Source organism: Heptranchias perlo, chromosome 32 (genome assembly GCF_035084215.1).
Source record: "Heptranchias perlo isolate sHepPer1 chromosome 32, sHepPer1.hap1, whole genome shotgun sequence".
NCBI lineage: Eukaryota > Metazoa > Chordata > Chondrichthyes > Hexanchiformes > Hexanchidae > Heptranchias > Heptranchias perlo.
In genome coordinates, this window is record NC_090356.1 from 31,073,835 (window position 1) to 31,650,550 (window position 576,716).

Here is a 576,716-nt window from a genome sequence, read left to right on the forward strand (position 1 = left end):
GTAAAAGCTTCCACAAGTATGTACAAAGAAAAAGATTAATGAAGACAAATGTAGGTCTCTTACAGTTGGAAACGGGAGAATTTACAATGGGGAACAAGGAAATGGCAGAGCAATTAAGCCAATACTTTGGTTCTGTCTTCACAGAAGAGGACACAAATAACTTCCCAGAAATGCTAGGGAACCAAGGGACTAGTCAGAAGGAAGAATTAAAGGAAATTAGTATTAGTAAAAAAAACAGTGCTAGAGAAATTAATGGGACTGAAAGCCGATAAATCCCCAGAGTACTAAAAGAGGTCGCCATGGAAATAGTGGATGCATTAGTTGTCATCTTCCAAAATTCTATAGATTATGGAATAGTTCCTGCAGATTGGAGGGTGGCAAATATAACCCCACCATTTCAAAAAGGAGGGAGAGAGAAAACAGGGAATTACAGACCGGTTAGCCTAACATCAGTAGTAGGGAAAATGCTAGAGACTATTATAAAGGATGTGATAACAGGACCCTTAGAAAATATCAACGGGATTAGACAAAGTCAACATGGATTTATGAAAGGGAAATCGTGTTTGACAAACCTACTGGAGTTTTTTGAGGATGTAACTGGTAGAATACATAAAGGAGAACCAGTGGATGTGGTTTATTTGGATTTTCAGAAGGCTTTTGATAAAGTCCCACATAAAAGGTTAGTGTGCAAAATTAAAGCTCATGGGATTGGGAGTAATATACTGGCATGGATTGAAAATTGGTTAACAGACAGGAAACAGAGAGTAGGAATAAATGGGTCTTTTTCGGGGTGGCAGACTGTGACTAGTGGGGTACCGCAGGGATCAGTGCTTGAGCCCCAGCTAGTCACAATATATATCAATGATTTGGATGAGGGAACCAAGTGTAATATTTCCACGTTTGCTGATGACACAAAACTAGGTGAGATCGTGAGTTGTGAGGAGGATGCAAAGAGGCTTCAAGGCGATTTAGACAAGTTGAGTGAGTGGGCAAATACATGGCAGATACAGTATAATGTGGATAAATGTGAAATTATCCACTTCGGAAGGAAAAACAGAAAGGCAGAGTATTATTTAAATGGTGATAGATTGGGGAATGTTGATGTACAAAGGGACCTGGGTGTCCTTGTACACCAGTCACTGAAAGCAAACATGCAGATGCAGCAAGCAGTTAGGAAGGCAAATGGTATGTTGGCCTTCATTGCAAGAGATTTTGAGTACAGAAGCAAGGATGTTTTACTGCAGTTATACAGGGCCTTGGTGAGACCACACTTGGAGTATTGTGTGCAGTTTTGGTCTCCTTACCTAAGAAAGGATATACTTGCCATAGAGGGAATGCAGCGACTGAATCCTGGGATGGCAGGACTGTCGTATGAGGACAGATTGGGTTGACTCGGCCTGTGTTCACTTGAGTTTAGAAGAATGAGAGGGGATCTCATTGAAACATATATAATTCTGACAGGGCTGGACAGACTGGATGCAGGGAGGCTGTTTCCCCTGGCTGGGGGGTCCAGAACGAGGGGTCACAGTCTCAGGATACGGGGTAGGACATTTAGGACTGAGATGAGGAGAAATTTCTTCACTCAGAGGGTGGTGAACCAGTGGAATTCTCAACCACAGAAGTCTGTGGGGGCCAAGTCACTGAATATATTTAAGAAGGAGATAGATAGATTTCTAGACACAAAAGGCATCAAGGGGTATGGGGAGAGAGCGGAAATATGGTATTGGGATTGAGGATCAGCCATGATCATATTGAATGGCAGAGCACGTTCGAAGGGCCGAATGGCCTACTCCTGCTCCTATTTTCTATGTTTCTCTGTTTCTAAGAGATGCAGACATGGCTGTCTACACAGTAATCAGCTGCAATGAGTTCCCAATCTTGGTTACAGCATTAGGAAGTGCCAAACAAAGCTGAGGTGTTTCCTTGAGGAAGTGAAGAAAAATCAAAGGAAGAATCAGTCGCTTGTGCACCCTTGGGCATTATAAGAAAGATAGAAGAAAGAACTTGCATTTATTTAGCACCTTTCAGGACATCCCAAAACACTTTACAGACAATGAAGTATTTTTGAAGTTTAGTCACTGGTGTAATGTAGGAAATGCGACATCCAATTTGCACACAGAAAAATCCCACTAACAGCAAGGTGAAAATGACCAGATAATCTGTTTTGGTGATGTTGGTTGAGGGATAAATATTGTCCAGGACACCGGGGAGAACATAAGAACATAAGAACATAAGAAATAGGAGCAGGAGTAGGCCAATTGGCCCCTCGAGCCTGCTCCGCCATTCAATAAGATCATGGCTGATCTGATCCTAACCTCAAATCTAAATTCATGTCCAATTTCCTGCCCGCTCCCCGTAACCCCTAATTCCCTTTACTTCTAGGAAACTGTCTATTTCTGTTTTAAATTTATTTAATGATGTAGCTTCCACAGCTTCCTGGGGCAGCAAATGCCACAGACCCACTGCCCTCTGAGTGAAGAAGTTTCTCCTCATCTCAGTTTTGAAAGAGCAGCCCCTTATTCTAAGATTATGCCCCCTAGTTCTAGTTTCACCCATCATTGGGAACATCCTTACCGCATCCACCCGATCAAGCCCCTTCACAATCTTATGTGTTGCAATAAGATCACCTCTCATTCTTCTGAACTCCAATGAGTAGAGTCCAAATCTACTCAACCTCTCCTCATATGTCCGCCCCCTCATCCCCGGGATTAACTGAGTGAACCTTCTTTGTACTGCGTCGAGAGCAAGTATGTCTTTTCTTAAGTATGGACACCAAAACTGTATGCAGTATTCCAGGTGCGGTCTCACCAATACTCCCCTGTTCTTCTTTGAATTGTGCCGTGAGATCTTTCACGCCCACCTGAGAGGGCAGACAGGGGCTCGGTTTTATGTACAACACCATTTCCTGCCTTAGCAGTTTTTTTCTCCTTTTTTATGTACTCAAGAAGTCCCAGTTAAGCTCAAACGGCCGGTAACAGTCTTGAGGCAATAGATAGAAAACCAATGAATATGAAAATGATTTCTAACCTTGTAAAAATCTATTTCTGGCTCACACTTTTCCTCCATGAATATTGTATAAGTGAATTCTTGCTACACTAAATGGTTTGTAATATTTGTTTAACACATAAAAATAAAAACAGCTGTGTTAGCTTTAAAGTGGTTACAACGACTGAACCCTGAAGGACATTCCCTCTCCTCCCTCCTCCCTCGGGTGAGGTGTGAGGGGAGCAGTGCATGAAAGGGTGGTAGAAGCAGATTCAGTTGTAACTTTAAAAAGGGAATTAGATAAATACTGGAAGGGAAAAATTTACAGAACTATGGAGAAAGAGCAGAGGAGCGGGACTAATTGGATAGCTCTTTCAAAGAGCTGGCACAGGCACGATGGGCTGAGTAGTGTCCTCCTGCATTGTACCATCCTATGAAGGGGTCTGATCTCACCCAAAGTGAATCATGGTTGGGGACAGCGTGCTTCATTAAAGATATACACACCCCCAAAAAAGAAGCAAATATTTGTCACTATAAGGAGTTAAAGTATTAAAAAGATTCGCATTTTGAAATGTCACAAACAGTACTAAGTTCCTTCAAACTCTTTCTTCCCCCTCTTCATTCCTGACAGTCAAACCTGCACGAGTTCCACCTCATTCATCTCCCCTGCTGCTTTGAGGAGAGTGAACCCATCGATTGTGCACAGAGAGTATTCAAGCTGTTATTTTATGAAGTGATGGTAGCCATCACTTTGGATGGTTGGATGGAGGTGGAATAGATTTGTAAAACAGTAACCCCGAGCATCCTTCTCATTGTAGAGAAACATAAACAAGATAACTCATGCTCTGTGGACAACAGACAGGCAAAGTTACAAAGGTTGGAAGAAAAAAGATCAGTCTTTAGAATTTGGCAGAAAATTCAACACGGCGATGAAACACTTTGTGTTGTAAGGTGCATCACAGCATCTAAATCCACCCAAACTGAACCAATGCCATCATTGGAGGGATCGATTCCCACTTGACATAGTTTGGCCCTCTGACGGAATGGAATCATTGACTAAAAATCTATAAAAATATCTCTTTGATGTTTTGTTCACTGTTTCCTTCAGATGCTCAGTTCTTTCCCATGCTGCTGATTTTACACAATTAAAGGTTCTTTTCAAGTGCCCTCTCTCTTGGCCTAACTCTTGTTTTATTGGCCAAAGGAAACTTCTTTTTAGTAACATTGACAATCACTTGACATGCCCGGAACATATTGAAGGAGGCGTGTAATTCATCTGGAACGTGATATGGGGCAGATTGCCGTGTACTTATGAGGGTAAATTTTCCAGAGCAGAGTTTGGGGCAGCAATAAGCTTTGTCCATCTTGATCCCCCAACATGTTGAAATCAGACAAGAGAGCCCTTTAGCAACAGTCTGAGCATTCATGAGCAATAGTCTGACTGGAGGATCTGCTGTAGATGTCCCAGGAGTTTCTACATGCTTCATTGTGGTTTGCAGTTCTATTAAATGGTTGCACATATGCAGAAAATGGACATCTCCATAGTCCCTACAAAACCTTGCAGACTGCGTGCCACACTCTTTAATGATAGCAAAACATGTTGGTGTCCAGATAGTATTCTTCTTTGATGAACCTATTATTTTTGTTTGTTTTGTTTTAAAAATCCACTGAATGTTTAATGAGGTCCCTACTTTAAGGGGAGGCAAGTGGTGTATCTCCAATCCCATAATCCACCACCTTATCTCGAAATAGCATTTACCTCTGTCTACTATTTCCTCCTCCAATATGTATTACTGCACTTATATCTACATTAAATTGGCTGAGTGTTAACATACTCAATTCTGAGTCAGGTGGTTATGGGTTAAAGTACCACTCCGGAGACTTGAGTACATGATCTAGGCTGACACTCCAGTGCAGTACTAGGGGAATGCTGCACTGTCGGAGGTGCCAATTTCCGGATGAGACGTTAAACCAAGGCTCCTTCTGCTCTCTTAGGTGGTCGTAAAAGATCCCACTGCATTGCAGGGGAGTTCTCCCAGTGTCCTGGTCAATATTTATCCCCAACCAACATCACTCCAACAGATGATCTGGTCATTATCTCATTGCTGTTTGTGGGACCTCACTGTGCACAAATTGGCTGCCGCGTTTCCTTACAACAGTGACTGCACTTTTAAGCATTTCATTCACTGTAAAGCGCTTTTGGGACGTCCTGAGGTCATGGAAGGCTGTATATAAATGCAAGTTATTTCTTTCTTAAAATCCTTAAATAATTCCTTAGCCCATGATATAATTGGTGAAGAGCTCTGGCCACCTCCATTGTACCTGTCACCAGGCAGCTCACTTGGTATCATGAGCAAACCTTATATTATAAGTACCGAACTTGCATTGGCATCATTCAAAACAGTGTGAACAACAGGGATTAAGAACAGACCCTGCACAACTCTACCCACCACTGACCCAATGGGCCAGTTGGGAGGAGATCAGTCTGATTGGATCCCTGCCCATTGTGATCCACCATGGATATTGATTCATGTCTATCTCATTTTTTGATGATAGCATTCGCTATCCTCAAATCTTCAGTGTTTATTGATCTCCTAGCAGTATTAATCAGATCCTCACCTGATTCTTCGCTCATTTCCTTGATGATTTTAAAGTTGACCCCTGCCCCCACAGTGATGTCACCGGATTGGAGTTTCATGATGGAGTTGAGAGTTCTTCTCCCAGAATTCTGCAGCAAAAAGGCCAGCAAGAGGGGAAAGAGAAAGACTTTAGTAGTTGTACATATATCTCCTTTATAATGCCCAAATTCCAGATACACACCACCGTCATGCGAACCTCTGCACAGGGATTGCTAAATCGTTAAATCTACTGCCAGTGGAGTCAGGGCCGATGGGAAAATTAAGGGAAAATTGGCTGAATATTTGAAGCAGAGGAAATTGCAGGGCTATGGAGAGAGAACGGGGCATTGGGATTTAGTATTGGATTGTTCTGGCAAAGAGCTGCACGGACACGATGGGCTGAATGGCCTCCTTTTGTGCTGTAAACTTCCATGGTTCTATGGATCAGGGCACAGTCAGAGAGGTGGGCAGAAGCCCTGGCCTGTCACTAATCTGCCCCAAAGTGGAGAATCCTACCCTCTATGAGTTAAAAATTTGACATCTGTAGGCCATGTTATGTTGTCCTCTATGTACGGTCAATGTGGCTACATGAAGAGGAGAGATACCATGAAGAACTATATAGCAATGTAATGAAAGATACTGTTCTTCATCCTTATTCACTCTCAGATTCAATTGAAAACTGTTTCTAAAAAGCTACCAAAAATACACACACAGCAAACATCTAATGGCTCAGCATCATGTGTTTGGCCTTGTTAGGCCTGTGTATGTATATTTAGCAAAACTGTTGAGTACAGATTCTGTCTGTTCATATATTAGCACATTTATTCATAATTAAGAGAGAAGGAAATTGAGCTGAGTGGGCCATTACTTGTTCTACTATAAATAAATGTGCCATTATATCTGTAGACTGCAGGTAACTACAGGGGCTAATCTATTATTACAGCACAGAGGAGACAGCACAAGAAATATGCTGCCTGTATAACTGGTGATACAGGGATCACACCAGATACATTCTCTCCTCAGGCCTTTGCAGTTGCAACATTAACAGACCCTGACTAAAGGCCAGGAGAGTGGGCTGCATAGACCGCCTGCTAATTAGATGTGGCCCTGGGTTAGTGAAGTCCATGTTGTTGAAAATTCACAAAGTGTAATTGTGCCTGGAGAAATTGTAGCTCCCTGTATAATTGTGGCGCAACTTTTCAAACACTATGGGCCAGAATTTACTGTCAAAATAGCCGCGTTCACCATTATTTATGCGCAAATTGCACAGCAACTTCAGGTGAGGGCAGGTGAGAGGTTAAACGCAAAAATTCGGAAGTTGCTCTCCGAGATGTGCCGCTCCGCTGCTAGCTTCGCGTGAAGTTCCTGTACTTGCACGGTAGATACGGATTAAACTCGCCACAGAAAGTTAGGGCTTGTCCATTCCAGTCTAAGTACCCTTTTTAATGGCATGATAAGTCTTAATTGCTGCCAAACAACCTCTCTGGCACTGAAAATTAACTATTACAAGTGTGGAATCTCATTCCTTCAGGTTTTAATTGTTGGAGATTTTTTTTAAATTAAATTTTATCATTTTTAACTTTTCCTTTCTGTCTCTTTTGTCCCTCTCTCTTAATCCACTCTTTCTCTCCCTCTCTTTATTTCACTTTCAGTTCCTGATTTGAAATTGAATTCACTATTCTAACTTGCACTTCCTGGTTCAGGCTGTGCTGTTAATTTCACAATCCTTCAATCTGATTGGTTAAGGAGATACACAGTTACTTGCCCTGTTCACACAGATCCTAGATGCCCTGTAGAGGGCGCAGGGCCATTTCCATCTCCCACTTCCAGCAACTTGCGGTGCAAAATCTCATGGAGATTAAAAGGACAAGTCTAAATAACAGCAACGGCCGTTCGTTCCCCAGGTAAATTCTGGCTCTTTGGGTTTATCCATGATGATACTGTAAAGCTAAAATTTATACCAAAATTTGACAAATGTCACTGGTGGTATTTTGTTGTAATGTCGAATACAAATACGTGACATACTATTTACGTGGAATTTCTGAGCAGTTCTATACTGTGTTTCTACTAAAGGCCACGGGGTACAATTTCCAGCCCTGGGGCTAAGGTTGCAGGACTGCAAACTTTGTGCTCACACAAGTTAGAAACAGCCAATATTCTGGGGTCAGACACATTTTATATCAAATGTGAACTCCTGGCCTGGTTTGAGCTTTCCATAGAAAACATGGAAACATAGAAAATAGGAGCAAGAGTAGGCCATTCGGCCCTTCGGGCCTGCTCCGCCATCAAAATGATCGTGGCTGATCGTCGAACTCAGTACCCTGTTCCCGCTTTTTCCCCATATCCTTTGATCCCTTTAGCATTAAGAAATATATCTATCTCCTTCTTGAATACATCTAATGACTTGGCCTCCACTGCCTTCTGTGGTAGAGAATTCCATAGGTTCACCACCCTCTGAGTGAAGAAATTTCTCCTCATCTCGGTTCTAAATGGCATGCCCCGTATCCTGAGACTGTGACCCCTGGTTCTGGACTCCCCAGCCATCGGGAACATCCTCCCTGCATCTAGTCTGTCTAGTCCTGTTAGAATTTTATATGTTTCGATGAGATCACCTCTCATTCTTCTAAACTGTAGTGAATATAGGCCTAGTCAACCCAATCTCTCCTCATACGTCAGTCCTGCCATCCCAGGAATCAGTCTGGTAAACCTTTGTTGCACTCCCTCCATGGCAAGGACATCCTTCCTCAGATAAGGAGACCAAAACTGCACACAATACTCCAGATGTGGTCTCACCAAGGCACTGTACAACTGCAGTAAGACATCCCTGCTCCTGTACTCAAATCCTCTTGCAATAAACGCCAACATACCATTCGCCTTCCTAACTGCTTGCTGCACCTGAATGCTCGCTTTCAGCGACTGGTGTACAAGGACACACACGTCTCGTTGCACCTCCCCATTTCCCAATCTATCACCATTCAGATAATAATCTGTCTTTCTGTTTTTACAACCAAAGTGGATAACCTCACATTTATCCACGTTATACTGCATCTGCTATGTTTTTGCCCACTCACCCAACTTGTCTAAATCACATTGGAGCCTCTTTGCATCCTCCTCACAGCTCACATTCCACCCCAGCTTTGTGTCTTCTGCAAACTTGGAAATGTTACATTCCATTCCCTCATCCAAATCATTGATATATATTGTGAATAGCTGGGGCCCAAGCACTGATCCCTGCGGTACCCCACTAGTCACTGCCTGCCACCTGGAAAAAGATCCATTTATTCCTACTCTCTGTTTCCTGTCTGTCAACCAATTCTCAATCCATGCCAGTATATTCCCCCCAATCCCATGTGCTTTAATTTTGCACACTAACCTCTTATGTGGGACCTTATCAAAAGCCTTCTGAAAATCCAAGTACACCACATCCACTGGTTCTCCCCTATCTATTCTACTAGTTACATCCTCAAAAAACTCCAGTAGATTTGTCAAGCATGATTTCCCATTCATAAACCCATGCTGACTTTGTCCAATCCTGTTAATGCCTTCCAAGTGTTCTGTTATCACATCTTTTATAATAGAGTCTAGCATTTTCCCCACTACTAATGTTAGGCTAACTGGTTTGTAATTCCCTGTTTTTTCTCTCCCCCCTTTTTTAAATAGTGGGGTTACATTTGCCACCCTCCAATCTGTAGGAACTGTTCCAGAGTCTATAGAATTTTGGAAGATGACCACCAATGTATCCATTATTTCCAGGGCCACTTCCTTTAGTACTCTGGGATGTAGATTATCAGGCCCTGGGGATTTGTCAGCCTTTAGCCCCATTAATTTCCCTAGCACTATTTTTTTACTAATACTGATTTCCTTCAGTCCCTCCCTCTCACTAGACCCTTGGTTCCCTAACATTTCCGGGAGGTTATTTGTGTCCTCCTTTGTGAAGACAGAACCAAAGTATGTGTTTAATTGTTCTGCCATTTCTTTGTTCCCCATTATAATTTCCCCCATTTCTGACTGTAAGGGACCTACATTTGTCTTCACTAATCTTTTTGTATTGACATATTTATAGAAGCTTTTACAATCAGTTTTTATGTTCCCTGCTAGTTTACTCTCAAACTCTATTTTTCCCCTCTTAATCAATCTCTTTGTTTTCCTTTGCTGAATTCTGAACTGCTCCCAATCCTCAGGCTTGCTGCTTTTTCTGATAATTTTATATATCTCCTCTTTGGATCTAATACTATCCCTAATTTCTTTTGTTGAGCCACCTTTCCTGTTTTATTTTTGCGCCAGACAGAAATGAATAATTGTTGTAATTCCTGCACATGTTCTTTAAATATTAGCCATTGCCTATCCACCGTCATCCCTTTTAGTAAAGTTCCCCAATCTATCATAGTCAACTCACACCTCACACTTTCGTAATTTCCTTTATTTAGATTCAGATTCAGCTGCTGCAGCTCTTAAAGGCGCTGCAGCTGCCATTAAAAGGGGAGATCATTTTCTTAGCAGCTGGAGCATCATAGACAGCAGGTATGCATATTTGAACATTAAATCACTGGTCCTTCAAGAACTGGACTAAGAGAGGGTTGTGCTTTTTGACACTGAAGGACACCATGTCCCCATGAGACCCATCCAAAGGGTCAATGTCATATCCTACAGAGGACCAGGTAGCAGCCGAGGAAGAAGTTTACCAACCTCATACAAACAGCCAAGGTGAGATTAACCATCTTATTTTCTATACAATGTAGAAGGGCAAAGCCAAGTCACATAGAGTTTCCTCTCAACCTACCTACCAACACCATATGCAAAGCATTCAGGACGCTCAGCAAACAAGAGGAACACTGTGGGAAATTTATTGTGGGACCTACTATAATGCATTTGCATGATTTTGTGGAGTCTAATAAAGCTATCGCAGAGGGTCCTGAGGCCAAGTTTCATCATTCAATAGGCCTTGCACTTTTTGGGGGGGTGCTTCATTCCTTGAACATAACATTGGGAAATAGTTCATTTTTGGCTCTCTTCAAACTTCCAACATCTCAAAATTATTTCTCTGCTTTCTGGATGAAGTTGCAAACATCAGAAAGGAGGAACAGGAGGCACTTTCTTCCCGAAGTACATTTGAGGAGGAATTCTGTGGTAATGCTGGGGCTTAAAATTATAGAGGGAGCTGGGCAGTTCGAAGCTGGAGGGCCCTTCCAAGTCAGGGCCAGCATCATCCTTTTCCTCCTTTCTCCCTTCACACTCTCCTACAGAGGTACACTCCACGATAGAAAAAAAAGGAAATAAGTTGCATTTATATAGCACCTGTCATGACCTCAGGACATCCTAAAGCATTTCACAGCCAATGAAGTACTTTTGAAGTGTAGTCACTGTTGTAATGTAGGAAACGCGGCAATCAATTTGCGCACAGCAAGGTCTTTGTGATGTTGGTTGACGGATAAATATGGGCCAGGACTCCCCTGCTCTTCTTTGAATAGTGCCATGGGATCTTTTACATCCACCTGAGAGGGCAGACAGGGCCTCGGTTTGACATCTCATCTAAAAGATGGCACCTCCGACAGTGCAGCACTCCCACAGCAGTGCACTGAAGTATCAGCCTAGATTATGTGCTCAAGTCATGTGGCAAAATTTGTAGGATCTTGCTGTGTGCAAATTGGCTGCCATGTTTCCTACGTTGCAACAGTGGTTACACTTCAAAAGTACTTCATCGGCTGTAAAGCACTTTGGGACATCCTGAAGTCGTGAAAGGTGCTATATAAATGCAAGTCTCTCTGTAGAATACATGACAATGTGAGTAGCTTTTGAAAAGGTGTATTGCAGCCAGCATTCCAACGCGAGGTCCCTCTTCTGTTTCTATAGTCTCTCAGAAACCAAGCTGAACTCCCGATGGGTCAGAAAATGCCACCCATCACAGCATCCAGTGTCACCTGTCATAAAACCAACATGGGCACATCCATCCTGGGGGATTTCGAGGATGAATTTGAAGAGGGATTACCAGCTGAAGCACAGAGCATCAGTGAAGGAGCAGGAACCTACCAACCAGTGGGCCAGCTTGGGTTCTTTCTCAGCAGCAAAGCCTGGACATTTGGACCCCATGGCTGCTCCATATAAATCTGACCACAAGAGTTATCTGTGGTTATGAGAGCTGCCCAAAACATCTTGTAAGCTCTAATGGCTTCTTATAAAGAAGAGCTTGCATTTATATACTACTGTTCATTCAGGACATCCCAAAGTAATTTACAATTAATTATTTTTAAGTCTAGTTACTGCTTCAAGCAGCAAGTTTGTGCACAGCAAGGTTCCATAACAGCAATAAGAGTACATAGAATTTGCAGCACAGAAACAGGCCATTCGGCCCAACTGGTCTATGTCAGTGTTTATGCTCCACACGAGCCTCCCCCACCCTATGTTATCTCACCCTATCAGCATAGCCTTCTACTCCTTTCTCCCTCGTGTACTTATTTAGCTTCCCCTTAAATACATCTGTGCTATTCGTCTCAACTACTCCATGTGGTAGAAAGTTCCACATTCTAACCACTCTCTGGGTAATGAAGTTTCTCCTGAAATTCTTTTTGGATTTATTAGTGATTGTGTTATATTTATTGAGCTTAGTTTTGGATTCCCCACTAGTGGAAAATTGTTCTCTACATCTAACCTATCGAACACCTTCAGAGCTTGAGCACAGAGGTTGGTAAGGACAGAGAGTGAACTTCTAACAGAGTGACTTGCTAACAGAGTGAGGACTTTCAACTGGGAATTTGGTGAGTGTGGGAATTAGGTGCAGAGGGAGAAGAAGGTGCTGTGTGTTTTAAACCAAGGGACTATAAACTAATCTATCAACTTTTAAAAATTAAATTAAAAAATTACATGAAATAAATGAAGACTAAGTGATTGCTAATTATTTCAAAATCAAGCTAAATCCATTTAATAAATATAATCTAGATCTCAAGTGATTCTATTAGTCCTAGAAATAAACTACTGATAATAAATAAATAAATAAAAACCAGAAATGGCAGTATAGGTTCTGCGTTGGGACTGTAAAATGTGGGAGTTTGTGGACAGCAAGACTGTCCTGGATTACCACACCTGCAGTAAATGTCTCTGGTTTGAGACACTTCGGCTCACTTCCTAACTGCTTGCTGCACCTGCATGTTTGCTTTCAGTGACTGGTGTACAAGGACACCCAGGTCCCTTTGTACATCAACATTTCCCAATCTATCACCATTTAAATAATACTCTGCCTTTCTGTTTTTCCTTCCGAAGTGGATAACTTCACATTTATCCACATTATACTGCATCTGCCATGTATTTGCCCACTCACTCAACTTGCCTAAATCGCCTTGAAGCCTCTTTGCATCCTCCTCTGAGTGGAGTGGGCACGGAGTGAGCTTTGAGCTGGAGTGCGAGGTAGAGAAGGAGGTCCCGCAGACACTGGTCCTAGCCAACAGGTATGAGATATTTGATACCTGAGAGGATAAGGATGAAGGCTGCAGGGAGGATGCCCAGAATGCTAACCCTCTAGAAGTGAACCCCACAAGGAGTTGTTCATCTGTTTTGGTTGAGGGTAATTCACTTACTCTTCTTCAAATAGAAACATAGAAAATAGGAGCAGGAGTAGGCCATTCGGCACTTCGAACCTGCTCCACTATTCAATATGATCATGGCTGATCCTCATACCGCTCTCTCCCCATACCCCTTGATGCCTTTTGCGTCTAGAAATCTATCTAACTCCTTCTTAAATATATTCAGTGACTTGGCCTCCACAGCCTTCTGTGGTAGAGAATTCCACAGGTTCACCACCCTCTGAGTGAAGAAATTTCTCCTCATCTCAGTCCTAAATGTCCTACCCCGTATCCTGAGACTGTGACCCCTCGTTCTGGACCCCCCAGCCAGGGGAAACATCCTCCCTGCATCCAGTCTGTCTAGCCCTGTCAGATTTATATGTTTCAATGAGATCCCCTCTCATTCTTCTAAACTCGAGTGAATACAGGCCGAGTCGACCCAATCTCTCCTCATAGGACAGTCCTGCCATCCCAGGGATCAGTCTGGTGAACCTTCGCTGCACTCCCTCTATGGCAAGTATATCCTTTCTTAGGTAAGGAGACCAAAACTGCACACAATACTCCAGATGTGGTCTCACCAAGGCCTGTATAACTGCAGTAAGACATCCTTGCTCCTGTACTCAAATCCTCTTGCAATGAAGGCCAACATACCATTTGCCTTCCTAACTGCTTGCTGCACCTGCATGTTTGCTTTCAGTGACTGGTGTACAAGGACACCCAGGTCCCTTTGTACATCAACATTTCCCAATCTATCACCATTTAAATAATACTCTGCCTTTCTGTTTTTCCTTCCGAAGTGGATAATTTCACATTTATCCACATTATACTGCATCTGCCATGTATTTGCCCACTCACTCAACTTGTCTAAATCGCCTTGAAGCCTCTTTGCATCCTCCTCTGAGTGGAGTGGGCACGGAGTGAGCTCCACTCAGAGAAGGATACGGAGTTTGGTGAGTGTGGGAGATCGGTGAAGTGGGGGAAGGAGGTGCTGCTTTGCTTTGCTTTTCCTAACTTTTTCTGCAGAGCGGCAGCGGACCGAGAGTGGGGATAAAAGCAGCAGCAGACCGAGAGCGGGGGTAAAGGCAGCAGCAGACTGAGAGTGGGGATAAAAGCAGCAGCAGACCGAGAGCGGGGGTAAAAGCAGCAGCAGACTGAGAGTGGGGATAAAGGCAGCAGCAGACTGAGAGTGGGGATAAAAGCAGCAGCAGACCGAGAGCGGGGGTAAAAGCAGCAGCAGACCGAGAGCGGGGGTAAAAGCAGCAGCAGACCGAGAGCGGGGATAAAAGCAGCAGCAGACCGAGAGCGGGGGTAAAAGCAGCAGCAGACCGAGAGGGGGGGTAAAAGCAGCAGCAGACCGAGAGCGGGGGTAAAACCAGCAGCAGACCGAGAGCGGGGGTAAAAGCAGCAGCAGACCGAGAGCGGGGGTAAAAGCAGCAGCAGACCGAGAGCGGGGGTAAAAGCAGCAGCAGACCGAGAGTGGGGGTAAAAGCAGCAGCAGACCGAGAGTGGGGGTAAAGGCAGCAGCAGACCGAGAGTGGGGATAAAAGCAGCAGCAGACCGAGAGTGGGGGTAAAGGCAGCAGCAGACTGAGAGTGGGGATAAAGGCAGCAGCAGACCGAGAGCGGGGGTAAAAGCAGCAGCAGACCGAGAGTGGGGGTAAAGGCAGCAGCAGACTGAGAGTGGGGATAAAGGCAGCAGCAGACCGAGAGCGGGGGTAAAAGCAGCAGCAGACCGAGAGCGGGGGTAAAAGCAGCAGCAGACCGAGAGCGGGGGTAAAAGCAGCAGCAGACCGAGAGCGGGGATAAAAGCAGCAGCAGACCGAGAGCGGGGGTAAAAGCAGCAGCAGACCGAGAGGGGGGGTAAAAGCAGCAGCAGACCGAGAGCGGGGGTAAAAGCAGCAGCAGACCGAGAGCGGGGGTAAAAGCAGCAGCAGACCGAGAGTGGGGGTAAAAGCAGCAGCAGACCGAGAGTGGGGGTAAAGGCAGCAGCAGACCGAGAGTGGGGATAAAAGCAGCAGCAGACCGAGAGTGGGGGTAAAAGCAGCAGCAGACCGAGAGTGGGGGTAAAAGCAGCAGCAGACCGAGAGTGGGGGTAAAAGCAGCAGCAGACTGAGAGCGGGGGGTAAAGGCAGCAGCAGACCGAGAGTGGGGGTAAAAGCAGCAGCAGACCGAGAGTGGGGATAAAAGCAGCAGCAGACCGAGAGTGGGGGTAAAGGCAGCAGCAGACCGAGAGTGGGGTTAAAAGCAGCAGCAGACCGAGAGTGGGGGTAAAGGCAGCAGCAGACCGAGAGTGGGGGTAAAAGCAGCAGCAGACCGAGAGTGGGGGTAAAGGCAGCAGCAGACCGAGAGTGGGGGTAAAGGCAGCAGCAGGCCGAGAGTGGGGGTAAAAGCAGCAGCAGACTGAGAGCGGGGGGTAAAAGCAGCAGCAGACCGAGAGTGGGGGTAAAGGCAGCAGCAGGCCGAGAGTGGGGGTAAAAGCAGCAGCAGACTGAGAGCGGGGGGTAAAGGCAGCAGCAGACCGAGAGTGGGGGTAAAAGCAGCAGCAGACCGAGAGTGGGGGTAAAAGCAGCAGCAGACTGAGAGCGGGGGGTAAAGGCAGCAGCAGACCGAGAGTGGGGGTAAAAGCAGCAGCAGACCGAGAGCGGGGGGTAAAGGCAGCAGCAGACCGAGAGTGGGGGTAAAAGCAGCAGCAGACCAAGAGCGGGGATAAAGGCAGCAGCAGACCGAGAGTGGGGGTAAAGGCAGCAGCAGACCGAGAGTGGGGATAAAAGCAGCAGCAGACCGAGAGTGGGGGTAAAGGCAGCAGCAGACCGAGAGTGGGGGGTAAAAGCAGCAGCAGACCGAGAGTGGGGATAAAAGCAGCAGCAGACCGAGAGTGGGGGTAAAGGCAGCAGCAGACCGAGAGTGGGGGTAAAAGCAGCAGCAGACCGAGAGTGGGGATAAAAGCAGCAGCAGACCGAGAGTGGGGGTAAAAGCAGCAGCAGACCGAGAGTGGGGATAAAAGCAGCAGCAGACCGAGAGTGGGGGTAAAGGCAGCAGCAGACTGAGAGTGGGGATAAAAGCAGCAGCAGACCGAGAGTGGGGGTAAAGGCAGCAGCAGACCGAGAGTGGGGATAAAAGCAGCAGCAGACCGAGAGTGGGGGTAAAGGCAGCAGCAGACTGAGAGTGGGGGTAAAGGCAGCAGCAGACCGAGAGTGGGGGTAAAAGCAGCAGCAGACCGAGAGTGGGGGTAAAAGCAGCAGCAGACCGAGAGTGGGGGTAAAAGCAGCAGCAGACCGAGAGTGGGGGTAAAAGCAGCAGCAGACCGAGAGTGGGGGTAAAAGCAGCAGCAGACCGAGAGTGGGGATAAAAGCAGCAGCAGACCGAGAGTGGGGGTAAAAGCAGCAGCAGACCGAGAGTGGGGATAAAAGCAGCAGCAGACCGAGAGTGGGGGTAAAGGCAGCAGCAGACTGAGAGTGGGGATAAAAGCAGCAGCAGACCGAGAGTGGGGGTAAAGGCAGCAGCAGACCGAGAGTGGGGATAAAAGCAGCAGCAGACCGAGAGTGGGGGTAAAGGCAGCAGCAGACCGAGAGTGGGGATAAAAGCAGCAGCAGACCGAGAGTGGGGGTAAAGGCAGCAGCAGACCGAGAGTGGGGGTAAAGGCAGCAGCAGACCGAGAGTGGGGGTAAAGGCAGCAGCAGACCGAGAGTGGGGGTAAAGGCAGCAGCAGACCGAGAGTGGGGGTAAAAGCAGCAGCAGACTGAGAGTGGGGGTAAAGGCAGCAGCAGACCGAGAGTGGGGGTAAAGGCAGCAGCAGACCGAGAGTGGGGGTAAAGGCAGCAGCAGACTGAGAGTGGGGGTAAAGGCAGCAGCAGACCGAGAGTGGGGGTAAAAGCAGCAGCAGACAGAGAGTGGGGGTAAAGGCAGCAGCAGACCGAGAGTGGGGGTAAAAGCAGCAGCAGACCGAGAGTGGGGGTAAAGGCAGCAGCAGACCGAGAGTGGGGGTAAAAGCAGCAGCAGACCGAGAGTGGGGGTAAAAGCAGCAGCAGACTGAGAGTGGGGGTAAAGGCAGCAGCAGACCGAGAGTGGGGGTAAAGGCAGCAGCAGACCGAGAGTGGGGGTAAAGGCAGCAGCAGACTGAGAGTGGGGGTAAAGGCAGCAGCAGACCGAGAGTGGGGGTAAAAGCAGCAGCAGACAGAGAGTGGGGGTAAAGGCAGCAGCAGACCGAGAGTGGGGGTAAAAGCAGCAGCAGACCGAGAGTGGGGGTAAAGGCAGCAGCAGACCGAGAGTGGGGGTAAAAGCAGCAGCAGACCGAGAGTGGGGGTAAAGGCAGCAGCAGACCGAGAGTGGGGGTAAAAGCAGCAGCAGACCGAGAGTGGGGATAAAGGCAGCAGCAGACCGAGAGTGGGGGTAAAGGCAGCAGCAGACCGAGAGCGGGGGGTAAAAGCAGCAGCAGACCGAGAGTGGGGGTAAAGGCAGCAGCAGACCGAGAGTGGGGGTAAAAGCAGCAGCAGACCGAGAGTGGGGGTAAAAGCAGCAGCAGACTGAGAGTGGGGGTAAAGGCAGCAGCAGACCGAGAGTGGGGGTAAAGGCAGCAGCAGACCGAGAGTGGGGGTAAAGGCAGCAGCAGACTGAGAGTGGGGGTAAAGGCAGCAGCAGACCGAGAGTGGGGGTAAAAGCAGCAGCAGACAGAGAGTGGGGGTAAAGGCAGCAGCAGACCGAGAGTGGGGGTAAAAGCAGCAGCAGACCGAGAGTGGGGGTAAAGGCAGCAGCAGACCGAGAGTGGGGGTAAAAGCAGCAGCAGACCGAGAGTGGGGGTAAAGGCAGCAGCAGACCGAGAGTGGGGATAAAAGCAGCAGCAGACCGAGAGTGGGGGTAAAGGCAGCAGCAGACCGAGAGTGGGGGTAAAGGCAGCAGCAGACCGAGAGTGGGGGTAAAGGCAGCAGCAGACTGAGAGTGGGGGTAAAGGCAGCAGCAGACCGAGAGTGGGGGTAAAAGCAGCAGCAGACCGAGAGTGGGGGTAAAGGCAGCAGCAGACTGAGAGTGGGGGTAAAGGCAGCAGCAGACCGAGAGTGGGGGTAAAAGCAGCAGCAGACAGAGAGTGGGGGTAAAGGCAGCAGCAGACCGAGAGTGGGGGTAAAAGCAGCAGCAGACCGAGAGTGGGGGTAAAGGCAGCAGCAGACCGAGAGTGGGGGTAAAAGCAGCAGCAGACCGAGAGTGGGGGTAAAGGCAGCAGCAGACCGAGAGTGGGGATAAAGGCAGCAGCAGACCGAGAGTGGGGGTAAAGGCAGCAGCAGACCGAGAGTGGGGGTAAAAGCAGCAGCAGACCTGCAACAAGAGAAAACTGCAGTGTGACATCACAGGTGAGGCAGGTAAATGATTGGTAGTGACTGTGGGCTAAGTTTTAAGTTAACATATAGCATATAAATAAATTTTAAAAACTAAACTTAATTTAATTAATCAAATGAATTAAACAAGATAAATAATTTGATTAACACTAAATTAATGAATTATATAAATAAAATAATGGGAGAACAAGAGATGTGTTGCTGCTGCAATATGTGGGAGCTTGTGGACATTTTTGACCATCTACATCTGCAGTAAGTGTCTGCGGCTCGAGGAACTTCAGCTCCGAGTTGAGGAGCTGGAGTTCGAGCTGCGGACATTGCGAGACATCAGGGAGGGAGAAAACTACCTGGACCTTTTGCTCCAGGAGGCAGCCACACCCCTTAGATTAAATAATGAGGCAGGTGAGCGCATCGTGTACTCAGTTGTCATATTAAAGGGACGGCACAGGCTGTTCAGGAAGTGAGTACTTAAAGATATATCGCTGAATTTTTCATTGCTGCAAATTAATTTCCAAAAGTGGGTATTGGATCAGGTAATCCTCTCCTTTCAGGTTTTGTGGAGGGGGCAGGTTTGCTTGCAGTAGAGATGGACGGCACTTAGCGATGCAGCTGTGTCTCCTGAGCCAGGCACATGTTTGAGGACAATGGTCTCCACAGGTTTCACTGTACCAGTGAGGTAGTGAATCTGGCCTGCACAAACCACCGTCATAAGGACAGCAGACAAGGTCACCACAGTCCTGAACTTCTTTGCCTCAGGCTCCTCCGAAGCTACATCAGCAGCATCATTCAATCAGCAGTGCACAGATACATAAAGAAGGCCGATGATGCATTGGTTGACAGAGCAAAGTTCTTCATCGCTTTCCTGATGAAAGAGGCGGGACTGCAAATTTACCACAATGCAAGATTCCCCAATGTCCAGGGAGTTCTTGGCGTCTCCCATGTATCCATCCAAGTATGTGTTGTTCACACTGTGAGTGTCTGTAGCCTGCTTGACCACACACACCATAAACATATTACACATACACCACACACACAGTGACACACACACACAAAAGCACATGCACGCACACACACCACACACACAGCAACGAACACTACACACACACACACACACACAGCGACACACACTACACACTACGCACACACACACACCACACACACACAGCGACACAAGATGACAATCAGGAGCTTGAACCTTGACTGATTTTCTCTCCTCTCCGTAGCCCAGGTTTGCTGATGCCTCTACTGTTGCCTGTGCTATGATGTACATGGACTGGGGATTAAAACTTTCTGGCCTGTCTGGCTCAGTATCACACCAGGTGGCTTATTTACAGTTTATCCACTGTGGGGAGTGGGGTTATCAATACCTGGGGCAGGCTTTCGACTTGCACCTATATGTTCCAGATCAGTCGCCTGTTATAGAAATCTCTCGATTTTAATTTGCATCAATTTCAATGCAAAGTTATAAATTTACCCCTGCATTTCCGACAGTGTTTAGCGCGTATTATTGATATAGCAAAGTACCTGCAACATAGGATATGATTTTACTATTCTATGGCTAACTATTTGCTTGTTCAACATTATTGCATTTGTCCTTTGATATTATTTAATGCTGTCAGCATTTTGAATTTGCTTCATCATGAGTAAAGTTGAGATTTGGCCAGCATCAACTCTACATGTTGCTATTCAGCAGGAGGAGAAAATAATAATTATAATAATCACATCTGTTTTGACCCAGACTTTGGTTTGAATTGAATTGACTCCAATCCTCCTCAAGGTCCAAGGCCCAAGGGGCATGTGCGCCATTAACTAACAGCTGATTTCTGTCATTCTGTAATAACTTCATTGATTGTAAAGCACTTTGGGACGTGAAAGGTGTTATATAAATGCAAGTCTTTCTTTCTCTCTTTAACCATCCTATGAAAGAAACTACACCATACAACTACTGAAAGAACAATCCCACTGAGATCAACTATCGCTATATCTAGAGGCTGATGATAAAGGCAATCTATCGTGACACTAAAGAACAAACTATTGCTTCTTTCATCCTAATCAGACCTTTGCTGCGGATCTCGCTCTTCCTCCGTATATTTCTGTACTTTTTCCTGTGCACTCGCGCCCAACTCCTGAAGCCCCACCGCGGAGTCTCCAGTGTAGACTCCAGATTCTTTCCCTTCATGGTTTTTTGTGCTCTCCTTTCACCAGCTGGATCATCAGTATGGTGTCTCTCTTCCTGTGAAAGGAGGGGTTCTTATGATGGAGACCCACACCAGTTGGACGTGGCAAAAGCATCTCTGGAGATGAGTTAGGCTGGTGATGCTTTTCAAGACCCAGAACCATAATGAGTGTATTCATCCTGTGCACTGTCTTTTGTACAATGAATGTTGTATATCTGATTTAAAGCAATTTACTAGATAGTATTGGCATGAATATTAATAGCAACTCGTAATTACTTGTTAGTTTATTTTTAAAAAGTGAAGTATGCCACTTTACAAAATCTGCAATTTTAGAAGAAGTCTTGTTCTGCTCAATAATATGACAGGGAAGATTAGGCACTATTTTATGAGCCATTTACAGGATTTTCTGGGACAACATATTGCCATCCTTCCGTTTCAATGGCCTTTATTCAATATGTCCAAGTATTCTGTGAGGGATATATTTGTGGCTGCTGACATGCTTCCTTCAGCCATCTGTGTAAAGACATCATTCAAGTTATAGATTATAAAACAGGGCAATCCCTTAGACACCTCTCTTTCATAAATATATTTAATGTTATGGCAATAAATAAATAGTTTCTTTTATATATAATTCACAGTCAGTATACCTTGGACTTGCTATTAGTCCCATCTGTGACTCTACCACCAGCATGAGCTTTACTCAGGGTGGTGCTTGTAACTGTTAGTTTGGCTCAGTTAGTAGCACTCTTATGCCTGTGTGAGATGGCCTGGACTTTCTTCTAAGCAGTGAGCAGTATCTGCTGCTTGTTGGACTTGTACTCACCTATAAATTATCCATGGTATTTGCATAGCAACTTCCTGTCATCAAGAGCTGAAAAAAGTGTGGTGTCCTCGACAGGGCATCTGAGCAGCATCAGGAGTTATGCAAAAGAAAGTCTGTGAGAGAAAACATGCCCACCAATTCAGCCAGAAGCCTTGCAGAGAGGTGAGTAGTCTTCAAATTAACTATTGAAAGTTAGTTTAATTGTAAATAAAATTTTAAAAACTTTTTATAAAAAGGCAAAGTAAAATGATCAGTTTTTAAAAAGACATTGAAAGTTAACACAGCATGCACTTACTCACAGACAAAAAAGATGGCAGAGCAAAAGATGGATGAGAAGAAGAGGTCTCACAACTTTGGTGATGAAGACCTCTACACACTCCTCAATGAGGTGGCAGCATCAGTGGCTTCTGGGGAACGAGAAGTGTAGGGTGCCACAGCATTTTGGCTTGGGAGGAGTTGGCACAGATTCTGACCACTAATTGCACTGTGCCACGGACAGAGTGACAGAGCCATGGGCAGACTAACAGAGCCACAGACAGAGTAATAGAGCCACGGGCAGTGTAACAGGGCCACGGACAGAGTAACAGAACCACGGACATAGTAACAGGGCCATGGACAGAGTAACAGAACTATGGATAGAGTAACAGAGCCACAGACAGAGTAATAGAGCCACGGGCAGTGTAACAGAGCCACGGTCAGAGTAACAGAACCACGGACATAGTAACAGGGCCATGGACAGAGTAACAGAACTATGGATAGAGTAACAGAGCCACAGACAGAGTAATAGAGCCACGGGCAGTGTAACAGGACTACGGATAGAGTAACAGGGCCATGGACAGAGTAACAGGGCCATGGACAGAGTAACAGAACTACGGATAGAGTAACAGAGCCACGGTCATAGTAACAGGACCATGGACAGAGTAACAGAACTACGGATAGAGTAACAGAGCCACAGACAGAGTAACAGAGCCACGGATAGAGTAACAGAACCATGGATAGAGTAACAGAACCACGGACATAGTAACAGGGCCATGGACAGAGTAACAGAACTACGGATAGAGTAACAGAGCCACAGACAGAGTAACAGAGCCACGGATAGAGTAACAGAACCATGGATAGAGTAACAGAACCACGGACATAGTAACAGGGCCATGGACAGAGTAACAGAACTACGGATAGAGTAACAGAGCCACAGACAGAGTAACAGAGCCACGGATAGAGTAACAGAACCATGGATAGAGTAACAGAACCACGGACATAGTAACAGGGCCATGGACAGAGTAACAGAACTACGGATAGAGTAACAGAACCACGGACAGAGTAACAGAACCACGGACATAGTAACAGGGCCATGGACAGAGTAACAGAACTACGGATAGAGTAACAGAGCCACAGACAGAGTAACAGAGCCACGGATAGAGTAACAGAACCATGGATAGAGTAACAGAACCACGGATAGAGTAACAAAACCACGGACAGAGTAACAGAGCCACGGATAGAGTAACAGAACCACGGACAGAGTAACAGAGCCACGGATAGAGTAACAGAACCACGGACAGAGTAACAGAGCCACGGATAGAGTAACAGAACCATGGATAGAGTAACAGAGCCACGGACAGAGTAACAAAACCACAGGCAGAGTAACAGAGCCAAGGATAGAGTAACAGAACCCTGGATAGAGTAACAGAGCCACAGGCAGAGTAACAAAACCACAGGCAGAGTAACAGAGCCACGGATAGAGTAACAGATCCACGGATAGAGTAACAGAGCCATGGATAGAGTAACAGAGCCACGGACAGAGTAACAGGGCCATGGACAGAGTAACAGAACTACGGATAGAGTAACAGAGCCACAGACAGAGTAACAGAGCCACGGATAGAGTAACAGAACCATGGATAGACTAACAGAACCACGGACATAGTAACAGGGCCATGGACAGAGTAACAGAACTACGGATAGAGTAACAGAGCCACAGACAGAGTAACAGAGCCACGGATAGAGTAACAGAACCATGGATAGAGTAACAGAACCACGGACATAGTAACAGGGCCATGGACAGAGTAACAGAACTACGGATAGAGTAACAGAACCACGGACAGAGTAACAGAACCACGGACATAGTAACAGGGCCATGGACAGAGTAACAGAACTACGGATAGAGTAACAGAGCCACAGACAGAGTAACAGAGCCACGGATAGAGTAACAGAACCATGGATAGAGTAACAGAACCACGGATAGAGTAACAAAACCACGGACAGAGTAACAGAGCCACGGATAGAGTAACAGAACCACGGACAGAGTAACAGAGCCACGGATAGAGTAACAGAACCACGGACAGAGTAACAGAGCCACGGATAGAGTAACAGAACCATGGATAGAGTAACAGAGCCACGGACAGAGTAACAAAACCACAGGCAGAGTAACAGAGCCAAGGATAGAGTAACAGAACCCTGGATAGAGTAACAGAGCCACAGGCAGAGTAACAAAACCACAGGCAGAGTAACAGAGCCACGGATAGAGTAACAGATCCACGGATAGAGTAACAGAGCCATGGATAGAGTAACAGAGCCACGGACAGAGTAACAGGGCCATGGACAGAGTAACAGAACTACGGATAGAGTAACAGAGCCACAGACAGAGTAACAGAGCCACGGATAGAGTAACAGAACCATGGATAGAGTAACAGAACCACGGACATAGTAACAGGGCCATGGACAGAGTAACAGAACTACGGATAGAGTAACAGAACCACGGACAGAGTAACAGAACCACGGACATAGTAACAGGGCCATGGACAGAGTAACAGAACTACGGATAGAGTAACAGAGCCACAGACAGAGTATCAGAGCCACGGATAGAGTAACAGAACCATGGATAGAGTAACAGAACCACGGATAGAGTAACAAGACCACGGACAGAGTAACAGAGCCACGGATAGAGTAACAGAACCACGGACAGAGTAACAGAGCCACGGATAGAGTAACAGAACCACGGACAGAGTAACAGAGCCACGGATAGAGTAACAGAACCATGGATAGAGTAACAGAGCCACGGACAGAGTAACAAAACCACAGGCAGAGTAACAGAGCCAAGGATAGAGTAACAGAACCCTGGATAGAGTAACAGAGCCACAGGCAGAGTAACAAAACCACAGGCAGAGTAACAGAGCCACGGATAGAGTAACAGATCCACGGATAGAGTAACAGAGCCATGGATAGAGTAACAGAGCCACGGACAGAGTAACAGAACTACGGGCAGAGTAACAGTGTCACCTTCAGCGGAACAGTGACGCAAAACATTTAATGACTTAATGTGATCTGCTAGGGTTTGTAGAGATTTTTAGAAATTTAAAAATTAAGATTTTATTAAATGTCTTTACTGTTACTTTACTGATGCACTGAGTAGTGAAGAGCTTGTTCATGGATGGTCACCATTCAATCTAATGTCAACTGGTCATAAAACTCAGTTGCCATTGGAGACGGACCTCACTAAGTGCTTTTGGAGATCTTTTATCTGTACTCCAGAGATTTGAGGTGTGAAATTGCAATGAATGAATTAGACCGTCTCCAAACCACCCAACTTGTCTCTCTCACACCAACAAGCACAAACTCATTTTTATTTTTCATGTCTGTGTAGAGTAAGATGGTTCATAATGCCCGTGAGTGGGTGATGGTTCATAATGCCCGTGAGTGGGCGATGGTTCAAAATGCCCGTGAGTGGGGGAGGGATCAAAATGCTCGTGAGTGGTCGATGGTTCATAATGCTCGTGAGTGGTCGATGGTTCATAATGCTCGTGAGTGGTCGATGGTGAATAATGCTCGTGAGTGGTCGATGGTTCATAATGCTCGTGAGTGGTCGATGGTTCATAATGCTCGTGAGTGGTCGATGGTGAATAATGCTCGTGAGTGGGCGATGGTTCATAATGCTCGTGAGTGGGGGAGGGATCAAAATGCTCGTGAGTGGGCGATGGTTCATAATGCTCGTGAGTGGTCGATGGTGAATAATGTCCATGAGTGGGTGATGGTTCATAATGCTCGTGAGTGGTCGATGGTGAATAATGCTCGTGAGTGGGCGATGGTTCATAATGCTCGTGAGTGGTCGATGGTGAATAATGTCCATGAGTGGGCGATGGTGAATAATGCTCGTGAGTGGTCGATGGTGAATAATGCCTGTGAGTGGGCGATGGTGCGTAATGCCCGTGAGTGGTCGAAGATCGTTGGTGGTGTCACCTTTATGAAGGAGATGATCGAATATGAAGAAACAGCCACTCAGCTGCAGGGTAACACTTCCAATTTAGTGCCTGGTACCTGATCAGAGATTGGAGGGAGGGAAGGTAAGTGTCACATTCTTGCATTGACCAGCTGCATGTTTCAAACCTGTTTGTTGGCTGTAGGGTGAGAGAAGGAGATTAGAGTTTGACGATGCTCGCGCAGCACATGAGCTTCTGTGATGGGGCAGAGGAACATGCTTCACCACTGTAACAATTTTTGTTCTTCCTTCCCACAGGTACAGAGCTGTCTGAGAACAGATGGGCTACAGGGGACAGTGAATCGGGGGAGGGGTGTGTGTCGCGGGATGGGGAGGGCAGTGAGTCAGGCAAGGGGTGTGAGTCAGGGGATGGGGATGGCAGTGAGTCGGGAGCTGCAGAGGACAGTGACGTGGTAAGCGAGCAGGAGGAGGAAGAACGGGGTGCGCATCTAGAGGAAGAGAGGGGTGTGTACCCTGGACGGGAGAGCAGGTGAAGTGGCGTCGTCACCCCTGTCCCCACGTGGCACCTTCAGGGTGCTGATGGCGGGGGAGAGTTCTTGACTGCGACGAGCCTCACCCACCCCCTTCTCCAACTCTGGGCCCCTCTGGCTCTGGGTGAGACACACGACCCCCCTCTCTTAGACAGCCACCAAGCTGCTGTGGGAGGGGCCACGATTGATAAGTCCGACCTATGGGGGGGTGAGGGACCTCTGAGAGTTGGGGGAGATGCGTCCTAGTCCCCTGAAAGACACAGTACAAATTGGCCCCGTGTTAATGTGACTGGGGAAATTAATCGACCAGTGAGGTGAATGATGGTAGCTGAGAACGACAAGTACCTGGACTCTCTCGCCTCCATGAGATAGGCAATCAAGGGTGTTAACCAGAACATTTGTGACCAGCTGGCAAATATTGGGCATAAAGTAGGCCACCTTTGCCAGGTTCTTTCACAAAAGCACATCCTCTGTTGATTAAGGATGACTTGAGTATAATAGAGAGAAATGAGCTTACTTCTAAAGACCAAGATGTAGAATCAGTTTGGGTAGAGATAGGAAATAGTAAAGTCAAGAAGTCACCTGTGGGAGTAGTTTATAGGCCCCCTAACAGTAACCACACTGTAGAACAGGGTATACAGGAAGAAATAATGGGGGATTGTGATGGGTGATTTTAATCTACATATAGATTGGAATAATCTTATTGGCAAAGATAGCCTGGAAGATGAGTTCATAGAGTACTTTTGGGGCAGTTTCTTAGAGCAGCACGTTCTAGAGCCAACCAGAGAGCAGGCTATTCTAGATCTGGTAATGTGTGATGAGACAGGATTAATTAATGACCTCATTGTAAAGGAGCCTCTAGGTAGCAGTGATCACAATATGATTGAATTTTGTATTCTATTTGAGGGAGAGAAGAGTAAGTCTAAGACTAGTGTTTTAAACTTAAATAAGGGCAATTATGAGATCATGAAGACAGAGCTGGCTAAAGTGAACTGGGAAATTAGGTTAAGGGATATGTTAGTAGAGATGCAGTGGCAGACATTTAATGAGATATTTCATAACACTCAGCAAAGATACATTCCAGTGCGAAAGAATGAATCTAGGGGAAGGACGTACCATCCGTGGCTAACTAAGGAAGTTAAAGATAGTATCAAATTGAAAGAAAATGCATACATTTCCCCGAAGATTAGTGGCAGGTCAGAAGATTGGACAGAATATAAAAAACAGCAAAGAATGACGAAAAGAATAATAAGGAGGGAGAAATCAGAGTACGAGAGAAAGCTAGCTAGAAATATAAAAACAGATAGTAAGAGTTTCTACGGGTATTTAAAAAGGAAAAGAGTAAGTAAAGTGAGTGTTGGTCCTCTAGAGAGTGAGTCTGGAGAATAAGGAAATGGCAGATGAATTGAACGGATATTTTGCATCCGTCTTCACTGTAGAGGACGCAAATAACATGCCAGAAATAATTGTGGATCAAGAGGTCAAAGGGAGGAACTTAAATCACTTACAATCACCAGGGAAAGGGTTCTGAAAAAATTATTAGAACTAAAAGCTGCCAAGTCCCCAGGTTCTGAAGGATTTAATCCGAGGGTCTCAAAAGAAGTGGCTGCAGAGATAGTAGAAGCATTGGTATTAATTTTCCAAAATTCCCTAGATTCTGGAAGGGTGCCATCAGATTGGAAAATAGCGAATGTAACTCCTCTATTCAAGAAAGGAGGGAGACAGAAAGCAGGAAACTACAGGCCAGTTAGCTTAACATCTGTCATAGGGAAAATGCTAGAATCTATTGTTAAGGAGGTTATAGCAGGGCACTAAGAAAATCTCAATGCAATCAGGCAGAGTCAACATGGCTTTGTGAAAGGGAAATCATGTTTGACTAATTTATTAGAGTTCTTTGAGGAACTAAAGCAACGTGGATAAAGGGGATCCTGTGGATGTGGTATGCTTGGATTTCCAGAAGGCTTTTGACAAGGTGCCACATCAAAGGCTATCACACAAAATAAGAGCTCATGGTGTAGAGGGTAACATATTCGCATGGATAAAGGATTGGTTAGCGAACAGGAAACAGAGAGTAGGCATAATTTCTGGTTGGCAAGATGTAATGAGTGGAGTCCCACAGGGATCAGTGCTGGGACCTCAACTATTTACAATCTATATCAATGACTTGGATGAAGGGACCGAATGTATGGTTGCTAAATTTGCTGATGACACAAAAGTAGGTAGGAAAGTAAGTTGTGAAGAGGATATAAGGAGTCTGCAAATGGATATAGATAGGTTAAGTGAGTGGGCAAAAATTTGGCAGATGGAGTACAATGTGGGAAAATGTGAACTTGTCCAGTTTGGCAGGATAACAGAAAAGCAGTATATTATTTAAATGGAGAGAGATCGCAGAACTCTGAAGTTTTTTTTATTCGTTCATGGGATGTGGGCGTCGCTGGCGAGGCTGGCATTTATTGCCCATCCCTAATTGCCCTTGAGAAGGTGGTGGCGAGCCGCCTTCTTGAACCGCTGCAGTCCGTGTGGTGAAGGTTCTCCCACAGTGCTGTTAGGAAGGGAGTTCCAGGATTTTGACCCAGCGACGATAAAGGAACGGCGATATATTTCCAAGTCGGGATGGTGTGTAACTTGGAGGGGAATGTGCAGGTGGTGTTGTTCCCATGTGCCTGCTGCCCTTGTCCTTCTAGGTGATAGAGGTTACGGGTTTGGGAGGTGCTGTCGAAGAAGCCTTGGCGAGTTGCTACAGTGCATCCCGTGGATGGTACACACTGCAGCCACAGTGCGCCGGTGGTGAAGGGAGTGAATGTTTAGGTGGATGGGGTGCCAATCAAGCGGGTTGCTTTGTCCTGGATGGTGTTGAGCTTCTTGAGTGTTGTTGGAGCTGCACTCATCCAGGCAAGTGGAGAGTATTCCATCACACTCCTGACTTGTGCCTTGTAGATGGTGGAAAGGCTTTGGGGAGTCAGGAGGTGAGTCACTCGTCGCAGAATACCCAGCCTCTGACCTGCTCTTGTAGCCACAGTATTTATATGGCTGGTCCAGTTAAGTTTCTGGTCAATGGTGACCGCCAGAATGTTGATGGTGGTGGATTCGGCGACGGTAATGCCGTTGAATGTCAAGGGGAGGTGGTTAGACTCTCTCTTGTTGGAGATGGTCATTGCCTGGCACTTGTCTGACGCGAATGTTACTTGCCACTTATCAGCCCAAGCCTGGATGTTGTCCAGGTCTTGCTGCATGCAGGCTCGGACTGCTTCATTATTTGAGGGATCGCGAATGGAACTGAACACTGTGCAATCATCAGCGAACATCCCCATTTCTGACCTTTTAATGGAGCAAAGGTCATAGATGAAGCAGCTGAAGATGGTTGGGCCTAGGACACTGCCCTGAGGAACTCCTGCAGCAATGTCCTGGGGCTGAGATGATTGGCCACCAACAACCACTACCATCTTCCTTTGTGCTAGGTATGACTCCAGCCACTGGAGAGTTTTCCCCCTGATTCCCATTGACTTCAATTTTACTAGGGCTCCTTGGTGCCACACTCGGTCAAATGCTGTCTTGATGTCAAGGGCAGTCACTCTCACCTCACCTCTGGAATTCAGCTCTTTTGTCCATGTTTGGACCAAGGCTGTAATGAGGTCTGGAGCCGAGTGGTCCTGGAGGAACCCAAACTGAGCATCGGTGAGCAGGTTATTGGTGAGTAAGTGCCACTTGATAGCACTGTCGATGACACCTTCCATCACTTTGCTGATGATTGAGAGTAAACTGATGGGGCGGTAATTGGCCGGATTGGATTTGTCCGCTTTTTGTGGACAGGACATACCTGGGCAATTTTCCACATTGTCAGGTAGATGCCAGTGTTGTAGCTGTACTGGAACAGCTTGGCTAGAGACGCGGCTTGTTCTGGAGCCCAAGTCTTCAGCACTACAGCCGGGATGTTGTCGGGGCCCATAGCCTTTGCTGTATCCAGTGCACTCAGCCGTTTCTTGATATCACGTGGAGTGAATCGAATTGGCTGAAGACTGGCTTCTGTGATGGTGGGGATATCGGGAGTAGGCTGAGACGGATCATCCACTCGGCACTTCTGGCTGAAGATGGTTGCAAACGCTTCAGCCTTGTCTTTTGCACTCACGTGCTGGACTCCGCCATCATTGAGGATGGGGATGTTTACAGAGCCTCCTCCTCCCATTAATTGTTTAATTGTTCACCACCATTCATGACTGGATGTGGCAGGACTGCAGAGCTTTGATCTGATCCGTTGGTTGTGGAATCACTTAGCTCTGTCTATAGCATGTTGCTTCCGCTGTTTAGCATGCATGTAGTCCTGAGTTGTAGCTTCACCAGGTTGGCACCTCATTTTTAGGTATGCCTGGTGCTGCTCCTGGCATGCTCGTCTACACTCCTCATTGAACCAGGGATGATCCCCTAGCTTGATGGTAATGATAGAGTGAGGAATATGCCAGGCCATAAGGTTACAGATTGTGCTGGAATACAATTCTGCTGCTGCTGATGGCCCACAGCACTTCATGGATGCCCGGTTTTGAGCTGCTGGACCTGTTCTGAATCTATCCCATTTAGCACGGTGGTAGTGCTACACAACACGTTGGATGGTATTCTCAGTGTGAAGACGGGACTCAGTCTCCACGAGGACTGTGCGGTGGTCACTCCTACCAATACTGTCATGGACAGATGCATTTGCGACAGGTAGTTTGGTGAGGATGAGGTCATGTAAGTTTTTCCCTCATGTTGGTTCGCTCACCATCTGCCGCAGGCCCAGTCTGGCAGTTATGTCCTTCAGGACTCGGCCAGCTCGGTCAGTAGTGGTGCTACCGAGACACTCAGTGATGGACATTGAAGTCCCCCACCCAGAGTACTTTCTGTGCCCTTGCTACCCTCAGTGCTTCCTCCAAGTGATGTTCAACATGGAGGAGGACTGATTTATCAGCTGAGGGAGGACGGTAGGTGGTAATCAGGAGGAGGTTTCCTTGCCCATGTTTGACCTGATGCCATGAGATTTCATGGGTCCGGAGTCAATGTTGAGGACTCTCAGGGCTACTCCCTCTTGACTGTATATCACTGTACCGCCACCTCTGGTTGGTCTGTCCTGCTGGTGGGACAGGACATACCCAGGAATGGTGATGGAAGAATCTGGGACGTTGGCTGAAAGATATGATTCTGTGAGTATGGCTGTGTCAGGCTGTTGCTTGACTAGTCTGTGGGACAGCTCTCCAAATTTTGGCACAAGTCCCCAGATGTTAGTGAGGAGGACTTTGCAGCGTCGACTGGGCTTGGTTTGCCTTTGTCGTGTCCGGTGCCTAATGATCCGATGCCGGGTGGTCTGTCCGGTTTTATTCTTTTATGACTTTTTTTGGCAAAATTTTACAACTGAATAGCTTGCTTGGCCATTTCAGAGGGCGATTAAGAATCAACCACATTGCTGTGGGTCTGGAGTCACATATAGGCCAGACCGGGTAAGGACGGCAGGTTTCCTTCCCTAAAGGACATTAGTGAACCAGATGGGTTTTTACGACAATTTACGAAACTTTGAGGTACAGAGCAATTTGGGTGTCCTCGTACATGAATCACAAAAAGTTAATATGCAGGTACAGCAAGTGATTGGTGAGATCACATCTAGAATACTGTGTGCAGTTTTGGTCTCCTTATTTAAGAAAGGACATAATTGGTTTAGAGGCGGTTCAGAGAAGGTTCACTCGGCTGATTCCTGGGATGAGGGGGTTATCTTATGAGGAAAATTTGGACAAGTTGGGCCTGTAAACACTGGAGTTTAGAAGAATGAGAGGTGATTTTATTGAAACATATCAGATCCTGAGGGGACTCGAAGGGGTAGATGCTGAGAGGATGTTTCCCCTTGTGGGAGAGACTTGAACTAGGGGCCACAGTTTAAAAATAAGGGGTCTCCCATTTAAGACGGAGATGAGGAGAAATTTTTTCTCTCAGAGGATTGTGAGTCTGTGGAACTCCCTTCCCCAGAGAGCGGTGGAGGCAGGGTCATTGAATATTTTTAAGGCTGAGTTGGATAGATTCCTGATTAACAAGGGAGTCAAAGGTTATAGTAGGTAGACGGGAAAGTAGGATTGAGGTCACAATCAGATCAGCCATGATCTTATCAAATGGCAGAGCAGGTTCAAGGGGCCGAATGGCCCACTCCTGCTCGTAATTTGTATGTTCATATGTGGCTGAGATAAATACAGCGAGTACGGCTGTACTGTACCTGACGCCCGTGACACCCCACATGCCCCCTCCCACCACAGACATGGTCCAGGCCCATAAACCAGCAGCTCGCACTCCACCAGACGTTACTTCTCCCAATATCCACTTGGAGCAGCAGCTCCGAGCTCCCTGATTACGGCCAACGGATAAGACACGGAGGTCGTGCCCTTGGCACAAGAGGGGCCGGGTCACAGGGAGGGATGAGGACCAGGAGGGAATAGGCTCCCCCTCTTGTGCAGAGTCCACCTCCTCTTGCTCAGGCTTTGTCGCAGCGACCCTCAGGCAGCCTGTGAGGGGCAAGTCTGTTCATTTTTTGCTGTTTGTTCTTATTCGTTTGTTGGTGTTTGTTATTCAATGATTCTCTTATGATTATTTGTATTTTAATTTTTATTTGTATAATAATTTTTGAGGTTGCTGTTGTTGTCCTTAAAATGTAGTCACAACTCATTTGTAACTGATTGAAAAATGTTATTAATATCAATCATGTTTACATTACAACTGTTTCCAAATTTAAAAAAATGACTAAATTAACTCAATTTTTATTTAAAGTTTTGCTCTGAGCACCTCAACATTTAATTAAAGTTTTGCAATAAGTATTTGCTGCTGCAATAAAAGTTCACTCTTTTGCTATCATCCCTGCCTGTCCTGGTGTTTGCTTTCCTCAGGAGGGAGAGGGGAGGCAATTTGAAACTTTCATCACTGTCTAAAAGCATCACCCACCAGCTGGTCTCTCGCTGCCCTGCCCACTGCAGCCGTGGTTTCCTCATGACCCATGACCCCAGCGACATCCGGGTTGGCATCCTCCATCTTGTCTATTTCCACCGGCATCTGGTCTGCCTGGTTAAGGGTCAGTCTTTCCTGCAGGGTGAAGTTGTGCAATGCTCAGCAGACCACTGAAACCCTCAACACTTTGACAGGCGAGCACTACAAAGTCCCCCCGATCTGTCCATGCAACGAAAGCGTGATTTCAGCACCCCTACTGTCCTCTTCACTACTTGGCGTGTGCACACGTGGGCAGGTCGTACTGCTGCTGTGCTGCACTATTGGTCCTGCAGCAGGGTGTCATTAGCAATGGCTTTAGACCTTGTCATCTGAGATCCATCCAGATCCTTGCTGCACTCCGGTGATGGAATCTTGTAAGTCTGAGTGTTGAAGGGCGAAGGCATCATGAGCACTTCCCTGGTGATTAGTATTTACGTTCATGATCTGCAGGTTGGCATCGCAAAGGACCATCACACTTAACGAACGAAACCCTTTCCGGTTGATGTATGTGACGGTTGTATTAATGGGCGCCTTCAATGCCACACAGGTGCTGTCCATGGCCCCCTGCACTCTGGGGAATCCAGCGATCCTGTGGAATGCGATAGACATAAGAAATAAGGCCTCTGCGGTAGGGTGTCATCAGTCTTAGGTGACTGACCCGTAACCAGGCTGCGCTGGGGACATGTCAAGGTTGATAAACTCAGAAGCCCTGCAGAATATACTGTCCGTGAGCTGCTGAATGCAGACCCTTGCAGCTCTCTGGGTGATGTTGCACATGTCACCGGTGCCTGCCTGAAATGACCCGCGTGCATAACATTTGAGGGCTGTTGATTACCTTCATGGCCACTGACAAGGCCCCGCGGGAGTTAGAACGTGGCTGAAGATCCTCTTGTAACATTTGACAGGCCGATTGCCTCCTTGCTAAAGTGTAGTCTCCCCAGGCACAGCTCTTCCGATATTATCTCGAAAGACAGCCTCTCCCTGTACACTTTGTGGCGGGTAATTATTCCTCCTGATGATCCTATGGTCATGGCCCCTGACTGTTCTTTGTTGTTCCCTACGTCGGCCTTCCATTCTGTACAATACATACATAAACAGCGGGATCCCGAGTGGAAAAGGCATTTTATCCCCCTCTTTTTTTCCACACAGGCCTCGTTAAGCGCTTCCAGGACTCTTAATGTCACATAAATTTGAAAAAAAATGAAAGGTTCTGACACCCGGATCACAGACGTTTTGTACAATTCTCTGACAGCTAAAAATCTTTCTCCGGCTGAGTCCTGGCTTCATTAAATATGCGCAAAATTGAAATGGCGGCAAGACAGGCTCCTAGCATCAATTCAGACAAGCCCCATCTCTTCCTGGCGAGGGCATCTGGTAGAGCAACTTCCAGATTTCTGCGTTTAACTATGCATGTGCGGACTCCAGAATTTGCTCTACTATTTGCGCTGAAATAACAGTGAGTGCTGTTAGGCTGGCCGGTATTTTTAGAGTAAATCTGACCCATAATCAAGGCTGATGCTTCAATGGGATGTAGGAGGTGAGAGCTTTTGGATGAGACCTTTCTGCTTGCTCACCTGCACATAAATGAGCAGGGAGTTCTTCTGACGTCCTGGCTAACATTCTTCCCTCAACCCCACCACCATATATAGATTAATTGGTCAATTATTTCAGTTGACGTTTGTGGGATCTTGCTGTGTGTAGATTTGGGGCTGTGCTTGCCTCCATAACATTGATGGGAATTCATAAAGCACTTTGGGATATCATGAGGCTGTGAAAGGCGCTATGTAAATGCAAGTTTTTTCTTTTCATAGGCCAATTTGACCAATTCTGATTGTTCTAATTGTAGTATCTTGCTATTGGACGGTTTCATTTACTAATGATGGTAAATTGGGTAGCAGCAGATTTGAAAATTGCCTTTTATTTGGCTTGGCCGTAACAAAGTGAGTGAGGTGATCGTCCAACTATACCCAAAGCACCTTTAATATTCAGAAGTCCCAAATCTAGTGGATTTTGAGTTACAGCTCAGTGGGATTTAACTTGGAGATGCAACCTCCAGTATACACTCTCTCTCTCACTCCCATTTGTTCAGTTCAGCCTTTCTTTCTCTCTCTATCAGTTCAGATATTGAGAGAATGTATAACTGTAAGGAAAGGAAATGATTTGACAATGTAAAGAGTAAACTGCCTGGTTTGAGGAAGTTACTCAACATGAAACACAGAACGTGTTTGATTCGGGTATCAGAAACATTACTGATAACCTGAGGGACTTTCATGATCTCAGGATGCCTTAAAGCGCAGCCAATGAAGTACTTTTGAAGTGGTGTAATGTAGGAAACATGGCTCCCAATTTGCGCACAGTAAGGTCCCACAAAAAGCAATGAAACGAATGACAAGATAATCTGTCTCAGGTGTTGGTTGAGGGATAAATAGTGGTCAGGACACCAGGGAGAACTTTCCTGCTTTTCTTCGAATAGCGTCATGGAATCTTTTCCATCTACCCGAGAGGGCAGATGGGGCCTCGGTTTAACATCTCATCCAAAAGAAGGCACCTCCAACAGAGCAGCACTCAAGTATCTGGAGTGGGGTTTGAACCACACAACCTTCTGAGCTCAGAGGCAAGAACACTACCACTGAGCCATGGCGGACAAAGACAACGTTAGCTGCATAAATGGATAACTGAGTGGAAAAGGCATCCTTTTAGCCTCGGAAGGCCTTTGAGTGCCACTGTCGATTTATACAGACACTTCGTCTTGTGTTGAATTCAGAGGAGTCAAATGGAGTCAGGTGTTCCTTTAGGACAGCTACACCTGGGTGGCAATGATTTGAATTTTACAAAGCAATACAGGAAATCTAATCCGGCTCTCCATCAGAAGAGAAAACAAAAAGGAACTGTTTGAGTTTGGCTGCAAAGTTAAAAGTAAAGTATGAAAGCTGCAGCTTCCCAGCTTACATTGTTACACTTAAAAGCCACTGGGGATTTTACTGGGATAATGCAAAGTATATTCTATCTCAGGCAGAACTGAAAGTCATTCATTGAAGATTACAGCTTTATTTCAGATATGCACCAGGTAGCGATGTCAAGCAGGATGTTATGTTGGGCGATGGGTCATTAATACATGGCAGGGTAAAACAGGAGGTCCTTATTGGCTGACGAGCAGTCACCAATTCTTTGTAAAGATACTGAATTTAAGAAGTTTCTTATTCTTAAAGGATAAACATAATAAAGTAGAATAAAAAAGAGACAAGATTCAAATAATGAGCTCAAAGTTAACTGTGAACAAAATTAAATTTTCAGTTAAATAAATGTAAAAGTGGCTCATTGCTTCAAGATTTAGTTCCGTAAGTCGGTATAATTCCTGCTGACTATTCCTTATAACCTTAACAATGCGACAACATGTCTCGATCCTATTAGATTGACAATGAGCTTTGACTTAAAGAGAAATGGTTTTCCCATCAGATTTTTCAGAATTCTAGGGTGAAGTAGACTGATACCAGGGCCTTGAGTTTAGAAGGTTGAGGGATGATCTACTAGAGATCTTTAAAATGATAAAGGCTTTTGATAGGGTAGATAGAGAGAAACTAGTTCCTCTGGTGGAGGAATCCAGAATAAGGGGACATGATGTTAAAATTAGAGCTAGGCCAAATAGGATTGATTTCAGGAAGCATTTTATTTACGTAAAGGGTGGTGGAAATCTGGAATTCTCTCCCCCAAAAGGCTGTGGACGCTGGGGGTCAATTGAAATTTTCAAGACTGAGATTGATAGATTTTTGTTGGGTAAGGGTATCAAGGGATTTGGGGCAAGGGCGGGAATATGGATTTAAGGTACAGATCAGCCATGATCTAATTGAATGGCGGAACAGGTTCGAGGGGCTGAACGGCCTATTCCTGTTCCTATGTAACTGTCACAATATAATTTCCTTGAGCACGTAGTGAAACTATTAATTAATAATTAAGGATGCATTTAGATTACAACTGCAGCGGCTTCTCTTTGCACTGACACTACACTTATCCAGCCTGAATCTGATGTCAACACCTGACTTGGCATTAGATTGAAGTGGAGTGAGACTCTCTGGAGGATAAATTCTCGCTCGGTTTTGTTTCGGAGGCAGTTTGAGCGATCACACTCAATTTACACTCCACAAGTTTAGCTTCAGTGTGTTGCTGAGATCAATGTTAAACTAGTGTGAATGCACCTTCAAAAGAATTGATGTCAGAATATTGAAGTTTTCCCGGGAGTACGTATGTTGATGATCTCTGTTCTTTGCTCCATTCCTCTCAATCTCATACCCAGAATGCAGAGGCAAAGGAGTCGACACCATGAACATCAGACTTTATATCCCTGATTCTCGCTGTCAAACCATCTTTAGTGATGCATGATGCTTTCCTTTATTTAACACACGCAATCCTTCAGTTCCTACCTGTTCATGGAGATAAAACAATTGGAGCCCCTCAGCTTCAAGTGGACATTAACAGTTGATCTGGGTCGGACTGACATTGGAGGCTTGTAATCTGCCTGGTGTTACCTGCATTTCACCAGCTGGCTGCAAGAACATTCAATGTTTAAAGAATATACGCGTTCATCAATCAGCACCCACCAAATACACCCACCCTGAAAACTTGGCAGGTAATTTTCCTTTCCTGATCCATCTGTATTAAATAATAACGTTAGAGGAAATTTACTTCTTTTAACCAAAAACAAAACTGTTTTATCCAAAAACTGCTGTTTATCTCCACCTCCCACCGCCAGTCGACTCCCTCCGCCCGAAAGAAGACTGCATTCCCGCGGAAAACATGTCTCCTCCCTCCTACGACCCTCCCTATAGATGATATCCCGGCCTCAGGTGCTGCTGTGGGCCAGAAAGAATGCAAGGAAATTTGCACTGCACTTCTGTGGCGGGCAAACAATCGTCTCACCAACAGCACTGAAAACACCCACGGTGAAAATAGGCGATCAGACACAAATATTTAAATAAGCAAATAAAGTACTGCTGGGCTTTGATTTTTATTACCGTAAGTGAGTGGATCATACTCATTCATGCAAGGCTAGCTCATGACTTATCAGATCAGTACACTCATGGAAAAACACTGCCACTGCCTGTGTTCTCATGTCTCTACACCTGATATCGAGGTAGGAGGCTGTAATCTGATTAAAGGATTTACATAATGTCATGAGCTGCCGAGTGAGCTTCGGTTGATTTATAAATACCTGAATCACTGGCATTTCATTACAGCCTTGAACTGCTTCCTGGATAACTATTATTTCATTACATACATAACTGTACTGCCATCATTCAGTCTAATAATAAGGCCACAGGGAATGATCCCATCTTTCTGCCGCTGACCCAGGACAACATTCTGGGGTCAGCCTTATGCTAATTCTCTTGTTGGTTGTCCAGCGGTGTTTTGGCCTGTGCTGGGAAGCCCACGATGGGGGCGGTGAGCTGTAAAGTCACTGCTGCTGCTGGACTTGGGCACCTGCGGCAGTTTGACGGGCCTCGGAGAATAACGGCCAAGGTCCATCAGGACTCGATCGCCCTGTGATCAGTTGCACAGACTGGGATGGGCCCTCTCGCCATCAAACTGTTTTTCCTGTGACCCGATGGCAAATATAGAGACCCTGAACTTCCCCAGGGTTCTCCTGATCTCTTGCCATAACTCTGGTGGGCAGAGCCCCCCACCCAAAAAGTGGAAGAATGGGTTACACCAGGCCTCTGCTGTTTTTCTGGGGGTTCTGCCAGTCTCTTGGCAGAGTTAGGGTGGAAGACTGGGAGACCCCCTCATGCCCCTCCACCCCCCCATTGAATTTCAGGGCCAGGATCAGTCTGCTCGAGAGTTCAAAAAGGGAAAACGTTCTTAGAGAGAGATGCTTGTAGCCTGATGGTAATACAGCCTGGAGGGGTAGTCAACCACATGGTGGGCAAATCTCTGTCAAAGCCTCATGTGGGATTCTCAGTAAAGAACAAACTTAGATTCAGGTAGCACCTTATCATCTCCTCACGACACTCTAATGCTTTACAACCAATAAATTATCTTCGCAATGTAAGTACATGTAGCAGTGTATTTATGAAAGTAGTAAAGAATTCAACTCACATTTCTTTACAAAGTTAATAGTCTCTGGACGTTGCCCTGATACAGACATTTTGACAGAAGGCATGTTTTTATTGAGGTACTTCATGTATTTTTTCCCTGAACATCTTCTCCTCGAGGAGTTATCTCATGCCGTGGTACGATTCCATGCGAATCAGCTGCTCGTCCATACTTTGCCCAAGTGCATATTCTTCATTGGAGCCTTGGCAATTGCCATTTGACCGTGGGAAATGTCTCAACAATTGGCCGACACCCCCAACAACACAGGACTCCCTCAGCATTGCCCTGCAGTGTTGGCCTAGGTTACGTGCTCCGTTTGTGGGAATGGTGCTTGAACCCGGGCATTCTGGGGTAGATTATCATGTGTGGTGCACATCGGGAGGACCATTCAGGACCCCCGGCCGTTAGCAGCAATCAGAAACTTGAACCAATTTTCACGGCCGGGTCTCATTTTAATATTCCTGCGTTTTTGGGGCACTGACGGGCAGTTCGCCGATTGGGTGGGTGGAGGGGAGAAATCCAGTGGATCCTTCACAGAGCTGAGCTACCATTTTCTGATTAAGGGCGGGGGGAGGAGGTGTGGTGATCCTGAGGGAAGGCCCCTGAGGGTCAGTCATCGGGATGGTCGAATCTTGTAGGACCAGGAGGAGCAAAAATCATTAATAAACCTCCCTGCCCCATTCTTTGGAGTGGCCTCCAACAGTTCCTTTGAGGGCCATTGGTTAGGCCGGTCTACGCCCAGCGCACGTCCCATGGGTACTCGAACATTGCATCGGGGTCCTAGTGACATCATAGCACCCCGATTCAGGCAGGAGCTCCGGCCACCCATCTGAAGGCCCCAGTCAAAATGGTGATGGGCGGAACAATGGCAGGACCAGGGCAGCAAGTTCCACACTGCAATTTTGAGGCTGCTCCCCTCCCCGTTCCTGCCGGAAAATGTGGATTAAAATTGGGACCCCTGACTCTGAGGTTCGAGGTACTACTAAATGAGCCAAGCTGCCACTTGTATTTTATGGATGGGCGGTAAATGTATCTGTGCAGTGAGGAAATCAGACTCAAGCAATGACTACTTGTGCTGTTCGTTCACAAATCTCAGTTTCCCTGACCTCACCACCTGTCTTGACAGAGTGACCTTTCTGAAACCAGACTCGGAGCCTGCTCCACTCATTGCTCACCAATTTAGTGCAGGGGTCCCGAAACAGGTCCCTCATTTAAAGGGGTCTAACGCCTGTTTTAGGTGGGAGCCATGAGCAACTGGGCAGCCGCCTATGCCAATATGGTATCACCTGTACCCTTGGCGCTGATCGGGCACAGAATGTTGCTCCCTGAATTGGACCTCATTAAATCTGTTTTACACCTGTAAAATGAGCACAACAACGTCCAACTCCTACCCCAAGAAGTGTTATTTACTCTTTTTCTTCAAAAAAGGGCGAATATTCCCCTTGATGACTGTGCTATATAATGAAAAGGAAACTGATCACACACAGTGTGTGATCCCAACAAGCCAATAAAATTTTGTACAAAAAGGTATTTACAAGGTGAAGATAAAATTGCTAACATAGCTGATTGGCATTATGTAAGAGTGTAGAAGCAATGATGGATGTCCTTATGCTTTCCTTGTCGAGGGAAAGCTTCCAACGCAGCTTCCCTGTCCTGTCTGATGCTCTGTGCCTGGAGAAGAATAATGTCCGACAGGAAAAATGGGCTTCATATCCTAGCAAATAAAAAGAAATTGAAGGGAGAATTGGAATGTTCCAGTGGGCCATCTATTCTCTGCATGACAAGCAAGACATCCGTATGCTAACACCAATAGACACTGGTGAGATGACCTTACTGGACGATTGCTACTGCTATTCTCAAAATCAATTTGTACTTGATCACAAGAAACATATGGGAGGTGTAGACAAGTTTGAAAACGATTACTATTTGGCACATAAGGTAACAAAAACTTGGAAGAAGCTTTCTTTCCCCTTCACTAGTGGCATTGATCCTAAACAGGGATGTCAGTCACCACATGTTCTCCCTGAAGAAGCTGATATTTTGCCAATTCTGCCCAAAGCTGGCAAAGGAACTTGCGACTTGCGGCAAACGTGTTTTGTTATCTTTTGAAGTTGTCACAAAGCAAAACAGCTGAAGGCCTTTGGGACCAGTGGGGGACCAGGACAGAAGTAGAATTTCAAGAAGGCAAACGTCAATGGTACAAGAGGGGAACTAAAATAAATCGGGTGGGACATGCTGAGAAGGGACGGCTTAGTCAAGGAAAATGGGAAAACTCTTAAAACTATAATATTAAATATGTACGGCAAGTAAACACATCAAGAAAAATAAGTATAAACTAAACAATTCCAGACATGGATGAATAGAGACATTAAAATAGAAATGAGGAAGAAAAAAAAATCAGTACAAAGCCTACAGAGAAATGGGGCAGGGGGACCGGTGGACCTCAGAGACGATTGGGGGGCGATGGCGGGGCGATGGTGGGGCGATGGTGGGGGGGATAGATTTCTGGGACCTCGTGCGGCAAATGAGTTGGAGCTTGTGGAGGTCAGCAAGGAGAGTGCTGGAGAAATCATTCATTTGGTACTAGTGGTTCTGCAAGATTAGTAAGGAAGCCTAATATCTAAAGCCTGGATATTATTTAAAGCATTCATAGAATTAGATAGAATGTACAGCTTAGAAACAGGCCATTTGGCCCAACTGGTCTGTGCCAGTGTTTATGGTCCACAAAAGCCTCCTTCCACCCTACTTCCTCTAACCCTATCAACATATCCCTCTATTCCTTTCTCCTTCATGTACTTATCTAGCTTCCCCTTAATTTATGTGTCATTAATTTGTCTGCTAGTTTAACTGAGGTGAGAACTTGTTTGAAATAAACAGGTTAACACTTCCTTTAAAATAGCTGACAAAGTAATATCCTACCAAAGTGTTAATCATTTCTCCACTAATATCACACACAGCGATTTATAGGCTTGCATTTTACGAGGGAAACAAAGCTGAGGAGGCAGCTACAGGCTCATTAGTCTAACGCCAATAATGGTTACAATTATGGAAACCATGCTGAGGAGCAGACTGGGAGAGCACGCTATATAATAATAACACCCAGCATGGGTTCTGGAGTGGGAGGTTCTTCATGACAAAGTTTGAGGGTGGTACTGATAAAGTACACAAATTCTTTATATAGAGATAATCTGGACTTTCAGAAATCTTTGACAAGGTCCTATGAAATGGGCTACTAATAAAAGTAAAATCCATGGGAATCCAAAGTAAAACATGGGACTGGATAAGAACTGGTGACCTGCACACAGAAAATAATGATAAGCTTTTTAAATTGGCAGGCAACTCTAAAATAGAACAGGTGGGAGAAAGGTTGCAGTTAATGTTTTATAGAAGGATTTAGATCAGTTAATCAGAGTAATCAAATAACAAATGAAATTTAACATTGACAAGTGTTGTACATTGAGAGGTAGAGTCAGCAATATATGAAAGTAACAGAGTTAACACAGGAGAGCTATGACAAAGACAGTGACAGTGGACTGGTCATTTTTAATGTCGAGGCAATGTGGAGGAACAATGGTCCTGAATTTTCTAAAGGCCAGGACATACCTGACCTGATGAAGAAATAATAACAATAGAATTGATAAAGGAACTGAGTCAATGTGGCTTATAGAGACTTTCAAAAAGCATTTCATAAGGGACCACCATCTTTGCCTTAAGAGACTTATGGTAAAGATAATGGCACACGGAATTAAGGGAATGTGGTCACATGGATGGAGGGATAGTTAGAGGGCAGAAGGGAAAGGGTAGGAGTAACAGCAATATTGTGATGAGTGTTACTCCATATGGATCTGTGCTGAACTTTTTGGTGGTAGATTGAGAAAGACTTGGTGTTACAAAGACAGATATGAATTGTTAAGCTACTTTATTCCACAGACATGTGAACATACAGAGTAACAGTCAAAGCAAATTCCATTGAACTCAATCTCAATTCTCTCCTAGAAAAAACGGGGGAAAAAAATCATAAAACCTATCCCTTTTTGTGGGTTGACTTACTTGTTTTTGGCTTTCTTGGCAACCATCCCTGGGTATGTCCTATCACACCTGAGAGACAGACCCACCAGAGGTGGCGGTACAGTGCTATACAGTCAGGAGGGAGTGGTCCTGGGAGTCCTCAACATTGACTCCGGACCCCATGAAATCTCATGGCATCAGGTCAAACATGGGCAAGGAAACCTCCTGCTGATTACCACCTACTGCCCTCCCTCAGCTGATGAATCAGTCCTCCTCCATGTTGAGCACCACTTGGAGGAAACACTGAGGGTAGCAAGGGCACAGAATGTACTCTGGGCGGGGGACTTCAATGTCCATCACCAAGAGTGGCTCGGTAGCATCACGACTGACCGGGATGGCTGAGTCCTGAAGGACATAGCTGCCAGACTGGGCCTGCGGCAGGTGGTGAGCGAACCAACACGAGGGAAAAACCTACTTGACCTCGTCCTCACCAACCTACCTGTCGCAGATGCATCCATCCATGACAGTATTGGTAGGAGTGACCACCGCACAGTCCTTGTGAAGATGAAGTCCCGTCTTTGCACTGAGGACACCATCCAACGTGTTGTGTGGCACTACCACTGTGCTAAATGGGATATATTCAGAAAGATTTAGCATCTCAAAACTGGGCATCCATGAGGCGCTGTGGGCCATCAGCAGCAGCAGATTTGTATTCCAGCACAATCTATGACCTCATGGCCCGGCATATTCCTCACTCTACCATTACCAACAAGCCAGGCAATCAATCCTGGTTCAATGAGGAGTGTAGAAGAGCATGCCAGGAGCAGCACCAGGCATACCTAAAAATGAGATGCCAACCTGATGAAGGTACAACACATGACTACATGCATGCTAAACAGCGGAAGCAACATGCTATAGACAGAGCTAGGCGATTCCACAACCAACGGATCAGATCAAAGCTCTGCAGTCCTGCCACATCCAGTCGTGATGGTGGTGGACAATTAAACAACTAATGGGAGGAGGAGGCTCTGTAAACATCCCCATCCTCAATGATGGCGGAGTCCAGCACGTGAGTGCAAAAGACAAGGCTGAAGCATTTACAACCATCTTCAGCCAGAAGTGCCGAGTGGATGATCCATCTCGGCCTCCTCCTGATATCCCCACCATCACAGCAGCCAGTCTTCAGCCAATTCGAAATGGCTGAGTGCACTGGATACAACAAAGGCTATGGGCCCCGACAACATCCCGGCTGTAGTGCTGAAGCCTTGTGCACCAGAACTAGCCGCGTCTCTAGCCAAGCTGTTCCAGTACAGCTACAACACTGGCATCTACCCGACAAGGTGGAAAATTGCTCAGGTATGTCCTGTCCACAAAAAGCAGGACAAATCCAATCCGGCCAATTACCGCCCCATCAGTTTACTCTCAATCATCAGCAAAGTGATGGAAGGTGTCGTCGACAGTGCTATCAAGCGGCACTTACTCACCAATAACCTGCTCACCGATGCTCAGTTTGGGTTCCGCCAGGACCACTCGGCTTCAGACCTCATTACAGCTTTGGTCCAAACATGGACAAAAGAGCTGAATTCCAGAGGTGAGGTGAGAGTGACTGCCCTTGATATCAAGGCAGCATTTGACCAAGTGTGGCACCAAGGAGCCCTAGTAAAATTGAAGTCAATGTGAATCAGGGGGAAAACTCTCCAGTGGCTGGAGTCATACCTAGCACAAAGGAAGATGGTAGTGGTTGTTGGAGGCCAATCATCTCAGCCACAGGACATTGCTGCAGGAGTTCCTCAGGTCAGTGTCCTCGGCCCAACCATCTTCAGCTGCTTCATCAATGACCTTCCCTCCATCATAAGGTCAGAAATGGGGATGTTCGCTGATGATTGCACAGTGTTCAGTTCCATTTGCAACCCCTCAATTAATGAAGCAGTCCGTGCCCGCATGCAGCAAGACCTGGACAACATCCAGGCTTGGGCTGATAAGTGGGAAGTAACATTCGCGCCAGACAAGTGCCAGGCAATGACCATCTCCAACAAGACAGAATCTAATCACCTCCCCTTGACATTCAACGGCATTACCATCGCCGAATCCCCCACCATCAACATCCTGGGGGTCACCATTGACCAGAAACTTAACTGGATACTAAATACTGTGGCTACAAGAGCAGGTCAGAGGCTGGGTACTCTGCGGCGAGTGACTCACCTCCTGACTCCCCAAAGCCTTTCCACCATCTACAAGGCACAAGTCAGGAGTGTGATGGAATACTCTCCACTTGCCTGGATGAGAGCAGCTCCAATAACACTCATGAAGCTCGACACCATCCAGGATAAAGCAGCCCACTTGATTGGCACCCCATCCACCACCCTAAACATTCACTCCCTTCACCACCGGCGCATAGTGGCTGCAGTGTGTACCATCCACAGGATGCACTTCAGCAACTCGCCAAGGCTTCTTTCACAGCACCTTCCAAACCCACGACCTCTATCATTTAGAAGGACAAGGGCAGCAAGCGCATGGGAACAACACCACCTGCACGTTCCCCTCCAAGTCACGCACCATTCTGACTTGGAAATATATCTCCGTTCCTTCATCGTCGCTGGGTCAAAATCCTGGAACTCCCTACCTAACAGCACTGTGGGAGAACCTTCACCACACGGACTGCAGCGGTTCAAGAAGGCGGCTCACCACCACCTTCTCAAGGGCAATTAGGGATGGGCAATAAATGCCGGCCTCACCAGCGACACCCACATCCCGTGAACCAATAAAAAAAAAACTTCTAACTGAAAAATGTGACCTCCTGCATTTTTATCAGTTAACTCTGGGCTAAAGACTGTGTCTCATAGTCCTTTGTTGATAATTTCTCTGCTCCCCCACCCGAACATGGATTTCCCTTCTTTTCTGTTAACTTTGAACCCAGGAAGCCGAGGGCTGTTGTCTCTAACTCCTTCCCCATTCAACGATTTGCCAGCAGGCCTGTCAACCACACCAATCACCTCTGCTCCCAGGAATATATTTTCTGCACACACGTAGTGTTATGCACACATGAATAGAATTGTCCTCACCACAATGGGTCTCGATATTTTTTGGGCACCGGAGATGAAATACCGAATTGCTTAACGTCAAAAGTCATCCTGGCTAATGGGTCTGGGGTGGGACAATAGATTCTCATTGCATCAGTTTAAAATAGTCAGTGAGTTGTGACATCCCCCACACTGGCTCATCTGGCTTTAATGCACATTCTTTAATGCACGTTTTTGAATGCACATTCTTTAATGCTTGCAGCCTGTTAATTGTATGATTTATGTCAATTAGTGTTAATTGTATTCTGGTGGTGGGTATCAATTGGGGACTCTCTTGTATCCTTTTTCTAGGAGAGTTTATCGGGAATGTGGTGTGTGTTTGTCGGGAATATCTGTGAATAAAGGCTTGGAAACAACTAAAGACCAGGCTCCAGTATTCTATCATTCACCACATGGCTATCCAATTTTAACACAGCCTGTGGCTGTTCTTTTTAAACCTGTGCGAATTCACTTTGTTTTAAAATGCAACACTTAAACATAACTTGATTCCAAAATCGTTTCTGACAAGAAACAAATGATCAAAAATCTGGAAACATAACTGTAAGTTAGCATCTGTTAAAATAGTAGAGAAAGGAACTTCAAACACATCGGGGTAGGTTTTGACGTTGTGTGATAGTGTAAAACATGTGATAGTGAATCGGCCGCCTGTTTTACATCTCTCCCCATCTTTAGTTCCACTGAAGGCAATCCAATGTTTTAAACTTTCACACAAAGTCAAGATTTACCCCGATATGTTCCATCCCTAATATTCACACCAAGTACTCGGAGGCTCTGGTTCTTTGGTAAATTATGAGAGGTTTAGTAATCCCTAAACCAGTAGGAGCTTGGAGTAACTGGGACATTGTCCAATTTGGAGAATGCTGTACATTCCTGCATTGATACATGTAAAAAACAACCTCAATTTATTGATTTAATTATTGATGTAGAGAGGATGTTTCCCCTGGCTGGGAGGTCCAGAACTAGGGGTCACAGTCTCAGGATATGGGGTTGGACATTTAGGACTGAGATGAGGAGAAATTTCTTCACTCAGAGGGTGGTGAACCTGTGGAATTCTCTACCACAGAAGGCTGTGGAGGCCAAGTCACTGAATATATTTAAGAAGGAGCTAGATAGATTTCTGGACACAAAAGGCATCAAGGGATTTGGGGAGAGAGCGGGAATGTGGTATTGAGATAAAGGATCAGCCATGATCATATTGAATGGTGGAGCAGGCTCGAAGGGCCAAATGGCCTACTCCTGCTCCTATTTTCTATGTTTCTATGTATCTATTAGTATATTTTTACATAAAACATTACGCTTTTCAATAAAAATCATTTTTTATCTAATTATTAATACATCTTAAGGTGGACTTAACCCAATGGTTAGATCTTTGCAAACTGTTACAGGTTAGTTTTAAGATTTACTATAAGGAGAGGTTTTACACAAAACAACTAACTTAAAGACCAAATATCGCGATCAAACTGTCAAAAATTGCCACTAACCCCCAGCTGCCAGTAACAGTTTGACTTGTTATAGGGGTTCGGAGGGTGAGACTCCCTCTTTAAGGGATCCCCATGCTCTATATAGCTCTACAACAAACAGTATTGGGAATTACTTTCATGTTGTGAAAAGTTATTTGCCGCAGTATTGAGAGTTAGAATTTCAAACAGTTCAAAACAGAACCTAACTTGCTGTCAAGGCTGGGAGAAGGTAATGCAAGTCTTGTATTAGGGAATTATTGAATGCAGTTATGGAGTTTTCCGTTAGATTACACTAGGAACAGCTGGGACTCGGGAAAGGCTAGGTTTATCAAGAATTTGCTTCTATCAGATTTGCATAACTGTAGATTTGACTGTAAGTGGATTGGATTTATTTCTGTTTCTGTAAAGTAAAATGGTTTCAAATTGAATTCTCTTTGATGTATATTGTCCCCTGAAGGCATGTAGAGTTCGAAATTTTCAAGTAATTGAAAAATTGATGTTCAGTCTGTGGTGCATAGAAGACTGACACCAAGAAGGCACACTTTGGCGCAGCATATTAATATAGAATGACCTAAATGGAAAGGTCAAGTTGGGTTACTGAGTGAAGATAAAATACCATTTGATTCCGATGGTGGTGTTAGGGCAGAGGGTTAAGTTCCCAGGTTCTGTATTGCCTCATGCCAGCGGATTAAGCTTTTAGCCGGGATTCCGCCCTGCTGTGTGTCGCTACCAGACAAAGTAGCTGATTGTTTCCTTGGCTTCTTTGATCCTTCCATACAGTTCTGAGTGCTGGGGATTGGCTTTCTGCTCTGTGTTACCAATACTATTGTGGACAGAACTCTCAGGATGACAGAAAAGGAAAAATATTTTTACTGTGCCTTCAACCACGAACAGAGGCTGGTTGTCCGAGGGCTGCAGCGGTGAAGAACACATCACTCATACAGTTGGAAAGTAAACTGACAGTTTCATCTGTTCAGTTACGACTCCCTGTTTCCCTTTTCCAGACATGTAATTTCCTGCGTATTTGCACCGAGGGACATGCGCAATCGGGGCGCAAAGCAAATACGCAGCCTGAGTGAGTTACTTTGGGCATAAGTGAGTTACGTGCGTAAATAGAAAACGTCCGAATCTCCTCGACCTTTCACGATTGACTATCGATACCTCTGCCCGAACAAATATCCTCTCATAATAATGGCTCCGTCCCCAAGGTCCAGAAACTCATACACGAGTTTCCTACAGTTGTGCTCGCTGAGAGGCTCTCTTCAAATTATGACCATATTTTCGGACCCACCAGGAAACAAAGTCACCTTTCTTGAAGTCAATTTATTGAATATTTAAAAAAAAATTCTCGCTGAGATCTGCTCCGTATTTTCCGTTTCTTTCAATGGATTCATGGCATCAGTATAAGTCACCTCAAAAATCGAAAAGCTTCCCCGATTGTAGGTTCTGAAACATATTGTGCCTGATGTGCATGGATGACGGTGAAATGAGCTGAAACTTTAATTATCGTACTTAACAAAGGAATATACGGTGTGAGTTTGGTGTTTTCTTTGGGCCCCGATTATTTCCACCCATTTTCTCCCATTTTTACATTTTCTAATGAGATTGGCAGGAAATTTGAGTGTAACTTGACATCGGAAGGATGGGCGAATTTTCGAGTTGTGCCCACGGAGGAAATTTCAAGCCCTAATCTTTTTTCTCTGATTTTTGCTACCACTGAGCAAATGAATGCAGACTCCAATACAGCTACCCATCATTACAAATCCTTGATTCCAGTGCCAATATCCAGCGGGATGGGAGAGCAATTGTGTTGTGAATCTACCATTACTGACCACAGCCCCACGGCTCGGGTGTGGCTTCCATATACAGTCCGCACCACTTATAACGGGACAATTGGTGTTAACCCGATTCGCCCGTGACAAGAGTTGGATCACAGGTTGTAGGAACACTCCAGAGGATTCAGAGCATCACTAAAAGTTACACAAAACAGTACTGACACTTAAATTGGTTTTAATATATTTGAATCACCACTTTATACAATCCTGTGCTGGCTCTTTGAAAGAGCTATACAATTAGCCCCATTCCCCTGCTCTTTCCCCATAGCCCTGTGAATTTTTTCCCTTCAAGTATTTATCCAATTCCCTTTTGAAAGTTACTATTGAATCTGCTTCCACCACCCTTTCAGACAGGATGTGGAGATGCCGGTGATGGACTGGGGTTGGCAAATGTAAAGAATCTTACAACACCAGGTTATAGTCCAACAAATTTATTTGAAAATCACAAGCTTTCGGAGGCTTTCTCCTTCGTCAAGTGAATGTGGAAATGAAATCCTTGAACGTTTCACATTTACATTCAGAGAACAATACCTGGTGATTACAGATAATCTTTCCAACTGCCCGTTGTCAAGGCAATCAAAGTGTTCAGACAGAGAGGTGTTACCTACAGGACCACCGAATATATACAAATGGCCAGAACACAAAACAGAGAGAGAGAGGGAGAAACATTCTAAAGGAAGAGAAAGACAGAAAATGACCCGTTGTATTAAAAACAGATAACTTTTATTCGCTGGTGGGGTTACGTGTAGCGTGACATGAACCCAAGATCCCGGTTGAGGCCGTCCTCATGGGTGCGGAACTTGGCTATCAATTTCTGCTCGATGATTTTGCGTTGTCGTGTGTCTCGAAGGCCGCCTTGGAGAACGCTTACCTGAAGATCGGTGGCTGAATGTCCTTGACTAGTCATTGAATAGTCAAGTCTAGAGGTAACAAAGGCATGGATGAGGGTTTCAACAGCAGATGAACTTTCAGACAGTGCATTCCAGATCACAACTATTCGCTACGTTAAAAAAAAATCCTCTTGTTGCCTCTGATTCCTTTGCCGACCATCTTAAATCTGTGTCCTCTGGTTACCGACCCTCCTGCCACTGGAAGCAGTTTCTCCCTATTTACCCTATTTACCCTTCATGACTTTGAACACCTCTATTAAATCTCCCCTTAACCTTCTCTGTTCTAAGGAGAACAACCCCAGCTTCTCCAGTCTCTCCACGTAACTGAAGTCCCTCATCCCTGGCACCATTCCAGTAAATCATTTCTGCACCCTCTCTAATTAAAGGTTCATTTTTGAAAGACATTTACAAAGGCGGCACCAACAGTTCAGGAACTTTGAAACTGACCAGCTCGCAGTTGGTAGGCGGTGACCATTGCTCCCACTTACTCTGCAGAACCAGCAACTTCCACTTCTTCTATTGTGAAATGAGTAAATACAGTTATTTTTTTGTTGTTTAATTCATTTTGCCACTGGAATGTAAGGATGTTTCAGAGGATTTCAAATGCTCTCCATCAGCAACGAAGGTGCTAAGAGTTTGCTGAATTGCCAGAAATAGAAGGTGTGCTTAATACGTTGTAACAACAACAACTTGCATTTATATAGCACCTTTAATGTAGTAAAACGTCCCAAGGCTCTTCACAGGGGTGATTATCACACAAAATTTGACACCGAGCCACATAGGAGATATTAGGACAGGTGACCAAAAGCTGGGTCAAAGAGGTAGGTTTTAAGGAGTGTCTTAAAGGAGGAGAGAGAGAGGTAGAGAGGTGGAGAGGTTTAGGGAGGGAATTCCAGAGCTTAGGGCCTAGGCAGGTGAAGGCATGGCTGCCAATGGTGGAGCGATGAAAATCAGGGTTGTGCAAGAGGCCAGAATTGGAAGAGCGCAGAGACCTCAGAGGGTTGTAGGGATGGAGGAGATTACAGAGATAGGGAGGGGCAAGGCCCTGGAGGGATATGAAAACAAGGATGAAAATTTTAGAATCGAGGCATTCCCGGATTGGGAGCCAATGTAGGTCAGCAAGCACAGGGGTGATGGATGAACAGGACTTGGTGCGAGTTAGGATACAGGTAGCAGAGTTTTGGATGAGCTCAAGTTTATGGAGGTTGGAAGATGGGAGGCCGGCCAGGATAGCATTGAATAGTCAAGTCTAGAGGTAACAAAGGCATGGATGAGGGTTTCAACAGCAGATGAGCTGAGGCGGGGCAGAGACGGGTGACGTTATGAAGGTGGAAGTAGGCGGTCTTGGTGATGGAGCGGATATGTGGTCAGAAGCTCATCTCAGGGTCAAATAGGATACCAAGATTACGAATGGTCTGGTTCAGCCTCAGACAGTGGCCAGGGAGAGGGATGGTGTCAGTGGCTGGGGAACGGAGTTTGTGGCAAGGACCAAAGGCAATGGCTTCAGTCTTCCCACTATTTAGTGGGGGGATATTTTTGCTCATCTACTACTGGATGTCGAACAAGCGGTGTGACAAATGAGAGAGAGTGGAGGGGTCGAGAGAGGTGATGGTGAGGTAGAGCTGGGTGTCGTCAGTGTACATGTGGAATCTGATGTGTTTTTGGATGATGTTGCCGAGGGGCTGCATTTAAATGAGAAATAGGAAGGGACCAATGATAGATCTTTGGGGGTCTCCAGAGATAACGGTGCAGGAGCCATTGTAGTTGATTCTCTGGAAAGGAGGGAGAGAGAAAACAGAGAACTACAGGCTAGTTAGCCTGACATCAGTTGTCAGGAAAATGCTGGACTCCATTATTAAGGAAGTGGCAACAGGGCACTTAGAAAATCAAAATATGATTAGGCAGAGTCAACATGGTTTTATGAAAGGGAAATCATGTTTGACAAATCTATTAGAGTTTTTTGAGGATATATCTAACAGGGTAGATAAGGGGGAACCAGTGGATGTTGTATATTTGGATTTTCAAAAGGCATTCGTTAAGGTGCCACACAACAGGACCTCCAACCAACGCTATACACCAGATACATCGACGACATTTTCTTCCTATGGACCCACGGCGAAGAATCACTAAAGAGACTACACGATAACATCAACAAGTTCCATCCCACCATCAAACTCACCATGGACTACTCCTCAGAATTGGTTTCTTTCTTGGACACACGAATCTCCATCAAAGACGGGCACCTCAGCACCTCACTCTACTGCAAGCCCATGGACAACCTCACGATGCTCCACTTTTCCAGCTTCCACCCCAACCACGTCAAAGAGGCCATCCCCTATGGACAGGCCCTACGAATACACAGGATCTGCTCAGACGAGGAGGAACGCGATGGACACCTACAGACGCTGAAAGATGCCCTCTTAAGAACGGGATATGACGCTTGACTTGTCGATCGACAGTTCCGACGGGCCACAGCGAAGAATCGCATAGACCTCCTCAGAAGACAAACACGGGACGCAACCAACAGAGTACCCTTCGCCGTCCAGTACTTCCCCGATTCCTTTGCCGACCATCTTAAATCTCCGTCCTCTGGTTACCGACCCTCCTGCCACTGGAAGCAGTTTCTCCCTATTTACCCTTCATGACTTTGAACACCTCTATTAAATCTCCCCTTAACCTTCTCTGTTCTAAGGAGAACAACCCCAGCTTCTCCCGTCTCTCCACGTAACTGAAGTCCCTCATCCCTGGTACCATTCCAGTAAATCATTTCTACACCATGTTCTCCGCAGCCTTCAACATGCCATCGATGACGACGAACACCTCGCTAAGGCCATCCCCACGCCTCCACTACTCGCCTTTAAACAGCCACACAACCTCAAACAGACCATCGTTCGCAGCAAGTTACCCAGTTTTCAGGAGAACAGCGTCCACGACACCACACAACTCTGCCACGGCAACCTCTGCAAGACATGCCAGATCATCGACACGGATACCACCATCACACGAGAGGACACCACCCACCAGGTACATGGTTCATACTCCTGTGACTCGGCCAACGTTGTCTACCTCATACGTTGCAGGAAAGGATGCCTCAGAGCATGGTACATTGGCGAGACCATGCAGACACTGCGACAACGGATGAACGGACACCGCGCAACAATCGCCAGACAGGAGGGTTCCCTCCAAGTCGGGGAACACTTTAGCAGTCAAGGACATTCAGCCACCGATCTTCGGGTAAGCGTTCTCCAAGGCGGCCTTCGAGACACACGACAATGCAAAATCGTCGAGCAGAAGTTGATAGCCAAGTTCCGCACCCATGATGACGGCCACAACTGGGATCTTGGGTTCATGTCACGCTACACGTAACCCCACCAGCAAAAAGGGAAAAAAAAGTTATGTTTTTAATATTCTCTCTCTCTCTCTCTTTCTGCCATTTGGGTTTCTTTCTGTCTGTCTGTGTAATTGACACAATGTATATCCAGTGTACTGGGACGTGCTGTTCTCCGTGACTGGCCTGTTTGAACAACAACGACACCTTTTGATTGGTGTGATGCTGTCCCAGCCTAGTATAAGATATGCGATTTGAGAACCTTTTCACTCATTCACCTGACGAAGGGGATAATCTCCGAAAACTTGTGATTTTAAAATAAATTTGTTGGACTATAACCTGGTGTTGTAAGATGCCTTACATTTGTCCACCCCAGTCCATCACCGGCATCTCCACATCACACAAAAGGTTGTTACATAAGATAAGGGCTCATGGGGTTGGGGGTAATATATTAGCATGGATAGCGGTTTGGTTAATGGACAGAAAACAGAGAATAGGAATAAACAGGTCATTTTCGGGTTGGCACTCTGTAACTAGTGGGATGCTGCAAGGATCGGTGCTTGGGCCTCAGCTATTTACAATCTATATTAATGGCTTAGATGAAGGGACTGAGTGTAATGTATCCAAGGGTGCTGACAGTACAAAGTTAGGTGGGAAAGTAAGCTGTGAGGAGGACACAAAGAGTCTGCAAAGGGATATAGACAGGTTAAGTGAGTGGGCAAGAGGGTGGCAGATGGAGTATAATGTGGGGAAATGTGGGGTTATTCACTTTGATAGGAAGAATAGAAAAACAGAATATTTTTTAAATGGTGAGACACTATTAAATGTTGGCATTCAGAGAGATTTGGGTGTCCTTGTCTACGAAACACTGAAAGTTAACATGCAGGTACAGCAAGCAATTGGGAAGGCAAATGGTATGTTGGCCTTTGTTGTAAGGGGGTTGGAGTACAAGAATAAGGAAGGCTTGCTACAACTGTACAGGGATTTGGTGAGACCTCACCTGGAGTACTGTGTACAGTTTTGGTCTCCTTACCTAAGGAACGATATACTTACCTTAGAGGGGGTGCAATGAAGGTTCACCAGATTGATTCCTGGGATGAGAGGGTTGCCCCATGAGGAGAGGTTGAGTAGAATGGGCCTATATTCTCTTTAGAGTTTAGAAGAATGAGAGGTGATCTCATTGAAACGTATAAAATTCTTAGAGGGTTTGACAGGGTAGATATTGACAGGTTGTTTCACCTGGCTGGAGGGTCTAGAATTGGGGGACATAGTCTCAGGATAAGGAATCGGCGATTTAGGACTGAGATGAAGAGAAATTTCTTCACTCGGAGAGTGGTGAATCTTTGGAATTCTCTACTCCAGAGGGCTGTGGATGCTCAGTCTTTCAGTATATTCAAAACCGAGATTGATGGATTTTTGGACTCTAGGGGAATCAAGGGGTATGGGGATAGGGCGGGAAAGTGGAGTTGAAGTCGAAGATCAGCCATGATCTTATTAAATAGCGGAGCAGGCTCAAGGGGCCGTATGGCCTATTTCTGCTCCTATTTCTTTTGTTGCCTGGATAGATAAGAATCGAACCAGGTGAGCACAGTCCCACCCAGCTGGACAACAGAGGAACGGCTTTGGAGGAGGATGGTGTGGTCAATCATGTCAAAAGCTGCAGACAGGTCGAGAAGGATGAGGAGGGATAGTTTACCACGGTCACAGTCACATAGGATGTCATTCGGGACTTTGATAAGTGCCGTTTCAGACTGTGGCAGGGCGGAAACCTGACTGGGGAGATTCAAACATGGAGTTGCAGAAAGATGGGCATGGATTTGAGAGGCGACAACATGTTCAAGGACTTTGTAGAGGAAAGGGAGGTTGGAGATGGGGCGGTAATTTACGAGGACAGAGGGGTCAAGGCTGCGCTTTTTGAGGAGGGGGGTGATGACAGCAGATTTGAAGGGGTGGGGGACAGTACCTGAGGAGAGGGAACCATTAACAATATGAGTTAATATGAGGGCCAGGAAGGGAAGTTGGGTGGTCAGCAGTTTGGTGGTAATAGGGACCAGGGAGCAGGAGGTGGGTCTCATGGTCAAGATGAGCAGAGAGAAACTAAAGAAAGGTGTGAGTTCAGGGCTAGGGCAGGGTGGAGCCTTAGGGGAAGTTTGGTTTGGTGGGCTAGGGGAAGGGAAGGAAGTGGCAGAGGCAGCTGAACGATGGTCTCAATCTTAGTGACAAAGAAGTCCATGAGCTCCTCACACTTTTCGTTGGAGATGAGGGTGGAGCGAGCAAGTGAGAGGGGTTTAAGAAGACGGTTTGTAGTGGAGAAGAGAAGCCAGGGGTTATCTTGGCATTCCAGGATGGTCCTGGAGTAGTGAGCAGTTTTGGCAGAGGAGAGCAGGGCCTAATAGTGCTTTATGTGATCCAGCCAGATCTGGTGATGAATGGCTAAACCAGTTGTCTTCCATAAATGTTCAAGACTGAGGTGAGGGCCATATCAGGGGGAACGGCCAGGGTGAGAGAGAGTAATGGTTTTAAAGGGGATAAGGGCATCATAGGTGGAGGTGAGGGTGTGATTGAGCAGAAATGTCATGGTGAATGGAGGGCCAAAGGCTAGGCAATTGGGAATTTGAAAGTGCCGTTGTAAGTGACCTGGGGGAGAGTTTTTTCCAGGGGCAGACACAGAAGGAAGTGGGCTTGGGAGGGGGAAGGGAGATGTGGGTGGAGAGGGATACAAGGAAGTGATCAGATATGGCTTTTCCGTGATTGACACGATGGGAGTAGAGAGGCCAAGTAGGATGGCAAGGTCGAGGGAGTGGCCATGATTATGGGTAGGGGAGTTTATATGGAGGGAGAGATTAAGGGAGGATAGGAGGGCAGTGAACTCAGAGGAGAGAGACCATGATGGGTTGAGATGGAGGTTGAAATTACTGAGGATGAGAAGTCACTCGGTGCAGAGGCTGAGGGAGGAAAGCAGTGAAGATATAATTGAATATATAATCCTATGCTGATAGGAACATAGGAACAGGAGGAGGCCATTCAGCCCCTCGAGCCTGTTCTGCCATTCAATTAGATCATGGATGATCTGTATTTCAACTCCATATACCCACCTTGGTTCCATATCCCTTAACACTCTTACTTAACAAAAATCTATCAATCTCAGTTATGAAATTTTCAATTGATTCCCTGCTTCAACAGCTTTTTGGAGGAGAGAGTTCCAGATTTCCACGACCCTTTATGTGAAGAAGTGCTTTCTGACATTACTCCTGAATGGCCTAGCTCTAATTTTAAGGTTATGCCGCCTTGTTCTGGACTCTCCCACCAGAGGAAATAGTTTCTCTCTATCTTCTCTATCAAATCCTTTAGTCATCTTAAGCATGGGCGGTGTAAGTGGTGGGGACAGTAGCACAAAACATGGAACTTGTTGCTTCCTGGAGTCCTTATGGTTGATGTGCCTGGCTTTTTAAAGCAGGGAGAACAGGGAAATAAAACACATCCCCAGTGCTGCTGGCTTTAAACTGGGATGAGAAAAAGGGCTCGTAGTGTTACTGACACAGAACAAAGTTAAATAGGAAAAGACTCACGGCTCCCAATCTCTTCCAGCTGCCAGAAGCCAGTTTACAAACCCATTTAAATCCACAATGTGAACGCAGTCCCAGCAGTGTTAATATAAATGTAACGTTAGGAGCGATCCCAAGCCCAGTAATTGTTACTGTAGGTTTCCCAATTATAGCACTATTCCACTGGTGGTAATGTTTTTAATTTCATTGCAAGTCTGAATTGAGTTAAACTTGGCTGTAATTAGCACACGATTACTAAATGAACCCAAATACTCGGGACAGACCTGACCAAAGGAGACTAAACCACTGGGGCCGAACCCCCTCCTGGCCTGGACGCTCGTGCCATTTAGGTAGGGTGGGATTACTGACCCCTCTCATTACTGGACCCCCGACTTCAGCAGATTCCTGGGGGTCGGTCTCACTTTAATAATCTTAGCGGGGTCCCGTTGGGATGCCCTCCGACGATGGGGAGCCAGCGATCAGGAGGGAGGGTATACAGCCTGGCCTGGCCTGGCCAACGGCCTCTGGAGTAGCTCAAGGACATTTTCCAAACTGAGGAAGGGGGAGTCTAACCAGTTGCCACACAATCGACTACATTAAAGCATTTAACATTAAATCCACACTCCTCACATCCAGCAATGCTCTGGCACAAATGGCACAAAATACATTGCATGATGTATTCCTACATGTCATTACAATACATCCGACCATATTTGGGCAATGTTAGCAGACAATTACTTCTGAGAGTCACCTGATGTTCCTCCTGCCACTATTTTAACCCTTTGCTAATATAAAGTACAGGAGTTTGTTTTATGGACTTGTTAACCCTTAATCTGCTAATATCACTAACAGTAATTTCTCGGCCTATATGCAAACTGCGCTGTATCCACATTCTATGAATCACTTGGCACAAGGCGAATCATTTTGCACATGTGTTTATTAAGGAGATTCAAAGATTTTTGGAAGCTTCCTTAGCCTGGACATTTTGTCAGCTGTAAGAAATTTGCTTGTGATGTCTCTTGTAATCAATTATTGAAGTTACAACATAGAAAGAGGCCATTCGGCCCAGCCAGTCTGTGTCGGTGTTCATCCTCCACAGGAGCAACTGGTTCTAATCACATTTCCTCACCCCGTTCCCATATCCCTTCAACCCCTTTTCCTCATCCACGTATCCAATCTAATCTTGACATAGTGGGTTAGAAATTGGGCCTTCTAGCGCCTGTTGTTTCGGTGCTTTGAGGCCTCCCGAATATCCAAGATGGCGTTTTGGACACGCACGCATGCTTCTAGCGTGACGTGCGCCGGACGCCATCTTGGTAAAGGGTTTGGTGCATGCGCAAATAATGAACGCCGGCAGCATGTAAAGAAATGAGAAAATGCTTCCAATCAGTGTGCAACGCTGATTTAAAGTGATAGACACCATTTTGGGACTTAACACTCAACTCAACGCACAGTCTTAACCCCAACCATCTGAACATGTCTTAGAGTGCCTGGAGGACCCCCCATCAGTCCTATTTAAAGAACTATGCAGGATTTACAGGTTAGTTGCTGGATTATTGCTTTTGGCTGCTGATGCATTTGTAACTGTTTTTGGAGGTCTCCTATACTTGAGTACTAGGACGCGGGGACATAGCGTAACATTTAGAGCCAGGACGTGCAGGAGTGAAGTTAAGAAACGCTTCAACACGCAAAGGGTGGGAGAAGTTCGGAACGCTCTTCTGCAGAAGGCAGTTGATGTTAGCTCAAATGTGAATTTTAAATCTGAGATTGATAAATTTCTGTGAGCCAAGGGTATTAAGGGATATGGGGCTAAGGCGGGTATATGGAGTTAGGTCACAGATCAACCATGATATCACTGAATGGCGGAACAGGCTCGAGGGCTAAATTCCACTGCCACTTGCTGCCTCCTGCTATGTGCCACCTTCTTTGTGTTGATGATCAGCTAACTCCTGCCAGGCTAGTTGCACCAGTTCTTTCCGTGCCCAGTACCCTTCAGTGTCAGTGAGGGCCCTCATGTCCTGCAGCATCGATTCCAGCATAACATCTCTAAGCCTGGCAGTGCATGGGTAGGAAGCCTCCGTGATCCAGTAATTTTCCCGAGAAAGCCTCTTCCCATCTGCTGCAGGTGGGAATCCTGGAGCCAGGCTCCTGCACCAGCTTCCTTCAGGTGCCCAGCTCATGGTCAAATTAATCGGAAATGAGGCAGGAGCCCGGGACTGCCCGCTCCCATCGTATCCGCTTGCCTGCGATGGGCCTGCACCCACAGCAGACGCAGGCCCAGTTCCACCTACCCCCCTTCCTGACGTGCGGAAACACCTGAAATCCTTGAGCTACATAAAGGGGGCAGATTTCTGGGGAAACGGTGTCAGTTCCCTTTTTCCTGATCGTTATGGCTGGAAAATGGACGTTTCTGAGGGGAAAAGGTCAGGAAAATGGGCCCAATTATGTTAAGTAAAACTCTTCTGCATTATCCATTCTACACTAAATAATCATCATAGACATAAAGGTACCATCATCAAACATTTCTGGATGTCATCCATAAGTACATTGCAGTATTTGTTCAATCAAAGATATAAATTAAATACTTGCATTTATATACTGCCTTTCATGAGCTCAGGATGCCCCAAAGTACTTTACAGCCAATGAAGTACTTTTTTGAAGTGTCGTCACTGTTGTAACGTAGGAAACACAGCAATCAATTTGCGCACAGCAAGATCCCACAAATAGCAATGAGATAATGAACAGTTAATCTGTTTTAGGTGTCGATTGAGGGATAAATATTGGCCAGGACAATGGGGAGAACTCCCCTGCTCTAGTGTCATAGTATCATAGTATCATGATAGGTACAGCATAGGAGGAGGCCATCCGGCCCATCGTGCCTGTGCCGGCTCTTTGAAAGAGCTATCCAATTAGTCCCACTCCCCTGCTCTTTCCCCATAGCCCTGTAAATGTTTTCCCTTCAAGTATTTATCCAATTCCCTTTTGAAAATTACTATTGAATCTGCCTCCACCGCCCTTTCAGTCAGTGCATTCCAGATCATTACAACTCACTGCATAAAAAAATGTTTCCTCATGTCGCCTCTGGATCTTTTGCCGATCACCTTAAATCGGTGTCCTCTGGTTACCGACCCTTCTGTCACTGGAAACAGTTTCTCCTTATTTACTCTGTCAAAACCGTTCATGATTTTGAACACGTCTATGAAATCTCCCCTTAACATTCTCTGTTATAAGGAAAACAACCCCAGTTTCTCCAGTCTCTCCACATGACTGAAGTCCCTCATCCCTGGCACCATTCTAGCAAATCTTTTCTGCACCCTCTCTAAGGCCTTAACATCCTTCCTAAAGTGTGGTGCCCAGAATTGACCACAATACTCCAGTTGAGGCCTAACCAATGTTTTATAAAGGTTCAACATAAATTCATGGGATCTTTTACGTCCACCTGAGAGGGTAGACATAAAATCATAGAATCATAGAAGTTTACAACATGGAAACAGGCCCTTCGGCCCAACATGTCCATGTCGCCCAGTTTATACCACTAAGCTAGACCCAGTTGCCTGCACTTGGCCCATATCCCTCTATACCCATCTTACCCATGTAACTGTCCAAATGCTTTGTAAAAGACAAAATTGTACCCGCCTCTACTACTGCCTCTGGCAGCTCGTTCCAGACACTCACCACCCTTTGAGTGAAAAAATTGCCCCTCTGGACCCTTTTGTATCTCTCCCCTCTCACCTTAAATCTATGCCCCCTCGTTATAGACTCCCCTACCTTTGGGAAAAGATTTTGACTATCTACCTTATCTATGCCCCTCATTATTTTATAGACTTCTATAAGATCACCCCTAAACCTCCTACTCTCCAGGGAAAAAAGTCTCAGTCTATCCAACCTCTCCCTATAAGTCAAACCATCAAGTCCCGGTAGCATCCTAGTAAATCTTTTCTGCAATCTTTCTAGTTTAATAATATCCTTTCTATAATAGGGTGACCAGAACTGTACACAGTATTCCAAGTGTGGCCTAACTAATGTCTTGTACAACTTCAACAAGACATCCCAACTCCTGTATTCAATGTTCTGACCAATGAAACCAAGCATGCTGAATGCCTTCTTCACCACCCTATCCACCTGAGACTCCACTTTCAAGGAGCTATGAACCTGTACTCCTAGATCTCTTTGTTCTATAACTCTCCCCAACGCCCTACCATTAACAGAGTAGGTCCTTTTTTTTTTATTCGTTCACGGGATGTGGGCGTCGCTGGCAAGGCCGGCATTTATTGCCCATCCCTAATTGCCCTCGAGAAGGTGGTGGTGAGCCGCCTTCTTGAACCGCTGCAGTCCGTGTGGTGACGGTTCTCCCACAGTGCTGTTAGGAAGGGAGTTCCAGGATTTTGACCCAGCGACAATGAAGGAACGGCGATATATTTCCAAGTCGGGATGGTGTGTGACTTGGAGGGGAATGTGCAGGTGGTGTTGTTCCCATGCGCTTGCTGCTCTTATCCTTCTAGATGGTAGAGGTCGCGGGTTTGGGAGGTGCTGTCGAAGAAGCCTTGGCGAGTTGCTGCAGTGCATCCTGTGGATGGTGCACACTGCAGCCACAGTGCGCCGGTGGTGAAGGGAGTGAATGTTTAGGGTGGTGGATGGGGTGCCAATCAAGCGGGCTGCTTTATCTTGGATGGTGTCGAGCTTCTTGAGTGTTGTTGGAGCTGCACTCATCCAGGCAAGTGGAGAGTATTCCATCACACTCCTGACTTGTGCCTTGTAGATGGTGGAAAGGCTTTGGGGAGTCAGGAGGTGAGTCACTCGCCGCAGAATACCCAGCCTCTGACCTGCTCTCGTAGCCACAGTATTTATATGGCTGGTCCAGTTAAGTTTCTGGTCAATGGTGACCCCCAGGATGTTGATGGTGGGGGATTCGGCGATGGTAATGCCGTTGAATGTCAAGGGGAGGTGGTTAGACTCTCTCTTGTTGGAGATGGTCATTGCCTGGAACTTATCTGGCGCGAATGTTACTTGCCACTTATGAGCCCAAGCCTGGATGTTGTCCAGGTCTTGCTGCACGCGGGCTCGGACTGCTTCATTATCTGAGGGGTTGCGAATGGAACTGAACACTGTGCAGTCATCAGCGAACATCCCCATTTCTGACCTTATGATGGAGGGAAGGTCATTGATGAAGCAGCTGAAGATGATTGGGCCAAGGACACTGCCCTGAGGAACTCCTGCAGCAATGCCCTGGGGCTGAGATGATTGGCCTCCAACAACCACTACCATCTTCCTTTGTGCTCGGTATGACTTCAGCCACTGGAGAGTTTTCCCCCTGATTCCCATTGACTTCAATTTTACTAGGGCTCCTTGGTGCCACACTCGGTCAAATGTTGCCTTGATGTCAAGGGCAGTCACTCTCACCTCACCTCTGGAATTCAGCTCTTTTGTCCATGTTTGGACCAAGGCTGTAATGAGGTCTGGAGCTGAGTGGTCCTGGCGGAACCCAAACTGAGCATCGGTGAGCAGGTTATTGGTGAGTAAGTGCCGCTTGATAGCACTGTCGACGACACCTTCCATCACTTTGCTGATGATTGAGAGTGGACTGATGGGGCGATAATTGGCTGGATTGGATTTGTCCTGCTTTTTTTTGTGGACAGGACATACCTGGGCAATTTTCCACATTGTCGGGTAGATGCCAGTGTTGTAGCTGTACTGGAACAGCTTGGCTAGAGGCGCAGCTAGTTCTGGAGCACAAGTCTTCAGCACTACAGCTGGGATGTTGTCGGGGCCCATAGCCTTTGCTGTATCCAGTGCACTCAGCCGTTTCTTGATATCACGTGGAGTGAATCGAATTGGCCGAAGACTGGCTTCCGTGATGGTGGGGATATCGGGAGGAGGCTGAGATGGATCATCCACTCGGCACTTCTGGCTGAAGATGGTTCCAAACGCTTCAGCCTTGTCTTTTGCATTCACGTGCTGGACTCCACCATCATTGAGAATTGGGATGTTTGCAGAGCCTCCTCCTCCCGTTAGTTGTTTAATTGTCCACCACCATTCACGACTGGATGTGGCAGGACTGCAGAGCTTTGATCTGATCTGTTGGTTGTGGAATCGCTTAGCTCTGTCTATAGCATGTTGCTTCCGCTGTTTAGCATGCATGTAGTCCTGAGTTGTAGCTTCACCAGGTTGGCACCTCATTTTTAGGTACGCCTGGTGCTGCTCCTGGCATGCTCTTCTACACTCCTCATTGAACCAGGGTTGATCCCCTGGCTTGTTGGTAATGGTAGAGTGAGGAATATGCCAGGCCATGAGGTTACAGATTGTGCTGGAATACAATTCTGCTGCTGCTGATGGCCCACAGCGCCTCATGGATGCCCAGTTTTGAGCTGCTAGATCTGTTCTGAATCTATCCCATTTAGCACGGTGGTAGTGCCACACAACACGTTGGATGGTGTCCTCAGTGCGAAGACGGGACTTCATCTCCACGAGGACTGTGCGGTGGTCACTCCTACCAATACTGTCATGGACAGATGCATTTGCGACAGGTAGATTAGTGAGGACGAGGTCAAGTAAGTTTTTCCCTCGTGTTGGTTCGCTCACCACCTGCCGCAGTCCCAGTCTAGCAGCTATGTCCTTCAGGACTCGGCCAGCTCGGTCAGTAGTGGTGCTACCGAGCCAGTCTTGGTGATGGACATTGAAGTCCCCCACCCAGAGTACATTTTGTGCCCTTGCTACCCTCAGTGCTTCCTCCAAGTGGTGTTCAACATGGAGGAGGACTGATTCATCAGCTGAGGGAGGACGGTAGGTGGTAATCAGCAGGAGGTTTCCTTGCCCATGTTTGACCTGATGCCATGAGATTTCATGGGGTCCAGAGTCAATGTTGAGGACTCCCAGGGCCACTCCCTCCTGACTGTATATCACTGTACCACCACCTCTGGTGGGTCTGTCCTGCCGGTGGGACAGGACATACCCAGGGATGGTGATGGAAGAGTCTGGGATGTTGGCTGAAAGATATGATTCTGTAAGTATGGCTATGTCAGGCTGTTGCTTGTCTGGTCTGTGGGACAGCTCTCCCAATTTTGGCACAAGTCCCCAGATGGCCTCGGTTTAACATCTCATCCGAAAGACAGTAACTTTGACAATGTAGCACTCCCTCAATACTGCACTGAAGTGTCAGCCTCGATTATGTTCTCAAGTCTCTGGAGTGGGACTTGAACCCACAACCTTCTGACTCAGAGGCGAGAGTGTGCAAAGGCTGAATCAGGGATATGTTTCCAATTTCTACTTTTAAGAAGAATTTGCTGAAAAATTGTATTAATGTTATCAGTAGATAATTCTCTTAATTAGATTTGGCATTAACAGGTTAACCTCCCATACTCTGATAGGAAGGGCTCAGCTCTCATTTTCTTCTGGGTGAACACTTTGATTGCAGCAAATTGTTCGTCTTGAGTTGAACTGGAACTGATTATATCTGAAGCCAGATTAATGCACTGGCTTCAACCATGGTTGTACTATTTAATCGATTCAGTCCGACTAAAGTGTTGAGACAGAAAGAGAAAAAATAATCTCACCTGCTGTAAATCTGAAATAAAAACAGAAATTGCTGGAAATACACAGCACGACTGTCATCGTCTGAAGAGAGAAAAGACAGATTAATGTTCCAGTTCAGTCTACATCCAGAATATTACCCCATCTTTTCTCTTTCAGATGCTGATGGACTTGCTGTGTATTTTTAATAGCTTCTGCTTGTACTGGGTAGGAGCATAGGAACATGGGAACAGGAGTAGGCCATTTTGCCCCTCGACCCTGTTCCTCCATTCAATGAGATCATGGCTGACCTGTGACCTAACTCCATATACCCACCTTAGCCCCATATCCCTTAATGCTTTTGGTTAACAAAAATCTATCAACCTCAGATTTAAAATTAACAATTGAGCTAACATCAACTGCCATTTGCGGAAGAGAGTTTCAAATATCTACCACCCTTTGTGTGTAGAAGTATTTCCTAATTTCACTTCTGAAAGACCTGACTCTAATTTTTAGGCTATGTCCCCTAGTCCTAGACTCTCCAATCAACGGAAATAGTTTCTCTTTACCTACCCTATCGGGTCCCCTTAATATCTTGAAAGCTTCAATCAAATCACCCCTTAATCTTCTAACTTCCTGGGAATACAACCCCAGTTTGTGTAATCTTGCCTCGTAATTTAACCCTTGGAGTCCAGGTATCATTCTAGTAAATCTACGCTGCACTCCCTCCAAGGCCAATATATCCTTCCTAAGGTGCGGTGCCAGGAACTGAACACAGTACTCCAGCTGTGGTCTAACCAGGGCTTTGTATAGCTGTAGCTTAACTTCTACCCCCTTGTATTCTAGTCCTCCAGATATAAAGGCCAGCCTTCCATTAGCCTTTTTGATTATTTTCTGTACCTGTCCATGACATTTTAATGATCTATGTACATGGACCCCTAAGTTTCTTTGGACCTCCACTGTTTCAAGTTTTTCACCATTTAGAAAGTACGCTGATCTATCCTTTCGAGGTCCAAAGTGGATGACCTCGCACTTGCCTACATTGAAATCCATTTGCCACAGTTTTGCCCGTTCACTTAATCTATTAACATCTCTCTGTAATTTTACGCTTGCATCGACACTGCTTACAATGCTGCTTATCTTTGTGTCATCGGCAAACTTGGATATGTGGCTCTCTGTCCCGTCATCTAAGTCTTTAATAAATACAGTGAATAGTTGAGGCTCCAACACAGATCCCTGTGGGACACCACTAGTCACATCCTGCCAATGTGAGTACCTGCCCATTATCCCTACTCTCTGTCTCCTGCCACTCAGCCAATTTCCTAACCAGGTCAATAATTTGCCCTCAATTCCATGAGCTTCAACTTTAGCTAACAGTCTCTTATGAGGGACTTTATCGAATGCCTTCTGGAAGTCCATATAAACAACATCCATAGACATTCCCCTGTCCACTACTTTAGTCAACTCTTCAAAAAATTCAATCAGGTTTGTCAGCCATGACCTACCCTTTACAAATCCATACTGGCTCTCTCTGATCAGATGAAAATTTTCAAGGTCTTCAGTCATTCTATCCTTAATTATAGACTCTAGTAATTTCCAAACAGATGTTAGGCTAACTGGTTTATAATTCCCTGGTTTCCCTCTCACCTTTCTTAAATAGCGGAGTGACATGTGCAATTTTCCAATCTAAAGGAACAGTTCCTGAATCGAGAGAACTTTGGAAGATTATAGTTAAGGCATCTGCAATGTGCTCACCTACTTCCTTTAAAATCCTGGTAGAATTTCATGTTGGGCTAAATTTGTTCAGCTGTGATCATGCAACTCAGGAACTAATGTGTGTGTGTGTGTGTGTGTGTGATTTGTGCATGTGTGTGAGTGCATGTGTGTGTGTGTGATGGGTGGTGTGTGTGCGTATGTATGTGTGAGCATGTGTTTGTGTATGAGTGAGTGTGAATGTGTGTGTGTGCGTGCGTTTGTGTGTGCGTTTGAGTGTGTGTGTGTGTGTGAGAGTGTGTGTGTGTGAGAGTGTGTGTGTGTGTGAGAGAGTGTGAGTGTGTGAGAGAGTGTGTGAGTGTGTGTGTGTGAGTGAGAGTGTGTGAGTGTGTGTGTGTGTGAGTGTGTGTGTGTGTGAGAGAGTGTGTGTGTGTGTGAGAGAGTGTGTGAGTGTGTGTGTGTGTGTGAGAGAGTGTGTGTGAGAGTGTGTGAGAGAGTGTGTGTGTGCGCCTCCTTTTTCTTCGTTATCACACATGATGTGAATTCCAATCACATTCCCTGCACCTGACTTGTTTGAATTGGCATTAAATATTATAGCACGTCAACTGTGACAAAAGATCTTCATTACATCGTGCTTCCCTGTCACGTTAAAACCCTTGTAATTGTAACAATTAACTATGAACTGTTAAAATAAATATGGATTCCCATCAAACCAGTTGGAACCTGTTGGAAAGGTCATCTGGAGATCAGGGGTCACTGTGTGAGCTCACACACAAAGGGGGTCATTTTGACTTTGGGCGGTAGTGTGAAACGGGCGATGTCGGACAGGCCATCCCTTTAACGCCTCTCTCCATTTGCATTTCCATTGAAGTCAACGGGAGAGGTGATTAACGGGTGGCCGTTACCCCAAGATTATCCCAAAAGACTTGGATAGGCGTGCGCTGGCATATTCACCACTCGCCCAGATGGGTACAGCCACAAGAACTCTCAAGAAGTTTAACACCTTCCAGGGCAGAGGAGTTCGATCGATCGGAGCACCCGCCACTGGACTCAATATCCACCTCTCCCTCATCAGCACACTGTGGCGGCAGTATGTACGATCTATAGGATGCACGGCAGCAACTCATCAAGGTCACCTCGACAGCATCGCTCTCCACTGCGACCTCGACCACCGAGAAGGACAACAGCAGTATTTCAAGGAGAAGGCCGGCCACCAGCTTCTCAGGGCAGCCACGAACGGGCAATAAATGGGGATTTGCCGGTGACGTCCACACCGTGCGAACAAATAAAAACAACAAACTTGGACAAGATCTGGGGTGAGCTGATGGAGCTCTAGAGCTGACTTAGTGTCTGGCGGAGACAAGGAGAGAAATAGGGAGGAGAATTGGCAACAAAAATGTTTATTGCATTCTAAATATTCTGCATCTGCATTCCACTGGAGAGGCTGTCTGCTCGTTGAAGACAACATGGAGCCTTCTGGGCGAGCAACAAGCTTGCATGTCGAGACCTGGTGAGATTTTAACTCCCGGGCCTCATTGTAATATTCAGGGCATGACTCCGGCCCGAACTCGGCAGGAATCACTGCCTGGTGGGCAGGAGGGAGCGGGAATTTGGGAGCCAGGAGGCCTCCGCCAGGGACTTTCAGGAATGGTCCCCGACAGTCAGGTGAGTGGATCAGGGCCGGGGGTCCAGACACGATCGAGGGGGAGTAAGGGGGGAGGCCCAATGATGTCTCATGGGGCCCGGAGAAGCACTTCTGCCCCTCCTGGCTTACAAGGAAACTACAAAACAAGAAAAAGTTTAAACTTTCTTTGCTGGGCCTCTTCTGGCCCTCAATCCAGCTCCTGACAGCTTTGGCCTGGTGGGGAGTCCATCACTGCTCAGTCCTTCGGTTAAAGTGGTTTCTGCCAGGTGGGGGGATTTAAAATCAGGGCCAATGTATCAGAGCAGCATTTAGTGTGGAAGATAGTTAACATTCACTGTCCAAGGTGGGAAAACCCGCCCCATATTCTAAGTTTCTAAAAGGGTTTACATGTCAGTAGCAGCTCCCTGTCCTTTTCCTGTAGGCCCAGGTCAGTGAGGTGTTTACCTTTAATGAAGGAGAAACCCTGATGAGCCAAATATCCTTCTGACAACTTTTGTTTTCAGAGATTGTTTGCCCACATATCTCTCACTCTGCTTTAATTATTTAAAATCTTTTTAAAAAAAAATGTTTCTTGGGACGTGGGCATCGCTGGCTAGGCCGGCATTTATTGCCCATCCCTAGTTGCCCTGAGAAGCTGGTGGTGGGCCTTCTCCTTGAATCACTGCAGCCCGTGTGGTGGTGGTGCTCCCACGATGGTGTTGGGTGGGGAATTCCAGGATACTGACTCATTGACGATGAAGGAACAGCGATATATCTGCAAGTCGGGACGGCGTGTGATTTGGAGGGGAACTCGGAGGTGATGGAATTCCCATGACATTTAAAATCTATAGGTTGTGTAGTGGGTTAGTGACCGTTATTGCAATCTGGAATCTGGGTTCATTTCCAGATATATATGAGGTAATAACTTCTCTGTCTGCTTGCTCTGTTTGGATACAGAGGGGGTTAAATCGGTTAATCTCTGAAACCGGGCGGGGATATCGCGGTCCGCGATTAATCCGTGCCCAGTGCTTCCGTCGCAGGCAGGACGAGGCATTCATCCGGCCTGAACACTTACCACAGCCAAGTGTTAAAAACCTGCATTAACATGAGGATTCAAGGACATTAGCACTTTCCACCAGCAGGGGGAGCCCGTATCTCTTAAAGGCAGGTTGCACCTCTTAAAGGTAGCCGGTACCTGTTACTTACAAAATATAAGATACGGGTCCGCACAGAGTCTGAACGGAGATCAGACATCACACACGTTAGACACAGATGCAGGTCCTGTCCCTATGTTTACAAACTGTTGAGTTATTTTAAAACATTGAATAAAGGTTGCGCACTACGAAATCCCACATCCTCCAATCTGCATGCCAGACCTCACCAATTTGACGATCTGAGTTGGTACCAGGCCTGTGAGAGTGCATGCACCAAGGTTCTCTGCTGATGCACTGGAGGCCTTGGTGCAAGAGGCCCTCCAGACATATGCCCAAAAGGCAGTGGGAGGCAGCGGGGGATGAAGTCAATGCCGGGCGCACAACATCACCAACATGGAGGCAGTGCAGGAAGGTGTTCAATTCTCTAACATGAGTGGTCAGGGTGAGTGAGGTCAACTGTCAAGTGATGTCTCCTACCAACTGCACCATGCACTACACCCCCATCACCTACATACCAATAAACTCTTTCCATCAATACTCAACTCTTCCAATCAGATGCTTCCTCTCACCCTTACACATTACCACTGTTGCAAACCGCCCACCCACAACTCACAGGCCACACACACTGGCAGCTATTCAACCATGACAGGCCCATCACCTAGACACACGTCCCGCTTTCTTGAAGGAGAAGGTGGCGCATAACAGGAGGCAGCAAGTGGCCGTGGCATTTAGCCGCTTGAGCCTGTTATAGAATCATAGGGCCCGATTTTACCAGGGGTGCGGGTTCTCGGCGGGTGGGCGAGCGGGCGCGGTGAAATTAGTGGGTTGCCCGCGCGATCGTAGCAGGCAACACACTAATTGGAGCCACTTACCTGCTCCTCCGGGTTCCCCGCTGCTGATCTGCGCGTCGGGCGGGCTGCGCATGCGCAGTAAGATCTGTCAGCTGGACGCGCTCTATTTAAAGGGACAGTCCTCCACTGACAGATGCTGCCACAAACAGCAAAAATTACAGCATGGAGCAGCCCAGGGGGAAGGCTGCTCCCAGTTTAATGATGCCTCACCACAGGTATCATTAGATGGGGTGAGGAGGAGGGGGAGGACAGAGATCTTCCACCCAGCGGGCGGGAGGAAGCGGCCTGCCTCTGCCACCTAGAAGGCCTGGCTCGAGGTGGCAGAGGGGGTCACCTGCGCCACCAACATATCGCCCACCTGCATACAGTGTAGGAGGCGCTCCAATGACCTCAGTAGGTCAGCCACAGTGAGAACATGTAGTCTTTCCCCTACACTCCGTCTGCCACATCACTGCCCCCACCCCACATCTCCCTCGGCACTGCCAACACAATTCTGTCACATCACCCCTCACACCCACTCAAACCTCATCCTCATCTTACCTGCACCTACTCACCTCGCCAGTACTCATCCCGCCACTACCACGCAACCCAATCCTCATACAATCTCATGGCTCTATATCATAACTCACCCTCTCATGCATCTCCCTCACGGCCAGCCTCACTCAACCTGCCACCACCTGTGCTGCAGCCACAGGGCATGCATCACATATGTGCAGTAGGCAGCGTAAGGCAAACGTGTCGTGAGCATGAAGGGGATGCACAAGGGTGTTTGAGGGTTTGTCATGGGTGTTACCTATATTGAATTTCAGAGCAACAAACATCACACATTATATTGACACCACCACTGCCATGTCTCCGCGAATCCTGTCCGGTTTGTGCAATAATGCCCGCTTCTGGGTATCACTATGAGGACCCACCACTGATGCCACCCAGTGTGTCACTGCAGAGTGGGTGTAGATGTATTTGCAGGGCTCTTTTGCGCAGACGACTGAGAGACATCGGGGATGTCCCCGGTTGCAGCCTGGAAGGCTGTGGAGCAGAAGTTCGGGAGGGCAGTGGTGACTTTGACAGCGACAGGTAAGAAGATGGTGCTCGGGCCAGCCGGGAGCAGCTCGGCATGAAAGAGGCTGCAGATGTCCACGACTACATGTCGACTGACTCTGAGCCTCCGTGTGCACTGCTGCTCAGAGAGGTCCAGGAAGCTGTGCCTCGGTCTGTGGACCCTGTGGCGAGGGTAGTGCCCTCTGCGACGCATCTCTCTCTGCGGTAGCCCTCCCTCCCGCTGTACAGGTGGATGTGTCACAGCACTGTGTTGTGGAGCTCCACGTGTCAGAGGTGGACGGGGTGGACGGCGTGGATGGCGAGGCTGGTGATGCTGTTCACCCTCCGAGGAGGTCATGACTGCAGCTACGGCAGCCCCCATCCGCAAGATGTACATCTGAGGGGGTCCGCAAGGTAGGTACATGTCTCCGGACCCCGGGGTAAGTGTGCAAGTTGGTGACTTTGATTGTCAGGAGGAGGGTGGTGGAGGCCAAACTTTGTCCCAAGTGACAGAGTGGCCTCCTGCAATGAGTGAGGGTCTCCCCCCCCCACCTGTCAAATGGACCTTTGCAGCTGCCACAGGCTGACAGCTGCAACACGTCCATTTCAACTAGGACTGTTTCCCCCAGTGTGTGAAACAGTCCCATGTTTATCCAAAATCACACACAGTCCCTTAATCAGGTCAGTTAATGACCTGAACAAGCAAAGTAAATACTCTCAAGTGGCATCCCGCTGGCCTTAATTGCCTGCGGTATTCCCACCAGCGGGGGCTGCGCGCGCACGCCGGCGCGTCATCGGGGAACCCGGAAGTGGGCGGGATCGAGGCGCGATCCGGTCCCGCACCTGGATTTCGGGATTTTCGGGGCCCCCCCGCCGAGAACGCACCCGGTAGCGGGTGCTAAAATCGGGCCCATAGAATCATAGAAAGGTTACAGCACTGAAGGAGGCCATTCGGTCCATCGAGTCTGCGCCGGGTCTGTACAAGAGCAATCCAGCGAGTCCCACTCCCCCGCCTGTTCCCCGTTGCCCTGCATTTTTTCCCTTCCAAGTACTTATCCAGTTTCCTTTTGAAGGCCATGATTGAATCTGCCTCCACCACCCCCTCAGGCAGTGCATTCCAGATCCTAACCACTCGTTGTGTAAAAATGTTTTTCCTTATGTCACCTTTGGTTCTTTTGCCAATCACCTTAAATTTATGTCCTCTGGTTCTTGACCCTTCTGCCAATGGGAACAGTTTCTCTCTATCTACTCTGTCTGGACCCTTCATGATTTTGAATACCTCTATCAAATCTCCTCGCAACCATCTCTGTTCCAAGGAGAACAACCCCAGCTTCTCCAGTCTATCCACGTAATTTAAGTCCCTCATCCCTGGAATCATTCTGGTAAATCTTTTCTGCACCCTCGCTAAGGCTTTCACATCTCTCCTAAAGTGCAGTGCCCAGAACTGGACACAATACTCCAGTTGTGGTCGAACCAGTGTTTTATAAATGTTCATCACGACTTCCATACTTTGGCACTCTATGGGCCTGATTTTAGCAGGCCTGCGGGTTGGGTTTCGGGTGCGTGGCCTCCGCGCCCGGTGAAATTAGTGGGTTGCCCGCGCGATCGTAGCAGGCAATCCACCAATTGGAATCACTTACCTGCTCCTCTGGGGTCCGCGCTGCTGGTCTGCGCGTCGGGCGGGCTGCGCATGCGCAGTACGATCTGTCAGCTGGAGGCTCTCTAGTTAAACGGGCAGTCCTCCACTGACAGATGCTGCAACCAATGGAACAAATTACAGCATGGAGCAGCCCAGGGGGAAGGCTGCTCCCTGTTTAATGATGCCTCACCCCAGGTATCAATACATGGGGTGAGGAGGAGGGGGAGGACAGAGATCTTCCACCCGACGGGCGGGAGGAAGCGGCCTGCCTCTGCCACCAAGAAGGCCTGGCTCGAGGTGGCAGAGGAGGTCACCTGCGCCACCAACATATCGCCTACCTGCATACAGTGCAGGAGGCGCTCCAATGACCGCAGTAGGTCAGCCACGGTGAGAACACGTAGTCTTTCTCCTACACTCCTTCTGCCACAACACTGCCCCCACCCCACATCTCCTTCGGCACTGCCAACACTACTCTGTCACATCACCCCTCATACCCACTCAAACCCCATCCTCATCTTACCTGCACCTACTCACCCCGCCAGTACTCACCCCGCCACTAACACGCAACCCAATCCTCATGCAATCTCATGGCTCTATCCCATACTCACCCTCTCGTGCATCTTCCTCATGGCCAGCCTCACTCAACCTGCCACCACCTGTGCTGCAGCCACAGGGCATGCATCACATATGTGCAGTAGGCAGCGTAAGGCAAACGTGTCGTGAGCATGAAGGGGATGCACAAGGGTGTTTGAGGGTTTGTCATGGGTGTTACCTATATTGAATTTCAGAGCAACAAACATCACACATTATATTGACACCACCACTGCCATGTCTCCGCGAATCCTGTCCGCTGTGTCCAATAATGCCCGCTCCTGGGTATCACTATGAGGACCCACCACTGATGCCACCCATTGTGTTACTGCAGAGTAGGTGCAGGTGTATTTGCAGGGCTCTTTCGCGCAGACGACTGAGAGACATCGGCGGCGTACCCGGCTGCACCCTGGAAGGATGCGGAGGAGAAGTTGTGAAGGGCAGTGGTGACTTTGGCAGCGACAGGTAAGGAGATGGTGCTCGGGCCAGCCAGGAGCAGCTCGGCATGAGAGAGGCTGCAGATCTCCACGACTACATGTCGAGTGAATCTGCGCCTCCGTGTGCACTGCTGCTCGGAGAGGTCCGGGGAGCTGCGCCTCGGTCTGTGGACCCTGTGGCGAGGGTAGTGCCCTCTGCGACGCATCTCTCTCTGCGGTAGCCCTCCCTCCTGCTGTGCAGGTGGATGTGTCACAGCACTCTGTTGTGGAGCTCCACGTGTCAGAGGTGGACGGCGTGGATGGCGAGGCTGGTGATGCTGTTCGTCCTCCGAGGGGGTCATGACTGCAGCTACGGCGGCCCCCATCCTGAAGATGTACATCTGAGGGGGTCCGCAAGGTAGGCACATGTCTCCGGACCCCGGGGTGAGTGTACAGGTTGGTGACTTTGACCGTCCGGAGGGGGGTGGTGGAGGCCACACTTTGTCCCAAGTGACAGAGCGGCCTCCTGCAATGGGTGAGGGTCTCCCCCCCCAACCTGTCAAATGGACCTTTGCAGCTGCCACAGGCTGACGGCTGCAACACGTCCAGTTCAACTAGGACTGTTTCCCCCAGTGTGTGAAACAGTCCCATGTTTCCCCAAAATCACACACAGTCCCTTAATCAGGTCAGTTAATGACCTGAACAAGCAAAATAAATACACTCAAGTGGCATCCCGCTGGCTTTAATTACCTGCGGGATTCCCACCAGCGGGGGCTACGCACGCACCCCCGCACGTTATCGGGGAACCCGGAAGTGGGCGGGATCGTGGCGCGATCCGGTCACGTGACTGGATATCGGGATTTTCCGGGCCCCCCTGCTAGAAACCCACTGGAAACCCGACGGTAAAATCGAGCCCTATGCCTCTATTTATAAAGCCCAGGATCCCGTATGCTTTTTTAACCGCTTTCTCAACCTGCCCTGCCACCTTCAATGATTTGTGCACATATACACCCAGATCTCTCCGTTCCTGTACCCCTTTTAGAATTGTGCCCTTTAGTTTATATTGCCTCTCCTCGTTCTTCCTACCAAAATGTATCACTTCGCATTTTTCTGCATTGTGTCCGCCCATGCCACCAGCCTGTCCATATCCTCTTGAAGTCTATCACTATCCTCCTCACTCTTCACTACATTTCCAAGTTTTGTGTCATCTGCAAATTTTGAAATTGTGCCCTGTACACCCAAGTCCAAGTCATTAATATATAATAAGAAAAGCAGTGGTCCCAGCACCGACCCCTGGGGAACACCACTGTACACCTCCCTCCAGTCCGAAAAACAACCGTTCACCACTACTCTCTGTTTCCTGTCACTTAGCCAATTCTGTATCCATGCTGCTACTTCGCCTTTTATTCCATGGGCTTCAATCTTGCTGACAAGCCTATTCTGCGGCACTTTATCAAATGTCTTTTGAAAGTCCATATACACCACATCAACCGTATTGCCCTCATTGACCCTCTCTGTTACCCCATCAAAAAACTCAATCAAGTCAGTTAAACATGATTTGCCTTTAACAAAGCGCTGGCTTTCCCTAATCAATCCACACTTGACTAACTGACTGCTAATTCTGTCCCGGATTATCGTTTCTAAAAGTTTCCTCACCATCGAGGTTAAACTGATCTGTAGTTGCTGGGTTTATCCTTACACCCTTTTTTGAACAAGGGTGTAACATTTGCAATTCTCCAGTCCTCTGGCTCCACCCCCATATCTACAGATGTTTGGAAGATTATGGCCAGTACCACTGCAATTTCCACCCTTACTTCCCTCGGCAACCTAGGATGCATCCAATCCGGACAGGTTGACTTGCCCACTTTAAGTACAGCCAGCCTTTCTAGTACCTCCTCTTTATCAATTATTGGCCCATCCAGTATCTCAACCACATCTTCCTTTACTGAGACTCTGGCAGCATCTTCTTCCTTGGTAAAGACAGATGCAAAGTACTCATTTAGTACCTCGGCCATCCCCTCCGCCTCCATGAGTAGATCCTTTTTGGTCCCTGATCAGCCCCACCCCTCCTCTTACTGACCGTTTACTGTTTATATGCGTATAGATGACTTTTGGATTCCCTTTTATGTTGGCCGCCAGTCTATTCTCATACTCTCTCTTTGCCCCTTTTATTTCCTTTTTCACTTCCCCTCGGAACTTTCTATATTCTGCCTGGTTCTCACTTGTGTTATCAGCCTGACATCTGTCATACACCCCTTTTTTCTGCTTGATCTTACTCTCTATCTCTTTTGTAATCCAGGGAGCTCTGGCTTTAGTTGCCTTACTTTTCTCCCCCGTGGGAATGTACCTAGACTGTACCTGAACCATCTCCTCCTCAAAGGCCACCCATTGTCCAATTACAGTTTTGCCTGCCAATCTTTGATTCCAATTTACCTGGGCCAGATCCGTTCTCATCCCACTGAAATTGGCCCTCCTCCAATTGAGTATTTTTATTTAGAATGGTCCATGTCCTTTTCCATATCTATTCTAAACCTTATGATACTATGATTACTGTTCCCTAAATGTTCCCCCACTGACACTTGCTCCACTTGGCCCGCCTCATTCCCCAGAACAAAATCCAGCAATGCCTCCTTCCTCGTTGGACCGGAAACAAACTGGTCAAGAAAGTACTCCTGAACAAACTTCAATAAATCCTCCCCCTCTTTGCCCCTTATATTATAACTATCCCAGTCTAGTTGAAGTCCCCCATTATCACTACTCTACGGCTTTTGCACCTCTCTGTAATTTCCCTGCAAATTTGCTCCTCTTTCTCTTTTCTGCTAGTTGGTGGCCTATAGAATACACCCAGTGTGTAATGGCACCTCTATTGTTTCTTAACTCTAACCAAATAGGTTCTGTCCTTGACCCCTCCAGGACATCCTCTCTCTCCAGTACTGCAATATTCTCCTTAATCAATACTGCCAGCCCCCACCCCCATCTCCTTTCTTTCCTTCCCTATCTTTCCTGAACACCTTGTATCCAGGAATATTTGGTACCCAATCCTGCCCTTTTTTGAGCCAGGTTTCCGTTATCGTCACAGCATCATATTCGCATGTGGCTAATTGCACCTTGCAGCTCACCAACCTTCTTTGAAAAACCATACAGGGTCCTGGGCTTTATAAATAGAGGTAGAGTACAAAAGTATGGAAGCCATGATGAACCTTTATAAAATACTGGTTCGGCCACAACTGGAGCATTGTGTTCAGTCCTGGGCACCGCACTTTTGGAAAGATGTGAAGGCCTTAGAGAGGGTGCAGAAGAGATTTACTAGAATGATTCCAGGGATGAGGGACTTTAGTAATGTGGATAGACTGGATAAGCTGGGATTGTTCTTGGAACAGAGATGGTTGTGAGGAGATTTGATAGAGTTATTCAAAATCATGTAGGGTCTAGATAGAGTAGCTAGAGAGAAACTGTTCCCATTGGCAGAAGGGTCAAGAGTCAGAGGACATAGATTGAAGGTGATTGGCAAAAGAACCAAAGGTGACATGAGGAAAAACTTTTTTACACAACGAGTAGTTAGGATCTGGAATGCACTGCCCGAGGGGGTGGTGGAGGCAGAATCAATCATGGCTTTCAAAAGGGAACTGGATAAGGAAAGGAAAAAATTTGCGGGGCTACGGGGATAGGGCGAGGGAGTGGGACTAGCTGGATTGCTCTTATAGAATCATAGAATCATAGAAGTTACAACATGGAAACAGGCCCTTCGGCCCAACATGTCCATGTCGCCCAGTTTATACCACTAAGCTAGTCCCAATTGCCTGCACTTGGCCCATATCCCTCGATACCCATCTTCCCCATGTAACTGTCCAAATGCTTTTTAAAAGACAAAATTGTACCCGCCTCTACTACTGCCTCTGGCAGCTCGTTCCAGACACTCACCACCCTTTGAGTGAAAAAATTGCCCCTCTGGATCCTTTTGTATCTCTCCCCTCTCACCTTAAATCTGTGCCCCCTCGTTATAGACTCCCCTACCTTTGGGAAAAGATTTTGACTATCGACCTTATCTATGCCCCTCATTATTTTATAGACTTCTATAAGATCACCCCTTAACCTCCTACTCTCCAGGGAATAAAGTCCCAGTCTGTCTAACCTCTCCCTGTAAGTCAAACCATCAAGTCCCGGTAGCATCCTAGTAAATCTTTTCTGCACTCTTTCTAGTTTAATAATATCCTTTCTATAATAGGGTGACCAGAACTGTACACAGTACTCCAAGTGTGGCCTCACCAATGCCCTGTACAACTTCAACAAGACATCCCAACTCCTGCATTCAATGTTCTGACCAATGAAACCAAGCATGCTGAATGCCTTCTTCACCACCCTATCCACCTGTGACTCCACTTTCAAGGAGCTATGAATCTGTACTCCTAGATCTCTTTGTTCTATAACTCTCCCCAACGCCCTACCATTAACGGAGTAGGTCCTGGCCCGATTCGATCTACCAAAATGCATCACCTCACATTTATCTAAATTAAACTCCATCTGCCATTCATCGGCCCACTGGCCCAATTTATCAAGATCCCGTTGCAATCCTAGATAACCTTCTTCACTGTCCACAATGCCACCAATCTTGGTGTCATCTGCAAACTTACTAACCATGCCTCCTAAATTCTCATCCAAATCATTAATATAAATAACAAATAACAGCGGACCCAGCACCGATCCCTGAGGCACACCGCTGGACACAGGCATCCAGTTTGAAAAACAACCCTCGACAACCACCCTCTGTCTTCTGTCGTCAAGCCAATTTTGTATCCAATTGGCTACCTCACCTTGGATCCCATGAGATTTAACCTTATGTAACAACCTACCATGCGGTACCTTGTCAAATGCTTTGCTGAAGTCCATGTAGACCACGTCTACTGCACAGCCCTCATCTATCTTCTTGGTTACCCCTTCAAAAAACTCAATCAAATTTGTGAGACATGATTTTCCTCTCACAAAACCATGCTGACTGTTCCTAATTAGTCCCTGCCTCTCCAAATGCCTGTAGATTCTATCCCTCAGAATACCCTCTAACAACTTACCCACTACAGATGTCAGGCTCACTGGTCTGTAGTTCCCAGGCTTTTCCCTGCCGCCCTTCTTAAACAAAGGCACAACATTTGCTACCCTCCAATCTTCAGGCACCTCACCTGTAGCGGTGGATGATTCAAATATCTCTGCTAGGGGACCCGCAATTTCCTCCCTAACCTCCCATAACGTCCTGGGATACATTTCATCAGGTCCCGGAGATTTATCTACCTTGATGCGCGTTAAGACTTCCAGCACCTCCCTCTCTGTAATATGTACACTCCTCAAGACATCACTATTTATTTCCCCAAGTTCCCTAACATCCATGCCTTTCTCAACCGTAAATACCGATGTGAAATATTCATTCAGGATCTCACCCATCTCTTGTGGTTCCGCACATAGATGACCTTGTTGATCCTTAAGAGGCCCTACTCTCTCCCTTGTTACCCTTTTGCCCTTTATGTATTTGTAGAAGCTCTTTGGATTCACCTTTGCCTGATCTGCCAAAGCAATCTCATATCCCCTTTTTGCCCTCCTGATTTCTCTCTTAACTCTACTCCGGCAATCTCTATACTCTTCAAGGGATCCACTTGATCCCAGCTGCCTATGCATGTCATATGCCTCCTTCTTATTTTTGACTAGTGCCTCAATCTCCCGAGTCATCCAAGGTTCCCTACTTCTACCAGCCTTGCCCTTCACTTTATAAGGAATGTGCTTACACTGAACCCTGGTTAACACACTTTTGAAAGCCTCCCACTTACCAGACGTCCCTTTGCTGCCAACAGACTCTCCCAATCAACTTCTGAAAGTTCCTGTCTAATACCATCAAAATTGGCCTTTCCCCAATTTAGAATTTTAACTTTTGGGCCAGACCTATCCTTCTCCATAGCTATCTTAAAACTAATGGAATTATGATCACTGGTCCCAAAGTGATCCCTCACTAACACTTCTGTCACCTGCCCTTCCTTATTTCCCAAGAGGAGGTCAAGTTTTGCCCCCTCTCTAGTCGGGCCATCCACATACTGAATGAGAAATTCCTCCTGAATACACTCAACAAATTTCTCTCCATCCAAGCCCCTAATGCTATGGCTGTCCCAGTCAATGTTGGGAAAGTTAAAGTCCCCTACTATTACCACCCTATTTTTCTTGCAGCTGTCTGTAATCTCCTTACATATTTGCTCCTCAATTTCCCGTTGACTATTTGGGGGTCTGTAGTACAATCCTATCAAAGTGATCTCTCCCTTCTTATTTTTCAGTTCTACCCATATGGACTCAGTGGGCGAACCCTCGGATATATCCCCTCTCACTACTGCCGTGATGTTCTCCCTAATCAAGAACGCAACTCCCCCTCCTCTCTTACCTCCTGCTCTATCTTTCCTATAGCATCTGTACCCTGGAACATTGAGCTGCCAGTCCTGCCCCTCCCTTAGCCATGTTTCAGTAATAGCTATAACATCCCAGTCCCATGTACCCATCCATGCCCTGAGTTCATCTGCCTTGCCCATCAGACTTCTTGCATTGAAATAAATGCAGTTTAATCTAGTCTTCCCTTGGTCTTTGCCCTGCTTTCTCAGACCATCTGTCCGGTCATGTTCTGTACACTCTCCCTTACTGTCTTTTGTTTCTGTCACCACTTTATTTCCCACTGACTTCCTGCATCGGTTCCCATCCCCCTGCCACATTAGTTTAAACCCTCCCCAACAGCACCAGCAAACACTCCCCCTAGGACATTGGTTCCAGTCCTGCCCAGATGCAGACCGTCCAATTTGTACTGGTCCCACCTCCCCCAGAACCGGTTCCAATGGCCCAGGAATTTGAATCCCTCCCTCTTGCACCATCTCTCAAGCCACGTATTCATCTTAGCTATCCTGTCATTCCTACTCTGACTAGCCCGTGGCACTGGTAGCAATCCTGAGATTACTACCTTTGAGGTCCTACTCTTTAGTTTAACTCCTAACTCCCTAAATTCAGCTTGTAGGACCTCATCCTGTTTTTTACCTATATCGTTGGCGCCTATATGCACCACGACAACTGGCTGTTCACCCTCCCCCTCCAGAATGTCCTGCAGCCGCTCCGAGACATCCTTGACCCTTGCACCAGGGAGGCAACATACCATCCTGGAGTCTCGGTTGCGTCCGCAGAAACGCCTGTCTATTCCCCTTACAATCGAGTCCCCTATCACTATAGCTCTGCCACTCTTTTTCCTGCCCTCCTGTGCAGCAGAGCCAGCCACGGTGCCATGAACCTGGCCACTGCCACCTTCCCCTGGTGAGCCATCTCCCCCAACAGTATCCAAAACGGTATACCTGTTTTGGAGGGAGATGACCGCAGGGGACCCCTGCACTGCCTTCCTACTCTTCCTCTGTCTGTTGGTCACCCATTCACTATCTCCCTCAGTAATTTTTATCTGCGGTGTGACCAACTCACTGAACGTGCTATCCACGACTTTCTCAGCATCGCGGATGCTCCAAAGTGAGTCCATCCGCAGCTCCAGAGCCGTCAAGCGGTCAAACAATAGCTGCAGCTGGACACACTTCCCGCAGGTGAAGGAATCAGGGATACAGGAAGGATCCCTGAATTCCCACATCCCACAAGAGGAACATGACACGGCGCTGGGATCTCCTGCCATGACTTAACCCTTAAATTAGCTTAAGAACAACTACAGTGTCAAGAGAAAAAAAAAGGAAAGAAAAACTACTTACCACTCCCTTTAAGGAGTTTACTCCTTTAAATTGTTCTCAATTTAGAGAATGTTAACTACACTAGGGACCTTGATTCACTAAAAAATAAACGCTACTTCCTATAAGACCAGCAGACCTTCCCTTTCCTTTTACTTCAGTTACTGTAGATAAGGAGAAATACTCACCTGAACCTACTCACCAATCAGGTGCCTCCCCTGTGTCGCGTCCCGATCTGATTCCTGACGTCACTTCGAACTCGGTCGCAGCTCCGCTCGGCTCCTCTCAGCGCTCTGAAATCCCGCCTTTTATCGGACGCTCCCTCCGCTCGGCTCCTCTCAGCTGTTCTCAGCGCTCTGAAATCCCGCCTTTTATCGGACGCTCCCTCCGCTCGGCTCGGCTCCTCTCAGCTGTTCTCAGCGCTCTGAAATCCCGCCTTTTATCGGACGCTCCCTCCGCTCGGCTCGGCTCCTCTCAGCGCTCTGAAATCCCGCCTTTTATCGGACGCTCCCTCCGCTCGGCTCGGCTCCTCTCAGCGCTCTGAAATCCCGCCTTTTATCGGACGCTCCCTCCGCTCCGCTCGGCTCCTCTCAGCGCTCTGAAATCCCGCCTTTTATCGGACGCTCCCTCCGCTCGGCTCGGCTCCTCTCAGCGCTCTGAAATCCCGCCTTTTATCGGACTCTCCCTCCGCTCCGCTCGGCTCCTCTCAGCGCTCTGAAATCCCGCCTTTTATCGGACGCTCCCTCCGCTCGGCTCGGCTCCTCTCAGCGCTCTGAAATCCCGCCTTTTATCGGACGCTCCCTCCGCTCGGCTCGGCTCCTCTCAGCTGTTCTCAGCGCTCTGAAATCCCGCCTTTTATCGGACGCTCCCTCCGCTCGGCTCCGCTCCTCTCAGCGCTCTGAAATCCCGCCTTTTATCGGACGCTCCCTCCGCTCGGCTCGGCTCCTCTCAGCTGTTCTCAGCGCTCTGAAATCCCGCCTTTTATCGGACTCTCCCTCCGCTCCGCTCGGCTCCTCTCAGCGCTCTGAAATCCCGCCTTTTATCGGACGCTCCCTCCGCTCGGCTCGGCTCCTCTCAGCGCTCTGAAATCCCGCCTTTTATCGGACGCTCCCTCCGCTCGGCTCGGCTCCTCTCAGCTGTTCTCAGCGCTCTGAAATCCCGCCTTTTATCGGACGCTCCCTCCGCTCGGCTCCGCTCCTCTCAGCGCTCTGAAATCCCGCCTTTTATCGGACGCTCCCTCCGCTCGGCTCGGCTCCTCTCAGCTGTTCTCAGCGCTCTGAAATCCCGCCTTTTATCGGACGCTCCCTCCGCTCGGCTCCGCTCCTCTCAGCTGTTCTCAGCGCTCTGAAATCCCGCCTTTTATCGGACGCTCCCTCCGCTCGGCTCGGCTCCTCTCATAGAGCTGGCGCAGAATTGATGGGCCGAATGGCCTCCTTCGTTGCTGTAACCCTTCTATGAACATACTTTGTGCGTTTACTCACATGCACTGTAAACCTATCGTAGACGTTCTTGTACTCTCTCCTCATCTGGTCCCACCTACCACCATACTATTTCTTGGTCTGGTGCTATCTTTCTCTCCCAATCCTTTTTGCACCCTTTCCAATGCTACATCCTGGTACCCATCCCCCTGCCAATTTAGTTTAAACCCCTCCCCACACCGGCAACACCAGTGATCCTCCCCGCGAGGACATTGGTCCCAGTTCCGTTGATGTGCAATCCATCTGGCCTGGCCTGTACAGCTCCCACCTCCCCTAGAACTGGTCCGAATGCCCCATAAATCTAAAGCCCTCCCTCCTGCACCATCTCTCCAGCCAGGCATTCATCTGCTCTATCCTCCTATTTCTATACTCGCTAGTGCATGGCACCGGGAGTTTTTTAAATTCGTTCATGGGTTGTGGGCGTCGCTGGCAAGGCCAGCATTTATTGCCCATCCCTAATTGCCCTTGAGAAGGTGGTGGCGAGCCGCCTTCTTGAACCGCTGCAGTCCGTGTGGTGAAGGTTCTCCCACAGTGCTGTTAGGAAGGGAGTTCCAGGATTTTGACCCAGCGACGATGAAGGAACGGTGATATATTTCCAAGTCGGGATGGTGTGTGACTTGGAGGGGAACGTGCAGGTGGTGTTGTTCCCATGTGCCTGCTGCCCTTGTCCTTCTAGGTGGTAGAGGTCGCGGGTTTGGGAGGTGCTGTCGAAGAAGTCTTGGCGAGTTGCTGCTGTGCATCCTGTGGATGGTACACACTGCCGCCACAGTGCGCCGGTGGCGAAGGGAATGAATGTTTAGGGTGGTGGATGGGGTGCCAATCAAGTGGGCTGCTTTGTCCTGGATGGTGTTGAGCTTCTTGAGTGTTGTTGGAGCTGCACTCATCCAGGCAAGTGGAGAATATTCCATCACACTCCTGACTTGTGCCTTGTAGATGGTGGAAAGGCATTGGGGAGTCAGGAGGTGAGTCACTCTCCGCAGAATACCCAGCCTCTGACCTGCTCTTGTAGCCACAGTATTTATGTGGCTGGACCAGTTAAGTTTCTGGTCAATGGTGACCCCCAGGATGTTGATGGTGGGGGATTCGGTGATGGTAGGGGAGCTGGTTAGACTCTCTCTTGTTGGAGATGGTCAATGCCTGGCACATGTCTGGTGCGAATGTTACTTGCCACATATCAGCCCAAGCCTGGATGTTGTCCAGGTCTTGCTGCATGCGGGCTCGGACTGCTTCATTATCTGAGGGGTTGCGAATGGAACTGAACACTGTGCAAACATCAGCGAACATCCCCATTTCTGACCTTATGATGGAGGGAAGGTCATTGATGAAGCAGCTGAAGATGGTTGGGCCTCGGACACTGCCCTGAGGAACTCCTGCAGCAATTTCCTGGGGCTGAGATGATTGGCCTCCAACAACCACTACCATCTTCCTTTGTGCTAGGTATGACTCCAGCCACTGGAGGCCTTAAAGGGTGAGATGGTTTGGGTACAGAGTAGACACATTCCCATGAGGGAGAAAGGAAGGGCATCCAAAGCTAGAGCTCCCTGGATGACTAAAGATATAGAGATTAAAATGAAAGAGAAAAAGGAGGCTTATGACAAATATAAGGTTCATAATACAGTAGAGAAGCAAGCTAAATATAGAAAGTACAGAGGAGATCTAAAAAAGGGAATAAGGGGGGCAATGAGAATAGATTAACGACTTACATGAAAAGGAACCCAAAAGTCTTTTATAAACATATAAATAGTAAAAAGGTAGTCAAAGGAAGGGTGGGGCCGATTAGGGACAAAAAAGGAGATCTTCTTATGGAAGCATAAGAGAGTGGGACTAATTGGATAGCTCTACCAAAGTGTCGGCAGAGGCACGATGGGCCGAATGGCTTCCTTTTGTGCTTTATCATACTATGATACTACTATGAACTTGGGTCAGATGACACTTAGGGGAAAAATTGATTAAGGGTCCGTTCTGGGCGATTTTAGCACGATGCGCTAATACCCCACGCCCGACGGACCCCGGGCAGGTAAAGCGTGAGTTTGGTCCCAAAGGAGCACTTACCTGCAATCAGCGTTCCTTTCCGGGCCTTCAATGTGGAATCAATGCAATTTGCACTTTCCACCACCAGAGGGAGCTTCATCTCTTAAAGGGAAGATGTTTCTTAGAAATCTCTTAAAGGTGGCCTATTATTTGGTGAAAATAATAGTCTACTGTCTGCATGGAGTCTGAACAGAGATCAGACATCGCACACGTAAAACACAGATGCAGATCCCATCCCTATGCTTACACACTGATGAGTTATGTTGAAACATTGAATAAAGGTTGCGCGCTACTAAATCCCACATCCTCCAATCTGCACACCAGACTTCACCAATCTGACGATCTGAGTTGGTACCAGGGCTGTGAGAGTGCGTGCACCAAGGTTCTCTGCTGGGTGCAACAGGTGGACAGAAGGAGGGACCTCCTATATCCGCAGTGGGGGGGCGGGGGCAAGAGGCCCTCCAGACATATACTCGAAAGACAGTGGGAGGCAGTGGGGGACGAAGTCAATGCCAGGCGCACAGCATCATGAACATGGATGCAGTGCAGGAAGAAGTTCAATGCTTTGACATGAGTGGTCAAGGTGAGTGAGGTCAACTGTCAAGTGGCGTCTCCTACCAACTGCACCACACACTACACCGCCCATCACCCACATACCAACAAACTCTTTCCATCAGTACTCAACTCTTCCAATCAAATGCTTCCTCTCACCTTTACACATTACTACTGTTTCAAGCCGCCCACCCACAACTCACTGGCCACACACACTGGCAGCTATTCAACCATGACAGGCACATCACCCAGATACACACCTCGCTTTCTTGCAGGAGAAGGTGGCGCATATCAAGAGGCAGCAAGTGGCAGTGGCATTTTGCCCCACAAGCCTGTTCCGCCATTCAATGAGATCATGGTGGACCTGTGACCTAACTCCATATACCCGTCTTAGCCCCATATCCCTTAATACCCATGGTTCATAGAGATCTATCAATCTCAGATTTAACTTTCACAAGTGAGCTAGCATCAACTGCCGTCTGTAGAAGAGCGTTCCTATCGTCTCCCACCCTTTGCGTGTAGAAGCATTTCCTAACTTCACTCCTGCACGTTCTGGCTCTAAATGTTAGGCTATGTCCCTGCGGGCTAGTAACCAAAAATGGTTACAAATGTCTTGGCAGCCAGAGCCAATAATCCAGCCACTAACCTGTAAATGGTCCCTTTAAATAGTGCCGGTGGGTGATTCCCCAGGCACTCTAAGGCATGTTCTGATGGTCGGGGTTAAGACTGTGCGTTGAGTTGAGCGTCAAGTCCCAAAATGGTGTCTATCACTTTAAATCAGCGTTGCACACTGAGAGTAGCCATTTTCTCCCTACTTTACATGATTCCAGCGTTCGTTATCTGTGCCTGTGCAAATTCCTATACCAAGATGGCGTCTGGCGCGCGTCACGCAGGAAACATTGCTTGCGCATTCAAGGCGCCATCTTAGTTGTCGGAGAGGCCGTGTAGCACTGAAACAACGGGCGCTACACGGCCCAATTTAGTGCCCTTAGTGTTGGATGTAGTTTTACTGAGCTCCTCCTTAATACTGTCACAGATGTTGGGACATCTAAATTCCAGTGAGTGTTATCATTCTGATTGCCTTTCATTTACAGGATGTACACATGAAAAGCAAGCTAATTTTCATATTATTGCAAATTTTTTTACCAGTTAAGTGTTTTGAAGTAAATTACTATGGCATAATTAAGGCAGTAGTTTTATTAACAGGGTTTAGAAGAATAACAGCTATAAAAATCTTACATCTGCATGCACTTCCATGCACAAAACCTTACTCCCCATTGTCACATTTTAGTCACACTTTTGCGTCAACTTTTTCCCAATTGCAATTTCCTTTGTTCACATTTACAATGGAAACTCCCTATGTAAACGTGTTACGCTGTAAATTACACATCCCACCAATGGCGGCGCTGTAGTACCTTAGTTTTGCGTCTCCCAGCTCCTCAGCCAGTACTGCAGAGAAACCCAGTTTCACCTGAAGACTAGACTTTGGGATGAATTACTGTGGGAATTCTCCTACTTGTCCATCGTAACTTTGGTGGAAGTATCGTGGAAAACCAGGAAAAATGGTGTAAACAGCATTGTCCAGGCAGCAGTCAGGATTCCCTCATTTTAAAAATAATCCTTCATGATTGGGTTAGTTGAAGAAGGCAGACTGGAAGGGTAGTTCCCAGGAGGCCTAGGCCACTATCCTCAGCCCTGGCTCAATGCATTAGTGTGACAGCCATAAATACCAACTGAGTGAAGATGCAGCAAGGCCTAGGATGCTGCCAGGATCATTATTAAGCATACCCCACATCCATCAGGTGGCTGGATCAGGAGAAGTATTGCAGTACAGCTCATCAGAGCCTCTAAGATTATCATTGTCTCGTGCATACTGCCATCCAGAGAGGGATAACCCTGGAGTATGAAAAGCAGGTGGTGATATACCTGGAGGAAAGGACTCAGCAGGACTCCAGCAATGAGACAGAAGGTATCCCTGCTGAAACATCGTTGCAGGAAAAGTCCTGTGCCATAAAAAAAGCAAAAAGCAAACAAGAAATACTGCAAATGCTGAAAATCTTGGAAATACACAGCGGATCAGTCAGCAACGGTGGATAGAACAGAAAAGTCATGTTATTTGGGGTGTAAATCTTTCATCAGAACTGACTCACATGCCAAGTTTTGATAGCTGAGACCTTCAGCCCAATGTCCTGTCCGTCCACATGTGCACAACTCAATGGTCCACCTTCACCTACAATATCATCCCCTGCACCATCTCAACAACCATGAGATCCCCCTCCTTTGTTTTGACCTTTTTCTGCATCATCAATAGAAAACTCTCTGGATGCAGTTGTACCCAAAGTGCACCCAAATTTAATACCCTACATGTGATGAGAGTGTGCCCATACTTCCTGGTTCTAGCACTAGGGGGGGTAGGGCTTGTGTGCTGTGAGCCCCAAATAGGAATGGCCAACCCAGCCAATCTCCTGGGTCAGTCCTAATTACATATGAAAGAATGAAAGGAAGCCTTGCATTTATATAGTGCATTTCGTGACCTTGAGCACATAATCTAGGCAAACACTTCAGTGTAGTACTGAGTGAGTGCTGCACTGTCAGAGGTGCCACCCTTCAGATGAGACGTTAAACTGATGCCCCATCTGCCCTCTCAGGTGGTTGTAAAAGATCCCATGGCATTATTCAAAGAACAGCAGGGCAGTTCTCCCGATGTCCTGGCCAATATTTATCCCTCAATCAATATCACTACAACAGATTATCTGGTCATCACCTCATTGTTGGTTGTGGGATCTTGCTGTGCGCAAATTGGCTGCTGCATTTCCTACATTACAACAGTGACTACACTTCAAAAGTACTTCACTGGCTGTAAAGTGCTTTGGGATGTCTTGAGGCCATGAAAGACGCTAGGCAATTGCAAGTTTTTCAGGCTTTAGATTCCTGGGGCATTGGGACCAGTTCTGGGGGAGGTGGGCCCTTCACAGGCCGGATGGGTTGCACCTCAACGGAGCTGGGACCAATGTCCTCGAGGGGAGGTTTGTTAGTGCTGTGGGGAGGGCTTAAACTGATTTGGCAGGGGGATGAGCATCAAGATGTAGCATTGGAAAGGAGAAACAAGGTGCACAAAGGATTGTGAGAGAAAGATAGCACTAGAGTAAGAAATAATATGGTCTTAGGTGGGATCAGACTAAGAGAGAGTACAAGAAAGTCTAAGATTGGTTTACAGTGCGTGTGTGTAAACGCACGAAACGTGGTAAATAAGGTTGGTGAGCCGCAGGTGCAAATAGCCACATGGGAATTAAGAAACAATAGAGCTGCCATTACATCACTGGGTATATTCTATAGGCCAGCAACTAATGGGAAGGAGAAAGAGGAGCAAATTTGCAGGGAAATTACAGAGAGGTGCAAAGCCATAGAGTAGTGATAATGGGGGATTTCAACTATCCTAATATAGACTGGGATAGTAATAGTGTAAAGGGCAAAGACGGGGAGGAATTTTTGAAATGTGTTCAGGAGAACTTTCTTGATCAGTACATTTACAGCCCAATGAGGAAGGAGGCATTGCTGGATTTGGTTCTGGGGAACGAGTCGGGCCAAGTGGAGCAAGTATCAGTGGGGGAACATTTAGGGAGCAGCGATCATAGTACATAAGGTTTAGAATAGCTATGGAAAAGGGCATGGACCACTCTAAAGTAAAAATACTCAATTGGAGGAGGGCCAATTTCAGTGGGATGGGAACGGATCTGGCCCAGGTAAATTCGATTGTCAGGCAAAACTGTAATCGAACAAAAGGTGGCTTTAAAGACTAAATGTTTTGGGTACAGTCTAGGTACATTCCCATGAGGGAGACAGGTAGGGCAACTAATGCGAGAGCTCTCTGGATGAAAAAAGAGATAGAGACTAAGATTAAGCAGAAAAAAGGGGCATATGACAGATGTCAGGTTGATAACACAAGTGAGAACCAGGCAGAATATAGAAAGTTTGGAGGGGAAGTGAAAAAGGAAATAAGAGGGGCAAAGAGAGAGTATTAGAATAGACTGGTGGCCAATATAAAAGCGAATGCAAAAGTCTTCCACAGGCATGTAGAATCATAGAATCATAGAAAGATTACAGCATGGAATGTGGCCATTTGGCCCATCGAGTCTGCGCCAGCTCTATGCAAGAGCAATTCAGCTAGTCCCACTCCCCCGCCCTTTCCCTGTAGCCCAGCAATTTTTTTCCGTTCAAGTACTTATCCAGTTCCCTTTTGAAGCCATGATTGATTCTGCCTCCACCACCCCATCGGGCAGTGCATTCCAGATCCTAACCACTCGCTGTGTAATAAAGCTTTTCCTCGTGTCACCTTTGGTTCTTTTGCAATCACCTTAAATCTATGTCCTGTGGTTCTCGACCCTTCCACCAATGGGAACAGTTTCTTCCCATCTACTCTGTCTAGACCCTTCACGATTTTGAATACCTCTATCAAATCTCCTCACAACCGTCTCTGTTCCAGGGAGAACAACCCCAGCTTCTCCAGTCTATCCACGTAACTAAAGTCCCTCATTCCTGGAATCATTCTGGTAAATCTTTTCTGCACCCTCTCAAAGACTCCCTTCACATCTTTCCTAAAGTGCGGTGCCCAGAACTGGACACTATACTCCAGTTGTGGTCGAACCAGTATTTTATAAAGGTTCATCATGAGTACTTTTGTACTCTATGCCTCTATTTATAAAGCCCAGGATCCCATATGCTTTTTTAACCACTTTCTCAACCTGCACTGCCAACTTCAACAATTTGTGCACATATACCCCCAGATCTCTCTGTTCCTGTACCCCTCTTAGAGTTGTGCTCTCTAGTTTATATTGCCTCTCTTCGTTGTTCCTACCAAAATGTATTACTTTGCATTTTTCTGCATTAAATTTCATCTGCCACGTGTCCGCCCCATGTCACCAGCCTGTTCATGTCTATAAATAGTAAACGGGTAGTAAGAGGAGGGGTGAGGCTGATTAGGGACCAAAAAGAAGGTCTACTCATGGAGGTGGAGGGCATGGCTGAGGTACTAAATGTGTACATTGCATCTGTCTTTACCAAGGAAGGAGATGCTGCAAGAATCTTAGTAAAGAAAGATGTAGTTGAGATACTGGATGGGCTAAAAATTGATAAAGAGGGAGTCCTCAACATTAACTCTGGACCCCATGAAATCTCATGGCATCAGGTCAAACATGGGCAAGGAAACCTCCTGCTTATTATCACATACTGCCCTCCCTCAGCTGATGAATCAGTCCTCCATTTTGAGCACCACTTGGAGGAAGCACTGAGGGTAGCAGGGGCACAGAATGTACTCTGGGTGGGGGACTTCAATGTCCATCATCAAGAGTGGCTCGGTAGCACCACGACAGGCATAGCTGCCAGACTGGGCCTGCGGCAGGTGGTGAGCGATCCAACATGAGGGAAAAACCTACTTGACCTCGTCCTCACCAATCTATCTGTCGCAGATGTATTTGTCCACGACAGTATTGGTAGGAGTGACCACCGCACAGTCCTCGTGGAGACGAAGTCCCGCCTTCGCACTGAGGACACCATCCAATGTGTTATGTGGCAGTACCACTGTGCCAAATGGGATAGAGTCAGAACAGATTTAGCAGCTCAAAACTGAGCATCCTTGAGGCGCTGTGGGCCATCGGCAGCAGCAGATTTGTATTCCAGCACAATCTGTAACCTCATGGCCTGGCATATTCCTCACTCTACCATTACCAACAAGCCAGGGGATCAACCCTGGTTCAATGAGGAGTGTAGAAGAGCATGCCAGGAGCAGCACCAGGCGTACCTAAAAATGAGGTGCCAACCTGGTGAAGCCACAACTCAGGACTACATGCATGCTAAACAGCGGAAGCAACATGCTATAGACAGAGGTAAGCAATTCCACAACCAACGGATCAGATCAAAGCTCCGCAGTTGTGCCACATCCAGTCGTGTGCAACCATCTTCAGTCAGAAGTGCCGAGTGGATGATCCATCTCGGCCTCCTCTCGATATCCCCACCATCACAGAAGCCAGTCTTCAGCCAATTCGATTCACTCCACGTGATATCAAGAAATGGCTGAGTGCACTGGATACAACCAAGGCTATGGGCCCCGTCAACATCCCGGCTGTAGTGCTGAAGACTTGTGCTCCAGAACTGGCCGCGTCTCTAGCCAAACTGTTCCAGTATAGCTACAACACTGGCATCTAACCGACAAGGTGGAAAATTGCCCAGGTATGTCCTGTCCACAAAATGCAGGACAAATCCAATCCGGCCAATTACCGCCCCATCAGTCCACTCTCAATCATCAGCAAAGTGATGGAAGGTAAGCAGCACTTACTCACCAATAACCTGCTCACTGATGCTCAGTTTGGGTTCCGCCAGGACCACTCGGCTCCAGACCTCATTACAGCCTTAGTCCAAACATGGACAAAAGAGCTGAATTCCAGAGGTGAGGTGAGAGTGACTGCCCTTGACATCAAGGCAGCATTTGACTGAGTGTGGCACCAAGGAGCCCTAGTAAATTTGAGGTCAATGGGAACCAGGGGGAAAACTCTCCAGTGGCTGGAGTCATACCTAGCACAAAGGAAGATGTTAGTGGTTGTTGGACACCAATCATCTCAGCCCCAGGACATTGCTGCAGGAGTTCCTCAGGGCAGTGTCCTAGGCCCAACCATCTTCAGCTGCTTCATCAATGACCATCCCTCCATCATAAGGTCAGAAATGGGGATGTTCGCTGATGATTGCACAGTGTTCAGTTCCATTCGCAACCCCTCAGATAATAAAGCAGTCCGTGCCCACATGCAGCAAGACCTGGACAACATCCAGGCTTGGGCTGATAAGTGGCAAGTAACATTCGCGCTAGACAAGTGCCAGGCAATGACCATCTCCAACAAGAGAGAGTCTAACCACCTCCCCTTGACATTCAACGGCATTACCATCACCGAATTCCCCACCATTAACATCCTGGGGGTCACCATTGACCAGAAACTTAACTGGTCCAGCCACATAAATACTGTGGCTACAAGAGCAGGTCAGAGGCTGGGTATTCTGTGAAGATTGACTCGCCTCCTGACTCTCCAAAGCCTTTCCCCCATTTACAAGGCACAAGTCAGGAGTGTGATGGAATATTCTCCATTTGCCTGAATGAGTGCAGCTCCAACAACACTCAAGAAGCTCAACACCATCCAGGACAAAGCAGCCCGCTTGACTGACACCCCATCCGCCACCCTAAACATTCACTCCCTCCACCACTGGTGCACAGTGGCTGCAGTGTGTACCATCCACAGGATGCACTGCAGCAACTCACTGAGGCTTCTTCGACAGCACCTCCCAAACCCACGACCTCTACCACCTAGAAGGACAAGGGCAGCAGGCACATGGGATCAACACCACCTGCACGTTCCCCTCCAAGTCACACACCATCCCGACTTGGAAATATATCGGCGTTCCTTCATTGTCACTGGGTCAAAATCCTGGAACTCCCTACCTACCTAACAGCACTGTGGGAGAACCTTCATCACACGGACTGCAGCGGTTCAAGAAGGCGGCTCACCACCACCTTCTCAAGGGCAATTAGGGATGGGCAATAAATGCTGGCCTTGCCAGCGACGCCCACATCCCATGAACGAGTAAAAAAAACCAAGAGATTATTAGCAAAAATAAGAGCACATGGAATTGGAGGTAATCTTGTTATATAGGTTGGTAATTGGTTGGGAGTTCGGAGACAGAGAGTAGAGATAACCGGTTTGTTCTCTGATTGTTGGGATGTGACAAGTAATGTTCCTCAGGGATCTGTACTGGGGCCTTAGCTTTTCACCAGAGATGTGAGGGATGAGTTAATTGCTCAGCGGTTCTGTTGAACTGCTCATTCCCCTGCCCTGAAAACTTACACTGTGCCACTCGGCATTAACAGTCTTTGTTACATCCTTTAGCAATCCCTTAATCCTGCATTAAGGAATATTTAAACAACTTCTATTCATTCAGACAACTTCTATATCAATGACAGACTGATAATGCAGACTCAAAAGCTGCTTTCAAACCACACAGTAGACCAAAGTGCCAAATGCGATCAAGGTGATTAATTTAATGGCAAACATAATAATTCATTTCATGCAGGAGTGTCAACCCATGGTGCCTTTCTTATGAGAAGGTTTCTTAACTCTATTGCCCCTAATGGAAACACTGACTCCCTTTGTGAGGGCCCAGCTGCAGCATCCCTGGAGGTGACCACACTCCCCAGGGTAGACTGCACAGTGTTGATGCCATGAGAGATGACATTACACAGGCTGGAAGTGGACTCCTCCACACTTTCAGCCATGGTGCTGCAACTCATTCGCAGGCCTTCCAATACCTGATACAACAGTTTGTGTGAGGCCAGTTTTCTTTCCATGGCTGGGCCCCTGAGTTCCTCATCTCTGAACCTGCTCCGCAGAGCTGTGTGTGGTCCTCACCCTCCAGAGAGCTCTCTCCTGGGCTGTCCCTGCCACCAGTACCCGCTGCTGCTCAATCGTGCTGGGTGATTTACCACGTGCAGACCCCTCTGCCTCACCAGGCTCACGTGGACTGCCAATGTCTGAGCTGGTGTTTGAGATGGATGGAGTGCGTGATGATACATTCTCTGGAGGATTGTCGTCCTCCGAGGTGTCTTCCGCATTTGGTGGTTGTGCAAGTACTAAGATGTGAACAGAGAATGGTGTCAGTGTGAAGTGAGCAAAGGAAGAAGTGAATGTGTTTGGAATGAGAAAGAGAGGTGTTACAGTGTGTCCTTGTGATTGTATGCTGAAGGATGTGATGAAGGGGATGGAATTGTTGAGAGTGATGGTGGTCAGGGGTGGGGGGGGGTGAAAGATGTGTTTTCAGGTGATGTTGGGAGAGATGGAGAGGTGATGAGTTATACTCAGCCTTGCTGCTCTTGTGAGGCCATTGAGTCTCTTCCTACACTGAGCCCTGGTCCTCGGGGATGATGCTGCTGGCACTGACCCTGTCCCCCACCTCGGTCCAGGCCTACTGAATAGTGGCCCTCAGGATGCTCTTGCGGGTTTGGGGAACAGAACCTTGCTCCTTGCCCTGACCTCCTCCACGAGCACCTCGAGGAAAGTATCAGAAAACTTGGGGGCAGCTCTCCGACTCATCTCTGGTACTGCAAATGTGTCCAGCGCTGTTGAAGCCCCTCCTGGCTCCACAAAAAAACCCAGCCCCCTGCCGACACATTCAAGCCCCCCTCCTCGACACTCCGGACCTCCGGGATTGCCTCCCCTTCCCGACCTAACCTGTCGGCTCCATGTGACAGCCCTATGATTTACCGCCCTTCCTGACCAGCGAGCTGCAGCATTTAAATGAAGCACAAAGCCAAATTTGGCTCAGACCTCAGGTCAGCACATGGGGCCATCGCTCCGCCAACTTTGCACCCTTTTTGGGCGCAAGTGGAATTACTCCTCCAGACGACACCAGGGATGAGAGACCGTAGTTATGAGGAGAAATGAGACGCTGGGACTCTTTCCACTCTAGCAGACAAGGCCAAGAAGAGGTTTCAGGGCTGCTTCTGTGGCTGGGCAATTCTTTAAAATTAACTTTTCACTTACCAAAAAAACCTGGTACTTCAACTAAAGCAGAGAAAATAATGATGGACTGTAGGTGGAGGAGTGAACGCATCGCACTTGCAAGTTGCTTTGCTTTCAACTCAACAAAGCTAGAATATGATTTGCCCAAGGCTACATGGCAAATGGAATTTTTCAGCCCTGCAGTTAGGCTAAACGGTTAATAGACCGACCGGTTCCTCAGTCTAATTCTTCAGTCATTCAGCCTCCTCTCAATTATACAGGACCTTACACACGTCTGTCAGCTCCTGCTTTAATAACCATGTTGGGTTGCAAGTCTGATGTAACAACATTTTGTCGACTGAGCAGCAGCAGTCTCATCCAAAATGAACTTGAACTAGCGAATGGTTCAAAAACACTGAATCCATCAACCATGTAATCTCTTCGTATTACACCCCTAGACATATTTTAACATATTTTAAAGATGATTTGCATATTTCGCAGCATAAAACAAACCTCCTTCCACTTTGAACATGTTCTTTTTCTTTAACAGACGTCGTTAAATCAAAGTAAAAATGCAGAAGGTAAAATGAAATCCCATGTAATTCAGGCATTGAAATGTTACTGCTACTAACTAGAATATCCTTTGCTTTGAAATGCAGAATGCATTGAACGTCTTTGAGGATGTGTGAATCTCTCGAATAAATTATGCATGAAATCCAGTCCCATTGTCAATTGCGTTTTAAGATCTCCCCGCAATTCTACTTTGGGGTCACATCTCATGTCACCAGACTCAGTTTTTAACTTGCTCACTCCAGGCAATGCATATATATATGCCTTCTACTGTAATGTGTTTTTAGGGATCAATTTCTCACATTGTGAGTCTATTTCCAGCTAAAACATGGCGCCTCTGTGGAAAAATAATAGAATCACTGAGATTGACAGCCCAATTTGAAAGCTTTTAGAAATAGAATTGCATAATTTTCCCAATCTGCCAAAAAAATGGTATTTTTAAACAGGCAAGTTCATTGCATTCATTGAAATGACTGATGAATGGATCAACAATTTACATTCACAGAATATTATTCCTTCTCTTTTAGGGAACAAAATCAAAAATTGATTATTTTATTAAATGGGAAGAGATATTGCTTCAAACAGAAAACAGGAGGAGGCCATTCAGCCCTTCAGGCTTGATCCGTCATTCAATTCGATCATGTCTGATCTGTACCTCAACTCCATTTCCCTGCCTTCGCTCCATTTCCCTTGATACCATTACCCAATAAAAATGTATCGGTCTCAGTCTTGAAAGCTCCAATTGTCCCCCAGCGTCCACAACCTTTTAGGGGAGAGAGTTCCAGATTTCTACAACTCTTTGTGTGAAAAAGTGCTTCCTGATTTCCCTCCTGTATGACCTAGCTCTAATTTTAAGATTATGCCCCCTTGTTTTTGATTCCCACACCAGAGGAAATGGTTTCTCTGTATCTACCCGATTGAATCCTTTTAACATTGAAACTGGCCTGTTCTCAATTTCTATGCTTGAGTTTGAAATAATTGTGTTCCTTCAACAGTCAATCTCACCCACTTGTGAACAGGGGCACTTTGTAATCTGTTTGTGTCTTTCAGAAAAGAATTTCTGTCCTTCGCACGAGGGATGTTGGTGCGAGGGAATTGGTTACTTCCCCTCTCTCGGAAACAGCATTGAGCCATTCCAGGTTAAACGGTGACCAGGCACGGAGTGAGGCCTTCGCCGGGAATTTACTCAGAGCTGAGCCTGCTCCCCCGCGCCAACTTCACCGGATGTGCGGCAGAAATGGGGCTTCCATCAGACTTCCGGTAAAGATGCGACAGCTCCCAGGAAATTCCCAGCCTTTGTTTACTGTGTCCCAAAAATAGGGGAAGGGATGATTTCCTCTGGATACTATGGGGGTCTGAGCTCATGGCTGAATGAGCTAAGCCCATGATGCAAGATGATCTCATTAGCATATTTTGACAGTGGGAGTGCACTGAAATGTGGGGGCAGGATTTCCAGTACCAGCAGTTCTTAAAGGGCTGCTGGCTGCCCTCGATGTTGCATTTCAGATCAAACAATGAAAACAACAGGGTAAAATTCAATGATCAGGTGCTGGAGTTCCCATGGCATGAGGTTCTGCAGCTAAGGGTGGCCTTATTGGATGAGAGGACCACCCAGCAATAAAGAGTACCACCAGCTATGGGGCCATGAGGAAGGAGGGGAAACATTGGAGGCACCTGAACAGATAGTTTCAACTCTATGAGTTTCTGCCTGATAATCACTTAGATTTATGCATCAACACAATCAAAGAATCATTAAAAATGATCTCCTTTCAGGCTCTGACCATAGTTACAATACATTGATGTGCCCTGTCACCTCTGTCCTTACTGCTCTGGTGCAGCTCTCTGTTGGAATCCCTTCAATCCAGTTTCTGTCCCTCACACAGAGCTGAATTGGCCCTAATTAAAGTCATGAATGATACCCTTCTCCCTCTATTTCTCTTACCCCAGGCCAGATCCCCTGTCTTTCTCCAATTTCTCTCCCACTGCCCTCTCCAAGCTCATTTTGTATATGGGCCAACCTCTTTGTCTCTCAATCCCATTCCCACCAAACTTCCGATCATCAAACTTCCACTCCTGGCCACCATGCTAGCTGACATTGTCAATAATTCACTTTCACCTGGTGATATCCCCCTCCCTTCCAAATCAACTGTCATCACACTGCTCCTCAAAAAAACCACCCTTTACTAGCGATTGCCCCATCCCCAACCTTCCTTTTCTGCGTTGACATCGCTCAACTCTGTGCCCATTTCACCCGCAACTTTCTGTTGGCATCCCTTCAGTCTAGTTCCATCCTTCCTAAAGCACTTTAAACAGCCTTAATCAAAGTCAATGAATGACATTGTCTGTGACAGTTGTGCACTATCCCTCTCATAGTCCTTGACCTTTGCCACAGTTGACCACACCAGCCTCCTTCATTGACCATTTTAGTGAGTTATCTCTGGGTTGGCTCAATTCTTATCCCACAGTAATATCAGGATTGAGTCACATTCCATGTGTACATTGATAACACTCCACCTCTCTACCACTTCTTGTTTGGGAAGTCTGAAGCCGTTATCTTCAGTCCCTACCTCAGACTCCGTTCCCTTACCACTAACTCTTTCAACCTCATGGCCACTGTTTCAGGCCGGATCAGACGGCAGCTGTGGTGGCCTGGTTGACCCTGAGCTGAGTTCCATCGCCAGATTCTCTTACATTGCCTTACAGATAGGTACATTGCAAGTACCGACAGATTGATGCTGTTCATTGTTGGGTCTTTTCAGGAGGTGGAAGGAAGAATCTTGAATGAGAAATTCAACTTGCAGCCAAAGTGGGTGCAAAGTTCCCTGAAAGCTGGTCCACGCTGGCCTGAGGCCTAAGCCAAATTTAGCTTTGGGTCTCATCTAAATGCCACCACCAAGCTGTGAGCACCCTTACTGCAGCTCACTGGTCGGAGAGGGTGAGAAATCGGCCGGCTCTCATGCAGAGCCAGGCGGCAGGTCAACTCTGTGAGGTGATCCCGCAGGAAGAGGGGAGCCTTGAACGTGTCGACAGTTGGTCAGAGTTTTTTTGTTGGCCCAGGAGGAGCACTCTTTGCATCAGGCATCAAACTGTTTGAGCTACTGAATTTCCAGTGTTTAGTCACATGTACAAACACATCAGGGCTATGAATAATTAAAGCATTTTATAACTGATGGAAACATCTCAGCAGGACCACACATGGTTGATTACTTTGGCTCTGAAATTCTGATGGTTTGATAGGGCGGAAATTCGTTGGATCTAAGTGGTCGGGATTGGAATTTGGGACTTAGAGAGGATATGTCAGTTGCTCGCTACATTTGAGCCTTTGAGTTCTGCTCTAAGCTCTGCTGGAAGTATGGGTTTAAGGTAAGCCTTAGCTAAGGTGCAGCCATTAAAATAATGGGTTTAGACAAGGATGACATTATAAACCCTTTAAAAACAGACACGGGTAATATTGCAAATGAAAATAAGGAAATGGCAGACTTGTTGACTCTTTGTGTCGGTCTTCACAATAGAGGAAGAGGATAATATACCTGACATTCCAGAGAAACTAATAATGAATCAAGGACTGGAACTCACTAAAGCTAATTTAAGCGAGATTACATTAACTTGGCTTGTATTCCCTGGAATATAGAAGGCTAAGGGGTGATTTGATTGAGGTTTTTAGGATTTTGAAAGGATTTGATCAGGTAAATAGAGAGAAACTTTTTCTGCTGACGGGGGAGTCTAGGTCAAGAGGACATAACCTTAAAATCAGAGCCAGGCCTTTCAGGAGAGAAATTAGGAAACACTTCTTCATGCAAAGGGTGGTAGAAGTAATAGATGCTCGGTCAATTAATAATTTTAAATCTGAGATCGTGAGCGAAGGGTATATTAGGGCGTATGGAGCCAAGGCGGGCATATGGAGTTAGGTACAGATCAGCCATGATCTCATTGAATGGCGGAACAGGCTCGAGGGGCTGAATGGCCTACTCCTGCCCCTATGATCCTATGAGCTCTGAGTTCCAACACTTCCGCCCTAGAATCCACTGATGTATCATGCCATTATAAAACAGGAGTAACTTAGAGCAGCGCCTGGTAATGGAATCTTGAAGGTGAATTGCTGTATTTCTTTATTCTGTTAAAGAAACTCATAACTTTACCTTGCATTCATCTTTTGTTAAGCATTATTTTTTGCTCTTTGTTTCATAGCTTCATTTGGATGCCAGGCTCATGGGGCAGCACCACAGGAGATCCAGATCATCCCACAGATTCTGGGTACAGAGCCCCAGCAGATCATTCCTCAACATGTCCATTGGATTCTGTCTCAGGAGGCCTCTGTGTTCTTTGTGACATGTGCAGAAGGTCATGGAGCTGCAACTCCCTCCAGATTCAGAGGGTACAGTAGTGTAGTGGTTATGTTACTGGACTAATAATCCAGAGAACATGATCTCAAATCCCACTGTGGCAGTTTGAGAATTTCAAATCAAATTAAAAAGAAAAATCAGAGAATAAAAAGCTGATATCAGTAAAAGTGACCATGAAGCTATCTGATTGTTGTAAAAATCCAACTGGTTCACTAATGCCCTGTAGGGATGGAAACCTGCCGTCCTTACCCAGTCTGGCCTATATGTGACTCTAGTCCCACACCAATGTGGTTGACTCTGAAGTGGCCTAGCAAGTCCCTCAGTTGTATCAAACGGCACAAGGAGATGGTCCATCACCACCTTCTCTATCAAAATCCCTTGTAATTTTGAACATTTCTATTAAATCTCCTCTTAACCTTCTCTGCTCTAAGGAGAACAACCCCAGCTTCTCCAGTCTCTCCACATACCTGAATTCCCTCATCCCTGGTATCATCCTGGTAAACCTCCTGTGTACCCTCTCCGAGGCCTTGACATCCTTCCTAAAGTGTGGTGCCCAGAATTGTACACAATACTCCAGCTGAGGCCAATTAGTGGGAAGGATATAGAGGAGCAAATTTGCAGGCGAATTACAGAGAGGTGCAAAAGCCAGAGAGTAGTGATAATGGGGGACTTCAGCTATCCTAATATAGACTGGGATAACAATAATAATATAAGGGGCAAAGAGGGGGAGGAATTTTTGAAATGTGTTCAGGATAACTTTCTTAACCAGTACGTTTCCGGCCCAATGAGGAAGGAGGCATTGCTGGACTTGGTTCTAGGGAATGAGGCGGGCCAAGTGGAGCAAGTGTCAGTGGGGGAGCATTTAGGGAGCAGCGATCACAGTATCATAAGGTTTAGAATAGCTATGGAAAAGGACACGGACCACTCTAAAATAAAAATACTCAATTGGAGGAGGGCCAATTTCAATGGGATGAGAACAGATCTGGCCCGGGTAAATTGGAATCAAAGATTGGCAGGCAAAACTGTAATTGAACAGTGGGCGGTCTTTAAAGAGGAGATGGTTCGGGTACAGTCTAGGTACATTCCCATGAGGGAGAAAGGGAGGGCAACTAAAGCCAGAGCTCCCTGGATGACAAAAGAAATAGTAAGTAAGATGAAGCGGAAAAAAGGGGCGTATGACAGATGTCAGGTTGATAACACAAGTGAGAACCAGGCAGAATATAGAAAGTTCAGAGGGGAAGTGAAAAAGGAAATAAGAGGGGCAAAGAGAAAGTATAAGAATAGACTGGTGGCCAACATAAAAAGGAATCCAAAAGTCTTCTTGAGGCATGAAAACAGTAAACGGGTAGTAAGATGAGGGGTGGGGCCGATTAGGGACCATAAAGGAAATCTACTCAAGGAGGCAGAGGGGATGGCCGAGGTACTAAATGAATACTTTGCATTTGTATTTACCAAGGAAAAAATTGCTGCCAGAGTCTCAGTAAAGGAAGATATAGTTGAGATATAGGATGGGCTAAAAATTGATAAAGAGGAGGTACTTGAAAGGCTAGCTGCACTTAAAGTAGATAAGTCCGGATGGGATGCATTCTGGGTTGCTGAGGGAAGTAAGGGTGGAAATCACGGAGGTACTGGCCATAATCTTCCAAACATCTGTAGATACGGGGGTGGTGCCAGAGGACTGGAGAATTGCAAATGTTCGACCCTTGTTCAAAAAAGGGTGTAAGGATAAACCCGGCAACTACAGGCCAGTCAGTTTAACCTCGGTGGTGGGGAAACTTTTAGAAACGATAATCCAGGACAGAATTAACAGTCACTTGGATGACTGTGGATCAATTAGGGAAAGCCAGCACGGATTTGTTAAAGGCAAATCGTATTTAACTAACCTGATGAGTTTTTTGATGAGGTAACAGAAAGGGTAGATGAGGGCAATGCAGTTGATGTGGTGCATATGGACTTTCAAAAGGCGTTTGATAAAAGTTCCGCATGGTAGGTTTATCCTCAAGATTGCAGCCCATGGAATAAAGGGGGCAGTAGCAACATGGATACAGAATTGGTGAAGGGACAGGAAATAGAGAGTAGCGGTGAACGGTTGTTTTTCGGACCGGAGGGAGGTGTACAGTGGTGTTCCCCAGGGGTCAGTGCTGGGACCACTGCCTTTCTTGATATATATTAATGACTTGGACTTGGGTGTACCGGGCAAATTTCAAAATTTGGAGATGACACAAAATTGGAAGGTTAGTAAACGGTGAAGAGGATAGTGATAGACTTCAAGAGGATATAGACAGGCTGGTGGCATAGGTGGACATGTGGCAGATGAAATGTAACGCAGAAAAATGCAAAATGATACATTTCGGTAGGAAGAACGAGGAGAGGCAATATAAATTAGAGGGCACAACTCTAAAAGGGGTACAGGAACAGAGAGATCTGGGGGTATATGTGCACAAATCGTTGAAGATGGCAGGGCAGATTGAGAAAGTGGTTAAAAAATAATATGAGATCCTGGGCTTTATAAATAGAATGATGTGGAGATGCCGGTGATGGACTGGGGTTGACAATTGTAAACAATTTTACAACACCAAGTTATAGTCCAACAAATTTATTTTAAATTCCACAAGCTTTCGGAGGCTTCCTCCTTCCTCAGGTGAATTTTTTCCACACCATTCACCTGAGGAAGGAGGAAGCCTCCGAAAGCTTGTGGAATTTAAAATAAAGTTGTTGGACTATAACTTGGTGTTGTAAAATTGTTTACATTTATAAATAGAGGCATAGAGTACAAAAGTTTGGTAGTCATGATGAACCTTTATAAAACACTGGTTCCGCCACAACTGGAGTATTGTGTTCAGTTCTGGGCACCGCACTTCAGGAAAGATGTGATGGCCTTAGAGAGGATGCAGAAGAGATTTACTAGAATGATTCCAGGGATAAGGGACTTTAGTTATGTGGATAGACTGGAGAAGCTGGGGTTGTTCTCCTTGGAACAGAGACGGTTGCGAGGAAATTTGATAGAGGTATTCAAAATTGTGAAGGGTCTAGACAGAGTAGATAGAGAGATACTGTTCCCATTGGCGGAAGGGTCAAGAACCTGAGGACATAGATTTAAGGTGATTGGCAAAAGAACCAAAGGTGACATGAGGAAAAACTTTTTTACACAGTGAGTGATTAGGATCTGGAATGCACTGCCCGAGGGGGTGATGGAGGCAGATTCAATCATGGCCTTCAAAAGGGAATTGGATAAGTACTTGAAAGGAAAAAAAATTAGGGCTACGGGGATAGGGCAGGGGAGTGGGACTAGCTGGATTGCTCTTGCACAGAACCAGCGTGGACTCGATGGGCTGAATGGCCTCCTTCCGTGCTGTAACCATTCTATGATTCTATGATTGTACTAAATGAGTACTCTGCATCTATCTTTGCCAAGCAAGAAGATGTTACCAAAGTCACAGTAAAAGAGGAGGTAGTTGAGATATTGGAGGGCTAAAAATGGATAAAGGGGAGGTACTAGGAAGGCTGGCTGTACTTAAAGTAGATAATTCACCCTGTCCGGATTGGATGCATCCTAGGTTGCTGAGGGAAGTAAGGGTGGAAATTGCAAAGGTGCTGGCCATAATCTTCCAATCCTCCTTAGATAAGGGGGTGGTGCCAGGAGACTGGAGAATTGCAAATGTTACACCCTTGTTCAAAAAACGGTGTCAGGATAAACCCAGCAACTACAGGCCAGTCCGTTCAACCTTGGTGAAGGGGAAGCTTTTATAAACGATAATCCAGGACAAAATTAATAGTCACTTGGGCAAGTGTGGATAAATCAAGGAAAGCTAGCAAGGAATTGTTAAAGGCAAGTCGTGTGTAACTTATTGAGTTTTATGATGAGGCAACAGAGGGGGTTGATGAGGGCAATGCAGTTGATGTGGTGTATATGAACTTCTAAAAGGCCTTTGATAAAGTGCCACTTAATAGACTTGTCAGCAAAATGAAGCCCATGGAATAAAAGGGGCAGAGGCAACATAGATACGAAATTGGCTAAGTGACAGGAAACAAAGGAGTAGTGGTGAAATTATGTTTTTTGGACTGTAGGGAAGTATACAGTGGTGTTCGCCAGGCGACGGTACTGGGACCACTGCTTTTTTTTTATATATATTAATGACTTGGACTTAGATGTACAGGGCACAATTTCAAAATTGGAATATGACACAAAACTTGGAAGTGTAGTAATCAGTGAGGAGGATAGTGATAGACTTCAAGGGGACATAGACAGGCTGGTGGAATGGGCGGACACATGGCAGCTGAAATTTATCACAGAAAAGTGCGAAGTGATACATTTTGGCAGGAAGAATGAGGAGAGGCAATATAAACTAAATGGTACAATTCTAAAGGGGTGCAGGAACAGAGAGACCCGGGGGTAAATGTGCACAAATCTTTGAAGGTGACAGGACAGGTTGAGAAAGTGGTTAAAAAAACATATGGGATCCTGGGCTTTATAAATAGAGGCATAGAGTACAAAAGCAAGGAAGTTACGTTTAACCTTTATAAAACACCGGTTCGGCCACAACTGGAGTATTGTGTCCCATTCTGGGCACCGCACTTTAAGAAGGATGTGAAGGCCTTAGAGAGGGTGCAGAAAAGATTTACTAGAATGGTACCAGGGATGAGGGACTTCAATTACATGGATAGACTGGAGAAGCTGGGGTTGCTCTTCTTAGAGCAGAGAAGGTTAAGAGGAGATTTGATAGAAGTGTTCAAAATCATGAAGGGTTTAGATAAAGTAAATAAAGAGAAAATGTTCCCATTGGCGGAAGGGTCGAGAACCAATGGACACAGATTTAAGGTGAGAGGCAAAGAAACCAAAGGCGACATGTGGAAAATTTTTTTTAAGCAGCGAGTAGTTATGATCTGGAATGTACTGCCTGAAAGGGCAGTGGAAACAGATTTGATCATGGCTTTTGAAAAGTAATTGGATAAATACTTGAAGGGAAAAAATTTGCAGCGTTATTGGGAAATAACAGGGGAATGGGACTAACTGGATTTCTCTTACAAAGAGCCGGAATGGGCTTGATGGGCCAAATGGCCTCTTCTGTGCTGTAACCATTCTAAGATTTTAGTCAGACACGATTTGCCTTTAGCAAATCCTTGGTGTCTGTCTCTTATTAACTCATGCTTCTCCAAGTGAGAATTAATTTTGTCCTTGACAATGGTCTCTAGTAGTTTTCCCACCACTGATGGGAGACTGAATGTCTTGTACTTACCAGATTTATCCCTCTCTACTTTTTTGAACAGGAGTATAACATTTTCAATCCTCTAGTCCTCTGGCACCACTTCCGTATCCAAGGAGGATTGAAAGATTGTGGTCAGAGACTTCGCTATCTCCACCCTTGCTTCCCTCAGCAACCTATGATGTATCCCATCTGGACCAGGTGACTTGTTAACTTTGAGTGATGCCAACCTATTTAGCACCTCCTTTCTATCTATTTTTATCCTATCCAATATCTCTACTCCCTCCTCCTCTACTGTGACATTAACCTCATCGTCTCCTTTTGTGAAGACAGATGCAAAGTGTTCATTCAGTACCTCAATCATGTCCTCTGCCTCCACAAGATTTCCCTTTATGTCCCGAATCGGCCTCGCCATTCCTTTAACTATCCTTCTACTTTTATTGATTATAAAAGATTTTTGGGTTCCTTTTTTATGTTACCTGCCAATCTTTTCTCATATCCTCTCTTTGCCCTTCTTATATCCTTTTTCAATTTCCCCCTGCACTCTCTGTATTCTGCCTGGTTTTCTACTGTATTCTGTACCTGACATTTGTCATAAACCTCCTTTTTCTGTTTTATTTTAACCTTTATTTTCTTTGTCATTCGGGGAGCTCTAGCATTAGATGCTCTATCTTTCCTTTTTATGGGAATGTGCTTGGTTCGTACCTGAACTATCTCTGCCTTGAAGGCCTCCCATTGCTCATTTACTGTTTTCTTGGCCAGTCTTTGTTTCCAGTCCACCTGTGCTAGATCCCTTCTCAAATCACTGAAATTGGCTCTCTTCCAGTTGGGTATTTTCACCGTTGATTTTTCTGTGTCCCTCTCCGTAACCACTTTAAAGCTAATTATATTATGATCACTATTACCCAGGTGTTCTCCCCCTGAAACACACTCCACTTGCCCTACTTCATTTCCCAGAACTACATCCAGCATTGCTTCCTTCCTCATTGGGCTAGAAACATATTGATTAAGAAAGTCCTCCTCTATACATTTTAGGAATTCTTCACCCTCCCTGACCTTTACACTTTTTTCCCCAGTCTGTATTCGGGTAATTGAAGTCCCCGACCATTACTGCTGCATTATTTTTACATTTCTCTGAAATTTGCCTACCGATTTGCTTCTCCATCTTCTTCTCACTATTTGGGGGTCGATATTAAACACCTAGCATTGTAAGAGCTCTTTTTCTGTTCCTTCACTCCAGCCAAGTATATTCACTCTTTAAACCCTCTAGTATATTGTCCCCATGTAAAACTGTAATATTATCTTTGATCAATGCTGCCCCCCCCCCCCAACCCTTTCTTTTTTCTTTCTCTATCCCTCCTGAATACATTGTAGTCAGGAATGTTGAGTTCCCATTCCTGTCCATGTTTAAGCCAGGTCTCCATTACAGCCACTATATCCTAACCCCATGTGGCTACCTGTGCCTGCAGCTCATCAACCTTATTTGTAACACTCCTCACATCTAACACACACGCATTCCAACACCATGCTAGTCTGCTTTGCTTTATCCTCCATCTAATTCCTGCTCTTTCTACACTATTCTTTATTCTGTTGGTGTTTGCCCCTCTTAGTTTCTACGTACCTCGTCTCTCCTCTCTGCTGCTACATCCTGGTTCCCCTCCCCCGCCAAATTACTTTAAATCACATCCCGAGAATTAATTAAAACAGAGATAAGCCATCTCTGATAGTGCTATATAAGAGATGTTGGATTCAGCCACCATCACTACCTTCTCGACAGAGTCTTTGCATTGCCCTCGTCTGGTTCTGATTCTCTGTCAGCATTTGTTTCTTTCTGGCAGGACCCTGTGATCATCATCTAAATGTTCAACTGCCAGCGTCCAATATCTCCTTAGCCTCAGCTCAGGTATTTCATGATCCATCTTGAATACTTCAATCCCTGGCTTCCTTGTGAGTTGTGAGTCACCCTGTGTCAATTCCTCATCTAGATTATCTGTATCAGCCTGAGTTGACCTAGCTGAGCTGGTGAGTGCAAGTGATAAGGTCCATGACGGAGTGGGCCAATGGGCCAATGTCTGCTGGCACTGCTAGATGTTGAAGGTTCTGGCAATGGTTCATAGAATCATAGAAAGTTATGGCACAGAAGGAGGCCATTCGGCCCATCGTGTCCGTGCTGGCCGAGAAAAAGCTATCCAGCTTAATCCCACTTTCCAGCACTTGGTCTGTAGCCCTGTAGGTTACGGCACTTCAAGAGCACATCCAAGTACTTTCTAAATGAGTTGAGGGTTTCTGCCGCTACCACCCTTTCAGGCAGTGAGTTCCAGACCCCCACCACCCTCTGGGTGAAAACATTTCTTCTCAGCTCCCCTCTAATTCTCCTACCAATTACTTAAAATCTATGCCACCTGGTCACTGACCCCTCTGCTAAGGGAAATACATCCTTCTTATCTACTCTATCTAGTCCGGTCATAATTTTATATACCACAGTTAAATCTCCTGTCAGCCTCCTATGTTCCAAAGAAAACAACTCCAGCCTATCCAATCTTTCTCCAGCCCTAGCAACATCCTCGTAAATCTCGTCTGTACCCTCTCTAGTGCAATCACATCTTTCCTGTAATGTGGTGACCAGAACTGTACGCAGTACTCAAGCTGTGGCCTAACCAATGTTTTATACAGTTCTAGCATAACCTCCTTGCTCTTATATTCTATGCCTCGGCTAATAAAGGAAAGTATCCCATATACCTTTTTAACCACCTTATCTACCTGTCCTGCTACATTCAGGGATCTGTGGACATGCACTCCAAGGTCCCTTTGTTCCACTACACCTCTCAGTATCCTCCCATTTATTGTGTATTCCCTTGCCTTGTTGCCCTCCCCAAATGCATTACCTCACACTTCTATGGATTGAATTCCATTTGCCACTTTTCTGCCCACCTGACCTGTCGATTGATACCTTCCTGCAGTCTTTCCTCCTCACTATCAACCACACGGCCAATTTTGTATCATCTGCAAACTTCTTGATCAAGCCCCCCACATTCAACTTCAAATCATAAATATATACCAAAAAAAGCAAGGGACCTGGTACTGAGCCTTGCGGGACCCCACTGGAAACAGCCTTCAAGTCGCAAAAACACCCGTCAACTACTACCCTTTGCTTCCTGCCACTGAGCCAATTTTGGATCCAATTAGCCACTTTCCCTTGGATCCCATGGGCTTTTACTTTTTTGACCAGTCTGCCATGTGGGACCTTGTCAAAAGCCTTGCTAAAATCCATGTAGACTACATCAAATGCGTTACCCTCATCGACCCTCCTTGTTACCTCCTCAAAAAACTCAACCAATTGAGTCCGACACGACCTTCCCTTAACAAATCCACGCTGACTGTCCTTGATTAGCCTATACCTTTCTAATTGATGATTTATCCTGTCCCTCAGAATCGATTCCAATAATTTTCCCATCACTGAGGTTAGACTGACTGGCCTATAATTACTCGGTCTATCTCTTTCTCCCTTTTTAAACAACGATACAATGTTTGCAGTCCTCCAATCCTCCGGCACCACGCATGTAGCCAGGGAGGATTGGAAAATGATGGTCAGAGCCTCTGCTATTTCCTCCCTTGTTTCTCTTAGCAGCCTGGGATACATTTCATCTGGGCCTGGTAATTTATCTACTTTCAAAGATGCTAATCCCCTTAATACTTCCTCTCTCACTATACTTGTCATCCAATATTTCACACTCCTCCTCCTTAACTACAATCTCTGCATCGTCCCCCTCTTTTGTGAAGACAGATGCAAAATATTAAGTAAGAACCACACCAACATCTTCCACCTCCACACATAGGTTATCTTTTTGGTCTCTAATAGGCCCTACTCTTTCCTTAGTTATCCTCTTGCTCTTAATGTATTTATAAAACATTTTTGGATATTCCTTAATTTTACTTGCCAGTATTTTTTCATGCCCTCTCTTTGCTTTCCTAATTTCCTTTTTAATTTTACCCCTGCACTTTCTATTCTCCTCTAGGCTTTCTGCTGTATTGAGCTCTTGGTGTCTGACATAAGCTTCCTTTTTTTGCCTTATCTTACCCTGTGTGCTCCTTGACATTCAGGGGGCTCTAGATATTGCAGTCCCACCCTTTTTCTTTGTGGGAACATGTTTACTCTGAACTCCTTGAATCTCTCCCTTGAATGTCTCCCACTGCCCTGACTCTGATTTACCTTCAAGTAGCTGTTTCCAGTCCACTTTTGCTAAATCACTTCTCAGCTTAATAAAATTGGCCTTTCCCCAATTTAGAACTTTTACTCCTGTTCTATCTTTGTCCTTTTCCATAACTATGCTAAATCTAACTGAATTATGATCACTACCACCAAAATGCTCTCCCACTGATACTCCTCCCACCTGCCCAGCTTCATTCCCTAAAACTAAATCCAAAACTGCCCCTCTCTTGTTGGGCTTGCTACATACTGGCTAAAAAAGTTCTCCTGAATGCAATTTAAGAATTCTTCCTTCTCTCTTTCTGCATCTTTCTTGCTTCTGGCTTCTGCTTAGATAAGAAGAATGAGAGATATAATGAGTTTCCTGGTGTCCACTTTCTCCTCCTTGTTAGGCTCATGTAGGGGTCTCCTCAGAGTATGAGCCTCAAAAGATAGCAAGCATTTCTGATCTTTGACCATTGGCAATAAGTCAGCAAAAACCATCTGTGGGTGCAAGACCCTTCCACATCTCTCTCTCTTACCGCATTAGCTGAGTGTGTTCCCAGGACTTGCCTTGCTGCCTCCTCCAGTCCCTGCATTGTGCACAATCTTTTCCTGTAAGGCAAAATAATGTTTCTTATTGTCAGTCACAGACTGTTCAATGTGAAAACTGTTTGAGAATTCTCATCTCTTCCCCTAAGGAGTTTCCACTGAAGTGGTGAGATATTAATGGCCATATGTGCAGTATAGGATGCTATATCCATTTAATTGAAGTTTCTCATGTGCATGTGTCACTACAGATCATTCAGCATGCACAGTGATACCCTCACATTTGTAGGGGAAGTATAGGTCTACTGTCTGAAATGTACAAAACATACATTAGTAGATGTTGCCCATACCTTTGATGGCCTTGTGAGGTCATTAAAGCTCGTGTTGCATTGGACAGGAATCCTGGGACGAAGGAGTTGCCACTCATTACTTGTGCTACTTCCTTTCACATGGTCCTCACTGCCATATTGTCTGTTCTCTTGCCACCCACTCTGACTATTCCATCCCACTCCACCCTGCGGCTGATTTTAGTTAGAATCATCCTAACATCACTCTCAGAGAAAGATTCAGGCTCTCTTCTTGCTGATTCTTTTATTATCTAAAGTTTGAAATTGCTTTGTGCTGGTACTGCTTTAAGAGCAGGCCAGCTTTAAGCGCAGCCCTCTCGTGTTTAGCAGGCCTTCTTCTGCCCCTTTCTCCCATGGATTCTCCGGGTCTCCCAGTTGCTGATGGGACATATGCTTTTGTCCTGCCCAGCAATATTTAAATTTCCTGACCCCAGGTTTAGGAATGGGCCAGAGTGGGGCTGGTTGGTAAGTGGGGATCCTGTCCCATTGTACTATTTTTTTCCATATATGGGTGCAGAGAACATACTCACCGTTTAACAGCTGTTCCCTGTTCAGTCGTGTACTAAACAAGAAATATTTCCATAGTAACCAAATCAAAAACTCAATAGCAATGAAAACGGTCTCTGCAGTCACATGTAAGGGGGAAGAAAAGATATTTTCAGTACATTGGGAAGACTCACATCTGAATCTGCAGCAATCTGCCGTGCTTTGGGGGTAATTTTTCCCTTTCCTGCCTGTAGAACCCGCCCTTTAATTGTTTGATAAAAATATCGAACAATTAAATGGTGATCAGGCCGAAAAGGAGAGGTTCCCGAGATTGGGCAATGGCAGTTGGGTCTCGGTGTAAGTTCCCGGGGACGGGTTTGCAGCCCATTTTCATAATTTTCATTTCCATTGATTTCAAAAGGTTCTGCAATGGGCAGGAGATCAGATTACTGACCAGGGGTGAAGGGGAAAGTCAACCCCATTATTTCTGTTCTCTGATTTATTCTCATTCTTAAAAAAACTTTGTTTTGTACATTTCAGTGGAGACTTTTATATACCTGAACTGGTGCAATGGAATCCGAAAGTTGTGAATGAAATACTCAAGCACTCAACATTCATTTGAGTATCTGATTCACAACTTTAACAAATTGATACTTGTTCAACGGAGCCGCTCTTAATTTGGAGAGCACAGACATATTTGGTACATGAAACAGCTTTGTGCAGCTATGAACCAAATGAAGTGAATGAACGATAAGACCGAAATCTGGCATGCAGAATTATAACATTAATTAAAACACTAAGCAATTTGACATGTTTCAGTGGCTTTGTAATGGGACTGAGTAAGATAATATTTGCCCGACCAGTTTATCTCAGTGACTGCACCCGCTGTGGTAGTTTGATGCTTTCTTACGCTAAGTGTGGATAGTTGGTCTAGATTGATAATGACATATTTTACCTTGTTCACTGCAGTCAGTGTGTGTCACAGTGGGCTCTATTTTAGCACCCGCTATCGGGTGTGTTTCCCGCGGGGGGGCTCCGAAAATCGGAGAATCCCGGCGCGGTACCGGAGCCCGCCCCGAACCCGCACACTTCCGGGTTCCCCGCTGACGCGCCGGCGTGCGCATGCAGCCCCTGCTGGTGGGAATCCCGCAGGCAATTAAAGCCAGCGGGATGCCACTTGACAATATTTATTTAGGTATTTCAGGTCATTAACTGACCTGATTAAGGGACTATGTGGGATTTTAGAACAAAATGGGACTGTTTCCCACACTGGGGGAAACACTTCCAGGTCGAATGGACGTGTTGCAGCTGTCAGCCTGTGGCAGCTGCAAAGGTCCATTTGACAGGTGGGATGGGGGGAGACCCTCACTCATAGCAGGAGGCACTCCGTCACTTGGGACAAAGTTTGGCCTCCACCACCCTCCTCCTGACAGTCAAAATCACCAACCTGCACGCTTACCCCGGGGTCCGGAGACATGTACCTACCTTGCGGACCCCCTCAGATGTACATCTTGCGGATGGGGGCCGCCGTAGCTGCAGTCATGACCTCCTCGGAGGGCGAACAGCATCACCAGCCTCACCAGCCTCGCCATCCACGCCGTCCACCTCTGACACGTGGAGCTCCACAACAGAGTGCTGTGACACATCCACCTGTACAGCAGGAGGGAGGGCTACCGCAGAGAGAGATGTGTCGCAGAGGGCACTACCCTCGCCACAGGGTCCACAGACCGAGGCTCAGCCTCCTGGACCTCTCTGAGCAGCAGTGCACACGGAGGCTCAGAGTCACTCGGCATGTAAAAGGCGGGATTTCAGAGCGCTGAGAACAGCTGAGAGGAGCCGAGCCGAGCGGAGGGAGCGTCCGATAAAAGGCGGGATTTCAGAGCGCTGAGAGGAGCCGAGCGGAGCTGCGACCGAGTTCGAAGTGACGTCAGGAATCAGATCGGGACGCGACACAGGGGAGGCACCTGATTGGTGAGTAGGTTCAGGTGAGTATTTCTCCTTATCTGCAGTAACTGAAGTAAAAGGAAAGGGAAGGTCTGCAGGTCTTATAGGAAGTAGCGTTTATTTTTTAGTGAATCAAGGTCCCTAGTGTAGTTAACATTCTCTAAATTGAGAACAATTTAAAGGAGTAAACTCCTTAAAGGGAGTGGTAAGTAGTTTTTCTTTCCTTTTTTTTTCTCTTGACATTGTAGTTGTTCTTAAGCTAATTTAAGGGTTAAGTCATGGCAGGAGATCCCAGCGCCGTGTCATGTTCCTCTTGTGAGATGTGGGAATTCAGGGCTCCTTCCTGTATCCCTGATTCCTTCACCTGCGGGAAGTGTGTCCAGCTGCAGCTATTGTTTGACCGCTTGACGGCTCTGGAGCTGCGGATGGACTCACTTTGGAGCATCCGCGATGCTGAGAAAGTCGTGGATAGCACGTTCAGTGAGTTGGTCACACCGCAGATAAAAATTACTGAGGGAGATAGTGAATGGGTGACCAACAGACAGAGGAAGAGTAGGAAGGCAGTGCAGGGGTCCCCTGCGATCATCTCCCTCCAAAACAGGTATACCGTTTTGGATACTGTTGGCGGAGATGGCTCACCAGGGGAAGGTGGCAGTGGCCAGGTTCATGGCACCGTGGCTGGCTCTGCTGCACAGGAGGGCAGGAAAAAGAGTGGCAGAGCTATAGTGATAGGGGACTCGATTGTAAGGGGAATAGACAGGCGTTTCTGCGGACGCAACCGAGACTCCAGGATGGTATGTTGCCTCCCTGGTGCAAGGGTCAAGGATGTCTCGGAGCGGCTGCAGGACATTCTGGAGGGGGAGGGTGAACAGCCAGTTGTCGTGGTGCATATAGGCACCAACGATATAGGTAAAAAACAGGATGAGGTCCTCCAAGCTGAATTTAGGGAGTTAGGAGTTAAACTAAAGAGTAGGACCTCAAAGGTAGTAATCTCAGGATTGCTACCAGTGCCACGGGCTAGTCAGAGTAGGAATGACAGGATAGCTAAGATGAATACGTGGCTTGAGAGATGGTGCAAGCTGGAGGGATTCAAATTCCTGGGCCATTGGAACCGGTTCTGGGGGAGGTGGGACCAGTACAAATTGGACGGTCTGCATCTGGGCAGGACTGGAACCAATGTCCTAGGGGGAGTGTTTGCTAGTGCTGTTGGGGAGGGTTTAAACTAATGTGGCAGGGGGATGGGAACCGATGCAGGAAGTCAGTGGGAAATAAAGTGGTGACAGAAACAAAAGGCAGTAAGGGAGAGTGTACAGAACATGACCGGACAGATGGTCTGAGAAAGCAGGGCAAAGACCAAGGGAAGTCTAGATTAAACTGCATTTATTTCAATGCAAGAAGTCTGATGGGCAAGGCAGATGAACTCAGGGCATGGATGGGTACATGGGACTGGGATGTTATAGCTATTACTGAAACATGGCTAAGGGAGGGGCAGGACTGGCAGCTCAATGTTCCAGGGTACAGATGCTATAGGAAAGATAGAGCAGGAGGTAAGAGAGGAGGGGGAGTTGCGTTCTTGATTAGGGAGAACATCACGGCAGTAGTGAGAGGGGATATATCCGAGGGTTCGCCCACTGAGTCCATATGGGTAGAACTGAAAAATAAGAAGGGAGAGATCACTTTGATAGGATTGTACTACAGACCCCCAAATAGTCAACGGGAAATTGAGGAGCAAATATGTAAGGAGATTACAGACAGCTGCAAGAAAAATAGGGTGGTAATAGTAGGGGACTTTAACTTTCCCAACATTGACTGGGACAGCCATAGCATTAGGGGCTTGGATGGAGAGAAATTTGTTGAGTGTATTCAGGAGGAATTTCTCATTCAGTATGTGGATGGCCCGACTAGAGAGGGGGCAAAACTTGACCTCCTCTTGGGAAATAAGGAAGGGCAGGTGACAGAAGTGTTAGTGAGGGATCACTTTGGGACCAGTGATCATAATTCCATTAGTTTTAAGATAGCTATGGAGAAGGATAGGTCTGGCCCAAAAGTTAAAATTCTAAATTGGGGAAAGGCCAATTTTGATGGTATTAGACAGGAACTTTCAGAAGTTGATTGGGAGAGTCTGTTGGCAGGCAAAGGGACGTCTGGTAAGTGGGAGGCTTTCAAAAGTGTGTTAACCAGGGTTCAGTGTAAGCACATTCCTTATAAAGTGAAGGGCAAGGCTGGTAGAAGTAGGGAACCTTGGATGACTCGGGAGATTGAGGCACTAGTCAAAAAGAAGAAGGAGGCATATGACATGCATAGGCAGCTGGGATCAAGTGGATCCCTTGAAGAGTATAGAGATTGCCGGAGTAGAGTTAAGAGAGAAATCAGGAGGGCAAAAAGGGGATATGAGATTGCTTTGGCAGATCAGGCAAAGGTGAATCCAAAGAGCTTCTACAAATACATAAAGGGCAAAAGGGTAACTAGGGAGAGAGTAGGGCCTCTTAAGGATCAACAAGGTCATCTATGTGCGGAACCACAAGAGATGGGTGAGATCCTGAATGAATATTTCACATCGGTATTTACGGTTGAGAAAGGCATGGATGTTAGGGAACTTGGGGAAATAAATAGTGATGTCTTGAGGAGTGTACATATTATAGAGAGGGAGGTGCTGGAAGTCTTAACGCGCATCAAGGTAGATAAATCTCCGGGACCTGATGAAATGTATCCCAGGACGTTATGGGAGGTTAGGGAGGAAATTGCGGGTCCCCTAGCAGAGATATTTGAATCATCCACCGCTACAGGTGAGGTGCCTGAAGATTGGAGGGTAGCAAATGTTGTGCCTTTGTTTAAGAAGGGCGGCAGGGAAAAGCCTGGGAACTACAGACCAGTGAGCCTGACATCTGTAGTGGGTAAGTTGTTAGAGGGTATTCTGAGGGACAGAATCTACAGGCATTTGGAGAGGCAGGGACTAATTAGGAACAGTCAGCATGGTTTTGTGAGAGGAAAATCATGTCTCACGAATTTGATTGAGTTTTTTGAAGGGGTAACCAAGAAGATAGATGAGGGCTGTGCAGTAGACGTGGTCTACATGGACTTCAGCAAAGCATTTGACAAGGTACCGCATGGTAGGTTGTTACATAAGGTTAAATCTCATGGGATCCAAGGTGAGGTAGCCAATTGGATACAAAATTGGCTTGACGACAGAAGACAGAGGGTGGTTGTCGAGGGTTGTTTTTCAAACTGGATGCCTGTGTCCAGCGGTGTGCCTCAGGGATCGGTGCTGGGTCCGCTGTTATTTGTTATTTATATTAATGATTTGGATGAGAATTTAGGAGGCATGGTTAGTAAGTTTGCAGATGACACCAAGATTGGTGGCATTGTGGACAGTGAAGAAGGTTATCTAGGATTGCAACGGGATCTTGATAAATTGGGCCAGTGGGCCGATGAATGGCAGATGGAGTTTAATTTAGATAAATGTGAGGTGATGCATTTTGGTAGATCGAATCGGGCCAGGACCTACTCCGTTAATGGTAGGGCGTTGGGGAGAGTTATAGAACAAAGAGATCTAGGAGTACAGATTCATAGCTCCTTGAAAGTGGAGTCACAGGTGGATAGGGTGGTGAAGAAGGCATTCAGCATGCTTGGTTTCATTGGTCAGAACATTGAATGCAGGAGTTGGGATGTCTTGTTGAAGTTGTACAGGGCATTGGTGAGGCCACACTTGGAGTACTGTGTACAGTTCTGGTCACCCTATTATAGAAAGGATATTATTAAACTAGAAAGAGTGCAGAAAAGATTTACTAGGATGCTACCGGGACTTGATGGTTTGACTTACAGGGAGAGGTTAGACAGACTGGGACTTTATTCCCTGGAGAGTAGGAGGTTAAGGGGTGATCTTATAGAAGTCTATAAAATAATGAGGGGCATAGATAAGGTCGATAGTCAAAATCTTTTCCCAAAGGTAGGGGAGTCTATAACGAGGGGGCACAGATTTAAGGTGAGAGGGGAGAGATACAAAAGGATCCAGAGGGGCAATTTTTTCACTCAAAGGGTGGTGAGTGTCTGGAACGAGCTGCCAGAGGCAGTAGTAGAGGCGGGTACAATTTTGTCTTTTAAAAAGCATTTGGACAGTTACATGGGGAAGATGGGTATCGAGGGATATGGGCCAAGTGCAGGCAATTGGGACTAGCTTAGTGGTATAAACTGGGCGACATGGACATGTTGGGCCGAAGGGCCTGTTTCCATGTTGTAACTTCTATGTAGCCGTGGACATCTGCAGCCTCTTTCATGCCGAGCTGCTCCTGGCTGGCCCGAGCACCATCGTCTTACCTGTCGCTGTCACAGTTACCACTGCCCTCCACAACTTCTTCTCCGCATTCTTCCAGGGTGCAACCGGGGACATCGCCGATGTCTCTCAGTCGTCTGCGCAGAAGAGCCCTGCAAATACACCTACACCCACTCTGCAGTGACACAATGGGTGGCATCAGTGGTGGGTCCTCATAGTGATACCCAGGAGCGGGCTTTATTGCACAAGCCAGACAGGATTCGCGAAGACATGGCAGTAGTGGTGCCAATATAATGTGTAATGTGAGTTGTTCTGAAATTCAATAGAAGTAACACCCATGACGAACCCTCAAACACCCTTGTGCATCCCCTTCATGCTCACGACATGTTTGCCTTACACTGCCTACTGCACATATGTGATGCATGCCCTGTGGCTGCAGCACAGGTGGTGGCAGGTTGAGTGAGGCTGGCCGTGAAAGAGATGCACGAGAGGGTGAGTATGAGATAGAGCCATGAGATTGTATGAGGATTGGGTTGCGTGTTAGTGGCGGGGTGAGTACTGGCGAGGTGAGTAGGTGCAGGTAAGATGAGGATGGGGTTTGAGTGGGTGTGAGGGGTGATGTGACAGAGTAGTGTTGGCAGTGCCGAAGGAGATGTGGGGTGGGGGCAGTGCTGTGGCAGACGGAGTGTAGGGGAAAGACTACGTGTACTCACTTTGGCTGACCTACTGAGGTCATTGGAGCGCCTCCTGCACTGTATGCAGATGGGCGATATGTTGGTGGCGCTGGTGACCTCCTCTGCCACCCCGAGCCAGGCCTTCCTGGTGGCAGAGGCAGGCCGCTTCCTCCCGCCCGCCGGGTGGAAGATCTCTGTCCTCCCCCTCCTCCTCACCCCATGTATTGATACCTGGAGTGAGGCATCATTAAACTGGGAGCAGCCTTCCCCCTGGGCTGCTCCATGCTGTAATTTTTGCTATTTGTTGCAGCATCTGTCAGTGGAGGACTGCTCCTTTAAATAGAGCGCCTCCAGCTGACAGATCTTACTGCGCATGCGCAGCCTGCCCGACGCGCAGATCAGCAGTGGGGAACCCGGAGGAACAGGTAAGTGGATACAATTAGTGGTTTGTCTGCTACGATCGTGCGGGAAACCCACTAATTTCACCGGGCGCGTTACCCACGTGCCCGATAGCCCCCCCGCCAAGAACCCGCAGCCCTGCTAACATCGGGCCCAGTAAGTCAGAAATGGCAGCAGGTGTTGAGGCTGGGTTGACGGCAAACCTAGGTTTACAAACATTTTGTACAATCATTTACAAAACAGTCTTTTTGCCTTCCATCTGGGTTTACTGCACTTTCAGCTTCACCGTTAGTTAGACAACCTGTTAACCTGCTTGAGAAATGTGACAATGAATATTGTTGCAGGTTTCTCCAGATTAGCCAGTTGCTAATGAAAGATAGAAAGAACAAACTTGCATTTATATAGTGCCTTTCACAATCTCAGGATGTCCCAAAGTGCTTCACAGCCAAGGAAGTGCTTTTGAAGTGTAGTCACTGTTGTAATGTAGGAAACACGACAGTCAGTTTGCGCACAGCAAGATCCCACAAACAGCAATGTGATAATGCCCAGATAATCTGTTTTAGTGATGTTGGTTGAGGGATCAATATTAGCCAGGACACCGGGGAGAACTCCCCTACTCTTCTTCGAATAGTGCCATTGGAACATTTACATCAGCCTGATAGGGCAGATGCGGCCTCGGTTTAATGTCTCATCTGAAAGACGGCACCTCCAACAGTGCAACACTCCCTCAGTACTGCACTGGAGTGTCAGCCTGGATTAAGTACTCAAGCCTCTGGAGCTTGAACCCATGACCTTCTGACTCAGAGGTGAGGCTGCTACAAAGTCTGAGCCAAGACTGACACCTACGGGCAGGAGTAGCCAATTCGCACAGACTGAAATGCCACTTGAAAACCTGACTGCACCAGCATTTTGATTAAATACAACCAGATTCAATTGCTAAATTTAAATCTGAGATAGATAGCTTTTTGGCAACCAAAGGTATTAAGGGATATGGGCCAAAGGCAGGTATATGGAGTTAGATCACAGATCAGCCATGATCTTATCAAATGACGGAGCAGGCACGAGGGGCTGAATGGCCTACTCCTGTTCCTATGTTCCAGAAACGTGAATAATGACTCTGCCTTACCAAAAGAGGAAAATATATGCTAGAAATGTAAAAATTGAACCGCTGATAAAAAGGTAAATAGTCTCGAAATTCCGACTGGGAATAACGCCAAAGGCATGTGAGAGTCTTAGAATCATAGAAGTTTACAACATGGAAACAGGCCCTTCGGCCCAACATGTCCATGTCGCCCAGTTTATACCACTAAGCTAGTCCCAATTGCCTGCACTTGGCCCAATAGAACCTTATCACCAATTCGAACCTGATTCCAAATCCTCCTTACCGATCGAGCCCGTGGTCTGCCCTGTATCACACAGCACTCATCTTGGCCATTTCAAATTAGTGTTAAAGACTAGCCAGGTTTCACATATTGGAAATGGATCCTTTAAAGCTGACTGTTCATTTCTTTTTGCTTCCCTTATACTTGCAAACTACAGGGATTGATTTCAGCACTTCCCTCTCACTGTATGAAGAGGATGAAGAGGAATTGACACAAGTCGCACCAGAAGTGAACTGGCTGCACCCACCATTATATTGCCAATGATATTGACATGCCTGGGCAGCTACCTGGCACACAGGAAAACTGCATCTGTTGGGTCCAGTTAAACAGGGAGGCAGTTACAGATCTGTGCCATCTTCTTCTAGGGAATCTGCAGCCAATCTCCACCAGAAGGACAGCATTGCCACTAGCAGTTAAGGTCACCGTGGCCCTCAACTTTTATGCCTATGGTTCCTTCCAGGATACTGCAAGAGAACAGCTACAGGATCTGGACCACATCCAGGCTAGGACTGACAAGAAGCAGGAGAACATTCAACAACAACAAAAACTTGCATTTATATAGCGCCTTTAACGTAGTAAAATGTCCCAAGGTGCTTCGCAGGAATTATCGAACAGAATTTGGCACCGAGCCACATAAGGAAAAATTAGGACAAGAGACCAAAAGTTTGATCAAAGAGTTAAGTTTTAAGGAGCGTCTTAAAGGTGGAGGGAGAGATAGGGAGGCGGAGAGATTAAGGGAGGGAATTCCAGAGCTTACGTAGTGCCAGCTCCACGACCTCTACCACTGAGAGAAACAAGAGCAACAATTTCATGGGAACATCATCGCCTCCAAGTTCCTGTCTAAAGTCACACGCCAGTATGATTTGGACATACATCACCAACGTTCCTTCATCGGCAATTGGTCAGTAATCAGGAATTCTCCACCTATCACCACTAGTCAAGCAACAGTCTGACACAGCCATACTCACAGAATCATACCTTTCAGCCAACGTCACTGACTCTTCCATCACCATCCCTGGGTATGTCCGGTCCCACTGGCAGGGCAGACTGACCAGAGGTGGCGGTACAGTGATATACAGTCAGGAGGGAGTGGCCCTGGGAGTCCTCAACGCTGACTCTGGACCCCATGAAATCTCATGGCATCGGGTCAAACCTGGGCAAGGAAACCTCCTGCTGATTACCACCTACCGCCCTCCCTCAGCTGATGAATCAGTCCTCCTCCATGTTGAACATCACTTGGAGGAGGCACTGAGGGTAGCAAGGGCACAGAATGTACTTTGGGTGGGGGACTTCAATGTCCATCACCAAGAGTGGCTCGGTAGCACCACTACTGACCGAGCTGGCCGAGTCCTGAAGGACATAGTTACCAGACTGGGCCTGCGGCAGGTGGTGATCGAACCAACACGAGGGAAGCACTTACTTGACCTTGTCATCACCAATCTACCTGTCGCAAATGCATCTGTCCATGACAGTATTGGTAGGAGTGACCACCGCACAGTCCTCATGGAGACGAAGTCCCGTCTTCGCACTGAGGACACCATCCAACGTGTTGTGTGGCACTACCACCGTGCTAAATGGGATAGATTCAGAACAGATCTAGCAGCTCAAAACTGGGCATCAATGAGGTGTTGTGGGCCATCAGCAGCAGCAGAATTGTATTCCAGCACAATCTGTAACCTCATGGCCCGGCATATTCCTCACTCTACCATTACCAACAAGCTAGGGGATCAACCCTGGTTCAATGAGGAGTGTAGACGAGCATGCCAGGAGCAGCACCAGGCATACCTAAAAATGAGGTGCCATCCTGATGAAGCTACAACTCAGGACTACATGCATGCTAAACAGCGGAAGCAACATGCTATAGACAGATCTAAGTGATTCCACAACCAAGGGATCAGATCAAAGCTCTGCACTCCTGCCACATCCAGTCATGAATGGTGGTGGACAATTAAACAACTAACGAGAGGAGAAGGCTCTGCAAACATCCCCATCCTCAATGATGGTGGAGTCCATCACGTGAGTGCAAAAGACAAGGCTGAAGCGTTTGCAGCCATTTTCAGCCAGAAGTGCCGAGTGGATGATCCATCTCGGCCTCCTCCCGATATCCCCACCATCACAGCAGCCAGTCTTCAGCCAATTCGATTCACTCCACGTGATATCAAGAAACGGCTGAGTGCACTGGATACAGCAAAGGCTATGGGCCCCGACAACATCCCGGCTGTAGTGCTGAAGTCTTGTGCTTCAGAATTAGCTGCACCTCTAGCCAAACTGTTCCAGTACAGCTACAACACTGGCATATACCTGACAATGTGGAAAATTGCCCAGGTATGTCCTGTCCACAAAAAGCGGACAAATCCAATCCGGCCAATTACCGCCCCATCAGTCCACTCTCAATCATCAGCAAAGTGATGGAAGGTGTCGTTGACAGTGCTATCAAGCGGCACTTACTCACCAATAACCTGCTCACCGATGCTCAGTTTGGGTTCCGCCAGGACCACTCGGCTCATTACAGCCTTGGTCCAAACATTGTCAAAAGAGCTGAATTCCAGAGGTGAGGTGAGAGTGACGGCCTTTGACATCAAGGCAGCGTTTGACAGAGTGTGGCACCAAGGAGCCCTAGTAAAATTGAGGTCAATGGGAATCAGGGGGAAAACTCTCCAGTGGCTGGAGTTATACCTAGCACAAAGGAAGATGGTAGTGGCTGTTGGAGGCCAATCATCTCAGCCCCAGGAAATTGCTGCAGGAGTTCCTCAGGGCAGTGTCCTGGGCCCAACCATCTTCAGCTGCTTCATCAATGACCTTCCCTTCATCATAAGGTCAGAAATGGGGATGTTCGCTGATGACTGCACAGTGTTCAGTTCCATTCGCAACCCCTCAGATAATGAAGCAGTCCGAGCCTGCATGCAGCAAGACCTGGACAACATCCAGGCTTGGGCTCATAAGTGGGAAGTAACATTCGCGCCAGACAAATGCCAGGCAATGACCATCTCCAACAAGAGAGAGTCTAACCACCTCCCCTTGACATTCAATGGCCTTACCATCGCCAAATCCCCCACCATCAACATCCTGGGGGGTCACCATTGACCAGAAACTTAATTGGACCAGCGTCGACAGCGGCGGAGGAGGAGCCTTTCTTTCTCTCTCCCACAGAGCAGTCGGCAGCGGGGAAGGAGGAGCGGACCTGGTTGGAGCGGCGGGAGCGGCGGCGAGTCGATAAAGGGAGCAGCGGAGGCCTGAGGTGAGTAATTAAACTCACCTACGTGAGTCTTTATCCCCAGCGGGGAGGGAGCTTCGCGGCTTTTTCAAAGGCAGGGGGCGGGGCCAATTCATTGGTACCCGTATATAGGTGGAGCGGTTGCTAAACCCGAGACACTACACTAGGAGTGACTCCCACCCTCCCACCTCCTCTAACCTTTTGTGGGGTAGAGGGAATTTAAAGGGTAGGTTCGTTTTTATATTTTGTTTTCAGGGACTTAACTCCTGGACCTAAGATAAATAAGAAGCAAAAAGTAATCGAAGTGGGACGTCACCAAGGAAGAGGTAAGTGATTGGCTGGTGAGTATTTTCCTGCTGAATTTGTCTAAGGTTAGTTTGTGGATTCTCTGGTCTCTGTTGTGTAGTGGGGGACTGCTGTTCAGCAAGAGCCCTTGAGTATACCTTTTAATTGAAGTGAAATTGGTGGGATTCATTTAATTTGAATTAATTAGTTAAAGGGTAAGTCATGTCAGGACAGCCCAGCCTCGTGTTATGCTCTTCCTGCTCTATGTGGGAAATCAGGGACCCTTCCGGTGTCCCTGACGACCATGTGTGCGGGAAATGTATCCAGCTGCAGCTACTGACAAACCGCATTGCGGCACTGGAGCTGCGGATGGATTCATTCTGGAGCATTCGCGATGCTGAAAGCGTCGTGGACAGCACGTTTAGTGAGATGGTCACACCGCACCCAATTACTTCCTGCCTGTACAACCTTTACCTGCGGTGTGACCATCTCACTAAACGTTGTACAGGCAGGAAGTAATTGGGTGACCACCAGGCAGAGTAAGAGGAGCAGGCAGGCAGTGCAGGGGTCCCCTGTGGCCATCCCCCTCTCAAACAAATATACCGCTTTGGATATTGTTGAGGGGGATGACTTATCAGGGGAAGGCAGCAGCAGCCAACTTCCTGGCACCAGGGGTAGCTCTGCTGCACAGGCTGGGAGGAAAAAGAGTGGAAGAGCTATAGTGGTAGGGGATTCTATCGTAAGGGGAACAGACAGGCGTTTCTGTGGCCGTAAATGTGACTCCAGGATGGTTTGTTGCCTCCCTGGTGCCAGGGTCATGGATGTCACTGAGCGGCTTCAGGGCATTCTCAAGGGGGAGGGTGAGCAGGCAGAGGTCGTGGTCCACATTGGGACCAACGACATAGGTAGGAAGGGAGATGAGGTCCTGCATCAAGAATTTAGGGAGCTAGGTAGCAGATTAAAGAGCAGGACCTCAAAGGTTGTAATCTCTGGATTACTCCCAGTGCCATGGGCTAGTGAGTATAGAAATAGGAGGATAGAACAGATGAATGCGTGGCTAAAGAGTTGGTGCAGGAGGGAGGGTTTCAGTTTCCTGGATCACTGGGCCTGCTTCTGGGGAAGGTGGGACTTGTACAAGTCGGACGGGTTGCACCTGAACCAGAGCGGGACAAATATCCTTGCGGGGAGGTTTGCTAGCACTGTTGGGGGGGGTTTAAACTAACTTGGCAGGGGGATGGGATACAGAGTGGAGCTACAATAGGGGGTGATGTGCAGCCAAATATAGAGAAAAAAACAAGTCAGCTTGGAAGACAGGGCAAATATGTAAGGGCAAGGCTGGATGGCATCTATTTTAATGCAAGGAGTCTTGCGAATAAGGTGGATGAACTGAAGGTGTTGATAAACACATGGGAGTATGATATTGTTGCTGTCACAGAGACATGGTTGAGGGAGGGGCAAGACTGGCAGCTCAATATTCCGGGGTACAGAATCTTCAGGCGAGACAGAGGGGGAGGTATAAGAGGAGGGGGGGTCGCAATATTAATTAAAGAATCAATTACTGCCATAAGGAGGGATGATATATTAGCAGGTTCCTCTAATGAGGCCATATGGGTGGAGCTTAAAAACAAAAAGGGGGCAAGCACTTTGATGGGAGTGTACTATAGGCCCCCAAACAGTCAGGGGGAGATAGAGGAACAGATATGTAGGCAAATCTCAGAAAATTGTGCAAATAATAGGGTAATAATAGTGGGGGATTTCAACTTCCCCAATATTAACTGGGATACTCAGAGTGTAAAAGGCTTAGAGGGTACAAAATTCTTAACGTGCATCCAGGAGAGCTTTTTGAGCCAGCATGTAGAAAGTCCTACAAGAGAGGGGGCGGTACTGGACCTAATTCTAGGGAATGTGGCCGGCCAAGTGGAAGAAGTGCTAGTAGGTGAGCACTTTGGTGAGAGTGACCATAATTCAGTGAGATTTAAGGTGGTCATGGAAAAGGACAGGGAGGGGCCGGAAATAAAGGTTCTAAATTGGGGGAAGGCCGATTTTAATAGGATAAGGCAGGATCTGGCCAAAATGGACTGGGATCAGCTGCTTGTAGGAAAATCCGCATCGGAGCAATGGGAGTCTTTCAGAAGGGAGATTGAGACCATACAATGGCAACATGTTCCCGTAAAGGTCAAGGGTGGTTCCAAGAACTCCAGGGAACCTTGGATGTCAGGGGATATACGAGAATGGATTAGGAAAAAAAGGAGGGCTTTTGGCAGATACAAAAGGCTAAAGACGGAGGAAGCCCTAGAGGAGTACGAAAAGTGCAGGGGGATACTTAAAAAAGAAATTAGGAGATCAAGGAGGGGCCATGAAAAAACACTGGCGAGCAAAATAAAGGAAAATCCTAAGATGTTTTATAAGTATATTAAGGGTAAGAGGATGACTAGGGAAAAAATAGGGCCCATTAGGGACAAAAATGGCAATGTGTGTGTGGAGCCGGCAGATGTAGGAGGGGTTCTAAATGAATTTTTTGCATCTGTTTTCACTATGGAGAAGGACGATGTAGACATAGAAATACGGCAGGGGGACTGTGATATACTCGAACATAGTAACATCGAGCGGGAGGAGGTATTGGCGGTTTTAGCAGGCCTAAAAATGGATAAATCCCCAGGCCCGGACGAAATGTATCCCAGGCTACTGTGTGAGGCAAAGGAGGAGATTGCGGGGGCTCTAACACATATATTCAGAACCTCTCTGGCCACAGGGATGTGCCAGAGGACTGGAGAACCGCTAATGTAGTACCATTATTCAAGAAGGGGAGTAGGGAAAAACCGGGGAACTATAGGCCAGTGAGCCTAACATCAGTGGTAGGAAAATTATTGGAAAAAATTCTGAAGGACAAAATTAGTCTCCACTTGGAGAAGCAAGGATTAATCAGGGATAGTCAACATGGCTTTGTCAAGGGAAGATCATGTCTGACTAATTTGATTGAATTTTTTGAGGGGGTGACTCGGCGTGTGGATGAGGGTAACGCAGTGGATGTGGTATACATGGATTTCAGTAAGGCCTTCGATAAAGTCCCCCACAGGAGACTGGTCAAGAAGGTACGAGCCCATGGAATCCAGGGTGCCTTGGCACTTTGGATACAAAACTGGCTTATTGGCAGAAGGCAGAGGGTGATGGTCGAAGGTTGTTTTTGTGACTGGAAGCCTGTGGCCAGTGGGGTACCACAGGGATCGGTGCTGGGTCCCTTGCTGTTTGTGGTCTACATTAATGACTTGGATATGAATGTAAAAGGTATGATCAGTAAGTTCGCTGATGATACAAAAATTGGTAGGGTGGTAAATAGCGAGGAGGATAGCCTCAGTCTGCAGGACGATATAGATGGGTTGGTCAGATGGGCGGAACAGTGGCAAATGGAATTTAACCCGGAAAAGTGCGAGGTGATGCACTTTGGAGGGACTAACAAGGCAAGGGAATACACAATGAATGGGAGGACCCTGGGCAAGACAGAGGGTCAGAGGGATCTTGGTGTGCAAGTTCACAGATCCCTGAAGGCGGCGGAACAGGTAGATAAGGTGGTAAAGAAGGCATATGGGATACTTGCCTTTATTAGCCGAGGCATAGAATATAAGAGCAAGGAGGTTATGATGGAGCTGTATAAAACACTGGTTAGGCCGCAGCTGGAGTACTGTGTGCAGTTCTGGTCGCCACACTACAGGAAGGATGTGATCGCTTTGGAGAGGGTGCAGAGGAGATTCATCAGGATGTTACCAGGGCTGGAGCGCTTCAGCTATGAAGAGAGACTGGGAAGATTGGGTTTGTTTTCCTTGGAGCAGAGGAGACTGAGGGGGGACATGATTGAGGTGTACAAAATTATGAGGGGCACAGATAGGATGGATACTAAGGAGCTTTTTCCCTTCGTTGAGGGTTCTATAACAAGAGGGCATAGATTCAAGGTAAAAGGCGGGAGGTTTAGAGGGGATTTGAGAAAGAACTTTTTCACCCAGAGGGTGGTTGGAGTCTGGAACTCACTGCCTGAAAGGGTTGTGGAGGAAGGAACATTCAAGAAGCATTTGGATGAGCACTTGAAATGCCATAGCATACAAGGCTACGGACCAAATGCTGGAATATGGGATTAGAGTAGACAGGGCTTGATGGCCGGCGCGGACACGATGGGCCGAAGGGCCTCTATCCGTGCTGTATAACGCTATGACTCTATATAAATACTGTGGCTACAAGAACAGGTCAGTGGCTGGGTATTTTGCCGCGAGTGATTCACCTCCTGACTCCCCAAAGCGTTTCCACCATCTACAAGGCACAACTCAAGAAGCTCGACACCATCCAGGACAAAGCAACCCGCTTGATTGGCATCCCATCCACCACCCTTAACATTCACTCCCTTCACCACCGGTGCACTGTGGCACAGGATGCACTGCAGCAACTCGCCAAGGCATCTTCGACAGCACCTCCCGAACCTGCGACCTCTACCACCTAGAAGGACAAGGGCAGCAGGCACATGGGAACAACATCACCTGCACGTTCCCCTCCCTGTCAGACACCAGCCCGACTTGGAAATATATCGCCCTTCCTTCATCGTCACTGGGTCAAAATCCTGGAACTCCCTTCCTAACAGCACTGTGGGAGAACCTTCACCACACGGACTGCAGCGTTTCAAGAAGGCGGCTCACCACCACCTTCTCAAGGGCAATTAGGGATGGGCAATAAATGCCGGCCTCGCCAGCGACGCCCACATCCCATGAACGAATAAAAAAAAAAATAATTCCAGCACCGTCACTATAAGGACTGTAGCGGTTTAAGAAGTAGGTCTATCACGACCTTCTGAGGGCAATCAGGGACAGGCAATAAATGCCGGCCTTGCCAGTGTCACCCACATCCCCAGAACAGGTAATACAAAAAAGAAAGGAGTCTGGCAAGAGCAAGGCATCAAAATCAAACCGAGACATACCTGTCTTTCTCCTGAGGGCTGACCTGTAAGTTAGCAATGAGATTCCATCCGAGCAGCCCCACTTTTGGAAGCAGTTGAAAACCATATTTTATTGAAGTGATTCACATGAGCAGGCTGTTCTGTGCACTTTATTAATCATGGAGACATCAACAGGACATGGACAGTCAGACACGACTGAACATTAGCAGGTACTGGTAATGGTTCTGCTGCTGCCATTTACAGCGACTCCTGATCAATCTTTTGTTTCTTAACCTGTCCCATTACCACCTTCCCTGCCTTGCACCATCATCCCTTTTGCCATTTAATTTCTCGTGCTCTCTATCCTATCACAGACCTTCCCTTTCGTCCTTTCCTCCCCTCCCCTCCCTCCCCCTCTTTCCCTGACTCTGTACTCGCTCAAAATCTTTAACTCTTTTAACATCTTCCAGTACTGACGAGAGGTCTTTGACCTGAAACATTAACTCTGTTCCTTTCTCCACAGACACTGCCTGACTTGCTGAGCTTCTCCAGCATTTTCTATTTTTATATCAGAAAGCACATCTGTGTTCGAAGATGTACATTTTTGTACATTTTGATACACCTTACAGAGCTGTACAAATAAAATCTGTTTTGCAGGAATAATTATATGAATGCATGCAGAAGTAAGAGCAAAGATTAGTCCTTTGAGAACTAAAGTAATGGCTTTGCTGGGTCTTTAAAAATCACTCCAGAAATCAACAAGAGAGTGATTATCCTCCTTTCCCCCTATTTTCAGCCTCACATAGGGCAGCCATTGCCACAAATACATCATTATATTTTCTGGGAAATGCCGTTCCAACATTTTACACCCGATTTAGGCACTTTGTATGATTTATATTTGTTATGATGTTATTTAATTCTCACAGTTTTAATAATTACTGCACTCTTTTCCAATGCGTCAGCACATATGGATTTTTTGAGCTATATGAAAAGGGAACCAAGAACTGCTCCTGCAGGCGATTATTTCAGCACAGGCTTCAGTTTATCTGTGTGGATGTAAACGTTTTTTTGTCTTCACCATCTGGAACTGGTCCCAGAGAGCGGATTGTCCACCTGTTGTGGATCCCACCTAATTTCCATCCTATCGGATGGGTTTCTATAACGAGCAGGTTATCTGCTGCCTTTACTGACCACGCATTGACGATGAAAATTTACCCTGTGTTCTCCACACTTCAGGTGTCACACTGTCACGTGTGCAAATTTCTGTGTCACGCCTAGCAAAAGAGAAAGACATGTGTTTCTTGGTTGCTTATTCTGAGATTCAGGAATACCTGGGGGATTGGCAATCTAGAGAAACAATTACCTACTAATTGATCCCAGAATGTACAACAATCACCCTTAAAGGGACACACCACATTACACATTGCTACACTTTAGTAGCAGATTAATGTTGTATGTTACATACACATATCATATCCGCTCCATCACCAAGTCTGCCTACTTCCACCTCCATAACATTGCCTGTCTCCGTCCCTGCTTCAGCTCATCTGCTGCTGAAACTCTCATCCATGCCTTTGTTACCTCTAGACTTGACTATTCCAATGCTCTTCTGGTTGGCCTCCCATCTTCCAACCTCCGTAAACTTGAGCTCATCCAAAACTCTGCTGCCCGTATCCTAACTTGCGCCAAGTCCCGTTCACCATCACCCCTGTGCCCGCCAACGCCTCGATTCAGAAATTCTCTTTTTTTTTCAAATCCCTCCATGGCCTCGCCCCTCCCTATCTCTGTAACCTCTTCCAGCCCTGCAACCCTCTGAGATCTCTGCGCTCCTCCAATTCTTGTCTCGTACACATCCCCGATTTTAATCGCTCCACCATTGGCGGCTGTGTCTTCAGCTGCCTGGGCCCTAAGCTCTGGAAATCCCTCCCTAAACCTCTCCACCTCTCTATTTCTCTCACCTCCTATAAGATGCTCCTTAAAACCTATCTCTTCGACCAAGCTTTTGGTCACCTGTCCTAATGTCTCCTTATGTGGCTCGGAGTCAAATTTTGTTTGATAAAGTTCCCGTGAAGCATCTTGGGACTTTTTACCACGTTAAAGGCTGTGTATAAATGCAAGTTGATGTTGTTGGACATGGTCGGTGTTGAAAGCCTCAGCCTTACTCTGTAACCAGTGCTGCACTGATCTGGGTTCCTTCTATCTGTGCCGACATCTCCCATAAAGACCAACACAAAAATATAATTTGGATCCACCCTTTAAGGATATCAAAATGATTCTGCACAGTTGCAGTATGTCGTGAGGTTGGTTCTCATATATGCCTGCTGTGAACTGGATGCACTGCATGTCCATTCATCATGAAAGAGCTGGTACTTCAGCACAGGACAAGCTGTGTTGATGAGGGAGGAAGCAATATGGATTTGTCTGATCACCAGCTATATAAATGGTGTAAACAATTTTGTGTAAACAGTATGCAACTCAGATGTAAATGATGTGCAACTATTCTCTGATATGATCACATGGGTCAACTGTTCCATCTGCACTTTTAAAGCCCTCACGTTGACAATATATTATATCTGGCTACACAAAGGTTCTCTGAATCTGTGCCCATTCTATTTAAGCAGTGACAGTTTAACCAATGTCTGTTGTAAAACATTGCAGGCTGTATGTGAAATGGCAATTTGGGTCATTTTGTATTTGCTTCATCTGACAGTACACCTCCCAGGCTGCAGTGCATTGGGAGGTTATTTAAGTGGCACTGGGTTCCCCAAACCTGTCACAGCATTTTAGAGACTCTCTCAGATCCCGATTAATCTTGCCGTACTGACAGCTTGTTTGACAGCTTTATCTGTCACTTCTTGCTCCTTGGGTTACAGGTCTCTCTGCTACACCACAGATACACCATTAGAACAACTTGCTAATCCAAACAAGATCCCAGGGCTGACAGGAGCTGCTAAAGGCAAGGTTTTCAGCCTGAGCCTGTCCGATAGCACCACTTGGCCCAAACATTCCACTTTGCCAATTCACAATTAAAAGTTTTGTGTTTCTAACCTGACTTGATGCTCACACTGGGTACACAAAATAGGAAAGTGCAGGGGTTGAAATTTGTGTAGACCCATTTCCGGGCCAAGAATCACGTGTTTACTGATGTAGGTGGGACAAGACAGTTCCATTGGTCGGAGGGCCTCTCACTATAATTAAATAGGCGGGCTTCCCACGTTAGTCCTGCTGTTGATTGGAATCTCCCCTAAATGGGCCTTCAATTTCCGGCACTCTTGCTGCTATTTAGAGGCAGCCTCTGGTGGTAGCTTCGCTGGGAGCTCACACTGCTTCCATCATGGCTCTGGGGTCGAGCATCTCCGCAGCCTTTCAATTCATCAAGTGGAGCATGGATAGGGGCTTCCAGAGCATCACTGCACTCCTTCGCTCTGTGCTCACGCAGAGCAGAGGCAGTGTAGAGACGCAGCCCCAAGACAGTGGCATTGGCTCCATGGGAGAGGATCATGCTGTACTTTCTCAGGATGACACCATGCCTGTTCCCCTGCTGGCTTCTGACCCAATGTATTTATTGGTCCCACACAGCACCCAGCCCAGACTGTCCGGGCCCACAACCAGACACAGCACCCGGCCCAGACCGTCTGGGCCCACAATGAGACACAGCACCCAGCCCAGACTGTCCGGGCCCACAACCAGACACAGCGCCCGACCCAGACTGTCTGGGCCCACAACCAGACACAGCACCCAGCCCAGACTGTCTGGGCTCACAACGAGACACAGCACCCGGCCCAGACTGTCCGGGCCCACAACGAGACACAGAACCTGGCCCAGACTGCTCCGGCTGGCTCCAAGACACAGCACCTGGCCAGACTGCCCTGGCTGGCTCCAAGACACAGCACCTGGCCAGACTGCCCCGGTTGGCTCCAAGACACAGAACCTGGCCCAGACTGCCCCGGCTGGCTCCAAGACACAGCACCTGGCCAGACTGCCCCAGCCCACACCGAGACACAGCCAGCTGGCCTCTCAAGGCCCAGAGCTGTTCAAGTTTGCCCGCCACACCCATCTCCAGTATCCTCAGTGGGTGATCAGCAACATCCAACGCCCAGGCTCCTGCAACAGGGGAAATATCTTGTAGGAGCACTAGAATAGATCATAGGGCAATGCGGCCGGGCACTAAGGGATTGCACTAGAGTGATTAAATTTCAATATGAAGAGGAGAAAAAATTTGTAAAATAAACGAAGTGTGCGATGTGAATTAAGCAGTTTTTATTTGCTTGGCTTTGCTGTTGGCCTTCATACTTGTCGTTATATAGGAGGAAGACCAATGAGCTGGTGGTGTTGGAGGGCATTCAGAAGGTGGGTGGAAGGAGTGGGTCAAATGGTGGGACTGTTGGTGTGCTGGGGGGGAGGGCTTGCTTAGGAGAATCTCGCCTTAATAATTTGTTGTCCTACAGCTCTGACAGCACTTTTCGACCTTGGTCTTCTTCATCTTCATCCTCCTCGTCCTCATCTTCGTCGTCCTCTTGCACGTCTTCCTCCTGTGGCATCTGCAGGGCTTGGCCCCTCTGAATGGTATAGTTGTGTACCATGCAGCAAACCACTACAGATCTGGAGATTCGCTCAGGGCTACACTGCAGGTCTCCACCAGATCAGTCTAGGCACCGGGACCTTTGTTTGAGGAAGCCTATGGTTTGGGAGACCCTGTTCTTGTGTGGCTTTCATTGTATCGCCGTTCCGTGTCTGTGCCCAGGACAGGAGTCACAGCCGGGTGTAGAGGAGATACCCACCGTGTTCAAGGAAACTGCCTGACACCCGCTGGTCTGTGTTGAAAACTGGGAGGGATTGAGGACTGCGCAGCATGAAGGCATCACAATTACCGCCAGGATAGCGGGCACGGACCTGCATTATTCGCTGCCCATGGTCACACACCAGCTGAACATTCAGAGAGTGGAAAATCTTCCTATAAAATATGGCTGATTCGTGATGGGGAGAACGCAGGGCAACATGTGTGCAGTCAATGAGACCCCACACCTGGGGAAACTCAGCGATGTGGGGGAATCCGGGTGCTCTCTCCTCCAGATCATTTTCTCTATGGGGAAGGTGATGTGATCTCTCCTCCTGATCAGTCCCTCTATGGGGAAGATGATAGAATCACAGAATCATAGAATGGATACAGCATGGAAGGAGGCCATTTAGCCCTTCGAGTCCATGCTCTCTGCAAGAGCAATCCAGCTAGTCCCACTCTCCCGCCCTTTCCCCTAGCCCTGCAAGTTTTTTTCCTTCAAGTACTTATCCAGTTCCCTTTTGAAGGCCATGATTGAATCTGCCTCCACCACCCCCTCGGGCAGTGCATTCCAGATCCTAACCACTCGCTGTGTAAAAAAGTTTTTCCTCATGTCGCCTTTGGTTCTTTTGCCAATCACCTTAAATCTATGTCCTCTGGTTCTTGATCCTTCTGCCAGTGGGAACAGTTTCTCTCTCTCTACTCTGTCTAGACCCTTCATGATTTTGAATACCTCTATCAAATCTCCTCGCAACCTTCTCTGGTCTAAGGAGAACAGCCCCAACTTCTCCAGTCTATCCATGTAACTGAAGTCCCTCATCCCTGGAATCATTCTAGTATATTTCTTCTGCACCCTCTCGAAGGCCTTCACATCCTTCCTAAAGCACGGAGCCCAGAATTAGACACAATATTCCAGTTGTCACCGAACCAGTGTTTTATAAAGGTTCAATATAACCTCCTTGCTTTTGTCCTCTGTGCCTCTATTTATAAAGTGTATTGATCTCTCCTCTGGATCAGTCCTCTATGGAGAAGGTGATGTATTGCTCTCTGCTTCAGACAGGGGTATCTGTCACCTGCTTGATGGTCATACGGACAGCAAACTGACTGATGTTGCTGATATCGCCTGTTGCATCCTGGTATGTAGAGGTTGAGCGTCACCATTACCGTCACAGCCACAGGCAGTGCTGTGTGTACCATGGTGATTGGCTCCAATTCCAGCTGCAACAGGTGACAGAGGTCAGACTCCTCACACATTGCGCCTCTAACAAGTTGAGGTTCTGGAAGAGCCACATACTGTAACATCTCCTTGGCTGTCTTCTTTGACTGTGTTTTTCCTCAGCCTTTCACAGGTCTGTGCTGCCATACTTGCTGTTACATAGGAACAGGAGTAGGCCATTCAGCCCCTCGAGCCTGTTCCACCATTCAATTAGATCATGGCTGATCTGTACTTCAAACTGCATTTTCCCACCTTTGACCCATATCCCTCGATACCCTCACCTAATAAAAATCTGTTGATCTCAGTCTTGAAAGCTCCAATTTATAAATATATATTTATAATATATATATTTCAAAGCTCGTGGAAGAGAGAGTTCCAGATTTCCACTACCCTTTGTGTGAAAAAGAGCTTCCTGATTTCACTCCTGAATAGCCTAGCTCTAATTTTAAGGTTGTGCCCCCTTGTTCTGGATTCCCCCACCAGAGGAAATAGTTTTTCTCTATCTACCCTATCAAATCCTTTAATCATCTTTAAACTTCTCAATTAGATCACCTGTTAGTCTTCGAAACTCAAGGGAATACAAGCCTAGTCTATGCAACCAGTTCTCAGGTTAACTCTTCAAGCCCTGGTGTCATTTTGATAAATTTTCGCTGTACCCCTTCCAAGACCAACATATCCTTCCTGAGGTACGGTGCCCAGAACTGAAAGCAATGTGCCCAATACGCTGTGGCAGCCTCGGTGGCAATCACAGCAACATTCTCATATTTCCTGGACCTCCTGCAGCCAAAAGGTCATCAGAGCAACTGTTCTGTGCTCCGAACTATTGCCAAAACTCATCCAAAACGTGAAGATGGATGGTGGGACCTCCCTTCCCACAGCACGAGGAGGGTGTACGTGGTGAAGGTGTGGGACAGGACAGCCTGCAGCCAGAGGAAGGGAAGTTCGACTGATAGCCCAGTGCTTTCAATAGTTAGAGGTTCACCCAACAAAAATGTCACTTCATACCTGTCCGTTCTCCTCCTGAACACTCACAAAGTCCCTGGCTGCACCTTTCATTGAAAGGATTGCCGTCCCCTCTCGGAGCAGCTCGGTGCCACTCCATTGTCTCAGCTTTGGATCCGAGTGAGTGCCCTGGTGCCTCCTTTAGAGGTGCGATGGCTGGCCCCGATCATACGAATGATCGCGGCCCCAGGATTTGAAACGGGGTCAATGTCCTTCTGTATCGGTGCACTTACGTCACACTTACTCTGACAGAGTGGGGCCAGCGCAATTTCGGGGCCAATTAATTTACTTACGATTTGCTTTGGTTTATGTACTTTTTCCAATTATTTGAAATGAAACATATGTAACCTTTATCACCCCGACTGGAAATAATCAAAATCATTATTTTTGAGCAGGGAGCATTAATCAGCTCCTGCTGCTGAGGTGCTACAGAAATACAGGGCGATATTTTCTGAGAATCCAGTTCCCATTCAAATGCTTCACATGCTCAAATGAATCTCCTTTAGTTTCAGGTAAACAAATGAATACCTGTCCAAAAGGACCACAGAGGTGTGCAGTACAACATTTCTGGCCTGCACAATAGACATTCGTAATGATGATAATATCCTTTAATGCATAAATTCTTTTCTGAAATCTACAGAATGATAAATCAGATGTTAAATATAATAAAGTATAAACTGCAGCTCCTGATTTATAAGGGTCTTGATATACCACAACCTTTGATGGTAGGAAATTTTCATTGTTCCCTTACTAATAGAGAACGATTATAAAACAGCCCTTTATAAAATGTCCCACACGCGTAATTAAAGGAATCAGTGGATTTGTTAAATAGTCCCTTTTTTTGCACATTGAAATGGTTTTTACTTTGCTATATTAACTTCAAATAGTGCAGGGTGGATCTGGAATAGTTAACTCATTGAAATATGGATCACTATGAGTTAAATGATCTGTGAAAAAGTCAACTGGTATTAATTAATTAAAGCTATGGACCATTAGGACAGCATGAGTATGATTGAGAACAGTTGGGTTCTTTGCCTGACTTTGTAAGAGTTCCTATTTTTTGTAATTCTCAGCACCATTTTGTAGAGCTGTGACACTGCAGCCAAACTAAAAATAATGTTCATTCCCATCACAGTGCAGCTGAGCAGTTACCTCAAGGGTCAGAAGTCAGAGGGTCAAGGTCATCGATTCTCCACACCCCGTGTAAGGCCCACATTCCATTGTGAGCGTCACTTATCAAAATATAAATTCTCAAACAAGAGATGATAGACACAGAACGTCTTAAATTCAGCCAGAATTTCAAACGGAAAGCCCCTTAAACTCTACATGCGGCAATCCCCGAGGTTATGTTGGGATCGTGCCCACTATTAAAGAAAGAAATAATTTGCATTTATATAGCGCCTTTCATGACCTCAGGACATTCCAAAGCGCATTATATCCATTGAAGTACTTTTGAAGTGTGATCACTGTTATAATGTAGGAAACACGGCAGCCAATTTGCACCTGGCAATGTCCCGCAAACAGCAATGAGATAATGACCAGACAATCTGTTTTTAGTGATGTTTGTTGAGGGATAAATATTAGCCAGGAGAACTCCCCTGTTCTTTGAAACACATGGCCTCCATAACTGAACCGCCACGAACTGGATTTTGTGAATTCAATGAAAGGGCAGCTCACTTGCATAGGGCTGGCAGGTGCTACTTTCAGCATATCTTTGCTGCCCCCCGCCACGTGCCAGTAGAGATTCAGCTGGCTGACCGCCCACGGGAGGGGAATTAAGGACACAGCTCATCCAAGATTGGATGTCGGCCAACAGTCCGATAGCGCAGAGGCAGTGGGGGGATGGAAGCTGCCTACATGTCCGCCGATGATGTCATCAAGGAGTAACATGTAGATGAGGAAGAGGAGGGGGGCAAGGATGGATCCTTGGGAGACTCCGGAGGTGACAATGCACCAGTGGGAAGTGAAGCCATTGCTAGAGATGCTCTGGTTATGCTCAGCTAGGTAAGAGCGGAACCAAGTGAAGGCAGTCACATGGAAATGGACAATTGAGGTAGCGACAATAGAGCAGGATGGTGTGGGTGTGGCTGACTGTGTTGAAGGCTTCAAGAAGATGAGGTGGGAAAATGCACCATGGTGACAGTCACAGAGAAAGTCACTTGTGATATTGTTGAGTGCCATTTTGGGGTGCCGAGGAGACCTAATTGGCGGGATTCAAGCAGGGAGTTGTGGGAGAGGTGGTTATGGATCTGGAAGACAACAACACATTCAGGGATCTCAGAGAGTGAAGGAAGGTTGGAGATGGGGCAGTAGTTATTGAGATCAGAGGGGCTGAGGAGTTTTTTTTGAGAAGAGGTGATAACAGTGGTTTTGAAAAGGGTGGGGATAGTGAGTGAGGAGAGGAACCATTTATAATATCATTTAGCACAGGGGCCGGGAAGGGAGGTTAGGCAGTCAGCAGTTTAGCACCAATGGGATCAGGGGAGCAGCAGGTGAGTCTCATGGCACGGCAAGGAGGAAACAGCAGAATGGATGGTCTCAGCTTTGGAAACCTCGCACTTTAAGGATAAGAGATGAAAATTACTGAGCACTGCTTTTGATTTATTGTGTGAGAACTGTGAAAAAAAAATTGCATTGACATTTTTTGTAAAATAATGTCAGTGAAGAGATGACTCATGTTAGGATCTCAATGGAATGACAGCCTGTCTGCTCCCATATTGTCCTGCCCAGGTTCCTTAGGCTATCTGCATTCTCCAGGTGCTTCCCTCCCATTGCTAAACTTCTTAGTTACAGTTTCCATTACTCAGCCATGGCTCAGCCGTAGCACTATCAATTCTTCTGAACTGACCTCTATCCAGGCAGAGAGGCTGCAGTGTTGACTGTGGTCTGGGAATTTGGAGGCTATTAAGCTCCAACTCGTGGTAGAGCTGGCCCTGCTGGTGTAACAGGGACTATGACACTAATTGCTCACTTTACAGTGGGAAGTTCTTTTGAGGAGACACCTACAGGTGTGACAGGGAAAGGTGACAGCCAACTGTTGGCATCTTTACACTTGAAAACCTCAGAGGAGACATTTAGTTATGTCTAAAATGGGGTGTGTGACACACATACTGATTTTAATATATTACTAGTAGATGTCCAATGCACACGGGGAGCAAGGCATTGAATTGTTCTATCTCAAAACTCCTAAAGAAACTGCTATTAATATGATGTGACCATCAAGAAGCAACTGAATAATTATGAGAAATGTAATTACTGTGAAAATATAAACCCTTAGTACAAAAACCAAACTGGCAGACTGACAAGGGGCAAGAATATCCATGAAAGCTGCTAGATTATCTTAAAACCCAACAGGTTCAGTAATATCTTTCAGGGAAGGGAACCGGCCACCTCTACCCAGACTGCCCTTCATATGATCATGCCTGTTAATGCCTTCAGGGCAACTATGGCTGGGCATTGAATGTGGCCTTGTCAGTGCCACCCGTGAACAAATTTTTAAAATATCAAATGCACCAGCGCTCACTCACCACATCAAAAGGCGACCGAGAGACATTTCACTATACCATCCAGAGAACAGTCAACGCAATGAACAGCGGGGGAAAGATCCTGGTGATGGGGCAGGAATCCCGGTGATATGGAAACAAATCCCAGTGATGGGGTTGGAATCCTGGTGAAGGGGCAGGAATCCCGGTGATGGGGCAAGAATCCTGGTGATGGGACAGGAATTCCGGTGATGGGGCAGGAATCCTGGTGATGGGGCAGGAATCCTGGTGATGGGGAAAGAATCCCGGTGATGGGGCAGGAATCCCGGTGATGGGGAAAGAATCCCGGTGATGGGGAAAGAATTCCGGTGATGGGACAGGAATTCCGGTGATGGGGCAGGAACCCCAGTGATGGGGCAAGAATCCTGGTGATGGGGCAGGAATCCTGGTGATGGGGCAGGAATCCTGGTGATGGGGCAGGAATCCTGGTGATGGGGCAGGAATCCTGGTGATGGGGAAAGAATCCCGGTGATGGGGAAAGAATCCCGGTGATGGGGAAAGAATCCCGGTGATGGGGCAGGAATCCTGGTGATGGAAAAAGAATCCCGGTGATGATGCAAGAATCCTGTTGATGGGGCAGGAATCCCGGTGATGGAAAAAGAATCCCGGTGATGAGGCAAGAATCCTGGTGATGGAAAAAGAATCCCGGTGATGGGGAAAGAATCCCGGTGATCGGGAAAGAATCCCGGTGATGAGGCAAGAATCCTGGTGATGGGGCAGGAATCCCGGTGATGGGGCAGGAATCCCGGTGATGGGGAAAGAATCCCGGTGATAAGGCAAGAACCCTGGTGATGGAAAAAGAATCCCGGTGATGGGGCAGGAATCCTGGTGATGGGGAAAGAATTCCGGTGATGGGGAAAGAATCCCGGTGATGGGGCAGGAATCCTGGTGATGGAAAAAGAATCCCGTGATGAGGCAAGAATCCTAGTGATGGGGCAGGAATCCTGGTGATGGGGCAGGAATCCCGGTGATGAGGCAGGAATCCCGGTGTTAAGGCAGGAATCCCGGTGATGAGGCAAGAATCCTGGTGATGAGGCAAGAATCCCGGTGATGGAAATAGAATCCCGGTGATAAGGCAGGAATCCCGGTGATGAGGCAAGAATCCTGGTGATGGGGCAGGAATCCTGGTGATGGGGCAGGAATCCCGGTGATGGAAAAAGAATCCCGGTGATGAGGCAGGAATCCCGGTGATGAGGCAAGAATCCTGGTGATGGGGCAAGAATCCTGGTGATGGGGCAGGAATCCTGGTGATGGGGCAGGAATCCCGGTGATGGAAAAAGAATCCCGGTGATGGGGCAGGAATCCCGGTGATGGGGCAGGAATCCCGATGATGGGGAAAGAATCCCGGTGATGAAATATTACATTGGGGGCTGAGTGGAATTGCTCAGGGGATGAAAAATTAAAATTTCTCAAAGCACATGAACAAATATGTAGTGAAAGAGGAGGCCACGGGGAAATGGAATGGGAAAGCAGAGGGGTAAAAAAAAATCAAAAATTGAAAGATACTTCAAAACAGAGGAATGCTGAAAATGCAGTGGCCAGGGAGGAGAAATGAGAGAGCTCGAGACCTGAAAGTGCGAAAAAGAGCTGTCAGATCTCCAGGAAACCTGCAAGAGATAAATAAATAGTTACAAATTGTTCTTGTTCTTCTACATTTATTGCTCATCAAAGGCTTTTATACCATCCTCCAACTCCTCTTCTTGCATAACAGGTCAACCTGCTCCTTCCTCCAAGCTTCCTGTGATACCTTGCTCCACCATTTCTGTCCTGCTCCTGGTTCCATTGCTGAGCAGATCTGTGGCTTTGCTCTGCCCATAGATGTCATTATAGCAGCTCCTGGTCCCATCATTCCAAACACTAATCCAAATCCATACCTGCAAACCTACTGCTATAGAAACTGTGCAGCTGGTCACCTGCAGCCTCTCCTTTCCTTTCTGAAAATTTTCTGTAAACGTTAAAACTTTCTGGGGGAGATTTTCAACTGTTGCCCAAAACTGGCACAAAGTCCTCAGCGCCCGCCCGATGATGTGGACAAGAGGCAAGAACCATTTTTGGGCTAATGCCTCATTTCGGTATGAGGGATGAGCTGTTAGCATTACTCGCGCTGGTTATTGGCAGCTCGCCCACTGGGTGGGGGTGGGAATGCAGGCAGGAGTGACAACAGTTAAAGGCGGCCTGTGCCTTTTAAAGGGGAGGCTCACTTTGCCTGTGCTGCCTGCTTCAGACATCACACTTGGAACATACAACAATCAGTATGAGTTCTGCAAGGAGTCCATAATTTTGGGACAAATATCCTGGCTGAGCAGGTGAACGCACGTAGCATTGCACTGAGGACCTTGGCAGCAATGTCGGAAAAAATTCAATGATTTGACTGCCACTCACATTTTTCTTCCAGTCTGCTTAGCCTTGCACCACCTGTGGTCCCAGCACTCACAAGTCTACCCTGCCTGTTCTCCTCCAAACGCAGCAGCACACTTCTCTGTACCTCCTTCTGGTGCTACTTGCACACTCTGCACCTGCACAATTACTCCTCTCACTTTCCCGCCCCTGTGACATCTATCACCCGAGACCCAAACTATATTACCCTGACCCACACATCTTCACCACCCTTGGGTCACACATTAGCACACTCCCATTCTTCTTACAGGACAAGCTGGCACACAATAAGAGCTGATCCAGGGAAGTCCTCCAGAAGATACACCATCACTTTCGCTAAACTTTGCAAGCACCAGCTCAGAAATCGACTCCCTGGGCACCATAGGAAGTGAGTTCTAGGGGTCTGTACTGGCAGATTCACTGAGCCAAGTGCACAGGAGCAAGGGTGGCACAGGAACCAACTCGCCGGACAGTGAGTTCACATCCGAGCTCTGCTGCTGGGGGCACAGATGAATATCTCCATGGCCCAGCCTATAAAAGAAGACTGATGGCTGTGCGGCACCAATTGGTCGATGCATTGGACAGCCTGCTCGGGAGCTTGCACTCATTGTCGGACAATATGGAGGACTCCATCTCCATCCTGTGTGGCGTCATCATGTATGGCATTGAAGCAATGCAGTCAACAATGGAGAGTGTGGTCAGCTCTATGAGCACAGCAGTTAGGCCCTCAGTTATGCAGCCTGTGGTGACAGCTCTGACAGCTTCAGTGGAAGCTCAGAATACTGCCATTCAGGCACTGGATTCCAACATCTCCACTAGCTTGCTAAGTATGAAAGGTAGCATGGACAGGAACATCCAAACCTCACATCACTCTTGCTTTCTGTTCTCGTGCAGAGCAGTAGGAGTGCTGAGGTGCCACCCCTTTAACATAGTAAAAGGCTCTTCACACAGGTATAATCAAACAAACATGGTCGCCGAGTCAAAGCAGGAGAAATAAGGAGGAGTGACCAAACGCCTGGTCAAAGAGGTGTGTTTTAAGGAAGGTCTTAAAGAAGGAGAGGGAGATGGAAAGGCAGAAGGGAATTCCGGAGTGTTGGGTCCACAGGGCGGAAGGCTCAGCTGCCATTGGTGGAGCAAAGGGAGGGACGGATGAATGAGATGCAGTCCAGTTTTAATTGCATTCAGAAGTTGTGTCCCACCAAACAGAGGACTGTCTCCCTACATTTACTGTGCTGAAACCTTGGTTAGACCACACTTAGAGTACTGTGCACAATTCTGGCCTCCATATTACAAAAAGGATATAGAGGTACTGGAGAAAGTGCAGAAAAGATTTACAAGGATGATACCAGAATTGAAAGGGTACAACTATCAGGAAAGACTGAACAGGTTGGGGCTCTTTTCTCTAGAAAAGAGAAGACTGAGAGGTCACTGGATAAATTATGAAGGGCTTCGATAGGGTATACATACAAAAGATGTTTCCTCTTGTGGGGAAGTCCAAAACTAGGGGCCATAAATATAGGATAATCACTAATAAATCCAATAAGGAATTCAGGATAAACTTCTTCACCTGGAGAGTGGTGAAAATGTGGAACTCACTACCACATGGAGTGGTTGAGGTGAATAGCATAGATGCATTTAGGGGGAAGCTAGATTAACACATGAGGGAGAAAGGAATAGAAGGATATGCTGATAGGGTTAGATGAAGTAAGGTGGGAGGAGGCTCATGTGGAGCATAAACCCTGGCATAGACCAGCTGGGCCGAATGGCCTGTTCCTGTGCAGTAAATTCTATGTAAACCAGCTTCCTTAACCTGACAGCACCTGACCAATCATTTGGAGGGTCTACGATGCCTACAGTTCCCAAACATTGAGACATTTATACTGCGGTGTGCAGCTGACAGGGGGGATCCGCACATCTCACATTAGCTGCATTACTGTAATATAACCTTGCCTTCAGTCATTCTTTGATCCATTCAATCAAGAAATCAAATTCAGTAAAAGTCACTGAAGTTACTTGCCAGCGTTGATCTATGTTGCTTGCAATACTCTGTAGGGAATCTGCAGCTCATGCAGAACAATAAAAGCATAAGGTGTGAAAGCTCGAGGTCACAGGACAATTACAATTGCTAAATTTCATTACTGAAAAAGTGAGCAAACTGGGTTCCAACTGAACTATTTAATGGTTGCAGAATCTGATGAAAGGATGGAGTTTAATAACTTATTGCACCATTTGTTTGTTAAATTAGAATTACTTTTTTTCTCTGTTTATTCAATGCCCTCGCAAAAACATAGGGTCAGTCAGCATTTTCCAGGAGATCGGGTCTATAGCTAATACAGAACAGAGTAACCAATCAGGACACACCTGCAATGATGCTGCTAAACCACCTGTTATGGAAGTGGAATGAAGACTTTTCAGTGTGTCAATCCAGCTGTGGAGTGCATCAATCCAGCTGTGGTGTGCATCAATCCAACTGTGGAGTGCATCAATCCAGCTGTGGAGTGCATCAATCCAACTGTGGAGTGCATCAATCCAGCTGTGCAGTGCATCAATCCAGCTGTGCAGTGCATCAATCCAACTGTGGAGTGCATCAATCCAGCAGTGGAGTGCATCAATCCAGCAGTGGAGTGCATCAATCCAGCAGTGGAGTGCATCAATCCAGCAGTGGAGTGCATCAATCCAGCTGTGGAGTGCATCAATCCAGCAGTAGAGTGCATCAATCCAGCTGTGCAGTGCATCAATCTTGAGCTAGTGGAGATTGCAAGGAAAAGTTGTCATCACAGTTGAAACTTGCAGAACATTGTGGACAGTTTGGGAGAGGAAGAGGAGGAGCAATGGAGGGGTGCAAGTTTGGTCAGACAGTACTCACTTGGGGTACCTTCACTGCACAACAGAAAGTCAAGGATGCTACTATCTCCATTGGAGCACTCTTTGTAGAGGATGCACTTAACAAAGGAGGCCAACATGAGCAATGCTGTGTGGTTCGACAGGTTGTTTGGGGGGTGGGGGGACAACTTGTTGTATTGTGGGGGGCCAACTGATTATATTGGAACAGTTAGGTGTAGAGCCAAGTGAGGTCACTGTCACAGAGGTGGACCATGGTGAGAGGTGATGGAGGAGGAGGGGGTAATTAATCGTGTTGAATGCTGCCAAAATCAGGAAGCACTTTTTTGCACAAATGGCAGTGGAAGATGGTACTCATTCCCCCAAAAGGCTGTGGGTTCTGCGCCAATTGGAGCTTTCAAAACTGAGATAGTTAGATTTTTGTTGGGTAAGGGTATTAAGGGATTTGGAGCAAAGGCTGGTAAATGGAGTTAAGGTACAGATCAGTCATGATCTGATTGAATGGTGGAGCAAGCTCAAGAGGCTAAATAGCCTACTTCTGTCCCTATTAAAAGTCAAGGAGAACAAGAATGGGATAGCATGATACGCTGCCAGTCACAAAGGGTGGCGCTGATGATCTTGATGAATGTGGTCTCGGTGCTGTGAGCTGGCTGAAATCTGGGCTGAAGGGATTTGAACAGGGGGTGAGGTGAGTGACGTGTCTCGATAACTCAATGCGAATATCTCCACATACTGACTGGTGGTTGAGGTATTGATAATGCCTGCTGAGGGGTTTATGATTGGTTTGTTTGTTGTTAGTATCGTCCTTTGAATTAGTTTTATTGTCCTTCTCTTTAGGTTTTCTTTCTGATGTGCCGTTCTTTCATTCCGATGATGCTTTGAACACTGCCAGAATAAACCCCCCGTTGGAAAGTGATCAATACTGCACCTTGTTACCAAATACAATCAAGTCAATAAAGTTCAACAAAGTTCACCCAGCAGATCTGAGTTGCAGAATCTTGTCAAAGTGATTTTCGATGTGATGAGTAAGTGAAATTGGCTGGAAACCAAATAGGAGAAGTACAGGAGTGTGGACTTAAACGTGTGCCAGAAAATGCCACTGATACCTTTGAGAATTAATGTCTCAACAAAGCTGCATTCTCAAAAAATGTTTCACTCGGTGGTTAATAAATAAAACACAAATAAAGCCTAGCCCTTTATCTGTGAATTAACTTTATAAAAATGGAGTCTCACCACCAGGATTCCTTTTAAAGGGGAGTCCATTAGGATTCCTGTTAAAGGGGACTCTCACCATTGGGTTTCCTTTTAAAGGGGAGTCTCAACATCAAGAATCAGTTTAAAGGGGACTCTCACAATTAGGATTACTCTTAAGGAGGGATTCTCAGAATTTTGTCTGCCTTTGAAAAGGGATCTTCTGTTTAGCACTCCTTTTAAAGAAGGCTTTTCCCATTGGTACCTTACATACAAATCAAATGGTGAAGTCTGACCATTATATTAAACAACAGTTCCTTTTGATATTTTTGTCTGAACAATGAGGGAACCAAATTGAAGAAAATGTTGACACAAAGGCTGGGATTTTCTGCTTTTATGGGACTTGAGTCCATCTTCGGAGGCAGAACTTCCAGATGCCACAAGGAGGCACCCCTGAGCTGGGCTGATTTTCAGGGTTATTTACATTTCCAACACAGGATCCCCAACCTCTGCTGGGAATACCCTGGGAAGGAAGGGCAGAGATTGGCTGAGGCAGTCCCGGAGGCTGATCTAGGGGCTGAGGAGTTGAATCGATCGCCCTGGGGCAGAAGATTTTGGTACTCCTGGGCTGCACAGGTGTGCTACTTCTACCTAGTGCCGAGGTTGGGGTGGGAGTCGGGGGGGAAATGGGACAGATTGATACCGGGGCTTAGAGGATAAATTCTGAGGATAGGTTGCAAAAACATGGCTTGTATTCCCTTGAGTATAGAAGATTGACTGTGATCTGATTGAGGTGTTTAAAATATTAAAATGCTTCGATAGGGTAGATACAGAGAAACTATTTCCTCTGGTGGGCAAATCCAGAACGAGTGGACATAAGAACAAAAGAACATAAGAAATAGGAGCAGGAGTAGGCTATATGGCCCCTCGAGCCTGCTCCACCATTCAATAAGTTCATGGCTGATCTTCTACCTCAACTCTACTTTCCTGTCCTATCCCCATATCCCTTGATTCCCTTAGAGTCCAAAAATCTATCGATCTCAGTCTTGAATATACTCAATGACTCAGCATCCACAGCCCTCTGGGGTAGAGAATTCCAAAGATTCGCAACCCTTTGAGTGAAGAAATTTTTCCCCATCTTGGTCCTAAATGGCCGTCCCCTTATCTTGAGACTATGACCCCTAATTCTAGACTCTCCAGCCAGGGGAAACAGCCTCTCAGCATCCACCCTGTCAAGCCCTCTAAGAATTTTATACGTTTCAATGAAATCACCTCTCATTCTTCTAAACTCCAGAGAATATAGGCCCATATAAACTTAAAATTGGAGCTAGACCATTCAGGAGTGAAACCAGGAAGCATTTTTTTTCACACAAAGGGTAGTAGAAATCTGGAATTCTCTCCCGCAAAAGGCTGTGGATGATGAGCCAAGTGGAGCTTTCAGAGCTGAGATAGATTTTTGTTAGGTAAGGGCATTGAGAGATATGGAGCAAAAGCGGGAAAATGCAGTTAAGGTACAGATCAGCCATGACCTAATTGAATGGCGGAGCAGGCTCGAGGGGCTGAGGCATTGAGGCCTACTCCTGTTCCTGATGTTTCTATATTCCTATCATTGACTTTAATAGTTGGTTTCCCTGTGAGCTGTAAGCAAAATGTCTTTCATTGTAAGTCAGACACTAATGTTGAGTCAATACTTGTGTATTGTGCTGACGTCTAAAAGTAACAGAAAGGGTAGATAAGGGTAATATAGTAGATGTAATATATTTGGATTTTGAAAAGGCCTTCGATAATAGTCGACTCATGACTAAGATCAGAGCATGTGGAGTCAGGGGACAGGTAGCAGAATGGATAGCAAGCTGGCTACAAAACAGAAAACAGAGAGGAGGGGTTAAAGGTAGTTACTCAGACTGGCAAAAGGTGTGAAGTGGCCTTCCACAAGGATTGGTGCTGGGACCACTTACATAAACGATTTAGACTCGGGAATCGTACAATTTCAAAATTTGCAGATGACACCAAATTGGGAGGTTTAGTTAATCCTGAGGAGGACTGCAACATAATGCAGGAAGACATTAATAAACTTGCAGAATGGGCGTATAGTTGGCAAATGAATTTCAATATGGTTAAGTGTGAGGTGGTACATTTTGGTAGGAAGAATAAGGAGGCCACAAATTCCTTGGAAAATAGAAGTCTAAATGGGGTAGAGGAGCAGAGGGATCTGGGGGTACAGATACACAAATCACTAAAAGTAGCGATACAGGTTAATAAGGCCATAAAAAAGCAAACTAAGCTCTGGGGTTCATTTCTAGTGGGATAGAATTGAAAAGCAGTTAAACTTGTATAGAACCTTGGTTAGACCACACTTGGAGTACTGTCAACAGTTCTGGTCTCCCTAGTATAAAAAGGGTATAGAAGCACTAGAGAAGGTTCAACAAAGATTTACTAGGATAATACCAGAACTGAGAGGTTATACAGGCTGGGGGGGTTTTCTCTAGAAAAGAGAAGACTGAGGGGTGACCTGATAGAGGTCTTTAAGATTATGAAAGAGTCTGATAGGGTAGATGTAGAGAAAATATTTCCATTTGCAGAGCAGACAAGAAATAAGGGCCATAAATATATGATAGTCATTAATAAATCCTACAGCAAATTCAGGAGAAACTTCTTTACTCAGAGAGTGGTTAGAATGTGGAACCTGTTACCACAAGGAATAGTTGAGGCGACTAGCATAGATACATTTAAGGGGAAGCTAGATAAACACATGAAGGAGAAAGGAATAGAAGGATATGTTGATGGGGTTAGATGAAGAAGGATGGGAGGAGGTTTGTGTGGAGCATAAACACCAGCATGAACCTGTTGGGCCGAATGGCCTGTTTCTGTGCTGTGCATTCTATGTAATTCTATGTAATCCTAACATGTACAGAAGTAGAAGGTTGGTGCTTTGGAAGGTGCTGTAGCTATCATTTGGGAGGACAGAGTGACCAGCACTAAAACATTGAGAAGGACTGGCCTATGTGTAGAGCTACATGGTGCTGGGGGAGTGGGATGTGCGCAGACGAGTAAAGATCAGATCAATACCACTAGAAAATGAAGGGCTGAGTCGAGCTGGAAAAAGACAATGTGAAAGATCAAAGATGAGGATGAGTGTGTGTACAGGAAGAACTAAATGTCATGGTGTCAGCTATGGATCAGGTGATAGTCCTCGTACCTCTGAGTCAGGAAGCTGTGGGTTCAAGTCCCACTCCAGAGATTTGAGTATAAAATGTAGGCTGATACAGTAGTGAGGGAGTGCTGCACTTTCAGAGGTACTTTCTTTTGGATGAGATGTTAAACCGAGGCCTCGTCTGCCATCTTCGGTGGAGGCAAAAGATCCCATGGCACTATTTAAAGAAGAGCAGGGGAGTTCATAAGAACATAAGAACATAAGAAATTGGAGCAGGAGTAGGCCAATCGGCCCCTCGAGCCTGCTCCGCCATTCAATAAGATCATGGCTGATCTGATCCCAACCACAAATCTAAAGAACACAAGAAGTCGGAGCAGGACCCGGCCACATAGCCCCTGGGCCCTCTCCGCCACCCACAGGGCATTGACCGATCCGAACTCAGCTTCATGTCCAATTTCCTGCCCGCTCCCCATAACCCCTAATTCCCTTTACTTCTAGGAAACTGTCTATTTCTGTTTTAAATTTATCTAATGATGTAGCTTCCACAGCTTCCTGGGGCAGCAAATTCCACAGACCTACCACCCTCTGAGTGAAGAAGTTTCTCCTCATCTCAGTTTTGAAAGAGCAGCCCCTTATTCTAAGATTATGCCCCCTAGTTCTAGTTTCACCCATCTTTGGGAACATCCTTACTGCATCCACCCGATCAAGACCCTTCACAATCTTATATGTTTCAATAAGATCGCCTCTCATTCTTCTGAACTCCAATGAGTAGAGTCCCAATCTACTCAACCTCTCCTCATATGTCCGCCCCCTCATCCCCGGGATTAACCGAGTGAACCTTCTTTGTACTGCCTCGAGAGCAAGTATGTCTTTTCTTAAGTATGGAGACCAAAACTGTATGCAGTATTCCAGGTGCGGTCTCACCAATACCTTATATAACTGCAGCAATACCTCCTTGTTTTTATATTCTATCCCCCTAGCAATAAAAGCCAACATTCCGTTGGCTTTCTTGATCACCTGCTGCACCTGCATACCAACTTTTTGATTTTCTTGCACTAGGACCCCCAGATCCCTTTGTACTGCAGTACTTTCCAGTCTCTCGCCATTAAGAAAATAACTTGCTCTCTGATTTTTCCTGCCAAAGTGCATAACCTCACATTTTCCAATATTATATTGCATCTGCCAAATCTCCGCCCACTCACCCAGCCTGTCTATATCCCCTTGCAGGTTTTTTATGTCCTCCTCACTCTCTACTTTCCCTCCCATCTTTGTATCATCTGCAAATTTTGATATGTTGCACTCGGTCCCCTCCTCCAAATCATTAATATAGATTGTAAAGAGTTGGGGACCCAGCACCGACCCCTGTGGAACACCACTGGTTACTGGTTGCCAGTCCGAAAATGAACCATTTATCCCAACTCTCTGCTTCCTGTTTGATAACCAATCCTCCACCCATGCCAGAATATTACCCCCAATCCCGTGATTTTTTATCTTAAGTAATAATCTTTTATGTGGCACCTTGTCGAATGCCTTCTGGAAGTCTAAATACACTACGTCCACTGGTTCCCCTTTATCCACCCTATACGTTATATCCTCGAAGAACTCAAGCAAATTTGTCAGACATGACTTCCCCTTCATAAAGCCATGCTGACTTTGTCCTATTAAATTATGCTTATCTAAATGTTCCGTTACTGTCTCCTTAATAATAGACTCCAAAATTTTACCCACCACAGATGTTAAGCTAACTGGCCTATAATTTCCAGCCTTCTGCCTACTACCCTTTTTAAATAACGGTGTTACATTAGCAGTTTTCCAATCTGCCGGGACCTCTCCTGAGTCCAGGGAATTTTGGAAAACTATCACCAAAGCATCCACAATCCCTACTGCCACTTCCCTCAAGACCCTAGGATGGAAGCCATCAGGTCCAGGGGATTTATCCGCCTTGAGTCCCATTATTTTACTGAGTACCATCTCTTGAGTGATTTTAATCGTATTTAGCTCCTCCCCCCCGAGAGTCCCCTGTTTGTCCAGTGTTGGGATATTCTTAGTGTCCTCTACTGTAAAGACTGAAACAAAATATTTGTTCAGCATTTTTGCCATCTCCATGTTTCCCACCATTAATTTCCCGGTCTCATCCTCTAAGGGACCTACATTTGCCTTAGCCACCCTTTTTCTTTTTATATAACTATAGAAACTCTTGCTATCTGTTTTTATATTTTTTGCTAATTTCTTTTCATAATCTAACTTCCCTTTCTTAATCAATCCTTTAGTTACTTTTTGCTGTCTTTTGAAGAATTCCCAATCTTCTATCCTCCCACTAAGTTTGGCTACCTTATATGTCCTTGTTTTTAGTCGGATACTATCCTTGATTTCTTTACTTAGCCACGGGTGGCTGTCATTTCTTTTACACCCTTTTTTCCTCGGTGTCCTGGACAATATTTATCCCTCAACCAACATCACTAAAACAGATTATCTGATCATTTATTTAATTTCTGTTTGTGAGATCTTGCTGTGCACAAATTGGCTGCCGCATTTCCTACATCACAATAGTATCTATACTTAAAAAGTACTTCATTGGCTGTAAGGTGCTTTGGAACATCTCGAGGCCATGAAAAGTGCAACATAATTGGTCTTATTTCTCTTCTTTTACAGTGACAACAGGCAGACAGCCTAGAGGAACCAGAAGGGAGTGCACACTGGTGAGGCCTTGGGGCATTTATTGCTGGCCTACTTATCACGTCTGACTGATTATCACATCAACGCTCAGTGAACGCCAGCGTGTCCAGACTGAAGAGTTAATATCTTCAAACAATGTGGAGTTAAGAGCGAATATTTGCGTGGCTGCCCTGTTTGTAACTGGTGGGTGTCGTGGGCTTGGTCACTTCGCACATGTCGGGGCAGCTTCGCTCGACTATTGCAGCATGTGTCACTGCACCTCACAGAGCTCGGGAAAGGTACATTGCAACTGCACTGATTCCCTGTCAGGACTGAGGAGGCCTGCAGCTCTTCTCCCACCCTTCTCCCACTCGGATTGGCTGAAAGACATGGGGGGTTGTTTTCAACCCTCCCTGCCTGCGCCAACTGTGTTAAGAACGAGCAAGTCACTTACCCACTCAGATCGCGAGCATTTCTGACTTTAACCTACAGTGTTCTTCAGACGAATAAGGTGGCTTCCTAAAGCAGGTGGGGGCCTAATACACTTATGCAAATTGGTGTCCTGTAACGATGCAGTTTTAACGAGGGCCTGAGTGTTAAAGACTTCAATGATTTCCCAATAGGGCAGAAGCGGGCCTGGAGACAGAAGAGGCCTTTTAGCTAAACCTAAAACTTTCCTTCGTGGGGCCAGGAGGAGCAGGAGTGCCTCCTCCAGGACGCGAGGAAACTCGGGGCCTCCCCTGATCTCCGGACTCCCATCCCCTTCCATCCTGCAACACCCTCCCAAAAGCCCATCCCCGCCAGTTACTTGGAAGCCGGCGAGCAGCCAAGGGCCTCCCGATCTTCTCCTGCTGGTAGAGGCTCTGCGCCCTCTTCAAGCCCATTCCAGATGGGAGTGGACTGGCGGTTAAAATCGACATGCCCGCCTGCTGCCTCTGCCAGGTGGGAAATCAACTTGCCGGGAAACCCGCTCAGAGTTAAATTCACCCCCTGGTGTCCTGAAGTGGCCTCTGTGGTTAAGTCTGTAATTTTATAAACAACTGCATTCGCAATGTCCTTTTTGCATTATAGTAAAATACTCGTATACGTTAGTGTATTAGAGTTGGAGCTGCTGAGATTGAGACTACAGTTTAACTAACTATTTGAATATGCAAAGGGGATAATGCCTGTTTGAAACACGGGCCCTGAACGCCTATTTTCTTGCCTACACCAATAAGGCGGGCGGCACACCTCTGGCTCATAATAAGCACGAGCTTCCTGCCCATCATACTGAAGGCTTAGGTGCCTGTTTAGGGCCTGACAAATGGGCACAGTACCATCAAATGTCTAGGCCACAGTCTCTGCTTACCCTCAACATACCAATAACAACGACAACTTGCATTTATAAAGCACCTTTAACGTAGTAAAGCGTCCAAAGGCACTTCACAGGAGGGCAATCAGACAAAAATTAACACTGAGCCAAAGAAGGAGACATTAGGACAGGTTACCAAATGCTTGGTCAAAGAGGTAAGTTTTAAACTGAGTCTTAGAGGAGGAGAGAGGGGTAGAGACGTAGAGTGGTCTAGGGAGGAAATTCCAGAGTTTAGAGCCTAGATAGCTGGAGGTATGGCTGCCAATGTTGGGGTAAAGGAAGTGGGGGATGGATAAGAGGCCTGAATTGGAGGAGTGCAGAGATCTCAGAGGGTTGTAGGGCTGGAGGAGGTCACAGAGAGAGGGAGGAGAGAGGTCATGGAGGGATTTGAAAACAAGGATGAGAATTTTAAAATCGAGATGTTCCCCGACTGGGAATCAATGTAGGTCAGTGAGCACAGGGGGTGATGGGAGAACGGGACTTGGTGTGAGTTAGGATACGGATAGCAGAGTTTTGGATGAGCTTAAGTTTCCAGAGGGTGGAAGACGGGAGGCCGGCCAGGGGAGTATTGGAATGGTCAAGTGAAGAGAGGCAGGGGCGGAGATGGGCGATGTTACGGAGGTGGAAGTAGGCTGTCTTGGTGATGGATGGCAAGGTTGCGAACAGTCTGGTTCAGCCTCAGACATTTGCCAGGGAGAGGGATGGAATCAGTGGCTATAAATACTTGAGATTGATTATTCTTTTTCCTCTGAATGACACAATAAATGATGTGCTCAAGTAAATAAATTAATTGTTATTCAATAGCTTATGTCATAAATTAATTATCTGATAACATCTAATAATAAGCACCTGGATTCCTCAGCTAATTTTTCCCCCTCCTGATCTGTATTTACTTTATTTATTTTTATTTACTCTTCCTCTCTTTATTGTACAGACTACATTGACTCCCATTGGTCCATTGCTCTAGTTTTCCTTCTCTGACTCCTCTCTGCTCCATTCCACATTCTCTGTTCTCCTGTCCAATCCCTCTGAGTCTGTCCATCAGTTTGCTTTCTCCGTCCTGTACTTTATATTTTATCGTGTGGAGATGCCGGTGATGGACTGGTTCCACATCGTTCACCTGAGGAAGGAGGTAGCCTCCGAAAGCTTGTGAATTTAAAATAAAATTGCTGGACTATAACTTGGTGTTGTAAAATTGTTTACAATTATATTTTCTCCCCTGTGTCACCACTTGTCGCAGTGGTTGAGGGGTGGGGGAGGGGGACGGGTTGGGGACTTTTCCACTTTGACCCGAAGCAGGCGCAAAGCCCCGGAGGGTCTGCACTGCCTGCCTGAAGGGCCACATCATTGTTGTGATGTAGGTAACGCAGCAGACACTATACAGGTCGCTGGTCAAACCACATCTAGACTACTGGGCCCAGTTTTGGTCCCCCCACTTGGTGGGTGGTATAGTGGCCTTGGAAAAGGTCCAGAGGAGAGCTACAAGAATGATTCCTAACTTAAAGAAGCTCAGCTACTCAGATAGGCTCAAGGACCTTGGTCTATTTATTTTAGAGCAGCGTAGACTTAGAGGTGACCTGATAGAGGTCTATAAAATAATTAAAAGGCTGGATAGAGTCCTTATTGATAGATTATTCCAGTTTAACTATTTGGGGAGGATCACAGGACATGATTTTAAATTATGGAAGAGTAGGGATAGACTGGACGTTGGACGGTTCCTCTTTTCCCAGAGAGTAGTGAGCCTTTGGTTTACATTGACAGCTGGTGTGGTGGGTGTTGACTCTCTGCCTTCAAGAGGGAGCTGACTCGGGCAGAGATCACATCATATAGAAGATAAGTGTCTCTATAGATAACACTCGGTCCGTGTGATCTCCTGGTTGTGATTGGCTGAGGGAGTCGGAGAGGAATTTTCAAGAATATTTTTTTCCCTTATTGGCCCTGGTTTTTTTTCTGTTTTTTAAATCTTTTCCAGGAGGTAACATGGCTGCGGGGTGGGTGTGAGGTGGTGGTGGGGGTTGTGAGGGGGAGGAAAGAAGTGTTTAGCCACGATGCTCCAGCCATCATGAGGTCTGGGGCAGGCTTGATGGACCAGATGGTCTTTTCCTACCTGTCAATTTTGTACATTCGCAATTTGTGCACAGCAAGGTCCCAAAAACAGCACTGAGATAAATGATCAGTTATTACGTGTTGGTTGAGGGATAAATATTGACCAGGACACCAGGGAGAACTCCCCTGCTTATCTTCGAAAAGAGCCACGGGATCAATTACATCCATCTAAGAGGGCAACCGAGGCCTTGGTTTAATGTTTCATCTGAAAGACGGCACCTCTGATAGTACAGCCCTGAAGTATCAGCCTGGATTATGTGCTCAAGTCCCAGGAGTTGAACCCACAACCTTCTGACTCAGAGGCAAGTGTGCTACCACTGAGCAACGGCTGATACAGGCAGCAATATGGTGAAATAATAAGACAGCATTTGGTCAAAAAAGAACAATGCTTCAAAAGCTTCAGGAGCTAAGGGAGATCGGAGGCAGATAAAGGAGGGCCCGAGAGCGGGAGAGCTGAGCTAAGGGAGATCGGAGGGGGATAAAGGAGGGCCCGAGAGCGGGAGAGCTGAGCTAAGGGAGATCAGAGGGGGATAAAGGAGGGCCCGAGAGCGGGAGAGCTGAGCTAAGGGAGATCAGAGGGAGGGGGATAAAGGAGGGCCTGAGAGCGGGAGAGCTGAGCTAAGGGAGATCGGAGGGAGGGGGATAAAGGAGGGCCCGAGAACGGGAGAGCTGAGCTAAGGGAGATCAGAGGGGGATAAAGGAGGGCCCGAGAGCGGGAGAGCTGAGCTAAGGGAGATCGGAGGGGGATAAAGGAGGGCCCGAGAGCGGGAGAGCTGAGCTAAGGGAGATCGGAGGGGGATAAAGGAGGGCCCGAGAGCGGGAGAGCTGAGCTAAGGGAGATCGGAGGGGGATAAAGGAGTGCCCGAGAGCGGGAGAGCTGAGCTAAGGGAGATCGGAGGGGGATAAAGGAGTGCCCGAGAGCGGGAGAGCTGAGCTAAGGGAGATCGGAGGGGGATAAAGGAGGGCCCGAGAGCGGGAGAGCTGAGCTAAGGGAGATCGGAGAGGGATAAGGAGGGCCCGAGAGCGGGAGAGCTGAGCGAAGGGAGATCAGAGGGGGATAAATTGGGACCAGCGGCGTCACCGGTGCAAAAGTGACGCGGCGCAGGGGAGGCAGCTGATTGGTAAGTAGGTTCAGGTGAGTATTTCTACTATTCTAAAGTGCAGCAACTAAAGTAAAAAGAAAGGGAAGGTCTGCGGGTCTTATAGCAAGTAGTGATTTTTAGTGAATCAAGGTCCCTATTGTAGTTAACATTCTCTAAATTAAGAGTAATTTAAAGGAATAAACTCTTTAAAGGAAGTAACTAACGAGCTTATGTTCTTAATCTAAGGCAAGTCATGGCAGCAGAGCTCACACCCGTGATATGCTCCTCCTGCACTATGTGGGAAGTCATGGACACTACAGGTGTCCCTGGTGACTACGTGTGCAGGAAGTGTGTCCACCTGCAGCTACTGACTAACCGTATTTCGGAGCTGGAGCTGCGGGTGGATTCACTGTGGAGCATCCACGATGCTAAGATTATCGTGGATAGCACGTTCAGTGAGGTGGTCACACTGCAGGTAAAGATTCCGCAGGAAGAAAAGAAATGGGTGACCGCCAGGAAGAGTAGAAGGACTAAGTAGGTAGTGCAGGAGTCCCCTGGGGCCATCTCCCTCTCAAACAGATATACCACTTTGGATACTGTTGGGGGAGATGGCTTATCAGGGGAAAGCAGCAAGAGCCAAGTTCGTGGCACCACGGGTGGCTCTGCTGCACAGGAGGGGAGGAAGAAGAGTGGCAGGGCTATAGTGATAGGGAATTCAATTGCAAGGGGAACAGATAGGCATTTCTGCGGCCGCAAACGTGACTCCAGGATGGTATGTTGCCTCCCTGGTGCTAGGGTCAAGGATGTTACGGAGCGGCTGCAGGGCATTCTGGAGGGGGAGGGTGAACAGCCAGTAGTCGTGGTCCATATCGGGACCAACGACATAGGTTAAAAAAAGAGATGAGGTCCTGCAAGGAGAATTTAAGGAGTTAGGAGATAAATTAAAAAGCAGGACATCAAAGGTCGTGATCTCAGGATTCCTACCAGTGCCATGTGCTAGAGAATATAGGAACAGGAGAATAGACCAGATGAATGCGTGGCTGTAGGGAATGGTGTAGGTGGGAGGGATTTAGATTCCTGGGACAATGGGACCTGTTCTGGCGAAGGTGGGACCTGTACAAGTGGGACGGGTTACACCCGAGCAGGACCGGGACCAATGTACTCGCGGGGGTGTTTGCTAGTGCTGTTGGGGAAGGTTTGAACTAGAATGGCAGAGGGATGGGAACCTGAGCAGGGAGACTGAGGAGGGGGAAACAAGGATAGAAACAAAAGACAGAAAGGGAAGAAGCAATAGCGGAAGGCAGAGAAAACAAGGGCGAAAAACAAATAGGGCCATAGTGCAAAATAAAACTAAGATGACAAGAAATCGTAAAAGGACAAGTCTAAAGGCATTGTGTCTTAATGCGCGGAGCATTCGCAATAAGGTAGATGAATTAACAGCGCAGATAGATATTAACGGTTATGATATAGTTGCGATTACGGAGACATGGCTGCAGGGTGACCAAGGATGGGAACTGAACATCCAGGGGTATTCAATATTTAGGAAGGACAGGCAAAAGGGAAAGGAGGTGGGGTAGCGTTATTAGTAAAGGAGGAAATCAATGCAATAGTGAGGAAGGATATTGGCTCGGAAAATCACAACGTGGAATCTGTATGGGTGGAGCTAAGAAACACCAAGGGGTAGAAAACGTTGGTGGGGGTTGTCTATAGGCCCCCAAACAGTAGTGGAGATGTAGGCGAGGGCATTAAACAGGAAATTAGAGATGCATGCAAGAAGGGTACAACTATAATCATGGGTGACTTTAATCTACATATAGATTGGTCAAACCAAATTAGCAATAATACTGTGGGGGAGGAATTCCTGGAGTGTGTATGTGATGGTTTTCTAGACCAATACGTTGAGGAACTAACTGGAGAACAGGCGATCCTAGACTGGGTATTGTGCAATGAGAAAGGATTAATTAAAAATCTTGTTGTGCGGGGTCCCCTAGGGAAGAGCGACCATAATATGATAGAATTCCTCATTAAGATGGAGAGTGAAGTAGTTGAATCCGAAACTAGGGTCCTGAATCTAAATAAAGGAAATTACGAAAGCGGCAGCGGACCTGAGCGGGAGCAGAGGAGAGAGACCGAGAGCGGGGATAAAAGAGCGGCGGACCGAGGCCCGAGACCAGAGCGGCGGCGGACCTGAGCGGGAGCAGAGGAGAGAGACCGAGAGCAGGGATAAAAGAGCGGCGGCCCCAGGCCCGAGACCAGAGCGGCGGCGGACCTGAGCGGGAGCAGAGGAGAGAGACCGAGAGCGGGGATATAAAGAGCGGCGGCCCGAGGCCCGAGACCAGAGCGGCGGCGGACCTGATCGGGAGCAGAGGAGAGAGACCGAGAGCGGGGATAAAAGAGCGGCGGCCCCAGGCCCGAGACCAGAGCGGCGGCGGACCTGAGCGGGAGCAGAGGAGAGAGACCGAGAGCGGGGATAAAAGAGCGGCGGCCCAAGGCCCGAGACCAGAGCGGCGACGGACCTGAGCGGGAGCAGAGGAGAGAGACCGAGAGCGGGGATATAAAGAGCGGCGGCCCGAGGCCCGAGACCAGAGCGGCGACGGACCTGATCGGATCAAAAACAACAACAGAAAACCAAGGAGTGACGTCACAGGACAGCAGGTAAGTGATTGGTTGGTGAGTATTACTGGTTTTTTTTTCTTCTCTAAATTAGGGCATTGGTTTAAACTAAGAGCTGGGAAACTAAGCAGCTTTTATAGCAGGTAGTTTTTTTTTTAGTGAACCTAGGTCCCTGGTATAGTTAACATTTTCAAATTTCAACGTAATTTAAAAGGGGTAACTAAGCTGAGGCAAATCATGGCAGCAGACCTCGCACCCGTGATATGCCCCTCCTGCAAGATGTGGGAAGTCATGGACACTACCAGTGTCCCTGCCGACCATGTGTGCAGGAAGTGTGTCCACCTGCAGCTACTGACCGATCGTGTCTCGGGGCTGGAGCTGCGGGTGGACTCACTGTGGAGCATCCGCGATGGAGAGAAACTCGTGGATAGCACGTTTAGCGAGTTGGTCACACCGCAGGTAAAGGCAGTACAGGCAGGAAGTGAATGGGTGACCACCAGGAAGAGTAAGAGGTGCAGGCAGGTAGTGCAGGGGTCCACTGTGGCCATCCCCCTCTCAAACAGGTATACCGTTTTGGATACTGTTGTGGGAGATGGCTCACCAGGGGAAGGTGGCAGCGGCCAGGTTCATGGCACCGTGGCTAGCTCTGCTGCACAGGAGGGCAGGAAAAAGAGTGGCAGAGCTATAGTGATAGGGGACTCGATTGTAAGGGGAATAGACAGGCGTTTCTGCGGACGCAACCGAGACTCCAGGATGGTATGTTGCCTCCCTGGTGCAAGGGTCAGGGATGTCTCGGAGCGGCTGCAGAACATTCTGGAGGGGGAGGGTGAACAGCCAGTTGTCGTGGTGCATATAGGTACCAACGATATAGGTAAAAAACGGGATGAGGTCCTACAAGCTGAATTTAGGGAGTTAGGAGTTAAACTAAAGAGTAGGACCTCAAAGGTAGTAATCTCAGGATTGCTACCAGTGCCACGGGCTAGTCAGAGTAGGAATGACAGGATAGCTAGGACGAATACGTGGCTTGAGAGATGGTGCAAGAGGGAGGGATTCAAATTCCTGGGACATTGGAACCGGTTCTGGGGGAGGTGGGACCAGTACAAATTGGACGGTCTGCATCTGGGCAGGACTGGAACCAATGTCCTAGGGGGAGTGTTTGCTAGTGCTGTTGGGGAGGGTTTAAACTAAAGTGGCAGGGGGATGGGAATCGATGCAGGAAGTCAGTGGGAAGTAAAGTGGTGACAGAAACAAAAGGCAGTAAGGGAGAGTGTACAAAACATGACCGGACAAATGGTCTGAGAAAGCACGGCAAAGACCAAGGGAAGTCTAGATTAAACTGCATTTATTTCAATGCAAGAAGTCTGATGGGCAAGGCAGATGAACTCAGGGCATGGATGGGTACATGGGACTGGGATGTTATAGCTGTTACTGAAACATGGCTAAGGGAGGGGCAGGACTGGCAGCTAAATATTCCAGGGTACAGATGCTATAGGAAAGATAGAGCAGGAAGTAAGAGAGGAGGGGGAGTTGCGTTCTTGATTAGCGAGAACATCACGGCAGTAGTGAGAGAGGATATATCCGAGGGTTCGCCCACGGAGTCGATATGGGTAGAACTGAAAAATAAGAAGGGAGAGATCACGTTGATAGGATTGTACTACAGACCCCCAAATAGTCAACGGGAAATTGAGGAGCAAATATGTAAGGAGATTACAGACAGCTGCAAGAAAAATAGGGTGGTAATAGTAGGGGACTTTAACTTTCCCAACATTGACTGGGACAGCCATAGCATTAGGGGCTTGGATGGAGAGAAATTTGTTGAGTGTATTTAGGAGGAATTTCTCATTCAGTATGTGGATGGCCCGACGAGAGAGGGGGCAAAACTTGACCTCCTCTTGGGAAATAAGGAAGGGCAGGTGACAGAAGTGTTAGTGAGGGATCACTTTGGGACCAGTGATCATAATTCCATTAGTTTTAAGATAGCTATGGAGAAGGATAGGTCTGGCTCAAAAGTTAAAATTCTAAATTGGGGAAAGGCCAATTTTGATGGTATTAGACAGGAACTTTCAGAAGTTGATTGGGAGAGTCTGTTGGCAGGCAAAGGGACGTCTGGTAAGTGGGAGTCCTTCAAAAATGTGTTAACCAGGGTTCAGGGTAAGCACATTCCTTATAAAGTAAAGGGCAAGGCTGGTAGAAGTAGGGAACCTTGGATGACTCGGGAGATTGAGGCCCTAGTCAGAAAGAAGAAGGAGGCATATGACATGCATAGGCAGCTGGGATCAAGTGGATCCCTTGAAGAGTATAGAGATTGCCGGAGTAGAGTTAAGAGAGAAATCAGGAGGGAAAAAAGGGGACATGAGATTGCTTTGGCAGGTAAGGCAAAGGTGAATCCAAAGAGCTTCTACAAATACATAAAGGGCAAAAGAGTAACTAGGGAGAAAGTAGGGCCTCTGAAGGATCAACAAGGTCATCTATGTGCGGAACCACAAGAGATGGGTGAGATCCTAAATGAATATTTCGCATCGGTATTTACGGTTGAGAAAGGCATGGATGTTAGGGAACTTGGGGAAATAAATAGTAATGTCTTGAGGAGTGTACATATTACAGAGAGGGAGGTGCTGGAAGTCTTAACGCGCATCAAGGTAGATAAATCTCCGGGACCTGATGAAATGTATCCCAGGACGTTATGGGAGGTTAGGGAGGAAATTGCGGGTCCCCTAGCAGAGATATTTGAATCATCCACCGCTACAGGTGAGGTGCCTGAAGATTGGAGGGTAGCAAATGTTGTGCCTTTGTTTAAGAAGGGCGGCAGGGAAAAGCCTGGGAACTACAGACCGGTGAGCCTGACATCTGTAGTGGGTAAGTTGTTAGAGGGTATTCTGAGAGACAGGATCTACGGGCATTTGGAGAGGCAGGGACTGATTAGGAACAGTCAGCATGGTTTTGTGAGAGGAAAATCATGTCTCACGAATTTGATTGAGTTTTTTGAAGGGGTAACCAAGAAGATAGATGAGGGCTGTGCAGTAGACGTGGTCTACATGGACTTTAGCAAAGCCTTTGACAAGGTACCGCATGGTAGGTTGTTACATAAGGTTAAATCTCACGGGATCCAAGGTGAGGTAGCCAATTGGATACAACATTGGCTTGACGACAGAAGACTGAGGGTGGTTGTAGAGGGTTGTTTTTCAAACTGGAGGCCTGTGACCAGCGGTGTGCCTCAGGGATCGGTGCTGGGTCCGCTGTTATTTGTTATTTATATTAATGATTTGGATGAGAATTTAGGAGGCATGGTTAGTAAGTTTGCAGATGACACCAAGATTGGTGGCATCGTGGACAGTGAAGAAGGTTATCTGGGATTGCAACGGGATCTTGATAAATTGGGCCAGTGGGCCGATGAATAGCAGATGGAGTTTAATTTAGATAAATGTGAGGTGATGCATTTTGGGAGATCGAATTGGGCCAGGACCTACTCCGTTAATGGTAGGGCGTTGGGGAGAGTTTTAGAACAAAGAGATCTAGGAGTACAGGTTCATAGCTCCTTGAAAGTGGAGTCACAGGAGGATAGGGTGGTGAAGAAGGCATTCAGCTTGCTTGGTTTCATTGGTCAGAACATTGAATACAGGAGTTGGGATGTCTTGTTGAAGTTGTACAAGACATTAGTTAGGCCACACTTGGAATACTGTGTACAGTTCTGGTCACCCTATTATAGAAAGGATATTATTAAACTGGAAAGAGTGCAGAAAAGATTTACTAGGATGCTGCCGGGACTTGATGGTTTGACTTACAGGGAGAGGTTAGATAGACTAGGACTTTTTTCCCTGGAGAGTAGGAGGTTGAGGGGTGATCTTATAGAAGTTTATAAAATAATGAGGGGCATAGATAAGGTAGATAGTCAAAATCTTTTCCCAAAGGTAGGGGAGTCTATAACGAGGGGACATAGATTTAAGGTGAGAGGGGAGAGATACAAAAAGGTCCAGAGGGGCAATTTTTTCTCTCAAAGGGTGGTGAGTGTCTGGAACGAGCTGCCAGAGGCAGTAGTAGAGGCGGGTACAATTTTGTCTTTTAACAAGCATTTGGACAGTTACATGGGTAAGATGGGTATAGAGGGATATGGGCCAAGTGCAGGCAATTGGGACTAGCTTAGTGGTATAAACTGGGCGACATGGACATGTTGGGCCGAAGGGCCTGTTTCCATGTTGTAAACTTCTATGATTCTATGAGGTGCGAGTTGGCTATGATAGATTGGGGAACTTTACTAAAAGGGATGACAGTGGATAGGCAATGGCTAATATTTAAAGAACTTGTGCAGGAATTAAAACAATTATTCATTCCTGTCTGGCGCAAAAATTAAACAGGAAAGGTGGCTCAACCGTGGCTTGCAAAAGAAATTAGGGATAGTATTAGATCCAAAGAGGAGACATATAAATTTGCCAGAAAAAGCAGCAAGCCTGAGGATTGGGAGCAGTTCAGAATTTAGCAAAGGAGAACAAAGAGATTGATTAAGAGGGAAAAATAGAGTATGAGAGTAAACTAGCACGGAACATAAAAACTGACTGTAAAAGTTTCTATAAATATGTCGAGAGAAAAAGATTAGTGAAGACAAATGTCGGTCCCTTACAGTCAGAAATGGGGGAAATTATAATGGGGAACAAAGAAATGGCAGAACAATTAAATACATACTTTGGTTCTGTCTTCACAAAGGAGGACACAAATAACCTCCCATAAATGTTAGGGAACCAAGGGTCTAGTGAGAGGGAGGAACTGAAGGAAATCAGTATTAGTAAAAAAAAATAGTGCTGGGGAAATTAATGGGGCTAAAGACTGACAAATCCCCAGGGCCTGATAATCTACATCCCAGAGTACTAAAAGAAGTGGCCCTGGAAATAGTGGATGCATTGGTGGTCATCTTCCAAAATTCTATAGACCCTGGAACGGTTCCTACAGATTGGAGGGTGGCAAATGTAACCCCACTATTTAAAAAAGGAGGGAGAGAAAAAACAGGGAATTACAGACCAGTTAGCCTAACGTCAGTAGTGGGGAAAATGCTCGAGTCTATTATAAAAGATGTGATAACAGAACACTTGGAAGGCATTAATGGGATTGGACAAAGTCAGCATGGGTTTATGAAAGGGAAATCATGCTTAACAAATCTACTGGAGTTTTTTGAGGAGGTAACTAGTAGAATAGATAGGGGAGAACCAGTGGATGTGGTGTATTTGGATTTTCAGAAGTCTTTAGGTAAGGTTCCACACAAGAGGTTAGTGTGCAAAATTAAAGCACATGGGATTGGGGGGAATATATTGGCATGGATTGAGAATTGGTTGACAGACAGGAAACAGAGAGTAGGAATAAACGGGTCTTTTTCCGGGTGGCAGGCAGTGACTAGTGGGGTACTGCAGGGATCAGTGCTTGGGCCCCAGCTATTCACAATATATATCAATGATTTGGATGAGGAAACTAAATGTAACATTTCCAAGTTTGCAGATGACACAAAACTGGGGTGGAATGAGCTGTGAGGAGGATGCAAAGAGGCTCCATTGTGATTTAGACAAGTTGGGTGAGTGGGCAAGAACATGACAGATGCAGTATAACGTGGATAAATGTGAGGTTATCCACTTTGTTTGTAAAAACAGAAAGACAGATTATTATCAGAATAGTGATAGATTGGAAAAAGGGGAGGTGCAACGAGACCTGGGTGTCCTTGTACACCAGTCACTGAAAGCGAGCATTCAGGTGCAGCAAGCAGTTAGGAAGGCGAATGGTATGTTGGCCTTCATTGCAAGAGGATTTGAGTACAGGAGCAAGGATGTCTTACTGCAGTTGTACAGGGCCTTGGTGCAACCACACCTGGAATATTTTGTGCAGCTTTGGTCTCCTTATCTGAGGAAGGATGTCCTTGCCATGGAGGGAGTGCAACAAAGGTTTCCCAGATTGATTCCTGGGATGGCAGGACTGATGTATGAGGAGAGATTGGGTCGACTAGGCCTATATTCACTAGAGTTTAGAAGAATGAGAGGTGATCTCATCGAAACATATAAAATTCTAACAGGACTAGACAGACTAGATGCAGGGAGGATGTTCCCAATGGCTGGGGAGTCCAGAACCAGGGGCCACAGTCTCAGGATACATTTAGAACTGAGATGAAGAGAAATTTCTTCACTCCGAGGGTGGTGAACCTATGGAATTCTCTACCACAGAAGGCAGTGGAGGCCAAGTCATTAGATGTATTCGAGAAGGAGATAGATATATTTCTCAATGCTAAAGGGATCAAGGGATGTGGGGAAAAAGCAGGAACAGGGTACTGAGTTAGATGATCAGCCATGATCATTTTGAATGGCGGAATAGGCCCGAAGGGTCGAATGGCCGACTCTTGCTCCTATTTTCTATGTTTCTATGTTAAAATCAATCTAACAGAAGAATAGCACAAAATTTTAAAAAATAAAATAAATAATGCCCACCAATCTGAGGGCGATACAGCTTTAAGAGCGACAGGTTGGCACTTTCTCTGGCTGTGCGCCATTAAGGCCTTCCCTCTACTCCAACTTATTGGGATGAGCTTGCTCCAATAAAGCAATGCAGGGCAATTGCTGAAGCACAGAGGAGATGCCCTGACATAATGAGGATCGCTCCCCTCGCTCCTCTTTTGCCCCTGGGTGAACCCCCGCAGAAAACTGACCAGTCGTGGGGAGTTCATCATCTTTGTCTTGGTCGGATGGACATTCCTTTGGAATCCTCTTGCCCTCTGGGAGCTGGAGGAGGAGAATGAACGCCAAGCCAAAGAACGAGATCTTAGGTGGGGTGACCAAAAATCTTTGTCATAACGATGGGTTTTAAGGAGCATCTTAAAGGAGGAGAAGGAGGTGGAGAGCCAGAGGGGTTTAGGGAGGGAATTCCAAAGCATTGGGCCTAGCTGACTGAAGGCATAGTTGCCAATATTGGGGCGAAGGGGCGAGGGTTTCACAAGAGGCCAGAATCACTGGAACTGAGTGTTTGGGGTGGGAGGTTGTCGGGTTGGAGGAAGTCACAGACTGGGTAAGGTGCTTCCTACATTACAACAGTGACTACACTTCAAAAATACCTCATTGGCTGTAAAGTGTTTTGGAACATCCTGAAGTTGTGGAAGGGTCTATATAAATGCAAATTCTTTCTTTCCCTTTCCTGAAACACTGTACGACTCACTCATTTGTCCACAAAAACAGTTTTGTGCCCCCACTCCATTTATCTCTGACTATCTCTCCTGCCCCCAGCCTTGGTCAAGACTCAGAATTATGTGAAATTGATTTTGAAACTAAAATAAATATCTGTCTCCTCTGGAATTGCTCCTGGCCCTGCCTGTGATTTCTTCCAGCTCCGCAATGCCTCACACCCTTTTACTTTGGACTCGATCCCCAGAAATTCCGCTGGTTCCATTAGGGAAAGAGCAAAGCCGTGCGGTCGGCTAATCATAAATGTACCAATGACCTGGAGCTCAAATTTCAAGAGAATTCTGCAATGAAGCAGCTTGCATTAGCAATGGGCAGTGAAACCTCTTCTCCACAGGCATATGAATGCACAGAAAACGGAAAACAAAGTCATGTAGCAGAACAGGTCATTTATTAAAGTTATCGTTTTTCTGCCGTTTTAAACTAATTTGAAGTGAGCAAGGCTTAACATGATTTTTGAACAAATACTGGGTTACCCCCCCCTCCAATAAAATCACCAGCACGTCATCCAACAAAATCGACTAAATAGATTTCTTTCCAGCCCTTTCACCTCATTACAGTGCAGCTCGCACTGCCTTTCAACTGAGACTGTCAGCAGTTGTTTTCACCTTGTTGCACTGCTTCATGCTGCTGTTAGCCCGTGCACACAAACCAACACACTGTGACAGTGCTGGAGGTTGCCTGTCGAATATCTCTGAAGAGGCAAAGGATTGAGTTGTAGGCGCCTCATTATACTGCCGTGCGCCTTATTCCATCAGGAAAGTGTCATCTGAGAATTGGCAGCATAAAGACATCTTGATGTGTCTATATGTTATCATTATATTTTTAATACCTCCCATCTGTAGTTGACAACATGTCAAAAGAAAAAAGTATCCCGAAGGATCATTCCAGATGTGAGGTGAAAGATGAAAGTGGGTCAGGGAGGTTTTCCGGTCACCTGACAGATCCCAGGATATGTAGTGCTAAGCATCATGGGTAGCACCATTATCCATCCCACAGAAAACATAACGTCAATCAAACAAAATAAACAGTTTTCTAGAAAACTGCCAACATTTTGTTTAAGTTGTTATTTTTTTGGCTTGAATTTTCTTGCATGATTGTTGATAGCTGCTGAAAAGTGTCACTTGATGTCAGTAATTTGTGGAGAACCAGAAACTCTGAGTTTGGATTGATCTTCTAGCGAAGGGAGAGAGAGAAGGGGAGAGATCTTCAAATGTTTGGCACAAGCCCTCATTTTACAGGAAGGAACTGAATGATTCGAGATTCTTTTCTCATCAAAGGGATCCAATGTATTAAGGATGCCATTCCTTAGATTCACTGCTGAGGGTTAATTTAAGAAAACACATGGATTTTCTATTGGTTTAGCTCCATTAAAGTAAAGTTTTTATATGAATTTTAGTTAATTATAAGCGATTCCCATTGGAAGGGAGGTGAATCAAACTTTGGTTAAGTTTCCAAGTTCTTTGTCGCTCAGACGCCTGTTATACAAGAGATATTTTTAGCCATGGAAAGGATACAGTGAAGATTTACTAAAATGATACCAAGAAAGAGAGGCTGTAGTTATAAAGAAATGCCCAAAAAAACATTGTTTTTTTTCAATATGTGCTTCGGCAGCACATATACTAAAATTGGAATGATACAGAGAAGATTAGCATGGCCCCTGCATAAGGATGACACGCAAATTCGTGAAGCGTTCCATATTTTTAACAGGGAGGTATTGCTGCAGTTATTTAGGGTATTGGTGAGACCGCACCTGGAATACTGCATACAGTTTTGCTCTCCATGCTTAAGAAAAGACATACTTGCTCTCGAGGCAGTACAAAGAAGGTTCACTCGGTTAATCCCGGGGTTGAGGGGGTGGACATATGAGGAGAGGTTGAGTAGATTGGGACTCTACTCATTGGAGTTCAGAAGAATGAGAGGCGATCTTATTGAAACATATAAGATTGTGAAGGGGCTTGATCGGGTGGATGCAGTAAGGATGTTCCCAAGGATGGGTGAAACTAGAGCTAGGGGGCATAATCTTAGAATAAGGGGCTGCTCTTTCAAAACTGAGATGAGGGGAAACTTCTTCACCCAGAGGGTGGTAGGTCTGTGGAATTTGCTGTCCCAGGAAGCTGTGGAAGCTACATCATTAGATAAATTTAAAACAGAAATAGACAGTTTCCTAGAAGTAAAGGGAATTAGGGGTTACGGGGAGCGGGCAGGAAATTGGACATGAATTTAGATTTGAGGTTAGGATCAGATCAGCCATGATCTTATTGAATGGCGGAGCAGGCTCGAAGGGCCGATTGGCCTACTCCTGCTCCTATTTCTTATGTTCTAGAACAGAGATTGTTTAGAGGAGAATCTACTATAAGCTTTTAAAATGATGGGGGTAATTTTAATCTAACCCATCCAGTGTAAGACAGTGTAAGATCTTGCCATGATCTTGTTGTATGATGGAGCAGGCTCGAGGGGCCGGATGGCCTACTCCTGCTCCTATTTCTTATGTTCTTATCGAATACTTTCCAAATAAAAAGTTAAATCAGGTGGGCTGTAAATTGGCTGGCCGATCTGATCATCAGTTTCCCACAGGGCCTGTTAGGTTAATATTCCTTCTGTGAATGGTTCTGAGAGGGTAAATATTGAAAGGTGAAAATCAGTAACAAGGGGGCATAGATTCAGGATTATCAACAAAACAACAAAGGGGCAAGTTAGAAGAAATGTTTCCACACGCAGGATTATTAGATAATGGAATACTTTACCACATGGGCTATTGAGGCAGCTATAACAATAGAATTTTAAAGAGAATTAGATAAATATTTGAAAAGAAGAATATAAAAACATATGGGAAAGGCCAAAGAACTGGATTGGAGTAGATGACTCTCGTTGAAGACTATCACCAGTACAGGTACGATGGGCTTGGTCTGTGCTGTAATTTCTATGATTTTTATGAACTGTTTTACTAAAATAATTCTGATTTAGAGAAACCTGGACATCTCTGAGTCCTTCTTGACTCCATATTTCACTCTTGGAGCCAAAAGAAGATGACGTAATTTATTAACACATATCAATACCTCATTGAGGTATTTGATTTGAATGATTGCAAGCAATTTGTGATTCGGCATCTTAACATAGCAGGCAGTACATTGAAATTACAGCACATCAAAGGAGCACTCAGTGTCATTGACAATCTTGACTCTGTGGTAGCATTCTCGCCTCTGAGTCAGAAGATTGTGTGTGCAGTTTAGTGTTTATTGTGTGCATCATTTGGTATATATTGGGTGCACAATTTGGTGTATATTGTGTGCATGGCTTCGTGAATATTATATGCATGGTTGGGTGTATATTGTGCGCATGCTTTGGTGTATATTGTGCACAAGGTTTGGTGTATATTGTATGCACGGTTTGGTGTATATTGTGTGCATGGTTTGGTGTATATTGTGTGCATGGTTTGGTGTATATTTTGCTCAAGAGTTGGTGTATATTGTATGCACGGTTTAGTGTATATTGTGTGCATGGTTTGGTGTATATTGTGCACAGTTTAGTGTATATTATGCACATGGATTGGTGTATATTTTGCACAAGGTTTGGTGTATATTGTGCGCAAGGTTTGGTGTATATTGTGCGCATTGTTTGGTGTATATTGTGTTCCGGGTTTGATGTATATTGTGCACAAGGTTTGGTGTATATTTTGCACATTGTTTGGTGCATATTATGTGCATGGTTTGGTGTATATTTTGCACAAGGTTTGGTGTATATTTTGTGCATAGTTTGGTGTATATTGTGTGCTGGGTTTGGTGTGTATTATGTCCACGGTTTGGTGTGTATTGTGCACATGGTTTGGTGTATATTTTGTGCACAGTTTGGTGTATTTTTTGAGCATGGTTTCTTGTATATTTTGCGCACAGTTTGGTGTACATTGTGTGCATGGTTTGGTGTATATTTTGCACAAGGTTTGGTGTATATTTTGTGCATAGTTTGGTGTATATTGTGTGCTGGGTTTGGTGTGTATTGTGTCCACAGTTTGGTGTACATTGTGTGCATGGTTTGGTGTATATTTTGCACAAGGTTTAGTGTATATTGTGCGCACTGTTTGGTTTATATTGTTTGTGCAGTTTGGTGTATATTGTGCACAAAGTTTGGTGTATATTTTGTGCACAGTTTGGTGTATATTGTGTGCATGGTTTGGTGTATATTTTAGGCAAGGTTTGGTGTATATTTTGTGCACGGTTTGGTGTATATTTTGAGCACGGTTTGGTGTATATTTTGCATACCGTTTAGTGAATATTTTGTGCAAGGTTTGGTGCATGCTTTGTGCATGGTTTGGTGTATATTTTGTGCATGGTTTGGTGTATATTGCTTGCACAGTTTGGTGTATATTGTGTGCATGGTTTGGTGTATATTTTAGGCAAGGTTTGGTGTATATTTTGTGCATGGTTTGGTGTATATTTTGAGCAAGGTTTGGTGTATGTTTTGTGCATGGTTTGATGTATAACGTGCACATGGTTTGGTGTACATTACGCGCATGGCTTGGTGTATATTGTGCGCAAGGTTTGGTGTATACTGAGTCCAAGGTTTGGTGTATATTGTGCACTTGGTTTAGTTTATATTATGTGCATGGTTTGTTGTATACTGCGTGCATGGTGTAGGGCAGTGAAGTGCCTGCACATGCCATTGAAGTGAGAGTGGGAGTGAAGTTCGTTTTTTGAGCCCAGAATGGCCTGCGTGCTTGCCAGTGCACCAGAGGCCAGAGGCTCAAGGCTCATTCGAAATTGGCCTCAGGCCTCATCTGAATAATTCTGGTGAACTGCTGCACCTGCCATGTGTCTTGAGAGAGCTCACAGGTTGACGCTGGACCAATTTGGGCTGGCTACAATGCCAGCAGCATCCTGGGAGCGGCCCACAATAATGCTGTGGAGCCAGGAGGAGAACCCCTGCTCCTTCTTGCTCCACACCACTACTTAAGGTAAGTTAAAAAGAAAAATACTTACCTTTCTGTTGGCAGCCTCCTGGTTAGGCCGCAGAAGAAAGTGAAAATACTGAAGACAGCAGGTGAATGGTCCACTCAGCTTCTGACCAATTTCAGAGAAAGGAACTTGAACAGGCTTTAAGATATAGCATGTGCAAGGGGCCTAATGCCTGTTTAAGGTGTCCGCCAGGGATGCCTAAATATGCCCAAGCCAATATGGTTTCAGATGTATTTCAGGCACCCTTGGGACGTAGCTCTAGAAATTGCACCATTTTGTTCCTGTTTCGAGCCTGTGGAACAGGCAAAATTAGATCCAATTCCCCCTCACCCCACCCCCACTTATTTAATCTGAGACTTTTTAGGTAACTCAAATTATTAATGTCAGCTTCTAAATAAATGGTAAAAAAAATCTGTAACTTAGAATGATCCTGAAAACTGAATCTAGCACTCAAGTATATCCATTAACTCAAACAATTTCCTGCAAGTGTTGAAGTTCAGTACAATGAAAGGATTTGAGTTTAAGAATTCTATGACTCGGTTCAGGGCAATATTGATCTGTTTAATTGGTGCAGACGGGGCAGGTCATTGGCTGCGCTTCTTCTGCAGTCCCTGATTCGCCATTATGCTCGCTACGGCGAATTCAAATTACTTTCCCAGGAAACTTTGGAGTAAGTTCACAACAGGAAGACTGGGCCACTAAACGGCGTCATTTATGACGTAAGTGACAGGAAATTCTGGGCCGTTAACTTACAGTGCCCCGGACACGGGTTCGATTCTGCACTCTGTCCCGATCTCAGCGGGTGGTGGTTGTCACTGGATCACTCCTGGATCTCACGGCAGCTGATTCACGATTGGCACATAAGGAGGCCTGGCACCAGGTGGCCACCTGTCCATTCAACCATGACGGGCAGATCCTGGTGGTACGAAAAATGGCAGGCAGGAAAAGATCATCTGGTCCCTCAAGCCTGGCCCACACCATCGTGAAGTCTGAAACATCATCATTAAACATCCTGCTTCCCACCAGCAGCCATGTCATCTCCTAGGAGAGGCATAAAACCAGATTAAAATCTAAGGCCAATAAAGGAAAAAAAAAACTAGAAAAGGTGGGTTGGGGGAAAGCAAAAGGGAAAAATTGAGCATTGTTAATCTATCCTGAACAATGAACAGATGTTGACTGAAGAATACAAGTTTTTTCATTGCTGACGGAAGCTAAATTTACAAATGACTTCTTTATACACAGATATAGCCCACAGCCACGCAATTGTGTAAGAGTTCTTTGTATTTAATATTAGAATTAACTTGTAGCAGTTATTGTCAGTCATAAGGATGCCATCGCAGAATGTTGTCCAAACATTAAAACAAATGAAATATCCTTCACTGTAGGATTCATTTAACAATGGGACAGATATAGGCCTTCAGAATCGGCATCTTCGTCAAGCCATTCTTTTTTCAAAGGTGAACATGTCAAATATTGGCAGGCAATGAAGGAAGGGATAGAATTCAGTGAAATTCTGGAATTCAGCCACTTTGATCTACTTGACGACGTGCACCAGCCAGAGCTGAGTCCTGATAAAATAGTTCATTAATGAGATATGGCAGAATCAATATTATTCTTCACTCATATTTTCTTTGGCCTATATATATATATATATCCTCAGCATCTTGTAGGTGAGTGATTACTTCCGGACGTTTCAATCAAAAACCTTATCAGAGAGATCACACAGCTCTGCCTGTCAATCCAGGGACTGACTCACAATGATTCCTAACTAAGTGACAGCAGAAATTTCCTCCAATAAATATTGGGAAGACCGAAGACATTGTCTTCGGCCCCCACTATAAACTCCGTTCCCTAGTCACCGATTCCATCCCCCTCCCTGGCCACTGTCTCAGGCTGAACCAGACTGTTCGTAACCTCACCGTCCTTTGACCCTGGGCTGAGCTTTTGACCCCATATCCCTCTTGTTGGGGCTCGTTGATCGGATACAGTGTGCATATTGTGGAGAGGGTTCAGGGTACAAAACGCTCCCTTGGGCTTTCTGTACAAATGAATGGATAATGGTGTTCCTCCTAGCTTGCTGCTTGGTCCGTGTTAATCAGGTGTTGTTAGTCAGCATATTATTAGCAGGGCCAAATCAGATCTTACAACAATATATTAAAAAAGCAGCTATCAAGATTTGGAACTCGCTACCACAAGGAGTAGCTGAGGTGACTAGCATAGATACATTTAAGAGGAATCTAGATAAACATGTGAGGGAGAAAGGTCAGCAGATGAATAGAAGGTTATGCTGATAGGGTTAGGTGAAGAAGGGTGGGAGGAGGCCCAGGTGGAGCATAAACACTGGCACAGACCATTTGGGCCGAATGGCCTGTTTCTGTGCTGTACGTTCTATGTAATTCTATGTAAGATTTGGTTCAACACCATGCGGGATCCAGTAGTAATTATCAAAATACTTAGGAAAGAATTAAATATAAATTATAATGTTATGAGGTGAAACTAGTCAATGAATTACGCACTTGACATAAGAATGAGAATTATCAGGAGTGACCATGAATGGAAGGGAATCCGTTTCTAAAGCATAGCCAATGTTTCTCTGCAAGCGGAGTGAGTCAGAGTGGCACAGATTGATTTGGCCTCCGACATTCCTTCCCTCCCTCTAGTGAAGCACCAGGCCATGGTCTTATGGCATAACTGTACTCTGGGGCTTGTTACATGGTGAATCACAGGCCTGAACTGGCACTTCCTAGTCCCCCCATGGTGCTCAGGTCCAGTAGATCAGTGCATCCATGCGTTAAGCTACACAGCTGCCCAGAAGTACATTGCCTGTAGAAAATCCATTTAACACCTTTTTAAAAAGAAAAGGAAAGAACTTGCATTTATATAGCACCTTTCACAAGCTCAGGACACTCCAAAGTGCTTTAGAGCCAACTCTTTGAAGTGTAGTCATTTGTAATGTAGGAAACGCAGCAGCCAATTTGCACACAGCAAGGTCCCACATCATCAGTGAGATACGTGACCAGGTAATCTGCTTTTGGTGATGTTGGTTGAGCGATAAATATTGGCTAGGACACCGGGAAAACTCCCCTGCTCTTCTTTGAAATAGTGCCATGGGATCTTTTATATCCAGCTGAGAGGGCAGACGGAGCCTCAGTTCGACGTCCCATCCGAAAGACGGCACGTCTGACAGTGCAGCACTCCCGCGATACTGTACTGGAATGTCAGCTGAGATTATGTACTCAAGTCTCTGGAGTAAAACTTGAACCCACAAGCTTCTCACTCAGTGATGAGAGTGCTACCACAGAGCAAAGGACCCATGACACATTCAGCATGTTGGTCTCAATGGTTCTGAAATACTATGGGGATTCTCCCAATCTCCTGCCTCAATTTCGGCAGAAATGCGAGAGCAACAGGATAAACGGGCGTTTTTAGATGCTTACATCATTTCTCTGGGATTTCCATCAAAGTAATGAGAAGAAATTTCCTCCAATAAATATTGGGAAGACTGAAGTCATTGTCTTTGGTCCCCGCCTCAAACTCCGTTCCCTAGTCACCGATTCCATCCTCTTCCCTGGCCACTGTCTCAGGCTGAACCAGACTGTTCTTTGACCCTGGGCTGGGCTTTTGACCCCATATCCCTCTCCATCACCAAGACCACCTACTTCCACCTCCATAATATCGCCCGTCTCCACTCCTACTTCAGCCCATCTGCTGCTGAAACCCTCATCCATGCTTTAGTTACCTCCAGACTTGACTATTCCAATGCTCTCGTGGCCGGCCTCCCATCTTCTACTCCGCAAACTTCATCTTATTCAAAACTCTGCTTCCCGTATCCTAACTCTCACCCAAGTCCCATTCACCCATCACCCCTGAGCTCGTTGACCTACATTGGCTCCCGGTCCAGCAACACCTCAAATTTAATATTCTCATCTTTGTGTTCAAATCCCTCCATGGTCTCATTCCTTCCTATCTCTGTAACCTCCTCCAGCCCTACAACCTTCCGAGATCTCTGCGCTCCTCCAATTCTGGCCTTTTGTGAATCCCCAATTTCCATTTCCCCTCCATTGTTGGCCCTGCCTTCAGCTGTCTAGGTCCTAAGCTCTGGAATTCCCTCCCTAAACCTCTCCACCTCTCTCTCCTCCTATAAGACGCTACTTAAAATCTACATCTTTGACCAAGCTTTTGGTCTCCTGTCCTAATGTCTCCTTAAGTGGCTCGGTGTCAAATTTTATTTAATAACGCTCCTGTGAAGAGCCTTGGGACATTTTATTACATTAAAGGCGCTATACAAATGCAAGTTGTTGTTGCTGTAGAGATCTAGAATTCAGTGCCCCCTCTCCAATGAGATAGCTCAGCAGGGTATGAAGCAGTTTGGTGAAATTATAGTTGATATAAGAGGTTAGGGAAACAAATCTAACCCCAGTGATCCCATCAGTATCAACGTATTTACCACTTCAGACTCGAATCCTGCTGACCTGACTCAGATGTGCTCCCTAGAACGGGTTTAATTTTTTTTAAAGGTATTACTTTAAAAATGAGCCTTTCTGGCAAACGGGATGTTTCAGTAAAGTGACATTTTTTTAGTAGAAGAGCAGTGAGTGTAAAAACCCTTTTATGTGATTGTTCACAAGCTTTGCACACTTATTTCAGGTCCATGAAGATTAACACCATTAGCTTTCGTTACTGAAGGCTCCAGCTCATTTTATAGATTAAAGTAAAAACTCTTCCAAATCCAAAATTCCCCACAAACCCACAGCATCTTCCATTGATCTTTTGTGTTCCTTGTGGTTCACAGATTGAAGGTTGGGAGCGGCAGAGACCAGGGGCCTGAAATTCCGTTGTTACACCATCAGGATTGAGGTGAATGGGATTTCCACTGCCATGGTGTGGTGTTGCTGCTTCCATTGTAAAATTCCAATTTAAATAGGCACAGATGTGCAGGCTGTGTAAATAAATCCTGCAACTCCTCAGATACTGCGGGGGGTTGTGGGGTGGTGGGAAATATCTGGAGAGGGAGGGGGAATGGAGGGGGTCAAGAAGGGGTGAGGATGATGGAGTGGGGGGCAGGTGCATGCCAGAGAATATGAGGGAGGGTGCCTGTAACTTGGTGCAGGACATCAAACTTGATCCTAATGCTTAAAGGGGCAATGGTGGCATTGGAAGAAGCAGGCAACCTGGGAAGATAGCCAGATCAAAGAAACGAGTGGCAATCTTCAGGGTGCTGAACCTGAAAGTCCTCGTAACAGAAACACAGAGCAGGGATGGGCTGCTTGGGGTCAGAGGCCGGAGGCTTGCCAAGAATGTGGTGTGCACTTGATATAGCTGTGGCAGTGAGTACCACCTTTACAGTTCAAGTAGAAGTTTAATGATCTCACCAGAGCAGCCAAGGTGATCCCTCTTCTGGCCTGACCCTTCCTTGCATTCTCTTTATATCTGTGGCCCTCTTTCATTCATTACCCTCCAGAGGAGTCAGGGGTGAAAATGACCATGAGGAGCAGAAGGTTAACAGAAGTCAGCCCATGGGGCTGGACTGCAGACTCAGATCCCCGGGGCCTTGCTCTAAAGAGACGGATGCTGGACCATCATCACAGTCATGTGGAGGCACTGAGGACTATCTCGGTGGATCTGAGACAGGTGGCAAGATCATGGCGGAGTCCATTGCCATCCTGAGTACCAAAATATGAGAAGGATTTGACGCAATGCAGTACTACCTGGAGCGGGTGGTGACGGCCCAAACATCTGTATCTGTCTCCTGACAATGAGACAGGAGCAGTCAGTGCATCCAGTGGAAGCTTTGATCACTGCCTTTCAGCTTTTGGGGACTCTTTGGAGAGAATGAAAGGAACCAGCTTACGAGAGCTTTGTAGCTCCCCCCCTGAGGGTCTGCGGGATCTCACTGATACTATCAGGTCCTCCCTCCTGCTGATCAGTGGACACTCAGATCCAGCACCCAGTACATGCGATGTGGCTAGAATCTGCATCATGATGCCATCTTCTCTCCTGGTGGCAGCTCATGTGGCCTTCCCAACCAGCCCTCTCAGATCTCTGCTCGTGTAGGCTCACACAGGACCAGGCTGCCCACCCACCCACCACTGCTGACGAGCCCTCCTGGGACTCAGAGTCCTGGAGACAAGAGCCACCTTAGTCACAAGAAGCTCATCACACCACAGTACAGCCAGGGGGCACCTGGCATCACTGGCCCTCAGCTATCACCTCGGTGCAGCACCAGGATGAGAGCAGCATGGAGAGTAGGCACGGTGATGATAAGAAGCACTTACTGTAAATATATACATGCACAAGAAAACCCCTTTGTGATATGAAGTCCATTGTTCTGAAGTAAGTCCGTTGTTTGTTTCTTTTCCTGTTTGAGAGGATGTTTAGAGGTCAGTTTGCAATGGGAGACAGAATTCCTTCACTGCCTCCTTACTGAACCATTGCCTCCTCTAGCAGGCCTCTCCTGAGACAACATTACTGCAGCAGCATGGCCTGTAGGCCCTGGTGGGAGGGAATGTCCTAGTGGGCTTCTCCTTTGACGTAGCCCAATCCAATGCGCTTCTGTCATTTTCTCTTCCTGTTCTGCCTACATCACATGGACATATAAGGCACTGCCCGTAGTGATCCCTGTGGTAAGGGCTCCGTGACCGAAAGGTGGGGAGCAAAAGATTTCCCGGTGTGAAACTGCAGAAAGGCAGCCTGCACGATCCGTTCTTGACAGCGCAGCAAGGGAAAAAAATAGTCTAATCGCTTCATGTTTCAGACAAATATTTGTTCATCCTCTCAGCTTATCTTGATAAATTTCAACCCTGCTCCTCACCAGATACTCATCTGCCTCTCTTTTAAAGGTGTTAACCGACACTACTAAAACTATTTTAGCTTAAAGTCTATCCCAAGTGTCTGGTGGGGGGGGGGATGGTTGTGTTTGAAGTTAATTAATTTTATACTGACCTATTTAATTCTGAGCTCTAAGGTGAGGTTCAGTAATCCACTTGTATCCATTCAGATGGAGGAACAGGCTTGGAACTGCAAAACTGCATTGTTGATGGGAGACCAGGAAGAAACACTACTTTGAAACTTCACCAGAGTAATAAAAACTAGCCTGAGGTCTTACACTGATTGGAATTTGTTTTAAGGATGTCGAGACCCATGTGACTGAGAGCATGTGACGTGTGGGGGGATGGCAGCTGAGGAAGCAGAGACATGCTGGGCACTGCCTACTGACAGTCACTGTACCCGGAATGGGTTTGACAGATTGAGGCTACACAGCCAGAGAGAGAAACAGGAGGGCAGAGATTTCTCTGTTCCAAATTTCTGAGCAGAGTGTAATCTTGTTTTATTTGATATTTTTGTGGGGATTTTGCTAAGATCCAGTCTCTGGCTGACCAAAACACAAACCTCTGCTAACTGGTTATAAGATATTCTGTATATTTTATCTAACTGTCTTTTGGATAGGATTTGTACAACTTACCCATATTAACCATTAACCACAACTATTAACGGGACTGGGTGTTGTGTGTGTATGTGTATTTGGGGTGCATGTGTAATGAAAGATTTAGTCTTTGTAGTAGTATTAATCTTTAACTCTTGCCCGTTAAGTGGGGAAGTATAAGTATCTGTTAGAAGAATGAAATGGTAATCATAAGATAGGCTTGCTTTATTTTATATTCAGATGCAGTGACCATTGAATTGTTGAATTAAGACTGACCTTAAAGCAATGGTCAGTTTAGACAATAAACCTAATTAAAAGCAGAGAGCTTTAATTAGTTGATAAGAAGTTCTGCAGAAGGGACTACATCGTCCTTTTCAGAAGCAGGAGATTAGTGTGGAGTGGTATAAGATAACAAAGTTGGGGAGTTGTACCGACCTATGGAAAAATAACTTGTTAAAACTAACGTTATTGCAGACACACAGGACAGGCAGAAAAGCTCCCTTTGTTCATTAGGGAGTGTGAGTCAAGTAAAGGGAGTTACGGATCTGTGTGCTACAAGGACAAGACAATCAAATCAGTGTTGAATGATAACTATGTAATGTAACTATGAAATATGTGGATTGTCATGTAAAAGATGTGAAAAAAGATATAAAAAGTGGGAGTTGGAACAAACACTTTAGAATTTGATTAAGGTCTGATCAGCCTGTTTCCCGAGTCGGAACTGTAATGCGTTTTAGATTCTCTGACTAAAATTCGCAAGGTTTTGTCATAAGTGCTGCTGTTAAATATTTGTTTAATTATTCTTAACAATAAATATTATGGTATATTAATATTAATTAATCTGTGACATCTGACATTTAATGCTGTGAACCCTATTATTTATGGAGTAAATTATAAGTAAGAACACCCTTCCTCTAACACAGTGTATTTTTCGGGGTGCGTGTATATGTTTGGGGGGTGCATGGATATGTGTGAGGGTGTGTGTATGTTTGGTGGTGCATGGGTATGTCACGGAGTGCATGTGTATGTTTGGGGGTGCATGGGTATGTTTGGGGGTACATGTGTGTGTTTGGGGTACACTAGTGTGTTTGGGGGAGAATGCGTATATTTGGGGGGTATTTGGGGGTACATGTTTGTGGTTGGGGATGCATGTATATATTTGGGGTGCATTTGTATGTTTGGGGCTGAGTGTGTGTGTTTGGGGTGCATGTGTATGTTTGTGGGTGCATGTTTGGGGGTTTTTGTGTTTGTTTGGGGTGCATGTCATAGAGTCATAGAGTCATAGAGTTATACAGCACAGATAGAGGCCCTTCGGCCCATCGTGTCCGCGCCGGCCATCAGCCCTGTCTACTCTAATCCCATATTCCAGCATTTGGTCCGTAGCCTTGTATGCTATGGCATTTCAAGTGCTCATCCAAATGCTTCTTGAATGTTGTGAGGGTTCCTGCCTCCACAACCCTTTCAGGCAGTGAGTTCCAGACTCCAACCACCCTCTGGGTGAAAAAGTTCTTTCTCAAATCCCCTCTAAACCTCCCGCCTTTTACCTTGAATCTATGTCCCCTTGTTATAGTACCCTCAACAAAGGGAAAAAGCTCCTTAGTATCCATCCTATCTGTGCCCCTCATAATTTTGTACACTGTTATTACCCACAAGACCTGAAGCCTATCCAATTCCTACGCAAACATACACCAGGGAATACTTCACCTTCCCAACTTCCAGATCCCTGGATAGAGTGAGTCATGTGTATGTTTGAGGGTGTTTTTGGAGTACATGTGTGGGTGTGTATGTATTTGGCTGTGTATTTGGAGTTGCGTGCATCGGTTTGGGTGTTCGTGTGTGTCTATGTTTGGGTGTGCATGTATATGTGACTGTGTGTGTGTATGTTTGGGTGTGCATGTGTGTGTATGTTTGGGTGTGTATGTATATGTGACTGTGTGTGTGTATGTTTGGGTGTGCATGTGTGTGAATGTTTGGGTGTGTGTTTAGGTGTGTATATGTTTGGGAGGGCGTGTGTATATTTGTGTGTGTGTATGTTTGGAGGTTTGTGTGTATGTATGGGAGGGTGTGTGCATTTGGGGGGAGGGGGTGTTTGGGGTTGCAGGCAATGCATGCATTCCAGACTCATTTCACGTAGTATCGTCACAGCCAGTTGAAAGGAAATTTTCATCCAATCCGTCTAAACTGGATTCAGAATCAGGTCCAGAGCTGTAGAGACAGTGCACTAACCTAACTGTACCACTACCCAGTGTCAGTGCTGCTATTACATGGAATCTACAGAATAGAAAGATTCGGCCTAACTATCTCTGCCAGTATTTATACTCCACACGAGCCTCTTCCCACCATGACCCCTTATTCCCTTCTCCCTCATGTATCCATCAAACCTCCCCTTAAATGTATCAATACTACCTGCTTCAACCACCACCTTTGGCAGCGAGTTCCACATTCTCGTCACTCTCTGTGTAAAGAAACCCTCCTCAATTCTTGATTTGTTCCGTTAGTGATTATATTACATTTATACGCCATTGTTCTGGACTCGCCCACAAGCGGAAACAATTTCTCCACATCCATCCTATTGAACCCCTTCATAATTTTAAAGACCTCTGTCAGGCTCCTCTCTCTGGAGAAAAGAGCCCCAGCCTGTTCTATTTTTTCTGATAGTTGCATCTTCTTAATTCTGGCACATCCTTGTAAATCTTTTCTGCATTTTCTCCAATGCTTCAAAGTCCTTTTTGTAGTATGGAGACCAGAACTACGCACAATACTCCAAGTGCAGTCCAACTAAGATTCTACATACATTTTTAACTTACCTCCCTGCTTTTGTATTCTATTCTTCTAGAAATAAATTCAGTACACTTTTTCTGGCCTTATCAAATTGAGTTGCCCAGGACACCGAGAGCTTCCCTTGCTTTTCTTTGAATTGTGGCATGGGGTCTTTTGCATGAGCCGGCAGACATTGAGTTTAACGGTTCACCTGAAAACTGGCACCTCCGACAGTGCAGCACTCCCTCAGTACTGCACTGGAGTGTCAGCCTTGATCACATGCTGGAGTGGGGCTTGAACCCATGACCTTCTGACTCCAAGGTGAGAGTGTGACCACCGAGTGATGGCTGACACTTATTGTACTGTTTAAAGGAGCATTATCCTCCTGATAGTGTGTCAAGTTAGATCTTTCAAAACATCTGCCAATGGTACACATGTAACAATATCATTACAGCAGCTCAGCTGAATGAGGTTAACTCACAAAGGAAAAGCACCCACTATAATGTGATAAACAGTAAGTACTGGCTCAGAACCTGTCTTATTGCAATCTGATGGGGACAATTTATGATTAACACTGACTAAATGAGCAACGGTGAGGAAGTTCAAAGCTTACACAAATGACAAATGTGGGCTTCCCGTGACAAAATAAACCCTGGACTTACCTTCCATACTTTTTAAATCTTGTTTATAAATTTTGCCATATGCAACCAGAAGCTGTACTTTTGCCTGTAAATTTAGTTAATGTCAGAATGACTATCCTTTAATTATCAGCGAGTGCCTCCTTGTTTCCAGAATGCAGTGAGATTGTGGGAAGTGGAATGATTGCCTCCCGCTGGGTTGTTTGGTGTGTTTTGATGAGACTCTGCTTGTCTGCAGAAAGCTGCACAGCAGGGAGATGCTTTTTACAGTTCACTTGTGACGAGATATGGAACTGCACTAGTGAGTCATGACTTTCAAAGTGTCAGCTACGTGACTCATGGCCGATCACACAGCTCTCACGAGTATAAGTACAACAGACCCACTGCTCTGTTTGCTGAACACTGCTTAAGTGTGAAAGGCTGCATTGGAGCCAAATCACGAAACCTCATTTTATAAAAAGCACCTGGTGTAAAACCAGAAACACAGAACAGTCTATGGCTCTGTCATCAATATAAACATCTCCATGCACTTATCAAACTGTTAAATAAAAAGCTCCCGACAGCAGGGGAAGTAATAGGAGGTGATTTGTGCGTGTGAAAAAAGAACTAGATCAATAAATGGCAATTTAAGCATTCAATTCTCTACTTCTAGGGTTATAAGGGGAAGCATGAAAGGTTAAAAATAATAACGCTATAAGCACTGCTGTCATGGACATCTTCCTTCCTGAAATGCTTACAATTTCTCAATAACAACAGAAATAACAATGTGCATTTATATAGCACCTTTAACGTAGAAACAAATATCCCAAGGCACTTCACAGGAGGCAAAAGGAAAGAAATGGACACCGAGCCAAAGGAGGAGATATTGGGAGGAATGAGCAAAAGCTTGGTCAAAGAGATTTTAAGGAGGGTCTTACTGGATGAGAGGGAAGAGGAGTGGTGGACGGGTTAGGGAGGGAATTCCAGAGCATGGGACCTACACAACTGAAGGCACAGCCACCGATGGTGAGGCAAAGGGAGTGAGGGATACACAAAAGGCCAGAGTCAGAGGAACAGAGAAAGTTCGGAGGAGGGGGTTTGGAGGGCTGGAGGAGGTTACAGGGTGAGGGAGAGGTGAAACTATGAAGGGATTTAAACACAATGAGAATTTCAAATTTGAAGTGTTTGGGGACCTGGAGCCAATGTAGATTAGCGAGGACAGATGGTATGGGATAGGATACGGTCGCAGAGTATTGGATGAGCTGAAGTTTGTGGAGAGTGGAAGATGGGAGACTGGCTAGGAGAGCATCGGGATATTCGAGTCTGGAGGTGACAAAGGCAATGGATGGTGGTTTCAGGAGCAGTTGAGCTGAGGTAGGGGCTGAGGTGGGCGATGCTATGGAGGTGAAACTGGGCGGTTTTGGAGAGGATATGTGGTTGGAAACGCAGCTCAGAGGCGAAAAGGACACCAAGATCTGGTAGGAGGTTCATGTGGTTATCCTACCCCCGACATGCTTGTTTTATTCTGGTGCTGCCTGGAAGTGTCTCGCCTGGCCTGGTACCTTCATGGACCCTCTGGTCGGCAGGGGCCTGGGGGCCGGCCATCTCGCCATTTTTTCAGATGCTCTGCCAGAATATGGTGGCCGGGATCGTCCTGTCCTGCCACATTTGCATGTGTCAGAATGGCCTGAGTCTGCTACAGCTGGAGGCTAAGCTCCGCCTCCAAGGAAAATCCAGGGGCAACATTAAAGGGGCAGAGACCTGCATTTCCAGTTCTCCGCCACTTTATCGTGACCTTTATACCAGGAACTGAGCGTTTCCCAGGGCAAGGATCAAGGACGGGCAATGGTGTGGGTAGGGGATGGGACGGGCGGGGGATGGGACTGGCGGGGGATGGGGTTTGTGGGAGACGGGGTGGGCAGGGGATGGGGCTTGTGGGAGATGGGGTGGGCAGGAGTCCCCAACCACCAGGTGTGAGGCCTGGTCCGTTCTATATCCCGGGCCTCATTTGAATATTTCAAAGCTGTCTCGTGCTCGGGATCGGGAATTAGAGTGTGAGCCAGACAGAGCAAGGAACCCAAGGGAACGGTCACTGGCATAAGAGGAGAGCTGGGAGAGGGGGTTACAGAACAGATACCGGTCGGGAGGGAGAGAGGCAAGATCGCAGCAGGGGAGGCACAAGGATTCCTCGGAAAACCCGGAGGAACACTCCTGCCCCTCCTGGCTCCCAAGGATTCCTTTCAAACATTAAAATAGTGTTACTTACCTTGGCCTCTTCTGGCTTTCACTGGCGGCTTTGGCGCCGTGCGGGATTCCTGCAATTTGAAGTTAAAATCTCAGCGCGCGCTGATGACGTCATTGGGCCACGACTATCACATTGTAATTAGGCCCCTGCGTGCCCGTGGCAGGCGGCCTCCACATTGCCGGAATCTCATCAGATAAAATGGCGGTGGGTGCGGATACAGAATCCCGGCGCTCATTCCCCGACCGCCATTTTAGCCACCCAGCCCGTTCACGCTGGTTGGGCTGAGTTAAAATCAGCCCTTATAGATTCTCAATGTCCAATCGTTGACACAATCTCCTGTTGAAATTTTATCAACATCAACAAATTGGGTCTTGTTTGCTTTTCTTTAATGCCACAAATCTCGGCCGTTATGGTTGTGGAGTTTTGTTGTGTGGTTTTCCAGCATGTCTAAAGATGTATAAAACAGGAGTTTTGTTTGAAGAGACACTGAAGCTAGGTCAGGGTATGCTGTGTACATGAAAATGAAGAACCTAGGGCTCTTTTATCAAAGGACCACAGCACTCTTCTTTGATTTTATTTGCATTGTGTTTTCACGGTGTTCTGAAGGTGTTGGTTTGGGATCTGTGTGTCAGTTTATGCGAGTTCTAGGGACCAGCAATGCTTTGTGGTCTCAAATACTTTTCTGCAGCAAGAGAGAGATTTTCAATGTTGGAATCATTTGTTTTTAACACTATCGTATTTACCCATGATTACGTTTTGTTACTGGTCCAGTAAAACTGTGAAAAATCTATGGGTTTAGTTTCCTACGGTGCCCTGTGGTTTCACAAGATCACCAGATAATTACAGAGCATTCATAACAAGATAAATGAATTAATAGCACAAATAGAGATAAATGGGTTTGATCTTATGGCCATTACAGAGACATGGTTGGAAAATGACCAAGGTTGGGAACTAAACAGTCCAGGGTACATGACATTTAGAAAAGACAGGCACAATGGAATAAGAGGGGGTGTAGCCCTGATAACAAAGGATGACATAAGGACAGTGGTGAGAAAGGATCTTAGCTCGGAAGATCAGGAAGCAGACTCAGTATAGGTGGAAATAAGAAATAACCAGGGGCAGAAAACACTGGTGGGAGTAGTTTATAGGCCCTCTAATAGTAGCTATACCGTTGAACAGAGTATTAATCATGAAATAATAGGAGCTTGTAACAAAGGAAATGCAGTCAACATGGGGGATTTTAATCTGCATATAGACTGGGCAAATCAAATTGGCAAAGGTAGTTTGGAAGACGAGTTCATGGAATGTATGTGAGATGGTTTCCTAGAGCAATACATCATGGAACCAACCAGGGAACAGGTTATTTTAGATCTTGTATTGTGTAACGAGATAGGGTTAATTAGTAATCTCACAGTGAAAGAACCTCTGGGGAAGAGTGATCATAATATGATAGAATTTCACATTGAGTTTGAAAGTAATGTACTTAAATCAGAAACTAGAGTCTTAAACTTAGATCATAGAATCATAGAAATCATAGAAAGGTTACAGCATAGAAGGAGGCCATTCAGCCCATCGAGTCCATGCCGGTACTATGCAAGAGCAATCCAGCTAGTCCCACCCGCCCGCCCTATCCCTGTAGCCCTGCAAATTATTTTCTTTCAAGTACTTATCCAGTTCCCTTTTGAAGGCCATGATTGAATCTACCTCCCATTGTCACGTCATGAATTATAGCAGTCTCAAGAGATTTTATTTGATAAAATTAATCCTCAGGAATGTATTCTGACTAAATAAAGTCACAGGTCCTCCAGCTGAATTCACACATGAAGATCTTAAACCAGACGCACTTATTTTCTTTTCTTTGTGGCGCTTTTATCCTGTCAAATTGTCTGATTAGAAAAAAACATTTTTTCCTACAAGAAAGAATAAAATGACACAAATGTTTCGAGGATGTGACTGCTCCCCACAAACCAAGGCACAAAGCTCTTCTCTTTGTTTTTATTTTGTTTCAGAAGTCGCTCAATCTGCCAGACGCAGAATGTTTTCCTCCTCAGTAATCGAGGTTATCCGCGTCGCACGCACCCACTGACAGAACCGCTCACTCAAAATTGATGACCGTTGCAGCTCAGTGCGATGGCAGACAAAATGATACTTTGCGTAAATGTGCCACAAATGTGTAACCTCCATCAAAGTAGGTGATAAGACAAATGGGGTACGGTAGCGTAGCGGTTATGTTACTGGTTTAGTTAATGCAGAGACAATGGGTGTTAAATTTGGCCGTGTAGCACCCGTTGTTTCCGTATAGGAGTTAGCACAGGCGCAAATAACGAACGCTGGCAGCATGTAAAGTAGGGAGAAAATGCGTGCAATCAGTGTGCAACACTGATTTAAAGTGATAGACGCCATTTTGGCACTTAATGCTCAACTCAATGCAGAGTCTTAACCATGACCACCCGAACATGTCTTAGAGTGCCTGGAGGCTCCAGCTCTATTTAAAGGGACCGTGCAGGTATTGCAGGTTAGTTGCGGGATTATTGCTTCTGGCTGCTGGTGGAATAGGAAGTGTTTTTTGAAGCTCCCTATACTTACTGAGAGTTGCTGGAGTACATTTGAGAGTGGTTTGGCAGGTACTGCCTTAAGGTTTGAAAAGTTACAACCGTGGTTGAACAACATTCCTGGCAACCATGGCTGGACTGCTAGGGCTCCCGCTGGACATTGAGCATGACTGGGAGCATGCAGAGAGGGCACGCACAGCAGGTCAAGCAACGAGGAGAGGGAGGACGAGGAGGCACAGGGCACTGTGCAGGGGACCCTATCTAATGAGGGCTTTCCGGGACCAATTGTCTTCCCTCAACATGAACGAGGAGGATTGCATCAGAGGCCTGAGGTTCACCAAGGAAGCCATCACCGAGATCTGTTAACTGGTGCGGTCACAACTGCAGGGCAAGGACAGCATCGCCTGTGGCTGTGAAGGTCACCGTGGTGGTGAACTTCTACGGTTCAGGATCATTTCAGGCCTCTGCTGGCGACATGTGCAACATCTCGCAGAATGTGGTGCATAGCTGCATAAGGGAGGTCACAGATGCACTGTACCACATGAGGAACAGGTTCATCAACTTCCCTCTTGACTGAGACAAGCAGAATGAGTGAGCACGGGTCTTCGCCCGCATTGCTGGCCTCCCCATGGTGCAGGGTGCCATTGACTGCACGCACAATGCCCTGCGTGCCCCGCACATCAACTTGGCCGTCTTTGTCAACTGAAAGGGCTTCCACTCCCTCAATGTGCAGCTGGTGTGGGACCACACTCATCAAATCATGGAGGTCGATGCCCCTACCCTGGGAGCAGTCACGACGTCTTCGTCATACGACAGTCCAACGTGCCAGCTATCTTTCACCCGACTCGGCAAGTCAAAGGCTGGCTACTGGGCAACAAGGGCTATCCCCTCACGCCGTGGCTCATGACTCCAGTCAGGAACCCATGCACACGTGTACAGCAGGCCGAGAGTGAGAGCCCTGCTGCCACACACATGGTAGAGCACACCATAGGCCTCCTCATACAACGCTTCCACTGCCTGGACCGGTCTGGAGGAGCCCTGCAGTACTCCCCTGAGTGGGTGGGCAGATTCGTGGTGGTCTGCTGCATGCTGCACAAACTCGCCATTATGAGGGTCCTGCCTTTGCCACCAATTATCGGAGAAGACCCTGAGCCAGTGGTGGAGGAGGAGTAGGCTGAGGAGGAAGATGCTGAGGAGGAGGAGGAGGGAGAGGAGCCAGAGAAGGAAATGGAGGAAGACACAAGGGTGCAACAAGGACCACTTGCCTTGTCTGCGAGGGCTCTGTGTGCTCACCTGATCCGTGCCCGCTATCAATAATGTCAACTACATCCCCCAACTCACCAACGGTCCTACATTCCCCACCTTTCCACTCCCACAAGACAATCAAATCGCCCTCCATCTGATTGCATGTTGGTTTCCCCCTCAGCTCATCACACAAATCAAAACCACCACCGAATGTAAATTCAAAGTCACATTCATCAATGAATAAATGAAATTATGGAAACAGAACAGAACTATTCCCCCTTGTGCAATTTCCTCAGTGCCTGTTGTTCGTGTGCCTTTACCTATCCTAGTGCTCCAACGAGATGCATCCCCAGTGTCTGGAGCATGGGTGGTGAGAGGCTGCTGACCCTCAATGGAGGAGCGTGCAGATGGCCTTGGAGGATGACCTCGAGCAGCTCTGGGCCGGGAGGGCCCGGCTTCAGACTGCACCATCTCAGCCTGGGCTGCAGCAGTCTGGCCTGACTGGCTGATAGGCAACAACAAGGGCACTGGCGGAGTGGCAGGGGTGGGAGCAGGAATGCTGTCATCCTGAGAGAGGACAGCAGGTCCGACTGCCATGGCGCCATTGCCACTCTCCCGGGGCGGCGCCTCAGCAATCCTGGTGATCGGCTGGAGAACGGATTGCTGGAGTGCTGTGACGCCCTGGAATCCCTGTTCCACAGTGATCCCCAGAGCCACGATAGCAGCAGTCTGAGCTTCCAATGCAGCAGTTTGAGCAGCAACAGTAGCTTGCGGACCTTTGATCACATCGGTTTGTGCTGCAATGGAAGTCACAACATCGGCCATCAGACGTTGCATCATGGTGGGTTCCACAGGTGCGCTGATGGAGGTGACCACCCGTTCCATGTGGGAAAGGATGGGCTCCAAGCTCTGCGCAAAGCCCTGTGCCAAGTTGGAGCTGGACTCCTCCATGCCCCTTCTCATTGTGCGCAGGCTTTCTGGCAGGCTTTCCAGTGCCCCAAGCATTTGTTGGTGTACACCCATCAGCCGTCTTCTGTAGCCTGGCCCATTGAAGTCCTCATCTGATTCATCTGCAGCAGAACTAGTGAACGACCTCGCCCTCCGGTGAGCTGGCACCTGAGGTATCCGTTCCCCTCGCCCCAGCTCCTGCGCACTTGTGCTCAGTGTCTCACCATGTGCAGATCTCTCCTCTAACCTAGCCTCTAAAGGACGCGCAGTGTCAGTCTCTGAGCTGGTGGAAGCAAGTGTCAGATCGAGTGACGGTGTGGCTTCAGTGTTTCCCTCCTCCTCCTCCTCCTCCTCCTCACATCATGTGTTTTTGGGTATCTGCAATGACAAAGGAAAACAGGTTGAGTTGTGGAGTGGGGAGAGGAGCAAGTAAGACGTGCGTACTGACAGCATCTGAATCAGAAAAAATTTTGGGAGGAGGGAGATGTGGAAAATGAGAAGCAGCATTAGATATGCAGAGACCCCCTTCACCGGGACCTTCAGCGCAGCATGTTGTCACGGTTGCAGGGACGGCCCGCCCAATGATCTGAAGCACAGTCTCCTCCAGGGGGGTTGAGGACGTGTAAGCATTCCTGTCCTCCCTCAGGTCTCTCCTGCTGCCAGCTGTTATGCGCCACCTTCTCCTGCAAGACAGAGGACAGAGTGTCATTGAGTATCCTGCAAGGTGTGTGGGTGATGTGCCTGTTGTGGTCGAATAGCTTCCAGTGTTTGTGACCTGTGAATGGTGGTTGTGTGGCCTGCAAGTGTGGTACTATGTGCGGTGAGATGCAGCATGCCGAGTGCAGGATTGCATATGGATGGGCAGTGTTTGTTGGTGGGTGGGTGACGGAGAGTGTGATGCGTGGAGCAGTGGTGCAGTTGGTTGGATGTGCCACTTGACACTTGCATTCACTCACCTTGATCATTCGTGTCAAATCATTGAACTTCTTTCGGCACTGCACCCACGTGGGTGGTACCACGCTCCTGGCGTTCACTTCCTGCGCCACAACCTGCCAATGCCTACGGAGCTGCAGTTTGGAGGGTTTCCAGCCACCTTGCATGTACATGTTGGCCCTCCTTTCGTCCACCCCTTCGACCAGAGCCTCCAGTGCATCATTCGAGAAGCATGAGGCCCTCTCTCACGCCGGTCCTGCCATCCTTCCGGCCATCTTTTCCTCTTCCGAGTGGACTGTGCATGTCCCATTTAAAAGGTGCATCTGCACCTTTAAGAGGTGCCGGCTGCTGATGACGTGCGCTGAGCACGCCCCATTTCCGGCTTCCTCAATCTCCTTGGAGCCTCTCAGCTCGGGTAGCGCTGGCTGCGCGGAGATATCATGGTAAGTAGCAGGCAGCTCAAAATTCACGTCCTGCCTGCGTAGGGGTCATTGGGCACAGGGTAACAGCAGATCACGCTACCCGCGCCCGAAAATTGCCCTCATCAAAACTTTCCCCCCCCTCCCCTGTCCAGAGTTCAAATCCCACCATTGAGAATTTGAATTCAGTTTGAGAAATTTGGAAATAAAAAGGAGGAACTGTGTCCAGTAGCAGAGAGAGTCAGTAACCAGCAGACACAGATTGAAGATAATTGGCTAAAGAAACAGAGGGGAAATGATGAGAAACCTTTTTATGCAGTGAGTTGTTATGATCTGGAATGCACTCCCTGAAAGGGCGGTGGAAGCAGATTCAACAGTAACTTTCAAAAGGGAATTGGATAAATACTTGAAGGGAAAAAGATTACAGCGCCATGGGGAAAGAGCAGGGGAATGGGACTAATTAGACAGCTCTCTCAAAGAGCCGGCACACAATGGGCCGAATGGCCTCCTTCTATGCTGTATGATTCTATCAATCAGTAAAAGTGACCATGAAGCTGTCAGATTGTCATAAAAACCCAACTGGTTCACTAATGTCCCTTAGGGAAGGAAGCCTGCCATCCTTACCTGATCATCTCCCTGACAATTGCTTTAATTACATCTCTGACACATTTTAATGATTGATCTTCAGGTTTGAAGAATCCGAGATCAAAATTGTTTTAACTTTTTGTTAAATACTAGGATAACAAAACTGAAGGTAATAACATCTTCAGCTACCACCTCAATGCGATTTCCTTTTAAAGCGTTTACTGTACAATTGTAACTTCTCTTTTGTTTTCTCAGATCCACAGATGAACATTTGCTCCTCTAGATTTAAAAAAAATTAATTCATGGGATGTGGGCGTCGCTGGCGAGGCCGGCATTTATTGCCCATCCCTGATTGCCCTTGAGAAGGTGGTGGTGAGCCGCCTTCTTGAATCGCTGCAGTCCGTGTGGTGAAGGTTCTCCCACAGTGCTGTTAGGAAGGGAGTTCCAGGATTTTGACCCAGCGATGATGAAGGAACGGCGATATATTTCCAAGTAGGGATGGTGTGTGACTTGGAGGGGAACGTGCAGGTGGTGTTGTTCCCATGCGCCTGATGCCCTTGTCCTTCTAGGTGGTAGAGGTCGCGGGTTTGGGAGGTGCTGTTGAAGAAGCCTTGGCGAGTTGCTGCAGTGCATCCTGTGGATGGGACATACTGCAGCCACAGTGCACCGGTGGTAGAGGGAGTGAATGTTTAGGGTGGTGGATGGGGTGCCAATCAAGCGGGCTGCATTGTCCTGGATGGTGTCGAGCTTCTTGAGTGTTGTTGGAGCTGCACTCATTCAGGCATGTGGAGAGTATTCCATCACACTCCTGACTTGTGCCTTGTCGATGGTGGAAATGCTTTGGGGAGTCAGGAGATGAGTCACTCGCCGCAGAATACCCAGCCTCTGACCTGCTCTTGTAGCCACAGTATTTATGTGGCTGGTCCAGTTAAGTTTCTGGTCAGTGGTTACCCCCAGGGCATTGGTGGTGGTGGATTTGGCGATGGTAATGCCGTTGAGGCCAATATATCTTTCCTGAGATTTGGTGCCCAAAACTGAACGCAGTGCTCCAGATGGGGTCTGACTAAGGCTCTATACAACTAAAGCATCACTTCCTCACTTTTGTATTCCAACCCCCTCGAGATAAAGGCCAACAGTCCATTAGCCTTTTTGATTATTTTTGTATCTGTGCACTAGCTTTTAGTGATTTGTGGAAACCCAGTGTCCCTTGCTCTCAACATAGCACAAAAACGGGAAGGCCTGAAGATACAAATTCAGAGGCTGTTACTGAACTTTGACGGGCTTATCCAGAAATTAATTTTTAATATTTATATAATGGGGGTTAAATTGGGCTGCGTAGTGCCAGTTGTGTAGGCGCTACGCTGACTCCTAAGCCCGGAAAATGGGGTCCGAGATGCGCGCGCACACTTCTGGCGTGACATACGCAGGACGCCATCTTGGTAAAGGTGGCTGTGCGCACACCTAATGAACGCCGGCAACATGTAAAATAGGAAGGTTATGACATGGATCAGTGTGCAACGCTGATTTGAAGCAGCCCGAGCCATTTTCAAACTCCCTGCTCCAGCCAACACACTGTCCTAACCCCGCACAGGAGTTTAAGGGCATGAAGGACCCCCCCACTAGCACTATTTAAAGGGATCATGCAGGAGTTCCAGGTCGGTTGCTGGATTAGTTATTCCGGCTGCTGGTACAATTGTGGGTGTTTGTGGAAGTTTCCTACACTTGCAGAAAGTTGCAATATTCTATAGTGAGTGGTCTGGGTGGCCTTGCAGTACTGTTAGTGGTATTTAAAATATTGTGCTGAACAACGTTACTGCCAGACACGGGTGGCCTGTTGGGGTTTCCTCTGGGAATTGAACATGACTGGGAACATGCAGAGAGGCCACGCAGAGTAGGACAAGCTGCCAGAAGTGGGAGGAGGAGGACGAGCAGCAGGAAGTGGAGGAAGATGCTGGGAGGCAACAAAGTAGACAGGCCCTGTCTGCCAGGGCTCTGAGTGATCAGATTATTAATGAGCGATACCGGTAACCTCAACGACACCTCCCCATTCACCAACAGTCCCACACTCCTTACCTTTCCTCTCCCACATGACCATCAAATCATCCTCCTTATGATTACACATTGCTTCCTCCCTCAGCTCATTGCAGAAATGAAAGCCTCCACCAAATGCAAAACCAAATCCAAATTTATCAATTAACATATGCAATAAAGCAAACAAAATAAGACTATTCACCCTTGTGCATTCCCTTAGTTGTTCATGTGCCTTTACCTATCCTAGTGCTCCTATGAGGTGCATCCCCAGTGGCTGGAGCATGGGTGGTGAGAGGCTGCTAACCTTCAATTGAGGAGAATGCAGATGGCCGTGGAGGATGACCTCGAGCAGTTCTGGGCCTAGAGGACCCGGCTTCAGACTGTACCATCTCGGCCTGGGCTGTAGCAGCCAGGCCTGGCTGGCTGACAGGTAACAGCAAGGGGACTGGCGGAGTGGCAGGGGTGGGAGCAGGAATGTTGTCCTCCTGAGAGAGGACAGCGGGTTCCTGTTCCATGGCGCCACTGCCACTCTCCCAGGGTGGCAACTCAGCACTCCTGGTGATCTGCTGGAGAACAGATCGCTGGACTGCTGTGATGCGCTGGAAGCCCCATTCCACAGTGGTGCCCAGAGCCATGATAGCAGCAGTCTGAGCTTCGAAAGCAACAGTGTGAGTTCCAAATGAAGCATGCAGACCTTGGATGGCAGATGTCTGTGCTGCAATGGAAGCTGAGACATCGGTCATCAGACGCTGCATCATGGTGGGTTCCACAGGTGCGCAGATGGAGGTGACCACCTGCTCCATGTGGGAAAGGATGGGCTCCAAGCTCTGCTCACAGCCCTGTGCCATGTTGGAGCTGGACTCCTCCATGCTCCTTGACATTGTGCGCAGGCTTTCTGGCAGTGCACCAAGCATTTGGTTGTGTTCACCCATCAGCCTTCTTCTGTACCCTGGCCAATCAAAGTCATCATCTGACTCCTCAGCAGCAGAACTAGTGAGCGAGCTTGCGCAGTATCCATTTCCCCTACCATGGCTCCTGTGCACTTGTGCCTGGTGTCTCACCACATGTAGATCCCTCCTCTATCCTAGCCCCTAAAGTACGCTCAGTGTCAGTCTCTGAGTTGGTGGATGCGAGTGTAAGATCGAGTGACCGTGTGTCTTCATCATCACTCTCATCTTCCTCTGCCTCCTCTGACTGGAAGGTTCCAGGTCTTGGGTATCCGAAATGACAAAGGACAAGAGTTGAGTTGTGGTGAGGGGAGAGGAGAAAGTAAGACGTGCGTGCTGACACCATCTGCAGTATGTGAGTCAGAAAACATTGAGGGCTGAGGGAGAAGTGGGAAGTGAGAAGGGGGATTAGGTACACAGAGACCTTCATCATTGATCTCTCCAGCACCACCAGTGGCTTTGGCCATCGTGACGGACCGCCCAATGATGGACAGCACTGTCTCCTCCATGGGGGTGAGTACGTGTAGGCGCGCCTGTCCTCCCGCAGGTCAGCTGCCTGTTGTTATGCGCCACCTTCTCCTGCAAGAAAGAGGGAAGTGTGTCAGCATGTGTCCTGCATGATGTTTGGGGTGTGATGTGGCTGTCATGGTTGAATAGCTGCGAGTGTATGTGACCTGTGAGTTGTGGGTGTGCGCCTTGCAATAGGGTAATGTATGAGGGTGAGATGCAGCATCTGATTCGCAGGGTTGCGTGCTGATTGAAGGAGTTTGTTGGTATGTGTGGATGGGGGGTGGAGTGCGTGGAGCAGTGGATGCGGCTAGTGGCGCAGTTGGTAGGAGATGCCAATTAACAATAGAACACACTCACCTTCACCACTCATGTCAAATCATTGAACTTCTTCCTGCACTGCATCCATGTGGGTGAATATATTGGGGATAGTGACCACAATTCAGTTAGTTTTAGCATTATTATGGAAAAGGACAGGGTTAAATCAGGAGTAAATGTTTTAAATTGGGGGAAGGCAAATTTTACAGAACTAAGAGGTGATTTGGCAGAAGTGGACTGGACACAACTACTTGAGGAGAAATCAGTGGCAAGCCAGTGGGAGGCACTAAAAATTGAAATTCTACGGGTACAATACAGACACGTCCCCTCAAAGAAAAAGGGTGGCACTGCCAAATTTAGAGCCCCCTGGTTGTCTAGAAGTATACGGGGCAAAATAAAGCAGAAAAAGAAAGACTGTCACAGAAAACTAAATACTGCAGAAAGCCTAGAGGAGTATAGAAAGTACAGGGATGACGTAAAAAAGGAAATAAGGAAAGCAGAGAGAGGGCAGGAAAAAGTATTAGCTGGTAAGATTAAAGAAACCCAAAGATGTTTTATCAGTACATTAAGAACAAGAGGATACCTAAGGAAAAGGTGGGACCTATCAGGGATGATAAGGGTAACTTGTGTGTAGAAGCAGAAAACGTGGGTAGGGTTTTAAATGAATATTTTGTCTCCGTATTAACAAAGGAAAGGAATGATCCGGACATAGTAGTTAAAGAGGAGAGGTGTGAAATATTGGATAAGGTAAACATAACGAGAGAGGAAGTACTAGAGGGACTGGAATCCTTGAAAGTTGGTAAGTCACCAGGGCCGGATGGATTGTTTCCTAGGTTATTGAAGGAAGCCAGGGAGGAAATAGCGGATGCTCTGAGGATCATTTTCCAATCCTCACTAGATACAGGGGAGGTACCGGAGGACTGGAAGACTGCAAACATAGTACCATTGTTTAAAATGGGTACAAGGGAAAGGCCGAACAATTATAGGCCGGTCAGTCTTACCTCGGTGGTGGGCAAACTATTAGAATCAATACTGAGAGATAGGATAAATTGTCACTTGGAAAGGCATGGTTTAATCAGAGATAGTCAGCATGGATTAGTTCAGGGAAGGTCATGCCTTACAAATCTGATTGAATTGTTTGAGGAAGTGACAAGGAGGATTGATGAGGGTAGTGTAGTGGATGTTATCTACGTGGATTTTAGTAAAGAATTTGACAAGGTCCCACATGGCAGACTGGTCAGAAAGGTAAAAGTCCTTGGGATACAGGGAAATGTGATGAATTGGATCCAAAATTGGCTCAGTAACAGGAAACAAACGGTAAAAGTCGATGGATGTCTTTGCGAATTGAAATCCGTTTCCAGTGGTGTGCCACAGGTCTCAGTTTTGGGTCCCTTGCTGTTTGTGGTATATATTAATGATTTGGACTTGAATGTAGGGGGGCATGATTGGCAAATTTGCAGATGACACAAAAATTGGCCATGTAGTTGATAGTGAAGAGGATAGCTGTAGACTCTAAGAAGATATCAATGGGTTGGTGGAGTGGATGGAAAAGTGGCAAATGGAGTTCAACCCGGAGAAGTGTGAGGTAATGCACTTAGGGAGGGCAAACAGTAAAAGGGAATACGCAGTAAGTGGGAATATATTGAGAGGGGTAGAGGAAGTGAGAGACCTTGGAGTGCATGTGCACAGGTCCCTGAAGGTGGCAGTACAGGTAGATAAGGTTGTGAAGAAGGCATATGGAATGCTCTCCGTTATTAGCTGAGGTATAGAATACAAAAGCAGGGATGTAATGATGGAACTGTATAAAACGCTGGTAAGGCCACAGCTGGAATATTGTATGCAGTTCTGGTCACCACATTACAGGATGTACGTAATTGCTCTGGAGAGAGTGCAGAGAAGATTTACAAGAATGTTGCCAGGGCTTGAAAATTGCAGCTACGAGGAGGCTGGGGTTGTTTTCCTTGGAGCAGAGGAAGTTGAGGGGAGACTTGATCGAGGTGTACAAAATTATGAGGGGCCTAGATAGAGTAGACAGGAAGTATCTGTTTCCCCTAGCAGAGAATTCAAGAACTAGAGGATAATAGATTTAAGCTGATTGGTGGAAGGATTAGAGGGGACATGAGGAAAAACATTTTTACCCAGAGGGTGGTGGGTGTATGGAATTCGCTGCCCGAATTGGTGATAGAGGCAGGGACCCTCAACTCTTTTAAAAAGTACCTGGACCTACACCTAAAGTGCTGTAAGCTGCAGGGCTAAGGACCGGGTGCTGGAAGGTAGGATTAGGATGGGCACCTGGTTGTTCTTCGAGCCGGTGCGGACACGATGGGCCGAATGGCCCCCTTTTGTGCTGTATCTTTTCTATGGTTCTACGGTTCCATGAGTGATGCTCCTGGCATTGATCTCGTGCACCACAGCCTCCCACTGCCTCTTGAGGATGTGCCTGGAGGGCCCTCTGCCCCCCTGAGGCTATAGGATGGCCATCCATCTGTCCACCTGTTCCACCAAGGTCTCCAGTGCACCGTCTGAGAACCTTGCTGCACGTACTCTCGCAGGCGCAGCCATTCCTCAATATCTTCCAGCCCAGCAATCACTTTATGCCACTTCCTGCAGCCACAGTGCACCTCCCCTTTAAGTGGTGCAGGCTGCCTTTAAGCCACTCCTGATATCGGGGCTCCCTGCTGGTGTGTGCAGCCACTCACAGTGCAGGAAGTGCTGGCTGCATGCAGCTATCATGTAGATTAGAATGCTATGATTTTGGAGATTAACTAATTTAACCCCCATTATCTTTTTTTGAATGAAGCAGTGGAGGCCATGCAAAGTCATCAGCTGCAAGTTCGTCTGTGGAAGGCCCAACGCTTTTGTTCACTATGTCTCTGTGACTGATGACGATTGAGGCAAAAAAAAACTGGTCCTCAGGGAATGGCACATTTCAAAATTTCATTTTCACCTCACATTATGATCCACGCTTTAAGAACAGAAAGTCAACATCCCACTGAGAATATCTGAATTCCAGGAAAGCTGAACGACAATATTTATGGGAATGGGCCCTTGCAAAGTGAACATTGTAAGAGGAAAAGAAAAAACTTATGTTCATATAGCAATTTCACGACCTCAGGATGTCCCAAAGTGCTTTACAGCCAATGAAATACTTTTGAAGAGTAGTCACTGTTGTAATGTAGGAAACACGGCAGCCAATTTACGCACAGCAAGATCCCACAAACAGCAATGAGATAATGACTAGATAATCTAATTTAAGTGTTGGTTGAGGGATAAATATTGGCCAGGACACCGGGGAGAACTCCCCTGCTCTTCTTCGAAATAGCGCCAGGCAAACTTTAACATCCACGTGAGAGGGCAGACTGGGCTTCAGTTTAATATCTCATCCAAAAGACGGCACCTCTGACAGTGCAGCACTCCCTCAGTACCGCACTCGAGTATCAGCATAATTTAAACTTGGTTGTAATATACCCAAATATCACTATATCCTTGTCTACCCATGATTAAAATCCCTCTTTAAGACATAGACTGTTATTGTGGTCAATGCTGGGAGAAGGAGTGAATAAATCTGCAATGTCAAAGTTCTTGGAGCAAACTTCACGTTCACAGCCTTAACTATGTTGTTGCAGTTGACAGTATAAATAACTGATCAAACTTTGCTGGCAGAATGAGCAATGAGAGGAACTGTATAAGCATACATTTGTAAAGCACTTTAAAAGCAATTATCAGCAGCTCTGAGTCTAAACTTGACGGCCCAGCTCATGTATTTTAATGTGCGCTGCTGTGTTTGTGAACTCCATCACAGCGGGAGGGCAGTTTCCAGTCACGAAAGCACCAGGCCAACACAGACTCATCACACACCTACAGCAGGCAGTCGGGGATTTAACCTTTGCACGGGACGGAGACTTGGCAACTTGTAACCAAAGTGTAAGCGTTCATTTATCTGCATTTTGCTTTCGTATGGGTCAACTCCCCCTACAGTATCTTGAACATCTGTTTCTCCTCCATCCCATCAAATGAAGTCTTCAGTCTGTGTGCATTAATATGAGGCTGATCCCCAGTGTCCGAAGATTGAGCTGTCAAGGAAGACCGCAGATACCGGGCGCTCTTTAGCCTTGAAAGGAAGCGACCTTTTATAGCAATAATTAAGAGATTATTGTATGGTACCAAAAAGATAAATTTACAGAACTACTTCAAAGTAGCCGTGACAGTAGGACAGGACGACACAGGTTCAAACTCGGGAAGAGTGAATTCAGGAATGATATCCTGAAGAATGCCTTCACGGAACAAGTTATGAAAACTTGGAATAAACTTCTGGGTAGGGCAGCAGAAGCAAGAATCCGAGGCTGGGTTTGGAGTGTAAACACTGATCTGAGGCCATTCACCAAACGGCTATTACTGTACCAGGTGGGTAAGAACAAAATCTGGGCATTCTTGAATATTTGCCAATTTACATGATCCACCATCATGGGAAGGGGCTCTGTTGTAACTGAGATCCATTGCACCGATGTCACTTCCTGTGCTTTGGTGTATATTTGCATTCGGATAGTCAGTTTTGAGAGCTGTGATTGGCTGAGTGCGACATAATAATAAATAATGCAATTATTCACATATCCCCATAACAGACATTTGGAATGCTGCAGTCCTAGACTGGTGATCAATTCAGCTTCAAGAGAGCTTTTAATGGTTAACCATAGCACCATAGAATCACAGAATGATACAGCACAGAAGGAGGCTATTCGTCCCATTGTGCCCGTGCCAGCTCTTTGAAAGAGCTATCCAGTTAGTCCCACTCCCCTACCCTTTCAATTTTTCCCCTTCAAGTATTTATCCAATTTCCTTTTGAAAGTTATTATTGAATCTGCTTCCTCCGCCCTTTCAGGCAGCGCATTCCAGATCATAACAACTCGCTGATTTAAAAAATTTCTCCTCATCTCGCCTTTGGTTCTTTTGCCAATTACCTTAAATATTTGTCCTCTAGTTACCGACCCTTCTACCATTGGAAACAGTTTCTCCTTATTTACTCTATCAAAACCCTTCATGATTTTGAACACCTCTATCAAATCTCCCCGAGTTTATTATTGAGGAAGAAAGATGTCAGGAGGAGCACCACCATTTCATTCATTGACTACTCACAATTATCCTGTTACCTCACGCCTCTGTAAATGACTTAAAATTTATTTAAAGGAAGGTTTCACTTTGCTCACTTTTCAATTAGATTAACACTTTCAAATTAAAATCAGCCCTTTAAATTCTCCTGAAATTCACCCAGTAAGCTGTGAGTGGGGGCATAGAGAAACAGACAGTGTAGCTTCCCATCACCCGATCTCTAGTCCCTTATCTTCAGCTTCTCAGGTAGAATATTGCAGTACAAAAGGTTTCAGGGGTGGAGGCTATGAACTACGAGGGTGGAAGAGTTAAGCTGTACACTTGCACCAGACAGGCTGAATCTCCCTGAGAGGCCAACGGAGAATGTTCCTGCTACCTGCCAGCCTTGAAAGTGCGTGATTTGAACTCATCGCATGCAGAACAATTGCAGAGGTTTGGGCTGTGCGTTTATATGGAATGTGCTGTGAAACACATTCTCCTGACGACAATTATCCATCTGCTTATAGAGATCACTTTCTGTTCTGGTATGTTTGTATTATAATAAGAAAATAAAATCTCCCCTCTATTTTTGTCATATTTATTTCTAAAACCTGCTTCCTTTTTAAAAAAATCTCAGGCAGTCTTTGTAGAGCATTCTTTCTCTGCTGAAATGTTTGATAATTCCATTAAATAAGCATACGGGATCCTGGGTTTTATAAATAGAGGCATAGACACAAAAGCAAGGAAGTTAATTTGAACCTTTATAAAACACTGGTTCGGCCACAACTGGAGCACTGTGTCCAATTCTGGGGACCGCACTTTAGGAAGGTTGTGAATGCTTTAGAGATGGTGCAGAAAAGATTTACAGGAATGGATCCAGGGATGAGGGACTTCAGTTACGTGAATAGACTGGAGAAGCTGGAGTTGTTCTCCTTAGAGCAGTGAAGATTGAGAGGAGATTTGATAGAAGTGTTCAAAATCATGACGGGTTTAGATAAAGTAAATAAAGAGAAACTGTTCCCATTGGTGGAAGGGTCGAAAACCAGAGGACACAGATTTAAGGTGACTGGCAAAAAAACCAAAGGCGACATGAGGAAAAACTTTCTTACGCAGAGAGTAGTTATGATCTGGAATGCGCTGCCTGAAAGGGTGGTGGAAGCAGATTCAATCACGGTTTTCAAAAAGGAATTGGATAAATACTTGAAGGGAAAAAATTTGCAGGGCTACGGGGAAAGAACGGAGGAATGGGACTAACTGGATTGCTCTTACAAAGAGCTGGCACCTGAGCTGCAACCATTCTATGATTCTATGATGCTATGATTCATGCATGATCTCAATTGATGTTACTGTAAACGTTAATGGATTCTGAAGCAATAAATGAAGAGAGCTGCCTTCTATATTGGCATTTTATTTTACTACCTGCAGTTCTTTTTCAACCTATTGCCCCAACTTTTCTTTTATTCGTTCATGGGATGTGGGCATTGCTGGTGAGGCCGGCATTTATTGCCCATCCCTAATTGCCCTTGAGAAGGTGGTGGTGAGCCGCCTTCTTGAACCGCTGCAGTCCGTGTGGTGAAGGTTCTCCCACTGTGCTGTTAGGCAGGGAGTTCCAGGATTTTGACCCAGCGATGATGAAGGAACGGTGATATATTTCCAAGCCGGGATGGTGTGTGACTTGGAGGGGAACGTGCAGATGGTGTTGTTCCCATGTACCTGCTGCTCTTGTCCTTCTAGGTGGTAGAGGTCACAGGTTTAGGAGGTGCTGTCGAAGAAGCCTTGGCGAGTTGCTGCAGTGCATCCTGTGGATGGTACACACTGCAGCCACAGTGTGCCGGTGGTGAAGGGAGTGAATATTTAGAGTGGTGGGTGAGGTGCCAATCAAGCAGGCTGCTTTGTCCTGGATGGTGTCGAGCTTCTTGAGTGTTGTTGGAGCTGCACTCATCCAGGCAAGCGGAGAGTATTCCATCACACTCCTGAATTATGCCTTGTAGATGGTGGAAAGGCTTTGGGGAGTCAGGAGGTGAGTCACTCGCCACAGAATACCCAGCCTCTGACCTGCTCTTGTAGCCACAGTATTTATATGGCTGGTCCAGTTAAGTTTCTGGTCAATGGTGACACCCAGGATGTTGATGGTGGGGGATTCGGCGATGGTAATGCCGTTGAATGTCAAGGGGAAGTGGTTAGAATCTCTCTTGTTGGAGATGGTCATTGCCTGGCACTTGTCTGGCGCGAATGTTACTTGCCACTTATTAGCCCAAGCTTGGATGTTGTCCAGGTCTTGCTGCATGCGGGCTCGGACTGCTTCATTATCTGAGGGGTTGCGAATGGAACTGAACACTGTGCAAACATCAGCGAACATCCCCGTTTCTGACCTTATGATGGAGGGAAGGTCATTAATGAAGCAGCTGAAGATGGTTGGGCCTAGGACACTGCCCTGAGGAACTCATGCAGCAATGTCCTGGGGCTGAGATGATTGACCTCCAACAACCACTACCATCTTCCTTTGTGCTCGGTATGATTCCAGCCACTGGAGAGTTTTCCCCTGATTCCCATTAACTTTGGTTAAATGCAGCTTGCTGTGTCTTACTGAAATTCAAGCACCACGTTAACATTGTTTCATTTATTATTTTTGAAGGTGACAGTCTTTTTTAAGGTATTTCTAACCCGCCTATTTCCCTGGTTCTCCCTGCAACACGCACCATCCCCAGCTGAGAGGGTTGTGCATCTTGCCCTTTGCCCGTGCACTCTGAAATCTCCCACTAAGGTGCCCATGAGTGATCCATGGGACTGCTGCTCTGATTTCCTTATTACCTTTGACGAAGTACCTGATCTCCAAGCACTGCTGCCCACAGAGGCTCAGTCAGGAGCCCAGGTCTGTGGGCCAAAGCCTTGTGCATTCTACCAGCCCATGGCATACTCCTCTAGACCAACTCTATGTTACCATATGTACAGAAGACAGTTAAAATATCACTTTTTTGAGCTTAGAGAATTTACAGAATAGTAAGACTGTACTATATTCTGGATCTGGTTCCAACGAGCAGATAACCTTAAGCCTACGGTTCTGAAAGTTGCTGAAAACATTAATTATGTGCGTTACAAACAGAGCCAATGAAAGCAACCCCTGTCTCCCCCTCCCCCTTCCCCCCTCCCTCTCTCCCCCCACCACCCCTTCCCCCCTGTATTCCCCTCCCACATGTACACACATCAAACTTCAGTGGGAAATTGTGAAATATTCCTTTGTATATATATATATATATATATATATATATATGTGCATATGAAGGTGACATAACATGGTGGATTGATATATTGTTGGCAGACTGTTATCTGTTAGAATGAGTTGAGAGATTAAGCCTCCTTCGGCGGTCTGGAGACACTTAGATTACACGAGCTGGATCCACAAGTTGCTAAAAAAAACATTTCATTTCAACAGTTTCCACTGGTTCAGCAGCCAGTGGAAAATCCTGTCAGTTGGTGTTAAAAATGAAAATGTCTTTATTCGTGTGGCAGTCTATGGGTTGATTCGAGCTGCTCAAAGACGTGCCATGTTTAATGGAATAGGTTGAGGTCTTGTGATCTGTGTAGTCTTTCTGCCAGTCTTCTGTGCAATTAAGATCAGCTGACCTCCAGATCTCCAGGATACTTCTGTGGCTTAGTGTGATTTGGATTTGTTACCTGGGGAATATTATTTAATACCCCTGTCAGTGACTGGCCCAGATGGCTTTCCCCTTAAACCCCTTTATAATATTTTGATTTTGTGAAAATCCAGATCTTATTCTCATTCACTTCTACAGGAGTCTGTTGATTCTACAGGAGCAATAAGACATATGCAGTAAGTGTACAGTTTTACAGGTCAGACCCCAGAATCACATTGGCCCAGAATTTGCTGGACGGTGACCATCTCGCGGCGAATGCCGTCAGATGTACTTTTTCCCTCACCCTCAAGCTCCAATTAGTTTTGTGCTGGAAGTGGGAGCTGATATCGAGGGCAGTGGGACAACTGGAGCATTGGTGAACAACAGGATAACAGTTTACCTCCTTAGCCAATGAGATTTAAGGATTTGAATGGTTAGCAAAGCTCTGAAGTGGCAGCTTGGATCTTATTTCTACAAAGTTTATCACCGAATTACATGCAGGAAAATCTGTAGTTCAAAGTTTTTTTGCTCCCAGCCAGAATCCACAACAAATCAATTTAACAAATCAGTTTAATTTGCATCCTGATTGCGTGCTTTATGTGACATGTGCAGAACGATTATAATTTAGTTGCTAACTGGTTTCAAAGTGGAAGGCCATTGGAAACATAAATTACCAAATTAACTAAAAATTGATAAAGAGGAGGTACTAGAAAGGCTGGCTGTACTTAAAGTAGATAAGTCACCTGGTCCGGATGGGATGCATCCTAGGTTGCTGAGAGGAAGTAAGGGTGGAAATTGCAGAGGTGCTGGCCATAATCTTCCAATCCTCCTTCAATATGGGAGCGGTGCCAGAGGACTGGAGAATTGCAAATGTTACACCCTTGTTCAAAAAAGGGTGTAAGGATAAACCTGGCAACTACAGGCCAGTCAGTTTAACCTCAGTGGTGGGGAAGCTTTTAGAAACAATAATCCAGGACAAAATTAATTGTCTCTAGGACAAGTGTGGATTAATAAAGGAAAGCCAGCATGGATTTGTTAAAGGCAAATCGTGTTTAACTAACTTGATTGAGTTTTTTGATGAGGAAACAGAGAGGGTTGATGAAGGCAGTGCAGTGGCGTTGTGATATATGGACTTCCAAAAGGCACTTGATAAAGTGCCGCATAATAGGCTTGTCAGCAAAATTGAAGCCCATGGAATAAAAGGGGCAGTGGCAGCATGGATACAAAATTGGCTAAGTGACAAGAAACAGAGTGTAGTGGTGAACGGTTGTTTTTTGGACTGGAGGGAGGTGTACAGTGGTGTTCCCCAGGGGTCGGTACCAGGACCACTGCTTTTTTTGATATGTATAAATGACTTGGACTTGGGTGTACAGGGCACAATTTTGAAATTTGCAGATGACACAAAACTTGGAAGTGTAGTGAACAGTGAGGAGGATGATAATAGACTTCAAGAGGAGATAGATAGGCTGGTGGAATGGGCAGACACGTGGCAGATGAAATTTAATGCAGAGAAGTGCGAAGTGATACATTTTGGCAGGAAGAATGAGGAGAGGCAATATAAACTAAATGGTACAATTCTAAAGGGGGTGCAGGAACAGAGAGTCGTGGGGGCAAATGTGCACAAATCTTTGAAGGCGGCAGGAAAGGTTGAGAAAGTGGTTAAAAAAGCATACGGGATCCTGGGCTTTATTAATAGGGACATAGAGTACAAAAACAAGGAAGTTATGTTGAACATTTATAAAACATTGGTTCGGCCACAACTGGAATATTGGCCCTGATATTAGTGGGGAGGTGGGATGGCAGCAGGGGGGACGATTGGGCCGTGGCAAACCCACATGAACCAAACTTACCATTTCTGATGCAATCGCACTTTGATTGATAGTGGTTGACATCCTGTCCGGGTTTCGCGCCCGGCAGCTAGCCTGATTGACAGGCTGGCTGCCATTAGGAGCTGCAATGTGAGCGGGAGGGGGCGGGAAAGAGAGAGAGCCAGACGTCATCTGACACTGGACTGGAAGGTCGGGGGTGGGGGGGAGGAGAATGGAAGGTCCGGCGTTGGACTGGAAGACCAGGGGGTGGGGGGGGGGGGTGGGAGATCGGGGGAGATCGGGGGAATATCGGGGGGGAAGGGGAAGCTGTGGGGGGGAAAGAGGGGGAAGATCGGGAGGGTGAGATCGGGGGGACATAGGGGGCAGATCGGGAGGACATCGGGGGGAGATCGGGAGGGTGAAGACGGGGACATCGGAGCAGGTTTCAAAGGTAGGTGCATTTAGTGTTTTCACTTCATTGCATGGTTTTTTATTTAATTTATTTAGTTTCTTTCTCCCTGATCCGGCCCTTCATGTCTGGTTTCACCAGGTGTGAATCAGAAGCGGTGGGCAAGCCGCCCGGGTAAGTTAAAAATATTTCTAATCCCTTCATCTGTCACAGGTAAAGTGAGAGAGCCAGAGGTACATTTGGCTCTTTAACTGTCATCCCTCTGGCTTTAGTTGCCAGCGGGACTTCCAGTTTCAGGTCACCCGCGCACACACAGGTGGGTCCCTGGGAAACTCGGAAGTCCGCGGGTTGGAGCAGACTTCCGAATCCGACCGGGATTTGTGCGATTTTCGGAGCCCCCCCGCCCCCAACGCACCCACATTTGCCTCCTAAAATCACCCCCATTGTATCCAATTCTGGGCACCGCACTTTAGGAAGGATGTGAAGGCCTTAGAGAGGGTGCAGAAAAGATTTACTGGAATGGTTCCAGGGATGAGAGACTTCAGTTATGTGGATAGACTGGAGAAACTGGGGTTGTTCTCCTTAGAGCAGAGAAGGTTTAGAGGTGATTTGATAGAAGTGTTCAAAATCATGAAGGGTTTAGATAAAATAAAGAGAAACTGTTCCCATTGGAAGGGTCGAGAATCAGAGGACACAGATTTAAGGTGATTTTTTTACGTAGAGAGTAGTTATGATCTGGAATGCGCTGCCTGAAAGGGTGGTGGAAGCAGATTCAATTGTAGCTTCCAAAAAGGAATTGGATAAATATTTGAAGGGAAAAAATTTGCAGGACTACATGGGAAAGATTGGGGGAATGGGACTAACTGGATTGCTCTTACAAAGAGCCGGCAGAGGCTCGATGGACCGAATGACCTCCTTCTGTGCTGTAACCATTCTATGATTTCTATGATTCTAAGAACAGTGTCCTTACGCCACTAAATAGCAGGCCTAACTTTCTGCAGCAAATTTAATTCGTAATAACAGAGTAAATGCAGCAATTTCAGGTGTCCTGGATGACCATGTGTGCAGGAAGTTCATCCAGTTGCTCAAGGTCGAGCTCAGTTTCTGAACCTCAGGAGTGGCAGGAATCACTGCAGAGCTTACGGGAGGCTGTGAATTTCCTGGATTGTATGTTCCAGAAAGTGGTCACCCCACAGTCACAGAAAGCTCATGACAGTAAGTGAGTGGCCATCTGACAGGAGGAGGCAGGCAGGACAGGAATTCACTGGGGGTGTGCCACTCACTAACCGGTTTTCAGTACTGAATACCGGTGAGGGTGATGACACCTTGAAGGATTGCAGTGCAGAGCGTGGCACCAAGGGGCAAAGGACTGCACGGGGTGGGGGGGCACAGTGAAGTTTAGGAATGCAGTGATTATAGGGGATTCAATAGTCAGGGGGATAGACAGGCGTTTCTGCAACCACCGAGGTCAGTCCCGCATGGTGCGTTACCTCCCTGGTGCCAGGGTAAAGGACATCACTAACAGGGTGCAGAACATTTTGAGGAGGGGAAGGAGAACAGTGAGAAGTCGTGGCCCATGTGTGAACCAATGACATGGGAAGGAAAAGGGTCCTGCAGTCAGAGTTTCAGGACCTAGGGAGGAAGTTAAAAAGACAGACATCATAGGTAGTAATCTCTGAATTACTCCTAGTGCCATGCACTAGTGAATATAGGAATAGGAGGATGAGACAGGTTAATGCGTGGCTGGAGAAATGGTGCAAAAGGGAAGACTTCAGATTCCTGGGGCATTGGGATCAGTTCTGGGGCAGAGGGATCTGTTCAAGATGGATGGGTTGCACCTCAACAGAGCTGGGACCAATGTCCTCGCGAAGAGGTTAACTACTGCTTGGGAGGTGGGGGAGGGGGGTTAAACTAATTTGGCAGGGGGATGGGCACCAGGAGGAAACATTAGGGAGGAGAAACAAGGTGCACAGAGGACTGGGAGGGACAAGTACCACTAGAGTAAAGAATAGTTCAGAAATAGGAGGCAAATGAGAGGCACTCTAAGATGAGTTTGGTGTGTATGTGCATAAATGCACATAGTGTGGTGAATAAGTTTGGTGAGTTGCAGACAAAAGTCACCACATGGGACTATGATATAGTGGCAAAAACAGAGACCTGGCTCAAAGAAGGGGAGGATTGGGTACTTAATATTCCTGGCTACAAGATATTCAGGAAAGATAGGGAAGGAATGAAAGGAGTGGGGGCAGTGGGGGGGGGGGTGGCAGTATTGATCAAAGAAACTATTATAGCATTGGAAAAAGATGATGTAGCTGAGGAGTCAAAGAAAGAATCTATTTGGTTAGAATTAAGGAACAATAGGAGCTATTACGCTACTGGATGTATACTATAGGCCACCAAATAGTGGGAAGGAGATAGAGGAGCAAATCTGTGGGCAAATTACAGAAAGATGCAAAAACTATAGAGTAATGATAATGGGGATTCAATTATCCCAATATGGACTTGGATACTAACAGCGTAAAGGGCAAAGAGGGGAGGAATTCCTGAAATGTACTTTGAATCAGTGTGTTTCCAGCCCAATGAGGAAGGAAGCAGTGCTGGATCTAGTTCTGGGAAATTAAGTGGAGTAAGTGAAGCATGTTGCAGTGGGGGAGCATTTGGGGAACAGTGATCATAATTTAATTAGGTTTAGAATAGTTATGGAAAAGGACAAGGAACAATCAAGCGTAAAAATACTTAACTGGAGAAGGGCTAATTTCAGTGAGTTAAAAAGGGATCTTGCCCTGGTGGATTGGAATAAAAAATTGGTAGGCAAAATAGTAATTGAAAAATGTGGCCTTCAAGGAGGAGATGGTTCGGGTACAGAATAGATACGTTCCCATGACGGGGAAAGGAAGGGCATCAAAAGCTAGAGCTCCCTGAAGGAGTAAAGATATAGACGTAGCAAAACGTCCCAAGGTGCTTCACAGGAGCGTTATCAAACAAAATTTGACACCGAGCCACATAAGGAGGTATTAGGATGGGTGATCAAAAGCTTGGTCAAAGAGATAGGTTTTAAGGAGAGTCTTAAAGGAGGAGAGATAGATAGAGAAGCGGAGAGGTTTAGGGACGTAATTCCAGAGCTTAGGGGCTAGGCAGCTGAAGGCACGGCTGCCAGTGGTGGAGCGATTAAAATCAGGGATGCACAAGAGGCAAAAATTGGCAAAGCACAGCGATCTCGGAGGGCTGTAGGGATGGAGGAGGTTACAGAGTTAGGGAGGGGTGAGGCCATGGAGGGATTTGAAAACAAGGATGAGAATTTTAAAATCAAGGCGTTCCCGGACTGGGAGCCAATGTAGGCCAGCGAGCACTGGTGTGATGGTTGAATGGGCATTGGTACAAGTTAGGATACGGGCAACAGAGTTTTGGATGAGCTCAATTTTATGGAAGGTGCAAGATGGGAGGCCGGTCAGGAGAGCATTGGAATAGTCAAGTCTAGAGGTAACAAAGGCATGGATGAGGGTTTCAGCAGCAGATGAGCTGAGGCAGGGGCGGAGACGGTTGATGTTACGCAGGTGGAAGTAGGCGGTCTTGGCAATGGAGTGGATTTGTGGTCAGAAGCTCATCTCAGGGTCAAATAGGATGCCAAGGTCGCGAACCTGGTTCAGCCTCAGACAGTGGCCAGGGAGAGGGATGGAGTCGGTGGCTGGGGAACGGAGTTTGCAGCGGGGACCAAAGGCAATGGCTTCGGTCTTCCCAATATTTAGTTGGAGGAAATTTTTGCTCATCCAGTCGGACAAGCAGTGTGACAAATCAGAGAGAGTGGAGGGGGCGAGAGCGGTAGTGGTGAGGTCGAGCTGGGTGTCATCAGCGGACACGTGGAACCTGACGTTGTGTTTTAGGATGATGTCGCCGAGGGGCAGCATGTAGATGAGAAATAGGAGGGGGCCAAGGATAGATCCTTGGGGAACTCCAGAGGTAACAGTAGGGGAGCAGGAAGAGAAGCCATTGCAGGTGATTCTCTGGCTACGACTGGATAGATAAGAATGGAACCAGGCGAGCGCAGTCCCACCCAGCTGGACGGCGGAGGAGAGACGTTGGAGGAGGATGGTGTGGTCAACCGTGTCAAAGGCTGCAGACAGGTCGAGGAGGATGAGGAGGGATAGTTTACCACAGTCACAGTCACATAGGATGTCATTTGTGACTTTGATAAGGGCCGTTTCAGTGCTGTAGCACAGGCGGAAACCTGATTGGAGGGATTCAAACATGGAGTTGTGGGAAAGATGTGGGAGATGACAACACGTCCAAGAACTTTGGAGAAGAAAGGGAGGTTGGAGATGGGGTGGTATTTTGCAAGGACAGAGGGGTCATGGGTGGGCCATAACCCAGATGTTACACTCCAGGCATCACACATTGCTACAGCTGCACTAGAAAAGTGAGGAATTTCATCCTGGGTTCTTTGGCCACACCATTGTCTTCCAATGCCTCTCCTCTGCCATCCAGCTGGGTGGGACTGCACTCGCCTGGTTCCATTCCCATCTATCCAGTCGTAGCCAGAGCATCATCTGCAATTTGCTGATCTTTAATTGTCCTCAGAAATTTATAAGCTGCTACAATTGCTTGAATTCCCACAAGGGAAACCTGAGCAGTGGCCTTAAAGGGGCAGGCGAGGTTAATATCTAAATATCAGTGTGTGTGGGGGGTTAATTTTCCAAACCTGCGCTGCCAGTGGGAAACCTTGTGCGTTGGCAACCACACATCAGAAAATTGTGCGCAGTGTGCTGACGATTCTCCATTGAAAATAGAAAGAACTTGCCTTTATACAGTGCCTTCCATGACCACAGGATGTTCACAGCCAACAAAGTACTTTTTGAAGTGTAGTCACTGTTGTAATGTAAGGAACATGGCAGCCAATTTGCACACAGCAAGGTCCCACAAACAGAAATGAGATTAATGACCAGATGATCTGTTTTTAGTGATGTTGTTTGAGGGATAAATATTGGCCAGGGACATCGGAGAGAACTCCCCTGCTCTTCTTTGAATAGTGCCATGGGGTCTTTTATGCCCATCTGAGAGAGCAGATGGGCCTCAGTTTAATATCTTATCCTAAAGACAGCACCTCTGACAGTGCAGCACTCCCTCAGTCCTGCATTGAAATGTCAGCCTGCATTATTTGCTCAAGTCCCTGGAGTGAGGCTTGAACTCACAACCTTCTAACATCAAATGTGAGAGTGTTATCCACTGAGCCAAGGCTAATAGAGGCACAAACTCTGAAAATTACTCCCCATAACTCCAGATTACCCCTGAGCAACACCATGCTGTACCATACTCCACTTGTATTTCAAATAAATTGTCCATTATACTAGAGTATCTTTCTATCCACTCCACTTAAGACTCTTGATATAATTGTATAAAATTCTGCTATGCACAATTTAGCTTACGTATATTTAAAATAAATCCTGATTAATAAACGCTGGCTGTGATTGTCATTCCACCCAAATGTTTCTTCCTACGGGCAAAACCAAGCTGAATCCAAGATAATGATACAACAATCGTGTGCATGTGTGAATTCAGTGAGATAAGTGTAGGCTATACAGCATGTTCCAGAATTAGCATAATCAGTAATAAAGAAATCACACCCGCACTTGCCTGCTGTAGGACAGCTTGCAGAGTTTGAAGGGAATGCCTTCAGATCTAGTCAACCGTGCAATAATACTCTGAGGCATTCCTGCCAGCTCCACTCACCCATTTCAAGTTTAAACAGGTCCTCAGTTTTACCAAATGTTGCAAAGGGCAGAGATGTGGCAAGCAGTGAAATCTTTATTTTTAAAGATTACACAGAATTTACAGCACAGAAACAGGCCTTGCGGCCCAATTGGTCCATGATGGAGTTTATGCTCCACGCGAGCCTCCTCCCTCCCTACTTCATCTAACTCTATCAGCATATCCTTCTATTCCTTTCTCCCTCACATACTTGTCTAGCTTCCCCTTAAATGCATCTATGCAATTCGCCTCAACTACTCCATGTGGGAGCGAGTTCCACATTCTCACCGCTCTCTGGGTAAAGAAATGTCTCCTGAATCCCTTATTGGATTTATTGGTGACTATTTTATTTTTATGGCCCCTAGTTTAGGTCTCGCCCACAGGTGGAAACATCTTCTCTATGTCTACCTTATGAAATCCTTTCATAATTTTAAAAACCTCCATCAGGTCACCTCTCAGTCTTCTCTTTTCTAGAGAAAAGAGCCCCAGCTTGTTCAATCTTTCCTGAGAGTTATAACCTCTAAGTTCTGGTATTGTCCGCGTAAATCTTTTTTGCATGTTCTCCAGTGCTTCTATATCCTTTTTGTAAAATGGAGACCAGAACTGTACACTTTGATATTTAAAAAAGTTTATTTTATTAAATTAATCTGGGTGTTTACAAGTTGGACCGTACAAGGAAAATTAAGAAATTTGATGACTTCAAGGAAATGTCCATATACAACTCCAATAATTCCATTAAGGACACATTGATTAGTGCTTGCCTGAAATAAGCACAGAATTCTAGTACATTCAACCACTTCCCTGGAAACCTAAATCCGACTCTTAGATGAGACGTTAAACCGAGGCCCCACCTGCCCTCTCAGGTGGATGGAAAATATCCCATTGCACTATTTCGAAGAAGAGCAGGGAAGTTCTCTCTGGTGTCCTGGCCAACATTTATCCTTCAACCAACATCACTAAAAAAGCACATTATCTGGTCGTTGCTGTTTCTGGGACATTGCTGGGCACAAATTGGCTGCTGTGTTTCCTACATTACAACAGTGACTACATTTCAAAATTACTTCATTGGCTGTAAAGCGCTTTGGGCATCCTGAGGTCATGAAATGCGCTTTATCATAGTATCATAGTACTGTAGTACTATGTAGGTACAGCACAGGAGGAGGCCATTTGGCCCATCATGCCTGTGCCAGCTCTTTGAAAGAGCTATCCAATTAGTCCCAGTCCCCTGCTCTTTCCCCATAGCCTAGTAAGTATTTTCCCTTCAAGTATTTATCCAACTTCCTTTTGAATGTCACTATTGAATCTGCTTCCACCACCCTTTCAGGCAGCGCATTCCAGATCATTACAACTTGCTGCGTAAAAAAATGTTTCCTCATGTCGCCTCTAGCACTTTTGCCGATCACCTTAAATCTGTGTCCTCTGGTTACTGACCCCTCTGCCAGTGGAAACAGTTTCTCCTTATTTACTCTATCAAAACCATTCATGATTTTGAACACCTTCCCTTAACCCCCCCTTAAGCTTCTCTGTTCCAAGGAGAACAACCCCAGCTTCTCCAGTCTCTCCACATACCTGAAGTCCCCCATCCCTGGTACCATTCTAGTAAATCTCCTCTGCACCCTCTCTAAGGCCTTGACATCCTTCCTAAAGTGCGGTGCCCAGAATTGAACACAATACTTCAGCTGAGGCCTAACCAGTGTTTTATCAAGGTTTAGCATAACTTTCTTGCTTTTGTACTCTATGCCTCTATTAATAAAGCCCAGGATCCCATATGCTTTTTTAACAGCCTTCTCAACTTGTCCTGCCACCTTCAAAGATTTGTGTACGTGCACCACCAGGTCTCTCTGTCCCGCACCCCTTTTAGAATTGTACTATTTAGTTTATATTGACTCTCCTCATTCTTCCTACCAAAATGTATAATTTCACACTTCTCTGTGTTAAATTTCATCTGCCATGTGTCTGCCTATTTTACCATCCTGTCTATGTCCTCCTGAAGTCTGTTACTATCCTCCACATTGTTTACTACATTTCCGAGTTTCATGTCATCTGCAAACTTTGAAATTATAACCGCTATGCCCAAGTCCAGGTCATTAATAAATATTAAAAAGAGCAGTCGTGTGTATTTCCCTCCAATCTTAAAAAGAACCGTTCTCCACTACTCTGCTTTCTGTCACCTAGCCAATTTTATATCCATGCTGCCACTGTCCCTTTAATCCCATGGACGTTAATTTTGCTAACAAGTCTATTATACCTTTTGAAAGTCCATATACACTACATCAACCACACTACCCTCATCAACCCTCTCGGTTACTTTATTAAAGAACTCAATCAAGTTAGTCAAACATGATTTTCCTTTAACAAATCATGCTGACTTTCATTTATTAGCCCATTCTTTTCCAAGTGCCAATTAATTTTGTCTCGGATTATTGTTTCTAAAAGTTTCTCCACCACTGATGTTAGGCTGACTGACCTATAATTTCCGGGTTTATCCCTCTCCCCTTTTTTGAACAGGGGTGTAACATTTGCAATCCCCCAGTCCTCTGGCACTATCCCATATCTAAGGAGGATTGGAAGATTGTGGCCAGAGCCTCTGCAATTTCCACCTTACTTCCCTCAGTAACCTAGGATGCATCCCATCTGGACTGGGTGACTTTTCTACTTTGAGTGCTGCTAATCTTTTAATTAACTCCTCTTTATCTATTTTTATCCTATTTATTTTTATCCTAAAAAATGAAAGTCTTTCTTTCTTTAAATACTTAAACACAAATCCTAATCCAAGTGTCAATTATGCTCTGTTCATCTATCTTCGATGTTTCCTGTGTTAAGTAAAGTCCGAGTTCAAGAGAGTGAATTTATTTCCTTTTAGAAACGCAATGACGTTGGGGGTAAATTTCCGTAGGGATTTTCCACTCAAAACCCTGGAAAAATGGCAGGCAAGGGGAAAACCCCCCAGACATTCACCACCTTTGCGTTTTGTGGTAAAGAGGGTTCAAGCTGAATATCCTCACTGAGGATCTGATTTTGCAGTAATCCACAACTCAACCATAAAGATTCTTTGGACAAACAATTCAACTTTCAGTACGAATCAACTGTGCTAAGAATTTATTTTCAATGTCTGTTGCTTTGCAGTCACCTTCAGAGGCAACATTTATTATTCTTGATCAGTTATTGCAAAAATAAATTAGAAGTACATGACTTTGTTGAATGAATTGTATTACTACTTGTTCTTGTGATAAAGGAAAATTAGGTTTTTGAATTGTTCAATTGTGCAGAATACCAGTCAGAAGCAATTTTACGCAATAAAAAAGCATTTATCTCCTTTCAAAGGGTTCTATTCCTCAAAGGGAGAGCTGTGCATTCTGTGAATGATTGATGTCACATTGTCCCCATTCATCTTTTATGGTACAATCACTTGTTTTGTCTTTACTAAACATCACTAATCTTTGGACCCATATTACTCACCGATCTCAGTGCTAATAATTGATCCCACATTACTCACTGATCTCAGTGCTAATAATTGATCCCACATTACTCACCGATCTCAGTGTTAATAATTGATCCCACATTACTCACTGATCTCAGTGCTAATAATTGACCCCACATTACTCACTGATCTCAATGCTAATAATTGATCCCACATTACTCACTGATCTCAGTGCTAATAATTGATCCCACATTACTCACTGATCTCAGTGCTAAGAATTGATCCCACATTACTCACTGATCTCAGTGCTAATAATTGATCCCACATTACTCACTGATCTCAGTGCTAATAATTGATCCCACATTACTCACCGATCTCAGTGCTAATAATTGATCCCACATTACTCACCGATCTCAGTGCTAATAATTGGTCCGAAATTACTCACCGATCTCAGTGTTAATAATTGATCCCACATTACTCACTGATCTCAGTGTTAATAATTGATCCCACATTACTCACCGATCTATTGCTTGTAAATGATTCTTAATTTGGGTCTTTAATTGAACCTATTTGTTGTAAGTGGAGGAATTTCTGCAGTTGACTGCAATTTATTAAGAAGTGACAGTTCAGACACCTCACTATGTGTGACAGTGGAATTTTAAGAGCCAAGGCAAGCTGTATTAAGTCTATAGACAGTTAGACACCTCATTGAGAAATGGGATTGCAGTCTGTCCTATTGAATGTGACACATCAGTGTCTACTCACCTTTGAAGAATAGGCTATTAACACATTCTTGCCCTTTGTATGTGACTGTGGCTTATTAATGAGTGGCATAATTGACAGCTGTGGCCAAACTTTGCTGAATTTGACAAGCGGTTTTGATTATTCTTGGCTCAAGGCATATGTGTTGACTGGGGGAGAGGGAGTTGATACCCAATCACCAGGGTTCCTGCTCTTGATTATATGTGGGGTCACCAAGGCAGTGCAGTAATTAAGGGAATTAGGAAGTCTCCAATGGGCTATCTCTCACCTACTTGTAGGTGGCTGAGGAGACTAATTTGGGGAAACAATTTCTCTGGTTCACAACCTCCCAATTAGAGTGAGGCTTGACTGATTAACAGGAGCTAATTATTATTTTCCTTAGTAAGTTTTCATTGATAATAGATTGGGGTCAACAGATCAACCACACCAATACAAATAAGCACCACTAACTGAAGAGCAGTCTACAGGAATCCACTTCATCCCTTGAACACTCAACCATTTTCTCCAATATGATTTTTCTTACCTGACACTTTCTTGGTGTCCCCGAGTCATGCACCATACTGTTTGGTTCTCCTGTACGTATTTCTTTTCCACATTATGTATTGAGTCACACACCAGCCCGGATGGTGGTGAACCATCAGTTGTACTGGATGCTTTTCTGCCTGTCTGAAAAACCTGTCTTTCCACCCCCACAACCAGCCTGTGAGCTGTTCCAAACCCCGACTATTTTCTCTCACTTGAAATGAAATTTACCACCCACAAAAGAAGACACCAAAACTCAAACAAAAAGAAATTTAGAGAAAGATGAAAAGTCAGTGGAAAGGGGCAAAATGGTTCAATTATGCCAAAAATACTGCAAGATATCATTTGTCCTACCAATTTTAAAAAAATTCATTCTTTGCAATGTAGGTGTTGCTTGCAAGGCTATTATTGCCCATCACTAATTGCCCTTGAAAAGGTGGTGGGGGGCTTTCTTCTTGAACTGCTGCATGTAGTGGTTTCATACAACTTGAGTGACTTGCTAGGCTACTTCAGAGAACAGTTAAGAGTGAACCACGTTGATGTGGGAATGGAGTCACATATAGGCCAGGACGACAGATTTCCTTCCCTCAGGAACATTTTGCTTGCAATGACCCTGGTCTGCAGCATCTTGTCTTCATTCCTGAACTATTTGTATTTATTAGTGGAGTATTGCAGAAGAATTGTAATTTTATACCATATTGCTGCATGTTGATGAATCCATAGCCATTTCTCAGGGTAGTTTTGAAGCACCTGATGGTGAGGAGTCTATTGTTGAGGAGCAGTAATCGAGAGCAACTAAAGAGATTTCACCTTGACAGGAGAGGCCAGAATGTGAGAACTAGGAAAAATTATCACCTGTGGATGAGTCTAGAAGGGGGAATAAAAATGAGATAGACACTAACAGATTACAGAAATAATTTAGGAGGGATTTCTTTACACAAGTGGTGAGAAGGTGGAACTCGATGCCACATGCAGTGGTTGAAGTGGATAGCATCGATGCGTTTAAGGGGAGGCTTGACGTATACATGAGGGAGAAGGGAATAGAGAGATAGGAGAGCAGGGTGGGAAGAAGTAATGAGAGTTGGAGAAGGCTCATATGGCATATAAACACTGGCATAGACCAGATGGGCTGAATGGCCGGTTTCTGTGCTGAACATTCTGTGTAATTCCATGCACATATTGAAGAGTTTTAGAGGCACAATCATGTATAAACAATTAAGGAAGACATTAGGGAAAATTCTGGGATTAGGGAGAAGGGGACATAGCCCGTGCTAAAACATTTTGGGGGGAGGATGGGCAGACCGAGTGGCTGCCTTGTGAAGAGTTTGTGCCCCACAACACAGGAGGAAATGTCAGTAGCTCCCTGATGGGTGATTAAGGTTACCTAGTAGTTGAGCCATACGGATCAGGAAGATGAGAACCTATGAACAATGATGGACAGGAAAAGACCCTCTGGTCCATCACAGATTGATCCCCACCTGGGGACACTACAACTGTCTTCAGCAGCCTTGGATTCCAGGGCAGGGGGAGATTGACCGAGGTTTCCTGCTACTGTTTGCTCTTTTAGTGATTTTCAGAAAAAGAAGAAAAAACAGAAATTCTTTCTTTTAAAATGCCCTCCTTCTGTGCCGTATAATGCAATGATTCTGTGATTTAACCTCCGTTGGAAAATGCAATCTGGAATAAATACCATCCAAATTCATTTTTACACCCAAATAGACATTAGCAGCTTATTGATGGTTTGCGCAAAGTATTGCTGTCAAGCAGAAAATCACTTTCATAATCTTTTAACAAATTGCATTCTTTCAATTTCAGTTTTGAATTGTAAAGATGTGGATGTCAATGATGTGATGTAGAAATAAATATGGAGTGGACACTTCTTAAAGTGTAATGTCCCATATTATTATCCCTGGTTGGATGGGTTTATTTCTGTGGTATTTGGTTTGTTGGTACTCATAACTGAGTACAGAACTGTGAACTGTGAGAGGAGCTGCTAAAATTGTTAATGCAAAGAGTTTAGTAACAGTTGCTGCTGCAGTAAAGTGAAATTGTCGAGGTCCGTGGCGGCACCAATGACATAAGGAAGAACAAGGAGGAGATCCTGCTAGGGGAATATCAGAAGCTAGGAACTAAATTAAAAAGCAGGACCTAACGAGTGGTAATCTCAGGTTTACCACCTGAGCCATGTGTTAATTGGCATAGGGATAGGCAGATCAGAAAGGTGAATGCATGGCTGAAAGAGTGGTGTGGGAAGGAGGGGTTCCATTTCATGGGACACTGGCACCAGTGCTGGGATAGGAAGGAGCTGTACCACTGGGATGGGCTCCACCTGAATGGGACCAGAGTCCTGGCGAAAAGAATAAATCGGACAGTGGAGAAAGCTTTAAACTAACAAAATGGAGGGAGGGATCTGGTAGCAATAACAAAAGCTTAAAGATAAAAGAAACAGGAGATGAGAGTAAAGGTCAGACCAGGGTAAGGAATAAAGATAACATAAACGGTCAAGGAACAAATACAGTTATAAACCAGAAATATAAAAGGACTGTTAAAAATAAAGTAAAAGAAACAACAATTAAACATGAATTAAATTACCTGTACAGCAATGTACACAGCATCCAAAATAAAACGGGGGAACTGGAGGCAATAATCCATAGCAAGGAACCAGATGTAGTAGGAGTAACTGAAACATGGCTACATAAGTCATAGAGTCATAGAGTCATAGAGTTATACAGCACGGATAGAGGCCCTTCGGCCCATCGTGTCCGCGCCGGCCATCAGCCCTGTCTACTCTAATCCCATATTCCAGCATTTGGTCCGTAGCCTTGTATGCTATGGCATTTCAAGTGCTCATCCAAATGCTTCTTGAATGTTGTGAGGGTTCCTGCCTCCACAACCCTTTCAGGCAGTGAGTTCCAGACTCCAACCACCCTCTGGGTGAAAAAGTTCTTTCTCAAATCCCCTCTAAACCTCCTGCCTTTTACCTTGAATCTATGTCCCCTTGTTATAGAACCCTCAACGAAGGGAAAAAGCTCCTTAGTATCCATCCTATCTGTGCCCCTCATAATTTTGTACACCTCAATCATGTCCCCCCTCAGCCTCCTCTGCTCCAAGGAAAACAAACCCAATCTTCCCAGTCTCTCTTCATAGCTGAAGCGCTCCAGCCCTGGTAACATCCTGGTGAATCTCCTCTGCACCCTCTCCAAAGCGATCACATCCTTCCTGTAGTGTGGCGACCAGAACTGCACACAGTACTCCAGCTGTGGCCTAACCAGTGTTTTATACAGCTCCATCATAACCTCCTTGCTCTTATATTCTATGCCTCGGCTAATAAAGGCAAGTATCCCATATGCCTTCTTTACCACCTTATCTACCTGTTCCGCCGCCTTCAGGGATCTGTGAACTTGCACACCAAGATCCCTCTGACCCTCTGTCTTGCCTAGGGTCCTCCCATTCATTATGTATTCCCTTGCCTTGTTAGTCCCTCCAAAGTGCATCACCTCGCACTTTTCCGGGTTAAATTCCATTTGCCACTGTTCCGCCCATCTGACCAACCCATCTATATCGTCCTGCAGACTGAGGCTATCCTCCTCGCTATTTACCACCCTACCAATTTTTGTATCATCAGCGAACTTACTGATCATACCTTTTACATTCATATCCAAGTCATTAATGTAGACCACAAACAGCAAGGGACCCAGCACCGATCCCTGTGGTACCCCACTGGCCACAGGCTTCCAGTCACAAAAACAACCTTCGACCATCACCCTCTGCCTTCTGCCACTAAGCCAGTTTTGTATCCAAAGTGCCAAGGCACCCTGGATTCCATGGGCTCGTACCTTCTTGACCAGTCTCCTGTGGGGGACTTTATCGAAGGCCTTACTGAAATCCATGTATACCACATCCACTGTGTTACCCTCATCCACACGCCTAGTCACCCCCTCAAAAAATTCAATCAAATTAGTCAGACATGATCTTCCCTTGACAAAGTCATGTTGACTATCCCTGATTAATCCTTGCTTCTCCAAGTGGAGACTAATTTTGTCCTTCAGAATTTTTTCCAATAATTTTCCTACCACTGATGTTAGGCTCACTGGACTGTAGTTCCCCGGTTTTTCCCTACTCCCCTTCTTGAATAATGGTATTACATTAGCGGTTCTCCAGTCCTCTGGCACATCCCCTGTGGCCAGAGAGGTTCTGAATATATGTGTCAGAGCCCCCGCAATCTCCTCCTTTGCCTCACACAGTAGCCTGGGATACATTTCGTCCGGGCCTGGGGATTTATCCATTTTTAGGCCTGCTAAAACCGCCAATACCTCCTCCCGCTCGATGTTAATATGTTCGAGTATATCACAGTCCCCCTGCCGTATTTCTATGTCTACATCGTCCTTCTCCATAGTGAAAACAGATGCAAAAAATTCATTTAGATCCCCTCCTACATCTGCCGGCTCCACACACACATTGCCATTTTTGTCCCTAATGGGCCCTATTTTTTCCCTAGTCATCCTCTTACCCTTAATATACTTATAAAACATCTTAGGATTTTCCTTTATTTTGCTCGCCAGTGTTATTTCATGGCCCCTCCTTGATCTCCTAATTTCTTTTTTAAGTATCCCCCTGCACTTTTTGTACTCCTCTAGGGCTTCCTCCGTCTTTAGCCTTTTGTATCTGCCAAAAGCCCTACATTTTTTCCTAATCCATTCTCGTATATCCCCTGACATCCAAGGTTCCCTGGAGTTCTTGGAACCACCCTTGACCTTTACGGGAACATGTTGCCATTGTATGGTCTCAATCTCCCTTCTGAAAGACTCCCATTGCTCCGATGCGGATTTTCCTACAAGCAGCTGATCCCAGTCCATTTTGGCCAGATCCTGCCTTATCCTATTAAAATCGGCCTTCCCCCAATTTAGAACCATTATTTCCGGCCCCTCCCTGTCCTTTTCCATGACCACCTTAAATCTCACCGAATTATGGTCACTGTCACCAAAGTGCTCACCTACTAGCACTTCTTCCACTTGGCCGGCCACATTCCCTAGAATTAGGTCCAGTACCGCCCCCTCTCTTGTAGGACTTTCTACATGCTGGCTCAAAAAGCTCTCCTGGATGTACATTAAGAATTTTGTACCCTCTAAGCCTTTTACACTCTGAGTATCCCAGTTAATATTGGGGAAGTTGAAATCCCCCACTATTATTACCCTATTATTTGCACAATTTTCTGAGATTTGCCTACATATCTGTTCCTCTATCTCCCCCTGACTGTTTGGGGGCCTATAGTACATTCCCATCAAAGTGCTTGCCCCCTTTTTGTTTTTAAGCTCCACCCATATGGCCTCATTAGAGGAACCTGCTAATATATCGTCCCTCCTTATGGCAGTAATTGATTCTTTAATTAATATTGCGACCCCCCCTCCTCTTATACCTCCCCCTCTGTCTCGCCTGAAGAACAGGACTGGCAACTAAATATTGCAGGCTTTAATATAATCAGAAAGGATAGAGAAAGTAGAAGGGGAGGTGGAGCAGCTGTTCTAATTGGAGATAACATAATGGCAGTAGAAAAAAAGGACATCACTGACAGAAGGATAGAAACAGAATACATACGGATTAACGGGTACGGTAGCATAGTGGTTATGTTACTGGACTAGTAATCCCGAGGCCCGGAGTCATGAGTTCAAAATCCCGCCACGGCAGCTGGTGAATTTAAATTCAATTAATTAAATAAAAATCTGGAATTAAAATACTAGTATCAGTAATGGTGGCCATGAAACTACCGGATTGTCATAAAAGCCCATCTGGTTCACTAATGTCATTTAGGAGAGGAAACCTGCCGACCTTACCCGGTCTGGCCTATATGTGACTCCAGACCCACAGCAATGTGGTTGATTCTTAATTGCCCTCTGAAATGGCCTAGCAAGCCACTCAGTTGTAAAATCTCACTACGAAAAGTCATAATAAGAATAAAACTGGATGGACCACTAGGCACTGGACACAACAACGGCAAACCAAGCCCTGTCGAGTCTGCAAGGTCCTCCTCACTAACATCTGGGGACTTGTGCCAAAATTGAGAGAGCTGTCCCACAGACTAGTCAAGCAACAGTCTGACATAATCATACCTTTCAGCCAACGTCCCAGACTCTTCCATCACCATCCCAGAGGTGGTGGTACAGTGATATACAGTCAGGAGGGAGTGGCCCTGGGAGTCCTCAACATTGACTCTGGACCCCATGAAATCTCATGACATCAGGTCAAACATGGGCAAGGAAACCTCCTGTTGATTAGCACCTACTGTCCTCCCTCATGTTGAGAAGCACTGAGGGTAGCAAGGGCAAAAATTGTACTCTGGGTGGGGGACTTCAATGTCCATCACCAAGCGTGGCTCTGGTAGCACCACTACTGACCGAGCTGGCCGAGTCCTGAAGGACTTAGCTGCCAGACTGGGCCTGCGGCAGGTGGTGAGCGAACCAACACGAGGGAAAAACTTACTTGACCTCGTCCTCACCAATCTACCTGTCACAAATGCATCTGTCCATGACAGTATTGGTAGGAGTGACCACCGCACAGTCCTCGTGGAGACGAAGTCCCGTCTGCGCACTGAGGACACCATCCAACGTGTTGTGTGGCACTACCACTGTGCTAAATGGGATAGATTCAGAACAGATCTAGCAGCTCAAAACTGGGCATCCATTGAGGCGCTGTGGGCCATCAGCAGCAGCAGAATTGTATTCTAGCACAATATGTAACCTCATGGCCCGGCATATTCCTCACTCTACCATTACCAACAAGCCAGGGGATCAACCCCGGTTCAATGAGGAGTGTAGAAGAGCATGCCAGGAGCAGCACCAGGCGTACCTAAAAATGAGGTGCCAACCTGGTGAAGCTACAACTCAGGACAACATGCATGCTAAACAGCGGAAGCAACATGCTATAGACAGAGCTAAGCGATTCCACAACCAACGGATCAGATCAAAGCTCTGCAGTCCTGCCACATCCAGTCGTGAATGGTGGTGGACAATTAAACAATTAACGGGAGGAGGAGGCTCTGCAAACATCCCCATCCTCAATGATGGTGGAGTCCAGCACGTGAGTGCAAAAGACAAGGCTGAAGCGTTTGCAACCATCTTCAGCCAGAAGTGCCGAGTGGATGATCCGTCTCAGCCTCCTCCCGATATCCCCACCATCACAGAGGCCAGACTTCAGCCAATTCGATTCACTCCACGTGATATCAAGAAATGGCTGAGTGCACTGGATACAGCAAAGACTATGGGCCCCGACAACATCCCGGCTGTAGTGCTGAAGACTTGTGCTCCAGAACTAGCTACTCCCCTAGCCAAGCTGTTCCATTACAGCTACAACACTGGCATCTACCCGACAATTGGCCAGCACAGACACGATGAGCCGAATGGCCTCCTTCTGTGCTGTAACTTTCTATGATTCTATAACTTCCACAATGATTCGGGCCTGAGTGTGACCATGTAAGCCTTATTGTAGACACAAGAACCACGTTCTAATCCGGTTATACCACACAAGAAGTATTTATATAACAACGTTCTAATACAGTTCCATGAAATAAACAAGGATGGTACAATCTGTCCCTAGGAAGTTTCCAGCTGATCAGGCCTGGTATTGTAGAGTGTGTGGACCTCCGTCCATCCCGGGAAGCTTTCTTTCTTATTCGTTCAGGGGATGTTGGCGTCACTGGCAAGGCCGGCATTTATTGCCCATCCCTAATTGCCCTTGAGAAGGTGGTGGTGAGCCGCCTTCTTGAACCGCTGCAGTCCGTGTGAAGGTTCTCCCACAGTGCTGTTAGGAAGGGAGTTCCAGGATTTTGACCCAGCGACGATGCAGGAACGGCGATATATTTCCAAGTCGGGATGGTGTGTGACTTGGAGGGGAACGTGCAGGTGGTGTTGTTCCCATGTGCCTGCTGCCCTTGTCCTTCTAGGTGGTAGAGGTCGCGGGTTTGGGAGGTGCTGTCGAAGGACATACCTGGGCAATTTTCCACATTGTCGGGTAGATGCCAGTGTTGTAGCTGTACTGGAACAGTTTGGCTAGAGGCACGGCTAGTTCTACAGCCGGGATGTTTTCGGGGCCCATAGCCTTTGCTGTATCCAGTGCACTCAGCCGTTTCACTTCTAACTGCAGTGCGATAGCGTCCCAGTTTATATATCTTTCTGAAGCATATTTACTTCCGGTAGCTTAACAACATATTCCCATGATGTCGTCTGTCCCTGAGTGTGACCGGACATGTAAGCCTTATTGTAGACACAAGAACAACGTTCTAATCCGGTTATACCACACAAGAAGTATTTATATAACAACGTTTTAATACAGTTACATGAAATAAACAAGGATGGTACAATCTGTCCCTAGGAAGTTTCAAGCTTCCCACCCAGGGTGCCCTTTGTCCCAGCCATCTTTCAGATATCCATTCGATGGTGTTAACTGTTGTCCATTCTATCTATCTTATGATGTGGAGATGCCGGTGATGGACTGGGGTTAACAATTGTAAACAATTTTACAACACCAAGTTATAGTCCAACGATTTTATTTTTAATCCCACAAGCTTTCGGGGGCTTTCCCCTTCCTCAGGCAGTGTGGAAAAGACAATTTCGAATCCTTTGCATTTTAAGATCACAGAACAAAGCCTGGTGATTACTGCCCGTTGCCAAGGCAATCACAGTGAGCAGACAGAAAGGTGTCATCTAAAAGGCCACTGAATATACAACCCCCCAAAAAAAAAGAGAGAGAGAGAGAGATAAGGAAGACAGTCAATGACCCGTTATATTAAAAACAGATAACATTTGTTCGCTGGTGGGGTTACGTGTAGTGTGACATGAACCCAAGATCTCGTCGAGCAGAAATTGATAGCCAAGTTCCGCACCCATGAGGACGGCCTCAACCGGGATCTTGGGTTCATGTCACACTACACGTAACCCCACCAGCGAACAAATGTTATCTGTTTTTAATATAACGGGTCATTGACTGTCTTCCTTATCTCTCTCTCTCTCTTTTTTTGGGGGGTTGTATATTCAGTGGCCTTTTAGGTGACACCTTTCTGTCTGCTCACTGTGATTGCCTTGGCAACGGGCAGTAATCACCAGGCTTTGTTCTGTGATCTTAAAATGCAAAGGATTCGAAATTGTCTTTTCCACACTGCCTGAGGAAGGGGAAAGCCCCCGAAAGCTTGTGGGATTAAAAATAAAATCGTTGGACTATAACTTGGTGTTGTAAAATTGTTTACAATCTATCTTATGGGGGAGGGATATGCCCTTACCTTTCTGTGTATTTCAATTTTTCAGATGCAGACATTTAAGATATCTCATCCTTTATATGTCAATCACGAAAGTTACCTAATTATCTGAACAAAGATCCTGCAATTAACACAACAGGATTAGTCTGTGTCCAGGTCCTGAGTCTTTGATTATGCCTTGGGTCATTTTGTTATCTGTTTCTGACAATTAGTCTTCAAGGTGTCTTGAGCTTCGCTTTTTAGCCAAGTGTCTGAAGCTTTGCAGGATGGGATACATAATTATGATTTGGTCTAGGAATCATATTTCTTATAAGAAGTTATACCTATTAGGAAAGATTGAACAGGCTGGGGCTCTTTTCCCTCAAAAAGAGAAGACTGAGGGGTAACCTGATAGAGGTCTTTAAGATTATGAATGGGTTTGATAGGGTAGATGTGGAGAAGATGTTTCCTCTTGTGGGGGAGACCAGAACCAGGGGCCATAAATATATGATAGTAACTAATAAATCCAATAGGGAATTCAGGAGAAACTTCTTTACCCAGAGGGTTTAGAATGTGGAGCTCGCCACCACAAGGAGTAGTTGAAGTGACTAACAAATGATGCATTTAAGGGAAAGCTAGATAAATGAGGGAGGAAGGAATAGAAGGATATGCTGATAGGATTAGATGAAGTAGGGAAGTAGGGGGCTCATGTGGAGCATAAACACCTGCGTGGACATGTTGGGCTGAATGGCCAGTTTCTGTGCTGTACATTCGATATAAATTCCCACCCTGATTCTATTCTGACACACTATAGTTTGCCTATGAAAAGACATGCACCTTCTCTAAGGGGATTTATAAAAGAACTAGTAGATCTCACAGAGTGTCAGCGAGTTTCCCTCTGCGCATGACAGTGATGCTGTGGGGTAGGAATGCGTAACTGTAGCTTCCGGAGCTGATGAAGCTCCAGCTAGTGGTAGAAGTGTGCAGCTGCAGGCGTGACGGTGTGACAGATAACTTTATAATGGGAAAAACAATCGAAACACTACCGAGAGGCATGACAGAGTGATGATACCCAAATAAGGAGTGTGTGACGTAATTAGCACATTTGATAGATTGTGTATCAATTTTAAAGTTTGTTAATCCATGTTTACTGTCAAATCAAATTCTATTTCAACTAAAATGACAGAATAGGACTCATTGGGAGATGGGACTGATTGGCAGAGAGTGGGATTGCTTTGCAGAGAGTAGCATTGATTGGCAGAGAGTGGGATTGCTTTGCAGAGAGTAGCATTGATTGGCAGAGAGTGGGTCTGATTTGCTGAGGATGGGTCTGATTGGAAGAATTGGACTGAACGATAGAGCAGGACTGATTGGCAGAGTGTGAGAGAGATTTGCAGATTGGGACTGGTCAGCAGAGAGTGGGACTGATTGGCAGAATGGGAGTGATATAGGAATATAGACAGTACAGAGGAGAAGTGAAAAAGGAAATATGAGGGGCAAAGAGAGAGTATGAGAATAGACTGGCAGCCAACATAAAAGGGAATCCAAAAGTCTTCTATAAACATATAAACAGTAAACTGGTAGTAAGAGGAGGGCCGGGCCCAATTAGGGATCCAAAGGGAGATCTACACGTGGAGGCAGAAGGCATGGCTGAGGTACTAAATGAGTACTTTGCATCTGCCTTTACCAAGGAAGAAGATGCTGCCAAAGTCACAGTAAAAGACGAAGTAGTTGAGATACTGGATGGGCTAAAAATTGAAAAAGAGGAGGTACTAGAAAGGTTGGCTGTACTTAAAGTAGATAAATCACCTGGTCCGGATGGGATGCATCCTGAGTTACTGAGGGAAGTAAAGATGGAAATCGCAGAGGTACTGGCCATAATCTTCCAATCCTCCTTAGATATGGGGGTGGTGCCAGAGGACTGGAGAATTGCAAATGTTACACCATTGTTCAAAAAGAGTGTAAGGATAAACCCAGCAACTATCAGCCAGTCAGTTTAACCTCGGTGGTGGGAAAGCTTTTAGAAAAGATAATCTGGGACAAAATTAGCAGTCACTTGGACAAGTGTGGATTGATTAGGGAAAGTCAGCATGGATTTGTTACTGACAAATCATGTTTAATTAACTTGATTGAGTTTTTTGATGAGTTAACAGAGAGGGTTGATGAGGGCAATATGGTTGATGTTGTGTATATGGACTTTCGAAATGCGTTTGATAAAGTACCGCATCATAGGCTTGTCAGCAAAATTGAAGCCCATGGGGAGTGGCAACATGGATACCAAATTGGCTTAGTGACAGGAAACAGAGAGTAGTGGTGAACGGTTGTTTTTCAGACTGGAGGGAGGTGTACAGTGGTGTTCCCCAGGGGTCAGTACTAAGACCACAGCTTTTTTTGATATATATTAATGACTTGGACTTGGGTGTACAGGGCACAATTTCAAAATTTGCAGATGACACAAAACTTGGAAGTGTAGTAAACAGTGAGGAGGATAATGATAGACTTCAAAAGGACATAGACAGGCTGGTGGAATGGGCGGGCACATGGCAGATGAAATTTAACGCAGAGAAGTGCAAAGTAATACACTTTGGCAGGAAGAATGAGGAGAGGCAATATAAACTAAATAGTACAGTTCTAAAGGGGGTGCAGGAACAGAGAGAGCTGGGGGTATATGTGCACAAATCTTTGAAGGTGGCAGGACGGGTTGAGAAAGTGGTTCAAAGCATACGGGATCCTGGGCTTTATAAATAGAGGCAAAGAGTGCAAAAGCAAGGAAGTTATGTTGAACCTTTATAAAACATTGGTTCGGCCAGACAAAACTGGAGTATTGTCTGCAGTTCTGGGCACTGCACTTTAGGAAGGATGTGAAGGCCTTAAAGAGGGTGCAGAAAAGATTTACTAGAATGATTCCAGGGACTAGGGACTTCAGTTACATGCTTAGACTGGAAAAGTTGGGGTTGTTCTCCTTAGAGCAGAGACGGTTAAAAGGAGCTTTGATAGAAGTGTTCAAAATCATGATGGGTTTAGATTTTTTTCTTTGTTCATGGGATGTGGGCGTCACTGGCGAGGTAGGCATTTGTTGCCCATCCCTAATTGCCCTTGAGAAGGTGGTGGTGAGCTGCCTTCTTGAACGACTGCAGTCTGTGTGGTGAAGGTTCTCCCACAGTGCTGTTCGGTAGGGAGTTCCAGAATTTTGACCCAGTGACGATGAAGGAACGGTGATATATTTCCAAGTCAGGATAATGTGTGACTTGGAAGGGAACATGCAGGTGACGTTGTTCCCATGTGCCTGCTGTCCTTGTCCTTCTAGGTGGTGGAGGTCGTGGTTTGGGAGGTGCTGTCGAAGAAGCCTTGGCGAGTTTCTGCAGTGCATCCTGTGGATGGTACACACTGCAGCCATGATGCACCAGTGGTGGAGGGAGTGAATGTTTGGGGTGGTGGATGGGGTGCCAATTAAGTGGGCTGCTTTATCCTGGATGGTGTCAAGCTTCTTGAGTGTTGTTGGAGCTGCACTCATCCAGGCAAGTGGAGAGTATTCCATCACACTCCTGACTTGTGCCTTGTAAATGGTGGAAAGGCTTTGGGGAATCAGGAGGTGAGTCACTCCCCGCAGAGTACCCAGCCTCTGATCTGCTCTTGTAGCCACAGTATTTAACTGGCTGGTCCAGTTAAATTTCTGGTCAATGGTAACCCCCAGGATGTTGATGGTGGGGGATTCAGCGATGGTAATGCCGTTGAATGTCAAGGGGAGGTGGTTAGATTCTCTCTTGTTGGAGATGGTCATTGTCTGGCGTGAATGTTACTTGCCACTTATCAGCCAAAGCCTTGATATTGTCCAGGTCTTGCTGCATGCAAAGTAAATAAAGAGAAACTGTTCCCATTAGTGGAAGGGTCGAGAACCAGAGGACACAGATTTAAGGTGATTGGCAAAAGAACCAAAGGCGACAGCGAGAAGTTATGATCTGGAATGCACTGCCTGAAAGGGTGGTGGAAGCTGATTCAATGGTAACTTTCAAAAAGGAATTGGATAAATACTTGAAGGGAAAAAACCTGTAGGGCTACGGGGAAAGAGCGGGGGAATGGGACTAACTGGATTGCTGTTATAAAGAGCCGGCATGGGCTCGATGGGTTGAATGACATCTCTCTGTGCTGTAACCATTCTATGATTCTATGATTGACAGAATGGGAATGAATGGCAGAGTCAGACTTATTGTCAGAGAGTAGGACTGGTTGGCAGAATGGGATTGATTGGCAGAGAGTGGGGCTGATTGGCAGAGAGTGGGGCTGATTGGCAGAGAGTCAGACTGATTGGCAGAGAGTGGGGCTGATTGGCAGAGAGTGGGGCTGATTGGCAGAGAGTGGAGCTGATTGGCAGAGAGTCGGACTGATTGGCAGAGAGTGGGTCTGATTGGCAGAGAGTGGAGCCAATTGGCAGAGAGTGGAGCCAATTGGCAGAGAGTGGGGCTGATTGGCATAGAGTGGGGCTGATTGGCATAGAGTGGGACTGATTGGCAGAGAGTGGGGCTGATTGGCAGAGTCGGACTGATTGGCAGAGAGTGGAGCCGATTGGCAGAGAGTGGGGCCGATTGGCAGAGTCGGACTGATTGGCAGAGAGTGGGGCTGATTGGCAGAGAGTGGGACTGATTGCCAGAGTCGGACTGATTGGCAGAGAGTGGGGCTGATTGGCAGAGTCGGACTGATTGGCAGAGAGTGGGACTGATTGGCAGAGAGTGGGACTGATTGGCAGGGTCGGACAAGCACCGCAAAGTGGCCATAAACAGAATGACAATGACTGCGCATTTCATTAGCCATATGCCAAATATAATGAATTAGAATCATGTGGGATTATAATTAAGATATTTGATTAGAGATGGAATTATTAATATCATATATTAATATCGTACAATTAATCTAAAATTCCATATCCCAGAGATGAACTTGGAAATGCAGAAATTTTCTTACACACAACTTGAGTGTAACTGTGGGAATAGTGAATTAGAATTTAGATTTGTTTCAAGGGTATTTATGTATGATGTCTTCAGTCACCCGATGGACACTGAGTCAGTTACAGCTCAGACATCAGCTGGAACTAAGCTGGTGATGCGCTAATCAACTCTCAATCCACTTTGAAGATACAATAATACGGCACCAGACAATTTAGAAACATAGGATCAGGAGTAGGCCATTCAGCCCTTCGAGCCTGTTCTGGCATTTGATTAGATCATGGCTGGTCTGTACCTCAACTCCATTTACCCACCTTTGCTCCATAACCTTTGTCACCCATACCTAATGAAAATCTATCGATCGCAGCCTTGAAATTGACCCCCAGCATCCATAGTTTTTTGGGGGAGAGAGTTCCAGATATCCACTACCCTTTGTGTGAAGAAGTGCTTCCTGATTTCACTCCTAAATGTGCTGGCTCTAAGTTTAAGATTATGTCCCCTTGTTTTGGATTCTCCCACTGGAAGAAATGGAATCCAGTACAGCCCATCGGATTCCCACCATAACTCCAGCAGGAATCCAGTACAACCCATCGGATTCCCACTGTAACTCTCGGATTCCCACCATAACTCCAGCAGGAATCCAGTACAACCCATCAGAATCCCACCGTAACTCCAGCAGGAATCCAGTACAACCCATCGGATTCCTACCGTAATTCCAGCAGGAATCCAGTACAACCCATCAGAATCCCACCGTAACTCCAGCAGGAATCTACTACAACCCATCAGATTTCCACTGTAACTCCAGCAATGTCCAGTATAACCTACCGGAAAGAGGCAGGGACCCGATTATCACAGGTCCCCTCTGATTTCGGATTTCCCAGTTAGCCTTGTAAGGCAACCTTACACCCACTCCCTCTAAGGCCTCTGACACCAAGGGGCTAGAGCTAGGGATAGGGACTCCTGACGTTGGAAGTTCCCACATCCACAGCTCAGCCGGGACCTAAGAACATAAAAACATATGAAATAGGAGCAAGAGTAGGCCGTAAGGCTCCTCAAACCTGCTTCGCCGTTCTTTTTTTAATTCGTTCATGGGATAGGGGCGTCGTTGGCGAGGCCGGCATTTATTGCCCATCCCTAATTCTTGAACCGCTGCAGTCCGTTTGGTGAAGGTTCTCCCACAGTGCTGTTAGGAAGGGAGTTCCAGGATTTTGACCCAGCGACGATGAAGGAACGGCGATATATTTCCAATTCGGGATGGTGTGTGACTTGGAGGGGAACGTGCAGGTGGTGTTGTTCCCATGTGCCTGCTGCCCTTGTCCTTCTAGGTGATAGAGGTCACGGGTTTTGGGAGGTGCTGTCGAAGAAGCCTTGGCGAGTTGCTACAGTGCATCCTGTGGATGGTACACACTGTAGCCACAGTGCGCCGGTGGTGAAGGGAGTGAATGTTTAGGGTGGTGGATAGGGTGCCAATCAAGCGGGCTGCTTTGTCCTGGATGGTGTCGAGCTTCTTGAGTGTTGTTGGAGCTGCACTCATCCTGGCAAATGGAGAGTATTCCATCACTCTCCTGACTTGTGCCTTGTAGATGGTGGAAAGGCTTTGGGGAGTCAGGAGGTGAATCACTCGCCACAGAATACCCAGCCCCTGACCTGCTCTTGTAGCCACGGTATTTATGTGGCTGGTCCAGTTAAGTTTCTGGTCAATGGTGACCCCCAGGATGTTGATGGTAGGGGATTCGGCGATGGTAATGCCGTTGAATGTCAAGGGGAGGTGGTTAGACTCTCTCTTGTTGGAGATGGTCATTGCCTGGCACTTGAGTGGCGCGAGTGTTACTTGCCACTTATCAGCCCAAGCCTGGATGTTGTCCAGGTCTTGTTGCATGCGGGCTCGGACTGCTTCATTATCTGAGGGGTTGCGAATGGAACTGAACACTGTGCAATCATCAGCGAACATCCCCATTTCTGACCTTATGTTGGAGGGAAGGTTATTGATGAAGCAGCTGAAGATGGTTGGACCTAGGACACTGCCCTGAGGAACTCCTGCAGCAATGTCCTGGGGCTGAGATGATTGGCCTCCAACAACCACTACCATCTTCCTTTGTGCTAGGTATGACTCCAGCCACTGATTCAATGTGATCATGGCTGATCTTCGATGTTAACGCCACTTTCCCGCCCGATCCCCATATCCCTTGATTCCCTTAGAGCCCAGAAATATATCGATCTCAGTCTTGAATATTCTCAATGTCAGAACATACACAGCCCTCTGGGTTGGAGAATTTCAAATCTTCACGACCCACTGGGTGAAGAAATTCCTCCTCATCTCTGTCCTAAATGTCCGATCTCTTATCCTGAGACTATACCCCTAGTTTTAGATTCTCCAGCCAGAGGAAACATGCTCTCAGCATTTACCCTGGCAAGCCCTCTTAGAATCTTATATGTTTCAATGAGATCACCTCTCATTCTTCTGAGCTCCAGGGAATATAGGCCCATTCTACTCAATCTCTCCTCATAGGACAGCCCTCTCATCCCAGGAATCAATCTAGTGAACCTTCATTGCACCCCCTTTAAGGCAAGTATATCCTTCCTTAGGTAAGGAGACCAAAACTGTGCACAGTACTCCTGGTGTGGTCTCACCAAAGCCCTGTACAATTGCAGAAAGACTTCTTTACTCTTGTACTCCAACCCCCTTGCAATAAAGGCTAACATACCATTTGCCTTCCTAATTGCTTGCCTGCATGTTAACTTTCTGTGTTTCATGTACAAGGACACCCTAATCCCTCTGAACAACAAACATTTAATAGTTTCTTACCATTTAAAAAATATTCTGTTTTTCTACTTTTCCTACCAAAGTGAATAACCACATATACTCCATCTGCCACCTTCTTGCCCATTCATTTAACCTGTTGATATCCCTTTGCAGACTCTTTGTGACCTTCTCACAGCTTACTTTCCCACCTGACTTGTATCATTAGCAAACCTGGATAACGTTACACTCGGTCTCTTCATCTAAGTCATTAATATAGATTGTAAATAGCTGAGGCCCAAGCACTGATCCTTGCAGCATCCCACTAGTAACAGCCTGCCAACCTGAGAATGACCCGTTTATTCCTACTGTCTGTTTTTTGCCCCTTAACTAATCCTCTGTCCATGCAAATATGTTACCCACAACCCCATGAGCCCTTATCTTGTGTAACAGCTTTTTATGTGGCACCTTATCAAATGCTTTTTGAAAATCCAAATATACAACATCCACTGGTTCCCCTTTATCTACCCTGCTAGTTACACCCTCAAAGAACTCTAATAGATTCGTCAAACACGATTTCCCTTTCATAAAACCATGTTGACTCTGCTTAATCATATTATAATTTTCTAAGTACCCTGTTACCACTTCCTTAATAATGGATTCCAGCATTTTTCCAATGACTGATGTCAGGCTATGTTGGAAATATGTTGTTAATAGTGCTATCAAGGGTTGTTAATTCTAATAATAACTTCCACAATGATTTGGGCCTGAGTGTGACCAAACATGTAAGCTTTATTATAGATACAAGAACAACATTCTAATGTGGTTATACCAAACAACAAGTATTTATGTAACAACGTTCTAATACAGTTATATCAAATAAACAAGGATGGTACAACCTGTCCCTTGGAAGTTTCAGGATGATCAGGCCTGGTATCGTAGGGTGTGTGGACCTCTGTCCGTCCTGAGAAACTGCTTCTAACTTGTAGTGGGACAGTGCCTCAGTTTATATATCTTTCTGTCTTTCTGAAGCATATTTGCTTCTGGTAGTTTAACAACATTAGTTCCACGATGTCATCTGTCCAGGACCCCCCCACCCACCGTAGGGTGCCTATTGTTCCAGACATCTTTATCCATTCGATGGTGTTGACTGTTGTCCATTCTATCTATCATATGGACCTGTCCTTATCTTTCTGTGTATTTTGATTGTTCAGATACAGACATTTAAGATGTCTCATCCTGTATATGCCAATCACGAAGGTTACCTAATTATCTGAACAAAGCTCCTGCAATTAACATAACAGGATTAGTCTGCGTCCAGGTCCTGAGTCTTTGATTATGCCTTGGGACTTCATGTTATCTGTTTCTAACAATTGGTCTTCAGTGTTTCTGTTTCACACTTCTATTGTCTCTGCAATATTCCCAATCACTTTGCCTGATGACCTGTTGTCGGGCATATCAATTCCTGTGGAATGCTATCTCCCTTTTTATTGATGTGGAGATGCCGGTGATGGACTGGGGTTGACAATTGTAAACAATTTTACAACACCAAGTTATAGTCCAGCAATTTTATTTTAAATTCACAAGCTTTCGGAGATTTTCTCCTTCCTCAGGCAAATGTTTCAAGAGCTCCTTGAAGCCTACGCATTTATACATATAGAACAATACATGGTGTTTACAGACTGCCCCTGCAACTGCCCGTTGCCAAGGCAATCACCGTGTTCAGACAGAGAGGTGTCACCTGCAGAACCCCCGAATACACATTCAACAAAAAAACAAACAGGGAAAAAAAACAGAGAAAAAAAACACAGAGAGAGGCAGAAACATCCGGAAGGCAGAGAGAGCCAGCAAATGACCCATTATATTAAAAACAGATAACATTTGTTCGCTGGTGGGGTAACGTGTAGCGTGACATGAACCCAAGATCCCGGTTGAGGCCGTCCTCATGGGTGCGGAACTTGGCTATCAATTTCTGCTCGACGATTTTGCGTTGTCGTGTGTCTCGAAGGCCGCCTTGGAGTACGCTTACCCGAAGGTCGGTGGATGAATGTCCATGACTGCTGAAGTGTTCCCCGACTGGGAGGGAACCCTCCTGTTTGGCGATTGTTGCGCGGTGTCCGTTCATCCGTTGTCGCAGCGTCTGCATGGTCTCGCCAATGTACCATGCTCTGGGGCATCCTTTCCTGCAACGTATGAGGTAGACAACGTTGGCCGAGTCACAGGAGTATGAACCATGCACCTGGTGGGTGGTGTCCTCTCGTGTGATGGTGGTATCTGTGTCGATGATCTGGCATGTCTTGCAGAGGTTACCGTGGCAGGGTTGTGTGGCGTCGTGGACGCTGTTCTCTTGAAAGCTAGGTAGTTTGCTGCGAACGATGGTCTGTTTGAGGTTGGGTGGCTGTTTAAAGGCGAGTAGTGGAGGTGTGGGGATGGCCATAGCGAGGTGTTTGTCCTCATTGATGACATGTTGAAGGCTGCGGAGAACATGGCGTAGTTTCTCCGCTCCGGGGAAGTACTGGACGACAAAGGGTACTCTGTTGGTTGCGTCCCGTGTTAGTCTCCTGAGGAGGTCTATGCGATTTTTTGCTGTGGCCCGTCGGAACTGTCGATCGATGAGTCGAGCGTCATATCCCGTTCTTACTAGGGCGTCTTTCAGCGTCTGTAGGTGTCCATCGCGTTCCTCCTCGTCTGAGCAGACCCTGTGTATTCGCAGGGCCTGTCCATAGGGGATGGCCTCTTTGACGTGGTTAGGGTGGAAGCTGGAAAAGTGGAGCATCGTGAGGTTGTCCGTGGGCTTGCGGTAGAGTGAGGTGCTGAGGTGCCCGTCTTTGATGGAGATTCGTGTGTCCAAGAAAGAAACTGATTCTGAGGAGTAGTCCATGGTGAGCTTGATGGTGGGATGGAACTTGTTGATGTTATCGTGTAGTCTCTTTAGTGATTCCTTGCCGTGGGTCCATAGAAAGAAAATGTCGTCGATGTATCTGGTGTATAGTGTTGGTTGGAGGTCTTGTGCAGTGAAGAAGTCCTGCTCGAACTTGTGCATGAAAATGTTGGCGTATTGGGGTGCGAATTTGGTCCCCATGGCTGTTCCGTGTGTTTGGGTAAAGAACTGGTTATCGAAGGTGAAGACATTGTGATCCAGGATGAAGCGGATGAGTTGTAGGATGGCTTCCGGAGATTGGCTGTTGTTGGTGTTGAGTATTGATGCTGTCGCAGCGATGCCGTCATCGTGGGGGATACTGGTGTATAGTGCCGAGACGTCCATCGTGGTGAGAAGTGTTCCTGGTTCAACTGGTCCGTGGGTACTGAGTTTTTGTAGGAAGTCTGTAGTGTCACGACAGAAGCTGGGGGTTCCCTGTACGATGGGTTTCAGGATGCCCTCGATGTATCCAGAGAGGTTCTCACACAGGGTTCCGTTGCCTGATACGATGGGACGTCCGGGTGTGTTGGCTTTGTGTATCTTTGGGAGGCAGTAGAAGTCTCCCACGCGGGGATTACGTGGGATGAGAATGCGTAGGATGCTTTGAAGGTCTGGATCGAAGGTCTTGATCAGTTTGTTGAGCTGGTGGGTGTGTTCTTTGGTCGGATCTGCGGGTAACCGTCTGTAGTGTTCCTGGTTGTCCAGTTGTCGGTATGCTTCTTTGCAATAGTCTGTTCTGTTCTGTATGACTATGGCTCCTCCTTTGTCCGCTGGTTTGATGACGATGTTGCGGTTGGTCTTGAGAGCGTTGATGGCGTTGCGTTGTGCTCGGGTGACATTCTGGACTGTCTTCTGAGTGCGGCTGATGAATCTGGCATTGACGCATTTCCTGACAGCTTGAGCATACATGTCCAGCTGAGGGCAGCGACCCTCCGGAGGAGTCCAGTTTGACTCTTTCCTCTTCGGTTGCTGTACCGCGGATCCCTCTGTCTGCTGTTCCGGATCGTCGATTGTCTCATTGGGTTCGCTGCTGAAATCTTGGGGTTTGTGGTAGAATTCCCGGAGCCTCATTCTCCTGATGAATTCCTCTGTGTCCGCCGCGAGACTAGTGGGGTCCATTTTGGTAGTGGGGCAGAAATTGAGCCCTCGGCTGAGAACTTCGATTTCGTCTGGTTGAAGGGAGTGGTCGGATAAATTGACAATAGACTTCCCTGTGGTTGCAACCGTGGTACCAGGGGAAGCTTGGTCGTTGCTGGTGGTGATGCCGAGTTTCTCAAGCTTCCTGCTCTTGGTTTTCATGTAGGCAGCGTAGTTCCGTTGCCTCGTCTGTTTGGCGGTATAACCGACGATCCGGAACAGCAGACAGAGGGATCCGCGGTACAGCAACCGAAGAGGAAAGAGTCAAACTGGACTCCTCCGGAGGGTCACTGCCCTCAGCTGGACATGTATGCTCAAGCTGTCAGGAAATGCGTCAATGCCAGATTCATCAGCCGCACTCAGAAGACAGTCCAGAATGTCACCCGAGCACAACGCAACGCCATCAACGCTCTCAAGACCAACCGCAACATCGTCATCAAACCAGCGGACAAAGGAGGAGCCATAGTCATACAGAACAGAACAGACTATTGCAAAGAAGCATACCGACAACTGGACAACCAGGAACACTACAGACGGTTACCCGCAGATCCGACCAAAGAACACACCCACCAGCTCAACAAACTGATCAAGACCTTCGATCCAGACCTTCAAAGCATCCTACGCATTCTCATCCCACGTAATCCCCGCGTGGGAGACTTCTACAGCCTCCCAAAGATACACAAAGCCAACACACCCGGACGTCCCATCGTATCAGGCAACGGAACCCTGTGTGAGAACCTCTCTGGATACATCGAGGGCATCCTGAAACCCATCGTACAGGGAACCCCCAGCTTCTGTCGTGACACTACAGACTTCCTACAAAAACTCAGTACCCACGGACCAGTTGAACCAGGAACACTTCTCACCACGATGGACGTCTCGGCACTATACACCAGTATCCCCCACGATGACGGCATCGCTGCGACAGCATCAATACTCAACACCAACAACAGCCAATCTCCGGAAGCCATCCTACAACTCATCCGCTTCATCCTGGATCACAATGTCTTCACCTTCGATAACCAGTTCTTTACCCAAACACACGGAACAGCCATGGGGACCAAATTCGCACCCCAATACGCCAACATTTTCATGCACAAGTTCGAGCAGGACTTCTTCACTGCACAAGACCTCCAACCAACACTATACACCAGATACATCGACGACATTTTCTTTCTATGGACCCACGGCAAGGAATCACTAAAGAGACTACACGATAACATCAACAAGTTCCATCCCACCATCAAGCTCACCATGGACTACTCCTCAGAATCAGTTTCTTTCTTGGACACACGAATCTCCATCAAAGACGGGCACCTCAGCACCTCACTCTACCGCAAGCCCACGGACAACCTCACGATGCTCCACTTTTCCAGCTTCCACCCTAACCACGTCAAAGAGGCCATCCCCTATGGACAGGCCCTGCGAATACACAGGGTCTGCTCAGACGAGGAGGAACGCGATGGACACCTACAGACGCTGAAAGACGCCCTAGTAAGAACGGGATATGACGCTCGACTCATCGATCGACAGTTCCGACGGGCCACAGCAAAAAATCGCATAGACCTCCTCAGGAGACTAACACGGGACGCAACCAACAGAGTACCCTTTGTCGTCCAGTACTTCCCCGGAGCGGAGAAACTACGCCATGTTCTCCGCAGCCTTCAACATGTCATCAATGAGGACAAACACCTCGCTATGGCCATCCCCACACCTCCACTACTCGCCTTTAAACAGCCACCCAACCTCAAACAGACCATCGTTCGCAGCAAACTACCTAGCTTTCAAGAGAACAGCGTCCACGACGCCACACAACCCTGCCACGGTAACCTCTGCAAGACATGCCAGATCATCGACACAGATACCACCATCACACGAGAGGACACCACCCACCAGGTGCATGGTTCATACTCCTGTGACTCGGCCAACGTTGTCTACCTCATACGTTGCAGGAAAGGATGCCCCAGAGCATGGTACATTGGCGAGACCATGCAGACGCTGCGACAACGGATGAACGGACACCGCGCAACAATCGCCAAACAGGAGGGTACCCTCCCAGTCGGGGAACACTTCAGCAGTCATGGACATTCATCCACCGACCTTCGGGTAAGCGTACTCCAAGGCGGCCTTCGAGACACACGACAACGCAAAATCGTCGAGCAGAAATTGATAGCCAAGTTCCGCACCCATGAGGACGGCCTCAACCGGGATCTTGGGTTCATGTCACGCTACACGTTACCCCACCAGCGAACAAATGTTATCTGTTTTTAATATAATGGGTCATTTGCTGGCTCTCTCTGCCTTCCGGATGTTTCTGCCTCTCTCTGTGTTTTTTTTCTCTGTTTTTTTTCCCTGTTTGTTTTTTTGTTGAATGTGTATTCGGGGGTTCTGCAGGTGACACCTCTCTGTCTGAACACGGTGATTGCCTTGGCAACGGGCAGTTGCAGGGGCAGTCTGTAAACACCATGTATTGTTCTATATGTATAAATGCGTAGGCTTCAAGGAGCTCTTGAAACATTTGCCTGAGGAAGGAGAAAATCTCCGAAAGCTTGTGAATTTAAAATAAAATTGCTGGACTATAACTTGGTGTTGTAAAATTGTTTACAATTCCCTTTTTATTCTCACAGACGCAAGGCCTCCGCTTTGCTTTTTAGCCAAGTGCCTAAACTTTGCAGGATGGGATAGATGACTATGATTTGGTCTAGAAATCATATTTCTTACAGGCTAACTGGCCTGTAGTTCCCTTTTTTTTCTCTCCCTCCTTTCTTGAATAGCGGTGTTACATTTGCTACCTTCCAATCCATTGGGACTGTTCTAGAATCGAGGGAATTTTGGAAGTTCACAACCAATGCATCCACTATCTCTGCAGCCACCTCTTTTGGAACCCTAGAATGTAGGCCCTCTGATCCAGGGGATTTGTTGGCTTTTCATCCCATTAATTTCTCTAGTGCTTTTTCTTTACCAATATTAATTACTTTAAGTTCCTCACTCTCATTAGACCCTTGGTTCCCCACTATTACTGGTATGTTTTTTGTGTCTTCTATTGTGAAGACAGATACAAAATATTTGTTTAACGTCTCTGCCATTCCCTTATTCCCCATTATAATTTCTCCTGTCTCAGCCTCTAAGGGACCAATGTTTACTTTTGCTGCTCTCTTCCTATTTACATACTTGCAGAGGCTCTTACAATCTGTTTTTATATTTCTTGCTCGTTTACTCTCATATTCTATTTTCTCTCTCATCAATTTTTTGGTCATCCTTTGCTGGTTTCTAAAACTTTCCCAATCCTCAGACTAACTACTCTTCTTGGCAACATTATAAGCCTCTTCTTTTAATCTAATAATATCCTTAACTTCTTTAGTTAGTGAGGAAATGCATAAAGAGATACCTGACCATATTAACTTTCTAATACACCTAAACCATGAATGTGGACATGACCATATTAATTTTCTAATACCTTTAAACCATAAAAAGAAGAAATGCATGATGGATAGTTGACCATATTAACTGACCAGCTGAATATAATAGAAAGCTTATGTTTTAGTTCTCACCAAAGACATACAGAAGTGCTATTGTTCGCTTATGTTGATAACTGTCTGACTAACAGAAATGAATGACCATATAGCCTTGAGACTAGGTACAGACCTACTGATAAAAAAGACTGTTTATTAAGGAAAATTACTTTCCCAGGCCTGTGTCCAACATCACGAGGCAGTCATGAGGAACCAGAGGGTGGGTTCCCTATTTTGATTTTTTGAAGATCCCATGTCTGGAATTTGACATGCTCACATCTTATAAGAACCAGAATTTAATAGGTCACTTAACCTCAATAACTCCAATTTTAATTCAGCAATATCAGAATTAAACACAAGACAAAACAGATACATCACACAAAAGAGGAAAACACGTAAGACGCAGTAAGAAGGGGGCGTGGCCCACAACACCGATAGAAAACACTCACAATAAGGACAGGCTTTTTAAAGAGACAGTACACTGAAAACAAAAGAACCTTTCTTTTTCGGGTCTCTGTCTTTTAAACATTTTTCTAATCACTTAATTCTATCCTATTAAATGTGCCGTCTTCGGGAAAAGGATATTTTCTAGTCCTGGTCCATTTGGACCAAACTATCAACTCGTCAGTTGTTTCTTTCCCAAAGTTTCTGTACATATAAGCAGCAGGTGTTCCCTTTGGAGGGATTTTGCATGCGCTGGCACCCATGGCTTCTATTTACAATCGCTACAATATGTTACACAACGATATAACGGTCGCCGATCCGCACTTGGATAATTTAGCCGATTGGACAAGACGTCATGTGTTCTCTACACCTACTTTAGGGTCCTGGCCTTCACGTGGGGTTAAAACCCTCTTAATAACCAGCTCAGGCTAGGTGCGTGAGAGAAATGTCTGCACTTAGTTGAATCAGCTGACTTACGCAAGATTTTTTTTTCAAAAGTGCTTCTCCTTTTGAGAAGGGGGAAAACTGCTTCTTTTAAGTGCTTCTCCTTTTGAGAAGGGGGAACACTACTTTTTTTTTAAAGTGCTTCTCCTTTTGAGAAGGGGGAACACTATTAGTGTTTCTATCTAAACACTATGCATCAGGTATGAATTTGCTGAGTGTCTAGCAAAGTGGAATGAAATATGGAAACTTAATCTCAGAGGGCGAAGTATCAAATTACTGCTACCAAGAGAGCCAGTTAATGTTAACCCCTTCCATCCCAAGACGCTAGACTGTCATGCCAAGAGCAGTTCAAACAGATGTCTGGGCTCGTACAGACAACTTGTGTCCGTACTTACCGGGGATTACAAGCGATCTCAGTGGAACCTCCAAGAACTGTCGAAAACTTAATTACCTATTATATACAATGCATTAACTCCAAACACTTATTTTCAGACAAGTGTTCGCTTATGTTGATAACTGTCTGACTAACAGAAATGAATGACCATATAGCCTTGAGACTAGGTACAGACCCACTGATAAAAAAAGACTGTTTATTAAGGAAAATTACTTTCCCAGGCCTGTGTGTAACATCACGAGGCAGTCATGAGGAACCAGAGGGTGGGTTCCTGATTTTGATTGATTAACTACCTGAACCAATAAAGAATGTAGATGTACACCCATATTCTACGACAGGTGGGCGTTACTGATTAAACTGTATAAACATGAGCTGTTTCCTTTGTTCAGGGAAGACGTAGCCTTAACCATTGTTTAGGGTACAGCTTCCCTTGTACACAAGTTTCTTTTAATAAATTCTTACTTGTCTGAAAATACGTGTTTGGAGTTAATGCATTGTCTATAATAGGTAATTAAGTTTTCGACATTAGTCACGGATGGATAACTTTTCCCATGGAGTTTTTATTGCTCAATGGAATGTATGTTTGTTGACAATTTCGAAATATTTCTTTAAATGTACACCATTGCTTGTCTACCTTTTAATCTAATTTCCCAATCTACCTTAGTCAACTCGCCCTTCATACCTATGTGGTTGACTTTATTTAAGTTTAAGACTAGTTTCGGACTTAAGTATGTCACTCTCGAACTCAGTGTGAAATTCTATCATATTATGATCACTTTTCCCCAGAGGATCCTTTAGTATGAGATTGCTAATTAACCCTTTCTCATTACTCAAGACAAGATCTAAAATAACCTGTTCCCTGGTTGGTTCCACAATGTGTTGTGCTAAGAAACTGTCTCGAATGCATTCCAAGAACTTGTCCTCCAAGCTACCTTTGTCAATTTAATTTGTCCAGTCTGTATGAAGATTAAAGTCCCTCATGATTATCGCTTGTTACAAGCTCCTATTATTTCTCAATTATTGCTCTGTCTAACATATAACTACAGTTAGGGAGCCTATAAACCACTCCATCCAGTGTTTTCTGCCCCTTGTTATTTCTTATCTCCACTCATACTGATTCCACTTCCTGATCTTCTGAGCCAGGATCCTTTCTCACTACTGTCCTTATGTCATCCTTTAATATCAGAGCTCCCCCCACCCCCTTTTCCATTTTATCTCTCTTTTCAAAATGTCAAGTACGCTGGAATATTTAGTTCCCAACCTTGATCATCTTGCAACCACATCTCTGTAATGGCTACTGGATCAAACCCATTTATCTCTATTGGTGCCATTAAGTCATTTATCTTGTTACGAATGCTTTGTGCATTCAGATAAAGCGCTTTAATGTTTTACCATTTTTCCCTGCTTTGATCTTATTCATTGATGCTCTATTACCGTTAACTTTCTGTCCCTTCCTGACACACTCTGCTTATCTTTACCCAAATTGCTACACTGCCTTGACTTTTCTCTTCAGATTTCTAAATTTCCCCTCACCTGATCACTCCCCCTGCCTTTTTAGTTTAAAGCACTATCTACATCCCTAGTTATTTGATTCACCAGGACACTGGTCCCAGCCCAGTTTAAGTGGATCCATCCAAATGGAACAGCTCCCCTTTTCCCAGTACTGGTGTCCGTGCTCCATGAATCAAAACCCCTTCCTCCCACACCACTCTTTGAGCCACGCATTTAACTCTGATCTGTTTGTCCCGATGCCAATTTGGCCGTGGCTCAGGTAGTAATCTAGAGATTATTACCTTTGAGGTTCTCCTTATTAATTTAGACCCTAGCTCCTCAAACTCCCTCAGCAGAACCTCATTCCTATTTCTACATATGTCATTGGTTCCTACGTGGACCTCCACAACCAGATCCTCCCCCTCATGCTCCAAGTTACTTTCCAGCCATGAGGAGATGTCCTTAACCCTGGCACTGGACAGGCAACACAGCCTTCGGGTCTCCCGGTCGCGGCTGCAGGGAACAGTGTCTATCCCCCTGACTGTACTATCCCCTACCACTATCACCTTCCTTTTTACTCCCCCCACTTGGATGGCCTCCTGTACCACGCTGCTGTGGTCAGTTTGCCCATCCTCCCTGCAGTCTTTGCTCTCATCCGTACAGGTAGCATGTACCACGTACCTGTAGGACAAGGTTAAGGGCTGAGGCACCTCTATCACTGCATATTGGGCTCCCTTACTTGCCTGACTTGCAGTCACATGCTTCATCCCCTGACCACTGACCAAATGTAAACTACTGCCTAACCTAAGGGGCGCGTCTGCCTCCTGGATCAAAGTGCCCAAGTAACTCTCCCCCTCCCTGACACATAGCAATGTCTGCAGCTCGGACTCCAGCCCAACAACTCTGAGTTGAAGTTCCTTGAGATGCATTACTGGTATATTACAGGAGACTGGTACACTGAGAGAGAAGAGGCACAGTGGTCTCCAGATGGGCCAGGCAAGCAGCTTGAACCCATTCAAGATAAGGGGGGCTGAGGAAGGGGCACGATGGGTCCTGAGGGTAGGCTTCCACGATCCCCCACTGGCAAACAGGCAGGAAGGCTCTGAGATGCTCCTGTAGGGGCACAAGTGCCTGTTGGCCATATGTTATTGAGGTGACCTCCCACTACCCCCATAAAATGGGGTAGATTAGCGTTCGAGGGTGGGGAGAGGAGGAGGTCTTAGTCACAGCGTAACCCCTGGGATTGTAGCCCGAGGATTTTCGGGGCCATTATATATTGTCAATAATTTTAGAGTATAAAGAATAGCATTGATGCAACCCCTTTCTCATCCTCAGGATATCCCAAAGCGCTTCACGGCCAATCAATTAATTTTTGAAGTGTAGTCACCGTTGGCTTTGTGGGTAAAACACTCGTCAGTGAATTCATGGTGAGAATTCCATCCCATGGTCTCACTGATATCTTCAAATATCACTGTTATAGGGTAGATACAGAGAAACTATTTCCTCTGGTGGGGGTATCAAGAATGAAGGGGCATCATCTTACAATTAGAGCGAGGCCATTTAGGAGAGAGATCAGGAAGCACTTTTTCACACAAAGGGCAGTAGAAATCTGGAACTCTGTCCCCCAAAAGGCTGTGGATGCTGGAGGTTAATTGGAGCTTTCAAGACTAAGATCGATAGATTTTTGTTAGGTTAGGGTATCAAGGGATATGGAACAAAGGCGGGTAAATGGAGTTGAGGTACAGATCAGACATGATCTAATTGAATAGCGGAACAGGCTCGAGGGGCTGAATGGCCTACTCCTGGTCCTATGCTATCTATATGGGAGACATATCTTATGTGCCAGTACCAGATGAAGGGGAACCACTGACACTGTCTGCGCCTTCTCTCAGCTGTTCTCTCTTTTGATGAGGTTCAGTCAGTTTACAACCTTCTGGGAGTTGATGCTGAGTCATTCAGAGGCAAGCATGTTTGCACCAATCACTAAAATTCAACAAGATTCAACTTTCTCGATTTATTCCAGTTCTTACTATCAGAAGTAAAAAAAAATATAAAGAATTAAAGTCCTTTTACTTCTGCTTTGCCCAGAACTGCAGACAATATTCCAGTTGTGGCTGAACCAGTGTTTTATAAAGGTTCAACACAACTTCCTTGCTTTTGTACTCTTTACCTCCATTTATAAAGCCCAGGATCCTGTATGCTTTCTTAACTGCTTTCTCAACCTGTCCTGCCACCTTCGAAGATTTGTGCACATATACCCCCAGATCTCCCTGTTCCTGCAGCCCTTTTAGAATTGTACCATTTAGTTTATATTGCCTCCCCTCATTCGTCCTGCAAAAAGGTATCACTTCGCACTTCTCTGCATTAAATTTCATCTGCCATGTGTCCCCCCATTCCACCAGCCTGTCTATGTCCTCTTGAAGTCTATTACTATCGTCCTCACTGTTTACTATACTTCCAAGTTTTGTGTCATCTGTAAATTTTGAAATTGTGCCCTGTACACCCAAGTCCAAGTCATTAATATATACCAAAAAAAAAAGTGGTCCTCGTACCAACCCTGGGGAACACCACTGTACACCTCCCTCCAGTCCGAAAAACAACCGTTCACCACTACTCTCTGTTTCCTTTCATTTAGCCAATTTCGTACCACGCTGTCACTGCCCCTTTTATTCCACGGGCTTCAATTTTTCTGACAAGCCTATTCTGTGGCACTTTATCAAACGTATTTTGAAAGTCCATATACACCACATCAACCGCATTGCCCTCATCAACCCTTATTGTTACCTCATCAAAAAACTCAATCAAGTTAGTTAAATATGATTTGCTTTTAAAAAATCCTTGCTGGCTTTCTGGCTTTCCTTTATTAATCCAGATTTGTCCAAGTGACTATTAATATTGTCCCGGATTATTGCTTCTAAAAGCTTCCCCACCACCGAGGTTAAACTGACTGGCCTGTAGTTGCCGGGTTTGTCCTTACACCCTTTTTTGAACAAGGGTGTAACATTCGCAGCGAGTAGTTATGATCTGGAATGCGCTGCCTGAAAGGGTGGCGGAAGCAGATTCAATCGTGGCTTTCAAAAAGGAATTGGATAAATACTCGAAGGGAAAAAATTAGTAGGGCTACGGGAGAATGGGACTAACTAGATTGCTCTCACAAAAAGCCGGCATGGGCTCGATGGGCCGAATGGCCCCTTTCTGTGCTGTAACCATTCTATGATTCTATGGTTCCATGATTTGCAATTCTCCAGTCCTCTGGCACCACCCCCATATTTAAGGAGGATTGGAAGATTATGGCCAGTACCACTGCAATTTCCACCCTTACTTTCCTCAGCAACCTAGGATACATCCCACCCAGACCGGGTGACTTATCTACTTTAAGTACAGCCAGCCTTTCCTGTACCTCCTCTTTATCAATTTTTAGCCCATCCAGTATCTCCACTGCCTCCTCTTTTACTGTGAATTTGGCAGCAATTTTTTCCTTGGTAAAGACAGAAGTAATGTATTCATTTAGTACCTCAGCCATGCCCTCTGCCTCCATGTGTAGATCTCCTTTTTGGTCCCTAATCGACCCCACCCCTTCTCTTACTACCTGTTTACTATTTATATGCCTGTAGATGACTTTTGGATTCCCTTTTATATTAGTTGCCAATCTATTCTCATACTCTCTGTTTGCCTCTCAAATTCCCTTTTTCACTTCTTCTCTGTACTTTCTATATTCAGCCTGGTTCTCACTTATGTTATCAACCTGACATTTGTTATACGCCCCCTTTTCTTGCTTCATCATACTCTCTATCTCTTTCGTCATCCAGGGAGCTCTGACTTTAGTTGCCCTACCTTTTCCCCTTGTGGGAATGCACCTAGATTGTACCCGAACCATCTCCTCTTTAAAGGCCGCCCATTGTTCAATTACAGTTTTGCCTGCCAATCTTTGATTCCAATTTACCCGGGCCAGATGCATTCTCAACCCACTGAAATTGGCCCTCCTCTAATTAAGTATTTTTACTCTAGATTGCTCCTTGGCCCTTTCCATAAATAATCTAAACATTATGATACTATGATCACTGTTCCTTAAATGTTCCCCCACTGACACTTGCTCCACTTGACCCACCTCATTCCCAGATCCAGCAATGCCTCCTTCCTCGTTGGGCCGGAAACATACTGATCAAGAAAGTTCTCCTGAACACACTTCAGAAATTCCTCCCCCTCTTTACCCTTTACACTATTACTATCCCAGTCTATATTAGGTAGCTTGGGGGAATCACTGCAGACGAGATAGGCTGACAGTGTTAGAATCAATACAGAAATTATATAGCTTTCAGTGAATTATTTATTTCTCCTCCAATGCTAAGGCATCATTCATGTCCACAAGCCATGTCCTGGCAATCATCTCATCAAAACTAATTTTAAACAAATTTTCAAAGACACTATAAATGGGCAGGATAACAGAATGATGTTCGAGCTAATCCATGTTCTTGATTGTGATACTTTTGTTCTTTATGAAATGTTTGGACATTCTAATTCTATTGTATAATAACATTTATGAAATGGTATTTAAGAGAATATGTATTTTGAAAAAGTATATCAAAATCCAAAGGATTAGTACGAATAGAACATTTGCAATGGATGTAGCATCAACTCCTGTCAGGATGTGTGCTGTGCAAATGAGGTTTCTACATATAACCAGTCTGATGAACACGGTTATATTCTATAGACTGAATATAGTCTATTGCCTCCAATGTATCAGTTTTTAGATTACTGTCAAAATTCCTTATGTAACCAATTACTTGTAAGTCTGCACTGCACGAGTTGAAGGAGCCAGGAGTCTAATTCTATCAATGCCCAGCTGCCTTGGTTGCCATATCTCATTCAGTTTCATTGGAACATGTCAATTTAAGACAACTGAGTGTTGATTACAATTGAGCCCAGAGGTGTACAATTTTATTTCCAGTGAAAAATCATCCTTATATGTAATCTACTGTTGTAAATGTTAGTGATGAATGAACAACTTTGGACACTGGTTCGGTTAGCTTGATCCAATCTCAACCGATCGTATCGAACCTGAGCCTGGCCTGATCTCATAAAAGTGCTTTTCCCTGCTCCAGCTCGGGGACAATTTATACTTTTTACAAGTATTTTTTCTTTTAGTGGAGAATCATGATCCAAATTGCCCCAAGCACAAGGAAAGTCTAGACTTTGTTCAGCCTTGTGTTCACATTCAGGGTGGTATTGGGGATTTGACCTAGCAACTTACTCACATCCCATAAATAGAAAGGAACAAAGAAAGACTTGCATTTATATAGTGCCTTTCACGACCTCAGGACGAGTTAAAGTGCTTTTCAGCCAATGAAGTACGTTTTGACCTCTGTTGCTAAGGAAGAACCTTTGTCCTCTTCAAGCTGAGTTAATTTTAATGATATTGGGGCCGATTTTCGGATGGCCGAGCGGGTGTGTTGGAGGCGGGGGAGCTCCTAAAATGGAGGAATCCCGGAGCAGATCGGAGCCCGGCTCCAACCTGTTGACTTCCGGGTTCCCCAGTGATGCGTTCAGGTGCGCGCGCAGCTCCCAAATGCGGGACTCCCACCAGCAATTAAAGCCGGCGGATGCTGCTTTAGATAGTTAGTCAGATGGTTGAGGTACTTGACAGACCTCATTGACAGGAGATTTTGGCAGGGGTGCAATTTTGAAGGATCCTCAGCGTGTTTCTCGTGCTGTGGGAAACACTCGCTGTTGGAGCAGATGTGCTTCAGCCAGCAGCCAGTGGGAGATGCAAAGGATTTTTTGACAGGTGGGGGACAACCTCATTTATTGCAGCAGGGCACTCTGTCACTTCAGACAAAGTTTTGGCTGCAACACCTTTGTCTTTCCACTCAAAATTCTTAATTTATACCCTAAACTCTGCTGTGCAAACACATTTACCGACTTTGCGGACCCCCTCAAACTCACACCGTCAGGATGGGGAGCGCCATAGCTGCATTCATCAATTCATCCGAAGACAACCAACATCACCAGCCTCGCCAGGCACACTGTCCACCTCCACCACGTGGAGCTCCACAACACAGTGCTATGCCACAGGCACCTGCACAAAATAGTCCTGCAACTACACATACACCCATTGTAGAGTGACCCAATGGGTGGCATCAAGTGTGGGCGTTCATGGTAAACCTCATGAAAGGGACTTATTACACAAGCCAGTCAAGAATGGCCAAGACATGACAGTAGGGGTGACAATAATAATATTTAATGTGCCATTAACAAAAATCAAATATAAGTGAATAAACATGACAAACTGTCAAACATCCCCATTGTGCTCACAAAACCTTCGCCTTACGCTTACGAGTACTCCTATGTGGTGCCTTCCCTGTGGCTGCAGCAGAGGTGGTGGCAGGTTGTTCTTGTTCATGCCCTGACCGATTAGATGCTTTGGGCCTACGTCCTCTGGGTTTCGGTGGCCGTGAGGGTCTCTCCAAAGACTGCTCCACCTGCACCTGTGCAGGGGCAGGCTCGGCCACCTGGAGAGAAGGCAGCATTGCGGGTACTGGTTGAGAGGGGGGCAACAGGTGAGATGTGGGGGCGCTTTGAGTGGCGACCCCACTTCCATGTCCCCTTTCGCCATCATCCCTCTCCTGGGCCAGGCCCACATCACTCCTACCACCCTGCTGGACGACAGTTTGGAGAACATGTGTGAAGCCTTGTAAGGCCAGTGCCAGAGTATGTATCTGCCTGTTTAAGGCGGCAGAAAGTTGCTCACCCTGAATCTGAAGGGCTGTTGTCAGGACCACAATGGACTCATTGGTGAGCCGCGCTTGAAGCTCGATGGAGGCTAGCCTTCTCTCCATCGCAGACATTCCCGCACTTACTCGCGACACTATCTCAGAGATGCCCTCATGTCCCTGTGACAGTATCTCAGAGATTCCCTCCTGTGCCACTATTTCACTCATGCAGGAGCTAGGAACATAGGAACATAGGAACAGGAGTAGGCCATTCAGCCCCTCGTGCCTGCTCTGCCATTTGATAAAATCATGGCTGATCTGTGATCTAACTCCATATACCTGCCTTTGGCCCATATCCCTTAATACCTTTGATTGCCAAAAAGCTATCTATCTCACATTTAAATTTAGCAATTGAGCTAGTATCAATTGCCATTTGCGGAAGAGAGTTCCAAACTTCTACCACCCTTTGTGTTTAGAAATGTTTTCTAATCTCGCTCCTGAAAGGTCTGGCTCTAATTTATAGACTGTGCCCCCTACGTCAAGAATCCCCAACCAGCGGAAAAAGTTTCTCTCTATCCACCCTATCTGTTCCCCTTAATATCTTATAAACTTTGATCGGATCACCCCTTAACCTTCGAAACTCTAGAGAATACAACCCCAATTTGTGTAATCTCTCCTCGTAACTTAACCCATGAAGTCCGGGTATCATTCTAGTAAACCTACGCTGCACTCCCTCCAAGGCCAATATGTCCTTCCGAAGGTGCGGTGCCCAGAACAGCTCACAGTACTCCAGGTGCGGTCTAACCAGGGTTTTGTATAGCTGCAGCATAACTTCTGCCCCCTTGTACTCTAGTCCTCTAGATATAAAGGCCAGCATTCCATTAGCCTTCTTGATTATTTTCTGCACCTGTTCATGACACTTCAATGATCTATGTACCTGAACCCCTAAGTCCCTTTGGACATCCACTGTTTTTAACTTTTTACCATTTATAAAGTACCCTGTTCTATCCTTTTTTGATCCAAAGTGGATGACCTCACATTTGTCTACATTGAATTCCATTTGCCACAGTTTTGTCCATTCACCTAATCTATCAATATCGCTTTGTAATTTTATGTTTTCATCGACACTGCTCACAATGCCACCAATCTTTGTGCCATCGGCAAACTTAGATATGAGACTTTCTATGCCTTCATCTAAGTCGTTAATAAATATTGTGAATAATTGAGGCCCCAAGACAGATCCCTGCGAGACTCCACTAGTCACATCCTGCCAATGTGAGTACCTACCCATTATCCGGACTCTCTGTCGCCTTTCGCTCAGCCAACTTCCTAACCAAGTCCACACTTTTCCCTCGATTCCATGGGCTTCTATCTTAGCTAACAGTCTCTTATGTGGGACCTTATCAAATGCCTTCTGGAAGTTCATATAAATAACATCCATTGACATTCCCCTGTCCACTACTTTAGTCACCTCTTCAAAAAATTCAATCAGGTTTGTCAGGCATGACCTACCTTTCACAAATCCATGCTGGCTCTCTCTGATTAACTGAAAATTCTCGAGGTGTTCAGTCACCCTATCCTTAATTATAGACTCCAGCATTTTCCCCACAACAGATGTTAGGCTAACTGGTCTATAATTCCCTGGTTTCCCTCTCTCCACTTTCTTAAAAAGCGGAGTGACATGTGCAACATGTGCAATGTTCAAGAGGAGATAGGCTGGTGGAATGGGCGGACACATGGCAGATGAAATTTAATGCATAGACGTGTGAAGTGATACAATTTGGTAGGAAGAATGAGGAGAGGCAATATATACTAAATGGTACAATTCTAAAGAGGGTGCAGAAACAGAGGGTATACGTGCACAGGTTGTTGAAGGTGGCAGGGCAGGTTGAGAAAGCACTTAAAAATGCATATGAGCTCCTGGCTTTATAAATAGAGGCATGGAGTACAATTGCAAGGAAGTTATGTTAAAGCTTTATAAAACACTGGTTCGACCACAACTGGAGTTTTATGTCCAATTCTGGGCACCACACTTTAGGAAGGATGTGAAGGCCCTAGAGAGGGTGCAGAAGAGATTTACTAGAATGGTTCCAGGGATGAGGGACTTCAGTTATGTGGATAGACTGGAGAAGCTGGGGTTTGTTCTCCTTCGAGCAGAGAAGGTTGAGAGGAGACTTGATAGAGGTGTACAAAATTATGAAGGGTTTAGACAGAGTAAATAGAGAGTAACTGTTCCCATTGGTGGAAGGGTCGAGAACCAGAGGACACAGATTTAAGGAAATTGGCAAAAGAAGCAAAGGCGATATGAGGAAAAACTTTTTTAGTGCAGCGAGTAGTTATGATCTGGAATGCACTGCCTGAAGGCGGTGGAGGCAGATTCAATCATGGCTTTCAAAAAGGAATTGGATAAGTATTTGAAGGGAAAAATCCGCAGGGCTATGGGGAAAGGACGGGGGAGTGGGACTAACTGGATTGCTCTTTCAGAGAGCCGGCACAGGCTTGACGGGCTGAATGGCCTCCTTCTTTGCTGTAACCATTCTATGATTCTATTATTCTTGTGCTATCTGTCTCTCCCAATCCTTTGTGCACCTTGTTTCACTTCTCTAATGTTACATCCTGGTGCCCATTCCCCACCAAATTAGTTGAAGCCCTCCCCACAGCACTAGTGAACCTCCCCACAAGGCCATTGGTCCCAGCTCTGTTGAGGTGCAACTCGTCCATCTTGAACAACATCCTCTCATTCCTGTCGGCAAATTGTATTTTTTGTTTATACCTACAATTGAAAATTGAAAATCCAGGATATGTGTATGCAAAATATCTCTTTGGTGACTTAGATTAGCATAATGTCCTTTCATTATTGGGACCTGGTCATAAAACCATTGCAGCTGACTATCCTCGAAATCTCTTCCCTGTGCATGTTGTTTGGACTCTGTGTGGAGTTTGGGCCATCTCCCTGCGGGTACAGATTCCCTGTATCCATACACTGGGCACAAGGATAATATTGCTATAGTGTAAACTTTCTGCCAGGTAGGATAATAGAGGCAAAGAATATGACATTGTTTAAGATTCAGTTGGAGGCTGTAGTGAGAGTTAGGCTACTCACGGACTCACCCTGCATTGTTTGAATCGCCTTTTCTTGTCCCCAACTTTTCTTATAACCCTTGGTGCCTCGTTCTATCACTTTCCTACTCTACGTATTTGCACCAAAGGCTCTTCTGAATTTGAAATAATAGTTTTGGTGAATGAAAAGTTCATCAAATGTTGCTTTGCATTCAATCAATAAATTATAAAAAGGTTTGCGGCACTGGGATACTCTGTAAAAGGCTGGAAGCAATGCACCTGAAACATACCAGTGGAGACTCTTCCCTTTGGGGTACTTCCATTGAATGCCTTCCCAAACAGCTATGCACCAGAACTGGGACCTATCACTCACCTGACGAAGGAGAAAGCCTCCGAAAGCTTGTGATTTTCAAATAAAAGTGTTGGACTATAACCTGGTGTTGTAAGATTCCTTACATTTGTCCACCCCAGTCCATCACCAGCATCTCCACATCAATAGCACAGTGTGCATTCTCCATTGCCTGCTGTAGTCTGGGAATTTTTTCTTTCTTGTTAATAAAATTGAATTGATTTACCATGTTCTATCGAAAATCTGACTTTGACATTTTGTTCTTGAAATGTGGTTGACACTGGTAAGGTTGCATTTAGTGCCCGTCGCTCGTCGCCCTGTGAAAGTGTTCATTCTCGGGATACGGTCTTCGCCAGCAAGGTCAGCATTTAATGCCCATCCCTAATTGTCCCTTGAGAAGGTGGTGGTGGGCCATCTCCTTGAACCGCTGCACTCCGTGTGGTGAAGGTTCTCCCACAGTGCTGTTCGGAAGGGAGTTCCAGGATTTTGACCCAGTGAAGATGAAGGAGTGACGATATATTTCCAAGTCAGGATGGTGTGTGACTTGGAGGGGAACTTGGGGGTGGTGGTGTTCCCATGCACCTGCTGCCCTTGTCCTTCTAGGTGGTAGAGGTTGCAGGTTTGGGAAGTGCTGCCGAAGAAGTTTTGGTGAGTTGTTGCAGTGCATCCTGTGGATGGTGCACACTGCAGCCACGGTGCGCTGGTGGTGGAGGGAGTGGTTGTTTAAGGTGGTGGATGGGCTGCCAATCAAGTGGACTGCTTTGACCTGGATGGTGTTGATGGGCTTTCTTCTCAAAGCAATCAAAATGGAAGGGGTGGCAGGTTCCCTTCCCTGAAGGACGTGAGTGAAATTTTCAGATTTTTACAACAATCCGACAGCTTTCATGTTCGTTGTTCTGGTGCCAGCCCACAAATGACCAGATTTATTGAGTTCAATTTCATAGCTTGCCATGGTGGGATTTGAACTCACGACCTCCAGTTTCTAGGTTAGGTCCATAGACAATATCCTGATATCATACCCATGTGTACATTGGCTTGTACAGGAATTTCTCAGCCCTCCTCTGCTATTTTATCTCGAAATTATTAAACAAGGATTATTTATCTTGAGTTTCTACATTCTTGGTCTTTGATGCAACTTAACCCTTTAAGTGGAATAACTTGTAATAGAAAGCATTAACTATTACATTAAAGAAACATGTTTTTGCCTCTGACATACGTTGACTGCAGGCTGATGAAGGACACCTGTCCACCAATCTCATTTCATTTTTTTCAGAGATATCCCTTGAAAAGTTCATTTTCCCTCATGAAAAGCATGAAGCCTGAAAAAGACAGCTAATTTTATCCAAATATGTGAGCATTTCTTATCAGATTTCAAAGCCGTTTCCAATCTAATTTTGTGTTCCATTCATTTCTTATATTTTAATGTTCCTTTAAATAAAATTTCACGGTGTCAGTTATTATGTGATATTCAGGCAATGTCTTGTCAGAATGTTCAAAGAGAAGGTAATATTTTGCCACAATCGAGGAAAAACTGTCAATTGACAAATTAAAAGATATTAAACCTATGGGAATGGTGCTGGACCCCTCACAAAAGCTCAAGATTAAGGCATATATTGGAAGCACTTGTTTCTCACACAGTAGACACTTATCTATAATCTCTCTATTTGGGAACCTTATACATAGTGTGTTATTGTGAGGAGTGGGGGAGTGGTGCTCTGTGGGTGTTTTATATGGGCTTGTATATATGGACATAGATCACCATTCCTTCATCGTCGCTGGGTCAAAATACTGGAACTCCCCACTTAACAGCATTGTGGGATTACCTTCACCACATGGGCTGAAGAAGGCTCACCACCACCTTCTCAAGGGGCAACTCGGGATGGGCAATATGTGCCAGCCTTTCCAGTGACGCCCACATCCCGAGACTGAAGATAAAACAAAAGAAGTACACTTGAAACGCACCAGTGGAGTCCTTTCCCTTTGAGATGTCTTCTCAACCAGCTATGCACCAGATCAGTGCCAGCTGCACCCACATCCCGAGAATGAATTAAAAAAAGGTAACACATGATATATCAAATGCCATGATACATGTCTACAGTGTGGTGGGCCTATTTAAAGTTCCATTCTGTAAGGTGTTCTGTTCCCTTCCACCTTAAACCGGTTCTTGGACCTCGGAATTACAAGAACAAAATATGCTCGCGACAAACAGGCTTTGGCTCAACCCAAACTTGTTAGTTTATTAGACCAACAAAACCCTAGTACAAACCCTTCAATGGTTTGACTGAAAGTTACAATCACCCATGCGGCTGGTCGTTACCGATGCTGATCGTAGGCCTGGACCTGGAAATGACCAGTTTCCGTCCTTCTTCCCTTGACTGCAGCCTCTGCAGTGCAAACCCACATTTATCCACATTATACTGCATCTGCCATGTGTTTGCCCACTCACTCAACTTGTCTAAATCGCCTCGAAACCTCTTTGCATCCTCCTCACAACTCACGATCTCACCTAGTTTTGTGTCGTCAGCAAACTTGGAAATATTACATTTAGTTCCCTCATCCAAATCATTGATATATATTGTGAATAGCTGGGGCCCAAGCACTGATCCCTGCGGTACCCCACCAGGCGCTGCCTGCCACCCCGAAAAAGACACATTTATTCCTACTCTCTGTTTCCTGTCTGATAACCAATTTTCAATCCATGCCGGTATATTACCCCCAATCCCATGTGCTTTAATTTTGCACACCAACCTTTTATATGAGACGTTATCAAAGGCCTTCTGAAAATCCAAATAAACCACATCCACTGGTTCTCCTTTATCTATTCTATCAGTTACATCCTCAAAAAACTCCTGTAGGTTTGTCAAACATGATTTCGCTTTCATAAATCCATGTTGATTTTGTCCAATCCTGCTGATATTTTCTAAGTGTCCTGTTATCACATCCTTTATAATATATAAATGCAAATTGTTGTTGTTGTTGTTTAGCACTGTGTTTTCATTAGATATTTTTTCAATGAGGCAGAAATTGCTCAGAGCTGCAAACCAACAGTGCTCGCCGCTCCATAGATTTATACTAACCCACTAACTTACCATGGTCTTCACTGGGCGCAACTCCTCGAATAGGAAGTGTAGAAGAGCCCAGCGTCAGTTCAGGCGAAGCTAGGCCCTGTGGGAGAAGCTAGGCCCTGTGGGAGAAGCTAGGCCCTGTGAGAGAAGCAAGAGGATCGATCTCTCTCCTCGAACAATCAGATCGCAGCATTTTTGACAAGCTGCGTAACTCTCTCTACAGGTTTCCAACGTTAAAACCAGGAATTAAAAGGCATAACATTAAAATCATTGCGAAAACAGTTAAAGACAGTGAAAAAAAGAGAGGATAAGAAATAATCGAATTAAATAAAAGAGACAGAAGGGAAAAGTAGAAAAAAATGTTTAAATTTTAATTTTTAAAAAATTTTAAAGTCCAAAAACTATTAAAATAAGGAATAATGAGACTCCACAATTTTAAAAGTTAATTTTTAGTTGTTTGGCCGTCATTTAAAACATAGTTTAGACCTAGTATTTTTAAGCGTACCTATTTTGTGGCGATATTACTTATTTTCCAGCTGGACAGATGAGCAAGTTGGTGCTGGTCCAATGGTTTCCCTGATTGCAGCGTGTGATGTCCCTTTAATTTGAAGTTGTCATACCGACAGCGAACCACTGGGAGCAAGTTCTGGATTTCCGCGTTTCACTGAGCATGTGCGAACTCTGGAACTTGCTCCACGATTTCGCCGCTAACAACGGAGAGCGCTGTTGAGCTCACCGTTATTTTCTGAGTGATTTCTGCCCTATTATTTCTGAAAGTTCTATTATGTAATTATGTAATTTTGGAATCATTTTTGGGGAAACATTTACTCATTATAGTAAGTCTGGTTTTTAATGTCCGAAAAATAATAATCCATTACTGCCCACTAAGTCTGTGGATTGCGGACTGTGAGTAAAGTACTTACAGGAACATCAGCAGAATGGGATGGAAAGGCATTCTTTGAAAAGCAATATTCAGGTAGATCTAGATGCAAGTCCCTTGGTGGGCCTAAGTGAATTATAGGGGGTAATTTTAACCCCCTAGGACGGGAGGGAGAGGGGGTGGGGAGGGGGTTAAAAATTTTAAAATGGTAAACTCGATCCTAACTTGCCTCCAACGCACCCACTTCTGCTTTTAACGGAGGCGGGTTGTGGGGGCGGGGGATTAACATGCTCGCCAGAGGTGGGTCCATCCTTAAAATATTTTAACGAAGCTGCTTGCCTCAAATTTTACCTCTCTTTCAGGTTCGACGCTGGCCGGTCGGGTTTTCCAGGCCTCGGGAAACCCGGCAGCTGAAGGGAGGCGAGAATGGCCAGATCCAGCAGGTAACTGGTGCCGCAGGCCTGCCCGCCCGATAGCCAACCAGCCTCTCAATCTTGCTGCCGGCCGGGAGACGGAGTCCAAAAATGTTAATCAGGCCCTGCTGTTAAATTCAGCAGGACCTCCGGGAAACCCATAATTGATAAAGTTAATGATGGAGGTTGGTTTGGATATACCCATAAACATAATTAAAGTGGCACAAGATGAAAGAATGCATGCCGGGGAGACCAGAAGGCACCTGTGTCACACTGGTCGCACCTGCCATTATGCCAACAACCACATCTGCAGCCCTTGCCATACCTACCTGCCAGTTGACTGCCTCCACAGACTTTTGATCAACGGGGAGCTAGTTAGAGGGCTTTTCCATCTACTGCAAGGACACCTGCAGCCAACATGGACACAGCACTGCCAGTGGCAATCAAGATCTCCAGTGGTCTGAACTTTTCTGCCTCCCACTTCACCCCAGGATTGCACTGTGGTTTCAGTTAATGTGCTGTCCTCACATGTATCAAATAGGTGACTGCTGCCTTGGTCAGCATGGCCAGCACTTTCATCTCTTCTCCCACTGAAGAGCAGCAGAGCTGGGCATGGCTATTCAATTTCACTTCACCACCACATTTCAGGAAGTACAGTGGGCCATTGACCGTGGCTGTCCAGCCAGCTTGTTCCTCCTCCTCACCTGTGCACTTGACCTCACCAGATTCTATCGCCACAAGCCGCTGCTGGTGTTTGGTAACTTCAATGTGAGGGGTGCACACCCCGGGGGTCTTGTTCTGGGCAGTACTGGCAGCCTACTCATCCAGACCTATAATGATACAAAAGGAACAAGTGTTAAAATACTGGCTCCAAGCTCCTACAAACAGGACTTGCATTGCAAGATATTGCACATGATTGTGTATGTGTGGGAGTGAGTGAGAGGGGATAGACAAGGCACTAGACCAGGATCGTAGCATGAGCGAGGCATGCTGCTTCATCTTTTCTTTGCTCTCTCCATGCTCTGATAGGGCAGGGCACCCTGGGTGGCCTACTCCAAGTGGGTTAAAAGCTGTGATTCTTGAGGCCTTCTCCAGTTTGGGTGTGTTCCCTTGTGTGTTATCTTGTCATGCAAGCAGAGAAAGTTTCAGGAGCACAACCACAGTGAGAGATATGTGCCCATTTGTGTGGAAAATGTACCCCTTTATTGTTCCAATTTTTAAAGCTCTGTCTCCATGCCCGTCCCTGCCAGCCCTGGCCTATCTTACCTCTGCCTCGTGCCTGGTGACCATTCCCTTCCCCCTCTCCTCCCGCCTCAGCTGTATATCCTCCCAGCACTCAACATCTCTTGACTGGTTGCTGGTGTTTAGTATTCTAGGCCTGACACTACAAACAACGCATCAGGAACATGGGAACAGGATTCAGCCATTCAGCCCCTCGAGCCTGTTCCGCCATTCAATTAGATCATGGCTGATCTGCACCTCAACTCCATTTACCAGCCTTGGTTCTGCAATCCTCAATACCCTTGCCTAACAAAAACTTATCAAGAACCAGGACGAACTGAAGGTGACTAAACAGCGCCACTAATGTGGGGGTTGTATTAGCAGCCAAATGTTTGACATGCATTGACACAAATAACAAGACTAAGTATATTTTAGTACAGCTTGCTCTTGTTAAATATATAACTGTTTCTCCATCCCTTTGTACGCTTATCAAGACTATATGCAAATAAGGAGTGGTATTGAGATGTGCCGTCATTCCAAAGGTAACACGTTACAGGAACTGCTTTGCAATTTCAATAATCTGACAGTTTCAGATTTCATCAGGACATTTGGAAGCAAGCAACGAGAAAAGGCCCTGTGCGTCCTCAAGTCTGCTTCACCCATTGACCAAGTAAAATCTACCCTATCGTGGATTGTGTCCCACCCAGTTAACATCCTGAGGGAGAGTTCTGCAGAAATACTCTCTCATAGGGGGCAATTTTAACCTAACTCGCCCAACAGGAACCTGACGGGATCGGACGAAATGCCAGTTTCACATCCCGCCCGATATTACTCTCCATTGATTTCGGGGGATCAGAGGCCGGGTCCAGAGCTTGGAGGTTGGGGCCAGGAGTTGGAGGTCGGGGATCTCGGGGCCTGAGTGTGGGGGGGAGGGGGGCAGCGATCGGGATGTGCTAGACAAGCAAGTAACTTACTTTTTTTTTTGCAGGTGATGTTTAGGGTTGGTTTTCCCTGAATGCAGCCGATACTGGCACTGGCTGTCTTGGGACAAACCAATGTTGCAGCAGGGACCTGAAGCCGGCATTAGGACCCTTAATTGAATATGCAAAGGGCCTAACACCTGCTTCAGGTGTGGGTAAAAGACGCCTCTTGTTTGCCCATCCCCTATGGCGGGTGGCACACTTCCGGTGGGAAATGTGCACACATTTCCTGCCCGCCATTTTAGGCACTTAGGAGGCCGCATCGTGCCTCTAGAGCGTTTCATGGCCCAATTTCTAGGCCTTGGGATTTAAAATATGTGCACCTATAAACATACACCAACAAAGGACAGGCCAAGACCAGCTGGCCCATTGAGCCTATGACATACTGTCATGGTGCAACTTTTGCACACAATGATTCCCATGTACCCCTCCCCCCTCCCACACTCCAACCAATCTCCTGGGAGAGACAAAATAACAGCGAAAAAATGTTAGGCTAATTGGAAAGTTCCAGGAGATCGTGGTAACTTGGAGACACATCCCTCAACAGCCACCTACCAGAACTGGGCACCGTATTCTAAAGGCCTTGTACAAGAACAGTAGAGCTTTATCTTGGCAATACTTCCTAACACTCTATTTAATATGTGCTTTTAAAATATGTACATTTAAAATGTATACATTTAATGGGAGAATGCACTTTACACACCCACACATGCATGAAGCAAACCTATTTGTGACTCAAAATGATATCGACGATTCACAGTGATGAATGGTCAATATCATGACTGGGAACTGGCTACTTTCAACCAATTAATTTCTTTGAACTCCAATCTGACTGAAGTTATTTAGGCGGGAAGAATCTAAATGTTAATCTGTATTTTCAGTTGCTTTCCTATACATATCTCACTCAAGTTTCGAAAGCAGAATGGCCCTAGGCATCAGTTCAGTAGCCATTGGCAGAATTCCACTATTGGCCAACAGGCAGCATAATTCAGTGTGGCCAAATTAGAGATGAGGGATGTTATTCAGGTGAAGCAGTTTCCACAGTCTTTATACTGTGGGTGGTCAATGAATGAATCAACATTGAGAAATATATATTGAAGATCTATATATTATGTGTCTGTCTATTGTATGGTCTATATATTGTATGGTCTATATATTGTATGGTCTATATATTGTATGATATACATATTGTATGTAGAATCATAGAATCACAGGAAGGTTACAGCACGGAAAGAGGCCATTAGGCCCATCGAGTCCGTGCCGGCTCTATGCAAGAGCAATCCAGCTAGTCCCACTCCTGTGCCCTATGCCCGTAGCCCTGCAAATCATTTCCTTTCAAGTACTTATCCAGTAGCCTTTTGAAGGCCATGATTGAATCTGCCTCCACCACCCCCTCAGGCAGTGCATTCCATATCCTAACCACTCGCTGTGTAAAAAAGTTTTTCCTCATATCACTTTTGTTTCTTTTGCCAATCACCTTAAATCTGTGTCCTCTGGTTCTTGACCTTTCCGCCAATAGGAACAGTTTCTCTCTATCTACTCTGTCTAGACCCTTCATGATTTTGAATACCTCTATCAAATCTCCCCGTAACCTTCTCTGTTCCAAGGAGAACAACCCCAGTTTCTCCAGTCTATCCACGTAACTAAAGTCCCTCATCCCTGGAATCATTCTAGTAAATCTCATCTCCACCGTCTCTAAGGCCTTCACATTTTTCTTAAAGTGCGGTGCCCAGAACTGGACAAAATACATCTGTTGTGGCCGAACCAGTGTTTTATAAAGGTTCATCATGACTACTGTACTTTTGTACTCTACCTCTATTTATAAAGCCCAGGATCCTGTATGCTTTTTTAACCACTTTCTCAACCTGCCCTGCCACGTTCAATGATTTGTGCACACATACCCCCAGATCTCTCTGTTCCTGTACCCCTTTTAGAGTTGTGCCCTCTAGTTTATATTGCATCTCCTCATTCTTCCTACCGAAATGTATCACTTTGCATTTTTCTGCTTTAAATTTCATCTGTCACGTGTCCACCCATGCCACCAGCCTGTCTATATCCTCTTGAAGTCTATCACTATCCTCCTCACTGTTTACTACCCTTCCAAGTTTTGTGTCATCTGCAAATTTTGACATTGTGTCCTGTACACCCAAGTCCAAGTCATTAATATATATCAAGAAAAGCAGTGGTCCCAGCACTGACCCCTGGGGAATACTACTGTAGACCTCCCTCTAGTCTGAAAAACCATTACTCTCTGTTTCCTGTCCCTTAGCCAATTCTGTATCCATGTTGCTACTGCCCCCTTTATTCCATGGGCCGCAATCTTGATGATAAGCCTACCATGTGGCGCTCTATCAAATGCATTTTGAAAGTCCATATACGCCACATCAACTACATTGCCCTCATCTACCCTCTCTGTCACCTCATCAAAAAACTCTATCAGGTTAGTTAAACACGATTTGCCTTTAACAAATCTGTGCTGGCTTTCCCTAATCAATCCACCCTCGTCCAAGTGACTGCTAATTCTGTCCCGGATTATCGTTTCTAAAAGTTTCCCCACCATTGAGGTTAAACTGACTGGCCTATAGTCACTGGGTTTATCCTTACACCCTTTTTTGAACAAGGGTGTAACATCTGCAATTCTCCAGTCCTCTGGCACCACCCCCATATCTACAGATGTTTGGAAGATTATGGCCAGTACCTCTGCAATTTCCACCCTTACTTCCCGAGGGTGCATCCCATCTGGACCAGGTGACTTAACTACTTTGAGTACAGCCAGCCTTTCTAGTACCTCCTCTTTATCAATTTTTAGCCCATCCAGTATCTCAACTACATCTTCCTTTACTGAGACTCTGGCTGCATCTTCTTCCTTGGTAAAGACAGATGCAAAGTACTCATTTAGGACCTCAGCCATCCCCTCTGCCTCCATGAGTAGATCTCCTTTATGATCCCTAATCGGCTCCACCCCTCCTCTTACTACTCATTTACTGTTTACATGCTTATAGAAGACCTTTGGATTCGCTTTTATGTTAGCTGCCAGTCTATTCTCATACTCTCTCTATGCCCCTCTTATTTCCTTTTTCACTTCCCCTCTAAACTTTCTATATTCTGCCTGGTTCTCACTTCTGTTATCAACCTGACATCTGTCATACGCCCCTTTTTTCCATTTCCTCTTACTATCTCTTTAGTCATCCAGGGAGCTCTGGCCTTAGTTGCCCTCCCTTTCTGCCTCGTGGGAATGTGCCTGGACTGTACCCGAACCATCTCCTCTTTAAAGGCCACCCATTGTTCAATTACAGTTTTGCCTGCCAATCTTTGATTCCAATTTACCCGGGCCAGATCTGTTCGCATCCCATTGAAATTGGCCCTCCTCCAATTGAGTATATTTACTTTAGAGTGGTCCGTGTCCTTTTCCATAGCTATTTTAAACCTTATGATACTGTGATCGCTGCTCCCTAAATGCTCCCCCACTGTCACTTGCTCCACTTGGCCCGCATCGTTCCCTAGAACCAGGTCCCGCAATGCCTCCTTCCTCGTTGGGCCGGAAACGTACTGGTCAAGAAAGTTATCCTGAACTTATTTTAAAAATTCCTCCCCCTCTTTGCCCCTTATATTATTATTATTATTCCAGTCCATATTAGGATAGTTGAAGTCCCCAGTTATCACTACTCTATATCTTTTGCACCTCTCTGTAATTTCCCTGCAAATTTGCTCCTCTATATCCTTCCCACTAGTTAGTGGCCTATAGAATACACCCAGTGATGTAATGGCACCTCGATTGGTTCTTAACTCTAACCAAATAGATTCTGTCCTTGACCCCTCCAGGACATCGTCTCTCTCCAGCACTGCAATATTCTCCTTAATCAATACTGCCAGCCCCCACCCCCCATCTCCTTTCTTTCCTTCCCTGTCTTTCCTGAACAGCTTGTATCCAGGAATATTTAATACCCAATCCTGCCCTTTTTTGAGCCAGGTCTCCGTTATCGCCACATCATCATATTCCCATGTGGCTAAATGCGCCTGCAGCTCACCAACCTTGTTTACCACACTTCGTGCGTTTCTACACGTGTCTATCTATTGTATGTCTATATATTGTATGTCTATCTTGTTTGGTATCTGCCCCCATGACTGAGGTCAGCTGTGTACAGCCATTTCCAACTCATTCCGTGCTGCACTGTCCATATTATTATATTAGCCGTCAGTTGATTCCATTCACTTCTCTTTCAGATGGACACTTGTCTTCTTCTCTTATCCTCACAATGTCACTTTTCCCAACTTTCTGTCATTCATTCTACAAATATAGCCAAGAGAAAATGTTTTTTTCCCCTTATATTATCTGATTGAGCGACTTTCATATAGTTTTGTCAATTTACCTCCTTTGGCTGCATTCCATTCTGAAGCTTTTCAACATTGTCTCATCCATCAGGAGTCCCACAAAGTGATGGTGACAGAAGATGTGCCTTTTGTCGAATGGATCACCATGGCTCCACATACTGGAGCCTAAATTCGACATCGCCCAATAACGGGCGAAATGGTCGCGGCGCTAGACTCGCATGCCAGAAGAAAGATTCCCTGCACCACCCTAAGATTGTCCTCGAGCCACATTGGAATAAATCCGGTGAGCTGTGGGTGCCCATGGAACTCACCGGTCCAGGCCTTTCGAATATGGGCCAGCTCGGACACTGAGCAGGTAAGGTCGGGGGGGGCGGCAAAGGGGAGGGGGCAAAGGGGAAGGGGCGAGCGAGGGCCAGCAATGTTAATGTGGAGACAGGAGGAACAGTGCTGCCCCTCCTGGCTCCACATTCAGATACATTAAAAAAAACTTACCTGCCGGTTTCTTCGGTGGAACCTGTACGGTCCCTGTACGTCCCTGTACGGACCCCGTATGGACCCCGTATGGTCTCTGCATGGTCCCTGTAGGGTCCCCGTACGGACCTGTATGGTCCCTGTATGTCCCTGTATGGTCCCCGTATGGTCCCTGTACGGAACCCATATGGACCCTGTATGGTCCTTGTATGGACCCCGTACAGACCCCATAGAGTCCATGTATGGTCCTTGTATGGATCCTGTACGGTCTCTGCACGTTCCCTGTATGGACCCTGTATGGTCCCTATAGGCTGACTAGGCTGCTGTAGAGCCTGAAAAACAAGTCGAAATTAGCGCCACAAGCTCCGACTAGTTTAAACAAATTGAGCAAATGGATCCTGACACGAGTGTGAGACCATCATTTCAATATTGAATGAGTTCTGCGCTCATTTCAGGCGGGCGTCAGGGCCATTTTATGCCCGATAAACAGGCGCAGTGGTGTTGAATTGATGTTCCACTATGCCCATCCTTCTATACATACTTCTAATTATCTGCAAGGGTCTGTAGTTAATCGCTCCTGGTATCCTTCCGTTAGTTAAAGAGTTGGTTGACATTGTCAAAAAGTAAAGCTCCCAAAGAGGGAGCTGTTCCGTTGGGACGGGCTTCACCTGAACCATGCTGGGATCAGTGTTCTGGCAAACCAAATAACTAGGGCGGTAGGGAAGGCTTTTAACTAAATAGAGGGGGGGAGGGTTCAGGTGGGGCGAAGTTTAGATTGATAAAGAGAAAAGACAAGGAAGTAGTACAGGCAAGTGATGGGGGTAATGATAAACAGAGTGTGTCAGGAAGGGACAGAGCGTACAAACATAAGAGTGCACTAACAAATGGGGCCGGGGTAGGAAAGAATGGTAAAAGGACAAAATTAAAGGTTCTTTATCTGAGTGCACGCAGCATTCGTAATAAGATAGATGAATTGACGGCACAAATAGAAACAAATGGGTATGACCCCATGGCCATTACAGAGACGTGGTTGCAAGGTGACCAAGGTTGGGAGCTAAATATTCAGGGTTATTTAACATTTCAGAAGGATTGGAAAAAAGGTAAAGGTGGTGGGGTAGCTCTGTTAATAAAGGATGAAATTGGTATAATACTGAGAAATGATCTTGGCTCAGAAGATCAAGATGTCAAATCAATTTGGGTGGAGGTAAGAAATAGCAAGGGAAAGAAATCACTGGTGGGAGTAGTATATAGGCCCCCTAACAGTAGCTACACTGCAGGGTAAAATATTAATCAGGAAATAAGGGGGGCTGTAAAAAAGGTAATGCAATAATCACGGGCGATTTTAACTTTCACATAGATTGGACAAATCAAATTGGCAAAAATAACCCTGAGGAGGAGTTCATAGAGTGTATTAGGGACTGTGTCTTAGACCAATACGTCGGGGAGCCAACCAGGGAACAGGCCATTTTGGATCTGGTAATGGGTAACGAAACAATATTAATTAATGGTCTCAAAGTAAAGGATCCCTTGGGAAGCAGTGATCATAACATGATAGAATTTCATATCCAGTTTGAGAGTGAGGATCTTGGGTCTGAAACTATTGTATTAAACTTAAATAAGGGCAATTATAAAGGAATGAGGGCGGAATTGACTAAAGTGGACTGGGTAAACAGATTAGATGGTATGATGGTGGATAAGCAGTGGCAAACATTTAAAAAGATATTTTATGACTCGCAACAAAACATATCCGTGAGGAGGAAAGACTCCACAAAAAGGATGAACCAACCATGGCTAAATAAGTAAGTAAAGGATGGTATCAGGTTAAAAGAAAAAGCATACAACATGGCAAAGATTACTGGTAAGCCCGAAGATTGGGAAAACTTTAAAAAACAGCAAAGGATGTCGAAAAGAATAATAAAGAGGGAGAAAATAAATTATGAGAGTAAACTAGCAAGAAATATAAAAACTGACAGTAAAAGCTTCTACAAGTATATAAAAAGGAAGAGGGTAGCTAAAGTAAACATTGGTCCCTTAGAGGATGAGACTGGGGAAATAATAATGGAAAACAAGGAAATGGCAGAGGAATTGAACAGATATTTTGTATCTGTCTTCACAGTCGAAGACACTAATAACATACCAATAATAGTAGAAAATCAAGGGGCAAAGGGGAGGGAGGAACTAAAAACAATCACTATCACTTGAGAAAAAGTACGAGGTAAACTAATGGGTCTAAAGGCTGACAAGTCCCCTGGACCTGATGACTTGCATCCGAGGGTTGTAAAGGAAGTGGCTACAGAGATAGTGGATGCATTGGTTGTAATCTTCCAGAATTCACTAGATTCTGAAAAGGTCCCAGCGGATTGGAAAACCACAAACATAACACCCCTATTTAAGAAGGGAGTGAGACAGAAAGCAGGTAACTATAGACCAGTTAGCCTAACATCTGTCATTGGGAAAATGCTAGAATCCATTATTAAGGAAGTAGTAGCAGGACATTTGGAGACTTATAATACAATCAAGGAGAGTCAACATGGTTTTATGAAGGGGAAATCATATCTGACAAATTTATTAGAGTTTATTGAGGAAGTAACGGGCAGGGTGGATAAGGGGGAACCAATGGATGCAGTATATTTGGATTTCCAAAAGGCATTCAATAAGGTGCCACATAAAAGATTACTGCACAAGTTAAGAGCTCATGGTGTTGGGGGTAATATACTGGCACGGATAGAGGATTGGCTAACTAACAGAAAACAAAGAGTCAGGATAAAAGGGTCATTTTCAAAATGGCAATCTGTAACTAGTGGGGTGCCGCAGGGCTCAGTGCTGGGACCTCAACTATTTACAATATATATCAATGACTTGGATGAAGGAACAGAGTGTCTTGTGGCCAAATTTGCTGATGATACAAAGATAGGTGGAAAAGCAAGTTGCAATTTGGACACAAATTGTCTGCAAAGGGATATTGACAGGTTAAGCGAATGGGCAAAAATTTGGCAGATGGAATATAAGGTGGGAAAATGTGAAGTCATCCACTTTGGGAGGAAAAATAAAAAAGCAAAATATTATTTGAATGGAGAAATAGTACAAAATGCTGCATTACAGAGGGATCTGGGTGTCCTCGTACATGAAACACAAAAAGTCAACATACAGGTGCAGCAGGTAATCCGGAAGGCAAACAGAATATTGGCCTTTATTTCTAGGGGGATGGAGTATAAAAGCAGGGAAGTCATGCTACAAGTGTACAGGGTGCTGGTGAGACCACACCTGGAGTACTGCGTACAGTTCTGGTGCCCTTATTTAAGGAAGGACTTACTTGTATTGGAGGCAGTTCAGAGAAGGTTCACTAGGTTGATTCCGGGTATGGAAGGGTTGTCTTATGAGGAAAGATGAACAGGTTGAGTCTATACTCATTGGAGTTTAGAAGAATGAGAGGAGATCTTATTGAAACATACAAGATTCTGAGGGGACTCGATGGGGTAGATGCTGAGAGGATGTTACCCCTCATGGGTGAATCTAAAACTAGGGGGCATAGTCTCAGAATAAGGGGTCGCCTGTTTAAGACGTAAATGAGGAGGAATTTCTTCTCCCAGAGGGTCGTGAATCTTTGGAATTCTTTACCCTAAAAAGCTGTGGAGGCTGAGTCATTGAATACATTCAGGGCTGAGTTAGACAAATTTTTGATCAGCAAGGGAGTCAAAGGATATGGGGAAAGGGCGGGAAAGTGGAGTTGAGGTAAAAATCAGATCAGCCATGATCTCATTAAATGGCGGAGCAGGCTCGAGGGGCCGAATGGCCTACTCCTGCTCCTATCTCTTATGGTCTTATGGTCTTATGTTACTATTGTCATTGCATTTCCCTTCTAGTCACTTCCTACTACCCCAGTTACAAACCACCAAAATTAATCAAACACTGATGAATTAGCCTAAAGGGCTGGTTTTATTCATGTGCTTCCTGACACCGACATCGGGGGTGTGAATTAGGGTAGTTTTTCTCAGTCTGAGTGACGGCAGCAGGTATCATTCAGGCGGGCGCTGCCCGAGGGTTTTGCTGATGGTCAGAATATTGTGGGCAATGTGAACCTGAAATTCCGACATGCGCTGCCATTGAACGTAGCTTCCACTGGGAGCATGGACTCGGAATGACCTGCACTGGGAAACTGCGGGAACACCCCTCACAATTTCTGTCCATTCATTTATTCCTTTAATATCAAGATGATACACTGATTGGAATCAAATATCTTGCCCTGGATACGCAGGCCTATCACTAAGCTCGTTTTTCCTCCCTGATGTTTGGGTACTTGCTCCAGCCAGAGCGCCAGAGCTGCACCTGGAGTTCCCCAGGCCATGCAAATGGCTTGATGGAGGGCAAACTCGGGCAGCCTGCCCCTCATAGGGACAGCACAGTTCAGGCAGGCCGTGCCCATCAGGCCCCCAGCGGCCACCCATAGAGGACAATCTACCTTGCACTTATTAATGAGACCTGTGAGCTGCTGTCAAATTCACCTGCTGTACTTCTGTCCAGGGTCTACACAGGGGTAGATTTTGACTTTGTGCAATAATGTAAAACGGGTGATGGTGAGTCAGCAGCCTGTTTTACATCTCTCCCCATTTTAGATCCAGCGGACTAGAATACAAGGGGGTAGATGTTATGCTTCAGCTATACAAAGCCTTGGTTAGACCACACCTGGAGTATTGTGTTCAGTTCTGGGCACCGCACCATAGGAAGGATATATTGGCCTTGGAGGGAGTGCAGCGTAGATTTACTAGAATGATACCTGGACTCCAAGGGTTAAATTACAAGGAGAGATTATCTGTACATTTTTCCTGCGTATATGTGTGTGATTTTTGCACTGTTCTGTGAAAAATAACTGACCACTATTTCAAATGTTAGACAAGATTTGTATTGGTTTTAGTAATGAAGGAGCAAGGGCTTGATGGCTGGCGCGGACACGATGGGCCGAAGGGCCTCTATCCGTGCTGTATAACTCTATGACTCTAAGAGCTGACGGAAATGGTTTAAGTAGAAGAAACTGTTTCGAACAGTTCTGAAATACAGCTATAACATGCTCTTTATAATGCCATTTTTACTTAGCTGTTAAAATGAAAGTGTGTTCCATGTTTTACTGTCAGTCAGTTAATAATGCCAGACCCAGCAGTTCACACCTAGTTAGGCCAGTTGCTTATTCATCCATTGCAGTTGACACTCTCAGTTCTATTCATCGTTACATCACTGCACAAGTAGCTGTGAACGACAGGAAGTGTTCATTGGTATTCAGTCGGATCGCCAACTGTACCACCCAATTCTGCAGTGACAGAAATATCTCAGCTCCTTTTTGTATTTGGCGCCATTGCCCTAATCTGCAACGTTAATTGAATTAGAAGGCCTGGAAATTCCTGAAAATTTGCGCTATAAGTACGGCGTAATACCAATTTTCAGTGCAAAAGATGGAAGGAAATTCAGGCTTGAGCGACTTACGTTACGCCCCAATTTCCTCCATCTTTTGCGCTGATTCAGTGAAATCTCCGGCGAAACCCTCCACCGCTCATTAACATAACCCCACCTCCGTGTAAAAGACCAGAGAACGCAAATTTCCTGTATTTACACCAGTTCTGAACGGGCGTAAATTTACACCTAAAAGTTTAGACACAGCAGGACCCAAAGTCATATTTCTGATGTTTTACAATGAATTTTTAAGCAATTTTTTATATTTCACTCACTGAGACCTACGCTGTATTTTCTGTTTTTTTTTTGATTGAGTTAAATCGAAACTACAGCACACAATGAGGCCATTCGGCCCAACAGGCCCATGATGCTGTTTATGCTCCACACGAGCCTCCTCCCTCCCTACTTCATCTAATCCTATCAGCATAACCTTCTATTCCTTTCTCCATCATGTGCTTATCTAGCTTCCCTTTAAATGTATCTATGCTGTTTGCCTCAACTACTACTGATAGCGCGTTCCACATTCTTACCACTCTTCTGGTAAAGAAGCTTCTCCTGAATTTCCTGTTGAATTTATTAGCGACTATTTTTTATTGATGACCAGTAGTTTTGGTCTCCCCCACAAGTGGAAACATTTTCTCCACCTCTACCCTATCAAACCATTTCAATATCTTAAAAGACCTCTATCAGGTCACCCCTCAGCCTTCTCTTTTCTAGAGAGAAGAGCCCCAGGCTGTTCAGCCTTTCCTGAAAAGTATATCCTCTCAGGCTGGTATCATCCTTGTGATTCTTTTTTGCACCTTCTCCAGTGCCTCTACATCCTTTCTGTAGTACGGAGACCAGAACTGTGCACAGTAGTCCAAGTGTGGTCTAACCTAGGTTCTATACAAGTTTAACAAAACTTCTCTGCTTTTCAATTCTATTCCTCTAGAAACGAACCCCAGTGCTTGATTTGCATTTTTGTGGCCTTATTAACCTGCCTCGCTGCTTTCAGTGATTTGTGTATCTGTACCCTGAGATTCCATTGCTCATCTAATGGCATCAGAATGAGTTACATTAAAAATTGAAAAGCTTCCACAATTGCATTTTCTTAAACCTGCTGGGCTAGAAACTGGGCCGTGTAGTGCCCATTTTTGTATGTCTATATATTGTATGTCTATCTTGTTTGGTATCTGCCCCCATGACTGAGGTCAGCTGTGTACAGCCATTTCCAACTCATTCCGTGCTGCACTGTCCATATTATTATATTAGCCGTCAGTTGATTCCATTCACTTCTCTTTCAGATGGACACTTGTCTTCTTCTCTTATCCTCACAATGTCACTTTTCCCAACTTTCTGTCATTCATTCTACAAATATAGCCAAGAGAAAATGTTTTTTTCCCCTTATATTATCTGATTGAGCGACTTTCATATAGTTTTGTCAATTTACCTCCTTTGGCTGCATTCCATTCTGAAGCTTTTCAACATTGTCTCATCCATCAGGAGTCCCACAAAGTGATGGTGACAGAAGATGTGCCTTTTGTCGAATGGATCACCATGGCTCCACATACTGGAGCCTAAATTCGACATCGCCCAATAACGGGCGAAATGGTCGCGGCGCTAGACTCGCATGCCAGAAGAAAGATTCCCTGCACCACCCTAAGATTGTCCTCGAGCCACATTGGAATAAATCCGGTGAGCTGTGGGTGCCCATGGAACTCACCGGTCCAGGCCTTTCGAATATGGGCCAGCTCGGACACTGAGCAGGTAAGGTCGGGGGGGGCGGCAAAGGGGAGGGGGCAAAGGGGAAGGGGCGAGCGAGGGCCAGCAATGTTAATGTGGAGACAGGAGGAACAGTGCTGCCCCTCCTGGCTCCACATTCAGATACATTAAAAAAAACTTACCTGCCGGTTTCTTCGGTGGAACCTGTACGGTCCCTGTACGTCCCTGTACGGACCCCGTATGGACCCCGTATGGTCTCTGCATGGTCCCTGTAGGGTCCCCGTACGGACCTGTATGGTCCCTGTATGTCCCTGTATGGTCCCCGTATGGTCCCTGTACGGAACCCATATGGACCCTGTATGGTCCTTGTATGGACCCCGTACAGACCCCATAGAGTCCATGTATGGTCCTTGTATGGATCCTGTACGGTCTCTGCACGTTCCCTGTATGGACCCTGTATGGTCCCTATAGGCTGACTAGGCTGCTGTAGAGCCTGAAAAACAAGTCGAAATTAGCGCCACAAGCTCCGACTAGTTTAAACAAATTGAGCAAATGGATCCTGACACGAGTGTGAGACCATCATTTCAATATTGAATGAGTTCTGCGCTCATTTCAGGCGGGCGTCAGGGCCATTTTATGCCCGATAAACAGGCGCAGTGGTGTTGAATTGATGTTCCACTATGCCCATCCTTCTATACATACTTCTAATTATCTGCAAGGGTCTGTAGTTAATCGCTCCTGGTATCCTTCCGTTAGTTAAAGAGTTGGTTGACATTGTCAAAAAGTAAAGCTCCCAAAGAGGGAGCTGTTCCGTTGGGACGGGCTTCACCTGAACCATGCTGGGATCAGTGTTCTGGCAAACCAAATAACTAGGGCGGTAGGGAAGGCTTTTAACTAAATAGAGGGGGGGAGGGTTCAGGTGGGGCGAAGTTTAGATTGATAAAGAGAAAAGACAAGGAAGTAGTACAGGCAAGTGATGGGGGTAATGATAAACAGAGTGTGTCAGGAAGGGACAGAGCGTACAAACATAAGAGTGCACTAACAAATGGGGCCGGGGTAGGAAAGAATGGTAAAAGGACAAAATTAAAGGTTCTTTATCTGAGTGCACGCAGCATTCGTAATAAGATAGATGAATTGACGGCACAAATAGAAACAAATGGGTATGACCCCATGGCCATTACAGAGACGTGGTTGCAAGGTGACCAAGGTTGGGAGCTAAATATTCAGGGTTATTTAACATTTCAGAAGGATTGGAAAAAAGGTAAAGGTGGTGGGGTAGCTCTGTTAATAAAGGATGAAATTGGTATAATACTGAGAAATGATCTTGGCTCAGAAGATCAAGATGTCAAATCAATTTGGGTGGAGGTAAGAAATAGCAAGGGAAAGAAATCACTGGTGGGAGTAGTATATAGGCCCCCTAACAGTAGCTACACTGCAGGGTAAAATATTAATCAGGAAATAAGGGGGGCTGTAAAAAAGGTAATGCAATAATCACGGGCGATTTTAACTTTCACATAGATTGGACAAATCAAATTGGCAAAAATAACCCTGAGGAGGAGTTCATAGAGTGTATTAGGGACTGTGTCTTAGACCAATACGTCGGGGAGCCAACCAGGGAACAGGCCATTTTGGATCTGGTAATGGGTAACGAAACAATATTAATTAATGGTCTCAAAGTAAAGGATCCCTTGGGAAGCAGTGATCATAACATGATAGAATTTCATATCCAGTTTGAGAGTGAGGATCTTGGGTCTGAAACTATTGTATTAAACTTAAATAAGGGCAATTATAAAGGAATGAGGGCGGAATTGACTAAAGTGGACTGGGTAAACAGATTAGATGGTATGATGGTGGATAAGCAGTGGCAAACATTTAAAAAGATATTTTATGACTCGCAACAAAACATATCCGTGAGGAGGAAAGACTCCACAAAAAGGATGAACCAACCATGGCTAAATAAGTAAGTAAAGGATGGTATCAGGTTAAAAGAAAAAGCATACAACATGGCAAAGATTACTGGTAAGCCCGAAGATTGGGAAAACTTTAAAAAACAGCAAAGGATGTCGAAAAGAATAATAAAGAGGGAGAAAATAAATTATGAGAGTAAACTAGCAAGAAATATAAAAACTGACAGTAAAAGCTTCTACAAGTATATAAAAAGGAAGAGGGTAGCTAAAGTAAACATTGGTCCCTTAGAGGATGAGACTGGGGAAATAATAATGGAAAACAAGGAAATGGCAGAGGAATTGAACAGATATTTTGTATCTGTCTTCACAGTCGAAGACACTAATAACATACCAATAATAGTAGAAAATCAAGGGGCAAAGGGGAGGGAGGAACTAAAAACAATCACTATCACTTGAGAAAAAGTACGAGGTAAACTAATGGGTCTAAAGGCTGACAAGTCCCCTGGACCTGATGACTTGCATCCGAGGGTTGTAAAGGAAGTGGCTACAGAGATAGTGGATGCATTGGTTGTAATCTTCCAGAATTCACTAGATTCTGAAAAGGTCCCAGCGGATTGGAAAACCACAAACATAACACCCCTATTTAAGAAGGGAGTGAGACAGAAAGCAGGTAACTATAGACCAGTTAGCCTAACATCTGTCATTGGGAAAATGCTAGAATCCATTATTAAGGAAGTAGTAGCAGGACATTTGGAGACTTATAATACAATCAAGGAGAGTCAACATGGTTTTATGAAGGGGAAATCATATCTGACAAATTTATTAGAGTTTATTGAGGAAGTAACGGGCAGGGTGGATAAGGGGGAACCAATGGATGCAGTATATTTGGATTTCCAAAAGGCATTCAATAAGGTGCCACATAAAAGATTACTGCACAAGTTAAGAGCTCATGGTGTTGGGGGTAATATACTGGCACGGATAGAGGATTGGCTAACTAACAGAAAACAAAGAGTCAGGATAAAAGGGTCATTTTCAAAATGGCAATCTGTAACTAGTGGGGTGCCGCAGGGCTCAGTGCTGGGACCTCAACTATTTACAATATATATCAATGACTTGGATGAAGGAACAGAGTGTCTTGTGGCCAAATTTGCTGATGATACAAAGATAGGTGGAAAAGCAAGTTGCAATTTGGACACAAATTGTCTGCAAAGGGATATTGACAGGTTAAGCGAATGGGCAAAAATTTGGCAGATGGAATATAAGGTGGGAAAATGTGAAGTCATCCACTTTGGGAGGAAAAATAAAAAAGCAAAATATTATTTGAATGGAGAAATAGTACAAAATGCTGCATTACAGAGGGATCTGGGTGTCCTCGTACATGAAACACAAAAAGTCAACATACAGGTGCAGCAGGTAATCCGGAAGGCAAACAGAATATTGGCCTTTATTTCTAGGGGGATGGAGTATAAAAGCAGGGAAGTCATGCTACAAGTGTACAGGGTGCTGGTGAGACCACACCTGGAGTACTGCGTACAGTTCTGGTGCCCTTATTTAAGGAAGGACTTACTTGTATTGGAGGCAGTTCAGAGAAGGTTCACTAGGTTGATTCCGGGTATGGAAGGGTTGTCTTATGAGGAAAGATGAACAGGTTGAGTCTATACTCATTGGAGTTTAGAAGAATGAGAGGAGATCTTATTGAAACATACAAGATTCTGAGGGGACTCGATGGGGTAGATGCTGAGAGGATGTTACCCCTCATGGGTGAATCTAAAACTAGGGGGCATAGTCTCAGAATAAGGGGTCGCCTGTTTAAGACGTAAATGAGGAGGAATTTCTTCTCCCAGAGGGTCGTGAATCTTTGGAATTCTTTACCCTAAAAAGCTGTGGAGGCTGAGTCATTGAATACATTCAGGGCTGAGTTAGACAAATTTTTGATCAGCAAGGGAGTCAAAGGATATGGGGAAAGGGCGGGAAAGTGGAGTTGAGGTAAAAATCAGATCAGCCATGATCTCATTAAATGGCGGAGCAGGCTCGAGGGGCCGAATGGCCTACTCCTGCTCCTATCTCTTATGGTCTTATGGTCTTATGTTACTATTGTCATTGCATTTCCCTTCTAGTCACTTCCTACTACCCCAGTTACAAACCACCAAAATTAATCAAACACTGATGAATTAGCCTAAAGGGCTGGTTTTATTCATGTGCTTCCTGACACCGACATCGGGGGTGTGAATTAGGGTAGTTTTTCTCAGTCTGAGTGACGGCAGCAGGTATCATTCAGGCGGGCGCTGCCCGAGGGTTTTGCTGATGGTCAGAATATTGTGGGCAATGTGAACCTGAAATTCCGACATGCGCTGCCATTGAACGTAGCTTCCACTGGGAGCATGGACTCGGAATGACCTGCACTGGGAAACTGCGGGAACACCCCTCACAATTTCTGTCCATTCATTTATTCCTTTAATATCAAGATGATACACTGATTGGAATCAAATATCTTGCCCTGGATACGCAGGCCTATCACTAAGCTCGTTTTTCCTCCCTGATGTTTGGGTACTTGCTCCAGCCAGAGCGCCAGAGCTGCACCTGGAGTTCCCCAGGCCATGCAAATGGCTTGATGGAGGGCAAACTCGGGCAGCCTGCCCCTCATAGGGACAGCACAGTTCAGGCAGGCCGTGCCCATCAGGCCCCCAGCGGCCACCCATAGAGGACAATCTACCTTGCACTTATTAATGAGACCTGTGAGCTGCTGTCAAATTCACCTGCTGTACTTCTGTCCAGGGTCTACACAGGGGTAGATTTTGACTTTGTGCAATAATGTAAAACGGGTGATGGTGAGTCAGCAGCCTGTTTTACATCTCTCCCCATTTTAGATCCAGCGGACTAGAATACAAGGGGGTAGATGTTATGCTTCAGCTATACAAAGCCTTGGTTAGACCACACCTGGAGTATTGTGTTCAGTTCTGGGCACCGCACCATAGGAAGGATATATTGGCCTTGGAGGGAGTGCAGCGTAGATTTACTAGAATGATACCTGGACTCCAAGGGTTAAATTACAAGGAGAGATTATCTGTACATTTTTCCTGCGTATATGTGTGTGATTTTTGCACTGTTCTGTGAAAAATAACTGACCACTATTTCAAATGTTAGACAAGATTTGTATTGGTTTTAGTAATGAAGGAGCAAGGGCTTGATGGCTGGCGCGGACACGATGGGCCGAAGGGCCTCTATCCGTGCTGTATAACTCTATGACTCTAAGAGCTGACGGAAATGGTTTAAGTAGAAGAAACTGTTTCGAACAGTTCTGAAATACAGCTATAACATGCTCTTTATAATGCCATTTTTACTTAGCTGTTAAAATGAAAGTGTGTTCCATGTTTTACTGTCAGTCAGTTAATAATGCCAGACCCAGCAGTTCACACCTAGTTAGGCCAGTTGCTTATTCATCCATTGCAGTTGACACTCTCAGTTCTATTCATCGTTACATCACTGCACAAGTAGCTGTGAACGACAGGAAGTGTTCATTGGTATTCAGTCGGATCGCCAACTGTACCACCCAATTCTGCAGTGACAGAAATATCTCAGCTCCTTTTTGTATTTGGCGCCATTGCCCTAATCTGCAACGTTAATTGAATTAGAAGGCCTGGAAATTCCTGAAAATTTGCGCTATAAGTACGGCGTAATACCAATTTTCAGTGCAAAAGATGGAAGGAAATTCAGGCTTGAGCGACTTACGTTACGCCCCAATTTCCTCCATCTTTTGCGCTGATTCAGTGAAATCTCCGGCGAAACCCTCCACCGCTCATTAACATAACCCCACCTCCGTGTAAAAGACCAGAGAACGCAAATTTCCTGTATTTACACCAGTTCTGAACGGGCGTAAATTTACACCTAAAAGTTTAGACACAGCAGGACCCAAAGTCATATTTCTGATGTTTTACAATGAATTTTTAAGCAATTTTTTATATTTCACTCACTGAGACCTACGCTGTATTTTCTGTTTTTTTTTTGATTGAGTTAAATCGAAACTACAGCACACAATGAGGCCATTCGGCCCAACAGGCCCATGATGCTGTTTATGCTCCACACGAGCCTCCTCCCTCCCTACTTCATCTAATCCTATCAGCATAACCTTCTATTCCTTTCTCCATCATGTGCTTATCTAGCTTCCCTTTAAATGTATCTATGCTGTTTGCCTCAACTACTACTGATAGCGCGTTCCACATTCTTACCACTCTTCTGGTAAAGAAGCTTCTCCTGAATTTCCTGTTGAATTTATTAGCGACTATTTTTTATTGATGACCAGTAGTTTTGGTCTCCCCCACAAGTGGAAACATTTTCTCCACCTCTACCCTATCAAACCATTTCAATATCTTAAAAGACCTCTATCAGGTCACCCCTCAGCCTTCTCTTTTCTAGAGAGAAGAGCCCCAGGCTGTTCAGCCTTTCCTGAAAAGTATATCCTCTCAGGCTGGTATCATCCTTGTGATTCTTTTTTGCACCTTCTCCAGTGCCTCTACATCCTTTCTGTAGTACGGAGACCAGAACTGTGCACAGTAGTCCAAGTGTGGTCTAACCTAGGTTCTATACAAGTTTAACAAAACTTCTCTGCTTTTCAATTCTATTCCTCTAGAAACGAACCCCAGTGCTTGATTTGCATTTTTGTGGCCTTATTAACCTGCCTCGCTGCTTTCAGTGATTTGTGTATCTGTACCCTGAGATTCCATTGCTCATCTAATGGCATCAGAATGAGTTACATTAAAAATTGAAAAGCTTCCACAATTGCATTTTCTTAAACCTGCTGGGCTAGAAACTGGGCCGTGTAGTGCCCATTTTTCAGGCGCTGCATGGTCTCCTAAGGTCCCAAAGTGGCGTCCAGAATGTGTGCACCCACTTCTAGCACGACATGCGCCGCACGCCATTTTGGTAAAGGCGCTTGTGCACACGTCAGAAAACGAAAGCCGGTATCATGTAAAGTAGGGAGAATATGGGTTAGATCAGTGTGCAACACTGATTCAAAGGGATAGACATAATTTTGGCACTTAACACTCCAGCCAACGAACTTCCTTAACCACGAACAGCTGAACATGGCCTAGAGGGCCCCCCAACAGTGCTATTTAAAGGGATCATGCAGATGTTGCAGGTTAGTGGCTGGATTACTGCTACTGGCTGTTGGTACAATTGTATATGTTTGTTGATGCTTCCTATACTTAGATAGAATTGCTATGTTATATAAAGAGTGGTTTGGCAGGTTACTGCATTACTGTTGGTGTCATTTACAACAGTGTGCTGAGCAAAATTCCTGGCAACCATGGGTGGCCTGCTAGGGCTCCCGCTGGGCATAGAACACGACTGGGAGCATGCAGAGAGGCCCCGCAGAGCAGGTCAAGTTGCGAGGAGATGGAGGAGGAGGAGGAGGAGGCGCAGGGTACTGAACAGGAGGCCATATCCCATGGGGGCCTTCAGGGAACAATACCCCTACTTCAACCTGAGCGAAGATCAGTGCATCCAACGGCTGTGATTCACCAAAGAGGTTATGATGGAGATCTGTCAACTGCTGCAGCCACAACTGCAGCCTCAGAGTGGGGCATGGACAGCATTGCCTGTGGCTGTAAAGTAACTGTGGCGATGAACTTTTACGGCTCTGGATCCTTCCAGGCCTCCGCTGGCAATACGTGCAGCATCTCGCAGTTTGTGCACTGCAGTATAAAGGATGTCACAGGGGCACTGTACAAACTGCACAAGAGGTTCATCACATTCCCTCTTGACAGAGAGAGAAGCAGAACGAGCGAGCATGAGGGTTTGCTCGCATGGCAGTCTTCCCCATGGTGCAGGGTGCCATTGACTGCATGCATATAGCTATGCGGGAAGAGGAGGCTCCGTGAACATCCCCATCCTCAATGATGGCAGTGTCCAGCACGTGAGTGCAAAAGACAAGGCTGAAGCGTTTGCAACCATCTTCAGCCAGAAGTGCCGAGTGGATGATCCATCTCGGCCGCCTCCTGATATTCCCACCATCATAGAAGCCAGTCTTCGGCCAATTCGATTCACTCCACGTGATATCAAGAAATGACAGAGTGTCCTGGATACAGCAAAGGCTATGGGCCCCGACAACATCCCAGCTGTAGTGCTGAAGACTTGTGCTCCAGAACTAGCTGCGCCTCTAGCCAAGCTGTTCCAGTACAACTACAACACTGGCATCTACCCGACAATGTGGAAAATTGCCCAGGTATGTCCTGTCCACAAAAAGCAGGACAAATCCAATCCGTCCAATTACCGGCCTGTCAGTCTACTCTCAACCATCAGCAAAGTGATGGAAGGTGTCGTCGGCATGCTATCATGCGGCACTTAGTCACTTGCTCACCGATGCTCAGTTTGGGTTCTGCCTGGACCGCTCAGCTCCAGACCTCATTACCGCCTTGGTTCAAACATGGACAAAAGAGCTGATTTCCAGAGGTGAGGTGAGAGTGACTGCCCTTGACATCAAGGCAGCATTTGACCGAGTGTGGCGCCAAGGAGCCCTAGTAAAATTGAAGTCAATGGGAATCAGGGGGAAAACTCCCCAGTGGCTGGAGTCAAACCCAGCACAAAGGAAGATGGTAGTGGTTGTTGGAGGCCAATCATCTCAGCCCCAGGACATTGCTGCAGGAGTTCCTCAGGGCAGTGTCCTAGGCCCAACCATCTTCTGCTGTTTCATCAATGACCTTCCTTCCATCATAAGGTCAGAAATGGGGATGTTTGCTGATGATTGCACAGTGTTCAGTTCCATTCACAACCTCTCAGATAATGAAGCAGTCCGTGCCTGCATGCAGCAAGACCTGGACAACATCCAGGCTAGGGCTGATAAGTGGCCAGTAACATTCGCATCAGACAAGTGCCAGGCAATGACTATCTCCAACAAGAGAGAGTCGAACCACCTCCCCTTGACATTCAAACGTGTTACCATTGCTGAATCCCCCACCATCAATATCCTGGGGGTCACCATTGACCAGAAACTTAACTGGACCAGACATATAAATTCTGTGGCTACAAGAGCAGGTCAGAGGCTGGGTATTCTGTGGCGAGTGACTCACCTTCTGACTCCCCAAAGCCTTTCCACCATCCACAAGGCACAATCAGGAGTGTGATGGAATACTCTCCACTTGCCTGGATGAGTGCAGCTCCAACAACACTCAAGAAGCTCGACACCACCCAAGACAAAGCAGCCAGCTTGATTGGCACCCCATCCACCACCCTAAACATTCACTCCCTTCACCACCGGCGCACTGTGGCCGCAGTGTGTACCATCTAGAGGATGTACTGCAGCAACTCGCCAAGGCTTCTTCGACAGTACCTCCCAAACCCGCGACCTCTACCACCTAGAAGGACAAGGGCAGCAGGCACATGGGAACAACACCACCTGCACGTTCCCCTCCAAATCACACACCATCCCAAAAAATAGCTTCAATCAGTGTGCAATGCTGGTGGGAGAGTGGTGTTGCTTCATTGTCGGTGTCCTCCTCCTCCTCCACCTCGGACGGTGCCAACTCCAGTTCTTGGGTACCTGCAATGACAAAGGGAGACAGCTTGTGCTGTGGAGCGGGGATAGCAGTGAGTAAGGCGTGCGTGCTGACACCATCTGCAGCACGTGCGTCAGAAAAGATTGTGGGATGAGGGAGATGTGGGAAACGAGGAGGATTAGATATGCAGAGACCCCCCCCCTTCATCGGGACCTCCAGCGCAACATGGTCTCCTTCAGGGGGGTGAGGACGTGTAAGCAGCCTGTCCTCCCTCGGGTCTTTCGGTCTGCTGGCTGTTATGCGCCACCTTCTCCTGCAAGACAAAGGGAAGTTTGTCAGTGAGTGTCCTGCAATGTGTTTGGATGATGTGCCTGTCGTGGTCGAATAGTTGCCAGTTTGTGTGACCTGTGAGTGGATTGCAAGTGTGCTACTATGTGAGGGTGAGATGCAGCATACGGAGTGCAGTGTTGCGTAAGGATGGGTAGCGTTTGTTGGTGGGTGGGTGAGGGGGGGGTGTCGTGCGTGGAGCAGTGCTGCAGTCGGTGGGATGTACCACTTGACACTTGCATTCACTTACCTTGACCATTCATGTCAAATCATTGAACTTTTTCCTGTACTGTATCCACATCCATGGTGCTATACTCCTGCCATTCACCTCCAAGGCCACTTCCTCCCACTTCCTCCATAGCTGGTGCCTGGAGGGTCTCCTGCCACCCTGCGAGTACAGGATGGCTCTCCGTACCTGCAGTCCCTCCACTATGGCCTCCAGTGCGCTGTCGGAGAACCTCGGGGCACGCTTTCTTGCCAGTCCAGTGATTCTGCCTGTCACCCTGCACAGCTTTCATTGACAGTGCACTTCCCCTTTAAGAGGCACAGGGCTGCCTTTACCTAGTGCTGGCCACGCCCCATATTGGGCCTCCTTTGGTGCGTTCAGCCTCTCAATGGCGCGGGTGGCGCTGGCAGCGCAGGCATGTGGGAATCATGGTAATGAGGATGCAGCACAAATCTCGTGTGCTGCCTGCATCACTAACACCGGGTGGGGATTAACCGCACACCGTGACCCCAGCGCCCAGTATCAAGTCTTATCCAATTTAATCCCCACTGTGCCTAATGTGCATAGATTTTAATAACCAACTGCCTTAAATAATCAACTATTATTCAATTGCTGTCTTCAAAAATAACTTTTATTCCCGTGTTCTAGTGTATAGATTGCAGTGTTTCAGCATTAAAGGATATTCTGACTGTAAGTGCTGTGGTCTGGTGTGAACAGAGTGTTTGACCAGTTGTAACAATATTCACTCCCTGTGATATCGCTAGTTTGCAATGAGGTCAAGTTGACTAATTAACAAATATGTATCTTTTGTTACAGTTGTCTGCCTTTGGTTGGATATTTACAAAGGTTATCTTGCAGGCATGGTTCAAATGTTTTTAACTATTAAAAAATATTAATTTACTAAGAAACTGACTAATGTACAATGTGAAAGTAACAAATGCTTCAGTATAGTTTTCTTGAGCCATTTTCAGTGATTTTAAGTCAGGTTACTCACAGGCAGGTGACCGGAGATCTTTATTAAAAATGCTTATGTTTAGTCATAAGCCCGTTGCCAGCTGTATAACAAAACGGCACCAGGTCACCACTCTTAAATACATCAATTAATTTTCTTATTGCAAAATAAATAAATAAAAGATTACGCTATGTTAAGCTGCCAAGTTGCGCTGATACATGGCAGATTTTATGTTTGTGATTATGTCAATGTATTTTAGCGGAAATTCGGCATAAAATGCACCAGCATAACTTTTGGGCGCCAATTGTGCTCAAAGCGGAAACTTCAGGCCATAGGCTTAACTCTTAATGTGCTTAAGACAAACTAGAGATGGGCAATAAATATTGCCTTACCAGTGTCACCCACATCCCAATGACAAAACATAAAGAGGGATGATGAGCTGCTGTGCAAAGCTCACCACCAGCACAGTGAGCCTCAAACCTCCCTGGGTCGAATGTTAGAATTTTACAGCACAGAAGGAGGCCATTCAGCCCATCATGCCTGTGCTGGCTCTCTGGGAGAGCTCTCTCCTTAGTCCTATTCCATAAGGACAGGAGTAGGCCGTGCAGCCCCTTGAGCATTCAGTTAGATCATGGCTGATCTGTAATTCAACTCCATTTACCTGGATTTGCTCCACATCCCTTGATGCCCTTACCCAACAAAAATCTGGGTAAGGGTACAAAATTCTCCTACCCTTTCCCCATTCAGCCCATCACCCCTGTGCCTGCTCTCTGAAAGAGCTATCCCCTTAATCCCATTCCCTGTCCTTTCCCCATATACTTTAGAATGTTTTCTTTATCAGATATTTATCTACTTCCATTTTAAAAACTATTATGGATTCTCTTCTCACATTGTGAGATATCTCAATTTTCCACAACACTCCTCTAATCTTCAGTATCAATTGAATTAGAATGTATTAACCCAGCATAGTGCCACTCCCTGAAATAGGGGCTGCAATGTAAAGGTCACTCCATGTCCTAAAAAGTTTTAAAAAAATCTCCTAAAATCTCTCGTTTAGTGATGATCTTAAACTGATGCCCTCCAGTTACTGACTCACTGGAAATAATTTTTTTCTGATTTACCTTATCAAAACCCTGCCTAATTTTGAACACCTTAATGAGATCTCCTTTTGCATAATGGTGTCGAACTCTGAACTAAAAGCTGACAATGCTGGAAACACACAGCATTGTATTCCGGCATTTGGAAACAGAAAAGACAGGTTAATGTTTCGGGTTTCTCAGGAGCTGCTGTGCATTTCCAGCTTTTCTGCTTTTATATCTGTCGACTATTTCACTAGTAAGGACCTATAAAAGTCAACCCTTCCTATCAAGAATGGCTATAAATTCCTAACACACAGGTCCTCGACTGGCCACAGATAACAGCACACTGGACACATTTTATAACTGAACACATGGCACTTTCAACTTTCTGTCCTTGTTAAGTAATCTGTGGCCAGTCAGTGGCAGACAGACTATTACATTCTGACATTTCGTTATTTGACACTGAGTTGCTCCCTGAGCTTGGTGTCTATCGGAGGAACCAGGAAAGCTCGACTGGAAAATTCAGTGTAAGTGGGATCGCCAACCCTTCAGGATTGTCCCAGAGTCATCAGGAATTAAAGATTCATCTCCTGGATTCTGCTGCGAGCAAACCCGGGAGAAACATCATAGGGAGAGTTAAAAAACGTGTTTTTTCATTTTCATTTTCATTTTCTTTGAACACTATTGTTTATTGGTTATAAAAATATTGGAGATGAAAAAAATGGCTGTTGACTGGGCAGGGGCGGTTGGAGACGGGAGGTCATGTGATGAAACCTCCAGGAATATGTCCAACCTGAGTTGGCAACCCTTAGTGTGAGCAGTAAAGATTTAGCCAAGTCTATTCCACCCAGGCAAGAAAACGTTGGCCGCTGGCTAATTTCTCCCACCACTCCCAGAACCAGCGAGCTGCAGCAGGGTGTCTTCGTGACACCTGCACCAGCGAGATGCTAATCGAGCCCAGGCCTCAAAATAGAAAATAAACCATGTTCCTCTTCACTCTCAGTATTGTTATGCCAAACTGGAAAGTTCTGCCATTTTAGTTTGTGTACATCCTTAAAGAAGGTTCCTGAGTGAATGATAAAAGGACTCACACTTGTGTTCACACTGGAGGACATCAATGGCGAATGAACGTTGGGGGAGATTTTAACCCCTACCTGCCTGGTGGAATCCGGGCAGGTGGGCAGATAAATTTGTCCAGGTTACTTATCCACCAGAAAGCTGCCAGGATCCCACAGATCATGATTTTAACCTGCTTTCTTGAGCAGGTGGCAAGGTTACCCGCCCAAAGCCATCATCGTGATCCGACAGCAATTTTAACTCAGGCCTGAGCGGGGTAACAGCTGCGGCGTTCCCACCAGACTGAACTAGGCTGGAAGAGGATCAGCCCCAGAAGAGGCCAAGAAAGGTAGTTTTTTTTCTATCCTTGTGGGGCCAAGAGAAGCTGGAGTTAACATTGGGGCCCTTGGCTCAGCTGACCTATTGGCTCATCCTTACCTCTGAGCCAATAGGTCAAGTGTTCAAACCTCACTCGAGCACGTACGCTGAACTGACACTTCAGTAGAGTGTTGCACTGTTAAAGGTTTTGTCTTTCCGATGAAATGTTAAACTGAGGCCTTGAGCTCATTTTTAAAAGTGAAAAACGGGTGAGTTGGAGGCGAGGGGCATTGAAAATTGCCACAATTTCAGACCCACCACCAACCAGCTTCCAACCCGACCGTTTCTGGTTTTCACTGAGGTGGGAAGAGGGGTCGGCGACCAACCCACTCCCAGGAAGCATGTCGGGCCTTAAAACCTTTCAAGGAGGCTTTGGGCCTCCATTTTTCTGGACATCCCGATTTCAACCCCGGTGGGTCGGGATTCCCGGGCCTTCTGTTTTACGCCTCATGAAAGGAGGCAAGAAGACCCGACACTAACAGGTAGGTGTCTAAAAAGGCAAAGCTTGTGGGCCCAGAGGAGCAGGAGTGTTTCCCCCAGGCCCAACAAGCCTACCTGCACCGAACCCCCAACAATCGAGGACACCCAACCCTCGATCGCTGACCCCCCACCCCGATCACGAGCCCCCGATCCTCCGACCCCCGACTCTGATCCTCCCACCCCCGACCCCTGATCCTCCCCCTCAACAATCGTGGACCCCCATGATGACCCCTGATCCCGACACAACCCCCCCGTGACAGACCCCCGATCCCTCCCCTCATGACCTCCATGCCAACCTATGCCCACCCATGCCAAACTACACCCACCATACCCCCATGCCCCTCGTGCCCACCCATGCGTCCATGTCCCCCTGCCCACCCATGCCCCCCGTACCCTCCCCCCCCATCCATACAAACAAAGACTTACCTGCAGACTTACCTGAACACGTCCTCTCCCTGGCTGGTTTCCTATCCAGCTGAGATCAGCCTGTCAATCAGGCCAGTCAGTCGGACGGGAAACAGACCAAAAAAAAAAATCCTTACCTCAAAATCATCAGGACGTCCGGGAAACCCATACTAATGTGTTTCCCATCCTCAATTTAACCCCCACCCCCTTCCCGGCTCGGATCTAAAATCGAGCCCCTTGTGTGCCCTCAGTTGAGATAAAAGATCACCTGCCATTACTTGAAGAAGAACAAAGGAGATCGCTTGGTGTCTTGGCCAACATTAATCCCTCAACCAACACAGATGAAGTGGTCATTTATCTCGTTGCTATTTATGAGAACTTCTTGTGTACAAATTGACAGTCATATTTGCCTATATAACAAAATTGACTACACTTCAAAGATAATTCATTGGCTGTGAAACACTTTTGGGATATCCGAAGGTTGTGAATTGGTGCTCTATAAATACAAGCTTGCTCTTTCTTCTTTCACCCACCAAATAAATGATGTTGGGTAAGTAACTGAAAGGGTTTGGACTCTGGCTGAGCCTTTTTGACATCACACAATTTCTTTGCAAGGTTATTACATCTCTATTGTACCCACAAAGCTTTGTGTATAGAGGTGGTCAGAATTATCTATCAAGGAACACAGGAACAGGAGGGGGCCATTCAGCCCCTCGAGCCTGTTCCACCATTCGATTAGATCATGGCTGAACTGTACCTCAAATCCATTAGTTCCATATCTTTTAATATATTTGCCTAACAAAAATCTATCGATCTCAGTTTTGAAATTTTCAAATGGCCCCCAGTCTCAACAGCTTTTTGGGGGAGAGAGTTTCAGATTTCTACCCTTTGTGTGAAGAACTCTTTCTTGCCATCATCTCTGAACAGACTAGCTCTAATTTTAAGGTTACGCCCCCTAGTTCTGGACTCTCCCACCAGAGGAAATCGTTTCTCTCTCTCTACCCCCTATCAAATCAAGTAGTTTGATTAAAAAGTGTATTATATCTCATCTGGAAATTTGGAGAATTTCCACAGAAAATGTGACACATTGTGGGCATGTTGGAATTACCTTGAATCAAAGTTGGTGATAATTGTCATGTTAAAGTTGTAGATTATATGTTATACTGCAGCTTGACAAGGAAATGACAGACTGAAAACACATTAGTTGGTTGCTGTCAGATACAGCAAGTTGAAAATAACTGTCTCACACAATCAATATTTTTGACATTAACCTCAACAGATAATAATACGAATGAATTTGTACTTCCTGAGGATTTTTCTGGCAATTTTAAAATCATTATTTACAAATATTCATACTCTTGTCATTCCGATCCATATCATTTATCTTCCAGCTACTTAATGAAAACACAAATGAGTTTCAAAAAGCAAGTAGATTTCTCAGAATATTGCAATTTGAAGGGAAAGCCATGGTCCATTATAAGTTTGTGACAGCACTAAGACTGAGCTAAAGCAATTATTCCCATCTCTTAATCTTTTGACTGGAGTCAAATTCCACACATGTCTTTCTGAGCCAGAGGCCAGAGTTATTGTTGGTTATAAAGCCTTAATCCATGCCTGTATCTTTCTTAGAATCATAGAATCATAGACAGAAGGAAGCCATTTGGTCCACTGTGCCTGCGCCAGCTCTGTGAAAGAGCTATCCAAATACTCCCACACGCCATAGCCCTGCAAATTTTTCCCTTTCAAGTATTTATCCAATTCCCTTTTGAAAGTTCTGATTGAATCTGCTTCCACCGCCATTTCTTTCATCTCCTATTTTAATGGAGCTGTTAACCCATTTAAAATAAGCACGTTAATGTCTGCATTAAAAAAATCTTATATTGTACTTGGGACGTGGGTAAGGCCAGCATTTATTGCCCATCCCTAGTTGCCCGAGAAGGTGACGGTGGGCCTTCTCCTTGAACCGCTACAGTCCGTGTGGTGAGGGTACTCCCACTACGGTGTTAGGTAGGCAATTCAAGGATACTGATCCAGTGACGATGAAAGAACGGCGATATAGGTCCAAGTCAGGATGGTGTGTGACTTGGAGAGGAACTTGGAGGTGATGATGTTCCAACAGCAATGTTGCTCTTGGTCTTCTCATGATAGAGGTCACAGATGAGGGAGGTGCTGTCGAAGTAACCATGTTGCAGTGCATCCTGTAGATTGTATATGCTGCAGCCATGGTGCACTGGTGGTGAATATTGAGTCCGGTGGCAGGAGCGTCATTGAAATGAAGTGAACCGTTTTGCCCTGAATGGTGCTGCACTTGTTGTGTGTTATTGTGGCTGCACCCATTGAGGTAAGTGGCGAGGATTCCATCACACTCCTGACTTGAGTCTTGTAGATAGTGGAGAGGATTTAAGAGATCAGCAGGCGATCCATTTGGGGATGGGAGGTTAAAATAACAACTTTTTCAAGCGTGCCCTCAATCCGGCTCCAACGCACCCACTTCTGGGTTTAACGTGGGCGCGTTTGGATGTGCCATGCAGCCGAAACCCAGAAGTCGTCTACCCAATTAATGCCGGCGGGCAGATCATTAAAGGGGCAATTTACCACCTTGAAATACTTGAGGTGGGTAATTTTTTGTTGATTCTGAACCTGAAACAAATTGTACTTCATCTGCACGGGGTTCCCATGGCTTCTGAATCTGTCCATTGAAAGCGAGGCGAGATGCAGCCGAAATTGATTTGGCCTCTTTAAACCCTGTGATTGACACATCGCAATATCAATAACAGCTCAGGGATCACAGCTGGTCTCTCAGCTCTCTCAGGCAAACACTGGGCTGAGAGTTCTTTGTGTTGGGTTTCTATTCACTCTTCCAGCCATCAGTCAATTACATTGATTATTCAGAAAATAATCAATTGTTAAAAACCTGAATCAATCTTGAGTATGTGCACAAGCTTATATTTTTAAGAATGATGACAAAATCTGAAATATTGGAATATCCTGCAGTCAAGTTACTTGAAAGAATCATAAAATTTTATAAGAACTTGGCTATATTGCTGCTATAAATTCTAGTGCTCCAAATGTTTTTCCAATTCTCATCCACTCTTTACCTTTGTGTGGTCCATCTCTATCCTTCTTTTTCTGGCTTTGTCTCTCTCCAACTTTGGCAACAGGCTTTCCATAGATATTTATTACAAGCTCAAACTCCCACGACTATTTGAATTGTGTTTCCTTCCACCCCAATTTCAGTAAATACTTCATCTCTTTCTCTAATTTTCTCCTTCTTTGTCATAACTGCTCTAATAAATCTACTTTCCACACCAGAGATCCTAAAGATCCTTCTTTTTCCTCGGCTGAGTCTTCCCTCAGTGGCGGTTGACAGGCCCTTTGATTGAATCCACCACATTTCCCAGATACAGCAGAAAATAACTGCCAGGGACATCCGTTAGGCTTTTCATCTTTTAATGCTTACGTTAGTGCTGGTGCTGTCAGTTCAAAATATGAATGCAATTCAGATTGTGCTGATCATCAAATTGCTTCTCTCCGGCTCACCCTGGTACATGTTCCTTATTCCTGGTCTGAATCTGGAGTCAGCTCTTCGTGCCCTCCTCCTCGTGCTGCCTCAATACTGACCAGCATATACTGCAGTGGGTGCGAGATGCTGGTGGCTCCCATCGACTCCCTGCTCAACTTCAGTATATTGGCGGCAGGTCTTTTCTTGTTTAATATTGGTTCCTGTTGTCTGATGGCTTCTCTCTACCAATATAGGGTCAGTAACGAAAAACCTAAAATTGTTTGTAAACATAAGGAAGTGTAGAGTACCTTAAAAATACAGCAAGGTGCGTAACCTGCAAAGAGTAAATGTTCATGGAAATCCAGGATGGTGGAATCACACACAGAATCAACAGTAGAATCCTCAGAGCAACAGACAACCCCAAAGAATGAATCTCAAATAACATGAAACACAGAAGTCAACTAAAAATGATTGAAAAAGTTTGTTAACAAATCTACTTGATTTATACCTGTGGCTGGCAGCGGGTGTACGTGTCCCGCAAATTGCTGGGCAAACTTCCAGCCTGCCGAGGAAACTACCAATCCGACTTGTTGCTGAGTTCGTGGGAAGCACCCAAGAAACGCCAACCAGAAATCGGATAATTCTCAAGCTCCTGCCTCATTGCCCTTCCCCCACTCCGTCCCTCTCTCCCTCTCACTTGCTTCTCTCCTCCTCCACCTCATCTTCTTCTCTCCCTCTCCCCTCCTCCTGCACTCTCTCTATTCCCCCCCTCCTCTTTCATTTTCCCTCTCTCTTCTCCCTTACCGTCCTCCTCTTCCCTCATCTCTCCCTCCCCCAGCCCTCCCCTCCCCTGTGCTTATCCTCTATCCGCCCTCTCTCCCCTCCCCATTCCTCCCCCTCACTGCCTCTTCTTTCCCTACCCTTCCTCTCCCCCTCACTCAGTCTGTTTTCACTGTTCTCCCCCTCTCCCTTTCTCTCACCCCTCCCCTCCCTGTCTTGATTCAATTATCTCCCTCGGTTGACCTGAAAAGTTGCATTGCTTTTGACTCCCATGTGCAATGCTAAGGGAGATCAACTAGTGAAAACTGCAACCAATGAAAAGAAATCTCTCCCCAGCAGCACCACCATTGCTTCACTGTCTACATCCCCCGGTAGAATAATAAACGTGGCCCCCACTCAACCGAGCAAAAAATCAAAATCAAAACTCACCCACTGAACAAAAATGGGAACCAAGCCAATGAATATATCTCCGAGAAAACCCCCCCAATAAATGACCATAAACCCAAATGCATCCTCACAGCTGTAGGACCCCAAACACATCGCAAAAATTCCAGGATTGGACAACAAACCCTCTCCTCCCCACCACTGAGCAGAAATTCTGGTCTAAGATCACAAACTCTCAATCACCCCCATCTCAGAAATTGCTGGTTAGGATTTAAACCAACATTCACCCCAAGACCCCACCACCACCCCCCAACAATGGCCGACACCCCCCCCACAGCCGACGGCCGAGGCCCCCTTGATGGTTGAGGCCCCTGATGGCTGAACCCTCACCCCCCGCGATGTCTCCGAACTCCGCCTCCATCCCGTTCGCAGACTTACCTGGCAGCGGCTCCCCGGCTGCTTTCCCTCCCGACAGGCAGACAGCCCGTCAATCTGGCTGGCTATCGCACGGGAAACACAAAAGCAAATATAATTGCCTTCAATTAAGATACAATCACAGATTCCGAAGCACTCACTTGACTTTCGGGTTCCCCCAAGCAAAAATCTACCCACCCACTGAGTTCCCGTCACCAAGTAAGAATCATGCCCATTGTAACAATGACCGCACTTCTAAAGTACTCCCTTGGCTGTGAGGTGCTTTGTGAAGTCCTGAGGACCTGAAAGGTGCCATATAAATGCAAGTTCTTTCTTCTTTCTTTTTCTTCCAATATGTCCTCTTCCAACAGTCAGTTTGGCTCTGGTCTGCCTCACCCTGCTAGGGGTTATTGCCAAATCTTTATTCCTCTCTCTGCTTGTGCTATACACCACTTCCCACCTTTTGCCAGTCTAAGCGGCTACCCTTAACCCCTACTCTCTGTTTTCCGTTTCATAGCCAGCTTGCTATCCTTCCTGCTACCTGTCCCCTGACTCCACATGCTCTGACCTTAGTCATGAGTCTTATTGAAAGCCTTTTGAAAATCCAAATATGTTACCTCTACTAAATTACTCTTGTCTACTTTTTCTGTTACTTCTTCAAAGAATTCAATTTGGTTGGTCAAGCATGACTTTCCCTTCACAGGATCTAACTGGCTGAGATTTTTTCTTCCACTGCTCAAGCTCTTGTTTTGAAGCAGCTGTTCTCCTCTTGTGCAGCAGGTCTTTGTGTCACCACCACCTCTGCTGTCCAGTCGTGTTGGACTTCTCACCTGTTGTGACAGTCCAGCATGGAACCAATTGTTGCAATTGGGCTTATCCACAAATTGGTACCCTTGGGCCCTGTCTACTCTGTAGAAGGTTTGCTTTACTCATCTAACAGTCCCAAGATTTCAGGTGCAAATGGGTCTTGGCCATCACATTCAGTAAATCAGTGATGACCGTCACAGCTTGTGAACTATTCTGGAGAATCTATGGTCGTTTATTTCAGGTAGTGAATAATGTGCAAACTTCGCACCTAGAAGCTAACTGCTGTCTCTGAAGTATGCTATTTTAAGTGGTTATTGGTAGCACATCCTTAATCCTGCTGGTACACTAACCCCTGTGATTTCTTGGCTCAGGAAAAGTGAAACATTGTCATAAATCTACTAAGTCTGAGACTATACAAGGTGTGCCATTGGAAATAGAGCTGAGTGTAATTAAAAAGGAAGGAGCTACAATTAACTTCACCGAGACAGACAAAAATTGTTGAAGCTGGTGGAGTACCACGGAACTCCAAAACTATTCATTCTTGTTTCATTTTGTTATGAAGATCCATTTGGCAGGTTATTAGTAGCAGCTTCACATTACTAATTATTCCCCTCAAACAAGTGTTTCCGAGAGTATACTAATCCTCTGACTTGCTAAGTGATTGACACATGATTACATTATAGGATTTGAATTTCACTGACACATCGCACGGGAGCTGTCATGCGCAGAGTGGTTTTCAGAAGTGGTTGTGAAGAGAAATTAAAATCTTCTTGAATCAGATGTGAGAATTTACCGAGGGACTTGGGTGAGTGTCAAGTTTAAGGCTCAGGAAGTATTCACAGAATCATAGAAAGTTACACAACAGAAGGAGGCCATTCGGCCCACCGTGTCCGTGCTGGCCGAAAAAGAGCTATCCAGCTTAATCCCACTTTCCAGCACTTGGTCTGTAGCCCTGTAGGTTACGGCACTTCAGGTGCTCATCCAAGTACTTGTTAAATGAGTTGTGGGTTTCTGCCTCTACCACCCTTTCAGACAGTGAGTTCCCTCTGGGTGAAAACATTTCTCCTCAGCTCCCCTCTAATCCATCAACCAATTACTTTAAATCTACGCCCAGTGGTCACTGACCCCTCTGCTAAGGTAAATAGGTCCTCCCTATCCACTCTATCTAGTTCCGTCATAATTTTATATACCTCAATTAAATCTCCTGTCAGCCTCCTTTGTTCCAAGGAAAACAACCCCAGCCTATCCAATCTTTTCTCAAAGCTAAAATTCTCCAGCCCAGGCAACATCTTTGTAAATCTCCTCTGTATCCTCTCTAGTGCAATCACATCTTTCCTGTAATGTGGTGATCAGAACTGTACGCAGTACTCAAGCTGTGGCCTAACCAACGTTTTATACAGTTCTAACATAACCTCCCTGCTCTTATGTGCAATGCCTCGGCTAATAAAGGAAAGTATCCCGTATGCCTTTTTAACCACCTTATCTACCTCACCTGCTACCTTCAGGGATCAGTGGACATGCACTCCAAGGTCCCTTTGTTCCTCTACACCTCTCAGTATCCTCCCATTTATTGTGTACCCCCTTGCCTTGTTTGCCCTCCCCAAATGCATTACCTCACACTTCTCTGGATTAAATTCCATTTGCCAATTTTCTGCCCACCTGACCAGTCCATTGATATCTTCCTGCAGTCTACAGCTTTCCTCTTTACTATCAACAACATGGTCAATTTTTGTATCATCTGCAAACTTCTTCATCAAGCCCCCCCACACTCAAGTCCAAATCATTAATATATACCACAAAAATCAAGGGACCTAGTACTGAGCCTTGCGGGACCCCTCTGGAAACAGCCTTCCAGTCGCAAAAACACCCGTCGACCATTACCTTTTGCTTCCTTGCACTGAGCCAATTTTGGAGCCAATTTGCCACTTTCCCTTGGATCCCATGGGCTTTTACTTTTTTGACCAGTCTGCCATGTGGAACCTTGTCAAAAGCCTTGCTAAAATCCAAGTACATTACATCAAACGCGTTACCCTCATCGACCCTCCTTGTTGCCTTCTCAAAAAATTCAATCAAGTTAGTCAGATACGACCTTCCATTAACAAATCCATGCTGACTGTCCTTGATTAACCCATGCCTTTCTAAATGATAATTTATCCTGTCCCTCAGAATTGATTCCAATAATTTGCCCACCACTGAGGTTAGACTGACTGGCCTGTAATTACTCGGTCTATCGCTTTCTCCCTTTTTAAACAACGGTACAATGTTAGCAGTCCTCCAATCCTCCGACACCATGTCTGTAGCCACGGAGGATTGGAAAGTGATGGTCAGAGCCTCTGCTATTTCCTCCCTTGCTTCTCTTAACAGCCTGAGATACATTTAATCCGGGCCTGGCGATTTATCTACTTTCAAAGATGCTAAATCCTTTAATACTTCCTCTCTCACTATATTTATCCTATCCAATATTTCACACTCCTCCTCCTTAACTACAATCTCTGCATCGTCCCCCTCTTTTTTGAAGACAGACGCAAAGTATTCAGTAAGAACCATATCCACATCTTCCACCTCCACACATAGGTTACCTTTTTGGTTTCTAATAGGCCCTACTCTTTCCTTAGTTATCCTCTTGCTCTTTATGTATTTATGAAATATTTTTGGGTTTTCCTTAATTTTACTTGCCAGTATTTTTTCATGCCCTCTCTTTTCCTAATTTCCTTTTTAATTTCACCCCTGCACTTTCTATACTCCTCTAGGCTTTCTGCAGTATTGAGCTCTTGATGTCTGACATAAGCTTCCCTTTTTTGCCTTATCTTACCCTGTGTGCTCCTTGTCATCCAGGGGGCTCTAGATTTGGCAGTCCCACCCTTTTTCTTTGTGGGAACATGTTTACTCTGAACCCCTTGAATCTCCCCCTTGAATGTCTCCCACTGCTCTGATACCTTCAAGTAGCTGTTTCCAGTCCACTTTTGCTAAATCACTTCTCAGCTTAGTAAAATTGGCCTTTCCCCAATTCAGAACATTTACTCCTGTTCTATCTCTGTCCTTTTCCATAACTATGCTAAATCTAACTGAATTATGATCACTACCACCAAAATGGTATTGTTCAAAGTTTACAGCAATTACAGTCTTGTATCCCCTGTGTGAAAAGAATAATAAAACCTATTTATTGTTGCCTGCTCTTGGATGTTATAGTGACTTCATGACAAGAACAAAGTTTGGGCCAGACCAATTAAAGACAGCAAAATGTAACCAAAGATCCAATGAAGGATGGAATTATAAATTAAAACCATGGAAAGGTAACAATTGCATTGGAAAAAAATGTTTCAGTGGTCACACTCTATCAGTGCAAAATTAAAATGAGACTTCCAAAAACATTAAAGGGTGAATACAGCTTCACATAACTCTCAAAATAAACCATCTGACATGACAGAAAAGTGAACTGATTTCTCAGTGGAATTCGTTTACAAAACATGAAAGGCCCCAAGGGGAGAGAGATGAACACCACAATCAGTCTGAGTGACGATACCTGTCACTTTAACACTCCCTGACTGCCCTCCCTTTACTGGAGGCTCGCAGTGTGTGACAACTAATCCGTGATACAAGCTGTGAGAGTCAGCATGAGGCCATGCCAACTCACAGCGACACACTCACTTAGAAATGTCAAACTCTTTTGAGGTCAAGCACAGTCTTTTAAAATATAAAGTTTTAGCAGGGTCATGAGTCTTAATCAAAAGGGGATGAGAGGTGACGACTCTGCTGCTCTCTAAAAATAAAAGTCTTTCAACTGAGAACCCAAAAACAGAACATTATACCTCTGAATATGAATGAATATTGTCCCACTATGACTCATTGTTTAGCCAGCAAGATTTTTTTATTTGTTCTTGGGATGTGGGTGACACTGACAAGGCCATTCCTAGTTGCCCTGAGGGCATTGAGTCAACCACATAGCACAGGATTGGAGTCAAGTGTAGGCCAGACCGACTTCCCTTTTCTGTACAGCATTAGTCAATCATTTGGGTTTTTATAACAATCCAGCAGTTTTCATGGTCATTTTCTGATTTCAGCCCACAAATTGGGAAATTTAATTTCAAATTGTGACACAGTAGGATTTGAACTCACACAATCTCTGGATTACTACTCCAGTACCATAGACATTAAACCACCACACCCATGGCAGGCCATAATCTGGACGAGTGCTAGTCAATATAGGAGCCATCTTTGGCTCCCATTTTCCATCTCTCAATTTGTTCTCTGTACTTTTCTGTCTTCTAGCTATGCCCCACCCCGACATTATCACAGGTCATGTTAAAGTTTCTATGCACCCTCCCCTCTGGTACTGCTGGATTTTAACCTTTACTCCTTATTTTAAATCTGATAGAAGTACAGAGGTTTGGTGAGAAAACCAAAACCCAGAGAGCAGCCCCCTAAAGCAAAATATCTCCCCTCCCCCATCCCCCTACTGCAGACTATAGTCATGTTAGTTACACCCCATATGCAGGGATATTATAACTGGGTAAAATATTGTTCTTTTTAAAATGTAATCCCACCAGATGATGTTATTACAAATCTAGCCCAGCATTATAATGTTACAGCTCACCATTCCTGTCACTTGATTTGAAATTGAACAACAAAATAATGGAAATACTTACTGGCCTCAAGGGAAAACTTGTCGTCGCTATAATGGAAGTAACTCCAGTAGCAAAACATAGATGGAAACACTCACTGACAAAACAAAAGGCCTGTATTTATTTTAAAGAGTGACAATTGCAGAAATCAGATGATTATTATAAAGCACTCAGCCTCCGTCTTATGGTTTATGATTTTATCCAAGTTTGTAAGTCCCATTCATATCTACCTACCTACCTACCTACCTACATATCACCTACCTACCTGACTAACCATCTCTCCACCTATCTTTCTGCCCACCTATCCAGAATGCTAGGTTACGGTCTGGATATTAACTCCCCTTGCCTGGTGGGAACCAGTGGGAGTCACCTCGTTAGCACAGGGTAGCCAGATGCAAGCACCACTTTGGCATACCTCCAGCACCCTACCTAGCATGGCTGCCAGAAACTCCGACATCTACCTGGGGGTTGTCCAGGCTTCCCCCATCAGGTTCCACCAATGTTCCTGTTAGCACCGGGGGGGCCGATCTAGCTGCATCTTTTTTTTAAAAGATGAAGATTCTTCAGGGGCTCCAGACCGCTTGCCTGACCAGCACCTCATTCAGTGTTCCAGTCACCACACAAACATCGTGTCCTCGGTGAGCCTGAGGAATGGGATCTTCTGCCTTAGGGAGTCTCCACCTCTGGCTTTGGCCCCGCCCATCATTGGCCTTGTAAGGCAGATGGAGGTTCCACACAAGATAATCAGGAAACTTCCAGAATGGCAGAGACCCAGCACATCTGAGAGCCTCTGCCGTTTTCCTGGGGGTTGTGTTGGTCGCCTGCTTGAGGTATAACAAGAGGCTGGGCAAAGCCCTGAGGAATTTCCGGGCTTGTTTATTTGGAGTTACTTTTAAGGAGGAGCGGAGACCAGCAGACAGTTCCCCCAGAAACCTATAAGGGGGTTCCATTGCTTTCCACAAAACCTACACCAAATGAGCAAGCTGCTGTATGTGAGACTTCACCATCTTTTCACTAGTCAACATCAGGTCTGAGCTGGAGCTAAGTACCAGGAGAATCCTGCATGTTGTCTCCTAATCGGCCTCCAGCAAAACCTTCACAAATGTAACTCCTGAGTGTTTTACTTTGCCGTTGAATATATAGAGGCCTGATTTCATTGTGGAAGATTTCTTGGGGCAGAGCTAAATACACGTGAGCTGTGCGTTGATGATAAACACCAGGAATTGCTCGTGTCCAAGCTAATATTAGTAACAAGCGCAATTCTTCCCCCAAAATAGGTTAATTGGTCTCATTCTCAAGCAATCATTAAAGTATTAGTCGAAAACCTGTTCGCATGAACAGATTGGTCCCTATTTATTTGCATTTTCAGAGGTCAGGGACAGCTTAGAGAGCATTTGTGAATTCAACTACATTTACACAAAATTATAGACATTTACAGGACGGAAGGAGGCCATTCGTCGCACTGGCAGTGAAATCCGTCTCGGGCAGCAGCACAAAATAGGCACTAGCAAATCGGCCGCCCGTTTTACACTCTGCACCAGCTCTTTGCTAGAACAATCCAAAACTAATACCACTGCTACGTGCTCATGCCATAGTCCTGTACCGTCCATTGCTTCTAACATTTATCCAATTTTCCCTTAGAAGTTGCAAAGCTCGCTCCCTCAACCACTCCCTGTGGCAAAGCACCAACAACTCTTTCAGGGATAAATATTAGCCAGCACACTGGAAAGAACTCCCCTGCTCTTTTTCGAATATTGCAGTGGTATCTTTTATATCTACCTGAGAGGGCAGATTGTACCCTCGGTTTAACATCGCCCATCGTTGGCACCTCCGACAGTACAGCGCTCCCACAGTACTGCCCCTCCAACAATACTGCGTTCCCTCAGCACGGACTATCCAACAGAGTGCCAGTCCCTCAGTGCTGACCTTCCGACAGTATTATAGGAACATAGGAACATAGGAACAGGAGTAGGCCATTCAGCCCCTCGTGCCTGCTCCGCCATTTGATAAGATCATGGCTGATCTGTGATCTAGCTCCATATACCTGCCTTTGGCCCATATCCCTTAATACCTTTGGTTGCCAAAAAGCTATCTATCTCACATTTAAATTTAGCAATTGAGCTAGTATCAATTGCTGTTTATGGAAGAGAGTTCCAAATTTCCACCACCCTTTGTATAAAGAAGTTTCTCTTCACTCTCCTGGTTTATGCCAACTGGTGAAACATCTTGTAACATTTCCTTATGTAAAATTAGTGATATAAATACAAACTGCAGTTGCTGTTTCTGTGCCTTTTGATAGATGAACTTTAACTATTGGGCCTGGGTAGATCCCTGCTTGCTACATCTACTTAATTGCCACTGTTAGTGGGAGTTGCCCCCTCTCCAGCCTGGGCACAGGACTGGCGCAGTATGGCCAAAGGCCAGACTTCAGTACGGCTGAATTTGGTGGGCCCGACCATTGGAAGGGCCAGGTTGAGCCCCTGGTACTGACCCCGCCCTAGCAAGGCCAAGTTTCTGGAAATGGGAGGGGAAAGTCAGTATGAAGCAATCGCAATGGTTGCCGTGGTCAGGGCCATCTGGCTACTGTCCAAAAGCTGCAGGCAATCCCTGGAAAGCACTGTCTGCCTCTCTCTAATTCTTCGAACGGAGACGGGAATGGGTACAAAGTCTTAAGACCTGCTCCTTCTAGGAACCCTTCCAAATGGGCACCTGGCAGGTGAGCGAACAGGATAATGAGGTAAGAGGACCACCGACTCGCCCTTCCCCCCCACCCCCCTTGGAATTCCTGCAGTAGTCCATATCTACAACAGGAGCAGGCTGCACACTCACCTTCAGGGAAGTCCTGGGAATCCTGAAGCAATGTCGAGAGGGCAGAGACACAACGACACGGGTCTCTGCTTCCATTTTCTGTGCTTCGTGCCTGAGGAGCAAGTGTTCATGGGCACTAATCACAGGAAAATTGACCTCAGTATCTCTCCCGTTTGGATTGAAAGCTAATTTATCAAGGTCCCTAGGTACAATCAATTCAATTATCCTCACACTTCCCTTAAGATGCCAGTAATTTAAATGGTTTGTGAATGGTGTGTTCAGGAATTGTAACAGAATTTTAATTTAAATTTTGCATGCTCGTTGAACATACAGAGCTAATCTAAAAAGTATTACAGATCTGATTTACACTGTAGAAAGCCGGACTGTTGGAGCATCGCGACAGCTTTATTTTATAATCTGCTATTACCTGCAGGAATTCTGCCCCTTCCTACAGACACCAGGACCCAGACCAAGCCTGGGGACATCTTGTACCCTCACTTGTTACCAGACTTGAATTGTTTTATCCGCCCTCATACCCTCCAATGCTGAGAAGCACAATATGATTGAATTTTAGCTGAGTGCTATTGTTAGCATTCCACTGTTGTAAAGTTCCTATGTGCAGTATTTTAACAAATTATTAACTGTTCACAACTTCATTAAAATGGAGCACAGAGGACTTTTACAGGAGTGCGTTAACCAGCACACTAAGACTAGCACAATTTCAACCCCAAATAACATTGATTCATTCGAGCAGAAGCTCAGAACAGGCCTTCCTCGCCCTTGGAAACTGAACCCAAGACAATACTTCTGCAGCGATTCAACTCTGTTAAAAAGAATGCTTTTTCAAAAAAGGTTGGACTTTTGGCAGACATCATTGGCTGTAAAGCATTTTGGAACATCCAGAGAATGTGAAAGGTGCTATACAAATACAAGTGCTGTCCTTCTGTCTAGTCTGCTGCTCGCTGTGCCTGCTCTTGAAGCATTGGGGAGTCACAAAGACCCATGTATATCGTAAGAATGTCTCCAGTGCAAGGCATATGCATTCACAAGTTTTCCGAATTTAATTTAAGAAGTTAAGCGATGATCTTGTTTAACTACTTGAGACATTAATGAAATAAAATCCCCGTTGTTTTGGGTAAAGAATCGTTAACACATATGCTGCATCTTAAATAAGATAATTTATTCAAATGGTGACTGATTTAATTTAAATGCTTTAAGTTATTATTAGTGAACAGTACAATAAACTAACAATAATTCGTCACCATTCTCCGCCTGCTCCACGATGACATGCAAGCCGTGATCCTCACCAACGGATCCACCACAGACCCAATACGAGTGCAAACTGGGGTCAAGCAGGGCTGCGTCATTGCACCAACGCTCTTCTCCATCTTCCTCGCTGCAACACTCCACCCCATCACCATGAAGCTCCCCGCCGGAGTGGAGCTCACCTACAGGACAAGTGGGAAACTGTTCAACCTTTGACGCCTCCAGGCCAGAACCAAGACCACCCCAACTTCTGTCATCGAGCTGCAGTACGCAGACGATGCCAGCGTGTGCGCACACTCAGAGGCCGAGCTACAAACCATCGTCGACGCATTCACCGAGGTGTATGAGAGAATGGGCCTCAGGCTAAACATCTGGAAAACAAAGGCCCTCTCCCAGCCCGCTCCTGCCACACAACACTGCCCCCCGACCATCAAGATCCACGATAAGCCTCTGGACAGCGTGGATCATTTCCCATACCTCGGGAGCCTCCTCTCGGCGAGAGCAGACATCGACGATGAAATTCAACATCGACTCCAATGCGCCAGTGTAGCCTTCGGATGCCTGAGGAACAGAGGGTTCGAAGACCGAGACCTCAAATCCAGCACCAAGCTCATGGTCTACAGAGCAGCCGCGGTCCCCGCCCTCCTGTACGCATCAGAAACATGGACAATGTACAGCAGACACCTCAAATCCCTGGAGAGATATCACCAACGTTGCCTCCGCAAAATCCTGCAAATCCACTGGCAGGATAGGTGTACCAACCTGAGCGTTCTCTCCCAGGCTAACATCCCCAGTATCGAGGCACTGGTCACGCTTAACCAGCTGCGATGGGCGGGCCACATTGTCCGCGTGCCCGACACAAGATTCCCTAAACTAGTGCTCAACTCCGAGCTCCACAATGGCAGGTGATCAGTAGGAGGGCAGAGGAAACGCTATGAGGACACTTTCAAAGCCTCCCTAAAAAAATGCAACATCCCCACCGACACGTGGGAATCATTTGCCCTAGAACGCCCAAACTGGAGAAGAAGCATCCACGAAGGCGCCAATCACCGAGTGGAGCGCGTGGAGGCCAAGCATAAGCAGCGAAAAGAGCGCGCAGAATCCAGAGCGTCTCACCCACCCACCTTATTAAACACTACCTGCCCCACCTGTGTCAGAGTCTGCGGCTCCAGGATTGGACGATTCAGCCATCGCAGAACCCACCCTCCCAGAGTGGAAGCAAGTCATCCTCGGCCTTATGTTCTTATGACCCTGAGGGACTGCCAAAGAAGGAGAAGAAGAATTTTGACTAAAGTTTGTTGCATTAATAACATAATTGCTCCTGATAACATTTATGATATTGTATTTTTAAATTCACAATCTCTTGTTTAATTCTAATTCAAATTTAGTTTATTGTTGTATGTGTTACAATGTTTACATAGGATGTAAAATTGAGGCTACTCCTCCTGTCCACTAGAGGGCACACATATTAATCTTTGTGCCAAAAGATAAGGTGTAAGGGTCATGAAGGATCATGGTCAAGGCCCATGTTACCTGTGTACAGAGTGGATCATGTTACATCCGTGTTTTACTATCTTTGTATCTGTGATATATGTATCAGAATTGAAGTGTTGAAGAGGAGGTTACTATTTGAGAAACCTTTTAATTACACGTAGAACATCTGTTAACATTTGGCACAAGTTGTCCCAATGGTTCAATGGGTTGGTGTGGTGTGGTACTGAGCTACATAGCTCAGAAAGATCCCAGGTTTGAGTCCCAGGTGCTAATTGATCTCAACAGCAATAAATAAACAAGCAGAATGTTCAATTATATAGCTCAATCAGTTGAGCATAAATCAGAAGGTGATATGTTAAAACCCGTCAAACTGCACCTTGAATATTGTGTGCAATATTAGTTATCACGACACATTCAAGCCTTGGAGACGGTACCAGGTGGATCCCTGGCATCAAATGATTGCGCTTTAAGGAATGACTGGAGAAACTGAGATTCTATATCCTTGAAAGAAGGCGATTGAGAGGGGGCCGTATAGAAGTATACAAGGTATTAAACAGCATAGTGAATCTGGAACACTTTCAAGGTTATGTCAGGCTAATAGAGCAAGAGGGCATGAGGTAAAACTGGTGAGAGGTCAATCTAGGACAAATAGCAGGAAGAACTTCATCATGCAAACACTTGGAGTGCTCTCCTGGGTAGGATAATAGAGGCAAAACCTTTAGATTCATTCAAGAGAGAGATGTCTTAATGAGAAAACACAAGTTTTCTTTAATATTCAGAATAGATGCGATAAAATGGGCTGAATGGCCGTACTCATCTGTGCCTATTTTGTGAACTGGAAGGGTGTGGGAGGTCCATAATTGGCCTCAGTGCCCCTGGACCATGAAGTTGAAAAATCATGTCACATTCCTGCCCCTGACTGCTCCCCAGTGACCCCTGCTGGAAAGTGCGCACATATGGACATCAGTCAAGAACAGGATTGGGTTCAGTAATGTTGCCTCCCACAGTCAAATAGCAAACCAATACTGGCTGTCTTGGCTCACATATGAGGGACTCGAATACTGGAGAGCTGCTGGCATCAGCGAACTGGACCAGAGCATGAGACGAGGAGAGAAGGGAAGAGGTGGTCATTAGAAAAGAAACATTTGAGGTAAATAATAATATTATCGGTCATTTATTATTAAGGTACATGGGTTGCTGATAAATGCAATTAATAATTCATATAATAAGTGCTGTGCTTGGAAGTTAATACAGAAACTGATTGTTACCACTGAAATATATTCCACTGACAAAAAACTGATGCATCACACATTCTTCCTGAGCATGAATTACAAATCCCCAACATTAAACTTGAGGATATAAACTGGGAGATTTACTGTGCTGACAAAATGGGGCATTTTTAAAGAAGCTCATATTTTTCAATATTCTGCTTCTATCCCTTAATATTTATGAACAGCCCAGTAGAGATATATATCCTGCAAAAAGAAATCAATTAAGTCACATTAAAAATATGAATGGCTTTTTCTTCGATTCTTCTTGTTATAAAATTGTGTGCTTTATGGCTCTGTATACACAGGCCATTTTGCACACTCTGCATGCATGTGACTGGCTTACATGTAGCTCCCTCCAACAAGCTTAGTGTTAAGTCTGGCCATTGCGTCTTTTCCTCCTCAGATTCTCTAACCCTTCTGCCTTTCACAGTTCTGTACTGCCCATTTCCTGTGTTGGAAATCCCTCCCATTTAGTGTTTCCTCACTTGTCCCTCTGACAGACTGAACCAGGAGCTGTAAGATTTGAAATATCTCAGGTCAGCTGCTATAGTATTCACCTCAGCTGGCACAGTGCAAGTGAGCAGCTAAAATGCTCCAAGTTACAGATAAGTAGAGATACAACCAGGAGAGATTTCTGAGACAGGGAACGGGGAGGGAGGGGAATTACCCTAGGGGACTGGGTAGGAAGTCCATTTCATATTTGCCACAATTTATTTGTTTTTATTCATTCTCGGGATGTGGGCATCGCTGGCAAGGCCAACATTTATTGTCCATCCCGAGTTGTCCTTGAGAAGGTGGTAGTGGGCCTTCTTCTTGAACCGCTGCAGTCTGCGTGGTGAAGGTTCTCCCAAGATGCTGTTAGCTGGGTTCCAGGATTTCAATCCAGCGATGATGGATTAAACAAGTCAAATTAGTTAGCAAAACAAGTTGTTAATTTTCTTCTTGATTTAACATTTCCTGGTTTCTGTATTTTCATTTCTACTGATTTTATTTTAAACTTGATTATTCTGAGTAGTCTCATGGACATTTAATTTTAAACTATTATTAATACTGGCCAATCTCCCATTGCACACAGGGAATGAAGATCGTGTGTAATCTTGAGGGGAAAGGAGGTTAGAGGCCGGAGATAATTGGACCAGGGAGTGCAGGCATAATTCAGTCCCCATTTTAATGCCTTGCATTCTAGTCTTATTTTTATATTCCTATTATAAATTTCTATGCCTATGTTTATAATTGAAACTGCCTAATTAAAATTGCCATACTGTAATTACACCCCCTGCCACTGGAGGTGCTGCAGTGCCACCCCTGGTAGGAGGGTGTAATTATAGCAGGACAAGTTTACATAAGTAGTTTCCATTATAAATGTTGACATAGGAATTTATATTGGGAAAAAATTGACAGGAACTGTTTGCAGATGTAAGAGTGTTAATATATTCTTATATATAGTTATACCCAGAAGTGGATCGAACATAATCTCTGGTGTACTTTGTGAATTTTCTGGAATATTTTGGATCATTGTGGAGTAGATTCCTTCAGTTATTTCAGAATTGAGCAGTTCTTCCATGGATGGTTTATCCTTTTTCTCATCTCTAAGCACATCTGCCTATTGATGAGCATTTTATACTTAAATTCTCCACATTGAATTTATTTAAGAAATGACTTCAAATGGAAATCTAAATGAATAATTAATTTTACTCACCTCAGCTTTCTTGCACCTGTCAAGAACATTGGTGAACACACAGAGTCCTCACCCAATAGATCAGGGCAATTCATGAATGATCAGAGAGAGATTCACCCCAACATACATGAACGTTGGCTTGTGTCTGTGTTTCATTGACATTTTAGTTTTGACAAAAAAGGCACACAAACTGAAAGTGTTCTTTAACCTGAGTGACTGTGTATGTGAATAAATAACAACATAAACTAATTAATGCACTATGCGAGTTCATGTACAATTGCCCACGAACAATAGATCAAGTTTTCCTGGCCCCTGGTGAATTGGCCAGAGTGGAGAGCTGGACAATGATGCAGGATATGGATTAAATTAGAGAAAGGGACTCTTCATGTAGCAGTTTGGCTGTGAACGGGTGAAATGAAGCAGGCAATGAGCAGTTCAAAGGTTCAAACACAGGGCCCTCTACTGTTTGATTTAGCAGGATAATCAGTTTGATCTTCAGAGTGTAAATTTAACCACCTTTACCCTCAGTACAGGCTTCAAAATGTAACTCGACAACTAAGTGCAGTTGCTGCTGCTGTAAAGAATGTCGACTAGGAAGAAGCTGGAAGTTTGTTCGAGAGGATTCATTATTTAAATGTTTCAATGCAGAGGATTTATTTCTTGCCACTTTTGGTTTGGCGCAATAAAAGAACCCGACAACAATAAGATTAAAATGACAAACGTGGCGTTTCACAATAGGATCTCGTTTTCCTTTGAGAAGCTTTAACGATGAACTGTTTAGCAATAAAATCACTATAAATAAGTCAGTTGCTTTTTGCAGTGACTGCTTTTGCGGTTTGATGGAGGTTTTGATTGCATTGCATACTTGCATCCAACTTTTGTGGCAAATAAATGATGATAAAGCATCAATGTGCATGAGTATTTCATGTAGGCTGCAATTGCCAATAAAAAGCAACATTCCCAGCCAAACAAATGGATAGGGATCCTACTTAAAGAATTGGGATTGTAGAAAAAGTGGCAATAACTGTGTGCAGTGAATGAAAGAGATGAATAAATGGAATCCATCAAAGTAATTAACCACTTATCACTTGTCAAATAACTTAACAGGGACCAAGCCTCCTGTAAACACAAAAATATAGACATTGGCAAAATCTGCTTGGAAAATGAAATAAAAGGGGTAATGATAAAACAATAAAAAATTATTGGACACAAAAGAAAATAATTCATTACCAGCAGATTCCCCATGGCAGGAGGATATGCTGCTCTATCCCACGTAACATACAATAAGAAAGAAAGAAACTCTTTCATTTATATAGAACCTTTCACAACCTCAGGATGTCCCAAAGTGCTTTACAGCCAATTAAATACTTCTGAAGTGTAGTCACTGTTGTAATGTAGGAAATGCGGCAGCCAATTTATGCACAGCAAGATCCCACAAACAGCATGTGACGGGATTGATGGCCTCCACCTTCTTCTGCTTCATTTTGGTCCAATCTCTTCCTAACTGCAAATTTATGCAACGTGCAGCCTGCCACTATAGTTCTTAATACTCTGCTAGGCTGTAGTGTCAGGCTCCTCCCGACCTATCCAGGTCTGCTCAATAATGATGCGCGTCGCACTTGAAGCTTCATTGACTCTGTTGTCACTCGTGGTCCTCTGACGATGGAGTGGTGTCATCAGCCATGGTCGAAGTGGTTAACCCTGCTCTCCAAGCAGCCACCTCGACACATTGATTTGGCTGAACAATACAGTATCTTTGGTTGTCGGACAACAAAAGGGTCACGACAGCTACCAGGCGTAGCATGCATTCACATGAGGTGGTTGGCATCACTAAAAAGCTGCACATTCAAAGAACGAAAAGCTTTCCTGTTGAAATTTAGAGCGTCTTCCATCGGGACCCTTAATGGCTGATGAGTGGCATCAATGACACCCTGTACTTGGGGAAATCCTGACACTCGATAAAATTCCAGTGCTCACTGTCTCTGTTATGGCAGGTCCATGGGGATGGATATTAAATCTGAGACCTGCCTGAACAGGGCATCAGTCACTTGTTTAATGCAGCGGTGCACTGCTGATTGACTTACGTGACTTAGGTCACCTGGGACTGCTTGGAAACATCTGATGGCATAACAATTGAGAGCTCTTGTTTACAGCTGACAAGGTTGTGTCCCTGGTAGAAAGAGGCTTCGGGTCTGATGCCAACAGCTGCTATAATTTACTGACTGCTTCTGAAGAAACCACAGCCTTCTCACACACTGCCTGTGGGAAATATTCATATATGATCTCCATGGCCTGTAGATCCTCTGGTGTGGGTATCTACAGGTCAGGTATTATCTGTGTACACAAAGCCGACTCTCCAGACCTTTCCTCCTCCATGAACTTATCACCTTCTAACTCAAAGCACAGGGACAATGGAATCTTGAGAGAGAAATCCAACACTTCCTTAAAGTTAACTTAAATTTGGAAAACATGCGCAGACTTCTTTTAATGTCTTACTTTTCAAGATGCTCACAATAACTTTCAGGCTTTAATGTCCTCCTGGATCACTGAAAGGATTGAGCAATGCTTTCCTACCTCTGAGACATTATACTGGTCCCAACACCGACTGCCTCCATTGTAGTGGTGTTGTTTCCAGGGGAAGGAACTTAGGGAATCCCCGGGGAAAAGAAGGGACAGGATGGGCTCAGGGGAAGCAGCGGCATTGAGCGGGGTTTCAGTTGTAGGAATTGCCAGGAAAATCTCAGCCTAAGCGTCAGGTTGACAGGAAGTGTCAGTATATGCAAGATTTTTAATATATTATTGTATTCATTAAAAAGGGACAGGTGATTAGGCTCAAATATTTTCCTAAGATACTTCACAACGTTTCATCAGGTCCCGGAGATTTATCTACCTTGATGCGCGTTAAGACTTCCAGCACCTCCCTCTCTGTAATATGTACACTCCTCAAGACATCACTATTTATTTCCCCAAGTTCCCTAACATCCATGCCTTTCTCAACCGTAAATACCGATGTGAAATATTCATTCAGGATCTCACCCATCTCTTGTGGTTCCGCACATAGATGACCTTGTTGATCCTTAAGAGGCCCTACTCTCTCCCTAGTTACTCTTTTGCCCTTTATGTATTTGTAGAAGCTCTTTGGATTCTCCTTTGCCTTATCTGCCAAAGCAATCTCATGTCTCCTTTTTGCCCTCCTGACTTCTCTCTTAACTCTACTCTGGCAATCTCTATACTCTTCAAGGGATCCATTTGATCCCAGCTGCCTATGCATGTCATATGCCTCCTTCTTTTTGACTAGGGCCTCAATCTCCCGAGTCAACCAAGGTTCCCTACTTCTACCAGCCTTGCCCTTCACTTTATAAGGAATGTGCTTACCCTGAACCCTGGTTAACACACTTTTGAAAGCCTCCCACTTACCAGACGTCCCTTTGCCTGCCAACAGACTCTCCCAATCAACTTCTGAAAGTTCCTATCTAATACCATCAAAATTGGCCTTTCCCCAATTTAGAATTTTAACTTTTGGGCCAGACCTATCCTTCTCCATAGCTATCTTAAAACTAATGGAATTATGATCACTGGTCCCAAAGTGATCCCTCACTAACACTTCTGTCACCTGCCCTTCCTTATTTCCCAAGAGGAGGTCAAGTTTTGCCCCCTCTCTAGTCGGGCCATCCACATACTGAATGAGAAATTCCTCCTGAATACACTCAACAAATTTCTCTCCATCCAAGTCCCTAATGCTTGATCAAGAAGTTTGCAGATGATACCAAAATTGGCCATGTGGCTGATAGTGAGGAGGCAAGCTGTAGACTGCAGGAAGATATCAATGGACTGGTCAGATGGGAAGAAAAGTAGCAAATGTTATTCAATCCAGAGAAGTGTGAGGTAATGCATTTGGGGAGGTCAAACAAGGCAAGGGAATACACAATAAATGGGAGGATACTGAGAGGTGTAGAGGAACAAAGGGACCTTGGAGTGCATGTCCACAGATCCTTGAAGGTAGCAGGACAAGTAGATAAGGTGGTTAAAAAGGCATATGGGATACTTTCCTTTATTAGCCGAGGCATAGAATATAAGAGCAGGGAGATTATGCTAGAACTGTATTAAACACTAGTTAGGCCACAGCTTGAATACTGCGTACAGTTCTGGTCACCACATTACAGGAAAGATATGATTGCACTAGAGAGGGTACAGAGGAGATTTACGAGGATGTTGCCAGGGTTGGAGAATTTTGGCTATGAGAAAAGATTGGATAGGCTGGGGTTGTTTTCTTTGGAACAAAGGAAGCTGAGGGGAGATTTAATTGAGGTATATAAAATTATGAGGGGCCTAGATAGAGTGGATAGGGAGGACCTATTTCCCTTAGCAGAGGGGTCAGTGACCAGGGGGCATAGATTTAAAGTAATTGGTAGAAGGATTAGAGGGGAGCTGAGGAGACATGTTTTCACCCAGAGGGTGGTGGGGGTCTGGAACTCACTGCCTGAAAGGGTGGTAGAGGCAGAATCCTTCAACTCACTTAAAAAGTACTTGGATGTGCACTTGAAGTGCCGTAACCTACAGGGCTACGGACCAAGTGCTGGAAAGTGGGGTTAAGCTGTTTTTCGGCCGGCACGGACACGATGGGCCAAATGGCCTCCTACTGTGGAAGTACGGGTTTCCCGGACGTCCTTACGATTTTGACGTGAGGACGTCTTTTATTTTTTTTGTCAGTTTCCCACCCCTCGGGCCAGCCTGATTGACAGGCTAGCTGTCGGTTGTACGGGAGAAGAGGAAGAAGGTGGATGCGAGAAGGTAAGTCTTAGATGTGGGGGTGGGGGTGGGGATGGGTCAGGGCTCATCAGTGTGGTTAGGGTCGGGAGTCGTTGGGGGTCATTGGGGAGGGGTTGGGGTCGGGAGTCAGGTGGAGGTTCATAGATCTTGGGATGGGTCGCTGCAGTTGGGCTTGTTGGGCCTGGGGGAAGCACTCCTGCTCCTCCGGGCCCACATGCCGTGCAATAAAGCCACTTACCAGCAGTTTCGGGCCTTCTCGCCTCCTCTCCTGTGGTTTGAAGGAGAAGACCCAGGAATCCCGGCCCCAGGGGTTAAAAACAAAAAAGCTATAAAAATGGGGGCCCCCAGCCTCCTTGAAAGCTTTTAGTGACCGACCCGCCTCCTAAGAGCGGGTTGGTCACCTGCCCCTTGTCCCGCCGCCATTAAAACCAGAAATGGGCGGGTTGGAGGCGGGTTTTAGATTTTAAAATTTTTTTACGGCCTCCCCCACCCAGCCCCCAACCCACCCGTTTTTCTGAATTAATATTTAGGCCATGTCTTCTTGGATTCTAGCCCAGCACCATAACCACTGGACTATCATCACCTTCAAGTTTCCTTCAAACTCACACATCATCCTGACTTGGACATATATCAATGTTCCTTCATGGTCACTGGGTCAATATCCTGGAATTCCCTACCTAACACCATCAGTACAAGTACTGCAGTGGTGCAAGAAGAAGGCCTACCACCATCTTCTCAGGGCAACCACGGATGGGGCCTTGCCAGCCTCACCCTACATCCCAAGAACAAATAAAAAGAAAACCCCATCGGGTTTTCAGCCTTCAGGAGAGGAAAGGGGAAATCTGAAAAAAGAACACAGTAATAAAGATTGTATTTCCCTCCTTCTACCTGTTCCTTCGTACTGCAGCAAAGGGATTAAACTAGAACATTGAACCATAGAAATTTACAGCACAGAAGGAGGCCATTTGGCCCATCGTGTCTGTGCCAGCTGAAAAAGAGCCATCCAGCTTAATCCCACATTCCAGCTCTTGGTCCGTAGCCCTGTAGGTTACGGCACCTCAAGTGCTCATCCAAGTATTTTTTAAATGCATTGAGGGTTTCTGCCTCTACCACCCTTTCAGACAGTGAGTTCCAGACCCCCACCACTCTCTGGGTGAAAAAATTTCTCCTCAGCTCCCCTCAGATCCTTCTACCAATCACTTTAAATCTATGCCCCCTGGTTATTGACCTCTCTACTAAGGGAAATAGGTCCTTCCTATCCACTCTATCTAAGCCCCTCATAATCTCCTCAATTAAATCTCCTCTCAGCTTCCCCTGTTCCAAAGAAAATATTAAGGCTAGACTCTAGAACGTGGGGTGAGTGGATGCGCACAGTCAATGTAACAAAATAAGATTCAGAACAAAACAAAAGTGCTAATTTTAACCCAACATGCCCAGTGGGATATTGAAACGATTAGATCGGCTGTGTGTTTTACACACTGTTTCCACACTGTTTACATGTTGTTTTACACATGGGTTATTCACTGTTTACACACTGCTTACACAGTGTTTAAAACAGGCGGCCAATTTGATCTCATCAATTTCCCAACTCGACAAGTTCGGTTAAAACAAAGACTGTATTGTTTGAATGATGTTGCTTGAGGAGGAATAAATTTTCCAACCTGGAGGTTTAATGAATGGATACTTTAAACCCTTAAGCACAGATGTTTATCATTGGATTAGACTGGCATTTGCATTTCACTGTGGCGCTTGTTAAAACACGACTTTATCAAATTGGAAGAATTCGAATCCCTGAATTGGAAGTGACTTTCACAGTGTGACGTTGGACTGCATTATTCGTTGTATCTTACTGGACAGTGGATGTAATGTCATGGTGATAATAACTAGTGCAGTAGTGGGTATGGTAGCATAGTGGTTATGTTACTGGACGAGTAATCCAAAGGCCTGCACTAATAATCTAGTCCATGAGTTCAAATCCCGCCAAGACTCCTCCCATAATCTAGGGAATTTAAATTCAATTAATTAAATAAAATCTGGGATTAAAAAAAAACTAGTATCAGCAATGATGGCCATGAAACCACCGGATTGTCGTAAAAATCCATCTGGTTCACTAATGCCCTTCAGGGAAGGAAACCTGCCGTCCTTACCCGGTCTGGGCCTATATGTGACTCCAGACCCACAGCAATGTGGTTGATTCTTAATTGCCCTCTGAAATGGCCCAGCAAGCCACTCAGTTGAACAACCTCGCTACACAAAACTCATAATAAGAATAAAACCAGACAGACCACTAGGCACCGGACACAACAAAGGCAAACCAAGCCCAGTCGACCCTGCAAAGTCCTCCTCACCGACATCTGGGACTTGTGCCAATAATTGGGAGAGCTGTCCCACAGACTAGTCAAGCAACAGCCTGACATAGCCATACTCACAGAATCATACCTTTCAGCCAACGTCCCAGACTCTTCCATCACCATCCCTGGGTATGTCCTGTCCCACCAGAGGTGGCGGTACAGAGATATACAGTTAGGAGGGAGTGGCCCTGGGAGTCCTCAACATTGACTCTGGACCCCATGAAATCTCATGGCATCAGGTCAAACATGGGCAAGGAAACCTCCTGCTGATTACCACCTACCGTCCTCCCTCAGCTGATGAATCAGTCCTCATAGAGTTAGAGTTATACAGCATGGATAGAGGCCCTTCGGCCCATCGTGTCCGCGCCGGCCATCAAGCCCTGTCTACTCTAATCCCATATTCCAGCATTTGGTCCGTAGCCTTGTATGCTGAACATCACTTGGAGGAAGCACTGAGGGTAGCAAGGGCACAGAATGTACTCTGGGTGGGGGAATTCAATGTCCATCACCAAGAGTGGCTCTGGTAGCACTGAGCTGGCCGAGTCCTGAAGGACATAGGTGCCAGACTGGGCCTGCAGCAGGTGGTGAGCGAACCAACACGAGGGAAAAACCTACTTGACCTCGTCCTCACCAATCTACCTGTCGCAAATGCATCTGTCCATGACAGTATTGGTAGGAGTGACCACCGCACAGTTCTTGTGGAGACGAAGTCCCATCTTCACACTGAGGACACCATCCAACGTGTTGTGTGGCACTACCACCATGCTAAATGGTGATAGATTCAGAACAGATTGAGCAGCTCAAAATTAGGCATCCATGAGGCGCTGTGGGCCAGCAGCAGCAGAATTGTCTTCCAGCACAATCTATAACCTCATGGCCTGGCATATTCCTCACTCTACCATTACCAACAAGCCAGGGGATCAACCCTGGTTCAATGAGGAGTGTAGAAGAGCATGCCAGGAGCAGCACCTGACGTACCTAAAAATGAGGTGCCAACCAGGTGAAGCTACAACTCAGGACTACATGCATGCTAAACAGCAGAAGCAACAGGCTATAGACAGAGCTAAGACGATTCCACAACCAATGTTTCAGATCAAAACTCTGCATGTGAGTGCAAAAGACAAGGCTGAAGCATTTGCAACCATCTTCTGCCAGAAGTGTCGAGTGGATGATCCATCTCGGCCTCCTCCCGATATCTGCACCGTCACAGAAGCAAGTCTTCAGCCAGTTCGATTCACTCCACGTGATATCAAGAAACGGCTGAGTGCACTGGATACAACAAAGGCTATGGGCCCTGACAAAATCCCAGCTGTGGGGCTGAAGACTTGTGCTCCAGAATTAGCCGCGCCTCTAGCCAAACTGTTCCAGTACAGCTGCAACACTGGCATCTACCCGACAATGTGGAAAATTGCCCAGGTATGTCCTGTCCACAAAAAGCAGGACAAATCTAATCCGGCCAATTAGCATCCCATCAGTCTACTCTCAATCATCAGCAAAGTGATGGAAGGTGTCGTCGACAGTGCTATCAAGCGGCACTTACTCACCAACAACCTACTCACCGATGCTCAGTTTGGGTTCCGCCAGGACCACTCAGCTCCAGACCTCGGTCCAAACATGGGCAAAAGAGGTGAGGTGAGAGTGACTGCTCTTGACATCAAGGCAGCTTTTGACCGAGTGTGGCACCAAGGAGCCCGAGTAAAATTGAAGTCAATGGGAATCAGGGGGAAAACTCTCCAATGGCTGGAGTCATACCTAGTACAAAGGAAGATGGTAGTGGTTGTTGGAGGCCAGTCATCTCAGCCCCAGGACATTGCTGCAGGAGTTCCTCAGGTCAGTGTCCTAGGCCCAACCATCTTCAGCTGCTTCATCATTGACCTTCCCTCCATCATAAGGTCAGAAATGGGGATGTGCGCTGATGATTGCACAGTGTTCAGTTCCATTTGCAACCCCTCAGAAAATGAAGCAGTCTGTGCCTGCATGCAGCAAGACCTGGACAACATCCAGGCTTGGGCTGATAAGTGGCAAGTAACATTCGTACCAGATAAGTGCCAGGAAATGACCATCTCCAACAAGAGAGAGTCTAACCACCTCCCCTTGACATTCAATGGCATTACCATCGCCAAATCCCCCCCCATCAACATCCTGGGGGACACCATTGACCAAAAACTTAACTGGACCAGCCACATAAATACTGTGGCTACAAGAGCAGGTCAGAGGCTGGGTATTCTACGGCGAGTGACTCACCTCCTGACTCCCCAAAGCCTTTCCACTTTCTACAAGGCACAAGTCAGGAGTGTGATGGAATACTCTCCACTTGCCTGGATGAGTGCAGCTCCAACAACATTCAAGAAGCTCGACACCATCCAGGACAAAGCAGTCCGCTTGATTGGCACCCCATCCACCACCCTAAACATTCACTCCCTTCACCACCGGCGCACTGTGGCTGCAGTGTGTACCATCCACAGGATGCACTGCAGCAACTCACCAAGGCTTCTTTGAGAGCACCTCCAAAACCCGCGACCTCTACCACCTAGGAGGACAAGGGCAGCAGCACGTGGGAACAACACCACCTGCACGTTCCCCTGCAAGTCGCACACCATCCCGACTTGGAAATATATCGCCATTCCTTCATCGTTACTGGTTCAAAATGCTGGAATTCCCTACCTAACAGCACTGTGGGAGAACCTTCACCACACGGACCGCAGCGGTTCAACAAGGTGGCTCACCACCACCTTCTCAAGGGCAATTAGATGGGCAATAAATGCTGGCCTTGCCAGGGATGCCCACATCCCATGAACGAATAAAAAAAACTGAAATAGAGAACGGAATATTGATTGAAGCAAGAGGTTCTGCTCAGTGCATTGATTGGACTGCAGTCTACTAATGCAGTTTAAATATGGCAGTATGTTCCTTATCACCAATATTAGGGTTTGCATTCCTCTGTTCACTATTTTTAGTGGCTAACGCTTGTTAATGGTCGTGTCAAATTCTTGGTGCCATATTTTTCTAAAAGTTTTTACCTTGTAAATGATAAAATGCAGATCATTATTATATATTAACACTCTCTGACTAGATCACCGATTGGGCCTCAAATTCGGACTGTAACTTTACTGCTTAATTATGATAAGCATATTCAGGGTGAGGGCACTTTGAGCAGAGATGCCAATACTCTGCATTTTTGGTTTAACACAGTGGTAAAGAATTACCGCAAAGTAAAAGGTAATTATTGGGATTGGGAGCAGTTTCTTGCTGTCAGTTCACCTATTCTATTTCTGCTGGTATTCCCTTATGTCTCATCTTACCTCTGAGCCCTTAGTGCCTTTCCCTGAGTCACTCTTACATCTCACTTGTGTTCTTCTGCATAGTTTGCACCATCCATACGTTTTGTTTCCTCAACCTCGTCTGACAGATAAGGGTGCAGCTCAAGACACTGATCTCACTTCATTGTTTTCTTTGGACCAAACACACTTAAAAGGCTTTTCAGTTTGGTCTCAAACTGATTTAAACAGTCTGTAACAGGTCATAACATGGATGAATTGTGTGCAAATGTGAAATGAAAGAAAGAATTTGCATTTATATAACGTCCTTCATGTCCTCAAGACGTCCCAAAGCAATTCATAGCCAATGAAGCACTTTTGAAGTGTAGTCACTATTGTAATGTAGGGAAACACAGCAGCCAATTTGGACCCAGCAAGGTTCCCACAAACAGCAGTGAGATAAATGACCAGTTAATCTGTTTTTGATGGTGTTGGTTGAGAGAGGAATATTGGCCAGAACATCAGAGAACTCCCTGCTCGTCTTTGAATGGTGTCATGTGATCTTTTACTTCCACCTGAGAGGGCAGACAGAGCTGTAGTATAAACAGAACCTCTGACGATGCCTCAGTACTGTACTTGAAGTGTCAGTTTAGAACACGATGCTCAAGTCCTGGATTAGACCTTGAGCCCACAGTCTTCTGACTCAGAGATGCTATTAACTGAACCAGGCTGATTTCTCACAGAAGGTATTATTGCAGAATTTGGTTTTATTCTTTTGACCATTCTTCTCCAGTAAAGGATCAAAATAAGGACCTGCTGGCTTTGATAGCGATAATCAGAATATTCTGAGCTATAAGTGCAGGTTTATTACTCTCTGTCCCTGTGGGATAAACAGGTCAAGCCCTCCTCAGCCTATCAGACGACAAGATCAGATAATTCAGATTAGTGTGCACTGTGGATGATGTGAAAGGGGATTCTGCATTTCCGATTTTTTTATCTGTATCTGGAAAAGTAACATTTCCCTCGGACTTATGGCCACGTTTCCAACCTTTAGGGATATCTGTGTATCTATTAAATATATCCTGTATTTTCCTTTATAAAGGTTTTGATGTGTTAGACAAAGATTTTTTCAGCTAGTATTTAATTAGTATTGGATTGTGCCAGAACACACACTGTACACATCAAGTTTCAATCAAACAGAGCAACAGTTGAGGAAAAGACAGAGTGAAGCAATAATTAGTTAATGCTTTTCTAGAAACATTTCTTTCAAAACAGAGCATCCAGTTCAATCCACAGTAAATGTCTAACTATTTCACTAATGAACTGCCACTGGCAGCTGGTTTAATTCACAGACATACTGTACCATAAGGAGGTGAGACACAGATTTAGGCACCTAGTTAACTAAATGATGACTTCCTTTTCTCAACTGGTTTGTTGCCGAGAGAAGCAGATTATATCAATTGTTCCCCAGAATTCACCTAATGAGGGTAATTTTAACTTTGGGCAATAGTATAAAATGATCAATATTCGACACCCATTGCCACCCTGCCTGATTTCCCCTTCCATTGACCTTCCAAAGGTAACTCAACTACTGGCTACTATCACTCAGCGTTTTCCCTGCTTCTCTAAGTGTCAGCTTGGTTCAGTTAAGTCAGTAGGTTGTGAGCTCAAGCTCCGTTCCAGGACTTGAGCACATAATCTAGCCTGACATTTCACTACAGTACTGAGGGAGTGCTGCATTTTCAACAAGATGTTAAACCAAGGTTCTAGCTGTCTGTTTGGGTGGATGTAAAAGATCCCATGGCGCTATTTGAAGAGGAGTAAAGCGATGCCCCAGCCAACATTCAACCCCCTGTTAAAAAAGGACTAATTAGGCATTCATCTCATTGCTGTTTGTGGGATCTTGCTGTTTGCAAATTGGCTGTGTAGCTCTTTGGGACATCCTGAGAATGTGAAAGGTGCCATATAAATGCAAGCATTTTCTTTCTTCTGGAATTGGTAATAATTTCAACACTGCCTACATATACAAGGGTCTTGTAGATTTGGTTATTGGTCTGTATTGGGCTTTGGAAAAGGCTACAGTTAGTGTGCTGTCCTTTCTGACTCGGCCCCATTTTTACCTGCTTGGGGGATACCTGAGTTTGTGTGGTCACGTGTGAACGGTTTATACTCCAGGCTGCCTGGTCCCTCAAGAGCTCCAGGCAGAGCCCATACCTCATCTGTTCCAACTGAAATACATCCTACAGATATTTCATTCATGTGTTTACTGTGGGAAAGGCTTATCACTGGGATTCTTAGAGGAGAGGTGTGGAGTCACTCCCCTTTAAAGGGAGATTATTCACTTATTTAATTTTATTTTAGGTACAATTTTAAAACAACAACAACTTGCATTTATATAGCGCCTTTAAAGTAGTAAAACATTTCAGGGCACTTCACTGAAGCATTATCAAACAAAATTTGACACCGAGTCACGTAAAGAGATATTAGGACAGGTGACCAAAAGCTTGGTCAAAGAGCTAGGTTTTAAGGAGCATCTTAAAGGAGGAGGTAGAGAGGTGGAGAGGTTTAGGGAGGGAATTCCAGAACTTAGGGCCTAGGCAGCTGAAGGCACGGCCGTCAATGGTGAAGCGATGAAAATTGGGGATGCACGAGGCAAGAATTGGAGGAGCGCAGAGATCTCGAAGGGTTGTAGGGCTGGAGGAAGTTACAGAGATAGGGAGGGGGGAGGCCATGGAGGGATTTGAAAACGAGGATGGGAATTTTAAAATCGAGGCGTTCCCGAACTGGGAGCCAATGTGCTTCAAGGAAAACAAAAAACAATTTAAGTACATTAATCCAAAATATCCTCTTACACAGAAACTAAAAGTCTAAACATTACAGTTAAAGGTTGGAAAACATTCAGAACATCTTTCTGCTCCTCAACATCACCTTAACAAATCCTCCCTTACATGACCTTGCACCAGCAAATCACATTGTCAACGTATCTACTGTTGGGGAAATGCTTTGAAGGTGAGTGGAATTAATACAATTTAAGATGCTTTTTGAGGAGATTATGTTGGTGAAAGAGGCGAAATGATGGTGTCGAGTTTAAGGGGTTAACCCAAACCCTCACATCATAGTTGGATAAAACAAACCTCGAAGCAACCACTCGGTCTGGAGTGAATAGTAATGCTCGAGAGAAATGAATCCTCATTAGGAGTCCCATCACACGAATAAATGACTTCTTTGAAGTAAAAGAAGCAGCACTTGAGAAAAAGCTGCAGTGAAATCAAATACTGAGTATCCCCAGAAGCTTAAGGTCCCCCAATGGATAACTTAAATGGACTGATCTTTGACTGGAACTGACTGCTTTGTCTGCTGTGTACTAATTAACTTATCAGACATTTAGGTGCGGGCCTTTCTGTGCTGTCATGTGTCTGCACATCACGCTCCTATCTTACTGTACCCAAAACATTTTCTTAAACTATTACAGTAGAGTCATTTTAGAATGAAGTCTCGCTGCCCCATGTATCACTGCCTGCTGTGATCCAAGCTCTCTGTGCTCAGCTAGCTGGTTTCAGCAGTGAGGCTGCTACAGATGACCTCAGTGTGCCTAGGCTATGGGGGGGAGAGCAATCAGTCTGTTTTTTCCACCCCTGATTGCTAACCTATGACCTCTGCTGGAAAGTCTGTGTGTGTTTGTGTGTGTATGGTGTGTGTCTGCATGTGTGTGTCGATGTGTGTGTATATGCATATATGTGTTTGCATGTGTGTGTTTGTGTATGTTTGTGTGTGTGTATGTGTGTTTGTGTGTGTGTATGTGTGTTTGTGTTTGTATGTGTGTTTGTGTTTGTATGTGTGTGTGTATATTCATTGAGGTCAACTTTGCATTTGTAAGGAGTCTTACAACATCAGGTTGAAATCACAAGCTTTCAGAGGCTTCCTCCTTCCTCCTGACGAAGGAGCAAAGCTCCGAAAGCTTGTGATTTCAAATAAAGCTCTTGGACTCTTACCTGGTGTTGTAAGACTCCTTACATTTGTCCACCCCAGTCCATCACCGGCATCTCCACATCATAACTTTGCATTTAACAGTTAAATAACCCCAACACTCACTGTTCAAGCTCATGTGAGAAAATCGGGCACTTGGCTGTTGTACTGGAAACAATGAAGATGCAATAGGAGAAAAGGGAAGGAGAATGAAATCTGAATTTTTTATATTTATTTTTGTTTGCTGTGCCAAAGTATCCCTTTGGGAGCGATGTCACATGAGGGGCAGTTTCAGGCTGTGTGACTGCAATGGAAGCGTTGAGAAATTTCATTAAAAGACAATTTAATACTAACAAGGACTAATTGTATGATTTTATCTCTATTAGATTCTCATTTCACGGGCAATGGGGTGACCTCAGCAGCTGCCGGTGCTGTTTGCTGATGGACTAACACGGAATGTGTTGCCATGTGGTTAACCCTTGCTAATCTCTGTCATTGTGAAGTGCTGTGATGACTGAGCCAAGGATCTTAAAATGCGGGCGTTGCTTTCCGCTGTTGTTTAGTGTCAGCGATGGCAGAGCAAGATGTTAAAACTGGGCAGAAACTGTCAGCCACTTTAACCCTTGCTGCTCTACTTCCTGTGTATACTCCAAGGAAGGAAAGTGTGAGATTATATAGAACTATGTAGAATTACATAGAATTTACAGCACAGAAACAGGCCGTTCGGCCCAACTGGTCTGTGCTGGTGTTTATGCTCCACACGAGTCTCCTCCCACCCTACTTCACCCAATCCTATCAGCATATCCTTCTATTCCTTTCTCCCTCATGTACTTATCCAGCTTCCCTTTAAACGTATCTCTGTTATTCACCTCAACCACTCCTTGTGGTAGTGAGTTCCACATTCTAACCACTCTCTGGGTAAAGAAGTTTCTCGTGAATTCCTTATTGGATTTATTAAAGACAATTTTACATTTATGACCTCTACTTTTGGACTGTCCCACAAGTGGAAACATTTTCTCTACGTCTACCTGATCAAACCCTTTCATTATCTTACAAGCCTCTATCAGGTTACCCCTTAGCCTTCTCTTTTCTAGAGAAAAGAGCCCCAGCCTGTTCAATCTTTCCTGTTATATCCTCTCAGTTCTGGTATCATCCTTGTAAATCTTTTTTGCACCCTCTCCAATGCCTCCATAGCCATTTTATAATATATAGACCAGAACTGTTCGCAGTACTCCAAGTGTGGTCTAACAAAGGTTCTATACAAGTTTAGCATTTGCTTTTCAATTCTATCCCTCCAGAAAGGAACCCCAGTGTTTGGTTTGCTTTTTTGATGGTCTTATTAACCTGTGCTGCTACTTTTAATGATTTGTGTATCTGTGATCCCCAGATCCCTCTGCTCCTCTACCCCATTTAGACTCTTATTTTCCAAGGAGTATATGAATAAGATGGAGGGACAACAGACTCAATCTCAAGCAAGCCCGTTCCGCTCACACTGGGTGACTCGCTACAGCGTCATGCCCCTCTGCTGTGCACGGTGTTAATGCAGCTGATCCCCTTCGTAATACAGCGGGGCTCGGTCATGTCTTGGACGGTACAGGTTTCCTGGGCAGAATTCCAGCAGCGGTTCCCTCGATCGGCAGCTGTACCTTTGGCAGAGCCTTTGGTGTATCCGGACGCTGGTGGCATTTCTCCCGGGCTTTCCGCCCAACGCACAGCAGACGAACGGGAGAAAACCCCACGGAAATCCCAGCTGCCGGTATTGTTGAATTTTAAGATAAAATGCCTTTTATTCTTCAGCCAACTGCATTTTAAAAAGAGGAGGAAGGAGCAAACAGAGCTGTCACTTCAGGGAGAACAAATAGAAGCAGGAATCCTCACCCTCCCACCAGAGTACACAGGCCCAAGGCAACATACCTGCAGCTCTCTGCGGAGCAGTGGATGAAGAAACTGAGCCTCTCCAGGAAGACTGTCAAACAGCTGTGTCACCTCCTGCAACAAGACCTCCGACTCACTGCCACAGCTGGCACTGCACGGCCTATTGCAGTCAAGATCACTGCAACCCTCAATTTCTTTGCCTCCAGCTCCATTCAGGTTCCTACAGGGGAATCAGTAACATCAGTCAATCTGCAGTCCATGTTTGCATTAAGCTGATGCCATGTTTGCTGGAGCAAATCATTTCATCATGTTCCTCATGGACATCCAGAAACAGCAGGATAAGGCCCTGGAGCGCACACAGATTTCAGGATTTCTCCAAGTCCAGGGTGTCATTGACTGCACCCACGTTGCCTTCAGGGTTCTTCACACGACCCCACCACCTTCATGAATTGCAAGGGCTTCCGCTCCATTAATGTGCAACTGGTGTGCGATGACCAGCAACGCATCCTGCAGGTCTGTGCCTAATTTCCTGGCAGCTGCCATGATGCTTTTATCTCGCTCCGATCCTCCATCCCCTCACTCGTTGCCCCTGCACGGCAACGAGAGGCTGGCTGCTTGGATACAAGGATGACCCCCTGCTCACTTGGCTCATGACTCCTCTCGGGAACCCATGCTAATCAGCTGTACTAGCCTAAAGCCCTATTCAAGCAAACCACTAGAGTCCTCAAAGAACGATTCTACTGCCTGGACAGCTCTGGTGACCTCCTGCAGTACAGCCCACAGAGAGTGTCCTGTATGGCTGTGGCTTGCTGTATGCTGCATAACTTTGCTCTGCAACTGGGAGCCACCATGAGGGCCTTCAGCACGATGGTGGCCGATGACACTGAGGACATAGAAGAAGACGAGGAAGCAGGAGGGCTCCAACACTTGCTTGCAGCCTGAGATGTTGGGTAGCAGCTCATTGAAGAGTGCTTTAGCTGAACACTTCCTGCAACCCTTCAATAACAGTCATGGCCAAAATCTCTCCCACTCCATCCACTGCTGAATAAATCGCATCTGCTCAAAGATGAACATTGATATTCACGTCAACTAACATTGTAGGGTCACCAGCCCCTACAGGAACTCTCTCTGCACACAAAGATTTCAAAACATTTAGCATTTTACTGGCTTACACAAATGTCCACACACTAATTATTAACCTGGCGTTAGCCCCTAGTGCCTGTCTTAAGTGATCTCTTACTTACTCCAGTGTCCTACGAGGTGCTCCCCCAGTGATTTCAGCATCCGAGGTGGCTCAATTAAGGGTTCTTGAGATACTTGCGGTAAGCAACACAAGGAGCTTGGATCTGAGAGGGCCCAGCCGCCGAATGTTCAATATATCCTTCTTTTAAAATCTCTCTCTGGCCTCGTCCTTAGTGATTACCTCTTGCCTTACGACCCCTACTGCACCATCTGCTTCTCTAACAGTAGACGTCTCCTGGCTCTCCTTGTTCCACCATCGGTGGCTATTCATTCAGCCACAGTGCTCCAACCCTCTGGAATTCTCCACTCAGTTCCTGCACCTTGCCACTTCCCTTCCTTCTTTCGATAACCTCCGCAAGCCCTTCCTCTTTGACCATGCCTTCAGTTCCCCACCCTTTCCATTCCTGCCACCTATTTCCATGCTTAGTGGCTGCCACATTCCTTACCTCCTTACTGTAAAGCTCTGAGATAGATTCCAGCACGTATGGAGTGCTATGTAAATGTAAGCTGTTGTCCAACTAATTTTGAACATATGCCAGTAGCACCATAAGTGCAATACCTCCAGATTTCTTTCTTCAGCCCTCAAGGTCCAGTTTTAACTTCTGTAAAATGCTGCTAATCAAGACTTGAGCCGTCTGCTTCTCACCAGATGGATTTCACAGATCGACAGATACACATTTGTTCTTAAACACCTTTTTTGCAATTATTACTTGGGCTACACAAGGAAAAAAAAATCTACTTGCTCTGTTATATATGTTATAAGCTCGAGGATCATTTTTTGGCTGGGGTCCTTTTTAATTCTTAGCATTTATTTTTAACCCATTAATAAATGTTCTGAACTTGCCTCATTGACTTTCTCAAATATGACTTGTAAGCTCTCTTTTGTACCTATAATCAGTAAGAACATAAGAACATAAGAAATAGGAGCAGGAGTAGGCCAATCGGCCCCTCGAGCCTGCTCCGCCATTCAATAAGATCATGGCTGATCTGATCCTAACCTCAAATCTAAATTCATGTCCAATTTCCTGCCCGCTCCCCGTAACCCCTAATTCCCTTTACTTCTAGGAAACTGTCTATTTCTGTTTTAAATTTATTTAATGATGTAGCTTCCACAGCTTCCTGGGGCAGCAAATTCCACAGACCCACCATCCTCTGGGTGAAGAAGTTTCTCCTCATCTCAGTTTTGAAAGAGCAGCCCCTTATTCTAAGATTATGCCCCCTAGTTCTAGTTTCACCCATCCTTGGGAACATCCTTACCGCATCCACCCGATCAAGCCCCTTCACAATCTTATATGTTTCAATAAGATCGCCTCTCATTCTTCTGAACTCCAATGAGTAGAGTCCCAATTTACTCAACCTCTCCTCATATGTCCGCCCCCTCATCCCCGGGATTAACCGAGTGAACCTTCTTTGTACTGCCTCGAGAGCAAGTATGTCTTTTCTTAAGTATGGAATACAGTATCATCAGTTTACTTTAGATCATTCATTCATTTTCCATAGATTTGGAACTCAGCTTCTAAGTCACTTGGAATGTTTCTGACAATGATGCATCGCCAAAGATTAGAAAAGGTTTTTTTTTGCAAAAATCAGTCATAAACTTAAAAAATTTTGCATCAATATAATCTGGTTGGATTGCGATTTGCAGAGGGGCAATATAAAGGGTTTAAAATATCGCAAACAACAGACTAACAGACCCCACCCTTCCTGGTGTGCGTGGTTTGAGTAGAAAGGTTCGCTGAAAGGGCCATACAGAGCAGCAACGGCCTGGATTCAATCCTGATCTGTGCTGAGTTAACAGGGGCATTAGTGGGAACACCAGGATTGGGACCCTGTCCCTGAGCTAGGGAAAGGGGAAATAAATCAGCTGGGACTTCCCTTCCTGGGTCTTTGGGCTGGAATTGTTGGGTGATACAGATTTAGAGCCATTCATCCAGCCAACTGACTTTCACTGTCTCATGAGGTCTGGTCATGTGTAATATACACTAACTGACTAAACTAAGTCTGGGTCCCTGTCACTTAAGGCCCATTGAAACTTGAATAAATCCAAACTCTCATACTCTGTTGTTACAGGAAATGAAATGCAAAATTTATAAAATCAAATCACACTTGAAAAAAACAGAGCAGAGGTGTGCACAGATCAAATATCCTCTCTGTCATAAACAAGTATGATTAAAGAGATTTAAAAAAAATCAGCTTAAGTCATTAAGTCAACAGTCTGTACAAACAGGATCGTCTTAGAAAAGACAGTCCTGTGAATTGAGCGTCGTTGAATTTCCAGATAGTAATTGAATCAAAGTCTTTGATTCCCTTGTCAGCTGATCCAGTTTTAATTGCAGGCCCAGCTGCTTCCTGGTGTTTTATCAGGTGTTTTCCTTCCTCTTCAGATCGACCCTGTTAATTGATTATTATGTAAGTAAAGGAGTTAGCAGCTAATTAAAGAATTTTCATTTGTTCATGTAAATTATGACAATGTGTTCGCAGCGGCTCTGATTTACATTTTCATTGTTCTATGAGTCATTTCAAGAACAAATGTGTTCTTTAGCATGTGTAAGTAATTACCAGTGGAGTACTTCACTCTGTCAAAGGACCAGAGGGAAAATCCTTCGACATCAAATCACAAACTACATACACCTGTATCCTGGCAACAAACCCTTTAAGTAATAGGCGTTTTATGTGTGAATCCCCACGCTCATTTTCTCTGAAGGTTGTCATCACTATTATACATGAAACATGTCTGAGAAAGATCCTTGTTTTAAGATATATGTGAAGGTGACATTGTAGTCTGTCCAATACCTATCTCTTGATCACTTAAGGAGTCCGATTATCAGCCCCTCTTCCGAGTGGGAACAGGGTGGTAAACAAAGTAGCAGTTCTGTTAGCGTTCTGTTCCCACCCATTTCGGGGTCTGGTTCTTTTTGGTGGTGGTCTTGAAGTCGGCGGTCCAGGTGCCCATCGGAGACAGGCAGGAGTCTCATTGGCCCAATGTAAATCGGGGTCCTACGCCATCACTAAGATCCTGATGCAGTTTTGAAGTAACAATGGATGAAGTGTGCGCACTCTCCGCCCACTGGTACTGGGCATTGTGCGGCCTAAATAGCAGTTCTCAAAGATCTATGTCATAAACTTACCCCATCTGGAGGACTGCGTTCAGTTTTGTTGACTGAACCTCAGGCTGTTATATCAAAGGCAATTGGAAATTTTTCAAATTGGTGGATTGACTTTTGCCATCAAATGCCAGTTGACAGTGCATTTGGTTTATTATTAAATTCAGGGAATGATGTAGGCAAATTATTTTGCTCGAAATTATAACAAGAAATTACAGCAGCCTGTCACCAATATGAATAAAAACGAGTTCAGAACTGTTTAAATACATCACTCAAACAACTATTACCAGCACAGCCAGCATTAACTGGTTTCCACATGTTTCCACAGTAATCACCAGGCATTGTTCTGTGATTTTCAAATGCGAAGGATTCGAAAATTTCATTTCCACACCGTTCACCTGAGGAAGGAGGAAGCCTCCGAAAGCTTGTGGAATTTAAAATAAATTTGTTGGACTATAACTTGGTGTTGTAAAATTGTTTACAACTCTTCTCATGATGTTCTAGCTACAAAAACAAGCTTTTCTAGAATTTTAGAATCATTCAACCCATCGTGCCTGTGCCGGCTCCTTGAAAGAGCTATCCAATTAGTCCGACTCCCCTGCTCTTCCCCCATAGCCCTGCAATTTTTTCCCCTTCAAATATTTAGCCAATTCCCTTTTGAAAGTTACGATTGAATCTCCTTCCACCGCCCTTTCAGACAGTGCATTCCAGATCATTACAACTCACTGTGTAAAAAAATTTCTCCTCATCTCCACTCTGGTTCATTTGCCAATTACTTTAAATCTGCGTCCTTTGGTTACCGACCCTCCTGACAGTGGAAGCAGTTGCTCCTAATCAAAACTGCGTATAATTTTAAACACCTCTATTAAATCTCCCCATAACCTTCTCTGCTCTAATTGGAACAATCCAAGCTTGTCTGTTCTCTCCACATAACTGAAGTCCCTCATCCCTGGACTCATTCCAGTAAATCTCCTCTGCAACCTCTCCACGGCCTTGACATCCTTCTTAAAGTGTGGTGCCCAGAATTGACACAATACTCCAGCTGAGATATAACCAGTGATTTATAAAAGTCTACCATAACTTCCTTGCTTTTGCACTCTATTCTCTATTTATAAATCCCAGGATCCCATATACCTTTATAACAGCTTTATCAATTTGTCCTGCCATCTTCAAGGATTTGTGTGTGTGAACCCTCAGGTCTCTTTGTTCCTGCGTTCTCTTTAAAATTGTACCATTTAGTTTATATTGCCTCGCCTCATTCCTCCTCCCAAGATGCATCACTTCACTCTTCTCTGCATTAAATTTCATCCATTATGACTATTATTCCCTTCATTTCAGCTTTATTAATGTTGTGTGGCTAAACACACAATAATTGCTTTTAAGACAGATTGTATTTTCAAATATAAAGACATTGGGTTGTGCGTCTAATAATTATGACAATATGGCTTGAAAGGAAAGATGAGACTGACTTGGTGAAGTTCTGACCTTTTATATTCAACTGATAATGCAAGTCAAATTATTGCTAACGTGAAGATACAATCCCTCTATTCATTTATAAAATTAATGCATAAGAAAAAATGGGAATAAAATATTTCAGTTTAATTTGAAAGTGTCACGTGTGTAATACATTGAACTGGTGATGATGGTAAATAAGTAAAGTTCTCATTCATGCAACAAAATGGAAATTATAATTGCTCCGTTTATTATCTAACCACTGAAGAATTGCCAACCCTGCTGACAGCAGTTACAGTGTCGCAATAAGAATCACTTATGCTGTAAGTGTTAATCGAATTTTAAAGAAAATTTGCTTATTTTCAATGCTAGATTATACCCTCTCTGTAACGATGTCTTTTGGAGCTTGTTGTAGTGAGAATTTGTTGCTTTGATGGTTTCTTTGTCAGAAAGGGGGACTTAAACCATGGGCATAGCCATGGCCCACCCAGTTACCATCCAGGACAATCCAATTAGCACCCAGGCCCACCCAATTAGCACTCAGACCAATCCAATTAGCACCCAGGCCCATCCAATTAGCACCCAGGCCCACCCAATTAGCACCCAGACCAATCCAATTAGCACCCAGGCCCATCCAATTAGCACCCAGGCCCACCCAATTAGCACCCAGGCCCACCCAATTAATACCCAAGCCCACCCAATTAATATCCAAGCCAACCCAATTAGCACCCAAGCCCACCCAATTAATACCCAGGCATGCCCATATCCAAGCCTGTGTGAAAGTAGCAAAGGCAGTGAAGTCCAGCGAGCACATGGCAGGATAGAGAACAGTCAGAAGAGATGATCGGAATCACATTAAGAACTGGGAAACACAAGCAGAACTTCAAAATGTACCGTCCTGTTTATTTATCTCTGAAATGTTTCAACACTGTCCCTTGGGTGATTGGGAAGCAGCAGAATTTAAAACAAGTGCCAACTTGAATTATTTGTACATATAATAGAAGTGATTTGCTGTGACATCAGGCCTTTGGTCATTGCCTGACCACCATAAGTTGGAGCCCAAGTAAATTTCCATTCCTAGTTACGTCACTGTCTTAAAAGTTGAATGTGCACGAGAGCTGGTAACGTAACTGGTTGAGTTTATATTGCCTCTCCTCATTCTTCCTACCAAAATGCATCCGGTAACTACAGGCCAGTCAGCCTAACGTCGGTGGTGGAGAAATTTTGAGACAATAATCTGGGATACAATTAATTGGCATTTGGAAAAGTTTGGGCTAATAAATGAAACTCAGCACGGATCTGTTAAAGTAAAATCGTGTTTAACTAACTTCATTGAGTTCTTTGATGAAGTAACGGAGAGCGTTGATGAGGGTAGTGCAGTTAATGTTGTGTATATGGACTTACAAAAGGCTTTTGATAAAGTATCACATGTTTGAGGTGGTTTGATACAACTGGATAGCTTGCTAGGCCACTTCTGAAAGCAGTTAAGAGTCATCTACATTATAGTATGACTGGAGTGACATATAGGCCACACTGGGTAAGGACGGTAGGTTTCCTTCCCTAAAGGACATTAGTGAACCAGTTAGGTGTTTAAGACAAGCAGTAAAGTCAACACTAAAGTCAAGCAGTGCAAGACGACGATGACGACAACAACAAGAAGTTGTATTTATATAGGAATTGCTGGATGAAAAATGACCAGGGCCTATCTGGTTCGCCTTCTACCATCCTGGTAGTCGCATGGTACAATGATAATGGAGTTGTTGACTAAACATAATAATCAATCTCTAAATAATTAGTCTACCACAGACCCAGAATGAGATGAGGAAAACCCCAATGGTGAAGAGCATTGGGAACCATTGGTCCAAAGTCACCTGTTCCTCCCAAACATGCTTCACTTACCACATATCGTGGAAAAAATTGGATCAAGGTCCGTTCTGGGCGAAGGTAGCGTGATGTGCTACCACCCTCTGCCCGACGGATCCTATGTGAACTTCGTGCTGCCTGCTACTTACCATGAAACCTCCGTGCAGCAAGTGCAGCCCTCGCTGCTGAGAGACTGCATGGACAATGAGGAAGTTGAAAATGGGGCGTGCACAGCGCACGTCATCAGCAGCCTGCACTACTTAAAGGTGCAGGCACATTTCAAATGGCAGGTATACAGCCAACTAGGAGAAGGGAGAATGGCATTGCGAGTATCTGCACTGGCAAGAGAGAGGGCTCCACGATTCTCCAATGATGCTGTCGAGGCCCTGGTGGAAGGGATGGACCAAAGGAGGGCAAGCATGTGCCCGCAGGGTGGCCGGAGACCCTCCAGACTACAGCTGCGTAGGCATTGGCAGGCTGTGGCGCAGGAGGTGAACGCCAGGAGCATTGCACCATCCACGTGGGTGCAGTGCCGGAAGAAGTTTAATGATTTGACACGAGTGTCAAGTGGCACATCCTACCAACTGCACCAATACTCCATGCACGAGACCTCCCGTCACCCACTCACCCAGCCACCAACAAACACTGCCCATCCATACGCAATGCTGCATCTCACCCGCACATAGTACCACACTTGCAGGCCACACAACCACCACTCACAAGTCACACAAACTGGCAGCTATTCGACTATGACAGGCACATCACCCACACACCTTGCAGGATACTCACTGACACACTGTCCTCTGTCTTGTAGGAGAAGGTGGCGCATAACACCCAGCAGCAGGTGGGACCTGAGGCTGGACGGTCATGTTTGCACGTCCTCACCGCCCTAGAGGAGACTGTGTTCCGGATCATTGGGCGGGCCGTCGCTGCAGCCGTCACAACATGCCGCGCTGGAGGTCCCGGTGAAGGGGGTCTCTGCATAACTAATGCTCCCTCTCCTTTTCCACATCTCCCTCCTCCAATAATCTTTTCTGACTCACGTGCTGCACATGCTGTCAGCACACACCTCTTACTTGCTCCTCTCCCCACTCCACAATTCAACCTGTTTCCCATTTTCCCTTTGTCATTGCAGATACCCAAGAACATGAGATGGCACCTGAGGAGGAGGAGGAGGAGGAGGAGGAGGGAAACACTGAAGTCACACCGCCACTCGATCTGACACTTGCTTCCACCAACTCAGATACTGACACTGCGTGTCCTTTAGAGGTTAGGTAAGAGGAGGGATCTGCATGTGGTGAGACACCGAGCACAAGTTCGCAGGAGCCGGGGCGGGGGGAACGGATACCACAGGTGCCAGCTCACCGGAGGGCGAGGTCACTCACTAGTTCTGCTGCAGAGGAGTCAGATGAGGACTTCAATGGGCCAGGCTACAGAAGACGGCTGATGGGCGTACACCAACAAATGCTTGGGGCACTGGAAAACCTGCCAGAAAGCCTGCGCACAATGAGAAGCGGCATGGAGGAGTCCAGCTCCAACTTGGCACAGGGCTTTGCGCAGAGCTTGGAGCCCATCCTTTCCCACATGGAACGGGTGGTCACCTCCATCAGCGCACCTGTGGAACCCACCATGATGCAACGTCTGATGACTGATGTCACAGCTTCCATTGCAGCACAAACATCTGCCATCCAAGGTCTGATTGCTGCATTTGGAGCTCAGACTGCTGCTATCGTGACTCTGGGAACCACTGTGCAACGAGGCTTCCAGGGTCTCACCGCACTCCAGCAATCTGTTCTCCAGCTGATCACCAGGATTGCTGAGGCGCCGCCCCAGGAGAGTGGCAGTGGCGCCATGGCAGTCGGACCTGTTGCCCTCTCTCAGGATGACAGCATTCCTGCTCCCACCCCTGCCACTCCGCCAGTGCCCTTGTTGTTGCCTGTCAGCCAGCCAGGACAGACTGCTGCAGCCCAGGCTGAGATGGTGCAGTCTGAAGCCGGGCCCTCCCGGCCCAGAGCTGCTCGAGGTCGTCCTCCAAGGCCAACTGGACGTTCCTCCATTGAAGGCCAGCAGCCTCCCACCACCCATGCTCCCGCCACTGGGGAAGTACCTCGTAGGAGGACTAAGATAGGTAAAGACACACGAACAACAGACACTAAGGGAATGCACAAGGGTGAATAGCTCTGTTATGTTTGCATAATTTCTTTTATTCATCCATTAATGAGAGTTTGATTTTGCATTTGGTGATGGTTTTTATTTATGCAATGAGCTGAGAGGGACACCAATGTGTAATCAGATGGCGGGCGATTTGATTGTCTTGTGGGAGAGGAAGGGTGGGGAATGTAGGTCTGTTGGTGAGTTGGGGGATGTAGTTCCAATTATTGATAGCGGGCACGGATCAGGCGAGCACGCACAGCCCTTGGAGACAAGGCGTGCGGTTCCTGCTGCAACTTGCGTCTTCCTCCACCTCCTCTTCCGGCTCCACCCCCTCCTCCTGCTCCTTCTCAGTCTCCTCCTCCTCCTGCTCCTCCACCTCTCCCTCCTCCGCCTCTTCCTCCTCCTCCACCTCTGGCTCAGGATCTTCTGCAGTCATTGGTGGCAAAGGCTGGTGCCTCATGATGGCGAGGTTGTGCAGCACGCAACAGACCACCACGAATCTGCCCACCCGCTCAGGGGAGTACTGCAGGGCTCCTCCAGACCGGTCCAGGCAGTGGAAGTGTTGTTTGAGGAGGCCTGTGTTGTGCTCCACGATGTTGCGTGTGGCAGCATGGCTCTCATTATAGGCCTGCTGTGCACGTGTGCGTGGATTCCTGACTGGTGTCATGAGCCACCTCGTGAGGGGATGGCCCTTGTAGCCCAGTAGCCAGCCTTTGACTTGCCGAGTCAGATGAAAGATAGCTGGCACGTTGGACTGCCGCATGATGAAGACGTCGTGACTGCTCCCAGGGTAGCGGGCATCGACCTCCAAGATGCGATGCCTGTGGTCACACACCAGCTGCACGTTGAGGGAGTGGAAGCCCTTTCGGTTGACGAAGATGGCCGAGTTGATGTGCGGGGCACGCAGAGCAATATGTGGGCAGTCCATGGCACCCTGCATCATGGGGAAGCCAGCAATGTGGGCGAACCCCCGTGCTTGCTCGTTCTGATTGTCTCTGTTGAGAGGGAAGGTGATGAACCTGTTCCTCATGTGGTACAGTGCATTGTAACCTCCCTTTGCAGCAGTGCACTGCACACTGCGAGATGTTGCACATGTCGCCAGCAGAGGCCGGAAATTCAGCGCCATGGTGACCTTCACAGCCACAGGCAATGCTGTCCTCGCCCTGCTCTGAGGCTGCAGTTGTGGCCGCACCAGTTGACAGATTTCGGTCACAGCTTCCTTGGTGAATCTCAGGCGTCGGATGCAATCCTCCTCGGTCATGTTGAGGTAAGAGAATTGATCCTGGAAGGCCCTCATTGGGTAGGGCCTCCTGCTCAGTGCCCTGTGCCTCCTCGTCCTCCGTCTCCTCGCAGCTTGACCTGCTGGGCGTTGCCTCTCTGCATGCTCCCAGTCATGCTCAATGCCTAGCGGGAGCCTTAGCAGACCGCCCATGATTGGCAGGAATTTTGTTCCACCAGGATTGTAACTTTCCGACCTGTAAGGTAGTACCTGCCAAACAACTCTCAAAAGTAGTGTAGGAACTCTCAATAAGAACAGGGAGCTTCGAAAATAATTCCTACTCCTCCAACAGCCAGAAGCAATAATCCAGCAACTAACCTGCAACACCTGCATGGCCCTTTAAATAGCGCTGGTGGGGGGGTCCTTCAGGCACTGTAAGATGGTCGGGGAGAAGACTGTGCATTGAGTTGAACGTTAAGATCGAAAATGGTGTGTATCACTTTAAATCAGCGATGCACACTGATTGCAATCATTTTCACCCTACTTTACATGCTTCCAGCGTCTGGTATTAGCGCCTGCGCTAACTCCTATACCAAGATGGTGTCTGGTGCACGTCACGCAGGAAACGTGCATGCGCATCCAAGACGCCATCTTGGATGTCGGAGATGCCGTGTAGTGCTGAAACAACGGGTGCTACAAAGCCCAATTTAGCGCCCATCATGCCTTAAATAACTCATATAACGTATCCCAAAATGTTATTTTCTGAAAGAAACCTATCTAATTTGCATTTGAATGAATCAATACTAACTGCTTCCGTCATCTCCCTCGGGAGCCTGTTCGATAAATTGACCACTCGCTCACTGAAATATTGTTTCCGCAGGTTAGTTTTGAATTTGCCCCCCTTCGAGCGCAGGCCGTGTCCTCTGGTGCTACTGTTTTGCACAAGGTGAAAGAGCTTGTCATGGTCGACATTATCCAGTCCCTTTAGAATCCGAAAAACAGCAATCAGATCACCTCTCAACCTTCTCTTTTCCAGTGAGAATATGCCCAATTTGCATAATCCAATCCCTCCATCCCCTGAATCATTCTGGTTGTTCTCTTCTTTATCCTTTCAATAGCTGCAATATCCTTTTTGTACTGCAGCGACCAGAACTGTGCACAGTGTTCTAAGTGCGGTCACACCAATGATTTCTAAAATGGTAGGATTACCTCACTACTTCGGCTCAATATTAACCTTTTAATACACCCAACATCTGCTTTAGCACCTGTTAATGTCGAAAAATGTCCCAAGGTTCTTCACAGAGGCATAATCAAACAAAAGAAGTAGATGCCGAGTCAAAGAAAGAGATATTAGGAGGGCTGACCAAAATCTGGGCCAAAGAGGTGGGTTTTAAGAAAGCGAGAGAGGCGGTGAGGTGGAGGGCTTAGCGAGGGAATTCTAGAGTGTAGGGCCTTAACGGCTGAAGTCCTAGCCGACAATGGTGGGGCGAAGGGAGTGGTTTGCACAAGAGGCTAGAGTCGGAGGAACGGGGAGCGTGTTGTAGGGTTGGAGGAGGTTACGTGGATATGGAGGGTTTAAACACAAGCACGATAGTTTTAAATTGGAGACACTGGGGCACCAGGGGCCGATGTAGGTCAGCGAGCTTAGGGGTGATAGGTGAGTGGTACAGTGCGTCTGTGACCTCCCTTATGCAGCAGTGCACTGCATACTGCGAGATGTTGCACATGTCGCCAGCAGAGGCCTGAAATGATCCTGAGCCGTAGAAATTCAGCACCACGGTGACCTTCACAGCCACAGGCAATGCTGTCCTCGCCCTGCTCTGAGGCTGCAGTTGTGGCCGCACCAGTTGACAGATCTCGGTCACGGCTTCCTTGGTGAACCTCAGGCGTCGGATGCAATCCTCCTCGGTTGTGTTGAGGTAAGAGAATTGATCCCGGAAGGCCCTCATTGGGTAGGGCTTCCTGCTCACTGCTCTGCGCCTCCTCGTCCTCCGTCTCCTCGCAGCTTGACCTGCTGGGCGTGGCCTCTCTGCATATCCCTTAACCTAATTTCCCAGTTCACTTTAGCCAGCTCTGTCTTCATGATCTCATAATTGCCCTTATTTAAGTCTAAAATACCAATCTTAGACTTACCCTTCTCTCCCTCAAAATGAATGCGAAATTCAATCATATTGTGATCACTGCTACCTAGAAGCTCCTTTACAATGAGGTCATTAATTAGTCTTCTCTCATTACACATTACCATTTCTAGAATAGCCTGCTCTCTGGTTGGCTTTAGAATGTGCCTCCAAGAAACTGTCCCGAAAGCACTCAATGAACTCATCTTCCAGGCTATCTTTGCCAATCAGATTCTTCCAATCCTGCATGTCCTAGTTCTAAATGTTAGGCTATTCAACCATGACAGGCACATCGCACAGACACATGTCCCGCATTCTTGCAGAAGAAGGTGGTGCATAACAGGAGGCAGCAAGTGGCAGTGCCATTTAGCCCATCGAGCCTTTTCCGCCATTCAATGGGATCATGCTGGACCTGTGACCTAAATTAATATACCCGCCTTAGCCCCATATCCCTTAATACCCTTGGTTCACAGAAATCTATCAATCTCAAATTTAGAATTCACAATTGAGCTAGCATCAACTGCCGCTTGCAGAAGAGCGTTCCAAACTTCTCCCACCCTTTGCTCGTAGAAGCGTTTCCTAACTTCACTCCTGCATGTCCTGGCTCTAATTTTTAGGCTATGTCCCCGCGTCCTAGTATTCAAGTATAGGAGACCTCCAAAAACAGTTACAAATGTCTCGGCAGTCAGAAGCAATAATCCAACCACTACCCTGTAAATCCTGCATGGTCCCTTTATATAGTGCGATTGGGGGGTCCTCCAGGCACTCGCAGACAGGTTCAGATGGTTGTTGTGAAGACTGTGCGTTGAGTTGAGCGTTAAGTGCCAAAATGGTGTCTATCACTTTAAATCAGCCTTGCACACTGATTGTATTCATTTTCTCCTTACTTTACATGCTTCAGGCATTCGGTATTTGCGCACGCGCTAACTCATATACCAAGGTAGCGTCCGGCGCACGTCACACTGGAAACGAGTGTGCTCAGCCAAGACGCCATCTTGGATGCTCGAGAGGCCGCGTAGAGCTGAAACAATGGGCGCTACACGGCCCAATTTAGCGCCCTTTGTCTTTGTCTTCAGCCCTTATCAATTAGGCATAGTTAGAAGGTGAGTTTTAAAATGCTGCTTTCACTCTGATCCCAGCGGTTCGGTTTGTGGTGACTATGCTTTGTCTCCACAGCATTTTGAAATTTCTTACAACTCTAAAATTGACCTTCTGTGCAAGCCATTGCAATATCTACAATTCCAGTCAGACCCCAGCAGGCAGAGATCACTGATAAATGCTCATCATCTCCGGCCCCAATCCTTGATGTCAGGACTAAAGCCAAGCTTTGACCACCAGGCAGGTTTTTGAAAACCACACTCATATCCCCATTGTCATCCTGTCACACTGGGAAAGCCAAAAATGTTGAAAAACTTGGAAATCAGAAGTTAGATTTCATTTTAAAAAAAAATTATTACACAGAGTATTTCCATTAAACTGTCAGATCTTGCAGATGAAAGATCCCAAGATAGTTGACATTTTGACTTCAAATATCATCTTTCATGTTTTTGAAGGGCCACAATGTCAGAATTTTACTTTCCTTGTCATCTGTAACATCTATCCCAAATAAACTGAGGGAGGGGCAGGTGAGGGGCAATGGGATAGAAGATATATTCCCATTGATATAAATCATGAGTGAGCAACAAAGTTGTGAGTGAGTTTTATAGTCATAATACTAATGGAAGTAAATAGCAAAGCTTGCTGAATCCCGCTGTTCAACACTGGAAATATCACATTTTTTTTTACCTTACTTACATTTTTTAATATGAGCTACAGAAAAGAGTCAGCCTAGCAGTAAAATGTGTTCTGTAATAGTCAGTAATTATTTTCCTCCAGTGTCTGGAAAAGGTGTTACAGTTCTCCTTAAATCTTACTGTTTATTTCCATTTGATTCTCAATAGTGTCCAAACTGACCTCATAATTCTCCAGACTGTCCTCATAATTCTCCAGACAGTCTCCATAATTCTCCAGACTGTCTCCATAATTCTCCAGACTGACCCCATAATTCTCCAGACTGACCCCATAATTCTCCAGACTGTCCCCATAATTCTCCAGACTGTCCCCATAATTCTCCAGACTGTCTCCATAATTCTCCAGACTGTCCTCATAATTCTCCAGACTGTCCCCATAATTCTCCAGACTGTCCCCATAATTCTCCAGACTGTCCCCATAATTCATGATAAGCCAGATTTCGTTAATAATCTAACAGTAATCGAACATTTAACTAACAGTGATCATAATATTATCCAATTTAATGTTAGATTTGAAAAGGAGAAACGTAACACAATTACTAAAATTCTAGATTTTGGTAAGGCTAATTTTAACGGGATGAGACAGAGACTGACGACAGCAAACTCGTCAAAATTGTTATCGGGTAAAACTACAGATAAACAGTGGGAGGTGTTCAAAAAAGAATTTAACTTAATAGGACCAGTTTATAACCCTACTTACCAAATGAAATAGCCATGGTCGATAAAAGAGGTGAGAGATAACATAAAACTAAAGTGCAAAGAATAGTGTAGATCCAGGGAACTGGGAGAGATATAAAGAACAGCAAAAGAAGACAAAAAAGATAGTAAGAGCTGCAAAAAGGAAAACGAAAAGAACCTTGTGAGGGATATCAAGACTAACACAAAAAGTTTTTACAATTATATTAGAAGAAAAGGGTAGTCAAGGGTAATGTGGGTCCTTTAAAAACAGATGCGGCTAATATTGCAAGTTAAAATAAGGAAATGGCAGACTTGTTGAATAATTATTTTGTGTCAGACTTCACAATGGAGGAAGAGGATAATATACCTGACATTCCAGGAAAACTAATAATGAATCAAGGACTGGAACTCATTAAAGCTAATGTAAGCAAGAAAACAGTATTAGAAAAAATAATGGCACTAAAAAGTGGCAAATCCCCAGGACCTGATGGTTTCCACCCCAGGGTTTTAAAGGAAGTCGGTGAGGAAATTACAGATGCTTTAAGCATAATCTTCCAAAGCTCTCTCAATTCAAGAATTGTTCCTTTAGATTGGAAAATTGTAAATATAACTCCATTATTTAAGAAAGGTGAGAGAGAAAAACCAGGAAATTACAGGCCTATTAGTCTAAATATCTGTTGAGGGGAAGTTATTGGAATCTATAATTAAGGACAAAGTGACTGAGCTGATTTGAGAGAGCCAACATGGATTTGTAAAGGGTAGGTCATGTCTAACAAATCCAATTTAATTGTTTGAGGGAGTGACTGAAGTAGTAGACAGGGGAATGTCTATGAATGTACATTATATGGGCTTTTAGAAAGCATTCGGTAAGGTTCGACGTAAGAGACTGTTAGCTAAAATTAAAGCTCAAGGAATTGAAGGCAAATTATTAAACTGGTTAGGAGGTTGGTTAGGCGGTAGAAGACAGAGAGTAGGGATAATGGGTATGTACTCGAATTGGAAGGAAGTGACTAGTGGTGTACCACAAGGATCTGTGCTGGGGCCTCAACTATCACTATATTTATGAATGACTTAGATATCACAATAAAGAGCCATATATCCAAGTTTACCGATGACACAAAGATTGGTGGCATAGTAAATAGTGTAGACGGGAGCATAAAATTACAAAGAGACATTGCTAGATTAAGTGAGTGGGCAAAACTGTGGCAAATGAATTTCAACGGAGGTAAGTGTGAGGTCATCCATTTTAGACCAAAAATGATAGATCCGAGTATTTTTTAAATGGTGGTCCAAAGAGATTTGGGGATCCATACACAGATCACTAAAATGTAGTAGTCAGGTACAGAAAAGAATCAAAAAGGCTAATGGAATGTTAGCCTTTATATCTAGAGGACGAGACTATAAAGAGGAGGAAGTTTTGCTGTAGCTATATAAAGCCCTGGTTAGACCACATATGGAGTACTGTGTATAGTTCTAGACACCACACCTTAGAAAGGACATATTGGCCTTGGATGGAGTGCACAGCAGATTCACCAGAAGGTTTAAATTATGAGGAGAGATTACATAAACTAGGCTTGTAGTCCCTGGAATATAAAAGGTTTAGGGGTGATTTGGTTGAGGTTTTAGGATTTTGAAAGGAATTGATAGGGTAAATAGAGAGAAACTTTTTCCACTGGCGGGGGAGTCTAGGATAAGGGGACATAACCTTAAAATCAGATCAGGCCATTCAGGAGAGAAGTTAGGATACTCTCCTTCAGACAAAGATTAGTAGAAGTGTGGTATGCTCTCCCACAAAAAGCTAGCTCAATTAATAATTTTAAATCTGAGATCACTCGCCAAGGATATTAAGGAATATGGAGCCAAGGTGGGTGAATGGAGTGAGGATACAGATCAGCCATGATGACATTGAATGGCAGAACAGGCTCGAGGGGCTGAATGGCCTACTCCTGTTCCTATATTCCTGTGTTCCTATGTTCTCCAGACCATCCCCATATTGCTTCATGTCACCACCGCTGGCAATATCTGTTGTGGCAATTCATTGCTACTTCCTGCACCAAGTTCATGCCGACCTAATAGCATGAACCAAGTCCTAGGCTCTAGCTTCATTAATTCTACCATCCACTTATGGGGAAGAGGAAAATTATGGTCCAGGTGATAAGGGCCCTTTTCAGGAGGATTAATGGCACTCTGCACATAGAATAGAATCATAGAATCATCGAATTATACAGAACAGAAGAAGGCTATTCAGCCCATCGTGAAACTCTTTGAAAGAGCTATCCAATTAGTCCCACTCCCCTGTTCTTTTGTCATAGCCCTGCAAATGTTTTCTTTTCAAGTGTTTATCCAATTCCCTTTGATAGTTACTGTTGAATCTGCTTCCACCACCCTTTCAGGCAGTGCATTCCAAATTATAACAACTCACTGCGTCAAAATTTTTATTCTCATCTCCCCCCTGGTTCTTTTGTCAATTATCTTAAACCAGTGGGAGGTTTTCAAAAAAGAATTTAACGTGATACAGAACCAGTTTATACCCGTAAGGGGCAAGAGCTCTACTTGCCAAAAAAAACAGCCATGGAGGACAAAAGAGTTAAGGGACAACATAAAACTAAAAGAAAAAGCATACAAAAATGCAAAAAATAGCACAGATCTTGGTGATTGGGAGGGATACAAAGAACAGCAAAGGGTGACAAAACAGATAGTAAGAGCTACATAAAGGGAGTATGAAAAGAAACTTGCAAGGAATATCAAAATCAACAAAAAAATGTTTACAATTATATTAGGAAAAAGAGGGTGGTCAAGAGCAATGTGGGCTCCTTAAAAACTGATAATGATGATATTGTAAATGAAAATAAGGAAATGGCAGGCATGTTAAATAATTACTTTGTGTCAGTATTTACAGAAGAGGAAGAGGATAGCATGCCGGACACCCCAAGGATACTAATTTTGAATCAGGGACAAGGACTCACCATAGTTAACGTAAACAAATTAATAATAATGAAGAAAATAATGGCACTAAAGAGTAACAAATCCCCAGGATCAGATGGTTTCCATCCTAGGGTTTTAAAGGAAGTAGGAAGTAGGTGAGAACATTGCAGATGCCCGAACTATAATCTTCCAAACTTCTCTCGATTCAGGAACCGTTCCTTTAGATTGAAAAATTGCACATGTCACTCCGCTATTTAAGAAAAGTGAGAGAGGGAAACCAGGGAATTATAGACCAGTTAGCCTAACATCTGTTGTTTGGAAATTACTAGAGTCTATAATTAAGGATAGAATGACTGAACACCTTGAACATTTTCAGCTGATCAGAGAGAGTCAGTATGGATTTGTAAAGGATAGGTCATCCCTGATGAATCTGATTGAATTTTTTGAAGAGGTGACTAAAGTAGTGGACAGGGGAATGTCTATGGATGTTGTTTATATGGACTTCCAGAAGGCATTCGATAAAGTCCCTCATAAGAGACTGTTAGCTAATGGAATTGAGGGCAAATTATTGACCTGGTTAGGAAACTGGCTGAGAGGCAGGAGACAGAGAGTAGGGATAATGGGCAGGTACTCAAACTGGCAGGATGTGACTAGTGGAGTCCCACAGGGATCTGTATTAGGGCCTCAACTATTCACTGTACTTGTTAATGACTTAGATGATGGGATAGAGAACCACATATCCAAGTTTGCCAATGACACAAAGATAGGCAGCATTGTAAGCACTGTAGATGGAAGCATAACATTACAGAGAGATATTAATAGATTAAGTGAATGGGCTGAACTATGGCAATTTAGGCAAGTGTGAGGTCATCCACTTTGGACCTAAAAGGATAGATCAGAGTACTTTCTAAATGGTGAAAAGTTCAAAACTGTGGAGGTCCAAAGAGACTTAGGGGCCCATGTATGTAGATCATTAAATATCGTGGACAGGTACAGAAAATAATCAAAAAAGCTAATGGAAGGCTGGCCTAGAATATAAAGGGGTAGAAGTTATGCTACAGCTATACAAAGCCCTGGTTAGACCACACCTGGAGTACTGCGTTCAGTTCTGGGCACCGCAACTTAGGAAGGATATATTGGCCTTGGAGGGAGTGCAGCATAGATTTACTAGAATGATACCTGGACTCCAAGGGTTAAATTATGAGGCGAGATTACACAAACTAGGGTTGTATTCCCTGGAATTTAGAAGATTAAGGAGTGATTTGATTGAAGTTTTCAAGCTATTAAGGGGAACTGATAGGGTAGATAGAGAGAAACTATTTCCGCTGGTTGGGGAGTCTAGGGCAGGGGGACATAGCCTAAAAATTAGAGCCAGGACTTTCAGGAGTGAAGTTAGGAAACATTTTTACACGCAAAGGGTGGTAGAAGCTTGGAATTCTCTTCCGCAAATGGCAGTTGATGCTAGCTCAAGTGTTAATTTTAAATCTGAGATTGATAGATTTTTGTTAACCAAAGATCAAAGATATTAAGGGATATGGGGCTATGGGGGATATATGGAGTTAGGTCGCAGAACAGCCATTGAGTGGCAGAAGAGTATCAAGGGGCTAAATGGCCAACTCCTGTTCTTATGTTCCTATGTGTACTCTAGTTACCGACCCTTCTGCCGGTGGAAACAGTTTCTCCCTACCTACTATATCAAAACCCCTCGTAATTTTGAACACCTCCATTAAATCTCCCCATAATCTTCTCTGCTCTAAGGAGAACTCTAATCTCTCCACGTAACTGAAGTCCCTCATCCCTGGTATCATTCTGGTAAATCTCCTCAGCACCCTCTCTAAGGCCTTGACATCCTTCCTAAAGTGTGGGTCCAAGAATTGGACACAATACTCCAACTGAGGCCTAACCAGTGATTTATAAAGGTTTAGCATAACTTCCTAGTTTTTGTATTCTATGTCTCTATTTATAAAGCCAAGTATGCTTTTTTAACAGCCTTATCAATTTGTCCTGCCACCTCCAAGGATTTGTGTACGTGCACCCCCAGGTCTCTCTGTTCCTGCATCCCCTTTAAAATTGTACCATTTAGTTTATATTGCCTCTCCTCATTCTTCCTTCCAAAATTTATCACTTCACACTTCTCTGCATTAAATTTCATCTGCCATGTGTCTGCCCATTTCACCAGTCTGTCTATGTCCACCTCACTGTTTACTACATTTCCAAGTTTTGTGTCATCTGTGTAGTTCTATTATAGGTTTAACACAACAGTAAAAGATTGCCACCAGGGAAATAAAACCTACTTAACCAATTATCGGGGATCCATACAATTAACTTGAATAAGACTGCATATTCTGAGTTAGCCGCTTTCATCCTGAGCAGCCCTAGAGACCCTACAATTGGTCCCAATGCCCCGGTTTTCTGTTCTTAATCATTATTAAGTAACCCCTATTGGAAAGTGGAGGTATGTGGGAACCAGGTGAGGACTTGGCTATGTGATCTGCCCACCCACACATGGAACAGAATCATAGAGCAGATCATTCAGCCCAGTGAGGATTTGTGTTTTTCTCCACATGAGCGACCTAGTCTAATTCCATGCCCTTGCTGACTGCCTTTAATAGTCATCTTTTTTAAGCAACTGTTTAATTCCCTTTTAAAAATTGTGGTTTCTACTTCAACAGTGGTTTGTGGCAGTGAATTCTTTCATTCTTTTTGTGATTTTCATAAAATTGTGCCTTCTTTTAAATTTGTCACCGACCAGTGGAGACAATCTACCTCAATTTACCTCATCATAGTCTTCATAATCTTGAAGACCTTTATCAGGTCACTTTAGCAGCAGCTGAGGCAGACATTTATAATCGGTCTTGACCTATTGAATACAGTAAGATCTCCATCATAAATGGCGTAATGAGAAATGAATTGACACACGGACACGCACACCCTATATATGAATCAATGGGAATGAAATTGGTCTCCAGTGGTAGTGCAAAATGAACAAAGACCAAATCCACCCTCAATGAATGTGGTGAACACTTGATTTGAAGAATGGATAATGTAATCTGTGTATAAAACTTCCTGTCAAGTCTTCAGTTGAACAGCCACTTTCTCAGTGACTGTGGTAAAGAAATCCTATCATTGTGACAACTGCCTCCAACATAGTTGAGTGCACAAGGGAACTGTATGTTTTCCAAGCTCGCCATAGTTTATGTCAGAGGTCTCCAGGTCTGTGAATCACTCACAGTCCTTTTGAACTCCTATCACATCTTCTGTGGCAATCTGCCAGTTTGAGTAGCAGAGGTTTTACCCTTAATCCCTGCGAAGACCCTATTACACGTGCCTTGGGAATTTCCTGTCCATTCAATGTATCGCACTGTGTGAGCTACCACTAGGAAACGACACTTTGGAGCTGCGGTATTTGCAGAGGGAAAGTGCAATGGATTCTGTAGTAAAAGCACATCGGGCTCTCCAAGCAACTTGAGACACATTGGGGCGTTTCTGTGAAAGCTCCCTTACAGTTTGTCTGTTGTGGTCACAAGACTACTGGGGAGATCGAGCACGGCCCGAACAGAGCTCCTGCAGATCTCAAACAAATATGACAAATAATTCAGGATCACAAGTCACGGGAGGATTTAAAACTTGTCTGGCCAAATGACTTCAACCACAAGGCAGCGAAGAATAGATGTTTAAGTAAGACTGACTGGACTCCGTTGTTTCTGCCACTTTGGGAACTGGATCAGCATTTTCTTCCATAACAAAACACAGCTTTACATTGCTGACCATTATTAATAGAAAGGCAGGAGGATGGTGAATATAACATCTCACTGTGGGTATTAAAACACATAAGATAATAAGCCCTGATTTTAACCTCACCTGCCCAGTGGGTACAGGATGGGTTCAGATCGGGAGCCCGTTTCTCGCTCGATTTTACGTTGCATTATAGTCACCGGAGAGTAAAAGGCTGAGATTGTCAGGTTAGATGGTTGCAGACCTCTGCAGTTTCTACTGGAAAACCTGTGACCTGGTGGCCACGCATTACCACTGGCTGTGAATGTCATCACTGCCCTCAATTTCCTTGCCTCTGGTTCCTTCCAGGCTGCTACCAGAGACATCACGAGCGTGTCGCAGTCGGCTGCACATTAATGCACAAGGCAGGTGATGGATGGATTGCTTGCCAGAGCTGGGACATATATAAGCTTCCCCTGTGATGACAGTAGCCAGAATAAACGAGCACTGGGATTTGCACAGGGTGCCCTCGACTGCAAAACACGAGGCAATCCGAGCGTCACCAGATCAACCAGGAGCATTCGTCAACCACAAGGGATTTCATTCCATCAATGTTCAGTTGGTGTTCAACCACAAGAAAAGGGTTTACGAAGGTCAGCGGGAGAGCTGCCATGATGCTTTCTTTCTGCGGCAGTCCGACATCCCCGACCTGTTCATACCTGGAACCACCCTTAAAGGGTGGCTGCTAGGAGACAAGGGATACCCCCTTCAAACCTGGCTGATAAATCCTCTGAGGAACGCCACCGATGAACCGCAGCCACATGACAACCAGATGTGTCATCGGGCAAGCCATTGCCATGCTCAAATTGCGCTTCAGGTGCCTGGACAGGTCTGGAGGCACCTTTCAGTACTCACCAGTGAGGGTCTCTAGAATAATCTTGGTGTGCTGCGTTCCGCACAGCACAGCACAGCAGCGAGGACTAGAGGTGTAGGAGGAACAAGCCGCTCAGCATTCATCTGATAAAGATTCCAATGGCGAGGTGTGGGACGCAGAAGAGGAAGATGGTGCGTCCTATGCCATACCATCCGATCACATTGCTGCTCGAGATGCAGGGATGCCCTAATAGCTCGAAGGTTCAGTTAGTCACTCATACTGGACCAAAGTCACTATACATCCCCCGCATCCCCCGCACCCTCCCCCCCCTCCAACTTATACAAGCAGTCCTGTAACCACCCATCCACTCATTTTGCATGCACCATTTGGTCTCAGTCAATTCCACATGTCTTCACATTCAGCACCAAACAAAAGAAAAGCAGAGTTGGCACTCGCCATTCAAGAATGGGGAGCACGGAAAATGGCGCAAAGTAATAAATTTAATGAGACTTAAGAAATTAAATATATTAACAAATTTTCAACAACACCCACGTGTGTACCCTCGGTGAACTACAAAGCTTTTCTCTTTCTCTCTCTGGTACTTCAACGTGGTGCAATCCCTGTGGCTTCCCTGTGGCAGGCTGCTCTGATCCCTGCTCTGACTTTTGAGGTGTTTGCAGCCGATGACCTCTGGGCGTTGGAGCCCGCCAGAGACAGCTCGACTTGCACCAGTGCAGGGGCAGACTTTGCCAGCGGGAGAGGAGGCAGCATGTCAGGTACTGGTTGAGGGGAGCAACAGGCAAGACGTGGAAACGCTTCGAGAGGAGTTTGCACTTTCGTCTCCTCTATCGCCATCATCCCTCTCCTGGGCCAGTGGCACATCGCTCCTGCCTCTCTGCAGGGGAGCAGCTTGGAGCAGAACAGTGACACCTTGGGAGCCCACGACTAATTTGTCTGTCATTCTGTGTAAGGCGGTAGTATTGCTTTCAACTGTTTAAGTTCAATTTTAAAGTTTAAATTTTTAAGTTTCTGTCAGGCTTCAGCAGTGAGAGCTGCTGTAGTAAGTTAATTGGTTAGCTAGATTAAACTGGTACCTGAAGGTGGGGCAGGCCTGACTCATCTGAGTCACAAACTGTAGAAATACAGGGGCCTGTCAGTGCAACAGCCCGGTGTGCGGACAACACAGAGTGAACTGCTGAGAGTTTGGTAAGTGTGGGAGTTCGGTGAAGTGGGGGAAGGAGGTGCTGCTTTGCCTTGCTTTTCCTAACTTTTTCCGGAGAGCGGCAGTGGACCTGAGCGTAGAAGACTGAGAGTGGGGAATAAAAGCAGCAGCAGACCTGCAACAAGAGAAAACTACTGTGCAACATCACAGGTGAGGCAGGAGAGTCCTAGAGGTGAGCACAGTGTAAAAGGAGAGACCAAGAGCGGGAGGAGATTCTGAGAGTCTAAGGCAAGCCATGGCAGCACAGCTCGCACCCGTGATATGCTCCTCCTGCACTATGTGGGAAGTCATGGACACTACCAGTGTCCCTGGCGACCATGTGTGCAGGAAGTGTGTCCAGCTGCAGCTACTGGCTAACCGTATTTTGGAGCTGGAGCTGCGGGTGGATTCACTGTGGAGCATCCGCGATGCTGAGACTATCGTGGATAGCACGTTCAGTGAGGTAGTCAAACCGCAGGTAAAGATTACGCAGGCAGAAAGGAAATGGGTGACCGCCAGGCAGAGTAAAAGGACTAGGCAGGTAGAGCAGGAGTCCCCTGGGGCCACGTCCCTCTCAAACAGATATTCTGCTTTGGATACTGTTGGGGGAGATGGCTTATCAGGGGAAAGCAGCAAGAGCCAAGTTCGGGGCACCACGGGTGGCTCTGCAGCACAGGAGGGGAGGAAGAAGAGTGGCAGGGCTATAGTGATAGGGGATTCAATTGTAAGGGGAACAGATAGGTGTTTCTGCGGCCGCAAATGTGACTCCAGGATGGTATGTTGCCTCCCTGGTGCTAGGGTCAAGGATGTCACGGAGCGGCTGCAGGGCATTCTGGAGGGGGAGGGTGAACAGCCAGTAGTCGTGGTCCAGGGCTAAGCGATTCCACAACCAACGGATCAGATCAAAGCTCTGCAGTCCTGCCACATCCAGTCGAGAATGGTGGTGGACAATTAAACAACTAACGGGAGGAGGAGGCACTGCAAACATCCCCATCCTCAATGATGGCGGAGTCCAGCACGTGAGTGCAAAAGACAAGGCTGAAGCGTTTCCAACCATCTTCAGCCAGAAGTGCCGAGTGGATGATCCATCTCTGCCTCCTCCCGATATCCCCACCATCACGGAAGCCAGTCTTCGGCCAATTCGATTCACTCCACATGATATCAAGAAACGGCTGAGTGCACTGGATACAGCAAAGGCTATGGGCCCCGACAACATCCCGGCTGTAGTGCTGAAGACTTGTGCTCCAGAACTAGCTGAGCCTCTAGCCAAGCTGTTCCAGTACAGCTACAACACTGGCATATACCCGACAATGTGGAAAATTGCCCAGGTATGTCCTGTCCACAAAAAGCAGGACAAATCCAATCCGGCCAATTACCGCCCCATCTTGTTGAAGTTGTACAGGGCATTGGTGAGGCCACACTTGGAGTACTGTGTACAGTTCTGGTCACCCTATTATAGAAAGGATATTATTAAACTAGAAAGAGTGCAGAAAAGATTTACTAGGATGCTACCGGGACTTGATGGTTTGACTTATAGGGAGAGGTTAGATAGACTGGGACTTTTTTCCCTGGAGAGTAGGAGGTTAAGGGGTGATCTTATAGAAGTCTATAAAATAATGAGGGGCATAGATAAGGTAGATAGTCAAAATCTTTTCCCAAAGGTAGGGGAGTCTATAACGAGGGGGCATAGATTTAAGGTGAGAGGGGAGAGATACAAAAGGGTCCAGAGGGGCAATTTTTTCACTCAAAGGGTGGTGAGTGTCTGGAACGAGCTGCCAGAGGCAGTAGTAGAGGCGGGTACAATTTTGTCTTTTAAAAAGCATTTGGACAGTTACATGGGTAAGATGGGTATCGAGGGATATGGGCCAAGTGCAGGAAATTGGGACGAGCTGAGTGGTATAAACTGGGCGACATGGACATGTTGGGCCGAAGGGCCTGTTTCCATGTTGTAACTTCTATGATTCTATGATTCTATGATTCTATCAGTCTACTATCAATCGTCAGCAAAGTGATGGAAGGTGTCGTCAACAGTGCTATCAAGCAGCACTTACTCACCAATAACCTGCTCACCGATGCTCAGTTTGGGTTCCGCCAGGACCACTCGGCTCCAGACCTCATTACAGCCTTGGTCCAAACATGGACAAAAGAGCTGAATTCCAGAGGTGAGGTGAGAGTGACTGCCCTTAACATCAAGGCAGCATTTGACCGAGAGTGGCACCAAGGAGCCCTAGTAAAATTGAAGTCAATGGGAATCAGGGGGAAAACTTTCCAGTGGCTGGAGTCATACCTAGCACAAAGGAAGATGGTAGTGGTTGTTGGTGGCCAATCATCTCAGCCACAGGACATTGCTGCAGGAGTTCCTCAGGGCAGTGTCCTAGGCCCAACCATCTTCAGCTGCTTCATCAATGACCTTCCCTCCATCATAAGGTCAGAAATGGGGATGTTCGCTGATGACTGCACAGTGTTGAGTTCCATTCGCAACCCCTCAGATAATGAAGCAGTCCGAGCCTGCATGCAGCAAGACCTGGACAACATCTAGGCTTGGGCTCATAAGTGGCAAGTAATATTTGCACCAGATAAGTGCCAGGCAATGACCATCTCCAACAAGAGAGAGTCTAACCACCTCCCCTTGACATTCAACGGCATTACCATCACCGAATCCCCCACCATCAACATCCTGGGGGTCACCATTGACCAGAAACTTAACTGAACCAGCCATATAAATACTGTGGCTACAAGAGCAGGTCAGAGGCTGGGTATTCTAAAGCGAGTGACTCACCTCCTGACTCCCCAAAGCCTTTCCACCATCTACAAGGCACAAGTCAGGAGTGTGATGGAATACTCTCCACTTGCTTGGATGAGTGCAGCTCCAACAACACTCAAGAAGCTCGACACCATCCAAGATAAAGCAGCCCGCTTGATTGGCACCCCATCCACCACCCTAAACATTCCCTCCCTTCACCACCGGCGCACTGTGGCTGCAGTGTGTACCATCCACAGGATGCACTGCAGCAACTCGCCAAGGCTTCTTCGACAACACCTCCCAAACCCGCGACCTCTACCACCTAGAAGGACGAGAGCAGCAGGCACATGGGAACAACACCACCTGCACGTTCCCCTCCAAGTCACACACCATCCCGACTTGGAAATATATCGCCGTTCCTTCATTGTTGCTGGGTCAAAATCCTGGAACTCCCTTCCTAACAGCACTGTGGGAGAACCGTCACCACACGGACTGCAGTGGTTCAAGAAGGCGGCTCACCACCACCTTCTCGAGGGCAATTAGGGATGGGCAATAAATGTTGGCCTCGCCAGCGACGCCCAAATCCCATGAACGAATAAAAAAAAATATTGGTACCAACGACATAGGTAAAAAAAGGGATGAGGTCCTGCAACATGAATTTAAGGAGTTAGGAGATAAATTAAAAAGCAGGACTTCAAAGGTCGTGATCTCAGGATTATTACCAGTACCACGTGCTAGTGAGTATAGGAACAGGAAAATAGACAGGATGAATGCGTGGCTGCAGGGATGGTGTAGAAGGGAGGGATTTAGATTCCTGGGACATTGGGACCGTTTCTGGGGAAGGTGCGACCTGTACAAGCGGGACGGGTTACACCCGAGCAGGACCGGGACCAATGTCCTCGCGGGGGTGTTTGCTAGTGCTGTTGGGGAAGGTTTAAACTAGAGTGGCGGGGGGATGGGAACCTGAGCGGGGAGTCAGAAGGGAATAAAGTTGAGAGCAGCAAGAGAGGGGAAGACCCAGGGGAAATTTACAATCCAAATAGTACAAACAGTTGTTCAAGAACAAGTGAAAGGGAAAAGCGTAGAGCAGCGGAAAGAAAGTGTACTTCAGGCACGACAGATAAAATAAAAACTAGAAGGCGTAAGGCGATTAACCCAGCATCAAAGCTGAAGGTCAGGCTGGGGTGTGTGGCCCAACTAAGAGTTCTATATACAAATGCACGGAGTATAAGGAATAAATTAAATGAACTACAGGTTCAAATTCAAATTGGAGGGTATGACATGATAGCTATTATGGAGACATGGCTGCAGGATGGTCAGGATTGGGAACTAAATATACCAGGTTATAAGGTCTACAGGAGAGATAGGGAAAATGGAAGAGGGGGAGGAGTAGCCTTAATGATTAGAGATGAAATCACTTCAATGATAAAGGGGGATATAACGAGAGGTAAGCAGCCAACAGAGACCTTATGGGTTGAATTGAGAAATAGGAAAGGATCTGAGACTATAGTGGGAGTTGTGTATAGGACCCCTGGCAGCAGCTCTGAAGTGCTAGATTGTATAAATGCAGAGATTAGACAAGCGTGTAAGAAAGGCATAGTGGTCTTAATGGGGGACTTTAACCTTCATATAGATTGGGAAAAGCAGACTAGCAACTGTCAGAAAGGTAGTGAATTTCTTGAGTGTGTCCGGGATAGTTTTCTACAGCAGTATATCCTGGAGGCAACAAGGGGGCAAGCCATACTAGATTTAGTAATGAGTAATGAACCAGCTTTAGTTAACGGCTTAACTGTGCGTGAACATCTATCCAATAGTGATCATAACATGATCGAGTTCAATGTAGTGTTTGAAAGGGAAAAAAGCTGCTAAGATTTGAGACTTGGGCAAGGCCGACTTCAATGGGATGAGACAGAGACTGTCCACAGTAAACTGGGCAAATCTGTTAATGGGTAAAACGACTGATGATCAGTGGGAAATGTTTAAAGAAACATTTAACGTGATACAAAACCGGTTTATACCCCCGAGGGGCAAGAACTCTACTTGCCAAAAAAAACAGCCATGGACAACTAAAGAGGTAAGGGACAGTATACGACATAAGGAAAGGGCATACAAAAAGGCAAAAAATGGCACAGATCCTGACGAATGGGAAAGATACAAAGAACAACAAAGGTTCACAAAATAGATAGTAAGGGCTACAAAAAGAGAGCATGAAAAGAAACTCGCAAGGGATATTAAAACCAATACGAAGAACTTTTATCGTTATATTAGGAAAAAGAGGGTGGTCAGGAGCAGTGTTGGCCCCTTAAAAACTGAAAGTGGGGATATTGTCATTGACAATGGGGAAATGGCGGACATGTTGAACAATTACTTTGCGTCAGTATTTACAGTTGAAAAAGAGGATAGCATGCCGGAAATCCCAAGAAAACTAATATTGAATCGGGGACAAGGACTCGATAAAATTAACATAAGTAAAGCAGCAGTAATGAAGAAAATAATAGCACTAAAGAGTGACAAATCCCCAGGACCAGATGGTTTCCATCCCTGGGTCTTAAAGGAAGTAGGTGAGCAGATTGCGGATGCCGTAACTATAATCTTTCAAAGTTCTTTAGATTCAGGAACTGTCCCTCTCGATTGGAAAATTGCACATGTCACTCCGCTTTTTAAGAAAGGAGAGGGAAACCAGGGAATTATAGACCAGTTAGCCTAACATCTGTTGTGGGGAAAATGCTGGAGTCTATAATTAAGGATAGGGTGACTGAACACCTCGAGAATTTTCAGTTAATCAGAGAGAGCCAGCATGGATTTGTGAAAGGTAGGTCGTGCCTGACAAACCTGATTGAATTTTTTGAAGAGGTGACTAAAGTAGTGGACAGGGGAATGTCAATGGATGTTATTTATATGGACTTCCAGAAGGCATTTGATGAAGTCCCACATAAGGGACTGTTAGCTAAGATAGAAGCCCATGGAATCGAGGGAAAAGTACAGACTTGGTTAGGAAGTTGGCTGAGCGAAAGGTGACAAAGAGTAGGGATAATGGGAAGGTACTCACATTGTCAGGATGTGACTTGTGGAGTCCTGCAGGGATCTGTCTTGGGGCCTCAATTATTCACAATATTTATTAACGACTTAGATGAAGGCATAGAAAGTCTCATATCTAAGTTTGCCGATGACACAAAGATTGGTGGCATTGTAAGCAGTGGAGATGAAAACATAAAATTACAAAGCGATATTGATAGATTAGGTGAATGGGCAAAACTGTGGCAAATGGAATTCAATCTAGACCAATGTGAGGTCATCCACTTTGGGTCAAAAATGGATAGAACAGGGTACTTTCTAAATGGTAAAAAGTTAAAAACAGTGGATGTCCAAAGGGACTTAGGGGTTCAGGTACATAGATCATTGAAGTGTCATGAACAGGTGCAGAAAATAATCAAGAAGGCAAATGGAATGCTGGCCTTTATATCTAGAGGACTGGAGTACAAGGGGGCAGAAGTTATGCTGCAGCTATACAAAACCCTGGTTAGACCGCACCTGGAATACTGTGAGCAGTTCTTGGCACCGCACCTTCGGAAGGACATATTGGCCTTGGAGGGAGTGCAGCGTAGGTTTACTAGAATGATACCCGGGCTTCAAGGGTTAAGTTACGAGGAGAGATTACACAAATTGGGGTTGTATTCTCCAGAGTTTCGAAGGTTAAGGGGTGATCTGATCGAAGCTTATAAGATATTAAGGGGAACAGATAGGGTGGATAGAGAGAAACTATTTCTGCTGGTTGGGGATTTTAGGAGTAGGGGGCACAGTCTAAAGATTAGAGCCAGACCTTTCAGGAGCGAGATTAGAAAACATTTCTCCACACAAAGGGTTGTAGAAGTTTGGAACTCTCTTCCGCAAATGGCAATTGATACTAGCTCAATTGCTAAATTTAAATCTGAGATAGATAGCTTTTTGGCAACCAAAGGTATTAAGGGATATGGGCCAAAGGCAGGTATATGGATTTTGATCACAGATCATCCATGATGTTATCAAATGGCGGAGCAGGCATGAGGGGCTGAATGGCCTACTCCTGTTCCTATGTTCCTATGTTCCTACATGTTGGTGTTCAGAGTTTGCAAGGCCGCTGTCTGGGCCTGCAGGGACACATTAGTGCGCCGTGATTTAAGTTCCACAGAGGAGGTCAGTCTCTCAATGGATGATTGTATCTTCACAAAGGGCTGCGACATCACTCCACAAATATTTGAGCTGGACTCCTCCATTCTCTGGGACATTGTGGAAAGTGTGCCTGGCAGTACCTCGCACAGTTGCAGCTAACACTCTATCATTCTCCTTTTCATTGATGGGCCCCCCCACCCCCGGGTTCAGCATCTCTGTCCAGCTGAGCAGAGCTTGGAGAGGACGGCGCCCTCTGACGCAGACTCTCCACAGCTGTGCTCACTTGTCAAGTGTGCTTCAGCTGATGAGATCCCACCTAACTCTCTAAGAGGACCCACCGAAGCGCCTGTATATGCGCTGGTGCCTGGTATGCATGTGTCCTGTGACTGCATTCTCAGCAGGAATAAGCTCCTCTGAGGAATTCTCATCATCAAAGGGCAGGGGCTGCTCTTTTTCATGTGATGGCCCTGGAGGAGAGAAGAGACAGATATGATTTAGTCATGGGAATGTTCAATTGTTGAAATGCACATGATTAAAGGTAATCATATTTCATTAAGTGCTGAAGTCAAATCAAGATGGCTTAGTCTTGTAGGAGATGTGGTCTGAGAGATTAATTCTGTCACCCTGCAGCAACGCACTACCAGTCTCGCATTCTCCAATGCTGAGGGAGGCAGAGATGCCGCTTATCTCCAATGCCTCCTCCTCCGCTGTGGTGAGCTCCACGATTTGTGGGGGTCTGCCTACGGTCATCACCCTTTCCCTTGTATTCCACGCTCTCTTCTCCTGCAAGAGTGAAACGACAGACTTAAGAGTGGCTGTAAGGCATGTGTACATCCGATGGATGTAGTGCATTTGGTGAGGGTGGGAATCAGGCAGATGCATGATGAATGGCACTGGCATGCATTTGCGGACATGTGCTGAGAATCAGCGGAGCTGACTGAGGTGATATCAGATTACATGAGGATTGGGGTGAGCGGCAGTGGTGGATGGAGGAAGGGGAGGGGAGGAAGTGCATTAAAACAGAACGATGGTGCTGCTGGAGCTTAAGTGGGTGTGAGGAGTGATGTGAACGGAATACACTTGACAAGACAGAATGAGAGTGGGGTGTGCACTATAGGATGTAGGTGAATCTGCAACTTTGCTTACCTTTCCTGATCTGGTTAGGTCATTAAAACGTTTCCTGCACTGGATTCATGTTCACATGATGATGCTTCTGCTGCTGACTTGTTCCGCCACCTCCAGCCATGCCTTCTTTGTAGTGGCTGCAGGTTTCTCTTTCCCACTGCTGGGAAACAGGACCTCCTTCCTCGCCGTTACTGCACCCAGCAGAACTTCCAGGAACGCCTCATTGATCCTGGGCACAGCCTTTGCCCTCCTTCCTTCCATTACTCTTCTTCTACTTCTCGCAAGACAATGCACAAAATTCCAAGTCTGTTCCACCATTGAAACTGTGAACTGGACCTTTAAATAGTGGAGGTGAAATCACGTCATGCAGGTCCGCATCACGCCCGCTCACGCACATTGGAGAAGCGAAACCCGGAAGTAAAATAATAATGAGGCATTCCCTGTTGAAGTTGGACATTCCCACGATGTTGCTCGATCCCACCCCGCCCCCACCCCCCCACTCTGATCCTGTCTCCGTGTTAATATCGAGTCCCACATGTAAGAAATCAGATTGATTATCACTTTAGAAATTGATTGCCACAGACAGGGAGCTTGTCAGAAAGTCAATACAAAGAGCAAAGTACAGCAACTTGGCATCAGAGGTACCTTACAGTTATGTTATCACTAATGGATATTAATATTTTGTGTCTGATTTCCTCTCTGATTTTCTCCCCTCACCACTTTCCTCCTTGAAACAATGACCCAATTTTGGGGAATAGACACCTGCAACCAAATTGTTAATTATGCGTGAACCTGAACGGTGAAAGCTGTGAGGCTATTTGACTGTGGGTGCCATCACAAATCAGACTGGCTCTGTCCCCTCCTGATGTCTGCAGTTATAGGAGCTCTGGCTGGTCTTCCTCCTCCATAGCCCAGGAATGCTGAAGGCTTTTGTAAGAAAAGCTTTTATCCAACGTCCTTTATTATTATAAACTTGGTTTTCAGTTATAAGTATGTAGTTTAGCGCTTTGCTGTGAACAGAGGATTGTCTGCTTTCTATCACAATAGGCTTTTTGTAGCCTTGATCAAAAGAAAGCCCTTCGACTAATGGCACCTGGCAATGTCCTCAAGACTTGCTTTCTCAACAATGAAACAAGTCAAACAGGACGTTATCGCCTTGTTGTGGAGATAAGGGTTGTGCTCGACCCTTCTCACGGCAATCATACACTGGTGCCTTCTTTGGTTATCAGTGTGAAAGGGACGCATCCTTCCTAGATGGGGAGTTTTGCACCGTCCCAAGGCATGTGCACGTGAGATGTGAAGGGTGGGTAAGGAGGTGGCAGCCCCACACCACAGGGAGGATGATTGATGGGAAACTCATACAGAGCTCTTTATGTTTAAAACATAAAAAAGAAAGGTGCTTTCCGATAACGGGTCAGAATTCTCGAGGCAGTACTGGCTGTCTAACTATCAAGGTCATCGCAGTGCTCACCAAGGCTTTGGCAAGTGACCGAACTGTATCAGGTTGTATTGGTCCATCTGGTGTTGTATTCTTGTATGTTAACATCTTAATAACTTCTTCTTACTTCTTAATAAAGTCATAATACTTTGGAACAAAACCACTTCGTGCCTTAATTGGGATAATTAAATAAAAGGCGATTTTACTTATAACTATGGCAATCTGAGACTGGTTGATTTATGACATACCTGAGACCTTCCTCTCTTTTAGCTTGGTGTTGTAAAATTGTTTACAATTGTCAACCCCAGTCCATCACCGGCATCTCCACATCTTTTAGATTCAGTCCCACACCAGGCAGCTTACTTACCCATTGAACCAATAAAGGTTCAGGCTTTTCCATCTTTAAATAAAATTAGTTCACCATTACCTCTGGAGTCCCCCATGGATCTATCCTTGGTCCCCTCCTATTTCTCATCGACATGCTGCCCCTCGGAAACGTGATCCACGACGTCCGATTCCATCATCTACACTGACGACACCCAGATCTACCTCACCACCACCACTCTTGACCACCTCCACTGTCTCTGATTTGTCACACTGCTCGTCCGACATTAAGTACTGGATGAGCAGAATTTTCCTCCAACTAAATATTGGGTAGACAGAAGCCATTGTCTTCGGTCCCTGCCACAAACTCTGTTCCCTAGATACCGACTCCATCCCTCTCCAAGGCCATTGTCTGAGCCTGAACCAGACTGTTCCCAACCTTGGCATCCTATTTGACCCCGAGATGAGCTACTGACCAGAATTCCACTCCATCACCAAGACCTCCTACTTCCAACTCCGTAACATCACCCATCTCCACTCATGCCTCAGCTCATCTGCTGCTGAAACCCTCATCCATGCCTTTGTTACCTCTAGACTGGACTATTCCAATGCTGTCCTGGCCGACCTCCCATCTTCCACCCTCCATAAACTTGAGCTCATCCAAAACTCTGCTGCCCCTATCCTAACTCGCACCAAGTCCCCTTCACCCATCACCCCTGTGCTCGCTGACCAACATTGGCTCCCGGTCTGGGAATGCCTCAATTTTAAAATTCTCATCCTTGTTTTCAAATCCCTCCGTGGCCTCACCCCTCCCTAACTCTGTAACCTCCTCCAGTCCTACAACCCTCTGAGATCGCTGCACTCCTCCAATTCTGGCTTCTTGTACATCCCCAATTTTAATCACTCCACCATTGGCGGCCGTTCCTTCAGTTGCTTAGGTCCTAAGCTCTGGAATTCCCTCCCCAAACCGGAGGTTTAAGACGCTCCTTAACACCCACCTCTTTGACCAAGCTTTTGGTCACCTGTCCTAATATCTCCACAGGTGCCTCGGTGTTAAATTTTGCTTGATAACGCTCTTGTGAAGTGCCTTGGGCTATATACTACGTTAAAGATGCTAACAAATGCAAGTTGTTGTTGTTGTTGTTGTTGTAGTAGTAGTAGTAGTAGTAGTAGTAGTAGTGGTATTAAACACACATTTGTTGCATTTTTTTTTAGTTATAATTGGTAAATTAGCAAGTATTGAAGATAGAAAGAACTTGCATTTATATAGTGCCTTTTACAACCTCAGCATTTTCCAAAGCATTTACAGCCAATGAAGTACTTTAGAAATGCAGTCACTGTTATAACATCGGAAACATGGCCCCCAATTTGCGTACAGCAAAGGTCCCACAAATGACCTTGGTCAAATAACGTTGATCAACCAACGGATCAGATCAAAGCTCTGCAGTCCTGCCACATCCAGTCGTGAATGGTGGTGGACAATTAAACAACTAACGGGAGGAGGAGGCTCCGTGAACATCCCCATCCTCAATGATGGCGGAGTCCAGCACGTGAGTGCAAAAGACAAGGCTGAAGCGTTTGCAACCATCTTCAGCCAGAAGTATAGAGTGGATGATCCATCTCAGCCTCCTCCTGAGATCCCCATCATCACAGAAGCCAGTCTTCAGCAAATTCGATTCACTCCACATGATATCAAGTAACGACTGAGTGCACTGGATAGAGCAAAGGCTATGGGCCCCGACAACATCCCAACTGTAGTGCTGAAGACTTGTGTTCCAGAACTAGCTGCGCCTCTAGCCAAGCTATTCCAGTACAGCTACAACACTGGCATCTACCCGACAATGTGGAAAATTGCCCAGGAATGTCCTGTCCACAAAAAACAGGACAAATCCAATCCGGCCAATTACCGCCCCATCCGTCTACTCTCAATCATCAGCAAAGTCATCGACAGTGCTATCAAGCGGCACTTACTCACCAGTAACCTGCTCACCGTGCTCAGATTGGGTTCCACCAGGATCACTCGGCTCCAGACCTCATTACAGTCTTGGTCCAATCATGGACAAAAGAGCTGAATTCCAGAGGTGAGGAGAGAGTTACTGTCCTTGACATCAAGGCAGCATTTGACCGAGTGTGGCATCAAGAGCCCTCGTAAAATTGAAGTTAATGGGAATCAAGGGGCAAACTCTCCAGTGGTTGGTGTCATACCTAGCACATAGGAAGATGGTAGTAGTTGTTGGAGGCCAATGATCTCAGCCCCAGAACATCGCTGCAGGAGTTCCTTGGCCCAATCATCTTCAGCTGCTTCATAAATGACTTTCCCTCCATCATAATGTCAGAAATGGGGATGTTTGCTTATGATTGCACAGTGTTCAGTTCAATTTGCAACCCCTCAGATAATGAGGCAGTCCATGCCCGCATGCAGCAAGACCTGGACAACATCCAGACTTGGGCTCATAAGTGGCAAGTAACATTCACGCCAGACAAGTGCCAGGCAATGACCATCTCCAACAAGAGAGAATCTAACCACCTCCCCTTGACATTCAGCGGCATTATCATCGCCGAATCCCTCACCATCAACATCCTGGGGTCAGAAACTTAACTGGACCAGCCACATGAACACTGTGGCTACAAGAGCAGGTCAGAAGCTGGGTATTCTGCGGCGAGTGACTCACCTCCTGACTCCCCAAAGCCTTTCCACCATTTACAAGGCACAAGTCAGGAGTGTGATGGAATACTCTCCACTTGCCTGGGTGGGTGCAGCTCCAACAACACTCAAGAAGCTCGACATCATCCAGGACAAAGCAGCCCTTTATTAGCACCCCATCCACCACCTTAAACATTCACTCCCTCTACCATCAGTGCACCGTGGCTGCAGTGTGTCCCATTTACAGAATGCACTGCAGCAACTCACCAAGGCTTCTTCGACAGCACCTCCCAAACCCGCAACCTCTACCACCTAGAAGGACAAGCGCAGCAGGCACATGGGAACACCGCCACCCCTGCAAGTCACACACCATCCTGAGTTGGAAATATATCGCCGTTCCTTCATCGTTGCTGGGTCAAAATTCTGGAACTCCCTTCCTAACAGCACTGTGGGAGAACCTTCATCACACGGACTGCAGCGGTTCAAGAAGGCGGCTCACCACCACCTTCTCAAGGGCAATTAGGGATGGGCAATAAATGCTGGCCTTGCCAGCGATGCCCACATCCCATGAATGAATCAAAAAAAAGAACAGATAATCTGTTTTTAGTGATGTTTGTTGAGGGATAAATGTTGGCCAGGACACCTGGAAGAACTCCCCTGCTCTTCTTCGAGTATTGCCATGCGATCTTTTATGTCTACCTGAGAGAGAAGACGGGGCCTCGATTTAATGTCTCATCCAAAAGACAGCACCTCCAACACTACCTCAGTACTGCACTGAAGAGTCACCTTGGATTATGTGCTCATATCTCTAGAGTAGTACTTGAACCCATGACCTTCTGGCTCATGAACCTGATAATTAAGAGGGGAGAGTACGACCAACTGAGCCAAGTTGACATCTTCTTTCTCGTCCCACTATTTTGTAAATTACTATCTCCCTTCTTTGAGGTTCCCATGCCAATATTCTCCTGGCCTAAGAGAGGCGCAATTTTGACCTATCAATTTTTACTTTTCCTCCTCACCACTTCATTTGACAAACTGTACCTGTTGTAGGCGCTCTGTCCAGTGCAACAGAATATTTAAGCCATTAACTGAGAATTCTGGTGCTGAATCCAGAAGAAATTGGTTTGTATATTCCAGCATAAATATGCAGAGATTGATTAGGAAGAATGGGGAGAAAACAGTTTAAAAAGGAGGCCGGAAGGCTGGTGCCACATGATATTAATCCAACATGCGTCATTGGTGATGTACTGTTTTCAGACATGGAATCAAGTCCAGCTTGCAAAGACATGGCCGGTGATTTGCCCAAAAATAGGCGGGAGGTGGGTGGGACTCCCATGTGCCTGCCCGATGGCTTCAACGAGAAGCTCAGTAAATTTTCATTTCCATACCATGGTCGAGCAGCTTGTGGACTTTGCCCAAAATCCGGTGGCCCCTGTGTGAAGCCCAGCTGGTGCAGGTAGGATAAAGTGGGGGACGGGAGGCGATCTTTGGGGAGGGCCACGGAGGGTTCTTCGTGCTTCTACTGGCTCCACGAAAATCAATCGTAAACCTGAAACCTCCCTGTTTTTGAGCGGCTTGCAGTGATCCCTTTAAGAACCGCTGCTTAGGCTGCTCAAGGTTTAATAACCACTAGGCGGATCGTACATGGCGCATCCTCCACCTATCGGTACTTAAGTTGCAAATGGGGTCCCACAACTGGCTTAGGACCCTGATCTTCATTGATAATTAGGCCCCCGCCTAATCAGGTGGGCCTTGAATGGCTAAGGGGCTTGTGATTTCTTTTCCACCCCTTTTTCCAGCGTAAATTAGGCTTGCGACAGTCCCCCATCTTCTCTTTTAATTGTACGGACTATTAATGAAGTAAACCCTGGTGTGGTTTCAGGTGAATGATAATTCACTATAAGAGTCTGCCCTAAATGTGGCACAATTTATGGTGGTCTTCAACTGAGGGACTTCACACCGTGCAATGGGGCCATGCGGCTGTCTGACACAACTTCCTCGGAAGTTGAGTTGGAGATACGTTGTGGAGGTCAATGTAGGGGGACATCTGTAGTGGGGTGTCCAGCTTGTAGCTCATTTAGACACAGTTAATGTTGTCAGTGAGAGAAAAAGGGAACGAATGTTCAATTTTTTCCAATGTGTTCATCTGCCAGCTTGATGAGCACAGAGTGGGGAGAGAAAATTTGTGATCGGTTTGCAGTTACTCTGTAGAAAAATGTGCCAGTCTGCTGAGAAAAAAAGCCATTCTGGCCTAAATAATACTGAGCTAATGGTGCACTGCCATGGCACATGTATCAGAGGAAACAGATTTGCTTTTTATTGGTTAGAACTTAGAAGTAACCAACAAGGGTCAATGGATACCAGATGGCACTGGGTTTTAACAGCTCTTAATGAGTGGATTGTATGTGAGAAATTAAACTACACAATACTGGTCTGTTTCTTCAGACTATAGTCCCCAAAATAATTAGTTATATTTTCACACAATAGCTAACAGGTAGAAGGCTTCTGTTACTTTTCTGCGGTGATCTGGTTTCGAAACAGCTTCAGAGGCACAAGATCTGGATAATCGGAGAGCTGGATCCAAAGATTCAATTCTGCAGGGCAGCAGGGGAGCACAGAAATCAGAGGTGTGTCCCCACACCCCACCCCACAATGGACAGTACACCCTCCCTCGACAACACAAAGAGACAAATTCAGACATTTGTGGTATTATCAAGGGAGGAAATCCATCAAAAGGAAACAGCCACACGCCTCTGTGAAAGGTGGGATGCTCTCGCTGTGACCTGCTCCCCGCCCCCTATATTAAATTGTGGTGGAAAATTGACTGGCAGATATCAGGTATCAGACATTATAAGATGCCAATGTGTTTCAAAGAATTATCTGCTAATAACTACAATTGAATATTGAATAATCTATATTTTGGTACAATGTTTATCGCTATAGTTCCAGCCATAGAATCATAGAAGTTTACAACATGGAAACAGGCCCTTCGGCCCAACATGTCCATGTCGCCCAGTTTATACCACTAAGCTAGTCCCAATTGCCTGCACTTGGCCCATATCCCTCTATACCCATCTTACCCATGTAACTGTCCAAATGCTTTTTAAAAGACAAAATTGTACCCGCCTCTACTACTGCCTCTGGCAGCTCGTTCCAGACACTCACCACCCTTTGAGTGAAAAAATTGCCCCTCTGGACCCTTTTGTATCTCTCCCCTCTCACCTTAAATCTATGCCCCCTCGTTATAGACTCCCCTACCTTTGGGAAAAGATTTTGACTATCTACCTTATCTATGCCCCTCATTATTTTATAGACTTCTATAAGATCACCCCTAAACCTCCTACCTCCTGCTCTGCATGTTCACCACTTGTCATGATGGCTAAAAGACTTGGGGTAAAAGAGAAAATAAAATTCGGCAATATGCACAGTGTGAGATCTTACACTTCTGTTCAAGCGATCAATGTAATCCTGAACATTATTTTCATGAAAGTTCTTTCACCTTTCTATTGTCTATCTTTTGACTATATTTCTTTACGTAGAATTACATAGGATCTACAGCACAAAAACAGGCCATTCAGCCAAACTGATCTATGCCAGTGTTTATACTCCATGCGAGTCTCCTCCCACCCTAATTACCTTCCCGGCCCCCATATCCCTTTATTTATTTCTACCCCACGTATGCATCGAGCCTACCCTTAAATGCATCAATACTGTTTGCTTCAACCACTCCATGTGGCAGTGAGTTTCACATTCTCACCACTCTCCGTGTAAAGAAATTCCTCCTAAATTCTTTATTTGATCTGTTAGTGACTATCTTATATTTATGACCCATTGTTCTGGACTCACCCACAAGTGGAAACGGTTTGTCCTATCGAGCTCCTTCATAACTTTAAAAACCTCTATCGGTTCTCCTTTTATTCTTTTCTTTTCCAGAGAAAAGAGCCTCAGCCTGTTTGATCTTTCCTGATAGTTTCATCCTCTCGATTCTGGTAACATCCTTGTAAATCTTTCCTGCACTTTCTCCAGTGTTTCAATATCTTTTTTGTAGTATGGAAGTACAAGTGTGATCTAACCAAGGTTCTATATAAATTTAATATTACCTCTACTTTTGTACTCGATTCCTCTAGAAATTAACCCTATTACTTTGCTTTCACACCTTATGGCCTTATCAACTTGTGCTGTTACTTTTAGTGATTTATTTCCTACATTACAACAGTGACTACACTTCAAAAAGGACTTCATTGGCTGTAAATCGCTTTGGGATGTCCTGAGGCTGTGAAAAGCAGTATATAAATGCAAGTTCTTTTTAAAGCATCATGGGAGGTTTTACTATGTTAAAGGCACCATATAAGGGATATGGGGCTAAGGCGGGAATATGGAGTTAGGTCACAGATCAACCATGATCTCATTGAATGACGGAAGAGGTTCGAGGGGCTGAATGGCCTCCTCCTGTTCCTATCTTCCGATATAAAAGCCAGTAGTTGTTGTTGTTTACGTACCTGTATTCCCAGATCTCTCTGCTCATCTACCACATTTAGATTCTTACCTTCCAAGGAATGAATGGAGAAAGAGAACGCCTCCCCGCTCCACATTAAAACCGTGGGCCACTGCAGGCCACCACTCCCCCACGCCCCCCGCCCCCCCCCCACCGACCGACCCTCCTCCCGATGTCCTTCCCTCTCAGAGTTTCCGAAGAACCTCAGCTGATGTATGAGCTGGTCGATCTTGCTGCCCCTCCCCGGACAAGTGAGCTGCCTCTGGGGCTCCGAATGGTGCCCGCAGTTGGCCGGGAATAGCAAATGAGGCCAGCGGATTGTGCCCCGATTTGGACGCGATGCAGATTCTAGGCCAATACCTTCAACCTCTGAGTCCAAACCATTTAGGTATATGGTAAATAACAGTGGTCCCAGCACGGATCCCCATGGGACACCAATTCCCACTTTCTGCCACTTTCCGAATAGTGTACATAAGAGCAAAAGAACGTAGGAAATAGGAGCAGGAGTAGGCTATAAGGCCCCTTGAATCTCACCACCATTCAATATGATCACGGCTGATCTTCTACCTCAACTCCACTTTCCCCGCCCTATCTCCATATCCCTTGATTCCCTTAATGTCCAAATATCCATCGATCTCAGTCTTGAATATACTCAATGACTGAGCATCCACAGCCCTCTGGGGTAGAGAATTCCAAAGATCCACAACACTCTGGGTGAAGAAATTTTGCCTCATCTCAGTCCTAAATGGCCAACCCCTTACCTTGAAACTATGGCCTCTATTTCTAGACTCTCCAGCCAGTGGAAACAATCTCTCAGCATTTACCCTGTCAAGCCCTCTAAGAATTTTATACATTTCAATGAGATCACCTCTCATTCATCTAAACTCCTGAGAATATTGGCCCATTTTACTCAATCTGTCCTCATAGGACAACCTTCTCATCCCAGGAATCAATCTAGTGAACTTTTGTTGCACCCCCTCTAAGGCAAGTGTATCCTTCCTTAAGTAAGGAGACCAAAACTGTACACAGTACTCCAGGTGTGGTCTCACCAGAGCCCTACATAACTGCAGCAAGACCTCCTTACTCTTATACTCCAACCCCCTTGCAAGAAAGGCTAACATACCATTTGCCTTCCTAATTGCTTGCTGTACCAGCATGTTAACTTTCTGTGATTCGTGTACAAGGACGCCCAAATCCCTCTGCATACCAACATTTCTTAATCTCTCACCTTTTAAAAAATATTCCGCTTTTCTATTCTTCCTACCAAAGTGGATAATTTCACATTTCCCCACATTATACTCCATCTGCCACCTTCTCACCCACTCACTTAACCTGTCTACATCCCTTTGCAGCCACTTTGCATCATCCTGACAGCTTATTCTGCCTCCTAGCTTTGTATCATCAGCAAACTTGAATCCATTACACTCAGTCCCCTCATCTATTGTAAACAGCTGAGGCCCAAGCACTGATCCTTGCGGCACCCCACTAATTACAACCTGCCAACCCGAAAATGACCGTTTATTCTTACTCTTTGTTTTCTGGCCATTAACCTGCTACTGATGTCAGGCTAACTGGCCTATAGTTCCCTGTTTTCTCTCTCCCTCCTTTCTTGAATAGCGGGGTTACATTTGCTACCTTCCAATCCATGGGGACCGTTCTAGAATCTACGGAATTCTGGAACATCAAAACCAATGCATCCACTATCTCTGCAGCCACCTCTTTTAAAACGCCAGGATGTGGGCCATCAGATCCAGGGGATTTGTCGGCATTTAGTCCTGTTAATTTCTCCAGTACCTTTTCTTTACTTATCTTAATTACTTTAAGTTTCTCACTCTTGTTAGACCCTTGGTTCCCCACTATTACTGGTATGTTTTTTGTGTCTTCTACTGTGAAGACAGATACAAAATATTTGTTTAACATCTCTGCCATTTCCTTATTCCCCATTATAATTTCTCCTGTCCCTGCCTTTAAGGGAACCACATTTACTTCCCTAATCTCTTCACTTTCTTGGTCATCCTTTGCTGATTTCTAAAACCCTTCCAATCCTCAGGCTTACTACTCTTTTTGGTAACATTGTAATCCTCATCTTTTAATCTAATACTATCCTTAACTTCTCTAGTTAGCCACGGTTGGATTACTTTTCCCGTGGAGTTTTTATTCCTCAAGGGAATGTATATTCGTTGAGAATTATGAATTATTTCATTAAATGTTCGCCATTGCTTATCTACCGTCATATCTTTTAATTTAATTATCCAATCTACTTTAGCCAACCCATCATACCTATGTAATTGGCTTTGTTTAAATTTAAGACACTAGTTTCAGACTTAACTACATCACTCTCAAACACAATTCTATCATATTATGATCACTCTGGCCCACAGGATCATTTATTTTAAGATTACTAATTAACCCTGTCTCATTACACAATACTAGATCTAAAATAGTCTGTTCCCTAGTTGGTTCCTCAAAACATTGTTCCAGAAAACTGTCTCGAATGCATTGCATGAACTCGTCCTCCAAACTACTTTTGCCAATTTGGTTTGCCCAATCTATATGAAGATTAAAGTCCCGCATGATTATTACATTGCCCTTGTTACATGCTCCTCTAATTTCCTGATTTTTTTTTTGTTCATTCATTAGATTTGAAGGTATAAGATTCTGCTTCATGTGACTCATTGCACAAACCAGCAAGGGGTGAATCAGCAGATTGATTTATTTTAGTTAATTCTGTCCTTATTAATAAGCAAAACTGAGGTTTTAGTTACCAGACACTATTGATTTATTAGAACGTCACTGTGCCCAAGACAATTCTGGACAAAAAACTATCAGCCCTATCTTTCAATACAAAAGAAAATAATGCTGGCCGTAGTTTATAGGCCCCTAATAGTAATTATAGTGTTGGACAGAGTTGGGGTGAGAGGGCAATTAGGGATGGGCAATAAATGCTGGTCTCGCCAGCGACACCCACATCCCATGAACGAACAAAAAAAAATCAGGAAATTAGAGGAGCAGGTAACAAGGGCAAGTTTTCCCTCACTCTAAACAGGAAGCTGTCTGAATCAGAGGGTGGCTGTTCGCAGCCTGTCGACATGGGCCTGTGAGTTCCCGCTGTGACCTTGTCAGGGGAGGGCAGCAACTGAGAAGGTTGTGACAAAAACCTGGATTTATATAAAACAACAGCCATTCATATCTGCATTGGATGACGCCAGGGAAAACCTGCACAGTGGTCCCACAGATCCATGGACATTAGGACCTTCCAACAATACGCTACTACTGAGCCAACCAGTCCCACACTCTTGAGGGGTGTAAAAAGCAATAGCAGAAACAACAGCCTTTCTGTCGTGACCCAGTCGGCACATCCTGCACAAGACCAGTATGGGAAGTTCTGGAAAAGGGTTTGGCTACTGGGCCCTAAATGAGGCCAGGGAAATCCCTGGAGGAAAAACAAGAAACACAGGGTTTGGCTCCAACACGTAGCCATTCTTTGCTCTGTAATCATTCTGGGGAGAGGGTAATGCAAATTTGTCCATGTAGCGACAGCCATGGACAACTAAAGAGGTAAGGGACAGTATAAGACATAAGGAAAGGGCATACAAAAAGGCAAAAAATGGCACAGATCCTGGCGAATGGGAAAGATACAAAGATCAACAAAAGGTCACAAAACAGATAGTAAGAGCGACAAAAAGAGAGTATGAAAAGAAACTTGCAAGGGATATCAAAACCAATATGAAGAACTTTTATAGTTATATTAGGAAAAAGAGAGTGGTCAGGAGCAGTGTTAGCCCCTTAAAAACTGAAAGTGGGGATATTGTCATTGACAATGGGGAAATGGCGGACATGTTGAACAATTACTTTGCGTCAGTATTTACAGTCGAAAAAGAGGATAGCATGCCGGAAATCCCAAGAAAACTAATATTGAATCGGGGACAGGGACTCAATAAAATTAACATAAGTAAAGAAACAGTAATGAAGAAAATAATAGCACTAAAGAGTGACAAATCCCCAGGACCAGATGGTTTCCAGCCCAAGGTTTTAAAGGAAGTAGGTGAGCAGATTGCAGATGCCCTAACTATAATCTTTCAAAGTTCTCTAGATTCAGGAACTGTCCCTCTAGATTGGAAAATTGCACATGTCACTCTGCTTTTTAAGAAAGGAGAGAGAGGGAAACCGGGGAATTATAGACCAGTTAGCCTAACATCTGTTGTGGGGAAAATGCTGGAGTCTATAATTAAGGATAGGGTGACTGAACACCTCGAGAATTTTCAGTTAATCAGAGAGAGCCAGCATGGATTTGTGAAAGGTAGGTCGTGCCTGACAAACCTGATTGAATTTTTTGAAGAGGTGACTAAAGTAGTGGACAGGGGAATGTCAATGGATGTTATTTATATGGACTTCCAGAAGGCATTTGATGAAGTCCCACATAAGAGACTGTTAGCTAAGATAGAAGCCCATGGAATCGAGGGAAAAGTGTGGACCTGGTTAGGAAGTTGGCTGAGCGAAAGGCGACAGAGAGTAGGGATAATGGGTAGGTACTCACATTGTCAGGATGTGACTAGTGGAGTCCCGCAGGGATGTGTCTTGGAGCCTCAATTATTCACAATATTTATTAACGACTTAGATGAAGGAATAGAAAGTCTCATATCTAAGTTTGCCGATGACACAAAGATTGGTGGCATTGTAAGCAGTGGAGATGAAAACATAAAATTACAAAGCGATATTGATAGATTAGGTGAATGGGCAAAACTGTGGCAAATGGAATTCAATGTAGACAAATGTGAGGTCATCCACTTTGGATCAAAAAAGGATAGAACAGGGTACTTACTAAATGGTAAAAAGTTAAAAACAGTGGATGTCCAAAGGGACTTAGGGGTTCAGGTACATAGATCATTGAAGTGTCATGAACAGGTGCAGAAAGTAATCAATAAGGCTAATGGAATGCTGGCCTTTATATCCAGAGGACTGGGTGCGTGGTAAACCCGCATGAACCAAACTTACCGGTTCTGATGCGATTGCACGTTGATTGATAGTGGTTAACGTCCTCTCCGGGTTTCGTGCCGGGCAGCCAGCCTGATTGACAGACTGGCTGTAATCAGGAGCTGCAACTCAGGGTGGGGGGGGGGGGCGGGAAAGAGAGAGAGAGCCAGACGTCATCCGAAGCTGGACTGGAAGACCGGGGGGGTCGGGGGGGGGGCGGTGGGGGTTGGGAGGGGGAAGATCGGCGGGGGGACATCAGGGGAAGATCGGGAGGGTGAAGAGGGGGACATCGGAGTGGGAGACATCGGACATCGGAGCAGGTTTCAAAGGTAGGTGCAATTAGTGTTTTCACTTCATTGAATGGTTTTTTATTTAATTTATTTAGTTTCTTTTTCCCTGATCTGCTTTCACCAGGTGTGAATCAGAAGCAGTGGGCAAGCCGCCCAGGTAAGTTAAAAATATTTCTAACTACTTAATCTGTCACAGGTAAAGTGCCTTAAGTACCTCAGTGAGGTACATTTGGCTCTTTAACTGTTATCCCACCGGCTTTAATTGCCAACGGAACTTCCATTTTCGGGTTGCCCGCGCACACAGGTGGGTCCCTGGGAAACTCGGAAGTCGGTGGGTTGGAGCCGGCTTCCGAACCCGAACGGGATTTCCGCGATTTTTGGCGTCCCCCCGCCCCCAACGCACTTGCAATTTCCCCCTAAAATCACCCCTATGGTATCTGCTCCACTCGCTACCTCTGGTAATGAATTCCACAGCCTCACAAACCTTTGTATGAAATAATTTCTCCTGCTGTCTGTCCAAAATCTCTTCCATTTAATCATAAATCTATGTCCTCTCGTTTTTTGAAAAATAACTCCTTTCTAGCATGGAGGAAAATATGCAGGAATGGTGAGAGAAAGCTTTAATTTGTCAAGTCTTTAATAATAAATAGGTAAGTAAATATTGTAGCATTTTATTTACGTATAAAAATGTTCCCAGGTCCCTGTCACTGTGGGCACTAACAATGCTTCCATTGAACTGTCACTGTGACATTAATAGTGGAGCAAAGCTGAGCTGACTATTTCCAGGTTGCTATTTGCTGATCTGTGGTAACAAGCTGGAGATAATTGTCACATTACTGAAGAAGAAGATTGCTGCCAGGACTCATACAATGAGCCTTTACCATCTTCAACAAACTTTCCAATTGTAACCAATCAGAGACCATATGGGAATGGATAATCTGGTAGAAATTGGTTTAGGCCCACTTTTGGGCCTGAAATCGAAGAGCAAACCAGAAGCCGGAGGCCCGAGGCTCGTCCCAAATTGGGGCTCGGGCCTCATCTGAATAATTCTGGCGAGCTGCGGCCGCCAATCAGGCCTCCAGGGGCAGTTCGCCAGTTTGCTGAAGACCAATATGGGCCGGCTATGTCAGTGGAACCTGTTCTCAGGTAGATCCGGGGGAGGGAGACGAATAGGTTGTGGGCGGGGGGGGGGGGTGGGGGTGGGTGTGGGGGCCATCGGCCGGCAGGAGTGTTCCTCTTGGCTTCGTATTAAGATAATTTACAAAAAAAACTACGTCTTTGTTGGTGGCCTGCATCGGTCCCTTTAATGCCGTCGTACCAGTTAGGCCACATGAATCATAGAATCTTAGAAAATTTACGGCACAGAAGGAGGCCATTCAGCCCATCGTGTCTGCGCCGGCCAAAATTGAGTTACCCAGCCTAATCCCACTTTCCAGCACTTGGTCACGGCACTTCAGGTGCACATCCAGGTTGAGGGTTTCTGCCTCTACCACCCTTTCAGGCAGTGAGTTCCAAACCCCCACCGCCCTCTGGGTGAAAACATTTCTCCTCAGCTCCCCTCTAATCCTTCTACCAATTACTTTAAATCTATGCCCCCTGGTTATTGACCTCTCTACTAAGCGAAATCGGTCCTTCCTGTCCACTCTATCTAGACCCCTCATAATTTTGTACACCTCAATTAAATCTCCCCTCAGCCTCCTCTGTTCCAAAGGGAACAACCCCAGTCTATCCAATCTTTCCTCATAGCTAAAATTCTCCAGTCCTAGGAACATCCTTGTAAATCTCCTCTATACCCTCTCTCGTACATTCTTTCTGTAATGTGGTGACCAGAACTGTATACAGTACTCAAGCTGTGGCCCAACCAATGTTTTATACAGTTCCAGCATAACATCCCTGCTTTTATATTCTATGCCTCGGCTAATAAAGGAAAGAATTCCATATGCCTTCTTAGCCACCTTGTCTACCTGTCCTGCTACCTTCAGGGATCTGTGGAGATGCACTCCAAGGTCTCTCTACACCTCTCAGTATCCTCCCATTTATTGTGTACTCCCTTGCCTTGTTTGCCCCCCAACCCCCCAAATGCATTACCTCACACGCCTTGGGATTGAATTCCATTTGCCGCTTTTCTGCCCACCTGACCAGTCCATTGATACCTTCCTGCAGACTACAGCTGAGGAAACAAAAAGCAGAGCAGAGCAGAGCAGGCCCGGAGAGGTCCTGAAACAGGCATTAGGCCCCTCGTTAGCACACGTAAGGTGGCAAACGTCTGATTTAGGTGGCTGCAGGAATGCCTGATTGTCGCCCGATCCAATGTGCCATTGGATGCGTCTCAGGTGTCTTAGTGTGCAGGAGAACGCACCAAGAAATTGTTGCTTTATGTCGCCCAAAACCGGGCGGAGTGGGAAACAATTTCTCCGCCACAGTTTTCCCCTAACTTTCATGATGTTAGTTTTTACGTTTCTGGTAGCTGGCTGATCTACTCTGCTTTTCACTGAGTTTGATGAGAAGAATAAAGTCTTTGTTTAAAGGTTAACTTCTCTTAGGAATGCAAATTGTGCAGAATTTAATCAGAAAATCACTGGTAACTCCTAGAAACATTGGGGGGGAGTTTTTTGGTGAACCTGTTGGTAATTACCAGACCTGATATGGCCATTGCCAGAGGTGGCAGTGAGACTCTCAGGCCAGTAATCACCATAATGTCTAAAGAGACAAATGTTATAATTAGTATTATTATCAAACACTGCCTGATACCTGTCAGCTTCTATGCTGCGTTGTGTCTGGGAAAGGTTTATTTTAACAATTAATGTTTTAATATTCACTGGATCTTCACAACACAAGGTCAGGTGTTGCTAGTATGCTAACCAATATTTATTCCTCAACCATCATCAGTAAATCAGATGATCTGGTCATTATTTCATTGCTGTTTATGGGATCTTGCTGTGTGCAAATTGGCTGTTATGTTTCCGATATTACAACAGTGACTACACCTCAAAAATACTTCGTTGGTTGTAAAATGCTTTGCGAAGTCCTGAGGTTGTGAAAGGGGCTATAGAAATGCAAGTTTTTTCTTTCCAGTGATATGTTTGATTGCCTCTGGGTAAATTCATCTCTGGTCCTGTATCGTTTTACTGCTGGCTGGAATTTCGGCCGAGACGAGCAAAAAATAACTGCACTGAAACATACTGTCAATGTTTTCTGGAGGTGGGTTTTCCAATGAAAGTTGATGTGGTCTTTACAGTAACAATTTGTTTCCAGTGTGGTTCAGTGAGGAAACTTACTTTGTGTCATGCTCCTGAGCCTTGCACTCCACTCAGGTCCCAGGGTTGAACCCTAGTCAGTGCTAAAGAAATTGATCTGAGTTCGAGGAATGATGGGAAGAAAAGTTAAACAGGGTTCCTGTTGTTGATTGCGACTGGTGAGCCCTGGCAGAAAGTGGATGTGTGGACGTCAGGTGAGGGGTCTTGGAGAAAGCTAAGGGGCAGAATAGAACAGGACACAACAGATACTGACTCTAAAGGGGAAATCGTTCTACATCTGCGCCCAAGTGCACTAGATAGGCTGGTGGGTGGCAGATATCGGAAAACCAAGCAGGTCCCTCTACAGACCAGTGCTCGGACCCACATGACACGAGCGCATAACTCCTTAACTCACCCAAGGATTTTTAATTAATTATAATTGAAAATATATATTGAGGATGGGCAAAGAGCCAGTGGGGTTGAAATCCACTCTTGGCATTGGTGTAGAATGGGCAATAACGAATGGGCAGCTGGTTTTACACTCCGCTTCGGGGGACTGATCTGCTATCGCCCGTTTTGCGCCGCTGCCCGAGGTGAATTCCACCCGCAGCGAGCTATATTTGTTATGAAAGCACTAGGGGTACTTCCACTCCTCAGAAACACCACAGTAATGTGCGGGTACCAACCACAGTAATGTGCGGGTACCAACCACAGTAATGCGCGGGTACCAAGCACAGTAATGCGCGGGTACCAAGCACAGTAATGTGCGGGTACCAACCACAGTAATGCGCGGGTACCAAGCACAGTAATGCGCGGGTACCAACCACAGTAATGCGCGGGTACCAACCACATAACTGGTATCACCGAGTGGTGCCCAGGAACAGATTAAACAGTTCTTTTTGCCAATTGGCTGCTGACACGTCCGATACCGGGTGCCAGCAGGGGGCACTACCATCCGGAGAGGAGTGGAGAAAAAGGGGGAAAACTGGGAAATAAAATCTTTGTTTGAAATGACTACAACTGTGAGCACTATTGCCACCATTTTGATTACCCCAAGTGCAGTCTGAATTGACTTTGATAACAATGTACCTTTAATCTGTGGGAATAGTTGGAATTTTGGGGACAGAGATTTGTAATCTGAAATAAATACCTGACTTGGCCCAACTTGTTCTCATTTTAGTATTCCCAAACGGCATCTTTGTATATCTACATTCCTCATGGGATGGAATAATGCACCTGGGCCTTAGTTGCATCTTTGGAAACTTTAAAGTCTGTTGCTATGGAAATTCAGTTCTATTCTTAAACGTTTGCAGTGGAGAGCTTGGCACTCTGTGGCAAATCACTATCTCATTTGGAAATATTTGTTTTTACTTACATTGTGGCCAAGGTTGCTCGCTGGATGTGGAACAGACCCTGTGGGCTTTGCTCATTAATCAGCTGAGCATGACTGCTAGTTGGATGCTTCAAGGGAATAGATTCCTTCACTCCCTATACTGAAAGACCTTTACAGCTTTCAAAATATTCCCAATTACGTATTGCATGATCTCTTCAAAAATCGCATTCTGTAATTTTCTAATGCCAAAAGTGATAAGGTGCAACTCAAGAATGATGATTAATTCATGATATACTTGAGGTGAACAACTTAAAAAAGTTCATAATCTTCATCAGCTTTAAACTATTTTTAACCAATGTATTACTGCGGCACCAGTAATTACGTGAAACTGGCAGTATATTCTCAGGATGTGCTTATAGACAATAACCCGTTCATTGTTCAGCCTCACACAGCTGGGCAGGATCTCTAGATCAAACACAAGATTCTGACCAAAGTCAAGCTTCATATTTTTCCCAGCTTCTTACGATGCCAAATCGTTAATTCTCCCTCATGTCCTCAGATAATCCATTATGTTGCTATGTAAAGACAAATGATCCATTCCATCTGGGAATGGAGGCTTCATGGACCTGATAGAAGGATGTGCTAGTGATTTCCAGGGTGGCAATGATGATCCACTGGCAGCGGTGTGAAGGGATAAAATGGAGCAAGAGATAAATAAAGAGAGAAAGAGAGGTAAAAAGCTATTGATGGGGGAGTGAGATGGGAACAGAACATGGCTAACTGACTACCAAAGGTAATAGGTTGGAGTCGATCAGGCACTGAATCTAAACTGAATAAAACAGTAATAACAACAACTTGCATTTATATCGCACCTGTAATGTAGAGAAACATCCCGAGAGAAACTATGCAATGAAATTCAATGATGGCTGAAGAACAAGGAATTAGAAAATGAAATGAAAATGCAGAAGAACACAAGAGATTTGAGCGACAGAGTAAAACATCTGGAGAAAGAGAATAAGAAACAGTACTGGCCAGTTGGAGCAGAGAATTCACGTGAGAGGCAAAAATAGGAGGGATTTTTCTCACCTTTTCTCTTCCTTCATCTTGTTAAGCTCCTGACTCTTCTTTGGGGTTTGGTTCTACAGGTGCCAGTTCCACTCAATACCTCAGTCAAGTTGCCGTTAGTTTTGTGTGAGGACTATTCGATCTTGGGGCATCAATCCTGAACATAAGGAAATAAGAAATAGGAGCAGGAGTAGGCCATACAGACTCTCGAGCCTGCTCCGCCATTCAATCAGATCATGGCTGATCTTCAACCTCAAATCCACTTTCCCGCCCGATCTCCATAGCCCTTGATTCCCTTAGAGTCCGAAAATCTATCGGTCTCAGCCTTGAATATACTCAACGACTGAGTATCCACAGCCCTCTGGGGTAGAGAATTCCAAAGATTCACAACCCTCTGAGTGAAGAAATTTCTCCTCATCTCAGTCCTAAATGGCCGACCCCTTATCCTGAGACTATGCCCCCTATTTCTAGACTCTCCAGCCAGGGGAAAGAGCCTCTGAGCATCTACCCTGTCTAGCCCCCTCAGAATCTTATATGTCTCAATGAGATCACCTCTCATTCTTCTAAACTCCAGAGAATATAGGCCCATTCTACTCAATCTATCCTAATAGGACAACCCTCTCATCCCAGGAATTAATCTAGTGAACCTTCATTGCACCCCCTCTAAGGCAAGTATATCCTTCCTTCGGTAAGGAGACCAAAACTATACACAGCACTCCAGGTGAGGTCTCACTAAAGCCCTGTACAGTTGCAGCAAGACTTCCTTACTCTTGTACCCCAACCCCCTTGCAATAAAGGCCAACATACCATCTGCCTTCCTAATTTCTTGCTGTACCTGCATGTTAATTTTCTGTGTTTCCTGTACAAGGACACCCAAATCCTTCTGAACACCAACATTTAATAGTTTCTCACCATTTAAAAAATATCCTGTTTTTCTATTCTTCTCACCAAAGTGAATAACCTCACATTTCCCCACATTATACTCCATCTGCCACCTTCTTGCCCACTCACTTAACCTGTCTATATCCCTTGGCAGACTTTTTGTGTCCTCCTCACAGCTTACTTTCCCACCTAGCTTTGTATCGTCAGCAAACTTGGATACATTACACTCGGTCCCTTCATCTAAGCCATTAATATAGATTGTAAATAGCTGGGGCCCAAGCACCGATCCTTGCAGCATCCCGCTAGTTACAGAGTGCCAACCTGAGAATGACCCGTTTATCCCTACTCTCTGTTTTCTGTCTTTTAGCCAATCCTCTATCCATGTTAATATGTTACTCCCAACCCCATGAGCCCTTATCTTCTGTAACAACCTTTCGTGTGACACCTTATCGAATGCCTTTTGAAAATCCAAATATACGACATCCACTGGTTCCCCTTTATCTACCCTGCCAGTTACATCCTCAAAAAACTCTAATAGATTTATCAAACACGATTTCCCTTTCATAAAACCATGTTGACTCTGCCCAATCATATTATAATTTTCTAAGTGCCCTGTTACCACGTCCTTAGTAATAGATTCTAGCATTTTCCCGATGACCGATGTCAGGCTAACTGGGCTATAGTTCCCTGTTTTCTTTCTCCCTCCTTTCTTGAATAGTGGGATTACATTTGCTACCTTCCAGTCCACTGGGACCGTTCTAGAATCTATGGAATTTTGGAAGATTACAACCTAGGCATGCACTATCTCTGCAGCCACCTCGTTTAGAACCCTCGGATGTAGGCCATCAGGTCCAGGGGATTTGTCGGCTTTTAGTCCCATTAATTTCTCCAGTACTTTTTCTTTACCCATTTTTAAAATTAATTCACGGGATAGGAACATTGCTGGCAATTTATTGCCCATCCCTAATAAAACGTTGGTGACGATGGGCCTTCCTGAACCACTGCGTGGTGAAGGGTTTGTTATTCTTTGTAGCAGTTTGATCCAGCTTGCTAAGCCACTTCAGAGTCAACTACTTTTGTTTGGGACTGGAGTCACATGTAGGCCAGACTGGATAAGGATAGTAGGTTTCCTTCCCGAAAGGACACTAGTAAAGCAGCTTTTTTTTTGACAATCAGACAGCTTCATAGTCACTCTCACTGATACCAGCTTTTTAAAATCTGAATTCAAATTCTCAAACTGCCAAGTGGGATTTGAACTCATATTTTCTGGTCTAGCCGACACCAGGCCTCTGTATTCCAGTAACATAACCACGACACTACTGTACCCATCGACAGGCCTGATCCTGCTCCCACCGGACATTTACTTTCCAGCTGTGGGGGTTGGTGAACCATTGGTTAGTAATCAGTAACATTACCCTAATGCCAATGAGAGCAAGTCAGCTATCTCCACACAGACTGGTCGGACTTAGATTGTCTAGTCTGTATGCTGATGAGGCAAAAATGAAGCATTATTTATTGGATTCCATCATGGTATGTGTAGGGTTAAATCTCAGGTGCTTTAAAAATAACACGGCCTTTTTGATTGTGTCAGATAATTGTGTCCCTCTGAATCAGACATATATGTATGTGTAAATTGGAATTCTGCGTCTGATTGGCCGGTTAATTGTGCTCAATGCAGTTACCAATAGGGGCTAATTGGAATCCACCAGTAGCATTAAGGTGGGACCGGAGACTTTATATTAGAAATTCGTTTAAGCCAGTTTTCTAGTGCCGAATGAGCACAGCGAACAATCCCTGTACCTAAAGACAGAGGCCCGAGGACCGGGGAAATTGATTCCCGAGCTCCGCCTGATTGCCAACACCTTCCTAACTCCTGGCTCTCTTCAGCGAGGGGAGTGACATCACCCACCCGGAAGCTTCTCTGCTGTGGCAGCCGGTGATGTCATGGAGCAGAGGGCTGCTGCAACAGGAAATATAAACTGCGAAGATCTCTCGGGCGACTAACAGCAGCACCCGAGAGATCTATGCCCCGTTCTGGAGGACTCCCAGGCAATCCGGGATGATTGGCAATCCTATGGATTGCCAGACTGAAGATTCCCATTTCGGGCCACCTGCCTCTCCGGCAGCGACACTCGGGTAAGTCCCGGGAGTGAACCTGCTCCTCCTGGCTCCTCATCAATTGTTAAAAAATAATTACATTTACCCTTAGAAAACCTGAGCGAGGCAGGCCCGACACCTGCTCAGCTCGAGACAGCCCAATTTCCCAAATCCCCAATTTCCCAAATCCCCAATTCTCCAAATCCCCAATTGTCCCTCCTTAGCATATGCAAGGGGCCGAATGCCTGTTTTAGGTGGTCACCCTGGACACTTGCAAATGCCCCAATCCAATTTCGGTTCGGACATTTTCCAGGCGTCCTTAGGGCGCAGGACATTTGGCCCCGAAATTGAGCCTCATTTATCCCGTCTAAAGTGGGTACAACGAGGTTCAACTTCTATCCCTTTGTTCATAGGTCGGGGCTGAAGCCATTCAATACATAGCCCAGGATCCCGTGGATCTGTTTAACGCTAGGTTTTCTTAGCAGCGGCATTTGTGGGAGTAGTTTCTGTTTTGAACCCGATGAAAGTCCAATCACCTAAGAATTGTTGAGAAATAAAGGGGTAATTTTGATCTTGCTGCCGTAACACTAGCCTTGCGAATCAGGAACTTGTTATGGAAACTACCCACTTTTCCTTCCGTTGATTTCAACAACGCCTCATCACCAATTTACCACCTGGGAAAGTGAAAATTACCTCCATAGTGTCAGCCATGCTCCAGTGGTAGCACTCTTACCTCTGGGTCTGAAAGTTATGGGTTCAAGCCCCACTACAGACCCTGAGCATATAACCCAGGCCAACTTTAATCTCACACTCTTGGAGGTTCTGCCTTTCACATGAGACGTTAAACTCTGTTCAAGAGAATTTAATGGATCCCACGGCACAATTCAAAGATGAGCAGGAGAGTTCTGCTGCCAACATTTATCCCTCATCTACCATCACCAAAAACAAATTAACTGCTATTGTGAGACCTTGCTGTGCACAATTTAGCTGCTGCATCAGCCTATATTGCAACAGTCACTACCACTTCAAGAATATTTCATTGATTGAGAGGTGCTTTGGGAAAACCTGAGGATGTGAAAGGTGCTATATGAATTTTCTTTTTCTTTTTGTTTCCACGGAACAAGTTAAGAGAGGCTCAGGAAGGCTGACATAACAAAGAATCATAGAAAGGTTCCAGCACGGAAAGAGGCCATTTGGCCCATCGAGTCCGTGCCGGCTCTATGCAAGAGCAATCCAGCTAGTCTCACTCCCCCGCCCTATCCCTGTAGTTCTGCAATTTTTTTCCTTTCAAGTACTTAACCGGTTCTCTTTTGAAGGCCATGATTAAATCTGCCTCCACCACTCCCTCGGGCAGTGCATTCCAGATCCTAACCACTCGCTGCGTAAAAAAGTTTTTCCTCATGACACCTTTGGTTCTTTTGCCAGTCACCTTAAATCTATGTCCTCTGGTTCTTGACCCTTCTGCCAATGGGAAGAGTTTCTCTCTATCTACTCTGTCTAGATCCTTCATGATTTTGAATACCTCTATTAAATCTGCTCTCAACCAAGGAAAACAACCCCAGCTTCTCCAGTTTATCCACGTAACTAAAGTCCCTCATCCTTGGAATCATTCTAGTAAATCTCTTCTGCACCCTCTCTAAGGCCTTCACATCTTTCCTAAAGTGTGGTGCCCAGAACTGGACACAATACTCCAGCTGTGGCTGAACCAGTGTTTTGTAAAGGTTCATCATGACTTCCTTGCTTTTTCACTCTATGCCTCTATTTATAAATTGTAAACAATTTTACAACACCAAGTTATAGTCCAGCAATTTTATTTTAAATTCACAAGCTTTCGGAGGCTACCTCCTTCCTCAGGTGAACGATGTGGAGGCCATGATTAAATCTGCCTCCACCACTCCCTCGGGCAGTGCATTCCAGATCCTAACCACTCGCTGCGTAAAAAAGTTTTTCCTCATGACACCTTTGGTTCTTTTGCCAATCACCTTAAATCTATGTCCTCTGGTTCTTGACCCTTCTGCCAATGGGAAGAGTTTCTCTCCATCTACTCTGTCTAGATCCTTCATGATTTTGAATACCTCTATTAAATCTGCTCTCAACCTTCTCTGTTCCAAGGAAAACAACCCCAGCTTCTCCAGTTTATCCATGTAAAAAAATTTTATTTTAAATTCACAAGCTTTCGGAGGCTACCTCCTTCCTCAGGTGAACGATCTATTTATAAAGCCCAGGATCCCGTATGCTTTTTTAACCACTTTCTCAACCTGCTCTGCCACCTTCAACGATTTGTGTACATATACCCCAGATCTCCCTGTTCCTGTATCTCTTTTAGAATTGTGCCCTTTAATTTATATTGCCTCTTCTCATTCTTCCTACCGAAATGTATCACCTCGCATTTTTCTGCGTTAAATTTCATCTGCCGTGTGTCCACCCATGCCACCAGCCTGTCTATATCCTCTTGAAGTCTATCACTATCCTCCTCACTGTTCACTACACTTCCAAGTTTTGTGTCATATTCCAATTTTGAAATTGTGCCCTGTACATCCAAGTCCAAGTCATTAATATATATCAAGAAAAGCAGTGGTCCCAGCACCGACCTCTGGGGAACACCACTGTACACCTCCCTCCAGTCGGAAAAACAACCGTTCACCACTACTCTCTGTTTCCCGTTTCTTAGCCAATTCTGTATCCATGTTGCTACTGCCCCCTTTTATTCCATGGGCTTCAATCTTGAGGACAAGCCTATTATGCGGCACTTTATCAAACGCCTTTTGAAAGTCCATATACACCACACTCAACTGCATTGCCCAAATCTGTGCTGGCTTTCCCTAATCAATCCACCCTCATCCAAGTAACTGTTAATTCTGTCCTGGGTTATCGTTTCTAAAAGTTTCCCCACCACCGAGGTTAGACTGAGCAGCCTGTAGTTGCTGGTTTCTCCTCACACCCTTTTTTGAACAAGGGCGTAACGTGTGCAATTCTCTATTCCTCTTATCTAAGGATGTTTGGAAGATTATGGCCAGCACCTCAGCAATTTCCACCCTTACTTCCCTCAGCAACCTAGGGTGCATCCCATCTGGACCGGGTGACTTATCTACTTTAATTACAGCTAGCCTTTCTAGTATCTCCTCTTTATCAATTTTTAGCCCATCCAGTATTTCAACTACATTTTCCTTTACTGAGAATCTGGCAGCATCTTCTTCCTTGGTAAAGACAGATGCAAAGTACTCATTTAGTACCTCGGCCGTGCCCTCTGCCTCCATGAGTAGATCTCCTTTTTGGTCCATAGTTGGTCCTACCCCTCCTCTTACTACCCGTTTACTGTTTACATGCCTGTAGAAGACAAACAATCGAGTGGGAGGAGATCTAAAACAAAGCTGAGGAGTAAAGGAAAGGAGGAAGAAAGTAAGAACTTCCATTAATATGGCGCCTTTCACAACCTCAGGGCATCCCTAAGCGCTTTACAACCAATTAAGTACTTTTGAAGTGTAGTCACTTTGTAATGCGGGAAACATGGCAGCCAATTTGCACATAGCAAGATCCCACAAGCAGCAATGAAATAATAACCAGGTAATCCGTCTCGGTGATGTTGGTTGAAGATTAAATATTGGCAGGACATCAGGGAGAACTCCCCTGCACTTCTTCAAAATAGTGCTGCTGGATCTTTTATGTCCACCTGAGTGAGCAGACAGGGCCTTAACAAAAGTCGGCACTTCCAACAATGCAGTACTCCCTTGGTACTATACTGGAGTGTCAGCCTGGATTATGTGCTCAAGTCCTTAAAGTGGGGCTTGAACCCATAACCTTCTGACTCAGAGGTGAGAGTGCTACCAATGAGCCCCAGCTAAAACCATGGGTTCCGCAGAGACCATGGGGTTGATTTTGCAGTGGTGGCTGGTTGGCAGCAGGGAGGGGTGAAGGTGCACGTGGCAAACATGGCATGAACAAAACTTACCGTTTCCGACCCGATCGCACGGTGGTTGCTGATGTTTAACGTCCTCTCCGGGTTTCGAGCCCGGCAGCCAGCCTGATTGTCATGCTGACTGCTGGGCGCTGGACTGGAGGGTTCGGGGGCAGAATGGAAGATTGGGGGGGGAACAGGGCAAGATCCGGGTGGAGATGTGAAGATCGGGGGGATAAGGGGAAGATCAGGGGGGATGAGGGGACATTGAGAGGATATCGGGGGGGAGTGAAGAGGAGGAGATTGGAAAGGGAGGCATCAGACATTGGAACAGAGTGCAAAGGTAGGTTAATTTTGTGTTTGTCCTTCTATGGTGTTTTATGTAATTTATTTAGTTTCTATTTCCCTGATCCGGCCCTTCGTATCTGGTTTCACCAGGTGTGAATCAGAAGCGGTGAGCAAGCCGCCCAGGTAAGTTAAAAATTATTACAATTACTTCATCTGTCACAGGTAAAGTGCCTTAAATACCTCAATGAGGTACATTTGGCTCTTTAACTGTCATCCCGCTGACTTTAATTGCTGGCGGGACTTCCGTTTACGGGTCGCCCACGCGTACACAGGTGGGTCCCTGGGAAACTCGGAAGTTGGCGGGTTGCAGCCGGCTTCTGATCCCGAACGGGATTTCCATGATTTTCGGAGCCCCCTGCCCCCAACGCACCCGCAATTGCCCCCTAAAATTGAGCCCCATGAAACTGGAAAGGGGTGAATTTACCAATTTAAGAAAAAAACAAAAAAAAGCGATGGAAATGCTGGGAAGGTAAACACTGTGTCCGTTCTTCATCTGTACTTCAGCCCAGTGACACCTGCACAAAAGCACTGTGGCAGAACATTAGGATTTAAGTGTCACGTAATTCTGCTGTTGTACAAAGAATCGCTAGTGGTGTCGGAGCTTGTGCCAATCTTAAACTAATTACACACTCTTGCTAGAGGCTTGTAGAATATGTAACCCTGTCTCTGAGTTAATTATCTCAATGAGAAAGCAATGAGTTTCATGACATTTTAAGAAGGTTTAACATCGCAGCAGAGAAGTGGTTAATATTCTCACAATTCGCATTGCTGCTAATAATAGGGTATTTAAGAGGCAAATGATTGAACAATTATCAACAATCACACTTTAAGAGGAAAGTGGGTTGTAACGAGCAACATATTGCAGCAGGATTGTACACAGACTGTAATTATAGCTGTTTGTCAGTTTCCTTAACATTTCAGTTTTGTCACTTGACCTTCCAAAGCTGCTGAAAGAAAACCACAGAGGAAAAAATCTATTCCTCTCCGAAAAATGACTCCACCTCACTAACGTTCTGATCCAACTGTATCTGAGTTCTTTTCATTGAACTGTGTTTTCCTATATCACATCATGGAAATAAGAACCTTATTAGATGTTAAAATATATACCAACTCTTACTAAGGTTGGTAGAATTATTTTTGTACAGAACAAGTCACATGACAAGGTTGTTTAAAACCTAGAGACTCATTTGAAAGTTGTTGAGTTAGTTCAGTTACTGGTCAGATGTGCACATCATACAAACACCAACAGTATCCTGAAAAAAGGGCAGGGAAGTTCTCCCAGTGTCCAACTGCAGCCTAACTAAAGTCTTGTACAAGTTCAACGTTACGTCCCCACTTACATATTCTATATCTCTATATACAACACCAAGAATCTGTTTGCTTTCGAGTGTCAACCTTGGCTCAGTGCCAAGTCTTGCCTCTGAGTCAGAAGATTGTGGGTTCAAGTCCCACTCCAAGAGACTTAGAGTCATAGAGTCATAGAGTTATACAGCACGGATAGAGGCCCTTCGGCCCATCGTGTCCGCGCCGGCCATCAAGCCCTGTCTAATCTAATCCCATATTCCAGCATTTGGTCCGTAGCCTTGTATGCTATGGCATTTCAAGTGCTCATCCAAATGCTTCTTGAATGTTGTGAGGGTTCCTGCCTCCACAATCCTTTCAGGCAGTGAGTTCCAGACTCCAACCACCCTCTGGGTGAAAAAGTTCTTTCTCAAGTCCCCTCTAAACCTCCCGCCTTTTACCTTGAATCTATGCCCTCTTGTTATAGAACCCTCAATGAAGGGAAAAAGCTCCTTAGTATCCATCCTATCTGTGGCCCTCATAATTTTGTACACCTCAATCATGTCCCCCCTCAGCCTCCTCTGCTCCAAGGAAAACAAACCCAATCTTCCCAGTCTCTCATCATAGCTGAAGCGCTCCAGCCCTGGTAACATCCTGGTGAATCTCCTCTGCACCCTCTCCAAAGCGATCACATCCTTCCTGTAGTGTGGCGACCAGAACTGCACACAGTACTCCAGCTGTGGCCTAACCAGTGTTTTATACAGCTCCATCATAACCTCCTTGCTCTTATATTCTATGCCTCGGCTAATAAAGGCAAGTATCCCATATGCCTTCTTTACCACCTTATCTACCTGTTCCGCCGCCTTCAGAGATCTGTGAACTTGCACACCAAGATCCCTCTGACCCTCTGTCTTGCCTAGGGTCCTCCCATTCATTGTGTATTCCCTTGCCTTGTTAGTCCCTCCAAAGTGCATCACCTCGCACTTTTCCGGGTTAAATTCCATTTGCCACTGTTCCGCCCATCTGACCAACCCATCTATATCGTCCTGCAGACTGAGGCTATCCTCCTCGCTATTTACCACCCTACCAATTTTTGTATCATCAGCGAACTTACTGATCATACCTTTTACATTCATATCCAAGTCGTTAATGTAGACCACAAACAGCAAGGGACCCAGCACCGATCCCTGCGGTACCCCACTGGCCACAGGCTTCCAGTCACAAAAACAACCTTCGACCATCACCCTCTGCCTTGTGCCACTAAGCCAGTTTTGTATCCAAAGTGCCAAGGCACCCTGGATTCCATGGGCTCGTACCTTCTTGATCAGTCTCCTGTGCGGGACTTTATCGAAGGCCTTACTGAAATCCATGTATACCACATCCACTGCGTTACCCTCATCCACACGCCTAGTCACCCCCTCAAAAAATTCAATCAAATTAGTCAGACATGATCTTCCCTTGACAAAGCCATGTTGACTATCCCTGATTAATCCTTGCTTCTCCAAGTGGAGACTAATTTTGTCCTTCAGAATTTTTTCCAATAATTTTCCTACCACTGATGTTAGGCTCACTGGCCTGTAGTTCCCCGGTTTTTCCCTACTCCCCTTCTTGAATAATGGTACTACATTAGCGGTTCTCCAGTCCTCTGGCACATCCCCTGTGGCCAGAGAGGTTCTGAATATATGTGTCAGAGCCCCCGCAATCTCCTCCTTTGCCTCACACAGTAGCCTGGGATACATTTCGTCCGGGCCTGGGGATTTATCCATTTTTAGGCCTGCTAAAACCGCCAATACCTCCTCCTGCTCGATGTTAATATGTTCGAGTATATCACAGTCCCCCTGCCGTATTTCTATGTCTACATCGTCCTTCTCCATAGTGAAAACAGATGCAAAAAATTCATTTAGAACCCCTCCTACATCTGCCGGCTCCACACACAGATTGCCATTTTTGTTCCTAATGGGCCCTATTTTTTCCCTAGTCATCCTCTTACCCTTAATATACTTATAAAACATCTTAGGATTTTCCTTTATTTTGCTTGCCAGTGTTATTTCATGGCCCCTCCTTGATCTCCTAATTTCTTTTTTAAGTATCCCCCTGCACTTTTTGTACTCCTCTAGGGCTTCCTCCGTCTTTAGCCTTTTGTATCTGCCAAAAGCCCTCCTTTTTTTCCTAATCCATTCTCGTATATCCCCTGACATCCAAGGTTCCCTGGAGTTCTTGGAACCACCTTTGACCTTTACGGGGACATGTTGCCATTGTATGGTCTCAATCTCCCTTCTGAAAGACTCCAATTGCTCCGATGCGGATTTTCCTACAAGCAGCTGATCCCAGTCCATTTTGGCCAGATCCTGCCTTATCCTGTTAAAATCGGCCTTCCCCCAATTTAGAACCTTTATTTCCGGCCCCTCCCTGTCCTTTTCCATGACCACCTTAAATCTCACCGAATTATGGTCACTGTCACCAAAGTGCTCACCTACTAGCACTTCTTCCACTTGGCCGGCCACATTCCCTAGAATTAGGTCCAGTACCGCCCCCTCTCTTGTAGGACTTTCTACATGCTGGCTCAAAAAGCTCTCCTGGATGCACGTTAAGAATTTTGTACCCTCTAAGCCTTGAGTGTATAAATCCAGGCTGACGCTCCAGTCCAAGCACTGAGGGAGTACTGCACTGTTGGAGGTGCTGTCTTTCCGATAAGATGTTAAACCAAGTCCCCATCAGCCCTCCCAAGTGGATGTAAAAAATTACACTACACTCATTGGAGCAAGGGCATTCTCCTGGTGCCCTGAACAATATTTATCCCTCAACCAACACCTCAAAACAAATGATCTTGTTGTTGTTTGTGGGACCTTGCTGTGCGCAAATTGTCTGCTGCATTTCCCTACACTAAAACAGTGACTACACTTCAAAAGTACTTGATTGGCTGTGAAACACTTTGGGATGACCCAAGGATGTGAAAGGCCTTGTATAAATGCAAATTCTTTCTTTCTGTCAAATGAGCTACATGGTCTTCCAATTCTGATTAAGAAAGCTTTGTATGGTTTAGTGGTTCGATGTCTCACATGGTATTGCAACAAGCAGAGATATACAGATCAGGTAGTGTAGTCCAGTGTAGTGTAGTGTAGTGTAGGGTATGGTACAGTGGTGTAGTGTAGTGCATTGTAGTGTAGGGTATAGTACAGTGGTGTAGTGTAGTGTAGGGTATAGTACAGTGGTGTAGTGTATTGTAGTGTCGGGTATGGTACAGTGGTGTAGTGTATTGTAGTGTAGGGTATGATACAGTGGTATAGTGCGAACGAAAGATTGCTAATGATTAGTAATTAATGACTGGCTTCACCAGGTGCAGGCATTCACCTTCAAACTTATTTTACTTTAGAGATGAAATGGGAAAAATTACTGCCAGGAATGACACAAATGGAAAGTGACTTCTTCAAGTGTGAGCTGAGATATTGAAGGCCTGATTTTCAAATAAGTAGCACATGAGGTGGGCAGGGGGCGGAGCAATTGCACCAGCCTACCAAAGGCACTAGTGAGGGGCCCGAACCATTCTGAAGGTTGGGCCTAATTTGGATTGTATTGGTGAATTACAAGAGCTAAGGGGTAGGGCAATCCCTGGGAGGTGGGGGTGGGGGGGCATTGAGAGGCTGGTTGCAAGTGGGAAGATTTTTATGGGGCCGAGGGAACATTTGTGCTCCTACTGTTCCCACAAAAATCAGTAGCACCGCGGTTTCTGCCCCATTTTTGGAGTGGCCTGCAGCGGTCGTTTAAGGATTGCCGGTTAGTCCGCTCTCCATCTGGTGCCACTGGGTAGAGTGATCCCGCTGTATGGACTGCCCATTGGTACCTCAAAACTGTGTTGGGGTCCTCCAACTAACGGGAGGAGGAGGCTCTGTGAACATCCCCATCCTCAACAATGGCGGAGTCCAGCACGTGAGTGCAAAAGACAAGGCTGAAGCGTTTGCAACCATCTTCAGCCAGAAGTATAGAGTGGATGATCCATCTCGGCCGCCTCCCGATATCCCCACCATCACAAAAGCCAGTCTTCAGCCAATTCGATTCACTCCACGTGATATCAAGAAATGGCTGAGTGCACTGGATACAGCAAAGGCTATGGGCCCCGACAACAACCTGGCTGTAGTGCTGAAGACTTGTGCTCCAGAACTAGCTGCGCCTCTAGCCAAGCTGTTCCAGTACGGTTATAACACTGGCATCTTCCCGACAATGTGGAAAATTGCCCAGGTATGTCCTGTCCACAAAAAGCAGGACAAATCCAATCCGGCCAATTACCACCCCATAAAAATCTTCCCACTTGCAACGAGCCTCTCAGTGCCCTGTCTACTCTTGATCATCAGCAAAGTGATGGAAGGTGTTGTCGACAGTGCTATCAAGCGGCACTTACTCACCAATAACCTGCTCACCGATGCTCAGTTTGTGTTCCGCCAGGACCACACGGCTCCAGACCTCATTACAGCCTTGGTCCAATCATTGACAAAAGAGCTGAGTTCCAGAGGTGAGGTGAGAGTGACTTCCCTTGACATCAAGGCAGCATTTGGCCGAGTGTGGCACCAAGGAGCCCTAGTAAAATTGAAGTCAATGGGAATCAGGGGGAATACTTTCCAGTGGCTGGAGTCATACCTAGCACAAAGGGAGATGGTAGTGGTTGTTGGTGGCCAATCATCTCAGCCCCAGGACATTGCTGCAGGAGTTCCTCAAGGCAGTGTCTTAGGCCCAACCATCTTCAGCTGCTTCATCAATGACCATCCCTCCATCATAAGGTCAGAAATGGGGATGTTCGCTAATGATTGCACACTGTTCAGTTCCATTCGCAACCCCTCAGATAATGAAGCAGTCCGAGCCCGCATGCAGCAAGTCCTGGACAACATCCAGGCTTGGGCTCATAAGTGGCAAGTAACATTCGCGCCAGACAAGTGCCAGGCAATGACCATCTCCAACAAGAGAGAGTCTAATCACCTCCCCTTGACATTCAACGGCATTATCATCGCCGAATCCCCCACCATCAACATCCTGGGGGTCACCATTGACCAGAAACTTAACTGGACCAGCCATATAAATACTGTGGCTGCAAGAGCACACCAGAGGCTAGGTATTCTGTGGTGAGTGACTCACCTCCTGACTCCCCAAAGCCTTTCCACCATCTACAAGGCACAAGTCAGGAGTGTGATGGAATACTCTCCACTTGCCTGGATGAGTGCAGCTCCAACAACATTCAAGAAGCTCGACACCATCCAGGACAAAGCAGCCCGCTTGATTGGCACCCCATCCACCACCCTAAACATTCACTCCCTTGACCACCGGCGCACAGTGGCTGCAGTGTGTACCATCCACAGGATGCACTGCAGCAACTCGCCAAGGCTTCTTCGACAGCACCTCCCAAACCCACGACCTATACCACCTCGAAGGACAAGATGTGGAGATGCTGGTGATGGACTGGGGTTGACAATTGTAAACAATTTTACAACACCAAGTTATAGTCCAACAAATTTATTTTTAATTCCACAAGCTTTCGGAGGCTTCCTCCTTCCTCAGGTGAACGGTGTGGAAATGACATTTTCGAATCCTTCGCATTTTAAAATCCCAGAACAATGCCTGGTGATTACTGCCCGTTGCCAAGGCAATCACAGTGAGCAGACAGAAAGGTGTCACCTAAAAAGGCCACCGAATATACAAACCCCCCAAAAAAAAGAGAGAGAGAGAGAAGGAAGACAGTCAATGACCCGTTATATTAAAAACAGATAACATTTGTTCGCTGGTGGGGTTACGTGTAGTGTGACATGAACCCAAGATCCCGGTTGAGGCCGTCCTCATGGGTGCGGAACTTGGCTATCAATTTCTGCTCGACGATTTTGCGTTGTCGTGTGTCCCGAAGGCCGCCTTGGAGTATGCTTACCCGAAGGTCGGTGGCTGAATGTCCATGACTGCTGAAGTGTTCCCTGACTGGGAGGGAACCCTCCTGTTTGGTGATTGTTGCGCGGTGTCCGTTCATCCGTTGTCGCAGCGTCTGCATGGTCTCGCCAATGTACCAAGCTCTGGGGCATCCTTTCCTGCAACGTATGAGGTAGACAACGTTGGCTGAGTCACAGGAGTATGAACCATGTACCTGGTGGGTGGTGATAGCCAAGTTCCGCACCCATGAGGACGGCCTCAACCGGGATCTTGGGTTCATGTCACACTACACGTAACCCCACCAGCGAACAAATGTTATATGTTTTTAATATAACGGGTCATTGACTGTCTTCCTTCTCTCTCTCTCTCTTTTTTTTGGGGGTTTGTATATTCGGTGGCCTTTTTAGGTGACACCTTTCTGTCTGCTCACTGTGATTGCCTTGGCAACGGGCAGTAATCACCAGGCATTGTTCTGGGATTTTAAAATGCGAAGGATTCGAAAATGTCATTTCCATACCGTTCACCTGAGGAAGGAGGAAGCCTCCGAAAGCTTGTGGAATTAAAAATAAATTTGTTGGACTATAACTTGGTGTTGTAAAATTGTTTACAATAGAAGGACAAGAGCAGCAGGTACATGGGAACAACACCACCTGCACATTCCCCTCCAAGTCACACACCATCCCGACTTGGAAATATATCGCCGTTCCTTCATCGTCGCTGGGTCAAAATCCTGGAACTCCCTTCCTAACAGCACTGTGGGAGAACCTTCACCACACGGACTGCAGCGGTTCAAGAAGGCGGCTCACCACCACCTTCTCAAGGGCAATTAGGGATGGGCAATAAATGCTGGCCTTGCCAGCGATGCCCACATCCCATGAACGAGTAAAAAAAAACTGGCGCAGGACCCTGATTTAAATATTTAAATAAGACTCCCACCCATTTTGAATCCCCGCTCAAAAATTGTGTCACCCAGTCAAAAATCGAGTCACTCAGGCCTTGGGAGGCCAGTGGACAGGAGAATTTTACAAATATTCATCTGTCGACCTCCCCCTTTTTCAGCATGGAAGGAGCGGTAAAGAGACAAAAATGGCACCTTGTGCCTCAGCGAACTATTCGAGCTGGGAGGGCTGAGCCCAATCCTGCACTAACCCGGCATCCTCTAATACACACCTTCCAGCACCAGCCACTGGGAAGTGACCAGAGGCAGGAGCCCAGGATGATTTTTACCTTCCGAGCGATTGAGTGCTGATGATGGGAACCAGATCGTCAACGAACACTGCACAGGTCCGCACTCTTAATTAAACGTGTTATATACTAGTGGTGCCCTGCTCCCAGGGGAGCACTTGCAGTTGTGTTAGCCCAGAATCAAAACACAACACAGGGTGCAGAGAAGAAATATAGTGCCTTAGTTACCGATCCAGCTAAGGTCAGGTAACTTGGCGTGATTGGGGACCAAACTGATCTGACCTCGATGATTTAGTGCCACACCAGTGACACCTTTACTCATTAGACCATTGGGATGACGGTCGAGTATTTTTATTAAATTAGCTTTAGGGGGATTTGGAACATTTTTATAATTTAAATGCAGAAAAAAAATAAAGCCATTACAATCCAATAATCGGATTGAGAAGTTCAGCTTGTGTCTAATTAAGAGAGAGAAATCTGAATGGTTTATCACTGTCTGCCGAATCCTTGAGCCGATTGCTGCTATAAAATCATCCACCCCACAAATTTATATATCTTAAATACTGAGGAATTTGGGAGGGAATTTTCACATTATATTTAATAACACTGTAGAAATGTAGTTCTCATTGGGTTAATCCATGCTATAATTATTTCATTATGAAACGTATCTAGGGGTCTTTCGAATTAATTCATATATTTCAAATTCGTTTCATGAGCCAGTATTTGTAAAATATGCATGACTCTTTTTAACAAGACCCTGGATAGTATAATGATCTTCCCACTTTCATGGATTTTTTATATTTTTTTTCCAGAAGGCAAAATGACAACTTAACAGAAAGTAAGAGATTAAAACCAGCAAATTTAAATTATACATGAAGGCTGTCAAGATTCCAACATCGATGTGAGAATACATCTTCATTAGAAGCTTTACTCGCAGAATACTAGAGCACAGTCGCACTCCGGTTCATTTTACCCTCTTCTTGGGACTGCAGCACTTACACGGTGATATAACTGGAAGGTGACACTCTAAAGTTATTAGTTATTTTAGTTTTCTCCCCTCCTCTTCTTAAATGACTCACATCGGTGAATGGTCCTGTAATAACTGCTAATCTTCCAGTAACGTATCCAAGTAGCCGCTCCTCAGGTGTGATCGCAAGGACTAGATGTCAACAGGACACCATCCTGAAGCCCACTCCTGGGGCAAAATTACTCAACAACAACTTGCAATTAAAAAGCGCCTTTAATGTAGTAAAACCGTCCCAAGGCGCTTCACAGGAGCGATTATCAAACAAAATTTGGCACAGAGACACATAAGGAGATATTAGGATAGGTGACCAAAAGCTTGGTCAAAGAGGGATGCTTTAAGGAGCTTTAAGGAGGAGAGAGGGGTAGAGAGGCGGAGAGGTTTAGGGAGAGAATTCCAGAACTTAGGGCCTAGGCAGCTGCAGGGACAGCCACCAAAGTGGAGCGATGAAAATCACCAGAAAAGGCCAGAATTGGAGAAGCGCAGAGATCTCGGAGAGTTGTAGAGCTGGAAGAGGTTACAGAGATAGGGAGGGTCGAGGCCATGGAGAGATTTGAACACAAGCATGAGAATTTTAAAATCGAGGCATTGCCGGGCCAGGAGCCAATGTAGGTCAGTGAGCACAGGGGTGATGGGTGAACGGGACTTGGTGTGAGTTAGGATACGGGCAGCAAAGTTTTCAACGATCTCAAGTTTACGGAAGGTGCAAGGTGGGAGGCCAGCCAGGAGAGCATTAGAATAATCAAGTCTCGAGGTAACAAAGGCATGGATGAGGGTTTCAGCAGCAGATGAACTGAGGCAGGGGCAGAGACGGGCAATGTTACTGAGGTGGAAGTAGATGACATGGGATCGGAAGGTCAGCTTAGGATCTGATTCAGCTTCAGACAGTGGCCAGGGAAAGGGCCTCGACGGCCAGGGAAAGGGCCTCGACGGCTAGGGAACGGAGTTTGTGGCGGGGACTGAAGACAATGGCTTCGGCCTTCCCAATATTTAATTGGAGGAAATTTCTGCTGATCCAGTACTGGATGTCGGACAAGCACCGTGACAAATCACAGCGAGTTGAGCCAGCGTACATGCGGAACCTGACATTCTGTTTTTGGATGATGTCACTGTGGGGCAGCATGTAGATGAGAAATAAGAGGGGGCCAAGAATAGATCCTGGGGGACTCCAGAGGTAGTGGTGTGGGAGCAGGAAATTGTAGGAGATTCTCTGACTACGACTGGATAAATAGAAATATAACCAGGCGATCCATGCTCTGGTTGGTTTATACAGTCACACTGGAAACACATTCTTTTTTGGATAGACTTAGATGTCATCAGACAGAAACCAGAGCCCTCAGTGCTGTCACTTAATATCTGTACATCCAGCAACACTAATACTGTGCACATTGTTCTCACTAGCCCCTGCTTATCCCGTGACCTCTTTATGAGCTCGTAACAAATTCCTTTCCTGCTGCTTTAACTAATGTGTTCAGCAGTTTATTTTAAATGGGTTAACACTCTGTTAAAATGGTGGAGGGAGCAATTGGCTCTATGTGGAGTCAGCTTGGCTCCATTGGTAGAACTCTCACTTTGTGTCAGAAGGTTGTGGGTTTAATCTCCAAATAATGGTCTGATTCCAGTTTCTTTGCAGTTACCCCGTGAAAGTGAAGATGATTTAGCATCTATTGGGGTAGAAATTGGACTGCTTTGCACCTGTTTTATGGATAAAACAAGGGGCAATTTTGAGGACAAATGTCCCATGCACAGAGCACACCTAAAAGACGTCTGACCTGATATTGGGTCAGGCCATTTTTCAAACAGGCATTCGGCTCCTTACAATGTAAATTAGGGACCCAACACTTGTTTTAGGCCCTGTCTGGAAAATTGGATAGTGATAAGCAGAGCAGGAGCCAGGCTTGCTCCAATGAGGTAAGTTCCGGGAGGGGATTGGATTGGACAAAGAAGGGGGGGAGGGTTGCTGATCAAAATTACATTTTTTAACAAAAATTAAAATTAAACTTACCTTTTGTTGGCTTATCAGGAACAAATATTACACTGGTCTCCTTCAACAGATGATAGGACCCTCGTTAACATATTTAAGGGTCCCAATGTCTGTTTTAGGTGTTCACCGGGGTGCCTAAAAATGGTCCCCACGAATTTAGCAGTGGGGACCAATGCCTGTGCAGGCTGGCCACAAGCCGTCCCCATTGCTAAATTGGTATGGTGTGCGCCCATTTTAAATTAAAAAGATAAAAGAAATAAAATGAAAGTCTTGGGATTCATTAGATCTCAGGGACATTTCAAAGTTCTTCACATACAATGAGTTACAAATACAGTAACATCAGGAATAAGAAGGGAAATCAGGTAGATTATTTTTACCCAAAGGATAACAGAGTTGTAGAATAAATTATCAAGGACAGCCATTGAATCAAAGCATGTAACTGAGTTCAAGGGACAAGTTGATGCATTTCTGGGAACACAGTTGACTGAGGGATATGGTGGGGTTGAATTTTGAAGAAGGGACAGGCTTTGTTCTTCAGGGGCAATGGTAATGTAGTGTTTATGTTAGTGGACTAATAATGTGAGATCATATACCAGGGCAATTTGAGAATTTGAATTCAATTTAAAAATCTGGGAATAGCAAACTGGTATGAGTAAAAGTGACCATGAAGTTGGTGGATTATCATAAATACCCAACTGGTTCACTATTGTCCTTTAGGGAAGAAACCTGCCGTCCTTACCCGGTGTGGACTATATGTGACTCCAATCCCACACCAACGTGGTTGACTCTTAAATGCCCTCTGAAGTGGCCTAGCAAGCCGTTCGGTTGTATCAAACCGCTACATAGAGGAATGGAATTCAGCAGTTCAAGAGGAAGGCCCACCACCTCCTTCTCAGGAATGGGCAATCTAGGGATGGGCAATAAGTGCCGGCCTTGGCAATGATGCCTGCATCCCGAGAATGGACAAAAACAGAGACACTGGGGATAATTCTGACTTTGGGTGACAGTGTAAAATGGGCAATATCAGTTCACCCGCTTGTTATACATGGAATTCAATGGAAATGAAAATGAGGAGAGATGTATAACAGGCGGCTGATCCGATATCGCCCGTTTTACGCTATCACCCAAAGTCAAAATTACCCCCACTGCTTCTGTTGGAGATGGATGGTGATTCTTTTTAATGCAAATAAGTTGTTCATATTATTCTGGGTCTTCCAAGTTATCACAATTGACGATTTGACAAGGTATCAGTCATTGCACCACTGACAGGCCCAACTTGACGAGCTTCTACTTTTAATGTCCGGAGATATGTATAGAGTCCTCTTCTTTCTCCAAGGGATTATGCGGAGTCTTTAGAACCTCCTTCCGATGAAACTAAAAATGTTACAAAATATTTTCTTCATTTTCTCCTTCGAGTTGCAGTTCCTCAGCTTCTATTATTTCACTGAAAAGTACACTGACTACAGTTACTATTTTATAATGCATAATGATTGCAAGTGCCCCTGTAGGGCATTCAGGAACTGAGATTAACAAATCAATTCTAGGCCTTTCTTCCCATTTTTATGACTTGCCTACTATTCATCAGAGGCTAGTTTCAATAATGTGGTCTTTATGCTAATTGGATGATGCCGATTTATGCAGCAGCTCTTAGAAAATGACTAATAAAACTATTAAAACGTACACTTTAAGTATAAAGTTTTGCTTTAATTATGTTTCCAATGGTGCTTCCGAACATTACACAATGTTAATGATGAAATCTAAAGTCTGGTAAGCATTAAATGAGAATGTAACTACTATCTCATTGTGACACACATTTAAAGAACTAAAGTCTGCACTGGTAAGACGGCCAGTAGTATTGCTGATTGAATATCATGGGATTTCACGAGCTTTCTTTGATAAATGATGAAATCACCATTCCTTTACCTGGGGGATACAGAGAATAATAGATTTCAAACTGGGATGAATGATTGTGGTTTTTCTTTTTTCTTTATTATCTTTTTTTTTCTTGATGTTGGCAAGATTCCGAGCTTTATCTGAAGTCTGCCTTTAAAGATTTGAGGGAAGGAGACAATCTTGAAGGTGCATTCGGATAAGGGAAAACAGCACTCAAGGGGCTGCTCAAAGCTAGTCCAGAATTCTGAGATTTCTTTTCTCAAGCAGGTGATAGAGGAAAAGGAGAGCAACTCGATCAATGGCAGTTGGTTTCTCCGAGGTAAATTGGTCATCAATAGTTTGATGATGATGACCTGAGGAACTGATGAGAGCTGATTGTGTTTTAAGGGAAATTAGAGCTGAATTTTAATTATGTGCGAGCTGAAAGTTAATTTCAAATGTGTTTTATCAGGAATTTCTGGCATGCAAGGCAGAAATTCCGGTCAGAAGTTTCTGTTTAAGTAAAATGGTAGCTCAGAGAATCAAAGATCGCAACATACTTGCACAACCATAGCATTTACACTTTTTCTTTTAATAATTAATTTTCTCTTCCTCCTTTTTAGTCTCCGCATAATATACACCAATCTCTGATTGTCACGCAGTCTGGAATCTTCTGTCAGCCTTCTGCTTAAACCAATTCATTCCTAGATTAGATCATCCTTACTCTCAGTTAAGCTCAGAGGTAGCACTCTCTTGTCTCTGAGTCGGAAGGCTCTGAGGCAAGGGATTGTTCAATACAGATTATACCTGCTACCTCTATTGGAAAGCTGGTCCGCCATGTTTTGTACCTGCATACTCCTCAGGAATGACACTCATAGACCTCATCCCTGTCATTTTATTAACCATTGCCTCTTCAGTATCATAGAATGGTTACAGCGCAAAAGGAGGCCATTCAGCCCATTGAGACCATGCCGGCTCTTTGTAAGAGCAATCCAGTTAGTCCCATTCCCCCATTCTTCCCCTCAGCCCTGCAAATTTTTTCCCTTCAAGTGTTTATCCCAATTCCTTTTTGAAAACCATGATTGAATCTGCTTCCACCACCCTTTCAGGCAGTGCCTTCCAGATCATAAATCCTCGCTACGTAAAAAAGTTTTTCCTCGTGTCGCCTTTGGTTTTTAAATCTGTGACCTCTGGTTCTTGACCCTTGCGACAATGGGAACAGTTTCTCTTTATTTACTTTATCTGAACCCTTCATGATTTTGAACACCTCTATCAAATCTCCTCTTAACTTCTCTGCTTTGAGGAGAACAACCCCAGCTTCTCCAGTCTATCCACATAACTGAAGTCCCTCATCCCTGGAACCATTCTGGTAAATCTTTTCTGCACCCTCTCTAAGGCCTTCACATCCTTCCTAAAGTGCGGTGCCCAGAATTGGACACAATATTCCAGTTATGGTCGAATTAGTGTTTTATAAAGGTTCAACATAACTTCCTTGCTTTTGTACTCTGTGCCTCTATTTATAAAGCCCAGGATCCAGTATGCTTTTTTAAATGCTTTCTCAACCTGCCCTGCCACCTTCAAAGATTTCTGCACATATACCCCCAGGTCTCTCTGTTCCTGTACCCAATTTAGAATTGTACCCTTTAGTTTATATTGCCTCTCCTCGTTCTTCCTGTCAAAATGTACCACTTCTCACTTCTCTGTGTTAAATTTCATCTGCCACATATCCGCTCATTCCACCAGCCTGTCCATGTCCTTTTGAAGTCTATCACTATCCTTCTCACTGTTTACTACACTTCCAAGTTTTGTGTCATATGCAAATTTTGAAATTGTGCCCTTTACACACAAGTCCAAGTCATTATTATATATCAAAATTAGCAGTGGTCCTGGTACTGACCCCTGGGGAACACCACTATATACCTTCCTCCAGTCCGAAAAACAACCGCTCACCACTGCTCTCTGTTTCCTGTCACTTAGCTAATTTCATATCCATTGCTGCCGCTGCCCCTTTTATTCCATGGGCTTCAATTTTGATGACAAGCCTATTATCAAACACCTTTTGAAAGTCCATATCCACAACATCAACTGCATTGCCCTCATCAACTCTCTCTGTTACCCCATCAAAAAATTAAATCAAGTTTGTTGAACACAATTTGCCTTTAACAAATCCGTGTTGGCTTTCCGTTATTAATCCACACTTTTCCAAGTGATTATTAATTTTGTCCCAGATTATTGTTTCTAAAAGCTTCCCTACCACTGAGGTTAAAATGTAATTGCTGGGTTTCTCCCGACAACCTTTTTTGAACAAGGGTGTAACATTTGCAATTCTCCAGTCCTCTGGCACCACCCCCGTATCTAAGGAGGATTGGAAGATTATGGCCAGCACCTCTGCAATTTCCACTCTTACTTCCCTCAGTAACCCAGGATGCATCCCATCCGGACCAGGTGACTTACCTACTTTAAGTACAGCCAGTCTTTCTAGTATCTTCTCTGTATCAATTTTTAGCCCATCCAGTATTTCAACCATCTCCTCTTTTGCTGTGATTCTGGCAGCATCTTCTTCCGTGGTAAAGACAGTTGCAAAGTACTCATTTAGTACCTCGGCCATGCCCTCTGCCTCCATGAGTAGATCTCCTTTTGGCTCAGTGCCTAGAACCTCACCCCGAACGTACTCCTCAATCTCAGTGTGTGTAACTGTGTGGCTGCCAGCTTGAAGTATCATAAAATCATAGAATCACAAGATCATAGAAAGTTACGGCACAGAAGGAGGCCATTCGGCCCATCACGTCCGTGCCGGCCGAAAAAGAGCTATCCAGCTTAATCCCACTTCCCAGCACTTGATCCGTAGCCCTGTAGGTTACGACACTTCAGGTGCACATCCAGGTACTTTTTAAATGAGTTGAGGGTTTCTGCCTCTACCACCCTTTCAGGCAGTGAGTTCCAGACCCCCACCACCCTCTGGGTGAAAACATTTCTCCTCAGCTCCCCTCTAATCCTTCTACCAATTACTTTAAATCCATGCCCCCTGGTCACTGACCCCTCTGCTAAGGGAAATAGGTCCTCCCTATCCACTCTATCTAGGCCCCTCATAATTTTATATACTTCAATTAAATCTCCCCTCAGCCTCCTTTGTTCCAAAGAAAACAACCCCAGCCTATCCAATCTTTTCTCATAGGTAAAATTCCCCATCCCTGGTAACATCCTCGTAAATCTCCTCTGTACCCTCTCTCGTGCAATCACATCTTTCCTGTAATGTGGTGACCAGAACTGTACGCAGTACTCAAGCTGTGGCCTAACCAATGTTTTATACAGTTCCAGCATAACATCCCTGTTCTTACATACTATGCCTCGGCTAATAAAGGAAAGTGTCTCATATGCCTTTTTAACCACCTTATCTACCTGTCCTGCTATCTTCAGGGATCTGTGGACATGCACTCCAAGGTCCTTCTGTTCCTCTACACCTCTCAGTATCCTCCCATTTATTGTGTATTCTCTTGCCTTGTTTGCCCTCCCCAAATGCATTACCTCACACTTCTCAGGATTGAATTCCATTTGCCATTTTTCTGCCCACCTGACCAGCCCATTGATATCTTCCTGCAGTCTACAGCTTTCCTCCTCACTATCAACCACATGGCCAATTTTTGTATCATCTGCAAACTTCTTGATCAAGCCCCCACATTCAAGTCCAAATCATTAATATATACCACAAAAAGCAAGGGACCTAGTACTGATCCTTGCGGGACCGCACTGGAAACAGCCTTCCAGTTGCAAAAACACCCGTCAACCATTACCCTTTGCTTCCTCCCACTGAGCCAATTTTGGATCCAACTAGCCACTTTCCCTTGGATCCCATGGGCTTTTACTTTTTTGACCAGTCTGCCATGTGGGACCTTGTAAAAGCCTTGCTAAAATCCATGTACACTACAGCAAACGCGTTACCCTTATCGACCCTCCTTGTTACCTCCTCAAAAAATTCAATCAAGTTAGTCAGACACGACCTTCCCTTAACAAATCCATGCTGACTGTCCTTGATTAGTCCTTGCCTTTCTAAGTGATGATTTATCCTGTCCCTCAGAATTGATTCCAATAATTTGCCCACTATTGAGGTTAGACTGACTGGCCTGTAATTACTCGGTCTATCTCTTTCTCCCTTTTTAAACAATGGTACAAAGTTAGCAGTCCTCCAATCCTAAGGCACCATGCCTGTAGCCAGGGAGGATCAGAAAATGATGGTCAGAGCCTCCACTATTTCCTCCCTTGCTTCTCTTAACAGCCTGGAATAAATTTCATCTGGGCCTGTTGATTTATCTACTTTCAAAGGTGCTAAACCCCTTAATACTTCCTCTCTCACTATGTTTATCCCATCCAATATTTCACACTCCTCCTCCTTAACTACAATCTCTGCATCGTCCCCCTCTTCTGTGAAGACAGACACAAAGTATTCATTTAGAACCATACCCAAATCTTCCACCTCCACATATAGGTTACCTTTTTGGTCTCTAATAGGCCCTACTCTTTCTTTTTTATCCTCTTGCTCTTTATGAATTTATAAAACATTTTTGGGTTTGCCTTAATTTTACTTGCCAGTATTTTTTCATGCCCTCTATTTGCGTTCCAATTTCCTTTTTAATTTCACCAGTAGAGCTGGATCGAGGGGCTGAATGGCCTACTCCTATTTCTATGTTCCTACGGTGATGGTTTGTGTGGATCTTTATATGCCTCTTGTGCATCACTGGGTTTTTCTTGCTCTGTGAATAGAACAGATAATATACATTGTAGCCTAGAAGTTTGATGACGTGTGCCCGTTTTACAGGCATAAAATGGGTGCCAAAGCATTCAGAATGGCGGAAAAAGTGCGTGCTCACATCCTAGGCCAGAATTGTGCCGCCCACCATATTGATATAGGCATCAAAAGAGACATCCTGTGCCTGCACCGGAAACAGGTGTTAGGCCCTTTCCATATGCAAATAAGGGGCCTAATGTCTGTTTGATGCCCCTCACCAAATTGGTTTGAACTGAACACAGCTGCTGCCAGGCTGGCTGTGTTCAGGAAAATCAGGCCTACATGCGGCCTAACAGCAGTCCTTAGAGGTGCCTCCAGGCCGCCACTAACAGGGTAAGTTTTTAAAAAATACTCAGCTAGATGTGGAACCAGGAGTTGCAGGAGTGATCCTCTCAACCCTATAGTAACACCATGGTCAGCTGCTGGTCACCGCCCACCCCACCTGCTGATCACTGCCTCACCCCCCCCCCGATCACTGCCTCACCACCCCCCCGATCACTGCCTCACCCCCCCCCCCCCGATCACTGCCTCACCCCCCCCCCCCCGATCACTGCCTCACCCCCCCCCCGATCACTGCCTCACCCTCCACCCACCCCCCCCGATCACTGCCTCACCCCCCCCCGATCACTGCCTCACCCCCCCCCGATCACTGCCTCACCCCCCCCCGATCACTGCCTCACCCCCCCCCGATCACTGCCTCACCCCCTCCCGATCACTGCCTCACCCCCTCCCGATCACTGCCTCACCCCCCCCCGATCACTGCCTCAACCCCCCCCGATCACTGCCTAACCCTCCCCCCCCGATCACTGCCTCACCCTCCCCCGCCGATCACTGCCTCACCCTCCCCCGCCGATCACTGCCTCACCCCCCCCCACGATCACTGCCTCAACCCCCCTCCAATCACTGACATCCCCCCCCTCCGATCACTGCCTCACCCTCCCTCCCAATCACTGCCTCACCACCCCCCTCATCGCTGCATCACCCCTTCCCGATCACTGCATCACCTCTTCCCGATCACTGCCTCACCCCCTCCCCTGACCCCTGCCTCACCCCCCTCCCAATCACTGCCTCACCCCCTCCTCGACCCCTGCTTCCTCCACCCTCCACCCCCCCCCGATCACTGCCTCACCTCCCGGTCATTGCCTAACTCCCATCCCGATCACTGCTTCAACCCTTTGATCACTGCCTCACTCTCCCAATCACTACCTCACCCTCCCTCCCAATCACTGCCTGAAACCCCCCACCCCAGTCACTGCCTCACTCCTCGATCACTGACTCAACCCCCCTCCCAATCACTGCTTCACCCCCTCTCCCGATCACTGCCTCCCCCCTCCCAATCACTGCCTCACCCCCTCCCGATCACTGCCTCACCCCCTCCCAATCACTGCCTCACCCCCTCCCAATCACTGCCTCACCCCCTCCCAATCACTGCTTCACCCCCTCCCAATCACTGCCTCACCCCCTCCCGATCACTGCCTCACCCCCTCCCGATCACTGCCTCACCCCCTCCCAATCACTGCCTCACCCCCTCCCAATCACTGCCTCACCCCCTCCCAATCACTGCCTCACCCCCTCCCAATCACTGCCTCACCCCCTCCCGATCACTGCCTCACCCCCTCCCGATCACTGCCTCACCCCCCTCCCAATCACTGCCTCACCCCCTCCCGATCACTGCCTCACCCCCCTCCCGATCACTGCCTCACCCCCCTCCCGATCACTGCCTCACCCTCTCCCGATCACTGCCTCAGCCCCCTCCCAATCACTGCCTCGGTCCCTCCCAATTGCTGCCTCACCCCCCTCCCCATCACTACCTCACCCCCTTCTGATCATCCCCCTGTCCCGGTCGTACCTCCTCCCAGCCACCCCCTTCCCTCCTGATCGCTCTCCCTTCTTGCAAGACTGACCTGCAGGCCATTGCCAGCGACGCAGCGGCAGAAATTCAAATTGTCTTCGAAGGTAAGCTGCCTGAGGTCGCCCAGCAGGCATCTGCAACTCGCCGGTCTGATTTGACTGAGGCCTGAGGCTCAATATCATTCTGGTGCAGGGACTATTCTCTGTGCCCAGTTTGTGCCAATTTCTATGCCTGTGAGCACACAAGTGTTCATCCACGTTGACAATCAGTGTGTGGGGACACATTGTGCAAACCACTGAATATAGTTTATATAGTTATATAGTTTGTACCAATCAATCCATGGGCCGTGATCCTGGTGGTTATGCTAGCTTTGCTCCTGCTGAAGTTTGCAGGGTCAGTGGAAGGGCAGTCTTTGAGTGTCCAATTGTAAACAATTTTACAACACCAAGTTATAGTCCAACAATTTTATTTGAAAATCACAAGCTTTCGGAGGCTTCCTCCTTCCTCAGGTGAATGTCAAGAAATCCTCGAACCTTTCGCATTTATAAATCACAGAACAATACCTGGTGATTACAGATAGTCTTTCCAACTGCCCGTTGCCAAGGCAATCAAAGTGTTCAGACAGAGAGGTGTTACCTACAGGGCCACCGAATATACAAACAACCAAAAAAAAACAGAGAGAGAGAGAGGCAGAAACATAGAAACATCCGGAAGGAAGAGAAAGACAGCAAATGACCTGTTATATTAAAAACAGATAACTTTTGTTCGCTGGTGGGGTTACGTGTAGCGTGACATGAACCCAAGATCCCGGTTGAGGCCGTCCTCATGGGTGTCCAGGCTGTTTCCCTGGTCTGAACTCCTCAGTGGGGCCCACTTGTGCCCATCTGGAGGTCAGTGCACCTCATCTCTCTCGGTGTACTGACCTCCAGGCCCATGCCTATTTCTGGAGAAGTGAGAATTGCCAATGTAGGGAGTCCTCGCCCCCGCCGAGGGCTGATCTCGATGTAAGGGGTGGGGGGAAGTTCTGCCCTTTCCAAGGCTGACTGGAAAGTCCTGGAAATGGCAGGGAATTAGAGCCTGCCATTTCCTAGTTGGTTGTGCTGGAGTTATGGTGGAAGTCCGGCAGGATCCCCAAAGAAACTTGGGATCTCTCTCTCTCTCCTGAATAAATTTATTGTTCTTTCCTCAATGGCAGTGAGTAATCTGCACTAACAGGGCACAAAGTCTATTCCACTTTAACATAAGAATACTGTCGATTAAGGCATCGTGATTTCGCTCTCACAGTTTCCTTTGTCGATTATATTCTCCTTTCCCTCATCACAAAAATAATTTAATTGCATAACCTTGCTACTTTCAATGATAATATCTTACTTGCTGGCATTTCTGGTTCAGCATAGCATTTTTGGATTTTTTTTTTAATAACTTCATGTCCATATGGAGCCTGTGCTGATATTGGGATATCCTCGGCCTGTTTACAGCAGTCCTGCTGCACCAGAGTCTGGAGAAGGGGCTGTGAGCTAGACCTGTACCTGGTGCACCAGGTCCCAGCTTCATATCGGGGTTTCCTGGGGCCTTTGTTTGGCCAAAAGGCTCCTCGTGCCTCAAACAAGACCACTGATGTGGGGCCAGGGGGCAGGAACTCCCGACACTGGGAGTTTGCATATCCCTGGCCTCTCAGGAGGCCTGGTGCATCTTCAGAGAGCAGTGTGCAGAAAAGAAGGAGGCAACCAGCCCCCTCCATGATTGTGGGACCTCTAAAGAGGACTGGAGATTTCTTTTAGATATTGGTACATGTCAGCTCCAGGCTGGGATGAACCCAGCACCCGCCCCCACCTGCTGACCGGAGACTCTTGGGTTCAGAGTTCGCACATTCCCAGCGCGACTGCCAGGATCGCTGGCCCGTGTGTTTTCAGAATCATCATTCTTTTCCAAGTTGCAGTTTTCTGGCTCTCCTCCCAGGCCCTCCAAGTTGTCGACTTGCAATTCACAACGTCTGTGAACTTGAGGATTCTGTGCACATTTACAGATTGATAATGAATGTTGAGGCAGCTCAAGAGAGACATCGAAGTGGGTTATACAGAATAAGAAGACAAAAAGGTAAAAGCCATAAAAAGATACAACTCAATGTTTTGCTGTTCTTGCAAGCAGCTGTTCTTATGTCAATAATGTCAGTGCATTGCTCTGCTGCACATATCACAAGTACAGACAGGGCCTGCTCCCTAAGTCTGGGTACTTTGCTCGTTGAGTTATCTTCACAAAAAAATGTGCGGTCTCCAAACTGAATTGGCAAACGTTCTGACATGGAATGCAGTTGCATGGCTTGTTAACTGGCTGAGATGTAGTAACAAATCATTATTGCAAGTATGTTCTGATTGTTAATTTTCTTCTACAGTTAATGAGATCAAATTCCAAAAAATCACACATCTCAAACCCCTGCATTCAGGCAGTTTTATTAGTAGGTCACAAATTACGACGGGAAATAGATATTTCACTTGCTTTACACAAAGACGGAAAATATGGTCCATTGTTTTGAAATCTAACCACCGAAAAACATCCTCTATTACTCCATCGGTAATATTTCCTGAGAGTTTTTCAAATTAAAATATAACTTGTGGGATGAATTCCCAAATTGCAATTCGCTTGGGTCAAAATTTGGATACTCTGAAAAATTGTTTGGGTTGCAACAATCTCAGTCTTGACCATTATTTTTTAAAAGGACAAACTGTACAAGACTGGGGAGATATTCTGGCTTTTTTTTATATCTGGTTGAATAATTTGCAACTGGAAGCAAGTGTAACATAGAGAACAACAGAGCACGGAAAGCCTTTGGGAAATATACTACAGCACAAAGGGCAAGTCATAGGGAACTCGTAGTCTAGTGTATGCTGCAGTAATTTGACTCAGCTAGCGATGCTTAACTCAGCAGTTCTATTTCTGCAAACAAGAGGCAGACCTGCAGGTGATGGTCATGTCTGGGAGATAACTTCACAGGCAAGAGAGATGGTGTGTGTGGAGATAACTTTAGGATTCTATGTGCATTTCGAGGTTGTTAAAGAATGTTAAGGTTCAGTGCAGGAGCTCAGGAGAGACATCAGAATGGGTTATAAAGAATCAAAAGACACAACCTGAAAATGGATTGAAAAAAAAACTCCATGTTTTGCTTCTCTTGCAGATCACAATTTCAGAAGCGTCAGAAGACAGTAACAATTACAAAAAATATCTGCTGAAAGATTTTTTTTAAAATTTATTTCTCACAATCTTATTCCCTCTTTTGCACTGATTCATGATGATCACCAATATCTCTCCTGTAACCTGCTGTTACGTTTTTGTTTTTAAAGTTCTATTTTTTTCACACAATCAGGCTGCAAACTGTTTCTGTAAGTGCCCAACATCCCTAACAATCTGAAACCCATATTTTTCACTCTCTACTGAACTACAAATACCCTACTGAGTAGTAATATTTCACACTGGAACTTACATAGGATTCCTACACTTGAGTAGTAATATTGTACTCTGAATCTTACATAGAATTTCCAGTATTGAATAGTAATATTTCACACTGGAATTTAAGTAGGATTCCCACTCTTGAGTAGTAATGTTGCACTCTGGAATTTATTCAATGTTCCCACTACATCTCCTGTTAGTCTAAAAGGTAGGAAATATCACATTGTCGACTGACTTTGTTACAGAATAAAACTACAGATTGCATTTATTTACAATTAGATGATTTTATTAAATGAAGGGATCGACATGTTATCCAGTACAAGTAGTCGATTACAATACATGCAATTAGAATGGCTGTTTTAAAGAATCTGCCTTTCCCAGCACTTGAGTCATTTTCTTGGAATGACATAATCTTTTATAGTAATATATATCTGCCATTATAGAGCTTGAGAGCACCCAGATATTTCTCAGCACTGCCCAGAACTCTTGACCACTGAGAGTATCTTTGATTCCTTTGCTGTAAAAGCAATTTCTTTGAAGATTGTCCTTAGCAGTTAATTTTAATGAGCTTATTTCTTAATGAGTTGACAGATGGCCACATCAAACACATGAGGTCGTAATGCAATGAGCCTTGGGAGGTCCGATTAACACATCACACCTTTCGTAGAACATTCCTGCCTCATGACGTACATTAACATTTTAAGTGCCCTCAACAAAAGCTTGATTGACTTATTATGGAATAGCAATGAGATAAGTCTGAATTACCTTTTTTAAATTTCAACAAAGTGATTGGAATTCATCTTAGCACTGAGCTTGTGCCCAGTTGTGGTGTCCAGTCTTGGGAAAGCTGGAAGGGGCTGTGAGGCAGTAATCTCAGCTGCCCAATATTACAAGTGCTGAATCTGGCTGTGTTTCTGGGTTTTGCTTCATTGTCACATTGTGTTTAACTGTGAATGCAAGTTATGGTTGGGACTGGCAGTGTCCCCATTAGACGGTGAGAAATCACATGCTGCTGCAGGTCATTAAAGGGGGATTTTACTTCATTTTGGCTGCAGAGGGATGAGAACTTACAGGAGCTTTGGTGACATGTCTTCCAAGCAGCAATTGTACCTTGCTTTTCTGACTGGGCTGTGGAATTATTATTGGCTGGGGAGGAACGTACTCTTTTTTGGGACATGGTTGCTGTTTACAACAGAGTTTGGGCTTGGCCAGTAAGCCAGTCATGTAAATGCCGGAAGCATTGGAGTAGATTTTGACTTTGTGTGATAGTGTAAAGCGGGTGATAGTGAGTTGGCAGCCCATTTTGCAACTCTCCCCATTTTTATTTTCGTTGAGGTCAATTGGAAGAGGTGTAAAACGGGGTGCCGATTGGCTGTCACCCCTTTTACACTATCGTACAAATTGAAAATTTCAAATTCCCAGCTGCAATGTTGCTTGTAGTTCAATGATCTCATCTGGGGGTCACCATTGACCAGAAACTTAAATGGACCGGCCATATAAATACTGTGGCTACAAGAGCAGGTATTCTGCAGCGAATGACTCACCACCTGACTCCCCAAAACCTTTCCACCATCTACAAGGCACAAGTCAGGAGCGTGATGGAATACTCTCCACTTGCCTGGATGAGTGCAGCTCCAACAACACTCAAGAAGCTCAACACCATCCAGGACAAATCATCCTGCTTGATTGGCACCCCATCCACCACCCTAAACATTCACTCCCTTCCCCACAGGCGCACCGTGGCTGCAGTGTGTACCATCCACAGGATGCACTGCAGCAACTCGCCAAGGCTACTTTGACAGCACCTCCCAAACGCACAACCTCTACCACCTAGAAGGACAAAGACAGCAGGCACATGGGAACAACACCACCTGCACGTTCCCCTCCAAATCACACACCATCCTGACTTGGAAATATATCGCCGTTCCTTCATCGTCACTGGGTCGAAATCCTGGAACTCCCTTCCTAACAGCACTGTGGGAGAACCTTCACCACATGGACTGCAGCGGTTCAAAAGGTGGCTCACCACCACCTTCTCAAGGGCAATTAGGGATGGGCAATAAATGCTGGCCTAGTCAGCGACGCCCACATCCCATGAATGAATAAAAAAAACATGTACGCTGATGACACCCAGCTCCACCTCACCACCACCTCCCTCGCTCCCTCCACTGTCTCTCATTTGTCACACTGCTTGTCCAACATCCAGTTCTGGATGAGCAGAAATATCCTCCAACTAAATATTGGGAAGACCGAAGCCATTGTCTTCAGCTCTCGCTCAAACTCCATTCCCTAGCCACCGACTTCATCCCTCGCTCAAACTCCATTCCCTAGCCACCGACTTCATCCCTGTCCTTGACCACTGTCTGAGGCTGAACCAGACTGTTCGCAACCTTGGCGTCCAATTTGACCCTGAGGTGAGCTTCTGACCACATATTCGTTCCATCACCAAGACAGCCTACTTCCACCTCTGTAACATCACCCTTCTCTGCCCCTGCCTCAGCTCATCTGCTGCTGAAACCCTCATCCATGCCTTTTTTAGGTCTAGACTTGACCATTCCAATACTCTCCTGGCCGGCCTCAGATCTTCCACCCTCCATAAACTTGAGATCATCCAAAACTCTGCTGCCCATATCCTAACTCGCACCAAGTCCCGTTCACCCATCACCCCGGTGCTCCTGACCTATGTTGCATCCCGGTCCAGGAACGCCTCAATTTTACAATTATCATCCTTGTTTTCGAATCCCTCCATGGCCTCGCTCCTCCGTATCTCTGTAACCTCCTTTAGCCCTACAACCATCTGAGATCTCTGCGTTTCTCCAATTCTGGCCTCTTGCACATCCCTGATTTTAATCACTTCATCATTGGTGGCCGTACCTTCAGCTGCCTAGGCCCTATGCTCTGGAATTCCCTCTCTAAACCTCTCCACCTCTCTACCTCTCTCTCCCCCTTTAAGGCGCTCCTTAAAACCTCCCTCTTTGACCAAGCTTTTGGTCACCTGTCCTAATATCTCCTTATGTTGCTCGGTGTCAAATTTTGTTTGATAATCGCTTCTATGAAGCACCTTGGGATGTCTTACTACGTTAAAGGTGCTATATAAATGTGAGTTGTTGTTGTTGTTGTTGTAGTAGTAGTAGTAGTAGTAGTAGTAGTAGTAGTAGTAGTGGTAACTGGCATACAACCGGTTAACCACCCATCACCAGATCTGGCTGGACCACACCAAGCATTATCGGGCCTTACTCTCCTCTGCTAAATCCATCCACTACTCCAGGATCATCCTGGAGAGTAATCCCAGGTTTCACTTGGTTCCAGTCTTACCTAGACGAATGTAGCCCAAGCATCTCCAGCAAAGGCTTCTCTTTCCACCCCCAGATGTTACCTCCAGTGTCCTCCAAGGATCTATTCTTTTCCTGCTTTCTTCCTCATCTACATGCTGACCCCTTGCTAACATCATACACAGACTCTCTTCCACATGTATGCTGACGACACCCAGCTCTACCTCTCTACCATCTCTCTTGACCCTCTCTACTGCCTCTGTGTTGCCAATCTGCTTGTCTGAATGTTAAGAAGATGGAGCCATTGTCTTCAGCCACAAGCTCTGTACACTTGCCACCAATTCCATCCCCCTTTGCCTATTATCTCAGGCTGAACTAAACTGTTCACAACCTTCGCATTCTATTTGACCAAGTTGAGTTTCCAACCTCAAAGTCTCTCTATTGTAAAGGCTTTCTACTACCTACTTCCACCTCCATATCAATGTCTGTCTCTGCCCCTATCTCAACCCATCTGGCACTAAAATCCTCACCCATGCCTTTGTCACATCCAGACTTAAATATTCCAAAGCTCTCCTGGTCGGTCTCCCATCTTCCACCCTTCGTAAACTTTAGCTCATCCAAAACTGTTACCTGTAAATTATTCCGCACCAAGTCTCGCATCACCCATCATGTCTTCGCTGACCTACATTAGCTCAATGCCTCAAATTTAAAATTCTATTCCTACAACTCTCCCTTCCCCCCAAACTCTCTGTTCCTCCAATTCTAGCCTCTTGTATATCCCCACTTCCTTTGCCTCACCATTAGCAATTATCTAGGCTCCATGCTCTCGAATTCTCTTCCCAAACCTTTCTGCATATCTACCTCTCCTTTTCCTTTAAGACCCTCCTTAAAATTCACCTCTTTGACCAAGTGTTTGGCCACCCCTCCTAACATCTCCTTCTTTGGGTTGTTGTCTATTTATTTTTGATTAAGCCTCTATGAATCGCCTTGGGACACTTCTCTACATTAAAACTCCAAGTTGTTGCTGTAGTTTACATTCCAAATGACAAATGACTACCGTTGTTTCTTTTTGCTATTTTTCCAAGTCTGGCACATAAATTTCCATTAGACAGTGTTTGACATCTAACAAGGCAGACATCTGACAAGCGATGGACAGGAAGTGAAGGTTTATTAATGTACTTGTGGATCTCCCATGACATTGATCATGGTGAGTTGGAGGATACACAACTTTGGGAACAGAGGAACTGGGGTAGTCCATTCAGCCCCTCGTGCCTGCTCCGCCATTCAATTAGATCATTGCTTATCTGTACCTCAAACTCCATTCACCTGCCTTAGCTCCATATCCCTTGATAGCCTCACCCAACAAAAATAAATATAATGGTAGGGCTGCTATGCCATGCAATACATTGGGCGACTAATTATAGTGATTGAAGGAACCAAACTGTCTTTGTTACATGGAATTCCATCATTTCTACTAATGTGTCGGGAATTCAATTTGATGAATTAGTTAGTATTGTACGTTCATTTACCTGGGTATTTCATTTTTTTCTCTTTTCAAACAGCATCCAGCAAGCTTGGAAATAACTTGTAGCAGATTAAAGGTGGTTATGTGGGGTTCAGTGTTAATGGGGAGGGTGGAATTGTGTGGTTTACCAGGAGTTATGGGGATTAGTAATAAATAGATACTTTATTTTGCCATTAGTAAATTATAAATAACAAAGAACAGCAACTGGGTTGTCTGTTTTGTTTTCTCTGAAGTAAAATGTAATCAGTTTCACTCAGCAGTGGATATTACTTAAAATGTAAACATTACCTGAAGAAAAAAAATGAAAATTTGTTCTCCAGCATATTTTTGGAATCATTTGGAAGAAAGAAAGAAAATCTCAGGATAAAGAGTCATGAGAAAATATTATTAAGGCACGATGGGAAATTGTGCACAATACACCTCCTTAGATGGCATCTAACTTAGACAGCTGTGGGTGAAATGATTAATTTTAAGCCCAGGCTTTTCAGAGAAGATGAGGCCTTGAATTAAAAGCTTTAATGAAGTTATCTAAAGACGCAAAAATCAGTCATGTGTGTAAATTTATTCATGTTAATAAAAAATATTTAATTTTTGGATATATTTATTTTGTTATAAGAATGTTTTTGGAGATGACAAATTTCAATTACTGAAAAAAAATTGTAGGACAAAAAGGAATTTTTTGAGCAATTTAAATGGGTAACTCGCTATTAAATTAATATATGAAGATGTCCCAAAGAATAAATTTGCATATTATCTAAGTACCTGGAAGAAATTTGCCTGAGATGCAGTATATCAACCAATCAATGGTAAGAAGGTTGGATAAATTATAAATTGTCTAGCATAACTTTATAAATTAATAAATTTTGCAGGAAGAATGTGCCAAAGTTAAGTTAAAAACAAGGTCCAAAAATAGTAACAAGGTGTGATAGGAAAGCAAAGCATGAAAGAGAAAATGTGGCAGGGAAATGTTACAGAAAGCAAAGGTTACAGTTACAGGAAGTTTATGCTGTTCACAAAACTTGTTTTCCAGTACAGCGTTGGACTCTCAGTTGAGCTACGATTGCATACAGGAGCCTTGAATGACAGGTGTACTTGACGATTGTAACTTGGCATCTTTCACTAACTCCAGGGAACATTGTTACTAAAGCTATTTTTTTTTATTTGTTAATGGATGTGGGCGTCGCTGGCGAGGCCGGCATTTATTGCCCATCCCTAATTGCCCTTGAGAAGGTGGTGGTGAGCCGCCTTCTTGAACCACTGCAGTCTGTGTGGTGAAGGTTCTCCCACAGTGCTGTTAGGTAGGGAGTTCCAGGATTTTGACCCAGCGACGATGAAGGAGCGGCGATATATTTCCAAGTCAGGATGGTGTGTGACTTGGAGGGGAACGTGCAGGTGGTATTGTTCCCATGTGCCTGCTGCCCTCATCCTTCTAGGTGGTAGAGGTCGCGTGTTTGGGAGGTGCTATCAAAGAAGCCTTGGCAAGTTGCTGCAGTACATCCTGTAGATGGTACACACTGCAGCCATGGTGCGCCGGTGGTGAAGGGATTGAATGTTTAGGGTGGTGGATGGGGTGCCAATCAAGCAGGCTGCTTTGTCCTGGATGGTGTTGAGCTTCTTGAGTGTTGTTGGAGCTGCATTTAATCAGGCAAGTGGAGAGTATTCCATCACACTCCTGACTTGTACCTTGTAGATGGTGGAAAGGCTTTGGGGAATCAGGAGGTGAGTCACTCGCCACAGAATGCTCAACCTCTGACCTGGTCTTGTAGCCACAGTGTTTATGTGGCTGGTCCAGTTAAGTTTCTGGTCAATGGTGATCCTGAAGATGTTGATGGTGTGGGATTCGGCGATGGTAATGCCGTTGAATGTCAAGGGGAGGTGGTTAGACTCTCTCTTGTTGGAGATGGTCATTGCCTGGCACTTGTCTGGTGCGAATGTTACTTGCCACTTATCAGCCCAAGCTTGGATGTTGTCCAGGTCTTGCTGCATGCAGACACGGACTGCTTCATTATCTGAAGGGTTGTGAATGGAACTGAACACTGCAATCATCAGTGAACATCCCCAATTCTGACCTTATAAGAACATAAGAACATAAGAAATTGGAGCAGGAGTAGGCCAATCGGCCCCTCGAGCCTGCTCCGCCATTTAATAAGATCATGGCTGATCTGATCCCAACCACAAATCTAAAGAACACAAGAAGTCGGAGCAGGACCCGGCCACATAGCCCCTGGGCCCTCTCCGCCACCCACAGGGCATTGACCGATCCGAACTCAGCTTCATGTCCAATTTCCTGCCCGCTCCCCATAACCCCTAATTCCCTTTACTTCGAGGAAACTGTCTATTTCTGTTTTAAATTTATCTAATGATGTAGCTTCCACAGCTTCCTGGGGCAGCATATTCCACAGACCTACCACCCTCTGAGTGAAGAAGTTTCTCCTCATCTCAGTTTTGAAAGAGCAGCCCCTTATTCTAAGATTATGCCCCCTAGTTCTAGTTTCACCCATCTTTGGGAACATCCTTACTGCATCCACCCGATCAAGACCCCTCACAATCTTATATGTTTCAATAAGATCGCCTCTCATTCTTCTGAACTCCAATGAGTAGAGTCCCAATCTACTCAACCTCTCCTCATATGTGCGCCCCCTCATCCCCGGGATTAACCGAGTGAACCTTCTTTGTACTGCCTCGAGAGCAAGTATGTCTTTTCTTAAGTATGGAGACCAAAACTGTATGCAGTATTCCAGGTGCTGGAGGCAAGGTCATTGGTGAAGCAGCTGAAGATGGTTGGGCCTAAGACACTGCCCTGAGGAACTCCTGCAGCAATGTCCTGGGGCTGAGATGATTGGCATCCAACAACCGCTACCATCTTCCTTTGTGCTACATATGACTCCATCTTACGGGGATGTAATGTGGAATAGAGTCATAGTAGAAGAAGCCAGGGCTGATCTAATCTGTGCTCCGACCCAGCTGAAATGGGTAATATGTTGATGTGATGTGTCATTGGGGAACCAACAAGAGGAATCAATAATTATTGGCTCAGTGGTAGCATTCTCACCTCTGTGTTAGGAGATCGTGGGTTCAGGCCCTATTGCAGAGACTTGAGCACAATCCAGGCTGACACTTCAATGCAGTACTTGGAGTGATACCGTCTTTTGGATGAGATGTTAAACTAGGTGGATGTAAAGGCTCCCAAGGCACGATTTGAAGAAGAACAGTGGGTTCTTCTAATGTCCTGTCCAATATTTATCCATCAACCAACATCACTGAAACAGATTATCTGCTTGTTTATCTCATGTTGGTTGAGGGATCTTGCTGTGGGATCTTGCTGTGCGCAAATTAGCTGCCATGTTTCCTACATTATAACAGTGACTGCTCTTCAAAAAAGTACTTCATTGATTGCAAAGTTTTTTTTTTATTCCTTCACGGGATGTGGGCGTCGCTGGCAAGGCCGGCATTTATTGCCCATCCCTAATTGCCCTCGAGAAGGTGGTGGTGAGCCGCCTTCTTGAACCGCTGCAGTCCGTGTGGTGACGGTTCTCCCACAGTGCTGTTAGGAAGGGAGTTCCAGGATTTTGACCCAGCGACAATGAAGGAACGGCGATATATTTCCAAGTCGGGATGGTGTGTGACTTGGAGGGGAACGTGCAGGTGGTGTTGTTCCCATGCGCCTGCTGCCCTTGTCCTTCTAGGTCGTAGAGGTCGCGGGTTTGGGAGGTGCTGTCGAAGAAGCCTTGGCGAGTTGCTGCAGTGCATCCTGTGGATGGTGCACACTGCAGCCACAGTGCGCCGGTGGTGAAGGGAGTGAATGTTTAGGGTGGTGGATTGGGTGCCAATCAAGCGGGCTGCTTTATCTTGGATGGTGTCGAGCTCCTTGAGTGTTGTTGGAGCTGCACTCATCCAGGCAAGTGGAGAGTATTCCATCACACTCCCGACTTGTGCCTTGTAGATGGTGGAAAGGCTTTGGGGAGTCAGGAGGTGAGTCACTCGCCGCAGAATACCCAGCCTCTGACCTGCTCTCGTAGCCGCAGTATTTATATGGCTGGTCCAGTTAAGTTTCTGGTCAATGGTGACCCCCAGGATGTTGATGGTGGGGGATTCGGCGATGGTAATGCCGTTGAATGTCAAGGGGAGGTGGTTAGACTCTCTCTTGTTGGAGATGGTCATTGCCTGGCACTTATCTGGCGCGAATGTTACCTGCCACTTATGAGCCCAAGCCTGGATGTTGTCCAGGTCTTGCTGCATGCGGGCACGGACTGCTTCATTATCTGAGGGGTTGCGAATGGAACTGAACACTGTGCAGTCATCAGCAAACATCCCCATTTCTGACCTTATGATGGAGGGAAGGTCACCACCACCACCTCCCTCGACCCCCTCCACCGTCTCACCACCACCACCTCCCTCGACCCCCTCCACCGTCTCACCACCAGACCTCCCTCGACCCCCTCCACCGTCTCACCACCACCACCTCCCTCGACCCCCTCCACCGTCTCACCACCAGCACCTCCCTCGACCCCCTCCACCGTCTCACCACCACCACCTCCCTCGACCCCCTCCACCGTCTCACCACCACCACCTCCCTCGACCCCCTCCACCGTCTCACCACCACCACCACCACCTCCCTCGACCCCCTCCACCGTCTCACCACCACCACCACCTCCCTCGACCCCCTCCACCGTCTCACCACCACCTCCCTCGACCCCCTCCACCGTCTCACCACCACCTCCTCCCTCGACCCCCCTCCACCGTCTCACCACCACCTCCTCCCTCGACCCCCTCCACCGTCTCACCACCACCACCTCCCTCGACCCCCTCCACCGTCTCACCACCACCACCTCCCTCGACCCCCTCCACCGTCTCACCACCACCTCCTCCCTCGACCCCCTCCACCGTCTCACCACCACCTCCTCCCTCGACCCCCTCCACCGTCTCACCACCACCACCTCCCTCGACCCCCTCCACCGTCTCACCACCACCACCTCCCTCGACCCCCCTTTACCGTCTCACCACCACCACCTCCCTCGACCCCCTCCACCGTCTCACCACCACCACCTCCCTCGACCGCCTCCACCGTCTCACCACCACCTCCACCTCCCTCGACCCCCTCCACCGTCTCACCACCACCTCCCTCGACCCCCTCCACCGTCTCACCACCACCACCTCCCTCGACCCCCTCCACCGTCTCACCACCACCACCTCCCTCGGCCCCCTCCACCGTCTCACCACCACCACCTCCCTCGACCCCCTCCACCGTCTCACCACCACCTCCTCCCTCGACCCCCTCCACCGTCTCACCACCACCACCTCCCTCGACCCCCTCCACCGTCTCACCACCACCACCACCTCCCTCGACCCCCTCCACCGTCTCACCACCACCACCACCACCTCCCTCGACCCCCTCCACCGTCTCACCACCACCACCTCCCCCCTCGACCCCCTCCACCGTCTCACCACCACCTCCTCCCTCGACCCCCTCCACCGTCTCACCACCACCTCCTCCCTCGACCCCCCTCCACCGTCTCACCACCACCTCCCTCGACCCCCTCCACCGTCTCACCACCACCTCCTCCCTCGACCCCCTCCACCGTCTCACCATCACCTCCCTCGACCCCCTCCACCGTCTCACCATCACCTCCCTCGACCCCCTCCACCGTCTCACCATCACCTCCCTCGACCCCCTCCACCGTCTCACCATCACCTCCCTCGACCCCCTCCACCGTCTCACCACCACCACCTCCCTCGACCCCCTCCACCGTCTCACCACCACCTCCTCCTCCCTCGACCCCCTCCACCGTCTCCGATTTGCTTGTCCGACATCCAGCACTGGGCGAGCAGAAATTTCCCCCGACTAAATACTGGGAAGACCGAAGCCACTGTCTTCGATCCCCGCCACAAACTCCGTTCCCTCCCCGCCGACTCCATCCCTCTCCCCGGCCACACCGTCCGAGGCTGGACCAGACCGTTCGCAACCTCGCCGTCCCCTTTGACCCCGAGATGAGCTTCTGACCACACGTCCGCTCCGTCACCGAGACCGCCCGCTTCCACCTCCGTAGCGTCCCCCGATTTTATTCACTCCGCCATTAGGCGGCCCTGCCTTCAGCTGCCCGGGCCCGAAGCTTTGGAATTCCCTCCCTAAACCCAAATGAATTTCAATATAGATCAGTGTGAGGTGGTACATTTTGGTCGGAATAATAAGGGGGCCACATACTGCTTGGATAGTAAGAGTCTAAATGGGGGAGAGGAGCAGAGGGATCTGGGGGTACAGATACACAAATCACTAAAAGTAGTGACGCAGGTTAATAAGGTCATTAAAAAAGGCAAATCAAACATTGGGGTTCATTCCTGGAGGGATTGAATTGAAGGGGCTTCGATAGGGTAGACGCAGAGAAAATGTTTGTGACCAGAGGTCATAGGTGCTGGAGAATCGCAAATGTTACACCCTTGTTCAAAAAAAGGGGGTGTAAGGATAAACCCAGCAACTACAGGCCAGTCAGTTTAACCTCGGCGATGGGGAAACTTTTAGAAACGATAATCCGGGACAGAATTAACAGTCGCTTGGATTAATTCGGGAAAGTCAGCACGGATTTGTTAAAGGCAAATGGTGTTCAACCAACTTGATTGAGTTTTTTTTAGATGAGGGCAATGCGGTGGATGCGGTTTATATGGACTTTCGAAAGGCGTTTGTTAAAGTGCCACGTAACAGGCTTGTCATCAAGATTGAAACCCATGGAATAAAGGGACAGTAGCAGCATGGATACAGAATTGGCTAAGGGACAGGAAACGGAGAGTGGTGGTGAACGGTTGTTTTTCGGACTGGAGGGAGGTGTACAGTGGTGTTCCCCAGGAGTCGGTGCTGGGACCACTGCTTTTCTCGATATATATTAATGACTTGGACTCGTGTGTACAGGGCACAATTTCAAAAGTTGCAGATGACACAAAACTTGGAAGTGTAGTGAACAGTGAGGAGGATAGTGATAGACTTCAAGGGGATACAGACAGGCTGGTGGAACGTGGCAGATGAAATTTAACGCAGAAAAATGCGAAGCGATACATTTTGGTAGGAAGAACGAGGAGAGGCAAAATAAACGAGAGGTGGCCGGGCAGGTTGAGAAAGCATACAGGATCCTGGGCTTTATAAATAGAGGCAGAGAGTACAAAAGCAAGGGAGTCACGATGAACCTTTATAAAACACTGGTTCGACCACAACTGGAGAATTGTGTCCAGTTCTGGGCACAGCACTTTAGGAAAGATGTGAGGGCCTTAGAGAGGGGGCGGAGGAGATTTACGAGAATGATTCCAGGGATGAGGGACTTCAGTTACGTGGATAGACTGGAGAAGCTGGGATTGTTCTCCTTGGAACAGAGAAGGTTGAGAGGAGATTTGATCGAGGCGTTCAAAATCATGAAGGGTCTGGACAGAGTAGATCGAGAGAAACTCTTCCCATTGGCGGAAGGGTCAAGAACCAGAGGATTTAAGATGATTGGCAAAAGAACCAAAGGCGACATGAGGAAAAACTATTTTACCCAGCGAGTGGTTCGGATCTGGAATGCACTGCCCGAGGGGGTGGTGGAGGCAGATTCAATCATGGCCTTCAAAAGGGAACTGGATAAATACTTGAAAGGGAAAAAATTTGCAGGGCTACGGGGATAGGGCGGGGGGAGTGGGACTAGCTGGATTGCTCTTAGAAAGAGCCGGCAGGGACTCGATGGGCCGAATGGCCTCCTTCTGTGCTGTAACCATTCTGTGATTCATTGATGAAGCAGCTGAAGATGGTTGGGCCTAGGACACTGCCCTGAGGAACTCCTGCAGCAATGTCCTGGGGCTGAGATGATTGGCCTCCAACAACCACTACCATCTTCCATATCCAATTAGAGGGTGAGAAGGTTGATTCTCAAACAAGCGTACTGAGCTTGAATAAAGGAGACTATGATGGTATGAGAGCGGAATTGATTAAAGTGGACTGGGAAAATAGATTAAAGGGTAAGACGGTACATGAGCAGTGGTGTTCATTTAGGGAGTTATTTTACAACTTTCAAAATAAATATATTCCACTGAGGAAAAAAGGGTGTAAAAGAAATGACAGCCACCCGTGGCTAAGTAAAGAAATCAAGGATAGTATCCGACTAAAAACAAGGACATATAAGGTAGCCAAACTTAGTGGGAGGATAGAAGATTGGGAATTCTTCAAAAGACAGCAAAAAGTAACTAAAGGATTGATTAAGAAAGGGAAGTTAGATTATGAAAAGAAATTAGCAAAAAATATAAAAACAGATAGCAAGAGTTTCTATAGTTATATAAAAAGAAAAAGGGTGGCTAAGGCAAACATAGGTCCCTTAGAGGATGAGACCGGGAAATTAATGGTGGGAAACATGGAGATGGCAAAAATGCTGAACAAATATTTTGTTTCAGTCTTTACAGTAGAGGACACTAAGAATATCCCAACACTGGACAAACAGGGGACTCTCGGGGGGGAGGAGCTAAATACGATTAAAATCACTCAAGAGATGGTACTCAGTAAAATAATGGGACTCAAGGCGGATAAATCCCCTGGACCTGATGGCTTCCATCCTAGGGTCTTGAGGGAAGTGGCAGTAGGGATTGTGGATGCTTTGGTGATAGTTTTCCAAAATTCCCTGGACTCAGGAGAGGTCCCGGCAGATTGGAAAACTGCTAATGTAACACCGTTATTTAAAAAGGGTAGTAGGCAGAAGGCTGGAAATTATAGGCCAGTTAGCTTAACATCTGTGGTGGGTAAAATTTTGGAGTCTATTATTAAGGAGACAGTAACGGAACATTTAGATAAGCATAATTTAATAGGACAAAGTCAGCATGGCTTTATGAAGGGGAAGTCATGTCTGACAAATTTGCTTGAGTTCTTCGAGGATATAACGTATAGGGTGGATAAAGGGGAACCAGTGGACGTAGTGTATTTAGACTTCCAGAAGGCATTCGACAAGGTGCCACATAAAAGATTATTACTTAAGATAAAAAATCACGGGATTGGGGGTAATATTCTGGCATGGGTGGAGGATTGGTTATCAAACAGGAAGCAGAGAGTTGGGATAAATGGTTCATTTTCGGACTGGCAACCAGTAACCAGTGGTGTTCCACAGGGGTCGGTGCTGGGTCCCCAACTCTTTACAATCTATATTAACGATTTGGAGGAGGGGACCGAGTGCAACATATCAAAATTTGCAGATGATACAAAGATGGGAGGGAAAGTAGAGAGTGAGGTGGACATAAAAAACCTGCAAGGGGATATAGACAGGCTGGGTGAGTGGGCGGAGATTTGGCAGATGCAATATAATATTGGAAAATGTGAGGTTATGCACTTTGGCAGGAAAAATCAGAGAGCAAGTTATTTTCTTAATGGCGAGAGACTGGAAAGTACTGCAGTACAAAGGGATCTGGGGGTCCTAGTGCAAGAAAATCAAAAAGTTGGTATGCAGGTGCAGCAGGTGATCAAGAAAGCCAACGGAATGTTGGCTTTTATTGCTAGGGGGATAGAATATAAAAACAAGGAGGTATTGCTGCAGTTATATAAGGTATTGGTGAGACCGCACCTGGAATACTGCATACAGTTTTGGTCTCCATACTTAAGAAAAGACATACTTGCTCTCGAGGCAGTACAAAGAAGGTTCACTCGGTTAATCCCGGGGATGAGGGGGCGGACATATGAGGAGAGGTTGAGTAGATTGGGACTCTACTCATTGGAGTTCAGAAGAATGAGAGGCGATCTTATTGAAACATATAAGATTGTGAAGGGTCTTGATCGGGTGGATGCAGTAAGGATGTTCCCAAAGATGGGTGAAACTAGAACTAGGGGGCATAATCTTAGAATAAGGGGCTGCTCTTTCAAAACTGAGATGAGGAGAAACTTCTTCACTCAGAGGGTGGTAGGTCTGTGGAATTTGCTGCCCCAGGAAGCTGTGGAAGCTACATCATTAGATAAATTTAAAACAGAAATAGACAGTTTCCTAGAAGTAAAGGGAATTAGGGGTTATGGGGAGCGGGCAGGAAATTGGACATGAAGCTGAGTTCGGTTCGGTCAATGCCCTGTGGGTGGCGGAGAGGGCCCAGGGGCTATGTGGCCGGGTCCTGCTCCGACTTCTTGTGTTCTTTAGATTTGTGGTTGTGATCAGATCAGCCATGATCTTATTGAATGGCGGAGCAGGCTCGAGGGGCCGATTGGCCTACTCCTGCTCCAATTTCTTATGTTCTTATGTTCTTATGTTCCTTTGTGCTAGGTATGACTCCAGCCACTGGAGAGTTTTCCCCCTGATTCCCATTGACTTCAATTTTATGAGGGCTCCTTGGTGCCACACTCGGTCAAATGCTGCCTTGATGTCAAGGGCAGTCACTCTCACCTCACCTCTGGAATTCAGCTCTTTTGTCCATGTTTGGACCAAGGCTGTAATGAGGTCTGGAGCCGAGTGGTCCTGGCGGAACCCAAACTGAGCATCGGTGAGCAGGTTATTGGTGAGTAAGTGCCGCTTGATAGCACTGTCGACGACACCTTCCATCACTTTGCTGATGATTGAGAGTAGACTGATGGGGCGGTAATTGGCCGGATTGGATTTGTCCTGCTTTTTGTGGACAGGACATACCTGGGCAATTTTCCACATTGTCGGGTGGATGCCAGTGTTGTAGCTGTACTGGAACAGCTTGGCTAGAGGTGCGGCTAGTTCTCGAGCACAAGACTTCAGCACTACAGCTGGGATGTTGTCGGGGCCCATAGCCTTTGCTGTATCCAGTGCACTCAGCCGTTTCTTGATATCACGTGGAGTGAATCGAATTGGCCGAAGACTGGCTTCCGTGATGGGGATATCGGGAGGAGGCTGAGATGGATTATCCACTCGGCACTTCTGGCTGAAGATGGTTGCAAACGCTTCAGCCTTGTCTTTTGCACTCACGTGCTGGACTCCGCCATCATTGAGAATGGGGATGTTTGCAGAGCCTCCTCCTCCCGTTAGTTGTTTAATTGTCCACCACCATTCACGACTGGATGTGGCAGGACTGCAGAGCTTTGATCTGATCCATTGGTTGTGGAATCGCTTAGCTCTGTCTATAGCATGTTGCTTCCGCTGTTTAGCATGCATGTAGTCCTGAGTTGTAGCTTCACCAGGTTGGCACCTCATTTTTCGGTACGCCTGGTGCTGCTCCTGGCATGCTCTTCTACACTCCTCATTGAACCAGGGTTGATCCCCTGGCTTGTTGGTAATGGTAGAGTGAGGAATATGCCGGGCCATGAGGTTACAGATTGTGCTGGAATACAATTCTGCTGCTGCTGATGGCCCACAGCGCCTCATGGATGCCCAGTTTTGAGCTGCTAGATCTGTTCTGAATCTATCCCATTTAGCACGGTGGTCGTGCCACACAACACGTTGGATGGTGTCCTCAGTGCGAAGACGGGATTTCATCTCCACGAGGACTGTGCGGTGGTCACTCCTACCAATACTGTCATGGACAGATGCATTTGCGACAGGTAGATTGGTGAGGACGAGGTCAAGTAAGTTTTTCCCTCGTGTTGGTTCGCTCACCACCTGCCGCAGGCCCAGTCTAGCAGCTATGTCCTTCAGGACTCGGCCAGCTCGGTCAGTGGTGGTGCTACCGAGCCACTCTTGGTGATGGACATTGAAGTCCCCCACCCAGAGTACATTTTGTGCCCTTGCTGCCCTCAGTGCTTCCTCCAAGTGGTGTTCAAAATGGAGGAGGACTGATTCATCAGCTGAGGGAGGACGGTAGGTGGTAATCAGCAGGAGGTTTCCTTGCCCATGTTTGACCTGATGCCATGAGATTTCATGGGGTCCAGAGTCAATGTTGAGGACTCCCAGGGCCACTCCCTCCTGACTGTATATCACTGTACCGCCACCTCTGGTCGGTCTGTCCTGCCGGTGGGACAGGACATACCCAGGGATGGTGATGGAAGAGTCTGGGACGTTGGCTGAAAGATATGATTCTGTGAGTATGGCTATGTCAGGCTGTTGCTTGACTAGTCTGTGGGACAGCTCTCCCAATTTTGGCACAAGTCCCCAGATGTTAGTAATGAGGACCTTGCAGGGTTGACTGGGCTTGGTGTTTTGCCGTTGTCGTGTCTGGTGCCTAGTGGTCCGATGCCGGGTGGTCCGTCCGGTTTTATTCTTATTATGACTTTTCGTAGCGAGATTTTACAACTGAGTGGCTTGCTAGGCCATTTCAGAGGGCAATTAAGAATCAACCACATTGCTGTGGGTCTGGAGTCACATATAGGCCAGACCGGGTAAGGGCGGCCGGCTTCCTTCCCTAAAGGACATTAGTGAACCAGATGGGTTTTTACGACAATCCGGTAGTTTCATGGCCATCATTACTGATACTCGTAGACTATTCTCTGCCATCTTAAACCTGCTTTGGGATGTACTGAGGTTGTAAAAGATGCAATTATAAATGCAAGTTCTTTCTTTCTTACTGATAAAGCCACTGAAAATTGTTTCCTCTCTTGCTGGAAGAGAGTGGCTCATCAGATTTGTGAGACATCCCACTTCTGATTTACGATGTCTCTTGTTGAAAATGTTGCTTCCCAGTCTATGAGTGCATCCATATCCTGTAGTCTTCCCAAGCCTTGGGTCACCGAAACTGAAGAGCACATGCAAAATGCTCATCAAACATAACTTTTTACTGTGTCTGGAGTACAAGTTGGTAAACCAGAAGAATTTAGAAAATTCCATTTCACACCAGCAAAGTAGAAGTGATAGGTCATTTTACAGAAATGAAACCTATTTCTATTTTACTGTAGCAAAATTGAAAACATTGCAATGCACATAACAGGAGGTCTACCACATGTTCAGAAGCCAAATTGGAGAATTATCCCACTCGTCTGACCATCTTAAACACATTTAATGAAAAATGGAGCTGCAAATTTATTAGCTCTTTAGCATTTCAATGCTTTTAATATCGTACTGCAATACCTTCTGAAATAGGTAATACTGTCCAAAAAGACTGAGCTATTTCTCTATTTCCTCCACCCTGGGCTTCTTTTCACGTTTATTTCTAATGATTTGTGGGACATGTTTAAGTGGGCAGGCATGGTGATAAGGCCTGTGATAAAAATGGATGTCATTATGCAAAGTTTCCGTAAATTACATTCACTGGTATTCATCTCCCCACAAATCTCATCTGAATAATTCATGATCTTCTTTAAGAAAACAGTGTCTGATCTAACTTTCCATTCTGATATCATTGTTCAAAGATCCACCATATAATATACGATGTTTAAAGGTGGCGAGAATGTAATACTTTTCTCATTCAGAAGAAAGGACGTTCACTGCAACCAAACTTTGATTTTTTTTTCACAATCAGAAACTTCTTAGTTTTGAGGAAGAGAGATATTGAAACCTTTCTCTTGCACCTCATTATTTGCAGGTGATCCTAAGGCAGCTTCATTCAGCTGCTCAGCTCGTTCCTTTCACAGCCAGCTACTGGTCATTAAAGATTCTGGAGGATTGGGTTTCTGCCTGGTGCTAATTTTTATGCCATGTGGAAAACAAATATCTAAACAGAAAAGCACATTTTCAGCAAAATCGACGCATTTTGCTTCACAGGTTTAAGATGGCAGAGAATAGTCTACAGTGGGAGTCAATGATTTGGGGGTAGATTCATTGGCCTCAATTTTAACCCCCCTCACCCACTGAGAATGGTGTGTGAGAGGGGGTTGAGATCAAGCCGAGACCACTGAGGTCGCTCCGTTCCTGCCCGATGACATTGTATCTTCACCGTGTTTGAAGTTGGTCGAGGCTCCCACTGCAGGCGAGCGAGGGCCTCATTTCAGTTCAAAGGTCATCGGTGCCATGATGTGATTTTAACGTGGAGTCGGAGCGAGGTGGTGGGGGAGGGGGAGGGCCCGCCCGGTGTCAAACCCGACAGAGAAACCACAGAGGGAGGAGCCGACTGGCCAGAAGCGGCCGAGGTAAGTTTTGAAAAGTTACTTTTGTGTGAAATCCTGGCAGGCCAGGAGGAGCAGGCGTGCCCCCCACCCCCAACCCTGGCCCCGTTAGGAGTCCTTGGGCCTCCCCCAGCCCCAGCCTTGCCGCTGCCTCTTGGCATTGGCATCGGCTGCCAAAGCCTTTACTCAGTGCTGAGATTATGCCGAGGACCGTTCCCTTGGGTCTCTTGGCTTCCCGAGGCTCCTGACCTGCTCGCTGGCCCAGACCTCAGTCCTGCCGCATTCTGGCGGGAGACTCTCCTGGATTATTTAAATCAGGCACCCCCGCCTGTCCCGAATGCGCCCCCAGTAAAAATTGAGGCCACTGAATGTTGCCCACACTTCAAATTTCAAATACACATGTACACATCACACTCAGATCAGCCCTTAAAGCTGATCACGGCACCATGAGTGTACTTGTCCCAAGCCCACTCATCTTTTGAAGGGGTCACTGACTTATTTATCTATCCTCTTTTCATTTGACTCAGAAAAGTAAATAAAATATTGGAGGTGTGACCGTCTCAGCTTAATTCTTTTGAAGAATCCTGCTACCACCCACAAAATGATGAGATCAGGGACTCAGAAGGAAAAGGATACATTCAAGATTTAATGGAGTATAAAAGAGTTCAAATTAAAACTAAAAGACTAAGGAAGCAGAGATAATAAGAAGGAAAAAAAAAGTTCGGCCAAGTAAAGGCAGATGTTAACATTTTTACTTTTGAATCACATTTTCAGTATTTGTTTTAGTAATGCAGCGTTAAAATTACATGAATAAATCTTGCAATGATGTTTGATTAGCTTTATGTCTCCAATATTCATGTTCTTTTCAATGTCACTATGTGAGTTGAAAATGTATAAAACTACACAGCCTAGGGAGATTGGAGTTTCTCTGAAACATACGGCAGTTCGAGCGGAGCAAAGACAGTACGATGAAAGCTAATATTGTTTACATCGTTCTGACTAGTGCATGAAAAGAAATGTAAATATCGTTAAGTATGTGTAGTAAGATGGCAGCGTGTGTAACAATCTCTGCATGTTGCGCTATACTAGCCCAACATTCTAAAAACACATATTGGTCATGAGTGAAATTACAGTTAATTAGTAGGCCTGCCTGAAGAAGGGTTTCTTGATGTGCGATACCTCACAATACTGCAATCGAAAGAGAGATCAGTTGCTGTTAAGAGAGTGGCAGGTCACTGAGGGAGCAACTCAATGAACATTTCTCAGCTCTAAGACTAGCCAGACCAGCCTGTTCCACCACGAGGCAGCAATGTGTTGCTCAAACATCCCTACAATGTGAGTGCCCCAGTAACACAGTCAATTGCATGAACGTCTGCTCCTATTATTCAAATGACCCCATTCCTGAGATTTGGTGGGGGGGGGGAGGGGGGTGGTCATGGCGAGGGCAGAGAGGCGCATGGAATTCCTGCCCGGCTGAATCTCCAGCAGCAGAGAAGGTTTTCTGTAATTTCTATGCTCTTATCTGTTATTCCAACTGTACCCAGCCTAATTGCACACTATTGTGCAGTCCGACCATGCCAGTGTGTGCCTGCTGCTCCCAGCATGGACACTAACAAGATAAATGTCCATAAATGATTAAGCAGGTACACGCCTCCCTCCTGAGGCTCTGGGATGTTCAGACAATACAAAAAGCTCTGCACCTGCCTCAGTGGCTGCAGAAAACCTTCTCAGTCCATGTGGTGAATTGAATGGAAGGTGATTAGTTTCTCTCCATTTGTCAGCAGATTGGTTGACATTTGTTCCTTTTGCCAAGTGTTTGAAGACTTCCCATCCGGAGTGGATTACTCACCCTACAGTTCCTTAACACTTTCCTCATGGGTTTATTGGGGACATACAGAAGAACTAGAAGAAGACAATTCCCTTTCTGAAGATAGGAATAATAATTTGCAATATATTACTGGAAGTGAAGATGGACTGCTACAGGCCCCATATTGGCAGACACCAGCATCTGAAGTGCAGCTGAGGACTACTTAACAGATATTGGAGCACTGTGTACAGTTTTGGTCTCCTTACCTAAGGAAGGATATACTTGCCTTGGAGGTGGTGCAACGGAGGTTCACTAGATTGATTCCTGGGATAGAGGGTTGTTCTGGAGAGAGATTGAGTAGAATGGGCCTATATTCTCTGGAGTTTAGAAGGATGAGATGTGATCTCATTGAAATGTATAAGATTCTGAGAGGGCTCGACAGAGTAGATGCTGATAGGATGTTTCCCTAGCTGGAGAATCTGGAACTAGGGGCATAGTCTCAGGATAAGGGGTCAGACATTTAGGACTGAGATGAGGAGGATTTTCTTCACTCAGAGGGTCATGAATATTTGGAATTCTCTACCCCAGAGGGCTGTGGATGCTCAGTCGTTGAATATATTCAAGACTGAGATCGATAGATTTTTGGACTCTAAGGGAATCAAGGGATTTGGGGATCGGGCAGGAAAACAGAGTCAAGGTCGAAGATCAGCCATGATCTGATTGAATGGCGGAGCAGGCTCGAGGGGCCGTATGGCCTACTCCTGCTCCTATTTCTTATGTTCTTATGTTCTTATTGGCACGCTGCTTAAGGTACAATTTCTTGACGGCATTTAAACTATTTCCACTGTACAGGGAGATGACATAGAAGGAAAATATTTTTATTATGTCTCTTCCCTTGGGACTGACTTGAAGACCTTGATAACATGTCTTCTGCCACATTCCTTTTTTAGTTGGATTGGGCCACTTCAACATTTATTTGGACCTTTGAGCATTTTTTTAACCACTTTTTTAAAGTTGCTCATAAACTTTCTGTAGTTATTTGGCCTCCAACAATTATGTAAAATCTGATTTACTTTTTTCATGTTGGCTATCGCATAGTTTCACCCTGTGGAGTGAGTGGCATTCCCTCGGATCCAAAGAGGGTGCCTTAAAATATATATAATGTTTAACTTAAAATAAATCAGACTTAGACAGAGTCACCTCAGACTTCTTCTGGGCTTCATGTTGCACTTTTAATGCTAACAGAATACAATAAATTAATTGGCGCACATTAGCACATATAAAATGCCTCACTGAGGCAAATGATTTTATTAACTGCAACTAACTACTGATTGGTTCTCTTGATTTACCACTTCCAGTGTTTGCACTTGGGTGGCAAGTGAAGAATCTATCACTACATAACTGTCAAAAGTTGGAAAATTGCCTTTATCATCATTGACACACTGGGGTAGATCTTGACTGTGCGATAGTGTAGAGCAGGTAATAACTAAACGCAGCCTGTTTTACATCTCTCCAAATTGACTTCAATGGCAGTATAAAGGGATTTCTTCCCATTGTATCGAATCCCTCCCTGAACCCTTGCTCAAATACTGAGCAGTAAGGTTTGCACCGTCGATATTCTAGGAGCAGGCCTGATGACCGTCAATTGGATTTCCACCAGTGCTGAATCTTGGAACGCTGGGCTAGGTCGTACTGTTTTAAAGTTCTGTTTCAGGAAACTGTTACCATCTATTTATTTAAAGATTTAAAATGGTAGCATACTGTAGCTCCTCCAATGGCTAAGTAATAAATGCATTTTGTGGGGTATTACTGAATCAGAGAGACCAGGGTTCAATTCCTGGTTTGAGTTGAGTTAATTGATCTCAGCTGAGGTGATGGTAAGGATGCTACAATTGATGTTAATGTGCTTTAGTTAAGAAGGGGAAAAATCAGCTTTAGTCAGTGCTCCTGAGGGACCCTTACTGGAAGGTGCAGGTTATGTGGGCATCAGGTGAAGACAGGGTCAGCTGGACTGTGTTGCCCCCATGTCAAACATCTTGCCAACTTTCACTGACTGGGGTCACAGATGAAGAAAGACCATTTGGGTGAAGTGCTAGGCCCTGTGGAAACATGCCCAGCTTCAGTCACTATTTCCAGGGTAGGATGGGGAAAAAATTGGGGCATTGCTCAACCAGCTGATGACCAGAGACAGCATCAATAGTGTCCCGATTGGAACTTGAAAGAAACATTTAGCAATGTGAGCAGCCATGGCTCAGTGGTAGCACTCTTGCTTCTGAGTCTGAAGCTCATGAGTTCAAGTCCCACTCCAGAGACATGAGCACATAATCTAGATTGACGCTTCAGTGTAGTACTGAGGGAGTGCTGCACTGTTGGAGGTGCACTCTTTCAGGTGAGATGTTAAACTGAGGCCCCGCCTGCCCTCTGAAGTGGATGTAAAAGATCCCATGGCATTATTTGAAGAAGTGCAGTAGAGTTCTCCAGGTGTCCTGGCCAATATTTATCCCTCAACCAACATCTTTAAAACAGACTATCTGGTCATTTATCACATTATTGTTTGTGGAACTTTGCCGTGTACAAATTGGCTGCCATGCTTACCTGCATTTTAACTGATTACACTTCATCGGCTGTGAAGCCCTTTGGGATGTTCTGAGGTGCTATATAAATGCAAGTTCCTTCTTTAACAGTCTTTCTTACTGTCTGTTTTTTCTAATTTCTTGAGTAATTGATTGATTCAAATAAATAAGATTAGCAGAATGCTCATCTTAATGCAAAACAAAGAAACTTCCTGTCCCCATAATGAAATGATCCAGTTATTTTCTGGGCTTCTGTTTCTGGTTGGTGTGTTTAGCTTTGTGTCTCTCACCACTGTGCTTTTTCTTTCAGTTGGGAAGATCAGACAGCTTGTGATGGACGTTCTTCCATGGTTGGTATCAGTGTCCCTCTATAATTGATGCACAGGCGATGTGTCTCTTTGAATCATTTCTATTGTTTCTTTTCCTTTCCCCTGAGAATTAACATTTCGCACAGTGTTTAAAGTAGGACTGGCTCAGAAATGGCAAAGTTCCCAGAGAGAACAGGCCAGACTTACGAATCAGTGCTGCACTAAAACAGAAACACATCAACTCCCTACACCTGTGTTTGCTGTAGTAATATCAGCGATGCTATTAGGTTTTTATGCAGACAATTTGAGTTCATTAGATATTCAAATGCAGTCCAATGGCAAAATATCTTTCAATAAAGCAATACTAAATGATCTCACAAGCTTCCTGCTGGAATGACGGCTGGAGTACTAATTCAAGCTTGAAATGAGAATCTCAATTCCCATTCCAACATAGAACCTGCTAGATCTTTCAGGAAAACCAAAGGTTCACTCTTCAGAATGATGCATTAACTTCTTATTATTTCCTCTGATTGTTTCTATTTTGTTGCCAGGGAGTACTGCACTGTCGGAGGTGCCTTCTTTTGGATGAGATGTTAAACCGTCTGCTCCCTCAGGTGGATGTAAAAGATCTCATGACACTATTCGAAGAAGAACTAGGGAGTGCCAATCAGAAAATTGAAAACTTGCCCATGATCATTTCATAGGCACCATAATTTCACCAGGAACTGCAAGCAGATACCTGTTCCTGCACATAATCAGGGGTTTTCCGGCACAATTCCAAAATATATTACTTCACATTTTTCGACATTGAACAGCATTTGCCACCTATCTGCCCATCCAGCCAATCTATCCATTCCTCCAATAGTCTTTCTCAAACTTTATCACAATTTCCCATACCAATTTGTTGTAATTAGCAGAATTCAACATCGTTCCCTTAATTCCGAAATCCAAATCATTTGTGTATATGGTAAATAAGAGCAGCCCCAACACCGAGCCCTGTGGAAAAACATTCACACACCTTTCTAGTTCAGGAAACCTCCTTTTGGTCCCTATCTTTTTCTTTCTGCCCTCCAACTATCTCTATCCATGTGATACTTTCCCTTTAAGTCCATGTGCCTTTACCGTATATCTGTTATGATCGAATCACACTATTTATGCATGGAATCCCAACCGTTGATACAATCCCTTTTTAACCAACACCTAGAACAGATTATTTGATAATTTATTTCATTACTATTTGTGGGGGCTTGCTGTACAAATTGGCTGCTGCGTTTCCTACATTCCTACTTCAACAGTAATTAATTGGCTTTGGGACGGCCTGAGATTGTGAAAGGCACTATATAAATGCAAGTCTTTCTGACTTCTTTCAGATATTTGATTTGTATCCTTTTCATGTCCATTAAATATTTCCAACTACTGACCTACATTATTTTCCTTCCGTTTAATCTGGGCAAAACCCTTATTCACTTTGCTAAAATTTGCTCTTTTTTTCCAGTCAAGTGCCCTTGTCCTTGTTTCCTTTTCTATTTGTATACGAAAGCTAATTACATTGTAGTCACTGTTACCCAACAGTCCCCTATTTTTAGGTTGCCTACTTGCTCTGCTTTATTACCCAGAAACAGGCTAAGTGGTGCTTCCGACCTTGTTGGAGTAGCAACACATTGACGGGAAATCTGTGCTGAACATTCTTTCTCACCACTAATATTTTCCATATTCCCATCCATTGTTTGGATAATTGAAATCTCCCACATGTATAAGTCTATTGTTAACACACTACTCTCTAATTCCTTTCCACTGTTTAGTTGTTTATAATGTATTCCCAGTGATATGACAGATCCCTTGATATTCCTCAACTCAATCCAAAGAGATTTGCATTAACATCACCAAGGGGATCATTTCAGTGATTTTAATGCAGTCGTGTTTTCTGAAAGAGGTTTAATTCAACTGTAAACACTTGTAAGCAGTGGGCAAAAATGCAATTGAGACAATTATTGGATACCTAATATTACACAACACATTCTAAGTATGATTTTACCAATGAGTTACACAGAATTAAAACAACCTATTTTGACTGATAATTAAAAGCCTGTAAGATGTATTTTATTACTTGTGTTGGCAATAGCTTTCTGTTGACTGAATCATTTCAGTGAAAGGTTAATAATCATGCCCAAATAACTTTCACATTCCTACTTTGCTAACAGCCTCCCATTCATTATATAATCATTTGTTTATGTTTTTTATTCTAGTGGCAGTCATATCAGAGATTTTTTAAAAATCCGCAAATGCAGGATAATCTGAAATAAAATTGAAAATGATAGAAATGTACAAGTCGGAGGGAATCATGAATAGTTTAAACATTAAAGTTTAAACCAAGGCCTCGTTTGCCCTCTCAGGTGGACGTAAAAGATCCCATGGCACTATTTCGAAGAAGAGCAGCGGAGTTCTCTCCGGTATCCTGGACAATATTTACCCCTCCACCAACATCACTAAAAAATATTATCTGATCATTATCACATTGCTGTTTGTGGGACCTTGCTGTGGGCAAATTGCTGCCGCATTTCCTACATTACAACAGTGACTACACTTCAAAAAGTACTTCATTGGCTGAAAGTGCGTTAGGATGTCCTGAGGTCATGAAAGGCTCTATATAAATGCAAGTCTTTCTTTCTGGTTAGACTGTATCTTGAGCATGTGTCCACTCTGGAGACATTCAAGCTCTGGAGCTGGTGCAGAGAAGAGCAAGGGCTAACTCCTAGCAACGGAGGATTCAGTTATAGGAATGAATAAAGGCATTTGGGCTTTTCAACTTTTAAGGGAGGCACCCGAGATGTGATCTTATAGGGATCTATAAGATAGTAATTGGTGTTGAAAAGGTAAATCCAGAACACGACTTCAAATTAAACCATGGCAGTCGGAGAAGGGAACACAAACTCATACTGCTGAAAGGCAAACTTAGGAGTCACACCAGGAAATCCTTCATCACCAAAGAGAGATGAATGGATTTCTGTATAGAGTAATGAACTAGCAGATCTCTTGTGGCATTGCTCATAGGCAGTATGGGGTCTGGAGCATGGCCTTGATCTTCAGCTGCTAATCTGGCTCGTCCCTTTACTAGATCAGGTGCTCTATGTGGTAACCTGCATAATTATGGGTGTTTGTAAATTGGTGAGGTAAATTAAAGGTCAATAAATTGCTTGGTAATTTAAGAATCTAGGTGAAATGTCCAGCCTTCTTTCTTTTTTTAAGATTGTTTTGTATCGTGTGATATCTGGAATGTGACAGATGCAGGAACAATAAATCTCCCATGGTGTTACTCTTGTTTTATGACAGGAACATTGTTCCATGTAAACCACAATGTATTATTCTTCTGCTAAAGTGCAGATGCCTATATCTTTAAGGCAACAAACAACAACATCTACTTATATTTATATAGCTCTTTTAACATCCCAAGATGCTTCTTAGTGGTGTAATTAGCCCAAAATTGACATCAAGCCAAAGAAGGAGCTATTGGATGGGGTGACTGAAGGTTTGGCCAAAGAGGTAGGTTGTAAGAAGTATCTTAAAGGGGGAGAGAGAGGTGAAGAGATGGAGAGGTTTAAGGAGGGAATTCCAGAGCTTAGGGCCGAGACAGTTGAAGGTATGGCCACCCGCCAATGGTGGACAAAGTGAGTGGGGGAAGAGAATCTAACTGCTCTTAAGTAAACATTGAATGAGTTCATACAGAGGTCAATTAAGAGGCTTGGAAATTCTGTCTCTAATCCTTTTATGTGATAGAGAATTTTCAGATACTTCTGTGATGCACAGGAAATACAAGCCATTTTTATTAAATTACTAACACATTTCCAGTGGTGTTGCTAAGGTCAGCGGATGCGTTGTGTTATACCATATAAATCACAATGCATTATTTTTCTGGCAAGTCCCCCTTTAGCAGCAGAGTTACAAGACCAGAAATATTCTGCAGCTATCGGGCTGATTCGAAAAACTAACGCTCCTCGATCACCCGCTCCCTCAAATATCGATCCAATTCTCCCTTAAATCTTTCCATTCTTGGGATGTAATGTTAGAGGGATAGACCGCAAATCCCAGGAGATGATAGAGAATTTGTACAAGGCACTAATACAGTCACACCTGTACCGTGTTGCCTTAATACAGCACACACATACTGACACGATCCTTGTTACTATACTAGTGAATCTCCAATCCCCGTCCTTATTTGTAAGTTCGAGGATGTGTTGTTTTTATTTGCAGGCGTGTGGCTCCTTAAGGTTACAAACTCTAATTTAACACTATTAAGATGTTAATAACCATTGGCTTGAGTTCATACAAAGGTTAATTGCTTTTCAAGTTGGAGCTCAGAAGCCTTTGTTTGTTCATGGGAAGATTAGTTAAGAGATGCAGGCATTCTGGTTCCTTTATGTTGTATTCTTGTTTCTCTGTAGATTCCAAATGCTTCATTTCTTTATGCTTTCTTTGATGTGTGACACAGAAATTTACATCAGTGTGAAATGTGATGGACATACATTGGAAATATGTTGGCCTGGAGCTTCCTCTTTGGACGCAGCCTGGAAGTTAGACCCGAGAAAGCGCTCAACAGTTGCCCTCATTTTGCCGATGTCAAGTTACACCCAAGTGTGCTCCCAATCGCATTAGAATACGCTCGAACTTAAACTGGGTGGAAATCAACATAAACAATTGAGGCCCAAAGAAATGCAGAACCCACACTAGTGCATTTCTTCTTTGAGTCTTAAAATTTAAGTTTCAACTCGTTTAATCTTCATTCCTGCACGAGAACCTGCAATCGGGTAAGCTGTTAAATTTTTAACGTGACTGATGTCATAAAAATGCATTGAAAGAAACAGAAAATACAGAGTAGTCTCTTCAAGGATAATTCTTTTAAAAAAGGAACAAACAATTGCAATTAAAAGAGCAGAAAAATGACTTTGTTTCCTGCATGTCTCAAAATCAGGTCGTGATGTTGAGAGACCCTCGAACAAGGAAAATCGGAGGATCCTCGCGTTTGAGAATCGGGGGCGTGGCCAGTTTTGTGGGCGGAGACTTGTTCAGGCAAAGGGTTTAATGGATGGACATAAAAGATCGAGGAGACCTGAGGGTTTTGTGGTTTCATGGGTTACTCACATGCCCATAATTCTGTGATCTTTTAAGCAACATAATTGGTTCACAGGTGTATTTGGGTACAAATGTGAAGGAAACTCCAAGTCTTGGAGTTTTTACAATGGTAAACAGAGAGAGCGAGAGAGAGACAGAGAGAAAGAGACAGAGAGAGAGACATGGAGAGAGAGATAGAGACAGGGGAGGTGATTTTTGGAGGCAAATGCGGGTGTGGTAGGGGGGGGCGGGGGGGGGGTCAGAAAATCGCGCAAATCCCGTTCGGGTTCGGAAGCCAGCTTCCGAGTTTCCCAGGGACCCACCTGTGTGTACACGGGCCACCCGAAAATGGAAGTCCCGCCGGCAATTAAAGCTGGTGGGTTGACAGTTAAAGAGCCAAATGTACCTCATTGAGGTACTTAAGGCATTTTACCTGTGACAGATTAAGTGATTAGAAAGATTTTTAACTTACCCGGGCGGCTTGCCCACCGCTTCTGATTCACGCCTGGTGAAACCAGGTATGAAGGGCCGGATCAGGGAGAAAGAAACTAAATAAATTAAATAAAAAACCATGCAATGAAGTGAAAGCACTAAATGAACCTACCTTTGAAACCTGCTCCGATGTCCGATGTCTCCCACTCTGATGTTCCCCTCTTCACCATCCCGATATCCTCCCATGTCCTCCCGATGTCCACCCGATCTTCCCCCGATCTCTCCCCCCGATCTTCCCCTCTCCCCCGCAATCTTCCCCTCTCCTCCCCCGCCCCCCCCAGGTCTTCCCTTCTCCTCCCCCTCTGGTCTTCCAGTCCAGCCTCGGATGACATCTGGCTCTCTCTCTCTTTCCCGCTGGCCCCCCCCCCCCAAGTTGCAGCTCCTGACGGCAGTCAGCCTGTCAATCAGACTGGCTGCCGGGCGCGAAACCCGGAGAGGACGTCAATCATCAGTAATCAACATGTAATCGCGTCGGAAACGGTAAGTTTGGTTCATGCGACTTTGCCACACACCCAATCGCACCCCCCACTGCTGCCAACCCACCTCCCCGCTAATATCGGGGCCAGGGAGAGAGTGATAGAGGCAGAGATAGATTGACAGACAGAGAGAGAGACAGAGAAAGCAAGGCAGACAGACAGACAGACACAGAGAGAGAGAGGGCTTGATTTTAAAACCGAGCCAGGAAGGGGGCGAGGGGGTCAAATTGATGTCAGCAACCCCATTAGTACGGGTTTCCCGGATGTCCTTACGATTTTGACGTAAGGACATCTATTATATTTTTTTGTGGGTTTCCCGGCTGATTGACAGGCTGGTCTCAGTCGAACGGGAGATCAGCCAGGGAGAGGACGTCTTCAGGTAAGTCTTTGTTTGTATGGATGGGGGGGGTACGGGGGGGGGCATGGGTGGGCATAAGTTGACACAGGTTGGCACGGGGGTCGTGAGTCATGGGGGGAGGGATCGGGGGTCATCACGGGGGTCCACGATCGTTGAGGGGGAGGATCGGGGGTCGGGGGTGGGAGGATCGGGGTCAGGGGGGAGGATCGGGGTCGGGGGGAGGATCGGGGTCGGGGGTCGAGGGTGGGAGGATTGGGGCCGGGGGTCGGAGGATTTGAGTGGGTGGGGAGGATCGGGGTCGGGGATCGGGTGTCCGCGATCGGGGGAGTCCGCGATCGGGGATCAGAGGGTCCGCGATCAGGTGGGGGGGTCCACGATCAGGGGTCGGGTGTCTGCTATCGGGGGTCGGGGATCTTGTCCACGATGGGGGTCAGGTATCCGCGATCGTTGGGGGGTCGGTGCAGGTAGGCTCGTTGGGCCTGGGGGAAGCACTCCTGCTCCTTCGGGCCCACAAGCTGTGCCTTTCTAGGCACCTACCTGTTAGTCTCAGGCCTCCTCGCCTCCTTTCATGAGACATAAAACAGAAGGCCCGGGAATCCTGGACACCCGGGGTTGAAATCGGGAAGTCCAGAGAAATGGGGGCCCGAAGCCTCCTTGAAAGGTTTTAAGGCCCGACCTGCTTCCTGGGGACGGGTTGGTCTTCCCTCCCCGGCGAAAACCAGAAATGGGCAGGTTGGAAGCGGGTTGGGGGCAGGTCTGAAATGGTGGCAATTTTCAATGCCCCTCCCACCCCCAAACCACCTGTTTATCACTGTTAAAATTGAGCCCAGAGAGAGAGAGGTGGATGAAGTGATGGGGGACTTTAAATTTATCTCATTGCTGTTTGTGGGTCCTTGCTGTGTATAAATTGGCTGCTACATTTACCTGCATAACAGCAGTGACTGTTCTTCATTGGCCGTGAAGCTCTTTGGGAACATGTGAGAGGTGCTATATTAATGTAGATTCCTTCTCTCATTAAGTTCCTTCTGGAGTAATGAACTAGAATGGATTGAATGACCCTCTTCATGATGTGATCTTAAAAAGAAGTGACAGGTTAACACTTTGGAGTTGATGAAGCATCTCAAACTACAATGCTAGCTCATCTACAGTGCTAGCTCTTACAAAGAGCCGGCATGGGCTCGATAGGCCGAATGGCCTCCTTCTGTGCTATAACCATTTTATGATCCTAGGATTCTTCTCTCTGATCTAATGGACCTGATATTTGTTTTCAGCATTTTCTGCTGCTTATTTTAAATAGCATCAGGCCAAGAGGGGAATTATAAATCAATCTCAAAAGTAGAGTAGTTTGAGAAACTAATTCAAATTAGCAGACAGTGAACAGATTCAGACGTCCCTCCTGATCCTTCTTCTCCTTCACTTTCCTCTGACTCCATCCCTCCTTCCAATCTCACCCTTTACCATGTTTTCACTATCCCCTCTGACCTTCCCCTCTCTGACCCTGAACGATCAGTCCTCAGCAAAGGCCTCAGCTTCATCTCCTTACGCCCCCACCTCAATGAATTTCGAGCTCGACACGATGCTGAGCTCTTCCATTGCCTCCGCGCCCACTTCTTTGGCCACGAGTCTTCCCCCCACACAGTGGATCCATTCTCCCGTCTTCAGAATTCTCGTTCCACCTGGACCCCTCCCTCTTTCGCTCTCTTGACCTTTTCATTGCGAAATGCCGGCGTGACATCGGCCGTCTCAATTTCTCTGCTCCCCTCACTCACTCTAACCTCCCTCCCTCTGAACTCCAGCACTCCGTTCTCTCAGGTCCAACCCTGACATTGTCATAAAACCTGCTGACAAGGGCTGTTGTTGTTTGCCGAACAGACCTCTACCTTGTGGACGCTGAACGCCAACTCTCCGACACCTCCTCCTACCTCCCCCTGGACCGTGACCCCCCCGCCAAGCATCAAGCCATAATTTCGCAGACCGTCACTGCCCTCATCTCCTCTGGAGATTTTCCCCCCACGGCCTCCAACCTCATAGTTCCCCAACCCCGCACAGCTCACTTCCACCTCCTTTCCAAGATCCACAAACAGGACTGCTCCGGTAGACCCATCGTTCCAGCCTGTTCTTGCCCATGGAACATATTTCTTCCTATCTTGACTATATTTTTTCTCCCCTTGTCCAGTCTCTTCCAACCTACATCCGCGACTTTAACAGTTTCCAGTTTCCCGGTTTTAATCGTCTCCTTTTCACCAGAGACGTCCAGTCTCTCTACACCTCCATCCCCCACCAGGACGGCCTGTGGGCCCTCCGCTTCTTCCTTGAATGGAGGCTCAACCAATCCCCATCCACCACCACCCTCCTCCGCCAGGCTGAACTTGTTCTTACGTTGAACAATTTCATTTTTAATTCCACTCACTTCCTCCAATTAAAAGGTGTCACTATGGGAACCCCTATGGGTCCTAGCTATGCCTGCCTTTTCGTGGGATACTTGGGACGTTCTTTGTCCCAGTCCTAGTCAGGTCCCCTCACTCAGGGCATTTGAGGACACAAATAATTTCCCAGAAATGCTAGGGAACCAAGGGACTAGTGAGAAGGAGGAATTAAAGGAAATTAGTATTAGCAAAAAAAATAGTGTTGGAGAAACTACAGACCTAACATCAGTAGTAGGGAAAATGCTAGAATCTATTATAAAGGATGTGATAACAGGACACTTAGAAAATATCAACGGGATTAGACAAAGTCAACATGGATTTATGAAAGGGAAATCGTGTTTGACAAACCTACTGGAGTTTTTGAGGATGTAACTGGTAGAATAGATAAGGGAGAACCAGTGGATGTGGTGTATTTGGATTTTCAGAAGGCCTTTGATAAAGTCCCATATAAGAGGTTAGTGTGCAAAATTAAAGCACATGGGATTGGTGGTAATATACCGGCATGGATTGAAAATTGGTTAACAGACAGGAAACAGAGAGTAGAGATAGATGGGTCTTTTTCGGGGTGGCAGACAGCGCCTGGTGGGGTACCGCAGGGATCAGTGCTTGGGCCCCAGCTATTCACAATATATATCAATGATTTGGATGAGGGAACCAAATATAATATTTCCAAGTCTGCTAACAACACAAAACTAGGTGGAATTGTGAGTTGTGAGGAGGATGCAAAGAGGCTTCAAGGCGATTTAGACAAGTTGAGTGAGTGGGCAAATACATGGCAGATGCGGTATAATGTGGATAAATGTGAAGTTATCCACTTCGGAAGGAAAAACAGGAAGGCAGAGACAGAAATGCATTTAAATGGTGATAGATTGGGAAATGTTGATGTACAAAGGGACCTGGGTGTCCTTGTACACCAGTCACTGAAAGCAAACATGCAGGTGCAGCAAACAGTTAGGAAGGCAAATGGTATGTTGGCCTTCATTGCAAGAGGATTTGAGTACAGGAGCAAGGATGTCTTACTGCAGTTATACAGGGCCTTGGTGAGACCACGCCTGGAGTATTGTGTGCAGTTTTGGTCTCCTTACCTACGAAAGGATATATTTGTCCTAGAGGGAGTGCAGCGAAGGTTCACCAGACTGATTCCTGGGATGGTAGGACTGTCGTATGAGGAGAGATTGGGTCGACTAGGCCTGTATTCACTAGAATTTAGAAGGTTGAGAGGTGATCTCGTTGAAACGTAGAAAATTCTGACAGGGCTAGACAGACTGGATGCAGGGAGGATGTTTCCACTGGCTGAGGGATCTAGAACGAGGGGTCACAGTCTCAGGATACAGGGTAGGATATTTAGGACTGAGATGAGGAGAAATTTCTTCACTCAAAGGGTGGTGAACCTGTGGAATTCTCTACCACAGAAGGCTGTGGAGGCCAAGTCACTGAATATATTTAAGAAGGAGCTAGATAGATTTCTTAATACAGAAGGCATCAAGAGGTATGGGGAGAGAGCGGAGATATGATATTGAGATAGAGGATCAGCCATGATCATAATGAATGGTGGAGCAGGCTCGAAGGGCAGAATGGCCTACTCCTGCTCCTATTTTCTACGTCTGTGTCAATGTTTCACCTCTTTTTTCCGGTCCATTGATGACTGTATTGGTGCCGTTTCCTGCTCTCTCCCCAAACTGAAAAATTTCATCAATTTTGCTTCCAATTTCCACCCTTCCCTCGCCTTCACATGGTCCACCTCTGACTCTTCCCTTCCCTTTCCCAACTTCTCCATCTCCATTTCTGGGGATAGGCTGTCAACCAATATCTACTATAAGCCCACTGACTCCCACAACTACTTTGATTACATTTCCTCTCACCCCGCTTCCTGTAAAGACTCTATTCCCTTCTTCCAGTATCACTGTCTCCGCCGCTTCTGTTCTGATGATACTTCCTTCTACACCAGTGCTTCCGAAATGTTTTCCTTTTTTCTCAACCGAGGATTCCCCTCCACTATAGTTGACAGGGCCCTCGACCATCTCCGTCCTATTTCCTGCACTTCTGCCCTCACCCCTTCCCTTCCCTCCCAGAACCATGATAGGGTCCCCCTTGTCCTCACCTTCCACCCCACCAGCCTCCACATTCAACGTATCATCCTCCGCCATTTCCACCACCTCCAGCGCAATCCCACCACCAAGTGCGTCTTCCCCTCCCCTTTCAGCATTCCGAAGAGACCGCACCCTCCAAGACACCATGGTCACCCCCAACACCCGCTCTCCTTCCGACAGCACCTTCCCATGATAGCGCAGGAGACGCAACACCTGCCCTTTCACCTCCTCTCTTCCCACCATTCAGGGCCCCAAACACTCCTTCCAGGTGAAACAGTGATTTACTTGTACTTCTTTCAATTTACTAGACTGTATTCACTGCTCACAATGCGATCTCCTCTACACTGGGGAGACCAAACGTGAACTGAGTGATCGCTGTGCTGAGTCCGCTCAGTCCGCAAGTGTGACCCTGACCTGCTGGTCACTTGCCATTTTAATTCCCCGTCCCACTCCCACTCTGACCTCTCTGTCCTCGGCCTCTTACACTGTTCCATTGGAGCTCAACGTAAGCTCGAGGAACAGCACCTCATCTTTCGTTTAGGCACTTTACAACCTTCCAGACTCAACACTGATTTCAATAACTTCAGATCATAACCACTGCTCCCATTTTTTCAGACAGCGGGTGCTGGTAATGGTTCTGCTATTACTTCCTTCTGCTCCTCTAGACCCATCTTTTGTTTCTTTACTTGTCCCATTCCCACCCTCCTTGCCTTGCACCATCATCCATTTTGTTATTTAATCACTCGTGCCCTCTATCCTATCACAGACCTTCCCTTTTGTTCTTTCCTCCCCTCACTTTCTCTGGCTCCGTCCTTGCTTATAAACTGTTAAATCTTCAACTTCTTCCAGTTCTGATGAAAGGTCATCGACCTGAGACGTTAACTCTGTTTCTCTCTCTCCGCAGATGCTGCCTGACCCGCTGAGCGTTTCTAGCATTTTCTGTTCTTATTTCAGATTCCGAGTAAAAGTGGAATGAAAATATGCAATCAGATCACTCATCTCTGCACGTGACCTTGCTTTCACTTTTCAGCCATTTCTTCCCGAGCTCTATTATTTTGAAAGTTATCTGTATGTTATTGCAGTAATCTATTTACTGAGAGACTCCAGTGCTAAATTACCTCGGCTATATAGAGATCCAAGTTGGTTGATTTTTACTTTGTGAAACTGACCTGAAATTGACAAGGTGATTGTTGAGCAAAGAATACAGCATTGATAGGTGGGATGAGAGGATAGAAAAACCTCTTTAACTATTCTTTCCTCACATGCAGGGCACTCGCAGGGTCAGGATGAGATCACTGTGTTAGCAGGCTACGTGTCATTTATCTTAGCTCTCTCAATCTGACAGCTTGTTTGAGAAAGGTCTCAGGGCTCTGAGCTGTGGAGACCCGTGGATGTCAATTGGCTTTGTCTGTCTTAAACTAGAGTTTCACAAGAGAACTGCTGCAGTGGAAGCAAATTAACTATTTCCCTTTCTTGCTGGAATCATTCAGGAGCTGTGAAAGTTCTGCCGCAGCAAGTGTTGATTTTAAATCATCGCATCACATCCTGCGATGAATAGTTTAATTGTTTTAAAGGTGACTAAAGCTGCTTGTGTAAGTGTTCGGATAGCGAGAGATGAGGATTGAAGTCAGAGTTTTAACAATTGAGACCTCAGTGCCGTACTGAGGGAGTGCTGCACTGTTGGCAATGCCGTCTTTCGGATGAGATGTTAAATCGAGGTCCCGTCTGCCCTCTCAGGTGGACGTAAAAGATCCCACGGCACCATTTCAAAGAAGAGCAGGGGAGTTCTCCCCGGTGTCCTGGCCAATATTTATCCCTCAACCAATATCACTGAAACACATAATCTGGTCATTATCTCATTGCTGTTTGTGGGACCTTGCTATGTGCAAATTGATTGCCATGTTTCCTACATTACAACAATAAGGGTACGGTAGCATAGTGGTTATGTTACTGGAACTAGTAATCTTGAGGCCTGGACTAATAATCCGGAGTCATGAGTTCAAATCCCACCACAGCAGCTGGGGAATTTAAATTCAATGAATCGAATAAAAAAAACTAGTATCAGTAATGGTGGCCATGAAACGACTGGATTATCATAAAAACCCATCTGGTTCACTAATGCCCTTTAGGGAAGGAAACCTGCCGTCCTTACCTGGTCTGGCCAAATGTGACTTGAGACGCACAGCAATGTGGTTGATTCTTAATTGCCCTCTGAAATGGCCTTGCAAGCCACTCAGTTGTACAACCTTGCTACGAAAAGTCATAATAAGAATAAAACTGGATGGACCATTAGGCACCGGACACGACAAAGGCAAACCAAGCCCAGTCAACCCTGCAAGGTCCTCCTCACTAACATCTGGGGACTTGTGCCAAAATTGGCAGAGCTGTCCCACAGACTAGTCAATCAACAGCCTGACACAGCCATACTCACAGAATCATACCTTTCAGCCAACATCTCAGACTCTTCCATCACCGTCCCTGGGTATGTCCTGTCCCACCGCAGGACAGGCCGACCAGTGAAAAACAGTCAGGAGGAAGTGGCCCTGGGTGTCCTCAACATTGAAATCTCATGGCATCAGGTCAAACATGGGCAAGGAAACCTCCTGCTGATTACCACCTACCGTCCTCCCTCAGCTGATGAATCAGTCCTCCATGATGTTGAGCACCACTTGGAGGAAGCACTGAGAATAACAAGGGCACAGAATGTACTCTGGCTGGGGGACTTCAATGTCCAGCACCAGGAGTGGCTCGGTAGCACTGAGCTGGCTGAGTCCTGAAGGACATAGCTGCCAGACTGGGCCTGCGGCAGGCGGTGAGCAAATCAACACGAGGGAAAAACCTACTTGACCTCGTCCTCACCAATCTACCTGTCGCAGATGCATCTGTCCATGACAGTATTGATAGGAGTGACCACCGCACAGTCCTTGTGGAGACGAAGTCCCGTCTTCGCACTGAGGACACCATCCAACGTGTTGTGTGGCACTACCACCGTGCTAAATGGGATAGATTCAGAACAGATCGAGCAGCTCAAAACTGGGCATCCATGAGGCGCTATGGGCCATCAGCAGCAGTAGATTTGTATTCCAGCACAATCTGTAACCTCATGGCCCGACATATTCCTCACTCTACCATTACCAACAAGCCAGGGGATCAACCTTGGTTCAATGAGGAGTGTAGAAGAGCATGCCAGGAGCAGCACCAGGCGTACCTAAAAATGAGGTGCCAACCTGGTGAAGCTACAACACAGGACTACATGCATGCTAAACAGCGGAAGAAACATGCTATAGACAGAGCTAAGCGATTCCACAACCAACGGATCAGATCAAAGCTCTGCAGTCCTGCCACATCCAGTCATGAATGGTGGTGGACAATTAAACAACTGATGGGAGGAAGAGGCTCTGTAAACATCCCCATCCTCAATGATGGCAGAGTCCAGCACGCGAGTGCAAAAGACAAGGCTGAAGCATTTGCAAACATCTTCAGCCAGAAGTGCCGAGTGGATGATCCATCTCGGCCTCCTCCTGATATCCCCACCCTCACAGAAGCCAGTCTTCAGCCAATTCGATTCACTCCATGTGATATCAAGAAACGGCTGAGTGCACTGGATACAACAAAGGCTTTGGGCCCCGACAACATCCCAGCTGTAGTGCTGATGACTTGTGCTCCAGAATTAGCTGCGCCTCGAGCCAAACTGTTCCAGTACAGCTACAACACTGGCATCTATCCGACAATGTGGAAAATTGCCCAGGTATGTCCTGTCCACAAAAAGCAGGACAATCCAACACGGCCAATTACCGCCCCATCAGTCTACTCTAACTCATCGGCAAAGTGATGGAAGGTGTCGTCAACAGTGCTATCAAGTGGCACTTACTCACCAATAACCTCCTCACTGATGCTCAGTTTGGGTTCCGCCAGCACCACTCGGCTCCAGACCTCATTACAGCCTTGGTCCAAACATGGACAAAGGAGCTGAATTCCAGAGGTGAGGTGAGAGTGATTGCCCTTGACATCAGGGCAGCATTTTACCGAGTGTGGCACCAAGGAGCCCTAGTAAAATTGAAGTCAATGGGAAGCGGGGGAAACTCTCCAGTGGCTGGAGTCCTCCCTAGCACAAAGGAAGATGGTAGTGGTTGTTTGCGGCCAATCATCTCAGCCCCAGGACAGTGCTGCAGGAGTTCCTCAGGGCAGTGTCCTAGGCCCAAACATCTTCAGCTGCTTCATCAATGACCTTCCCTCCATCATATGGTCAGAAATGGGGATGTTTGCACAGTGTTCAGTTCCATTCGCAACCCCTCAGACAATGAAGCAGTCAGTGCACTCATGCAGCAATACCTGGACACATCCAGGCTTGGGCTGATAAGTGGCAAATAACATTCGTGCCAGACAAATGCCAGGCAATGACCATCTCCAACAAGAGATAGTCTAACTACCTCCCCTTGACATTCAACGGCATTACCATTGTTGAATCCCCCACCATCAACATCCTGGGGGTCACCATTGACCAGAAACATAACTGGACCAGCCACATAAATATTGTGGCTGCAAGAGCAGGTCAGAGGCTGGGTATTCTGCAGCAAGTGACTTACCTCCTGACTCCCCAAAGCCTTTCCACCATCTACAAGGCACAAGTCAGGAGTGTGATGGAATACTCTCCACTTGCCTGGATGAGTGCAGCTACCAAAACACTCAAGAAGCTCGACACCATTCAGGACAAAGCATCCTGCTTGATTGGCACCCCATCCACCACCCTAAACATTCACTCCCTTCACCACCGGCGCACCATGGCTGCAGTGTGTACCATCTACATGATGCACTGCAGGAACTTGCCAAGGCTTCTTCGACAGCACCTCCCAAACCCGCGACCTTTACCACCTAGAAGGACAAGAGCAGCAGGCACATGAGAACAACACCACCTGCACGTTCCCCTCCAAGTCACACACCATCCCGACTTGGAAATATATCGCCGTTCCTTCATTGTCGCTGGGTCAAAATCCTGGAACTCCCTTCCTAACAGCACTGTGGGAGAACCTTCAGCACATGGACTGCAGCGGTTCAAGAAGGCGGCTCACCACCACCTTCTCAAGGGCAATTAGGGATGGGCAATAAATGCTGGCCTCGACATCCCATGAACAAAGGGGGAGAAAAACTACATTTCAGAAGTATTTCATTGGCTGTAACGCACTTTGGGATGTCCTGAGTTTGTGAAATGTGTTATATAAATGCAAGTTCTTTCTTTCTTTATAAATAGTGCGTCTTTTCAGTCATAAAATCACTTACCCACGTCATGTTATCCTGAACACTGTCTGGAATTACTCAAAACTATATGACCTCAATATGAGGCCATTAAAATCAAATCTATGGGGGTTAAATTCGATAACCCCCGAATCCAGGGGCAGGGATCGGGGTGCCCGATTAACCCGCACCCGGTCGTTGCGATGCGGGCAGCATGTGAGGTTCGTGCTGCCAGGAGATTTACCTGCTTCCGGCGAGCAGCCAGGCCTGGCTGCGCTGTTGAATTGCTTCTTACCAGCCGGGGGGCCTCAGTATCTCATGAGTGGCTCGCACCTCTTAAAGGCAGCTTGCACCTCTTATTTGCAAAATATGATACGGTTCTCCACGGAGTTTGAACTGAGATCAAACATCGCACACATTAAACACAGATGCTGGTCACGTCCCTATATTTACACACTGATGAGTTATGTTAAAATATTGAATAAAGGTTGCACACTACGAAATCCCACATGCTCCAATCTGCATGCCAGACCTCACCAATCTGCCGATCTGAGTTTGTACCAGGCCTGTGAGAGTGCATGCACCAAGGTTCTCTGATGATGCGCTAGAGATCTTGGTGCAAGAGGTGGACAGACGGAGGAACATCCTATATCTGCAGGGGGGCAAAAGGCCCTCCAGACATATGCTCAAGATGCAGTGGGAGGCAGCGGGGGACGAAGCCAATGCCGGGCGCATTGCACCATGAACATGGAGACAGTGCAGGAAGAAATTCAATGCTTTGACATGAGTGATCAAGGTTTGTGAGGTCAACTATCAAGTGGCGTCTCCTACCAACTGCACCACTAGCCGCATCCACTGCTACATGCACTACACCCATCCCCCATCACCCACATACCAACAAACTCTTTCAATCAGTGCTCAACTCTTCCAATCAGATGCTTCCTCTCACCCTCACACATTACCACTATTACAAGCCGGACACCCACAACTCACAGGCCACACACACTGGCACCTCTTCAACCATGACAGGCACATCCTGCAGGACACTCACCAACGCACGTCCCGCTTTCTTGCAGGAGAAGTTGGCGCATAACAGGATGCAGCAAATGGCAGTGACATTTAGCCCCTCGAGCCTGTTCCGCCATTCAATGAGATTGTGGTTGATCTGTGACCTAACTCCATATACCTGCTTAGCCCCATTTCCCTTAATACTTTTGGTTAACAAAAATCTATCAATCTCAGATTTAAAATTAACAATTGAGCTAGCATCAACTGAAGAAGAGAGTTCCAAATTTCTACCCCACTTTGTGTATAGAAGTGTTTCCTAACTTCATTCCTGCAAGTCCTGGCTCTAATTTTTCGACTATGTCCCTTAGTCCCGGTATTCAAGTATAGAAGGCCTCCAAAAACAGGTACAAATGCATTAGCAGCCAGAAGCAATAATCCAGCAAGTAACTCGTAAATCCTGCATGGTCCCTTTAAATAGCGCAGGTGGGGGGGTCTATGACCTGTTCGGCTGTGCGTGGTTAAAACAGTGCGTCAGCTGGAGCGTCAGCAAAATCGTATGTGTCTCTTTAAATCAACGTTGCACACTGATCTAACGCATAGTCTCCTTACTTTGCATGGTACCGACATTCGTTATCTGCGCCTGCGTAAATGCCTTTACCAAGATGGCGTCTGGCCTACAAAACAGGTGCTATGCTGCCGAATTTATAGCCCTATGTGTCCTAGGACTACTAAATCCTACTGAAACAGATAGACTGAAGTAGGGACCAAAATAGAAAGAATATTACAGTGTCAGTCTTGGTCTAGTAGTAACCCTCTCACCTCTGAGTTAGAAGGTTGTGGCTTCAAGCCAACTTCAGAGACTGGAGCACATAATCCAGGCTGACAATTCAATGCAGTACTGAGGGAGTGCTGCACTGTTGAGGTGCCACCTTTCAAATAAGATGTTAAACTGAGGCCCCGTCTGACCTCTCAGATGGATGTAAAAGATCCCATTGCACTATTCAAGGAAGTGCAGGGGAATCGTCCTGGAAAATATTTATCCCTTAACTAATACCACAAAGAGAGGTCTTTTATGTAATTGCGTTTTGTGCGATCTTGCTGTGTGCAAATCGGCTGCCGCATTTCCCTAAATTACAACAGTGCTTATACTTCGAAAATATTTCCTTGGTTGTAAAGAGCTTTGGGTGGCCTGAAGATGTGAAAGGCACTATACAAAGGCAAGTTATTTTTTTCTCAGGCCTCTGGAGTTATCCACAGTAGTAAAACTCTCTTGTAACTTGTTGCATCTGCACCCGGCCTAATCCCAAATGGCTAGGCCTGGATCCCAGCAGCTGTCTCCCTCTTAGCAGCTAACCAGCTCATCCCACCAGCCAAAAGATGCGACCTGTCTGACTCATCAGCTTTTCATAATTCTGCTGCCCAGTTGGAGAGGATCGGGAGAGGAAGGGGGAGGTGCGGAGACTCAAGAGGTCACCCGTGTCCAGCTTGATTGTTCACTCAGAGGGTGGCGAATCTTTGGAATTCTCTACCCCCGAGGGCTGTGGAGGCTCAGTCATTGAGTACATTCAAAACAGAGATCGATAGATTTCTAGATATTAAAGGCATCAAGGGATATGGGGATGGTGCAGGAAAATGGTGTTGAGGTAGAAGATCAGCCATGATCTTATTGAATTGCGGAGCAGGCTCAAGGGGACGTATGGGCTACTCCTGCTCCTATTTCTTATGTTCTTATTTTCGGGTTCAAGTGGCCTGGCAGGGAGCTGCCTGGCCTCTGTCCCTAGGCAAGACCCCCCAACCCCCACCCTTCCTTTTCTGTTTGGTGCTTTCTCGCCCTGCAGGGATGTTCCCAGGCCCTCAGTACAAATTTCAATGCAGAGGCAAGAAAGGCCTTTAAATCCATGTGCCGGGGCAAGGGGAGGTGCAACTTTGGGTCTGATTGCGAGCTTGCAGGATCCTGTTATAGATAAAGATGGTTTAACATCTTTCAACCTACTTAAACAGCACTGTGCGTCTCGCTGATGTAAAGTGCTTTAGTAGCCTCTCCTGTGATATTTATACGTCAAGGGAGCAAATATTGCCTTGTGGTTTCCCAGACATGCTAATGGGGGAAAGCCTCAATTTACAGGCGGGGTATCAATTGGCTTCACAGGCAGGTTAATTAATAGAGCGTGAATAATGTGTAAGAATCCTAAATATATCTTCTGCACAACATTTACTTAATTAAGCGTAACATCCTCATTTATATTGAGTTTAATGCATCGTTTGCTGACTATGCCACGGTTCCGAGTATATATTTTTCACTTAAAGTGAATCGTACTCTTTGACAAGTACTGAGCAATATTCCATTATCAGATTATTTGCCTTGTGTGAATTTGATGGATTGCAGACTGGGGGGAGATACATTTTTTGGCAGGAAATCTGGAATTTTGAAAGCTGCTTCACAATATTTCTACATGTGGTAGAATAGATTATGAAGAGCACCCTTCCATGTGCTAATTTATTGTTCTGACTGTGGGCAATTGTTTGTGTTTCTCCCAAGTAATGGCGTTCTAAATCTTATTTTAAAAAATTTTTCCAAAGCATTTTAACGAGATATTCCTGGTTAAATTTGTGACTCTCCTTCTCCTCAGTCCCTACTATGCCTCAGATGTGGTGTCAATAATAGGATAGGGGTGTTAAAGATTTTCACTGACAGATTACTGCCATCGCTTCTGTTTCAAGTATTTATCAGTAGATCCAAAGTATTTTTTGACCTGTTCGGTTTTCCATTCTTTCGGGGGAACACTATCTGCTGCATTCGAGATAAACCTCCTCTTCAACTGTATCAAATTCTGCCCCTTTCCCTGGCTCGATTTTGACGACCTTCCTTGCCTTTTCTGTTGGGCCCACTTCACCTCTCGATGTGTCCAGTTTGAGTTTTGCTCCCGTTCCCTTCTGCCGCTGCTGTTTGTTTGTAAATTGTTGATGCTTTTCCTTTTGCAATCTGGTATCTTGAGCTTTTCAAAATTCTAAATGGGGGACTTTAACTGCCTCCTGGCCAGGCAGGAATAGTACAGATGAGGGGGCGGGGGGCGAGCGGGGAGTTAAAATTACGAGATGGTTCGTGCCACATTCCAGCCCTCCCACCATTTTAACTGGCCTGAAATCAGGCACGGGAAGGCCGCCTGGCCCAGAGGAGCGGGGGCCTAATTCAATGGTGAAGTCGTGTCCCAATCGGGGGTCACCAGGCCGTGCATCCCATTTTAACCCTGGGCCTGTCTAAGGGTTACACGTTCTGGAATTCGCCAGTGATAGCCGGCACAGGCAGCACCCGGACCACAGGAGGCCCAGGTAAATTTATTTTTAATTTTTTAAAGGTTTCTTGTGGGCTAGGAGGAGCAGGATTACGTTTCCTGGCCCCACAAGGATACCTTAGGACTCCCCTGCTCAGGGGTTGCCATCCTCCGATTGAGGACTTTCCCAAATCCTGCCTCCATTACCTTGCTGCAGACCATTTTCCAACTTTATTTTAAAGTCTGCATCTCTGTCCTCTTCAGCAGAGCTAGGATGTGAGCTTGTCTCTCCAGTCAGAGGTTTCCACCTCCACCTGTTCAGGTGCTTGATAAATCATCAGGTGCAGACCCCTCTAACTCACTATCTAAAGTAGGCGGGGTGCTGATTTCAGTGCTAGTGTGTGAAAGGCTGAGAGCAAGTGATGGTGAATCTTCAGCTGTATTCTCCTCCTCAGCATCTGCAACAGCTTGGCTTGAGAAGTCTGATGGGCCCAGGAAGAGGAGAAAGGGACAGGGGGTAGCAGCTGGTGGCAAGGGTAAGCAGTAGCAGATGAGTGGCAGCACAATACAGTCCCAGGTCGTCCTGCTGAGTGTGTGAGTGAAAAAGTTCAGTATAGAGAAGGGAAGATGTCCAAATAACCTGTTCTGTGAGGTCTCCAGTCTTGCCATCTCCAACGCTGAATGCCCTCCCTCTGCCACCTGTGTCGCTGATGGCCTCCTCTATCGCTGTGAGCATTTGCTGTGGATGCCTGATCTCCTCCTTGTCTTATCCTCTCCCTCCAGTTGTGTGCGAGCTTCTTCTGGTAGCCAGAGTGACAGTGAGGTAGTGTGTGCCCTTTTGAAGGGTTCTGAAGCAATGTGAGGCACCTTAGCACAGTGTGCGTGACCAATGGAAAAGAAAATCAGCCGGTTTGTAAAACAGGGCTGCCGTTTCCCTATCACCCGTTTTGTGCTCCAGCCCAAGGTGACTGTATATTGTCACTCCTCCTCCCTCCTCCCCTTCCCCCGTCATTCTGTGGCGTGTATGTGGTAAACTGGAACTGCCGGCCAATCTCACCTCATCAGCTCCACTGTAGACAAATCCCTGGGATAGAACCACTCAGGGCGTTACAGAGTAAAGGAGGATTCAGTTTTTTGCCAACTAAGCAGGAACTCTGTGGCTAAGTGTTTGGTGGTGGTTCTGTCATATTACCAACCTGTACCATTCCCTTCCCCTTCAGGTTTGCATCCAAAGTCATCTGTATGGAATCTGAACCAGTTGCACATTCTGAATCAGTACTGCACACAGGACTCTCTGCGTCCGGTGGGAGGCACAGGACGTATATCTGTGCTAAGGAAGTAAGATTACACACCTTTGCAACAGACTGTGAGCAGTTTGAGACAATGGGATGTCAGTGTGTGATGTTCGATATGGCAGGCTAGAGGAGGAAGGTGCCAACTTAGATCACAGAGGAGCACCACATCTGAAAATAAAGCTTTTTTAAAAATAAGTCAAAATATTTGCTGTGGAAGTGTGTGTTAGGATTGATCAGTTTTGAGTCGTTCTTGCCCACAAGCTTTGATTTTGTTGTGAAACAGGATACAGCTTGTATTTCAGTGTAACTTGTGATTAGACTGGCATTCTTAGTAAATAATATTTAGTAAATGATATGCAGTGGACTGTTTCAATATTTAAATCCTTTCACCACACCAAACCAAGGTTTAAGTTTCAATAAACCAACCAACATTAACCAGACATGATATCATCTACATGAAATGTTGCTTAAATCTCAGATGATAGCATAAAAATAAACAAACAGTACTTAAAACAGAAGTTTCACAGTGAATTGTAACCCCTCCTCAACCCACAACCATCTTAGTCCCAATTTAAAATTAAAATTTGGTTTCCATTTATCATTTTAACTTTAACTAACACTGTTACAAACAGAATAATCACCTTTTAAGGAGAAAGTGGAGAAATATTTGAAGCAGCAGAAAATCCAGGGCTATGGGGAGAGAGCAGGGAAGTAGGATTAGTTGGGGATTGCTCTGACAATGCAGTACAGAAATGATGGGCTGATTGGCCTCCATCAGTGCTGTAAATGTTCTTTCGCCGTTAGTGATGAGGAGTCACAGAGTATGATTTATATCCCACTCTTGTTATTGATGATAATTAACTCACGAATGCAGCAATCATGAGTTATCAGCTCAGTTGCAGGATGTGATTGGCAGCTTCCTCATAGACCCTCTATCCGTGCACCAGTAACTTTTTACTTTAAAGGATACCGGGGGATTTAAAGGATATCGCAGATTTTTTTTTCCCTTGCGGCAAAGAAGATTGGCTGACTGTAAAACGGGCGGCCGACTCGCTGCCACACATTTTGCATCACCGCCTAAGACACATTTCACTCTCATTGTTCCAAACCTGTGCCATTTTGTGAATAAAAGGAATAGAATTCAAAACAATTGCCTAGAAAAACCCAACAGACGATGCTGATATTCCCAGCAATTCTTATAACCAGGGTGCAGTGGTTGTCAGTGGAGGGCCACAGGGGGCTATGTTGGGACCAATATTGCTTATCGTTTTTAGAAAGGGTTTGGAGGATTGAACTGTGCTCAAGATGTCTAAATTTGCGGATGACACCAAATTAGGAGCTGTGACAAATGATGCTTGCCACAATTCCAAATTATTCTACAAAAGCTAGGACTGTGGATAGAGAAACTGCAGATGCAGTTTAGTCTGGGGAGTGTAATGTTCTGAGATTTAGCAGAAGGACTGATTGTGTAGGTTATATTCCATAGAATTACCAGCACAGAAACAGGGCCTTCAACCCAAGAGGCCTTTGCCAGTGTTTATGCTCCACACCAGCCTCCTCCCACCTTACTACATCTCAATCCATCAACATATCCTTCTATTCCTTTCTCCCTCATGTGTTTATTTAACGTCCCCTTACACTATTCACCTCAACTATTCACCCCAACTATTCCATGTAGAAGCGAGTTCTGCATTCTAACCACTCTCTGAGTAAAGAAGTTTCTCCTGAATTGCTTATTGGATTTATTATTGACATATATTCCAACATATATATTCCATGGGAATGTGCTTGTGATGTTGCAACAAGAAAAAGACTGTGGAAGTTTGGCAGAAAGGTCACTAAAATTATCAGCACAGTGTTTAGGAGTGCAAGGAGGAAAACAACAAATGTTGGGACGTAGAATTAGGGGAAAATCGTATGAGTCATAGAATCTTACAGCACAGAAAGAGGCCATTTGACCCATCGTGGCTGTGCTAGCTCTTTGAAAGAGATATCCAATTAATCCCATCGCCACCCCCCACCCCGTGCTTTCCCCATAGTTCAGCAAATTTCTCCTCTTCAAGTATATATATCTATATATCCAATTCCCTTTTGAAAGTTATTATTGAATCTGCTTCCACCACCCTTTCAGGCAGTACATTCCAGATCATAACAACTTGCTGCGTAAAAAAAATTCTCCTCAAAAGAGAGATAATTCTAAAATTTTATCTGGTGAGATCACATCTAGAGTGATGTGCGCAGTTCCTGATTTAAAAGTATATTAATGTTTGAAGAGAATGCAAAGAAGAGCTGCTGCATTAATTCGAGAGGTAAGATGTTGACCTAAGCTTTTCTCCCTTGAAAGGAGAAGACTGAGGGGTGATCTGAAAGAAATATTTTAAATTATGAGGGATTCGGAGAATCTGGCTTCAGATAAGTTCTTCTACCGCGTACAAAGTTCAAAAAGGGAGACATCATTTTAAATTAAAGACCATGAAAGAAAATGGGAAATTCAAACAAAATGTTTTCAGAAAAAAGGGTGAAAAACACATGGAACAGAACAGTAGCAAGAGCGAACAGGGCTCAAAGAGGGACTCAGCAAGTTTCTGTCAACAAATCGGACGCTGGGTTATCAGGTTTAGACATGCATCAAGGGACTCCTGTGGATCGGTAGAATAGACGGACCAATGGTCCACATCTGCCTCAGGACGTTACATTGGGGATAATTTTCCTCATGGCTCCATCACCATAACCTCAGCAGGAATTCGGCGAGAATCCCGTTTACATGTAAGCACGGTTCCCGCCAAAGTTCCCCCAAAGTCATGATGCCAGAAGCCCCGAGAAAATTCACCCCCAATGAAGGCCGTTAAAAAAGCATGTGAGATCGTGGGCTTTATCAATAGAGGCATAGAGTATAAAAGCAAGGAAGCTATGCTAAACCTTCATAAAAAAACTGGTTCGGCCTCAGCTGGAGTATTGTGTCCAATTCTGGGCATCGCACTTTGGAAGGAGTCAAGGCCTTAGAGAGGGTGCAGAAGAGATTTACTAGAATGGTGCCAGGGATGAGGGACTTCAGTTATGTGGAGAGAACTGGAGAAGATGGGGTTGTTCTCCTTAGAACAGAGAAGGTTAAGAGAAGATTTGATAGACGTGTTCAAAATCATGAAGGGTTTTGATAGAGTAAATAAGGAGAAACTGTTTCCAGTGGCAGAAGGGTCGGTAACCAGAGGACACAGATTTAAGATTATTGGCAAAAGAACCAGAGGCGATATGAGGAAACACTTTTTTAATGCAGTGAGTTGTAATGATCTGGAATGCACTTCCTGAAAGGGCGGTGGAGGCAGATTCAATAGTAACTTTCAAAAGGGAATTTGACAACTGCTTTAAGGGAAAAAATATATACAGGACTCTGGGTAAAGAGCAGGGGAGTGGGATTAATTCAATAGCTCTTTCAAAGTGCTGGCACAGGCACGATGGGGTGAGTGGCCTCTTTCTGTACGTATCGTTCTTTGATTCTGAGTTAGAGCTGTTCAACCAGGATTTAACTGGTGAGAAGGCCCCAATGAAAGGTCTGCTGTAAAACATTCTTGACTGCTGCATAACGTATTATGGCCAAGTACACAACAACAACAATAAAAACTTGCGTTTATATAGCACCTGTAATATCGTAAAATGTCGCAGGGCACTTCACAGGAGCATTATTAAACAAATTTTGACACCGAGCCACATTAGGAGACATTAAGACAGGTGCGGTAGGTTTTAAGGAGATTCTTAAAAGAGGAGAGAGAGATAGAGAGGTGGAGAGGTTTAGGGAGGGAATTCCAGAGCTTTGGGCCTAGACAGCTGAAGGCACGGCCGCCAATGGTGGAGCGATTAAAATTCGGGATGTGCAAGAGGCAAGAATTGGAGGAGCGCAGAGATCTTGGAGGTTGTAGGGCTGGAGGAGGTTACAGAGATAGGGAGGGGTGAGGCCATGGAGGATTTGTAAACAAGGATGAGAATTTTAAAATCGAGATGTTGCCCGACCGGGAGCCAATTTAGGTCAGCAAGCAAAGGGGCGATGGGAGAACGGGACTTGATGCAAGTAAGGCTACGGGCAGCAGTTTTGGATGAGCTCAAGGTTATGGGGGGTGGAAGATGGGAGACCGGCCAGGAGAGCATTGGAATAGTCACATCTGGAAGGCATGGAGGAGGGTTTCATCAGCTGATGAGCTAAGGCAGGGGCGGAGAGGAGCAATGTTACAGAGTTGGAAGTCTTGGTGATGGAGCGTATATATGGTTGGAAGCTCATCTCAGGGTGAAATAAGATGCCAAGGTTGCAAACAGTCTGGTTCAGCCTCAAACAGTGGCCAGGGAGAGGGTGTGTAGAGAAAAGTAAAAGGGATACACAGAAAAACTTGCATTTATATAGCGCCTTTCATGACCTCAGTGTGTCCTCGTGCTTTACAGGCAATTAAGTATTTTGAAGTGTAGTCACTGCAGGAAACACAGCCAATTTGCGCACAGCAAGCTCCCACAAACAGCAATTCGATAATGGCCAGATAATCTGTTTTTCTTTGTTGGTTGAGGGATAAATATTGGCCAGGACACCAGGGAGAATTCTCCTGCTCTTCTTTGAAATAGTGCCATGGGATCTTTTACATCCACCTGAGAGGGCAGATGGGGCCTTGGTTTAATGTCTCATCCGAAAGACGGCACTCCCTCGGTACTGCACTGAAGTGTCAGCCTAGATTTTGTGTTGAAGTCTCTGGAGCGGGAATTAAACCCATCACCTTCTAACCCAGAGGCGAGAGTGCTACCCACTGGGCCAAGACTGACACCCTGTGAAGTCACCTCGTGCTCAGATTTGACTTAAAATAGCAATGCGCCAACCCTAAAGTAAACTACCAGAGAGATCCTCACAAACCACAGTTGACTAAAAGAGGACACCTTATCACACCTTCCTCATTGATTCACAAGGCTTTTTTAAATAGCTTTTGCCAACCACACTCTCCACTTAGATTTGTGCCACTTAGAGACTTTGAACAAAGCCTTTAGTGATTCCCATTCATCATCCTGACATGACCATTGTTGTCTCTCAATGATTTGGTAATTAGGACTAGCTTCGTTTTTGGAATCAAGGTTGTTTTAGAGAGTTCTTTCATGTAAGGTTGTATTATTTTGTCATAGATATATAGATTGTCCCCGCCCTCCTGCAAACACACATAGACACACAATGTTATCGGACATAATTCATTTAATTATACCTGAATAAAGCCCTTGTCACTTACTTGTCCTTGGTTAATCTCTGGTAAGTGTTTTATTTTGAAACTGAAATATTTCCCAAGTCACTCTTGTTCAGTTGAGCGTATAATAAGGGAGGTACACTGTGTAACCATAAACCTCACAGCTGCTATTGAGAATGCTAATAACTGAGTTCTTCATCTTCCTACTCGACTCTAGGCAGTGAATATATCATATTCAAAGTTCTAAAGCAGCTCCAAAATTGACGTCAGGTTTCGGGCCACTGTGTCGCCAGCACAGGCCCTCAGGCAGGTTCTGGAAGGGGTGGGGGAGAGGCGATCAGAAAAGGAGGGGGAAGTGATCGGCAGGGAGGGAGGGGGCGATCGGAATAATTGATAAATGAGGAAGAGGGTGTCAGTACTCTGCATTAACAATCCAGTTTAACGCCTTGATTTGTTTCTCTTTATCTGTATGAATTTCACAATCATCTCAACTTGACTGAAATATGGAAGAGGTGATGGATGAAAATTATATCTTGAGGTGCGTGGGTTTTGTAAGGAAAGATCGTTTGAAAATCTTCCCTTCTACTTTGGCACAAATGTAACAAACTAAAATGATTGAACAAGCACGAAAACAATACCAAAATATTATTCATCCTACATTTAGGTTGACAATGCTCAAATCTGCCCCCACATTCATAGTATGTAGAAATAACATCACGGAAACAGGCAATTTGGCCCATTCAGCCCATGTTGGTGTTTATCCTCGTCACGAGCAGTATCCTAATTCCATGTGCCTGCCCTGTTCCCATATTCCTTTATTCTCCTTTCCTTCACCACCTATCTAACCTATTCTTAAATGGTCTCTGCTTCAATCACTAACCCTGGCATTCCACAGTCTCACAACCCTCTGTGTAGCGATGGTTTCTCCTGCTCCCTGTCTTATTTCTACGCTCCCTCATTCTAGACCCTTCAACCACTGGAAACAGTCTGCTTCTATATACTCTGTCCATAATTTTAAACCCCTCTATCAAATCACCCCATAATCTCCTTTTCTAACAAAAACATCTCCAATTTTAAAAATCTTTTTTCATATTTGTATTTCCTCATACCAGGCAGCGTGCTAATGAATCTGTGTTGTACCCTCTCTATTCCCTCAACATCTTTCATATAGGGTGGAGCCCAGAACTGGGCACAGTACTCCACGGCCTTACTAAGGTTTTATATAGATCCCTTCGCAAATTAACACAGTAGTAATATAGTAAAATTCTTCCTCTGTATTTTTTTTAATAAACTCTTCCCCAAATCTTAGTTTTCTCTTTGATATGCCCCAGACCACTGGCCAAGATAGCAGGCCTCCAGGCTTCTGACAGTGCTGCTGTACAACTGGCCACTAAGGGGAGTGCAAGAGTAGGCCAGGATGTTTAAGTCACCAAATTGCACAAAAATTCTGAACTAGCTCCGTCAAATATTAACACAGACTGTAGCTGCTGGGTCTACAGGTTCAAACCTTAGTCCCGACTAGTGGAATTTTCAAAATTGCAGAGAAAAGTGAGACCCATTGATAAAGACTTTTGACAAAAAGTTCCACACTAAAGGTTACTAATTAAACTAAGGTCCCGATTTTAACTTCTCCCTTCTGGCAGAAACTGGGCGGGGGGCAGTTAACGGGTGTCAGCTACCCCCAATGATCCCGCTTTCTACCTGGCGTGTGCCCATAGTAAACTGCTGTTTTGGGCAGGTGAGTGGGATAAACACTGGAAGGAAGCGGGGTGTCTTTAAATATGCTGATTGGATCCAATGCAACCAGAGGCCTGGGGAGGGGGGGGAGGGGGAGGGGCAGGGAGATGGGGGAGGGGGAGGGTGGACAGTGTCACGCAAAACCTCTCGGGAGCCGATCCTGAACAAGAGGCCCAGCAGGTAGGTTAATAAATTATTATTCAGATTTTCTCGTGGGCCAGAAGGGGCAGGAGTGCTCCACCGGGCTTCACAAGGAAGCCTTGGGCCTCCTTTGCACGGGGATATCATCCCCCCTCCCAACTAACTGCCAGGGACCATCCCCACGCGTCCCCGACTGCGGCCTCCTGCTGCCTATCTGCGTTCCCACCCGCCTCCCAGGCTGTCAATCCGGCGGCTGTCGGGTGGGAGACTGCAGCATTTTATTTAAATGAGGCCCTGCCGTTAAGATCGGCAGGACCTCCGCTTCCCCGGCTTTACCGGATTTTCCATTTGGATCCGTGTTCCCCCACATCCTCCCCGCCTCCCCATTAATATCGGGCACAGCCTGGGAATGAGTAAGTTGCTGGCTGAAGGGTAGGAAATGAATGCTCATTGGAGGAGTAACGTCAGGGTGGGGGGAGTACTGAGTGAGGTGCCTCAGGGCTCGATCCTGGGACCACTACTGCTGCTAATTTACATAAATAACTTGGGTTCAGAAACTCAATGCAAAGTGACCACATTGGCAGATGAGACCAAACTAGGAGGAGCAGTGGAATCGGAGGAGGTACCTTGGAAATTACAGAATGAGTTGGGCAAGATATGGAAGTGAGCAGAACAATGGCAGATTGAATTTAATTTAGACAAGTGGAAGGAAAAATAGGCAACTGCACGAATGGTGTTGAAAGAGTTGAGGATGAATCTTAGTAGATATGCACTGAGCCAGGAAAATGGGTTGGAATGGGGCAGATTCGGAGGATCAGGTGGAAGACCTGTCCAGAAGAGGAGTATCCTCCCCACCTCCCCCCACCCCTCTGATTTCTTCCACGGCCCACGTACTCTCTCGCCCTCCCTCCCTCCTCTCCGATTCGCCACTCCTTTCCCTTCTGGCAGGCATCCAGCCTGTCAATCTGGCCAGTAGGAAACCCGCAACCACAAATACTTACCTTCAAGTGAGTTGCGATCACAGACTGCGACGCACTCATTTGGCTTCCGGGTTCCCCACACGAATATCTAAGCACGCGCTGAGTTCTCGGCTCCCGGCTAAAATCATGTCCTAGGAATCTCAATGAACGTATGAATCAAGATGGGCCGAATGGCCTTCCTCATCCATAATGATCTTGTGGTCTTGTGAAACACATGCAGGTGCTACAGTGCCTGCCCTTTATAATAGTCCAGACTAAATTACAATTAATATAGTAATAAAACTTCTAAAAATCTATTGTCATAGTTTACACTGCAATTGTAACAAGCCATTGAATGGTGATTTAAAACACTCCATCATGCTCAAAAGGAGGCCATTCAACCCACCATCTCGCTACTAGAACAATCCAAAGCTAATCCCACTGCCCTGCTCCCTCAACCGACAACTGGACAACCAGGAACACTATAGACGGTTACCCGCAGACCCGACCAAAGAACACACCCATCAGCTCAACAAACTGATCAAGACCTTCGATCCAGACCTTCAAAACATCCTACGCACTCTCATCCCACGTACTCCCCGCGTGGGAGACTTCTACTGCCTCCCAAAGATACACAAAGCCAACACACCCGGACGTCCTATCGTATCAGGCAATGGAACCCTGTGTGAGAACCTCTCTGGATACATCGAGGGCATCCTGAAACCCATCGTGCAGGGAACCCCCAGCTTCTGTCGCGACACTACAGACTTTCTACAAAAACTCAGTACCCACGGACCTGTTGAACCAGGAACACTTCTCACCACGATGGACGTCTCGGCACTCTACACCAGTATCCCCCACGATGACGGCATCGCTGCGACAGCATCAATACTCAACACCAACAACAGCCAATCTCCAGACGCCATCCTACAACTCATCCGCTTCATCCTGGATCACAATGTCTTCACCTTCAATAACCAGTTCTTTACCCAAACACACGGAACAGCCATGGGGACTAAATTCGCACCCCAATACGCCAACATTTTCATACACAAGTTCGAGCAGGACTTCTTCACTGCACAGGACCTCCAACCAACACTATACACCAGATACATCGACGACATTTTCTTTCTATGGACCCACGGTGAGGAATCACTAAAGAGACTACACGATAACATCAACAAGTTCCATCCCACCATCAAGCTCACCATGGACTACTCCTCAGAATCAGTTTCTTTCTTGGACACACGAATCTCCATCAAAGACGGGCACCTCAGCACCTCACTCTACCGCAAGCCCACGGACAATCTCACAATGCTCCACTTTTCCAGCTTCCACCCTAACCACGTCAAAGAGGCCATCCCCTATGGACAGGCCCTGCGAATACACAGGGTCTGCTCAGACGAGGAGGAACGCGATGGACACCTACAGACGCTGAAAGACGCCCTAGTAAGAACGGGATATGATGCTCGACTCATCGATCGACAGTTCCGACGGGCCACAGCGAAAAATCGCGTAGACCTCCTCAGAAGACTAACACGGGACGCAACCAACAGAGTACCCTTCGTCGTCCAGTACTTCCCCGGAGCGGAGAAACTACGTCATGTTCTCCGCAGCCTTCAACATGTCATCAATGATGACGAACACCTCGCTATGGCCATCCCCACACCTCCACTACTCGCCTTTAAACAGCCACCCAACCTCAAACAAAACATCGTTCGCAGCAAATTACCCAGCCTTCAGGAGAACAGCGTCCACGACACCACACAACCCTGCCACGGTAACCTCTGCAAGACATGCCAGATCATCGACACAGATACCACCATCACACAAGAGGACACCACCCACCAGGTGCACGGTTCATACTCCTGTGACTCGGCCAACGTTGTCTACCTCATACGTTGCAGGAAAGGATGCCCCAGAGCATGGTACATTGGCGAGACCATGCAGACGCTGCGACAACGGATGAACGGACACCGCGCAACAATCGCCAAACAGGAGGGTTCTCTCCCTGTCGGGGAACACTTCAGCAGTCATGGACATTCAGCCACCGACCTTCGGGTAAGCATACTCCAAGGCGGCCTTCGAGACACACGACAACGCAAAATCGTCGAGCAGAAGTTGATAGCCAAGTTCCGCACCCATGAGGACGGCCTCAACCGGGATCTTGGGTTCATGTCACACTACACGTAACCCCACCAGCGAACAAATGTTATCTGTTTTTAATATAACGGGTCATTGACTGTCTTCCTTATCTCTCTCTCTCTCTTTTTTTGGGGGGTTTGTATATTCGGTGGCCTTTTAGGTGACACCTTTCTGTCTGCTCACTGTGATTGCCTTGGCAACGGGCAGTAATCACCAGGCTTTGTTATGTGATCTTAAAATGCGAAGGATTCGAAATTGTCACTTCCACACCGCCTGAGGAAGGGGAAAGCCCCCGAAAGCTTGTGGGATTAAAAATAAAATCGTTGGACTATTACTTGGTGTTGTAAAATTGTTTACAACTGCTCCCTCCCCATAGCCCTGTATCTGCTTCATCCACTCTTTCAATTGAAAGATGAAATGGCCTCTGCCTCCACTATTCTCTGCGTCGAGAACTTTTTCCTAACCCCTTTCCTCACTCTCTTAGTGATAATTTTAAAGGGGAGGAGCCAGGGATTTACAAGGAGCTGCCAATGTAATAGAATTTAAGGGGGTAATTTGAACCTGGTGGGAACGGGATGTATTCTGGTCTGTTACCTGTTTTACACCCCGCCTTGTGCAAATGGTGCGTAAAATCGGGCGGAGTGTAAATCAGGCGTCCAATCAGGTCCCAAATCCACCCCAATTCTACCAGGCAGCTTAGATTAAAATCCCCCCCTAAATGATTTGTGCGAGTAATTTCTTTTTGAATAAACGGTTGTACAATAACATGCACTGTCATTTTGCTAATGTTAAGAAAAAAAATCTTCTTTAGCTAATTTCCATCTCCTGCACACACTCTCCCACATTACAAACAGAAATGAAGCCTTTAAAGGTTACTTTTTCTTATTATGCAAATGACAAAGACCTCAGACCACAGAAGAATGGGAGAAAGGAAGAGATTATCAAAAGGTCAGTGTTGGTGAGGGGGAGAGAGGTTTGTGCGCAGTAATCATACCTAGCGGAAGTTTCTCTTCTTCCTTACGCAAAGGTTATTAAATCTAGAAAAGACAATAATTGACACAATCTCGGTTACCTTCTGTATAATGTTTCTAAGAACGACTCCCCTTGAATTAATCAGCGAGCATCTTCAGTATGTTCACATCTGAGCTGTAAATTTGAGTGACTTACGTCAACTGCATTTCACGAGTCTTATTTTATCCATCACTTGGTATTCACTCAGCGCCGAGCTCTTATCGTTCCCAGAAAAATAATAATTTTTTTCTGCATTCAGAAGGGAATTAATTATAGATTTATTAATGCTGTAGTTTTAAACATTTAACCAGAACCTAATTAGATCCATATTAGCTATTTTGCTGGCATTTTCGGGGAGAATTTCATTTAAAAATGAACGACATTTTGAGAATTGAGCCTGTTTTTTTTCCACTTGTAGCTGCCCTTCTCCCTCCAGCGCAGACCATTAACTCATTCACTGTCTCTTCCCATTGACAGCTAGCTGCTTAATCATTTTTATTTTACTATTCCCACGCTTTAAAGTATTTGGAGTTGAAATTGGTCTCGGACGACAGCACAAAGGGGGTGATAGCGATAACTGGTTTTACACCCTGCTCGTCTCTCTTATCCGTTGTAAAACGGGTGGCCGATTCACTGTCACCCATTTGGTACTGCCACCCGAGACCGATTTCACCCCCTTTCTTTCTGAAGGACTAGCGAGCGATCCAGCTCCCATGTTTGCCTTTACTTGCCGGTGATGGACTGGGGTTGACAAATGTAAAGAATCTTACAACACCAGGTTATAGTCCAACAATTTTATTTGAAAATCACAAGCTTTCGGAGATTATCTCCTTCGTCAGGTGAGCGTGGGAGTTCAGGATAATCTCCGAAAGCTTGTGATTTTCAAATAAAATTGTTGGACTATAACCTGGTGTTGTAAGATTCTTTACATTTGCCTTTACTTGAAGTATGTTGACTTTCTTGCATGTTTAGTAAGCCCTCTCATTTCTCATTGTCACTCTTTTTCACCTCATTTCTAACACTGGTTTCAGCTAAAGATAACAGCCACAAGTTCAAAGGAAAATAAAATAAATAATTCAGTCCGATGTTTTCTGCTAATTTGTGCAAAGCAAATTTGCTTGCGAGCTCAGCTTGACAGTCTGGATGCCTGCAGGGTTCAGGATGCCGGATATTTGCTGACAGTTTGGTCAAATCCGAAGAGCTTGGCACCTTTGTGCCAGTCAAAGGCCTTTATTTTAATTTATCCAAAAAGGAAAACTTCCATAATTTAGAACAATATACATATTGTATAATAATGTACCCTGAATCGGTTCAATCCCCACTCCAGAGCCTTGAGCACATAATCCAGGCTGACACTCCCAGTGCCAGTACTGAGGGAGTGCTGCACTGTCGGAGGTGCCGTCTTTCAGATGAGACGTTAAACCGAGGCCCCGTCTGCCCTGTCAGGTGGATGCAAAAGACCCCAAGGCAGTATTCAAAGAACAGGCGAGTTCTCCTGGTGTCATGGCCATTATTTATCCCTCAACCAATATTACTAAAAAAAAAGATAATTTGGAAATTTTTCTCATTGCTTTTTGTGGGATCTTGCTCTGCACAAATTGTCAGGCGCATTTCCTACATTACAAAAGTGACTACACTTCAAAAGCGCTTCATTGGTTGTGAAGTGCTTTGGGACGTCCTGAGGATGTGAAAGGCGCTGTATTAATGCAAGTCTTTCTTACTTTCTTTCTGGCATATATGGAGCTCTGACACTAAGGCAGGAATTATCACTTTCAGCAGTGGTGCTAAACTGACGGGAGTGGATCAGCTGCCAGTTATACACCCCCCGTTATACACCCTGTCCGTTATTCACCCCCCGTTATACACCCTGTCCGTTATACACCCCCCGCTATAAACCCCACCCGTAATACAGCTTACGCAATGAATAACAGCTCTATCGCAGCACCCAGGAATGAACAGGATACTTACATCCATTGTCTCCGCACAAGAACTCATTAACTGAGCTGATGGCTGGTGTGCCTGGGAAGGTCCCTCACCATTACACAGTGTGTGATGCTGGGACTCCTCAGGCGTACAGGCAATACTGTTAGTGAGAATTTCTCTGAACAGGTAGGAGGTATATAGTATGTTGGACAGACTGGAATCTCAGTGTTATTATATTCTCACCAAAGCAAAATCAACACCAAGGAGGTAGAAAAATCTTGGCCTATTATGGGGACAATATAATATCAGCACTGTCGTTATTCGAACTCAATGACCCTGAATGGATTTTTGATCCAATTGAACTAGAACAAAGGAACAACGAATTGCACAGAAAGACTATTAAATACTCTGAAAGAGTGTTCAGAGCAATCTTGACAAGATAGATGTAACACATTTATGTACTTATGCACACTGTATGTTATTATGTTATATAGTATACTGATACACACTGGGGGTTGATAGGCAACTTTCATAAACTTGTTGGAAGTAATTGGGAAAAAGTACATTTTAGATCCTTTATGAGGCTTTGTGGGGAGATTCGGTAAATTTCTGCCCATTGATGGGGTTAGAGGACGGAGCAAGTACATTTCAGATACCTGGAAATCTGATGGTAAAATGTGTTAGTAACTGTGGATCATAGAAAGCCATCTCCCCATCTATTGGTGTATCTTTAATCTTTAGATTCACATTAAGAGGATTCAACTGTTGGATCCTATAAGCATTCCTTGTTTCCCCATTTTTGCCGTGTCAGGAATATCTGCAAATAATTCAAAACAAGATTTGAATGTGTCTCATCATACGTTGATGCAGATCAAAGCAGGTTGACTGATTTATAGTGCTATCTGTAGCAAGTCACATCAAAGGCTACCACACAAAATAAGAGCTCATGATGTAGGGGGTAACATATTAGCATGGATAAAGGATTGGATAGCTAACAGGAAACAGAGAGTAGGCATAAATGGGTCATTTTCAGGTTGGTAAGATGTAACGAGTGGAGTGCCACAGGAATCAGTGCTGGGCCTCAACTATTTACAATCTATATCAATGACTTGGATGAAGGGACCGAATGTATGGTTACTAAATTTGCTGATGACACAAAAGTAGGTAGGAAAGTAAGTTGTGAAGATAATATAAGGAGAATGCAAAGGGATATAGATAGGTTAAGTGAATGGGCAAAAATTTGGCAGATGGCGTATAACGTGGAAAATGTGGACTTGTCCACTTTGGCAGGAGGAATAGAAAAGCAGTATATTATTTAAAGGGAGAGAGATTGCAGAACTCTGAGGTACAGAGGGATCTGGGTGTCCTAGTACATAGGAACATAGGAACAGGAGTAGGCCATTCAGCCCCTCGTGCCTGCTCCGCCATTTGATAAGATCATGGCTGATCTGTGATCTAACTCCATATACCTGCCTTTGGCCCATATCCCTGAATACCTTTGGTTGCCAAAAAGCTATCTATCTCATTGGTACATGAATCATAAAAAGTTAGTATGCAGGTACAGCAAGTGATTAGGAAGGCAAATGGAATGTTGTCATTTATTGCAAGGGGAATGGAATATAAAAGTAGAGATGTTTTGCTACAGTTGTACAGGGCATTGGTGAGACCACATCTGGAATACTGTGTGCAGTTTTGGTCTCCTTATTTAAGAAGGGACATAATTGCTTTAGAGGCGGTTCAGAGAAGGTTCACTCGGCTGATTCCTGGGATGAGGGTGTTATCTTATTATCTTATGGGGAAAGGTTGGACAAGTTGGACCTGTATACATTGGAGTTTGGAAAAGTGAGAGGTGATCTTATTGAAACATATATGATCCTGAGGGGACTAGAAGGGGTAGATGCTGAGGGGATGTTTCCCTTTGTGGGAGAGACTAGAACTAGGGGCCACAGTTTAAAAATAAGGGGTCTCCCATTTAAGATAGGGATGAGGAGAAATGTTTTCTCTCAGACTGTTATGAGTTTGCGGAACGCCCTTCCCCAGAGAGCGGTGGAGGCAGGGTCATTGAATATTTTTAAGATGTGGAGATGCCGGTGATGGACTGGGGTGAACAAATGTACGGAGTCGCACATAACCAACAGCTTTATTTGAAATCACAAGCTTTCGGAGCGTTGCTCCTTTGTCAGGTGAAGTGAAGAGATGCATATAGACACAGCATATATAGTCAGAGAACAATGCCTGGTGATTACAGATAATCTTTCTAACTGCCCTTTATCACACCTCGGCAGAGAGATAATCACAGCAATCAAAGGAGTGAATGGTGTTCAAACAGGTTAGTCAGGGAAACATTACATCCAAGAATACTGAGGTGGGGTCACAAGGGGTCAAATGTAGCAGATGCTGGGGTTTGTATTGAAAACAGATAACTTTTTTTTGCTGGAAATCGCAGCAGGTCCGGCCGCATCTGTGTATGGAGAACAAACCAACTACGACTTGAGTCTGGATGACTCTACGTCTGGTGGGGTTACATGTAGCGTGACATGAACCCAAGATCCCGGTTGAGGCCGTCCTCATGGGTGCGGAACTTGGCTATCAATTTCTGCTCGATGATTTTGCGTTGTCGTGTGTCTCGAAGGCCGCCTTGGAGAACGCTTACCCGAAGATCAGAGGCTGAATGTCCTTGACTGCTGAAGTGTTCCCCGGCTGGGAGGGAACCCTCCTGTCTGGCGATTGTTGCGCAGTGTCCGTTCATCCGTTGTCGCAGTGTCTGCATGGTCTCGCCAATGTACTATGCATCCTTTCCTGCAACGTATGAGGTAGACAACGTTGGCCGAGTCACAGGAGTATGAACTGTGTACCTGGTGGGTGGTGTCCTCTCGTGTGATGGTGGTATCTGTGTCGATGATCTGGCATGTCTTGCAGAGGTTGCCGTGGCAGGGTTGTGTGGTGTCGTGGTCGCTGTTCTCCTGAAAGCTGGGTAATTTGCTGCGAACGATGGTCTGTTTGAGGTTAGGTGGCTGTTTGAAGGTGAGTAGAGGAGGCTGAGTTGGATAGATACCTGATTAACAACGGAGTCAAAGGTTATAGTAGGTAGACAGGAAAGTAGGGTTGAGGTCACAATCAGATCAGCCATGATCTTATCCAATGGCAGAGCAGGCTCGAGGGGCCGAATGGCCGACTCCTACTCTTAATTCGTATGTTCGTATTGTTCGTATGTGTACGTTCTCTCAACAGACTGTAATTTAGAACAAGCTAAGGTAAGTAGATTTTCATCTTCACCCCACCTGGGCAGTAATATCGCACATCCTTTATAAAACCCACCAGATTTATATTCTATTGATCAGATTTTCTTTCCTTTCTTTCAAGCTGTAAAGTCTTTGCGTAGTTTTTCCTTCCTCAACTGAGTGAACAGCCAACCATGTTTTGTTATCCATACAGAGCATCAGCAATGACTCTATAACAAGGAACCAGAATTACTGGCTATACAAACAGACTAACATGATGGAGTAAAAATTACTTGATTTTCTGGGGATGAACTGGGGCACAATTCTAATGGGGGGAAGTGGGGTACAATTCTGATGGGGGGAAGTGGGGTACGATTCTGATGGGGGGAACTGGGGTACAATTCTGATGGGGGTAACTGGGGTACGATTCTGATGGGGGGAACTGGGGTACGATTCTGATGGGGGCAACTTGGGTACGATTCTGATGGGGGAACTGGGGTACAATTTTGATGGGGGGAACTGGGGCACGATTCTGATGGGGGAACTGGGTCACGATTCTGATGGGGGGAACTGGGGCACGATTCTGATGGGGGGAACTGGGGTACAATTCTGATGGGGGGAACTGGGGTACAATTCTGATGGGGTGAACTGGGGTACAATTCTGATGGGGGGAACTCGGGTACAATTCTGATGGGGTGAACTGGGGTACAATTCTGATGGGGAAACTGGGGTACAATTTTGATGGGGGGAACTTGGGTACAATTCTGATGGGGTGAACTGGGGTACAATTCTGATGGGGGGAACTGGGGTACAATTCTGATGGGGTGAACTGGGGTACAATTCTGATGGGGTGAACTGGGGTACAATTCTGATGGGGGGAACTGGGGTACAATTCTGATGGGGTGAACTGGGGTACAATTCTGATGGGGAAACTGGGGTGCAATTTTGATGGGGGGAACTTGGGTACAATTCTGATGGGGAGACCTGGGGTACAATTTTGATGGGGGGAACTCGGGTACGGTTCTGATGGGGGGAACTCGGGTATGATACGATTCAGAAACGGAGCTATGGACAGCTGCTCGGACTACCCCAATAACATCATAGAAGGACTTTGGGGGCATCTTTGGGGGTTCCCCTAGCCTAGCCCAGGAATTCCTTCCAGCTCACCCCTGACAGGCCCAGCAGGACCTGAGCCTGCCGAGAGCTGATGTAGGTTCCTTTGTGGGCCTACTAAAGCCCCAAGAGGGAAAATAAATGGGATCATACCCAGAGGGATTAATTAACACTGTTGGCCCTCTGTTCCCTGAAGAGAATTTAAAAAATTTAGAGGGCAATTTTCCTCAGCCCGATTTGGGCCTCAGATACTTTCTCGGAGCAGCAGGGCTCTGCTACACCCTCTGCCTCCTCAGCAGGGCTCCGCTACACCCTCTGCCTCCTCAGCAGGGCTCCGCTACACCCTCTGCCTCCTCAGCAGGGCTCCGCTACACCCTCTGCCTCCTCAGCAGGGCTCCGCTACACCCTCTGCCTCCTCAGCAGGGCTCCGCTACACCCTCTGCCTCCTCAGCAGGGCGGGTGTTTCTGTTCCACCAACACAGGCAAAGATGCCCACCCAGAACATTCTAAAGCCCACAATCCAAGGATTTGGGATGAGCTCAGTGGCGTGTAAAAGAAAGACTTGTATTTATATGGTGTCTTTCACGACCTTAGGATGTTCCAAAGTGTTCCAATTTGCGCACAGCAAGCTCCCACAAGCAGCAATATGATAATGACCAGATAATGTCCTTTTACTGTTGATTGGGGGATAAAAATTGGCCAAGACACCAAGGGAGAACTCCCCTGCTCTTCTTCAAAATAATGCCAAGGGATCTTTTATATCCACTTGAGAGGGCAGACGGGGCCTTGATTTAATGTACCATCTGAAAGACGGCACCTCCAACAGTGCAGCACTCCCTCAGTACTGCAATGGAGTATCAGCCTAGATTATCTGCTCAAGTCCCTGGAGTGGGACTCTTCTGATGATATTCTGACTCACTGAGCCAAGGTGCATAAGCAATGGCTGGAAGTTTCACCCTACCTCACTTCCACCCCCTCTAACAGGTTCACATAATTTTTACCCTGATGTGTTCTTTTAACCTCGAGCCAATGATGACCATCCAAACATTAATTCATTCAGGGAGCGACCGTTTTATTTGGTATTTTATTTTTATTTATTGAGGTGAGAGATGCTAGCCCTGCAGAACAGAACACTTTTCCATTTCACTCAACCACCATCAAGTCAACGATAGCATGAATTAAATGTAAAAGAGAGAAAAAGAAAGAACTTGTATTTATATAGCACCTTTCACATCTTCAGGACGTCCCAAAGTGCTTCACAGCCAATGAATTACTTTTGAAGTGTAGTCACTGTTGTAATGTAGGAAACACTGCAGCCAATTTGGGCACAGCAAGATCCCACAACCTTCAATGTGATACATGACGAGTTGATCTGTTTTTTGGCGATGCTGATTGATGGATATGTATTGGCCAGGACACCAGGAGAACTCCCCTGCTCTTCTTTGAATAGCAGCATGGGATCTTTTACACCCACCTGAGAGGGTAGATGGGGCCTTAGTTTAACATCTCATCCGAAAGACGGCACCTCCGACAGAGCAGCAATCCCTCAGCAATTTTGATGACAGATTGATGACACTGTGCGTTGCATAGCTTGACATGGTCATCCTATACAAGTTAATGCATGAAGTATGAGCAACATTCAATACTCAAAGGGTCCCAGCCATAAATGGATGACATGCTGTTATCAGCAAGTTTGTTCAAGTATAATTATGCCATGCTTTTTACTGTGTGCTGTGATTGGTTATTCCTAATACGAGTACGTACAATAGGAGAGTCCTTTCTGGAATGACACTTTTCTCTGTATATGCAATTTCTGGCCCAGCCATTGCACGGAGACAGAGTTAAGCATTACTGCCAGTAGAACATGCCCAAACTCTCTGTGAGTGCATTGCACACCTCGTATTAATTTGCACTTGAAATGTCCACCTGCGTGGTAAAGAGGAAACGCCAAGTCCTAATCCTGGATACAATTCTCTTGAAGGACGGTTTATAATGAATCATTGTGTATATGGTGTTATGATGTGGAGATGCCGGTGATGGACTGGGGTTGACAATTGTAAACAATTTTACAACACCAAGTTATAGTCCAGCAATTTTATTTTAAATTCACAAGCTTTCGGAGGCTTCCCCCTTCGTCAGGTGAACGATGTGAAAATGAAATCCTAAATGCGATTTCATTTCGAGGATTTCATTTTCACATCGTTCACCTGACGAAGGGGGAAGCCTCCGAAAGCTTGTGAATTTAAAATAAAAGTGCTGGACTATAACTTGGTGTTGTAAAATTGTTTACAATTATATGGTGTTAGCTATGGCTCATGTCATAGCACTCTTGTCTCTGAGTCAGAAGGTTGTGAGTTTAAGTTTCACTCCAGAGGCTTGAGCACTAAATCTAGGCTGACATTTCAGTGCAGTATTAGGGGAGATGTGGAAACGGTTTTTCACATCTCCCCTAATGAATCCCTTCATAATTTTAAAAGCCTCTATCGGGTCTCCTTTTATTCTTTTCTTTACCAGAAAAAAGAGCCTCAGCCTGTTTAATCTTTCCTGATAGTTGCATCCTCTCAATTCTAGTAACATCCTTATAAATCTTTCCTGCACTTTCTCCAGTGCTTTAATATCCTTTCTGTAATATGAAGTCCAGAGCTGCACACAGTACTCCAAGTGTGATCTAACTAAGGTTCTATATAAATTTAACATTACCTCCCTGCTTTTGTATTCTATTTCTCTAGAAATGAACCCTAGTACTTTGTTTGTATTCTTTATCGCCTGATCAACTTGTGTTGCTGCTTTTAATGATTTATGTATCTATATTCCCAGATCTCTTGGCTCCTCTTGCCTTACAAGGAACAGGTGGCCTCCTTATTTCTCTTAGCAAAATAAACCACCTCACAATTTGCTATATTGAATTTCATTTCCCATTAATATGCCACTCTGCAAACCTGTTGATGTCTTCATGTATTTTGGTTCAGTCCTTCACATTATTAACGACACCCCCCAATTTAGAATCATCTGCAAATTTCCATATCAAACCTTCACATTATGATTCCAAATCATTTGTGAATATGGCGAACAACAGTGGTCCCAGCACGGATTCCTACGGGACAACACTTTCCACTTTCCGCCAGTCTGAGAAACTTCCCTTACACTGTTTTGTGTTTTGTAGCCATCTTTCAATCCATTCTAGCACCTGACCACTAACTCTGCACACCCTGACCTTTGTTATAAGTCTCTTATATGGTACCTTATCGAAGGCCTTCCGAAAGTCCATGTATGTCACATCCATTGCATTACCCGGTCTACTCTTTCTGTTACTTCCTTAAAGAATTTGCTTGGCAAATGATGTTTCACTTAAAAAAGTATTGTGTTATGTGTGTGGGCAGGTCAAATACTAAATGTACATACACCTTATAGTGAACAGAATTAAAGCCAGTGTTGATAGAAAGCGATCTAGGTGTTTTCATAGAATCATAGAATCATTATAGCACAGAAGGAGGCCATTCGGCCCATCGGGCCTGTGCCGACTCTTTGTAAGAGCAATCCAATTAGTCCCATTCACCTGCTCTTTCCCCATAGCCCTGCAAATTTTTTCTCTTCAAATATTTAACCAATTCCTTTTTGAAAGCCATGATTGAATCTGCCTCCACCACCCTTTCAGGCAGCGCATTCCAGATCATAACTACTCTCTGCATAAAAACATTTTTTCCTCATGTTGCCTTTGGTTCTTTTGCCAATCACCTTAAATCTGTGTCCTCTGGTTCTCGATCCTTCTGCCAATGGGAACAGTTTCTCTTTATTTACTTTATCTAAACCCGTCATGATTTTGAACACTTCTATCAAATCTCCTCTCAATCTTCACTGCTCTAAGGAGAACAACCCCAGCTTCTCCAGTCTATCCACGTAACTGAAGTCCCTCATCCCTGGAACCATTCTAGTAAATCTTTTCTGCACCCTCGCTAAGGCCTTCATATCCTTCCTAAAGTGCGGTGCCCAGAATTGGACACAATGGGGGTGATTTTAACCCCCAAGAACTGGTGGGTTGGCAGCGGGTGGGTGTTGAAAATAGTTTTTTTTGGGTCGGAACCGTAAAATTTTCGGACTTTGCATTCCCAGTGGGAAGCCTGGACTTTTACCACCCACGTTAAACCCGGAAGTGAAGCTGGGTTGTTGTCACAACCCAAAAAACAACTATTTTCAACTCCCACCTGCCCTCAACCCACCCATTCCTGGGGGTTAAAATCACCCCCAATATTCCAGTTGTAGCCGAACCAGTGTTTTATAAAGGTTCATCATAACTTCCTTGCTTTTGTACTCTGTGCCTCTATTTATAAAGCCCAGAATCCCGTATGCTTTTTTAAACGCTTTCTCAACCTGTCCTGTCATCTTCAAAGATTTTGCACATATACCCCCAAGTCTCTCTGTTCCTGCACCCCCTTTAGAATTGTACCATTTAGTTTATATTGCCTCTCCTTGTTTTTCCTGCCAAAATGTGTCACTTCGCACTTCTCTGCATTAAATTTCAGCTGCCATGTGTCTGCCCCTTCCACCAGCCTGTCTATGTCCTCTTGAAGTCTATCACTGTCCTCCTCACTGTTGACTACCCTTCCAAGTTTTGTGTCATTGGCAAATTTTGGAATTGTGCCCTGTACACCCAAGTCCAAGTCATTAATATATATAAAAAAAAGCAGCGGTCCTAGTGCCGACCCCCGGGGAGCACCACTATACACCTCCCTCCAGTCCGAAAAACAACCGTTCACCACCACTCTCTGTTTCTTGTCACTTAGCCAATTTTGTATCCATGCTGCCACTGCCCCTTTTATTCCATGGGCTTCAATTTTGCTGACGAGCCTATTATGTGGCACTTTATCAAACGCCTTTTGAAAGCCCATATACACATCAATCTCATTGCCTTCATCAATCCTCGATGTTACCTCATCAAAAAACTCAATCAAGTTAGTTAAACACGATTTGCTGTTTTGGTGCATCAATCTTTAAAAGTTCATGACCAATGCCGTGAAGCTATAGCTAAAGTAAACAGTGTTCTCGCGTTCCCTCCATGACACCCTGGTCCACTCTTCCATCACACCCAAAATCCACTCCCCTTCTCACAGCTCCTTCCCGTGTGAGCGCAGGAGATGCAACACCTGTCCTTTCACCTCCTCCCTTCCCACCATTCTGGGCTCCAAACACTCCTTCCAGGTGAAACAGTGATTTACCTGTACTTCTTTCAATTTATTGTACTGTATTCATTGCTTACGGTGTGGTCTCCTCTACATTGGGGAGACCAAACGCAGACTGGGTGATTGCTTTGCTGAAAACCTCCACTCAGTCTGCAAGCGTGACCCTGACCTGCTGGTCGCTTGCCATTTTAAATCCTCGTCCCACTCCCACTCTGACCTCGGCATCTTACACTGTTCCAATGAAGCTCAAAGTAAGCTCGAGGAACAGCACCTCATCTTTTGTTTAGGCACTTTACAACCTTCCGGACTCAACACTGATTTCAATAACTTCAGATCATAACCACTGCTCCCATTTTTTCAGACAGCGGGTGTTGGTAATGGTTCTGCTGTTGCCGTTTAACTCCTCTAGACCAATCTTTTGTTTCTTAACCCGTCCCATTATCACCCTCCTTGCCTTGCACCATCATCCCTTTTGTCATTAAATCACTCGTGCCCTCCACCCTATCACAGACCTTCCCTTTTGTTCTTGCCCCCCACCCCACCTTTCCCAGGCTCTGTATTTTCATGATGTGGAGATGCCGGTGATGGACTGGGGTTCACAAATGTAAGGAATCTTACAATACCAGGTTATAGTCCAACAGTTTTATTTGAAAATCACAAGCTTTCGGAGGCTTTCTCCTTCGTCAGGTGAGTGTGGGATTCCCTGAATGTTACCGCATTTATAGTCAGAGAACAATACCTGGTGATTACAGATAATCTTTCCAACTGCCCATTGTCAAGGCAATCAAAGTGTTCAGACAGAGAGATGTTACATACAGGACCACCGAATATAATAAACGGCCAGAACAAAAGACATACAGAGAGAGAGAGAGAATCATCCAAAAGGAAGAGAAAGAGAGAGAATGACCCGTTGTATTAAAAACAGATAACTTTTGTTCGCTGGTGGGGTTACGTGTAGCGTGACATGAACCCAAGATCCCGGTTGAGGCCGTCCTCATGGGTGCGGAACTTGGCTATCAATTTCTGCTTGACGATTTTGCGTTGTCGTGTGTCTCGAAGGCCGCCTTGGAGAACGCTTACCCGAAGATCGGTGGCTGAATGTCCTTGACTGCTGAAGTGTTCCCCGACTGGGAGGGAACCCTCCTGTCTGGCGATTGTTGCGCGGTGTCTGTTCATCCGTTGTCGCAGTGTCTGCATGGTCTCGCCAATGTACCATGCTCTGGGGCATCCTTTCCTGCAACGTATGAGGTAGACAACGTTGGCCGAGTCACAGGAGTATGAACCATGTACCTGGTGGGTGGTGTCCTCTCGTGTGATGGTGGTATCTGTGTCGATGATCTGGCATGTCTTGCAGAGGTTGCCGTGGCAGGGTTGTGTGGTGTCGTGGACGCTGTTCTCCTGAAAGCTGGGTAATTTGTTGCGAACGATGGTCTGTTTGAGGTTAGGTGGCTGTTTGAAGGCGAGTAGTGGAGGTGTGGGGATTGCCTTAGCGAGGTGTTCGTTGTCATCGATGACATGTTGAAGGCTGCGGAGAACATGGCGTAGTTTCTCCGCTCCGGGGAAGTACTGGACGGCGAAGGGTACTCTGTTGGTTGCGTTCCATGTTAGTCTTCTGAGGAGGTCTATGCGATTTTTCGCTGTGGCCTGTCGGAACTGTCGATCAACGAGTCGAGCGTCATATCCCGTTCTTACGAGGGCGCCTTTCAGCGTCTGTAGTGTCTGTATTACGAGGGCGTCTTTCAGCGTCTGAGCGTCTGTATTTTCATATAAACTGTTAAATGTCTAACTTCTTTCAGTTCTGATGAAAGGTCATCGACCTGAAACGCTAACTGTTTCTCTCTCTCCACAGATGCTGCCTGACCTGCTGAGTGTTTCCAGCATTTTCTGTTTTTATTTCTGTGTTCCAGGTTGTATTCACAGTACAATTCACTACAAAACAAAACATGCCATTTTGTCCTTGTACGAGACCTTGGTTAGGGGAGGCCTTAGAGTCCAGTTTTGATGACCGCCACATGATGGGGCATATTGAGAATTTGGAAAAGGTACAGAGGAGGGCCACATGATTGGTTCCCAGTTTAAAACACAATAAAATAATGAAGGAGCTAGATTGCGTTTATGCGGACCGATTATTTCAATCTGATAGGTTACAGAGGTCACACTTACAAGTTACTTAAGGGCAGAACTAAGTTCGATGTTAGATGATTCTTCTTTATCCAGAGAATAGTGGACCTGTGGAACAGGCTGCTGATTCGTTGAATTTCTTCAAGTGAGAGCTGGGCCTTTAATATAAATCAGGGTCGATGTGATCCCCTGGACTAGTTTTAATCGCCTAAAAGGGTTGGAGAGGAATTTTCCAGATTTCCCACCTAATTAGCCTGTCTTTTTCATTCTCCCAGGAGATTACATGGCTCCGGATGATTGGGGAGTGTTTGTATTGCGATGCATAAATTATGGGACATTTTAATTGGTATTTTTATTTGTTTATCAAAATGTACCACCTCATGTTTGCTGACATTGAATTCCATTTGTCACTTTTTTGCCTGTTCAATCATCTTATCAATGTCCCTTGCAGCTTCCTTTGACCCTCAGAATTATTTACTGTGCCTCCTATTTTAGTATTGTCAGCAAATTTGGACACCACTCTAGCTTGTAGGACAGGGGTTAAAACCGCTTGAACATTGTGAACTCAAAACTTTTTAGTACATTTTGATCTTTGGAAGGAAAGGGTTAACGCTGCCCTTTGGACAGTATAAACTTAAAACTGCAAATTTGCAAAAACTTCAAGAAGTTTCGGTTTTTCAACAACTGATAAGAACGACAGCTGTACATAAGCTTCGAGAAGGTTCAAACAAAACAATTTCGGTCCTCACAACAATTAACCTGGATAAAACAGTGCTGAGATGACAAGAAATCCTTGGAAAAGATAACTGCTTCTGGATTCACATGGATAAGAAGCCAAAGCAGGGTTCACATGGTTTTTGAATGGTTCAGCCAACTATCCAGTATTAATGAATGGCCAAAATGGGACTTCTCGTAACTTTGAACACACCCTAACTACAAAAAAAATAAAGATAAGTCATAGTAGCAGCTTCAACAGTCAACTGTTGGAGAGTCAACATAAAAGATTATTGCTCAAGATAAAGAATCACTGGATTGGGGGTAATATTCTGGCATGGGTGGAGGATTGGTCATCTAACAGGAAGCAGAGAGTTGGGATAAATGGTTAATTCTCGGACTGGCAACCAGTAGCCAGTGGTGTTCCGCAGGGGTCGGTGCTGGGTCCCCAACTCTTTACAATCTATATTAACGATTTGGAGGAGGGGACCGAGTGTAACATATCAAAGTTTGCAGATGATACAAAGATGGGAGGGAAAGTAGAGAGTGAGGAGGACATAAAAAACCTACAAGGGGATATAGACAGGCTGGGTGAGTGGGCGGAGATTTGGCAGATGCAATACAATATTGGAAAATGTGAGGTTATGCACTTTGGCAGGAAAAATCAGAGAGCAAGTTATTATCTTAATGGCAAGAAACTGGAAAGTACTGCAGTACAAAGGGATCTGGGGGTCCTAGTGCAAGAAAATCAAAAAGTTAGTATGCAGGTGCAGCAGGTGATCAAGAAGGCCAACGGAATGTTGGCGTTTATTGCTAGGGGGATAGAATATAAAAACAGGGAGGTACTGCTGCAGTTATATAAGGTATTGGTGAGACCGCACCTGGAATACTGCATACAGTTTTGGTCTCCATACTTAAGAAAAGACATACTTGCTCTCGAGGCAGTACAAAGAAGGTTCATCCCGGGGATGAGGGAGTGGACATATGAGGAGAGGTTGAGTAGATTGGGACTCTACTCATTGGAGTTCAGAAGAATGAGAGGCGATCTTATTGAAACATATAAGATTGTGAAGGGGCTTGATCGGGTGGATACGGTAAGGATGTTCCCAAGGTTGGGTGAAACTAGAATTAGGGGGCATAATCTTAGAATAAGGGGCTGCTCTTTCAAAACTGAGATGAGGGGAAACTTCTTCACTCAGAGGGTGGTAGGTCTGTGGAATTTGCTGCCCCAGGAAGCTGTGGAAGCTACATCATTGAATAAATTTAAAACAGAAATAGACAGTTTCCTAGAAGTAAAGGGAATTAGGGGTTACGGGGAGCGGGCAGGAAATTGGACATGAATTTAGATTTGAGGTTAGGATCAGATCAGCCATGATCTTATTGAATGGCGGAGCAGGCTCGAGGGGCCGATTGGCCTACTCCTGCTCCTATTTCTTATGTTCTTATGTTGGAGAGTCAACAGTCGGAGGAGCTGCAGCCAGATGGAGTCCAATGAAGCTCAACTAGAGGAAGGACCAACAACAAGAAGACACAGAACCTCAAGACACGAGAGGCTGATCACTTCTGAACTGCCTTGATGTTGAAATCCTTGGTTGTTTATAAAAGGTTGTACATGTTGCTTGCTTGCTTTGCTTCATGTATGCTTGTAGGAATTGTTAAATCATTATATAATTATATTGTGAATCACCAAGTATGTAACAGGTAGAGTAGGAGCATATGTATTGATTGATTTTGCTTCATGCTTGAGTGCACTTTTCAAATCATTAAATAATCACTTTGATTAAAAAAATTCCTCATGAGGGTAACTTTCTTTGACTGAACTATTTTCCAAGTCCACAAACCACTGGGAAAACAGGATTTCCCTACAAGCCCTATTTACAAATTATTGCTGTACACATTGAACAGAAGCAGCCTCAGAACAGAGCCCTGTGGGACACCATTACCCACTTTCAACCACTCTGAGAAACGACCCTTAACTCCTACTCTCTATATCCACCCTTCTAACCAGTTTTTAAATCTGATTTTCTCCCCTTCCCCTAATTCCATACCCCTTAATCTTCTCCAGTAGCCAAAAATTACAAAATTGTCCCTACCACAGATGTTAAACTAGCTGTTCGTAATTATCTGGGTTCGCTCCGTCTCCCTTTTTGAGAATCAGTTCTATATTGGCCCCTCTCCAGTCCTTTGGCACACATCCACTCTCAATAGAACCCTGAAATATCATTTCTTGGGCTGTATAAAAGCAAATTCTTTCTTTACTAGGCAAGGTAAAGGAGACAAAGGCTGCTAAGAGGCAGAATTAGGGTCCTTGAGAGAGGAATTCTTATCCATACATATTGGCAAGTCCACAAACAGTATCTACACTGCTTTTGCTAGCATAATAGCGTTCAAGTTTTTGAGGAAACTGGAGGGACTAATTATGTGTAGCCAACAGAACCAGTTTATGAGTAAGCCAGCCTAGCATTATTTACTAATGGGCAGGCCAGTCCCATTAGAACAGGGCTGCAGATCCCGAAAGTGGCAGATCACTCTAATTAAATGGGACCTGCAAGAGCACACTACTGCGTTTGCATTCATGTACCTGTGGACACCCACAACAATTAACAGAGGTGGATAACAGTTGTTGAGTATAATTTTGACTTTGCGCGATAGTGTAAAATGGGTGACAGTGAATCGACAGCCCATTTTATATCGCTCCTGATTGACTTCAATGGAAATAAAAATGGGGAGAGATGTAAATGGGCTGTGTCGCACAAAATCAACATTACCCCCGTTGTGTTTTACCTACATAAACAACAGAAGTCAAGTCAACAGAATAAATAGCTCAGGTTTCACACGGTTCCTGTCAGGAATGGAGAAAATAATAAACAGAGTCAGAAATCGGCAAGGTTTACAATGATATCCACTATATCATGACATCACAACTATAACAGTTACAGCTGGTTCAAAGGCAAAGCTGTCATATCATTGGCTGAGTAATAGAATGTTATTTATTGTAACAACTTATACAGACTTATCAACTAACAGCAGACCAAGTCATTTTGACATAAACTGACAATATAAAACACTTGTACGAGTGTAGTATCACATAGGATCTATATATCTCAGTTACAGATAGCTATGGAAAATCAATAACTCACTTACAAGTTTCTGCTACATGCACAAGTTGTTTGAGACAAGCATTTATTTTTGTCAGTGTTGATACCGACCTTAGTGTTAGTGGCTCACAACTCAAGATAAGTTCCAACCACAAGCATTATTCTTTGGAATGTCTGTTACCAGTTTAGAATTGCCACAGATACTTCCTCAGGTCCAGTGGTCAAGCAGATCCTACGTCTCCTACATGCTGGAGTTGACTCACTCTGCCCAATATCTACTTACTTGAGAGCATAATCCAGGGGATGTAATAATGTATCGCCCTTGACATATGAACAGAGTTATCATGTCTTTTGAATGTAACCCCATGTGTGCTTCTCCAGTCTTTTTGCACTTTAGTGTGACCAGACCAACATGAAACATTAAACTGTTTTGTTTCGCAGACAGCAAGTGAACATACAGAGCAACAGTTATGTTCAGATTCACTTAATTCAATCAGTACAACTTGCTTTTGTGTAATACAAAATAACAAACACACCATGGTCCCCCAAATCAGTGGGTTGTCTTGCTTAACTTAAGCAAAATAACTCCGAACCAACTTCTTGCATCCTACACTTATGACTCTGGTGAAATCCTGCCCTAGCAGCTTTCTGTTTGAAAACCCGACTGTCAGTGTGAGTTTCTATCTCAAATTCATCTCCAGATTTTCGTAGCCAAAGGGGAGGACCTGTGCTATAAACCACTAAAAGCTGCCTGGGACCAAGGATTTCCCTAAACAATGGGTATGAGGTGTTTGTTGATTACTGAGACAGGTTAACTTTAGCAAAATAACTCCTTATTGCTTTTAGTCTTTGGAGAAACAGCTTCAAAGCCTGATTCATTAGCATTTTAACCATTCAATTCAATTCTTTTTTTAACACATCTGTGAATACATTTTGCATTAAAATCCCTAACATTTAAATGTAACTCTTTTCCAAATCCTTTGAAACATGATCCAAATCCTGATGACAGTCTCGCTGCAATGATTCTAATATCTGTGTTTTGTAACACGGCAGAATTATTTCTTCATCTTGCACTGCATTTACAGGAGGCATACCACAATCAATCCTCCAGCTTCCTGTGAGAGGGACAGTAAACCTTTCAAAACATCTCAGAATTCGAGGGCACAGTTGCAAACTTCACACATCGTATTCCTGCCCTTTTGTGTTGTATTAGTCTGGCAGGTTTTATTGGCCATTTCCAAATCACAGGGAATTGCCCATCTCGAGCATCACTGAGGAGGACAGGTTGCATCTCAGAATTGCTAAATCCGCCTGGATTTAAACAGGGGGAATTACGAGCTGCATTTTAATCAACTGCAAGTTTTAAAATATCATTCTGATCATATCATACTTATCCAGCTTTATTTTTAAACTCCCCCAATTTATCAAATACTAATTTACTGTAAGATAGTATGTATATTTGTTTCCTTCAAGATTTTTAATGGTAATTACTATTACCTTTCTACCATCACTGTCCTCCATTGACCAGAGGAATTGGATAATGGGTCACTGCTCCATGGCCAGTGTCAATTATCTTTAATGTCTTTGTTCTTCAGAGACCAGGGGGATGATAGTATCAGAAAGCTGCAGAATGAGAGAAAGGGCAGCAGCTGGCTGTGGAATTACTGCTATAGAAGGCTTATGAGCTTGAAAATTTTCCCCCGAGGAACAGTATTAGCATTTTGGCTCTATTGGAATCGACGGAATGAGTCATTACTGAGAACCTTATTGCTCCTGGAACCCCTGACTCTACAAGTCCAGGGAACAAAGAGTCTCAAACTCAGCCAGTGGTCGACACATCTGGTTTTGATGGAGTAAAATCCTGAAGCTCTAGATCGCGATGATTTTATTTTAATATTTTGTAACCTTGTCTTCACAGCTACGTGCTCATCTAGCTTGATAAATGACCAAAATTGCCCTTCCTCAGTTCTTGTATGGATTATGATTTTGCTCTCTGTATCTCTCTCGCTCTCTCTCTCAGCCCCTGTGTGTGTCTGTGATACTCTTTCTGTCGGTCCCTGTGTGTATCTGTCATTCTCTGTCTGTCCCTGTATGTCTTTTTCACTCTCTCTCTGTCTCTCTCTCTGTATCTTTGATTCACGCTCTGTCTGTCACTATGAGTGTATCTCTGATTTGCTCTCTGTCTGTTCCTGTGTATCTTTGATTCTCTCTCTCACTGTAACTACATGCGTATCTGTCATTCTCTCTCTCTCTCTGTCACTGTGTGGATCTTTGATTCTCTCCCTACCTGTCCTTGTGTATCACTGGTTCTTTCTCTCTCTCTGTCCCTGTATGCCTCTGCGATTCTCCTTTTATAGTTACAGGAAACTCAATTCTGCATGATATCTTAAACAGACATCCTTTTTGGCTTCACAGCCTAAATTATGTAGCATTCACCAGGTCTTCTTTACATTAGGAATAAATGAAATGATTCAGAACTTGTAGTACAAGGTTAGTAAATTGAAACTAACACAATCAGGTAATTGGGATAAAAATGTATGTCAACTGGATAGATATGGACGTTTGCATGTGCTATTCAATTCAGTGTAGAATTGAAAATGGTCTGGTAAAGACATGGGGGTGAATTTCCTCGCCGTTTCGGCACATTAGCAGTGTAGGACTTTTTCCAGTGAGGAAACTTGTGTGGAAGCTGTTTCTGGTGCTTTGGTCAGAGCCAAGCCCAGCTCCTTCCTCAGCCGTTTGTCCCCCAATCCACTGCTGATGAGGGTAGGCTGGACTGTGTTTTCAAACACTGCACAGAAGTTTCCTGGTAGTTCAGCTGCTTACACCAGTTTTACACCAATTGGTACACAATTGAGCAGACCAAGGAAACTTGCATGTATCTTCCTCTAGAGGCCATCTGTGGATGCAGCATATTTTTTTAAAGGCGCAACAGCGACGCAATTAAATCGATTCGAGGAAATTCCAGGCCTCCTTTGAACAGTACTTGGCTCTTTCCTTTCACTCACCAATAACTTTTAACACCTTCACTGCATGGAGCGATTTTCAATTGTCCATTTCACCCCTGAAAACGGGCATCCAGGAGCTGAAAATCGAGGGGGGCACCCGAGCCGCCCCATTGACGCCCATGGTCCGCCTGACACAATGTGAATGGGCAAGGAACGCGCCGCCTGTTTCCTGCTTAAATATGCAAACTGTATCCTACACCAGTTGTAGGACCCTGGTTACAATTTTCAGGTATAAATGGGCAGAGCGTGCACAGGAAGAATCGGGCAGAGTGCAAGACGGGCGGCCGATCCGCTACTGCCCATTTTGCGCTCCCGTCAAAAAACCTTTTCCGAGTTAAATTGCACCTACCCACCATCCCAACAAATCCCTTTTCTCCCAGAAGTGCATCTAATAATCTCTTGAACCCATTGTCCACTTAAACAGCCGTCCCTAAAACCTTCTTCAACAACCCTTTGGTGCAAAAGTATCGCCCGACTCACCTTCGTAATTCCTAATTTTTCACAGTCAAACATTGTGCTTCAGCCATCGCTAATTTGCTTTGAAGTGGTACAACATAATACGAATTCCAAATATGAAAGAGTCTAAAGCGCAAATTTTTGAGATGCTCCCTAAGGAGCTGTATGATTCACAGTGGTGGAGGGAAATTCTGCTGGTTATTGATCGTGGCACATCAAATGATTAATGTGCATTCTGTGGGGACAGGCGATATCATTGGTGCTGATAAGTTATTAATTGGACAGTGGTTTAAAGCACAGAATTACTGCAATGAAAGCACGTGCTACGTCTAGAAAAAATGATTTTGTATTAAACAGCAGCGTGTTACAAAACTATCCTGATTCCTTTGGCACAGGGGCTCCTGTCCATTGCAGACAGATTGAGATGGAAGGTCATCTGGTCATTTGTTACCTGGTTGCTGTTACAGACCCTCAGTGAAATGGGTTCACAGCAGAAAGCTACCTTCACTAAATGAAATAATTATAGCCAGCACAAGAAATGCCTGGAAAGTGCAAAGTACTAACAGATTATTGACTCAGATATAGTTTTCATCCAAGGATGAATCATCGTTGTAAGGACTGAGGGCAACAAGGTCTTTCCAACATTCACCGTTATAGCTGATGATATTTTTATTACACATACAGGAATGAGAAATTTCAGTAATGTGGGGAGACTGGAGAAGCTGGGATTGTTGTCCTTAGAGCAGAGAAGGTTAAATGGGGATTTGATAGAGGTGTTCAAAATTATGAGGGGTTTTGATAGAGTAGATGGGGAGATGTTTGCATTACAGGAGGGCCGGTAACCAGAGGACACAGATTTAAGATAATTGGCAAAAAAAAATCCAGGGGGAAAGCAGGGAAAAAAATTTATGCAGCGAGTTGTTATGATCTAGAACGCACTATTGGAGGAAGCAGACTCAATAATAACTTTCAAAAGGGGATTGGATAAATACTTGAAGAGGAAACAGTTTCAGGGCAATAGGAAAAGAGCAGGGGACTGGGACAAGAATCGGCACAGGCACGATGGGCCAAATGACCTCCTCATATGCTGTACCCACTTGGATACTATGCGTGGGGCTGATGGAAAATCTCTTTCAAAAAACTGTCAAAGGCACCATGGGCCAAATGGCCGCATTCTGTGCTGGACGATTCTATGTTGTTATTTCTGTGCAGCTTTGGTTGTTTTTTAAAAAATATTTTGAGGGTTATCCGGAGGTCACTCAGAACTACATATATAAAATACACACATATATCTAACATCCACTTTAAAACAGTGGCAGGGTGCTTTACTTGAAGTGATTTCAGAAGCAGCCAGGTAGCAAGACAAAGGACAGATCTTCCTCCAGCTGCCTTGTTCTCTATTCATCTTAAGCTTACTGTGTGCAGAAGAACATGGGTAACAATATATTACATGGGTAGAATTCTCAGGAGAGGTGAGACCAGCTCCCTCCCCCCACAAAACATTCTTTGTGTAAATGAAAAAAAAGGATTAACCCAAAATAATGATCCAATTCTATTTTGTTCAATTAATGTTACTACTTCCCAGTTTAATTCCAGATATAACTTTGCAATTCATTCCCCTAAGATCACTTTTCCAAATTATAATCTGTAAAAAATTCACCTAATAAAGCCAATTGAACACCCCATTTTCACATCAATCAGAGTTTAGCCATGTATTTGGTGCTGTTTAGGCAATATCCAAAATTATCGCAATATTGTAAAATACTTTTCGAAATGCAGTTGTATTTAAATCACGAGCAGCAGCTGCAATTTCACAGGACTGCCCTGAATTGTTTCCTTACCATCTCTATTAATGATTCTGACCTTAGGGGTATTGATTGACTTTTTCTGGTTAAGATCTGCCCGGAATCTTTCTTCCTCTAACAGCTCTGGGACTAGAGATTAACTCAAGTGAGAAAAGCGCAGCACTCGAGACGATCTGCTCGTACTGAACGGGGCCTCTTACTGCCCTCCATTTATTAGCAGGCAATCGCAAAGTGTCAAGGAAGTTCTATGTGCAGATTCAGGAGAGTTTCATGTTGCAAGACAGTGAGGGATGAGATGTCCCCAGGTCTGGGAATTCCCTCATTTTAACCCAATTTTCTCCTCTCTTCTATACATAAGGGGACGTTTTGCTCTACGTGCTATGCTCAGTAGCATTCTTCCCTTGTGAAGTTGGAAAGTGAGCATTGACAATCTATTAGAACGCCACAGCAGAGCCCAACTCCATCCTTCTCCGATGTTCATGGGTATACATTTTGCAGGGGGAGACAGCGGATTTTGGAGACTACCACCGTGCTAAATGGGATAGATTCAGAACAGATCCAGCAGCTCAAAACTGGGCATCCATGAGGTGCTGTGGGCCATCAGCAGCAGTAGATTTGTACTCCAGCACAATCTGTAACCTCATGGCCCGGCATATTCCTCACTCTACCATTACCAACAAGCCATGGGATCAACCCTGGTTCAATGAGGAATGTAGAAGAGCATGCCAGGAGCAGCATCAGGCGTACCTAAAAATGAGGTGCCAACCTAGTAAAGCTACAACTCAGGACTACATGCATGCTAAACAGCAGAAGCAACATGCTATAGACAGAGCTAAGCAATTCCACAACCAACGGATCAGATCAAAGCTCTGCAGTCCTGCCACATCCAGTTGTGATGGACAATTAAACAACTGGATGTGGCAGGACTGCAGAGCAGGACAAAAGCAGGACAAATCCAATCCAGCTAATTACCGCCCCATCAGTCTACTCTCAATCATCAGCAAAGTGATGGAAGGTATCGTCAACAGTGCTATCAAGCGGCACTTACTCAACAATAACCTGCTCACCGATGCTCAGTTTGGGTTCCGCCAGGACCACTCGGCTCCAGACCTCATTACAGCCTTGGTCCAAACATGGACAAAAGAGCTGAATTCCGGAGGTGAGGTGAGTGTGACTGCCCTTGACATCAAGGCAACATTTGACCAAGTCTGGCACCAAGGAGCCCTAATAAAATTGAAGTCAATGGGAATCAGGGGGAAAACTCTCCAGTGGCCGGAGTCATACCCAGCACAAAGGAAGATGGTAGTGGTTGTTGGAGGCCAATCATCTCAGCCCCAGGACATTGCTGCAGAAGTTCCTCAGGGCAGTGTCCCAGGCCCAACCATCTTCAGCTGCTTCATCAATGATCTTCCCTCCACCATAAGGTCAGAAATGGGGATGTTCGCTGATGATTGCACAGTGTTCAGTTCCATTCGCAACACCTCAATTAATGAAGCAGTCCGGGCCCGCATGCAGCAAGTCCTGGACAACATCCAGGCTTGGGCTGATAAGTGGCAAGTAACATTCGCGCCAGACAAGTGCCAGGCAATGACCATCTCCAACAAGAGAGAGTCTAACCACCTCTCCTTGATATTCAACGACATTACCATCGCCGAATCCCCCACCATCAACATCCTGGGGGTCACCATTGACCAGAAGCTTAACTGGACCAGCCATATAAATACTGTGGCTACGAGAGCAGGTCAGAGGCTGGGTATTCTGCGGCGAGTGACTCACCTCCTGACTCCCCAAAGCCTTTCCATCATCTACAAGGCACAAGTCAGGAGTGTGATAGAATTTTCTCCACTTGCCTGGTTGAGTACAGCTCCAACAACACTCAAGAAGTTCAACACCATCTAGGACAAAGCAGCCCACTTGATTGGCACCCCATCCACCACCCTAAACATTCACTCCCTTCACCACCAGCGCACAGTGGCTGCAGTGTGTACCATCCACAGGATGCACTGCAGCAACTCGCCAAGGCTTCTTCGACAACACCTTCCAAACCCGCAACCTCTACCACCTAGAAGGACAAGGGCAGCAGGCATATGGGAACAACACCACCTGCACGTTCCCCTCAAAGTCACACACCATCCCGACTTGGAAATATATCACCGTTCCTTCATTGTCACTGGGTCAAAATCCTGGAACTCCCTTCCTAACAGCACTGTGGGAGAACCTTCACCACACGGACTGCAGCGGTTCAAGAAGACGGCTCACCACCACCACCTTCTCAAGGGCAATTAGGGATGGGCAATAAATACCGGCCTTGCCAGCGACGCCCGCATCCCATGAACGAATAAAAAAAAACTTGCATTTACATAGTGCCTTTCACATCTTCAGGCTATCCAAAATCACTCAACAGCTAATTCATTGCTTTTGAAGTATAGTCACTATTGTAATATAGGGAAATGTGGCAACCAATTGGCACACAGCAAGATCCCACAAACAGCAATGCCCAGATATGCTGTCTTTCTGTAAGTGATGTTAGGTGTGGGATAAATGTTGGCCAGGACACCAGGAGACGTTTTCTTCAAATAGTGCTATGGGATCTTTAACGTCCACCTGAGCAGGCAGAAGGGGCCTTGGTATAATATCTCATAAAAAATATGGCACCTTCAACAGCACACCACTCCCCTAGGACTGCACTGAATTATCAGCCTGGATTATGTGCTCAAGCCTCTGGAGAGGAGCTTTGAACCCACGACCTTCTGACTTAGAGGTGAGAGTTTTGCCACTAAGCCACGGTGACAAGGAAGCAGGAATTTGGACTGATTTTCCCCTACCCAGAGACATTGAGGCTAAGTGTAATAGCTCTGCTGCTGAGATCAGTTCAGTCAACATCCAGCAGAACCTGTGACCTTCCTCATTTGTATGAGCCACAGGCGGCTGTTATCCCTCAACTTTCCAATGTGGTTTTTTGAAGTTTATACTGCCAACACTATTGCACCTCAGATTCTGAAACTTTTCTGAAATGGAGATTGACTGGTGCAGCCCCCACCCCTTTATAATACGAGGACCCTGCATCAATCCATCCAACATTGTGCTTTTAGCCCCATATTGTACGAACTAGCTCTATGCTTCCTTGTATGGAGTATGAGAGCTATTGATTAATTATTCACAAGATCAGTTACATCAATTTGAATTGCCTTTATCCTTCTCTGTGCTTGTGGGAAAGTAAAGGATTGTATTTTAGAAAGGGATTGAGGTTGGAAAAAGAATTACATTTACATTTCAATTTATCCATTCTGCTGTCAACATAATCAGAGGCCAATTGCACAGTGTCTCCACTATGTTTACCATGAAAAATGGCTGCTGCTGAATACTTTTTGAAGAATCTGACTTCAATATTTGATGAGGAGCTCATCTTCGTTAATGGGTAGTTAAATTATTATAAATCTGTTCCTGGAATTCAAGAACGGTACCTAGATTTTTTCCCCATGGATAACAGTAACAAGTTACTAGGCGCCCGGCAACACTCAGGGGCAGAGCTAAGGTCGCAGGATTGGTCGGGGGTGGGGGTCAAAGTCCAGATTTGGCTGACTTGGCCCCACAAAGGTTAAAATGTAGGTGAGGGGTCTGAGGGGAGGTGCTGCCACCATGTGGCAACGCAATCGCGACCGGCAATTTAAAAATTAAGTGTGTAAATTATTTGCGGCCAGTTTTGGCCAAGTCCTGACCTACAAAATTGGTCGACCTCAAAGTGATTGGGGGTATCATGACCCCCACGACCTCCCCCCACCCCCTCACTGGCTCCTCAACTGCCAACACTCCTTCATCTCCTTGTCCTGAGGTAACTGGCAGGAGCCCCAGGGAAATGGTGAAATTGGCTAAAAATGGACATACTGGGCTAAATTGGGACACATAGTGCCTGTTTTGTAGGCTTTACTCAGCCTCCTAAAGACCCAAAATGGCGTCCAGAATGCCCATGCATACTTCTAGAGTGACATGCGCCTGACGCCATCGTGGTAAAGGCGTTTGTGCACGTGCAGATAACAAAAGCCGGCAGCATGTAAAGTAGGGAGAATTTGCGTTAGATCAGTGTGCAATGCTGATTTAAAGGGATAGATGTGATTCAATGCGCCAGCCAATGCACTGTCTTAACCTTGCACAGCTGAACAGGTCGTAAACAGCTTGGAGGACCTCCCACCAGCACTATTTAAAGGGACCATGCAAGAGTTACAGGTTAGTTGCTGGATTATTGCTTCTGGCTGCTGATGAATTTGTACCTATTTTTGGAGGTCTCCTATACTTGAATACTAAGACTAGGGGACATGGCCTAAAATTAGACCTGGGACTTGCAGGAGTGAAGTTGGGAAACGCTTCAATACACAAAGGGTGGTAGAAGTTTGGAACTCTCTTCTGCAAACGGCAGTTAATGCTAGCTGAATTGTTAATTTTAAATCTGAGATTGATAGATTTTTGGTAACCAAAGGTATTAAGGGTCATGGGGCTAAGGCGGGTATATGGAGTTAGGTCACAGATCAACCATGATCTCATTGAATGGCGGAACAGGCTCGAGGGGCTAAATGGCCTACTCCTGTTCCTATTTTCCTATGTAGCCATAATAATGTTTCAATACTCTATAGGGAGTGGGCAGGCTAGCTGACAGGCAACAGCAAGGGCACTGGCAGAGTGGCAGGGGTGGGAGAGGAATGCTGTCATCCTGGGAGAGGACAGCAGGTCCACGTTCCATGGAGCCACTGCCAATTGCTGCCTCCTGTCACGCGCCACCTTCTCCTGCGAGAAAGCGGGACGTGTGTCGGTGAGTGTACTGCAAGATGTTTGGGTTATGTACCTGTCATGGTGGAATAGCTGCCAGTGTGTGACCTATGAGTTGTGGGTGTGCAGCTTGCAACAGTGGTAATGTGTGAGGATGAGAGGAAGCATCTGATTGTAAGAGTTGAGTACTGATTGCAAGAGTTTGTTGGTATGTGGGTGATGGGGGCGAGGGTGTAGTGAGTGGAGCAGTGGATGGGGCTAGTGGTGGAGTTGGTAGGAGATGCCAATTGACAGTTGACCTCACTCAACTTGATCACCCATGTCAAAGCATTGAACTTCCTCCTGCACTACATCCATGTTCGTGGTGGTATGCTCCTGGCATTGATTTCGCCCCCTACTGCTTTGGGAACATATACCTGGAGGCCCCCCCTGCGGATATGGGATACTCCTCCTTCTGTCCATCTCTTGCACCAAGGTCTCTAGTGCATCAGCAGAGAACCTTGGTGCACGCACTCTCGCAGGCCTGGTACGAACTCAGATCGGCAGATTGGTGAGGTCTGGCGTGCAGATTGTAGGATGTGGGATTTAGTAGTGCGCAACCTTTATTCAATGTTTTAACATAACTCAACAGTTTGTAAACATAGGGACAGGACCTGCATCTGTGTTTTACGTGTACAATGTCTGATCTCCGTTCCGACTCTGTGCGGAACCATATCTTATATTTAGTAAATAAGAGGTGCAGACTGCCTTTAATAGGTGCAGGCTGCCTTTACATGATGCAATATCGCCCCCCCCCCCTGCTGGTGTTAGCCCCACAACAGCGCAGCTAGGCCTGGTTGCTAGCAGGAATCAGATAAATGACCAGGCAGCACAAATCTCACGTGCTGCCTGCGTCTCAATGACTGGACGCAGGTTAATTGCTCACCGCAGCCCCCACACCAAATTCCAGGGTTATCAATTCCCTTTTGAAAGTTCTATTAAATCTGCTTCCACTGCCCTTTCAGGCAGTGCATTCCAGATCATAACAACTGGCTGCATAAAAAAAATTCTCCTCATCTCGCCTCTGGTTTTTTTGCTAATTCTCATAAATCTGTGTCCTCTGGTTACCGACTGTCTGAGGCTGACACTTCAGTGCAGTACTGAGGGAGTGCTACACTGTCGGAGGTGCCATCTTTGAGATCCCAATGAGATATTAAACTGAGGCTCTGCTGCCCTCTCAGGTGGATGTAAAAGATCCAACGATATTATTTGAAGAGCAGGGGAATACTCCTAGTGTACTGGACAACATTTATCCCTCAACCAACACCACCAAAACCGATAATCTGCTCACTTATCTCATTGCTGACTGCACTTCAATGTATTTCATTGGCTGAAAATCACTTTGGACATCCCGAGATCATGAAAGATGCTACATAAACACATTTTTTTCTTCACTAACTGCGTAATAGCCAACTACCAAAACAAGGATGCAAATCAACCAAATATGAAATTTAGAACTAGCACTGTCACTGAGTCATATCAAATAAGTGGGTCTAAGGGGTTCTCATACCTCCAATGCATGCTCAAGGTGTTGAAGTGTACATATTACTGGATTACACTGCAGCCATGTAATACTTCCCCAACCTGTGATTTAAGAGTTTTCTTAAAAAAGTGTCAGTCTTGGCTCAGTTTGTAGCACTCTCACCTCAGACACAGAAGGTTGTAGATTCAAATCCCACTCCGGGAACTTGAGGATATAATCTAGGTCTGACACTTCAGTACTGAGGGAGTGCTGTGCTGTCGGAGGTGCCGTCTTTTCAATTAGACCTTAAAATGAGGACCCACCTGCCCTCTCAGGTGGATGTAAAAGATCCCATGGCTCTATTCGAAGAAGAACAGGGGAGTTCTCCCTGGTGTCCTGGCCAATATTTATCCCTCAACCGACATCATTAAGAACAGATTATCTATGATTTATCCCATCGCTGATTATGGGATCTTGCTGTCCATAAATTGGCTGCCGCATTTCCTACATTACAACAGGGACGTCACTACTCATTGCCTGTAAAATGCTTTGGGGCGTCCTGGGGCCGTGAAAGGCGCTATATCAATGCAAGTCCTTTATTTCTGCACTATTGATGGTTATTTGTTCAATTATACTTGAGAAAAGTCATCAGGAGAACATCCCCCAGTTTTAGGACAGAAAAATATTCATTGAAGTTGCACGGTCCATTGGAACATGGGAACATAGGAACATGAGTAGGCCATTCAGCCCCTCGTGCCTGCTCCGCCATTTGATAAGATCATGGCTGATCTGTGATCTAACTCCATATACCTGCCTTTGGCCCATATCCCTTAATACCTTTGGTTGCCAAAAAGCTATTTATCTCAGATTTAAATTTAGCAATTGAGCTGGTATCAATTGCCGTTTGCGGAAGAGAGTTCCAAACTTCTACCACCCTTTGTGTGTAGAAATGTTTTCTAATCTCACTCCTGAAAGGTCTGGCTCTAATTTTTAGACTGTGCCCCCTACTCCTAGAATCCCCAACCAGCGGAAATAGTTTCTCTCTATCCACCTTATCTGTTCCCCTTAATATCTTATAAACTTCGATCAGATCACCCCTTAACCTTCGAAACTCTAGAGAATACAACCCCAATTTGTGTAATCTCTCCTCGTAACTTAACCCTTGAAGTCCGGGTATCATTCTAGTAAACCTACGCTGCATTCCCTCCAAGGCCAATATGTCCTTCCGAAGGTGCGGTGCCCAGAAATGCTCACAGTACTCCAGGTGCGGTCTAACCAGGGTTTTGTATAGCTGCAGCATAACTTCTGCCCCCTTGTACTCTAGTCCTCTAGATATAAAGGCCAGCATTCCATTAGCCTTATTGATTATTTTCTGCACATGTTCATGACACTTCAATGATCCATGTACCAGAACCCCTAAGTCCCTTTGGACATCCACTGTTTTTAACTTTTTATCATTTAGAAAGTACCCTGTTCTATCCTTTTTTGATCCAAAGTGGATCAATGTCTACATTGAATTCCATTTGCCACAGCTTTGCCCATTCACCTAATTTATCAATATCGCTTTGTAATTTTATGTTCTCATCTACACTGCTTACAATGCCACCAATCTTTGTGTCATCGGCAAACTTAGATATGAGACTTTCTAAGCCTTCATCTAAGTCGTTAATAAATATTGTGAATAATTGAGGCCCCAAGACAGATCCCTGTGGGACTCCACTAGTCACATCCTGCCAATGTGAGTACTTACCCATTATCCCTACTCTCTGTCACCTTTCGCTCAGCCAACTTCCTAACCAAGTCCGTACTTTTCCCTCTATTCCATGGGCTTCTATCTTAGCTAACAGTCTCTTATGTGGGACCTTATCAAATGCCTTCTGGAAGTCCATATAAATAACACCCATTGGATGGGACAATTGGCCTGGGGCCATCATCAGGTATTCACCTGGAAGTAATGTTGTTTAAAAAGACTCAACAACAACAACAATTTGCATTTATATAGCGCCTTTAACATAGTAAAATGTCCCAAGGCCCTTCATTGCAGTGATTATAAAACAAAATTTGACACTGAGCTACACAAGGGGATATCAGGAAGAGGTAGGCTTTACGGAGTGTCTTGAAGGAGGAGAGAGAGGGAGAGAGGCGGTGAGGTTTAGGGACAGAATTCCAGATCTTAGGGTCTAGGCAGCTGAAGGCGCGGCTGTCATTGGTGGAGCGATTAAAATCAGGGATGCATAAGAGTCCAGAATTGGAGAAGTGCAGAGATCTCGGAGGGTTGTTGGGCTGGAGAAGGTTATAGAGAGAGGAAGGCGTGAGGCCATGGAGGAATTTGAATAAAAGGAAGAGAATTTTAAAATCAAGGCATTCCCAAATTGGGAGCCAATGTAGGTCAGCGAGCACAGGGGTGATGGGAGAACGGGACTTGGTGCGAGTTAGGATACGGGCAGCAGAGTTTTTGATCAACTCAAGTTTATTTTTTTTTAATCCATTCATGGGATGTGGGCATCGCTGGCAAGGCCAGCATTTATTGCCCATCCCTAATTGCCCTTGAGAAGGTGGTGGTGAGCCGCCATCTTGAACCGCTGCAATCTGTGTGGTGAAGGTTCTCCCACAGTGCTGTTAGGAAGGGAGTTCCAGGATTTTGACCAGTGACGATGAAGGAACGGCGATATATTTCCAAGTCGGGATGGTGTGTGATTTGGAGGGGAACGTGCAGGTGGTGTAGTTCCCATGTGCCTGCTGCTCTTGTCCTTCTAGGTGGTAGAGGTCGCGGGTTTGGGAGGTGCTGTCGAAGAAGCCTTGGCAAGTTCCTGCAGTGCATCCTGTGGATGGTACACACTGCAGCCACGATGCGCCGATGGTGAAGGGAGTGAATGTTTAGGGTGGTGGATGGGGTGCCAATCAAGTGGGCTGCTTTGTCCTAGATGGTGTCGAGCTTCTTGAGTGTTGTTGGAACTGCACTCATCCAGGCAAGTGGAGAGTATTCCATCACACTCCTGACTTGTGCCTTGGAAAGGCTTTGGGGGGTCAGGAGGTGCAGAATACCCAGAATACCCAGCCTTTGATCTGCTCTTGTAGCCACAGTATTTATGTGGCTGGTCCAGTTAAGATTCTGGTCAATGGTGACCCCCAGGATGTTGATGGTGGGGGATTCAGCGATGGTAATGCCATTGAATGTCAAGGGGAGGCGGTTAGATTCTCTCTTGTTGGAGATGGTCATTGCCTGGCACTTGTCTGGCGCGAATGTTACTTGCCACTTATCAGCCCAAGCCGGGATGTTGTCCAGGTCTTGCTACATGCAGGCACGGACTGCTTCATTATCTGAGGGGTTGCAAATGGAACTGAACACTGTCAGCGAACATCCCCATTTCTGACCTCATGATGGAGGGAAGGTCATTGATGAAGCAGCTGAAGATGGTTGGGCCTAGGATACTTACCCTGAGGAACTCCTTCAGCAATGTCATGGGACTGAGATGATTGGCCTCCAACAACCACTACCATCTTCCTTTGTGCTTGATATGACTCCAACCACTGGAGAGTTTTCCCCCTGATTCCCATTGACTTCAATTTTACTAGGGCTCTTTGGTGCCACATTCGGTCAAATGCTGCCTTGATGTCAAGGGCAGTCACTCTCACCTCACCTCTGGAATTCAGCTCTTTTGTCCATGTTTGAGCCGAGTGGTCCTGGCGGAACCCAAACTGAGCATCGGTGAGCAGGTTATTGGTGAGTACGTGTCGCTTGATAGAACTGTCGAAGACATCTTCCAAAACTTTGCTGATGATTGAGAGTAGACTGATGGGGTGGTAATTGTCCGGATTGGATTTGTCCTGGTTTTTGTGGACAGGACATACCTCGGCAGTTTTCCACATTGTCGGGTAGATGCCAGTGTTGTAGTTGTACTGGAACAGTTTGGCTAGAGGCGCAGCTAGTTCTGGAGCACAAGACTTCAGCACTAAAGCTGGGATGTTGTCGGGGCCCATAGCCTTTGTTGTATCCAGTGCACTCAGTCGTTTCTTGATATCACGTGGAGTGAATCGAATTGGCTGAAGACTGGCTGCTGTGATGGTGGGGATATAGGGAGGAGGCCGAGATGGATCATCCACTCACGTGCTGGACTCCGCCATCATTGAGGATGGGGATGTTTACAAAGCCTCCTCCTCCCGTTAGTTGTTTAATTGTCCACCATCATTCACGACTGGATGTGGCAGAACTGCAGAGCTTTGATCTGATCCGTTGGTTGTGGAATCACTTAGCTCTGACTATAGCATGTTGTTTCCACTGTTTAGCATGCATGTCGTCCTGAGTTGTAGCTTCATCAGGTTGGCACCTCATTTTTAGGTACGCCTGGTGCTGCTCCTGGCATGCTCTTCTACACTCCTCATTGAACCAGGGTTGATCCCCTGGCTTGTTGGTAATGGTAGAGTGAGGAATATGCCAGGCCATGAGATTACAGATTGTGCTGGAATACAATTCTGCTGCTGATGGCCCACAGCGCCTCATGGATGCCCAGTTTTGAGCTGCTCGATTTGTTCTGAATCTATCCCATTTAGCACGGTGGTAGTGCCACTCAACACGTTGGATGGTCTCCACAAGGACTGTGTAGTGGTTACTCCTACCTGTACTGTCATGGACAGATGCATCTGCAACAGGTAGATTGGTGAGGACGAGGTCAAGTCAGATTTTCCCTTGTGTTGGTTTGCTGCAGGCCCAGTCTGGCAGCTATCTCTTTCAGGACTCGGCCAGCTCAGTCAGTAGTGGTGCTACTGAGCCACTCTTGGGGATGGACATTGAAGTCCTCCACCCAGAATACATTCTGTGCCCTTGTTGCCCTCCAAGTGGTGCTGAACATGGAGAAGGACTGGTTCATCAGCTGAGAGAGGGTGGTAATCAGCAGGAGATTTCTTTGCCCATTATTTGACCAGATGCCATGAGGGCCAGAGTCAATGTTTCAGACTCCCAAAGCCACTCCCTCCTGACTGTATATCACTGTACCGCCACCTCTGGTGGGTCTGTCCTGGAAGAGTCTGGGACGTTGGCTGAAAGGTATGATTCTGTGAGTATGGCTATGTCGGGCTGTTGCTCTCCCAATTTTGGCACAAGTCCCCAGCTGTCAGTGAGGAGAACTTTGCAGGGTCATGTTGGTTTGCCTTTGTCATGTCCAGTGTCTCGTGGTCTGATGCCAGGTGGTCCGGCTGGTTTTATTCTTATTATGACTTTTCGTAGCGAGACTGTACAACTGAGTGGCTTGCTCACCCATTTCAGAGGGCAATTCAGAATCAACCACATTGCTGTGGGTCTGGAGTCACATATAGGCCAGACCGGGTAAGGACAGCACGTTTCCATTCCTAAAGGACATTAGTGAACCAGATGGGTTTTTACGACAATCATGGCCACCCTTACTGATATTAGTTTTTTTAAATTCCAGATTTTTTTATTTAATTAATTGAATTTAAATTCCCCAGCTGCTGTAGCAGGATTTGAACTTATGACTCTTGGATTACAAGTCCAGTAATATAACCACTATGCTACCGTACCCGATAATGGAGGGTGGAAAATGGGAGGCCAGCGAGCAGAGCATTGGAATAGTCAAGTCTAGACGTAACAAGAGTAACAAAGATGAGGGTTTCAGCAGCAGATGAGCTGAGACGGGGCGGAGAGGGGCAATGTTACGGAGGTGGAAGTCGGTGGTCTTGGCGATGGAGCAGATATGAAATCCCCACTTATGTGTATTCGGAACTTGTTAAAAAAAATCTTTCGCCGGGAAATTTCTCTGAGTACTCCCGCTCCGCCATTGTAACTGTGGCGGATGTTCAGCTAAAGGAGGTTTCTGGAGAAGTTATGGCAGAGGAGCAAGAGAAGGTCCAAGAGAATTCCTAGGTTTATGTCGCAGAGTGACACAGCAGTCCATACCATTTTACAATGAGATGTGGTTTGATCTCCATGATTTTCCACACAGCAGCCTTCTGATCTCACCCAAGGCTTCTCAAGGTGATGTATTATAAGCTTAAGGCGCTCTGTGAAGGATATCATAATTCACTTGTGATTTCAATGGTTCAAGAGACAATAATTCCTTCACACTCCTGCCAATATGCTGAGTATGTGACACCCTTTTCTTTTTTTATCTTTTTACATGCAGATAAATAAAAAGAGCCGAGAGAGAAAGACATAAAAGCACTTTATACTGGAATTTCAACTGCAAAACACATCTTTAGTGGTCAAAAAGGTATCAGAAGATTTGACAGTCTCATTTCTCAGGACTGTTTCTTGGCAGCTTTGAAAATACTTTAGTGCAGAACAAATGAGCTAGATCAATAACTCTGAATATTATAAAGTACTTGAATGGAAGCAAAATATCCTTGAGATCAGTGTTAGCAAAGCACGACAGAGACTGGGACCAAGAACTCATTCCATGGGCATGACTTTAGCCTGGAAAAACGGGTGGGTTAGAGGCGGGGGGGCAGTAAAAATCTAAAACCCGCCCCCAACCCGCCCATTTCAGGTTTTCACAGAGGCAGGACAAGGGGGGGGTGACCAACCCCCCTCTCAGGAGGCGGGTCGAACATTGAAAGCTTTTAAGGGGGCTGCGGGCCTCCATTTTCAAAGCTTTTTTGATTTTAGCCCCTGGGAGCCAGGATTCCTGGGCCTTCTCCTTCACACCACATGAGAGGAGGTGAGAAGGCCCTAAACTGCAGGTAAGTGCCTTTATAGCACAGTTTGTGGGCCAAGAGGAGCATGAGTGCTTCCCCCAGGCCCAACAAGCCTACCTGCAGTGACCACTCCTCAACGGTCCCGACCACCGCCCCCCCCACCAACAATCGCTAACCCTCGTGATGACCTCCAATCCCGGTTCCCCCCCCCACCCCCAACGTTTGACCCTCGATGACTGACATCCGATCCCCCTCCCAATGACTGCCCCCCCCCGATCCTCCGCCAATGACACCAAATCCCGTCCTCCTTCCAGGTGACTGACCCTCCCCCTGATGACTGACCCCCGATGACTGACCCCCGATGACTGACTCCTCTCCTGGATGACTGACCCCTGATCCTCCCCATTGACTGACCCCAATGACTGACCCCTTCCCGATCCCTGATAACTGACCCCCGATCCCCCCGATGATTGACCCCGATGACTGACCCCCCCATGTGACCCTCATGCCCGCCCCCCGCCCCATCCATCCCATGTAACACCTACCTTTTCGCATTTTCTTCCTTCCTCTTCTCCTGTCCAACTGAGACCATCCTGTCGATCAGGCCGGCCTGTCGGGCGGGAAACCGCCAAAAAAAAAGACGTCTTTACGTCAAAATCGAAAGGATGTCTGGGAAACCCGGTGTCCCGTCTGCGTTTCGACCGCCCCCCCTCCCCCCCCCCCCCGCCCTCTTCCCAGCTCCAGGCTAAAATTATACCCCATGTTACCGACTCACAGGGGAGAATTCTCCTCCAGGATCTTGCCCCACTTTAAATGGTGAGGCCCACTGCCACCTCACCGACTGGGAGTTCCCTCTCCCGCCTCTGCCCCGGGGCCACCACTGGCCAATCCTTTCCTGCCCACTGCATGCGAATGACGGCAGGGGGCGGGATCCGGGTCTCCAGTTGATTTTCCTCCTTTCTGCCCAGCTTCCCGGGACCGCCATGTGGAGTTGGCGCTGGGCCCATGGAAGGGATGGTGAAATCCTGAGCTCCCCCAGTGCAGGGAGAGGGTCTTAGAGTGGCCTCCTTTCCCTCCACTGGGCCCCTGACACTTACCTGCTGAAGGTCTTAGCCGCTGCCTTCAGTGGAAGCCTTCCTTCTGATCATCAGGGCATTTCTGTGCCTTTAACATGTTGCAGCGGTGTTCCCACTGCAGAGCTCCCGGGGTTTCCTCACTCACACTGAACGGGGCTCCCTTTGGACAGCAGGAATCCCTGGATATCTGCCGTACCTATTCAATCAATCAGCCCCCACTCAGGAAAATGGGTCGGAATGGGGCAGACTCGGAGGGCCAGGTGGATGACCTGCCCAGGAGAGGAGAACCCTCCCTGTGTATTGCACTCAATGTGTAGGCATCAATACATTCTAGCCAATGCACTAAGGCCTGGTCCAACAATTCTGGTTCATTAACTGATGTTAACTCCACAGTTCTATGTACAAGGGATATAGTTCCAGGTGACAAAATTGAAATGTCTAGAAATGTCAATATTCTAATTTTACATAAGACAGCCCAGTGTGAGAAACAGCCATTCAGATCATCAATTTCACTCCACCCAGTGCCCCTTGTGCCATGGACTTTCCTGTTGCTACGTAAATAAGCAGAATAAAGACAGATGAAATTTTAATACAGTATTACACATAGGAGGAAAAAGTAGATGACACACACACACACTCCATGAATGGTGTTGAGATAACTAAGGATTAAGCTGAAAGAGATCTTGGATTCTTAGTAAACTCAATGATCAACATGTCCAACCAGTCCACAGCATCAGCCAATTAACCCAATAATATCATAGTCTGTTCCAGTACAGAAGGAGGCTACCCGCCCAATTGTGACTGTGCTGGCTCTTTGAAAGAGCTATTCAATTAGTCCGATTCCCCTGCTCTTTCCCCGAAACCTTGTAATTTTTTTCCCTTCAAGTATTTATCCAATTCCCTTTCGAAAGTTATTATTGAATCTGCTTCCACCACCCTTTTACACAGTGCATTCCAGATCACAACAACTCTCAACATAAAAGAATGTTTCCTCATGTCGCCACTGATTCTTTTGCCAATCACCTTCAATCTGTGTCCTCTGGTTACCGACCCAAGGGACCTTGCCCAGGTGGATTGGAATCAAAAATTGGTAGGCAAAACAGTAATTGAACAATGGGAGGCCTTCAAGGAGGAGATGGTTTGGGTACAGAGTAGGCACATTCCTACGAGGGGGAAAGGAAGGATATGCAAAGCCAGAGCTCCCTCGATGACTAAAGATATAGAGATTAAAATTAAACAGAAATAGGTGGGTCATGACAAATGTAAGGTTCATAATACAGTAGAGAACCAAGCTAAACACAGATACTACAGAGGAGGTCCAAAAAAGGGAATAAGAGGTACAAAGAGAGAGTATGAGAATAGATTGGCAGCTAACATAAAAGGGAACCCAAAAGTCTTTTACAAACATATAAATAGTAAAAGGGTAGTCAAAGGAAGGGTGGGGCTGATTAGGGGCTAAAAAAGAGATCTTCTTGTGGAGGCAGGGGTTATGGATGAGGTACTAAATGAATACTTCGCATCGGTCTTCACTAGAGAAGAGGATGCTGCCAATGTAGCATTAAAGGAGGAGGTAGTAGCAATATTGGATCGGATAAAAATAGATAAAGAGGAGGTACTTAAAAGGCTGGCAGTAATCAAAGTAGAAAAGTCACCCAGTCCAGATGAGATGCATCCTCAGTTAATGAGGGAAGTAAAGATGGAAATTGCGGAGGCTCTGGCCACAATCTTCCAATCCTCCTTAGATATGGGGGCAGTGCCAGAGGACGGGAGGATTGCAAACATTACACCCCTGTACAAGAAAGGGGAGAGGGATAAACCTGGCAATTACAGGCCGGTCAGCCAAACGTCGGTGGTGGGGAAACATTAGAGACAATAATCCAGGTCAAAATTAATTGGGACTTGGAAAAGTATGGGTTAATAAATCAAAGTCAGCACGGATGTGTTAAAGGAAAATCATGTTTGACTAACTTGATTGAGTTCTTTGATGAAGTAACAGAGAGGGTTGATGAGGGTAGTGCAGTTGATGTGTATATGGACTTTCAAAAGGCTTTTGATAAAGTACCACATAATGGACTTGTTAGCAAAATTAAAGCCCATGGGATTAAAGGGACAGTGGCAGTGTGGATACAAAATTGGCTAAGGGACAGAAAGCAGAGAGTAGTGGTGAACGGTTGTTTTTCAGACTGAAGGGACGTATACAGTGGTGTTCTCCAGGCGTCAGTATTAGGACCACTGCTCTTTTTAATATATATTAAATGACCTGGACTTGGGTATAGAGGGTTTAATTTCAAAGTCTGCAGATGACACGAAACTCAGAAATGTAGTAAACAATGTGGAGGATAATAACAGACTTCAGGGGGACATAGACAGACTGGTGAAATGGGCAGACACATGATGAAATTTAACGCAGAGAAGTGTGAAGTGATAGATTTTGGTAGGAAGAATGAGGAGAGGCAATCTAAACTAAATGGCACAATTTTAAAGGGAATGCAGGAACAAAGAGACCTGAGGGTGTATGTACACAAATCTTTGAAGGTGCAGAGCAAGTTGAGAAGGCGGTTAAAAAAGCATATGGGATCCTGGGCTTTATTAATAGAGGCATAGAGAACAAAAGCAAGGAAGTTATGCTAAACCTTTATAAATCACTGGTTAGGCCTCAGCTGGAGTATTGTGTTCAATTCTGGGCACCACACTTTAGGAAGGATGTCAAGGCCTTAGAGACGGTGCAGAGGAGATTTACTAGAATGGTGCCAGGGATGAGGGACTTCTATTATGTGGAGAGACTGGAGAAGCTGGGGTTGTTCTCCTTCGAACAGAGAAGGTGAAGGGGAGATTTGATAGAGGTGTTCAAAATTATGAATGGTTTTGATAGAGTAAATCAGGAGAAACCATTTCCAGTAGCAGAAGGGTTGGTAACCAGGGGACACAGATTTAAGATGATCAGCAAAAGAACCAGAAGCGACATGAAGAAACATTTTTTTTACGCAGCAAGTTATGATCTGAAATGTACTGCTTGAAAGGGTGATGGAAGCAGATTCAATAGTAACATTCAAAATGGAATTGGATAAATACTTGAAGGGAAAAAATTTGCAGGGCTGTGGGGAAAGAGCAGGGGAATGGGACTAATTGGATAGCTTTTTCAAAGAGCCAGCACAGGCACGATGGGCTGAATAGTCTCCTGCTGCGCTGTATCTACTATCATACTATGATCATAGAATCATAGAATGGTTATAGCACAAAAGGAGGCCATTCGACCCATTAATTCCATGCCGGCTGTTTGTAAGAGCAATCCAGTTAGTCCCATTCCCCCATTCTTTCCCCGTAGCCCTGCAATTTTTTTCCCTTCAAGTATTTATCCAATTCCTTTTTGAAAGCCATGATTGAATCTGCCTCCACCACCCTTTCAGGCAGCGCATTCCAGATCATAACCACTCGCTGTGTTAAAAAGTTTTTCCTCGTGTCACCTTTGGTTCTTTTGCCAATCACCTTAAATCTGTGTCCTCTGATTCTCAACCCTGCTGCCAATGGGAACAGTTTCTCTTTGTTCACTTTTTCTAAACACCTCATGGTTTTGAACACTTCTATTAAATCTCCTCCTATTCCTCCCCGCTCTAAGGAAAACAACCCCAGCTTCTCCAGTCTATCCACTTAACCGAAGCCCCCCCCATCCCTGGAACCATTCTAGTAAATCTTTTCTACACCCTCTCTAAGGTCTTCACATCCTTCCTAAAGTGCATCTCTCTTAATTTTTCTAAGTCTTTCTTTAACGATCCTCAGTTGCCTTTTGTATCTTTAAAAGTATTTTTCTTGGTTTGAATGTCCCTTCTAACCTACTGGTTAAGCCAGATGCTGTAGGCCTTGCTACACTTTTCTTTTTACATGGAATATACTTTTGTGTACTTGAGGATATTTGAGCATTTCAGTACATCCTGCGGCTGTGAAAGGTGCTACATAAATGCATATTTGTTTGTTCGGTTCTTTCCCCATCCTGCATAATGGCCTGAAGTATATTCTATTCTTCTGTTGTTCTATTTTAAGATATATATATGATCCTGGTAATAGTATTATCGTGCGATCTTACCAAATTCCTCTCTCCAATATTTTGAAGGAAGTGCTAACCCATTTAAGGCTTAACACCTATAAGATAACAGAGAGAGGACTTTGATCTGAGCAGTCATAGCATCGCTCACAGTAATCTCCAGATTACGGTGCTCAACAGCTGCAATTGATCAACAAATGTGTGACATGACTCCATGCTTCTCAAGAGAAGGAGCAGTCAAGCAGGGACCACTGTTAGAAATGGTTTTGGCCATCTCCAACAGGAGATCAAGGCTGCCTGAGAATTTGGATGTTGGTCTTATTCTGGCCTCTCTGGTAAACTGATAATAGGGCTTTTCACAGTAGGATCTTCCATGGAGCTAGACATCCTACCTGATCATCCCTATTTGAAAAAGCATGTCTACCATTTGACTGATGCTGCAGCATATTGTTTACTAAACCAAGGCTATGAGTCAATGTCTGACAGCTTGGAAAGGATATAGCTTCCTGCATCACTAAACGTGAACAGATAGGTCTGAGCCCAGTTGTATCCTGGACTTTTTGACTGGTAGATGGAACGCCAGTCCAAGTTAGCAGGTTCCTGTTTTGACCCATTCCAATTGGCTTTATCATACAGCCAAACCTTTTAGTTGATGTTCCATTCAAACACCAACAAGATGCAGACCAGCGGTTGACATGCTAACATTGGCTTTTCTAACCATTTTCAGTCAGTACCTAAGTCAAATTCTGTGAGACCTGGCAGGTAACACCTGTCTGTCTGCACACTGATTGCCTTGGCAACGGGCAGTTGAAAAAACTGTCTGTACTCACCAAGCATTGTTCTGTGAATTATAAATGCGATTTCATTTCGAGGACTTCATTTCACATCGTTCACCTGAGGAAGGGGGAAGCCTCCGAAAGCTTGTGAATTTAAAATAAAATTGCTGGACTATAACTTGGTGTTGTAAAATTGTTTACAATAAGTCAAAGTAGGCATTAATATCAACAACTTACATTTATATAGCGCCTTTAATGTAGTAAAACGTCCCAAGGCGCTTCACAGGGGCGCTATCAAAGAAAATTTGACAATGAGCCACGTAAGGAGATATTAGGACAGGTGACCAAAAGCTTGGTCAAAGAGGTAGATTTTAAGCAGCATCTTAAAGGAGAAGAGAGGCGAAGAGGTTTAGGGAGGGAATTCCAGAGCTTAGGGCCTAAGTAGCTGAAGGCATGGCCGCCAATGGTGGATCGATGAAAATTGGGGCTGCGCAAGAGGCGAGATTGAAGGAGCGCAGAGATCTTGGAGGGTTGTAGGGCTGGAGGAGGTTACAGAAATAGGGAGGGGCGAGGCCATGGAGGGATTTGAAAACAAGGATGAGAATTTTAAAATCGAGGCGTTGCTGGACCGGGAGCCAATGTAGGTCAGCGAGCACAAGGTTGATGGGCGAACAGGACTTGGTACGAGTTAGAATACGGGCAGCAAATTTTTGGAAGAACTCAAGTTACCAGAGGTTGCAAGGTGGGAGGCCAGCCAGGAGAGCGTTGGAATAGTTGAGTCCAGAGGCAACACAACATTCACCTGAGGAAGGAGGAAGCCTCCGAAAGCTTGTGAATTTCAAATAAAATTGTTGGACTATAACTTGGTGTTGAAAAATTGTTTACAGAGGTAACAAAGGCATTAACTCTAGATGGAGGTGAACCAACTGGGTGAGGCCAAGAACAGAGCGCAGCAAATGCATGGTGATTTGCTTCCTAATTTAAAGAACAGCAAACGTCTGAGTTTAAGTCAATGGTCAATTTCAAAGTTCTGCAGATGTTTGCAAACTTGTTTTGATGGATTGTTCTTGTGCCTGATGGAGCCATCGGAACTGCTCAGCAAAACTTATGGGGGTAAAATTGGATGTGGGCAGGGATGGTAAAAAGGTGGTATCGCATCGGGCTGCCCGTTGTACGCATCGGCTGGCTACTATACACCTCGCTTAATATTTAATTCCATGGATTTCGATAGTACTGAATATCGGGCGTGTCGTATAACAGATGGCGAAAGTGATTCTACCTGTTTATCATCCATGCCCAAGTCTTTTACCTCACTCTCAACCCTTTTAACTTGGAGTTAATTTGTGCTATAAATTTCAGTCATTTGGAGAACTGAGAATAAAAATAAATTCCTGAATCTCTGACCCACCCACTTATGGCACACAGTTGTTGGACCAGAATATAAGCTGTAAATCTTGCGTAGATGGAGAAACATATTTTCTTTCAGTAAATCCAGCGGTTAACAAAGAGGTCCTGCTTTGTAAAATAACTCTTTCATCTGGAGCTAAGATAGAAGTTCAGCCTGCTGATTTATTTGTAACTGGAGCCGAGATAAAACATTTGCTGCTGCTTGTGTAATTCGAACCGATTAGGACAGACTGACAGATACAAATAGATGGCTTGCAAAAAGTGAAATAGACATCTGTCAAGGAGCTATGGCTGATTAGAGAAGACAATTCTGATACTTCTGGTATCAGCAGCCTGTTATCCTTACAATCACTTTACTTTTGATCCTAAAACCAATGGTGACAGACAGGTGCGAGGAAGGTTATATAAAGCAGACAGCTTTCAGAAGACAAGTACAGCACTGTACTTCAGTAACCCAAATCGCTGATCCATTCTCAGGAAAACAGAACTGAGCTTATTAGTTATGCTTTAACTGCACAAAATGTATAAAACCATTTTGACATGCTCCTGTGCAGTACCTAATAAAGGTTACAGAGTGTCACGGAACACTGCACTATATTTGTCTTGTGTAAAACATTCACTTCCTTTTTGAATCTCTGAAGGTTAATATAATATTCAGATGGATTGTTTTCAAGCTAGGCTGTTGGTTAACTATGTCATGTGTTTCTGTTCTGCTGAGACCTGTGCGGGAGCTAGAATATAACACAAGGTAAAAATCATCTCTAATTCACTGTGAAAAATTGCAACTCCTACATTAGCAATCCAATGTCTCCAGACCAGAATTTAGTCATTTCCCTGCTCAGTCTTCTCTACACACATCTGGGTGTAACATACCAAAATAATTTGATCCAAAGTGAGTCTACACAGAGACAGTGCCAGGTGAACACAGGCACATCATGCAGGACAAGTAAGTTTTTCTCTATAAATTAATTTATATCTGTATTTGTTTTTTCTCTCTTTTATTTTCTGTTCTTCTGTACTTTGTTTCTCTGCCTTATTCCTTTTCTGATCCTTCATTTTGATTTCCCCCTTTTGCTGGGTTGCACTTTTTTTGGTAATTTAAAGCTTGCTCATTTTAATATCTTGTCACCATCTTTTTCTCTGTGTCTCACTCTTTATTAATAAACGTTGAGTAGCATTGCTATATATTAATATCTATCCACTATTGGATCATTGCCTCTGATTTCCCCCTCCCACCACCACCCTCCATTCTATGCCTCCATCTCTGAGCTTCCCATCTGCTCAATGCCTCCGTCTCTAACTCTTGCTGTGCCGACTGTCCCTTCCATTTCCTTCCTACCTGCTCCATGAGGCCTTTGTCTCTCCTCAGCACTGCTTCCAGAATTCTGTTCTCTCTCGTACTTCCAGCAAGAAACAGATAAAGAAAGAACTTGCACCCTTCACACGTTCACCGCCAGTTAATTACTTTTTGAAAGGTAGTCACTGTTGTTACGTAGGTAAATGCAGCAGCCAATTTGCACGCAGCAAGGTCCCAGAAACAGCAAATGAGATAAATGGTCAGTTAATCTGTTACGGTAATGTTGGTTGAGGGAAGAATGTTGGCCAGGACACTAGAAGAACTCTTTGCTCTTCTTCATATAGCCCCATGAAAGAACACTGGGTTTCGGTATTCTGGGAAATATATGGCAAGGAACCAGATGGCTCATTAACCTCACTTAACTCCTCACCAAGGAACTGCCTCAGGTTTTACCATCTAGATTATGTCTAGGTGCCAAAATTGGCTCACAGAACTGCATCACCCGGTTTGGATTGAATTGAGTTTTCCTTATCAATCCTTAATTAGGATAGCCACAAATTACTGAGTGAATGAATTAACCCTTTCTTGCCAAATCATCAAGGAAGACATTATTCAGACGACTAGTCATGTACTAACAACTATTAACGACACAAATTAAATATGTAACATACAACAATTAATAAACATAAACAGTTATAAAGGAATCTTACAACACCAGGTTATAGTCCAACAGACTATAACCTGGTGTTGTAAGATTCCTTACATTTGTCCACCCCAGTCCATCACCAGCATCTCCACATCATAAACAGTTATAGACAGGGTTACCTAGCAATGTCAATAATAAATAGTTGATAGATAGAGTTACTTAACAAAATGCATAACAGGTTGTAAAGGCCATATTACTGTAATTCAGCATTAACTGGATCGCTGAATGTCAAATTATAGTGATTCTACTGCAAATTGGTGAGATTACTCTAGGAGTAAACTCCTTAGATAGCTGACAAGTTAACAGAATTGGATAGCCAGTATATTGAATAGTTTAGAGTCTATGTGCTGCTGGTTAGCAATGTTTCCAGAGCTTATACAACCTTGTCCTTATGAGCAGCATGGTTGAGTTGATCTTCTTCCTCTCCTGGGATACAGTTGTTAGCTTCTGGAACATCGAGTTGATGAGCCCCTTCAGTGCCGCTTATCTGTTCCACTCGGATCCCTGTTCTGGGCTGAATCCACCTGACATACGAGTGACTGTCTCTGAGCTATCTGATTTAACCCTTACCTTCCTTAATCTCAGACAACTTGTACAGTTAAGCAACACATTTATCTCTGCCTGTAACTGGCAGGTATAGCCATAAAATCTGACTTCTAAAACCTCCTACTCTGTGTTTTGAATATTCTTTGTACATGTCAATGTACCTTCTACGTCTGCTAGGTAACGATTACTACGGAAGGAGACAAGGAGAATCTTCTTGTAACTACTGCATCTAATGAGGACAGAGAGAATGTGGGAGAACCTTACAAAGACAAGGACAATCTGACAAGAGGTGTTTAAAGCACCTCTTAATAAATCCTAAATTCAAAGCAAAGCCCCTTTCTATCCAATTGACCAATCTGGGTGACACATGTGTCCAAAGTGTCTACCTCTTTTGGTGTCTATCACTTCCAACAGAGATGCAAAGTTTCTGGAAGATGTCAAAGTTAATGAGGCATGGACTGACTTCCTAATTTTCCTTTAACAAAGGACCAGATAGGGCATGGCATATTTATGTCCCACTAACGAGCTATTCCTGAGCTCAGTCTCGACGTTAGCTGTCTTATCACTGGTGAGGTATGCTTTGTCTAAATAAACATCCTCAGGGTTTTAATTAGTTTCGATTTCACAGCATTCAGTTGAACTACTGACTTCATATTGTGTGGCCATTTTACTGAAACTCCATTTTGAGAATACAGTTGTAGCAATTTACAGAGTATTTTCCTACGACAATAAATTATTTTATATCCACCTGAACATGAATGCAAGGCTTTGGTTTAATGTCTTATCTGAAAGACGATACCTCTTACAGTGCAGCACTCCCTTAAGGGAGAGAGAGAGAAACAGAGATAGAGTCAGAAATGTCAGTCCAGATGATGCTCAAGTCCTGAAGTGGTATTTTGAACCCACAACCTGTCGCAATCAGAGGCAAAAGTGTTACCACTGAGCCAGTCTGACACTTTGAGGAAATATGGCTTATATTTCTATGAAAATACTGTGTAACTACCAAAACCAAAAACATTTTAACCTCATTTGACTTCCTAAAGAATCACAAAGCAATGCAAAACAATGGACAAATGATGAGTCTATTAATATCTAAAAATGTTAGCAAATATAGAATTTTTGAATAAGACTCTTTATGTTTTTAGTAATCTTAATGCTTCTATGTGTTAGGATGGGCATTGCTTTCAGTTAGAATGCAGTTTTTCATTATTGTTTTGGCATTTTATGGGATAGTCAAAGATATTTATGTATTTTGAGATATTCCCAGGTATCATTATATTTCTTTTCACACAGTGGCTAACCGACTTGTGGAATCAGTTACCATCGCAGGCCATTTAAGGAAAAGGTGTTAACAGCTCCAAGAAACACGGAAATACATTCCAGGGGGAGAAGAGGTTGAAGGATGTGTTTAAATAATGGGTAAATGGGGTTGATCTCTGAAAATGAGGCCGGCTTGGGGCCTAATGGCTTTTTCCTGGTTGTAAAAACTCTATGATAAGAGGAGCTGTAAAGGATTAATCTAGGGATCAGGAAGCGGGCCTTCGGCTTCATGGCAGCAGGGTTTGAATCCCACTCCAGGTAGTCCCGGCGAGTGGAGATTCCAGCGGGATACTCATGTCCGGTGGGTGTGAGTGGATCTCCCCTCATCATATGGATTATGAGAGCCCATAAAACACTCCCACCGTATCGGACTAACCACCCTATCGGCTGGTATAAAGATGGTTATGGCCAAGGAAAGAACGTCCTGGCCTGACAGACTGTTAATCAGCCTGTGAATCCTCCTACTACTCCACACTATTCTCCAAGGGAAGAGTGTGAAGATATGAAAAATAAACATCTAGGAACCATGAATCAGAAAGCCTACCTGATGCCTCAGTGCGTAAATGTGTACAGGTTACGCAGTTGTGTGATCTCAGTTGAGCAGTGTATTGGGACATTACAATCATAGAAACATAGAAAATAGGAGCAGGAGTAGGCCATTCGGCCCTTCAAGCCTGCTCTGCCATTCAATATGATCATGGCTGATCCTTTATCTCAATACCATATTCCCATTCTCTCCCCATACCCCTTGATGTCTCTTGTGTCTAGAAATCTATCTAGCTTCTTCTTAAATATATTCAGTGACTTGACCTCCACAGCCTTCTGTGGTAGAGAATTCTACAGGTTCACCACCCTCTGAGTGAAGACATTTCTCCTCATCTCAGTCCTAAATGTCCTACTCCGTATCCTGAGACTGTGATCCCTCGGTCTGGGCTCCCCAGCCAAGGGAAACATCCTCCCTGCATCCAGTCTGTCTAGCCCTGTCAGAATTTTCTATGTTTCAATGAGATCCCCTCTCATTCTTCCAAACTCGAGTGAATACAGGCTGAGTCGACCCAATCTCTCCTCATAGGACAGTCCTGCCATCCCAGGAATCAGTCTGGTGAACCTTCGCTGCACTCCCTCTATGGCAAGTATATCTTTTCTTAGGTAAGGAGATCAAAACTGCACACAATACCTCAGGTGTGGTCTCACCAAGGCCCTGCATAACTGCAGCAAGATATCTACTCCTATACTCAAATCCTCTTGCAATGAAGGCCAACATTCTATTTGCCTTCCTAACTGCTTGCTGCACCTGCATGTTTGCTTTCAGTGACTGGTGTACAAGGTCACCCAGGTCCCTTTGTACATCAACATTCCCCAATCTATCACCATTTAAATAATACTCTGCCTTTCTGTTTTTCCTTCCGAAGCGGATAACTTCACATTTATCCACATCAATCTCAGTGTCCTTGGGCTAGAGAGATAATAATAATAAGGGCAACCCCTGCCAGAAATGTGAGACTGTGGGTTTCGGATGAGGACAACCATTGGTCCATTCACTGACTAGTCTGAGATATAAAGAATGGCAGGTTGGGTAAAGGCCCCTTGCACCCATGGAGCAGTGCCCAGCACATTTGACCTTCAAGAGGCAGAAAGGGAGAGAATTATAGTGAGAGAATCGGGAGTAGATTTTTTTCTGTACACCTGGGGGTGAATTATCTGCTAATTACCTGAGCCGAGCGAAGGAAGGGAGTTTTCATTGCCTGCTGGTAACAGAGCCCAAATGATTTTCCTTCCATTATGGTCATGCGAGCTTGCCTGACAGATTTCTTGTTCTGTTCACTACCCAGGGAATGAGTTATACCCAGGCAGTACAGATAATAATCTACCCCTCTGTCTTTAATTAACAAAAATACTTTTATCAGTTCATTCTATTTAAGTGAATATCGTCATTACCGAGGATAGCCTTCAAGTGAGATATACAGATGACGCGAAATCGCCAACTGAATTACAGGTAAGTATCACTGACAGGTGGATTATAAACCTTAAAGGAGAAATTGATTTGACTGGCGCCTTAAACCAACTTGGAGATTTCTATTAGCAATGATAATACATACTTGATAGTTAATTTTCTTTTTAAATTGAGTTTTAATATAATTGATACAATGTGACTATTGGATTATTTCATGCTTTTCGGATTCCATTTGAGGACGACAGTGTTACATAGGTTAACGTACATAGGGTAACGTACATAGGGTAACATACATGGGGTAACGTACATAGACTAATATACATAGGGTAATGTACAAACAGTAATGTACATATGGTAATGTATATAGGGTAATGTACATAGGGTAACGTACATAGGGTAACATACATGGGGTAACGTACATAGACTAATGTACATAGGGTAATGTACAAACAGTAATGTACATATGGTAATGTATATAGGGTAATGTACATAAGATAATGTACACAGGGTAATGTACATAGGGTAATGTGGAATGTATGTAGCGGAATGTACATAGGAAAATGCCAGTTTTACGACCTACAACTGAAAGTATATTACAACATGTGACAGAGCCTGTAATATCATACGGAATTCTTTACCAGTAAATTATAGGAAAACATTCAAATTACAAAGTGATATTTCACTGTCCACAATTGTTGTGTCTCCCAGCTCATCGTTTATAACTTTAATTTAGAGTCATAGAGTCATAGAGTCATAGAGTTATACAGTACGGATAGAGGCCCTTCGGCCCATCGTGTCCGCGCCGGCCATCAAGCCCTGTCTACTCTAATCCCATATTCCAGCATTTGGTCCGTAGCCTTGTATGCTATGGCATTTCAAGTGCTCATCCAAATGCTTCTTGAATGTTGTGAGGGTTCCTGCCTCCACAATCCTTTCAGGCAGTGAGTTCCAGACTCCAACCACCCTCTGGGTGAAAAAGTTCTTTCTCAAATCCCCTCTAAACCTCCCGCCTTTTACCTTGAATCTATGTCCCCTTGTTATAGAACCCTCAACGAAGGGAAAAAGCTCCTTAGTATCCATCCTATCTGTGCCCCTCATAATTTTGTACACCTCAATCATGTCCCCCCTCAGCCTCCTCTGCTCCAAGGAAAACAAACCCAATCTTCCCAGTCTCTCTTCATAGCTGAAGCGCTCCAGCCCTGGTAACATCCGGGTGAATCTCCTCTGCACCCTCTCCAAAGCGATCACATCCTTCCTGTAGTGTGGCGACCAGAACTGCACACAGTACTCCAGCTGTGGCCTAACCAGTGTTTTATACAGCTCCATCATAACCTCCTTGCTCTTATATTCTATGCCTCGGCTAATAAAGGCAAGTATCCCATATGCCTTCTTTACCACCTTATCTACCTGTTCCGCCGCCTTCAGGGATCTGTGAACTTGCACACCAAGATCCCTCTGACCCTCTGTCTTGCCTAGGGTCCTCCCGTTCATTGTGTATTCCCTTGCCTTGTTAGTCCCTCCAAAGTGCATCACCTCGCACTTTTCCGGGTTAAATTCCATTTGCCACTGTTCTGCCCATCTGACCAACCCATCTATATCGTCCTGCAGACTGAGGCTATCCTCCTCGCTATTTACCACCCTACCAATTTTTGTATCATCAGCGAACTTACTGATCATACCTTTTACATTCATATCCAAGTCATTAATGTAGACCACAAACAGCAAGGGACCCAGCACCGATCCCTGTGGTACCCCACTGGCCACAGGCTTCCAGTCACAAAAACAACCTTCGACCATCACCCTCTGCCTTCTGCCACTAAGCCAGTTTTGTATCCAAAGTGCCAAGGCACCCTGGATTCCATGGGCTCGTACCTTCTTGACCAGTCTCCTGTGGGGGACTTTATCGAAGGCCTTACTGAAATCCATGTATACCACATCCACTGCGTTACCCTCATCCACACGCCTAGTCACCCCCTCAAAAAATTCAATCAAATTAGTCAGACACGATCTTCCCTTGACAAAGCCATGTTGACTATCCCTGATTAATCCTTGCTTCTCCAAGTGGAGACTAATTTTGTCCTTCAGAATTTTTTCCAATAATTTTCCTACCACTGATGTTAGGCTCACTGGCCTGTAGTTCCCCGGTTTTTCCCTACTCCCCTTCTTGAATAATGGTATTACATTAGCGGTTCTCCAGTCCTCTGGCACATCCCCTGCTAACATGATTTTCAAAATGCAGATTAAATCAATTTACTTCACATAAATATATTTGAGGTGTAGAAAAGCTCTCAGCTCTGCTGACATAAAGTAGACATGACCTGAGAGGAGTTAATGCCACATGAAAGATAATATCTTTTAATTTTTCTTGAAAATGTGAATCTACAGACAATCTGAGTTGAAGGGAAGCCTCCCTGAATTGCCATGTATCACTGTTTCGTACATTGCACTATTGTCATTATGGGGAAATGGACTACTTTAAATTATTTTGAATGCACCCTTGATTTGACTTAAAGTACTTGTACCCCTCATGAGGTGTAATCATTGTGGACAATTTTTGAAACGTTTCTTGTTTGTGCAAGTTATTCTTAAACAACTCATCAAGATACTGACATGGGGGAGCCACCATTTTCAATCTTGTGATAACGAAATGGAAGGTGCTTATTAATCTCCTCAATTAGAGATACTCAACGGGCTTTCAGATGAAATGATGGTGATTGTTGAAGCTGTTCCTAATAATGCAAATGACACAGCAAAAATTCATATAAAATCTATTGGGAGGATCAGTCCCACTAACAAACTGTCTGATCATAAAGCTATGATGCATTTTCGATGACATTAGTTATTCCATTTTGTAGATTGCAGTATGCCTGCAATATCATTTCAAGCTTGTGGTATAAATTTACACTTTACAGACCTGTGAAGCTCCGTTGTGTGAAGAAGCCGTAAATGTCTGACAGTTAAAAATGTTGGTAAAATGACAGATAAAAAACCCACCCTTGACCCCTTTGTCCTTGCAAACTATTGCCCCATCTCCAACTTCCCTTTCCTCCAAACACCTTGAAAAAATTATCGCCTCCCAAACCCGTGCCCATCTTTCCCACAACACCATGTTTGACTCCCTCCAATCAGGTTTCCGCCCCTGCCACTGTACTGAAACGGCCCTTATCAAAGTCACAAATGACATCCTATGTGACTGTGACCGTGGTAAACTATCCCTCCTCATCCTTCTCCACCTGTCTGCAGCCTTTGACATGGTTGACCACACCATCCTCCACCAACGTCTCTCCTCTGTCGTCCAACTGGGTGGGACTACGCTCACCTGGTTCCATTCTTATCCATCCAGTCATAGCCAGAGAATCATCTGCAATGGCTTCTCTTCCCGCTCCTGCACCGTTACCTCTGGAGTCTCTCAAGGATCTATCCTTGGCCCCCTCCTATTTCTCAGCTATCTCACCACCACCTCTCTTGGTCCCTTCACTCTCTTTGATTTGTCACACTGCTTGTCTGACATCCAGTACTGGAGGAGCAGAAATTTCCTCCAACTAAATATTGGGAAGACCAAAGCCATTGTCTTCAGTCCCCACCACACACTCCATTCCCTAGCTACTTACTCCATCCATCTCCCTGGCCACTGTCTGAGGCTGAACCAGACTGTTCGCAACCTTGGCGTCCTATTCCACCCAGAGATGAGCTTCTGACTATATATCTGCTCCATCAACAAGACCGCCACTTCCACCTCCGTAACATCACCTGTCTCCGCCCCGCCTCAGCTGATCTGCTGCTGAAACCCTCATCCGTTCCTTTGCTACCTCTACACTTGACTATTCCAATGCTCTCCTGGCTGGCCTCCCATCTTCCACTCTCCCTAAACTTGAGCTCATCCAAAACTCTGCTGCCCGTATCCTAACTCGCACCAAGTCTTGTTCACCCATCGCCCCTGTACCCGCTGACCTACATTGGCTCCCGCTCCGGGAGCGCCTCTACTTTAAAATTCTCATCCTTGTTTTCAAATCCCTTCTTGGCCTCTCCCCTCCCTGTCTCTGTAACCTCCTCCAGCCCTAGATCCATCCGAGATTTCTGCACTCCTCCAATTCTGGCCTCTTGCACATCCCCAATTTTAATCACTCCACCATTGGCGGCCATGCCTTCAGCTGCCTAGGTCCGAATCCCTACGTTCCCTCCCTAAACCTCTCTGCCTCTCTACCTCTCTTTCCTCTTTTAAGATGCTCCTTAAAATATATCTCTTTGGCCAAGCTTTTGGTCACCTGTTCTAATATATCCTTATGTGGCTCGGGGTCAAATTTTGATTGATAACACTCCTGTGAAGCAACTTGGGACGTTTTACTACATTAAAGGCACTATATAAATGCAAGTTGTTGTTGTATCCAGCAGACAAGGGATTTCAGTACGTGTTGTATGGATTTGATTGGAGTGTACCAAATTTAGTTAATTCTGAGATATAAATGTTTCAAAGACCAAACAGCCTATTGAATGAATTTGGGAGAACTTTTCAGTGAGTGTTATGGTAGCAGCACAGTTTGTTTATTTGATCATGTTGGCTGGCCTATACTTGTTCATTTTCCACTGTGCGCCCATATGAGAAGCAATAACATAATGGTAGGAATTGTCACACACACTTGATTTTCCAGTTTAGGAACTAGTGGCATCATAACAAGAAAGAAGAAAGACCTTGCCTTGTCTTTCACAACCTTAAGGCGTCCCAAAGCACTTCACAGCCAATGAAGTACTTTTGAAATGTAGTCATTATTGTAATAATTGGAAAGAAAAGGAGACCTTGGTGTAGTTTTTACCTTCATTGCCTGGGCAGTTACCTGTCAGAGCAGATCACCCATCCATTGTAGAACCCGTTCCATTTTCATCCCATTGCTTTTGATGGAAATAAAAATTGGGCGGGTTCTATTATGGGGGCACAACCCGCTCCACCAGTTTGCCACCCAAGGTTGAAGGTTGAATGAATTTGGGAGAACTTTTCAGTGAGTGTTATAATAGCAGCACAGTTTTTTTATTTGATCATGTTGGCTGGCCTATACTTGTTCGTTTTCCACTGTGCGCCCAGAAGAGAAGCAATAACACAATGGTAGGAATTGTCACACACACTTGATTTTCCAGTTTAGGAACTAGTGGCATCATAACAAGAAAGAAGAAAGACCTTGCTCCCCCTCAGACTGCATCAGATGGTGAAAAGAACATAAGAACATAAGAAATAGGAGCAGGAGTAGGCCAATCGGCCCCTCGAGCCTGCTCCGCCATTCAATAAGATCATGGCTGATCTGATCCTAACCTCAAATCTAAATTCATGTCCAATTTCCTGCCCGCTCCCCATAACCCCTAATTCCCTTTACTTCTAGGAAACTGTCTATTTCTGTTTTAAATGTATTTAATGATGCAGCTTCCACAGCTTCCTGGGGCAGCAAATTCCACAGACCTACTACCCTCTGAGTGAAGAAGTTTCTCCTCATCTCAGTTTTCAAAGAGCAGCCCCTTATTCTAAGATTATGCCCCCTAGTTCTAGTTTCACCCATCCTTGGGAACATCCTTACCGCATCCACCCGATCAAGCCCCTTCACAATCTTATATGTTTCAATAAGATCGCCTCTCATTCTTCTGAACTCCAATGAGTGGAGTCCCAATCTACTCAACCTCTCCTCATACGTCCGCCCCCTCACCCCCGGGATTAACCGAGTGAACCTTCTTTGTACTGCCTCGAGAGCAAGTATGTCTTTTCTTAAGTATGGAGACCAAAACTGTATGCAGTATTCCAGGTGCGGTCTCACCAATACCTTATATAATTGCAGCAATACCTCCCTGTTTTTATATTCTATCCCCCTAGCAATAAATGCCAACATTCTGTTGGCCTTCTTGATCACCTGCTGCACCTGCATACTAACTTTTTGATTTTCTTGCACTAGGACCCCAGATCCCTTTGAACTGCAGTACTTTCCAGTTTCTCGCCATTAAGATAATAACTTGCTCTCTGATTTTTCCTGCCAAAGTGCATAACCTCACATTTTCCAATATTGTATTGCATCTGCCAAATCTCCGCCCACTCACCCAGCCTGTCTAAATCCCCCTGTAGGTTTTTTATGTCCTCCTCACTCTCCACTTTCCCTCCCATCTTTGTATCATCTGCAAACTTTGATATGTTACACTCGGTCCCCTCCTCCAAATCGTTAATATAGATTGTAAAGAGTTGGGGACCCAGCACCGACCCCTGCGGAACACCACTGGCGACTGGTTGCCAGTCCGAGAATGAACCATTTATCCCAACTTTCTGCTTCCTGTTAGATAACCAATCCTCCACCCATGCCAGAATATTACCCCCAATCCAGTGATTCTTTATCTTGAGCAATAATCTTTTATGTGGCACCTTGTCGAATGCCTTCTGGAAGTCTAAATACACTACATCCACTGGTTCCCCTTTATCCACCCTGTACGTTATGTCCTCAAAGAACTCAAGCAAATTTGTCAGACATGACTTCCCCTTCGTAAAGCCATCCTATTAAATTATGTTTATCCAAATGTTCTGCTACTGTCTCCTTAATAATAGACTCCAAAATTTTACCCACCACAGAACTGGTCTATAATTTCCAGCCTTCTGCCTACTACCCTTTTTAAATAAGAGTGTTACATTAGCAGTTTTCCAATCTGCCGGGACCTTTGCCGAGTCCAGAGAATTTTGGAAAATTATTACCAAAGCATCCACAATCCCCTCTGTCACTTCCCTCAAGACCCTAGGATGTAAGCCATCAGGGCCAGGGGATTTATCCGCCTTGAGTCCCATTAATTTACTGAGTACCAATTCCTTAGTGATTTTAATCGTATTTAGCTCCTCCACCCCCCCCCCAGAGCCCCCTGTTTGTCCAGTGTTGGGATATTCTTAATGTCCTCTACCGTAAAGACTGAAACAAAATATTTGTTCAGCATTTTTGCCATCTCCATGTTTCCCACCATTAATTTCCCAGTCTCATCCTCTAAGGGGCCTACGTTTGCCTTAGCCACCCTTTTTCTTTTTATATAACTGTAGAAACTCTTGCTCTCTGTTTTTATTTTTTTGCTAATTTATTTTCATAATCTATCTTCCCTTTCTTAATCAATCTTTCAGTTACTTTTTGCTGTCTTTTGAAGACTTCCCAATCTTCTATCCTCCCACTAAGTTTGGCTACCTTATATGTCCTTGTTTTTAGTCGGATACTATCCTTAATTTCTTTACTTAGCCACGGATGGCTGTCATTTCTTTTACACCCTTTTTTCCTCAGTGGAATATATTTGTTTTGAAAGTTGTAAAATAACTCCTTAAATGAACACCACTGCTCATGTACCGTCTTACCCTTTAATCTATTTTCCCAGTCCACTTTAATCAATTCCGCTCTCATACCATCATAGTCTCCTTTATTCAAGCTCAGTACGCTTGTTTGAGAATCAACCTTCTCACCCTCTAATTGGATATGGAATGTAACCATGTTATGGTCACTCATTCCAAGGGGATCCTTAACTAGGACATTATTAATTAATCCTGGCTCATTACACAGGACCAGGTCCAAGGTTGCTTGCCCCCTAGTAGGATCAGTTACATACTGCTCAAGAAATCCATCCCTGATGCACTCAATGAACTCGTCCTCAAGGCTGCCCTGCCCAATTTGATTTGTCCAGTTAATATGATAGTTAAAATCCCCCATAATTATAGCTGTTCCCTTATTACATGCCCCGACTATTTCCTGATTTATACTTCTTCCAGCAGAGTTGCAACTATTAGGAGGCCTATATACTACACCCACGAGTGTTTTTTTCCCCTTATTATTCCTTATCTCTACCCAAACTGTTTCATTAACCTGATCCTTTGTCCCAATATCATTTCTCTGTATTACAGTGATTCCTTCCTTTATTAACATAGCCACCCCACCTCCCCTTCCTTCCTGCCTGTCCTTCCTGGTTGTTAAATACCCTGGCATATTTAATTCCCAGTCGTTGTCACCTTGCAGCCATGTTTCTGTAATGGCCACAAGATCATACCCATACGTAGTTATTTGTGCCGTTAACCCGTCCATTTTGTTACGAATGCTACGTGCATTCAGATAAAGAGCTTTCAAATATGTTTTGTGACAATTAGTTCCTGCTTTTTCCTTTTTTAACACTTTACCTTTTACTCCATACCTTCTGTCCCTTCCTGACACGCTTTCCTCTGTCTCCCTGCTCAGGTTCCCAACCCCCTGCCACAGCTTTGATGCTGGGTTAATCGCCTTACGCCTTCTAGTTTTCATTTTATCTGGCCTTCCCAAAGTATACTTTCTTTCCGCTGCTCTACGCTTTTCCTTCTCGCTTGTTTTTGAACAACTGTTTGTACTATTTGTATTGTGGATTTCCCCTGGTTCTTCCCCTCTCTTGCTGCTCTCAATTTTATTCCCTTCTGACTCCCCGCTCAGGTTCCCATCCCCCTGCCACTCTAGTTTAAACCTTCCCCAACAGCACTAGCAAACACCCCCGCGAGGACATTGGTCCCGGTCCTGCTCCGGTGTAACCCGTCACGCTTGTTCAGGTCCCACCTTCCCCAGAACCGGTCCCAATGTCCCAGGAATCTAAATCCCTCCCTCCTACGCCATCCCTGCAGCCACGCATTCATCCTGTCTATTCTCCTGTTCCTATACTCACTAGCACGTGGCACCGGTAGTAATCCTGAGATCACAACCTTTGAAGTCCTGCTTTTTAATTTATCTCCTAACTCCTTAAATTCACCTTGCAGGACCTCATCCCTTTTTTTACCTATGTCGTTGGTTCCAATATGGACCACGACTACTGGCTGTTCACCCTCCCCCTCCAGAATGCCCTGCAGCCGCTCCGTGACATCCTTGACCCCAGCACCAGGGAGGCAACATACCATCCTGGAGTCACGTTTGCGGCCGCAGAAACGCCTATCTGTTCCCCTTACAATTGAATCCCCTATCACTAAAAAAGGGAGCTTTTAAAAATAACGCTATCCTTTGTTAAACAACAGTGAGTGGTACAGTGAGTTAGCACAATGCTCTTTAACCTCAAGGACCTTGTTTGAATTCAGCTCATGACATGAAGTCTCCTGTCTCTGTGGTCTGTAAGGATCCCACATGTAACAGGTTTGGGTAGTCTCAACTGAACCTCTAATAGATCAAAAGAAAGGAAGAAAGAACTTACATTTATATAGCGCCTTTCACGATCTCAGGATGTCCCAAAGCGCTTTACAACCAATGTACTACCATTTGTAGTGTAGTCACTGATGTAATGTAGGAAACATGGAAGCCAATTTGTGCACAGCAATCTCCCACAAACAGCAATATGATATATGACCAGATAATCTGTTTTACTGATGTTAGGGGATAAATATTAGCTCGGAGAACTCCCGTGCTCTTCTTAGAAATAGTGCCATGGGATCTTTTCATGAAGCTACCCCTAATTTGGCACTAGAGTGACAGTCCCACTCAGAGCCACAGGTGTCGCTGGCATGGGAAATGGATTATTATATCAGTGCAATAGGGGGCTGGCTATACTGTGATTGACTCTGAAGACTAATTTGGGCTGAGCACAGAAAGATTTGTGAGCAGAGTCGAGAGTTACGGTGCCCCAAGACTCCACTGGTACTCACTATATTCCCTGGGGCACCATTGGTACTCACTATATTCCCTGGGGCACCATTGGTACACACTATATTCCCTGGAGCACCATTGGTACTCACTATATTCCCTGGGGCACCATTGGTACACACTATATTCCCTGGGGCACCATTGGTACACACTATATTCCCTGGGGCACCATTGGTACACACTATATTCCCTGGGGCACCATTGGTACTCACTATATTCCCTGGGGCACCATTGGTACTCACTATATTCCCTGGGGCACCATTGGTACACACTATGTTCCCTGGGGCACCATTGGTACACACTATATTCCCTGGGGCACCATTGGTACTCACTATATTCCCTGGGGCACCATTGGTACACACTATGTTCCCTGGGGCACCATTGGTACACACTATATTCCCTGGGGCACCATTGGTACTCACTATATTCCCTGGGGCACCATTGGTACTCACTATATTCCCTGGGGCACCATTGGTACTCACTATATTCCCTGGGGCACCATTGGTACACACTATATTCCCTGGGGCACCATTGGTACACACTATATTCCCTGGGGCACCATTGGTACTCACTATATTCCCTGGGGCACCATTGGTACACACTATATTCCCTGGGGCACCATTGGTACACACTATATTCCCTGGGGCACCATTGGTACACACTATATTCCCTGGGGCTCCACTGGTACTCACTATATTCCCTGGGGCACCATTGGTACTCACTATATTCCCTGGGGCACCATTGGTACTCACTATATTCCCTGGGGCTCCACTGGTACTCACTATATTCCCTGGGGCACCATTGGTACTCACTATATTCCCTGGGGCACCATTGGTACACACTATATTCCCTGGGGCACCATTGGTACACACTATATTCCCTGGGGCACCATTGGTACTCACTATATTCCCTGGGGCTCCACTGGTACTCACTATATTCCCTGGGGCACCATTGGTACTCACTATATTCCCTGGGGCTCCACTGGTACTCACTATATTCCCTGGGGCACCATTGGTACTCACTATATTCCCTGGGGCACCATTGGTACTCACTATATTCCCTGGGGCACCATTGGTACTCACTATATTCCCTGGGGCTCCACTGGTACTCACTATATTCCCTGGGGCACCATTGGTACTCACTATATTCCCTGGGGCACCATTGGTACTCACTATATTCCCTGGGGCACCATTGGTAATCACTATATTCCCTGGGGCACCATTGATATGCACTATATTCCCTGGAGCACCATTGGTACTCACTATATTCCCTGGGGCACCATTGGTACTCACTATATTCCCTGGGGCACCATTGATATGCACTATATTCCCTGGAGCACCATTGGTACACACTATATTCCCTGGGGCACCATTGGTACTCACTATATTCCCTGGGGCACCATTGGTACTCACTATATTCCCTGGGGCACCATTGATATGCACTATATTCCCTGGAGCACCATTGGTACTCACTATATTCCCTGGGGCACCATTGGTACACACTATATTCCCTGGGGCACCATTGGTACACACTATATTCCCTGGGGCACCATTGGTACACACTATGTTCCCTGGGGCACCATTGGTACTCACTATATTCCCTGGGGCACCATTGGTACACACTATATTCCCTGGGGCACCATTGGTACACACTATATTCCCTGGAGCACCATTGGTACTCACTATATTCCCTGGGGCACCATTGGTACACACTATATTCCCTGGGGCACCATTGGTACACACTATGTTCCCTGGGGCACCATTGGTACACACTATATTCCCTGGGGCACCATTGGTACACACTATGTTCCCTGGGGCACCATTGGTACTCACTATATTCCCTGGGGCACCATTGGTACACACTATATTCCATGGGGCACCATTGGTACACACTATGTTCCCTGGGGCACCATTGGTACACACTATATTCCCTGGGGCACCATTGGTACACACTATATTCCCTGGGGCACCATTGGTACACACTATATTCCCTGGGGCACCATTGGTACACACTATGTTCCCTGGGGCTTCAAGGTTGACATCCAGTGTGGCGCTCGAGTCCGGTTTGAGTGGAATGGTGACCCCACCTCCCCACTGTAGTTAGCCGGATCTCCCAGTAGGAGGTTGTAAGTTAGGCTAACGACCTGTCCAAAAGGACTTCATTAAGAAGATGATCCACAGCATGATCTCATGTAAAAGAAGTGCAACAAATGGGTTGCCTCATGTGCCTCTAGGCACGGAAGAGAAAAAGAGAATGTGACAGGAGGCTTTGCTCTGCGTTCAGTCGACAGTACACCTGGCCTGGACACTGAATTGCGAGCTGCTCCATTTTCAAGTATAAACATCCCTTACTGTGACAAACGGGGAAAAAAAAAAAATCATTTTTTTTAATCAGCAGTAAACTTGTGTTCAGTGAGCAGAACTCCAACTGTGTGAATTCTCCACAATTGGGGGCACTTTCAATTTTTCAGCAGTAATTACAGCAGGCCCACATTTACCTGCAGGGCCAATTGTCTCTTATTTCCCAGGTCACCAGCAGTATTATATTTTTATGTTGAAAATGAGGAATCCGGCCAATGAGAAATTTAAATATGAAAATACTGCCAGGATCAGTGGAGATCAGAAGTAATTTCAATCAGTGATAAACCCACTATGGCCCTCAGCAGTAAATGCCCCCCCCCGCACCTCTGAGTCCAGGCCAGAGCAATACTCAGTTCTTTTTGTACAAAGAGAAGAAATGACAAAACAGCTCTGGCAGGGTTAATATGTACAGTGCTGGCAGGTGACTTGCAATCCCAGCCTCCCAGAAGAGAGAAACTCCTTTTCCTGTACTGAGACACTGTTTGAGCTGGCTGGCATACAGTGCCCAACAAGAACCTGTGTCTTTGCTTATTTTGTTAAAAAGGATCTGTTTTAGTGTTGAAGATTAATGCTGTCTGTATGAAACACTGCTTGGAATATGGCTATCGATGCGATGGCTGAAATTACCCAGAGGAAATCTAATGGGCCAGATGACATTAAATTGGGGAGGTTCTAACCTCAACCCAGATACTGTATCAAAATTCACAGGAAGCCTAGTGAAATCGGCTCGTAATAATTATATCTCCAGGGACGGGGGCGGAGCATTTAAAATCCCATCAAGCGTACATTTTAGATAGCTCAAACAAGCCCGTTTATCCTTGAAATGATACAATGCACCGATCGCTAGAGTTCCAAGGAAATGATTTGACTATTCCTGGTTGTCGATGTAGTTTCACAGAGGTGATTAGACTTTACATGAATATGGTTGCTATAATTGACATGAAGAAATCTTGTAGGTTAGACTGTAACCGAATTGGGGGGTTTAACTTTTGCACTGCACACTGCTTTTAACACCTCAGTGATTTGCAAACAGGGGCTGAATGTTTGGAAACATACCATTATTTAAAGTGAATTCCCCTGACGTTTGAAAGGGTTCTGCCACACAAGTTGGTGAGATGTAAGAGGGGTTCGTTTATCATTTGGTAAAGAGGAAGCTTTTAGAAGTACATTGAAACCTTGCCTTTTCAGGACCGTTAAAATCCTCCAAAATGCACAATCTGTTAACTTGATGCATCAGTATCACTGTGCAGCAAAAAGATTGTGTTCTACAACTTGATTACCACAAGGCTATTGACATCACATCTACTTTGATCATTTATAATATTTTTCTTCCTGTTGATAAAAGAATTCAGTGGCTTAAAATGAAGAGTGTAATCCCACTGGGCTATAATTCATGCTGGAGTACCTCAGAAAATAAGACTTAATGGCCCAGAATTTACTGTCAAAATAACGGTGAGGCTAATGGCGTTCACCGTTATTTATGTGCAAATCTTACAGCAACTTCAGGCGAGGGGCAGATGCCCGGTTAAATGCGGAAATCCAAACGTTGCTGTCCGAGTTGCGCTGCTTCGTCATTAGCTTCACGAAAACAGCATCTCACTGTCTGCATCAACATTGCATCGCATTGATCGATGTGAAGTTGCTGTATTTGCACGGTAGATAAAACTAAACTCGCCATAGTCTTGTCCATTTCAGTCTAAGTATCCTTTTACCAGCGTGAGAAGTGTTAATTACAGCCAGTCAACCTCTCTGGCACTGAAAATTAACTATTACAAGTGTGGAGTCTCATTCCTTCAGGTTTTAATTGTTGGAAATTTAAACAATTAAATTATAATTTTCTTTTTACTTTTTCATTCTGTCTCTTTTTTTCTCTCTCTAAATCCAATCTTGCTCTCCCTCTCTTTATTTCACTTTCTCTACCTGATTTGACATTGAATTCACTATTCCACTTACACTTCCTGGTTCAGACTCTGCGCTGTTAATTTCACAATCCTTCAATCTGATTGGTTAAGGAGATACACAGTTGCTTGCCCTGTTCACACAGATCCCAGATGCCCTGTAGAGGGCGCAGGGCCATTTCCATCTCCCACTTCCAGCAACTTGCGGTGCAAAATATCGTGGAGATTTAACAAGCTTAACTAATGGCGGGAGCCGTTTGTTGCCCTGCTACAGCAAATTCTGGGTCAATCTCTCATTTTTAAAAGGCAACTTCAGCGTTGGGGTAAGTACAAGAAATCAGGGGCATTTCCCCCATGTCAGTGAACGGATTTTCTTCTTTCTAATTCATGTTTAAATAATCAGATTCCAATGTACATTATCCCAGTCTGTTGTGTTATTTTCCCTGTGTTCTTGCTCACATTTTCTATGTTTAGAGAGAAACAAACATCCAGAGAGCTATCTTACTGATCTCAATATCGTGCAGTTGCTGTGCCGAATTGAAACCCCTCAGCTTATCATCTGAGTGCATCCAGTCCATTATACTGAGTATAGAGCAACCTGATGGCCCTGTCAATAAATGCACTGAATGCTGGTACTGAGCCCTAATGACCAGGAAAGTCCCAAATCTAATGTTTGGTCTGTGTTGGGTTAGCTGATTGCAGCTGGAATGTGTGGACATCAATTGAGGACAGGTTTGGGTGCAACTATGATGTCTCCAACAATCAAACAGTCCACTGACATTCTCTGTCTAGGATGAAAAGTAGCCATTTTGGAAGCATACCAGAGTGCTGTTGGTGGGAATGGATTGCACCCAGCATGAGTTGCTGCCTCCAAACAAAATATAGAGAAATAACAACATTATAAAAATGTAAAAAATAAAATAGAAACATAGAAACATAGAAAATAGGAGCAGAAATAGGCCATTCGGCCCTTCGAGCCTGCTCCACCATTCAATATGATCATAGCTGATCCTCTATCTCAATACCATATTTCCGCTCTCTCCCCATACCCCTTGATGCCTTTTGTGTCTAGAAATCTATCTAGCTCCTTCTTAAATATATTCAGTGACTTGGCCTCCACAGCTTCCTGTGGTAGAGAATTCCACAGGTTCACCACCTTCTGAGTGAAGAAATTTCTCCTCATCTCAGTCCTAAATGTCCTACCCCATATCCTGAGACTGTGACCCCTTGTTCTAGATCCCCCAGCCAGGGGTAACATCCTCCCTGCTTCCAGTCTGTCTAGCCCTGTCAGAATTTTATATGTTTCAATGAGATCCCCTCTCATTCTTCTAAACTCGAGTGAATACAGGCCGAGTCGAACCAATCTCTCCTCATACAACAGTCCTGCCATCCCAGGAATCAGTCTGGTGAACCGTCGCTGCACTCCCTCTATGGCAAGTATATCCTTTCTTAGGTAAGGAGCCCAAAACTGCACACAATACTCCAGGTGTGGTCTTACCAAGGCCTGTATAACTGCAGTAAGACATCCTTGCACCTGTACTCAAATCCTCTGACAATGAAGGCCAACATACCATTTGCCTTCCTAACTGCTTGCTGCACCTGCATGTTTGCTTTCAGTGACTGGTGTACAAGGACACCCAGGTCCCTTTGTACATCAACATTTCCCAACCTATCACCATTTAAATAATACTCTGCCTTTCTGTTTTTCCTTCCGAAGTGGATAACTTCACATTTATCCACATTATACTGCATCTGCCATGTATTTGCCCACTCACTCAACTTGCCTAAATCGCCTTGAAGCCTCTTTGCATCCTCCTCACAACTCGCAATCCCACCTAGTTTTGTGTCATCAGCAAAAGTGGAAATATTACATTTAGTTCCCTCGTCCAAATCATTGATATATATTGTGAATAGCTGGGGCCCAAGCAGTTATCCCTGTGGTACCCCACTAGTCACTGCCTGCCACCCTGAAAAAGTCCCATTTATTCCTTCTCTCTGTTTCCTGTCTGTTATCCAATTTTCAACCAATGCCAGTATATTACCACCAATCTCATGCGCTTTAACTTTGCACACTAACCTCTGATGTGGGCCTTCCGAAAATCCAAATAAACCACATCCACTGGTTGTCCCTTATCTATTCTACCAGTTACATCCTCAAAAAACTCCAGTAGGTTTGTCAAACATGATTTCCCTTTCATAAATCCATGTTGACTTTGTCTAATCCCGTTGATATTTTCTAAGTGTCCTGTTATCACATCCTTTATAATAGACTCTAGCATTTTCCCCACTATTGATGTTAGGCTAACCGGTCTGTAATTCCCTGTTTTCTCTCTCCCTCCTTTTTTAAATGGTGGGGTTACTTTTGGCACCCTGCAATCTGCAGGAACTGTTCCATAATCTATAAAATTTTGGAAGATGACAACTAATGCATCCACTATTTCCATGGCTACCTCTTTTAGTACTCTGGGATGCAGATTATCAGGCCCTGGGGACTTATCGGCTTTCAGTCCCATTAATTTCTCCAGCACTATTTTTTTACTAATACTAATTTCCTTTAATTCCTCCTTCTAACTAGTCCCTTGGTTCCCTGGCATTTCTGGGAAGTTATCTGTGTCCTCTTCCGTGAAGACAGAACCAAAGTATTTGTTTAATTTCTCTGCCATTTCCTTGTTGCCCATTATAAATTCTCCCATTTCTGACTGTAAGGGACCTACATTTGTCTTCACTAATCTTTTTCTTTTTACATACTTGTAGAAGCTTATACAGTCCACTTTTATGTTCCTTGCAAGTTTGAATTGTACACAGGGACAGACATTAACACCTTATGTCTTGTAAGCAATTGTCCATAATATATGAAAAATCTTATCTCTGCCTGCATTTCTAATCAATTTTTTTCCATTATAAGTTCCTATGTCCACATTTATAATGGGATCTACCTATGTTGTAGTGCCTCCACTGGTGGATTGGTGTACAGTATGACAAGTTTACATAACGAAAATATAAAAATATCCGAATATCCGACAATGAGGACTGAATTGTGCTGGTCCAATTATCCCCTCCATCTAACCCCACTACACTTAAAAATCACTGTGTGCAACACTACAGGAGATCAATTGGTATTCTATATAATTGTGTACCTTGGCCTGATGCTAGTCTTTATATTGACGATCAGCCTTCTGTTCAAGCGTTACCTTTACTCTTTCCATGAAATGAACAATGTTTAAAGGGCCGCTTGAGATGGAGATTACATCAGCATTTGACACAGTGACACTTAGCGAATGCTCAGCTCCAGGTGCAAGTGTGTGAACTCGATAGGTGTGTGAGAAACAGCTGTTATAGTCTCTACAATCCTTAACTCAGTTTGTGGAGCATTAGCCCCCATTTAAAGGTACTGTATTTAAAATTCTTGACTAAAACATTTAGACAGCTGCAGAAATGAGTAGGCGGTGGAGTGACTTTGGAAAAGATTTGTAAGGGGACAGTTTAAATTAGCTAGCACGTATACTATACAGGGAAATGTAATCACTTATAACTGAAGTGATATTGAATTTTATTCTAGTGGCTTCCCACTGTATATCAGTTACAGTTCTTCATATTTTGCTCAGCCTTTAATGTGGAGAGACTGCAGGCTGCAGATTGGTCAGAAACTGTTTGTTGTGATTAACATTGGCCTCAATTGATTGTCTACAGCCGCCCAGAATCTGATTGTTTAGAAGGAGATAATGTCATTTGTGGCTGGCATTAAGTAATGATCTGTGCCAGACGACCACATTAGTTTCACAAGCCCTTATGCTACAAGCAAAGGCTGACGTACGGTCGGACATTTCTGCAATTGTCACTGACACCATTTCCAATTGCTGTACCTACGGCCTGGCAGATGCTAATGAGCTGAAATAAGGTTGGCATTTTTCAAAATCTATGGGGGCGATTTTCCTCTCGCTGCTGCCCTGTAGCTGAGCTTGCATGGGGGCGATAATGAAACATTTTTTTTAAAGCTTCTCAATTATCAAGCAGGCCTCAAACTAGGCGTCCAGCACTCCTGCCCAAAACAGGCGGGATCCTCATTAAAATATTTAAATCAGGGACCTGCGCTTTATTTAGGACCATGATGCATTTTGACTTTACACTGGGAACGCGTACTCCATGAAATCCGCCCAGTGGAGCTAAGCGCTGTGCTGCTGAATCAGCCGTTCTTAAAGGGACTGCTGCAGGCTGCTCAGCTTAGCCAATGGTTTTCTGTGGTCACACAAAACTTCCCACCCTCTGCCGGTCACTCCATGCACCTCCCTAACCCCCCCACCCCACAGCGATTGTCTGCCCTTTAAGGATCCACTTCGGGCTCAGCACCGAGGAGAAGCCCCCCCCGATTTCCCCCCACATTCTCCCCCTCCCCCGGTTGGCGCGCTGCCTGTCAGCGCTCGTTCAGCCATTGGCAGCTCACTGATATTATTCTAATGAGGCCCAACTGGTTTGGGGCCTCTGGCGAGGTTTGTCAGGTAGTCAGTACAATCACTTCACCCACTGCCTGTCCGATGAACGCCACAAGCAAAACTCGGCCCCAAAATTTAATATAAGGTGGAGATCACCAGAGTCAAATCTACCCATAGTGTCTTGCCACTTTAATGACATTATACGGTGCTTACCCATTGAAATGATACAAATGTCACTTGGTAAATTTCACAGAGGCTGTCAGATCAATGATCTACCAGTAGCGGAATGGAGTCCACAAATATCTATCAATCCACATTGATCGTTTTACACACGACCTGTCCTGGGATGTGTGATAACTTCTCACATTACCACAGGTCATGAAGCAATGCTGATTGACTTAAAAGTCCCACACAACAATTAAAACTATCACTGTTTTTTAAAAAATCACTTTTTTTTCTATAAAAAAAATTCAATTCACTAAAACGTAGCTGCAAAAACAACCGATCAAATCTCTAATTTTTTTTTCCAAAGTTCTTTTGACTATCAGTGCTGGTTTCTCACACATCCTACCAAATATCCCTCAAAATAAAATCAACAGTTAGAAAAACTATCAATGAAGAGAGAGGTGAGGAGAACTTTTTCTTTTGACAAGGGTTGTTAGGACATAGAATGCCTGATCAGAAACAGTGGGAGAAGCAGAATCCATAGTAGCTTTTAAAAGGAAAGTGACTAAGTATTTTAAAATGCAAAATTGAGACAGTACAGGGAACGGGCAGGTGAATAGGACCAAGTGGATAGCTTCCACAGAGAGCTGGCACGGGCATGATGGGCCGAATGGTCGCCTTCTGTGCTGCAAACCTGTATGATACTATAATTCTAACGTTGACTCTCCCACTGAGACAGCTCAACCCACTCCATGTCCTGATACCCAGTCATCACAGAGTGCTGATGATCCCTCCGTCATTATTGCAAATATTTTTGTGCAGTTGAACCATTGACTGGATTCTGACCATGAAAAGAAATGTTGTCCCATGATAATTGTGATGGGCACAGTTACAGATGTAGTGAATGACAATGACATAAGCTACATGCAGATATAATAATGGGTTACTCTTACACAATTGGAGGAGAACTTAAAATAACCATAGTCACTATAGTTGATGAAGATCCAATTGCCAAAAAGAGTGATTTCCAAATGAAATTCCATTCAGTGAGATTATCTCTCATTTATCTTGTCAATGTAAATATATTTCCCTGGAGTAGGATTTAAGTTTCCTTCTTCTCCATTGCCAGTTTATGAATGTGATCCTCTGTAATGTCGAGTTCGGATGTCCCTCTCAATTAAAAGACTGTGCAGCATGCAGCACACCACAGCACAACCTACAGGATTATAGCTGGGTATTGCTGTAAAGTGTGTAAATTTTTGTTTCATTGATATCCGCAGTCTCAGTGGCTAACCATGATCTGTCAAAATTTAGCTTTGCAGCCAGTTTACCTGCTCAAGTAAGCGGGGGACCCATAACTGGTTCAAATGAATTAGTTAAAATGGGTGACAAACTAACCCAGCTGCTACATTTTGTGGTGAATTGTTTTGCTCACCACGTTTCTCATGAGCACCTCCTGGTACGACTTATTGAGGGCTTGAACTCGACATCAGAGGTCTAACAACCAAATACCGGCCATCTTCCTTGGAGGAAGGCAAGGTAGTACACAGGGTCTTTTTGAGTTCGAGGTGACTCCAAGATGATGTGTCTGCCAAAGGAAGTTCAGAACCGTCAAGCCTCTGTGGCAGATTTGGTAATCTGATACCTGAGCCAGAGATCCACCAGCCAGCCTGATTTATTAATGGGACATGGAGGGGGAGATCTGCCACTGAGAGCTGGGATTCTTTCCACTCAACTTTAGATAACCAAGCGTCTGATGGATAGGGTGGGCCTAGCTGGGCATGCAATGGCATCAGTGATCTGCTTGGTGAGTTGTGTGGTTTTAAATGGTTAAACTCCTATGATATCCCTGCGCACCCTTGGTGATTCCTAAGCCAACCTGCACCTATACACTTCGGATTTAAGTTAGTGGGATGCGTACCTTCAGGGAGACAGTGTACACTCCATGTTGGGTATACAGAACCCCTACAAATTTTGCAGTAATTTGAATGGAGACTGTTAAACATGGTCATGGGTTTCCACTTGTTTGAGACACCTGGCTGACCAAACTTAAAAAATGTCCATTAGCCTAACAGGTAAAGTTAAGACACATGGCAGTTGAAATTTAACAGTGACAAGTGTATCACAAACAGGTCAAAAATGTGGTACATAAGTATCGAATGAATGGAATTGAATTAGCACAGTGTAAGGTTAGAAAAGTGACTGGGGTAATAGTAGACCCATCAATATCCAGATAATGTGGTGAAACAATTCTACAAAGCTAATAGAAACTGTGGCAATTTGTTGACCTGAGCTGAGCTTCAAAGTCCATATCCTATTCACCACCCGGACTGCCTATTTCCACCTCTGGAACATTGCTCACTCTGCCCATACCCCACTCCAATCGCTGCTGAAACCTTTATCCACAACTTTGTTCCCTTGATTTCTCAGATGGGTTCCTCATTGGCACCCTGCGCTCTACTTTATATAAACTACTACCTGTCCAACATTCAGTTGTCTCCATCTATCCCTTTATTGAGTCCCACTCACCCATTGCCCCTGTCCTCCATGGCTTCCATTTGCACCCTCCCATTATTGCAATGATTTCAAAGTCCTCATTGTTCATTTACAAATTCTGATGTAGACTTGCCCCGTCCTCCCTCTATGATCACCTCCAGCTTCATGTCCCTGCTCAGATTATCTGCTCTTTCATTTCTGGCCCAATATAGGTTCCCCTCTTTCTGCTCCAGCCCTGATGGCAGAGCCTTCATCCATTACCCCTCTGCACTCTGGGATTCTCTCCCCAAACAACTCTGCATTTTTACATCTAACCCCACCTTCAAAAACCTCCCGAAAGTCTATGGCCGGGAATTTCCTCAGGACAAGTAGCAGAATGGATAGCAAGCTGACTACAAAACAGAAAACAGAGAGTAGGGGTTAAAGGTAGTTACTCAAACTGGCAAAAGGTGGGTAGTGGTGTTCCACAAGGATTGGTGCTGGGATCACCATTGTTCACCATTTACATAAACGATTTGGACTCGTGAATCAGAACTACAATTTCAAAACTTGAGGATGACACCCAATTGGGGGGAATAGTTCATAGTCCTCAGGAGGACTGTGACCAAATACAGGAAGACATTAATAAACTTGCAGAATGGGTGTGTAATTGGCAAATGAATTTCAATATAGATAAGTGTGAGGTGGTACATTTTGGTAGGAAGAATAAGGAGGCCACATACTCCCTGGAAAATAAAAGTCTAAATGGGATAGAGGAGCAGAGGGATCTGGGGGTACAGATACACAAAACACTAAAAGTAGCGAAGCAGGTTAATAAGGCCATAAAAAAGCAAACCAAGCATTGGGGTTTATTTCTAGAGGGATATAATTAAAAAGCAGAGAAGTTATGCTAACCTTGTATAGAACCTTGGTTAGGCCACACTTGGAGTACTGTGAACAGTTCTGGTCTCCATATTATAAAAAGGATATAGAGGCACTGGAGAAGGTGCAAAAGAGATTTACCAGTAAGATACCAGAACTGAGAGGTTACACCTATCAGGAAAGATTGAACCGGCTGTGGCTTTTCTCTATAAAAGAGAAGGCTGAGGGGTGACCTGACAGAGGTCTTTAAGGTTATGAAAGGGTTTGATAGGGTAGATGTAGAGAAGATGTTTCTCTTTGCGGGGGAGACCAGAACTAGGGGCCATAAATATAAGATACTCATTAATAAATCCAAAAGGGAATTCAGGAGAAACTTCTTTGTCCAGAGAGTAGGTGGAATGTGGAACTCGTTACCACAAGGAGTAGTTGAGGTGACTAGCATAGATACATTTAAGGGGAAGCTAGATAAACACATGAGGGAGAAAGGAATAGAAGGAAATGCTGATAGGGTTAGATAAAGTAAGGAGGGAGGAGGCTTGTGTGCAGCATAAACACAGGCATTGGACCAGTTGGGCCGAATGGCCTGTTTCTGTGCTGTACGTTCTATGTAACTGCTCCCGCTTCACCAGAAGTGTAACAGGACCCCATTTACATGCAGGGTTTCTGTCGCACTTTCAGCGAAGTTACAGCCATGAAGTGGGAGCAGCCCTGAGGAAATTCCCATCCTATGTCTTTTACCTCTCCTTTAGTCACCTCCCTATGGTCAAGAAATTGATGATTGCTGTGACCTTAGCCAAGATTTAGTTACCGAGAACCCTTCCAAACCAACTGCCATTAGTTGCCAGAAGACAATCAGAATCTCTTTACTGAATGTTGTAAGTCAGGTATTCTCTTGTGTACAGTGGTACAGGTCACTTCAGTAAATGGTCTGAGTGCCTAACATTGAGAGATGATCTTACTGCCCGATATCTGGAGGCCTGTTTCTGTGTTGTAAGTTCTATGAATTGCATAAGTGTGAAGTGATGCACTTTGGGAGGAACAACATGGAGGGGCAGTATAATCTAAATGGTACTATTTTGAGGGGGGTGCAAGAGCAGAGGGACCTGGGGGTGCATATTCACAAATCTTTTAAGGTGGCAGGGCAAGTTGATAAGACAGATAAAAAAGCATTTGGGATACTTGGCTTTGTAAATAGAGGCATTGAATACAAAAACAAGGAAGTCATGCTAAACCTTTACAAACCACTGCTGGAGTATTGTGTACAGTTCTTGGCACCAAACTTTAGGAAGGATGTCAAGGCCTTAGAGAGGGTGCAGAGGAGATTTACCAGGATGATACCAGTTATGTGGAGAGATTGGAGAAGCTGGGATTGTTCTCCTTAGAGCAAAGAAGGTTAAGGGGAGAACTAATAGAGGTATTCAAAATTATGAGGGGTTTTGATAGAGCAAGTAGGGAGAAACTTGTAACTTGAAAACCCTTCTCCTCCACTTTGTCATATCATCCTATTTCCTTTGACAAATGCGCATACAGTAGTTACAAAATTATCCACACTCACAGTAGCATAAAATCTTGGTCCAAATACAACATATAATACAGGCCTTCTGAAGGTTTTTTCAATTGTCAAAAAATAGCAAACTGCATGAGACCTGCCTTGATAATTGGGTTAATTGCTATTTTTGGTTCACTTGTGCATTTATTAGTTGGTTAAATCTATAAGGGGTAAAAGAGATCTGTGTTAACACTGCACGAGGAGAGGAAATATAAACTAAATGGTACAATTCTGAAGGGGTGCAGGACAGAGAGACCTAGGGGTGTATGTACACAAATCTTTGATGGTGACAGGACAGATTGAAAAAGCAGTTAAAAAAGCACATGGGATCCTGGGCTTTATAAATCGAGGCATTGAGTACAAAAGCAAGAAAGTTATGTTGAACCTTTATAAAACACCGGTTCAACCACAACTGGAGTAATGTGTCCAATTCTGGGCACCGCACTTTAGGAAGGATGTGAAGGCCTGAGAGATGGTGCAGAAAAGATTTACTAGAATGGTGCCAGGGATGAGGGACTTCAGTTCTGTGGATAAACTGGAGAAGCTGGGGTTGTTCTCTTTGGAGCAGAGAAGGTTAAGAGGAGATGTGATAGAAGTGTTAAAATCATGAAGGGTTTAGATAAAGTAAATAAAAATAAATTGTTCCCTTTGGCGGAAAGGTCAAGAACCAGAGGACACAGATTTAAGTTGATTGGCAAAAGAACCAAAGGTGACACGAGGAAAAACTTTTTAACACAGCGAGTGGTTGTGATCTGGAATGCGCTGCCTGAAAGGGCGGTGGAAGCAGATTCAATCGTGGCTTTCAAAAAGGAATTGGATAAATACTTGAAGGGAAAAAAATTGCAGGGTTACGGGGAAAGAGCGAGGGAATGGGACTGACTGGATTGCTCTTACAAAGAGCTGGCATGGACTTGATGGGCCAAACGGCCTCCTTCTGTGCTGTAACCATTCTATGATTCTATGAAGTGAACTTTAATGCCTGGGGAACTTTATGATTGATGGTGAACTGATGTTAAAATTACCAACGCTCAGAAAATAGAACCCATAATTACCATATTAATTTAACTAGAGGCCATGGAGTTATCTGGAGCTAAAATGAAAGTGAGTATTGAAGATAATATATACAGATCAACAATTTAAAGATGTTTTGGATCGATAAAGTCTGCTGTAAAGAAATAGTTTGGGAATTGCAACAGTGTGACCATAAATTACATTACTTATTGGAGAATTTCTAATCTTAAAAATCACTATAATTGGGCCATTCTCTTTTCAGAAAGTAAAATCTTCATAGAAAGTTGTGCATTTTGGTGCTTATCTTTATCAGTGATCTGTCAGGCACTTTCCTGTTTCAAATGTGGTTAGCGAGCCCCTTGGAATATCTGTCTTGAAATAGTTTTAATTTCCTTGTTTATATATTTTTAATTTACTGTTAGTGTATATAGATGAAATTGATCCGTTCTTTGGTGTTTTTCTGTCCTATAATGTTAGTTTATTGAATGTCATGAGTGTTTAATGTCTCCCTGTTTAGGAAGTTGCAGTAATCGGTTTTATTATTGTCACGCCTTCTGATACAGGGTAGCTGGCAGTAACTGAATGTTACAAACACAATACACGTGTAAAAGCTGGCACCAGCACACTCATCAGATATGACACACAGTTTTATCTCTCTGAGCTGTGTAGCAGTTCTACAAGATAAGACACATACGATTGATACCGGAGAGGCAGCCCATTCATGGAGTTGCTGTGACCAGATGTTTGACAAATTAATACCGCCTCCCTCATCACCAACACGGGCTGCTCCTAGAATATCAGCCCCCCAGTTACGGCGGGTATGCAACTTCCCCATGTTCTACATAAGGTTGACAGTGAGCCATTCAGTACCAAACAGTATCCAATGATTAGAGTCCACTTAGTGGCACCAAGTTATCTGTGTTGAATTATCCAAGCATGGGACACAGGTCTCAGTTGTCGGGTAAGAATGTTGAAACAGAATTATTCTTATTGAAAAAAAATTGAACAGAGGTAAATGAAGTTTAAAGACTTTCCTGCGAGGGCACATCCCTGGAAAACCCTGCTCCCTGAACATCCCGATATAGTGAGATACTGGAGACTGGGCCAGTCTGTCTGCTGCAGTGTGAAAACGATTAGTAGTTGGCACTATTTTTGACAGTTTTTACTTGTTTTTAGTGGCGGATAAAATTAGCGACACATTATCTCACCAAATTGGACTTGGAGTATAAACCTGGTTAAAAAAAAATACCTCCAGCTCATACCCCTCACCCCCTTTGGTTAGGATGACGTGCTTTCCCCCATCTCCAAAGATCCAAGCCTTTCTGCTGAATGTTTAGATCAGAGCATTGTTGCATCAAGGAAGTCTCCGCAGTCAGAACACACCTACCTGGCCCAGTTGATGGTGCTGGAAACCGGGCTGGGCTGGGCTGGGTTAAGTTGGGCTGGGCTGGGAGAGGGGCAGTGGGTTGGACACATTCTGCCCGCAGCCCATTCTACCCGAATCAGTCTCCAAAATTCCCATTTCAACCACCAAGTTTGCAATTTGCCAAAATTGGGGACGGAGACGCTCGCTGACCTCACTCCGAGTTCAGTGAAGAAGTTACATTTGAGTGGTTTTGATTTTTTTTTTTGCTTTTGATTCTGAATTTGGTCCATCTGGTGCGATCATCACTGGTTTCTAATTATGATCTAACATATTTCTGGGCTGATTTCATCTCCCCCCGCCCCTTCTTCCAGGATGCTAGCCTGTTTGAACGTGTTAAATCTTCCACACTTGCGATTTCTGCTGAGAAATAGCGAGACTGAGGATTGACCCGTTGTATTTGGAGTTTGCGGAATGAGGAGCGTGAGTAGAAATCTCGGTAAAGCGAATGAAATACTTCTTTCCCCTAACAAACTAAATGTTTAAAAATACCCCTTTAAAAGAAACTGACGACTTATTTTCATGCAATACCAAGTTAAAACATATATATATATATAGAACGTGTTTCATACAGTAACTGTAAGGAATCTTACAACACCAGGTGAGAGTCCAACTAGAGTAGAGTAACTGATGGAGGATATTAACGCGTTAGGGTTATAAGTGTCATTTAAAGTTTATTAAAGGACAGTCCTGGTCACATTCTGGTGTTTGGGTTTGAAAACGATTTGGTTGCTGTGGCGCTGCAGTCTGGTCCGGATCCCAAAGGGGGCGCTCCGTATCTTCATTAGGGGCAATAAAACTGCAGGAAGACTGAACCAGCTCATTGGAAATGGTTAACGGCCGCCCTTGGTTTTACATTGCACGTGTATTTCGGCTCATCAGGGAGTAGATGCTGTAAACAAATTCCGCATTGAAGGGGCTGCAGCCTGGGTCTGGCTGAGCCCGTGAATATGAAAAGTACACATTTGCAAATGAATCTGCACCGCCTGCACCCACTGCCCCCACTCTCCTGCTAAGGGACAGGTCCCACCTCACATTAAACACTCATTTCAGCAATCAATTTCTCAGAGTAGCATTTATTTTTTAAAAATCCACAATGATTTTTGCAGCCTTCTAAAACAAAAACCCGACTAACTTTTTACACACTGATATAATCCAGAGAACGTGACAAAATCCAACCATGGCAGTGTGAGAATTTGAAATCGGTTTTTTAAAAAATCTGGACATAAAAAGCTGATATCAGTAAAAGTGACCGCGAAGCTGTCGGATTGTGGTAAAAACCCAACTGGTTCATTCGTGCCCTTTAGAGACGGAAACCTGTCGTCCTTACCCAGTCTGGGCCTATATGTGACTCCAGTCCCACACCAAGGCGGTTGACTCTTAACTGCCCTCTGAAGCGGAGTAGAAGCCCCTCAGTTGTATCAAACTGCTCAGGACAATTAGAGATGGGCAATAAATGCCGGTCTTGCCAGCGTCGCCCACATCCCTAGAATGAATTAAAACACACTGCTATTAGGAATCTGATTGTGAGCCCCTGTTCTTTGTGTTCATTACAGTTTGAGTAACCTGCAGTATTAAAGTGTTTAATTGATATTGTAGCTTTAAACTTCCAGCTAGGTACCAGTGCGTTTCCCGTTCCACAAGTTCAGAATTCAGCTTTCCTGTTTTAATGTAAGTTAGAAATAATTGTTTGAATGTTGATGGCACCTATGTTCAGTCGGCAAGATCTACCTGTCAGCATTGTTTCTCGTAACGAAACGAAGGTTATGAATTATTCAGCGGGAGCAGAGATGGACGTTATCACGAGCCCAATTACCTTGTGCTTACCTAGACCCTATGAATACCATTTACTTTATCAGAACACGCAATCAAAAGTGACCAGTTTTCGGTTAAATCTTTTGACTGAATAAAAAAAGTATAAGTTTGTTTTTACTATTCCGCTTCCTCTCCGAAAGAAGTTCATTGTAAATATTCTGGACTGAAGGCGTTTAGTTTTGGAGTGAAAGTTGGAGCCTTTGTTAAATTCTGGAGAGTTAATGTAATATGTTTCTAGTGAGCACAATACCGGCATCAGTCACGGCCGCGCGTCTGTCTAATTAACAAACGTGGAATTAGCAGGAAATATTGACAACTACATCGAAAATGTACATAGCCAAACCTTCAAATGAAGAGTAATAAGTGACAAATTGCAACGCAAAATTGTGACTGATAGATGGGGTTTAATATCGTGTCAGCCCGAACCGCGCTCCTCACGTCCCAAAACTTGCTGGGCGCTTGGATTCAATATTTTTCAGTTTTTAATTGTTTAAAATAGCAGAAAAAAAATCATGGTGTGTTGTAATAAGTTTGCGAGTGCGCTTCGTGGGCAGTTAACGCCCAGTGCGAAATAAGACTTCCATTGCGGGAAGATTAAGTTTCACTAATTATTTGTGGTTGATCCTTCTTCAAATTATTTAATCGCCTCGCAATGAATTCCGTGTAGCACCGCGTTCAGAAAGATCACTGTAATTAAATTTCTCTTTAAAATGATTCACAGCCCTTTAAATGGCATTAATGAGGCTTAACCAGGTACGGGTGCACAGCGTATGCTTGAACACGGGACAAAATGCTGACTCTGGACATTATTTGACCATAAATAGATCATTTATAGGCGATTTGTCACAGAATGGCTTATCTTGAGAATATTATAAAGCGATCAAGGTGCCATGAGGCAGTTTGATTTGTCTGGCTGGAGATTTGTGGCTGCTGATGTTTTTCAGAGCGTGCTGATGCGTGTAGGATGGAGATCGGAGAAGCGGCCTCAAAATAACTATCGCATGCCTCCTCGGCAATACAGAGACGAGATGGCACGCAAGGCCTGACCAGAGAATTTCAACAGACGTTCACCATGAGCGAAAATAGGAATGACACTCAAAATAACCCAGGATTATTCGTCTAAACTTTGAGCTGGAGATTTACCCCTTCAGTTAAATTGCATTCTAATTCTCGCTACTCAGTCTTTATTTTAGAATATCTCGCCTGTTCCTTCACTCGTGGTAACGGTCCGTGTAAAGCTGGCGAAAGAAAGCATGATAAAGGGTGTGATAAAGAAAGGGAAAGCTTGTAATGAAACCACATCTGTCCAGCTGTGGTCACTGGATAGAGGAGACTCCCAGTCCGACTGCACGCCTCGAGAAAGCAACTGAATGTCCTTTAAAAAAGTTTGATGTTAAAAATGTCCTTATTAAGATCATAAAGTGGGAACATCTGGAATAGAATTGTACTAGTGAGAACGGACAAGAACCCCCAGTCAATACTCAGCCAGATATTTAAAAAAATCAATGAAGAAATACATTTAGGTTTTAATCTAGTTACCTGGATTATTTCCATAAGGATGTATCATTAAATAGAAAAACACAATACATTGAAAAACAGAATTAAAGTAGAATTGAAATGTTAAATAAAACATTCTTTAAGGAGGAGCTGAGGGATAAATTGGTGTTTTTCTCTTGACGAGATGACCATTCCCCGTCGTGATAACTTATAGAAAAAGTCCTGATAAATATTATTCAACATATCCGAACCGGTTCGCCCACCAATCGATTACTGTATTCGTTTCTGTATTTTTTTTGGCAAATTGCGATATTAACATCGACTCATAAAGTTAAGACTTTTCGCCAGCCCATGAGTTCGATGGGACAGTGGGGAAGGACACTGGTTTCAGAGTTCAACTGTGAGAGTTTTATTATCATAAGTTTATTTAAATCTGTTTGGCTTTTTATATTTAGTTCTAAAGAGGCCTTTCCAGTTAATGCTGGAATATTCTGTCCCAACTCCGTTTCATCCTCTCCTCTTGCGGCGAATACGCCTGGAAATTCAGCCGAGTTGGACTCGATATTCCTGATTGGACAGTGAGGTTTGATTTCCCCGTCTCCGATTGGATGCCGTGATACATCCTTTGGGTGTGATTGGTCAGTGGGTTTGACAGACAGCTGAAGCGACCAAGTCCCTCCCCCTGTGGTATGTGCTGCAGTTTAAAGTGTATTGAGCGGTGGTCAGATGCTGCTAGTGTTTGAGAGTGTTTGTACACAGAGCTAGCACAGCAGCTGCCATGGCTATGGGACCGTGGCTCTGGCTCTTATTGTGGAATATGTTTTGTAGATCAAACTGCATCCACTTTCCACCAAATGAAGGTAAGAGGATAGAGCCCGCGACAACATAATGTAACTGGAATACACAGCTTATTACAATGTAAGGCGGATAGGGCAATATCACTGACTCCGTGATTTAAAGGGACAACAGCCCTTGTTGGCTCATTTCTTTAAAAAATGTTTTCTTATTAAATCTTCAGAAGTCCTAAAACAGGAGCCCAGAGCGTGGAAATGTGGCAGTGGGCGGGTAATTTTAGTTGCAGGACGCGAGGTGTTATTGACTGTACCTGTGTGTGTGTGTAGGTGAGTGCGGGTCACTAGACAGGGAGCACCAGAGAGATCATTTTTATATACAGTTCCAGAATGATGTGGAGTGCGCTTTACTTTTAGGGTTAGTTGTGCAACGGGGACTGAGATTGCAGGCGGTGTGCGCTGCAGCCTGTGCGGTGTGGGGCCAGCTCGCACCAGCTGTGCGCGGATTCACCCACGTGAAACAGGAGCTCAGAAGTGTACTGACAGGAACATAGAATCTATTTAAAGTGCTATTGATATATATGATATTGATATATACGTGTGGGTATATATATATATGTATATATAAATATGTGTGTATGTACATATGTGTATGTAGAAATATATAATGTGTGTATATGTGTATGTATATATGTGTGTCTATATATATGTGTATGTCTATATATATGTGTATGTGTACAATATATGTATGTGTATATGTGTATATATACAGTCCATGCCTTATTCTTGGTATAATTGGATTAACTAGACACATCGAGTTAGATGAAATGTAAGATACCTTTTCTTGTCCTTATTCTCAATTCAAACCTGGCATATTAATGTCATGTCCGCGGGCGGGCTTGGCATCTAAAAACACCTTTGATCTGCTTTCCGAACAGCCCACCAATGTTTCTATTTCACAACTTAAAAAAAGGCGAATGTTTTATTTTGACCATTGGAAGTGTAGCTGTGTTAGAGTTGGGACTGATGGGGATTTGGATGGGATGTTACCGGGGCGCCTTGCTCAACCAAACGGGGTCTAATTAAAGCCTGAGGGAGTTGGATTACACACATCGAATCGCTAAATCCAAAGTGTCACTGTCCTCACTGAGGATATTAAACCCACTACCCGCCATTTAAGAGCTATTAAAGTCAAACTATAAGGTGACACATCTTCACTAACATTAGTTCTACACTATCTTCTCAAACAACTGTTATTTCTCTTACATTTGTAAAGTATAATTTTAATAAGCACTGAAACTGTAACTTCAGATACTTTTCCCAGTCTGATGGGTGTTATATAATCTCTCATTTGTATCTGTGACTATCATTGCTAGGACCCATGTAAGCTTTTAACGTGTGGAGATACAGTTCCTAACTGACAGCACATCAACTCCTCTAGTTTAAAAAAATACATGTAGGCCGAGAGATGTTTCGGTTTCGCTCTGTACCGACTGTAGGTTTTAATAAAATGCAGGAGTCTTTTCAAACAAGACACAGCGAACTTTTTTTTATTGAGAATTAAATGGAAATAAAGCGAAGCTCGTCCGACTCACCTTCCCGGTACCCATAAAATCCGCGGATCTTTTCAAAGCAGCACGTTTAAAATCGATTTTTGGTTCTCGCCGCGCTCCTCAGGTGCGGAGAATGCGCTGAAGTTTCGTTCTGCTGCCCCGTAAATTTATAAAATCCAGGCACCTCATCACATGTGAACTAGTTTTAAAACAGCATTTCCTGACTTGTCTTGTACTTATCGCCATTCCCTTTCTGTCCCCTTTTATTTCCCTGTGTCTAATCTACATGTGCTTTGGACACTACCTCAGTTATCTCTGTGTGAATTCTATTTGTATTTTTAAGGACAGTATCTTATTTTGTTCCTCCTTCCCCCCCCCCCCCTAAAGTCACTTCTGTCAAGAAGACGAGAGCTGTTTCTGGCGTCAGGTCGCCAAACTGGTTCTTGTCAATTCATCTAAATATGGATTGAGAGCTCCCTTTAATCTGGCGGAGGTGGCCCGGGACCTAATCTCATCCTCGGCAGGTTTGCGCCTTGTTATATCTGTGAGAAATATTAGAATGAAAAGCGCAACGCATCACATTAATGGTAAACTCTGAATTTCCTCATTTAATTCAGCGAATGATTTTCTTTAAAGATAAAAAGAGACTTGTATTTATTTGGCGCTTTAACACATCTCAAGATAGCTCGTAACGCTTCAACTACACCGCCAGCCTGGAGGTGCAGCTTAATAAATGTAAATTCTACACTCTCCTCAGCATGGATCTTTCTTAAATTGAACAATATCAATATTCCAAGTTATGATTTAAACGGGGTACAATTAATAACCCACACCTCGCAACTTCTGAACACCAACAGACGATTATGAGATTACAATCGGCGAATGGAAATCAGTGTTTGTTGAGGTTTAGTAATTTTTGAACTTGTATGAGTTTATTTTCACACTTCTTAATAAGTTGGATAACAATTCTTAAACTTTAAATTTCCTACTGTTGTCACTTCTGTTCATTACATTTGTGCATCTTATTATTGTATAATTCTTCTGCACATTTCCCCTGTGTGACTGTTGAACTAACCCCAGTTACACTGGGAATTTAATTCGTGTTGTATCCCAAGCTTTTTGACAGCGATACAAAACCTAACTTCGCCTCGACATGTTAACCCAGAAAGCGCTCCAATAGTGCGTCACTTTGATGTTCCAAATCTAAATCCGAGTGTTAATTCATCTGTGAAAATATGAGTTCCATACCGCACTATTAAACTCTCACCACTTTCTTTTACACCAATGTGTTCCAATCAAACCTTTTAAAAATCCATCAAAAAGTTGATGTTAAGAGGAATTTGACGGATGAACTGGAGTGAATTGTACAAGTGATTTCTACTCCGTTTCCTTACCAGGAGCGGATTTAGCGCCTACAGGAGATTCCGTTTCAAATACTAAGGATTGAATTTCCTGGAAATTTCAGAGTTGGACTTTAACTCAAATACGTAAATGAGCAATCAACAAATAGAACTGCACTTATCCGTCACTTAAAGGAACAGATATGGATGGGAACATTCCCACTTTCAAATATAAACAAACACTAAATTACCAGGTTTATACATTAAACAATTAACTAACAACGGAGCAGGCAGCACCAGAGGAGATCAAATTACTTTAAAGTCATCATTATATATCCAGTAATTATCTTAGTGGAATGACTACAAATGGTCATTAGATTACATTTGAGCAAATAAGGAAATACAATACGCAATTGCTCCTTAGTTTTTGCAGCCCCGCTGTATAAACCATTAAAGAAGTCTGCCACAGTCCTCCAGACTGGTGTAGGAAGCGGCGGGTTGTGCCCTAACAGTCAACAACACACGGATTCCACACCCAGTGTGATACCCAACTACAAACACTCCCGCGGGCGTTGGAACAAACAAATGCTGGAAATCTGAACTAAAAACAGAAACTGATAGAAATACACAGCAGGTGAATATCTGAAAAAAGGAACAGGCTAAGGTTTCGGTAAGTGTCACTGGGCCGGGTAACAGTAAATGTCTCACTAAATAAACACTTAAAACAAACACTTTTAAGAGTTGTTTGATAAGATATACAGAGCGGACCCGCACACTGTTAGTGCATCGACAGCAAACCCCGGCAGCTCCCGGGTGGGACTGAGGTTCATCCTCGCTTCGGGACTCATTTAAATTGCAATAAATTCGCTTTACTTCCCTGATGCCGAATTACAAAAGCCAATGCAAATTTTGAACAAAACTACGAAATACCTGTTTGCAGGTGACACGATTTAAAAGCGAATCAGGTGTGAATGAGTTGAAACATTCACTGGACGAAGCGGATATGATATTTCACTGGCCCAATTCCGGCTTTTCCCTATCTTTGGGGATTAATGCTATTCGATTGTTCCAGGATATCGTTCTGAAATATTAGCTTATGGGCGATCGTCCAAAGCCCTGAATTGCGGCCCCGGTATTTAAACTGCAATAACTTGAATTGATCGCACCCTTAAATTACTCATCCGAGACAAAAAAAATGTCCATATTAACTGTGAACATGACTGGCCACTGGGCTAGAAACAGATTGTATTAATTTACAACAATTTACATATCACCACTCCACATAACTGTTGGGAGGAGCACTGTCGTATACCTAAAGTGCAATATAATTCCCTCAGATACAAGATAGTACCACCAACTCACTTTGATAAACTTGACCCTTGAAATAGAAGAAAATCAATCGATGGAATCAGATCTGAGAAGTTTTTTTTCAGTAACATTCGTTGACTTTTTCGCCCTCAGTGAGACAGTTGTCCCTTGTACAAGCACGAAATGCCCCGAGCCCCGGTTTGTATCAGTTTGGGGGCCAGTTTATATAACAACTTGCATTTATATAGCGCCTTTAACGTAGTAAAAAGTTTATATAATAAAAGAATGAGCCAGATTTGATAAGTCATGTTTTATTTTAATTTTTCCCAGTATTACAAAAATAATTAATGACAAAAAGTATGCTGCCGTTAGAGGTTTTGGATATTTGTGGTAAAATAGTTTTGGATGAAATTCCACCTTCTGTAAAACGAGCTCACATTTTTTCTGTTCACTCTCTGAGTTTCTCGCTTGCACTAGGTTTGAATTGTATCAGCCAAGACCACACTCAGGGAGCGCTCCCCGCTCTATCTCTCTCTCCACTTACTTACAGCGCCTGCTGAATGTTAAAAAATAAGGCAATCTTCTCCAAATTGAGAATAAACTAAAGGATTCATCGACGGTACTAATTTGGGGACCCGTTAAAAAGTTACACGTGAACTCCGTATTTTGCACTTGTGTAATAACAGACTCCGAGAACAGTCTGATCCGAAGTTGTTTTGCAGTCTCTTGTACAGCCCAGGCCATCGTGTTTGTTGAAATGAGGTCGGCAAAACGCAAAGGAAAGCGCATTCACCCCTGAAACATTAGCAAAATATTGCTGGAAATCTGAACTAAAAGCCCTGTCCCAGTAAACGGCGTTACATCACTAGCTCACCCACTGCAGTTTGAAGAGAGTTTCAGGAAAGAGGGTGTAGGATTTTGCTGCAGTTCCCAGTTTATCAATAGCTGATGGTCAAAGATTAGGATCACACCGTGCAAATGAAGCGTTGGAATAAATGTTTTCTACAATTCACAATCTGCGAGGTGTCCTCGCCGGGGGGACTGATGTTTGTGTTAATGAGGAGGTAACGGGCGACTGGGGCCGAGGAACGAACGGGGAGAGGAGAGACAGATACCTTGGTCCCAGTCTGTCTGTAGTGTTCACTCATTCAATTTACCGGTTGCCATGAATCAGCCGCTCGGATCTGAAGCATGTTGTAGGTTTGAGGTGCTACTGTACCGCGGTTATTTCCAGCGAGAGCCCGGAGCACTGGTCACAGACACTTATTCCCACTGTTTAAACTTGACATTTTATGAGCCAGCACCTTGTTCATTAATCAGGAGAATTTGTTACTCGGGTAAAAATCTGTCAGTTTTTTTCCCTGTTATATTTCGTACACTTTTAATTACATACATTACATAGAATCTGCAGCACAGAAACAGGCTGTTCGGCCCTACTAGTTTATGCTGGTGTTTATACTCCACACGAGCCTCCTCCCGCCCTAACTATTTCTTCCCACTTTGTATCCGTTTCCCCCTCATTTATACATCAAGCCTGATGCTATCTGCTTCAACCACTCCATGTCGCAGCAAGTTCCACATTCTCACCACTGTGTGTAAAAAAGTATCCTCATAAATTCTTTATTTGATCTGTTAGCGGCTATTCTTTATTTATATCATTGTAGTGGAATATTTTCAAAACCCAAAGGGATATTCTCATCAATTATAGCATTTTGTGGTGTGTGGAGACACTCAGTACACCTGATAGAGACAACTGACAACAATTTCTCCTGTAAAGCTCTTAATGTGTAGCCTGGGCAGAAAAGGATTGAAAGGAGTTAGAGATATCTGGGAGAGGGGAATCATTTTGGGCAGTAGCACAAAATGGATGATAATGAATCAGCAACCCATTTTACGTCCTGCCTGATTGAAGTTAATGGAAAATAAAATCAGGAGGGGCATAAAATGGGCTGCCGGTTCACTATCACCAATTTTGCTCTATCACCAGGACCAATAATTGGACCATGCTAACAGTAAAAAGATTAAAGGTGACATTTAAAGTGCTCCCAGGCAGTCCAGTGCTGAAACAGAGTGAGAATTGGAGGACTTCACATTGAAATGTTCACTTCAATGCAAAACCAAACCCACTTTCCATTGAGCCAAACTATATAGTATAACCCACCTAGTACAAATATTAGACAATGTCAGCTATTACTCAATGGTAGCACGACAACACAAAATCGTCGAGCAGAAATTGATAGCCAAGTTCCGCACCCATGAGGATGGCCTCAACCGGGATCTTGGGTTCATGTCACGCTACATGTAACCCCACCTGACGTAGAGTCATCCAGACTCAAGTTGTAGTTGGCTTGTTCTCCATACACAGTGAAAAAAAGTTATCTGTTTTTAATACAACTGGTCATTCTCTCTCTCTCTCTCTGTCTTTCTGGTCTCTCTCTCTCTCTCTGTCTTTGTGATTTGACCCCTTGTGAATTCAGTATTCTTGGATGTAATGTTTCCCTGATTAACCTGTCTGAACACCATTCACTCCTTTGATTGCTGTGATTATCTCTCTGCCGAGGTGTGATAAAGGGCAGTTAGAAAGATTATCTGTAATCACCAGGCATTGTTCTCTGACTATATATGCTGTGCCTTTATGTAACCCTTCACTCACCTGATGAAGGAGCAAAGCTCCGAAAGCTTGTGATTTCAAATAAAGCTGTTGGACTATAACCTGGTGTTGTGCAACTCCTTACATCAATGGTAACACTCTCACCTCTGAGTAATACGGTCATCAGTTTAAATCGTACTCCAGAGATTTGAGCACATAATCTAAGCTGACACTCCCAGTGCAGTATTGAGGGAGTGCTGCACTGTTGGATGTGCCATCCTTCAGGTGAGATGTTATGAGGCCTCATCTGCCCTCTCAGGTAGATGCAAAAGATTCCATGGCACTATTCAAAGAAGTGCAGGGGAGTTCTACCCGATGTTCTGGCCAATATTTATCCCTCAAACAACATTGCTAAAACAAATTATCTCGTTATGTATCTCATTGGTGTGTGTGGGATCTTGCTGTGTGCAAATTGGCAGCTGCATTTCCTACATTGCAACAGTAACTACACTTCAAAAGTACTTCATTGGTTGTGAAGCAAATGCAAGTCCTTTCCTTTATAGTGTAATATATTCCTTGCCCCTGACTTTCAGGGTTGATGCAGAGGACAGCCCCTTAATCAATGTAAAAATGCCCTGGCAAATAGATATTCTGGCCATTTTGTGGGTTAAATCTGGCTAGGCATTTACAACAAGCTCAGAGCTTCCCTGGATCTAAATATGGGAGATTTTAGTTTTAATCAATTGGAGTAAATAACTCCTGACTATCCAACTGCCTACAGGCCCAAACAATTCTCCTAAAGCTTGGCTAAGTGCAATGGATCCCGATTGCTCACATCTATCTGGCTTGTTTGTGGAAAATGTTAGACGAGTACATGTGTCACTGTATGTGGATGTGACCTGAAGCAGCAGAGGAGAGGAGTATCTGGGGAAAAGTACTTTCTAGGAGATGAAAATAATAACCTGGCCTTGTGAACTTCTAAGTTAATAGAAATTTGCCCTATTGCCAAAAAGATCATTTTACAGTTTCATTTAGTGGTAATTTCTTTTATAGATTTAATTTCTTATGACTGTACACTGGCTCAAAGGCTATGTCAGACTAATTCTTTCAGTTTTTAAGTAAGCCCTTATGTACAATAATAGAATTTGTATAAATATGTTTTACATAAAAGGTCAGAAGATTATTTTATGCTATAAGCTGTACATAACAAATAGTCTTTCTTCTTTGTTTCAGTTAACCTGTTAGATACGGCGTCAATACAAGGTGATTGGGGATGGCTGACTTATCCTCACAATGGGGTAAGTGAAGTTACTCTGCAAGGAGGGTCATCGACTCAAATACAAGAATGGAATCATTTTAATATATTATAAGATGTAAAATGTGTCGGAAGATCAAGTGATTATAGGGCTGTGCCTGCTGTGATTCTATGATTCTCCTTAAAGCCCAACATCGCCCTAAGTGATTAAACCCTTTTCCTTGCTCCATTAGGCTTTCTGAAGTTAACAGTAACACAGATTGCTTCATTGCTCTTTTCAACTCCTGCAGGCTGCTTTCATTGAACTTTGTGGTGACCTTCAACTCTTCCAAGCATATCTGTTATCGCTCTTGGGTTACTACTTTGAGATACATCGGCTCAATAGGGCTCTGATTATTGATAGATTAAAAGTTCCATCTTTTACATTAGATATTGTATAACATAACCACTAGAGAGATATAAAGGTGCAATTCAGTATCAGGTTTCATGGGTGTATAAATCAATGTTTGTGTATGTTAGATTTTTTTCACAGTTAACTTTAATGTGCATTTACATATTGAGTTCTGTCACTTTGTACTGTGTTGGATTGTAATGTGTGGGAGAAATGGTCTCACTCCCAACACCCTATTTTCTTCAGTCTTAAATAAGAGTCATACAGATCCACATATAAACATTCAGAAAATTTGACATCTTAGTAAAGAGACAACTCTCTCGCACCCCAAAATAGATGCTTGCAGCTCACAATAATATAAAATATCGGACTTTTACACTTTTGGCACCATGTGACCTGTAAACGATACCTCTTGTTTTATGTGTTAATGTTAACTGAATTGCAGTGCTGATTAATATCACATTGTCCCTCAGTGGATACATTTACAAATTATTGTAACATGGAAGAAAGGCAGAGTATTGTATTCAGAAAATTATAAACCACGGGCTAAAATTATGGTCCAAAGTCAATCTTTTGAAGTGGACTGGATTTTATAGCATTGGTTTTAATGACTCCATTTTACATGATGTAGAAGTGTAACTGGTTTTATTTATTTATTGTCATACTCTTAGTGTTCTTGAAGCCTGTGGCCAGGAGATCATTCATCATATTTCCCTTGTAGCTGATAGCAGGGTGGATCAAAGTTCTAAGCATCTGATACATGAGTGGACAATAATAGTACACATTATGCAGACATTTCCCTCTCCTCTCATCAAATACTGCACTCCAACTTAGCTCTTCATCTACCTGAATGAGAACTCACTTGATTTAAGCTTGTGAGTTAGAGTGCAGGCAGTCCAGAGACACAAACCCACGTTCCTTTGGTTGGAGCTATTGATCTGATCAGAGCTGCACTGTATCTCAATGAACAACAGCAAATGAAAGGGAGGCCTTTTATCACACCAGTTGCAAATACAAGGCTATGAAGTATTGGACCAGATACTATGTGAGCGGTGAACGAACTGTGCCCATCGCTCATTGGACTTGGACTTGCCCATAGACTTTTCATGGGCTTTTGTACTGCAAGTTCCTCACATCGGGGGCTCAATCCAATGTGACACCCTCTACAGGGCAACTGGGACCTGTGTGAATGGGGCAAGGAGCTTTGTAAACCCTTAACCATCAGATTGACGTATGTTAATAAGCAGCGCAGTCAGAACCAGGAAGTGTAAGTTAGAATAGTGAATTCAATGTAAAATCAGGTACAGAAAGTGAAATAAAGAGGGAGTAAGAAATATTGAATTAAGAGATAGAGATAAAAGAGACAGAAAGAAAAAGTAAAAAAAAAATAAAATATACTTTTATAAATGTTCAACAACAATTAAAATCTGAAGGATTGAGACTCCATGCTTGTAAAAGTTAATTTTCAGTGCCAGAGAGGTTATTTGGCCGTCATTAAGACTTACACCGTTAGCAGGGTGCTTAGACTTGAAATGACTTGACCTACATTTTTTTGGCGAGATTAGTTCGTATCCATCAGGTCAGTGCAGGAACTTCACGCTGTTTCATTCATTTGAACGGAGATCCAGATGCCGAGATGTCGTTCTCGCGGAGTTTACAGAGGAAGGTAGTATCTGGTACAGCGACCTCCGGATTTCCGCATTTGAATGCGCATGTGCGCTCGCTGGAAGTTGCTGTACCAGATGCACAGAAATAACAGTGAGTCCTGTTAGCCTCACCATTATTTTCATAAGAAAATCTGGCCCAATATCTGCCATTAATTCCAATTCTGGAGATTTGGATGGGTAACAAATGAAGAACAGCATGTCAAACTTAAGGAAACGGCACTGAAGTGTGGCACAGGAAAATACTCTTTAATCTCAGCCCACATTATTGTCAATCCACAGCATTTATGGAGACACCGATACTGTTTCAATATTGAGTCAGTTCAATTTTTCAATCCCACTAAGAATAATAAAGTATCAGTTGTAGTTTGTTAAAAAGTTTTGTGGAATACAAATGCTACAGTAGCCTCCTAGGACTATGAAATATGTATCAAGATGTCAGTAATGTTGCCGGTAATGGGCCGAGGTATATCGAGTCACCATCGTTGGACTTGTAGCTTCAGCTGGGTTTCTCAGATCTCACAGTGCGGTTACAGGAATACTGGTAAAAAAATGAATTACTAATGAGTTGCAGCCCTGCATTACACACTGTGTCACCTCCTTCTCCACATAATCTTTCAATTTGGTGCTGCTGTTTCAGACTGTCCAGTGCTACCTTGTGTTACGGCACACAGGGCTATGTAAACTCTCAAAATGTTTACTGTCAACATTTTGTAACAAAGGCTATTTTATAGCAACGTGAAATTGGAAATGTAAAATAAAAGCATTTTTTCTTACATGAATGAGGAGAAGACATATTTCTTTTTAAGTTTTTTTTCTATTTCTCTCCCAGTTCGGTCTCTCCAAACCAACGCTGAGAGGGCAGGAAGTTAACCAAATTCTGGTCTTGACCAGTGCTGATCTTATTGACCCAAGAAAACCTTCTTATTGACCCAAGAAAACCTTCTGGTTTTCCTCCAATCCTGTGCAGAAGACTCGGGCCTCAACCCAGGCTTTCCGCACAGTGACGAGGCTGAGGTTTATGACTCAGTAAAACTACCACTTTGTGAAGTCACATTGTTGTAACTGCCACACCTATTATTACACCAAAAGAAAAAGAAAGGAAAAAACTTGCATTTATATAGCACCTTTCACCACCTCAGGATGTCCCAAAGCACAACCAATGAAGTACTTTTAAAGTGTAGTCACTGGTGTAAACAGCAATGAGATAATAACCAGATCATCTGTTTTAGTGATGTTGTTTGAGGAATAAATATTGGCCAAGACACTGGGAGATCTCCCCTGCTCTTCTTTGAAATGGTGCCATAAGATTTTTTATGCTCACTTGAGAGGAAAGATGGGGCTCGTTTTAACATTTCGTCCGAAAGACAGCACCTCCGATGGTGAAGCACTCCGTCAGTACTGCACTGGAGTGTTAGCCTAGATTATATGCTCAAGTCTCAGGAGTGGGACTTGAACCCATGATTTTCTAACTTAAAGGTGAGAGTGCTACCCACTGTGTGATTTATGTACCATAGTTTAAAATTACATGTAGCCAAATGGGCATATTTAACAACTAGTTAGAAAAAACAGAAAGGTAAGCTTTGCCTAGAATTTTGTAATGGACTTATCTCTATGAAATGTTCAGTTTACTAGATTAATAATTGCTGCACTTGTCATCTCTCAGATGGAATCTTGTTATTTATTCTGGTTTAGAAAGAGCTGATTGCAGGGACGTATCACAAAGCTGCTAGATCTCAAGCACCTCACCTTTCACTGAGATTCAATTGGGTGCCTTCATAATTTAAACCTCTGACTGGTTTAAACCTGCGTCCTCTTGTCCTACTGGCACAATTTAATTTAAAGTAATATTCTGGATTTACCTATTCCATACAATTTACTATCTTATATCCCTCCATCAGGCTGATCATGTCCAGGCTGAAAGGTACAAGTCTATCTAATCTACCCCAATAGCTAAGATCTCTAACGCTGGGGATTAGCCTCATGGTTTTCTCTGAACATATGCCAGGTACATGCTCTGCTCAGTCCTAAATTCCCAGTAGAGGACCTGAAACAAGCATTGGACCACTCATTAACATACGCAAGGGGCCTAACGCCTGTTTTAAATGGCCGCCAGTGATGTCTGAATATCGTCCAACCCAATATGGCGTCGGGTGTATTTTATTTGGGGCTTGGGAGACAGCACCAGAATTTGATGCTTTTTGCCCCTGTTCTGTGTCCGAACATATCTAGTACATCAATCACACTTAAAGTGTTACACTTTTAGGTGTGACAGATGCACTAGGTGCAAGACTGTGTCACACATGGAAAATATGTTTGACGCAGGCAGAGGACGTGTCACACTTGCAATGATGGCATCCAAATAATCACAGCCCAACAGATAGGGAACCAATGAATAAGAAACATCTTTAAATGTGGGTTAGAAAAAGGGAAGGAATCTAAATCGTTTCCTGTTGATTTTTTCTGATCTGGATTGCCTGATCTGGATTGCCTGATTTGGATTGCCTGATTTGGATTGCCTGATCTGGATTGCCTGATTTGGATTGCCTGATCTGGATTGCCTGATCTGGATTGCCTGATCTGGATTGCCTGATCTGGATTGCCTGATTTGGATTGCCTGATCTGGATTGCCTGATCTGGATTGCCTGATCTGGATTGCCTGATCTGGATTGCCTGATTTGGATTGCCTGATTTGGATTGCCTGACCTTTCCACAGATTCTCTTAGCAGCCTCTAATTCACCTCAGGATATGACCATTTATTAAAAAAAATGAGACTTTGTGGTATTAAAGGGACAGAGTGTTATAAAGGGACAATTGGAGCTTTCAAGACTAAGATCAATAGATTTTTGTTGGTTAACGGTATCAAGGGATATGGAGCTAAGGTGAGTAAATGGAATTGAGATACAGATCAGCCATGATTTAATTGAACGGTGGAGCAGACTCGAGGGGCTGAATGGCCTCCTCCTGTTCCTATGGACCTAGATCAAGTTAAACACAACTTTAGCTGAATAGCAGGCAGCTTTCCTCAAAGTAGTTCTTTTACATCAATTGGAAAAGGCCCATCAAGATCTAGACGGTCCCCTGTTTATTATCCGTGTGATACACTTCCGTCGTTGGAAAAGATTGATTCACTCTGGGAAGACCTGCATGTATATAAAAATAAACACTAAAACATTTACAACCAGCTTTGCAGCTACATAAGGACTTTTCATTGGCTTCAGGATATTGAGGTGGATTTCACAAGCATTGACAACATCCATCACTTGTTGCATACAAAATCCATCCCATTATTTTTCATTGGTAAAGGTGGTGGCTTAAAATGAATGACATGTGCACTGATTACCATGTAAAGTCCAGTGCTAAATATATTTATACTGCACATGAATGTCCAGTTTGCATGTGAAATATATAATACTACTGAACTGAAGAATATAATATGCACATACCAAAGCTGAGCATATGCACACAGATACACTTTAAAGCATATAATTTTTTTATATTAAAGTTAAATGAATATAAATAATTTTTGTACTCCTTGCCTATCATTTGTTAAAGTTATTATAGCTGTATACTGTCCCCCAAGCACACAACACATTTTAAACTTTTCATCTGTTAAATAAGTTTTATTTTAATTCCTGCATTCTCTCTGACACACTGCTGCCTCTTTAAACTGCAAACCTCTCCAGTACATGGCCTGCTGGTGTTACGATGCTGATGGTGGTTGTTTGTTTAACATTTTAGCACTAATCTCTGTTGTTGGTCCTTTTCAAACGAAGGACAATTATGCTGCACAAACTGTAAAGCAGCGAAAACACAATCTCAATTCCATTTTCTAGTTATGCATTTATAGAGGAACTTCACTGTAGTGGGTGTTAAAGCCTTGTTTCTCCATTGCAGTTTTAAAAAATGTAATAATCCCCGTCTCGGGCAACCATGGGGTGTATTACATTTGTACCGGAAGGAACATTTGGGAAGAGGATTATTGGGTAGTGCTTTTTATCTGTTTGCTGTGGGTTTAAGGAACTTTCAACAGAGACAGTTAACAAAATGAATGCTGCAGTATCAGTGCTGTGGAGCGGGTGTGCTGTAGAGGCAGTGCCTTACTCAATACCACTCTATCCCCTCAATGGTGATATGCACACAGAGCCCTGCTAATGCAAATATTTCAACAAATAAAGAAGATGCAAGTATCAGTGCAGAATTGGTGTAATTAAGACTTCATGCCCTATAAAAAGGGCTATGAATCCTTATTGAAATACTTCAAGTCTTTGTGCAGCCATGTGCCTTGGATTACTGTGTAGTATTCTGATTACAAACCTACATTTAATATTTTATTATTTTCCATGAAAATATAAAGCAGTTCTACATCTCCTAACTTTAAATGGGAAACCTATAACCTGCTAGATGTTAAGAACACAAATAAATATCCTGTTCAGCGCCTCCCTTGGTCCTGAATTCAAGACATTGTACAGGCACACTGTATCATGCAGACATGGCACTCCAATTCATGACCTGTGAGCTTTCTCTAATAATCTCCGCAAGGCCATCGGGAAAGGCAGTATGTGCCACCAAGCTGCTTGCTCAAGGGATGGGAAGGAAATCAGAGCTTCAAGAGGTCAAGGGCAGATGTCTGTCAGATTGGTGTAGGAACATAGCGTTGGGCAGTTTGAAAATGAAAGGTAAGTAACAAAAATTTGAAGTCAAGAATTTATCAAGATACTAAATTTAAACCATTCGATTCCAACTTTCAATTGCCACCTAAAATGAGAAATATTCAGCATCCCAATTAGAAATAGGATGAACATTGAGGCCTTTATTTCCAAATTAAAGCCCACCAGCAAGGCCAGACAGCCAATCGAATGTCCGTGTGGAATATTCAGCACCACATACATGAAGCAGCAGCTGGTCAGGGATGAATTACAATGTGTACAGCGTCTCTCATTTACCCCATGTACAAAACAAACGTGGAACTGTACAGGTGGTTATAATGGCCTGGCTTATTTATAAATTGATATACTTCAGAGAGCCAGGAAATATCTGTGGAGCTATAGTTTTCCCTGTGCATAATACGGGCAGCAAATGGATGTTTCCTCTCTCGTGTAAGAGCCAGCAAATAGGCATAGGTTTAGCTCAGACATAGCCCCCAAAATTGGTGCTTTTTGCTCCCATTTTGGGGCCAAACAGTGGGGACAATGCACTCTACTTTCTCCACTATTTTATACAGTCCAAAACAGATTATCAGTAACCCAAAACACGCAGACCTCACACTGCCAGTAGCAGAGGAAACGCAGACCTCACACTGCCAGTAGCAGAGGAAACGCAGACCTCACACTGCCAGTAGCAGAGGAAACGCAGACCTCACACTGCCAGTAGCAGAGGAAACGCAGACCTCACACTGCCAGTAGCAGAGGAAACGCAGACCTCACACTGCCAGTAGCAGAGGAAACGCAGACCTCACACTGCCAGTAGCAGAGGAAACGCAGACCTCACACTGCCAGTAGCAGAGGAAACGCAGACCTCACACTGCCAGTAGCAGAGGAAACGCAGACCTCACACTGCCAGTAGCAGAGGAAACGCAGACCTCACACTGCCAGTAGCAGAGGAAACGCAGACCTCACACTGCCAGTAGCAGAGGAAACGCAGACCTCACACTGCCACTAACAGAGGAAACACACATCTCACACTGTCAATAACAGAGGAAACGCAGACCTCACATAGTCAGTAACAGAGAAAAAGCAGACTTCACGCAGCCACTAACAGAGAAAACACACATCTCACACTGTTAGTTACCCAAAAAACAGGGCTTGTTTTGGCACCATGTGGACTCTTGAAGTGCCAAGATGGTGTCTTGGCTGTGCACGCACATTTCTAGCCTGACGTGTACTGGACGCCATCTTGGTATAGGTATTGACGCATGTGCAAATAACGAATGCCGGCTGCATGTAAAGTAGGGAAAAAATGGATACAATCAGTGTGCAAAGTTGATTTAAAGTGATAGACACCATTTTGGAACTTAACTCAATGCACAGTCTTAACCATGACCATCTGAAGGTGCCTTAGAGTGCCTGGAGGACCCCCACCAGCGGTATTTAAAGGGACCATGCAGGATTTACAGGTTAGTTGCTGGATTACTGCTTTTGGTGCTGATGCATTTGTAACTATTTTTGGAGGTCTCCTATACTTGAAAACTAGGACGCGGGGACATAGCCTAACATTTAGAGCCAGGACGGCAGGAGTGAAGTTAGGAAACACTTCTACACGCTAAGGGTGGAAGAAGTTTGGAACTGTCTTCTGCAAATGGCAGCTGATCCTAGCTCACTTGTGAATTTTAAATCTGAGATTGATAGATTTCTGTGAACCAAGGGCATTAAGGGATATGGGGCTAAGGTGGGTATATGGAGTGAGGTCACAGGTCCACCATGATCTCATTGAATGGCGGAACAGGCTCGAGGGGCTAAATGCCACTGCCACTTGCTGTCTGTTGTTATGCACCACCTTCTCCTGCAAGAAAGCGGGACGGGTGTCTAGGTGATGTGCTCATCATGTTTGAATAGCTGCCAGTTTGTGTGGCCTCTGAGTTGTGCGGCTTGCAACGGTGGTAATGTGTGTGGGTGAGAGGAAGCATCTGATTGGAAGAGTTGAGTACTGATGGAAAGAGTTTGTTGGTATGTGGGTGATGGGGGTGTAGTGTGTGGTGCAGTGGATGTGGCTAGTGGTGTAGTTGGCAGGAGATACCACTTGACAGTTGACCTCACTCACCTTGACTAATCGTGTCAAAGCATTGAACTTCTTCCTGCACTGCTTCCATGTTCATGATGCTGTGCCTCTGGCATTGACTTTGTCCCCCACTGCCTCCCACTGCCTTTTGGCTATATGTCTGGAGGGCCTCTTGCCCGCCCCCCCCAGCCCCCTTCCGGCGGATATAGGATGTCCCTCCTTCTGTCCACCTCTTGCACCAAGGCCTGTAGTGCAACAGCAGAGAACCTTTGGTGCACGCTCTCTCTCGCAGGCCTGGTACAAACTCAAATCAGCAGTTTGGTGAGGTCTGGCGTGCAGATTGGAGGATGTGGGATTTAGTAGTGCGCAACCTTTATTCAATGTTTTAACACAATTCATCAGTGTGTAAACATAGGGACAGAACCTGCATCTGTGTTTTATGTGTGCGATGTCTGATCTCCTTTCAGACTCCGTGCAGACAGCAGACTGTTATTTTTTAGCAAATAACAGGTACCGACTACCTTTAACAGATTTTAAGAGACATCCTCCCTTTAAGAGTTTGGGGCTCCCCCTGCTGGTCGAAAGTGCACATTCCCTTGAATCGTGGTATCAGTCCTGGTTTTTAATGCTGCTGTCAGGTAAGTCCTCAGGCCGGACGAATGTCTCGTCCTGCCTGCACAGGAAGCACCAGGCACGGATTAATCGCGAATCACAATACCCGGGCCTGGTTTTGGGGGTTAACCAATTTAATCCCCATTGAATTCACATTGTCAGTCAACATGCAAAATGCAGAATTCAAACTGTCAGTAATCCAATAAAATGCAGACCTCACACTGTCAGTAACCCGAAAACTCAGACCTCACTCTCCCACTAACTGCGAAAACGCAGACCTCACACTGCTACCAACAGAGAAAACACACACCTCTCAGTGTCAGTTACCCAAAAAACACACATGTCACAATGTCAGTAACAGGGAAAGCACAGGCCTCACACTGCCACTAACCCAAGAAAATGCAGAGCACGCACTGCCAGTATCAAAGGAAACACTGGACGCACACGGTCAGGAACCCAATAAAATGCAGCCCTCACACCGCCAGTAGCACAGGTAACACAGATCTCTCATTGTCAGTAACGTAGGAAATGCAGAATTCACATTGACAGTAAACAAACAAAATACAGAACTCATGTTTTCAGTAATCCAATAAAATGCTGACCTCATATAGTCAGTAAGAGAGAAAACGCAAACCTCAGACTGTTAGCAACAGAGAAAACACAGCCCCTCCCCGCTGTTAGTAACACAATAAAATGCAAACCTGTCATTGTCAGTAACCCGAAAACTCAGACCTCATTCTCCCAGGAACAGAGAAAATGCAAAACTCACACTGCCAGTAAAAGAGAAAATGCAGACCTCATACTGTCACTAACAGAGTAAACGTAGATCTCAAACTCCTAATAACATTAAAAATGTAGACCTCACCCTGCCAAAAACCGAGAAAATGCAGACCTCACACTGCCAGTAACTGAGAAAATGCAGATCTCACACAGCCAATAACAGAGAAAACGCAGACTATGCACTGCCAGTAACAGAAAATACTGTCAGTTATCCAAAAAATACAGGCTTCACAATGTCAGTAATAAGGAAAGCACAGACCTCACAGTGCCAGTAACCTAAGAAAATGTAGAGCGCGCACTGCAGTATCAAAGTAAACACAGCCCCCATGCTGTTAGTAACACAATAAAATGCAGACCTTACACTGTCAGTAACCCGAAAACTCAGACCTCATTCTCCCAGTAACAGAGAAAATGCAGACCTTACACTGCCAGTGACAGAGAAAATGCAGACCTCACAATGGCATAACAGGGAAAGCACAGGCATCACATTGCCACTAACCCAAGAAAATGCAGAGCACGCACTGCCAGTATCAAAGGAAACACTGAACGCACACGGTCAGTAACCCAATAAAATGCAGCCCTCACACTGCAAATGGCAGAGGAAATACAGACCTCTTATTGTCAGTAACAGAGAAAACACAGAATTCACATTGACAGTAAACCAACAAAACGCAGAACGCACGCTGTCAGTAATCCAATGAAATGCTGACCTCACAATGTCAGTAAGAGAAAGCACAGACCTCAAACTGTTGGCAACAGAAAAAACACAGCCCTCACGCTGTTAGTAATGCAATGAAATGCAGACTTCACACTGTCAGTAACCCGAAAACTCAGACCTCAGTCTCCCAGTAACAGAGAAAATGCAGACCTCATACTATCAGTATTCCAATAAAATGCAAACCTCACACTGCTAGTAAAAAATAAAATACCGACCTCACACTGTCATTAACAGAGAAAACGCAGACCTTACACTGTCATTAACAGAGAAAACGCAGATCTCACACTGTCATTAACAGAGAAAACGCAGACCTCACACTGTCATTAACAGAGAAAACGCAGACCTCACACTGTCATTAACAGAGAAAACGCAGACCTCACACTGTCATTAACAGAGAAAACGCAGACCTCACACTGTCATTAACAGAGAAAATGCAGACCTCACACTGTCATTAACAGAGAAAACGCAGACCTTACACTGCCAGTAACAAATAAAATGCAGACTTCTCGTCTTCAGTAAGCCAAAAAAAATGCAGAACTCACACTGACAGTAACAGAGAAAACACGGACCTTGGGTTTTCAGTAACCAATAAAATGCAGCCTTCACACTGTCAGTAACCTGAAAACTCTGATCTCATTTCGTCAGTAACACATAAAACACAGACCTCACACTCCCAGTAAGAGGGAAAATGCAGACCTCATGCTGTCAGTAATCTAATAAAATGCAGACCTCACACTGTCAGTAACAGAGAAAACACCAACTTCACATTGTCAATAACAGAAAATCCACAGTCGATACGCTGCCAGTAACAGATTAAACGCAGGCTTCACATCGTCAGTAAGCCAATAAAATGCAGAATTCACACTGTCAGTAACACAAAAAACACAGAGCTCATACTGACAGTTACAGAGAAAAAAAGACCGTACGCTGCCAGTAACACAGAAAGTGCAGACCTTACACTTCCAGTAACAACGAAAGTATGGATCTCGCATTGTCAGTAAGCCAATAAAATGCAGTCTTCACATTGGCATAAACAGACACTGTTAACATCACTGTTAGTGATTGAAATAACACAGCCCTCATGCTAGTAGTAACACAATAAAACAGAGACCTCACACTGTCAGTAACCTGAAAACTCAGATCTCACACTGTCAATAACAAAGAAAAGACAGACTTTACTGTCAGCAACAATGAAAACATGGACATCATATTGTTAGTAGATGGTAGTGGTTGTTAGAGGCCATTCATCTCAGCCCCAGGACTTTGCTACAGGAGTTCCTCAGGGCAGTGTCCTAGGCCCAATCATCTTCAGCTGCTTCATCAATGACCTTTCCTCCATCATAAGGTCAGAAATGGGGGTGTTCGCGATTGATTGCACAGTGTTCAGTTCCATTTGCAATTCCTCAGTTACTGAAGCAGTCCGTGCCCGCATGCAGCAAGACCTGGACGACATCCAGACTTGGGCTGATAAGTGGCAAGTAACATTTGCGCCAGACAAGTGCCAGGCAATGACCATCTCCAACAAGAGAGAGTCTAACCACCTCCCCTTGACATTCAACGGCATTACCATCACCGAAACCCCCACCATCAACATCCTGGGGGTCACCATTGACCGGAAACTTAACTGGACCAGCCACATAAATACTGTGGCTACAAGAGCAGGTCAGAGGCTGGGTATTCTACGAGGCACAAGTCAGGAGTGTGATGGAATACTCTCCACTTGCCTGGTTGAGTGCAGCTCCAACAACACTCAAGAAGCTCGACACCATCCAGGACAAAGCAGCCCGCTTGATTGGCACCCCATCCACAACCCTAAACATTTAGGGGGGAGGAGCTAAATACGATTAAAATCACTAAGGAATTGGTACTCAGTAAATTAATGGGACTCAAGGCGGATAAATCCCCTGGACCTGATGGCTTACATCCTAGGGTCTTGAGGGAAGTGGCAGTGGGGATTGTGGATGCTTTGGTAATAATTTTCCAAAATTCTCTGGACTCGGCAAAGGTCCCGGCAGATTGGAAAACTGCCAATGTAACACCCTTATTTAAAAAGGGTAGTAGGCAGAAGGCTGGAAATTATAGACCAGTTAGCCTAACATCTGTGGTGGGTAAAATTTTGGAGTCTATTATTAAGCAGACAGTAATGGAACATTTAGATAAACATAATTTAATAGGACAAAGTCAGCATGGCCTTATGAAGGGGAAATCATGTCTGACAAATTTGCTTGAGTTCTTTGAGGACATAACGTACAGGGTGGATAAAGGGGAACCAGTGGATGTAGTGTATTTGGACTTCCAGAAGGCATTCGACAAGGTGCCACATAAAAGATTATTGCTCAAGATAAAGAATCACTGGATTGGGGGTAATATTCTGGCATGGGTGGAGGATTGGTTATCTAACAGGAAGCAGAGAGTTGGGATAAATGGTTCATTCTCGGACTGGCAACCAGTAGCCAGTGGTGTTCTGCAGGGGTTGGTGCTGGGTCCCCAACTCTTTACAATCTATATTAACAATTTGGAGGAGGGGACCGAGTGTAACATATCAAAGTTTGCAAATGATACAAAGGTGGGAGGGAAAGTAGAGAGTGAGGAGGACATAAAAAACCTACAAGGGGATATGGACAGGCAGGGTGAGTGGGCGGAGATTTGGCAGATGCAATACAATATTAGAAAATGTGAGGTTATGCACTTTGGCAGGAAAAATCAGAGAGCAAGTTATTATCTTAATGGCGAGAAACTGGAAAGTACTGCAGTACAAAGGGATCTGGGGGTCCTAGTGCAAGAAAATCAAAAAGTTAGTATGCAGGTGCAGCAGGTGATCAAGAAGGCCAACAGAATGTTGGCTTTTATTGCTAGGGGGATAGAATATAAAAACAGGGAGGTATTGCTGCAGTTATATAAGGTATTGGTGAGACCGCACCTGGAATACTGCATACAGTTTTGGTCTCCATACTTAAGAAAAGGCATACTTGCTCTCGAGGCAGTACAAAGAAGGTTCACTCGGCTAATCCCGGGGATGAGGGGGTGGACATATGAGGAGAGGTTGAGTAGATTGGGACTCTACTCATTGGAGTTCAGAAGAATGAGAGGCGATCTTATTGAAACATATAGGGGAGTCTATAACGAGGGGGCACAGATTTAAGGTGAGAGGGGAGAGATACAAAAGGATCCAGAGGGGCAATTTTTTCACTCAAAGGGTGGTGAGTGTCTGGAACGAGCTGCCAGAGGCAGTAGTAGAGGCGGGTACAATTTTGTCTTTTAAAAAGCATTTGGACAGTTACATGGGGAAGATGGGTATCGAGGGATATGGGCCAAGTGCAGGCAATTGGGACTAGCTTAGTGGTATAAACTGGGCGACATGGACATGTTGGGCCGAAGGGCCTGTTTCCATGTTGTAACTTCTATGATTCTATGAAGATTGTGAAGGGGCTTGATCGGGTGGATGCGGTAAGGATGTTCCCAAAGATGGGTGAAACTAGAACTAGGGGGCATAATCTTAGAATAAGGGGCTGCTCTTTCAAAACTGAGATGAGGAGAAACTTCTTCACTCAGAGGGTAGTAGGTCTGTGGAATTTGCTGCCCCAGGAAGCTGTGGAAGTAAAGGGAATTAGGGGTTATGGGGAGCGGGCAGGAAATTGGACATGAAGCTGAGTTCGGATTGGTCAAGGCCCTGTGGGTGGCGGAGTGGGCCCAGGGGTTGAGTGGCCGGGTCCTGCTCCTACTTCTTGTGTTCTTTAGATTTGAGGTTAGGATCAGATCAGCCATGATCTTATTGAATGGCGGAGCAGGCTCGAGGTGCCGATTGGCCTCTCCTGCTCCTATTTCTTATGTTTCTTATGTTCTTATTCACTCCCTTCACCACTGGCGCACCGTGGCTGCAGTGTGTACCATCCACAGGATGCACTGCAGCAACTCGCCAAGGCTTCTTCGATAGCACCTCCCAAACCCGCGATCTCTACCACCTAGAAGGACAAGGGCAGCAGGCGCATGGGAACAACACCATCTGCACGTTCCCCTCCAAGTCACACACCATTCCGACTTGGAAATATATCGCCGTTCCTTCATCGTCACTGGGACAAAATCCTGGAACTCCCTTCCTAACAGCACTGTGGGAGAACCTTCACCACACGGACTGCAGCGGTTCAAAAGGTGGCTCACCACCACCTTCTCAAGGGCAATTAGGGATGGGCAATAAATGCTCGCCAGCGACGCCCACATCCCATGAACGAATAAAAAAAGTAACAGAATAAAACAAAGTCTTCACATTGGGAGTAACAGAGAAAATGCCGACCTGCCTGTTAGTAACAGAGAAAACACAGCCCTCACACTGTTAACTAAGAAGAAAATGCAGTCCTCACCGTTAGTAACACAATCAAATGCATTCCTCACACTGTCAGTAACAGAAAACACAGGCCTCACACTGCCAGTAACCTGGAAACTGAGACTGCACACTGTCAGTAACACAATAAACACAGACCTCACACTGTCAGCAACAGAGACACTGCAGACTTCACACTCCCTGTAACAGAGAAAATGCAGACCTCATACTGTCAGTAACAGAAAACACAGACCTCCTATTGTCAGTAAACCAACAAAATGCAGAACTCACAGTCAGTAACACAGAAAACACAGACCTCACACTGCCAGTAACGCAGAAAATGTAGACCTTACATTGCCAATAATCCAATAAAATGCAGACCTCACACTGCCAGTAATAGATAAAACACAGCTTCACAATGTCAATAACCCAATAAAATGCAAACCTCACATTGTCAGTCACAGTGAAACCAGACATTATGCAGCCATTAACATAGAAAGCGCAGACCTCACGTCGTCAGCACCTGATAAAATGCAGTATTCACAGAGTAAATGCAGACCTCACTGTTAGTAACAGAGAAAAAACAGCCTTCACACTATTAGTTGCACAATAAACCACAGACCTCACATTGTCAGTAACACAGAAAACATACCTCACACTCCCAGTAATAGGGAAAATGCAGAACTCATACTGTCACTAACAGAGAAAACACAAATCTCACATTGTCAGTAACCCAACAAAATGCAGAATTCACACTGTCACTAACACAGAAAACACAAAACTCACACTCCCTGCAACAGAGAAAATGCAGACCACATAATGTCAATAATCCAATAAAATGCAGACCTCACACTGTCAGTAACAGAGAAAACACAGACCTAACATTGTCAGTATTCCAAAAAAATGCAGACCTCACGCTGCCAATAACAAAGAAAATTCAGACACCCCACTGTCAGAAACACAAAAAATGCCTACCTCATGCTGTAATTAACACAGAAAATGCAAACCATACGCTGCCAGAAACACAGAAAATGCAGAGCTCACATTATCTGTAATACAGAAAATGCAGACATTACACTCCCAGTAACACATAAAATGCAAACCGTACACTGTCAGTAATACAGAAACTGCAGACCTTACACTCCTAGTAACACAGAAAACGCTGACCTCACACTCACAGTAACACAGAAAATGCAGACCTTACACTGTCAGTAACACATAGAAAACACAATCCTCACACTGTCACTAACACAGAAAACGCTGACCTCACATTGCCAATAACACAGAAAATATATCATGGTATCATAATAGGTACAGCACAGGAAGGGACCTTTCAGTCCTTGGTGCCTGTGCCTACTCTTTGAAAGAGCTGTGCAATTAGACTAATTCCCCTGCTCTTTCCCCATAGCCCTGTAAATTCTTTTCCCTTCAAGTATTATCCAATTCCCTTTCAAAAGTTACTATTGAATCTGCTTCCACCGCCCTTTCAGGCAGTGAATTCCAGATCATTACAACTCGCTGCGTGAAAAAAAGTTTCCTCATGTTCCCTCTGGTTCTTTTGCCAATCACCTTAAATCTGTGTCCTCTGGTTACCGACCCTTCTGTCTCTGGAAACGGTTTCTCCTTATTTACTCTATCAAAACCCTTCATGATTTTGAACACCTCTATCAAATCTCCTCTTAACCCTCTCTGCTCTAAGGAGAACAATCCCAGCTTCTCCAGTCTCTCCACATCACTGAAGTCTCTCATCCCTGTTGCCATTCTAGTAAATCTCTTCTGCACCCTCTCTAAGGCCTTGACATCCTTCCTAAAGTGAGGTGCCTAGAATTGAACACAATACTCCAGCTGCGGCCTAACCCGTGTTATAGAAAGGTTTAGAATAACTTCCTTGCTTTTGTACTCTATGCCTCTATTAATAAAGCCCAGGATCCCATATGCCTTTTTAACAGCCTTCTCAATTTGTCCTGCCATCTACAAAGATTTGTGTGCATACACCCTCATGTCTCTCTGTTCCTGCACTCCATTTAAAATTGTACCATTTAGTTTATATTGCCTCTCCTCATTCTTCCTACCAAAATGAATCACTTCACACTTCTCTGCATTAAATTTCATCTGCCATGTGTCTGCCCATTTCACCAGCCTATCTATGTCCTCCTGAAGTCTGTTAGAAACATAGAACATAGAAATAAAGGAACATGTTACTATCCTTCTCTTGTTTACTACATTTCCGAGTTTCATGTCATCTGCAAACTTTGAAATTATACCCTCTAAATCCAAGTCCAGGTCATTAATATAGACAAAAAGAGCAGTGGTCCTAATACTGACCCCTGGGAAACACCACTGAAAAAAAAGTACTAGAGAAATTAATGGGACTAAAAGCCGACAAATCCCCTGGACCTGATGGCCTACATCCGAGGGTTCTAAAAGAGGTGGCTGCAGAGATAGTGGATGCATTGGTTGTGACCTTCCAAAATTCCCTAGATTCTGGAATGGTCCCCGTGGATTGGAAGGTAGCAAATGTAACCCCGCTATTCAAGAAAGGAGGGAGAGAGAAAGCTTTGAGAGAAAGCTTGTGAATCTTTGGAATTCTCTACCCCAGAGGGCTGTGGACGCTCAGTCATTGAGTACATTCAAGGCTGAGATCGAGAGATTTTTGGAATTTAAGGGAATCAAGGGATATTGGGATTGGGCAGGAAAGTGGAGTTGAGGTCGAAGGTCAGCCATGATCTTATTGAATGGCGGAGCAGACTCGAGAGGCTGTCTGGCTACTCCTGCTTCTTATTCTTGTGTTCTTAATTCTCTCTAGTCTGAAAAACAACCGTTCACCACTACTGTCTGGTTTCTGTCGCTCAGCCAATTTAGTATCCACAATCCCTTTAATCTTATGGGTTTAATTTTGCTAACAAGTCTATTATGTGGTATTTTGTGAAATGCTTTTTGAAAGTCCATATACACAACATCAACTGCACTACACTCATCAACGCTCTCTGTTACTTCATCAAAGAACTCAATCAAGATACTCAAACACGATTTTCATTTAATCTAAGGACAATTGGAAGATTGTGGCCAGAGTCTCTGCAATTTCCACCCTTACTTCCCTCATTTAGTCCTCAAACTGTCAGTGACACAGAAAATGCAGACCTCACACTGCCAGAAGCACACAAAATGCAGACCTCACACTGTCATCAATATGGAAAATGCAGAACTCACACTGCCAGTAAAACAGAAAATGCAGACTTCACACTGTCTGTAACAGAAAACCTGCATTAATAAAGATAATGCTGAACTTACACTGTCAGTAACACAGAAAATGTAGACCTCACGCTGTCAATACCACAGGAAGTGTAGACCTCATACTGTGAGCAACAGAAAACACAGAGCTCAGATTGCCATTAACACAGGAAATGCAAAACGTACACTGCCAGAAAGACAGAAAATGCAGAACTCAAACTGCCAGAAACAAAGAAAATGCAGACCTCACATTGCCAGTTACACAGAGAATGCAGAAATTAAGTTGCCAATAACAGAAAACTCTTTCTGTCAGTAAGCCAAAAAACGCAAACCTCAAACTCGCAGTAACACAGAAAATGCAGTCCTCACACTGTCAGTAACGCAGAAAATGCTGACCTCACATAGTAAGTAACGCTGAAAATGCAGACATCACACTGCCAGTACAAGCGAAAACACAGAATTCATACTGTCAGTAACACAGAAACTGCAGCCCTTACACTGCGAGTATCAGAAAGTGCAGACTGTACACTGCCATTAAAAAATATACTGCAAATCTCACACTGTCAGTAACACAATAAATGCAGACCTCACACTGTATGTAACGCATAAAATGCAGACCTCACACTACCAATAACAGAAAACGCAGATCTCACTGTCAGTAACTAAGAAATGCTGACCTCACACTGTCTGTAAAACAGAGAATGTAGACCTCACTGTGTCAGTTCCACAGAAAATGCAGACCTCAATAACTACAACAACAAGAAAAACTTGCATTTATGTAACGCTTTTAATGTAGTAAAACATCCCAAGCTGCTTCACATGAGTGATTATCAAACAAAATTTGACACCGAGCCACATAAGGAGATATTAGGATAGGTGACCAAAAGTTTGGTCAAAGTGGTAGGTTTTAAGGGGCGCCTTAAAGGAGGAGAGAGAGGGAGAGAGGCAGAGAGGTTTAGGGAGGGAATTCCAGAGCTTAGGGCCCAGACAGCCGAAGGCACGGCCGCCAATGATGGAGCGATGAAAATCGGGGGATGCGCAAGAGGCCAGAATTGGAGAAGTGCAGAGATCTCAGAGGGTTGCAGGGCTAGAGGAGGTTACAGAGATAGGGAGGGGAGAGGCCATGGAGGGATTTGAAAACAAGGATGAGAAATTTAAATCGAGGTGTTGCCAGACCGAGAGCCAATGTAGGTCAGCGAGCACAGGGGTGATAGGTGAACGGGACTTGTTGCGAGTTAGGATACAGGCAGCAGAGTTTTGGATGAGCTCAAGTTTATGGAGGGTGGAAGATGGGAGGCCGGCCAGGAGAGCATTGGAATAGTCCAGTCTCGAAGTAACAAAGGCATAGATGAGGGTTTCAGCAGCAGATGAGCTGAGTAGAGGCGGAGACGGGCGATGTTATGGAGGTGGAAGTAGGCGGTCTTGGTGATGGAGAGGCCATGGGGTCGGAAGCTTATCTCAAGGTCAAAAAAGATGCCAAGGTTGCGAACATTCTGGTTCATCAGCGTACATGTGATATCTGACATTATGTTTTTGGACGATGTCGCTGAGGTGCAGCATGTAGATGAGAAGTAGGAGGGGGCCAAGGATAGATCTTTGGGAGACTCCAGAGGTGCAGGAGCGGGAAGAGAAGCCATTGCAGGAGATTCTCTGGCTACGACTGGATAGACAAGAATGGAACCAGGCGAGCGCAGTCCCACCCAGCTGGACGATGGAGGAGAGGCGTTGGAGGAGGATGGTGTGGTCAACCGTGTCAAAGGCTGCAGACAGGTCGAGAAGGATGAGGAGGGATAGTTTACCACGGTCACAGTCACATAGGGTGTCATTTGTGACTTTGATAAGGGCCGTCTCAGTACTGTGGCAGGGGCGGAAACCTGATTGGAGGGATTCAAACGGCAAAAATGGGCACGGATTTGGGAGGCGACAAATTATTCAAGGACTTTGGAGAGGAAAGGGAGGTTGGAGATGAGGTGGTAGTTTGCAAGGACAGAGGGGTCAAGGGTGGTTTTTTGAGGAGGGGGGGTGATGACGGGTGATTTGAAGGGAAGGGAGACAGGACCCAAGAAGAGGGAACCGTTAACAATATCAGCTAACATGGGGGCTAGGAAGGGAATTTGGTGGTCAGCAGTTTAGTGGGAATAGGGTTGAGGGAGCAGGAGGTGAGTCTCATGGTCAAGATGAGCTCAGAGAGGGCATGAGGGGAGACAGGAGAGAAACTAAAGAAAGATGTGAGTTCAGGGCTAGGGCAGGAGGGAGCCTTAGGGGAAGTTTGGCTTGGTGGGCTAGGGGAAGGGAGGGAAGTGGCAGAGGCAGCTGAACGATGGTCTCAATCTTAGTGACAAAGACGTCCATGAGCTCCTCGCAGTTGTTGTTGGAGGTGAGGGTGGAGGGGTCAGGGGAGAGGGGTTTAAAAAGACGGTTTGTAGTGGAGAAGGGAAGCCGGGGGGTTATCTTTGCATTCCAGGATGATCCTGGAATAGTGGGCAGTTTTGGCAGAGGAGAGCAGGACCCGATAGTGCTTTATGTGATCCAGACAGATCTGGCGATGAATGGCTAAACCAATTGTCTGCCATAAACGTTCAAGACTGAGAACCTTGGACTTAAGGGAGCAGAGATGGGGGTCATACTGGGGGGAATGACCAGGGTGAGAGAGAGTAATGGTTTTAACGGGGACAAGGGCATCAAAGATGGAGGTGAGGGTGTGATTGAGCAGATTGGTAGCTGCAGAAATGTCATGGTGAATGGAGGGCCAAAGGCTAGTTGGGAATTTGAAAGTGCCGTTGTAAGTGACCTGAGGGAGAGTTTTTTTTCCAGGGGTGAACACGGAAGGAAGTGGAGTTCGCAGGGAGAAGGGGGATGTGGATGGAGGATCAAGGAAGTGATCAGATATGGCCTTATCCGTGATTGACACGATGGGAGTAGAGAGGACACATGAGATGGTAAGGTCGAGGGAGTGGCCATGATTATGGGTAGGGGAGTTTATATGGAGGGAGAGATTAAGGGAGGATAGGAGGGCAGTGAACTCAGAGGAGAGAGAGGAGACCTCACATTGTTAATATCGCAGAAAATGCAGATCTCACACTCGCAGTAACACAGAAAATGCTAATTCACACTGCCAGTAACCCAAAAAACACAGACCTCACACTGCCAGTAACACAGAAATAGCAGATCTTACACTGTTAGTTATACAGAAAATGCAGACCTCACACTGCTGAAAACATAGAAAATGCAGACCTCATGCTACCAGTAACATTGAAAATGCAGACCTCACACTGTCAGTACCTGAAAACACAGACCCCACACTGCCAGTAACAGATAAAATGCAGACTTTGCCCTGTCAGTAACCCAAGAAAACACAGATTTCATATTACCAGTAAAGCAGAAAACACAGAACTCACTGACAGAAACACAAAAAATGCAGACCTCACACTGCCAACAATAACAAAAATGCAGACCTCACACTGTCAGTAACTCAATAAAACTCACAAACTCTGTCAGTGACAGAGAAAGCACAGACTTCATTCTGAAAGAAACAGAGAAAACACAGACTTCATTCTGAAAGAAACAGAGAAAACACAGACGGAGCACTGTTAGTAACACAGAAAATACCCTGCCAGTAAATGAAAACACAGACCTTACACTGTTAGTAACACTGAAATGCAGGACTCACACTGTCAGTACTCCAAAAAAACACAGACCTCACACTACCAGTAATGCAGAAAATGCTGATCTCACAATGTCAGTAATACAGAAAAGGCAGACCTCACACTTTCAGTCACAGAGGAAACGCAGACCTCATATTGTCAGTAACAAAGAAAACGCAGACCTCACACTGTCAGTAACATGGAAAATGCAGACCTCACACTGTCAGTAACAGAGAAAATGCAGACGTTGCCCTCAGAGTAACACAGAAAATGCTGAACTCCAATTGTCGGCAACACAGAAAATGCAATCCTCACACTGCCAAAAACACAAAAAATATAGACCTCAAACTGCCAGTAACACAGAAACTGCTGACCTTACACTGTCAGTAACAGAAAACACGGACCACAGAAAATGCAGATCTCACACTCAAAGTAACACAGCAAACGAGGACCTCACACTGTCAGTAACACTGAAAATGCAGACCTCACATTGTTAGTAACGCAGAAAATACCGACCTCACACTACCAGTAACACAGGAAATACAGTCAGTCACTGAAAACGCAGACCTCATACTGCCAGTGAACAGAGAAACACAGAGCTTACTCTGCTGGTAACCAGAAAACCCAGATCTTACACCGCCAGTAAGCGAGAAAAACGCAGATCACACTTTGCTAATAATATAGAAAACACAGACTGCACTCTTTCATTGACATGGTCACACTGACCCAGTCATATAATTGAACCAGTCTCACACTGCACTTGTCACCCACACCCCCTGCTCAGATTGCTACTAAGATACAATGCTCAACCTCACACTATCATGGACACAGAGAAAGGTCTTAACTGGACTTTTAGTGAAATCAATTTGGTTTCTTTGTGTTTAATGATATTTTTACTTGTATATTTGTAAAGGATGTTAATAATAGAAAAATGTTAATGCTAAGAATAGAGGGCGCTAAATTGGGCCGTGTAGCGCACATTGTTTCGGTGCTACACGGCTCTCACGCACGTTTCCAGCGTGACGTGCGCCAGACGCCATCTTGGTATAGGAGTTAGCGCAGGCGCAGATAACGAACGCTGGAATCATGTAAAGTAGGGAGAAAATGGCTTCAATCAGTGTGCAACGCTGATTTAAAGTGATAGACACCATTTTGGGACTTAACGCTCAACTCAACGCACAGTCTTAACCCCAACCATCTGAACATGTCTTAGAGTGCCTGGAGGACCCCCCCACCAGCGCTATTTAAAGGGACCATGCAGGATTTACAGGTTAGTGGCTGGATTATTGCCTCTGGCTGCCGAGACATTTGTAACTGTTTTTGGATGTTTCCTACCCTTGAATACTAGGAGGCGGGGACATAGCCTAACATTTAGAGCCAGGACGTGCGGGAGTGAAGTTAGGAAATGCTTCTACACTTAAAGGGTGGGAGACGTTTGGAACGCTCTTCTGTAGACGGCAGTTGATGCTAGCTCACTTGTGAATGTTAAATCTGAGATTGATAGATCTCTATGAACCATGGGTATTAAGGGATATGGGGCTAAGGCGGGTATATGGAGTGAGGTCACAGGTCCACCATGATCTCATTGAATGGTGGAACAGGCTCGAGGGGCTAAATGCCACGGCCACTTGCTGCCTCTTGATATGCGCCACCTTCTCCTGCAAGAAAGCGGGACGTGTGCCTGGGTGATGGGCCTGTCATGGTTGAATAGCTGCCAGTGTGTGTGGCCTGTGAGTTGTGGGTGGGCAGCTTGAAACAGTGGTAATGTGTAAGGGTGAGAGGAAGCATCTGATTGGAAGAGTTGAGTACTGATGGGAAGAGTTTATTGGTGTGTGGGTGATGGGGGTGTAGTGTGTGGGGCAGTTGGTGGGAGACGCCACTTGACAGTTGACCGCACTCACCTTGACCACTCATGTCAAAGCATTGAACTTCTTCCTGCGCTGCATCCATGTTCATGATGCTGTGCCTCTGGCATTGACTTCATCCCCCGCTGCCTCCCGCTGCCTTTTGAATATATGTCTGGAGGGCCTCTTGCCCCACCTCCCACCACCTCCCCACTGCGGATATTAGAGTCATAGAGTCATAGAGTTATACAGCACGGATAGAGGCCCTTCGGCCCATCGTGTCCGCGCCGGCCATCAGCCCTGTCTACTCTAATCCCATATTCCAGCATTTGGTCCGATAGAGATATTGGATGTCCCTCCTTCTGTCCACCTTTTGCACCCAAGGTCTCTAGTGCATCATCAGAGAACCTTGGTGCACGCACTCTCACAGGCCTGGTACCAACTCAGATCGGCAGATTGGTGAGGTCTGGCGTGCAGATTGGAGGATGTGGGATTTAGTAGCGCGCAACCTTTATTCAATGATTTAACATAACTCATCAGTGTGTAAACATAGGGATGGGATCTGCATCTGTGTTTTGCATGTACAATGTCTGATCTCCATTCAGACTCCATGCAGACAGTAGACTGTTATTTTCATCAAATAACAGGTACCAGCTACCTTTAAGAGATTTCTAAGAAACATCCTCCCTTTAAGAGATTGAGCTCCCTCTGGTGGTGGAAAGTGTGAATTGCATTGATTCATTGTGCAAGGCCCGGAAAGGAACGCTGATTGCAGGTAAGTGCTCCCTTGGGTCCAAACTTGCATCCTGCCTGCGCAGGGTCCGTCGGGCGCAGGGTGTTAGCACATCGCGCTACCACCGCCCAAAATGGACCCCTATTGAATTTTCCCCCATTATATCTATCTTTGGGTATTCATTGAACTTTCAGGTGAAAGTATAACACGGCCAGATTAAGAAAAATGTTGTTGTCTTTGCTGCAACAGTTTGTCAGAATCCCAACATCATCTCCTTACAGGGAGTGGTGAGAATGTGGAACTCACTGCCACATGGATTTGTTGAAGCGATTCAGGAATTTTCCCCTTCGATTGGAAAATTGCCAATGTCACTCCATTATTTCAGAAGGATGGGAGAGATGGACCAGGAAATGATTGACCTATGAGTCTAACGTCTGTTGTGGGGAAGCTACTAAAATCTGTTATTAGGGACAGAGTGACTGAGCACTTAGAAAAATATGAACTGATCAGAGAGAGCCAGCATGGATTTGTAAAGGGTAAGTCATGTCTGACGAACCTAGATGAATTTTTTGAATAGGTAACTAACGTGGTAGATAAGGGACTGTCTATCGATGTTACTTATATGGACTTCCAGGGGGCATTCGATAAGGTTCCACATAAGAGACTGTTAACAAAAATAAGAGCGCATGGAATTGGAGGCAACCTATTGATATGGATAGGGAATTGGGTAGGGGGTAGGAGACAGAGAGTAAGGATAATGGGGATGTACTCCAATTGGCAGGATGTGACTAGTGGTGTCCCCCAGGGATCTGTACCGGGGCCTCAGCTTTTCACGATATTTATAAATGACTTAGATGAAAGAATAGAGAGCCGTATATCCAAGTTTGCTGACAACAGTAAGTTAGGTGGTACTGTAAATATTGTAGATGGGAGCAGAAAGTGGCAAAGGGACATTGATAGATTAAGTGAGTGGGCAAAACTGTGGCAGATGGAGCTCAATGTGGGGGAGTGTGAGGTCATCCACTTTGGACCTAAGAAAGATAGATCAGAGTATCTTCAAAATGGTCAGAAGCGAGGAACTGTGGATGAGCAGAGAGATTTAGGGATCCAAGTACAGAAATCACTAAAAGCTGGTGGACAGGTACAAAAAATAATTAAAAAGGCCAATGGAATGTTGGCTTTTATCTCAAGAGGGCTGGAATACGAAGGGGTGGAAGTTATGCTACTGTTGTATAAAGCTCTGGTTATACTTCATTCAGAGCACTGCATTCAGTTCTGGGCACCGCACCTCAGGAAGGATATACTGGCCTCGGGAGGGGTGCAGCGCAGATTCACCAGAATGATACCGGGGATAAAAAGGTTAGACTAGGCTTCTATTCCCTTGCGTATAGAAAATTAAGAGGTGATCTAATTGAGGTGTTTAAGATGATTAAAGGACTTAATAGGGTAGGTAGAGAGAAACTATTTCCTCTGGTGGGGGAGTCTAGAAGCTAGGCCGTTCAGGGGTGATGTCAGGAAGCACTTCTTCATATAAAGGGTCGTGGAAATCTGGAACTCTCGCTCCCAAAAAGCTGAGGTGAAATGAAAATTTCAAAACTGAGATTGATAGATTTTTGTTAGACAAGGGTGCTATGGGACATGGAACCAAGACGTGATCTAATTAAATGGCAGAACAGGGGATGAGTGGCCTCCTCCTGTTCCTATAAGCAGATAGTATTGGAACATTTAAGGGGAAGCTTGATGTACACATGACAGAATCGAGGGTTGGGGGAAGGGTGGGTAGAGGTAATTAGGGTGGGCGGAGGCTCGTGTGGAATATAATCCCCAGCATAGACCAGTTGGGCTGAATGGCCTGTTTCTGTGCTGTAGTTTCTATGTCATGTTCTGCCTGACCTATTCGAATCGGTGAGTCACAAATTAGTGGTGTCTAGTGCTGAGATGCGGACAGTTTTGTTGACTCACAAGGAACTGGGATGGGACTGGCCAAATGATTTTCAATTAGACCCTTGTGTGGACAAAGAGGTGAGACTTTCCCCATCGCTCCTGGTGGGATTCCAACCTGGCACCAAGGGTGAAAGGATGGCACAGAAACATTTCAATTCATGATGATTGAAAGCTGCGTTTCTTTTTTAATGATACAATGACATTATTAATCTGACTATATTTCAAGTTGACTCAAGCTAAAAATAGCGCTCACAGTACCAGGCTGAATTATGTGACAAAATCTGTACATTTTGAAGATTGAAAATGACAGTCAAATATAAATGACTTGAGGTGAGACTGACTGCAGTATAAAATCTCACAAATGGGGACATTCTGAAAGGAAAATTTATGATATGTGAAAGTACTTGTCCCCTTAATTGTTTACAATGTAATAAATGAACTGCTTTCATTCATAAATTAATACCCTTCCTAAATCCGGTTCCCTGACTGTTGCTGTGATCAGAGTCAGGGATATCTCCAGGTTTACACAGTACGAATGATCACACAGTTCTTCGAGCTGAAGAGAACACTGCACCTTCACTGCCAGGAAATAAATCTGAACTGGCAGACTGCACTGAGGTGTCCGCCTATTGATTACGGTGAGAAAGCAGCCAGACACCAAAGCCCTGTTTTTAACACTGGGCGGAATCGGGGGTGGGGGGGCTGCAGGGGCCGAGGCAGGTGGTGAACTGTCCAGCTCCCTGGAGTGTGAGGCCTGGGAGGTTTTAACTGCAGAGCCTCGTTTACCTTCCCCGACACTGGCCCCTTGCTTGAAACCGGCAGGAAGGATGTCACTGCCGGTGGGTGGGAGTCAAAATTCGTGGGAGGCCTGACCATCGCCGGGGACTCAAGGAAACAATCCCCGGCAAGGGAGTAAGCAATCGCAGGGGGTGCGGGGGGGGTGGATGTCTGGGGCAGGGGAGGCCCGAGGAATCCTTGTGGGGCTCGGAGGAGCAGGAGGGGCCCACATGGAACCTTTAAAAATTAAAAAAATCTCAGTTACCTGGGCCAGATGAGGCCAGGATCCAGGCTGACGCCAGAATTTACTGGCGGGTTTGATACTGTGTGGGCCTTAGGCCTGTGTTTAAAATGCAATGCACATCCCGATGATGTCATTGGGATGCAATTTTGCCATTGAAATTAAACTCCCGCTCCTCTTGGGTAATTCTGAGTGCTTGCTTGTGAGTGTGTACTTGTGTATGTGTGCTTTTCGGTGCGTGCTTGTGTGTGTATGTGCTCACTCATGTACATGCTTGTGTGTGTGCACTTGTGTTTGTGTTTGTGTGTGTGTGTGTGTGCATTCATGTATATGCTTGTGTGTGTGTAGTTGTGTGTGTGTACGTGTGTGTGCTTGTGTGTTTGCGTGCTCATGTGTGTGTATGCATTCATGTACGTGCTGGTGTGTGTATATTTATGTACGTGCTTGTGTGTGTTTGTGTACGTGCTTATGTGTGTGTGTGCTTGTGTGCATTCTTGTGTGTATGCGTAAATGCTTGTGTGCGTGCTTGTGTACATCTTGTGTGCGTGTGTTTATGTACGTGCTTGTGTGTGTGTGTGTATGTGTGTCTCTGTGTGGCAGGACTGTCATATGAGGAGAGATTGGGTTGACTCGGCCTGTATTCACTCGAGTTTAGAAGAATGAGAGGGGATTTCATTGAAACGTTTAAAATTCTGACAGGGCTAGACAGACTGGATGCAGGGAGGAAGTTTCCCCTGGCTAGGGGGTCCAGAACGAGGGATCACAGCCTCAGGATACGGGGTAGGACATTTAGGACTGAGATGAGGAGAAATTTCTTCACTTAGAGGGTGGTGAACCTGTGGAATTCTCTACCACAGAAGTCTGTGGAGGCCAAGTCACTGAATATATTTAAGAAGGAGATAGATAGATTTCGAGACACAAAAGGCATCAAGGGGTATGGGGAGAGAGCGGGAATATGGTATTGAGATAGAGGATCAGCCATGATCATATTGAATGGTGGAGCAGGCTCGAAGGGCCGAATGGCCTACTCCTGCTCCTATTTTATATGTTTCTATGTGTGTGTGTTTATATAGAAGAGAATAAGCTGAATAGAGTGATCTAACAACAACTGGCATCAGCAGAAACACGTGATTTCTGGTCCCTGGTGTCTGCAGAAACAGTTGATCACATTGTTTTTCCGGTAACTGTTCCCTCAACAATTGGCAGCAAAGATCCGCTGTGTACTTGACTGGCTCGGTGCAAGTTGCATTTGAGCCAAGCTAGAAAATGAGCAAAGGCCGGACGTCAGCTTCACAAACCGGTCATCTCAGCAACTGCCCTGAACAAAGGTCTGGAACTTAAGGAGGCCAGCGATTCCTGAAAGTGTAGAGGGACATGGGCCTGGGACTAAAGCTCTGGGGATATCTAGACTTTAAGTACTGAAGGAAAATACAAGTATTGAAAGGACAGCATTTAATGTCCAGGGATTAACCCCAGGAAAGTTAACTTTCTGACATTCTATTTACTCCGCTTTCTGGCACTTTTTAACGTGGACATTGCAGCTTTCTTTTCATTTAAAAATGAAGGGACCTTTGTTCAATTTTATCGAAAGCTATTTTCTAGTTCCCATTGTTGGGAGTGAATTGTTTTACTTTGAATTTTAAAACTTCTTTCTCCCAACAGTAGCAGCAGCAAGTAATCCATCAATGGGAGTGAAACATGTTCATCTTTCCTTTTAAAGATGTTGCCAAAAGTTGCCTATTAGCAAACGGGGTATTTGAACCCAGCATCACCGATCACTTCAGTCAGAGCTTAGGCAGCAAATTTAGAACTGGGATAGTCCTTCCAAATGCTGCCCCTTCCCCAGCTGATGGTACATTTTTAGGGGCTCGGGGATTTGCTCCCCTGGAAAACCTTGACTTTTTACATAAAAATGGTGCATTGAAGTTAATGTCAAACATTTTCACACTTCATGTAATTGATGGATTTTTAATTGTAAGAAAAGACATTTGGGTTTTCAACAGACCAACCAGACTCACTTTCCCAAAGCATCACGCCGAGATACCTTACCACTGCCCAAATCCTGCTCCCAGCTTCCCCTCTCCCATGCTGCTCCTGATTTATCTCTCTTCCCCCACCCTACCTGGTCCTGATATTTCCCTTCCCACCCCCCCCACCCCGATCCCACCCCAAAGTAGTGCTCTCTCCTTCCCTTGAATACTGCTCCTGAGCCCTTACTAGCTTGTGCTGGGTTGTGATTGATGATGCTGTACACTATGAGCGAGAATTCTTTCTCACGAGCATTCCCACACACAGTGAAAAGCACAGTCTATGACAGTAGGAGGACCAGCAAGTGGAGCTCAGAAATTGCACCTGGGGAGAGGCTAATCTGAGCTATGATTGAATTTGATATTAGGTTTGAGAGGGAGTAGGGAGAGTCACAGAGTAAGGTTTTAAATTTAAGTAAGGCGAACTTCAAAGGGATGAGAAATGAATTGACTGCAGTAAACTGGGCTAAAGTGTTAAGGGGAAAACCTTAACACTTTAGCACTTAAATAACCATGGTCAACAAATGAGGTAAGAGACAGGATCAAACTAGAAGAAAAGGCAGGGAAAAGTGGAAATCCAGCAGACTGGGAGAGCTATATAGTAAGAAAGGGATACAAAGAAAGACAAAAGAGGTGCAAAAGGGAATATGGGCGTCCATGTACACAAATCTGGAAAAGCTAGTAGACAGGTACAAAGGGCGAATGGATTGTTAACCTTTATCTGAAGGGGAGGAAGCTATGCTTCATTTGTATAGAGCCTTGGTGAGACTCCATCTGGAGTGTTGCATTCAGTTCTGGGCACTGCACTTCATGAAGGATATATTGACCTTGGAGTGTGTACAGCAGTAATTCCTCAGATTAATACCATGGTTTAATGGGTTAAATGATGAGGACAGGTTGCATAAAGTTGGTTTATAATCCTTTGTTTTAGAA

At 45.3% G+C, this 576,716-nt stretch overlaps 1 non-coding gene across 1 annotated transcript; it reads left to right on the forward strand.

Moving 5' to 3' along the window:
• The first annotated feature begins 166,776 nt into the window (after window positions 1-166,776).
• LOC137301230 (U6 spliceosomal RNA) lies at window positions 166,777-166,879 on the forward strand. Its single transcript, XR_010958253.1, has one exon. It is a non-coding gene; the product is annotated as a U6 spliceosomal RNA (small nuclear RNA).
• Window positions 166,880-576,716: the final 409,837 nt, after the last annotated feature.